Here is a 543,718-nt window from a genome sequence, read left to right on the forward strand (position 1 = left end):
GAAAAGCTGTCAAAAGAAAGCACACAGACTGAATTGCAATACTGGATTAAAAAACAACACAGTGTTCACAAGACCAGGAATGGCAATTCTCCAAGCTGGAGGTGACCCTGCCTTCAGTACAACATATCTCATACTCTCTTTGGGAAGGAAACCATCACACCGATGGATGTGCACCATGCTATCATTAGAAAGCAGGGGAGGGAACCTCACTGCCCCTGGGATGAGGAGAAGGACATATTCAGTGCCAGAAAGGACGTGGTGAAAAGCACCATTAATACTATTATTGAAAGGACTTCTACCACCATGGACTACAAACCTGAGCCATCCAAACTGAGCCTGGTACATTCTTCACCTTTTTTACCTATCCTTTTCCCCTAGCATTCCTTGAATTAACTGAGGACATGGTCAAACTTTCTGAAGTCACTAGGCTAAGGCTGCAGCCACAATGGGAAGAGCAGGGAATGCATCTGCTGATCAGACAGATCAGACAGGTCACTGCACTTGCCTTGTAAGAGTGGGTATTGCATGGGAAAAAGGATGACAGACAGAAAAGTAGATGTGGGAGGTCTGATGATACAAACCTGGTACAACCAGCACAAGGGTGTATAAATAATACATGACAATCAGCGAGACTTTAGAGTCTGACAGTAAAAAAAATAAATCATAATTGTTATTAATAATCGAGGCCCTTCTCAAAGTGCCCTGGAGCACTATGTGGAATACTTCCTCAAGGACTGTGGCAAAGTGTGGCAGTGATCCTGTCCTGCACACCTAAGGCAGCGGCTAGCCAGTAATCTGCAAGAGACCAGCGTTGGCGCCGGGGTTATCAAATCAAGTCCCAGAGATAAGGTGGCTGACTGGCCCTGCAGTAACTGCTGAGAGGCTGCCTCTTGCTGCAGTGTGTTTGCGTTTCTGCCTCATGCTTCTTCCCTTCACCTGGAGCTGCCTCAGCATGCTGGGATGGCTGAAGGGTGGCAGGTGGGATGTGGTGCCGGCAAGGTACCAGGGAGCATCAGCTTTGCCGCCGAGTATCAAGGCAATCAGTTCACTGTACAGCATGGGTGGCCCAAGGGGCTGCTTTGGCAGCTCCTCAGACTGACAGACATGGGGCAACAAGCAGGAGGGAGCTGAGATTGACCTAACAGGGCAGTGTGGACATAACCACAGGTCTCCCACAGCTGTGTCTCTTTGCTCCGCTCAGTACAGGAAGAGACCCCAACCCTTCATTTGCTCAGTTGGTCTCCCCACTCAGCCAAGTTCTCTAAATACACTTATTCCATAACAGTCACTGGGGTACTGCAGCAGGAAAGGCACAGTACAGCACAGCCTGTCACAGCTAGTAGGAAATATGTTACACCAGATAAGTTCTGAAGTCCAGACACTGTTGAAATCTGCAGGGTAAATTTATATTCCACCCATTTCTCTTTCCCCAATTTTCCCATTTTACAGTATATTTTAAAGTACATTCGTTCAAAACATAGACAGTTTTTTTTTCTTCACTGCAAAGGGCCGTTGTTATTTCAATAATCAGTTTTTCCCCACGTGCCCTAACACCCTCTCACAGCACTGTCATTATCACAACTGTAGCAGCACCTCAGAACCTATGTACAGGCAATGTATACTAACTGATTTAATGGTCTTAACTACCAAGACTGCAAAGGTTTCCCCACCCACCCACCCTTTTTCTACTGTTTGCTCCATTTGCTGTCCAAATGTCAGTGTTCATTGTCTGCAAAATGACTGTTGAACCAATGATTATGGTGTGGCGTATTTCCTTTGAGTGACAGTGCCTGCACAATGACTTTTCTCCAATACACCCAGCAGTCAGCATTAAGTATTCTTGGCATGTAGCCTGAATAACAACACACGCTGTCAGCTGGAGACCTGCCAGCATTGGAAAGTCCCTTAGTTCCAGGAGCTAAGATTAATTGCCAGCTATTCTTAACATTTTCTCACCACTCCACCCAGTTTCTTGGGTCTTCCCACCCACTACAATCCTACAAGTGCCTTTGTGGAGTTTCATAAAACTTCCTGAGACAGTTTCGGATGAGTGGAGAGCACTTAAACTCCCCCATGAATTGACTGACTTCACATGCCAACAGTGCTTTCCTTGACTGTTACAGATGGGGGTTTAACCAGGTACAGTTCTGCCTCTATTACCAATTAAGACTCCACCTGGATAAGTTTGTCTCTGAGGCAGGGGGTGGAGAATACAAGATTTAAAAAAATAGGCAGCAGAAAGCACTCCTGTAATCTATCTAGCCCCCTCTTTTAAACCAGGGTACGAAGGCAAATCCTGTGAGATGGTGAACATCACCAACTTTCATGAAGTACAGATGAGATGAGGGCAGTTATACCAAATGCTACAGGCTATGGACATCTCACTAACAAGCCCAAGTTTATACTTCTGGTGGAAAAGCACAGAAGGAATAATAACATCACCTACTTCTTAGCATGGATCAGCCTTTTCCTCATGCAGTATTGCTCTCCGAACAAGAAAGAGGTTTCACAATTGTGAACCACAATCCCCTTTTCACCAAGGACTCTAACTATGATGAGAAACAGGGGGGGAAAGACACACAAGAAACAAGAAAGTCTCTCTTCTGGCATTTCCAGCTCAAAGAAAAGCAGGAGGTATGAAAAATCTTCACATACTTTTCACTTTGGCTTTCCACCCACAGTGGTTAGGATCAGCTTTGAAGAACCACCAGAGTTTTTGATCAAAGTTTTATGGATAAGACAGCTTGGCCCATTAATGTAGAATGACTTTTTTTTTTTTTTTTTTTAAATGAAAGGTGTGGGTTTTCCTTAAACAGATGCCTGTGAAGGCATCTAACTCCTCAAGGCTTGAGCATCCTGGTTTAACCAGTTTTAGGCAGTGCATCAGTTCTGTGATAGAGTTTACTAAGAAAAGAGCAGTTCATTTACTCTTTCTCTAGCAAGTTTTTCTCCAGTGTTTCCTAGCTCACTTGCTATTATATTTAGGACTGATCTGAGTCAGGAACTTTGACAGAAGCTTTATATTAGTCACCAAAAAAGACTGTTATGTTGCCCATTTCTATTTTAGACCTTTGGCTCCAACCCCAGACTTTCAGCTCTTACAGTGAGCAATGCCAGACTTTTGTTTTTGTATTAGGCACCTATAGAAAAATAAAACAAAACAAAAAGCTAAGAAGTACTTGCAAAACATTTCAAGTAGCTGCCCATGCAAAACATATTCTGGTTGTATCATTTCAACTGCAAGATTACAATACTTATAACTGCATCTGTATCTTTACAAGCTGAGCAGCTATATCTGAAAAAAAACCTCTCAAAATCAAACAAGCAACAAGCTAACCTCCAGACAACTTTCCAGTACAGTTTCCATAATAGCTCATGTGCGCAAGCAGATGCAGATCTTTATTGTTCAATTATCTGATTAAAATACAATGCTTTTCAAAAATGATTGCTCACAGGTAAAGAGACAGCCACTTAGGCTCTCATTCAGTCTTGGTTTATATTAAGTGGTGTTTTCAGTACACTGTCAAAAGTACCAGATCTACTTTAATCCTCTAACACTTTAAGCTAATGGATTATTAATCATACTTATCTAAAAGGAGTTTCACTCACAAGGTATTATTTCAACATAAATATCGAAGTAACTACGTGTTAATTAACATACTTTTTGAGATTCAGTTATTAAGGTTGAGCTAAGGAAGCAAATGAGTTCTTCTGATCTTCATAAACATGATGGAAAACTAGTAATAGAAAAAATAATTTACAAAACAGCAAGGACTTGGAAAGCTATAAGGCTGAATTACAGTAGAAAAAAAAATAAAAATATAAAAAAAATAAAAGCCAACAGTGTAAAATCTGGAAACAAACCACCTCAAGTATTTGTGAACTGATGAAGAAATTTTGGTACCAGAGTGATTCAAACTGCTGGAAACATTTTGGAAGTGGGACACATTTTTTGCAGCAACCTGATCAAAATGCTGTTGTATTACCAGGAATGAAAACTAACATTTTGTGGAGAGCAGTCCCTTTAGTTACATGATGGTCAGTATGATGTGTGTTTCTGATATTTTGGAAGTGTCACCTTTGCTCACTGCAGCAATTTCAATTGCTAGAGGCCTATTCTCGCTTCTCTGATACCCACTTTAAGATTTCAAGGAAGAAGCAGCGCTTTTTCCAATCACAGGCACCCTCTGATAGAGGTTAAAAACAGGACACAGGAAGGTTCTCACACACCCCATCCCTATCCTCATATACACACTCCACCAGTATCCAGTAACACATACCATGCACTTAAATGGGCACTTTGCCCTTCCATAAGGCCCAAATTCCCTCATTGTTGCTGGCAGAAAGAGGAACCAGGCTCAGCAGCTCACCTGGAAGGGCAGTAGATACAGGTGCTGACTCACAGGCTGCTTGCAAGCAGTGCTCTGAGGGGCAGAGGGTATATCAAGGATCACCCCAATGTACCTGCACACTACTGACACTGCAGCACTGTGCTTGCAGGATCTCCACAGCTCTCTGTTATCCTGCCAACTGATGGAAGATCATCCAAAGCTATTAAAAATGGAAAAGAACACCTAAAGCTTCTCCCAAATATATTTCCATATCCATATAAGCAGTCAATTGTTAAATGTAACATTTTTAAACTAAGCCAATTAGTATATCAACACTTCTGTCTTCTACAGTAGCATTTGTCTGGGGGACCTCTCTCTCTGGGGAAGAGCAAGCAGATTTGAGAGAGCGGACTAGTTCTCTGTGATCCTTGAGGAACATCCTTCCAATTCTGGATATTCTGTCATTCTAAGAAAACTTCACCATGGACCTCATGGCAGTTCACCCTAGAGGCATGGCTATTTACATGGTATTGATGCATTTCAGTTTAGTCTTTGAAAAATAAAATGATGTGCTCTCTTTTTTAAAATTTTCAGTTTAGTGGCCATTACTGTCCATTTAATAATAACATCACATATGTTTTCAGATCCACAAAGTAAATAAATAATGTCATTTGATACACATAACACTAACTTCCCTTGAAATAACGTTATTAGTGTAGCAAGACTTCTGTTCAAGAAAGTTGATGACCTCTTCTGCAGTGGAAGATGGATACAATCTTCATGGAATCATAGAATGTCTCAGGTTGGAAGGGACCTTAAAGATCGTCTAACTCCAACCCCCCCTGCCATGGGCAGGGATGCCACCCACTATATCAGGTTGGACAAGAACCAAAAGTTGTTCGGCCTGGCCTTGAACACCTCCAGGGATGGGACATTCACAGCTTCCCTGGGCAACCTGTTACAGTGCCTCACCACCCTCTTAATGTCTAATCTAAATCTATCCTTTTTTAGTTTAAGTCCATTCCCCTTGTCCTATCATTATCTACATGAGTAAAGAGTCCCTCACCATCCCTTGTATAGGACCCCTTTAAATATTGAAAGGCTGCACTGAGGTGTCCCTGGAGCCTTCTCTTCTCCAGGCTGAACAACCGCAGCTCTCTCAGCCTTTCTTCACAGGAGAGGTGCTCCAGCCCTCTGATCATCTTTGTAGCACTCCTCTGGACTTGTTCTAACACATCCACATCTTTCTTGTGCTGGGGGCCCCAGACCTGGATGTAGCACTCCAGGTGAGGCCTCCCAAGAGCAGAGCAGAGGGGGACAATCACCTCCCTTGGCCTGCTGGCCACCCCTCTGTTGATGCAGCCCAGTATGCAGTTGGCCTTCTGGGCTGCAAGTGCGCACTGCTGGCTCATGTCAAGCTTCTCATCCACCAGAACCCCCAAATCTCTCTCCACAGGGCTGCTCTCAATCAATTCTCCCAGTCTGTGCTCATGTCTGGGATTGCCCCAACCCAGGTGCAGCACCTTGCAGTTGAGCTGGCTGAACCTCATGCAGTTCACATGGGCCCAGTTCTCCAGCCTGTCCAGGTTCCTTTGAATGGCATCTCTTGCTTCTTTGGTATCAAGTGCACCACTAAGCTTGATGTCATCTGCAAACTCAATACCATTTTCTATGTCATTGTTGAAGATATTTAAAAGCACCAGTCCCAAGACAGACCCCTGAGGGACAGCGCTCATCACCCACCTCCACCTGGACATAGAACCACTTGACCACTACTCTCAGGCTGCAGCCATCAAGCCAATCCCTTATCCACCAGATGGCCCACCCTTCAAATCCATGTATTTCCAATTTAGAGATTAGAATGTTGAGTGAGACCATGTCAAAAGCCTTACAGAAGTCCAAGTAGATGACATCAGTCAGTCTTCCCATGTTGACTGATACAGTCACTCTTCACACATCATAGAAGATGATGTTCTTCCTTACAGAAGGATACAAACCTAAAGAAACTCATTACCGCCCCCAAAACAAACAAACAACAACAACAAAAAATACACAAAGTATGTCAAAGAAAAGGACAGAAGATTTTTGTTCATATTAAATCAAAAATAAGACATTACAATTACTAGCAAGGTCACCTTCTCCCTGCTCAAGTCCTCTGTCACTAATACAATGTGAAAAGAAAGTGTAAGACCTTAGAGTCATTTATCCTCTGGCTCTGTTTTTCACTAATTAATTAAATGAGTGAAAAACAGAAGTTCAGGACCCACAGATCAGCATCAACACAACGTATTTCGTAACTGTACTGTGAGGACAATTCTAAAAGCCAGTTGCAGCATACTTATTAAAGAGGCCTTCTGATGTAGCCCCTTATAGCAAAAACCTGCTGGATGCCCAGATTACTCAGTTACACCTCATTAAATTATATCAGTTGTTTATTTCCAGCATATTCTCCATGTAGCCCAATGCCTTTCTAACCAAAGCTGCTGGAAACCTGTTTAATTGCTCAATTGTTTTTTTTAAACATCTTAGGCAATGGGTGGAATACTGTAATTTGTTAGCAAAGGCAGAGAGGATATATTAAAAAAGAATAAGGGGGAAAAAAAATAACAGAAAAACACAAATCAGAAAATCAATGCTGTTGCATTAAGGTTTTTACTAGTTTCCTTTCAGCTATATTTTCTTTCATGTTCTTGACCAAAGAGCTCTTTGGTAAGGAAATGTTCATAAGTTGCTTCCTGAACAAGTCTCCTCAATTACTTTGCTGCCTCTGCAATACAAACACTTGCAGAATTCTTTCTGAGGGCAGCAGCAGCATTAGTGGAGCAACAGGGGTGGTCTTGTTACTTTAAACCTCTTTGAAAATTCACAGCCTGCAATCATCTCTCATGCCAGTGTCCACTCTGGCTTGGAGGCAAAGAAAAAACAACTTTGGAGAGGCCTATTAAATAAACTCTGCTTTCACAACAGTAAAATCCCTAATAGTTTTGATTCACTGAAGCAGTGTTCCCAAACAACTCCCTTTGTTTTCAATCACTTTTATAATAGTCTGCAACTAATAAGCCAGACCAGAATACCTGTCTGTGTGCACACATATAAATTACCTTCACAGACTGAACTTTTTTAGGGCTTCTTGTCAGGATGGAGTCATTTTTTATTTTTGTTTCTAGAAAATCTATTAACTCCAAAAACAGATTTGAAGCTATTTGCTCCTACACTTTTAACAGCTCTCTTTTGTTAGCACTTCCATATTACTTTAAAGACGTACATCACTTAATGAAAAATAGAGACAATAAGTGCATTGTAGTGTTGTTGCTGCAGATCCATTATCAACTCTTTCCCTATTTATTCCAGTTGAAAGGGGGAAAATAATTTCCAGTTCTTCCTCACCGGAAAATCCAAAGATATCTTTCATAAGTTTAGGAAGCTTAGGGCCAAAAGCAAAATGATTTAAAATGGATAGGCACTGAACACAATGCGTTCCATTCAGCTCCTGTTCTTATGCTTACCTATCTCCAGCTGAAACATTAAACACTTAACCCACAAGACGCAAAGGGATTTTGAAGCCTCCCTCTTCAGGGATGGAAATAATTATCTCCCAAGCTGTAGGTTCCAAGGGCTTAGAAGAGGTACTGTATAAAGAACTAATTACATTAGAAATGGCACGAGAGCATGGTGTCCTGAAAAGGTGAACTTGTGGGCAGTAATGCATTGCTAGGAAAGAACATACACTGCTTGTGTAAAAATAAGGGAGATCACTGAAAACTGACAGATTTGTGTTCTCAGCCCTCAAAACCACTAGTTTCAGAAACACACTTGCTGTATACATAAAAGGAAAAATGCTGGTATGAGAAAGCCTAATTTTATGGGGTCAGGTAATCCTCAAGGAATATATAGGAAACCCAGGGAGACAGCCCTCCCCAAAGCAGCTGGGCGACAGGGAATCTAGAAAGCCTTGCTGGTTTACATCTCTCTCTTCTGAATTTCTCTTTCCCACTCTCCAGTGTCATACTTTGTAGATTAGTGCTCATGAGACATTCAGAGTACTGAATACATTGGGAATACATTGTTAATAATTTAAAAAGTACTTTTTAAATGAGGGAAAAACAAAACAAAACAAAACAAAACAACAACACTGAAGGCACAGACTTTCAATGGAATGCTTTTTACACCGTCTTTCAACATCAGATAGTATTCAGCAGAATTTCAATGTAAAAAAAAAAAAAACAAACAAAAAAACAAAAAAACGCAACAGCTGCATCTATGCATGCATGTAATGTATACACTTCACTATAACACCTATGTAATGAAGTCAGAAGTGAATAAATTTAATTCTCTTTCACAAAATGGGACAGATCCTTTGTTGTGACAGCATGGGATCATTTCCACAGGCTTCAGTATCAATTCTTTCTTTGTCACCTTCTTTGGATTTGCTGCTTTTGTTAAGCTTGACAGACAGGGGGAAAGAAGCTTCCACTTCTCTCATCAGCACAATTAATCACCATGCTGCTTAAGTCAATGAAAACTAACTAAAACTGGGTCAGGAACTTTTGGCCATAAACTCACTAAAGTTCAGTCAGCTATCCTTAGTAAATATCTAATAGCAGGAAGTAGGGGAGGAAATGGAAATTGAAAAGTGACTTGAGATTCCTGATATCCTGGACATCCATGATAAATTACAGAACTTCATTGTGTAAACGACTTTCCATAGAAAGTGCTCCAACATTTGTATATACCTAGATGCTTAGCTCTAAGCCACATCAAAAATCACAGCATTTAAGTAGAAAGCAACGTCAGAATGTGCTTCAAAACTTAAAGGGAAAAAACACAGGAGATGGCTACACAGGTATGTAGCTAACTATGTGTTCAAGTGATATTTGTGTAAGTCTTCTAGTTAAAAATTAAGACAGAATAGGAGAAAGAGCATGTTTGTACTGGAGACTGAAGCATTTCTAGTATAAATCTGCATGGAGCTAGAGGTTAGAAGAAGAGAAATGTCAGCATCAATAAGTTTACTTTCCAGTTAGGTGAAGTCCCAAAGTCAAATTTAACTGGAAGTCAATAGATTTCACTGCTACCAAAACAGTACGGGCCACAGCAGTTGTGTAAAATCACACACTGGGCATACAACTGTAACAGATGCAAATAGCAATTTGCTATCAGCTGGAGAGTAGCCATGACTTACAGCAAAAAACATGCAAAATAATTTTATCTTCAAGGTTTCACAGAACGGCATAGAGTAGCAGGAAAAGCAACTAACAAGAAAAAGGGAGCTAAAGTTAGTCAGTCTTGTATATCCTTTTGCATCGTAGTTCCATTTTTTTCCTCTTCACCAAAGCTTTGCTACAGATTGAACAGGAACAACTCTGTTGAAATAAATGGTGCTCATCACAATAACTTGATTTATCCTCTGTACTGTACCAAAAAAAGCTCACCATCTGAAGAGTAACTGGTGTCTGTCATTCGTCTGTACACACCTGCTTTCTGGCCAATTTACAGTGAATGACATTTATAGTGTTATTTACCTCACTATCAAAACAGACTTCCAGAATCTCAAGGGTCATCAAAAGTTTGCAGGAAGTGAGTAAGTAAAATTGTTTGACTGAACCAGATTGCCAGCTCTCCACCCAGTCAAGGTCAAACAGCTGTGGGGTTGTGTGTGGTGTGGTGGTTGTGTCTTCTTTTCATCTGCACTTTGGTGAAAACGTTTTGCATTTTTTCTTTGCTGGGGGGAAAGGGGAAAAGAAAAAGTATTTTGTCCCTATTACCTCACATGAAGTCGGAAAAAAAACGAGTAAATACAAGTATGTCCAAGAGATGGGTGCAAGATCCTGGACATGAATGTAACAAGCTTTTGACAAGGTACCGCTAATAGTTCGTGATGACATAAAATTGTACGTCCAACCTTTTAGCTGAAACAAAAGGCGAAGGAATCTTTAGGGCAGTGCAACCACTGATTCATCTGAAAATGAGAAGTACTGATTATTATCCTAGCCTAGGGGAAAAACTGCTTGTTTTTGTCACAGTAAATCTTGAACGCTTTTCATGAAAGTTTCTTTCCTTAATGAAGTATTTCTTCCTAAAAAAAAAAAAAAAACAGGACAGCATATTAATACAGCACTTCAGATTATAGCACTTTAGATATCCTTAAAGTCAGGTTTAATTGGAGCAATTCCCTCTAGTGAATCAAAAGATGACATTCGTCTCCACTGTCTGGTTGGAATGCAAAACTGAAAGCAGGGCTGAAATGTCAAGGTAAAATAATGCTAATAATTATTCTGAATGCTACATTCCCCTTGACCTTGGAATTTAAGAGGCTGAGATGAAGGCCTTTTGTCAAAAGTCAGGAAGTCACCTGGAGACTTCATTGACATTTATGATTAATACAATCTGGCAGCATTAGAGCAGGAGATACAGAATATGCTATTATTTTCTGGCATGAGGGTAATTTCATCTTATATTGTTGTGGGATCTACAGAGAGTACAGAACAACACACCACCTGTAATATTACTGCTAATGTTCTTAGGTATGAACATGAACAAGCTTAAAGTGACAACCACAATCTCAATAAAATAAATTTCATATTACTGCCATTAAAGAGAAGCAAACCTTCTGCATTTCATGTAAGTAATGATTTCTCGTAAGACACAAAACGCAGGGCACAACGAATCCCACAATCCAATTGCTTCACTGTTATGTCTTGTCATCACAGCAGATTTTCCACTTCATTTGCAACTTAACACTAGAATGATAAGCCTGTGGGGTGAAGATTTTATGTATCAGTGTCCTGAAGCAACTCTCACAGCCTTTATTTGCACCTCACACATAACACAAGATGCCTCCCCCACTGATGGCAAGCACAAGGCAGGGAAAACACTTATAGTCCTTTATGGTCAGTGTCAGAGGAGACTCAGTACACACAACTCCCATAAAAAACACTGGAAGGAGACAGCTCTCCTTTGCACTCCTCCTTCAATTGGATCATACTCCAGGCAAATCAAATGCTGCAATTGTCAACAAAAGGAAGAATGAATGCAAATATTTGTTAATATCTTTGCTGCCACTTACAGAGTTAACCTTGGCCACATTCCTAAGATTCAGAAAAGTAACTTATTGACACCTCATTGAATTTACAGGCTTGAAAAATTTTTAAATCTCTCAGAAATTTGGCCGTTTAAATTTCATATACACAGGTACATTTAAAGACAGAAACACATTGAAGATGCTGGCCAAAAAAAAGGTTCTCAAAAGAATATACCCTAAAAATGACATGCAGCAATTAAAGCATGACTCATTCTCTGTCCTGATTCAATGCTGGGCCTTATCTGTTTGAACTAGAAATAAAATAGTGGACGAAAAGAAATGTAACATGGGTATTTAGAGTAAAGACGCAATTTTCTTAATTTAGTTTGGTACTAAAGTAATTAGAAGAAATGAAGACGCTTCACTTTGAGGCCTGTCTACTGGACATGTATAAACCAACACATTTTATCTAGCTACGTTCTTAGCTGGAGTCCATGCAAATCTTATACAGGTATTTTCATAATGAACTCCTACTGCTCATAGCGCCCATTATAGTGCCCACTAATAAATGGCAGAATTTTTAAAGATGGTCCAGTTAATGATTGCAGTCCCTAGATGGATTGTTTATAGGCTTTAGCTTATTAAATGCTCTGTGTAAGTATCCTAAGCCACATCTGAAATATCCCATTAATAATTTTTATTAAATTAAGCCTGGAATTATTCCAAAATATTGAAGACTTTTCCATCCAATGTATTCTCTGTGTTAGTCATACGTATGAACTTTCACTAAATGCATTTCTCTCTCAAAAATTAATATTAAACTTGTGGATTTTCTGTTAAATACAAGTAAGTTGAGACCACAGAAATGTAACTGTGTTTTAATTGGTGAAAACTGAATTCATATTTTGACTTATGAATTCCATAAATCCTATATAGGCATTCCAAAAAGAATAGTAATACATTGCCTAAATAAAACAGGCCAAATTTTTTAAAATGGGGGAAAATATACAGAGCGCTACATGACTGTTTGGTTTGAATGTTCAGTTACTGTTACACATACGCACATGAAGTGGCTATCTACATATGTTAATACAGCAGCAGACATGAGAAACAGCCATCTGTATATTCTATATTCTAATTACATAAGTAAATGTAGTAATTGCCCATTTATTTTCCAGGAATATTTGCATAGTTTTTCACATTCTTTTCTAAATAAATTCAGCACATCACTGGATGAGCTTTTTCATATACACAGGCCAGGGTTTATATTTTTAACATTTGCATTGAAATACCAATGCTATCAGGTTTTCTCCAGTGGAGAACTGGGCTCTCTTCTCCAGCCATGGAGCCTCTCATAAATTAGGTGAAAGCTGTAGCACTACAATGTACTCACCTTTCCAGCAATGGCAGCCTGAGGGTTTGGAGTACAGAAGAGGGCAACTGCACCTTCACACTTCGTTCTCCACTAAACCGAGCAAGATCACAGGAAGATGAAAGGATGAGATTAACTGGAGCCCAGAATGTGCTGCAAAAGTCATTAAGCATAGAAAGCTGGCTGGCAAAACACAGGAACTTCTGAGAGAAATGGTCCACCTGGCCCAGTCTGTTGGACATGAAAGAATCCTGCAAGCTGCTGCCAGACTGTTTTCTAACCTTTCCCAGCTGGAAAATTGCCAAAGTAAGGCTTTACAAGAGATTGCTCTGCCCACAAGAGACCATTGACTAAAGGCACAGACCTGGACATTTTTCCCTGTGACAATTACTGCATTCAAGCAGTAGCAGCAGCCAGGACCATGACTGAGAAGGGGACATCAATCTCTTCTCCAGCCGGGTAGCATTTTGAACACACTTGTTTGCTGTGAGCAGCCAGCATACCATAGCTTGGAAACACTTAAGTTTCAACCTAAGACTACAAGGCAGATATTTGACTCAATAACTGGTGTACTAATTCAGTTGTTGCCCAGACCAGAACTGCTCTCAGCAGCTGAGCAGGAAGCTGGCTAAGGAAGCACAGGCTTAGTGACAAGTGCTTAGCCAGGGCTCCCAAGCCTGCTTTCCTCAGTTACTGCCAGAAGCAGTTCCTAACAATCCCCATGATTTCCAATTCAAATGTTTTGAAACATTCACACATGGGCATCTAACATTTAGATAGTTGTAATACATAGAATCACAGAATATCCTGAGCTGGAAGGGACCCACAAGGATCCTTGAATCTGACTCTTGGTTCCACACAGGACCACACAAAAATCAGGCCATATGTCGGAGAGCATTGTTCAAGCACTTGTTGAAGTCCGGAAGGCTCAATGCTGTCATCACTACCTTGGAGAGCCTGTCCCAGTGCCCGACCACCTCTGGGTGCAGAACCTTTCCCTAACCCCCAGCCTGACCCTCCCCTGTCCCAGCTCCATGCCATCCCCTCGGGTCCTGTCGCTGTCCCCAGAGAGCAGAGCTCAGTGCCTGCCCCTCCGCTCCCCTCCCCTCGTGAGGGAGCTGCAGGCCGCCATGAGGCCTCCCCTCAGCCTGCTCTGCTCTGGGCTGAGCAAACCCAGGGACCTCGGCCTGTCCTCATATATCTTGCCCTCTTGACTCTCCACCATCTTTATATCACCAATTTTACCACTGAAGGTGTCGTTTAGATTTTTTTTTTTTTTTAATTTATTCAACTTACTGAGTTTCCAAATACCACCAGGGCCATGCTGCTGTAAGAAACTAATATGCTTGTTTCTTAGAGGATAAAAACACCTCATACCCTCAGTAAAAGAACACTAAGCAAATTAATGAGGCACTTCGGTAGAGAAGCTGAAATTTTCTGCTCACAATCCTGAGATAGATACAGGAAATTTCTATGGCCAGTAACACAGCCTTTGGGACCTACAGTCAACCATGTGCAAACATGATACACCAGTCTGAAGATTAGTTAGGAGACACTAGTGTTGAAAAGTGCCTGCAGCTAGTCAACCACATTTTGCCTCAACATTTCTGGATAAAACAGAAAATAGCATTTATAAACACACATTTTTGTGTGTGTTTATACATACACAAAAAGGCAGGATTGTGGAAACAGGACTTTATATAGTGCAACCAGTCCTGGAACATGTAGACAAGTAAAAAATAAAATAAAAATAATTTAATAAAAAATAGGAAGGAAGGAAGGAAGGAAGGAAGGAAGGAAGGAAGGAAGGAAGGAAGGAAGGAAGGAAGGAAGGAAGGAAGGAAGGAAGGAAGGAAGGAAGGAAGGAAGGAAGGAAGGAAGGAAAAAGCCAACAAATGTATTAAAGTCTGAAGAACTATAGGCTGGGTCTTCTGAAAGATGTTACATGTTTCTACGAGTTCCCTAAACCATATCTAACCTTGAGGCAAAAACCTGGAACCATTAAAAATATACAAAAATGAAAACAATGCCTGGAGGGCTTCCCAAACACCCGTGCCCTCTGTAGTGTCCTCATTGCATCTTCTCAACTGACAAAACCTGAATCTTCACCAGTTCTCCTGGGAACTTCCAAGTTCTTCTCTGCTTAGGCTCTGGCATGGGTTACAGTGTCCTAGATGTCAACAAGGTTTGCCCATATACATCTGACAGGGTTAGGTACTTTTGCTTCTTCCCTCTATTCTTCTAACAAAGAGGGAATACCACAGTATTCAGACAGGTAGTCTGAATTGTAGCAAGGGGAAACTTCAAGGAAGAGGGGTTTTAGAACTATAGTGGTCTCTATATACAACTCTCCTACCTATTCCCTATGAAATGAGTTTAGAAGGCCAAAGATCCTCAGACTTTTCAGTAAGGTTTCTCCATGAGGAAATAGCTTCTTAGCAACTCCTTTGCCCTGACCTAATAGATGTTTTAAATTCTTTATAGTCCTTCTGCTTTCCAGTAAAAACAAAACAAGCTGTTTAACTTCATTGCAGCCTGACAGTTAATAGCTCCTGCATTGTCTCTTAATCACACTGAAAGGTCTGTTGAAGGATGTATCATTGTTTAACTTCCTGCTAGCTTTTTTCTTACACAGCCTTCCATTAAACTAAATTAACAGTATTCATATTGGAACCATAATTTACAACTTTTTAAAGAGACATGACACAAATCTTTAAAATCATAAGGGGACCACAAAGAAAGTGAATGAAAGAAGGGTTATCCTAAATCTTTCAAATAAAGGACTAGGAGACTGTCAATGGAACAGGCAGATGCGAATTTCAAAGAAAATAAAAAGGAGGTGCTTCTTCATATAGTTTGCTGAGAAGGTTGCTGCCCCTTCCTAGCTGCAGAATGTTAAAATTTACCTGCCTCAGAAAAACAAAACCAGGAGAATTCACAGGGAAAAAAAAAATATATATATATATAAATAAATAAAAATCCACATCCATCCCCCACTCCTCATATCATGCTATACTAACATCATTACTGGTGTAAGATATGAATGAGTGGAAGAAATATGTGCCGTCATGTTGAAGAGTATAAATCTATCTATTTATCTAGATAATTCCTTTCTTGACTGGCTAAATTTATTTCTGTCCCAACTACTATTTTGCTTCTTTATTTCTCCTTTGCTCTATGACATGCCAGCACACTTTCCAATTCCTCCAGAATCTCTCAATTCTTTAAAACACAACTTTTCTATAGTTACTTCAATCTTGCCACCCCTTCAGGTTAAAATATTAATACATTTGGCCTTTTGACATCCCCATGTGATTTGTGTTGTATCAATCCAGATTTATAAGTTTTCATTAGAGAAAAATAAGTGCCTTATTCAAAGGCACATTACATTCTGTGATATTTGCAGAGAAAACAAAAAGCAGGCCCCAAACATCTTGTCCTATGCTCCATCTATATTGCTGCATCTTTCAAACTGGAAACTAGAAAAATCTTTTTGTTGCTTTCAATCTGAAGGCAGTTTCCCTCATCCCTCTTCCTTTCTGAATGATGGTAAATCCAGCAATTCTAGTCCCCTGAATAAAGTGAAGAGGCATTTGCTCAACTAGCACATCACATCCTTTTTGGAAAAAGAATTAAGACCCGCTATAACTGGGAATAACTGCTTAGTGAAATATTATACGTATTCTAACACTGTGGGTCAAAGCAATAAAATCCGGAAACTCTTTCATTCAGATACTCACAAACACTCCTGTATTCTAGTTTGTCTGCTACACACCAATCATGATGTGAGCCACAGTTAACTGTCCCTGTGTCCTCCAGCCACTGCAACCCACCTTTTGGAAATTATATTATTTATCTCCATGGCCCAGTGAAATTTATGATGCAAAAAATGTTCCAATAATATTAGTTCACCTTTTTTGTTCCAGACAGTACAAGACACCAACCAGGTTTGCCAATAAAACATCATCTTGACAGTCCCTTTTTCAGATTCTTCACTACCAGACTAAGGTGGAACTATCTGCAAATGGTGGTTACCTTTAGATAAATCCTGCTAGGTACTAGCTATCTCCAGTCACTGTGCCATTTTAATTAAATGAGTAAAGACAAACATCCCATTTGAAAGAAAACTAATAACTTTTGAGAAATAGGGAAGGGCTTGATGAGATGATACCATATTATAAAGCTTTTGTTGTGGGCAAACAGAATCCTATAGTTCAAAGTAATTATCTCATCAAGTTCCACCTCATTAGTATTGAAACGAGACATCATAATGAACAGTGGACTAATAATTCATCAATGAGGATTTGGTTTTAGTCCAGCTTTCTACATTTTCTGTAATATATTTGCTGGTTTCAGCTCATCACCCCCAACTTCACTGGACAAGATGACACACCTCTTCATTCTCTATTCATCAAAAGCCGATGGGTGAATTAGTAAATTAGATTAAATTTCCTTTCCCAGTGCCAGAGGGGCACTGGGAAATTTGCATGAACTCCCTTCCCAGGACACGGCGCGTGGAGAAAAGGGAGAAGCAGGAATTGTCAGAGCAAGTTCAGTTTTGCCCCCTGGACCTTCTGCATTTTTGTGGAGGAGTGCAGAATGTATCAACACACCCTCTCTTCCACTCCAAAAAGATAGCACTATGATGATAAGTGGGAGATCACTTCACAAATTAAAGTTGGCTACAAAATATTTTGGGACTATCTGTAGTGAGACAACCCTCTTGTAGATGGAAAATGGCATAGTAGAGACTACAGAGTCCACTGGTCATGCTATTACTCAGGCAGAAGATTAAACTTTAATACTTTCCTTTCCTTTCTATCCTTCCCACTGTGATCCCTGCCCCCCACCCAGCCTGCCCTCTAGATATTAGATAACCCAAACAAGAAAGAGAAGAACCTTTTTGACAGTAATGCTGAAATCCTTCTGTTTTGTAATGCATTCAAATGGGAATCAGACCAACTGGATCCTGACCTATTTATCAGACTGAACCTCCTGCTGGGAAGTATCAATAAAAAGGCCCACTGGGAAGTAATTTAGACTGGTCCTGGTTATTAAGGGAATTGTGATGTTGAGGATAGTTATCTTAAGGAAAAAAGAAAAAAAAAAAGAAAGAAAAAAAAAACAAAATAAAACAAACAAAAAACACAAGAAAACATTTTGATATAGTCTTATTTCTTGAATATTTATCTATCCAAGGTATGATAAATTTTTACTGCAGTTTTCCTTTAAAACAAGCTGGCAGGTCAACTTCCAGTGGCAAGAAATAAGCCTGCTTCATTAATCTAACCAGAACACTTAACAGACCGCTTAACAGAAGTTGTTTCTCTGAGGTGGCCAAGGGTCTTCACTGGCAATATACACACAGTGGTTGAAAGTCTGTACAGAACCCTATCATGTTTCCCAGATTTCCTAGAGCAAAGCAACTGCAGACTTTTTGGCTTTTATTATTATTATTGTTGTTGTTATTATTATTATTATTAACAACAATAACAACAAAACTCAGGAAAGGTAAAGTAAAGTAATCTCAGTGGAGCTTTCACTAAGAACTTTTCAAAGCAAAACATTTTCAAACCTCACAGCTTCAATCCAGCACAGATGCAATGTGTGGCAAATTAGGCAGCCCCACACTTGCTCCTTAGCATGCATGTTTCTACCCAGCCTTTTCCCACAGTAGGCAAAGTAAGGAAGTTTTCAACCTCCCTGCAAAATGCTGGGTGTTTGGCTTGTTTCTGCCTTTTTAAAATGAGCCCTGACTGAGAAGTCTCTGTCCTACATTACATTTTTGGCAATTTCTTCAGGGTGAGGCACGTTGTTTCTCTCTGCAGGCCTCTAATCCCTCCCTACACTGACTTAATATGAAGTAAAAACACTTTACCAGAGAAGCCCATGGTATGAAGGTCATGTTACCTTCTGCCATCCTTTCCATCTCCCAATTTTTCCTACGAGTCTATATATCCTTTTAAATCTTAGGTCATCTTTATGGTGGTGCCAGCTATTATTACAAATGCAAACTATTTTAAATGTGTCTGCACACACACCTATATACTTATATATATGCATATTCTCAAAACAAAACAAATTAAAATTACAGTCTCTTCACTGCAACAGATTGAACACACTCAGGGAGATGAACACATTATGGGATCAAAAGATAAAGAACAACAACAACAACAAAAGAATAAACTTATTTTCACTTTGAAATCCAGTCCAGTGGGCAGGAATCATTGAGTTAAATTCTCTGCTCTGTGTTACATAGAAGGTCAAACTACATGGTTCCTCTTGGCCTTAAATGCCTATGAAAAAATATGCCACAACTCCCTTTGCAGTGGAAAGTAGGACATTTGCTTTACCCCTCATGTTGAGAACCTGCTCATGAAATCTGCCAGAGCAATAGATATTTTTATTAGTAATTTCAGATTAAAAATATTAAGCACAGCAGGCAAGAAATTCACAGAATCATTCAATGTTGTTCTTAAAGCCTGTATCTATGATTTCATCATTGCTGCTAAAGCTGGTGCTGTTTCCATGGCATTCCTGATGAACCAGTGACCCAGCTTCTAAACAATTTATTTATTTTTATTAATATATTGTTAATTTACACGTTTTTCACCCATTTATGCTAACTAGAGTTCATTTAGAAGAAGGATCTTTCAGTTTATTAGCTGAGAGCACTAAGCATGCTTCAGGCTTGAAAGCATGAAGTCAGTTTATACAACACAGGTAACCTATACCTTTTAACTTCTCTTAGGACAGATATGTCTCAAGTGTCTTACGTGCCTGCAAAACAGACTTCGCTGAAAATGTCTCAATAACATCTAGAAATATTTATTTTACCTTACAGTTTATTTTTTTTTAAGGTTGTGTTCACAGGGCTGTGGGATCTAGAACATGTAAGATTTTGATAGAAAGTCCAAATCGTGTGTATTTTCTTCCCACAGGGCTCTGATGGTTTGTGATTTGTGAATGTTTCTTGATTTTCAGTGATCTTAAATACACATTACATAAAGATTTATCAGCATTTTATCCAAGATTCATAATTTTGCACCTAATTTTAAACATCCTCCTCCTCTGTGCTCTGCCCCAGAGGCATGAGCTTACCACATAAAGGTAGAACTAGTCAAATAGACAGAGAAAATACCACAAGACCATACATAAACCACAAATATAAAAGCTTTTTTGCTTGGGAGAGGGGATAGAAGGGGAAGTGATAAGACCTGAACAGGGAGCAATATTTATTTTAAAATATTTTTTTGCTTTTCCTTTGGATTTTCTGAAGTGGGAAACAATATCCAAAGCAGGTGGGCATGGGCTGTGTTATTAGAGCAACATGATTTAAATACTATCACTCTTTTAAGTAATATGCTCCAGTACAGAGTAATGGAAGACATTCTGGTAGTATATCATCATCCTGAAAGAGATGCTGTATCATATTTTTGCCTGGATCTTGGGAGGTGACATATGAGTGGCTATTATATTCACTCTCCGGTCAAAATAGTTGCAGGGAGGGGATACATTGCTTTGAGCATCTAGTAATAACACTTTGCATAAGCTTTACTTCATGGTTATATATACTGTCCACTCACTGTTTTTTTGCAAGATAAAGCTGATGACCAGGGGAAATCCTTATATCATTTACAGTTCATCTAAAAGTATTGCCAGCTCCTGGGATTCAAATATCATGAGTCAGCCTCTCCAAAATCATAAGATTTTATTAAATGTAAAAGGTAATTACATTTGTTGTTGTTGCTGTTAATTCAATTTAAAAGGAAGGAAAGAACTCTTATGTAGACATTTAGGTAGAGCTTCCAAGTATTTATTGGCAACCACAAGGCAATCTGCTTCATGATAATGCAAGCTAAGATCCTCATACATTTAGGTGATAGGTAGTGTGACTGTGAAAATAGACTGAAGTCACACAAGCTTGCAAGAAAATATGATGCAGTCACAGATGTGAATAGCCACACTACTCAGCTCCTCTAACACCCTTTGTTGAGCAAGGAATTAAGACTTGATCTTTTATTACCCGGGCGAGGAGAACCCGCAGACTTACCCCACATGATGTGGCACTTCCGTGCTCCTACAAATACCCCAGTGAAGAGATTCAAGCAAATGCAGAAGCCACTGATCTGCTGTTCAAAAAGCTCATTCACCATTCAAAACTAATTTTTGTAATCACTTCTGGGAACTAGGAAGAAAAACAAACCCACAACCCATCAGAACTGCAATGGCAATGCCAGCCCACACTTCTCCAATCACCATGAAACAGTAACTTTTTATTGAGCAAAATGAGTTCAACTGCAAATGTAGATAGACTTGCAGCTGATGGGACCACCTCAAAACTGCTTATTCGGAATGCCAGAGCAGCCTTCACATATGTGAAGTGCAGCACAGGGAGAATCTCTTTAAGCTTTTATTTTGCTTTTTGTTTTCAGAAATACTTACTGCATTTTCTAAAGAGCCCTTCCTTGCTGAAATACTTCTGGATTTTTCTACTACTATTCATTTTAAATGGGTTTCAATATTTGATAAGACAGGTTAGAAAGAAAAACTAACTCCTAATAGATTGGAGCAATTACAGACTACAGGTTGGGATTGATTGATTGATTTTTGTAGGTTACTTTAACTGTGAGCCTGACTGATTTAGAGGTCAGCAAACAGCCTGTTCTCAGGTTGATGGTGCTTTTTATTTTATATTAGAAAATCTCACAGTGCAGGTGGAATTTCTCCCTTCATGGAATTGTTCTACAGCATACCAACAGTACCTGGTTATTTGTGCAGAATTTGAGAATATCTGGCAAATACCATGCCTGCAAGAAGGACCTACTTGCTAGCAGTCCTGGGCATGAGGAGGCAGGGTGTGCAAATTCATTTTGAAGAGTTAATTGGATTCTAATAACTTCAGTTTTTTTATTTCTCTCTGATTTATTAGCTAAGGAAGTAGTGGAGGAAGTAAGGCTACTCTTTTTTTCCTCAGCTAATGGAAGGGTTTGGATAACACCATGCTGGGATTTGGAGGAACAACTTATCATCTATTCTGTTCTCTTGGGAACAGAACTGCAACACAGAGTCACTCTTCTTAAAAGATGAAGTCATTCCTTTTGGATGACAGAAACAAAGAGAATCTCTGGAGGATCAAATCTGCTTTAACCGTCTACTGTATGTGGACTTCTCCTAGGGAAACATGAGCAAGGCTTCAGCCATAACCACTTCTTCAGTGACCTACCACTGAAGTAAATAGGTGAAAAAAGTACTTTGTAGGAAACCACAGCATCATGAGCAGAAGGCCTCTATTTCACTATGGAGCTGAGTGAAATAAAGAGATGCTGATCAGAAAGTCTATTATAGTGTGGGGAAGTCATTATCATAATCCTATTCATTGTTTTAGTGACAACAGTGTAAGAATTATTATAAAAAAATGAAAGTAAATCTTAAAGGAAAAAAAAAAAAAGCAGATTTTTTTTTAACCATTATTTTCAGAAATATGGTTTACAGTATTGAACCACAAACCACTGTTTCAGGCCAGCTAAGGGACTGGAGGGATGGATGGGGAAAGCAGGAAATACTTAGCCCATTTTCACAGTCGGAGAAAGCCTCAGCTTTCACTAAAAAGAAAAGAAACATACATCAAACAAACTGCCAGAAATGAGGAGAAAGAATTTGGAAGATTAAATCTCATATACTCCACACCAAAATAATAGGAAATCAAAAGGAAAAATGTTTATTTTTGATGTTATTTTCTTGCGATTAGATTAAGAAAGATACTATGATATCCAACAAATTTTTAGGGGTGGAGTTGGGGAATAGCTTAGAGCATTGGCTGCAATGTTGATCAAAAAATAAAGAGAAAAGAACAAAAGCAATGTTTTCATAAAACATCAAGTTGTGTTTCCCACATATTTAAGACTGCATCTATTTTGTAGGTCAAAATGACCATTTGGTCCTTACACTAGCCGAATCCCTGATCTGTAAAGCACAAAGGAGACCTTGGTGAGGGCACCTTCTGGCACCTATCTGAACAACATCCAAAAGCCTCCACTGCCGAATCCTCATGTCCTCAACGTGGTGGTGCCCAGCATCTCTCACAGTGCCAGGGACAGGCTCTGTGGTCATATGAGCTCTATGGCATATGAGCTCTTACATATGAGTCCATGAAGTGTTCCTGTTAGACACTAGTGTTTAATGTCCTTCTACTTGTTGCTTTGATTTGACCCTGCTTTCAGAGTGTTAATGAAGGGCTTTTGCTTTAGAAAGCCTATTTTTTTTGCCAAGCCTGCTTCTGTCCCCTTCCCCCCTTTTTTTGATATTTATAACCGCAACACTCATTTACAGTTGCATAAGTGTAAAGCAGGGTGTCTTTCTGGATTTTCACACATCTGCCCACATAAAATTACCACATTAGTAATTACCTAATTGTCTAAGTCAAACTGTAGTGAACAGAGATTGCTTTTGCAATCCTGTTACTTCAGAATGCCTTAAGACAGTATAAAAGTATGAGTACCAGTAAAACGTGTTTTCCAGAAAAAAGAAACAGTTTTCCTTGCATATTCGTTGCAAGAGCTGTATCTCCTCCTCTGTTTAGTGAAACTTAATACAGGGTAAACATTTTTTGTCACAGTTCTAACTTAAATTGAAATATTGCACAGCTCTCACTTTGAGAAAAAAATAATTTTGTCAGGTTAAAGAAAAAAAAAAAAGTTTATCTGTTCTCTTTCTCAGAGGCTCTTTAGGATACTAAGAAGCCTAACCTTTTACTATCACATTTCTGCCCAGAATGACTGCAGAGGATATACAAGCTCTGATTTTAAACTTGTTTACACATATTTCACAGAGAAGAAATGAAGGAGACAGAAGTAAAAAAAAATGATTTTCCATGGTCACAAAAGCTGGTCCTAGAAGCACAGCTGGGTGTCAGATCAGGACCTCTTGGCAGCCAGCCACAAAAGATGTGCAACAGAGAAAAAGCATTTCCTGTAAGGAAGCATTTGATTTTCAAAGTTGCGTGAAATGTTCACAAGAAAACCATGTAAATGCATGCTGGACTTGGAGGGGAAGAGAGGTGGTGTTCATTAGAAACTGGAAACCCTCATGTTTCACCAAAAGATTTGCTCGTCACAAGCATTGCCAGCTAGCCTGAGGTGATTTTTATGTTTTGTATCAAAACTAAGTGAAAATTAAGTCTCTAGCAGTTTCAATGTAAATGTGCTTTGAAGTTCATTTCAATGTGACACCAGTCAAGCTCCATGGATTATGAAGGATTTTAGTTCACACAGAAAGAAGGCAGTATTTTCCTGAATCTCTGCAAACAGGCTAGCGTGTACAGTGGTGCTGTGGATGCTCACTCCTGCTGCCAGCATGCGTGAAAGCTGCAGACATTCCCCTCCTTTCCCAGCCCACAAGCTGTTTGCCATCACCCCATTGCCAGGATTTGCTGCCCCAAAGGCAACCCACAGGGTGCAGAGCCCTCTGCTCTGTATCAATGCAAACCCTGCACAGACATTTTATGCTGCTTTACAGAGATTTGCAAGACGGTCCTTCGAATTACAAAAAACATCTAAAAATGGAACAAATGTTCAGTGGAAACCAGCACTGTGCATTATTGGAGGTGGAAAACAATGCTTTTACACTGCAGCGGTCGTGACAGGTAAGAAGACAGGCGAAGACAAGCCTTAAAGTAAAAAAAAAAAAAAAAAAAAAAAAAAAAGTAGCTTAAATTTCTGGAGAAAGGCAATGGCAAAGCAGAAAGAACAGGAGACATGGTTTAACTTAAGCATCTAGAAAGTTGGAAAGTCATTGTTGCAGGAACACTGGGGGTGGACGGGGTACATCTGTCAGATTTATGAGAGGATGGGTACAGTGATGGAGCCGTAACATAACAACAGCTGAAAGAACAACAGTAAAGCTGTAGTTGTCTGGGGGGAGAGAAAAGGATGTATTCTATAGATGGTCTGCAGAATGAATGTATGAGTCTGGGTTATAAATGGAAAGGGATGTCAAATGGAGACTAAAAGGAAAAGAGAATTCAGATTCACATCTTTCCTAATGATGAATGTGCATGGTACTCTTCACGAAAGAGTTGTAATGTGTTTTGGTAGTGAAGGGGTTGGTGTTGCTGGCCACTGGAATACAGAAGAGCTAGTGCCAAAGGAGCACTGGCTTTCGTGCGCTTGAGGATAAAACTGTCCTCTGAAATGGGACTAGCAAAACAGATTAAATGAAAAAAGATGTACTGAACTTTGTCTAGAATGAGAACAGAGAGGAGGAAGTCCATGTGGAAACTGCAAGAGACATATTCAATCAGTTTATATATGAATTTAAAACTAAAATGTAAGTGGAGAGAAAGGAAACTGGATAATAGCTTGGATACACAAATTTATTCAGAAATGTTTATTTTTAAAGGGTGAGAGACTTCTATTTTTTCTTGTGACTAGACAGAACTAAATGAAAGTGAGTGCTAAGAAGGATAAAAGCAGCAAATACGGTGAAATACAAGAATAGAGACACAGTGACACATGGAGGGGCCATGAAGGAAAGCAGGTCAATAACCTTGCTATGGACAGTATGAGCTGTGGAGGAGAGCTGTGGAAGAAAAGCAAACAGAGGGAGGAAGACAGCTCCACATCTGCTCACATCCCTTCATTAGAAATTTGCATAATCACATGCAAAAAAAAAAAAAAAAAAAAAAAAAAGAGCTGGCCAAGCCGGAAAGGGTCTGAAAGACTGTCAATGGTGATGCAAAAGTTTTGTTTGTATAATGCAATTGCAGTCCTACACATGTAGAGCACTCCTAATGTAAGATTACCTTAAGTTCTCTGTTTAAGGCTATCATGCCAATATTAAGCCAAGTTCTGGTGTTTTCTGGTTTAAGAAACAGGGCTTCTAGCAATTTCTCCTCCTCTGCTCCAAAGCTCCTCACCCTATGCTTATTTCAGTGTGATCCCAGCTAGAGAAAACATAAGGGAAAAAAAACAACAACTTCAGTGATTAAATAGCTTGGATGCAAAATAAAGAGGCGGCACAATATTTTACTTACCTTGTGGTTCAAAACAACAACAACAAAAAGAACAGGAGAAGGAAAGATTGAAAATGTAAAGTTTTTACCTCTTAAAAGTGTTCTCCCTCAATTAACCTGAATCCACACTAATCCTGGACAGAGTACAGGAATAGCTGACTTATCTGCACCTTGGCTCATGTTTCTTCAGCAGCCAGGGCCCCATTCCCCCAAGTTCTCCTGGTGCCTCCTCCAGCATCATGGCACCAGATGACACCTGGTTATGATCAAACTGCAACTTCTGCCATGAGGTTGAGGAACGGAGAGCCAAAGGCATCATGCTTATGTAGGACAAGAGATCTTTCTTTTGATTGCCTTGTATTTTTGCTGGGGTGTGAAACAGAAATCTGCCCATGCCTGTTCTGCTTCCTGCTGTCAGGAGGCTGCTCAATAATTTGGTTCTCTTTCTCTTAAGGAAGCTCTGCTGGCCTGCTGCTTGCTCCAGCCAGTTACCGCTGCTCAGCAATGAAGTCCGAAGTGCCACAGACTTCCAGGGGCCCCTTGGCACTGGCTCTTTTGTGTTCCAGTGGCCAGCAGCAGCTCCTTAACTCTTCAGCAGCCAACACTCATTACCATTTTTCTGTAATTAAACAGTGCTGCTTGTTCTCCTCATTAGATTATCACAGCAAACTGATGGTTATTTGAAGGAACTGCCACGATAGGAGACAAAACACTGGCAACAGATAAAACAAAAGGATGCACACAAAGCTCTTTAATTAAACTCCATGAAGGGATATGAATTCTAGCAGAGATTTTAGTTACCCTGCTGAGTCTCTGTCTGATTAGCTACAATGCATCTGCTAGCTTTCCTAGTATCCATCTGTACCGCTAAAGAGAAATTTATTCTGGCTACACAAGATGACCTCAAAGATGTCAGTTATGGATAGCATAATAGTTTATGTATGTTGACAAAGTGCTTCAGAGCTCTTCTTGCTGTGCTGACATGAGGAACCATCCTTTTCACATATAACAATGTGCTTACCATGCACACATATATGTATGTACACACACACACAGTAATGAGGAGTTAACATGAAAGCCAAAAAGTGGTTGGAAATTTGTGAGGGAAAATTCTTTCTCTAAGTTTATAAAAAGCCTTATCACCACAATTATTTATTCTTTTGGTATTCGTTGTCTGTTCTGCCCAGCCTCCCTTCCCTTCAGCATCCAGGTGCAGGAGTTAAAGTGAAGGCTAACGGATGGGACAAAAAAAAAAAAAAAAAAGTCATGGGGTATACACTGTAAGGTATATCCATCTTAAGTCAGGCTGTTACTTTGAAGTTTGATTAGTCTTTTTCTTTAATGAGAAAAGAGAAAGAGAATAAGACACAAAATCAGATCTGTCATGTAGCATTTTCAAGAGGCACTGACACAAAACCCTTTGGGGCTTTCCATTCAGGTCACAAGGGATCTGGTTAAAATCGTATCAGTCCTTAATCCACAGGTAATTGACAGCACAGCTCTCAATGACTCAGTGTGCCACAGTGCAGCAGTGCTTATTACTATTGGAGGCCTTTAATCAGTATAGTTTTAGTCACATGCACCCTGTTGGATCTACACAGCCTATTGGGACAATACAAAATTTACATGTTTGTCATAATTAATTACTTGCTGACATATTGAAAGCTGTTACCATCGAGTGTCCAATTCTGAGGAATGTATTTGATGGAATGAGGCCAGACTATATGATGTACACATACAGCCTCAAAACACTCATGAGAAACAGTTGCCTCTGCTAAATGCTCTGCAGTGCTTTCCTCATCCCTCACAGAGTCCTGAAAATGTCCCAAGTTCTGCCTAATTTATACAACCCAATCCTCAGGGTCCTCCTTGGTTGCCAATGTCCTACTGTGAAGGCTCCATTAAAACTTTTATTTATTTGTCCACAGAGGCCACTGAAGAATGTCACAAGGTATTTCCTTTTCCAAAGTAGATTTTGCTAAGCATGAATAAGGCCCTAACATTATTCTGGGTAAGTGTGTGCTCTCATATTTTGCCAGACTATTGGCAGTCTGCAGGGAGTAAGTATTCCAGGGCCTAATCCCTGACCACCATACTGGCAAGTAACTACAGTTTTGTTAAACTCATGGCTTGGCAGTATGTTACATTCATGCTTTGTAATATCAGGTGCAAATGAACATGAAGTTCAAAACACTGTGGAAAAAATAGCATACTGATTTTCCCCGTATATATCTCAGCCTCTGCTATCCCACTGAGCAAACTGAGCAAGCAGGCCAGATTTAAAAATAAATAAATAAAACAATTAAATTGTAACTAAAAATGGAGAATTCCAGCACAGTGCTGGCAGTATGATTTCTTTTTAACATTAAACAGTCATTTTACTAGTAACTCAGACAACAGTCCAACTAGAAAAACTCTCTTCAGCTTGGTCATCCCCAAGGATATCTGTCCTGAACTGTGTACAAAACAAAGCAAAACAAAACAAAGAACAACAACAAAACCAAACAGCTGAACAAGAGATTCTGACCAATAAAAACTACCACAAGTCCAGACCAATATTTTCCCCTTATGAAAATACAACTGAACAGGATCTTCATTTTTTAATAATCACATGCAATTCTTATTACAAAACTAAAGTTGTTTTTGTAGTTGACTCAGTCTGGGTAGAAAATGCAGTCCTCAGCTGTAAACCTGGAAATGCTCTGGCAACTCAAAAACTGGCAATTCAGTTTGGGTGTTCTACATAGCCTGCAACTCTACCTCATCCCCAAATGCCTGAAGTGCATTCAAAGTATTTTAATGGCAGGTTTTTAAACCTTATCTCCCTTGCAGTTTCTGCCTCCAGTTTCTCATCCTCTAAATTGCTCAATTATTGCACCTGCTGTCTTATTTGGTATAAGAGTTCAGTGTTTGAAGGAGAGACTTAGGCACAAACACTGTAAATACCTAGCAGCCAGTTGGATGACTGGCTACTTGCTGAAATGTGCTACTGTGCAGCATCTCATCTGTTGACAGGGATCAGCATAGCACACTGAGAAATTCTATGCAGGCAAGCTGAAGTTTCTGCTGTTGATAGCTAATTCTTTTAATCTCAGAATGTTATAAGCTAAGTGGTACTTCTCCAGGTCACAGCGACCTTCTCTTCGGTATGAACTATGAGCATAATTTTCTCACATCAGGCAGTTTGAGGAAAATGAATCTGCCTCTTTATCTGTTTTCAGTGTTCTACAACCATCACATAGAAATAAGCCACTAAATGTACATATCCCACAAACATGCTTGTAAACTGGAACAGCTGAAGCACTTGATAAAAGCATCTGATGACTTATGCATAAGTAATGTAAGTAACACACTTTCCATTATAAGCTTTAAAATCGAGCCATATGGCTGAAACAGATAATGGTGTAGACGACGTATAGAACCAGGTCAGACTGGTGGCCCAGGCCTTCCTCTCAGACAAATCTCTTAGTGCTGCTGAGTTTTATGAAATCCTGTGAGCTGTGAAGGACATGAATTGTCCCTGGGACCTGAGATTCTGTGGGATGCTGTGAACAAGCTAAATACATTAGATTTTGCAAACTCTGAAAAGTGGCATTGCAGTGTATTAGCCCAAGAGGATTTTCCAGGAGGAGGTTTGAGTGTTGCAGTGCAATAGGGTCAGAAGAAAGGGTTGACCCCGTTGTCCTGTTACATTACATATCTTTGCAAGAAGGCAAAATCAGTTCTGAAATTATATGATATGGTTAGTTTCTTCCAGTTAAAGCACTTCAGGTCTGAGTACTTTAGCTAGGTGAAAGACTGTCTGAAAAAGCACTTTTGGGAGGCTTGTTCAGTAAAGTGTTTTTCCATGTCTTTCTGAAGAAGAGTTCCTAGTATTTCTCAAAAGTTGGCATGGAAGTCCCCAGGTACATTGATACATTCAGTATGTACAGCTACAAGAGCTATGGAAGGTTTTTGCTATAGAAATTTGAGTACCTGAGGCAACAATGGCTCTCTAGTTTGGAAACTAAGCAGACACTTTTGTCTGTGTTTACTCCTAAGGGAAAGTAATGTGACCATCGTAAGCCTGGGAGTTACATCAATTTTAAAAGATATTGCTTTGAATTAACAGAAAACTAAGTAGGAAAATTCTTCCTTCTGGAAATCCAGTTCTCAACTGCTTATTTATGTGTTGATATTCATTCTTTCCAAGTAAACAAGGCAATAAGCTCTTCTTATGAGCCAAGTGAATCAACATTAGTGGAATGAAAATCATTTTCTTACATAATTGTTTTTCCCCTACCTCCAAGCCCTTATAACAGGCCAAAAAAAAAACACCTTCGAAAAATAAATAAGTAAATAAATAAATAAATAAATAATGGGCTGCAGTGACCTTATGTATTAAAACATCAGGATTGTTTAAATAATGGGAGAGAACAATTTCTTCTTAAAAATAAATAAATAAATAAATAAAATATGGTTGTGTATGTCTTAGAAATAATCCTTTATTGCATTGTATACAAGCAAAGAAAAAATATGAAAGCATGCTCTGATTGTATGGTGGGCAAAATAAATATGAAATCAGTAGATGTATCAAAAATACATATTTATAAATAATTAACATTTCCAAAAAATTGCCAATGCATGTTGTCCTGGTTCTGCCTCAGCACTACATGACAGCAGTCAATGTAGAATCCCTTGTGTCAAATACATCCAACTTCAGAATAAGAGGGAAGTAGGCCCTTAAGTCACTTTGCTACATCAGAATTAAATAAGTCCACTCTACCTTGCCTTCAGGAGAGTCTCATTCCTACACTGACCTCCAGCAGCAACTGCTGTCTATAGAATCTCACGTTAAATGCAGACATTGACAATTTACAAAAACTTATCCAACTGTATTTTAAGTAGATGCCAAGCAACTGACACAATGAAGTCAGTAAGCGGTTTTTCATTGTCTGCAATGTAAAAGTCAATAATGGCCCTAGGTATTTGTAAAGTGCCGATCATTGTGGACACGGATGAAGGGGGACCTCACACTGTACAAGATGCAGGAAAATAAAAGAGAGGTCCTCCTCCTTCTAAGGTGCATGAAACAGTCCTTCCGAAACTTTATGAGATTAAATGGTTTCTTAAGATGCCAAATGTTTATCACATTTCTGCTCCAATTCCACAACAGCTAACTATGAAGGATACAACACAGTGGAAGCTGTGTGCGTAATTCAAGAGCAGCACAAGGCTCTTTATTTTCTATGTGTGGTCAGAACAGCAGGCAGTGGTATAACATATATCAGGAAGAGTTTTTCTTTTTCTTTGTTTTATTAGGAATATGACTAATTTGGGATTTTGCCAGAAATCCACAGTCACTGATCCTCTATGAAGAACAGTTTGAATCTAATGCATTAACAATGCCAGTGACAGTCAAAGCAAAGATCACAAGCTCACTGGCCCTGTTGTGCTTATATCTGAGGCAACTCTTGTTTTTAAAAGGGAAATAAAAATCCCCACCTTTATAGCACTGAGAATTAAAGATTTATACGCCACTCCACAGGCTACGTTCAGCCCCATGTTAGGCCCAAACCCTCTCAGACTCCTGAAGAGCTGTGAAGTCTGCTGTGAAGCCTCCATGGCCCAGCTTCACAGGGTCCCACCCAGCCTCACTTGCAAGGCACGTGCGTGGTGGCAGGCATGGGTACACAACCACGTTTCTGTACAATTTGCTGAAGTAAATGATAGAAGGACTATGGCAGCATTAGGCTTTTAGGCCGGCCATGGGGGGAAAAATGATACCTTGTCTGGCATGCAGCCTACTGGTAGAAAGTGAACTCCTTGACATATTTTCAACTAGCAGAGTGAGTAAGTTTACACAAGCTCAGTGCTTTGTGTTTCTACTGCACCACCAAAACATGGCCAGAGAGTAGACAAATCTTATCTACTGACTCCTTATCTTCAAAATCTTCTACATGTATTTGATCCAAGATCTTTAAGCACCTACCTCACCGCGTGCAACCCTGGCCTCCCAGGACGGGTGGTATTTACACACCACAGAAACAATGGGGCCATTTGTCTTTCAAGCAGGCCCGGGCACAGGGCAGATGGCACTCTTGCTCACTGGCTCCAGTGGTGGCATGTATTTCAAGATGACAGGCTTTTAGAGTCTTAGAACAAGATACAGGATCACTTCTCTAACCTCATTTTCCTTTCCCTAAACTCATGCAAGCCTTCTCAAGCCATTGACTACAGAATGAAAAGGAGAAAGACAAAAATATACCAGAACACACACACAGGCATTGTATATACTCACGCAGACAAACTCTTAAATAATTGCAAGATAATCCATGGGAAAGACTTACAAAAATGTGGAATTAGAAAGAGCAAGATGCCCAGAATGCTTCATCAAGAGCACTTATGATAAGCTTATTTTTTTTTCAGGTCTTTCACAATTTAGATATATAGTCACTTGCTTTCTACATACTCTGGGAACAGTGAACAGAAGGCCAAGCTAAGGCCATTTCTATTCTCACACATTTCCATTAGCTCTCACTAAATGTCATTGTTTTCCTAAATTGCTCCCAGAAACCTAATTTGCATTTAATATCAATCCAGCACAAGTACAGTGTTTCTTCCTTTATACTAATTGCTTTTTTAAAGATGTTTTCATCAAATGCGTGATAGAAACTTTTGGAATGTACCCCTTGAAATGTCCTGCTGAGTTTTTGCTAACATTTGGTAACAAATCTCACGAGAGCCTTTAATGGAAGTTAACATTTTTTGCATGTGTCATCCTGCAAGTCTTCAAAGCAGAAGTTTATAACAAAGTCTTACTGTGACTTTAAAGCTCCAAGTCCTTTTCTAGATATCTGCTTTATGTTTGCTGACATTGCTGAGTACCCAGAATTTGGCTGGCTCTGACCAGATCTAAGCACAAAGGCAAACTGAAATGACGCAGAACTTACTTTTTCCTCCTTTGTACTTCCTTAACAAATAGAAATTTAGCAGCATGTGCATAAGGAAAGTAATGAACAAAAGAAAAGAATCCCCAAAACCACAACCAACCAGAACCACCCACTCACATGCCAGTTGTTTTCTAAAGTGATTTCTACAGCTAACAGAAGAGACAGATTGGGAGTCCTGAAACATGAAGTCTGTTCTACCCACATAAACAACACTTCCTGGGAGGCAGGAGCACATTGTGCTTCAAGCCTGTTTCTGGAAAATAAATAAATAAATAAGCAAACAAATAAATAAATGAAGGAAAAAGTCTTATTCTGTATGTACCCCTAGAGATCAAACAGCAGTTTCTAGCCTAGGAGAGAGGACAGAGTGACAGTAACTTTACATGGCCCTTTATTATACACCCTGATCCCAAGCTGATCAGAGCAGATCATTGAAGCACTGTGAAACCCAATAATTCAGCAATATGTTGCCTGCACTGTGGGCTCTGAGCTTAGCCCTGCAGTTCCTGAGCATACCTTATCTCTGAAGTTGTGTCGAGGTCTCTGAACAACTTTAAGGCTCTACCCTGGAGTGCTTGCACAACATTACCCTGTTTCCAGTCACATATTTATGTGGCCACAGCATGCTACTGCAACTCTGTAATTGAAGTCAAGTGGTAGAGCAAGGACCTTTCCAAAGTCATACCAGCAAGAGGCAGTTCAGCTTTAAGCCTCATGCAATCTTAGTCTTTGGCCCCAAATGTGGTTCTCCTGCAGCTCAAGCCAACATAAATCAGCCCTTTCTTTGCAACAGCACATACGCAACAGCACAGCAAGCCAGTTTGGCAACCTGAACCAGCTCAAAATGAATCCCATCAAAGAACTGTTCCTCTCAGATGAGCTACCTGAACTTCTCTCCAGGCAGTGGCCCAGCATTACATTGCTGGTGCAAGCAAGAGCTGTAGATAAAAGGAGGCAGGACAGAAAGGCAGCAGCCTCAGCTTAAAGCAGTTTGATTCTGGTTTCTGGCAAATTAGCTTCAGCCTATAGAAACTATTGTGACTGAAAACTTGTTTTCCTAAGAGGACTAGATGAGCTGCAGCTATTGTATTTTGAAATGAAAATGTCTAGTCTGCCAAGAACTGGGGGGAAAAATAAGAATTAAAAATAATAAAATAATAAAAAAAAAGTGAGCAAAAGGCTAATTGGCATCTTTATACATATAGCTCTTACTTTAAGATCATACTGCATGATAGGATGAGGTTGCTTATTTAAAACTTAACTTTTCCTCAGGTGTTTGTCTTATTTAAAGCTTACCCCATATTGACAACTACCAGATAAGGAAAGAACCACCTATAACATTAACTTTTCGATAAGGACAGAACTTTTGCTTTACAACTAACTCTGAAATGCCTAAGAAAAGAGGAGAAAAGTTTTATGCTCATCTGTTGCCATCACACCAGCTTGCTTTTACTGCCTGAAATTTGAATAGCATGTCTAGATAACTGAACTCTGACAATTAGAAAATCAATTTAGTTAGTACGCTGTCATTTTTCTTTTTCTTTAAGCAAGGAGACCTTGTCAATTCTACCTGTCAATTGAGTTTGGACCAGATTGCTGAACATATCAAGGAAACAAAGTAAAATATGTTCCCTCTGTGGATATTTTCTCCCAAAGGAGCAGACTTTCATCTCCTCCTTTCCTTGCTCACAAGCACACCATGCAGGACCACAGTGCAAGCCTGTCCACAGGACCAGACTTTACTACTTTACTTTACCAGACTTTTACCAGACTTTACTACTACTTTACTACTGAGACTATTCCAGGGCTTTTGCTCAAGATACTGCTGTGAATGGGAATCACTAGAATTGCAGTTTTATGGATTTCCTGGCAGATAAGATAGTATTTATGAGTATCCTCAGCTTTTTCCTACATTTGTACCAATATGAAGTATAACTGGCAGTTACCCAATTTCATTATTCTTAGTTAGATGAGTCAATAAGTGTGGAAAAAGGAATGAAATGGGCAGCTACTCAACACACACACACAAAAAAACACATATTCAGAGGCCAAGAAAGTATTCATATGCTGATGACTCAATTTTTATAGCGGTGCATGCAACAAGAACAGGAAATATACTATTGAACCCTCTTATGACAACAACGTTGATGTGGAAGGGTAAAATACTGTTTTCACTGCTGCAACTTATAAAGCTGTAACTTTAGTCCTGGATTTCTGCAGAATACAATCATAAGAGGTTCCAAACTTATTAAAGCATACAAGGAGCATGCAGGGCTTCTGTAGGATACAGAATAAGTAAATGTCTTTCAAAGACTGTGTTAAGAAATGTACCTGACAGAAGGCTGACATTGGAAACTCTGTTGCCCTTTGACATACTATGCATCTAAGTTTCATTCACCTCTACAGTGGTGGACTGCTCCTAGAGAGGGCAAGATAGGAGCTCCTCCATCCTCCTATAATGGCATAAAAACTTAAGTTTGATAGTGATTTTAATTCTCATTTTAAACCTGATAATCCAAATGCACATTTTTGTTGTTGTTGTTGGAATACAGCTGATAGCTGTCCTAAAATAAACTTTCTGAACTCAAAAATACAATTCATTACATCCTTTCATGAATATTTGCACAAGATACCCACTTCTTTACAAAGATCAGGAACTTCCTCTTACCTGCTGCTTGATGCTTGTCTTCTTGCATAGCAGAAGTTCCATGGAGGAGGCTCCTTGATGGGAGAGCAATGTATAATTCGATTGTCCCACAATGGCAATTGATTCTGGTTTTACCCACAGAAGCATGCTGTGGCTAGGCTATGTGAAATTATTTATGTCTGATTTTAACACACTGCAATAAATCAGTAGAAACTGAAAATTTAGCAGTGAATTTAGATTATTTCCACAATTTTCCATATGCAATCCTGGTAAATCTGTAGATAGAGACAGTAAATACTGCAATTTGACTGCCAGTTATGCTTCATTTTCTTGTAGGATGACACTTAGCAGTGGTCCACTAAATACTTCTGGTTTAGGTTCAAATCAATATAACAATGAATCCCTTCTGCCTACAAGTAAGGTATCAGTTGATTCAGGATCACAGGGCATGCAAGAAAACAGACACAAGCTTGATCGTAAAAACAAAAGCATAAGTGAATGATTTAGTTCAGTACTATTTCAGAATCAGTTAAAGTTGAAAGGTTGTGGGAATGCAAACATATGCTTAGAGGGAAAAAAAGCAACAACAAATGAACCCAGACAAGGAGGTGTCTCTTTTTAGAGCTGGATGGGGAGGAGATAGGGAAGTACAGGAGGCTCAAATGTGTACCAAGTAATTTATTTCTCACAGAGCCAAAGCTGCTAACTGTTGTTAGGCTCTGTTTCATCCTTCTGCATCATTCAGACCGCCCTTTCTGCTTACTAGACAATCCAAGTAAGACAGAAGCAAACTAAGGCTGCTGCAGCATAACCAAGCTCTTATCTGCCTTTTTATTTCCTTAATACTACTGTAATACTTGGAGATTAAGATGTCCTTTGAGTGGGAACATCCTTCTCTATGTTATTGATTATCTGTGTGGTTGATTCAGTAACTTGCTCACTTGTTTCATTCTGCTGTTTCCTACTTAAACTCTGCAGACCATGTCACACATAGCCCTCTATAATCTCTTGTATAGAGATCTTGTAGTTAATAATTATTAGATGTTGGCTTTTATGGCTTGTAAAACCACTAGTGGATATAAAATTTAATACATTCAATGGGCATCAATGATGTATTTTATCTCTTGCTTTGAATTACTAAATTTCTGGAGTTTGCTGTATTAAAAATAACATCGCACAAGAGAAGAGGCCTTTTAATTCTGCTTATTAGCAAATGGGAGTTTCTAACATTGCCCAAAGGCTACAGCAACCCAGCACTGCACAGCTAAAGGAGAGACACTGCAGCACAATAACTTCCAAGCACTGAGCAAATCCGCTCTACAGGAGAAGTAGCATTTTTGTTTTCAGGGAAGCAGACAGTACTTAGACTAGTACTTTCTTTCTGAAGATGCATCTTCTTCCATAAAACAAAATGAGGTGCTGGTAGCTTGGGTGAAGCAGATTCTGCTGGAAAAAAAGATAAGAGAGAATGCAAGCTCACAGGGAAGGAATGGAATGGAGGTACTCAAAGAAGAAACAAATCGTCTAAGCTTGCGTCATTAAAAAGTATGTATTATTTACCGAATGCCATTGGATTGAGGAAGTTTCTTTGCAGGTCACAGTTTACTCATTTTCCCTAACCTGGAATAAGAAATGCTATAAGATTAGCAGATGTTTGACAAAACAGGGCAATATGTGGCAACCAGTCAAAGTACCCTCCTCCGCAAAATTGTGCACACCTGATCACTCCTAGAGTCCAGACAAAGTGGACTGCTTTTCTCCAGCTGTGATACTGGTGTGAAGTAGCTAGTGTAGTGAAATGAACTGCTCTAACGCACCACAGTAACCCCAGGAGTTACGAGCAGTTGGGAAGGGTGTCTGTGCAGCAAAGCATTCCAAGCACCATAAAACAGCTTTCCCCTTTACAGTATACTGTAATGAGATCTTAACTGTGCAAAGTTAAATTTCCCATGATGTCAGGATTTCATCACATTAATTTCTTTCAGACCCCCAACTCACACAATGTGCCAAACAATTATGGTCCCTTTTGTTGTGTGTTTTATCGTCCCCAAGCTTCTCCTGTAATCTGTAACCCATTGCCAACTAACCATTTGTACACTCGTCCCCACAAACACCACCCAGGAAGGGAGTAGACACAGCATTTTATGCTCAGTTGAGCACAACTAGCCTGTTCTCACACTCAACAACAGATGGGACATTTAAAGCACACAAGTTGTAGGCATCAGTCTGAATCACACCCTGGTCACCAGCATGGAATTTCATTCCATTACCTACAACCAGCATTCAGCAAACCATCCAAAGCAGATTGTACTCCATAAAATGTCACATTAACACTGCTTTTCAAGAACGCTATCTGTTATCATTACTAAATAGTTCACACACACACAAAAAAAAAAAAAAGTTTGCCAAGAAGATGCTAAAATATTAGCCTTTCTCAATTTGTGGGAACTAATTCACATTCCCCGCCTCTCCCTGCTCAGTGAAATAAATGCTAAATCACAACCAACAGAAAGCAGATTTTTCCTCTTGATCTGGTTAGGTCTTGCCAGAGGAATCTTCATCTCAGAACCTTGGAATGGAGAGTAAGTATTCAGAAAACAGAAGAAAAGGGTGCAAAGAAGAGCACTAGCATGACTGTATGCAATATTTAGTTCCATTCTGTACTGCTAATGCATTTCTTTGGTGATGCTACTACTAAATAGTACCCTCTTGATCTTAAACATAGCACGTCCAGAGCCTTTTTTTTTTTTTTTTAATATTTAATTTTGCCCCTCCCCCCCCCATCTTCCTTGCCCTCTTCTCTCCTTTCCTATTCAATGTTAGCTCTTTGCACACAGGGGGATTCTGATACCCTTAATTAGCATTTTAATAATGAAGACTGCATGAAAAAGTTCATCTGCAAATACAAGATGAAGCCATATAAAGAGGTGCATGATGCTGCACTGGCTCCTTGTTTTGGGGGACTGCATGAACCTGCACATCTCTGTCTACATTACTGTTGTACTTCATTCTGCCCTCAATCATGTATTTTAGTCACTCTGGATTTTTCTAGTGTTACATATAAAATGCAGTTTACTCTGAGGTAATGCAAGAGAGATCAACTAATCATTACAGGTACAGAAAAAGAAGGATGCACAAGACAGATGCTACGATCTGTTTTAGGTGATGATGTAGCTCCCACACTGTTACACAAGAATACCTCATGCTCTTTGATCATCACAACACCTCCACCACTGGAACACGTATCCTCATCTTCCTATTTCTTACCTAAATTTCCTAACAGGACCACATGGAAAGTTAAGCACATTATCTAAATGTTCTTTTAGCATCTGACATTGATAAAGGAAATTTGAATGAGCAGAGTGTTTAAGGGAGCGGAGAGAAGTCTGTGCACAGATGGTGAAAAGACCTACAAGAGGGTGTGGAACAGAGGAACAAAGAGATCTGAGGATCTTTTCTGCCATCAGCTTGATTAGCTTTTTGACTGGAGCACAGGCACTTTCATGACTTTTCAAACACCCGACTTGTCACAACACAGCACAATGAAACAGACCTACAACATAAATGATCCAAACCCAAAACAGCTTCCTAAGTGGGAGTTAACAGACAGTATACCAGCAGGTGCAGGGACATGATTATTTGTTATGACTTTTTTTTTCTGGTACTATTCTTCTTTAAATAGGACTATTCATAATTCTTCTCCTTCCAATAGCTATTGAAGCATCTTTATTTATTTTAAACAAACAAACAAAAAGATTCACTTTAATATTAAGTATAAGCCTGCATGAATGAAATATGCAACCAAAAGACATTTAATGATACTTGCACAAATGCTTTCAAGCAATTATTTTAACATTAATTATCTAGTTATTATCTAGTGGATGAACCCTGCCTCTGAACAAGTCAAATGGTGTTTTGCAGCCAGTCCTCAACTCTGTGGGCTGTCTCCTGGTTCAAACCTGCTTTGCAGCTTTCACACTAATATTTTTCATTTGCACCCTAGCTTTACAAAGGCTTTACAGCTTCCCATTTTTTCCCCTCCGTTTTTGATTTCTAAATGCTCTTTGTTTCTATCTATACAATAAAACAAAGTACATTCAAAATAAAACGTGGGATATAAGTAATATGTGAAAATAAAACTCAGAAATGTTGCAAGCCATTTTTCCAGCAAAAGTACTGCATGTTCAAGAATATATAAATACAGAATTTAATAAACCTCACACAGACAGGCACACGCCTATTTGCTCCTTCAGATTTTCAGAGCTCTTCTTTTATATTTGTCTTAGTCCCTGAAGTTACTTGCATCTTGCAGTTAAAGAAGATAGACTTGTTATTAACACACAAATGTTCATAGACATAACATCTTTACAGATATCCTCTGTGAGCAGATCAAGCCACTCTCCATATGTATCTAAACGTAGAGGAAGGCTGGAGTTTTTGAGTTGTCAGATCTGTGCCTGGGTATGAGGGGCTCTATTTTCACTCTTTGAGCAGCAAGAGATTAGCAGCTTGAAATCACTTTGACAGTTTCAGTTACTCTCTTGCATACCGCAGGGAGTTTTAATTCCAACCTGTGAAATTGTAATTGCTTCTCAAGAAGAGCGGACGGATTCTGGGTAATGGCCGCAGCCAAGCTCCATGTCAGAGTTGCCAGTTGCTGCCACCTCAAATATTACTTGCTGTTATTCAAAAATCATTCCAGCTTTCCATATGGGAAGTTGAACTGGGGAGCGAAACTAAATTAACAGAAGCTGTCAGATGTTCAGAGATGTGCAGGCAGTGATGTGACAGGGGTGGATGAACTCTCCTCAAAAGGTACCTTCTCCTTCCTCTTTCTTGCTTTATAGAACAAGCTTTATGTAAAACACATTTTATTTCACGCTCCTGTACTAAGCAAGTATACTATTAACTGAAAACTACAATGCAAAGTTTAAATGACAAATCTTAATGCACTTAATGTTTTTGCTAAAGATGTCTTTGCTGTCCAAGTCTTGTGGTTTGCAAGAGTCCTCACTGAAAACAGCCAAAGGGAACTCAGTGCTATGAGACAGAAAGAGAAATAATAGTCGAGGCTTCCTTAGTACCAAAAGGAAATCTACTCTGCTAAAAAACAGAACAAATGGCAACAAAAAAGGGCGTTGAATGTAGATTGCTTATTAGCCAGACACTCTCTCTAGTGACAAATATGTTTACGTATGTGGTAGAGCAAGATCAATTGACTGTTGAGAAAACTCTCCTGCAATATAGTCACTAATTTGGAGTGTAGTAGATTTCTCACCCACCCTTATGGCTTGTAAGGAGAGAATACAGGGTAGAAGTAGGGCTCAAACATAACACTGATGTAAAAATTAAAAATGCCACCTGGCATGGCACTTAGAAGCATTCAGGGAGCCAAATGGGAGCAAAAATCATAGATCAAATGGGTCCAGGTCAACATGTTCCATAAAGGAGATACAGCCACTTTGTTTTACACTCCCTAAGGTTTCCCGGTGGGCTTCAATGGTAACTTCAACCACAGCACAGTTTGGGTTTTGCCTGAAGGTTCAGATGAGCTGTCTGATCAGAACCAACTTGTTCAGCTCAGTGGCTTTGAACATTTCAGGTGTAAACATATACAAAGAAATGAAAAACACTCTACTGCTCTACAATACAAAGTGTCAACAAGCCCTCTCAAAATTAAAAGGAAGGTAATAAAACACTTGATAAACAGTACTTCCTACTTATCAGAGGAAAGCTCAGTTTAAAAATATATTGCATCTGTGGACAATGTCATTTACAGACAAAGTCTTCTTCACCCTCTCCTATTCATTGCATTGTTTCTAAGAAAATACACCAGTTCCATTAAAGCCAGTTACACACAGAATCTAAATCACAAGCTTTGTAAATCTCTGTAACAGCTGATGCAATGAATCTGTAATTGCTACAATTAGATAAGCTAGAGTGGCTGACAGCAAGAGTGCTAGAGGCATAGCACATATCTGCATACTTTATTCCCATCAAATGCAAAAAATTGGCTCAGTTATAATGATTTTGTCAACTCATTATTTTCCTGAGAATCTTGTGATACATGGCACTTTCCTGCAAATTTCAGCACCTGGAGTCAAGTGTTTTTTTTTAATAGAATTTCAGATTTGTTAAAAATGTAAATTATTGATCGTTACATATTCCTGGTTGTAGAGAAAAATCTGGAGAGACAGAAGCAAAACAAGAGCACAGTTTTTGTTATTGCTGTTGTTTGCTTTTTCTTAAATCTCAAAATTTTTGAGTTTTGGCTCATGACCTTCAGTGGTTGCAATAAGAAATATAATATTCAAGTCAATGCACACCTAATTTCCTGAAGATGATCTTATTTGTTGATATAATTTACAGACTGTACCGGGAGCATCATGGTGGAACTTCTTGATTAATTTGCCTGTAACTGTGATAAATCCTCAACGTAAAAAGTACAAAGCATTCTTCCTAGCGGATTATTCATCTGCACTGTAGAGCCATGTTTGGAGCCCAGCTCAGTCTGTGCTGGATACTACATAAACATACTAAAAAAAGACAGCTCCTGTTTTTTAGGATTTAAAACAGACTTCGCAAGTGGAAGTCTGGAGGAAGATCCACAAAGGTGACAAGACAAGAACAAATAAATGATGACATGTATTAATGTCACTAATTAGAAACTTGGAGTGTGCAAAGTGTAGCCTCCCCACCATCAGAGCTGTATTGTCTTACAGTATGATCCAATATACAGCTAATATGAGATTCACATTTGGTGAATCTGAGCATTATACTAAGTCTATGGAGACTGTATTAAATCCATCCTTTAGAACTCTACTGCTAGAATCCCATCTTCCCATTCAATAATAAAAATAACTTTAAAACTATTTGTATGTAAAAAAATAATTCTTGTTGTATTAACAAAGCTTAGTAACTCACTCTGAAGTTGACAGAGGTAAGACGGCAGGCCAAAAATTCTTTCAGACATGACAGCAAAATCAATAGCAACAAATGACAAACTTTAATGGCCCAGCAGTGTTTGATTCTAATGTAAAAAGGCACACATCAAACCATCACACTGCATTAAGCAAAATCTTTAAGAAAGTTATAAACGTTCTACCCATAAAAGATTACCAACAATACTCAATGAAAAGATTTCTTATAAGCTTCAGGAGTTTCCTGTATAAAATTTTACCTGCCAGAGCAGTAATAAACCTGCCAGAGCAGTAATAAATAGAGTAAGCAATGCAAACATTGCATTGTTTTAGAAAAAATAGAAGAGGAGGAAAGATGCAACAAACTGTTCTGCCACACCAAGTTCTCAAACTTTGGCAGGTACATCTCCGTAGAGCTTATTAGTATTCTCTCCTATGAATAACAGGAAAGGCATGAGTCCAAATAGCATGAGTACAAATTATTGCCCAATTTATATCTTTTTTTTTTTTTTTTTTTTTTTTTTAAGAGAGAGACATGTGTTGGTAAAAAGTGTTTCTTTTGAAGATTTTAAACAGCAATTTTATGTTTTCCTAAAAGCCTCATTCAGTTCACAGTTCTGTTTTCATCCCTCCATAGTAAAGCATGACAAGAACTGCCAGTAAAGCCAGGCTGACAGACAGTATCTTCAGTCCACTTCCTTCTTGTTGCCATGGGAGCTGCAAAGGCATCCAGGGGCTGAAGGACGTTTTCACTGGGATCTCAGCAGAAGGATGTCCTTTCCAGTTTGTGCCATTCCGTGGTGCGTGCCTGAACTCCTGTGAAGAAATGCATGTATTAAGATGAAACCGTGCTACGTATTTCTGATTGTATATGTCAAATACAGATAAAATCTCCCCTTTGCATTGAGGTTCAAAATGCCATCCCCTTTCAAGGCAAACAATTCAACTTGCACTGCATGAGCATTAGGTCGTCTGTTTTTATACAGAATTCTTACCAATGCCATACAAAGTCAATCTTTCTAACAAAATTAACTGCCAAATCAATGAAGCCATTACCAACAGAAACAAATCTCCAGTACTCAATGTCATCAAAGAGAGCTGTTCAAGGATTATTTTTTGTTTGTTTTGCTGCTAACTCACTACTCTCCCACGTTTGGTCTCTTCAAAAGAAATTTCTAACTAGTGATAAAGGGGACCACAACACAACAATCCTTTGCACAGCAGGGCTCTTCAGAAGTCAATCATCATCTCCTGGTGTGCCAGCTCAGTGGTGCTTGAAAATCCTCCCACAGGGCTTTTCCTTTCCCCTGACCCTCACGAGGCAGCTGTGCTAAAACACTCACCTTCTCATTCAGCGTATTGCATCCGAGTTCCCTGCTGTGCCTGCCATTACCATTCTCAACCTGACTGCAAGTACTTAGATCCTCCAGAATGTGAGGACTTTTAACTGCAGCACAAGTTAGAGCCACTATTTCAGTTTAAAATCCAAGTGGAAAGAATAAACTCTTCTCTCTTGCAACCTTGTTCAGTTCAGCACACTAGCCACGTAGATACTCAAAAATGAAAGCGTTTCTTAAAAATGTAATCTGATGACATTTGCAAGAAGCGTATGTAGAAAAGAAAGTAAAAGGTGTAATTAAAGAAAGGTGGGATGATCTTGCAACATTTCGTTCTTCCTCCCTCTATTTCAATAATCTCATAGGAATTCAACTGAACTCAGCCTGCTTTTTAATTGGCTTGATTTTTTTCCAGGTACAAAAGGATTTTGATGAATCCATTTATTTTTCCTTCATATTTGGTAGAAAATAAGCAAGGCACCCAAAAAGTACCTATCTGGATAATGTTGTATTTCCAAGCAGCTGAAAAAGAGTCACATGAAAGCCCAGACCAGATGCTTGACTCCCTTTTTGACTGAACATATTTCTGGACAAACTCGAAGAAATATCAAAGCTCCAAGACATATGCCTGCCCATGGAAGTGGGAGAGCAGAATTCAAACTGTATGCAACTGTGTCCCATTCTCCATTTCAGGAATTATTATAGTAATTGTAGAAAAATACTAATGATTACTATTGGTTAGGTAAGCAAGCATCAAAGGGGCAAGTGACAGGCTGATGTAAGTGCTGTTCTAACATCTGAGGTACTTCTGGTTTAGGTCACAACTCATACAGGTGGAAGGTTCCTGAATAGATGACCTATAGAAGGAGTGTGGCTTCTTGTATGTACTGCACCCAGAAGATTATCAAATATGACGAAGAATGGCTTAGCAATTACATACTCAAATTCCCTCAGGACCCACAGATGCATTTCACCAGGTCCCATGGACTTGTTCACCTTCGGGTTCCTCAGATGGTCTTGAACCTGATCTTCTCCTACAGTGGGTGGTTCTTCATTCTCCCAGTCCCTGCCTTCTGGGGCTTGAGTCAATTTGGCTAATTACAGCCAGACTCCAAACTCCTGATTGAATATTTCTAAACAGTTTGATAATCAGTAATGTCTTGAACATTTATTTGTACAAAACTAGATACTGTCTGCCACAAAACAGATAAAATCACCAGTATCTCGATACTCTGTAACTTCCTCCTCCATGCTCCTCTTCATGCTCAGCCTGATTTCCTGCATACCCATCTCTGTAAGACCAGGGATAGGCAGGAGAACATCCCAAACACAAGCTACAACTTGTAACAAGTTTTGAAAGACTTGACTTTTCCTCTTATATTTATTTGTTTTACCAACAGTTAAAAATATTTGTGTTTCATGTATATGTTCATGTGCTTATGCAGTATTGATTGCATGGGCACTTCATTTTTGTTTTGCAGTTTTTCTGATTTCCAATGTAAAACCAAATAGTTTCATCTTGTTAGAATTATTTTGATGAGGAATAGCTTACACTGCTCTTGTTTTCTGTTATATTGCTCTTATAAACCTCTATCGCATTAGGCAATGTACATATATTACACAGTACTGCATTGTGCTACTAGGACAGAATGATGAAAGAGATTTTAGCAAGGTTTACGAAGTTCCTGTGGTGGTGAACCCCACTATCCTCACTGCCCATTGTCCCCAGTGCTACTTCATGAGAGTAACGCAGTGTATAAAGTTGTGAGCACTGTTTTCTTCCTTACTTTACCATATTTGTTGTAAATTGGATGATCATACTGGCACACTAAACCTATATCTTTTTTAAAAAAGTTTTCTTTCTGTATACGAGAGTGTCTCTAACAGTATTTTACCTATATTGAAACTTAACTGGGCAGGAGGTACGGTTCTCACAGTTTTACTATGCCTTTGTTTTCCTTCCTTCTACCTTGCATTTTGAACTCTGATGCATTTATTTCTACTGGCAGTCACATTTTCTAAAATGTTTGCACAAAATTCTTGGATTTGCACAGTGTCTCGGATCCTGTAAGAGACTGTCACACAGTTTAAACCAGAAGTTTTTATTTCAATAGATGCATATTACGGTTTTTACATGAAATGTTACTCCTATTACATTGCTAACCTGAATTCTTTACTAATTCTATAATGGATTAAGATATTTTACATGGACAAAAATATCGCAGTTTGCAAACTGAAGTGACCCTTTTCTTTAAGATGTACTTCACAGTTTATCACTTAAAACACTACTGCATTTCTATTTGATATTGTGCATCTCATCAGACGATCCTATCAAAAATGTTTGTGGTTTTTTTTTTCAGTGGAAGTAACAAATATTTTTATCTAATCCTTATGTCCCAAGAACTAATTTCTAGTTTGCCCCAATACTCTGTCTTGCAAAACTGAAAATACCACTCCCTTTCTTGAAAATTTCTGTCATCATCATCGCAGAAGATGCGCTGTGAAAAGGTTACATCTGGTTCCCTATAGCTGAAAGGCTCCTTTAGAAAATGTCAGTCTTTTGTCCACCCTGCAATTTGTACAACAGCTTTTAAAACCATGATAATCTCTCAGAGACGCCTGCAGGTAGATGCCTTTTCCCAAGAGTCTGTTCTGCAGCTCTGTATGACACAGCACAGAACTCTCAATGGGAAGAAAAAGAGCTGGGCTAAACTGAACTGAGAGTGCAATTCTTGTACTCTCTCAAGCCTGAGCGAAGGGCTGGAGTGGCCCTTACAGACTGCAGTCTGCAAAACACTGAACTGCCTGTCTAGACTATAATCTGTTCTTACTAGCATACAACTATCACATTACCAGGTATGCTAGTGGAAAACACTGCATATACATTTTTGTTTGGGCAAAAAGCCCTTTTGTAGGCTCCATTTGAGGAAGTGGTTTTCAGGTAAAGCATACAGTACATGCTGTAGTATATGTTGCATGCATAGAAAAGGAAGTGAGAGTATGGTGTTATGTAAACCAAAACTAAAACCCTGTATTCTAGGATAGACGAGACAAATTACAGTAGCTTCTCTGGACTGTTATATCACCTTCAGTGTTTGCAGTACTGAAGTACTATATTCTGAGATTGTCCCATAATTGTTTTTTTTTTTTTTTTTTCGCTAAAACTCTCCATCTACTGTGCCTTGAAGAATTACTCAAGACACCTGCAGAACATCTTTCATAAAACCAACTTCATGAGAGCTCTGTTACGCATCACTGATGTAAAAAAGCTTGGGTGGAGGCACAGATCTCATTTGTTGAACTGGCAGTTACTCTGGTTCACTCCCTCTGTGCTCTGACTTTATCAAAGCATTAATTCTGTAAGGCCCTTATTTGTATCTCTAGGTGAAATGTTTGTATTTGCTTTTCAAAGACTCCTCAAGGTATTTCTGCATTATTCTGAACTGATAATGCTGCTAATATTTATCACACAGAATCAGTAGTAAGAGCAACAATTTCTTTACCTGAGCTCACAAACACTTCTGTAGCTGCAAGACTTGGGAAGATTAGCATAATGATTCAGTGCAGTGGAATTTAGAACTAAATCCAAAGACTCTTTTTTATCTGAAAAATACTTGGAGAAAATATTAAAGAAGCTTCCAGAAATATTTATTCATACTAATTTAATCCTTGCTCAGCCATAAACTCTTGGGTAGACTTGTTCTTAATAAATAACACTTCTATCACTAGAAAGGACCACAATGAAGGAGAAGGTACTCTAAGATTTAAACCTCCATACTGTTAATCAAAATGGGGGGAAGAGAAGTAATTATCAAACTGAAATGCAAAGATGACACTTTGAGCTAAGCATCTTGTATTTTCATGGAGGGAGCCTTTAATCTTGTTTTGGCAGCCACTAAGTAAACACAAGACTTTGCTAATAAAGTATAATATAAATTATTAAACCATGTAGTGCATGATCAAATGCATTTCAGATTATTTTTTGAATAATTCTGCCTTGACGACTGCCAGGAGTTATATATTTTGTGTAGTCTTGCACAGACCCATTGATTGGTGTCTTTCTGAAGCTCCAGTCCCAGACTTAAACTGCTATGCTTGAAAGAAATATATAATCACGTCAAAACCTAAGATTTGGCATCTGTCGATCACAGCCTAGCTTTTTGTAGGATCTCACTTTATGTTAGTCAACAAAGACATGATAGCAACTCTTTAGCTCTGAGCTGTTTTAATAGATTCAAAATATTTCTTACATGCAAATTTGTTTTATGGCTCAGGGGCACTGTTAGAGCTTGAAGTGTTAGCTAACTGCTGTGAAAAACTACTTGACTAAGCATATCTCAAGATAAATTAGACTTCTGAATCTTTTAGCCCAACCAAATACATCTTACACACTTATACCACTGGGTTTAAAAACATGGACTTTTATATAATCATGCATAACAAGTGTGTGCGACAAATTAGAAGAAAACATGTTAAAATATGCATTACATATCCTACTGTGCCAGTTGAAACTCTGGGCTATTACACTTTGGAGGCATTTTTCAGATTTAAAAAACAAACAGATACTGCAGGTCACACAGATTACACACTGGAAAAATATGTAAGTTGAATTTTATTGAATAGGTCCGGAAGACATGGTTAGTTCTGTAGGTATTAAGAGAGTTCCTTTGATTTATTACTTACTAAATTCTAGAAGCCTCTTTCTGCAACTGTGGAGCATTGATCTCAAAGCAGAAAATAAATGGCAGACAGCATATTTTTTTTCTAATGGAATTACATGATAATTCTCATAAGAAACATCCCTGCCACCATGTATCCCAATAAATGCACAGCACTATGTTGTTAGAGAAAATGCCATCTACAAGCACGCTTGCATCTGATGTTATCATCTGATATAACAATCCTAGGAGCTCACTGATTCCAAAATACACGTGGAATTTACATGTTAATTTTAAGAAATAGGAAACCTTGACAAAATAATTAAAGAAACCAGTCACTTTTGCAAATGTAACTTCATATTGTTTCTTATTTTTGTGTGCATATATATGTGTGTGAGTGCAAACATGGCAAATGATCATGTGCTTTAATATATTATGGAGAGAATAGAACTGAACTAAAGGATAAATACAGATTTAATATTAATTTCTCAGTAAATATTTGGGGTTTTAGTGATAATTAGGATTCTTCATCTGATATCCCCAAATCATTATCTCTGAAGTTATAGCAGGATAATAAATTGATCACAGCATTAAATAGCTGTCACTAGTCACTAAAACTGTTTTACAGTCTGTCATAGGATGCTAGAATAATTCTGACTGCATCTAGTCCATCTTCCTGCTCAAAGAAGGGTCAGGTATGGCCCAGTCAGCTCAGGGCTTTAACCAGTTGGGCCTTGAAAACCTTCAAGGACAGAGACTAAATTACATCTCTGGGCTGTTGTTTTTCCCATGAAGACAGTCTAGCAGTTGAACATTTCTCCTTATATCCAGTCTGAACCTCTTATTTCATCTTATGCCCGTCACCACTGTGAAGCATGTGTTTCTGTCCTCTCAGTAATCTTCCCATAGGCACTGGGAGACTTCTGCCAAGTTCTCCTGAAGACACCCCTTCTCCAGTCTTGAACAAGTCTTGTCCATCAGCCTCTCCTCACAAGCCAAGCACTCCAGCCCCTGACCATCCTGACAACCTCACACTGAACTCATTTCAGTTATCAATCCAATATTTACATCAAGATGGCCCTATCGAATCAGGTCAACAAAACTCCTTAGCAGCTGAACCATGGTCAAATACAAGCTTAAAATACCTGCCTGGACGCGTTCCTGTGTGACCTGATCTAGGTATTCCTGCTCCAGCAGGGGGATTGGACTAGATGATATTCCAAGGTCCCTTCCAACCCCTAACATTCTGTCATTCTGTGTAATACATTTAATAATGGGAGGATATGCAGAGACTGACTTGAAGCTCATCTTCGTTACATCTGACAGTTTGTTCCAGGTTTGTCATTCCCTACGGTGATCAACTTTAACTATGGCCCTTCCCTGGCCTGCATAGCAAGTCAGCAAAATCTTGTTTCTTACCCAGTAATACTTCCATGATCTGTCTGGCTCCTTTGGTCAGCACAGTAGAAATACCTTTCCCATTTCTCAACTTGATCAACACTACTATCTCCTATCTGCCCTGTCTTCTTTCTACTTCTCCCCACTTCCCTCCTGCATCATCTGACCATATAGGCCCTCCTAATAAAAATAAATAAATAAATAAACAGAAACGTCAATAGGAATAGAAATTTGGAATGATATCCTGTATAATGATTTTCCGTCCATGTCACACAGACACACCTCTAGAACATCCTCCTCCTACATTAACAATTAATTCAAACTTTAACATTCCCACATTCCCATTTAAGAGTCTAATAGAAATCAACTCTTCCTCTATAAGTTACTGCACTTGAACTCACCATTACTGTAAGGCTGCGCTGGTACTTTCCCTTGGCAGACATCTCTTTGCTCTCTTCTGTGTTCTTACCTAAGGGTAAGGTTCTGAGGTTCTTACCCTTAGAATCACAGAATCATAAAATATCCTGAGTGGGAAGGGACCCACAAGGATCACTGAGTCCAACTCCTATTTCTTTTTCATCAACAGTCTTTAAGGATTAGTAGTCCCTCAATGAACCCTCAAAACTCAAAATGTAGTTAAAAGCTAGAGAGAAGGCTATGTAGCTGGGGTTTATTAAATGATTTTCTTTGTGATATACACTTTGAGGAAGAAGGAAACAACTAAAAAGATCAACTAACAAAAGAAACAAAAAGAGTAATAACAAACAACTAAAGAGAGACAAGCCAAAAACACCTCCAAAACATTTAAAACATAATCTTGTGCTGCTTTGCATTATACTCACTTGTTTTAGATTGTTTCTTTATAGGTATCTATAAATCCTTCCAGCCAGGAGTTGACTCTTTTTTACATATTAATATTTTGTGCTACTATTAAACTTAGTGACACAGTATCCTCCTGCTATACAAAACATGCATTTTCAAAATAACCTGTCATTCACAATCAGAAGCAACATTTTGAAGAATAGTCAGTGTGACGTCTGGATTCTGAGCTTTTTTCTTAACAAGGTGTGTGGGGTGTCAATCACTACACCAAGGACCTCACATCACAGGAAAAAAGTGACATGCAAGCTGGCATTCCAGTTAGGATTTGCAACCACAAGAGAACTGAGGGAGCTTCTAAGTGGAAGACTTTTGTGATTCAAAAATCACAGTCATCTAAGTAATGAAATGAAGAATGAATCTAGGAGCACAATGTGGACAAATTCAGGAAGGGGATCTGTCACTATTTATTTCCCTGTGCATAGCACAGTTTTATAAAGGAGATGGCAGGTGCTTGCTCTGGGCACTTATCTGGTAATTAGTTGGCTAACAGACAAATCTGCTTTCTAGAGATCACCAGCAAAGGATTCGTGGCTTTGAAAATACATTACAGTGAATTACAGAATATACATTTACTTGTAATAACAGTGGATACCATTTTTCCAAAGTCAGTTAGCATACCATGGCCTGTCTTAGTGCATGCTGTTCTTTAAAGGATCATACAGATATAAATATACATATATTTTAATATTTTAAGGTTATGTCTACAATGCAACAATTTTGTTGGTATATTTTGTTTGATGACAATAGAATGACAACAAATTAGCAGTATGTGAATGTTATATATAGATTCCACTACAAATTAGATTATTAAATGAAGTATGATATACTTCTTATAGCATAAGCCTTTAGAGACCATCACCTTTTTGCTTTCCTTTTAAGCCTTGAAATAGCAATGACAATTATATGGAGATCATCAATAGCTACAGGCAAAGAAACAAAAGGTTTCCATCAGAAAGAATATCCTAGTAAAATGAAGAGCTGGATCTGAAAATATATATTAATGCCACAACAACCAATATAGCTGAATGATACTCACATATCAGCAGTGAAATGAGTAATACTGCTTTTACTTGGAAGTGAACTCTATGATCATATATTAAAACACCAATTTTAAGAGGAATTCTATACTCCTAAATAGTAGAAAGCGTAAAATACTCAAAGTCATTCTAACCATTGTTATTTGCAAAAAGCACTGTGATAAATATTCAAGAAATATCTCAAGGGACATGCTCTCAAAATCAGGAAGAGTTTACAAAAGATCTTTCATATGGCACAGAGTAGAATAAAATGATATATGTACATGTTCTTGACTAAAGCCTTCCTCTTAATCCTGGAGTATGTCAGAATCCTGAATTTATGGTGTTTTTACCTATTTCTGTAGAACCGAGTATTACAAACAGAGCATTCCAAGGAGGCTTCTACATTGTATTAAAAGACAATCCTTCTTACACATCCCTTCTTACACTCCAGCCTCATGGATAATAAACATGGTAGGAGATGAGCAATAATAATATTTAGGAATTATATTAGTTTTCAGAGTTTCAAATTCTATACCAGGATGTAGCTGTGGGTTCTATTTGCCTCCCTCATTTTACAGGTAGAGAAACAAAGATTAAAACGTGTCTAGAGCTGTAACTGAAGTCAGCTATATGGGTCTCTACAACTCCTGTCTTAGATTCCAGCTGTCAACAGAAGCCAGCGTAGCCTCTAAATCCTTTTATCTCTGTGAAGCCTAAGATTTAAATCCATTTTCTTATGTGCCCTAATATTTAGTCTCCTGACAAATTTTCCTGCATTAATTTTCATGGACTTTTCCACCCAGTATTAAATACTTCCAGTTGCTGAGACTGTAGATGTACAGCAAGCACAGCTGGAATCAGTCCTCTGTGAAAAGGAGCATTTCATGCAAGTCTGACATCTAACAGCTAATAAAGCATGACCGATCCTGACCAACTTTGTGGGTTCAGTGGCAATACAAAGGTTTGCTTTTCATATTGTCATGGCCTCTTTCCTTTAAATATCCTTAGTTGTGTTAGGAGGTCTCCCACAGTGCCAGTTAGCATACTTCTGAGCACCTGAGGGAGCGTCTTGAAATCTGAGTCTCCTTTTTTAATTTCCCACTCAGCCAAATTCAGCTGCAGTTAATGGAGGACTCTCTCATGGAAACATCAAACACTGGTTACTGTGATTAGGCAAACCTAACTGCTCTAACACAGTCTCTGTATCCCAAGTCTCTGCAAATGATTCATCAGCCATTCTCCACAATGAAGATTACATGAGAAAAAACTTTCTTGGCTTGCTGTGTATTTTATGCTAGATAATCATGATAGCACCTTGGCGCTCTGTCTAAGACATCAAAGAACAGTAAGTATCCAGTCTACAGGCCGTAACGAATATCTACCCTCAGGAGAGCATTTCTATCTTTCAGAGGGTGGTCTGACTAGACGACCAACTTTTCTATCTGTAAAGGATTGAAGAGCATAAGCATGAACTTGCACCTTATCATGCTTAAATACCAACAATTTGTACCTCAGCTGAGAGCCTCCAGTGAATCGATGGGACCTCAATCTTCTTCTACACGGGTTTTGCACAGTGTGCTCTATCAGTTTTTACCTTATAACTCCTAGAGGTAGGTAATGAGGAGAAAAATCAGTTCCCCTGGATTTAACTATGAGGAAATAAGCAATAATTTCATTTTTTTTCCTCAAGACTTAATACTTTGGAGTTAATTTCTCTTAAATGCTGAAGAGTCATTGCTGCAATATGCTTGAACACATGCTACAAAATGTTTAATAATTTGTAAATATCTGGTTCCAAGCACTTTAAACTGACTCCCATTGCATTTCTTCACTATACTGACCTTTTAGTGGACACTGTGAACATCTTTCTCTGCCTCATCTCCATGTGTGAAACGGGAAGATTAAAGCTGCATTTCAGAAGGATAATGTAAATGCAAGCTTAATATTGTTTCTGAAGTACTCAAAAGTAATGGGAGTCATAGGAAAGGTTAGAAAGAAATTAGTAACTCCCTTGAGAGTGAGATTTGAACTGTACATAGTAAATAACAGTACTATTTCACAATGGACAATGAAGAGGAAAAAATATCCAACAATTGCTTATTAAATGAATAGTCTCAGCTCTATGTAAAGAAAGAAACGAATCTCTGTGTGTAAAAATAGCGCATAAACACATTATTAGAGGCTGAAACATAATATGGTTGGCATCTACATGGAAAAGAAGAACTGAAATGCTAGAATTTCCTTACTTCAGAGTACTTCACTTTACACTCCAAATAATTTGTGCACATACGTACATGAGAAATGTCATTCTTAATTTCTTCTTGTTATCACATATCATAGGTCTTCAGTGTCCTTTCTCTATACCTAAAAGGATACTGGTCTGTAGAACACAACACATGATATTTCAGTACCGTTTACTTTTCCCTTTTGGTGTTTAGTTGTTGGTTTGGTCTCTAGGTGAATGTAAGCAGTAACTGGAATCGACTCCCAAGGAAGCCAACTTAGTTAGTTGTATACTATTAACTTTTGATCCTACTCACCCATTTCATCAATGGAAGAGTAATCCATTAAGTTTCATAAATGTCAAAGGCTCATAGAAGAAAGAGATCTAAATCAGTGCTCCCATTGAGGAAAAGGTCAAAGCATACTCTCAACAATCTGTGTTTTTTGCTGTCATCCTCCTGACCGGTTTGCACTCTATCTCTAAATCACCTACGTTAATTACACAAACCAGCTATAATACATTTTAATCCACAGATCGGTCAGAGAAGATAGGAAGGATGCAAAGAGGAAGCTGCGGTTTTTGTTGCAGAAACATGGAAAGAACCATAGGACTCAAACCATGGGAAACCAGGCTTCATTTCAACTACTCAGTTGTTCATTCTCTAGCTCTGTGAACTCAGCTTTCTTGCACAAAGACTGTCTTTGCGTCATAGCGCTTCAAAGCTAAATGCAAGACCAGATGAAAACTGGATAAAAAATAAATACGAGAGGGAGGGAGGGAGGGAGGGAGGTAGGGAGGGAGGGAGGGAGGGGAGGAAGTAGTACCGCTTAACACAAGGAGCAGTGTTTTGACAAACTAGTTTGTTCATAAATATCAACAGTTTGCACTTCACATTTCCCCTCAGCTTTCCACAGCTGAAGGATCTATCTGACTAGATACTACCATTATACAGAAATGTATGATAGGAGAATGATTTTACATAAGAAATTGTTGCAAATGTATTTCTTCTACTTTTGAGATTTGGCATGTTAGGCCTAAATTAAAATGGCCACGAGCTTCTATCAAACACGGTATCAATAGTTGCAGGCCATTTCCTTATAAATGAGGAAAAGATAAGGTTCTTATGACAGATTGATAGGATTTATAAGTGAGTGAAATTCCTTTCAAAAATTTTCTCCTGCTTCTCTGAAACCTGTATAATCTTTCCTAAAGCTAGACAATAGTAAGATGCACACTGCTTTCACAGAAATAAATGAAGAAAATCTAGGATGAACACAAATAGAAGATGACCTGAAAATGGCAAATAAATACAAGATGCCTACAGAGGTGGTAATCACAAGCCCACAGAACGGTAAGTATAGGACTTAATTTAGTTTTTAACAAACTGACGGATTTGAATTTTAAAATGCTTTATGTCTCTCTCCATACTAAAGCTTAACAGCACTAGAACAGGATTTTTATGGTACAAGATACTCTCACACGCATATATCTATAATTCATTCCTTTCCAGCTATTAAGGGCTACACATCTGGCTTTTCCCTCTGGTCCTGTGGCAGAATCTGATTATGCTGCAGAATGTTAAGCACTCCTCACTGAAAAAAACTAATGAACTAATGTTTCTTTGAACAGAAATACTTGTTGAATAGTTCAAAGAGGAATAGAATTTCTGTCATTCTAAGCAGTATTTCCATTACTTTAATAACTCCAAGTCAGAAATATTTTTTTTTGTATGATAATTATGCTATCTGCAGTTATCAGAGATTTTGTATGTGGGAATTGCAAAATAGTTTCCATACGGATATGAGAAAGCATAGACAGATGGACTAAAATGACTTACAATCATATATGAACTCATGTCAAAACAAGGATAAGATTTAAAAGAAAAAAAAAAGAAAAAAAAAAAGCCTCTAATCCTCATAAGAAGACCCCTTCTTGAGGACCAGAAATCCATCTGGTCAGTATTATGCATAGGTACTTCTCAGTTATTTGATTATGATTTCTTTTGACAAAAGGAAGTGATGAAATGTACTGCCTACACACCTTTGTTCCATCAAAAGTGTCTTCACAAAAATTTTCAAGCAACCCCAATTCAAAATGGAGCACTTGTTCAAGTTCTTCCTGAGCATACATACATACGTATATACATATATGTATATATATATAAAGAAGAACCTATCAAGTTAAAAGCTATAGAATTTAGTTATTTTTTATATATAGTATCATTGCAAGGAACACAAGGCTACACTGAATCTAAAGAATAAGAATATTAATTTTCATAGGGCCTTTTCCTTTTTATTTTGCCTTTAAGATCCGGATATCCAGACAGTCATGTTTCATTTCTTTCACTATTTATCAAACCCATATTCATCTCATTTTGTAATACAGAGTAGTCAATCCTTTTTGATAGGCCATGGATCTACTTATGAGCCTTACACTGCTATGCCTTGCCAATTACAAAACCTGGCATAAATTCATCATGTGATTAATAGCTACTAGTTCTTCTTCTCCACACATTACATATGCTCCAACATGTATGACTCTGTCCTGGTGTCCACTGGAAAAGAGGGTGTATGTTGTACCAGGCTGGAGGCTGGCCATTTCTGCACTAGAATAGTGACACGCACCTGTAGAGATGGCTTTTTTACAGGCCAAGTCCCACAGAACAGTTTTCTACTGGTAATGCCAGGTAAAAAAGGCAAAATAAAAAGTGTTATACAGAAGAAGTTGACAGCACAATAACATCAGCATTCATTATGTGACTTGGTGACTTATGCTGAGCTGGAAGATGGAAACTATTTTCTTACAGAATGATGAGTTATGTAGGTCAAATATGGTCTGCCTTCAGGCCCTTAATTATTTGTGATTATCATCACCCAGAACAACTACAAATGTGAATTTATTTTTAAGAAATATTTATCACTGAAATCTTCTCAACTTTATGTTTTTTATTTTACAAACAGCCCTTCTCTCCAACAAACTACTTAAGAAAAATATGTAATATTTCTTGCTCACATTGATCGCTTAGACAGACAAATATTTCAACTTTGTTTTTGACTTTACACAAATATATCTTAATAAAACTGATTTCATGACAGTGTTTGTGACTTCAACAATTAAAAGGTGAAGCACCACTGAGTCCATACATCTCCCTAACCATAATTCCAAAGTCTCAGTTTTTGATAGTACCTGGGATGAAAGAAGTATGTTCTAGTTTTTCAAAGATCATAATTTTATTATTGCTCCAATCCTGGGTTGTCAACCTGACTCAGGTAAACGAAATGAATGCAAATACTCTGAAATTTTAATATGCTGTGGACTTAACTTTCAAACACATAAAAACTGTGATTGAAGCTCTCTGACTCTTTCGGAACCTCAAAATATGGAGTGTTTCTGATGCATACCCGCAAAACTGCTTAGAGCAAACTTCCAGTGAAAACATACAATAACTAATGAACAAGCTTGGGAGTCCATTTTAACGTAAAAGAAAGGCATAACACCTAAATGGCCATGCAAGCAGATGGAGCGCTAATTTTACTTCAGTGGGAATATTTATGAGATTTGGGTTACATACACAAGCCATCACACCACCACCACCACCTCTTATACTCTACCGAGTTTTCAGTTCAAGCTTCTGCCCTCCCTAAGTTGGATTAGAAAATTATATCAAACCTCTTTGTACTTTCTGGATTTTAACTAATATAAATTACTCTGCCTGGCATCGGAGTAAGTCAGTAAAAAAAAAAAAAAAATCTTTCTACAACTTTAATCAGAGTTCTAACATCTGAGATAATAAATTAGAGGTACTGGGGAATCCTTCAAGACATTTAAATACACAATAGGAAGCAGAGGATGGTTATCAAGATCAGTGTACTACACAATAACCACAAGTAAAGCTGTTCTCTCTAATAGGTGCTTAAATAATTAGTTACTTTTCTAAATGTTTCTTTTACTTAATGATCTTCACTGAAATCCACAGGAGCAGCTTGCTTTGGAACTTACTACGACTAAGAACTGAACCTGGAATTAAATAAATTTAAGTGTCAGGTCTCATGAAAACCTTCAATGTAATAGGCAAGGAGCCAAATTTCTTAGAGGTAGAACACAAACTTTTAAAGCAATTATCCCTCTTGTAGTTTGGGAGGACTCCTTTAAAAAAAAAAATAAAAAATCTTAGGCTGACAGAGAGATTGTGGGAGGGCAAGGGTTTATTTCTGTTGTTGTTTGGTCCAGTAAATTTGCAACAACATGCTTTATTGTATAATGGCATGATTAAGTCATTGATCTCATTACATGACAAAGAATCTAGAATGAATGTTAAACTTGATATGGAATACAGCACGAATAAACACAAAGTTATTGGATGGTACCTCTGAAGAAGATCTGGCTTAGTAAATTTGCTTACATACAACTGTTGGCTGTCTTTAAAGATGCAGTCAGTGATTGTAGTATATACATCTGAGTCACATTAAATTATAAGATGCTAGCATAATTAGGACCATATTCTTGATAGACTAAATTTAAAACTCTGGAACTTCACATCTATGCCACTAAAGTATGGCATTTTGATGACCTGACATTTTAAGATAATGTTTTCTCCAGCATACTGACCAAATAAAATCTCATCCTTACTACTCAACTGTAATTTAATCTCAATTAAAGATGTAGGCACCGTAATTTACCTTTGATTTTTTATACGCAGATACTCCAATACACAAAGTATCAAGGATTAATGCATTAAAATGTTTATAAAATTTAATAAAATACTGATAAAAACTTAAAAATATATATTTGTCCTATTGAAAAGGCTTTCTTACCTTTTTATTTATCTTCTACTTACCTTTGACACCACCAAAAAATCTCTTAGTGTTTCTGGGAACAATACTCAAAACACAAACATAAATCAGTATACCCAAGTACTATCAAAGTTTGAGCAGGAATCTATGATTATGAATGGATGGAAGTATTCTATTATAACTTAAAATATTGCTGGATCAGATCAACACTACTTTAAAAGATTTGTCAGAGTAAAAAAGTTATTTGAATAACACATTCATATGTATCTTGATAAATGCTCATTATCATTAAAAAAGTCAACAAGAGCAGAAGGGGTGATTTCTAAAGGCTAAAATACCAGTCATCTACCGAGAATGTAATAAAACTTTTTGAAGGTGTAATAATATTAAAGAACAGAGAACACCCTAATTTCCTTTTAACATGCTTTGCTGATTTCTTTGAAATTAGATACACTTTTTCAACATTTTGAAGTTAAAAACAAGCTTAATCTCATGACAGTAATTTTCCAAACAATCTCAAAGTTAATGTTCCCTTTCACTCCAATGATTTTGGCAACCAATATGTTTCTAATATGCAGAAGTTCAACATTTCAGTACCATGCATGAGTAAAATCAAATCTACTGATCTTTCATTTGGTATTGGGGAAAGCTATATAATGCTTCTAAACCTCTATTTCCTCTCAAGGGCTCCCTGTGCTTTTTTCATGCTGTCCTACTTTTTCATGGTGTATTCTTGTAGAAAGACTGTGAAGATTACAGCACTGATAGATAAGAAAGGTAGGAAATTCATCCATCTCATAGTTCCTATTCATAGGTCAACAGAGAAGTAATAAGAATAAAAGGGAAGACTAAAGAATACAAGAAAAATAACAGCATGCACACAGGCTGAATATCATTCATTTACCTTTGTCTACGCTGGCATTAAATTCCACTGCAGAGGAATTATAGTCAAACCTATAATAACTTTTGTTGGCCCAACCAGTTGGAATTAGATGACCTCCACAGCAATAGACAAATTAAGAAAAGTTTTGTTGCTTCCCCCTCCGTCCTCTCCCCGAAAACAATTAACACTTAGAGAATTTATGAACTGGTATATTAAGTAATAAAGCATTAGTAAAAACAAATAGCTTTTGATTCTTTCCAAAGAGTCTGTTGGTTAAAACTCAAGTTGAAATGAAAAATAGTTTCTAAAAAGAACTCCTTTCTAAAGGAGGAGTGTCAAGTAGTTAAAATTACCATGGCTACACATTTCCAATTTGTCTCTAAGTCAAAGGAGTGCAGAACCCATTCTCCCATCTTACAGTGCAGCAGGAGGTCAAGTACTAGAAATAATACACAAAATGACACAACTATTTTAGCACTTGATGGTTCTACTTCTAGAAGCAGGAAAGCCAGAACATTTCTTTTTAATCTTCTCTCATTCTCCAGAAAATGACTTGTAGTTGAATCATCCCAGTCATTACTATTTCCATTTATTGCATGCACTGCAGATAATGAACATAATTATGTAATTTAAAGTGATTAGACAGTGACATTCAGCCAACTGTCCGTTGAGGAAATGGAAAGTAAATAAAGTTCTTATCTTTTCACCTGAAAAGGTCTTGAGAGAGCATTTGTTTGAAAAAGAGCTATGCAAAATGTGTTGTTTCAGCTGAGCTTTGATCACTGTAGTTGAAATTTGGCCCTGCCAACGAGATGGGCAGAAAGAAAACATGCCCATTAAATTAAACACTTCAGGATAAAACTACCTGGTGAAAGAGTCTTATGCTGGCTCTTGGTTTGCTTTCTTTAATCATCTGAAAGTGTTTTAACCCTCTATGCAGCACAGGGAAGTATTCGGGATCAATGAGTTGTCTTCAATTCCACTTGCTATTCATCATATAAATGCTGGCTAAATTAAAATATTCATAGAATTACAGAAAATAAGGCTGGAAACAAACTTAAGAGGTCACCTAGCCTATACCCATGACTGAAGACAGGTGACCTGTATCTCTAATGTTTCTCAGATATTTGTGAAACATATTCTTAAAGAATAGCATTGAAAAAAAAATCCCCAACCCAGTATGGGCAATTCAATCTAGCACTTATCTAAACTCAGGAAGAGAAATCTGTTCCGATCGTAAGAAAGATTCTATTCTGAATTTACGAGTATAGGCTCAGAAATGTTGGGCCTTGAATTACAAGAAAAAATTCAAATCAACTCAAATCCCCAAATGAATGAACCCAATGTGGAATACCGATAATATGTAAATCACAAAAATCAGCATGTAAGGAATGGAATACTAGAATTTTTTCCCAGAAAAATAAGACTTTTGAATCTTCTTTCCAAAACCATCCATAAATGTCTTTGAGCTCCACTCTTAGAAAGGAAATTTCTCTTTTCTTACCCTAACTTTATAGCGACACTAACTTTTTAGTGACCTCAGTGAAATAACTGAATAAAACATGAGAAAAAGAGAGAAATTAAGAAGGATTTAACATCTTATATGACTTTTGTTTACAACCAGAAGGAAGCAAGAGTAACACCTAAAACTGATTAATATATATAAAAGCACTAACCAGTTGATTGCGTTTTGTTTACAGTTGTTTTAAGAAAGTGTGAGATAACAAAAGGTATGTTCCTTCTGACTATGAGATAAAAAAAGGCACCTGAGATAACAAAAGGTATGTTCCTACAACCCATAATCCAAGAGCATAAAACATTGCTTTCTTGAAATGCAGAACTACCTGAGAACCATTTCACACGAAATTCTGTTTCATCTTTGTCAGTATACTTATGTTAAATAGAAAATTCCCCATATATTTCTCAAACTGATCCTTCTTGTACTTGATGATGTAAAAGCTTTGCAAAGTAGCTTTTTAACAGAGCTAAAATGTGTATTCTATTTTACTTTTTCTTATTTGGAAATTCTGACCTTTCATTAGCATTTCACATACTTTCTCTAATTTATTTCTGGAATTCTATGACAGATCCTTCTCTTTGCACCTGCATGACATTTTTTCATCCAAAATTTGCTTTTTCATTTACTTTTTTTCCTAAATCACTAATCTCTAGTCCCTGTGCAGGATCCAAGTCTTCATCCACTTTGAAACTCCAATGTATATAAAAACTGTGCTTAATAATTACTGCACTTTTACGTACATCTTCCACACTTCTTTCCAAGTCCTATAAGGAAGTGTCCAATATTGAGATCTCAATTCTGCCATGATTTCATTCATTTGGGTTCCAGAAGAAGATACATACTTCTTCCTTCTCCATTTTATTTTGCTTGCAAGTGAAGCACCCTTTCTTCATAAGATCAGAGAGCTTCCTTTAAGCTATGCTTTGTTGATTCTTCTTTGTGGCAGCTTATACAGAAATGTTTGATATATGTATCTTTCTTGTTTCATAACATCAAAAAAAAAAAGTTGGATAGCATTTAGAAGTCATCTTTTGCTAATATAACTAGAATATACTTGTGGCTACGAGTCTGGGAACATACAGATTCTTCAGTATCATCCAGAAGTACAATGCTAACTCCTGCAAAAAAAATATGAAGGGAGGACATAGAGAAAAAGAAAAAGCAAACTGATCAAACAACTGCTTGCTACCTGTAAATCAGTGGCTTATTCCTCATTTCCTCTGAAGTTCCCAAAGACTTGAATAACCGTTAGCCTAACTGTGGATATTACTATGGCCTGGAGAGCCACAGAGATGTGGACCAACATCCCAGAATCACAAAAGAAGACAAATGGGGACTGCCAGAAAGATTTGTTTACATGGGAAATGTTAGACATGGAGCGTGTTATCATATAAAACAATTGAAAACAGATAATTGAGAGAAAGATGTGCCTATATTTGTTTCACAAGAAACTCAGTCACAGATGCATTACAGAAACCGAAATTACAAACATAAAATAAGCATGACTATATAATTAAACACCTAGTTAAAATATATTTTTTTCCTTAATTTTCCATCTGATTAAAATTTCCCACCTAAGGCTTCCAGACTTACAGGACCTTGATTTTAGCAATACATTACAATTCTGGTAGACAGACAGAGTTTTATTTTTATCCTTTAGTCCTTTGGTCTCTTCTTTATGTATCTCTCATTTTGCAATATTTTTTTCCTTCAGTCACACAACAAAAGTAAACAACTAAAATTATTTCTGGAGTACAGAAGCATAAAATACTCAATTTCAGTTCCTAACAACAAATTAGAATTCTTGCAGATTCTTACTTTCTTCAAATGATTAGATTTGGGTAAACATTTGTCTGTAAGCAGGATATACTTATGTATTTTATTTTGTCCTACTGTGAAACTACAGAGATCCCTTAAGACATCCAAACAAAATTAATAAAAATAAACATATAAAAATGTCATTTTAAAGTTAAATGCCATTTAGACCATTGACACGTACTGCTGACATTTTCTAAAATATTTACTTACCAGTGATAATGAACTCAGTACTCTGTACATTCCAAACCCATCTCCAAAACCTCAAAGACTGTATTAACAGAGCAGTTAAGGACATAGCAGACTTTACTGGAGCTCTAAATGGTGAGATACATCATTAAAGCTTTGTCAGCTCCTAGCCTACCTTAATAAAAGGTTATCACATCTGCAGCATTTATCTTTTTCTTTTCCTGAGAAACTTAGTAGAAATAATAATTGATCAATTTGAAATCCTTATTACTTATTACTATAATTATTTACTGTTACTTATAATTACAAGTAGTAACTCATGACATGCATTGTCTGAACAATCTTTTTGATGTCTCCTGTCAATACTCAGTCTTATATCTCACATAGATTCACCTTATCTTACATTACGTATCTTGCATTAGATTAATCAGAACCAAATTCAAAAGTGCCTTCTCTATGTCCTCATATTTTGATTAATTTCATCTTTCACTATATAACCGCTAAACATTGTTTTACTCCTGAATTGGCAGCTGCACATTTTAAACCTAAAGAAATCTATAGTAGATTTAAATTTCAGTGTTAACTGAAATTCCTAAATGTCTTTGCCCCCCTCAAATAACCCTCCTGTAAAACTGTGCAACTTAGAGACGTGATTCACTTCTGAGCAACTTGTATCAAAAATTCATGTTGAAGTAAAAAATTAATCCTGGTAAACAGATGTGCATTTTAATATATAATATGTCCACTACAATCAGTAAGTCTAATCATTTCGACAGATTTTTAACCTGATCCACTACTTTCAACATTCCCCCACCCTTCCTGTCCCAAATTCTGCCACAAAGCCTAATGCCAAGACCTTATTCTAAGCCATCTACTTACACTTTTTTTCTCAGAGAATACTTTTTTTCTCAACTGCTAAGAAATTTACATCATTAATAAATATACAGCAATGGATGTACGTATTAGGTGTGTTTTTCATATATTGAAAAAACTATGATAAAAATATATGCTAGAAATAGTCTGGAAATAATTTTATCAGCATTTGCCTGCTTCTGATTTGGCACAGATATACAATGTGTGAATGTTTTATAGAGACTTTAAACAGTTCAGTGTGTGACATTCTCCATTCCCTCTTTTTCAATCAAATCTGTTGATTCCTTTTGGTGTCCTAGTTATTATACCTCTTTGGACCAATATGTTACCACAATCATGCAGTCAAAAGGTGAAAAAAAGAAAAAAAAAAAAAAAAAAGGACAAAAAACCAAACACACACAAAACAAGCAAACAAACAACAATAGCAAACACACAAAAGCTACAATTGTCTCTTCAGACTCATGCTGTGCTTTAAGTGCTTACTTCAAACTAACCAGAAAAAAATACTGAGGGAAATGTAGCAGGTCAGAAAGAGACCACATAACTACAGAAAGTCAGATAAGCTCTGATCCTTTATAAGTATTCCTCATCACAGCATTTATATAATTTTTTTTTTCCTGCTAAAGATGGTTTTGCAGCTTGTTTTGACATCTACACATCATGGAACTTTCAATTTTTCTAACTAAATTTTTAGTCATCTGATTAGTTTCCTTAAAAGTTGTACAGTTTTGAAAGCTTTCCCTCTTTCAGTGAACATTTCCCATTAGACAGTAGTATTGCTGTGATGTATTTTGAAACACCTTTCATTGTGTCCTATGCAAGCTAATGAAAATACTGATAACAATAGCAAGTGATGCCTAAAATACACTACAAACGCAGCATCTTTTGAGCTGCTGCAGACTGTCTACATCCATGCTAGAGCCCTGACTCAGCACTGACCCTCTTTTGCATAATACTTACAGAATCACAGAATCACAGAATTTCTAGGTTGGAAGAGACCTCAAGATCATCGAGTCCAACCTCTGACCTAACACTAACAGTCCCCACTAAACCATATCCCTAAGCTCTACGTCTAAACGTCTTTTGAAGACTTCCAGGGATGGTGACTCCACCACTTCCCTGGGCAGCCTGTTCCAATGCCTCACAACCCTTTCAGTGAAGAAGTTCTTCCTAAGATCCAACCTAAAACTCCCCTGGCGCAACTTGAGCCCATTCCCCCTCGTCCTGTCACCAGGCACGTGGGAGAACAGGCCAACCCCCACCTCGCTACAGCCTCCCTTGAGGTACCTATAGAGAGCGATAAGGTCTCCCCTGAGCCTCCTCTTCTCCAGGCTGAACAAGCCCAGCTCCCTCAGCCGCTCCTTGTAGGACTTGTTCTCCAGGCCCCTCACATGACATGCTGAACTGTTAGCTGTGCACTACAGCCCCAGTAATTTCATGGTCATTAGGAAAGAGTGCTAAGTGCTTTGCTGAATGGGAATGGACTGAAGCAGATAGATGTTTTAGTGCAATACAGCCCATGTTCACATTATTTTGCTTTAGATTACCTTGATCCACATTTAAATTCACATGCCTCTCTATATTAGCTGTCATCATGGACCAGCAAACATAAAGTAGATGAGAGGAAGTTGTATCGCTACTAGGGTGAGACCAGACGTCCACTTTAAACTTCCTAGGGACTTCACATAGCATGCCAGCTACAGGATGCTGGTTGGTGCTTAAAGAGCTTCTGCGCAGAGGGACAGCCATGCTGAGTGATAGAAACGTGCCTGGTCTCAAGAACCATGTGGCAGCTGGCTACCCATTCTTTCAATCCCCTAAATAAAAAGCAGGCCCTAATTCTTCCTCATTTGTGTGTAAAGTGAGAACTGTAAAGCCAGAAGAAGAAAGTGAAAGGGCCACATTTTCTTTCTTTCTTTCTTTCTTTCTTTTTTTTTTTTTAATTTAATGTAACTCTTACTTGTCTCTGCCATATACTTTGATAACTTGACTGAACAGAAAAGTTATCCAAGGTTTTAGTTCTGCATGCTGCCCCTTTGCAAACTTGTTGGAAAGCCTTGGCATCTTACTGAAGATCCCGGACCTTTGGCTACTTTTCATGGAGTATCTGAATACAGGAATTCCAAGTTGTCTTCTTCTTTCCCCAATCTGCCATGTGTGCACATAACAAGGCATATAGTGTCAGATGACATATGTTGCCCTGTTATCATTACATTAAATGGAGTCACCCACCACGGCTGGGACATGAGACTTCCTCACAAGCACTTTACGTTAAAATTAGATTTCTCAAGCACATCTAAGAAGGAAATTTGCTGTACCCTTTCACTTGGGCATTCCAAGGACTTGTTCATGTCTACTCAAAGGACAAGAGCACATGTGTACCTCTCAAATGCATCTCTATGATTTCTTATGGAAATTATCAGTCCCCTTGACTTTAATCATTTTGTTTCTCATTCTTAACATAAAATTTCAGTCAACATTCTGCTTGCTTACTCCCATGCCAATATCTTCTGGCAGCATGTGCTCAGTTTAACGACAGGCTTGGTTCTGTTCCATTGGATTATTTTAAAAAATGTCCTGATGAAAAAAGCAGCTGTGTTTAAATAGCTATGACGTCCAATCAGACAATTTAAGGGTTTTGGCTGTTTTTTCCTCTTACAACCCCTTATCAGGCAAATATACACATACACATGGACAGTATTCAAAGGGAAGTTAGCAATGCGTTGGTGCTTAAAGTTCATGATCTGCCAAACACATTACTGTACGTGCATTATTGTTGCTTTATATTTCCAGCCAGCCTTATTCAAGGTACCAAATAGTTCAACTTAACACTAGTCACATAAGATATGCATTGATTATTTCTTTTAAATATGACCACTTAGAACTTTTACAAAGACATGTATATATAATAGTACTTGTCAACAATTTACTGTAAAAGCAGCCAGGTGGCTGATAAACTGCCAGCTATCTTTCTTCCATGTGCTAAATTATTGCTACATATTTTTGGAGATCCTAACAACAGTGCTGGAGAAAGGACATCAAATGATGCTTAGAAATGTGATACACATTTTCATTTCACACTCCATCAGGTTTTACAACTTGAGCTCCGTGAAATGTATGAGAATACTTGGCTAACAGCCACCTCTACTGAGGTGTAAAATAAGGATCAGATATCTTTTAAAAAGAGTTTCATTTTCTTTACATGACTAGATCAAATGTTGACCTTTTTCCAAAATATACTGTAAATATTCAGTACCTATCAAAGAATTTTGAATCTCTGGACACAGGTTTGAACTATTTTAACAGACACGTAATCGATACAAATTTTTTAGAAACAGCTTTGTAACAGAAAACAAACAGATTCATCCTTCCACTAAACTAGAACTGAAACACATTGAATTATATAATCACTGGTGTTAAATCTTTTCCATTCTAATAGTTCTTTCTCATCTTGCACCATGGAACAAGAAACAAGCATATTATTGCCTTTACAGTCAGCAAAGTAAAGCTACGGGCATCAGCAAAAGCATCTTTTAAATTCAGATTTCAATCTGTCAGAAAAGATTAAAGCTTCATACATACATAAAAGGGGAACTATAAAACGATAACAGATACATAGCCTGAAATCATTATGCTTGAACAGCTGCTGTTTTACCAGTGTAGTAAAGCAGAAAATGCCTTTTACTCACCTCTGTTAAGCCAGAAACTTCTCCTTTTGCTAATGGTCTTGTGATGGATGCAGTATAAACTCTGGCATCTGACACTGGTTGCCCCTTCATAAAATGTTTCCCAGCTTCATAAATATTCACTTCTACCATCTTACCCATTAACACAGGATCCTTTGGCACGAGAACCTTTCAAATAAAGATAAAGATATAGTCACTAAATATCATAAAGGACATCAGTGTCTCCAGCTTCCACTCAGAAAATAGATATTTTGGTAGGTATCTCTATCTGGCCTTCTTCAAGAGCTTTGCAGTGTTACCTCAGATTTTTTCAACTCCAATTTGCTTTTGTTGTTTTTGTTTGATTAATAAGAAAGCTGAGCCTGACTCACAACATTTGAACCCAGACCCACATTGTTTCCAAGAGCACTTGTACTACAGAACTCTAGTAGACTGCTATAAAGGCTTTTATTTTTTCTTTTACTACCCCACAGTATTTTTTTTTGTTTTGTTTTGTTTTAATTTTCCAGTCTGTAAGTGCCTCAGGACAGAAATTATGCCCTTGCTTCTATTTGCTCAAGTCCTTGTTTTGATTGTGCATGTCCTTTGCAGCTGAGATGCATGACTGGCAATGAATGTCTCTAAAAATGGAAGGGTATGTTTGTTGTATCAGCAACAAATGCCACTCTACCCTGAATTTGCACAACCATGGTATCAGACAGTCCCATGAGAACTTCACAAAAAAGACACCACATAACAGATTTTCATTGGTCACACATGCTATAAATGAAAGAGCCCCACGTACAGAAGCAATATTCCTTGCTGGAAGAACAAATCACATAAAAAGAGTCTAAAAATAGAGAAGCAGTCGAAAAGGAAAAGTGGTGTTCCCCATTTAAACATCAATAAAAGATTGAATTACAGACTTACTTAATCACATTTATTTAAAGCTCATCTACAAACAAATCTACAAGCTTTTCAGAGGTAATAAGCACACACATATTCCTTGATTTTTGTAGATCAAAATTGAAAATGAATCAGCATAGCCTGATTTTAAAGGACACGGAGAGAAAAACTGTGCCAACCACATTTGGAGAGCAGTTTGTTGCCAAACAGTGCCTCTCCAGTTTCAGCTATCGCAAGCACTAGTTGTCCTGCTCAGAGGAAATCACTACCAGTAATTCCCCTTATTCCCCAAAGACTCAAGGTGTTCATGACTTCTGGAGTTTCCAGATTCTATTAATTCTGCTGAAATTCCAAAGCACCTTCGAAGAAAAGCAGACAGCTTTGCCTTTCAGAGATGAGAAAGCTGGGGCTAACTAGACAACAGTGGCAAACATTAAGCCAGGATCCTAGTGCTGAGACAGTATTAAAACACAACTAGACCACAGTTCTTCCAATACATATATTTTTGGGGGCAAAGCAAAACTAGGTAAATAAGTATCCCTGAGTCTGGAACCTCTGTAGATTTTGGTATTCCCATACAGGAAACAGCAAAAACTAAACATATATCCTCAGGGACAGATGTGGATAAGTGACTAGTACTTCAGAAAAAGAATGACTTAAATGAAAATATCTGGGAGGTATTGTAAACAACCAAGAAGTCAGGCTTACATTCATATAAAAAAAAAAAAAATCTAAGAGACAAAGTTATACTAACAGAAACTGTCATCTTGACTGCTGTTTTGGCAAAGTATCTTTTGGTCAGTTTAGACTACTCTGTTTAATTAACTAATTTAAACTATGTCATCAAAGCTATGGACAAAGCTACCAGGAGGTCTGTTAGTGTACCTCCATAAATGTGGCTTTAACAGCAAACTCTTTTAATACAGACAAGCTTAGTGAAGAGATGATAATAATGTGTTTAATAACTATTTGAATTATCAGAACATTATACCACAACCACACACTTCAGCTTCCAAACGCGATATTGTACCCCAGGGGTCAGTGTTGAGGCCCATCCTCTTTAATATCTTTACTGATGACTTGGATGAGGGAATTGAGCGTGCCCTCGGTACGTTTGCACAAAACACCAAGCTGGGGGTGAAATGTCAATGTTCTTTAGAAAGGCCCTGCAGAGGGATCTGGACAGGATGGGTCGATGGGTAGAGGCCAATGGGATGAGGTTCAACATGGCTAAGTGCCAGGTCCTGCACTTTGACCAAAATAACCCAACAGGCTTAGGGAAGAGTGGCTGGAAAGCTGTGCAGAGGAAAAGCATTTGGGGGTGTTGGTTGATGCTTGCTTGAACATGAGCTGGCAGTGTGTCCAGGTGGCCAAGAAGGCCAACAGCATCCTGGCTTGTATCAAGAATAGTGTAGCCAGCAGGACCAGGGAGGTGATCGTCACCATGTATTCTGCTCTTGTGAGGCCACACCTTGACTACTGTGTTCAGTTTTGGGCCCCTCACTGCAAGAAGGACGTCGAGGCCCTGGGGCACATCCAGAGAAGGGCTACGCAGCTGGTGAAGGGCCTGGAACACAAGTCCCGTGGGGAGCTGCTGAGGGAACTAGGGTTGTTTAGTCTGGGGAAGAGGAGGCCCAGGGGAGACCTTAGTGCTCTCTGCAACTACCTGAAAGGAAGGTGTGGGGAGCTGGGGGTCGGCCTCTTCTTGCAGATTAGTAGCGACAGGACTAGAGCGAACGGCCTCAAGTTGTACCATGGGAGGGTTAGTTTGGAAATTAGGAGAAACTCCTTCTCAGAAAGAGTGGTTAGGCATTGGAACGCATTGCTCAGGTGGAGTCACCATCCCTGGGGGTGTTCAAGGAAAGACTGGAGCTGGTGCTTAGGGTCATGGTTTAGTGGGTGATAGTGGTGGTAGGGGAACGGTTGGACCAGATGACCTTGAAGGCCTCTTCCAACCTTAATAAATCTATAATTCTATGATAATGTGATATTTCATGACTCAAGAGTGGCTGGTTTCATATCTACTGTCACTCAGTTTACTACTATTAGAGTCAGCCACTAGCACCAAGTCTTGTGCTTACCTTGGTGAACAACACTGTATTGCCCTTGTCAAATATATAAGATTTTAGGGAAAAGATACACAAATAAATAATGGAAAGTATTTTTGTTCATAATCAAATATACAATTACTAAGCATGGTATTATTTGTATTTACTTTATTCTTTACTAGTCCCAGTCAGGATCTGTATTAGGTACGGGCTGTACAAACACACCATAAAACATCAACAATTTTTCACATACTACTTTCCCTTTAATTAAAGGAATTTCCATGAAACAAACATTAAATTCTGAAAAGCCCCAAGCATTATTTTCAATCTATCTGTATAGAACCATGTTCCTCAAATCTGACTGATAAGGTATAAAAGTGAGGAACAGTGGTGTACAAGACTTAGATAGAAGTTAGAGGTACAAGAACAAGAAAAGAAAAATAATTTCAAAAGCTGTAATAGTATTTAACACTAACCAAAACCAAACAAATAAATGTTCTAATGTAATATGGAACCAGAACAAAGCACTAGTGCTGACTACATAACCAGAAACATCATTGATAGCCTCTCCAGACAGGACAACTGAATAACTAAAAGTGGCAAAAACAAACTCAGTGCAAGAAAATCAAGAAGAAGCCAACTGTAAAAACAGAATGAAATACAGATGATTCAGAAAAGCCAATTTTACTGTTTTTCATCTGCTTTTGAGTAAAAATAATAAATTTGTGAAACAGATACCATACTTCCTTCCTAACTCATAAAGATTGTGTTTCTGTGTGGAAAGAATTCATTTACAGAAAGTACATAGAAGAAAATAAAACATATCAGGCTGAAGTGTTAAATTAAACATGAGTTTCTCATCTTTCCTATTGTTTGAATTTTTTTTAAATTGCATTGTATGAAAGAATTTTCTGAAAGATGTATGAAAATTGTAAAGATTAAACTATTGAGAAAACAATGCTTCTGAGACTCAAATTAAAATTACTGTAATAATTAACAGCTTCTTCAACCATTTAGATAATATTCTTTGGATATACAGCATATATCCTCCTCATACTGTATAGTAAAAGACTTACTGTGCATGCTAACATAATTTCAAGTAAATTGTATTTAGAACACACAAAGAAACAAAATATCTCATAAACATGTCTTGATGGTCACACCTTTCTTGGAAACGGTTTATTTCTTTACTTTTTTTTTTTTTTCCCACTGTGTTGTGCTGTGTTGCTGAGATTATCAGAAAGCAAAGATACCACAAAGAGATGTTATTTTGTTTATTTTTGTTTATTTACCTGTTCATAGAATGGATTGTGAGCAACATAGTAATTGGAATCAAAGGATTCTTCTGTTACCAGAACCCTCTGCCTCTCACCAACCTGGAAAATAAAAGACAAAAGTGATGACTCAGAAAACAAAAACAGTGAATTGCATTCAGAAGAGAGCTTTAACCATAAACAAACACACTTAGCAGAAATAATCAAATTATCTCAGGAAATTTTGTGTCAGCAAGAAACCATGGCAGAGAAAGCCCTTGCTCAAACTATCCACAGGGGTAAAGGTCACAACTGAGAGCTAAAACTGCAGTACTGTAATGGTTTGACATGAATATCCAGTTCATAAATGTAAATTTATTTTTACATGTTAACACAATAACAAATCAAAATGTCAGATCTGCACAGGGTCCAATCACTGCATCATCCAACTAATGAGAAAACTCCCCCTCAGAATAAAATTCTGCTATCAACCACAAAAAGTTAACACCCCCTAGCTCCCCAACAACATTACGGCAAATAAAACATTTAGAAGGATCTGAGAGAAACAGGGAACTGTAACACTTAGCTTGATGTTATCTAGAAGCTTAGCAAAGCTATTTGCTATTTTTAAAGAAGCCACTCTTGTTATTTACAGTGATTGAGCATCTCTCCAGCCCTTCTTGGTAATGTCACTATGCTATACTCAAGACATCACATTGTAGACAACACTGCATGTTACAAAGACTCAATGAAGAAAAAAGTTCTTAACTACTCACAGAGTAATATTAAAGGCAAAATAATCTCTGGGCCGAAAAGTACAGTATTTCAATTACATGTCCAGCATCCAAATACATTAGCACAGTTTAAAGAAAGCACCAATTCAATTTCACAATTAGTTAAATGGAAGACCACATGACAAGTCAGGTGTACTTAGTTGCCACCTAAGTATTAATCAAAATCTGGCCTTGCCCAAACTTCAAAATCATTCGCACAACTCCTTTTGATTTTGTCCATTATTAAGTTACATAATGTTGTTTGTATCTAAATTTCTGCAAACCCTGGAGGGACATCCAGCTCACATTGTTATTCTGAGCCGATCTCTAGTTTTCTTTATCTAAATATACCCTGGATTCTTTCCAACCTACTTGAAAAATGTATTCTACAAATTACAACTGTCTAGCAAGCTAAATTTACTTACTGCTTTTACTACTGTTGCTATCTCGAGAACCAAAAATGATTTCACATTTGACTCCAAACTTTTTACTCCAATCTGTGAGCAAAGCCACATTCAAAATTTTTACAACTTTCTCTAATGACTAATCATGGAAAAAAGAACAGGTGAAAACAAGAACAACAAGGACACATATGCATTGCAGTGTATATAGTATTTATACTATACATAGTCCAGGTTCCACATTAGCCAAGAAGGACATTATGCTCCCTCTTCCCTATGCAGGTACCTGGGATATTCCCAAGACAAACCCCGGAAAGCAGAGGAGACAGCACCCAGGTCACCTCCCAGATGTAAATTGCTGGGACCACAAGTGTGGGGTACACAGAAAAAGGGGAACAAGTCCCAAGTTACAGACCCAGCATAAAAATCCTAATAGTAGAAAAAATGCATATTTCTGAATACTTTAAAAAGTTGTTTAAGAGTTGTTTATAGCACGCTTAAAATTTCTATCTACATTCCTCTGAGAAGTCTGTAGTTACAAGTAACAACAGATACCACTTATTCAAATTTTAGTAACCTAAATCATCTGTAACCATTTACCATTCCCCTGAACACTAAGGTATTCTTTTCTTCCAAGAAAGCAGTTATTTAATTCAAATCCTCAAAGGAGTTTTTCAAATACTTGTCAAGAAGGTGCTGGAGATAACCACGTCAGTAAGATTACATTTTCCCTGAATGGAGAGGTTTTGTTGTTTCTATGGTATTTCAGACCATAGCCTTCAAAATCACAATGCAGTATGGTGGTGCAGAACTACAGCAGGATGTTATGCAATGTTATGAAAAAGAGGAGGAGGAAACGTTAGATAAGTGATACTGACCCTTGAGGAAATATGTTACCACTGGAAAACACCAAAACCAATCAAGTAGTCATGTCCTTGCGTTGCATTTATTATTTACCGGTATCATAACTTAACAAAACCAGCTCAAAGCAATACTGGGTCTGTAACTCATTTCACAATTGTCTTGTGGTTCCCTGGCTTTCTCTGGACATAATGTTCTGCCTTTATTGTCCCTATGAATCCTGCCTGTGAGGTACTCTAAGCTACATGTGTTATCTTTATACTCTCAGATGACAGTGTCAAGTACAGTATTTAAAATAAATAAATAAATAAAATCAAAGGGAAGAAGAAAAGAACACCTGTGTTTGATCATTTGCTATAGGCAGTGATTTCTTCAAAGACACATTGCCAGTTTTTCTTTGCTTCCATGAGCAAATGGAGCACAGGTCCCTGTGTCTCAGCAGGCTAAACAGAGAACGTCTGTGCTCAGAATTTCTTGGGAATGGGAAGAAAACAGGAAGACTGAATTCATCACATAGCATCAAAATTGTGGCACTAAAATTGAGTACAAGAGGTGCAGAGGAGCAGAACAGCCTACACCAAATTATAGTATATACACTCATACATATAGTCACACCTACAAGACAAAGAGGCTGTATTGTGAGGAGTACAAGGCAAACCCAATATTGTTCACTTTCTCATGTTACTGGAATTGTAGCTCTGGCCAAGGCTGATCTCAGAAAGAAAGACAATATTCAGATATTTGTGCAGACTCTCTTGCCATAACAATAGAAAAGTACAATTTTATTTAATGAGTTAGGCTATTGGGTATTTATGATCTACAACACTAATTGGCTACACACTCTGTAAGACAGAAAATGACTATCTCTCCTGCATCCAAATATAATTAAGAAAGAAATATAAGTAGGCAGGATGCAGCTTTGGTATTGAAATTTGTTCAAGAAGTGAAATATATGTCATCATTTCTGCAATTATTCCCCTGGGATCTCTAAATGCTTAAGTTTCACCTCTCTCAGAAAGAATTTACATATGCAGAAACCAGACATGATATCTAATAACAGTCGTAATTATAATAACCTTTGATGATTTTTTTCAGGCATGTACCAGCAAAAGTAGTTCAGTATCTTATTTTTATTCCTATTCTTTCATCTGCTTCCACAGGTATGCATGAGTTCCAGCTCTCAGGGATCTACAATTCTGACAAAGCATTTGCAACAGAGTGAAGTTATCACTGGCATCTCAGTCGGGAAAGATTCCTACAGAACTGGGATTTTTTTTTCTTTGTGGAGGATAGCATGAAAAAAATAATGAGTGTCAGCAAAAAACTTACCTGGCAGTTTCCCCCATCCCAACACAAACTGGTCATATTGTTTACACAAGGTAAATTTGTTTTCACTGAAAACAACACAGTGAGCATTACTAATCCTATCACTTCCTACACTGCAACAGCTGCCAGGTAGTTTGCAAATCTTGTAATTAGTAACAAAATCATTTATGAACTTAACTTTTGTTTTTATTTATCCTACAGGAAATTCTGACATGATAATTCTGTAACTCAGTTTTTCTTTACTGAATATCATAAAAAGCAACTTTTTCCAGCTGGCTGATTTTCTAAAGTGAATGAATGCTAAGAAATGTCAAGCATCTTTCTCAGCTGCAGTCAAATTGGATTTGTTTTTCAGCTCCCCCTTTCCTCCTCCACCTTTTTTTAAAAAAAACAAAACAAAACTGACTCAATCACATAAAACCCAAGACTAATTTCTAAATTCTGCAGCAGTACAGGTGCAAAAGACTGGCACTGTTTACATGGTTTGATAGAATCCTGCTAAGCAATGTCAACAATAGCCTACTGTAATTATACTCAGATAATGTATATTCCTGATTTTTTTTTAGTTAATGAAAATTGTAACTGTTCCAGCTGTAGTCATTATTTATCACAGCCAGAGCATGTTCTTTCTCACTGTTTACTTATTCTTTTCTTTGAATTTTGCTGATTATGTTTTTAAAAGTTTCTATTCAGCTAAAATAAACAATAAAAAAAATTAATAACCACTGTGTTTTTATACTTCTCCCATAGAAGAAGGCATACAGTGTACACAGCCAACTCCATTGATTTAGAGGGCAGCCAAAAGTCTTCTTTCAGGTTGAGCTCAATTCATGGAGGAATCGATGAGCATCTTTCCATTAATGTTGACTGAGGCTGGCTTGGATTCTGACCCCAAACATTATGGAGTATACAAGGCTTGGAAGCCACACAAAAAGCTGCTTTCCTTTATTTATTATAGGCAATAAAGAACTCACAGTGTCACAATTTCTGTGTATGTTTCAGCAGATTATTCTGAGGTACAGAGTATTTCTCATAAACATGCATATTTTAGCCTTTACTATGTATAAGGAAGTTTAAACACAAGTAATTTAGAAAGCATTAATTCTACAGAAATTAGTACACCTTTATCCTGATTTTTTCATTTGTAATTATTTAACATAAATGTAATTAATTATGCAGATGATGTGTCCTTCCCTACAAAACTGAAGAAGAATTGAGAATTGTTGGACCTACTTTTTATGAATCACATCAATCCTTTTGTAATTAGAGACCAAATTTCTCTAACATCATAATTAATAAGCATCCTATAAGCCCTCTATTTACATGTCCTAGGTGTTTTCTCCTTCTGACAGAGAAGCCTGGGTGTGTCACAACCTCCCTGTAAAAATTCAAGGTTTGTGAAAGCTTAAGACGTGGCCTTTTTTTGATGACGCCAAAACACGTTAATTACCTTCTCTTTCCAAGCTCCCTTTGTGTTTTTTTTTTCTTTTTTTTTTTCCTTCTGATATTAAAAACTGTTCCTCCTACTTTTAGGGTGTATAACATTAATATTTAGAGTCCTGTATCTTTTATATCATATAGGCCTCAATCAGATTAATATTTATAATGTGTCTGACCCACTTCATGCCTGTGGAAAGCAAACAGAGAACCTGAGAACCTGATCAGTGCAGGGTAAGTGGCAGAACTCATCGCGCAGACTTCTGATATTGCTGCTTCAACTCCCAAACCAAGACAAAGCTGCCTCAGTGCTACAGTGCCATTAGTTAGCTAAAAGACAGTGGAAGATACTGGTCTCACCACCAATATCAGATTGTTTTGTGTTTATGTCCAGCAGGGCTAAATTTTACCATTTCACACTTGCTACGAGTCAGTGGTTTTCCCTTACTTACATTGCTCAGTTTTTTTGCAGCCTTGGAAACAGCCCTGCACAGTCTTCATTGCAAGCAGGAGTACTTAGCTCTTACTGGAGAACTCCAGAAACCCAAGCAAAAAGCAGCCAACATTTATCAAGGTGTCTCATTTCACTGTCAGCCGACACAGCTGTCCTCGTCAAACCACCATTAGTAAAATGCCCACCTTTAAACAAAGCTGAAGGAATTTTATTTTGAAAAGATTACATAAAACATATGATTTACTAAAAAAAGTCTTTTATTTATTTTTTTTTTAAATGCGCATGCTTCAGATGTGTGCATCATTCAAAAATTCAGAATGGACACAACAGATGTCCACAGGACAAATTCTCTCGATGATTTTCCAGGCTTGTTTGAGGCTGTGCAAGCAGCAAGGATGGACTAGGTGTGTTTAAGACAGTAAGCTCTAATAGTACACAACCGGTGTAACAAAAAAGTCCTTCAGCATCAGGCAACACAGCTCATTAAAACCAACTGAACACCTCTTCTTCAGTCCCCTTATGAATCTGTTGGCACAGCTACAGGGGAGGGAAAAGGTAGGGGGGAAAGCAGGCAAGGGATAGAAGAAGTAGACTGCTTCTGCTTTCTTGGCCCACTGCTCATGCTTCAGGGTAAATAGCTCCTTTCTATTACTGTGCACCTGCATCTGACTGCTTCATTTTAATTTGTTCTCCTGCTGTGAAAATGTAGCTTCTTCCAGCACACACAAGCTATGCCATGCAGCCCAGATGAAAATTATATTCAGAGATGTGAGCAGTGACCTAAAAATGACAACTGGTCCTCAAAATATGATTCCTTTTAAATTCTGTAAGTTTGCATTTTGCTTGTTGCTTCTTCTCCTCTTGTCTAGGTAAGTGGTAATAAAAGTAGCATGTTGACAACTCTGTCATATTACCTTTCTGAATTTTATTAACCATGTGCAATATTATAAGAGGAAAATAAGTTCTCTGAAATGGAAGATATATATTGCCTCTGAAAAGCAGTTCCTCTCATTTGCATCTTTGTTGTAAATCGGTACTTAAGTAGTGAAAGCCCATGATGAGGTTGTAGAACTGGGATTTATTCTGGATCTGGCACAGCACTGCTAAGGGACTCTGGCTGTTACTCAAACTCTATTTCCACATGTGCAAAATGTAATTCTAATAGTTGCACAACTCACAGAGTAGTGACCATAAAACTGTGGAAGTTGCTATAGCAATAAAAAATACTATATGCAGAACTGGTATTTGGAACTGTCAAGCTGGATGAGCACTCAGGCAATGGCCTTAATGTAGTACTGGCAAAAGCCTCTTCCCCCTTTTTTTCATGTGATCGAACAAATCCCATAAAACCATGCAAATACCTATAGAAAAAGTCTAAATGAAACATACAGGTCAAAATAGGAGCAAAAGTAAATAAAATGTTTGAGTTTTTCCTTAAATACCCATAATAATTCACAAACAAAACAAAGAAACTAAACAAGCAGTCTGCCCTTAAGGAAACTTGACATTTAAAACATAAGTACAGGAAATTATTATTGCTGATCTTTTAGAAAGCATGATGGAGTTTAAAGGAACATTTGAAAATATTTGCTACTTCCAGTCAGTTTGCCAATCACATGCATTCTGGTGGCATGATGTAAACAAATTCTTGGGCTTAATTTGTTTTTTGTCTGTTTGTTTGTTTTAAATAAGCTAAGCCTGTGACTAAATGAGGGTATTAAGCTTAAAAATGATGTGGTCTTTTTTTTTTTTTTTTTTTTTAAGTAAATGCTACCCTTTTCAATTTCTGTGAAATTATTTAAAATTACTTAAGATTGGCTGCTGTTGCTGGAAGCAGTTCCTTAAGATACACTGCATATTTCAAAGTGATTTAAGCACAGTATTAAGTGGCAGTTGCTAAGGCAACACTATGCAATTCCTGTTTCAGCGATCTCTTTTAACAGCTGCATAATCCCAGACAAGTATCAGCTATATGAGAATTTACAATCGATCTTGTTAAATACCCTATCAAATAACTTCTCCAGAAATTACTTCAGCAAGTCGCAATACAAATCTGTTTTCTCAGACAGAAGTCTTGTCTACACTCCGTAACGAAAAGTGCTCACCAGTGGCTCTTTCAGAATGGTGCTGATACAGCACAGACCAACATAATGCTGTTTTCAGCACAGATTCAGCATCGCCAGCCACTGGAAAGAATTGCCAGTAATAATAAAAGGTCTTAACATAGGTCTAACTTCAGTAAATCACAGGCAGAACTGCATGTTTCTTCATAGGCAGGAGAAAGCAGGAAAATGTTGGGAGTAGGTGAAAATACTGGCTACAAGAAAACAGAGGTCAAAGTGAAGATAGCATTGATTTACATCAACTGTCAGTACTGCCTTTGCTGACACAATACCAGAATCCCCATGGAAGGGTGGATGCTCTAAGAAGAAGTCATCTTTACCCTGATATTTTAGAATTACAGAACCTCAAAACATTGCTCAGAAAAGTTGGGCTTCTCTCCAAAATATCAGTATAATTTTTCTGCTCATCCCACAGCTGAAGCCAATATTCCCTCTTCATCTCATCTAAGAACAAAGGAAGAGCAGATGGGATAAAACATGAGAAAATAAAGGTCCAAAATGACCCCATACACAAAAAAAAAACATCCAAAACCACATGTTGCCCAAAATCCACTATAAACTGTACCAACACTTGTAACAACACAGAAAACATGTAACATAGCACTGATGGACAGTAATTAGGTAACTTAGAATACAACGTGGTCGCACTACCTGAAAAAGTTAATAATAATAATAATAAAGGTAAATATGTATCAGTTATCTTTTCAAAATAATAAGAAAACTTCTTTTCCACACACGACTCACGGTTTACTAACACTGAACGTCGTCAGAAGCTGGTAATGTTAATGAGGACAGGATAATGATATTATTATTATTTTTTTTAATTCTGAAGGCAGTTAACAGATGATCAAAAATTGAATACTTAAAGGTTTTTCTTCAATCTAAGGCAAGGTAAGACCCTAGAACTGCTGACATTTCTAGATGCATAGTGGTGAATGACAAACGGCATCAGGAGTTTATAAAAGGACCAAAGTGAATGATTCATTAAAGACTATGTAGTATGACTTCATGAAGTTCCGAATTTAATAGTCACTACTTTTAAACTGATTGTAATGCATTTTAGTATTTTTAAACAGTATGCCAATGACTTCCATATAAAATAGGTAATGCGGAGAAGAAACACTTTAATAACATACTAAATAATTATGACCAATTTTTTATTATCCATTAAAGGAAATTAATTAATATCAGTTCAAGAAAATCATACCTACGTATATCAGTATCAAGAAAATCATATCAGTTCAAAAAAATCACTTCTTTTCTAGGAGGAAAAAAAGTAACTAAGTTTTTCTAACATCTTTAGACTTTGTTCAACTCTCAAGGATATACATATAGTTATCTAAAATTTCAGTTATATCTTTTTGCCTCAGCACACTACCTTTTGCAACTTTAAAAAAAAAGAAAAATCAGGAATGTTCGTGACACCAGAAACAAGTCAAATTCAAGACCTCCCTACTTCATAAATAACCTCTTCAACAACTATTTGACTACATGCAATTTTTTCCTCTATAATTAAAGTGTCCTTAGTTTGCACAGACTTAAAAATTACAAGATACTTGGGGTTTATATAACCTTTCAAACTAGAGAAGCAATATCCTATGTTGTAGTCTGAACTTCAACACGACCAAAAGTGAAACAAGCTGCACATTTTTAACTGCAAGTGCAATTTATTATTGAGATGATCACCAAGAAACATGCTGTAATCTATATCTAGGCATTAAAAACTCATTATAAATCTTACTGAAAAAAATGGTTTAAAAAAAGTTTAGATGGATGTCAATATTTTGGCTGTGGTTCTACTACTATTCACGTCACCAGTCAGACATTCTCGCCTTGCAGGTTTCCAGTTCCAAACTAAGCATATTGGTTACACTACCAAGAAAACCAATACAATGGTTTGGACACATACAGCAGACACCACATTAGATAAACAGACCTGCAACTTCTTATGCACAAAGTCTTTACTAACAGAGAAATAACTGAAAAAAATGAGTCCTCAGCAAGTTTGTGACAGGTAGATTTTTTTTAGCCCTCTGTGTGGGTATGATAAGAGGAACCAAGAGATATTAGATTTAAGTGTTTTCAGCGTACGTGAAAATAGTACAGAGGGAGTTTTTCACATTGCTCAGCAGTGCTGAATAGTCAAGTAAGAAGTGTTTTTTGCCTGTCTTTGAGGTCTTTTCCCACCTTCCTCAAAGAGGTTGCTAACTGTGATTGGGCCTCAAGAATAAAAAGTTTTCTTATGTCTCTGTGACAAAAGCACACACATATAAATATAATGTGCCATATAAACACAATTCTCCAAAGGAAAAAAAAAATATTTCAAGTATTTCAAATTTCTACATATGGTCATTCACTTTTGTAAGTAATCTCCAAATAATCAGAGTTAAAGTGCAATATAAAATCAGAGGCATTGGATGTCTCTGACAAACAAATCCATTAAAAGAAATTTATTAATGGCTGGGGCATGCTAAGCAGAAATCACTTTTGTATTTCCATAACTGCTGTCATTGTTGTATTCTGATGTTCTCAAAGCTAGATGCACATATGTACCACAATTATGTGGAAATACACACATACATGTATTTCTGCTGTTCATTCTTGGATCATATCAGAAGGCCAGCAGTATGCACAAAATAGTTTTCCTATTCTTCCCCTTTTTTCTCTTCTGCATTTCTTCCTTTCAGAGTAATATTTTCCCCATAACTGACTGGAATAAAAAAATGAGCAATACTAAACAAGACTCCCATTCCTCACTTCAGAGAAAAAGCTCTTTAGCAAGTTTAGACTAAAAGCTCAAGAGGTGAACTTTTCTCCTCCTTTCTTTTCTCCTGCCTACATCTTAATGAATTGCCCAACTCCTAATCTCACTCTTCTACCGCACCTGGCTTGAGACTTTTGTTCTCTTTATTTTCCCTGAACACTGCTCCTGAAGGGTCTCTGTGAATATGCCTCATATGTGCAAGAAGCAAACCACTGCTTTAGTTTCATTCACGTTCAGGTTCTCCAAGAATGGGGGAAAAAAAAAGTGGTGTTCTCATGAAAAGCATACAGCTTACCATTCATTTTCCACGCTAACTTTCAAAACATCTATGCCCCTTTCCCTTATGGCACCTCTCTACTGTATGCCAGTTAAGGTGGCAAAACAATAAGCATCCTGTTTTCAAAGGCGAATGTTAGTAATTAACTCTGTATTGCCTTCTTGAAAAGTAGAGATTGGGCACAGAATGAGTCACTCCTAGGTCTTCTTAGTAACCTGTTAGCAACCAACACTGAATTCTCCAAAGAGAGTTCTGGATCGGATACAGATTCTCATTTGCATTTCATCCCTTGCTGTGACAAGCATCAAAAAGTACACAAACTAATTTCTGTACGGTGATCATGCAAAACTGAAGAAAAGCACGATGCTTTGATTTTACACCGTTTCACGTAATTATAAAGACAAAGCTGCTTGGTGTAATAGCTATAGCTGGTTTCATCAGCGGTACTGATAAACAGGTTGGGTTCATGTATTGGTTCATATAGCATAATCAAAAAAGATTGCCAAGGAATCCAGCACAGGGTCTAGAGATATATTAGAGGTCACTAAAAAAGAAATAGGAATGTAGCCTACTGTCAGAAAATAAGAAGTCTCCTGGTTTAACAATTTCAGAACTGTTTCTTTCTCCTAAACAATTTGGTAGATATGGTACCACAGTTTACCATGTTAAAAGATGCTGTATCTTCATATAACCTAATTATTTGTGTCAGTTTTAGCTAATTTAGCTGCATCTAAAAGACTCTCCATGTATTAGTACTGTATTCCTTTTGTCCTTCCTAGCTATCATGGTAAAAATGATACAAACACCTTTGGGCACTCAAGCTTCTCAAGCTCTAGCAACATGACAGGGATTAAAGAAAGGCATCAGCAATGGAAAACTGCACAGAATTCACATCAAGAATTACTGGGAACCCTGCTTAAATATTCATAGCTGAAGAAGTTTGAAACAAAAAGCAACAGGCCAATGTAATTGCTTCTTACTACTTTTTTATTTTAAAGAGACTCAATTTCTATTAAAACTTAGAAAAACTTGACATACATAATTTCTTATTCATGCTAGGGCACAGTTGATACTGTCAGAGTTGAATTTCAAGATTTCAGGACGTGGCTCAATTATAACCATCATACACTAGGGACTTGATTAGTAGCTGGAACCAGAAAATTACAGTAAAAGGATTCAGCTGTACAAAGGCTCCGCATCAGCTTCATGGATTGAAAGGGCAAACGTCACCACCCTCATCAATTGGTTCAACTGCTTCTAGATCACCAAATCATGTAACACTCCCAACTTCCACGTTGCTAGGCTTATGGCTTCAGATATCAAAGATCAGTTCTTAAATTTCAGTATCCAAAGCAGTGCAGTCGACCTCAGTGACATCTCCCATCAGATGGGAGGGGAAAGGGGACACTGCTGATTCCAGCTTGTTTTCAGTGAGCCAGGCTGGGATCTGTCATAGCAGGGGAAAGGTTTTCTGAGGAAAGGTAGTGTGAAGAAAGCAACCATGCCACGGCTTCAGAAACCATTGTAATAACCCATTGGCCATTTGTAATAACCCATTGTAATTTACAATGGGTTATTTGTAATAACCCATTGTAATAACCCATTGGCCATTTGCCGAGGCGATCGGCTCCGGGGCAGACGCGTTCTGCAGCGGAGCGGGGGATCGGGCCAGGCAGGGCTAATTTTTTCCGGCATCGAGCCTACTGGAGGGAGCCGCCAGGACCCGGCAGCCCTCGTGAGGGAGGCTGACGAGGCGAAGGCGGAGCCAGCAGCGCCCCCTCCCCAGCCGTTCAAAAGCTGCCCCTAGGGAGCGCGAGCGACCAGGAGCGCGGCGAACAGGACGGGCAAACAGGGCGTGGCGCGTCAGAAGGGAGTGGCGCGGCAGTTCGCGCAGGCAGGGCGAGCAGGAAGGGCAGAGCGCTCCCCCTACACACAAACAACACCTCGTTAACAACAGCCGTAGCTAGGTGATAATGGTCGCCACCAGGCACGGCGCGCTCTCCAAGAAGTCGGTACACACGCAGACCGACTACCCGTTAAAAAATGCCGCAGTTCAGGTCACCGGATGCAAGGAGTGTCTGAGCCTGTTGCTGCCATCGGCGGGAGGCAGAGAAACTGCGTGCGTGAGGTGCGAGCAGGTGGATGATCTGGTCCGCATGGTGGCGGAGCTCAAGGAGGAGGTGGAGAGGTTGAGGGCCATCAGGGAGTGTGAGCGGGAGATAGACTTCTGGAGTAACTCCCTGCAGGGCCTCAAGGGGAGGTGCCGAGGTGAGACTTCTCAAATGGGGGCGGACCCCCTGCCCTGTCCCCGTCGGGCAGAGGGAGGGGATCTGGGAGCTGAGGAGGAATGGAAACAAGTCCCTGCTCGACATCGCAGGCGATCCCCTCCCCTTCCGGCCCCACCCTCCCAGGTGCCCTTACACAACAGGTTTGAGGCCCTAGAGGTTGAGAGGCCGGTGTGTGAGGAAGAGGTAGCAAATGTTCCCAGGAGGATGCCTGGGGCGAGGAGGTCGACTCCGCGCCTCAGGACTGCCTCCACCAAGAAAGACAGGAGGGTTATTGTTGTTGGCGACTCGACTCTTAGGGGAACAGAGGGCCCTATTTGTCGGCCTGACCCTACCCGTAGGGAAGTCTGCTGTCTCCCTGGGGCCAGGGTCAGGGATGTTGCCAGGAAGCTTCCTAACCTGGTACGCCCCTCTGACTATTACCCCCTTTTGATAGTCCAGGCGGGCAGTGATAACATCGAAGAGAGAAGCCTCAAGGCTATCAAAAGGGACTTTAGGGGACTGGGTCGGTTAGTGGATGGAGCGGGAGTGCAGGTGGTGTTTTCATCCATCCCTATGGTGGCAGGGAGGGGTTCAGAGAGGACACGGAAAGCTCACCTGTTAAACACGTGGCTCCGGGACTGGTGCCAACGCAGAAATCTTGGGTTTTTTGATCATGGGGCACTTTACTCAGCACCTGGCCTGATGGCCGCAGACGGGTCCCTATCTTTTAGGGGAAAAAGGATCCTGGGCCAGGAACTGGCAGGGCTCATCGAGAGGGCTTTAAACTAGGTAGGAAGGGGGATGGGGCTGAGGCTAGGATTGTTGGGGCTGTGCCAGGGGGAACAATGGCAAGGCTGGAGGATAAGGCTATGGCCCAGCTGAAGTGCATCTACACCAATGCACGCAGCATGGGTAACAAACAGGAGGAGCTGGAAGCCATCGTGCGGCAGGCAGGCTACGACTTGGTTGCCATCACGGAGACGTGGTGGGACCAGTCTCATGACTGGAGTGCTGCAATGCCTGGCTATAAGCTCTATAGAAGGGACAGGCAGCATAGAAGGGGTGGTGGTGTGGCTCTCTATATTAGAGAGTCTTTCGAGGTTGTAGAACTCGAGGTTGGGAATGACAAGGTCGAGTCCCTTTGGGTTAGGATCGGCAGGGACAACAAGGCTAGTGTCCTGGTCGGGGTCTGCTATAGACCGCCGAACCAGGATGAGGAGACGGATGAGGAATTCTACAGGCAGCTGACAGAGGTTGCTAAATCATCAGCTCTTGTACTCGTGGGGGACTTCAACTTCCCTGACATATCCTGGAAGCACAACACAGCCCTGAGAAAGCAGTCTAGGAGGTTTCTGGAGAGCGTGGAAGATAGCTTCCTGACGCAGCTGGTTAGTGAACCTACCAGGGGTGGTGCCCCGCTAGACCTTCTCTTCACAAACAGAGAAGGACTGGTGGAGGACGTGATCGTCGGGAGCTGTCTTGGGCAGAGTGACCATGCAATGGTGGAGTTCACTATTCTTGGCGAGGCCAGGAAGGGGACCAGTAAAACCGCTGTATTGGACTTTCGAAGGGCTGACTTTGAGCTGCTCAGGACACTGGTTGGTGGAGTCCCTTGGGAGGTGGTTCTGAAGGGCAGAGGGGTCCAGGAAGGCTGGGCGCTCTTCAAGAGGGAAGTCTTAATGGCGCAGGAACGGTCTGTCCCCACGTGCCCAAAGACGAGCTGGCGGGGAAGAAGACCGGCCTGGCTCAACAGAGAATTGTGGCTTGATCTTAGGAGGAAAAAGAGGGTTTATAAGCTTTGGAAAAGTGGGCAGGCCACTAAGGAGGACTTTAAAGAAGTAGCGAGGCTGTGCAGGGACAAAATTAGGAAGGCCAAAGCTCATCTGGAGCTCAATCTGGCTACTGCCGTTAAAGATAACAAAAAACGTTTCTATAAATACATCAACACAAAAAGGAGGACTAAGGAGAATCTCCATCCTTTACTGGATGCGGGGGGAAACTTAGTTACAAGAGATGAGGAAAAGGCTGAGGTGCTCAATGCCTTCTTTGCCTCAGTCTTTAGCGGCAATACCGGATGTTCTCTGGATACTCAGTACCCTGAGCTGGTGGAAGGCGATGGGGAGCAGGATGTGGCCCTCATTATCCATGAAGAACTGGTTGGTGACCTGCTACGGCACTTAGATGTGCACAAGTCGATGGGGCCGGATGGGATCCACCCAAGGGTACTGAGGGAACTGGCAGAGGAGCTGGCCAAGCCACTTTCCATCATTTATCAACAGTCCTGGCTATCAGGGGAGGTTCCAATCGACTGGCGGCTAGCAAACGTGACGCCCATCTACAAGAAGGGCCGGAGGGCAGACCCGGGAAACTACAGGCCTGTCAGTTTGACCTCAGTGCCAGGAAAGCTCATGGAGCAGATCCTCCTGAGAGTCATCATGCAGCACTTGCAGGGGAAGCAGGCGATCAGGCCCAGTCAGCATGGCTTTATGAAAGGCAGGTCATGCCTGACGAACCTGATCTCCTTCTATGACAGAGTGACGCGCTGGGTGGATGAGGGAAAGGCTGTGGATGTGGTCTACCTTGACTTCAGCAAGGCTTTTGACACCGTCTCCCACAGCATTCTCCTCAAGAAACTGGCTGCTCTTGGCTTGGACTGGCGCACGCTTCGCTGGGTTAGAAACTGGCTGGATAGCCGGGCCCAAAGAGTCGTGGTGAATGGAGCCAAGTCCAGTTGGAGGCCAGTCACTAGTGGCGTCCCCCAGGGCTCGGTGCTGGGGCCGGTCCTCTTTAATATCTTCATCGATGATCTGGACGAGGGCATTGAGTGCACCCTCAGTAAGTTCGCAGATGACACCAAGTTAGGTGCGTGTGTCGATCTGCTCGAGGGTAGGAAAGCTCTGCAGGAGGATCTGGATAGGCTGCACCGATGGGCTGAGGTCAACTGCATGAAGTTCAACAAAGCCAAGTGCCGGGTCCTGCACCTGGGGCGCAATAACCCCAAGCAGAGCTACAGACTGGGAGAGGAATGGTTGGAGAGCTGCCAGGCAGAGAAGGACCTGGGAGTGATGGTGGATAGTCAGCTGAATATGAGCCAGCAGTGTGCTCAGGTGGCCAAGAAGGCCAACGGCATCCTGGCTTGTATCAGGAACAGCGTGACCAGCAGGGCGAGGGAGGTGATCGTCCCCCTGTACTCAGCTCTGGTGAGGCCGCACCTCGAGTACTGTGTTCAGTTTTGGGCCCCTCGCTACAAGAAGGACATCGAGGTGCTTGAGCGGGTGCAGAGAAGGGCGACGAAGCTGGTGAGGGGCCTGGAGAACAAGTCCTACGAGGAGCGGCTGAGGGAGCTGGGCTTGTTCAGCCTGGAGAAGAGGAGGCTCAGGGGTGACCTTATCGCTCTTTTTAGGTACCTCAAGGGAGGCTGTAGCGAGGTGGGGGTTGGCCTGTTCTCCCACGTGCCTGGTGACAGGACGAGGGGGAATGGGCTTAAGTTGAGCCAGGGGAGTTTTAGGTTAGATGTTAGGAAGAATTTCTTCACTGAAAGGGTTGTTAGACATTGGAACAGGCTGCCCAGGGAAGTGGTGGAGTCACCATCCCTGGAAGTCTTCAAAAGACGTTTAGATGTAGAGCTTAGGGATATGGTTTAGTGGAGGGCTGTTAGCGTTAGGTTGGAGGTTGGACTCGATGACCTTGAGGTCTCTTCCAACCTAGAAATTCTGTGAACCCCTTGAACTCAGCAGATGTTGGTTACTACCACAAGCTACAGGATAAGCTTTTGCAACTTGGATCCATTTTATGCAATTAGGACAGAGTTACCTTTCTCCCTAAATCTCCTGTTTGTTGCACTGTTATTTAAATTACATAGGCACATTACACAAATATTTACTACTCACGTATTTTATCATCAATATGTGTACCTACCACAAGCGTTAGAGGCAGTATCTATATGAAAATAGATGATAGCTTGGAAAGCCTAGGCACAGCTATAGAATTCTAGCTGAGTATAAATAACATAACAGATACCAACAGATACCTTACAACTCGTAATATTCTTGGCTGATATCCTATTACTAAATTAAGTTTGTCCAAACAAACAGAAACTCCACACAACCTTCAAACCAATAATTTAACTGTGACTATTAGCAGCTTCACCATTAATTCAACATGAAGTAATGCATATCCTTATAGTCTTTTTTTTTTTCTTTAAGGTCATGGATTAAAACCGATTACAGACAAGTTTGCCAAAAACCCCTGTTAGCATTTCAGTGGCTTTTGCTATATTCCATTATGATTGAATGTCAGCAGAGGAAGAACATTTAGCTTTTGCCATATTTTTTCAATCAATGTTGTTAAACATAATCTCTGAAAAATGCTTCCAATAAAGGAACTATCTGCCCTTTCACTTTTTATATAAAATCAAGGGCAGAATTTCTTTAGGTATTATGAGATACCTGGTGCATGAAAATAGGACAGATTTGTATTTGAAGCACTTCAAAAATATATTTTTAAACTCTTCTCAAAAAATCCGACCATTTCATAAATTTGTCAAACATTTTTCAAAATTTCTTTAAGCTACAATGCAGTGAAGTAAGCCAGGGTATAAGGTCACAGGTGACATGAAGCTCCTTCTAAAGGCAGAGAAATTGCTCCCCAACAAAGAACTCAATCTAGGTTTGTCCAAGGACTGTTTGCTTTTATAAAGTGCAGATGGCATGGCAAGAGATACAAAAGGTCATGACTGCTAGTACATGGCAATGGTCACAAAACAGCAGCATGTCACTGGTTGGTGAAGTCCAGCATTTGAAAATGGCACTAACAATGGGACTGATTAAAAGAAAGTAAGGACTTAGTACAAAGGCAAGGAAGGTGAGGGTACTGCTAAGTCATGTACCAATTTTTCTGTCATATAAAAAGAAGCAGAAGCTGCATGGCCCATTGTTAAGAAGGGGCCTTTATGTCTTACAGGTTTACCTTTTTGGATGGTTAGTAGTGGTAATAACTGCTCACAGATGATAATCCCTCTGCTGTAGGGCTGAAGAAGAGGTAATACCTCCACTTCTAGGACATGATTCATGACCCAGCTTAATTGAAGAAGAGGTTAGCCTCACAGAGAGGTTGAGATGAGTTATGTGATCCAAACTTGAGAGAGCATGAAATAAATGCAGAACATGGGTGAGAGAGCGTGCCATTTAATTTACACCAGGAGAAACAAGGAGAAACAAGATTGAACAAGGAAAGAAGGTGACAACACAAAATCTGTTTATAAAAGAAGTGGATCGAGTAGAATAGAGTATCTGGAAGGGTTTTTTTTTGCGAAATACAGATCAAATAGCATTATCTACTCATACTTCAGACTTCTCACTGCATCAACTATAAATTATTGCACGGGAAAGAACACGCTTTCAGAATCTGTTTATTGAAGAGACTCAGGCAAACAGTTAGCTGCACAGCTCTCAGAGAGAATCAGCTCTAGGCCTTGTCACATCAATGATTTATACAGTGGCACTAGGGAAATCAATTAAGTTCTCCACGCGCCCCAGTTTTCCCATCTGTAAAATAGGGGCAATCTGTTATTCAAGCAGAGTGCTTTTCCATTTTACAACCTTTCTCGTGTTTAGGTGTTTATTATTTTCCAGTGTCTACACTAGCAAAACTAATGTACTCTTATAGGGATATATTTTTTGCTTTAGCATTAGAATACATCTTTTCTTGACTCATTTTAATTCTTTTGCTTTTACCTCACTCTATTTTTAGCAGACAATATCAAAAATATAATGTACAATGTTAAGGGAACATATATTTTTCCTAAAACACAGATCCTTGAAAAAGCTATAAAGGAAATTTCATGGTAGGTAACGACAGAAAATCCAAAGATGATGAAGTTAGGAAACCATGGAAAACTGCTATTTATTTTCAGTTTAAATTGTTTAACAGTTTCACTGTATTCTAGCACTTCAACATCTAATGACACTTTGAAAAAATTGCATAGAAAAAAAAAGCCAGAATACAGTCTAACCCTTCAAGGCTTCAGAGAAAAAACACACAGTTGTCCATGGACTACTTGTTTCATGGATTTTCTTTATTTTCTGGTGTCCACTGAGTAAGAAAGCTATGTGTCAACAGGAACATGTAAATTAACACCTTAATTAAGTTGTGGCATGGAAAAGGAGAATCATTCTGGGGCAGTGGTACTCTTCCTCTTAATACAGACAGGCTTAAAATGCACAGCCCATTTGGAAATATACACCCCGTAGTTGCCATTGCCTTCCTCTTTATATTATAACATACTGCTTCAAATAGTGTAGAAAATGAAAATCTGTGAAGTAGTTTGAAAGCAAAAAGATCTAATAGCTTAGGAGTGTCTGTCAGGAGGGCTTATATTCATACAATGCCTGTAAGTACAAAATTTATCCTTTGCCTGTAGAGGTAATCATACATTCAACTTGTGAAGTGGGAAGAAAACAACTAAAGTAATGCTTTAAAATACAGTTTCTGTTTCTGTATCAAATGCTGTACTGTCTTAAGAAAAAGCCAGTAAGAATGAGCCTGGCAGATACAGTAATAAGGATTTTTTCTGTTCCTGCCACCTGAGCCCTGTCTTACGCTAGTGTGAAGGACAATGATATAACTGCTAGGCCATCTAAAGCCTAACTCCTGTTCTTCCATGTTTTTGAAATTCCCTAGCAGGCAGCAAAATTTCAACAAACAACCAGATTCTTCAGTTATGGGAGGACTGGGAGATTAATTTAATGTGTTTAGATACTTTTCTTGCGATTGCAAGTGTAATCTTCTTACTCAAGACACATCAGCTGCCTTGGGCATTAGAAAGAAAATGATTATTGTGCTATGCATGGAATGGTGCACAGGATATTGGCTGAAAATAAAGAGAAATGATGGTAAGGCAAACATCAGCTTCTGGTTGTGTTGACTCCTCAGCAAATGGCAGATGACTCTGAAGTGGCAAATCCTTTTATCATTGTGGTTTTTACGATAATCTCAAATCTCTCCTTTATCTGCTTGTTTTTGGCTTGTTTAACACAGAGACTGATGATCAGTGAAGCAAAAGATTTAGTTTGAATGTGTCAGCTAATATCTACAACAGAGCTGCCATTGCTCTTCAAACTGGCTTTACAGATAAGAGTTGGCTGCTCACCAGGTGGCCACAACAATATTATTTGGGTAAATATCTTTAAGTGTTCATAATGACAATTTGGCTAAAATACACCATACACGTGTCCAGAAATGTTATCTAAAGTCACTGAGAGGTTAACAGTAAATATGCACATTCTGTATACAAGATATAATTGCACAAGGACACTGCAGTTGGGTGGTCTGATTTAAGAAAACCAAATCCAGTCATGTATCATGAACCCTTCTTTCTTTTTTGTCCTTACACAAATAATCCTTTTAGCTTTGTTGAATATAAGGCACTTTCTGTTTTTAATCCCATAGCATGATATTTTACAAGAGAAGTAGAGGTTTCTGATCTCTGCAGACTTCAATTTAGTTGATTTAGTCCCCTAGACTTTAGCCCTTCTTCCCTGAGTTCTCTTTTCATGAACTGCTGTCTCTCCACCTTGGGCAAAGGGCTCTGAAATGTTGCTGCAGCTCATCTCTCCAGGGCAGTTTTATATATAGAAGCAGCAGTGTAAGTTACAGACAAACAAAGCCAGACTCGAGTGCAATCTGGAGGCTGCAGGAATGTAGCTGGCCAGGTGACGCTAAGCGGCCCTCAACAGCTCCTGGTTCCAGTGAGAGCATTTCGCATTTCTGGCTGCTCCATCTGAGCACTCTCTGCTCTATGGCCCACACTAGAAGTCACTAATTATCTATGAGTTTACTGCTAAGTGAACTCCTTAAGGTACTGTGGTATTGTTCACGTGTGTATTAATAAAATAACAGAAGAGTAAAACTGAGTTCACATCAGCCATTTAAGATTCAATAACATTTTTGTCTTTTAGGATACGATGGGAGAAGGTATCTCAAGTAACAACAGCCGATGTTTTCACAAAAGCAGCCTGAATCAAGATCAAAGCAGCACCTACTTGTTTTCACTTCACTCACTGAAACTGATTTCAATTTCTCATGCATTTGCTTGAGGCACTTAAAAATAAATGATCAGTTTAAATAAACAGTTTGAAAAGAAGAATAGATAGAAAGATGGACTCCTTATTCAGAATTTTTATATATAAGAAATTTTTAGTATATAGAGATTAAAAAATAACTTTTTTAATTTTAAGAAAAAAATCACCAATCTTCTTCAGAATTATTTTCATATTTGTTGCTACGAAGTTATAGGATACACAAGGGAAAGTGGATAGCATGTATATATTTCTCACTAGGAAATACTGATCACAGAGTACAAAGACTGTTGTGTCTTTCAATATTTTACATTGCAACACCCGCCACTCCAATTTTATGACAAATATTCATGATCTACATTCTGCTTTTATGAATTTACTCAAATGGAACCTATTTAAAGGCAGAATGACATTCTAGACAATTACTTGATTTTAGGAATGTAGGGTTTCTCCATACAAGTGTCCCAAAATTACACGTAAGCTGTACATATGGATGCAGTGGCAATAAATCAGACCAAAAAAAATGTGACACACTGAAGCAGACAGATTGCTTTTTTACAAAATGTAATGCCACATATTTCCCTGCTTTCCTAGAATTCCACTGACAACTTAGAGCTTTTAAAATAATGGGTTTCACACCTTGAACACATGCCACAGAAGGCTGAGGAAGGCACTGCATACAATTTATTATATAGACTGGAAACCTAAACATTTGGTTGCATCATATGAAATAAACACATGTTCAGCAGATCCATCTGACATTTTCACACATATTTCAAAAGATCTCTTCAACTTGCTCATGATTTCAGTCTATATCTAGTTCATTACTAAGTCCTGCAATTGCAGAACAAAAATTAATCAGAATCCCATTTACTTTCTGAAGAGCACTCAAAAGTCTAGGATTTTAAATTAATTTATGCAAAGAGAAAAGCTCTTGCCTTTGTCAGTATAATTCCAAGCCATATAAACCAAAAGTAAAGCTTTAAACCCGTAATGACCCCCCTTTCCCATCCAGTCTTAAATGGAATAATTAAGCAATAACTTCCATTCCATCTAAGTACATGCAGCAGTGATGGGTGTCTGCTTGCTGACTAAACCTTGAAGCATTTAATTGACCTGTGGGAGCTGATTATTGCAAGTACAGTCATATGGCATAGAAGCTATCTGTATTTTGTTAGAAGAAATCTTCCAAAGTAATTAATAACTTTGGTAATTGAAAAAGATTATGCATAACTATTCACAATGAAGAGACTTAAGCTGTAGTCAGCAAGCCTGTTACAGATTTTTAAAGATTATAAAATCTGTATGTGTACTCATTTGGGATGTAAATTTGACTCTTCATAGTAATAGAACAAAAATAAGTCAATGGCCAAGGGCTCGGTTTAGAACTCCTGAATTATGCCTGGATTTTCTTGGAGAGAGCAGGCATCCCTGGAGAGTAAGGCATCTCTTACTGACTTTGCTATAATCCAGTATTTGCTATTTATATCCAAGTAGTAGTGTTAAGACACTTACCAAGTAAATTTGGTATGCAAACAGATACATGCTGTTTTCTTCATAACTGCATACAATTAACATTACTTTACCTGATACATCACTGGGGGTTAAAAATGCACTGGGATACTACAAAAAGCAGTCTTTTTGAAGCACATGCATGCAAGTAATGAGACAGCTGAAGCTACAGAGAGATTACGCTCTCTATAGATAATGTAATATAAACATAATTGCCTTGACCAATGTCTGCTTCAAATTCTATGTGAAATTGCTGGAAAAACAAAAACAAAACAAAACAAAAAACACTGAAGAAACCTTTTCCACTAAGGAGGCATGGCATGTGACAAGAATGGATTTAGGAGACAATTGCTTGGAAGTTCTCTTCCAAGAACAGCAAAGTAAATTCATCAGTACTGTATCCATCATTCCTTGTGACTAGATACTGCCCGTGGAGTACAGGGATCAGAGGCAGCCAAAGATTTTGTTAGCATCTCAGTGCTCAGGCAATACAAAAATTCTCCTCAGTTAGACACTTAGAATTAACTATGAAAAATATAAAAACGTTTGGTCTGCTAGAAATAACAGGTACTTTATATTGATAATTGTCCTGCAAGAAGTACTTGAAAAATTGCAACATGTAAAAAAATCCACAATTAAATATCCACTCATAACCAGAGAGTGCTTAGCATATTAGAAAATGAATTCAATTTGGTTTTCTACCAAACAATCCCCTTATAAAAATACTAGATCCTAAAACATCTTGGAAGAGAGGAGAAAACTTGGTAGTTGTTTTCAAAAGAAAAGAAAGCTTCTTCTTCCAACCATCTTCCTCTAAACCAAACTCTTATCTTAAAACAGCTGAAAAAAAAAATCCAGAAGTCATTGAAACCTCATTTTAAATGTCCTCAAGGGATTATCTACCCTTTGTCATTAATGCAGACCTTCAGATGGAAGTAGGTCATCACACTTGGCTACTTAAGAGTTAACACTAACCATATGGACCTGGTGGAATTTAAGATTATCAGAATGCATGCCTAACAATAATTAGCACGTTCAATTAGAAAACGAAAGCTTATCAGCCATTTTTTTTTCTTTTGACTAGGGAGAGGGATGTGGGAGGGGAGGGTGTGATGTCTTCTTGTATTTTTTTTAATGAATATCAAAAATTAGGAGGTAAGAGAAATATCATGAAGACAATAAATATACAATATTGCATGAGTTATTCTTGAATAAGATTTCGTACGTGTCTTTTTGAGAATAGAATATTGGCATGTCCTGATAATGGAAGGAGAATTGTTTATATGAGACAAGCTGCAGTATCTCAGGTTTGTTGGAAGTGTCAGATGGAAAACTTCAGCTATCAGTTACTAGTCCATCTTTATTTAATATATTCATACATGATCTGGAAAAGGGAATGATATAGTATTGAAATTCATGGAGGGAAATTAAAATGGGAGGACATGCAAACACTGGTAAAAGAAAACAAATTGAACTATGTGCAGAAAATAATAAAAACAAGAACACCATTCTGAAAACTTCAACTAATCTATTTGGAGAAATGTAATCTGAAACACAGATGCTCTCTGGGAAACTTGGAAAGCAACAATGCTGAAAAAGATTGTTGGGAGAACAGAATACTGGACATGAATTTGTAACATGATACAGTAGTGGAAAAAAACAACACAGGCCTACATTCTGAAATGAATAAATATGCATAGCATTTATATCACGAGTATGGCATTGAGCCCTTGAGCCTAAACATTCCTTCTGGGCCATGGAAAAAATAGTTGTAGTTTCTTACTCTCAAAACCAAAATTACTGACACTATCTCAGCCTCCCTTTTGAGAGTTTTATTAAATTGGGCCTACACTGGACTTGAGAGGTCTGAAATTTTCAAAGGTTAATTTTGCCTGTATGGAAAAAAACAAAATGCACATAAAAGTGAAAAATCAGTTGTGTGCAATGTTCTATTTTATTGTCTCTATGCTTTCCCTTCTAGACGGAAAATTAAAGAACAATTTTGGAATTCTGAGAAGAACAATTAACAGTGGAAACCTGGAGATGACATCTGAAGAGCAAAGACCACAATGCTGGCAAAGATGAGGAGGGAAAAAGCATAACAAGAAGTAATTAGGCTGCATGGTATCTTAGAGAGATATAGTAGGGTGAAACTACCTGTCAAGGAATCTCAGTATATGGGGTCAGTTAAAAACATAACAATCAAAGTATTAGAAGAAAAATCTGTGCCGTGTGAGCTTTCATTATTGCAAGATGCACCACATAAAAAAATAAAAATAAAAATCCATCTGCAGCTTCATTTTAGGATTTTTTAGTTTAAATTAGATGTTGCTCAGTATCTGAAGCCTGCCTACCATTCTTTCCACTTGTATTAGTGCTTTGCTTGTCTCATTTTTTTTTTTTTTTAAATCAAAGTAACTTTTCTTTCTTGTACTTAAAAATGCTAGATTCAATAGGTTTCATCCACATCTGAGTTTGTGTAACAACAAACTGAATTTTGCAGAAAGTGATCAGTACATTATCTAATCTGTATGGTGTCTGACACTCCTGGAATACCAGTGATCATTTGGAATTCTATTCAAAAGAAAATTGGCCAAAACCCACATTACATAGCACTTATTTTTATTAGGCTGACTTTGACTTCAAGAGTCTATGTTAAAAAAAGAATAAAATGCACTTAGCACTCTTCTTAAAAGTTCTTGTAGTTGAGAAAACACCCCCAGCACAGTTTGATAGATATTGCTTAGCTTCACAATTTGTGTGGAGTAGAAAATAGAAAAAAATATGTAAATATGTATTACGTAAAAATAATAAGCAATCTTTTCCAGCTCAAATACATGAGGAAGTTCTGCAAACATAAAATATTAGTGAGACAGAAAGTCAAAGTGGCATGCACTTTTCTTTAATGACTGATCCTTTCATATCAGCACTTTTATGCAGATCTTTCAAAGACACAATCATAAACGAGGCTTGTTCTGAGTCTGCATTACACCCAGAGTTTTTCCAGCAGTACTGGTTCATATTCTCTGATGTTCTATGAATATACTGTTGGATGATTGGAGCTTTTTAAGATGTCAATCAGTCAAACTGTTCCAACTTTTAGATCATATATTCATTCAGCTGCTTAGATTATACTAAGAGAATAAAAGCTTAGTACTGGAATACATATTCAGGCATTTCTAATTGTAACTTGCTCATTTGCAGCTGCAAAAGTCTACTTTATGAATTTTTGAGGTAAAGGAAAGATCCAGCCTAATATTTTCCTCTCTGACATTAGCCAGCACTCAGACAACCAAATACTCAAGTTCTCTAGCAGCTAGAATTGCAATTTGAATCCACTAAAATTGTTGGAAAAATTTGCAAGAGTCACCTTTAGCACAAAGTATTCTGTCCCAGTTGACAGCCTTGCTATATCCCCAATCCCAATACTCGTACACTTCAGGGAGAAAGTAATGGTAATCGTTAGCTGGCAAAAGACTGCAGTCACGCTTGAAAAGATATTTAAGACACAACTGTCTGCATCTACTCGTGCCAACTCTACATTCACAAATTGTCCACCAGTCCAGATCACAAATAAACAAATTCGTATTTTGGAACTTCTATCTGCTTGCAATTCAAATATCTAAACCCAGGTGTTAGCACTATCAAACACCAATACTATGTTGCCATTTTTCTTGTTTTACAGATGGAAAACCTGAGTTAGAAAGGTTTTAGACAGGTTAGACAACAAATCTCTAAAATTTGAGAAAGAGAGCCCAGATACAGACTCTCAAGTTTGTGGCTCCATGGATGTTAAAAGCACAGGCAATTTTTGCATCCAAGCACATTTACTCTGTGGCAAATATACCTATAACAGAATCATATAGTTGTTTGCCACCCTGAAATACTGAACTGTTTCTGAGCCTACCTACGTAAAACCTGTGTCTCAACAAACATTTTAAACAAGGATGTCATTTACAATCTTTTTATGTTGATCATTTTAACCTATTTAATCTCAAACTACAAAAAAAAAAAAAAAAAAAAAAAAAGTTATGAAGAACGTATCTCCTCTAAAGGAAACAAAAAAACAGAATTTGTTAATTAGAAAACCAGGACAACCATATTCAAAATGCTAGAGAAGGTACTTTTAATTAAAACAAAGATAGTTCCAGCAAAGACACACAGTTATCCTTACAACAATTTAACTGGTCAGGATCTGCAAGGATTCTAGGTTTTTCACACAATATTGACAGAAACTGCTTATTACGAATAGTTTACATACATAGCATCTGGCTTTGCTGAGTAACTTGATATTCTGGATTAGATTCAGATTGTATGTATATATGTGAATTATTCTTTCCCTTTTTAAATTATCACTCAGTGTGTGGAAAACTGACATACTGGCATAAACCACATACAATAATTTGAGGTTTCTCTTGTCAGCCAGATGCTATTTATCATGCTACCTTTCAGCAGTGCTCAATATACCACACGGTTTTCTTAATAATCACCAGGTTGCCCTTCATCATTCAATACAAAAGACCTACCACCTATTTTGACTGTAACAAAACTAGCCAAAAGGAATGACTGCTGGGACCTGAAACACTGTTAAAATAGAGTGAAACAACCCCCCAGCAAGAGTACTTCAAGAAGAAAAAAAAAAAAAAAAAAAAAAAAGCAAACCAACACTCCATAAATTACTCTGTGCAAACAATGCCTGTCTCACTTATTGGAAGCTTTGTGGGCAGGATGGACATTTGTGTGTTCAACCAACCAAAAAGTGGTTTCACAACTGCTTTTGTTTTTAAATGAAAATATTCTTTCTTTTAACCCTAAAATAGGTATTTTTGTCCCTCTGAATGCACCTTTTGCAAAATGATGACAGTGAAGGCAATCCTCTGAGCTTTATTAAAGCCCAATACATTTTTCTAGGTGATATATTACACGATCTAATTGAGAAACATAAAAGATAATTTCAGATTTTTTTTTATGCTAGATTTATACATCAGTGTTTTTACTTATGTAAAATCTTTTTGTCTTCTGTTACATTTTTCTCTGAATTAAAACACATGTATGTGTGTGCATAACCAATCAGTCATAATTTGAATTTGCTCTGCCTTGTATATAGGAAGAAACATGCCGCCCCCCACGTGCACTCTAAATCCCACCCTGATAATTCTTTGTCTCTGCTTCTTTACGGTAAGTCCTGGATGACCAATCTCTCTTTCATATGATCCACGCACCATATGCAATCTCTAGTAAGCAGCAAAGAACTTCACAAAAGGAAAAAAAAAAAAAAAAGCCACAAAAAAACACATTATCCTTTAAGGATCACCTTGTAGTAGAAAACTGCAAAACAGGAAAACAGGTGCATTAGGCTTTTGTTTGCTGGAAATTACCCAGGGACCTGCACCCTCTCCTGCACCCTGTAATGATTCTGTCGTCACCATTACACAAGGCTGGAGCTGATTCATCAAGACTGAACTGGTTATGCAAAAACATCAGTTCCCTCTTCCAACAGAGTGAATTTCTACAAAAGACACCTGTGACACTAACATAGGTTAGTGGACTTCTCTAAATATTTCTCCTCTATGCAACAATTCTAAGAGAACTAACGAGTTAGACATAGCAAATTGAGCATTTACAAGAACGTGAGTCATTCATAAACACAGCACACGATGTGTTGGCTGCACTTTATACACATCAGGCAACGATCACTGACGGCGTCAATTTTAGGTGGAATTTTTACTCTTTGTATAAATTTCTTCAGTCCAAGGAGGAGAGTACATGCTATGGGACACCTAAACTCCCCGTGTACTTTGCACGATATGTAACCAATCTCATTGTTTATTCTTACTTGCTTATATGCTTGGATGTGATTTTCTGGCCTCCTTACTAAGGATGCTTAGTAGATAAAAAGCAGCAAGAGCAAATCGTAACATATAAACCTTGGCAAGAAATAATTTATATCTCAGCATTCTCTACTCAAAGAGATGCAAATGGTGCAATCTTTCTCAAAATATCAAATATTTCAAAATATCAAAAGTGAACATGCTAATCAGTTACACTTTTTTTTGCCTGGTGTTAGTTGATACACACACAAAATTCATGTTATAGGAAGATAAAAGTTTAATTTTGATGAATGCAGAAATAAAAAGGAATTACTATTATATGACAAATTTACTTTGCTACTTTTTAGAGTGTCAAATCATATTTAACTGTGAAATTTAATCTTCCCCTGTGTTTTCACACCCAGTTATTTAATTTTATGGAGCTCCATAATTAAAAAACAAAACATTGTGTTTGTTGAATTATTTTCTATAATGCATTTCCCATACTGATGATGTCTAAGAAGTTGTACAAACTAAAAATACAGAAAGAAAGGTATCTGTCATCTCTGTAGCTACTACACTAACAGAATAAATTCTCACAATTTCCTAAGAAAGCCTCTACTCTCAAATTCTGAGCTTGGATCTCCAAAACAACACGAAGTTATGCAGCAAATCGAGACCCATAATGAAACAGGAACTTTATTTTTAAGTGCTGAGCACATAAAAGCTCAGTATCTTTACAAATCAGGCCCTGCATTCATATTGTATACTGTCAAAGCAATTTTAAGGTAATCCTTTAGATTCATTTCCATATATAATTTTACTTTACTATCCTGAATAGATAACTACAGTACTGTACGGTGTCTTTAGATTTTTAGAAAGATTCCTTTTAACAATATTAACAAGAACTACATGACACTTTTCTAAGTCAAAGCTGAAGAATAAGCTAGTATTATTATCCTTTTTTTTTTTCTGCAAAGGAATTTTCTGGAATACTTGCTAACAAGCACAGCATCCATTCCAATTATTTTTGTACTTATCTGCATACAATGTGGTCCATATTAGTCTGAGTAGTATACAGAAACTTTAAATTCAGCCATGCTGTCCCTTTGGACAGGGATGTAAAGCAGTTTACCACTTAATGTGGGTGCAAGCTAAGAGCACTGCTTTGGAGTGCCAATATTCAGGATGTAAGCTCCCTTTATGGCCAGTGGAGGGAGGCTGAGTCAGGGGATCCAAGCTGACTATCTAAAGTAGATGATTTAGTGACAAATCCATGATTTTAGAAAATGTTCGAAGGCATTTGTGTGTTTATATTTCAGAACATTTTTATAACAGAAGAGCTATACACAGAAAGGGATGTATTGGTAAAACTGGACAAGTGCTTTTATATAAATACTGCACATATGTAAACTAAAGCATTTTTTTAAAAATACATACACCCATAATACTTTCCCATTAGGTGAAAAGCTACAACAATAGAGCAGCACTGTGGATTCCCACAGCTGAGTCTCAGCTTGAAGTAGAAGATTGGATACACATTACAATTAATGTCACTGAAAAAACATGAAAAAAAGCAGAACAGGGCAACAGAGCAGAAGTAACTAAACACTTCAGAACTGTGGCAGGGTTTTTTCCCCTTTGTACCCAGAACTTCAATACAGCTTTGTTAACACCTGCAAAAAAAAGTTAATGTTACCTGGGTGAAACCACTTACTTTCAAGTAAACTGTAAGTAGAGAGAGGAAGTAATAGCAAATCCTAGCAAAACCAGAAAAGTTTCATGCCATCACATTTTGGAACATTTTAGTAAAAGAGAAAAGAAGGGCAAAAAGAGTCCATCACGTGGCAAGTCAGAAGGTTTAGGAAACCCACCAAAATGTCTGAGAAGGGTGAAATCTGATCTTTCACAGGAGGCAAGACTGCAGTGCAGCACCAGAAGTTACCAATGCCTGCAGTCGGCTGGCCTGCTGCCTTAATCATGACCGTTTGACGGTTTTCCCCTGTGTAAGGCAGAGGTAGCATATCAGATCCCTGCAGATGCTGGAAGCTGAAGGCAACAGAAAGAACAGCTTTGACATTCTGTCACGGAGATGACAGGACAAAATGGCCTGCAATAAACAACAGTTTGAGCAGGATAATTTGATGCATTGCGTTCTTAAGCTTCTCCAGATGCTGAACTCAGCTTGGGATGTGAGATAAGGGGATGGCAATTACTTCATGGAATAGAGTCTGGTTCTGTGAAACCAGGAAAAAGGAACCTCTCTGTGAATGCAGAAGAAATAATCCACCTGCTCTTTTTTTTTCTTTTTTTTCCTTAAACCTTTTCCCAGTCGTCAGCTTTTAAGGTGATTCATGTGCAGGTCATATACCCTGCAGACTGAAAAAAAATCAATGTTTCTAATCAATTTTTAATCATTTTGTGTTACATTGTTGCAGTGACAATGCAAAACAAAACAAAAACTTCAAAACAAATCAAAACCAACAAACTTACATGAAAACATATCTTCTTCTTTTACTGTCTACCAGTAATCAGATTTACAAAAGTAGCTTCTTAGCTGCTGTGTGCATGTTTAAATCTGTGTAAAGCTCCATCTGCATACGTCATTGTGGCTGTTTAGCATCTATGCACTCACAAATACATGAGCAGAGTTAGGTTGGTCTGAAAATTGGCCTCTTTTATTGGCACGCTGGCAGATTCACTGTGCTGCTGAATTACTTTCCATAAATAACGACTTGCTAACCAACGCCTATTGGGTCCAGTCCATCCTTTCTAAGTAGTTAGTTAATGATATTCCACATGCAGGGAAGCTGACCCTTTGTGATCCCAATGACAGAAAAACTGCGAGCCCTAGGTTTCACAGCACGCATAAAAATAATGAGCATCATGGTAAATTTTAGAAGAGAAAAAGCTATTTTTGTACATTTACAAGGATTGTCTATGTTCCTGCAAATAAATACCCAAATGGCAAGGGCTGTCTTACTGAATACCTGGAGTATGTTTTTAGTATACAGCAAAAGGTAGCTAAAATGTTTGCTGATCTTAGTTTGAATTTTCTCTTGTGATACATAATTTTTAAAGTGGCTTCCTTCTGGTGTAACATGCTCATTTTAATAACAATACTTATTTCATGTTGTGTTTCATCTCAAATACTCTTCAAATATTTTAAGAGAAAATGAAAAACATGCACTGCAAAACAGCTATGCCCCTCCCTAAAAATACAGCTATCATTTTAAGATGAATATCAAACATTTAACCCTATATTGTCATACTGCATAAGAATTTTAGAACAAGAAGCAAACCAGACCACATTCACTTTAATGAATTCAAAGAAATACAAATGATGTCAAATTGTTGCCTAAATGGCAAAACCTGGAACACATCAAATCCTTGTAGAAAATACCAGAGGGCTAGGTAAATATATTGACTAAAATTTCTCTTCCACATTACAAACACCTAGCAGCACAACAACAAGAAACAGCTCTGCCTGTAGAACATCATCATTAATTTGTTGGCTTCCATTAGAGATCATACCAGATAAATACCCGACTACTTCTAGAGAGTTAGAAATCAGTAAAATCAAAACACAAGATTTCCATCTTGAATCGTGTCAGAAGGGGCAGACTGCTGTTTTTCTGACTGAGAAGTATGTTGGCAATAAACATTAAACTACTTAACTGGCACTAGCACAATATTATAAATTAACAAAATGATTGCCAAAATTTATTAATGACTTTCTCCACAACTGCTAGTCCCAGTTCTCCCCCAAAAACCTTGTTATCCACACTAGGCTGAAGAAGCTTGCCAGATTTTTCAAATTTCAGCACTCGATTTAAGGTCAAAGCCAATAACACCAGGGAGATAAAATATTTCAGAGCATTCTGTGCTCTGTAGAATAGTATTTGAATATAATTTTTACACTTGAGTTGTCAGGAAAATCTTGAGGTTTTGTCAACACAAGAGGAGTAATTTTCTAGAGGTCTTATTTCATCACCTCAGTTCATATTTTCCATGGATGAAGAAATTACTCATAAAATTAATATTCTAGCTAAGGCTATCTATCTCCTTGTATACAAATTACTGAAGAAGAGGAACAGGGTCTCCTTTCTATATGAGACATACACATTCCCACATCTCCCTCCCAGTAAGTGATCTCCCTCTCATTACTGATAGCAAATGCAAAGTTGTAGTGTTCTTTTGCAGAATGGTCAACCATTTTTAATGTTTCTCTTGTACATTTTTAAATAGCAAAACAACACAAACAAGCAAAGTAGAATCTTAAAAAACACTTCAGGCAGTATAAATATACTGTATCATGATAAAAGCAGAATGGCTACATTAATCCCTCAGAGATCTATGGTACAATGCCAACCTGCAAGATTTATATAGCGTATTCAAACTTAAGATGTAAGAAGCATTTTAGAGATTTCTTGAGTTGCAAAGATTCTTAATAAATGCCTAAAGTTTCTTTGATTTTTTTTTTTTTTTTTTTTTTTTTTTTTTTAATACAAAGAGTGGCTGGATATAAACAAGCTCAAGGAAATGACTCATAAGGCTCCGTCCCACCCCCACCCCCCCAAAAAAAAAAAAATATATATATATATAAAAGATTGAAAGAGACTACTTAGTTACCTAACATCTTTTAATTGCACTAGGGAGACAAAATCAAATATTCAGAAGTTACCTAGTCCACACCATGAACAATATTTTGGGATTATATCAAAATGACAGGGTGATTTGGGATTTTCTGCTGAACTTTCTCTTCCATAGGTAAGGACAGTATTGAAAGAATGAAAGTAAGCAGCAGGGGGAAATGATGCTGAATGCTATTCTCAGCACAAGTTCTCAGGCTACCATGAACTTGGTCTTGCTGATTCAGGGAATCAGATTTTGTACAACATCTAGAATCCAACAGAAGAGATGATCTTGCAGCATCACTGAACACCTGAGTCAGGCACATGCCTTCAGGACTGTTTTAGAGATCTCACATAACACGGAGACTCAATAAACCCTCAAGGCTACCATTCAAGTGGAAGCTTGGTGAAATGGTGGGAAGTTGGAAAAGTTAACCAGCTAAGCTTGCCTGAAGAGGAGGAAGTCTGGGGTATTGGACTACACTTAAAAACAGAAAAAGCCTACGTGCTACAGCTGGATCATATACCTCAAGGGGCCCAAGAGACTAAGAGAAAATGCATGAGAACTAAAAAAAAAAAGAAATGAAGCTTATGCAAGGCAGAAGAAGAAAGGGTCATGCTTTCTTGGCAAAGGTGTTTAATCTACCTGCAAGATCAAATAAAGAAGAAAGCAACTGGCTAAAATTGGGAGAGATAATGATATACCTCATGAGAGGAAGAAAAATGAATATACAGGAGAAGAAACACTGAGTTCAATAATGATTTACCACCTTAGTGTGATGAAGGAAAAGAAGCTGTGAAATGCATGCAGCCATACATTACTTTGTCTAGGCTTGCATCCTGCTTACACAAAGTGCTTGGCATTTGGAACCTTGGTAATGTCCATGTGCTTGCTAGATTCAAATGTTGTTCAGCCCCGAAGAAATAAATTTAAATAAAAAGCAGGCACAGAGTTGTGCAACCTGAGAATTTCTGAGCAATTAATTTATGGCATGACAAAAGATTGCTGACATATTTTTAGTAACACATGCATGTTTGTATTTATATATCATGTTTATATAGATGTATTAAGGGACAGGAAGAGAAAAGGCATGTTTCTCTTGGCCAAATTCACTGTGAATATGAGAAGATCCTTTTATTTGGTATTTTTCCTACAAGCTCTCTTGGTACCATTCCCAGGACTTCATGTTAGGAGCTTATTTCTATTACTCCCATTTACCAGACACCACATGTAATATGCTTGTACAGATTGTCTCTTTTCTGTAATGTACCTGATTGTACACGCTGATCTCTTTTCTGCCAAAAACTCTGTCACTCTAGGAGCTTTTTGTACACTCCTATCCACATTGCTTTGTATTCTTCTTCCTCTCAAAGTCAGTCCCTGCTTCTTCTATTCCAGGTAACCAACATTACAAAAACCTTGAAATAAGAACAGAACTGAGCTGTGGGAGTTACTCTACTAGAAGATGTAAACAAGGCATAGTCTGGGTGAAAGCAGACCAAATGACACATTGGGAAAAAGACAAGCTTTCTAAGCACACATCTTCAAGTCATGAAGGTGTTAATAGCTGCTATCAATCAGGTTTTTCCTCTGTAGACAACTACAGAGGTGCGATGTTTATCTGCTAATTAGGTATCGGCACTTCAATATGTTCTACCTTTTCCCTTCCAATTGTAATTGAAATAAAAAGGTTCTGTCTTCCAAAGCATAAGAAATACCTTTAAATCTAGGACACGATCAGATATCTTATTCAAATTAGTTTGTTATATCCACGGGTCTGAACAGAGAAATGTCATCACATTACACGCACAGGATATGAATGCTTGGCCAGTTATGACCTCTATCAAATACCACGTTCATGCTGGCATGACCTTTACTTCAGCCATTTCTCTTCCACAAGATTTCTAACTACTACTACTGTAATTACTTGTTGCTCTCCTTTGATTATCCTGCCAGCTTCACATAAACCGTTTTTCCTGGGATCATGATGCATTTTTTTTTCACATCCAGTGAGACATTAGCTATGCTGGCACCTAAAGTGTCCTGCAATAGCCTTAGATGGGAATGGAAGATATATCTTGCTAAGAGGTTTACGCTGCTCTTTGATCACTCTGAATAAATCTAGAATGTCCGTAATTTCATGATAAATACAGTTTCTGAGCAATTAAGATTTCACTTTAATTAATTTCATTTCACCTAATTTTGTATTATAAGCACCTGGTACAGCTGCATGATAAGAAGGAAGAGCTAACAATAGCAAAGCAAACAAAAATACCCTCCCACAGTTACCTGCTAGATCTAACATTAGCCACTGTAACAGAAATAACTTTTGTCTGCTTATCCTGCTTGATGCTTCTGGTATCTTTTGCTGGAATACTGTGTTCAGGAATGCTATCAAGAGAAGCGCACAAATCTGCTAGGGACTAAATAAGCTTTGAGGAGACTGGGTGATATATTAGCTGGTGAATAGACAGAAGTGATTATACTGTGAGCTATCTAAGAGTTATACACAGAGAATGACTTCTCATGGGATTTTCACATTATCTGCTCTCTTTATTGCTAGCAAGCTTCTGCAGAACTGCAACTGCCAAGAGAAGCTTTAGCTGCCTTTGTCTCACCAACTCATACACTTTTTAGAAAGGGAACAGGTTTACCCATGAGCCTGCCCACAACAGTTTTTGGGATCTCCTTAATACTACTGTAAAATTTGGAGGAAGAAAGTACTACCCAATTACTTCAATATTTGCACTGGATCATGGAGAATGAAATAAAAAGTCTTCACAAGAAGTCTTTCTCCGTTTGTTACAAACAGTTAAGGTTAAATTCCACCACATTTAAATTGATTATTTGTTATCAGATTTCTGCTTCAAATCTTTATTTGGTTAATATAAACTTGTAAGTACAGCACACTGTATTCTTTTGTTACGTTGTCATGTAGAAAACTGTACTTTCTATTTATTTTATTTTTTTAAGTATACTCTATTGTGTTCTGTTAGAACATCTGCTTATGCTTCCTTTCCCCAAAAATATCATCAGTTTTGAAAGCACCAGGAGATATTTTTTTTTACTATCTCTGTTAGCATGGACGTTGCATCCAGCCTGCTTAAGTCACTGATTACTGTTGTTGCAATTGATATATCATTGTTGCAAATGATACTATTTATTGTAATTTTAGTTCTTGTTAGTCAAAAAATATTTGCCACGGAAAAAGCATTGCAATTTGTACCAATTTTACAATTTCAAATTTAACAAATAAAAAACCACCAACAACAAAACCCAACACAAATTGTCTCTTGAGCACGGTATTTCTTTAAAAGGATAGCTTTTCTTGCCCAGACTCTTTAATGTTATCTGAATGCAGTTGCACATTTTTCCCCACTTACTGTAAGGTGATTCACCAGGAACTGCTTATTATGATTTAATTGCTTATGTAGGTCTTAAATTTAAATTATCACCATTTACTTCCTTGCTGAAAGCATGAAAGTCTTTCAAAGCTGTAGCCACCTAATGACAATCTCATTTCTGCCTTGCTGTCAGAAAACTCTAAAACCTAGAGTGCTCCAGAGGTGCAATTTTATAGCATCTACAGGAAAAACCTGGCATACACCTCTGAACTGAGGCCTTTGGCTGGCATAACCAAAGTGCCAAGGCCTGCTCCTATCTGCTCTTACTCAACAGAAACAAGGGAGTTTTACCATCTGCAGCAATGCCAGGCCTTCATACACAGCTTCCTTTCCACACTGAGAGGAAATCTACTTATCAGGTCATAATGCATTTACAGTAAGAAGTCATGAATTTTATGATCATTCCTAGTTTAATTTAACAGGTTCTCAAAAACGTTCAATGAGTGAGTGGCACACGACAGCCAAGTTGTCGGTTCGCCAGAGGAACCAACATTGCAAACTTCTGGCAGCTGGGCCTTTGAACTTTTCACACAAAGAGTTCCTTACAGAAGTAGGGAAGTGAATCAGAGTCAGGAATGACTGAAAGGCACATGAGTGCTTTGGTTCTTCGGTCCAAGAACAAGGACTACTGCATGGCCACGGCAAAGCTTTTACGAGTGAAGCAACAGAGTATTCAAGCCTACATGTGAAAAAAAAAACAAAACAACACAGTTCATAATCAGAAGCACAACGGACTGCCTCCAATTTACATTAAAACCTTGATATTCCATTAAATTGCTGCCAAGATTAAAAGACAAAAAAAAAAAAAAAAAAAAAAAAAGAGAAAAAAAAAAGAGAACTCCTATCTCCTATTGTCATTGTTAATAAGATAGCTCTAGTTATGAAATAACAGCAATGGCCAGAATGGGAAATTTGGTAACAAGATTCTTAAAATTTTGCTTCAGGTCTTCCTGAGTATTTCAGATGAATGTATTACAAGCCCTACACAATCACTTTGCTTGAAACAATGATCCAAGCTGCTCTATCAGATTTTGTATTTAAAGAGTTTAAAGATAACAGCCATAATGTCTTAATAGATACAATAGCATAATTTCAAGGCTGTCCTATCAACTTCATCCTGACAGCTTTTCTATTTCCCACAGCTGCCTTGCTCACTTATTCTTCAGCACAGAGAAATAAAAGTATAAATCCAAGTAATGAAAACAGTCAGGCTGCTCATAAAATGTCATATTAGTCTGAGACTGCACATCAGTCTCCAAATAGTATCCTGTCACTCACATGCTTATTCTTTAAGTGACAGAAGCACTGGCCTGAAACATGATTGGAAAAAAAAAAATCCACTCCAAAACAAACAAACAAACAGCCATCAGCAGTAAAATTTGTGATTTTCCCCTTAATCCTGTACCACTCAAGACATTAAATACTGCATAAAAATTACTTTTAAAACGTGTGCAAAATGGAAGGGAGAAAAGGTGAGAAGACATCACTGTGCTTACTGTGTCACTGACAAATTAGTAACTGAGACATGAGGATATGGAGATGCAGCATTTTTATAGGACTATGGAGGATGGGGAACAGGGGAACATGACACCTCTAACAAATGTAACTGCATTCCTTAAATACACATTTTTGATGTCAACTGCAGAGTTTTAAAGGTTTTTTTTTTTTTTTTTTTTTTTTTTAATCTTCAAGAAAGCAGAGTTAACACGTATGGAACTGCTGTGACTGATTGGTAAGCTTGTGATTAACATCCCAATTTAGTATCTATGGAATTCCTGAAAAGACACCTTCCTTGTACATATTCAAAACCTGCAACTTGACTTCGAAATTTGGCCTGTAAAAACATATTTGAAAAGATTAACCTATATTTCTCAAAATGACATAAATCTGGTGGCACAGAAATGTACTTTGAAATCTTTAAAGATTTATAAACTGCCTATACTACCTGGCCAGGATAACCCACGTCATTTTTTTCATTACAAAAGCACACTTTTAAGTAGGTTTGCCTTGCTGGTTTACTTTATGAGTTAAACGTATTAATAAAAGTAAATGCACCTCAAAATGAGGGCTAGTTTTCAAGCCAACTTCACACAAATGAAATTCAGTTTTGCAATTCGCACAACATCTGAAAGGAAAATAAATAAATGAATAAATTGAAAGACTAAAGAGAATCTAAACCATTACCTGAGAACACTGGGGAAGCTTCAGAGAAAGCTGAAAGATAGGCCCTTATTTTGTCCAGCTTGTAAATCTGCAACTATATTCCTTTGGTCACTGTTCTCCCTGACATTCTGATGCTCATAGGGTACATACACAGATTTATCACAGGAAAAATTACTATTTTCCTTCTTAACATCAAATATTTCTTATTGTGATTTATTTAACACGTACCAGAAGATACACAATATAGTCTCAATATGACAACAAAATAAATACTTCTAGAATTTCTTCTTTTGCAGAGTTGATTTCTCACCATTAACACTGCATTAATTAATGTATTTTATATTTATTAAACGCAAATGAATGCTGTTGAGTCACCAGACTCTTGCAATGCAATAGCCATGCTGGCCATTCTGAAAATTCATCAACAAATACTCTAGAGTCCACCTCAGAGCTCTGACATTACACCATTTCACTACAGGACAGTAAGAAATGGTTCATAAAAGCATGCTTATAAGCAGAAGAAATGAAGCATGTAATTGCTATTATAGAGTTAATAATAAATAAATAAATAAATAAATAAAGCAAAAAACACTTTATGGAAACATATTAATTGCGATTTTAATAGAAACAAGAAAATCAAGGCAGAGATGCTGCACTCTTGGAACCAACTGTTTTTTCAGACAGAGCTTGGGTGCTCAACTACTGAGTTGAGAAAAATATCGAGCTGAAAAAAGCATCTATACAATTGCTTAGAACCTTAAAAAAAAAAAAAAACCTTATCAGTTCTGCTCCAAATAATAGTGCAGTTTGTCTTCAAAGCAAGAGTAAAACATATAAAAACACATATCATGAGTGTAATAGGTACCTCTGATAATGATAAAAATTATATGTATTTTAAGATAATTACTGTTAAAGAGTCCTTTGACCAGCAATGTTAAAACAAACAAACAAAACAATTAAAATTCACTGTAACACACAACTTCTTGGGATTTTTGTTTTCTCTCTTATCTTTTTTAAGGTCTACAGACCTTATCATTCACTATAAATTCCACTGGGAGATGCTGCAAAATTATTTTTACTTTTGTTTCATTCTCATTTGCTATTTTAATGTCACTAGATTCACTACATCCTCAGATGTCAGTAAAGGTCCAGCAAGGTATCAGGGTAATTGCTGGTATTCCCTAGCTAACCTGCTTGTATGCTGTGAACATGCTAATAAGTTGGACAGGACTAAAAGAAAAAAAGAAAAAAAGTCTCATGGAAGTGTGAACCTCTAACTAAACAAAGAAACCCTACTGTCTCCACTGCAAGATATTTCAGACATCACAGGAAAAATCTCAGTTCTTCATAAAAACAGTAAGACTCCATTGAAGCACAATACTTCACACTAAATTGTGGAGAAAATAGAAATGTTAAATTCATATAAGCAAATAAAATGAGATGTATAAGCATAAAATAGTGACTATATAATGAAAACTGAAGTTTATTAACAACATGCTATGAATGAGTAAATTAGGGTAGCAAAATATTAATATACTTAAATGATCTTTAATACTACCTATCTGTTGGGAATCCATATTCCCCATTTCTGATGCAGAAACTAAATAAAACTCCCCTGAAGAACTCTTGGCCACTTAATGCACATGATACTTACAGTACTGGTTATACATATGCATATAACATTTAAACACTGTACATACTTGGCACAGACTGTACTTGTGGTTTTGCTATAGCCCATTCATTTGTACAGGAAAAGAATTTCCTCACTGAAAGCGGTATCTGAATAGTGGGTTTTGCAGTTACCAGTTAGCTGTAACACAGTCTACTGTATTTTTTTCAGTCCTCACTCCAGTGATGTAGAAACTACGGACAGTAGTCAACACTAACCTCTTAGCACATCAGTGCATAATGTGGCTGCGCAATGGCTTTGATCCCTCTTGAATCTAAGCTCTACTAGATGGTACAAATTGCTAAATATCTTGTAAATAGAGTGACAGAGCAAGAATGCACTGCCAGTGCTTTCAGTGTTGAAAGAAAAGAAGATAGCGATAGAAGCGAGCCATTCCCACTGCACTCTCCCTCAAACTACTGTAAATTAACCCAATTAGTTTAAGAATATTTTCCCTCTCAATTCATACACCTCCCTAGATCAAAACAGACAACATTTATTAACTGATGCTTCCAACAGTGACAGAAATTACAGTCATTTTTGTAGTGCAGATGGTGTAAAAATGCAATCTAAAAATATGATTAAGAGCTCAAAAGCTGAGTAACCCAAGTTCATCTTAGAAATGGCTGTTTGGATGCTGCTAAAGAAAATTATTTGGAGCTAATTAGCTTGCTTTTTATCTGTTCCTCAATTAAGAACTTCTTACTCTCCCTTAATCATGAAACAGCCATTAAATTCAACAGACCTGTCTGGATGACCTTATATATGAACAATAAATTAGCTGAACATTTTTTCTTAGAAGTTTGAGAATGGTTTTAATGAAGATAATAGTACTAGTAAAGTCCTGGTCTGTGTAGACTTTGGATCATAGCAAACCTATTCCATATACGACATTTTCAAATTCTTTATAAAAAATGATTTTACTCTCAGAAAATGGGTGTTTTGGAAGATAATGTTCATTCCCACACCTCTGGAGAGTACATTAATTCTTTTCACCCTTTATAAAAATTTAAAAACAGGTTTCAATTCCTAAGTGAGAGAGCACATGGGGGTTAAAATAAATAAATAAATAGCATCTCAGTTATTAATATCAAATCACAAATACTTATTATAACAGGAAAAAATGTGGAAGATGCAGTTAGAACATATTCCCATATACAAAATTAGGGCTCATCCTATCAGTGGGATTCTTTGAATCCTGCTGTGTTGGAATGTCAGCTGTCAATTAGTGACATCTACTTTAATTAGCATTTTAAGATTTGCTCACAATAAAGTTCTGTCTGTCACACAGCAGTAGTAAGGCTAGGTAACTAGCCTTTCAGCAACAAAATTAACCTTCATGCACACAGCTTAATAAAGCAATACTTAGCACTGAAAAGAAATAGCTCTCTTAGGAGCATTTGCCTTTGCACTGATCCTGATCATAAAACCAAATTGATTGTGTTGTACGGTAAGATTATTTTTACATTCTCCCCAAAAGAAATAAGGTATACTTCTAAATACAGATGACAAATGAACTGCCCTTTTATGACACGGGTGAAATGAAAAAGGAATGTGTCAAGAGAAGGTTGGACTAGATGATCTTAGAGGTCTTTTCCAACCTAAATGATTCTATTATTCTGTGAAGATTTTCACTTTGTATACTCAGCCTCAAGGCTGATTTAGAGTACCTTCCTCCTATATTGTCAGCCTCAAATTAACAATGAAAAGACAACAACCAAAAGGCACGTTATGCAAATTTACGAACTTTATATATTAAACAAACATCCCTGCTGATGTTGCAAGTGAAAAAAATAGCATTAATCCCAGAAAAAAAAAATAATGTAGCTGTAAATGCAACTGTGCTAGGCACTATAGCATTACCGCATCTGAAAGAAGGTTAACAGTTTCAACATTTCTTTGACTTAATTTACAGCAGTCCAGCAATACTGACTATTAAAATAATTCCTGAAAGTAAATGATAAAAATGAAGTGAAGTCAGGGTTGGAAGCCTGACTGGAAGCTCTCTCTCTTTTTATTTAGAAAAAAAATTGATTGTTCCAGTCTCTTGCATTTGACATGTCTAACCAGGATAATGTTCTGCACGTTGACATGCATTCACAAAGAACATGGCTGAACTGAGTTAGATCCTTAGGATGATAACTTCCTGTAGTCGGGGCAAGATCTTGGGATATAAAATGCGGAAATCTGACTCAGCTCTGACAGTTCACATTATCTTGGGTTACCATTGGTTACCGTAATGGATAACCAATGGTAATCTGTGCTATAAATCAATATGCGTAATTTCTAAGAAACGTGATTTGAAGGAGGATAATAATCTTCTATGTCATCCCACCACTACACCATTAATGCCCACTTTTGTTCAAAGTTGAACTATTAGGGGTGTTACAGATGTTATTTTAAACAAATAAAAAACACCCATAAACATTGGAATACCTGGTACTTGTAAATCCCATCATTTCAGTGGAATTTACTTCATTTTTACGGTTAGTAGAAATAACCGACCAAGTTAATAGTGATGAGTGGCTGAGGTCACATTTGCTTCCCTCTTGTGCACTGCAAGAACCGTCTGGATAGAAAGTAAAGCCTCCTTTTTAGACAGAGAGAAAAAAAGATAGACTATTAATATGGGAAGTTACAGAGCAACAATGCCAAAAAATTCACTCAGGTCCCTCAAGAGGCAGTGCTGGGGATACAAGTATTGATTGCCGTCTCCTGAGTTTCAGTCCAGAGAGGATTTGCTAACTTGAAGCTCTGAAGTTTTATATTTGAAGTTGAATACCGAAAATAAAGTATTCTAAGCAAACTTCTGATGAGGCTTTTGCTTAGGATTCTGACTTTTTCTTTCCACTTCCCAAATGTGTCCATCCCACTTCTTTTTTCCTCCTCTTCACTCTAAGAGGATAAGAAGTTTTCGAGGAGAAATAGATGAAAGAGATGGGAATCTTAAGGGAAGGATCTCAGTCTCCAGCAGACAGAATCATGGGACTCTCATTCACATTGCTCTCCTGACAGGAGTGCAGGACACATAAAAGTGATCTACATTAGTAGGATGCACAGGAGAAATGAGATAATTTGTGGAAACAAGGAGGAAAGGAGTATATATCTATTTATTACACATATTCAAGGAAAAGTCCCTCCTCCACCCCTTTTTAACATTTTTAATCTGTTCTGCTTAAAAGACTTTTTTGAATACAAACTCAAATGATGAGTGTTCTACATATTCAACCTATATGTTCACCTTCACAGCTTCAGAAGTTGGCAAGTATGAGAATACACTGAAGATAAAATATATGGTTTCTACTCCAAGAAAAAGAAAAGGTAAATCAAGCCAAGTCTTTTCCATATTTTTTAATATGATTTAAATAACAGTCCTATTTTCTAGCTCTGGACATATCCTCAAACTTACATGGCAGTAGCATTTCCAAACTATGAGGGGGGAGAAGAGTGTTTAAAAACTGCATTCCCTACCACCCATCCCCCTTTTCAGAGTTTCTATCTTCTTTGACCTAAAGCCAACATGATAATTTCACATAAAATAGGAGTGTAGGAGGGTATTACTGGCACTAAAGCATGGGAATAACCTGGGGGAGGAAAAGCATTTTTCTTATTCCTTCCTTATGTGCAACTTCTGAAAATAAATTAGGGAGCTCTGGACAGAAGATATGTCCTTTTTTTTTTAACAAAAAGGGCAGAAGATAGAGGTCAGATGAGAAATAATAAAGTATAGAAGGAGTAAGAAGTTTACAAATGAACACTTTGAAAGTGAATTAAAAGTGGGAATTTTATGCTAACTTTAAATAAATGAGACTAATTTTTTCATTTCCTACCTGTAACACATGAATTACATGGCCTGTAGAGATTTACAAAACGTGTGCTTTATACGCACGGTGAAGGGGAGAAAGGTGGGTGGCTGTAGTAACCCTATGGGTGTCAGAAAAACAAAGCATGAAGAGAAGTGACTAGAGCAAAGACCAGCCCTGCAGGTTGCTGACTCTGCCTGGAAAATACATGTGTCTTTCCAGACCCTCCGGTAACCAACATGTGAGCCTGATGACAAGAGCTCAGTGAGAAGGCAATTCTCCAGCTTCCATTGGCTGATAAAAGATGGTGAGATACAAGAAGTTTTAATTTTGCTTCCTTGCTCTTACATACTTCCTTCCAATAATGCCCCCAAATGAAACAAGCAGGACAAGATATAGTGATAAAAAAGAACAAGGAAGCAAAGAAGCAGACTGCTGACTTGGTCCCCATGTAGCCCTCTCTGAGTCCTGTGCTTCATGACCTGTGTATCTCCTATCACCTCACATTCTGGCTACCTGCACATTATTTCTTCAACAGACACTAACGAGAGGCCACTGCCAGCACAGCAGTCAGGATTTTTCCTTGGCACAATAAAACCCCTCTCCACAGGGGAAGCAGACATTTTTACAGAAGTCTGGAAGGAGGTTGCTAAAGCCAAAGCAAGCTTTTTTAGGTACCTGTTAGCTTTTAGAATACCACCTGTGTACTTATATCGACCCCTTTCATTTCATGTATTTTCCTGGGAGGAAAATTCCCTACACAGAAACATGGGGAGGCTTCCTTGCCCATATCATGAGTTTTTCCATGTAAAGGAGCATCTGGCCTAATGTGTGGGTTTTAATTAAATGTAATCATTTGTAGTTCTGAAAAACATATACAAAAGGCCATACTGAATCAACATAACTGCAAGTCAGTGACATCTATATTCCACAATAAAACAGTAAATATTCCACAATAGTGTAGTTCTAAGATTAAAAAGAGAAGTCATTTCAATGAGTTATGATCTGTGGTTCCTGCTGCTATTTAAAATAAAATAAAATATATATCCTTTGATCTTTGCTATGAAGAACAAACAATACTTGTGCTGCAGTGCAAAGAAAGCCTGGATTTCTACTGAGTTAAGGCTGTAATCATTTATTAAAGAAGGAAAAGGTGACTGCACGGAAACCAGTGCCATGAATCATTCCAATAATTTAGAACTATGCCACCCAGCTGCACATATCTCTTAGAACCATATGCAAAACATTAATGTACTCACAGAGGCATATTAGCTGAAATAACACTCTAGTCTAGCAAGAGAGACCTCTTGTTGGCTTGAATAAGCTAACACAACTTCATCATATGCAAATCTGAGGCCAGTTTAATTGTACTTGATTGTAGGAGATGCTATGTATGATGGGACTGAAGGCTGCCTCTATTCAGGAAAAAACAATTACATCTATACACATAATACTAATCGAATAAACCAAATCCAAATATTAATCTGAAAAAATACCAAATCAACACCTTTCATTTTGTTAGTGTCTGTTTTCCTGTGATTGTCACCTTTTTCTGAACTATCTGACCCTCTGTCTTACCTCAGCCCTCCACAGATCATGCACTACTCTCTTCCTCCTCCTCTGCCACAAATGCAGCAGTTTACCCTTTTGCTGTTGAAAGAAAAAGAAAGAGAGAAAGACAGAAACAGAGAAAGAGAGAAAAAGAGAGAGAGAAAGAAAAAGAGAGAACGAGAAAGAAAGAGAGAGAAACAGAAAGAGAGAAAGAAAGAGAAAAAACTACAACATCATTCTGAAGTTGACTGTGTAAGCAGTACTTTCATACTTCATATGAAAAAAGTGAGGTACAAATCCAAAAATTCTCCTCTTTGTTCCTCTACAATTCAGTTTTGCCTTCTTCAGATATAGCATAGCTCAGGAAATCCAAGAGGGTTTAGAAAACTAAAGCAAATGAAGAGACTAGTAATATCCTATCCTTCTGTTGGTTTCAATATAGTGGCAGTGGTGTAGTGGTATAGCTACAGAAGTCTACGGAAGTAAGAAAAGCAAAATGAGTAGGGTAAACATATTTTGTTGGTTTTTTTTGTAAGATTAGACGGAATATTTTGAAAAAACAGACAAGAGTTCAACAGCCTCAGTTTGGCTGCTTCTCCTAAGAGTAGCAATTTCTCTAATAAACGATGCAACCTCTGCATACAGACAGACTCTGTGGACATGTCTATGTCCAGAACAGTACAAAGCACGTGGTCTGACCAGAATGGGGCTAATTTAACACCAGTTCTACAAGTATGGACTTCACTGGCTTTGATGGACTTTCACACATTCTTGCAACGGGTTTAAAAGACAAGGTTTTGGTTGCAGGGGAGCTGCAGGGTTGGCCTTTGTGAGCAGAGCCCAGAAGCTGCCCCTTGTCAGAGAAGAGCCAGCTCCAGACAGCTCCAAAGGGACCCACCACTGGCCAGAGCTGAGCCAGGGAGCAACACTGGCTGGTCCTCTGGGAGAACAGGTTGAAGAAAGGGAAAGAACAACAGCTGGGAGAGTGAGGAGTGAGCACCAGCCCTGCAGCCCCCCAGGTCAGTGCACTAGGAGGTGCTCCAGGCAGGCAGCAGCAGTTCCCCTGCAGCCTGTGGAGCAGGCTGTCCCCCTGCAGCCCATGGGTCCCACATGGAGCAGATCTCCACGCTGCAGCTCCCCCATGGGTGGAGGAGCCCCCGGTGGAGCAGGTGGATGTGGCCTGGAGGAGGCTGCGGCCCATGGAGAGCCCCTGCAGGAGCAGGCCCCGGGCCGGAGCTGCAGCCCGTGGAGAGGAGCCCACGCAGGAGCAGGGGTCTGGGGGGAGCTGCCACCCACCCGTGGGGGACCTGTGCTGGAGCAGTTTGCTCCTGGGGGATGGATGGACCCCGTGGTAAGGAGCCCTGTGGGAGCAGTGCTTGAAGAGCTGCTGCCTGTGGGCAGCCCCTGTAGGATCAGTTCAGGAAGGACGGCATCCCGTGGGAGGGACCCCATGTGGAGCAGGGGCAGAGAGCGACTGTGAGGGAGCAGCAGATGACAAAGCCTCAGGGACTGACCGCTGCCCCTTTTCCTTTGTGCCACTCAGGGGAGAGGACATAGAATAGGGTGGCTGGGGGGGGAGGTGGTTTTAGTTGTCTTTAATTTCTTACTATTCTAGTCTGCTAGTGATAGGCAATAAATTACATCAATCTCCCTACACTGAGTCAATTTTGCCCATGACGATAATCGGCAGATGATCTCCCTGTCTTCATCTCAACCCTTGAGCCCTTTCCATCGTTATCTTCTCCCTCTTTTCCTTTGAGGAAGAGGAGAGAGAGCGGTTGTAGTGGTGTTCAGCTGTGTAGCAGGGTAAAACCACCACAACTCTCCATCTAAAATTTTCTTCCTACAATGTGTGCCTCAAGCCTACTGTGCCCAGGAAATTTTGCGACTACTGCATGTGCCCTTTACAGTAATCTGCAACTCAACAGGGACTTCAGCTGAGGTTTTCAGGCAACTGAGACATAACTCAGAAGGATTGCTTTGACCCACATATTTGACATTTGATACATGGCTTCAGCAAACCTACTCTTCCATGACAGTGCATTTGTGAAAACAATCACAATCATACTGTGTTGTGTTCATATGTTCCTGCGTGAGCTTCATGGAAGGCCAGTGAACTACGCTGGCCATTTCTGATGCTTTAGAGGTCTGACTACTCATTCAAATAGGGAACAGTTAAAGTGGGACAAGATAATGCAGATGAGGTGAAATTTTCATATGGAAGACAAAAAATATCAAGTAATGTCTTTAAAGATTTTCTCATTGAAGAGTTTTTTAGTTTTAATAAGGTTTAATTCTAATGCAATATTTCTCTCCCTGACACACCAAAATAAAATCAATAATTTACTGTGGAGCCTCAAAAAAAGTTCACCTTGCAAACATAAAAATAAAATAAATTTACCTTGTGCACTGGAGTTAGCTGGGAGTGAATTTTACTTCAGAAGATTAAATACACTCACAGAAAGAAGTTCCCTAAAACTACGTAAAAGTAGCATGCCAGCCAGTGTTAACTGCTTTAGATTCTTTTGCAGAAGTTTGGTGCATATCGATATGGGAGGATATAATTTGGATGAACTGGAATATGTTTGTGTGAGTATGTGAACTGAAAAAGAGGTAGAGAGGCAACAAATTAAATTGGTGGTATGCAATCTTTTTTTTTTTTTTTGATTTAGGGTCACGCAGAAGCAGCCAACAAATTACACATTCTGTGTTTACTTCAGATGAAGTAACAACGAAGGCTTTACAGTTGCTACTTTCTTCACAAATTTTTGAGTGTTATGTGGCAAACAATATTTATGTCTTTCCTCCAAATGAAGCAGACATTGCGTCTGGTAGGACTGCTTTGTCTTTAAGCATTTTTTTCTTTACTTTTTGGTTTTCTCATATAAATAAGTTTCTTGAGCTGTCTCTGAAGGCACATTCACCTCAGTATTCATAAAGAATGTTTACGTAAGTCACATCACTTACTTATGAGGGCATTAAACCTCCTATCTTTCCTCATTCACACTTTTTGAGGAGAGGGGCCAGATATCAAAAATAATAATGGAGCTGTAGAAACACTTATTAAAATCACAACTTTTGTCCGTTCATTTTTGTCTGATTGGTTGTTTAAAACTGACTGCATTTGCAACACTCCCTCTTTCATCACTAGCACTTTTTCTGTCTGGAAAATGTCACAGAGTAGAGACAGCATTTAACATATATATGCACAAGCTGTGCTCTACTTTGCAGAATGCTTAATCAGGCCTTTTTATTCAGATCAAGAAAGAACCCTGCGCCATCTCTCCCTCTCCATCACCCCCATGCCTGCTCTGCAGGAAAACCCATCTCTTGCTCTGCACTGAGTGCAAACCACAATTGAGGATGTACTTTCTGTCCTCTGAAAGCCTGCTTCCCCAGCAATACCTCTATGAAATTCTTAAAAAAAAAAAAATTCAAAATTTTCGGAAATAATAAAGGTCTTGTTCCACTTAAGAAAAATACTTAATGGTAGTAAACAGACACTTTCAAGGTGAAAATATATATGCACAAAATTTTCAGCAACAATTCTAAGCAACTACAAAAGGTAACGAAGATAACAATCTTGTATAAATGCTGTGAATCATGTAAATCTTCTATATTTAGGCATTAAAAAGCTTTCTTTACTTACTGTAAAGGGTACCTAATCTAATGCTTGTGTTCACAATTCTTAGTTACAGCTTGCTGTCAATTTGGTATATAAAACCAAGCACCACATAATTGGGATTCACGGCTTCACACACTGTACTTTCATTATGCATGCCCACTGCAAACAGTTTCAGTGTGGATATCACTTTCTTAAAATAAAGTGTTTAAAAAATAAAGAAGACTTTCATGTGAGGTCACCTTCTCTCAAGATACAATGTGATCTTTAATTAATGTAGGAGATCCTGCAGCTCTGACACAAAGACTATGAATGCATAGATTTTATAAAACTGCTAAAATTAAAAATGAAGCAGGTGCTTCAAGATTCTGCAGAGACACGTGCTTTTGGGTTACATCTTTTAAGTGCCTATTTATTAGGCTCTTCATAAGACAAAACACTGAACAGAGCCAGCTGGCTTTCAGGTACTTCTGCTGCTGTCCAATGTATTAAAATGTGAAAGTGGTGCATAATAATTCAGGGGTTGAGATCACGAGTACAGCTGAACAGTAACAAAACTGAAGATGAGGAGAATGTTTGAAAATGAAAAAAGGAGCGCTAAGAAAGCCGGAAAAGAAGTACTTCAGTGTGCACTCTGGAGAGAAGAAATCTACCCAAATGAATTTTGTTTACATGGAAGAGAACAGGAAGGCTGCATTTGAAAAAAATAGCTAGTAATTTTGAATCTGGTCATACTGAAATTAAAACAAAACAAATGTCGTGGTTTAACCCAGCCGGCAGCTAAACACCACGCAGCCGTTCGCTCCCCCTCCCCCTCCCTCTCTGGGACGGGGGAGAGAAATGGAAAGTGAAGCCCGTGAGTTGAGATAAAGACAGTTTAATAAGACAGGAAAATAGTAATAACAAAAGTAATAATAACAATAATAATAATAATAATAATAATAATAATAATAATAATAATAATAATAATAATAATAATACAATAGTGATAATAGGAAAATAATAATAATAATATGTACAAACAAGTGATGCACAATGCAATTGCTCACCACCCGCTGACCGATGCCCAGCCTAACCGAGCAGTCCGGCCCCCTCCCCCTGGCTAGCCACCCCTATATATTGTTTAGCATGACGTCAGATGGTATGGAATACCCCTTTGGCTAGTTTGGGTCACCTGTCCTGGGTCTGTCCCCTCCCAGCTCTTACTGCACCCCCAGCCTGCCTGTTGGCAGGACAGAGCAAAAGGCTGAGATGTCCTTGGCTTGGTATAAGCACTGCTCTGCAACAATTAAAACATCGGGGTGTTATCAGCACTCTTCTCATCCTAAGCCAAAACACAGCATTCCACCAGCTACTAGGAAGAAAATTAATTCTGTTCTAACTAAAACCAGGACATCTATCCACCCCTTATTCCATACCATTTATGTCATGCTCAGGTTACACTCTTTTCCATACATTCTAATTAGTCACCTACAGTAGTCATAGTAGTGATAACATACAGTATTATATAGTAATTAACATGGTACAATTCAGTTCATGGGCTATTCTCACCCAGTATTAAATCTCCTTGAGGTACACACCGGACCTCTCCGTTCTTTTGCATCACCCACCAAGTGTATCCAGGTCCCTGAGCGAAAACAATTCCACGAATAGGTTTGCCTTTTCCTGAGGCAGGAGTAGCCCAGACTGTTTTACCCAGCATATTTCTTACATGCACTACAGGAACTTTATCCCCATCTACAGTACGTAACAGGTTTGATTGGGCAGGTCCAGCTCGGTTGGCAGATCCCCTAGTATTGACTAACCAGGTGGCCTTTGCCAAATGCGTATCCCAATTTTTGAATGTCCCAGCGCCCATTGCTTTCAATGTAGTCTTTAACAGTCCATTGTATCGTTCAACTTTCCCGGAGGCTGGTGCATGATAGGGGATGTGATACACCCACTCAATACCATGTTCTTTGGCCCAAGTGTCTATAAGGTTGTTTCGGAAATGAGTTCCATTGTCTGACTCTATTCTTTCTGGGGTACCATGTCGCCATAGGACTTGCTTTTCAAGGCCCAGGATAGTGTTCCGGGCGGTGGCATGAGGCACAGGATATGTTTCCAGTCATCCGGTGGTTGCTTCCACCATTGTAAGTACGTGGCGCTTGCCATTGCGAGTTTGAGGGAGTGTGATGTAATCAATCTGCCAGGCCTCTCCATATTTATATTTCAGCCATCATCCTCCATACCAAAGAGGCTTTGACCGTTTGGCTTGCTTGATTGCAGCACATGTTTCACAGTCATGAATAACCTGTGCTATAGCGTCCATGGTCAGGTCCACCCCTCGATCACGAGCCCATCTGTATGTTGCATCTCTACCTTGATGGCCTGAGGTGTCATGGGCCCATCGGGCTATAAATAATTCACCTTTATGCTGCCAATCCAGGTCCACCTGAGCTACTTCAATCTTAGCAGCCTGATCCACCTGCTGGTTGTTTTGATGTTCTTCAGTAGCCCGATTCTTGGGCACATGAGCATCTACGTGGCGTACTTTCACAGCCAGGTTCTCTACCCGAGCAGCAATATCTTGCCACAATGCAGCAGCCCAGATGGGTTTGCCCCTACGCTGCCAGTTGTTTTGCTTCCATTGCTGTAACCATCCCCACAGGGCATTTGCTACCATCCATGAATCGGTGTAGAGATAGAGAACTGGCCATTTTTCTCGTTCAGCAATGTCTAAAGCCAGCTGAATGGCTTTCACTTCTGCAAACTGACTCGATTCACCTTCTCCCTCAGCAGCTTCTGCAACTCGTCGTGTAGGACTCCATACAGCAGCCTTCCATCTCCGATGCTTCCCCACAATACGACAGGACCCATCAGTGAACAGGGCATATTTCTTTTCATTCTCTGGTAACTGGTTGTACAGTGGGGCTTCTTCAGCACGACCCACCTCCTCCTCTGATGATATCCCAAAGTATTTGCCTTCTGGCCAGTCCATAATCACTTCCAATATTCCTGGGCGACTGGGGTTTCCTATTCGAGTCCACTGAGTAATCAGTGCAACCCACTTGCTCCATGTAGCATCAGTTGCATGATGCGTAGAAGAGACCCTTCCCTTGAACATCCAGCCTAGTACCGGCAATCGGGGTGCTAGGAGGAGCTGCGCTTCAGTACCGACCACCTCTGAAGCAGATCGAACTCCTTCATATGCTGCCAGTATCTCCTTTTCAGTTGGAGTATAGCGGGCCTCAGACCCTCTGTATCCCCGGCTCCAAAACCCCAGGGGTCGACCTCGAGTTTCCCCAGGTTCTTTCTGCCAGAGGCTCCAGGTGGGGCCGTTCTCCCCGGCTGCAGTGTAGAGCACATTCTTTACATCTGGTCCTGTTCGAACTGGCCCAAGGGCTACTGCATGGACTATTTCCTGCTTAATTTGTTCAAAGGCTTGTCGTTGTTCAGGGCCCCATTCACACTCATTCTTCTTACAGGTTACTTGGTAGAGCGGGTTTACAATCAGACTGTAATTTGGGATGTGCATTCTCCAAAACCCCACAACACCTAGGAAAGTCTGTGTTTCTTTTTTGTTAGTTGGTGGAGACATAGCTGTTATTTTGTTGATCACATCCATTGGGATTTGACGACGTCCATCTTGCCATTTTATTCCTAAAAACTGGATCTCTCGTGCAGGTCCTTTGACTTTATTTTGTTTTATGACAAAACCGGCTTTCAGAAGGATTTGGACTATTTTCTTCCCTTTCTCGAAAACTTCCTCTGCTGTATCACCCCACACAATAATGTCATCGATGTACTGCAGGTGTTCAGGAGCTTCCCCCTGCTCTAGCGCAGACTGGATCAGCCCATGGCAAATGGTAGGGCTGTGTTTCCACCCCTGGGGCAGCCGATTCCAAGTATATTGGACTCCCCTCCAAGTGAAGGCAAATTGTGGCCTGCACTCTGCTGCTAGAGGGATGGAGAAAAATGCATTAGCGATATCAATTGTGGCGTACCACTTGGCTGCCTTCGATTCAAGTTCGTACTGAAGTTCCAGCATGTCCGGCACTGCAGCACTCAGTGGTGGCGTCACTTTGTTCAGGCCACGATAGTCCACTGTTAGTCTCCACTCGCCATTAGACTTTCGCACTGGCCATATGGGACTATTGAAAGGTGAATGAGTCTTGCTGATCACTCCTTGGCTCTCCAATTGACGAATTAGCTTATGGATGGGAATCAGGGAGTCCCGGTTAGTGCGATATTGCCGCCGGTGCACAGTTGTGGTAGCGATTGGCACTCGCTGTTCTTCGACCCTCAGCAACCCCACAACAGAGGGGTCCTCTGAGAGACCAGGCAAGGTAGATAATTGTTTAATGCCTTCTGTCTCTAAGGCAGATATACCAAAAGCCCACCGGAACCCTTTTGGGTCCTTGCAATATCCTCTTCTAAGATAGTCTATGCCAAGGATACACGGAGCATCCGGGCCAGACACAATGCGGTGCTTTTCCCACTCATTCCCAGTCAGACTCACTTCAGCCTCCAATACAGTCAACTGCTGAGATCCCCCTGTCACTTCACAAATATAGATGGGCTCTGGTCCTTTATATCTCGATGGCATTATAGTACATTGTGCACCGGTTTCTACTAAAGCCTTATACTTCTGTGCGTCTGACGTGCCAGGCCATCGAATCCACACAGTCCAATAAACTCGATTATCCCTTTCCTCCCCCTGGCTGGAGGCAGGGCCTCCCTAATCCTGGTCGGAATCTTCTTCATTTCTGTGTTTGAAGGACTGTCTGCTGGAAGCTGGAGCAGCAAACTTTTCAGAGAATCCCTTTTTCTTGATTGTTTTGTTTTGCAACTCACGTACCCGTGCCTCTAGGGTCGCAGTAGATTTTCCATCCCATTTTCTCATGTCCTCTCCATGGTCTCATAAGTAAAACCACAGGGTGGCACGGGGTGAGTACCCACCATATCGTCTTCCTTGTGTGGATAAACGCGTACCCCTGATAGCTGAGACACTGCTTTGTATAGGTGCGGAGGAGAATAATCTCTCTTCAAGTTGGTGTAACTTTTCAGAAAGTTTCTCCCAAGTGTTCTCTTTCGGTCGTTGGACACTGGTTGGTTCAGGTGGGGAGGAAGATAGATTCTCTTTAAGTTGGTGGAACTCTTCAGAAAGTTTCTCCACAGCTGAGACACAGGCCTGTAAGGAAGAGGAGAGACTTTCTTCGTATTGCCGGAGTTGTTTAGCCACTTCATCCACTGTGGGTTCCTCATCCTCTTTCCAGGCCATTATTGCCAATGAGCTGGCATATGATGATGGTGCACTCCGTACAAACTTCCGCCACATGGGTCGTGTACACCTGACTTCATCTGGATCTTTGGATGTTTGTCTGAGGTCTGGATCCTCATAAATCACTTCCCGTACGGCTAATTCTCTCAGGTACTGGATTCCCTTCTCCATAGTGGTCCACTTGCCTGGTAGACATAAAAGTTCTTCCTTGAAGGGATACCTTTCCCTCACAGCTGAGAGGAGACGCCTCCAGAGGCTGTGAGATTGTGCTCCATCTGCAATTGCTTTGTCAATGCCTGCGTCTCTAGCAAGGGATCCCAGTCGCTTGGCTTCCCTGCCGTCTAATTCCACACAATTGGCTCCAGAGTCCCAGCACCGGAGCAGCCAGGTGACAAGCTGCTCACCTATACAGCGACCAAAATCTTTTCGCACATCTCGTAACTCACGCTCGTTTAGGCTTCGGGTAGTTACTGTTGATTTTTCGGCATCCTCATCTTCCTCCTCCTGAACCCTTGATGGCCCAGCGTCGTCATCGTCTCCATACCTAGATTTGGCAGAAGACTCTCTGCGTTCTAAACGACCTGAATCTCTATACCATTTTTTCACCTTCTCTACAGGGGCAGCTTGCACTGCTACTGCTCGTTTCTCTGACCTTGTTACCGGGTCTGCCACAGAGGTTGGAATACCCTCTGCAGGGTCAACTTGCACTGCTACAGCTGAGAGGAGAGTAGGAAGGGAGGGGAAAAGGGCGGCCCCGAGCCGTAGTCGGCAGACAAACAAACAAACAAAAAAATGACACTGAAATCCACAATATACCACCATCTAAGAGGAGTTCAAATGCTTAAGTAAATAAAGTACACATTCATCCCCCCTCAGCCCCAAGCATTAAAATACCTTTAAGTCTTCAACTGAAAGATATATAAGATAAAAATAATTACTTTATTTTGGATACAAATTACTGCAACTGTTAAGAAGATTTGTTATGTAGTACATTTGTATACAGACTTGTATTTGTGGCATAGCACAACATACATAGAAATAGATCTGTAATATTTATATACACGTGCTTAGGTGTAAGCCCAAATTTACGCCCCCGGAGACAAGGGATATCGCTACCAACAGAGCCTCACTTGGAATGTATCCAGTTTTTGGACTGTAGATTAAATACTATTTTTATTTTCTTAGAGAAATAAGGTAAAATTTATCATATTCAGGGTAGAACAGAATGGCAGGGTTCACAAGACAGATGGTGCCTGAATACCACAGTAGTTGTCACTTTGTTGTTCACTGCTGAGAAAATACGGCAAAACAATGACTTCTGACTGGTACTTGACTTGCACAGAAACATGCATCAGCCAAATCTTACCCATACATTCATACATATCCACATGCCTGATACGCTTCCTATGCTGTGCAAAATTCATTTTTTCCCCATAAATAAGCTGCCAGTGATTTTCCTTTCTGGATTATTTGGAGACTTTGGCTTAGAAGTCAAAAGCTATCCTACGTTCAAGAGAAAAAAAAAAAAAAAAAAAAAAAGGGTGATTCTTATTTGAAATATTTCAGAGGAACTGGGATTTAGACAAGACTCTGAAAGGAGACACTGCTCCTCAAGAAACACCAACACACACACACAGAGACGTAATTAACTATCTCTTCTCATTGGCTCTAGGCTTTTCTTCCAGTGGAAGCATGTTCTCAGAACTACAATAAGCTGTAGTGAAAGAAAATCTATGCCAAAGCAGAGCAAATCTCTTTCTAAAGATAATGTTGAGAGTATTGTCATGAGAAATGACATATAAATATGTGCTACTAGGAGGAAAACTAACTCTGTCCTAACTGAAACCAGGACATACAACAGCATATTATCTGCCTTTATAGAGAACATAGTTTTCTTGGCAATACCATTATTCTATTTCAAATTTGAATAATTTTATTGTTTTAATTTAGATATGAAGAATACAAAGGTTTCACAGTAAGGACTTTCTCTACTTCCACAAAACATTTTGATATACAGGCCTAATTTCTCACCAGTCCTGCAGATCTTGCATGTGTACAAATTTGCCAACCAGTAAGAGAAATGTTACATATCCACACAATGATAAAAGTTCCACATACAAATAAATCATGGCATTGTTTTAGTGCTCCTCCTTCTACCCATTAAACTACACCCATTGCAAGACAAGAAATGACTAAAAGACAGTATTTATAATGGAATTTAAAAGCACCAAAACCTTGTATATACTCTCACTGAAGTAAAAATTCTTCTGAAGATTTTTTTATACATAGCTTCGCATGCATGCATACTTTTCTAGATTATTGGGCATATCAAATTCTGTGTATTTTAAAATACAAATGAGTGGAGTTTTTGAAAATAACTACCAATAGTATCTGTTTTCAAGACCCCCAAATCTTGCAAGAAATCAACATTAACCTTTGACACAATGTTACTAATAATCAGCATAAGAACACATACCAGTATGTTAAGTTGCACTGGAAAGCAGTCTATTAAAAGTTTTATTCAGCCCATTAGAAGGTTTTTGCTTTGTTATTGGCAAGCTTTATAAAGAGTGGAATACACATATAGGAACAGGAAAACTGTAACAAATTTAAAAGTATTTACTCCCTATGTTTATTTCAACATAAAGAGTGAGAGTAAGATCGACAAAAGAAAGTAACAAAAATACAACCCCAAATTCAACACCCTTTCTTCTCCATATCAAGTCTGTATCACGAAATGGTGGTGATAAGACACCGTGCAGCATCACTACCATACGGCAAGGTGTATTTCTACAGAAATAATTGATTGACATTGATTTCAAGAAGCTAAGTCATTAAACCTGCATGGACTAAGGTAAGATTGACTGGAGTCCTTCACTTGAAAAGCATAGGCAGGCCTTGCATTTCAGAAAATACAGTAGTAAGAAGTTTTTTCATATGGAATCACTTATTGAAAGTCATCAGATGAAAACACCAACAGTCAGTATCTATGGATGACAAGGTGGTGGTGGTAATTTTTCTAAGCTGACAGATATAACTTTGGAAAGGTATGAAAGGAAATCCAGGGTATAAATGCTCTCCGCCTTTGGGGATTTCTGTTATCCATCCAGCAGGCCCTGAACTCACCATTTGATACTATGTACCAGCGTTTAGTTCACAATATCGAAGATTTTTTTCAGTTATCAGGAAGATGCTTACAAATATATTTTACCTTTTGCTCCATGTTTTTAAGTATAACACAGAAGTGAATATGTCCTGAACACATCTTACAAAGTTCAGATTCAACTTTCATTTTCACTGCAGAGCTCTACTAACAAGATATTGTAGAAGCTGGAGCAGTCCAAGTCTGTATGGTAATGCTGATACTCAAAGTTGGAAGCTTGCTAATGAGAACAACAGGGAGCAGTATGCTTACTGATGGCTTCTTCCAAGCTTGATGAACCAGGCTTTTAAGAAGAGCCAACAGGGAGCTTAGTGGATGCTACTGATATGCCTGTTGACAAGAGTTTAACTTTTAAACTTCCCTAACATCTCTGAGGTAAAATGTTATTACAATGATCCAGACACAACAGAGTGGGAGTTCTGTATCTGGAAGGTGCAAAGCATAATTACTCAAGATCAATTGTTAATTTTTCAGAGAAATGACTTCAACACTGAGGATGGACTGATCAGTAGTGTGGCTATAACAATTTTCTTTTAAAACCTCCATGGCACACAAATTAAGAAGGTAATAACGTAATAATGATTAAGCAGGTTTTGTTTACCCTAATTGTTAGCATATAAACTAAATTTAATACAAATTATTGGTGAATTGTGATTCTCTCAACCACAGATGTCTATTTAGAAAGCTGTGAAATTGTAAACAAACAAACAAGCCTTCTCTTTAAAATGTGCCTACAAGAAAACGTGAATGTGGCAACAGGAAAACAATAGAAAAAGGACAGTTTTGCAGAAGAAAACGTGGAAACAAATGCGAGATAGAGAAAGGCACTTGAAGCGCCAGCACAGTGCTAGACCTTAAGGAGCTTTAGATCTTTGTTACAAATAGTGATTGAATTTTCTAAATTCTTCCTCCAAAATTGTTTCTGTAGTATGTCAAACAACCTTCTAACATGCCATTAGTTTTTAACCATGAATATACTTTTAACTTTTAAAGAACTCAAGCTAGATGTCTCAAAATAAACTTCACCTACCCTAAAATGACACCATCAAGCTTGTCAGAAATCAGTACAGGAAGTTTTGTTTTAGTCAGTGGGGTTATAGGTAAATATTGCTCATCCTTCTGCCCATCTTCCTGCTAAGTCTCTTCTGCACTTCAATCTTCAGGTCTTTGCACAGGCAAAGCAGAGGGAATATTCACACTTAAAAAAAACACATTTGAAAATAACTGCAAGCTCTACTAACGAGAGCACTAAGGAAAAGTGTGAGAAATAGGGCAAAAATGTAAAAACAAAACAAAACAAAACACAAACAAACAAACAAACAAAAAAGAAACAGCAAGAAAACCTCACCAATAGCCATTTCTAGGTGTCAATGAAAAATTGGTGGCTGTGATGCTTTTACACCATTTGATTGGTGAGGAACTCCTAAAAAATATGGACCCATTGTGACCAGTAATTGTGGAACTTGGGGACATAGAAAATGAGCTTACTGGATTTTTCGTTAAGAGTATAAAGCATCATTGTCCACACAGCATTTCATGGAGCACTATGTCCATAGCAGGTAAGGGGAAGGGAATCCAGGGCACCATTGTAATTTCTAACAGAAAAGATTCCCTTGGTCTTTGAAAATCCAGAAGGTGAAGATTAAATAGTTTCTTAAACCTAACATGTAACATATGGTTTTCATGTGTCAGGGTATCCTACAGAACAAGTTTTCCCTTCAAGTCATATTGTAAAGGACCACAGAAAGAAAGCAACCTAATATGGAGGCGTACAGGATAGCTGCTTACCTGTAAATCGGAAATCCAAATAAAAATTTGAACACTTAACAACTGCATGTAGGCTGATTGTTTCATATGGGAGACTATATTGTATTAATATTGCTAGTCCAACAAGTATAATACCTTGAGTACATTATTGTCAGATTCAGTCAGAAGTCTTCCATATAGCAGATCATTGACTTTTGTATATTGTACGTAAAATTAAGATTCTTTTGTTTTCCTAAGACGTGAATTTAAATACAACAATTTAAAAAATGTTCTACACCTACAAAACTTTGAATCTGATGACATTCTGTTTCAGAAACTATTACGCCAAGCTATGTTTACACAAGAAGCGAGGAACTATAGTTTAGCACCAAAGCAGTGGAAAGAGAAATTTTAAAATTTATTTAAAAAAGCTGAGATGCAAGCATACTTCAGCCAAGTCCATTGTTCCTAACAGAAAGCAATGTCAATATAAAGAAGCAATTATAATCAGCCGCTAGAAAGCAAAATAGTTAAAAGTGTAGGAGTAAAACTGAAATATGTGTATTCAAAATAGAGATCAAATTATCTCAGCACAAACTGTATGGCAGCACTGTTGCTCCTGTCTGTATGACTGGAACCTATAGGAATTAAATACATAAATACACACTTTTCCATGTACATGTACTTACTAAAGAAATCCTGTCTAAATTTTCTTAGCTCAGGATATGATTAATGCAGCCTATCAGAAGCCAGATGGTGCAAAACCAGAAGCATCAATCAAAATGAAAAGACCACTGAGTGCTATCCACAACGATGTGCTCGCAAATGGAATTTCTGGTTACAGACCCTAACACACAGCGTGCAGAGGAAGCCATAAACATGGTGGCACTGCCCCCGAGGAATGGACAGACACAGATCAGGCTTTGTTAGGCAGAAAACTGGAGAAGTAGTACTCACTGCTGTAGGCTCTGAAACAGACTCTGCAAAGTAAATGCATGCACTTTAAATAAAAAAAAATAAAAGCAAGCTCTTTAATGAGTTTAATAATGTTTGCACTGATGACAGTATCTGTCAAACTGTCCACTTGCCATTTGATTTAATATGGGATTGTGCCATACATTAACAAAGCAGCTGCCACCGTCTGTCTGACACGTGAATTGGTATTTAATGGCTGTACCAGCACAGGGCTTATAAATGGTTCATATGTTTAGCTTTATACTAGACATTTTCTGCAAATGTTCTATGGAAAACAAGGTTTACGCTGCAATGTAAAACAGTGATGGCTTATGTCTTGTAAGGTTTTGTAGCAAGCAGTTCTTTTATATAAAAAAAATAAGCTTGTAAAAATAAAAGGCATGAAAGAGCATAATTTGCCATGCACATGCCTCATAAATGATTATTAAAGAAGATATGAAAACGAACAGCAGTAAGAACACGTATTTTTTTCTGGGAAAAAGCATGACAATATGAAATAAAGACTTAAAGAATTTGTCAGCATGACTGCTTGTATTTGTAACCTATGGTGTTTTATCACAACAACTTTATGTGTGCTACATGTACTAAATTTCAGAGAAACACATTTTACAAAAAAAAAAAAAAAAAGTCTTTTTTAAAGACCCTTGTTTATATATATATATTTTTAATAAAGCCAGATGACATGGTATGACTATCATGATTGCATGAAGAAATGGTGAAAGAAAAATCAAGCCTAATACATTTAAACACTTCAAAGCCAAACTAAAGCAGCATTTGCATGAATTGAAACACCATCTTTAAAAATCAACATTTAATTTCTTTAATTGATATTAGCAAATGCCACATTTAATATGACGAAACTGTAAAAGTCCTGTTCCTTTAAGGAGATAAAATGTCCCTGTTTTTATCCTGATATATCATGAGATACCAAACCTTAAATTTGCCATTGGCTCCACATCTTTTAGGCATCAGACACCTTAGAGGCATTGTCTCCAGAATTACAGGAAGAAGCTATAACTTCTTGGAAAGATAATTTTTGAAGTTGGAACCTCTCCAAAATTAGAAATAAATTACGAACATGGTGGCCATACCCACCTCTCAAACTGGAACTCTTCTTTCAAAAAATGAATGGAAAATTGAATAGTTTATTTTATCCATCTTTGGACGGATACAATTTGTGGATGAAAAGTATCTTACATTCATAAAATAACAAAATACAGAGGAAAAATAATATGAAGAGCATGTTATATTTAAGAAACAATATATGTTGTTGATTTGCGTTTATGGTAAAATACAGGTTTGTACCTCTCTTCCTTACTTAACACCTAAATATTAATTATTAATACTAAATACTTATTCAGTACTTTACAAGAAAAGTTAACAGAATACATGTATGTTCACTCCATGTAAGAAAGTCCAATTATTATCCCAAATCTTCTGGTAATAAAAGCATTGATGCCAACCTGGGTAACATTTAGAACTTTATGTAACATGTCAAGTACTCAGAAAGTTTACAATAATTTTAAGAACAAAGCCAAATTTTGCCCTCCAGTAAGAAGACGATGTGCAGAAGCTAGTTGTATCCATTAGTGAAGCTCCCCAAACATGCGTCTTTGGACATGCAATTAATTAAAAACAAAGAAGCTCAGATGAATTTGGTCATAAGAACATTTAAGTCAACAGCAAAGTTTAAATTCTTGAATAGTGAAGGCCACTACTACCAACGTTTAGTTTCATGTCCCCGTGGGTTGGTTCTCACCACACCTGCAGCACTTTCCCTCCAAAGAGTGGCATTGATTCCCCTGACTACTTCAGTGTCATCAACAAGTACATCTGTGGACATAGGGGGCTCCAAAACGTATTTAGGAAAAGAAAACAAACAACAGAAGGGCAGGTGAAATAAAGTAAATGGAGAGAGAATAAAACATTAAAATATCAAGAAGATAATAAAAGAAAATAGGTAGGAAAAGACAGAATAACGAATGTAGACAACATGGAGGAAAAATAGCGAGTGGAGAAGTGTCAATAGAATAAAGATAGAAGGAGGGGGAAAAGTGTGAACAGTGTCATGGTTTTGGCTAGGATTGAGTTAATTTTCTTCACAGAGGCTTGCACAATGCTGTGTTTTGGATTTTTGATGAAAATAGTGGTGATAACACATTGGGGCTTTTAGTTGTAGAGCAGTGTTTACATAGAGCCAAGGACTTTTTCTTTTTTTTTCTTTTTTTTTTTTTTTTTTTTTTTTCCTTCTTATAGGCTGCCCTGCCAGCAAGAAGGCTGGGGGCACACAAGAAGCAGCCAGGACAGCTGACCCAGACTGGCCAAGGAGATATTCCACGCTACCTGGCATCATGCTCAGCAATAAGAGCTGGGGTGAAGGAGGAGGAAGGGGGGGGACGTTCAGAGTGATGGCGTTTGCCTTCCAAAGGAACCATCACATGTTATGAGTCCTGCTTTCCTGGAAGTGGCTGAGCACCTGCCTGCCGATGGGAAGCAGTGAATGAATTCCTTGGTTTGCTTTGCTCACACGTGTGGCTTTTGCTTTACTCAGTAAATTCTCCTTGTCTCAACCCATGAGTTCTCGCACTTTTACCTTTCTGGTTCTCTCCCCCATCCCACCTGAGGAGAGTGAGCGAGTGGCTGTGTGGTGCTGCCTGCTGGGCTAAACCACTCCAAATAGTAAAATATAATTGGGAAATATAATCTGCTACACACTGTGCAGCCATCAAGAAATACATCAAATAAGATATTAGGAAACAGGGGACAGAAAGACACATGAACTTGATCTAAACTTGAACTGGCCATAGACCATTAGTTATATACTCCATTATGCTGCCAAAGGAAGATTAAAGGGAGCTTAAACAAAGTTTTAAGATGGTCAACGTTTTCTTCTTATGATGTCAAGGTTTTCCAGCAACTAATTTTAGAAAATCTGAAATACCTTTCTTTGTCATACTTCTGTGCATCACAGTTGTGATGGACAAGGAACAGAGGTGAAAAAAGACATGCAGAGAAAGGTAATGCCTTTCTTTGCAAAGCAACAATAGGATTAATGTCATTTGTTTTGTCTGAGTTGATATGACAGATATTTACTGTCCCTATAAATCTTCTCTCGTTTTATATTTCAGTATTTTTAGAGGAAGAAAATGCTTATTTGAGGCAATCTGCTATACCAGCGTTTGCATGTTTTACCACAAAGAAAATTTGTGAAGTAAATTACCAATGTTTTCATGATTACTGAATTGAAAAAATGTATAGGTGTTGTGTATCTCATGCAACTGTCACAGATGAAAGCTGTATTTTTTTTCCTCGCAGGGTAACAAACTGCCATAATTACTTCAACTTCTATTCACACTCTCTCATACTTGTCAATGTCGTTTTGATCCAGCCAATTGTCCAAAAAGACTGTATTTTGGAAGCAACCACAGCCATATGGAGAAAAACTGTTATTTCTATGCTGTGCAAAGTGATGTGTGCAGAACTTGTTTTCACCTATTTAGCTGCCCTAATCAAACTGCAGCTCACATCTAATAATCAGCTTTTCATTGTCATCGCAGAAACTTCTGAAACATTATTTTACTTTTGCCACATTTTTCATCACTTTTTTTTTTTTTTCTTTCTGTGATCATTTTTACCTTTATATTTTTCTCATTTCCTAATTTTCCAGAACAGTTGTACATTGGGGGTATATGGGAGAGTATGTGTGGATTTTATCAGTGTATTTCTTAAACCTTTCTCACGGTCACTAATGAAGACATTTCAGTAACACCTGAAACCTTGTTAAACATCTAAGTCTATGCTTCATCATAAAGCATTATCTTTGTTTACAGATGAAAATGTGCTTTTACAGGCTACTGTAAACCTAAAAAAAAAAAAAAAAAGGTAAAAGCTTCCCTTCTGAGTGATAACTCAAACCCAAACAATTCAGTTTGCATCAGATAGGTTTGATGCTTTAAACACTGAATTACAGCAAAAGTTACTGACACTGAATACAGTTTTAACCATAGCATTAAGCATACACTACCTGATTTTTTTATATATTTTAGTTTTTGTTCAAAACAAAAGCAAAATTCAAAACAAAAACAAACAAGCCACCACTGATTTTACAGCACTGTTTTTGTTTGTTTGTTTTTGCATATAAATACACTTCAAATGAGATTGCAAGTCTTTTGTCTCAATGTTTCTGCTACAGGACTAAGACAGAGCAGATACGTCTTTTTCTATTCAGCCTATTCAACGGAGAAGTAAGCCCTTTCATTGCACTACCTTCCTATTTCTTTTCCCCAAACCCTAAAACAATTCCTGGTATTTGAACAGCTATTTCTAAGCTGTCTATATATTAGTTTCCTTTGTGTTACAGATGGCATAAACTTCAATGCAGCTAAGAGTTAAGTCAAGAAAAAGCAGCAGCTTTTCAGGCCATTAGATTTTCTTCACTGTCATCAAGTAATGTTCAAGTATGCCATTAGCACAAGGCCACTGCACTGCTTTTCCAAATAGAAATTGCTTTTCTCTTTCAGTAGTTTTCTTTGAAGCCTTACATCATATCAAGAGCACAAAACAGCTTTATGCAACCTCCTCCAAAAAGCAGTTCTGAGCACAAGGGAAAGGAAGAGAGAAGAATGGATGTAGGTTACAATAAGAATATTTCCATAAAACGTGGTCGTATCTGACATCTGAGCTATTAAATTAAACCTGAAATCTATCTTGAAGCAGGAGATAGCAAAAGGCTCACTCTCTTTTTAGCAATAACCTAGAAATCTTTTTCATCTTACAGAAGAACAATTCAAAGCACCTGCTTTAGGAAATTCAGACTATGGCTTATGTCACAGACATTGCAACCTCACAGTTGCCTTATGATTTAGTACAAAGCAGTTCCTTGAATAAATGGAAAGTGGGTTAAAAGGATTTTTGTTGTTTTTCAGAATCATATGCCCAAGTCATTACCTGAAAAAGCTCACAATGACTTTCTTTTTTTCTTGCTCAAAGGTAAAACCTACACGTTTGTGGTACTTGCACCGCTCCTCCTCCCCCATCTTTCAAAACACCCAGTTGGTATCTGAGAAACATCACAGTCTTTATGAAAAATCACAAAAAATTCTTGTGTTTTCTAGCAGTTCTGAAATAGCTTATCCCCAGACTCAGAAAAACACCCCAACATGGTTTCCTTAATTATGCTAGCCTGTATGCCTGATATGTGAAAAAACCCGTTCTAATACCCATGGCTTTGGAATATCATCTATGGCCAGCAACAAAGAAAGAAACAGAATACAGCAAAATTTGGGAAATTAAGAACTACTAAAGAGATACGAGCAAAGATTACTGAAAGATGTAAGTCTCATCTGCCAGATACATTTAATACTGCAACCGTGTTTTAATCTTTTGCTAGCTTCTTTCAAGAAACCATTCTCATAGCAACACTTCCAACTCTATAAGCTGTCCAACATTTCAATTTACATGTTCTCTCATGTAATCAAGTCATACCACAGTGCAGACATCTTCAGTTTTCAGGATCTAGTTAACAAAGCAGCTTGAGCAGACTGTGATGCCTGCCATTAGAAAGTTAGCCAACAATCAGGAATTTTAGATTTGTTTATTTCACTAGACATCAGAAATTCTTTTGTTCAATTTTGATTCTTTGTGAAGAATGCACATGGGGTCCAGCTTCCCCGAACACAGGAGAAAAACAAAAGGAACCAATTCATTGGTAGGGAAACTGGTCCCAGCTGAAGCTCTTAACTTCCCACCTCCCTCTGTTCCTGCACCCCATGGTGCAGCCAGTTTCACTTGTTCCCACTGCCATCACCACATCACCCTGCCACAACTCACTGTCCCCAGAGGCCACCAGCCATGGCACAGTGGCCAGAAGGAGGGAATAACCTCACAGGTTTTGCTACCTGAAGCCAATTGCCTTAATTTCCTCACCCTCTGTCTTGGACTTTCCTCTTCCTTTTGCACATTTCACATGGGTGCCTATAATGATTTCTAGACAATACCACAGCTTTGGACATGGTATCATTAATGTGTTATGTTACTGTTAATGAATACCACAAAGACCATACTAGCCTTCATAGGCAGCGCCAAATGAGATCCTGGCTGTTTGGTACTGGCTTCTGTTTCATTATGAAAATATAGTTTCATCCCCACATTTCCTTACATACACTTGCATCATTTTTGAATTTTTCTGACTTCCAAACGCCTCAAGCTCTTCAGAGGAGTCACAGAATCTAGCAGAAGAATGACCTGAAACCACAGATTTAGGGCTGCTGACATTAGATTACTTATTTTCTGTTAGAAACTGGAGCTAGAGTCTGTGCAGTATTGAAACAATTGGTTGAAAACAATTCTTATGGTAATTCTGTAAGCAACAGCAGACATTAGCACCTTAACTCTAAGGATAGCCATGCATAATCTTGCTATTACTTTTCCTTGAGCCAGTTACATACATATCTACTTTTTTCAAAGACAAAGGAATACAGGATTCAACTTTTTGTCCACCCCAAATGACTTACTAGGCTAAGAGAGAGAAAAAGAAAAAAAAAAAAAAAGCAAGAAAAAAAAAAAAAAAAGCTTTGCTCCAATTAATTGTGTGCCACAATACAGTAAGTCCTTATAACTTGCCAATCACACAGGTATTGTCTGTGAATTTTTAGCTGAAGTTTTTTAACATTTCTATAACGCATTAATATGGAACACTTTACACCATGAGGCTTAAAGCTTTTACAATTATTTGATTAGTATTGCACCAATTAGAGCACATTTACTGATTTTTTATTTTTTTTTAAATCCTGAGCGATTTCAGCTATGAAAAAATCTCTCAAAAAGCTCTTTTCGAACACCATGAACATTGCCTATTTCTTGGATACAGCATATGCTAAAATAAACCACTGAAAGGACATATAATATGTGACCTTATTTTTTTCATAGCTCATGCCCTATTTTTGAGCAATAGATTCAGGTTGCAAAAGGAAGAATCAAATCCAGAGCTGAGTTTTTAGCACAGGGGATTTCTCTCTGTTACAGCACAACTCAATGTACGGACGTGCCCAAAGTCTCTCTTCCTGGCTATCCTCTGAAGAGGCAGAACACCAAAATAAATAGCACTTCTGCTATATTCTCTTCTATAAGTAAAAACAGGTTTTTGCACTGCAGAAATAAAGATTATCGTTCTAAACAATTGCTCCAGGGATAGACAGAATCCTTGCTTGTCCAACAGATAGGAAAAAAAAAAAAAAAAAAGAACTAGGCCTCTGTGCTGGTGGATCTGAATGTTTTCCACGTATGGGATCCTGAAGCTCCCCAAATCCATTGTTTTTGACCAAGAAACCTGCTATTACAACTGGTCAAGTTTTAAAGGGCAAACACCATCTGAGAGAAAGACACTACGGAAATTAAACATCCATTGCAGACAGAATAAAATTCTTGAGTTGTGCAGCTTGAAAGCTCTCAGTATACATACAAAAAAGGTTCAGCAGAAATGGCTTGTGTGCAAGCAAGTTTTCATTGAATGAGCTATTAGAAAATTGGTCAGATAATAGCTAAAGGTAAACAGCAACAACAATAATTTATGCAGCCAGATGGTAAACTACATATATTTCGGTAATAAATAACACAGGAGCATAACTACTCTTCGTCTGCTATTAGCAGAGGCAGATTTTCTCCCTCTTTTGCATACCTCTGTCATGGAAGAACTTAAAGGCTATCTCCCCTCTGCTGCTCAATTAAGGCCTCAACTACATACAGAACTCCACACCTGGAAGTGGAAGGAAAAGGAAATCTTGCTTTTCCTCTCAGTAAAAGACCTGGCTTTTCACTTGGGAATGCACAACCACAGACATTTAAAATGTCTTTCATGATGTACTAATTTGCACCAGATAGGCAATAAACTGCGGGAGAACTTCAAGGAACAGCTATCTATCAGTCTCCTGACTGAGCACAGACTGCAATAAGGTTAGTAACGTTAGTGTAGACACTCCCTCAAAACATCATTTTCTATTTTAGTAATGAAGCACAAATCTGGAAGAATGAACCTTTTCCGATCAGTTTTTCTCTTTTCTATGTGGTACTCCATCACAAAAAGGTGAAACGCTATCAATGCTAGGTGGACAGTCCTGTTCCAGCCACTGTAGTTTATCTGTTTTAACTACTACTGAGCTCCAACTTATCCTTTATATTTATGTCTTCTCCACTTCTGAAAGGTTCTCAGAGAAAAACCTTTTAACTGACCAAGAATCCTGGAAGCTAGTAATTTAAGTTATTCACACTATTATCCTGTATCACCAGCACTTGAACAAAGCATAAAATCTTTTTTTATACTTACTGAAAATAATCTACAAATCACAGAATCACAGAATTTTCTAGGTTGGAAGAGACCTCAAGATCATCGAGTCCAACCTCTGACCTAACGCTAACAGTCCCCACTAAACCATTTCCCTAAGCTCTACATCTAAACGTCTTTTAGAGACTTCCAGGGATGGTGACTCCACCACTTCCCTGGGCAGCCTGTTCCAATGCCTTACAACCCTTTCAGAGAAGAAGTTCTTCCTAACATCTAACCTAAAACTCCCCTGGCTCAACTTAAGCCCATTCCCCCTCGTCCTGTCACCAGGCACGTGGGAGAACAGACCAACCCCCACCTCGCTACAGCCTCCCTTGAGGTACCTATAGAGAGCGATAAGGTCGCCCCTGAGCCTCCTCTTCTCCAGGCTGAACAAGCCCAGCTCCCTCAGCCGCTCCTCGTAGGACTTGTTCTCCAGGCCCCTCACCAGCTTCGTCGCCCTTCTCTGCACCCGCTCAAGCACCTCCATGTCCTTCTTGTAGCGAGAGGCCCAAAACTGAACACAGTACTCGAGGTGAGGCCTCACCAGAGCTGAGTACAGGGGGACGATCACCTCCCTAGCCCTGCTGGTCACACTGTTCCTGATACAAGCCAGGATGCTGTTGGCCTTCTTGGCCACCTGAGCACACTGCTGGCTCATATTCAGCCGACTATCCACCATCACTCCCAGGTCCTTCTCTGCCTGGCAGCTCTCCAACCATTCCTCTCCCAGCCTGTAGCTCTGCTTGGGGTTATTGCGCCCCAGGTGCAGGACCCGGCACTTGGCCTTGTTGAACTTCATGCAGTTGACCTCAGCCCATCGGTGCAGCCTATCCAGATCCTCCTGCAGAGCTTTCCTACCCTCAAGCAGATCGACACACGCACCTAACTTGGTGTCATCAATCCTCCCAAACCAGAACCTGACATTTAATCAGACAAAACAGAACTACAGTACAACTAGCATAGACCTCCACTTGAAATAATTGTATTTTCAATTAATGTTGATCACTGTTAGATTTAATATAAAAATTAAAAGCCCTTTCCTGGACTGTAACAATTGTGGAATTGGGAGCTAAGATAGAAATAAACAGCATAAAGCAAGAAGCCTGCAATGATTCATTCTGACCACCACAGATAGGAAGTAGCTAGCAGAAATAAAACCTTCACAGTCAAATGGAAAATTAGGAAAGATCATCCTTTTTTTTTTTTTGCATACTTTCATTTGCTCTTTTTTTCCTTTTGCTTTCCGATAGATACGTGGAATCTGCTTGGAAACAGCAGAACAGCAAAGCATCAAAAACCACTCATCAAACAATTGTGCTACTTTTAATATCTTATTATAGGTCCTAAAACAAAGATCAAAAGGGAGTATATCTAAGCATTTATATTCAATTTCACATCACCTGGTGACTAATTTGTAAAGAGTGCACAAGTCTTCACAACTGAAGCCAAAATCAATTGAGGATACTTTGATATAATGCCACAAAGGATATGAGCAGGAAGGCAGCAGGAGTTACAAATGGCCAAGGTCTGCTAAAAGTGCTAATAAAAGAATAATGGAATTTCCTTGTACTATGAATAAAAAGTATTTGACACAGGAGAATTTAGACACTGAGAAGAATATCAAAGCTTCTGGTTCATCACTTACTTCTCCGTATTAGAAATTAATTAACTTACTGTTACATTTAACTTAAAAAGCTTCAACTCAGAAGAACAATGATCTAATTCAAAATCTTTTTACACTGATTTCCTTTATTCTTCATGTTTGTCAGTTTTCACAGGCCCTTAACATCTGCTTTACCAGGTCTTGCAGACAATGAAAGCCTATCTATAAAAAAATAGTTTGATGGATTTAACTTGAAATGACATATAATTATTAAAATTATAGAAAACCTACTGTTTGACTTTTTTTTTTTTAATGTAAATATAGGTGGTAACTATAAAACTCTCACAGAAACAACTTGCCTGATGTATTTAATCCATTAATATTTACAGAATGTATTTCTTTCTCACAAATGTACCTGTAGTTACACAGACACGCACACTTTTCCTGTGTTTATACATATAGATAGGTGCACATACATACATACTTCTGCTACCTTCTTTCCCCAATTATAAAACTCATCTCTTTTTACAAATGTGTATCTATGTATGTAAACTTGCAAAATCACATGCATTTTGCAAAACAGAAAGAGTGATCTCACACTGCTTATAAATTGTTGAAGGATCTAATATACTTGCTTAAAAAAAAACAAAAAAAACAAAACAAAAAAACAAGCCCACAGATTGATCCAAGATTGGGGAAACTCCCTCAAAGTATTTACAAGCTTTCTTAACTCTCTCTTCAAAATCTGCTTAATGCATTCTTTTGCATAACGTCTACAAAACAAAAAAACCAAAACAAAACAAACAAACAAACAAACAAACAAAAAACCATGACAAATAGTTATAGCACAGAATGCTGTAATCACTGCCTTTTGACCCAATTTTATCGTCTCTGTCTCCTGGTACTCCAAAATCTTCTTGTAATTGCTTTAGCTCTTTATTTTATAATTGCAAGGTTCTTTGGGAATTGATCTTGTCTTCCTTCCCCTATGGCATGGGGTATAGTTATGTTTCCCAGATTTTACAAATCAGGATCAAGTAATAATGAAGAAAATATAATGAAGAGGAAAATACTTTTTCCTCTTCCCCAAAACAACCAACAGGCTGTTAGTAAAGCAGCACCTTCCAATGAGGGTTTCGGAATCAATAGATAATTCATTAGTATCATGTATCTCAGGGCCTAATTGACACAACAGGCTAACCATACGCAAGGGTAACACAGTTTCTGAACAGAGAGAAAAAAGAGGGGAATCAGATACCACATAACATCACTTTACACGATTTAGTGGTAATCTATAAATTATACTTCTAGGAGGTTAATGCAAGTCATTGACTTAAAAAACAAAAACAAACAAAATGCAACTTTCCAAGCTTGGCATCAAGAAACATAGAGAAATGTATATGATAGAAGAATTTAAATAACATGAATGCCTTAATGCTTTCAATTTTATAATTTCCTCTACCTTTTGAATAAAAATAACAAAATGTAGTTATCATGAATGTTTGGAATTATTCTTAACAAGAAATGTAAGTACCATATTTTTTCTTACCTTATGATCATATGGATTGTATGAATGAAACAGCTGAGACAGATCCTTTGTTCTTTGTTTTTTCTGAAAAGTAATATTAATAAACTGTATCAGAAAAGTTAAAGGAAAAAGAAAGAGACTAGAGATTTAAAAAGCTGTGTGCAGGTACAAACACATTCTATCCCCACTTTGTTAATGGAACTGAAGAGCAGTGTATGCAGATTAAGTATATTAAATATCACAGGAAATAATTAACATATATATTAACAATGCTAAGAACATATCCTTCATAAAAAAATAAATACTAATCTATGGAACATCAGTGGAATGTGTAAACAATTCAGATTTGTTTTAATTTCTGAACAATAAATCATAAATAATGTTTTAGAATATAGATAACAAAGCTTGAAGATTAGGCTCGAATCATGCAAAGACTTGTCAGCTATTCTAGTGTTTACTTGCAGTCTTGCTTTATAGCAGATTAGGTTTAAAAGGAAGGCGGTTTAAAGAAGAAGCATATATTATTTTTCTATTTCTTTTGATGCTAATACTCTCTTTGCCTTGATTGTGGAAAATTAATAGGTGGTATGCCATTTAATGCCAAGGCAAAGGGAAAGAAGCTCTTTCTCTTAGGAACAAAGTTCAAAAACAAACCCTGTTTAATCCAGCTTCTACTGAAATCAATGAAAGACCTTTCAGTGATTTCAGCAGATGTTACATAGAACTCTCTCAGCTGCATCCTATGGAAGGGGGGCAGAGGAAAAAACATTCATCATCTTTAATACAGGGATGAGTCACAAATAAGTTCAGAGTTTTCTTATGTCAAAAACTATGTTGACTTTATTCATAGCTCAGGAAGGCAGAGCACTCTACGTCGGAAACCATAAAGAGGAGACAACGACAAGAATTCCTTGCTTGCAGTCTGTACTGTTGTCTTGCTCTAGCCATCACTCCCACAAAAGCAGTTTTCCAACTGGTAGGATCTAGTCATGTCTCTAGCATTCCGTGAACTAAACATACAGCTGCACGACTGCACTTCTGAAAACTGTAGGACAATTTAGTAATTTTTCATTATGTATTTCCTTTCCTTACGCTGTCTTTACTTTCAGTGAAATGTTCAGACTCATACACTTAGTCACAGAAGGAATAACTTTAGTTACTTGTACAAATTTATGACAGCTGGATATTTCTGAGTCATTAAAGGCATCAGATTAGTGACCTACTTTTGTGAGGTCACTAACTCAGTTGTGGCCATTAAATAGTCAGACAATCTCTTGCCCCTGTTCAAAGAATGGTGAATTTTCTTTTCAGCATGAGAGGGTTATTTCTCTTATAGACAATTCTATTAAATTACAGTAAGTAATACCTAACAGGCCCTGTTTATGTGAGTTTACTAAGCAACAAAACTTTAAAACCAACAAAACTGATACTAATAAAGATGTTTTTGTTAGTATAGAATTTCTCAGCAATCCAACATGCCTTTGCCAAAGAAAAGATCTCCCTTAGTAGAGGAATCTTGGCTATCTAGCCCCCATTAATACCTGTTTTATTTCCAAAGGGGTGGGAACAAAACACCAAAACATTCAAGTGAAAGCTTCATGTAGCACAACCCAAACTCCATCTCCACCCTAAGACTTCATTCCTTGTACGGTTATGAAAAGCAAAAATGCTTAAAATCATATAAAAGGGATTTGGAGAGGTGCCATAGTAAGTTGAATAGAGATATCAAAATGATTATATTAAAGTTTCTTAAAATTAATTTAATGTATAATCATGCAAAAAGTAGACAAAAGCATTTTAGTTTGGAATCTAGAGACCTCCACTAAACTTTCTAGGAGAAACGAACAAAATCAAGCAAAAAAAGTAAATTCTTTTTTTCTTCTTTTTTTACTAAAGACTATTTCCCTCATTTTGAGTGCAAACAAAGTGATTTTGAGTATTTTTATTGAAATAGCTTCAGTAAAAATCAGTGAAATTTTATGGCCCCATCCTTCACCTTCACACTATGTCCAAACTGCCAGTCACACACTTGGTTAGACAAGACAAAGAATGAAGGTGCCACCCCTTATACATCTTCCACTTTTTTATTACAGGAAATCACAGTTTCTTTCCTCACTCACAAAAGGTAGAAGTTTTGCTCTGTTTTGTTTGCTTGTTTACAAAAGGAAAATGCTCCTGACTGAGGAAATGCTGGAAATTCATGAAACAGAGGAATGTGGAATGGACATCCAGAGACACACATGAATAAATGCTCCCAGAAAACTCCCAGGATGTCCTACCTGCTTAGTTAATCTAAATCTAAACAGTATTTGACTGTTTTTTTGGAACTTTGAATACGATGAGACAAAAATGTTTTAGCATTGTAGCTAAATGTAGCTCGAGCCCTATGTTACTGTCTAGTTAAGTGCATCTCCCCAAGACTTCTTTCCCTGACGCAGCTTGACTCTTACACATCCTTCCCTTGGCCAATATCAAAATGTTCTTCTTCCCTCTGTCTTCCTGCTCTTTCCCTTTGTGTTCTGATTGCCCATTCCTTTGTTCTGTACCAGTACTGCTGTCAAATCTTCTGGTTAAAAAACCAACCAACCAACCAAACAAACAAAAACTACAAACCAACAACACGCCAAAATACCTTCAGAATTTAGGCAAATGTACTTTCCCATCATTATGCTCCATGTACAGCAGCACTACTGTTTTCAAACACTCTCTTGGAACTGCACAAGGTATTTCTAAATTTATTATATTTCTGATTTTTATTTTTATTTTTAATTCAACATACATCTCAGCATGTGGTATTTCCAAAAATGAAAAGAGCAGAGACTGATAGCAGGGCCTGTGATACAGGGGTAGGAGTTTTGATGGGCTGCAAAATTCTGATGATTCAATCCTGTGCTGACTTAAATTTTAAACCTACAGAGATACAGACGGGCGTTCAGATACTATGTTAATATGGGTCACTTAGGAAAAAAAAATTGCATGTGAGCATGCAAACAATTTTTCACTTTTCTGTTTCAATACATTTTTAAAATGTTATATTATACAGGAGATACAACAGAAATACTTTTTATTGCTGCATTTAACTCCAAGAAGTATGGAAAAGCTTGATGATGATGATTTTTTTTTTTCTTGTAAGCATACAAGCATATAACACATTTTAATCTAAATATTTTCTTTCTTTGACCGATTTTCTGGGCCTGAGATTTTCTGAGATCTTACTCATAACTTTTGAGATTTTAAAGGGGCATTGGCCGTCTGAGATGCATATTATATACTTAAAATATAGCATCAGTAAAGCTTCCCTTTAGTCCCATTCAGAATTATATACCAATAAAAGCCAAGAATGATGAGATTCTTGTGGTTTTACTTTTTTCCCTGTGCACTGATTTATGGTAATAATGAAATATTTTCTAATGCTGGAAGACTACAATGTAGATCGTATCACTTAAAGAACAAACAGAATACAATACATAAATAAATAAAATGTAGGTTTAGTCTGTAAAACCACAAAACATTTTCTACACAATAGCTAACCAGCATGGAATTTTGTATTGTCTATTTTAGAAAAATAAAGCTAAACTTAATTTTTTTTTTCTATATAATGGTGTGAAAATAGGGTAAAGGTAGGGGTAACCTAACTACACCTTTTTTTGTGAAGAGAAAATACTTCATAAAAATAAGCTTAGAAATGAAATAACTATACTGAATACTAAACACCATGGACTCACACAGGTATATTACGCTTTTCTGGTAATCCTCTTTGCTTGCACAGATGATAACTACGTGTCTTTCTGATGATATTATTGTAGCCTGTAACTTGTTTGCTTTCCTGTAAGCATGGTCTATCATGTTCAGTGTGAATGAGAATTCCAATATTGCTGAGATATTTTTATTATAGATTACTTAGAAGCAGCTAACTTATATGGAATATTCTCAGTTTTTCACCTAGTAATAAAGGATTTTGAGATTACTCCCTGATATGAAACCAGTGATGTACTGTTTTCCTTTAAATTCAATGTTCTGTTTTAATATGTCTGTTTTCACCTTCAAGGTCCTTAATAATTCCAGTCAAATACCACTGCAGATCTGCAGATTCTACCAATTTCTTTGAAGGTGGCAGCCTTATAACATCAGCAAAATTCTCCCTTTTTTTTTCCTGCTTCCAACCCTTACAGTTCCTCCAGTATGTGGGGCCTTACTCAGAAGCAGGGCCTTGTACCTTGTTCCATTCAAACATCCTTCGTTTCCCTAATGGTGACAGTGAATAGCAATGTGTCAAGGCAACCAGATAAATATTTCAGATCATCTTTCACCTATCTTCTCCCCTATTTCTCTCCTTTGCATCCTACTGGATTAGAAATAAAACAAAATTTAGTTTTGCCTCAGGAATCTTATTTGATTTAGAGCTTATGAAGCATCTCATGCACTCGATCACGCTAACAAGTAATAGTAACATTTCTTTCAAACAAGTCTGGGAAACCACACTGCTTGCTTGTGTAGTAGGCATGTATATATAGTAGGTGTATATTTAGTTATATAATGCTAATTTAGAGAATGCTCCCCCTGTACTCGGCTCTGGTGAGGCCGCACCTCGAGTACTGTGTTCAGTTTTGGGCCCCTCGCTACAAGAAGGACATCGAGGTGCTTGAGCGGGTGCAGAGAAGGGCGACGAAGCTGGTGAGGGGCCTGGAGAACAAGTCCTACGAGGAGTGGCTGAGGGAGCTGGGCTTGTTCAGCCTGGAGAAGAGGAGGCTCAGGGGCGACCTTATCGCTCTCTATAGGTACCTCAAGGGAGGCTGTAGCGAGGTGGGGGTTGGTTTGTTCTCCCACGTGCCTGGTGACAGGACGAGGGGGAATGGGCTTAAGTTGAGCCAGGGGAGTTTTAGGTTAGATGTTAGGAAGAACTTCTTTACCGAAAGGGTTGTTAGACATTGGAACAGGCTGCCCAGGGAAGTGGTGGAGTCACCATCCCTGGAGGTCTTCAAAAGACGTTTAGATGTAGAGCTTAGGGATATGGTTTAGTGGGGACTGTTAGTGTTAGGTCAGAGGTTGGACTCGATGATCTTGAGGTCTCTTCCAACCTAGAAATTCTGTGATTCTGTAATTTCAGTAACATGCTTTTTAGAGCAGTAGAAAAGCTGTATATCCATGCCCACCCCCTAGTAATTCAGTGATCTCAAAATAACAAAGGCCTTGGGCAGCTCCAAACCCCAAAACTTTTATAAGAGAATGGAGTTCAGAAGCACCCTACCAAAATACACGGACTGGCCTAATTTATATCTCCAAAGAATCACAGAATCAAAGAGTTAACTGACAAAATAACATAGGAACGTGTAGCATCTACTGTAACCAAGGAACATTTCTTTGTTCCTTGCTTGGGAGATTCAGTCCATACACCTTGCTGGGGAGATTCAGTCCATACACCTTGCTTGGAGATTCAGTCCATAAAGTCTTAAATTTCTATACATGTAATCACAACACAGATATAAGTCAAGTCACCAAAACTGCCAAGTTATCAAAGGTTACAGATTACCTTTTGTTCTGCAAAACAATTTCTAAGAGGAGATCAGAAAGCAATGATGAACTCTTTGACCTTGAGTTATTCAGTGCATCACCTTCAGGTAAACTTGAAAAAAATGTTGCACCCCAGCCAGATTTCATGATAAAGCTGGTGTTCATTATGGTCTTGTGTCTGTGCCCTATAAGGTCTGACCAGACAGAAGTGACAACACAGACTTGACAAGTTTCCTGCTTCTTATTGCTAATTTACTTCCACTGATATCAGTCCTGTCCTTCTGATCACATCTAAAATGAAGCAGACAAAAACAAAACAAAACAAAACAAAACAACAACAAAAAAACAGTTTGGGATTAGCTAGTCCTGACCTAACCTATCTACATTACCATTTCAAAATTGACACGCTGCACTGCTCTGCTTTAACTATTGATACACATGTATTTCATTATTTAGCTTGGCCTAAGAAATTACTTCAATAATTTCTGGTGTATCCAAGCAAAAGGTCACTTAGCACACGGTATGTCATATTCAGCAGTTTATCTTAATGTCCCAGTATGGTAGACATATTTTCCAGATACTATTAACAACAGAATTACACATCGATATTTTAGATTTTGTATATTCTTTAGTCTTTGTGTACTTTACATAGTCAGTGAATCTTTATTAAAATAAATTTAAAACAAAGTTTTATATGAGCCCATGCAATGTGGCTTTTTTCCCCCAAAGAGGGAAATATACAAAACTTTGCACATCTTTTCAAAAAAATATTAATCTTAAAAATGATCAGAAACATTAAAGTGTATTCAGGATTATGACAACACAAATAATCATGGTTTAGTCTGGTTCATATTTTAAGCAGAGATTCTTATTTATGAAAAATACAAATGTCTTCAGAAAACAGCATAGAATCGTCACAAAAGTATCTGTCAACATGTTTGAAACAATTTTTTTGAAGAATATTGCTTCAGTTAAACGCTGGGCATTGCAATTTTCTCTTTTTTTTTGCCTCTAATAATTTCAGCTATGTAATACAAACTCTGTGAACTTGCATACTTTACAAATCTTAATGAATTCATATTGCTTCTGGTACATTTGAGTTCTTTAATTTAATTTGGGATTAACACTTCCTATACCTTCTTCATAGCAAATTCTCCCCCTAACCAGAGCATTAACTACATAAAAATTACTATGAAGACTTTCACAAAGAAATGTTTTATTTAGAAAAGGGCCTTCAATGCTTGTTCTTCCTGAGGGACCTTACATTTTAGTTGTCTTCATTAGATATGATTTCTAAACGCCCTTTTTCATATATGGCAGATTTTTATGCCTGGAATTCATACCCAAATTTTGATAATCTACCTTTATCTACATGAAGTGGATGTGTTCTAAGGATGCCACTGTAACTGATTTAGGAATTCTTCTTAGCCCAAAAAGATATCATAGAACAAAGGTGTCTGACAGAAACTTGGCTTGATGTATCAGACAGATTTTGAATTAGATTGACACTGAATCAGAAATAAAGGGATTGGTCACAAGGAATGGGCTGATTTGGAATTACACCCACTTCTGCAATAAAATAAAACAAAGAATTGCAAGATATTTTTTAGTAATAAAACACGTAAGTCCAGGACAGAGCTGTTTACAGTGCATTATTTTCCTTTTTATAATGTGGTAAGAAATCCATGTCCTCTATTGCACAACAGCTGCCTCAAAAGCATCTAGCTTTCCAGCATCCCAGAAACAACAAAAAGAGCAGAAAGGAAGTGCTCCAGAAGGTATGGTGTGGTATGAAAGAGCAATATGCAGTGCTCAAATGCGTGCTGTGTGGGAGAGACCACTTGTGTACCCACGAAGACACAAATTCATCAGACACGCAAGAATTGCCCTGTATCTGCTCTGTTTCATCTCAGTTTATAATGAAGTCCTCCAATCTACTTCCACTTGTTCAGCAGTTGCAAATTCCACGCAGATTTTCAGCACAGTGACCAGGGTGGAGGCACAGCAACCACAGCAGCAGAAGATACAGGTTCCAAAGCACACCGTGACCTGATCGACTGTGATGGTTTTGAAGGAATGTGCTTGGATTATTAAAGACAGATGGAGTTCAGGAAAGGGTCAACGAGGACCCACCTCAGGATATTTCAGTGTCCTCAAAAGCAGAATTTATGGAACATCATAAAGGTCATGTGATTTGCAAATGATGGACAAGCTTAGCCAACTCCATGATATAAAAAAAAATATCAGATTTATATTGAAAAACAGTAAAGGGAAACTGCAGGTTTAAAAAATTAGAATTATATTTGTCTGCAACATTTAATATATATATATATATTTTTAAACTGGGTTTATGGCACTGGCAAATTCTGTTCCTGGAGTCCTAAAATAACAGCTACAGGTAGACACAAAACTAGTACACTAGTACACTCAACCAGAACCCATTTATGCTAGACAACAAAGGTAATAAAGTAGTAAAGCTAAGACCATTTAAGTGACATAATTAATACCAGATCTGCATAGATTATTCATTTGCTATTCATGTTAAGTACCAAACTATTAAATCTAAATTATGCTTTCATTTGAGGAAGTCCAGAACTGCCTAAGCCAAGAGCTTTTTTTAATTATTATTACTATTATTTTATTTTGGATATATATTGATGTTCTGAAGCATACATCCAATTTTATGGATTAAGTTATGAGCAGTCCTCTTTTGTGTCTACAGCCACTTGCACTGTTTCCAGCTCTGGGAAGTCTGGTTCCTAAAGCGTACTAAAATTCTGGATTAAAAAAAGATTTCTGATATCTAACTATAATTCACGTACAAGTGATAGAAAGACAGAGTTAAAACTTCCATGTTTTTTCCACTTAATTAGGAGCCATTGGAGAGGAAAGGATACAGAATACACAAACACAACATCCACTTGCCATAAAGGCCCCCTTGCGTGCATGAGTTCTGCAAGGTACCTACGGGTATGTATGGAGATGTAACGAAAACAGCAGGCCAAAGACAGGAATATTACATGCTGAAAGGATAGTATATGGAAGTTTTCTGAGGACTGATTATCTCTGGAGCCTAGTAGTATTTCAGATTCATGCTGAATCTGAAATAGATAAACTCAGGACACTGAGAGACTGCTCAGTCTGCCCAAGGCCATTAAGATAAACAGCAGATTAAGAGACATCCAAGAAGGTAGAAGAATGATATACACTTCTCTCTTTTTTATAAGCAAATGCTATAGGTGCTAAACCATAAAAACCAACAAGGAAAAAAACCTTCACAACACTGCAAAACTTATTTCACTGAATTACATTCCTATTTTTGACTTTTGAACTCTTGTGAGAAAAAGTTTGTACCGAAATAAGAAATTTCCCTGCAATGCTAATCATATATATATTTGTATTGGAGGTAAAAAATGTTCTCTTGCAACATCAAATACTATTTAACATAGCCTGTGTAGAGTACCTTCTCTCCTTCTACTCAGTGCAGAAATATGTGGTATACAAAACTTCTGATACTATTTCAGCTTCTTTACAACTAAAATCATAGAATCTGTCAGGGTTTCGGGATGGACTCAAAGAGGAAGGAGGATGGTAAATCAAATGTCTATGTGCACTGAAAACCATACAGGACTACAACTTCATAAAAGTAGTTCTTTATACTGGACATTCACAACATGTGAACTGTACATGACTTCAATATGTTCTATACTATGTTAGCAGTGCTTTCAGCCTCTTTACAGAATCTGTTTCTACTTCTGTCTTGAAAGCAAAGTTTAGAAAGAACTCTGTACTCTCCTCCCTGTATATATCCTTTTCATTTTATTTTCCAGCCTCTTTTAATTCTTTTTCTTAACAACATGGCCTAGTTTGAACCTATAGCTGTACATTTACTTTGAAATGCTCAAATTTTCAAACTACATTAGTAAACAGCTTATAAGGAAGCTGTTGGTAATTTTTGTTCCCATCACTTCTGCTGCAAAAAACAGCATAATTTAAAAAAAAAAAACAAAAAACAAAAAACAAAACAAAAAAAAAAAACCACAACTGGGATTCCCAAGTGTATTTCCAGACTAGCTGTGGATTTTGACTTGCTTTTTCAAGCAACACAGTTGTGCTCCTTGAAGGCGTACGACATTCTACCAGGTGTCTGAACACCAGTGCAAGACTTAAGAGACATGGCTCAAGGCTAGAGTCAAAATGTTCTTGTCCTTTCCCAGAGGCCTGACTCTGCAAAGTCCAGCTGTGACTGTGGAATTTCACTCATTCGCCAGATTCAGTTATGAACTGATTTTTCAGCAGCTCCAGAGGCAGATCGCTTACAGCTTCACTAAAGGGTACAACCTGTTTTAAAACATACCAGCTCAACTGTTTTACACAACAACAACAGACTTTCGTTTCAGCACCTGGTCAAATAAATTAAAGTGGTTTGAACTTAAGCTGAATCTAGCTTGGGAAAAAAATAATTGTCTATAATTTCTGTAAAATTCTATTTAGCAGCATTTTCAAGCACAAAAGATATTTACAGGTAATTACCTTCCTTTGACTTCATTACACAAACCTGCAGTTCTGGCTGCATAGTGAATTGCGAGCACTGTGGTAGATTTGAAGATACAGCATTCTTAAAGAAGCCAGATTCTTCATCCACGTTTAAATCAGGGAAAAAGGAAAAACCAGGCTCTCATAGATCAGTTAGCTTGTATAACTCTCGGAAAAACATAGAGAAAAGTGTGCAAAACTATCTCTAAGCATCCAGAAAGGAATACAAAGAGCAAACACTGATTTGCCCCCAGTAACCAGCAGCTATATCAATTAAAACAAGTTGTGCAAGGCACAACTGCCTTTGCATGTATGAGAAAGCATAGCTATCTTGATGAGTAAGGCTTTCCGCAGTACTCACATCAATCTTATAAAAAGTATAAGGAAACATGGTGTAAATAAAACTACTAGAGGAAGTGCAAAACTTGCAGGAAAACGTTAACTTGTGATACTTCAATAGTTCACTGACAAATATGAAGGATTATATATTGATTTTTCCTTCATGGTCTGCTTTCCCCTCCAGCCTCCGCATTTTTAACTCTGTTGCCGAACTTGCTGTAAAAGTCCTTGCTCAGGCAAAGTAGCAAGCAATAAATAAAACCGTACTGCCGAGGAAACAAAGCGTAGTACAGAGGTTCAGCAGTCAAGCACAGATGTTGATCAGTGTTGATTTCTCCTACACAAAGTACATTCTGCAGGCTACATCATGCATTACTGCATGTGTTGGAAAGGGGTGTCAGGGGCCAAGCATCTTTGATACTCCAGAAGCAATTATCACAGCTGCATACAGCTCCTGGGGCACATGATGCCATTTAGCTACGGAACTTACTGAGGGAGCTCAAAGGAACAAAAAGAGTCCCTTGCACAAGCAATGCTATTCCAGTTGGTGTCCAGCTGCTTAGACTAAAAAGGTACTGAGGGAGAGGACAACTGATAGCGCCTGAATGAGGGATGTGGTTGTTTCCTAATCAGACAGGGGCAGTGTGAGGATACATGGGCAATCCTTTATTCTGAATAGATAATGAGCACAAGAGCTGTCACAGGAGATCTAGCTGTTTGTCCATGGATATTCAGAACTACAAAACCTACATCTATCCAGCAAAGGACAAGTTAAACATCATGCCATACCTGCTGGTACTCAAGAATGCCTATTTCCAATGTCTTGCACTATAGGGAATCTGTGGCCATTCAGTCACAAAGGGGTGCTAGGAAATGTACTGGAGAACCCTTAAAAGGAAGCAAGAGCAAGGCAGTCTTAGAGGAAAAAAAAAAAAAAAAAAAGGCTATCATAGATGTAAGGGATAAATTACCAGCTTGTTGGTTTGCTTACACAGAAATGAATGAATGGTTTGGGTTGGAAGGGTCCTAGAAAAATCATTTAATCCAACCCCAAAGGGCCAAACACAACTTGTCTGGAATGCAACATGGAGAGGGTGCACGTGGCATTATACTATCCAGATAGAAAATAATGGCTCAGTGCTTCTAGAACTGGTAAAAAAAAAGTGGTGACAGAACTAAGAGGAGGAGTGATTACATGGAGGAAGATGTAATATCTGATCATAGATTTATCCTAGTAACAATGGAACAGCGGGCATATTTAACAGAAAAAAAAATGCCCAGTATCTAGACAGATGAGGATTTAGATTCAGGAGGCATTTTTCCTGGACACAGCATTTGCAGGTGGATGGACATCAGGGGGCAAACCACCTACAGCATGGATGGATGAACACAGGAATATCCTGTACCTACCTCTCTTTCTGAAGTAAATGATTCTTGAGATCATATGGCAGTTCAGGTACGAATTTTATAACTTAATTATTCCTCACAATATAGTAAGCAGCATGCTTAACATAACTAAATACAGAGATAAAAGTCAAGTAGACACTCTTCAGACAAATTAAAGGAAAGGTCCAGCAGTTGACTGACATTAAATTTTCTGGCTGGGAACGAGGTAATTATTTTATGATATATACATATATAAATATATATATATATATATATATATATATATAAAAAGAGAGAGAGAGTGATTGTGAGAGAAATTGAATACAGTCTTTTATCTAGATCTCACAAAGCTTTTTTGAAAAAAAAAAAAATCTAATATTTACACTAATTAACTCAAAGGTTTAGCACATTGCAAATACATATAGAAAGGTTGGAATCCAGCCACGCTGCAGCTGAGGGCAGTGTAATCATGAAGCTACAGTCACACTACTGCTCTCAAAACAGCTGCCATCTCCAGTTCTCAATAGGGACGAACCTAGCTGTACCTTACGACGACACTTATTTGCAAAATGGCTCTCTCTTCACTTTGTTTCCACGTGACAGAAACCAAGGTGAATGAAAGACAACAACATTCCCTAATGCTTTCATAAATTGTGACAGACCATATCTCAAGGACAGAGATAACTCTTCCCTCGCCAAATCTCCAGACAATTAACAGTTCCTTGAAAAATAAAGTACAGTGAATTTAAAAGTATCAAGAGCATAAAAAGTTACAGATGCTTGATTTTACAAACAGAAATTTTTACATTTAGAACTAACATAGTTGGATCCTTTGCAATGCAGCTAAATAAAAAAACACCCTGCCATACACCACTAAATCTTGTTCTATTACATTGCTCACTAAAATATATACCTGACTAGAACCTGCATTTTGAAATATGCAACTATCAGCAATATCACTTTTATGATTAAATGCAATAGGGAAATGAAGAAATCCAGATCCAAAATAATAATAATTACAACCTATAAAATAGCACTTTATAGTTAACACATTTCAGAATAAGAATTTTGTACAGAGATCCCGCTGGAGATTATGAGCATCCAAACTCATACCTGAGATAATGTACTCAGCAGTAAATGTATGAGATGGGGGTAAAAGCCAGAAAAACAAATGAACAAACAGAATTTTGGGGTATCATAACATTTCAAACAACATCTTGACTCATTTTTTAAATACATCACTCAGCAAATCACTGCAATTGCTTACAAATAGAAAATTATGCTTAGCTTTGCTTAATTATGCTCTAACTTTTCTCTACACTGGAGACAGAATTTATAGTAAGCATAACCTAATTGATTGTTATGAAATGATGAGACCATTTAGACAGATGTCTGATTCTCCATGGACATTTTTTCTCCAGGAGAAACAAGACAGGCCTGCAGCCTTAACTGTCTTTTCTGAATTTATGGTGGCAGATCTGTCCATCTGGATTAGTGTCATCTGCCCTTTTCGGAAAAGATCGGTGCCTGTAAGGCTTTCAACGATAAATCATCTATGCAAAGGAAAGATTCCATGTGGACCTACTGATTATTTTTTTTCTCCCTATTATGGTAAGCTCAAATGAGATTTTTCTCCAGAAAAGCAATTGTATTTAAGACTTTTATAAAAACTATCCACTAAAAATTTAAAAGCACTAAATTATTCTATGCTTAGTACTCCACCAACTATCCCTAAAAGTCATAGGGTCTTCCTAGAAAGAGCAAACTTAAAAGGAACTGACAAGGCAAATATATTATTATTACAGCTGTGATACTTCAGCAGGATCACTGAAGCCATCTTGAATTAGAGCTGGAGAACTGGAACACACTAAAGTGAAGCATTTTGCAAAGAGCAGTAGATCTCCCCACTGCCTAAATATTGCAAAACTGAAATAACAGCAGATACAGCCAGCATTCAGGAAAAAATACAGAAATAACAAAATAATTTTTTCACTGGTTCAACATCGGTAATTATTAAATAATACCAGCAAAATCGTTTTCATAGAAACAGATCCTACCAGCCAATTCACTATGGAGAATATTGTTAAGAACTTCCTGTGGTACAGTCTACCCACATGTACACCCAGACACTCATGCATAACATTTTGATGTCGCTTTATGTGCTATTCCTTTCCCTATGCAAATACAATAAATTAATCCACAGTAAGATGACATGAATAATATTTTGTTAAAGGATAAAGTGTGCATAGCATGCATAGTAACTTCCTTATCCTAGCAGAGAAAGGTAGATGGTAAATTAGTCTAGATGAAGAATGATGAATGACATCTCAGTATGTTCTTGGTAATGCAGGAGAGACCATTAGCTTCTATCTGAAGGTAATGTGAATACAAAGTAAAACATTAGCACAGTCTCTTCCTGCTTTGTTTGACTGGTTACCTTCCATTTCTAGAAGATGAAGAACAAAGGGTCTCACAGGATTTTTTTTTTTTTAAAGGACTACCAAAAAAAAAAAAAAAAAAGAATAAAAGGAGAAACAAACAAAAAATCTATTAATTATAGATTTCTATCAACCCTGGATTAGGGGCTGCATCTTCTTTGAAAGTTCTTCAATTCTAACCCTAAACGGTAAGTGCTAGTGCTAGAAATAAGAAGAAAGAACGTAAAATTGTGTTAAAATGACATTACCATTTTCCAAGTAACCACCCCAACCACAGAACAGCTAAAGTTCTTTAAATAATTCAGCTCTTCACATAACGTCTCCCCATGGCACACAGTTAAACAGAAGACAAATCAACCTAAGATCTTTGCAGCTCCTTTGAAAATAGTGTGCTTACAAAATAGTGGATAGAAAAAATGCAAAACAAACATAAATCAATGTTTTGAATTTTAAGCTTCCCAACTTCCAAAAAGTACATATCTGCATATTTTTCATTTCAAATGTTTGTAAAAAACATTCTAAATTAATAAAAATAATTCAGTATTGTCAGTTGGTTACACTAAGTATACTATTTCAACAGCAGCTATTTATATTTGAAAACTCCATTTTTTCTATAATGAGATGGCCTATAATAAATGAGCAATCATTACTCAAGATGTAATTCTCTGAACAATAAACCGAAGAAGCCAAATATAGTTTCATTTTATGTTTTCTTCAGTTGATACATCCTACAGAGCTCACGGTATATACCATGAGCAGTAAGCAGGAACTCCTTACTTAGCTTCCAGACATACAAGAGAAGGGATACAAGTACAGAATGTAGTTTTGACATTGTATTAGTGTACCACAATATGCAAATTGAAAGTCTTTTATTCTAACTGACTTATATTGCTGGCCAACTTTCATTCTTACACCATTAGGAAATACAAATGTTATTTATTCCCATAACAATGGGATAATAGTGAATTAAATTATTGTGCTGGCAGCCTTGTATACTTTTTGTTTTGAGATTCAGATTAGAAAAACTTGTGCAGTCACAAATGCAACTTAAAAATAAAATAAAATCAAACCATACTTTCATAAGTGATTGCTAATAGTTCTACTTACAAAAACATATATGTTTATATCAATGAAATAGCCACCTGCTTTCTATATTAAAACTTTTTTTTCCCCTCATGTGAATCTGAGATGAGACTGTTGTTAATCAGATACAGTTATGCTTCACAGCCAAAAACACAAATAAGGAAAACACCTAAAAACTGAAAGATTAAATGCAAATTTCATCAATGGCCTTTAATACGAAGGCTGAAGAAAGACCAGCAAAATTGCTTTCATAGAAGAAGGGTGTTTTCTTTATAAGAAGGGTGTAAGGAGGTCTTTGTGGAAGTATGTGCAAATTTGATATTTAACAAGTAAATCAAAGATTACCATTTCTCTATTATTAATACTTTGCACAATTGTTCGCAACAGGTTTAAGATTGCTAGATCCACAGAAGTCTTAAAACAGGGGAAAAAAAAAAGTGTAATCAATCAGCTACCGTTCTTGGTTCTCATTCAGCCAAAAATTGATAGAAAGGATATGACTTCGGTATAACCATTATTTTACCCTTCCTAGCAATCTAAATGATAATTAATATATGGCAAGGCATCTAGTGATCTAGCAAACCTCTAAAGGCAGTTCAAGAGGAGTTACATAAAACTTTAATTGAATTGTAGTATAGTTCTGCAGAAAATCTACTTTTTCATGCACGTTTTATATATTTAAAAACATCTCAGTACACTGTGTATGGTGGCAGACGAAAATGCATCTTACCACTGCAGCTGGAACTTGATGCATTTTTGCAGCAGGGGTTCCTGGGCGGGGGTAAAATTGATTAATAAATAAGCTCGGAAACCTGTACTGTTCCACAAGTTTCATTGTTTCTTGAAAATCTTCATCTGTCTCTCCTGGAAAACCACAGATGATGTCTGTAGCAATCGTTATTCCAGGCACTCTGTAAAAAAAAAAGTATAAAGAAACATCGAGCTTAGGACAAGTAAGTGTTATTCCATTAAATACTAGTTTATGTAGACTTGTAACTCTTCAACTTTATCTACAGAAATTGAGACCTAAAATTATCTTTGGAAAAAAAAAAAAAAAAGAGAGAGAGAGATTTTAATATTATTGCTTGGTAATGAAAAATGCATTTGGTACTCAGCCGAGAGCACAAGCAATAGAAGAAAGACATTGCACCAAATAGTGGATCAGTATTATGACACATGAGTGAAAACATCTGGACTACCTCCTCCTTCATCAAAAATTATAGGTGATCAGCAGAGCTTGCAATTTTCTTGAATTCTGATTACATAATGCACAACATTTATAACTTCTCAGACTTAGCCATTAGAACTTAAAACACTGATCTCAAAGGAGAAGAGTCCCCCCCTAAAGAAGGGATTGGCATCTCCAATCATGGAGCCTAGCAATTTTGAACAAAAATGGCTTCGGAACCAATAAGGCAACTTTTAGTCATGATTTAATTTTTAACTCAGTACTCCATAGAAGCAGACGATTCCTTACTTTAAAAGGAAAACAAAATACTGAAGTTTACAAATGCACAGGCACTGAACTGTCCCTATTTAGCAAGGTCAACATTTTCTAACTGTTCCCCTTGGACTGAATATACAGAACCCTTAAGCACATGGCCCAGAAAAATGAGTCCTTCAACCAAGAGATTACTGCATGGTATTTACAGAGCACTGTATGGGACCCAGGAGATATCAACTCAGTTTTCCAAGTCTGAGACTAGCCAGCTGGATGACCACTGCCTTATGAGAATCTGGGAAACCACAGCATCACTCTGTATCTCAGCCTGCTTGTTTGCAAAGTGGGAATAAGGACTAACCTTGTCTGCTGAGAGGCAGAAATGTATAATGCTTGGAAGTGCTCACAGTGCTCCCTGCTGACATAGACATGGCCTTGTCTACAACAGAGATGATCTCTGGACACTAACAATGATAAACTGGAGAAAATATGATTTATTAGGAAAGGCAAGAATCCTATAAAGATACTGGTGGTTATCTGACTTAAAGTTGGTCCTGTTTCAAGTGGGAGGAATAGATGAGATGACTTCTAGAGGTCCCTTTAAATGTGAATAGCTCTATAGTTTTAAGTAGGCTAAAGCAAGAGAACATCTGAGATTAATTTTCTTAGGGGTGAAGGGCATAAAGACTGCTGCCACAGGAAGCAAAGCTCATGCCTGAGCTTAAAAAGGGGTTTCAAAGCCTTTTTCCAACTTAAAGAAAGGGACAGAAGGCTTCTCTTTCCATCATCAGGGCAAGTGACAGCAGAATTGTAAATACAAAAGTATCTAGTTTAAATGACATTTATAAAGCACCTAAATGGCCAAAGAGAACTATTTTTTTCTTATTAGACAGTACATCACCATAGAAAAAAAATCATAGGAAACTAAGAAGCTTGCATTGGCATAGCCAAAAGAAAACCTTCCAACAATGAGGTCTACTGGAACAGGAGAATCTGTTGACAAAAGACAAAAGAAAGGGGAAGAGGAGAATATTTGTCTTAGTAATTTGATTATGTGAAATCTCAGAGCGTGCACAGCCAAGATTCACTACAGTGGCCTTAATACAAACAGTGTATGGGGGTTAATATATTTTGAGAATACTTTTTAACATAAATGAACACAGTTTTTTTTATGTAAGTACTGGCAATAAGCTTACATTGAAACAAAAGTCTCTTTTTAATGTGTCTGTATATATAGTTAGCCACACAGGCATTTATTAGGCACTGTATTGTTAAAATCTTCTTTTACATTTTCCTAATGAAAAATCCTCACAAAATAAACAAACCAAATTCTTTCGATTCCTTTTTCAAGTTCATAAATTCAGGCTTAAGCATTTGAGATTTAAGTTGAAATATACAATTGGAATGCCAAATCAAAAATGTATAATACTGGACATTTTCAAGGAGTAAGTCCAATAATTGCAAGTGGGAAATAGATAAGTATTATGCAGAGCAGCAAAAATCCCCAAACTGTTGGTTAAACCACCTCAGTTGCCATTGAATTTTTAAGACTGAAACACTGCAAGATACAAGGTTCTGCTTGGTATCAAGTGACAACAGAATTCATTGGATTTATGGACTGAATGAACAGAGGTTGCATTCTGTAACATGATTTTCTTCCCATCACGAATGTTTTGTGCAGTAATGGTAAGCTTGTGGAAGAAAAAATACATTACTTCATAAATCAGTATCATGTAACATCAGCTGCCATTTCTCAGAGTATGAACAGAACATGCATTACATTTGACAAAACCATTATAATGAAGTTATTTTAACCATTTTAATGACACTATCGGCAACAGTCAAAGCATTTATTACCAATGGTAGTAGTAATACCATCCTTTATAAAGGTTTGGTTGTTTCTATAGCAACATGAATTATAAGGTCCAATCAAGCTAGATACAATAAAATATGTTCTTTTTCTCCATAACACCAGTTGTCACTCAGTTAAAAGGAAATTACATATTTTAAAAATTCATAAACTGTACAAATGTCTGAACTCCATTTGGTGATAAGGTGTTAATTATCTTAGTAATTAGATTTCTCTCTGGATGGAATTATTACACACAAAGAAAAGCTAGGGTATGAAAAGAGAGTAAGGACCATGGTGTATTCAGCAACAGCAATTAATTACAGTTCAATCCTGTATGCCTGCCCAAAATATGACATTGCATTGTACATTTTAATACCACTGTTGATTATACCATTGAAAAAGTTTTCAAAAGGGGAAAAAAAGCATATGAGATTTCACTCAGAATAAAAAACAGTTACTGACAAAAATCAAGCTCTTACCCATTCTGTAAGCATTCATGAACAAAAAATAAGTGGAATTAGTTCCACACACACAAAGCATCATTCCTTAATGAAAGGAATGATTAAGACAGACAGACATAATTCTGGAAAAATATAAAACATATTCATTTGAAAATTAAGGTTACCTTTGCTCTGACAGTCTGAAACAAAGCAGAACTAAGTTCTTTACTGAGTAGACTCAGATGATCTTCAAAGAATTGTCCCAGCTATGAACTATGATACAAAATTACACAAGAACCAATCTGTTGTGCAACAGTCAATATTAAACTGTGTGTGTTGCTTCTTTTTTTTTTTCAAATTATATGCAGTTTGTCTATTCCGAAGTAAACAAAGAAAACATTGCTGAACACCCCCTGTAAGCATTTTGTAACATTTACTACATAAACGTATTTAGAGTAAGTCTCAAAAAATTCACTTGCAGCAAATTTTTTCTAGGGTCAGTAAAGAACCATACCACATTGTTTAGTGAATCAAGAATACAGTGATCCTTATAAAACATAAACTGTTTTTTTTTTTTAAAAAAAGCAGAAAGTTGCTTCAAGCATACAGAAGGCTGGATGCTCCTTACAGCCTAGCTAATGGAGTTGGTCAGTCTGTTTTAATACTTCTGAGCATAGAACAACTTAAACTTTGCCCTCATAATCCTGACAAATGCCTAGAAAGATTACATGAAATCATTTCATCTGGCAATCACAAGTCTTGCAAGATTTTTTTTTTCTCTGAAGACATACTGTCTGCATTCACTCTACTCAGGAAAATAAGAAAAAAAAGTGTCCAAAGTTGACTCTCAATTGGAACATTTTAGAATAAAATTGTGGAATTTCAGAAAAATGTGAATTTGAGGAATAATCAATGCCACCTATAAGAAAACACAGTCCTAATAGTCAGGGTTCTTCATCATGTTCTATTCTTTCTGTCCCTCCACATAGATAAGTCCCTTCTATCTACTCAAGCAAATTTATGATCTACCATCCTGAACCAGACCAGCCATACAATCACCGTCATTTTGGGCAGCTCTTGCTATCCAAAAGGGAGCAAGTATTTCATCTCACCGCAGAGTCCATTTTAGTGTGGTGTTGTAAAGGGTCACCAGAATGATCTGTCTGAAACAGAAGTGATCATAAACAAGTGCTGAGATGTCACATACCCAAAACCGCACAGAAAGGAGGAGCAAACGTGTCAGAAAGGACAAAGAAATACAACATCTTAACCTCTACTTGAAGTCAAACCCTCATGGGTCAGAAAAAAACACCCGTTCTACCTCCCAGGGGAGTGGCTAATGCCTGGGAATAAAGTCTACGAACATGATAGAGGTTGTTGCTGCCATGAGAATTGCCTCTTCACAGCTCACAGGTATCTCTGTTAGCTCCAACCAACTCCAGAAGCATAAATGAGGCTCAGACAAGCTGTGTGCTACTACAGCTACTCAGTTCCTGAAGCTCTGCTATCTCAGGCACCTCTCTCTGTTGCATATTGCTAACAAGCAGGCAGCATAGACAAACCCTCAGAGTGACAAGTTTCCTGCCCTTTTCTGCCTGGGGGACTTGGTTGCTGATGTTATAGAAAACAGAAACCAGACTAGCAGTAACAGAAAAGTAGAGCAGCTGTAACAGTGACAGTTACCACAAAGCAGTTCACCAACAGAGGAAAGTTAGAGAATTCTTGATGGAATTTAAGTTGGGAATAAAATGCAAAATAAAATCCCTGACGGATTGATTTAGGAAAGAGAAAAGTGTCAAGCTGACAAAAATCAAACAGTAAAAAGAACTACACTATTTTCACAGAGCAAGATGTCTAAGAAAGCAAGCAGCAGAAGTGTGAAACTTGCTTGACTCAGGTATTACATGAATCATTTTATGTGATGTTAACTACAGAAAACGTTTCCTTTAGTAAAAACCATCGCAGACCAAATGCATGCTCAGGTAAGAAATTATGTAAAGAAAAAGGAGCTAAAATGCAATTCATCACCTTCACCTTCTCAAGTGACCACCTGAAATTCTTTTGCGTGATTACAGTTTCTTCTTACTTCCCTTTCAGCAACTAACACTGAAATCCAGCAATGACCTAAAGGCACCAACTGGTTCTTAACCAAGATCCCTCACTCCAGTATAACAAAACACTGGATTAGAATAAATAGCTATATGAATTAATTTAAAACACTGTACGTTCTTAGAGAAAGATAAAGAACTATCTAGGAAATCTAGAGTAACTAATGTCCAAAAAAAAAAAAAAAAAAAAAAAAAGTTATGGCCTAGCAACTTCTCAATTCATAAATTAGAAATTCGAACGGAAAAAAATGAATCCTTTTGACATCAGCCCAGTCTTCTCTGAAGAAGAACCTTTATGCAACATGTGCCCCTTTAGGGAACCTGCAAATGAAATTCAGGTAATGTTTCAAAGTTGACTGAGAGTTAAGTCTTTGAAACATATTTTCAGAATTCGACAGACATCTAAATGTGCCATTTCGTGTTGGAGCTGAAGGAGATGGTTGTACCTTCCCCATGACCTCACAGTCCTCTGGAAGCACTTTTCTTCCTTGCTTTTTTTCTCTAAAGGACTAGTCTTGCAGGATTTCTGACAAACTTGTACTGCTCACTAAGTAGCCCTACAAGCTGGAACTAGCAGAAGGAAAACAGACTGTTCAGCTGGAACTACTGCCTCTTTCAAATGCTCGTAATAACAAGACACCTCACCCTGTATCACTCTTGACTCTACGGAGATTAACCTGTGAATTAAGCCATAAAAAGCTCCCTACACCTTCAGAAAGGGATTCAGCTTGATCTGAAACCCTCCTGCACCCCTCTCTCTCTCTCCAGGGACTATGAGTTCTGCACAGAACAGTGTACTCCTAATTTAAGCATCTGGAGCTCACAGAGTAAACCTGAACACAATTTCTGATGGAGGGGGATTTCCATCTTTTTATGATTTACCCCAAATTATGCAGTGGATATACAGACTTCTAATGGATATCCAACAGCAATGTTTTCCTTAGTAATCTTTTCCATGTGCTTTTCAAACTAGTCCAGGATGTACAAGTCCAAAACCTTCATGGGAGGAAAAAAAGAGGCCTTTAAAATCCTTGCATCAGTTGCTCAACTGATTACACGTGCAATGAAACTGGAAAGTCCCTCAGTTCAATGGCAATAGACATTTCATTAACATTTCTGTATGAAGCCTTTTAAATGATAAGAGACTGAGCCTTATGGCTAGATACAAACTATCTTGAGGTCTCTTCCAACCTAGAAAATTCTGTGATTCTGTGATTTGGTACAGCTAATTATCCAAATTCAGCTAGTGCAAGAAAAAATTACTAATTTATTTAATAAACTAGCATGCTTAAACTTCATATTTTTAAAACTCTGTTGCTTATTTGTTATTCAGACTTTCTACTTTGGTTACTTTTAGCAAATTTGGACCTGTTTATGGTGTGCATATTTCTATTGAATACAGGAGCATGAGATTCCACCCAGGTAGGACACCTGCTAGCGTCTTTCATTCATGTGAGTGTTCCTACTGCAAAGCAATTATTGTAATTCAAATAGTTTAAAATGTCTGTTACAGCCTAACACAACTCCAGGTTGCCTCACAAAACAGTTTTCCTTCACCTCACAGTTTGCCTGCACTGAAGTGAAGATATCTTCCTGTTACTGTTTGTAACAGTCTATAGTGGGTTACTTTACAAGTAGACTCACTAATTTACTTTCACTCAACTATTAAAATGCTGAATATTAGCCAACATTTCAGTAAGTTATATTTTGTATATTTGTGTAAAATGCATAATCTTGACTTTTTTTTTTTTATTAAATTGTTTTATTGTTTTCACAGCTTGGATCCTATCTCTATGCAACTGATGCCTCAGATACAACAAATCAGACAAAGAAATTGTAATGCCATATTGTGTTTATGTTGTTATTTTTTTTTCTATTAAAACAAACAAAAAAAAGAAAAACAAACAACAACAACAAAACAAACAAACAAACAAACAAAAAACAAAAACAAAAACAAAAACAGACAAAACCCAGTCATGACCACAGAGCAATGCATTTCTTAGGAGCGTGCTTGCAGGTTTCCCTGAAGAAGGGTATATGTACATATACACACATGGGAGAACAATTGGCAGGACTGTAAATACTACCACTTAATTCAGAGGTGATTCATAGTGAACACTTCAGATTTCAAGGGTAGCAGACACTGCATGTTAAGGCCAGCCTTACAGCCAGAGAATCACTGTGTACATTCCAGTTTTTGCATTCTCCGTTTCACAGAGCGCTGAAGGCAGCTCTCAGTGGCAATTCCCCCAGGGAGCACATTGCACCTGAGCTTTATGATCTGCAGCAACTCCAAACTGATTTGCAAATGCAGCTCAAGGGGTTGTTCTTAAACTTCGGAGTCATTAACAGTTTTGACGCAAGTCACACTGGAAAGGCTGCAGAACAGGACATGTGATCAAGACATACCGAGAGCGAGAATATCTATTTTCTATGACCATTCACCAAGCCCACCTCCTGCCCCCAGAAGAGCTCGTTCAGAACCTGGACTGGGGGACACCGTGAGACCAGAACTGAACCCGAGAAGGTACAGGCAGGGAGGACCCATGCAAGCAGGGCCTTGGTTTCTCCTTGTTGCTGGGGAATAGTGACCTAGATAAAAAGTGCATTTCATAACTAACAAGGTTCACTGCCTGAGAACGAAAGAGTACACAATTTTACTCTCTTTAAACGATTATTGTGAGCATTGCTAGAATTCCTATCAGATGCAGTCAAAATGTTTCATAAGAAACTTCCCATTATCAATTTAATACAAAACCAAACCAAACCAAACCCTCCAAATTAAGGCTTGGACTAACTTTATTCAGCTATAAGGTGTTCTACTCTTCCCATACAAATGAAACATTTTACAGAACTTCATTACAGATTTATAACTTCAGATCATTATTGTTTTATGATTAAAAAAGGAGTGACTTAAGACAAAAAGCTCAACATCCTTAAACTTCATTTCCATTCAATCTCTAATAAATACCATCTGCTGTGTACTTTAGGGATATAATACCCGTCAAAAACTCAGCCGTATTATGAGAACCGGCACCAAGTTGATCTGAAATGCATATTTGAACAGATGTGTTTAAATTACATCTCTCCGTCTATCCACATGCATAAATTCAGAATAAGCATGTGTTGATTTAAAATGCATAAAAAAGGGATTTGGGGATGCATCAAAAGTGAACAGCATCTCAATGGATCAAGGCTCACATTACTAAAGGTCATTACTAAAAATAAAGTTTGAATTTATTAAGGGTTGCACCAGGGAACTGTTCTTGGGAACTGACTTAATGTTTTCTGCACTAAAGCAGCCATTGAAATTACACTAATTTTCTATGACCCTTCACTGTTTAACATTAGAGCTGTCAGGCACGGTCAGAAATAATAGGATCTCGGTCACGAGTAGCTGAGAACATTATATAGTTTTTCTGAGCCTGACACAACGCTTATCACCAACACCAAATGTCTTGGGCTGTGAGGACCATCCATGTCTGCTTCAGTGACAGACATTCAGCTTTTCACTCTGACACAGAAATCAGGCATACAAAACAAAATGATTAACATGCCTTTTTGGCATGATGAAATCAAATGAAAAAAACTGCAAGCTGTGCTCCATTAACAAATGCTAATAAAAGAAGAAGAATCTTTCTGAACTTTTTCCCCCTCCTTCTATCCTATAAATGGTTCAGGGACTTTGAAGATAAGCCAGATCAGATCAAAGGTCCATCTAAGCCCAATACTCTGCTACTAGCAATGGCCAGCAGCAGAAGCCTGGGGAAGCGTGCAGGATGTGTGGATCCCCAGAATCCCTTCCTCCTCCCAACAACTGCATTTTGTCAACGAGGTGGTTTTATAACCCGTAGCCTGTGATGGACTTTTTTTCTTGTGCAGCCTGTCCTTGAATCCCAAACCTTCCATACCGTAAACGCTTGCTGCAAGAAAAAACAACTGTTCTGCACCTGCCACTTGCTAAATCTACTTGATGCCCCTTAATTCTTACACTGGAAGAAACAAGTAACAACTCTGTTCACTTTCTCAGCACTTATTCACAATTTTATTGACCTCTGTTCTAGTCCCTCTCAGTTACTGCTTTCCCATACTGAAGAGTCCTTAATTTCCTTTGTGTGACAGACCTTACACCTCTGATAATCTCCATTAGTTTTCTCAGTAACATTTCCCATTGTAACGTAACCTTTTTTGAGATGGGTGTCGACAACATTCAACAATACAGGAACAAAAAGAAAATCTGAAAGTATTTCTAGAATTAAGATAAATGATCTACTTTTTTCATTTTTTTTCTTCAGGTTTTTCATTCAGGTGTTTCATTTGTTTTCTAGTAAGCAGGTGGCAAAAGGTAAAAACCTTAACACAAGGCAAGGGATAAGAGAGAAAGGCCAACGAGAGTGGTTTATTTGCAAGTAAAATGCAAGTATGGAATTGATAAACATTCCATATCTAGAGAAAAATTACACCTCAAACTTCATTGAAATACACCACCTTTAAGAGAGACATGTTCCAAAACATGCTTTGAGAGCAGAGTCTACAACACAGAGAGGACACTAAAAATTCCTTGCCAGTATGATCCGTGTTAAAATTCAGGAAAAGAGGACTCACTCTACAGATAGGTACCACGGAAAAACTGACAAAAAGAATATGAAGAAAATAAATTACTTCTTCCACTGTGATACAAACACCATGCTGAGTCCCATTCTGGTTGCTTCATGGGAGAAGCCCAGGATTACCAGCCTCTCTAAATCTTCTTCAAATCAATATCAGCCTTTGCCTCTTTCTGTGCTATTATTGAAGAGAAATTCAAAAACCCATAACTGTCATTAAAAGAGACTGACTGATGAACATACCACAAAAATAAAGCTGAGCACAGTCTCTGAAAAAGGACTGTGCAGCTGACTTCAGCTGGATATTAAACAGCTGGGGAGCAACAGCCCTCTCCTTAATTAAATTACTTCCCCCTAAGGCATGAATCCAATGGAAGTTAGTAGCTTTTTGCAGAAGTGCATTGGCTGGATATAGTTTTACAAAATAATTAACTGAGAACTGGCAACAAAAAGGTCAAGCAGGTTTCAAAGACAGGCCAAAGTCAGCAACATGGGGTAGGGAGAACAGAATTCACCAATGGAGTAGTAGTGTAACAAGTTGGAAGACTTTAACAGGGAATTTAAGATCTTCATTTGAATCAGAATCACCAGTGGACAAAGAAAGAAAATTAAGAATTAACATTGACATCGAGCCAGATGTTTTATTCCAAGATTTTGGTTCAAGATCTTTTATATTAAGAACTACTGCAGCACAGGGAAAGACAGAAGAATGGCTCCTGGCAAGACAAACACTAAAGCAAAGCAGATTTTGAGGAAAACATACTCAGCTCAAAAGAGTTACCCAAAAGAGCTGACAGATTTAGTGAGACAATTCTCTCACATCACAAGCTATAAAAACAATTTGGCTGTATATTTTCCCCTATTACTTTGTGAGAAATCATCACATGAAATGTTTTCCACTTGCAAACATCTACATGGGAAGGAGCAAGGTTGTGAAGGGAAGAGCAGTTAACAACACACACAAAGTATTTGCTAAATCTAATACAATCTTCACTCGATTTTTAAAGTATCCAATGAATACAACTTATACCACACCAGTCAATCACCGAAAACACAGCTGCTTACATGCTACATACTTAGCAAGAGAGTACTTAAAAAATGTGTTGTTAAAATTAAGTATCAGAACCACAGATTTAAGAGAGAGAGACAGACCGGACGGCTGGCCTGGGCAAGGTTTTAACAGCTGTTAGCAGTTTTCCTGAATGCTAGCCAGAGAAATTTAAAACACAATTTATGCACTCTTATTGTAACTAAAACACAGAGCAGTTTTACGCCAGGCACTTGCTGCTGTGCATTGTTATCTATTAAATTTTTAGAGTCAGCATCACAGAATCATAGAATGGCCTGGGTTGTAAAAGGACCTTAAAGATCATCTAGTTTCAACCCCTCTGCTCTAGGTAGGGTTGCCAACCACTAGAGCAGGCTGCCCAGAGCCACATCCAGTTTGGCCTTGAATGCCCCCAGGGATGGGGCATCCATAAATGCTAGTGGTCTGATTTTCAGAGCTGCTATCATCCACTTACAAAAGGACATTACTACCTCTGAAGACAACAGGCTTCAACTGTCTAAATGTGGGAACAAACACTAGTGGTGTGTAAAGTTTATTTGATATTTGAGAGGAAGGCTTTTGAAATTAAGGAGAGAATAGAGAAGTATCAAAATGGAACTTTGGATAAACTAATTTGGATAGCAATGTTCATAGCTGCAAACTTAATACCTGTGCCCAGTTAGCTTTCAGGACTAAATCTACATAGAGAATGTAGAGGGGATTTGTTTCTGGATAGACTTGAGATTTAAGGCCATATAAAAATGAAGATCTGGTAAATTGACTTTTTTTTTTTTTTTTTTTCTTTTTTACCATCACTTCTGTTACACTTCTTATTACTTAAAAAGCAGCATTTGCATATGACCATATGGAAAAAGGTTGTATAGGGAATTACCGCTTCTGTGAGCAGCATAAGAACTAATTTGAATAATAAAAAATACATTTCTCAGTACTATGCGTCAGTGCAGTGTTTGGTTCAAAATCCGACATATATACCCTCTCCACCCTTCTTCTGTAATGTAACCTCAACATTTTCCAGTTTTTCTCCATGCTACTTTGGCAAAGGCAACACTTTGGTCTTAAAATTTCAGAACCAAGTGTGATATGAGCATCACGATGTGCTCAAAACACAACTGCACATAGCTTTGGAATTACATTTTCTGAGATAACATTTCAGAGTCAGATACAATGCTATTTCCTAATTAAGTCAAAACCCATGAGCTTAACTTCAAAGAAATCCAGTGCTTTACTAATGAAAGTGTGATAAGTTAATGTAAATTATGTTTCCAATCAACACAATACAACTTGAATCACAGAAAATTTACCTTGTAACAAGTAGCTTAAAGAAGCTATGAAGCAAATTGTCCAAAGTAAGCCTGTGCAAAGAATTATTCATTCATGCAAAAAATAATTGGAATGATATACTGGAAGAACTAAGTTAATGGGTATCACTGGAGTGATAGTACACAATAAACACTGTCCACAGACCACTGTCTTATCTTATTCATGGTATGCTCTGATAGCATGCTGTGATTTTTTTTGAAATTCGATAATATCATACTTTATTAGCAAGCACAGTTCAATGAACCAGTCGGAAGAATAAGAAAAGAACATGTAAAAAATAAAAAGAATTTTCACTAACATAAGATACAGTGGAAATTTTTTAAAATTTTCAGTTATGGCCGTTAAGAGGCAGAAAGGTAAAACTGTAGCAATTTCTTAAAATTGCACTTAAGGTGGATAAACATAACAGCAATTAAGTAAAAATATTTTCTTTTTGTTAGAGCTCGTTTGCTGGGTCACACTCTAAATAAGCAAGACAATCAAAGATAATAACAAAAATGTTTTTATATGCAACTTCTAGAGAGTTCAACACGTTGATATACCTTAGAATTAGATTTTTTTTTTTTTTTCAAAAAAATTATTTTACAATAGAAGTAGAAATAAAAAATTTCCTCAAAACAGTTGTTGTAATTTAGCTGTAAAAGATCAAAACAGATCTTGAAGCTAGGTGATATTACAGTTTTCCTTATGCACATGCATGCTTGAAACAAGGCCAGCTGATCAGTTTCAGAAACACTGGTGCAGTATCTGCAGGAAATAGCAAAACACTTCTCCAAGACAGCGGGGAGGCATGAGAGGGAGCAGTAAAGTAATCCTTCCCTTCCTGAGAACTGTCTTCCACAATGTAGATGACAGACCTTTGTTTTCATGCTATGTATGCTATGGTGGCTACAATGAAGAAAGACAGCGTGTCCTACATCAAGACTGGCTAATGCAAATGAACTTGGATTTTACCTCAGACTAGCAGCTTGAGTTTCAAGCTTCTGAGTAGCCTAAAGGGTTAGACTAGCTGCTAGACAAAGAACAAAAAACCTCCTCTTCACCATTCTTCAAGGCAGTTGACTAACCTGGGTTTGCCAAATGCATGAATAAGATCATTAGTCTTGATCAATATGTCATTAAGCTCAGAAAACCTTTGTTTAATTCTTTCCTAAGAAGAAAATTAAAACATTCAAACTAAAGGTGCTTTCATCTTCTGAAAGGTCTCCTGCTACTTGTTCCTGCTTTTGTTGCTGGCATACAGCATCAATCAACGGCATATAACATATCTTGATGTCAGCTGTCTTCAAACACAAGTGAGCTGAATAGTTTGGCATCACCACATCTTCTTCAATCTCCAAAACAGGAATACAAAATGTTATTAAACTTCACAAATTGTGCAAATGTCACCAAAGGTTGTTCCTCACTTACACAGTTTAACAGAAACCAGGGCATTCTATTTGTTGACACCTTGAGTGAAAATGAGAATTAAAGATATCAAGATGAAACTAGTGTTAAACGAGTTTTATTCTTTTAAGCGGTTTCTAAATAACATTTGTTTCAACACAAGAACAGATTAGGTTTACAAGCATTTGAGATCCATTTACTTTATATTTTTGTGCAGTATTTAGGAATCCTGCAAACAGAATATTTAGGTAAGACGATGTTGCTAGTCATCCAAAGTAGCTCTTCATTTGAACAAAAGAGAAAACGGAGAAAGAGACACAAAGAAAGGTGCGAAGAAATGGAAAAGAATAACGGAGATAAACTATCAAAGTGGCAGTCAGAATTCTAAGTCCAGACCAGAGACAATGATATTTTTGGTATTGCTTTATGTATCTGTTCACAATAAAATACCATGAAATCACATTAATGGTTATAAATTAATGAATTTTTGAAAGCAGCAAGTACAAAGATAAGTATAGGAAATGAAGCATGCATAATTGAAGACTCCAATTAAGTTTTTTCAAACGTAAAAAAAAAAAAAAGAAGTAAAAATTAATTAATTAATTAAAAAATAGATACCACAGCACGTGGTATTTTCCAGTGTTTGCTGTTGAAGCTAGAGTATATACCTTCAAACCAAATAAAAGAGGAAGTTCTTACACTTGATGGCTCTCAACAGGTCTGCAGTAAAATGGGTCAACTGGATGGCTGAACACTCATCCAAATTCTTTTGAAATGGATGGAGTCTTCTTTTGTGTGAACAGAACATGGAAAACACACTTGAGAAACTGAAAAATAGGCTACCGGGATCTAGGAAATAAAGTCTACTGAGACTAGAAGAGGTATCAGAATTATTATGAGAAGTATCTTTTTTTGTTCTCTGGTACACTCAAACAGCAGGGAAGTTCAGACTCTAAAAGACTTCCTTAATTACATCTGGATGGCACATGTCAATAAATTATTAATTTACTTATCAGTTAATAAAACATAATTTTGAGCAAAATATTGTGGCTTCATTGTCCAAATGGTGTGATGGGCTTAATATGCTAGGAAGTTGAGGACGCTCAGGTAGGAAATGCAAAATCACCAGGAAAACAGATTCAAAATATCCTGGTCTGCATTTTAGATAAATGGCCTCAGATAACAAAGTTCTCAACCACTTTTTCTTCTTAATGCTTTCCAAACAATTTCTTTGTCTAGAATTGTAAGTTGTCAGTGTAAGTTATTGATACATTCATTCCCTGAATGGTTTTGAAGAACACTTTTAAGTAAACACTCAAAAATGCACATACAGGACATCATAAGGAGTGATTACTAAAGACTTCTTAGCAAATTCAGGAAGAGAAAAAGATGGCACTGGAAAAGTAGATGGTTAATTTGTCAATGGTATGTACTAAATTAATTAAAGTTAAAACAATACAAATTTAATAGACACTGTTGCCGCAGGGATGCTTTGACCAATTTCTCTCTGTTCAGTTGAGTGAACTACCTCACTTTCAATATTTCAGTGAGCTGAAGATGCCGTAGAATTAAAGATAACATGGTTTACATTGTAGTTACCAGGACAACAATATATTTTGTTATGTTTAAATCTTTAAATAAAATAAATGAATTGTAACTTTTTTATAGGTTCAGGGGGTCTTCTTTTGAGAGACTCTTACTTGGATAGGTTGTTCATAGCCAAACTCTCAAAGTTATTTAAGCACTACTCTCGCTCCCTAAAAGCAGGCTCAGATATTGGACAACCCAAAACATTTCAGACAATCTTAAGAGGAATGATGCATGTCAACATCAGGACAGATAAGAGTATACTAGCTTTTGTCCCACAAAAAGCAAAGCTATTCATAAGCTCAAATAAATAAATCAGAAGCATGGAAAAGACAAACCAAGCCATCTCAGCTATTCAAACAGAAGATTGGAAGGTGAGCAAGTGAAATATTTTGGGCGTATGTGTGCTAGATGTCTACTATTCTGCAGAGAAACAGACATAATTCAAACACATTACCACATTTTAAAGAAATAGGATAGCTGGAAAATAAATCGTTTAAAGTTAGCAAACTTACACTGTGGAGAAATGTTTATTACAGAAATCTGATGTTAGCAGTTACCTGCTTCAACCTACCAGAGGACAAATCTGCAATGAAACGTAAAACGAATTGCTACAGAATCAACAATATATTGTTAACACTGAAGAAAAATCAAAGACAAAAATACAATTTGTAAAGTATTCAAAAATATGACAACACTCCAGTTATGACACTAAAACTCTTTAGTATGACTAAAACATTAAAATTAGAAGAAATGATGTGTGGAAATTGTATTTAGAGAATAAGTTTCAAGATAAATCTAATAGCAGTAGAAGGAGATGAATTTTATCACGTCTAAGGACATATGTACTTTCTGATATATATGTTGCAATTTGTTAAGAGAGAGGGTAACTATCTGTGGGGTATACCACCTTGATTCAAAGATATCTGAAGATTAAGAGAAAGAGATTTTCTTGTGTCTTGAAAAGTGATAGCAAGAAAGGAAGTCCTGACACATGAAATCATAAAACCTAAACAGAGGTTAAAACTCCCACAGTTAGAACATCAGGCAGGATGAATACTGTAGAAAAGCAAACGAGAATCATCATGGAGCAAAGCATTTGCTCAAGAATTGGCGTCACTCTTATACTGAGGAAAATAATATAATAAATATAATAAAAATAATACTAGGAAATCCCCAAAGAGTTGATAAGAGAAAGAAAAGAAAATTTTACACAATAGATAGAACAGAATAGAAACCCTTAAGAAACAATTACAAGAGAATATAAGTGATGTCCTCGGACAAGAATATAAAATCTAATAGATCCGATAAAGAAAAAAATAGGAAATTTCTATTACTAAAAAGATAATGATACACACAGGGAGAAAATGAGTGATTAGTGAGACTGATAGAGATGAAGCAAATCCCATTTTTGAGGTTCCCAACATTTTAATCTGAGAATCATATTTGGAGTGACCAAACCCTCCCCAGAAGAGGTGCCAACAACACTTTCACTTACTTGTTACTTTTGGAGCAGGCTTAAACTGCAGAATTAAGCTAAACCAATACCGAAGGGAAAAAAAATAAAAAAAAAAACAAAAAAATAGAATGAGGTTGTTACATAGACTTAATTTTATGAGCCAAATACCAGTTGGAATGTAATTGGTACTATGATGTCTCCTCATTACAGTCTGCTAAAATGTAATGATTTTATAAAATATACATACTATGATGAAAAGAGCTCAGAACACAAACATGGAATTGAACCAATTCAGTGGAAACAGGAGTGCATGCATTCAGATCACATCACTGAAATCTTTTTTATCAAATCACGCAAATAAGATGGCCTTTGGGAATCAGTTAAAGAACCTGTAAAGTCTGTTGTGTGCCTGTCAAGCACAACTGCATCTTTCTGGCTATGCATGAGACTTGAAGAATCCCCAGGCAGAAAGATGGACTACTCACAACATTGGCAAAAACAGTAAATTTTCTAGCTGAAATCAAGTGCCTGAATTTAACCTGGCAGGGATAGCATGGACACGGCCTTCCTACTTTAAGAAAAACAGAAATTATGGTGTAAAAGGGGACCTAAGGGAAGCAGAAAATTAGGATCACTGAGGAGGAAGTAAGCTGCATCTTAGAGAAATTTCATCTCACCATATAATCATAGACATCAGTCCCTGGGCAGTGATCAGAAAAAAATAACTACTGATTAAAATCTGGCAAAAGAGAAAATTAAGGATTAAGCGAAAAGCAGAAATGAGCATTCCTTTGTTATACAGAGAATATCCATCAACTAATGTAAAGCTACAACTATGTAACAGCATTATAAGAACAGATTTTATGTGGGTGAGAGGTACAGACACTTTTTAAGTAGAAAAAAAAACAACCTGAATATCTTCAGAAATTATTTACTGATGTAACTGGAATTGCAGAACAAACTTCCTTAGGTGAAAGACTCACTTTTGCATTACCTATGGCAGCCTGTAGCATCTAATAACGGGATCTCAGTATCATCATGGTCCATGAGTATCTATCAAACTTGCAAAGATACCATTTCCCATAGATAAAACAGTTTTTTGTTATTTGGGCCTTTTTCAAGTCTCAGAAACTTGGTAGAGACTGCATAAGGGGAAGAGAAACTCCTACAACTGGGGGTTGCTCCTTACCAAAGACCTCAAATTTGGCTTTCCGCAGAGGTAATGTCATTGGAGTACTTGAGAGCTTGGACTGTAAGTGATTTCTTTGACAAAAACCACCATCACCACCAAAAAAAAAAACAATACACTGAATTCAGGATGTAAATACTCCTGAAGATGTTATTGTAAGTTTCTGACCTAGGGTTCAATCATCAGGAAGATACGATACTTTTATACAATGTGTTTTTCTCTCAGAAAATACAGGCGGTTTCTTTAGTTATAAAGGAATGTCCACCAGAAAATGGAAAAACAACAACAACAGCAACAAAAAAAACACTTTGAATCAAATAGATAACATCAAATCTATGCTGTTCAGAAATGACATTCTTGTTTAGAAGAAAAAAACTCCACCATGTTAGAGGACAAACCTCACGCTAGATCCTGAAAAAATAAAGAATTAGTCAATGTATTAGAAGAGGATTTGAAGTGAAACAAGCTTTTGTGAGAGAGTTAACAGGCCGGATGCTCTACCTTGACTACAAGTCAAGAGGAATGGACAGAACATTTAATTTCTGTACAAACTTTATGCAAAAGATGGGAGGTTTGCAGCAGCCCCTACAGATGCCACAATAAAAAACAGTAACAAAAAATCTCCAGCCAGTATTGTTGCATAAACATAGTCTGAGCTTGAATGTACATTTAGTTAAATCAATGAACCAATGTTTTGTTCTACAGAATTAACTGAACATTTTCCAGGGGAAAAAAAATATGTTTATTTGCATTATTAATGAAAACATGAAAAGATTATCTCACTTAATGTGATAATTACTGTACTTCACTTTAATACTGTCAAGTAAAAGCTGTATTTTGTGAAAATGTGTTAAAAGGCAGGCTTCAGCTTCTGCTATTCTCAAAATGATGAAAGGCTTCAAAAAAAAAATAATCAATCTTACATTCTGTAAAAACCTATGACTAAGTAATCTTAGCAAGCCAATAGGACAAAATCATTTTAAGATTCATTACACCATGTAAATCCATTGAATATTTGAGACATAAACCAGTCAGGAATGCAAGTCTTAACACAACCATCAGCCCAACCTTATATCAGATTTGATGACATAAAAACCAGACACTCATACATTCTCTTTGTACAGCACTCTGAAATACTCTGGCAAGTCACTAGCTGTTCTGTCCACCAAAGTGCAAAGCAGGTTGTGATAAATGGTAATAAGGACTTTTTTTTTCCCCCTGCATAAAGGACATGCTATGTCTTAAATCTATAGTAATCTGGACAGACAAATGCATGAAAATTCAGTTATAATAAAACTACATGATCAGTGAAAGCTTCTGTTTACTGTGTCCACTGGATTTTGAATTAAGCCAGGTGTAAAGTTCTCTCAACATTTTTCATACATCTGTATTTCTTATTTTTATTATGAACATGTAGTATTGGAACTGCTTCAACTTTTATGAATTGTTTTTATGCCCATAACCCCATTTTTTCTGTCATTATTGATACACAGTTACCCTGCAGAAAGTTACAAACTAAATCTAATGTACAGAAATTTGTTAGAATACTAATTAGCTGGTAAGTACAACCTCTTCCCATTTTTAGAGCAGATTCGGATAGATAATGAATGGAACAACAATTTTGTTTCTAAATCTTCTTGTATTCAGATTTAGGACCGTCCTGCTCATTAGGACAGAGAAAACATATGGGAAATTAAACAGTAAAGTTTAATCTATATTCTGTTTCAATAGTGTCTACTGAGAGTGGCTAATATAATAATCTATATAAGATTCAAAACCAGTTAAGTTGCACAAAATGCTTGAAAGTTAACATTCCAAAAATGCCAACAAATCTCATACTAGTTTCATTCAGGAGTTTAACAAGGATTTGTTGATCATTTACTATCATAAGAAGATAAAAGACATAATCCAAACAAGTGGCAGTAACATAGCTTCTCATTTGCTTTCATCTTTTGTGCTAAAAACGATTCTCCAGGGGGAGCACAATTGCTACCTCTTAATTACTAAATTAATGTTAACTGTCCAGAGGTCATAGGCATACACCTGTGCCATACAAGGTTAACATTATCTTCTGCAGCATAGAGACAAAAACCTTGGCTCTCGACACTCTCCCAGGTAAATGCACATACTTGTGTAGGCCCTCACATAAAAGCTAAAGGAAAATGGTATCACAGCATACATGGGGGCACTTTAAAAATGTATAAAGAAAACAAACAAATAAAATTATAATAAAATAAAGTAATTAAATTAAAATATAAAATTTTAAGCTTTATTTCCCTGATCCATGGCATGCGTGACCAATACTGATTAGGAAAGGCAATTACTCACAGACACTTGCCTTTGCTTACACTAGATGTATACTGAAATAGTTTCCTGCTCTATGAAACACTGCTCTGCAAATTAGGGCTAGAAAATGATTGAAAAATATAGGTAATAGCTAAAAAAGACACACACAACAAAACAAAACAAAACAACTGCGTTTTCCACTTTGATATGGCGTATTTAAATTCCAATTTTCCTTCAGATTTTAATGCTAATTATCACATACACACATAATAATAAACTGTTGTGAAACTAAGCCTCAAACTCAAATTCACATGCAGAATCCAGTAGCTAATACTGTGTTACTAACACAGTAGTGATGCCAAACCATCATTCTTAGCTGACTGTAAAATACAACACACTGCAGTGGGTACAGCCTAGTAATGCAAGAAACGTTTAAATGAAGATATCAAACAGGTAAGGAAACAGCAAGGAAGCAAAGATTAAAAGGATATTTAACAGAAACCTATCTGCTTGCTCTGGTTTTGAAGCAACAAATATTTTAAAGTATCATAACATTAAAAAAGAAGAATCTCCACTGCTATGCTTTCTTCAGCTGTTAAAATGTTATAATCAATGCCAACATTCACTCAAATACTAACCTAAGCAACGTAAATATTTTATTTCTCTTGGAAGTTTTATACATTCCCTCCACCCAAAAATATGTGGGTACCTAGTAAGTGACAGGCACAAGTGAAACGAAGCAGAAGCCTGGTTCTGTAAGCACTCCATGTCATAACCCAGTGTTTCCAGGTACATGGTATAACGGAGGCGGGGGAGGTCCAAAAGGATATGCTACATGGAAAAACAGTTTGCTGGCCACAATTCAGAGTTCAGCTGGCTGCCTTAGTAACTCTCAGGATTGCGTATGTGAGTTAAATGCTCCCAAAAACTTAAGTCGTCAGTGTGGGAGCAGCCATCCCAGCCCCGCAGGGAAACCCTGCCAGTCCGTTGTTCAAACCTGAGCCGACGGGATCGCTTGCCCTCTGCAGACTCTCAGAAACCAGCAGTCACCAAGACATGGTCATTCTCTGCCTTCTCACCGAGCAGTAGGGCTAAAGACCAACAGTGACTGGCTGCTGTGGGACACACATGTGTACGCAGTCAGCTGTAGAGCTATAAATGACCACACAATCAGCCTCTCAGATGTGGTGTTTCCCTTTTCCTTCTGTAAAGGAGTTGAAGGTTGTCAAATGCTTTTGCTGAAATTTTACTCAGCGAAACTCCTGCGATGGACATTAAATAGTTCAGAGAAATCAGTATTTTCTGTTGCACTAAGCTTTTCACAGGACACTGATTCATATCTGCTGGGATTAGTAATGTCCAACAGTTCTCACCCCAGAGCTGGCAGCAAGTCTGAACGGACGGGCTGTCTCACCTCAGGAGCAGTCTTCCTGCTAAGCCTCATGGCTCTTTTGAAGGCCAAGCAGCGAGGTATCTGGCACAGCAAGCCAGAAGACAATTAATTTCTATGACCCCTGGGTTTTGCCAATAAATATATTCTCCAGATTTACGAAGAAATGTAGATGCTCTGGTTTCGTATTCTCTTATGCATAAAGTATTTGGAAACAAAAACCTATTTTCCAGCTTAAACTTGCATCTGAATCACTATTTTCTAGTAAGAGGATTAAGATGAACTTACACTGTTCCTTGTACATTTACATACTGCCACATTTGCAGCATTGTCTTCCTGCTGCATAGTCATTTAATAGCTGTATTATAGCTATCTCTCCTACTAAAAAAAATGAGAGCTCTACATTACATTGAAAAGTAAAATATAGGGATGAAAAAAAATTGAAGTGCAAGAGATAAGCAATTCAGTTGTGGAGAATAAATCTTCATCTGCTCCAGCCACTACTCTAATGCACCAACCTCTTAAAATGTAGGGTTTGTGATTATTTTGCCATGCAATAAGAAGTTTATAACTACAAATTTATCATCTTTATAAAGAGGTGAATCATAAACTCATGAATGGTAGATACAATTTATAGACCAATAAGACACATGTGAATACAAAATTGAGCTTCCCCTAGGTAGTCTGTACCACAGTCCACAGTCTCCATAAAGAGAATTTCCCTGTAGTAGAACTGCGTCTCTTGCACGCAACGTTTCAGTCATTGAACTATACTTCTAAAGAGGTTTAATGGCTTTTACATGTTTACACTTAATAATTTTCTTCATTTAAGCATTTTAGAGGTAAAGAAAATAACCATTAAAGGTACTGACCAGATACAGAAGTATTGTATTCTTTATTTCTTCCATCATTCTTTCAAATGCTGAAAGAAACTCGCAATGTGCAACTTCAGTCAGTATTTACCAGCTTGCCAACTATCACCTTCATCAAAAATCCTTTTGTGTGATATTGCTCTATATGATCAAAATAACATGGCTTACAAAATTCATTTATTACTTAGTACTATGTGAAAATCAAAAAGGTACACATGGAAATTAATGAACACATATTTTTAATGTATCAAATATATTTTATATCATCATCAGAATTAGCACATCTGAACAGTCCAAGATGTAAACATGATGCATCCTGGACTTGTATATGTACGAATATGGTAACAAAATAAACACTAAAGTATCTTAACATACATTTAGATATGCTTAAAAACTCAAGAGCAAATTAAAACTAAGAATTTCATGTTAAATTAATCTGTTATTAAACAAACATGAATTAAAATTATTGTTTTAAAAACCAAGTAGACCACCCCAATTCCATTCTAACTTCTGACCCTGAGGTTGAAACATAATGACAATATTTATAAAGAAAAAACAATAAATGCTTTCTGTTTGTTTTTTGTGTTTTTTTTTACCTTCAATACTAGAGTAATACAGTATCACCATTAAAAACAAACAAACAAACAAAAAAACCACACAAATATTAAAGAGATATTTTAAGAATACTCATTTCTAATATTGAGTGATGATTGCAATTCTTTCCTTTTAACCTTGCTACTGATGTTATAACATTGCTTTCAAAAACCCGCACTCATGTGCCCTCAAGGGAAGGAACAAAAAGAAAAGATACCATCTTGCTACACTTAAGAAACTGGGAATTTGATGCATATTACTTATTCCTACTGCATCATCTAAGAAGATACCCACTAGGGTTTTGCAGAAGAAAACTGCAGATAAGAAGATCAGAAAAAGGAAAGCTTAGCCATTAGAACATAAAGAAAGTAGCATTCCCAACAACTGTGTTGATTATGCTTAGTAAAAATGTAAGCCAGCTTCTATGGCAAGTATTATAATAGTAAGACTAAATATTTTTTTTGCATTTAAAAAGAGGGCATATCTTCTCTCTTCATAAACCATTCCAAAAACTATTCTCCCAAACTTCAGCCAAAGCAGAACATTATAGTATCATGACATAAAAGCATGAGGAGTGTACATGTAAATGCACTGTGTGTCCATTATGCCTGCACTTTTATTTCCCAGGCTTCACACCACAGTTTTGGTGTGTGTGTATCAGAGCAGAACGTTAACAGGAGAGACAGAAAAAAACACTCATTGTGTTTCCCTACCTCCAGAAAAATAAATAAATAAATAAATAAATAAATAAATAAATAAGTGCATTAGTAATAAGAAAATTCTGTAAAACACAAGCACTATGCACATTCTGCTTAAATAGGAGAGCATGAAGAACTGAATTGCTACAGATGCTGAATAGACTTCGTATCAAAAATGATGAAGCATATAGAAATTTTGAAATTATACCAGAATTTTCTAGACTACACCCTTTGAAAAAATAAATAGGTTCAAGTTATGTTTACTGCCATCCAATCATCAAAGTAGTCTGTAACTTTAGAATTATTTTGTGTTAACTTCACATTGCATGACTCAATTCGGACTTCAGTATTTGTGTGCGGATGTCAGCAGGCTAAGCACAATCAGGACACAAGCAACAGTCTGGCAGATATAACAGCAACAAAGCAAGACACAGGAAAATGGGGACTGCAGCCAACACTCTCACTGTGAATTTGGGTACCATACTGTAGCTGTAGCATATGTGTACACAGAAAACAAATAATGTTTTATTACAAAGAGGACAGTTATCGTGACATGCATAAGAACTCCAAGTCTCCATCTCAAAAAAAAGCTATATAATCCGCTTTAAGAAAGACAGCTTCTGAAAAATGAGCACTGCAAACTGCCAAAGAGATACCCCTAGAGGTTTTTATCATTATTTTACCATACATCTCAAAGAGATTTTTTAAGCCCAGTTCGGTATTTTTCACTTTTGTACTACCCCTAGTTAGTTACGCCCATACTACAGTATAGCCTAAACTCCTCCATGTTGACTGTTAATCCGATTCTTTATAGAACAGCCCTAGACAAATTATTTACAATCTTAAAATTTTACAAATTATTTACAATCTCACAATCCTACAATCTTATTTAAAACAGAATTAATTTAGTTCTAAGAAACAATTGGAAGGAAGAAATAAGTGCAAAGATGAGAATAACAGTGTAACATCAAGTATTTATGATAAAAAGAATAATTTATGGCAACGAAAAACTTATCTTTTACATTAATTAAAATCCAGTGTAAAAATACTAAACAGACTTTTCTCCCAATTACTTTTCTTGTGGGTACATAACTAAGAAAAAGTAAGTAAGAGTTTTATGAGAACACCCATTAAACTTTAGAGAAACATTACACCGTTATTTCTATATTCTTTAGAGAATTATTTCTATACTCTTTAGAGTAAATCTTGTGTAATAAGACAGAAAATAGTGCCTGCAGAAGGGAGTCACTTTATAGTCACACTATTTCAAGGTAAATAGCTTTTGTTACTGTTCATGATTCTCAGTAAAGAAAAACTTAATTTCTAGTGATCACTGTCATAAAAACTTTTGCTATGCCTTGTATGTTTTCAGGGCTTCTTTCAAGCTAGAATTAATGTAGATGAGGCTATATTTTTTTCCAGTCATACAGCCAGGGAATTTAATAATTTTCTTATTTATACACCCATATAAGAAAGTGAAGGCTGTAAAGTGAATTCAACATACATTTGTGTTGTTCAATAAAGATGAGCTACAACTAACTTGTTTTCAGCATTTTTTTCTGATGTGCCTATAATAAAGTTCTACACATAATAAACAGAGTAAGTCTAAAGCAATTTCCACTTTACCACAGCTTCAGTGGGAACTTCTAGCAAACTATGCTTTCCCTCAGTAGTATTACAGAAAGGGTTCAATAGTCACAAGTTACACCAAAGTTACACCGTAAGAACACCAAAAGTAGAACAAAACCCATGCACTTCTGGCCATTGCCATCCTGACATACAGACAGCAGAATAATTAAAAGCCTACAGCCCAAACTCCAATATCCTCCAATATCCAATATTTGGCATGAAAGATGATGCTATATAATGGGAACTAGCAATTTCTAGAGAGGCAACAGATCTAATTGCTGTGGCAGCAAGAACTCTTGCTTACCTATTTTCATTCTCTCTCTATGAGCTAGCTGAAATCTGATTAAACAATCTGAAGTAGTGAAGATAAGAGATTCAGAAGATACTGATATCTGTAGGCAACCTTTCTTTCCTCCTTCCATTCCCCCTTCAGAAAACATCCTCAGTATATTTCCTTGCTAGAAAGTAAAGATGCAGTAGCATTAGATAAGAAAAAAGCAAAGAAGTGCTGTACAAGCCCAGATTAAAAGACTGCCCTCCTGAAATGACATTCAGTTTAACTGCAGTAATGTTATAATACAAGAATATCTTAGAGTGCCTTATGTTTGTCTCTCCCCTAGTCACTATTTTCAGCCTAGGCAGTTAAGCACTAAATATTCAAAATATCTTCATGAAATTATGCAGGTGTTCATCTTTGAAATCTTTCATCAACTTGTATCTCTTTATGTGACCTTTGGAATCAAATGCAAGGAAAGAAGACTTACAAATTTAGCAACTTGCTTTGTAGAAGCACAAACTTAACTATTAAGAGACCTAAAGATTCTGTGGTGAAAGGAACTTGTAGTCCCTCAAACTTGTAGTCCCTTAAACTTGTAGTCCCTTGTAGACCCACTGATCACTAGGTTCCAGTCTAGACACAAAGATAAATCTACTTTTGTGTGCATCTGGTGGGGGAAAAAAAAAAAGTTTCTACTTTTTAGTGCTAATTTAATACTTTTATAAACACAATTCATTTGAAATACGAAGAGAAACATTGGATGAAGTGATTAGTTCAGACTTCAACTGTAGACAAAAGAAAGTGAAGAGTCTAGAAAATGAGGTGTAAATATACAGATAAGTACAAAATACTTTCAGCATTTTCTGAGCAGAAAATGTTATAAGGATTTTAAACAGATGACATCTGCATTTGCGGTAGTTAGACTGACAGAACAAATGTACTAAAACTCATTAAAAAAGCCTACATCTGAAAGACTTCTCATGGTTTGTTAGGTCCACAATTAGCACATCTGCAAAAGGAGCTCTACGAAGTCTCTCTCTGAGAATCAAGAGTTAATTTTCAAGAAGAAAACAAAACACATTCGTGATGCTGAAGTAAGGGATGTTGTAGTATGCTTCATAATTGTCCACATTTTTAAGTGAGTGGAAAAATGTACCTAAGAATGGTATATAGTTATTTACATATTTTTAAATGACCCTGGTGGTCGTTTTCAAATTCCAGTTTCAATAACTGTCAGGATAATGTGCTAAAGACACTACAACCACTGCCACAAGGCCTGGGATAGCTTCTAAGCAGCAGGATGTCTGGAACAGTTGCAAATTTGATGACAGCTCATTTAGCTGTTTATCTTTCAACATGGACTTAATAATATTTAGGAGCTTACTGTAAGGCCATCTTTCAGAAGAAAATTATGTACAGTTACAAATTATTCACAGTGTTCAGAATTTTCTTGATCATCCAAGTAATAGTATTTAGAAACAAGCTTTTGGGAAGATTTTTCTGCCTCTATTGTTGTATCAGTCAAAAATGAGCTATTAGAAAATATAAAAGTTTTCATGTAGAAGACTTCCAAACAGTAAGATACACAATTGCATAAGAAATACATAAATAAAATACACAGTTACATAAGAAATACAAAAAGAGACCATGATAAATGTCCAGATTGTCCACATAAGCTTTTCTGGCATGTGTCACTATGACCGGAATGAGAACAAGGTCACAACAGAAGACTAGAACATTGGAAACAAATTATTGCATTTGAAATTGCTTGGGGAAAAAAAAAAAAAAAAAAGTCATACTGAAACATACTGGATTAAAATTATATTAAAGAAAATTATATTAGAAAGTTTATTATATTAGTCGAGAAAGCAGACTATGAAAAGTTTGATGCAGACATACAGATGGTGCTGGAAAACCTACAAGTAGCAGACATCCAGCATGACTGGGAAGAGACAGTAGCCCTTGAGCAGACTGTCGTGTCTGTGCAAAAGGAGGTGCCACCTCACCTGGCTGCCACTGTAACAAAACAGACGAAGCTCAGGGCAGATCAAGAGAGACATGAGACAGACACTGCTGAATCACTTAAAATCCGTAAAAATAAAAGGACGAAGAGGTGGCCTAGAAAGCTGCTGAAGCTACCTGGTTTTGGCTTAACTCCTTGTAAAGAAATAGGGAAGAAGATAGCATCCCTGAAGCCGGTTGTCTCAAAGGACTATGTAACATCTTCTCTCATTTTGGATATTAAGTTTCTTCGGACACCTGCAGCAATAATCCATTATTTGCCAGGCAACTAAGGTTCTAGTTTACATTGAAGTGATTAATCACCTTCCAAAATTTCAATTTATTTTCCACTGCACTCATTTACTATTGGTCCTTTACTTTCTTTCTCCAACTGCATGTAATTGTGAGCCTGCATATGCTGAAAAAATCAATTCTTCATTACCACTGAAAGTTACTGAGGCTAGAACAGGCTTGCTAGTAGTCCTCTGATTTTAATGGAGTAGAAGGTGCAAAAAAGAAGAGAACTTTCAGCCTGACAAGGCCTTGACTCTCGCTTCTGGCAGCCCATGTTTGCTGATCGTATTGGAAAGCACACATATTTCCAGCATGAATTATGAGACAATCCCGAGTGAACAGCAGCAGCCACCCACAATTAACGTTATGCTTCCATTTCACAACACACGCACAGAAACACACACAAAAATTTGGAGGCAAAAAGCTTTTCCTCAGCTTCATGCTACTTCCAAAAATACAGACAGAGCATTTCAGCCTGCCTCTAAACTTCCCTATCTCCTTCTCCACTCTCCCCCTCTCATTTGTCTGGGTGTTGGGTTACTCTCCTATTGCCTTACGAAGGGACCGTAATAGGGAAAGATTAATAAAGGCTTTGATCAACATCACAATTGCTTTACAAACCAGAGAAGTAAGATAATGCAATACTGCAATTGGTCAACTGCAAACAAAAATCCGAAAACACATTACCAGTGTAAGGATTTTTAATGGGTATATATTCACATTGTCCCTGAATATTTGAGTAATTACAGAATATGACATTCAGGTTCTATAACTGAAATATACTCCAATTGTTTGCCTTTATGAGCAAAAGTAAATTTCAGTGGATTAAGTTTCAAAATTTTGAGATAATTAAATCAGTCTTGCTCTTTTTGTAACTAAAACCACCATCTTTCTGAAATATAATTTATGCAGAATCTCGAAAGTTCAGACTACTTGAAAAAGAAAACAACTCACATTTCGAAAAAATGAACCTGCAATTAAAAGAATTTCTGATATAAGACTATAAATTTATTTAGAAGCTGCTGCTTATGTTCCTTTTTATGCAAACATATTGAAATTAATACCTCATCCAAATGAATATCTCCTCCTCTGTATCAGTCAGTTTTGGGAGTAGTCCCTCCACATCCACAGGTAGTGACCAAAAAATATAAAAGAATAACTGCAAGAACCCTCATCGAAGCACAAGTTGTACAGGACTACCTTCTAAATTTATCTGCAAATCCTCATTTCTTTTAAATTTCTTCTCCAGAACAGTTTACAAATGACTCTTTCACTAATAAAATATATATATCAATATTAAATCTTTAGGTCAGCTACCGGCCTATCAACAACATTTTCCTGAATGTTAAAATTTAAAGAAAATTAAGTGCAAAAAGGACAGCAAAATTTAAAGAATGCATTTCTGAGTACAAAACAAGGCTTCTCTAGTACAGCTTTTCAGTCTGATGGGTTTGAATTTCAAACTACAATTTGTTATCCATCTGGATACTAAACCAAAAATGTTGTCACCTGGCTGGACAGAGGGTCTCTAAATACAAAGTACTGCATATCAAATAACTGCAATGGAATATCAGTCTTTGTTTTTAAAGTACACTTCTAGGGTTTCTGCCTGAGGAAAGAGTCCTCAAAGGTAGGAAAAAAAAAAAAGTGTTGCATAGTATCACAATTTCAGAGGGTCTAGAATGTTCCATTCTTTTAAAAAGTGAGTTTTAATAAAAAAAAAAAAAAAAGTTTTTGAGAATTCTAGCTTCTCTATAAAACATTCTGCACACAGTGGGATATGAACAAATCCCCATCTTCAGAAGGAGATACCTCTGCAATCAATTCTTGGCTCTCCAGAGGAAGGAAAACATTTTACTATTTTTCTGGGTGAAAAAAAACTCCCAGAGTATTTCATTGGTCTGATGGGGAAAAGAAAGATTCAGGAGTCCCTAGTATCTTTGGTATTCAAAAACCAAAGAGATCACGTGGTTCATTTTTTTTTCTTTCTTCCCTTCATTTTTACTTCCTGTATTTCATGCTTATTTGCTCAGACGTCTGAAATCAAGTTATTAAGCACTTAACTGATAACCGTATTATATTTTGGTGTGCAACTTTACTTCTTCAGCGGGTCAGCCTATGGAATTACTGGTTTAATAGAATTTTAAGTGAAGATACTATCACAGTAGATGTCACATTTTAGAGATGAAGGTGCCATTTGGAATATACTGATAAGGCCCTGTACATTTCCTGTAGGAAATTTCTAAGATGACTTTATGACCCTAGGAATATGAAAAGGAGATATAGGGTGTTCTACTTTTGTTTTATTTTTCCTATTTGATAAATGGAAGATGGAAATAATCCCTTTTGGCTATTAAAGTAGTTCAAACACTTATTTAATTTTAGCTATTTTGGCTGTAGGCTCTGGAGTTGTCTGCAGCAATGTTAAGTCCTGGCAATCTTTGCTTTCAGACCTTTATGGGAATATCTATATGGAATGCAATAGCTGGCTGCTGCCGTAGGAGGAGAGACTACAAATGAAGACGCTAGGCTCTTAAGTGCAAAAGAAAAAAAATTAGTTTTACAGATGTGCACATGTCCAAATATCCAAAACGTTTTCTCTGTCCTGCATAGCTTCCTTATTCTGCTGCCATATGGTATAAGGAATTTTCCATTTTAGCATTCAGAGACTGTTTCCTAACAGGAACTACTAGATAGTTTGGTAGTTTCTTAGTAAGCAGGATAAATAAAGTTTATTATTATTCAAAAACAAGACATCAAGACAATTATCTTTTCCTTGTAAAATTTACTACAAAAAGCCTGTGGAAGAAGATGTATGTCGTAGATTACTTTATATTCAATGACCAGCTGTTTTAAATTTGGATATTAACTAATTCACGCTTTTCTCTGTGCAAGAGCTGAATGATATAATAAATTTCCATATGCCCCAACACGTGCCAGCTATAATAGGTTATCGAAAATCCAGCTGCTGTTATGATAATAGCTGCCAACGTTAGAACTACTGAAGAGAACAATGAATCAGCTTCAAGTCAACCAAGACATAAACTGACTGAGTTCTAAGATACGTGAGAATACAATATAGCTGTTCATTTAAAAGTAAAGTTGACTCAAAGCCACACGAAAATATCAAGAATCCACGTGCATTGTTTAGGGTGGAAAATTAATTCCAGATCAACATATAATGGCAACAAAGATAATAAATAGTGAACCTGTATTTTTATAATCAGCTCCATTTCAAGCAATTGCTGTAAATGTACAGGAACACACTATAAACAACAAAAAAAAATGCAAACAGACTCTATTCTGTTGTAGTTTGCTTTTCTTTCTTATATTTCACAATTCCCATGCAATTCTTGCATGACATTTTACATGCCTAGACTGCTGGATTTTTGAATAATCATGAAAAATCAACTATAAAAATGATTATGAGAAACTGTTTGCTTTTGTTTTAATATCCAATATTTTAACGTAATTTTAGAGTCAAAGGTATCCCTTTGAATTAAATCCCCCCTCTTAAATCATTAAAAGAAACATATAAAAAAATATTAGATTGAGCAAAAGTAGCCAAACAAGATAACTGAATTAATTCTCCAGACAGATATTTTTTATGACAATTGGCACAGTAATACACACAGAAATATGTCAATATTTAATTTTAAAAGCTAAGAAGACTTCATTGGATATTACATTAGTACTTGTGGTTACACCTTTGCATGTAAATGGAACTATTGTGTTCGGGTCAGCATAAGTACAACATTATGATATATACTTTTACTTCTTACAATTAAGGAAATTTTCTTAAGGAAAATAATTTTAAAATTATACTATAAATCACCCATTCCATAAGCAGGATGATAGTATTGCTTTATCAGTGTAAACGTACACCAGCCAAAGGACATAAAATACTGTTTGCTCAAAAAAAAAAATACCCATTTACATTACCTGGAGCTGGCTCATCTCCATAACACAAAGCACACAATGTTCAAAAGCCACATTAAAGAAGACTTCAACAATTTTAACTTCAAGCAGTCTACATATAGTGTTTAAGTATAAAAAATAATCTAAGAATGTATTATTTGAAAAAGATTAGGAATATATCGACAAATTAAAAGCATGTCATGCAGAGATTTAAGATGCTTATAAAATCTCAAGCAAAGGGTCAAACCACATCAAGGATCATACAAAAAAAGTCAGACTTTGAAAGCTCAAAGAAGTTCATTCTTTTTTAATACCTTAATGAAGAAGTTGCAAGTTATTGTGTTTTCAGCCACATGTTCTTGACATTAAAAAAACAACCATAAACAAACAAACAAAAAAAAACAACAGCCAACAAACCCCAAACCACTATTATTTTCCTCAAATATTAATAGACTTACTTTTCTTTAAGGAAATCCACTACTCGTTTGAAGTCTGCCACGCAGTATTCTCTTTTCATGTCCATGAGCACACTGTCAGAGGCTGACTGGACTGGTATGTGCAGAAAAGCATACACTCTTGGATGATTGAGAATCTTCGCCATTTCCTATGAGTTATTCAAAAAGGAAAAAAAAAAAAATAATAATTATGAAACCAATACACAAATCTCCGTTAAATTCATATGTGGTACATATCATTTGTAACACTTCTAAAACCCAAATAACACTGAGTTACAGTAGCCCAGTTGAGAGAGTAGTGACATATGAAAATATATGGAAACAATTTTGTTTTTAAAGAAAGAAGAAAGCTATGGGATTTCATTTCCTTTGAGATAGGCCTGACATTCCCTAAGTAGTACTAGTTATCCATTTAGAAGAAAACTTCAGAAGAAAATTATTGTGAAAATCAGTGCTTTCAGATGGTGGCTGTTTTCAATTTCATTAGATGGCAAGGGTTAGCTGCTTTCCTGTCAGAGTCAAAAGAGTTCTCAGATGCCAATATATGAATGTCTCTAATTGGAATATCCTTAGAGTCGGCAATTTGCTAATTAAAGTATATCTGATCATTTGCAAGACTGCTCCAATACTAGTCTGAAATCTCTTAACTGTGTTATTACAGACTCCAGGGATTAAACGCGTTTGGTTATAAAATGGATAGAACTAAGCAGTGGACTGCTAAAAGCACAGTAATGGCTTGAAAAGAGGCAGGGGATGTTATGCATTATGTACAGGTACAAAAGGACAGTAAGAAAACAAGGTATAGGTAACAGAGAGTGCCAAAAAAAAAAAATCAAAATCAAAGCCAGACCAAACCCCAGACTGCCTTTTCCCTTTGGTTAAATTATCCTTATCTCGACCCATGAAACTTTTTTTTTTTTCTTTCCATCTTATTTTCTTCTCCCTCTGTTCTTCTGGGTAGGGGAAGTGAGAGAGCAGTTTTGCTGGTGTTCAGTTGCCCAGCAGGGTAAAAACACCACACAAGGACAACAAGAAGGGCTTCTTCAAGTTTATCAATAGCTAAAAAGATGACTAGGGAAAACAGGAGCCCGCTGCTGAATGTGGTAGATGTCTTCAAAACAAAGGATATGGAGAAGGCAGTGATTCTGAATGCCTTCTTTGCCTCAGTCTTCACTGCTAAGACAAGATGTCAGAAATCTTGAACCCTAGAGACAAGAGAGGAAGTCTGGAGAAAAGATGACTTTCCCTTGGTAAAGGAGTATCAAGTTAGAGATCATTTAGGCAAACTTCACACCCACAAGTCCCTGGCCCCCAGTGGAATGCACCCACAGGTGCTGAAGGAGTTGGTCAATGTTATTGCTAGGCCACTCTCCATCATCTTTGAAAGGTCATGGAGAACAAGGGAGGTGCCTGAGGACTGGAAGAAAAGGAAACTGCAGGCCAGTCAGCCTCACCCGCCATCCCCAGACATAGAGCTACTGGAGCAAGTCCAGAGAAGGGCTACGAAGATGATTAGGGCACTGAAGCGTCTCTCTTATGAGGAGAAGGTGAGGCCTGTTTAGCTTGGAGAAGAGAAGACTGAGAGGAGGGGATCTTACAAATGTATGTAAATACGTGGAAGGAGGGTGTAAAGAGGATGGAGCCAGACTCTTTTCAGTTGTGCCCAGCACACGGGGCCATGGGCACAAACTGAAATGCAGAAAGTTCCAGCTGAATATTAGAAAACACTTCTTTACTGTGAGGGTGACAGAGCACTGGAACAGGTTGCCCAGAGAAGCTGTGGAGTCTCCTTCTCTGGAGATATTCAAATTCTGCCTGGATGTGATCCTGTGCAACGATCTAGGTGATCCTGCTTGGCAGGGGGTTTGGACAAGATTTGATCTGCAGAGGTCCCTTCTAACCCCAACCGTTCTGTGACTGTGTGATTTTAGAACAACTACTCGTGTATACTCTTGTGCATACCTTTCATCCAACAAGTATGTATATACAAAACCTGAAAACTCTCAAATCACTTTAGAAAGCAGCTTTGAAGGTTTCTGTCTAAAGTTCTATTATGTGTTTATGATAAGCAATTACATTACTCAGTGGAATACCTACCCTATCCCAGATATGTAAACTAAATAATACAGTAATAATTATATTGATAATGGAGGGTGTAGAATTTGATGCACAGCAAAGGTGTGTGCAGCTGGCTCTCAGTGGAAGCCAGGGGTAATTAGCTTTGAGACTGAAAGAGTAAAGAACATGCCACCAAACATCCATAAAAAGCCCTTTTAAATGGAACTACTTGCCTATGTCCTTAATTTTAGACATTCAGCTAGAATACATTGTTCAAACGAAACAGAACATAACAAGTTCTGTAAAATAATGTCACAAAATGGGGAAAACTTTAATTTTTCCTCATTTAAGCTTTAGAAAATACTATAAATTAAGTTTATAGAAAGCATTCTGGTAGTCATGCAATTTTTATTTTTACTTTTTTTTGCATCAGTAGCATGTCTAAAATATCACAAATGGCAGAAGGGCTGGAACCAAGCTGTATACCACAACCCTACCGCTTAACTCTTAGTTCAAAATACTTCACTCAACCTTCAAAAACAGACTTATAATACAAGAAACCAAGGAAAGCCAAGTTTCATAATATGCTTCTGAATCTGCCAAGTTCATAAAAATAACTCTACAACATAGAAAGAATTAATTCTCTCTCACTCCTCTCAAAGTTGGCAACTTCTGAAAAACAGACTCTTCACTAAGTGATCACTTTGTGAATTCTTTTTGAAGGTAATCAACTACTACTTAGAATTTCTAGCTATAAAAGCATATTTTTAGCCCAGCTTTTGCAAGGCTAATGACCATTTGATAGAAATCCATAGATTTCTATCGCAACCAAGATCTTGAAATATTATGTTTTAAAAATTATGATTTTGTTCCTTTCCCTCTGCATTCATACTAAACAACACTTGTATTTTTAAGTTTTTTCTTTTTTAACCTTAAAACACAGATTGATTCTTTCCATTATAGTAGCAGCTTTTGAATTTTGTACAAAACTAGCCACATATTGCTGGACAGCAGGAAATAAAAGCATAAATAACTTGTATTTACCTGTGCTAAAGACACCATATATAGTAAAGAATGAGAAACTACTTTGTCTTACCACAGTTTCATATTGTTTTTTAAAGTCACAACTGAGGAACTTCTCTAAGCATTTTTTAAAAATTTGTTTTCATTTTTCTTCCTCTTTGCTGAAAGAAAATTAACACGGTGCTGCAAAATATTAAACGTAGAAAACAAATGCTAAAAACTAAGATGTGCTCTCCTATCCAGAAAATACCTGGGTTAAAAAAAAACACCTCCCAGACCTAGTAGTTTTTTTAATCTTACAATAACTTGCACAAACCTGATGGTCTCACATTTGATCTGCTTCAGGGGCACGTGTCAAAAGGGAACTTTCAACAACACTTCCTGTAAGAACTAAACTGATACGTATTCAGTGGTCATACAAATAAGACTCTAGTCAAAACTGCTTCTTCCAGCTATCTCCCACTAAAAAATAATCATGACTTCTGCAAGTCTTGCAGTTACTATTGTGGATATCTTGCAGGATTAAGAATACAACTGTTTTCATTTAAAGTCATTTCACTTGGTCCTGTACTAAATGAGCACAAAATTTCCATTAACTAATTGAATTTTTCAACTGTCACTACAAGTCTCTGTATGGATCAAAAATGTAAAAATCCTAAATGGAATAAATCCAGAATGTTCAGTTATGCACTAAGTACTATTACTGACAATTCCACTGCATTGCTTTGTTTTAGAAAGATGCACATCAGTCTCTCAGAATCAAAGAAAGTGAATTCTTCAAAAAGTGAATTGTTTGTCTTATGTATCAGAAATGCATGCACAATACACATTACATACCCAGGAACCCTCATACAGTCTAGTTATTGAGGTCACAGGCTTCAAGCATGCTCTAGACCCTCAAAGCTCCTACAGAATAGAATATTGCAAATGAATTTCTACTGTGAAGTTCTTTCTTCATGTACTTTCTATATCTAAAGCTACACAAAAGATGGTATAAGTACTTCAAGCACTGAATTTCTATTGAGTATATTCCCATGTTTTCAGGCATAAATCTGAATCAAATGCAGCATGGATAATCTGTTTGTTTTTTTTTTTTTTTTTTTTTTTCCCACCAATTATTTCAGGACCATAACAATTAACTTTAACAGAACAGAAATTATTAACACCAACTAATCAGACACAAAACAGAAATGAGAAGGCACTGTGTCCTTGTCATTTGTTCTCTAAGTACCACTAGTGCTTTTTTTTTTTTTTTTTTTTTTTTAAACTTACTTGTCACAACGAGAAACTCAGAATGAACAGCTTAAAAGGAAGGAGAATACTGAATTAAAAGAAAATTTTCAGATATCTGCATAAACCAATCTTCCAAACTTTCTAAGTGCTCAATTATAAATACAACATTCTACCCCAAACCCATAATGTAAGATCATTCCAGTCTTACTGTTTACCCTTCCTACACCTAACGCTACACTCAACTACTTCACCGTATAGGTGTGATTAAATACAGCCATGTGCTGGATTGTCATACTTAGTTAATCCTGACAGATTTTCCCACACCACAGACTGCACACAGAATACTAGTTTTTATCACTTAATAAAACTATTAGTTAATATCCCAGAGAGAGCTTGAAGGACATCAGAGGCTCATGTATAATTGCATTTTAAAGCATCTCAACATTCTAAGGTTAACATCTGTTTCCTGTTGTTATATATATGTATCTTTCCAACAAAGTGTTTTGCATTAGTAGATATAATTGCATATTTCAGCTAGTGGGAAAAAATGCAATATACATTTTATGTATTTTTTTCCATCTGGAAATAATAAAGGAACAACTTTTTGAAATCTTAAGATGGCGAAAGAAAACTTCTGTCTTTAATCATGACTGAAACAGCTGATTGCCTTTTCCCCCTGTCCTGTGGAATCTACTAATACCTACACGAATCAGGAGAAGCACTACATGAAAAGGACATTTTATGTAGGAACAAAAAGTCGAAGAGTAGCACAATTTGTTTCAAGCTGACTTCACAAAAAGCAAAAGTCATGTAGTGTCAGAATCTAACAATGCATGTGAGAGACCCTTTAGGAAAATGATCGCATAGGAACTATTTTTTTCCAGTTCTTAGCAGCTGGAGTACATCAGAACACAAGGCACATTGCCTAGTCAGTATATTTTATCCCAACAATTACAATATACAAATTTAACCACCTAACCAGAAAATCAATCCTTCTGTTTGTCATGACACAATGCACAACCATGGAGAATCACAAAGACAATAAACCTCAATATCCACACATCTCTCTGTCAGTATCAGCAAGCTTTTCAGACAGTGATTCTTTCTCCTAAAGTAGGCAGAGGTCCAGTATTTGAATTCTCCCTCATGTTTGAGTCACAGTGATCTGAATAACTTGTTTCCTAGCGAAAGAATTTTGTCCTCTGCCAAAAGCGAAGCCCAAATACATGCTCATCCATATGGAAACATGACAAAATGGCACTCCCTCAAAACTTTTTTCCCTTGTGGCAGATGTTAGTTTGAGATACGTAACGAGGAGTCTCCGCTGATAGTTGCCATCTAGAAGCCCAGTGGTGCCACCACCAGCACAGCCTGGATAAAAATCAAGTGGCTATGGTCCATTTTTAAATTCCTCTGCTACAGTGAAATTCAAAAACAGATGAGGTCTAGTGATGGATGCATGGCAATGATGACAGCGTGACTGTGGCTGGAAAGCCCGTAACAGTTTTGTTAAAATTCGAACAGGGAACCCCTCATGCCTCCCCTGAGTAATAGGGTTGTAAAACCCAAGAACGTGTAGGATACATAATCACAAAGCTCCCTAAGCATACTGCTTGGAAGGCAATGCCTCTCCCTCATCTGGACAAGAATTACGGGAGCTGTAATAAAGCCACACGTTGGACAAGGTGAGTGGCAACCCCTGTCCCAGGTAACGATACAACATGCACACACAGGACTAAGCAGCTCATTAGGACAGAGAATTCACTTGGGAGCAGCTAGATGCACACACAACTCCAATCAATGTAACTTGAACCTTAAGATCAAATCTTTGGGTTGCCAGATGGAGAGCAATAGTTTGTTTTGCCACATAGGAAAAATGCCTCCTACATTATCAAACAAAGAATTGGTATTAGCCCAGGCAATTCTTTGCCCCCCCATGATTACGGATTAAGCTGAATCTCTGAAAAAAACACAAACCAAGCCAAACCAAAAACAGCTATATGCCTTCAAAAATTTCTCATAACTTCTTCTATTAAAAATGAGGACAGGCTAAGAGGAGTTCTTGTTAAAAAAAAAAAAAAAAAAAAAAAAAAAGTGACAGATAATATTCATAATATTCCAGATAATACTGCAACACAACACTTTCATAGCCCAGCTGGGGTTTGTTCCATCTCTTACCATGAATCAGTATACAAAGAAACACAGAGCACCAAATACTAGCCATCTAATTTTTTTAAAGAAACTTTTAAACACAGAATTATCAAGAACTTTCCGACTAAATTAAAAGTATGCTTCTCTCCAAGACATTACTCTTAAGCTGGATATAACTGGTACACCTAAAAAGAGAAAGAACCTCTTTGCAGAGTACCATTTTTGCATTTATCTGATGAAAACGGTAATTCTTAGTACAGCTATCTGAACCTGGGTTCCTGAAATATTTCATGATAAGAAAATTGGAATACCTATACCACCATGCCTACCAGCAGGCCTGACTTTACATTGCATAAAATGTGAAGTATTTTTTTGCTTTCCACAAGGCTACTTATTATTCACCTTGTTTGGAACTGTGAACGCAAGTAAGACAGTGGAGTCTCCACAAGTGTGTTACCAAAATTTAGCCAATTCAGTGAGACATTTGTCAATAATAGTATAACATTGATTTCCAGAAGGCATTGAGGACCTTCAGTTCCCATGTGAACCTATGCAGGTTGTATCATTGGAAACATGCAGTAAATAAATGGCTCAGTCCTTCAAAAAATGACAGCTGTTAATGTTGCTATTGCAGCCATCACTGCAATCATAAAGAGACTCTGCGCAGTTGACTTGTCCAGTTTCAATAAATGGATTCACTTTAAGGGGAAATGTACATTTAATTAACTGCTGGAGTGATGGCTTAATGACTTATAGCCAGCCAACCAAACAGTTAATGTTAATTCCTTGTGAAATGATTAATTCTGATCAGCAAGAAAACACACACCTTTTTCATTTTCTCCAAGGTGCTCTCTAATTTTTCATCATTAAGCACTAGTCTAATGAAATATTTTCTTCCAGAAGTAAATTGATACTCCTCTTTGCAATACGCATTAGAAACACACAGAGAAGTCCACTAAAAAAAAAGTGATTTATTTCAACAGCACAGAGCTGTTTTAAATAATTTGCTGTCTCAATTATATGTTATGCTATCCAATAAACCCGAAAAACAGGTAAAATGTAAGTGAGGCAGACATTTACAATAGGCAAATACAACTGTTGCACTAATTTTTTTGTCTTCAGAAACCTGGATTGGTGACCTGGAGCACTAGTTTTATCCACATCATGCATAAACTTATGCCAAAGCCTAATGAAGCAAGCAGTTTTACTGAAGATTATGCAGATGATGCTGCAAAGCACAGTGAATGTGACAGTTCATCTCTCAAAGAAAACAAAGGGTTTTATGCATCTAAACTAAACAGAAAATTTGGAACAGCACAGAAAGTAGTTGGTAGAACCTGGCTATAACCTAGTTATATATAACTAGGAAAGAGAGGTCTTATTTGGTTTTCAACGTAAGCAAAAACATTAAAAGAAGATGGTAAAATTTGCTCCTAAAGCTGTATTTTTGACATTAACTTCCAGCCCAATGCCCTGAAGTCCATGGTAACAGCTAAGATTCTCATTTTACCCAGCAAAAATGCAATTTTCCATACAGGTAATACCTGGTCTTTGAATAAACAGCTCCATTAATGGTGATTTTTATTTTCTGCTAGCAATCCATCTGAAATAAAATTCAGCTCCACAGGTCTGCTGTGAAGTGACATTACATGTAACTGACAGACAACCTGACATTCAAAATAAAACCTAGTGGATTTATCTGCATTTCAACACTCTTCGTCCTTATGATATCTATCAAGCAAGAGAAACATTCATATGAGCAAATCACAATTAAGGTACGGGTAACATCAACAGCTTTAACCGGTCAAGCAAAGTGCTACTTAATGTTAACCCCTTTCTCCCACATGAATTTTTATGCACAGATTATTAAATCCAGCAGAGCACTAGGAGCATGCATAAAATATCCTGTTCTGATGGAGAAATCAATCTTGCATAAATAAAGCAGTTCTTTCTCTGCTGTGTTTCTCTAAGCATTTTTTCTAGTAGAGTTGTGAAGAAGAACAAGAGCCTCATTCCCACCACCACAAATACTCCTTTTTCCATTATCTGGAAGCAAACCATTACTGTTTATCAAAGTTCCCAATACAACATTTCATGAGGGTTTTTTTAAAAATATTCAAGATTTACAAATACAACATTAAAACTTCATTAGGACTAAAATGGGTTCTTATTTTACATTTAATAAGTCAAATCATTCCACCAGATTACAGAAAACATGTCACCAGTCATTTATGGACATTAAGACCTGTGAGTCTGAGATCTTAAAACTTCAATTAGACAAAACAGTGTGACCTCTCTCTACGTACAGCAGAAATTTATTCATCCCTTTTCTAATCACATAACATCGAAATATACATTTATTCAGTGTGAATTCACCACTGAAAAAGTTCTGCTACACTGTGTTTTAAGAAGTAATTTCAAGGACATTATACTTGGAAACCCCACAGATAAAGAATGCTTTAAGATGAAGGGCATGAGAAACGAAGTATTTTGGTATCAAAGACAAAATGAACAAAAAAAGATGGAATACACCAACTAAACAAAGATGTACGCATGGCCTCCATAGGACAAACGAGCATTTAACAACACAGCAAAGGAAACTGTGATCAAGCTTTTTTCCATCTCCTTTTCTACAAGCCCAGATGCAACCACTCGGCTCCCCCTCAATAGCTGACATTTCTTTCAATTTTACTGAGAGCAAGACAAACACAGTTTGCATATAGACAACTATGTAATTGCAGCAAGGGACAGTTGCATGGTTCGCAAACTATAAATCACTACAAAACTCATGGCAGTAAGAGGTCATAGACTTAACTATTCATTTATTTAAATATATACCACAGTTTTCATTTCTTCTGGTCAAATCAATATATTTTAATTGCTGCTTTCAAATGCAGTGGTCTATGAAAATGACAAAAATAATACTAGAAACAAAGCAAATACATGCCCTAGAGGCCTTTTAATTCCTGAAATCATGCTGCCCTTTTACTTGCTGTTGAAGAATGTTTGTATATTGTTTCCTTTCAAAATGCATTTCAAATCAACTTACACTCCAGTTTATTGAAAACTTCAGTTTACGCACAAAACTCAGAAGTGTTTAGTGCATTCTTGGAGGAAAAAAGCACAATACAGGAAAAAGAAAAGGGAATAGTAATTTTAGTGTAATACATATCTATGTGCTGTGTCAGGGCATATTTGAGGAAGCCATCTGTATGGCATTAGCTTCAATGAGGTTAAGGAACATAAACACTGAGCTGACATGAAAAATCAAAGCAAAAGAGCAAAGTAATACTGTTGCAACTCATGGCACACTTGGCATTCCTTACACGTTTGAAGACGCTGCCACCATACAGATTCCATCTCAATGGTTGGTGTATCACTAAAATGTCGTGAATTAATAACCGAGATATAGCCCACAGATGGCATATGATATGGTTTGAGATAGACTCATTTTGACAGGTGACAAAGACAACTACTCATCTCGTTATGTGAAATTAAGCACTTACGGGAATGGCAGGTGCGAACTGCCTCCTTTATACAGATTTGGAAGCATCCCATCACTCACAGAAAGTGCTGTACTAAAATCCTAGACAAATCTGGAAGCAGAGCTAGTGTTAAATCTGGAAGGGAAGTAAGCGAAGGCTGAGATGCAAGCACAGTCCTCTCACAGTCTGGATGATCCACATTCCCTCCTGATTTGGCCAGAACGCCAGACACTGAATCAGAAAATGGAGTTAAAAAATAAAGAAAAATGGAAGTATATTCAAGACAAAAATCAGTCTCTAACACTGCTCCACTAACATTAATTAATTTCAGCCAGCTATATAGATGGACCTATTTTTGACTTTTTGGACTAACTCCCATTTACTACTACTGCTTCCATGGATTTTTTTCCAATCTTCTTTGCCCATCGGTCACTTTAAGTGGGCATAAAACTGTCGCTAGAGCATTAGCCAGTAACCCCATAATACAATTGCGGAATAGGTGCCTGGAGGTTACTTTTAAAGCAGGATGTACAACTTATCCACAGTTTTGTTGCACACATTGATGGTACTAGAGGACGATGACATTATTCTATCTAGCAGTGTGTGTACTTTTAACAGTAGCTCCGTGCAAATATGTGTGGTTAACAGCATACAAGGTGCATACTGGCTGCAGCTGGGGGAGGACGGATGGATGGGAAGTGGCTGCGGGTGGTGTGCACCTGTGGGAGACTTGAGGATGGGTAACTAAAATCACTTTGGAGGAAATCAGAGAAGTGCAATGAACGTGTCCCACACCCTTATTAGGAGCAGAGGGACTCAGACAAATGACACTTCCTTTAAGGATATCTGTCCCATGTGTAGTGGGAAAGTTTAGTTGAGGGGATTAGATTTTGAAGTACAAATTTCAAAATGCATATAATGTAGATATAACAGATTCTCTACCAAATTCTTCAATTTCCTGTGTTGTTCCTATTGCCCCATATGAATTCTTTATGTAAACCCATACATCACCTGCAGCTGAACAAAACAGCAGAGAAAAAAGTTAGTGTAATTTAAAGGCTCTTCTCCTAATGACTTAGTGCAGGATGCAGTCTGTCAAATAGTTTGGAACATTTTAAAACATTGCAAGGTTCTCAATAATCATTTCTTTACAAACAAATTCCAAGTGAATACAGAATTTATCATTTGGAAACACATGGTTATTTCTCATCCCCAAACAGTTCATGCTACATACATGCCTAAATACACATGGCACTGTTACAACCATACTTACTGAATCAAAATCTCGAAGTGCTAAGTTACATCGGAACATACCGTACAAGTATATTAATGATCTTCATGGGATAACAGCATCTCTTGAAACAACTAACCTCTTTAAAGACAGATGTGTATTTACTTGACAGCAGTATCTGAAGCCACTGGGTATACTCAGTATTTTAGGTCACGTATAAACTGAAACTGACTCCCTATCTTTAACAAACCTGAGTTTGAATGGCCACAGGCTCAGGCCCCCAGAGCTACCAAGCCTTGCAGCATAAAAGCCTGAAGGCCAGTTACAAATACACACCGATTTCCTTTGTCCCTCCTCTGCTCCAGTCCCTCCACTCGTGGCCCAGGAGAAGCTGTCTTCCTTTTTTTCCTCCTCCTCAGCCTCTCACACTGGCCTCCAGCATCAGCAGAGCTGTTGGCTGGCAGTTCTTGGCAGATACTAAGAGACTGTCCCCCAGATTCAGAGGCAGATGAAACACTCCCAGGATGAGTGGCATTGCTGCTCCTCTGGTTTTATTTCCAGGAAACCCTTGGGTGAGCGTGGGCAATATGCTAACAAGTCAAAAGACTCACAGGGCCAAAGTCTAGCTGCAAACCTGGGCTTACAGTAGAGCAGAAATATTGCTCAGCTTACAAAGATCCCTGAACACAGCCCCATCAACCATACAGTTTCAAAGCAGACAGGATCTCAGAGCATATTTATGAAATAACTTTCTTTTCTTTTAATGCAGTAGTGGGAAATGAAGAACCTGTACGCACTTTTTGGAACCTACAAAAAAAAAAAAATCTATCTATAAGGAGCTTAATAACCAGCTTATCAAAAAGTGGGCTAAATATCTTTCAGTGAAGGAATTTGCTATTCCAACGATCCATATTAATGGAATGAAAAAGTTATATTATAAAAGTTATATTATTTTAGACAGAGGATATAATCTATTTTCCTGATAACCATCAAGATGTTCCTTAGTGTGTAGCTGAAGTCCCCCATGCCTCACTTCACAACACAAAGAATGTAAGCTAGGCATTTTTCAAAGGAACAAAGTGTGTGGCAAGGGCAGCAAAAAAACTCCTCATATCTCCCCACCCCTCTATTTTTAAGGTGCTAGAACAGTATGAGCAACTTACACTTCAATTGTGTATGATGTGATGCATCTTTAATTTTTAGTTTTTTACTCAGTCATTAGTCTTTTTCTTCACAGGCACAACTTCATGCTCATTCACTGAAGAGATTACCATTGTCATTGTGGCCTAAGGAATTCTTTGCTTCTAATGCAGCTGCACCATCTACAACTCATGGTATTAATCTACACCTCCCTGTTCTTTTTATTTCCCATCTCCTCCCATCCAGACTAGTGACAGGCACAGAAACTCCAGTAAAAAGGAGAAGAAACATAAAGTCCAAGCATACAATTAAGCCAGTGAAACGGAGATTGAAATCCATAGTTTTTTGAAGGAAAATAGATATTCGTGAAATGTTTTTTTTGATACTAATGGATTTCAAGCAATACTACAAATCATTATTTAAAAAACGTACATAAAGTCTTTGGAAACTGGTAGTTTTAGAATGCTTAAAACTCAGTGCGTTATTGGACAAAACAAATGTATTCATACAAACCTTGTTATTAGTTTTGGAGTTATAAGGGTAATACAGTCATAAAGCTAGCAAAACATTTTATCTGCAGGTAAACTCAAATAAATTTGGCAAAAACTGCAAACAAAGCAAAATTGTTGCTGTTAGGATATGTCACTAGGGAAGAAAGTCCAGTTCCTAAAATCAATTTATGCTTTTAATGACTGCTGCTGCTTTATGCCATTTATGCCAGTAAAAGGATTTAAACCCTTGACCAGCAGTTGCATACATACAGTTGCGTGTAATTGCTACAAAGTTCTGATTTCTCAAGAAGATACGTAAGACTGGAACAACTTTTTCCTCCTCACTGGATACCAAAAAAATGACACAGAGCGCGTACATTTTTCCCACTTTTTTTTTTTCTTTCTCATTAAGCCAAAAACATTGTTCCAGTTAGCAACATGCCATCTAACAAAATAAATTAATCAAATGCAGCTCACTTTTATATCCATTATTGAAAGATGTTTACAACCCATAAAATAGTTTCATAGCTTTCTTAGGAGATAACAGAACTACGTCTGGATTTTATCCTAATCAACTGACATGAAGGTTAATCAACTTCTCATTTAATTTTTATTTTTTTAAACAAATTGCAGTTTTACCTTTTCTTCAACTGAAAAGTTAAAAGCACATTCCCCATAAAAAAAAAGTTTATTTTGTCTGGTAAAAATGAATACAGGAGATTGCCAATGTTCCCTAGTGATCTTTCATAGATACAAACTTGGAAGAGGGGTGTAGACAGAAAAGCAGAAGGTAAAAAAAGCTTTACAAGTTTAGTTTGACAGATGATCAGAATTATTTCACCAAATTACAAGGCTCAAGAATTCTCGGACATACATGAGATATATAAATGTGATTAAATCATCCTTCAAACTGTATGAAACCAAAAAGGTCAAGCAACAGCAGATGTTGCTATTGTACAAAAAAAGCTGATGTACACATAACGCATGTTTTGCATGGCAATATTCAAGATGTACATTTTCAATAGGCCTTCATGAATTCCTTATGCTCTGCCATCACACTTGAAGATTCATTTTTAAAGAAATTAGAGTCCTTTTCATAACACGAGTCAGGTCAGGGAGAGTTCTACCTACAGCACTTTTTAGAAAAGTGAGAAAGAGGAAGATTAGAGATCACAAACCAAATAGTTCACGGTTTGTGACATCCTCAGTCTAAGATTACAACTGATTGAAGGAATACAACATACCTTTTGTCTTGCTCAAATTATATCAAATTAAAACAACTACAGTACTCCTTAGCTGGGCAGGGCATTTTTTTTTTTTAAGCAGCTGCTGGAAATAAGAAAATCACTCTGAGACTACTCACAAGGTGAGCAGCAGTGACAAAAGACGCTGTCTATACCAAAACACTTTTTATACTAGGTGTTAAAATGAAAGCAAAGACAATGACAGTGAAAACTGCTAGAAGCCTTACTTGCATTTGCATAAGATGCTGAAAATGTTAAAATTAAAAAAAAAGAGGAAAAGCTTATAATGGATATGAGTGCACAAGACAGAATGCAACCGTCTAAGACATGCAACCAATCCACTTCCTAAAGACTTCTACTCAGTGTGTTTTTAAGGTTCTGTCTTAGTGAAGTGTATGACAAAGCAAAGAATAAAAGAAGAGTGTGGGAAGTTTCTTGGGACTTTTCTCCAGCTTGCATTTTTTAGCTGGTGAAGTGAAAAACTGCTTATTCCTATCAAGATAAAATTCCTTGTTTCAACAGGGAAAGGTGCAGCATCATTATCATAGTGGAGGAGGAAGTAGTGGTAGTGTTCTGGTGAAAAAATACTGTCCTTTGCATCTTAAGAAAATCTAAGTGCAACTTTTAATTCTATAATATCTTAGGGAAAGCAGCATGGAACCAACTATTTATTGGGATATTGCTGAAAAACATGGCTACAAATCTTACCTTGTTCTATAACCTTCCCTGATTTCTCCCTGTCTTCAAAGTTAGATTCTATCTATGAATATTTCTTATGAATTTCAATAAATTTATTTGGTGACAGAATCCAACAAGGCCAACCCACGTTTGGGACAAAGCTTTTGTTTCATGCTTCATATTTATGCAATATTCTTTCAAAGTCACATTGTTGTGCATGTTGTTGTTTATAATCTCACTGAACTACTTCATTACAAGTTTTTCTTATGCAGGTATACATTTAAGTTTTCCATGTCTTCTTATGGACACTCTGCACACACAGAATAGCGTTTGACATAGGATTACGAGTATGTTTTTGAGCAAGGCCAACATATGGTGTTTCTGGAAGCGTTCATTTGAGAACTAGCAGGAAAACAACTTTAATCCCATATTCCATTGCCTCTTAATGACATTTCTTTTAGTTCTTGGAAATCCTAAACAGGTACACAAGCCCAACATCACTATAATGAAGGTCCACAGGTCAGAGACCTCAGTAATAGTATCATTCCAAAAAGATTTGAATATCTTATTATCTGGATAACTTGCTGCGTCAGGCAAATGGCTTAATACTATTAGTGTAATTCTATAAATTTACCTGCAGGAATTTTTTAAGCTACCACTTAAAATGAAAATGTACTATGTGTAGGGTTCCACACTGACTTGATCAATGAATGTCTAATGTATAAATAATTTTCTGTTCTTTCTTACCTCCAGATGCTCTAAAATATAGGGAGGATTTGTCATGCCAAGCCTCAGCATAGCTCCCTCAGGAATAGCTTCAACCAGCTTCCACAGAAGCGTAGGGAGGTCTGTGCCAATGTCTCTGCCATAAGCCCCTGTGTCTTCACTGGTCAGCCATATCTCGCAAACACCCTCTGTGAATAAAAGAAAGAGATAATTAACAAATCTGTTTTAGAGCTGTTTATTTTATCATACAGCTGCTCACTCTGTTTAATGCAGTATTTCACAAGGCTATTATGCAGCCAGACTGGGTATTCAATTGTGAGGGGGAGGGAAGGAGGAGGAAGGCTTATCCCATGGGTAGCAGTGGGTTATTAAGTTCATTTTATGAGCACAAGAGTGCTACAACAATGCTGTAAATTATCATTGCTGTGGAGTGATTAACATTCACAGCCAATGACTAATTCTGTGCTGCTTCTACAGCAAGTCAGTCAAGTCTAGTACTCTGCTCTATTTTTTGAGCCTAATTCATTCAACACCGCAAGCGACTTTACCCAGGCAAAGAGTCTGCATTAATGGTTGTTACTAGCAGTCAACTGATTAACTAGTAAACTTCCAATAAGCAAAAATAGCTCTAAAGCACAGTAACTAACAGTACACTCCTGGCATAACTACTAAAACCTTGCATTCTTTAAATAATACAATTACCAATATAATATTAAGGTTGTATTAAAAAAGGCTAGTCACCACTACATGACTAAGTGATCGTGTTGGAAAAGTGTTAACAGACAGGAAATAGGTTTATTTTCCATCAGTCAGGGCCTTAGGAAGCAGTATATTTGATTTGTATTGTAAAGAGTATTGACCTTGAACATTGAAATTTGGTAATATCCTCTTGCTCAAAGAGGGGAAAGATTACACCACCCTTTAATAATAGCTGAAAGCAACAAGGTTTCATGCAGCCACTTCTATCAGTCTGCCCAGCTTTCATCCTTTTTGTAATGCAATCCATCTCCACCCCTTCGCTACCCCAAAGCAAAAAATAAGCAAATTAAAATAGGGTGGCTGAGAGGAAGACTCCTGTGATCCCCAGTCAGATAAGATACCATTAACTTGATGAAGAGCTAGATTTCTAATACAGATGAGCACTCTCTGGACTAGTAGAGAACATATCACTAAATATGAATGTTTATATTATAAAATATATATTTCAGGTGAGGAAAATGCAAACAACTATGTGGAATTAAATTATTTAAGTGATAAAACCAGAAAAACAAATTTTACAAAAACGTAAACTCAAGACTGCCATTCAAACTCACCCTACAACAATGAAGGTGGACAGAAGGCTATGTTGAGCAAAGACAATTCTGTTTGTTTCAAAAGGTTTTCAAGGTCATTTATTTAGAACAACAAAAAATAAAAAATAAAGGTAAACCAAGAAACTCATCACTTAAGATTTGCTTTAACAATAATTTAGTGAGACAGATGTGCAGCTCTGTTGTTTTAAGAGGCCTAGAGGAACGTACTCTTGAAGCAGTGCTCTTGGTTATCCAACTTCCCAACGCAACCTTGCAGTCACATTCAGGCAGAGCTCCCCGGTGCCCCATCAGCTAAGCAGAACTTGCCAGCGTATGCAATCACACCTTGGATTCCACCGCTGTTGCTGATGTTTTCAGAACTGCCTTTCACAACAGCCAGTGCTATGCTATGAAATGTATTCTGAGGTTTGCCACCTGGTCTACGTTTTCCCGAGTTACGGAAAAAGCCAATGAATTATGCATCGGCTACATTTTAAGAACAAGAGAAACGTAAATGATATAAATGATGGCTAATGTCCTGCTGTGCTTTTTATATCAGTTTCCAACAGCCATCATAACACTGAAAAACAATAATTCAGTTGCTGTTTTTCTACTGTAACAGAGTAATTCTCATTTTTAAACTTTCAATCTAAATGGTTGCATGGGGCATTTTTTGCACGAGCATGGCTGATGGAATACTGCCTCTCGGTCACCAGCTGAACGTTGAGGAAAAAGAATAAATCACTGGCTAGGAATGGAAATAACATTCACAGGGAAAACAACAGCAAGCTTTTAAAGCTGCATAGGTGGGGACCATTAGCCCCCCGGTGGGCTGAAACTTCAAATTAAATCACATGAAGAGGAAGCAGCTGTAAGAGTAAATCAGCAACAACAGGAATAACTGTCTCATCTGCTCTCCGATCAGGGTGTTGAACAACAAGCAATGGGAATAATTCATGCTGAGAGAGCCAAGGATGCAGTCTTACTATGTGGAGAAGGGGGGAGAAAACCTGTATTTTAGAAGAACATTTGCTTCCCAATTTCAGGCTGACAAAATGGACCTTCACATCCTGAAAGCTGCTATTGGTGCTAAGTATTCACAAACGGGAAATGAACTTAGTGCATAACTGTGGTGATACAGGCTCCACGTCAGCTGTTGGTAGGCTGGTTATTCAAGCCCTTTGCAACCTGAGTTTTAGGAGACTCTACTTAAACTGAGCAAGAAAAGAAAACAGCAGATCTCCCAAACACTCTTCTTAGTGAACCAACGCTTATTTTTTTCACTCAACCTTTGCCCCTCTGCACTCCAGACCTATGTAGGAAGCTATTACAAATCCACTGTCTAACCATGTGTTTTTTGTTGTTGTTGCTGTTTTTTCCTTTCTTTTGCATTGAACCTCATGAGCTCATTCACTATTCTGTTATTTGATAATTTTGGTGCTAATAAAAGCAAGCTGATTTTGTAAACAAGAAAATTGATGCAAACTACAGAGTTGAGATGTGCAAATTTAGAGCATTTGCGACAGCATTAAGGTCAATTATCATTATATCCAAGTAGTTACAAGTCTGTCTTTGGTCGCAGAGCACTGCTTATTCCTCACTCTGCCATCACCACCCAGCACAAGAGTAGCTTCAACAGCTGGATTCCAATCTGTGCTCTCTTGTAATTGGAGATGACTGAGAATGAAAAATGTTGGAAAACAAAAAGTTTCCAAGTAAATGAAGGAGATTCTGAGACTATTCCTTCTCCAACATCTCATAAAGAATACTCATTCCTGATTATCCAAAATACATTCTAACTTTTTTTCCCCCCCCCCCCCCCTCCTGGGGGTAGTCTAAACAATTCTTGTCAGAAAGAGAAGGAGAAATCCTGAAATTGTCACTTTTACAAGATATGTACATTTCTGTTTTAAAGACCACTTGATATGATTCATTTCTTTAGTAATAATGAAAAAAATCTAGAGTTTTATTTTCATGCCACTGTAGTAAACACTTTTCAGCAGTAGCACATAGCTTTCAAATTGAAGCAAAATCTACTCCATCTGAAAAATAAATTTACTGCAATCTACAAAACCATCTGAAGTTGTTAAAATATCAGATACTAATCCTGCTGAAATTATATTTGTTAGCCTGCTGTACTTATGTACAAATGAAAATTGCAAAAAAAAAATTATTTTTTCTTCTCCTTCCCTTCTTCTCATTCTTCTCTGACAGATTTTGTAATGTGAAAAGGAGTGCCTTCTCCAGCAGCACAATTCTCTGCAGGCTGCCACGGCGGGAGACCCCCAGCTCTGACCTCCTCGCTATCCCACATATGTTTATCAATAACTGCCTGACCTCCTTGCTATTCCTTCTCCAACAGTGAATTCTTATGGCAGCCTGCAGTGCTGTACAGACCACAGAAATACCTCTCCCACTGTACCACAGAAATCTGTAAGACCATCTGCCAAGGGGAGGTCTGACTTAAATGTTTGTCAGAAACTGCCTGCAGACTTGAGGACAATCCATCTAAAGCTGCCATTCCTGATCACACCCTTAGAATTAAAAAAAAAAAAAAAAAAAAAAAAAACAAAAAAAAACATAGCCAAAGAAAGAAAGGCTTGGAAAAATCAAATTCATTTTACATGTGCTTGTTTTTCAGAATGAGCTTACCCTACATAAATTAATTTTCTCTTCCGTTATTTGAATTTCCCCTCAGTTACTTCTCTCCATATTTTATTATTTTTTAATTTACCTTTTCTTCAGCATGGGTTTTACAAGGGCTATTTACATACTTGACACCAGGGCACGTGCCCAACTACTTTGCTGAATCAGTGCCCTAACTGAACAACTCTGAAGACATTTCTGTACATAACATATAACTGTATCAGCCTGAATATAATGCAAGTTTAAACAGAAACTGAGCTCTGTAGGAATCAAATTCCTTCTATACTTCTGAAGTACTCTGCAAGCATTGATGCAGCTTCAAGAGTTCAAGTCCTCTTAGCCAGCCAGCCCAACCCCATGGATCACACCCCTGAAAGATCCCACAGCAGAGAGCTTCGGGAAGATTAGGTCAATCTCAGAGTAATTCACTGGTACTAACAGGCATTTGGAAGGGCTACTAACTTACATTTCCCCAAGAAAGTGATATTTGACCTGTATATGAAGAAATCCTATAGCAGAGAGAATGCAGTTCCACACAAAAATCCTGTACAAACATACCCTATCCCAGACCCAAAAAGCTCTTTGTAGCTAATTGCTGCAATTAGAAATTGCAGGATATCTGCCATCAGATGATGAAAAAAGTAGACTGATAAAAAAAATACAGGTGTAGGTACAGAGCTGGTGAAAGAAGCAAGATGTCAGGCTACGACATAAAGGAGTGATATTTTTTTCTATCCTTTGGAAAATGTAGGCCAGCATTGCAGCTCTGCTCCCGACACACACACACGTCCCATCGCAGTCTCACTTTCACCTGGAGGGACAAAGTTCTAGATAGGTGTAATGCAGCCTAGCTTTCTAAGGGACCTTTATGAGGCCCAAGCATATTTCCTCTTTTCAAAGATCTGTTCTTTACACCCTTCTGGACAGTACTAAAGGAGTGAAAGATGATTGTCCACTCTTGTTTTCTTAATGCTGGCCATGTTCACTGGGGAACACCATTACTGACTGCCAGCTACACCTTGTACCATGGCTCACCACCCTGTGAGCCTAGCAGTCCAGCCAATTCTTTCAGCCACTTTATCATCGCCTTATCCAGGCCATATCTCAGCCATAGGTAAGAATATAGTACAGGAAACTATGCCAAAGTCTTCGCTAAATTTACAGTAAAACAACAAAACAAAACAAAGACCTCCACAGCTTTCCCCTCCTCCGCGCAGCCAGACATCTTATCAGAGAAGGCAGTCATGCATCGTTAAATCATCTGGTAAATCTATGTGAGGTGATCCCAGTCACCTCCTTGTCCTTCACGTGCCTAGAGGTGGCTTCCAGAAGGGTTTGCCCTATGTGCTTCCCAGAGACCGAGGTTCAGCTGCCCCGTAGTTCTCTACGTTCTCCTTCCTGCCCTTCTTGAAGGGCAGCGTGACATTTCCTTTTTTCCAGTCATCAGGAATCTCCCCTGATTGTCGTGACCTTTGGATGATGAGGGAGAACAGCCTCGTAATGACACCAACCAGCACTCTCAGCACACTCGGAGGCCTCTCATTGCAGGGTTATTTCTATTACTTCTGGATGTCAGCCTGCACTTCCAGAAACTGCAGCTATGTTTCACAAGTGCTTAGTTCTGTACGAGCCTTAAAGCGGTTGCGGTTTCTGCTGCCCACAGGATGATATATATATTAGAAATGAAAACACTAACTTGTACGGCCTACATATTTTTGAGAACAAATGTGTTGGAGAACTAAGATGAAGTGAAACTCGCTAAAATACTACAAAAGGAAATACAGAAGGAAGGGTATCATTCATTCTACTACATCTAGACTAAGTGACACTGACTCAGATTATTCCACCTATGCAGGATAACACATTATTTTAAAAGTACAACATTCAACAACATCACTTAAGAAGATTCTGTTTGGCAGTGTTGTATCCTGGAAGAATGCGGTCTACTACATTTAGTACAAAATTCAAGATGATTTTTTTTTCCTCCTTTTCACAATGCTTACTTTAAGTAACAGTTTGGACACACATACGATTTAGGATGTTATGAATTTATGGCTATGCATTAGTATATATATATGGCATGAAATTGTTGAACTATATAAACATGAACTTGATTCTAAAGTTTGTCTACCATAGACTTGACTTCAGTAATTAGAACAAATTCCTGATGCTACAAATTTCTGCAATGAAGATCGGGCTACATTTGCAAATTCCAAAGCAGATGAATTAGTCACACCTTGGACCTACTTAACTCTTCTGGCAACTATTTTTTCAAAAGTATGAAATGTGTCTTGACTTTCAGTTACATTTTATTTTTACAAAAAGTAAAATGCACTATCTCGTTTACTTATGTAGTAAATTGAAATTGGAGCTTAAATGCAGTTCAGTGCAAAGCAGTTCAAGATACAACACAAAGCTATTTCAATGAAAATGTGTTAATCTTTTTTAAAAACTACAACTCATATATTTTTCTGCCTCAAAGTGCACTTAGATTTGTTGCGTGATTTTATGCAACATATGAAGTCTAGTCAGGGCTAGACCAAAGTAAAAACAAAAACAAAAACAAAAACCACAACCAAACAAAAAAGCAAACAAATGACAAAAACAAACAAACAAAACAAAACAACAACAACAAAAAACACCACCAAGAATTAGGACCGCAAAACATTTTAGCTTTGTACACAATTAAAACAAAACAAAAAAAACAAACAAAAAAACAACTACCCCCCTGACCTCACCCAAAACAAACATATGCATAAGCATATGTTTGTTTAATACCACCTTTTGCATTAATTTTTAGGATTACTTTGGGGATTTTAGTGAAACAACCACACACTGAACGGAAGAGTCCTGGCCCAGCTACCTATTTATTCTTTAACATTCAGCAGTCTAACTTTAAAGTAAGGACACTCTGCCATCCACTTTATATTTAAATAGATGTGAAACGTAGTAGAAGAATCTAATGACCATTTGCTTAATGATGGCTTTCTATTTTATCTTGTGTGGTTACGGAAGTGGAAGCTACAGAGATCTATTTAAAGATTTCCTTTTCAAAAGCCATGCATCTGAAAGATGAAACTGTTTAGAACATTAATTCACTGAATTTGCCTATTTATCTAAAATCATTAAATGAAAGTTTCATTTGCAACAGCTACAATTTTCTTTTCAAACAAGTGTTAGAGCTGGGAGAGGGTAGCAAGAATTTGAGGACTAATATCAAAACCACAACCATTCCTTTTGCTAACGTTTCGCCATCAAGGCATTTACAATAGAAGTTTACTACCTGTGATTGTTGTAGGGTTTAGCAGTTTGACAATTTATATCAAATACTGTTTGTTTTGCTCATCTCTTTAGTAATGAGCATAAAGTATTTTGATAAAACAAGCCTAGTATCTGAAATTGTTACCCTTTAATAAAACAATAATTCAAGTTCAACTGAACAAGAAATAAGAATGCCTCTGAAAGTAACAAAGCACAGTTAAAATTATTTCTTCTTCTTACGCTATTAATAGCAAAAAAATATTTAGTAAAAGAGTGTTCCCAATCAAAAGCATGCAGCAGATAGGGCCAACTGATCATTAAATACCAAAGAAAGCATAATAGGTTTCTCTGTTCCACAAAGCAAACCCTTGTCCTTGCTTATAAAAGAGGTCATTCAACCCCTATAGGGCCCTCTGTTCCTAATAGCCTAATGCTTGAGCATAAACCAGCAGCCCTGTCTTGCCCGGTTTGGAACTATAATGCTTTTAGCAAAAGGGAGAGGAAGGCGGGGAGGAAAGGAAACAGTATAATAGGTCGCTTGGTGCTGCAAACAGCATGATAGCTAAATTATGAGTCCAGTTTCATTCTGCTAGAACAAGAGAGACTCCAAAGGGCATCAAGACAGACAGTCCGCAGAAGTTAGCTCAGCGCCAGCACTGCAGCATTATGCATCTTGCTTTCAAGGAGGATTAATGATACCATACATCATGATGATAAATTGGGTTTTGTAGTCAATTTGAAGAGAAAAGGGAGGAAAGCATTTCAAGAAAATTGGAGGGAAAAAAATGAAGTTGAATTTCATGAGTTGCTCCTAGTTCTCAGGCTGAGGGAAGAGGAAGCTATTCTTTAAGAGAAGTGTGCACTGCTTCTGTGGGACACCTGCTTATGATCTTCCAAATTCCAGGCATGTTGGTTACACACACAGTGGCTTTTGTAAGTTAACTCTTGCACATGTGAAAAAAAAGTAAAAATCCATTCTATCTTTAAATTTGCCAGTTAAAAAAAAGCTCAAACTTGCAAATTCATATATAGACATCCTACAACAACTTGGTTTTTGGAGGCAGAAGACATCTACTGTCTAAGTCAACAGAATGAAAGTCTTGTGTGTATTAATGACAAGAGAGAGAATTATCTGACAGTAATTAGTTCTTCACTGAATCAAGAACATTATACAAGAAGTAAATTCAATGATACACAATGGTACACACATTAAGAAAATAAAAGCATAAAGGGATCTGGGGATGCTGGCTGATCAAGCTCAACATGAGCCAGCAGTGTGCCCTGGCAGCTGAGACAGCAAACTACATTTTGGGGTGCATTAAACAGCACAGCCAGCCAGCCAAAAGAGGTGATTCTCCCTCTGTATTTAGCATTGGTGAGACCTCACCCTGAATATTGTGTGCAGTTATGGGCTCCACAATATAAAAAGGGTGTTAAAGTCCTTGAAAACCATTCAGAAGAAGGCAACAAAGCTGGTAAAATGGCTGGAAGGCACGTCCTATGAGGAGAGGCTGAGGACACTTGGGTTGTCTGGTCCGGAGAAATGGAGGCTGAGAGGTGACCTCATTGCTCTCTACTCCTTCCTGAGGAGGAGAAGTAGAGAGGGAGGTGCTGGACTCTTCTCAGTAGTAACTGATGACAGGACATATGGGACCAGCAGAAAGCTGCACCAGGGGAGGTTCAGACTGGACTTTGGGAAAACCACAGGGGAGTCAAACATTGGAACAGGCTTCCAAGAGAGGTGGTTGGTGTCCCATGCCAGTCAGTGTTCATGAGACATTTTGACAATGCCCTTGTGAGTATGTTTTAAGTTTTGGTTAGCCCTGAAGTAAGTGGTCAGGCAGTTGGCATAGGCGATCTTTGAAGGTCCCGTCCAACAAAACTGTTCTATGCTTTTGACTGGGTGACCACAGATAATGAATTTTGCAAAAAGGGACTTCAACACAACAGAAAGCTATTTCAGAAAACACAGACAGACACCAGTTTAGAGCTGTTGTTCTGTAGTTTTGTATATAGCATACAAATATACAGGTCCTTGAAGCATGAAATTACTGTTCTCAGCTCTATGCTTCACATAAACACTTTGTAAACTATTGATATGCTCATGTTGGTCTTGTACTATAAGCAGAGAGAGAAGGGCCAGTCTTGCACCCTGCAGAAATACTCCCCAGCTCTTGAAAAGAGAAAAATCAATATTTCTTCAAACCTAAAAACTAAAGAACTAAAAGGTATAATTTCTATGCCTAGTTTCAAAACTCAGATGAGAAATCTGCTTCAAAGTCTGTATTGAAAATGACAGATATGAGAAATCTTGTTTATGACTTAGAAATTCACTGGGAAAAAAAGGGTAAGGTGTCACTCATTATAACATACGCTCTCCGTTTTAAAACCAAAACATGGGCTATCGGTCTGTTGTAGATGAAGAATTAGATGCAAAGGGTCACACGCTGCACAAATTCAAGGAAATGGTCATGAGCTGTAGGCATATTCTGTGATATTACAGGATGCAGTGCTAATTAATGGAGGCTTTTACTGAATATCCATTGCTGTACTGCTAATGAGTCTGGATTAATTTAAACAATGTTTTTATGGAAACTGATTAATTCTTTGGAAGTAACATCGCACAGTTTAAATCATTTAAAGCATTTTTAGCCAAGCTAAATAACAACTGGAATGAGTTTAGAAAGAAAATAGCTTACATAATCTAAAATAGTGGCTTGCAAACAAGCTACCAGGGCGTGGTAGAGATATCAGACATAGAAACTCATACTCCAGAAAGCATTCTCCAGCTCAAATTCTTTGTATTTTTGAGAGCTGGAGCCTATACTACTATTTCATTCAAAGTTTCTGATGTTTTTCTTTAAATAGATGAATAGCAACAGTAAATAGAAACTGCACGTTGGACATTTACATATGACATATTTAAAATCACCTGAAAATAAGTTTGAAATAATCTGCATTAACATAAAATGCTGAAATTTGAAAATATGATCAAAGAAAGAAGATAGCTTACGTCTAACTTTGACTGAAAAGATAACAAGAATGAATAATCTCGGACCCATTACATATCCCAGGATTAGGGCAGAAAATCTCTTATGCATTTTAATCACACAAAAACGTAATTAAGAAGAAAGTACTATCATAAGCGACTAATATAAGTGCCAAATGCTGGTTATCACACTGAATTATGATAAAAGATATAATAATGTAAACCTCACGGAATAATACAGAATACAGAAATACTTTGATAAAGAGGGAGTTGTATGTTTTAAGCAATCCTTCTATATATCAGTCTTCTTATTTTACCTTAAAGTACTGAATTCCATGGACAACACAGTGTAATTTTTAATTCGGATTATTTTTGTATCAAGTGAGAGAAGAGTTCAAAAATATGGCAAACTGCTATATAATAGAATAAAAGCAAGAAAACAGTCAGCATGTGCAAGGCAGTTGGCTAGACACAGAATGCACTTAGAGGACGACAATTCCATGAGCCAACAATACAGAGGGGCAACGTGTAAGTAGTTTCTGATGATGATAATCCTTATCTAAATTTACCTCCTCACAGTACAGTAGATAACACCATTAACTCATTAAGAATAACCTGGCTTGTATCTGCAAGTATGCCAACTTGATGCTGCATTTGATGATAAGCTGAAATGGCTTAGTAGCAAGACAGTAAGGAAAATATTCATTAGACAGTCTACAGACAGAAATCACACCATAATAATTACCTTGATTTCTGCCAGAAGTCTCCTCTAAAATTTAGTATTACTTAAAATATTTTCTAAAATGGCTGATAGAACCTTGGAAACTGTAAGTGGGCCAGCTTGATGAAAAAGGAAAACAGCTGCATAGCATCAGTAATGGAGTTTCCCTAATTCTAAATGATGAAATTGTTTAAGTATATCTACTGATTTCTCACTGAGTACACAGTGGGTCTTTGCTGTGTATCCACCATCCAGCTTAAGCTAAATTTATATAGTATCCTGTGATACACCACCAAAATACATCATAATCAAAAGACAATTAAAATCTGTTGGAGATATCCACAGGGAGGTCAAAGTGAAATCATTTAAGGGTTTTGAAGGGTATTAATGTTTCTTTTTTTCTCATACAGATTAATGCCCATTAGGGTCTCATTCTAAATAGTAATTTACCTTTTGATGAACTGATTATATGTCAATACAGGACCATGAATTAAATCAACACTAAGAGAGATGAGCTTCTGTTCAGGATTCTTTATGAAAAAAAATATATCCAAAGAGCAATTACTTGATTCTTTCAAGACTAGAAGCCAAATAACAGTCCAGTTGTTCAGAAAAAGGGTCATCTATAAAGAATCATGCAGAAGATGACACATGGAAAATAATAATAAAAAACACTTTTAAACATTTGTTAAAGTAGTCTAATTATATCCCTGTTTTTTTTAAACACTCAGCAAAAGTCTGCAAGCATTACACAAGCTTGCCTGCCTCCATATACAAAAAAAATAAACCTGTAACGTGTTCCTTATACTCATACCAATAGCTTTACATGCTGTATTTAGCTCTGTAAAATACAACTCAGCAATGTAATTTGAGGAAAAAAATTACAAAGGTATTGAATTGTAAAAATCTTGTAACAGCTGCTCATTTGCATTAACTGCTAGAAAGCCATCATTAGGGAAGACATTATAAAAAACACAATAGACTTGTACTAAAGACTTCTTTAACGAGTTATCCTTAACTCTGAGAGATCACAATTCCCTTCAAAACAGGTAACTGTGTTCTCAAACACTAATTCTCTGCACAGCAGTTTAAACGTTTGAAGAACAGTGTTGTTATTGCTTGCTCTTTTGTTTCCTGAGATGGCTTTCCAATTAGGTGTACCTTTCATCATTTCACAAAATGTTCAGTTTTAGGACACTCATCCAAACCGCCATGGGCATGTCTAAGTACTGGTTTAAAGGTGCTGAAGGAGAGAAAGTTTATTTCATTTCAGAAAGCAGAGGAACACAGAGGGAAGGCTGGGTTCCAGACTCTGACAGTGGTGTACACATGTGCTACAGGAACACCGAACTGAGATAGGAACACACAAAATACCACAGCCGTAAGGGTGAATGATGCAATTTGTCTGGTACGGTGCTCTTGCCAAATGACTGTTGTTTACCAGATGTTTCAAGGGTCACAGGCAAATCAGCTTGGGGAAAGATCCTTCCAGGCAGCAGCAGTTCAGTCAGTCTTACGGAAAGTCCTCACAAGTTAAGAGTAAAAAGAAAAGTTCTTTGGACAACACACCAACCAGGTATGTCTGCTCTGAATGAGCACAAAAATCTCGTGAATTCTCTTCCTGGTAATTGTTACTCATATTAATTGATTTTTATTCAATATGACTATAGAAGCTGCAACCATAGGTGGTACTAGAAAAACAGTTAGTTGTAAATAAAATTCAGGGTGAAGAGTCAGAAGTAGTGGGTGGGGGAGGGAGGAGGTTCTTTTGTTGTCACTAGTATGCCTAAGAAGCTGTATTAAAATTTAAAATGTTCAGTTTTTCAAAACTTACAAAAACACTAGCACAGCATTTCAACAACTAATCCACCCAATAGCAGCAATACAATTAAGTTATAAAACTCTACAACTGCTACGTGGCTTCAGAATTGCACACATAAATTACCTTCAGAGGAACTTAAACAATTATTTTCTTTCAGGACACTATGAACTCTGAAAATAAATTATAACCTAAACTTTATAGAGCAATCACAAATCAAATACAAATGCCATTCAAGAATGTTCCTCATTTTTCTGAGGGAAACATGATCCAATAGTAAAGGAGTATTATTTTGCATATGTTTACATTTTCTGATAATGATAGATGGGAAATTTTGTAGAACGGTTTTAATAAAAATGCCAAAAGTGGTTCACTAATTTGGATGAAGAAAGCAAATGCATACAATGCACTGCAAAGTCAGTAAATATGCACTCCAAAGCACAACTAACAACAACAACAACAAAAATTATGCTATCACATACTCTGAACTGTTGCAGAGGAAATATGCTCTGTATACACATGCCACTTTTAACTAGATATGAAAACAAGCTTCAACAATGGTAGAAACAGTAAGAAATCTAATGGAAGGTCTGTTCTTCCCTTATTTTAGAGGTAGAAGAAGCGTCATTTCTTACACAGCATGTTTTGACTGACAATGTGAACTTTAGACCAGGGGCATGTGTTTGAATTTCCAAATAATTTAATAAAGATTTGCAGTGAAAGTCATAGTGTAACACATCTCTTTGTCTCTACGCGACAAGTTCATAGAGATGGGAATAAAGTGGCTTTAGGTTACTGTATTTTCAGGAAGCTCCTATCTCTGCTCTCTAGTAAAATGCAAAAAACAATGACCTATTTTAGCGTTTTGCCTCAAAGCAATATTAAAAGCATGTAGTATATTCTAAATAAAGATCACAGCACTGAAAAATGTAAGCACAAAAACAAAAACAACAGAGGTTGAGAACAGTTCCCTGAAACCTGCAGTGAACCTCTAGCCTTACTTGCAACATCTCAGTTTATATACTGGATGATTGAAGCCCAGCCATGGGAAAGAAGCATTTTAAGAAAGAACTTGAACGCGTGAATACAAATAAAAATCATAAAAATGAGCAGAACTGACTGAATTAAGTAACACCACACAGTATTAACTATGGATTGGCATAGAAAAATAAACTGAAACCTCTTAGAAGAAATCTTTCAAGAGAAACTCCTTTCTTCCTGCTGAACAAAATATCAGAAGTTATCTTGGGATTACAATAACATTTCCCCTCATTTATTTAGATTCAGAGGTATTACTCCAATAAGGGTTTTGATGCCACTATTACTTACAAGGCATTAGTTTCAATCATTGTTTTGTAGGCATATAGAAGAACAGACAAACTGTGACTGGTATTTTTAAAACAAGTTTTGCTTTGCATTTAGTAAGAATCGAGTTACCAGATCCCAATACAGTAACTGAATCCTCCTATTCAAACCTCCAACGTGGACTCAGATCCCTTAAGCTTGTATTTATTTAAGAAATAAATCTTTAATCAGGATACCTAAGAAAATAAGCCTTGCATGATCATGCTGTGCACGTATCCTTCTATCCCATCAACTTTTAAACTTGTTGGCCATTTTCAGTCCAATCTGAGAGAAAACTAATATCTCAAGAGCAGTAAGTTCCCACACTTTTCATGCATACGAATTGGAGAAGCGTGGCCCAAGTGGTGACCCTCTTCAGGCCCCAAGAGCAAGGAAACGGGGGGCCATTTGGATGGAGAAGAGTATCAGCCTCACTGGGTACCGAGCATTAAGAAAGCAGGCTTCTATCATATCATGGAAGAGCAGCTCTTAAAATAAGTATCGCAAACCCTGCCAAGGCAAAAGGACAGACTGACAAGGAGTTGCAATTTGTAATTACAGTTGCTTGCCCAACTATTTTAGTCTACTTCTTCTAATACTTAAAGAATAGTATGTGACAGTAATCGATACTACGGGGCAGTTAAGTAATTCTCTTTCTTCGGTTTGTTAATATGCCTTATCACTAGGCTTCCAAGCAATTCATCACACCACATGCTTGAACGCATGCCACTGTAGCAATGGTTTTTCTGCATATTCTCTCTATGTACGTTACTATGCATGAGAGAACAAATATTGAGACGATCTGACAGTCTCCATTTTATTTTGCAGGTCGGCTCCAACACATTTAACCACAATGCATATCTCCTCTCTTTCCTCCCCTTCAACCTGCCCTGTCAATGACCTTAAACCCAATTTAAATGAACCACCCTCTGCTAGTAATGAGAAGTAATTCAGCCTCACTGATGGTTTGTTAAAGCCTCTCTTATAAAAGAAATCACACACAACTTTTCAATCATCTTGAATCATATGAGGGCTTTTGGGCTTCAAAAATCATTCACTAGCGATGTTAGGGAGGCTGGACGTAAGTCAAAGTTCAAAGCAAAATCATTTATTTGCCCCAGCCCTTAATTATAAAGTTAACATAAGGGATCCATAGCCTGAGCAATTTCTGTGCAGCAGTCTGAGAATGACTGAATTCTGTGGCTTTGCCAGATTGAGAGGAAGGATTTAATAATTCTCCTCACTGCATATTAATGCCTTTTTTCCTCTCATGCTCTATAAGAAAGCATGCCAAACATATGAAATCAACAGCACAAATTCCACAAAAGAAAGATTTAAATTCACCTGTAAATAACTCCAATAAGGATATTTAGGATCAAGCTTTTCTCAAGTACTCTGAAATGATTAGGGTTGGATCTCCAGATGGATCCAGGCTCCCAGCTCCCATTGATTTCCTACAGCACTAATCCTCACAAAGGTATTCAAACACCTCATAGCTTATTTTCAGGATGTATGAGAACAGGGAACCTGGTTAGTACATTTTGCATGGACTCTGTAATTCTTCTTCAACTTCGCATGAGAGTTGCTGGCACCTTTTGTGTTTATTCTAATCACTGAAACAGAATGATACTATAGACTGAAATTCTGGATGAGAGGCAAAACCATGCAAAAATGGACTCCACTTCAGCCTGCATAAACAATTTAACATGTAGCTATCACAATGTAAAAGTGTTATCAATTTAGATGAGAACTCATATGAAATAGTCTGCCTCATTAAAAACAGGATCATAAAACAAAAAGCTCTGTGCTGCTAGACACAAACTGTATTGTGTCTTGCAGGAGTGTCAAGTCTTGGCAATCATCCAGTTGCTGAATCATTGCCAGGCACATCAGATATATATTAATGCAGGATAATCTGTAAGAAAAGCATTCTTTCATAAACATTTTTTTCTTTGTAAAACCATCAATCAACTTCTTAGCTGAGCACCATGTGGCTCAGCTTAAGGGATCCTCAGAAATGCTTCAGTGTCTATAAACCACTGACTTATTCCAAAGTCTTGGTGCCTTTCAGTGTCCATTGTCCTAAGTATTTGCTGAAGTTATTTGGCTGGCTGTCAGCAGCTAATTCTGATTTGTAACTTGGGAAACCACCAGTGGGAGGTTGCTCAGACCTAACTACTGCCATCCTCAGCGCCAATTAGCCAAGGTGCACTCTGCCAGGATAGGATTTTTTGCACTTCAAATTATTTTACAGGAACAATGGGAACATATAGGACCACCTAAACATCTGCCAGAAAAAGACCTAATTGCAAGCATTTTGTTATTTAACCCATATTAAGCTGCGTAGAAAAGCAAAACGATACATGTTTTGTTTGAAAGTTTGATTTCCTCATCCAGGTAAATTTCTAACAAATACAAGTTGATTAGCATTACAAAGGATGGGAATTTCAGAAATAAAAAGAATTACAAAGTTTCTGGAAGAAACTTACTACAAAACGGTCACTTTACATGAGTTATAAGGACTAGACTCTCTAGTAAAAAAAACACATTTAAAGAATGTGTAAAACTATTTCTGTACATAAAAGAAGCTCTACTGATGTTCTGGGGTGTTTAAGGAGTCCACCTTAAAGTGTGAATCCACCAGGGATTCCTTTGTATGCAACAGGAAAATGGTGTTTTACTTGAGCATCTGATCTTCTGATATGCAAAGGCTACTGGTTTCTAATCCAAAGCATTTCAATGTCATTAATTAAACTACATGTTATAATTTTATAACACGTATTAAAGCACTGTTACTTCTACATAATGTCACAAGAGTCAGGATGAAGAAATTAGTGTAAGGTCAATGTAAGTCAATATAAACAGTTTCACTACAGTCTAACTACTGGATGAATTTCTTGCATTCAAATTTATAAAGGATAAGAGATTGGATGACTCCATGTGATGGCAATAACACATTTCATTTCAGGCACAATAATCTGAATTCAATCCAATTTAGAGGTGACTAAAAACCTGAAAGATTTTTGATGGCTTACATTTCATTAGTTTGCTGTCTTTATCAAGTTCTTTAAGTGCTCCATTAAAGAAACAATACAAACTCACTGCACATGTAATGCATTACCACTTTAGCTGGGACACATTCACGTAAGCTGGCTTGAAGCAGGTATCCCAGGCATTTATTGGAGGATAATATTAACAGCACAGAGCTCAGCAGAAGCCTGGTTAGAGAACTTCGACAAATATTTTGTTGACCTGAAATTACAGCATTACTAATAAAAAAAAAAAAAGTGGCTTATTTCAAGCCACATTTAGTGTGTAATGCCATGAGCCACAAACACAGCTGTGACCGTTGTGTGGTCATACATTAAAAATGCTTCTTAAAGAATTGCATCACACTGTGTAAGATTAACATTATTAGTTGATGCCTGAATGATCTCAGTAAATAAATAACATTAATCTCTCCTACCAAGAGATCTTAATTAACTCTCTTCTAAATTGCAAACACTCCATGACGATGCCATCCATTGGAGATACACCTTTTATTTAATATAACGAATACATTTTAGAAACAAGAAAAAGTGTTTTTTGAAAGAACGCACTTCACCTTGTTTCTGTCTCTACAACTAAACAGTCAGGAGATAGGTTTTCTTCTCACCAATGAGATAAATCAATATGGGCCCACACAGTGCCAGGTACCGTATAAACATCCATCTCATTTCTAAAACTCTCACTCTTAAGTCAACATTTTGGCTATTGAAAATGAAAAACTTATATATGATAGTTGTCAATGGACATACTCATCATGAGACATTTCTCCCCTTCTCCCTCCCTTTCCCTCTAAGCCATCTTTATAGATCGAGACCTTGAAACACAGCTCGCAGTGCTGCTTCACCCTAAAGGCAGGACTCAGCAGACACCTCTTTGTCAACCAACACTCCTTCACGCTCAAAGCCTGAAAACTGAGCCTACGTTCATTGCCAGGTCTGTTCTGCGTTTTCCAAACCTTTGTTTTTTTGCTCTAAAGGGGCCTGCCTCACAGCAGCTTAAGAGGGCATCGTTCAGATCTGCATGGTCCTCCTCTCCCATGCACTGCACGGTTCTGCTCCCTGTCTCCATTTGCGCAGCAATCCAAGGCAATCGAGCAGCGCTTGGAGGTGGCCGTCAGAGGTGCCTTCTGGCTGGCTGCTCAATGAGCACGTCATTGGGATGGCAGCTGGAAGGAAGGGCGCTTGGTGGTGGGCAGCCCTGAAACACTGATCTAACCTGGAGGGCTGTAGATATGCACCTGTAGAAAGAACTAACAGGAGTATTCAGGGGAAAAAATACACGGCAAAAACAAAACAAACAACAAGTTTTGTATCTTAACCAGTCATCAGGTTTCTCCAGCCAACTATTTCCCTTCCACACCGCACTGAAGAGGATAAAGAAATTCAGTGATTATCCCCAACTAAGTCTAACCTCTCCCCAACCTCCTAACAAAGGCTGTTCTTACCCTGTGCTGGCTCCCCAGACGCTCAGCACAGCCACGCAGAGCGCTGTCCCAGGGGAGAGGACAGTAGAGGAGCCAGCGCGGCCAGCCAGGGGTGGGAGGAGATGGAAGACACCTCTTGGAGCATGCTGCTTGTTTCTGTCGGCTTTGAAAGTAAAGCTTAACATTTTGCCTGTTCATTTTATGGTTTCTTTTCTCTGTAACCTCAATTGTCCTAGACCAGGTCAGTAGCTGTTCCACAACGAAGCAGCTGCAGCGTCCCATTTACAGCCTCAAACATTTCAGCTGTCATGCCTTCAAAGTGTTTTTTTTCGTTATACGTACGAAGTTGAAAAAGATGATTTGATCTGGAAAAAGTTCTGTAATAGCTACAGTTCCAAGTTCAAACCTAGGATGGTGCAAATCAAATCAAATCTGTGCTCTATATGAGGATGTGAGTGATACTTAACTTACCCATTTCTGATGTAAGAGCACAAGACCTGCCAAGTTTCAGTAGGGTTTAGTAATTGATGTGCTGCAAAAACATTCTGTATAAAGAATGTGTCTATTAATTTTAAATTCTTAGGGTAAGCACTTATGTATTAAAAATACTCTGAAGAACTTTAAACATAAGAGATTAAATACCTTTGAGCCTAAACTGCGTGCAATATGTGGGTGAGTCTTAGATCTTATTCTGGAACCATAATATCTACATTCTTAATGAAACTCCTTTGCACATTTAGGGGAACTTGTATTTATGCCAATGTTAATTACATCTCCGTATGTCTGTGTGAATTCACACATTAGTTACACTTTTTGAAAAAACTCAGTCAGCATACTGATAATGGCAATTTAGGAAAAAAAAAAAAAAAAAAAAAAGCACACATGGATTTCCAAGCAGTTTTCAAATGTCCATCACCAATAACATTTACAGAAAGTAATATCTCATAGAATAGGTGGACTGACACCTGTTGTGAAGTGTCTTGCTACAGATAGAAGGCAAACGTTAGGAATAATTTGTCAGTGAAAAACAGTATAGAGAAATTACCAGGTTTATATATACTAAGACTGGTGCATTCAACAGACAAATGATCCAAAAAATTAAAGCATGGAATAGGAGTACAATGAAATTTTTTGATGATACAGAATTATCCACAGTAAGTCAAAGCTAAATTCACTGTAAAAACTTGTAGAAACTATACTGAACTGAGAGGTGATAACACAGCCAATGAAATGCTATGCAAATAAACCCAAAATAAAACACCAAGAATAGCCCTGAAAAGGATGGGCTCCAAACGATGTACTACAGCTTGGTTTAGGGAGATACATTTTTCTCTAGATATGTTTGTTCCCAAAGCACCTAGTGCTGGCCATCACAGAAGAAAGGTACAAGAGGTTTGTTGTAGTTTTTGGCAGTTGTCTGACACGACAGAGCTATACTTGTGTTACCCAATTCAGTCGTTTGTCAAGATGTAAACAAGGCAGGAGAAATGCCAAGCTAAGTGATGTCAGACCAATCCATGATCTTGTAATAAAAGACAGTGTACTGAATAGCATTTCCAAACACAGCTACAATATTCATCTCCTAATTCTTCCATGCTTTTGTCTTGATTCAAGAAATTCTGGGCCTAGATTAAGATGTGCCAGGGAATCCTGTATTCTAATGTAAACTCAAGTATAGGTATGGAGTTAGATTTATTTCAAACACCTTGCCACGCTGAAAACAGAAACCAACTTAAAGTCAAATTGAAGAGTCACATTAGGAAAAAAACTAAGTTGAGCAGATGAACTTTATCCAAGCACATATTAACTAAACCTTATTTAAACTATACCACTTTTCCTTAAATAAATACATTTCTTTTTCAGGTATTAAAATATTTGCACTTGAAAAGCTGAGGCATACAGTGGCATGCAATTAGGATGCTCAGATGTAGGTGTTTGATTCAGTCTAGCAACACGTATCAGAATGCAGCTTGGCATTTAAGTGGAGTACAAACATGCAGGACCACTGAGGATAACATGCCACGGAGCACGACGCGAGGAAAGCTTTTAAGAGCATCAACAATAAGCGCAGACAGCTGTGCCACCTGCATTCATACAACAGGATGACCACTGCTTGCTTTATTTTTATTTTAAGGAAAAAGAATTGCCAAAAACTAAGAAAAAAATACTCATCCAACTGGGATGATTTTAGATGAAAGAAAATAGGAACTGTGTAATTATATACATTTACCTTGACAAATAGAAAGCAATCTGTGATTAGAACATAGTAATTAGTTACAAAATGCTTCCCATGGATTTAATTACCCATCAGTCTACACGTTTCTTAATTACTTTTATCTCATTGCATCAGTAAAAATTTCTGCCTGAGGCAACTGCCACTCACTTATTTACACAGCTTCTAGTTTTTACAGTGAATATATTATAGCCACATGGCCAAACAATTGTAGAATACAGTTGAAATTTCATGTATAAGGAACACCTCTCAATTTTCTATGGAAATTATTTTCTTAGGTTTGAACTCGGCCTTAACTTTATCATCTGTGTGTTCAGGGAGTTTCAAAACACCCAATATGTCATTTTAAAGAAATTCAAAGCAAAACCACAAGTTTTTAAGTAATAAAATAAAAAATAAAGTAAAATGAAATAAATCTATATTCAGATAACTGAATAACGTTTGACAGGCAATATTGTAAATCTAATGCATACATAACTTCTTCAGAGAAATGCATGAGATTTCTAAATCTGAATCAGATCTTATGAAATAACCTCTGAGTAGAACAGACTCCAAAACACATATCTTCAGCATTTACATACAAACCAAGCTGCAAGCCATCTTCCTATTATAAATAAATAAATAAATAAATAAAGCTGAGTAAATGGAATTAGGGTGACTAAGTTATCGGTAATAATTTTCTGCCCCTGTTACCAATAACATCCTCCATCATAAGCATGTCATTTTTGGCACCACCATTAGTTGAGGTCAAAAGATATGATTAAACCACCCAACCAGCACAGCTCTTAGGACAATTCACACAGAGAATGACAGAATAACTTCTAAAAAAAAAAAAAAATTAAACAAAATATATTGTTGCAGAAGTAGTAAGTATATTTCATTTGTTTATCTGAAGTCTAGGAGGGTTGATTCGCTTGCATTCGTTTTGAGGGTTTTTTCGGGAGTACAGATACTTTTGCTGAGGTTGCATGCTTTGTGCTTTGACAACAGACTGTGCAAAAAGAAATTTATCTTTTTATCTACATGAAATGGTGGGTACAATACTCCCAACAGATAATAAATAACTATTACACAGTGCATAAATTTTAAAAAGAAATGCTTAGGGACAAAACTCAATTTTTCAGACTTGAACTTTTCAGAATTTATGAACAGCAAAAGCATAAATATGGTTTAAGTGGAAAATGTCAAGAAGTCCAAATGACAAAAATAAATTTACTTTGCTATGGGAAAACACTAGGGTTATTCTAGCACAGAAAAGCAAAACATAGGTTCCTCTAGATGGTAACACATTAGTTGCCATATTTCTCCCAAAGAAACTTTCCTAAATGGCATGCCACAGTCATGAAAACCAACTAAAACAACGTCTTCTCTAATGAAATTTTGGTGTGCACAACGATTACCATACTCAAGTGGATTTTATCTGTCCCTCAGTGTATCAGTACGTCTGTTATTTCTCTTCTACCTTACTATTTCAGGTACTAAAAATTTCATATTATCTTTGGATATGTTTATGAATAAATGAACAGAACAGAAATATTAAATATTAGTCTACAGATACTATCTTACTGTATAATTTCCTACACGTTTCTTTACCATTTTAACGGTTCAAGTGTTTTCGAAAATACTGAAATTTGTTGTCAAAAAAGGAGAATGCCAAATATGCCTTTAGTCATATGAATTCAAGTTTGTGTAAAAGACTACCTTTTCATTCCTAAACAAACAGATCAGCTTAGATTCAATTTCTTGTGAATAGAGGTAATGAAAATGTTTCCATGAAAGCAGCAGAAAAGGAGTTATGGTTAGTAAGAAAAAAAAGTAGGTTCTGGCAGCTCATGATCAAAGACAACACAAAACAAGGAAAAAAAGTATATGAATTTTATTTTGATACTGAGTCATATGAATTAAAATCACAAGCTACTGTAGAGAAATTTGTGACAAGTATTAAAAATAAAAAGTGTTTGCTGATCAGCCTTGGCACATTGGCAGAGATGCTCATGACATGTCTTGACAAAGCAGCATTGGGAAGCACAAAGGTCAGGTAGCAGAGGCAAGGCTGTAGCCATCATCTGCCCTCTCCTTTGAGGACCCTTTCCCTGCCTGACATAACAATGTCCTTCTGCCTGGCTCTTTTTACACCTCACTATCAAAAATTTCAGGTTACTGATGCGAGTCTGAACGTACGCATCTCAACTGGACTGTCACCAAAAGCCAGATTTTCCACTTAGTGTTAGTAGTTAAAAATCAATCAGTAAAGTAATCGTAATGCGCAAAAGTTGCAGGTCTGCTGAATTATTAATAAGCAATACAACTGTAAATGTTTTTGTTCACCATTCTTCAGTGCACTTGCAAATGATTTCAAAATGAAAGGTGCTGAAGCATGAAGATTGCAGGCAGCCATTGCTTTTTGAAATCACAGTGCAGGGAATTGGTGGAATTCTTGCCTGCCTGGGTTATAATCAGACATTGTGAACTTTCCTTGAAAGCAGACTTCAAATTCACAGGGGTCCCCAGCCTTCAATCACGAAAATGCTTGAAACGACCTCCATCTGCCATTTTAATGTATTCTTCCCAAAGACTTCCATAAATATTTAATATAAGAAACGCACTGTTTAAACACAATGAATGGCTTGTGAAATTAAAGTTGGCTGACGGATTACACAATATAATACACAGTACACAATGGTAGAGAAACCATAGGCAGAGCCACACACTTTTCTTCTGCTCTTCAGATAAACGAATCAGAAAGGAATGTGAAGGCAAATTTCATGATCCTCTTATTAAAGATAGAGCAAGCTTGTAAGACAACCTTAATACAGAGCATGTTCCTAATCCTCTATGTGCATGGACACACAACAAATGCTGGTCTGTTAGTAGTGGAGAGGACATACACAGAATTTTTTAATTTTTTTTATTTTTTTTACTTAATTGCTTTCTTACAAGACAGTATTGCCTTCCTCCCACATTTTTCAGAGCTACTATGAGAAAGCTGAGAAGACAAAGCTCTGTCCAAGATTTTAAGTTGCGGCTTAAAGGATACGTGATTAAATGTCAATTCTGAAAAACACTAGACCATCATATAACAATACAGACACAGCAAATGCTTTGTAGGCTGCCCAACATACAACCTGAACCAATACATACCGACACAACGGTATTAACAAATCTGTCAATGTAGCACATCCTAGAGTTGTTTTTTTCCACACTATATACAGCTATGTCTTTCCATAAAAGCAGTTGGATGTATCATAGGAAATTCCAAAATTTCAACGCTCACAATGAAGTTAGTAATATATTCCACCTGCTCTGTGCCCCTGTGTTCGATACTAACACACAGGTACATATATACATACACAGACAAGTACGTATGTTTATATTTACACTACCACATTTACTATTTTAATCACTCAAATATCTAAAACACCTACATATAAAAACACAAATATTACAAGTACTCTATTTTTTTTCCCAAAATCACACCTTGAATTCTTTTGAAATACATCTGTGGGACATAATATCATAACGTACTTTCCCACTTCAATATAAAATAGTGTTAGTTTATCAGTACAAAGCAAGTGAATATTCACTTCCATAAAAAATGGTCCTTTTGCAGAAAACACTCATGCCCTTTCTAGAATACAAAAAAGGGCCCACAAAATCTAAGAAAATAATTCTTAATCCTAAATGGAAATTTAAAGCAGATAAGGCATAACTACAATGATAACTACGAATACTGGAATCCACAGAAGAAAACAACACTAACATTACTTTTATGCATCTTCAATTGTCACTTATCTACATAAAACGTTTTGAATTGCTCAAATTCAGCACCTCAGCACCTAAAAACATATATACAGTAGCAAAACAGTTTCAAATTGCAGTTCGAATGCTTACAGCAGCCATATATACTTGTTTTTGAAATGGTCCAAAAATGAATTTTAAAGCACCTTGAATTTAGGATAACATTTTTTTCAGATGCCATATCGTTCTTATTACTATTTTAATTCCTGCTTGACTACAATATGCTATATAAATAAGTAAACAAATGTTATAACAAAGTTACAGATCAAAGCTGATACCTAAGGACTGATAAAGTGGTATTTCAAACCCAGATGTCAAAATCTAAAACCTTTAAATTATGATTCATCATGAAATTTTGATATATTTCTAAATCGCAGTATATTTCATTTTCTCAAAAATTAACATTTACTTCACTCTTCTCCAGTCTTCATCTGGACACATTATGCACAGCTGTTTCTAAACAAGATCAGTTACTGATATTATTACTCCCAATTTCTGTACAGTATGCAAAATCAGTCTTGGAAACTAGGTGGACCTTCTACACAAGGTTTATAATCCCTCTTGGTTCAAAAACGAAAGAACAATGAAAAATCCTAATAATCAGACTTTGAATATGATTCCCGGTTGTCTTAATGCATACGTCTGTATACACAACATGTGTATACATACACAGATGTATGACAACACGTATCTCCAATAGGTGGGCCAGAGATTAATGTGTTATGGGGCCCAAAGTGGTAACCAAGATGGCACTTCAGATACTCTTCCAGACTGCAGTCCAACCAGAAGCAGCAGTAGCTTCTAACACAATACAGAGCAATATGGAATAATTGGAGAAGCCTGTTCTTCACAGTTTTAACCACAAGAACATATTGACAGTTATTGTTAAAAAAAAAAAAAAAGAAAAGAGTGGGGAGCAGTGGAGGAAGTCATATTCATCTTTGGAAGAAGGAGAATGATAAAGAACAGGCAACAAATCTGAGAGGAGACTGAGCAGCAGGAATGCAAAAGTCACAGAATAGCAAGGGTTATGATTTTGGTGTTTCACAGTGACTCAGAGCACTAAATCTGAATTTAGCGTTGACCCTGGAGAGTAAAAAGGTTTTCCAGTTGTTCAGACCCATCAAGCAGATCATAAAAATAAAGATCTATAGAGATGCTCCTACTTATAGGGGGCAACTGCTCTTTATCATCTTTCACTGCAATTAATTCAAAATATTTAAAGAAGTCCATGACCTAGGAAATTACTGCTTTCAAGAACAGATTACAATATTAGATAGCAGTGGCTTAATTTGCATGGCTGACAAGAAAATCCAGAAAACTCATTAATTTTACAACAGATACAACTCCTTATTTCATTACCTTGTTAACATTTTTTCTGCTTAATGTCTTCTTTTTGGAAAAAGAGCCTTGCTTTTCTTTTATCTAAACCAAATGATCTGGTCCTACAAAACTATCTAGCTACTTTCATTTGGCATGAGTTTCTCACAAGCTGACAATAAGTGAGTATCAAGCTACAATTGCTGATATAATGGTACTCAGAAAAGTTTTTACTTTTTATTAAAAACATAAGTTTTTAGTATCAAAGAGTATCGCTTTTATGTTATTTCCTTTTCAAGATATTTGTAAAACAGCTAATAGTTAAGTGCCAGAAAGATCAAATTATGTTTTTCAAAAGAAGTTACACTGCCTAAATATTTATTTTTCCTTCCTTGCAAGTGACATATTTAAACATCATCTTGGAGAATTAAGCAATTTAATTATTTGCAAAAATTAACAGACAACCCAAACAAAGCTCCCATATGACTGACTTGTTTTAAGCTGGAAAATAAATTTGTTCTCTTGCTGGTAGAAATCTTCCACTTTGAAAGAAGTTAAGATTGACAGCGTAAGCACAAAGTTTAGCATCCTCACAGCTGACAGCATAGGCCCAATAAAGAAGTGGTGCTCAATAATTACTACTTTAAGAAATTGATGCTTGTAGACAACGACTTACAGAACAAAAGTAATGCTTTAAACCCTAAGCCACAGCTTTTTGTTTTTCCTGAATTATAGGAAAATAACTGGACACTATAGGACATAGCCATCATAACTGAGTCATATCATGACTGCACACTCACACAGACTGGCCAGTCCAGACAAAATACAAAGACTGTGTTCTAGATCAGAAAATGTGAATTCTCTCTTTTACCACAAGTTGGAAAAAAACAGATTCGGTAGTGAATCTGGGGACAGAAAGCATCCAAATATTTTGTGCTATGTTGAAGATTTTGGAAGACTGACTTCCAAAAAGTCAAAAAAAAAAAACACGTTAACAAATATCAAATAAATGCTAATTTATGAAAATCATTAATATTGGTAAAATTAAAAATAGTACTGAAGACCAAAACAATCACACTTGACAAATATCATTCCTAAAGACATCTGCTGGTATCCTCAATATTCTAAACTCATTATATGCACCTCAGAAAAACTGGCATAACACATATATTCTGAAACAATTTCTGGCCTGAATAATATAAGATGTCTATTAATTTTTACTGACTTATGAATCAAAGTCTATCCTTTCCCCTTAGAGCAATATCCAGTATAGAAATCTTTTATCTGATTTGTTGGAGTAGTGGAGCTCCTCAGCAGACCTATAAATTCACAGTACTTAGTAGTATAAAATGATATATTCTGTACATGAAAGGGATGCTAATAAAATAAATTTCCCAAGACACTTTGGAATAATCATCAATAAATGCAACTGAAACACACTAACTTCAGAAAAATAAGAAAATACTTTATTAATAAAGTTGCCACTGAATAACTTGTTGGCTTCTCCCTGGTAAATTTTAAACTAGTCTGAGCAAAGAATCTCCCCCTCCCCTTTCCTTTTTAATTAATGTTTTCAATTCATCACCCCTGGAAAAGTGACCCTACTTTTACCCTGCATCTCCCTCTGGTGGCTTCCTTTTCTGTTTATTCAGAAGCAATTCTGGTAAGCAAATTCTTCTTCTGTTGTTTTAAAGCAAAACAGTCTCAAGTTTCAACTATTTTTATCTCCTCCTCCTCTCACTCAGCTTCTCATAACTAAAGCTGCCTACAAACTCCCCCCACCTCCCCAACCCACCTTTGTTGTTTCTGTGCCTCTTTTGTCTGGACATCTCACCCCATATCCATCAAAATCCTTTAGCTTAAGGGGACAGGGAATTAGCAGAACTGAACCACAGAAACCTTCTTCACGTTTATATATTGCAAGCATTATCACTCTCACACACTGTAGGTTAAATATCGATGTTACCATAGTTGCCTTCTGAGGAATCACAGAATCATCAAACCATTTAGGTTGGCAAAGACCTCCAAGATCATCAAGTCCAACCGTTAACCTAGCACTGCCAACTCTACCACTAATCTATGTCCCTAAGCACCACATCTACATGTCTTTTGAATATCTTCAGGGATGGTGAGTCACCACTTCCCTGGGCAGCTTGTTCCAATGCTTCACAACCCTTTCAGTGAATAAATTTCTCCTAATATCCGTCCTAAACCTCCCCTGGTGCAACTTGAGGCAATTCCCTCCTGTCCTATTGCTTGCTGCTTGGGAGAAGAGACCAGCCCCCAGCTCGCTACAACCTCCTTTGAGGCAGTTGTAGCAAGCAATAAGGTCTCCCCTGAGCTTCCTTTCTCTGTGCTAAACAACCCCAGCTCCATCAGCCTCTCCTCATAAGACTTGTTCTCTCGACCCTTCACCAGCTTTACTGCCCTTCTTTGGGCACACTCCAGCACCTGGATGTCCTTCTTTGTAGTGAGGGGCCCAAAACTGAGCACAGTACGTGCACAGAATGTGCATCAATGGGAACTGAAGCCTGATCTGCTGGTCCTCCCATAGCTGGGGAATATGGGCACTTAACATAAGAGAGAAAAACACAAAGATCTACAACAAAACACAAAGTTTTTCCCACTGATGATAGTAAGGAAAGATGTAGGAAGAAACAGCTCACAGAAGACTGATGAGCCAGTATTAACTCCCATTTCCAAAAGATGTCAACAAGCTTGCTGAACTAACATACTTGCTACACATTCCTGTAACACTGAAGCCTAAACTACTAGTGACAGCCTGTTCCTACAAAAAATAAAACCTCTGAATCATGCATATGACTATCACATTTACCATGTTACATTGTCTATCCTAACTGTTTATATGTTTTGCCCTTCAGGTGATCATTTTTCTGACACTGTTTTTAATGCATAATACATAGAGAGTTCCAACAACTTCTAATGCTTTTTGCACTTTAGAGGAATAATGTCAAAGTTTCAAAGGACACAGGACCACGTTTTGAGAGTCCCTCTATTACTTATGTACTTCTTAACAATTAATAGTGTAAGTTAATAAGCCATATGAGATGCTTCGGAAAAATTTAGCCTGCAATTCACTTCCCTTAACTTTATTACAGTAAAATTATTTGCTTTTCTTGACACACACAAATAGCTTCTAGCACTGAAGATTCACTTTATGTATGTGGAATGATCCCACAAGAGACAGTAGGGAGCAGAAACTGCTGCTGCAGCAAATAAAATAAAAATTTAGAACAATAGATAAGGAACTAACTAGACAAGTTATTTGAACTCAACCAGAAACACACAGGGAAAATAAAACTTACTGAAATGACTACACAGTGTCCTTTCAAATGATACGTAATACAGGAACCATCCTCCCCTCACTTTTTTGCTCCCGAGACACATGCCTGTGTGCCAGAGAAGCATCAATCATCAAGTAGCAGAAAAACATACAACCTATCAAACTGTAGGGTGGTCTTTTCTCAGGAAAAATGTCAGGGCATTTTACTTTGATCTTTTTTTGCTGTTGTTGTTTTCTCAGAAATTATCCAGGAACACTTCTCCACCCTATAAAAATAATAAAGCACAAAGCCATACAACTTTCCAGTTCAATAAATAATCTCTAGTGAAAAATGTTCCTTTCCAGTGGCATTGAGTGACAAATTAACATGAAAAATGCTGGATCACAAACGTTACAATCATAATTACACTTGAAAGCAGAAATTTCTGCATTTAGCATTGATCAGTAAGGAAAAGGAAATATTCTTTTAATAATGACACTAACAGCATAATTATTTGCCTCATTTTCAGTGTCTAAAAAACCTACAGACTTCATTTTGTCATGTCCAGAAGCCTGTAAATTGAATTTAGCCAACACTATAATTAAGATTTCAAAATAGCTTCTATTGTAATAGATTGTCTTTGGTAATTAATTAGTTTCCAGGCAATAATCATCATCTGGGACTCAGATTCATTTCACTCCACAAAGGACATATATATGTATACATATATGTGTGTATGTATGTGCGTGTATACAAAATCACTCATATGTTCTACAGAGAAAACAGGTTTCTCCTCGAAGTTATTTTGCTAAGCTGAAAAGCAGAAGATGGCCTAGTAGTTTCTTAAGAGCATGTGGATACAAGTGTTGGTTTTTGATAAGACACTGGTTGCAGTTTTCTAAAAAGACAATACACTGAGCAGAAACATGGCTTTTTTTCAGTCATTCCAGAAAGCACGACTAGAAGTAAAATATAAATGATCAGAAATACACATCAGAATGCACCATATTTTTGTATTCAACAAAGTGTATAGGCTTGGCTGTGATGTGTAGAGTTTTAATCTTTTAACAAAAGTTAAGAGCTTCCCTGAAAGATTTTACTCAAATTTGGTGATCACCTTAAAACAAAGGTCCTGAATCCTTACAATGCCTCCAGTGACAAGAGAGTAAAGCTCAGATTGTAAAAGTCTATGTAACACCTGCATCCTAAGAAATAACTAGAAATACAGTTACTGTTTCTATATTTTATTTTGATGAAGGTATCGAAGTAAATGAGGAATAGATTAGGAGAATAAAAATGACAGAAGCCCTTCTCAAAAATTTGTATGTTAGCTCTACTGTTGAATGTCAAGTATTTCAGCACCTCACAAAATGCCTTTCCCTCCAGAAATAAATAAATAAATAATAGAGAAATTAAAACGTAAGTTTACAAAAATTTGTTTTCCTAACACTAAAATTCAGCTAGAAATGCAAAGGTACAAACTTCATGTTATAAAGAAAGGCAAATGAAAATTATCACAACTTTTTCCCTGTTCTAAGCTTACGCAAGTAAACCTGGGCACCATTAATCACTTGATATCGAAGGAAATTCCACTATTTGAAAGATACAGTCAATAGAAGTCCCAATGCTATCCTAGCATTAAATATATTTGGAAACTGTATTTTAACAATAATTAATCTTACAATTATATTTTTCTTCTACATGGTGAAGATTTTGATTGTGTCAATCGTGCAGAACAACTGACCTATGAAGGTATTTGATCACCTGATCCACAGTGAAAATAAAAAAAAAAATTTGCACATAAGCAGCCTTAGGACATACGCTCATGTTCAGCAGGGAGATGGGAATCCCCTATATAACCAATATGTTGGCCTCCTCAGCATTTCTTACACTATCCTTTGAAACTACTGAACTAATGTGGTAAGAGCAGAACAGGTTTAATAACTAAACTTTGACTCCAGGAATTCTTACATTCCTGTACAACAGAAGCAATAGAAACAATATGAAAAGCTGTGTGTCAACATCCACAGTCCTCTTACTGAGTGAAATTGAATTATGACATACTGTATGTAGGAAAAACTTCCAGAATTAAGGAAATACTTACTTCAGAAAATCTAACAGCTCAGAATATCTGTTGTGGTTTTTTCTCATTCCTCAAACATTTTTAGTTATAGCAAGGTGAATAAGTATCAGTTAAATTCCTAAGAAGGTTCAGATAAGACATTTTAAATCAGTGTAAACAGACAAATCAAGAAAAGGCATGACCTCACAGGAAGGCCTTTACATTTGAAGGAAAAGCCCACACAAGTGCTCAGAGAGCTGCACAGCTGACAGAGCATTCATGAGAGCTCTTGATGCTTCTCTTGAAACTATTAAAAAAATCTAGAATTGAGAAGGGGCAGAAGATACGCTTCTAAGCCTGGAAATTCTCTGCAGACTCACAGTGTTCCGGTAGAAACTCTCCTTCTGCTACTCAGAGAACAAAATTTGCCTGAAAAGGGAAATCTATAGTGGAAAATGACAATTCTCCCTTGAAGTGCAAAAACAGTGAACTGGAGAGCAGTACAACTACCACACCTTGTGCACGGCTGCAGAAAGTCTTGGAAGACTACGCATAAAGGAGGAAACAAAGAGGTGGGCTTCTGAAATTACTGCCTACCAAGCAGAATCTGGGACACATGGAAATAAAGACTCCTGCAAAAAGCAGGCACAGACCCCTGTTCGAGCAGTTTTTGCCATAAAAGATATAATGCTTCAAGTCACCAGTTTTGTATATTCTCATCATAACTGTAGTTAATTCCATAGATCAAGATTTAACTTCTTTGAACCAGTAGGGAAAGCTATACCATATAATTTTTTGGGGGAAAATTCTTACTGTTAATTAGAAGAAATACTAAATATCACCAATACTGGTACCTGAGACTTTAAGACCTTACAGGTTATCAATACGTGTTTTCTACAGAAATGACACTAATAGAAATGCACAAGGAGCAAAACAAGCAAAGATACTCATATATTCATGCAGTTTGTATGTAAATGCAATTGAAAGTATATATGCTCTGTCAGGACATCTGACAAACATCAGAGTTACCACATCAGCTGTAATTTTCATTAGTGAGAAGTCATTCTGAGGTAAATGCAAGATAATTCAATTTAGCTTCATCTGCAACAGGACAGTCTGAATCCTGTATCTGCCTATGCCCCAGTGAAGTTTTCATCTATTCACCGATATAAAGTTAAAATACTTATGAAGAACCATCAAGAAAACTGCTACATTTATATGTATACATACGTGTATACACATGTAACAGCTTGGTTTTACCTGTAAAAAAAATTGTCCTTATGGAAACAGAAATGTTAAACCAATATATTTAATATTAAGCCTAACACATGAATTAGAGCAAGTTTTTAATGTGGGAAAATGGAAAGAGCTACATATTAAATACACTGTGCTTTTCTTATGCTTATTACATTAACTGCAGTTAAACATTTGAAGGTCACAATCAAATTATGATTTACTAATAACTACAGTGGTGTCAGAAATACACCTAAGAAGGTCATCCAGCACCAAGTTCTTCAACAATAATTAGTGGTTTATACTGAAATTTCTTACTGCTATCTACCAAAATTAGATTTGTATGTTTTACAACTAATGTTTAATAATTAAACACCAAAACCATCGGAATTTAATAAGTCCATTAACTTCTCCTAAAATAGTAAATGTCTGTCTATAAACAAACCATTTTTCTTTTACATTTGGTGCAGCCAAAGATGTGGGGTAACTTTTTAAAATTTTATTTTAAAACAGGATAATCATGGGACTTACAAGAACTATATCATCAATCCAAAGGACACACACAATGGACCTTTAAAAAGGCAGTAAAGAAATACCATCTCTGGAGATTCAAAATAGTACACTGAAAAACTATTAGCCGTTACAAGGTCTACTCTGTGATGGAAAACAGATGATGAACGCAAGCCCTATACATTATTTTCTCCTACAGTTTCTAGATTCTCTTGTCCAAAAGCATCAGATGCAAGTAAACAGTTTTAATAACTACCTTCTAATATGAAAACTGGGGAAAAGTAGTAGTTGGATAGCAATTATTTTAGACCTAAATGCTTCCAAAACTTCTAAGATGAAGCTCACTATATAAGATACAAATACCTTAATTTAGTTGCTAAAATTTTTAAGCAAGGTAGGCAGTGTCATCTTTTGGTAAAGAAGTGCTAACAAAAATGTTTCTACAAATTACAACTGCTTTCACTACATTCATCAGTCTCTATGAAATAATACAGCAAAGAAGCTTCCCATTGGGATATATACGTCACTAAAATAAAAAGGTCTTTATTGTACTTTCTGCAATGATAGCAAGTAATATATAGCCAAAGAGAGCCCACCAACACTTGGTAAAAAACAAACAACAACAACAACAACAAAAAAACACCCACAGAGTTTGAACAAAAACATTCTTAAACCCAACATTCAAGTAGAACAAAAGAAAACGGTGACTGGATAAAAAAAATAAATAAACCAGCCAAATAACTGGTTAGTAACTTTGCAGCCCCCTGAACCACAGCAATTTAACTATTGTCACAGTAGAAACCAAGCTAGTACATACACCTGACCTACACCAATACTTTATTCACAACTTACCTATGAGCCCTGAAACCTATTTACATGGCTGCTAAGATGAAAAGGAAAAGAGTTCGCTTCCCATACATTTTTCAGTAGTTGCAGAATTCAACTATAGATAATTTCACTTTCTTCCTGCTGGGGGCTTGCTTATTTCTTCAGTTTTAGGACATATCTGCTCTTCAATACAATGGCAAATTCAACAGTCCCCTGTGTTCCATGGTAGTGTGCATGATCCTTGGGTAGCTCAGTACATTTCAAAGTTTGGATAAAATAATTTGCACCTACAAATGGATTGTTTTAGATGCTAAGCCCTGCAGCTACCCCCAACAAACACCTCACAATGAGTTTTAGCATTTGCACAGGCAGATTATCGCAGTATGCTCCTTGACACAGAAGAGCTCACAGCGATAAAAAAACAAAACGTGCCTTCCCCTTCTCCCTAGGGGTGTGCTGGATCCTGAAACATTAGCAAATACAACTCCATTATACGGGAAGGAAGTGGGAAATGGTTGTGCTCTGCAGGTGTTCAAAAATACATTTTCAGTAAGGGAGCAGATGCTTGAAAAGAAACAATTCAAGTAAGCACATGGCACCATAATCAGTCTTACTACTGTATTTGAAAGACACTGTCTTCCTCTCAAATATACAAGTTACTTGGTTTTGGCATCACATGTATTTATTGCACCTGCAAGTGCTTGAATATATTACATTTTCACAGCATTTCAATGCACTGTTTTTTAAAGCAACAGGACACAACAGATCACAAACAATGGTGAACAAATTACTCTCCTGCTCGGAATAAACCTCGACTCTTCACTTGGCACAGGGAGGTGCCTAAAATACAATAGCCTGAAGGATTAAAATAAATATGTAAAATGCAATAAAACGTGATTAGCTTCATTTTAGATGATTATAGACCTTATATGGGCAATATAGACCTTATATTGCCAAACAATGGTTTCTTGTGAACATAGTCTGAGTATGTGAAAGGTCCAGCATTACAGAACATGTTTCATCTTGAGAAAGCAACGAACACAGACAGAGCCAAAGTGTACTCCTTCATAAACAACTCAGAGGAAAATGAGGTCTTTCTCTGAAACTGGAAACTCAGCAAAAACAGTATTATTAAAAAGGTGCTCAATAAAAAATATCCATCTCGAGTAGAGAACCTGAAACAAAATTGTAGATAAAGTGGCTTAATTTTCTCACCAGCTTAACATATCACTGTGTTTTTCTTTTACACATATGCAGGATTGAAGGTTTTACAAGAGAGCACTATGCATGACCACTACCTTTAATAGAGTTTTATCTTCTTCTGAGTACTAGAATTCAAGGACTTCTCAGTAAAGCACTATCTGCAAAGCTATGACCAGGCATGTAAGGCATATAAAATCTGTTAATTAATGAAGACTAGGAACTAATACTGAGTCAGCGGTTCCAGCAGGCGCATCAAGAACAAGGTGGCCTTTGCAGGACAGGAAAGAACCAGACCAAGTCTGCCCCTTGTCACAGCATCTGAATCCATGCTGAAGGAGAGATTACAGTCTCCAACTGATGATACCTCTCATGAATATTGGATCTTTTTGTTTGTTTGTTTGTTTGTTTCTGTTATTGTGTGGTTTTTTGTTTGTTTTTATCTGCTTAATGACTTGCATAAGAAGCAATTATTAAAATCTGCTTAATATTTTACTCTTTGTACAAACAAAACATTTTGTGTGCCTGCATATACAGCTTCTTTACATGAAAAAAAAAAAAAAAAGGAAAAAAGGCATTTTTTCTTCCCTCAGACAATACATACTATCTGGGCATGTACTATACACACTTGCCTTTGCACTCATAAAAATAAATTTCAACCTTAATCAGTTCTTCCCTCCTTTTTTACTTGGACTAAGCAACCCCAAATGGAAAAATGGAAAGTTCAACTTCCTTATCCTTCCCTTTTTCTTTTCTTCTTTTAAGAATCCTCTGGGGACTCTGACACTCTCTCCATCATGGCTGTTTCCTAGAGTAAAAATCAATTGAAGAGCAGCTGTTTCTTTCATTTATTTGAATCTCTCAAACATCCTAAACCATTTTTACTATACACTGATTGTTCAGCTCTATTTCCAATAGGCTTACAGACAAGACTATTAACTTTGAGAGCAACTACTGCACTCTTTTCCAATGTGTTAGGCTATTAAAGGGATGTTGTGAGACCTAATCCAATTTTCAGCAAGTTCCAACCACACTTCAGCAATGGCAACATTTTGCTAGATCCATGCTCCATTTCAAGAACTTCTGTTTCAAAAGTCGGGACAGCAGTTTGATTTTCCAGCTGACTGTTCTGATCTGTCTAGGTTCTCACTTGCATCTGCCACTAGCACTTACTCTACCCAGGCTCGCAACCTCCCTCAGATTTTATTTGCATCCTGAGGAAGATCCTAACAAAGACACTATGCAGGTTTAATAATCCAAGCTGCTCGCTGCTGGATGCTTTAAAATTATCTGTTTACAGTGCTCACAGAAGTTCAAGGAATCTCAAGAAAGTTTATTTTCACTTTCATTTATTCTTGCTAATTACAGTTATAGCTTTTTTACCACATTAATTATGTGCAAAAAATACCGAGTCACAACAATAATGAAGATTAGAAGGCTGAAGCATAACAAGTTCTCCTGTGGTTTATCTGCTCCCTTCTCTTGACTCTTCCCTAAACAGTACCATTTATATATAAACACTTTGTACACAACTATGCCTTCAAAAAAAAAGTTGTAGAAGGAGGGTGCCCTTTAAAAGTAAACATTTACTATGCCATGGTACTGACCCACAGTGGTATTTCCTATGCTTAGTACACATACTGCAGCGATATATTTGTATCTTAAATTTTCCACTGTAAATGTTTATCATTAATGTACTTCTGTTTCATAAAGGGAGGTAACAGCAAGGAAGTCTCTTTCCATAATCCAGTATCGATAACACGGCGATCCCAGTCCTTTATTAAAACAATAAAGCACCATTACTTTTTATTCTATTCTCTTTACCCTTCAACTTATTGCTACACTGCCGCACGCTACACAAAGAAGTTAATGTTTTCTAAGTTAAACAACGGGCTGTCTGCTTATCTCAAAACTTAAATGTGGTGCAACTTCCAGCTACCTTAGAGCAGGCACAGTGCCTAGCAACCCTTCGAAATGCGAGGGCTCCGGGTCCAAGTCGTGCTGCATGCATTAGCGTGAGCGTTTCCAGTCTGAGTCGGCGCCGCCAGCACCCTTCCCCCTGCTGCCTGCTCACGCTGCAAACTGTGGCTCAAAACAGCGATTAGAGCCAAGCTGCAGAAGGAGAAGGGGGAAAAAAAAGAAAACAGAAAAAAAAAAAAAAGCACATATTTGGGCCCAGTCCAGGAGGCCCACCTACCGGATAATCCCAGTTTACGTCCGACAGCTGTTTATACTTACCTGAGGTGCAGCAGGTGCAGGACAAAAGGCTCGCGCAGCCCCGCACCTGCCGCCTCCACCCCTGCCCGGGCAGCACCCGGCTCGGCGGCAGATGCTCGGCAGCAGATGCTCGGCGGCAGGCCCCAGGGAGCAGAGGGGCCGCGCGGGGAGCACCCACTGCCCTGGGCTCCTCCGGGATGGCTGAGGAAGCAGCTGGTGCTCGGCAGGCTTTGCTGGCTCCTGCTGCTGCGTTTGGGATGGGGCATGAGTCGCCTGCACCTGCGGCTTCTGCCCCCGTCCCTCATAGGCACAGGTCACGCTGCCGGCCCTGCTGCCCCTGACACGCGCTCACCTTTGCTCCCTTCGGAACACCGGTTGGTGTTCATGCACCTCCTTTGTCTCTATTTTAAAAGGCTCATGAGGCTTTGGGCCTTACTGTGCCCAAGGAGCACAACTATGTGAACAAGTCCTCTAGGAAAAAAACACTGTGACACTCAGAGGCCTGGAGATCCTGGAGATCCTGCCGTTCCTCATTCCGAGCCAGCCATTTCATCATCGCCATCGCGATGGCATTCTGCTTGCTTTGGTAGCCTCTTACTGCACCGTCTGCCCAAACATTTATTTTTACATCAAGTATTACTGGTAGTACTACTTTAGAGCCAATAATGCTTTCAAACATTTTCTGGAGAGCCATGACAGAGCCCTTGATGCACACAGCTCTCAGTCTTTGTCCTTTTACAAGGAAAAACAAGCGGACAGAAGGAAGGAGCTAGGAGGAAGAAAACAGAGAAGTGAATGACCAGGCCTAAACACGACATGGTACAGAACTGTCTAAGGCAATTACACAGGTGTAGGAAGCAAAAAAATTAAAAAATGATAGTGACAATATGGGCCACAACTGCTACTTCTCTGTAGCTCCATTGGATGATGTTTTCATCTACATTATTTAATGAACTAAATTGACTTCACACATGGATATAAATGCTGGTTAGGCTTTCTTTTTTACTTTTTTTCCTGAAAGTACATGCGCTTATTTCTTGTGCAGGTCACCGAACAAAGACACACAACCAGTAAAAAATGAAGCTCATAAAAATCCCTTCCACCCTCTGAACCATGTATAAGTTTTACGATGGGGCACAGTAATTGTTTACATCCGCAGTTCATGCAGTACAGCAGTACATGTCTGAAAGGCAGTCAGGCAAAGTGGTAAAGGCAGAGACCCTTAACCCTAGCCCAGCCTGAAGTGCATTTGGTCAACTTGGAAGGTATGTTACTTATAAACTGTTATAAATCATCTTGGTTAGTCCCCTGACCCAAAATACACAAGAGTATCATTACATAATTGATACACTGGGGGAAAAAATAAACCTACAAAAAGAAAGAAGACAAAAGAATATGAAAGAACAAGATCACTGTGGAAAAATGAAAAAGAAAAGCCTCTCAAAAGCACCCAGAAAGGCTTCTGCTGTTACAAGAATCCTATTAATCAAACCATATATAAACACACTGAACACAAGGGGAGAGAGCTTTTATAATGTGGTGTTAGAAATATGACAACTACCTAGTTCAAGAAGACACCTTAGTCCAAAACTGGCTAATCAGTAATAATGCAAAATTAGCAATCCAACTATTTTAATATTGCATATAAGACTCAGTTTTCATGCAATATATTAGATGCATGCATAGCAATAACAATTACATTAACCATTGTTAACCAAAATCAGCTGATGGGACGCATTCTAATCAAACTAAAACCAAATTACATTTGACACAGAGCACTTTAAATAATAAACCAAAATTTATCCATGACTGCAGTGAGAAAAGGAAAAGATAGTAAAAATGTCCAGCAATATTTGATACAGAAACTATAAAATGCCAAAGAGCACAATACATAATATTTGAAAAGAAATCCAGAAGTCATCTTCCGATTAAACCTGAATATTACATTCAGTAATTCATCACATTTGGTTTACATTTATGCATTTCACATATTAGTAACGTATACTGTTTGCTTAACACTATCATAATGCAATACAGAGAAACATAATTCCTCCTCCCTCTTAATAATATTAAATTAACTGTAATTTATACACTTATAGCAATAAATTGGTCAGGGTTAGGTGGCTGTATCCTACCAGGTGCCTCTTAACAACTGAAAAATTTGGCATGCTCTGCTGTCTGAACTGAAGGTAAAAAAAAAAAAAAAAAAAAAAAAAACACCTGTTAGATTAGACCAACAAACAATAAAAAAATCCCTCCACAGAAAGACCTTCACAAATCTTGCCCTGCTTGAGCAGCAGGATTGGACAAGGTGACCTCCAGAGGTTCCCTTCCAACTTCACCCAGTCTGTGAAATAAAATTCTTCCAGTTTCCAGATAAGAAAACATCAGCTCGAGTGTTAGTTGCAATTTGGCAGGATGCTACAAAGGGAGCATTATATACTTTAATCTATAAACTATGCTAGAGAATTTTCCGACTACTTTGGGGAAAACAGATGTATTGATTTTAGGTATCTCATTTAGGTATCTAAACAAGGAGATTAAATTCCTGTATAGTCAACAGAGACCAGACTTTTAACTCTTAATTCCTGTACATCTTGGGTAGGTGACCCAAGTGCATAGCATGCAAAGTGAAGGTAGGAAGTAATTCTCTCCTTTCTCGGAACAAACTGTCTCTTAAAGAAAATTAAAACTATAAAAAAATAAAGAAACAACTTCCAGCGTGTTTGAACTCTTGTTTTCATGTGCCATTTTGTGTCAGTTTGCCTAAAAGCTTAAAAAAATCTGCAAGATACAGACATGTCAATCAAGACAAAGTTGCTGACTTATACATAAATCTATCTTTAAAACAGAAGTCCACAGAATTACATGCAGCCTACTTATATTATCTTGCATTCCCAGATTCATTTAATGGCAAGAATTCTATCTTACACCTTTACATTCAGAATAAAGAAAAATGCTGCTTTCAGTGGAGAAGTAAGATTCAGGAAATAGAAGAAACATTTATTCAAGTCTTGCTGGGATTTAATTAAAGGCTGTAAGATACTTATGGATATGTCTTTTTAAAAGAATTCATGCCTTTAGCATGTAGTAGTAAATGAGATTTCAGCCACTCAATTCCTTGTATTAGTGCCCAGTTTGTCTTACTGTGCATACATTATGGTTAATATTAAATGATTTCATCTTTAATATTGGGTTGGGCCGGAGGCGGCAGGAGGCTTGCCCACTGGAAGGAGCTTTTGTGCCATCCTAGTGTACATTTCTGCCTTGTTCACACTGGAAATTCAGAATGAGAAATTCCCTTTAGGTTACCACAAGAATGGCTGTAATGTAAGTACCACAGCTCATGCACTCTTAAACCATGTCGTCATCTTGATATCTTCAAAGATTTCTAAACTTCCCCTTAGTCACGTCTTAGTCAAGGTTGACACATGGCTTTAGGACACATCTAACCAGGAACAACCACTGATATTTATACATACCCAGACAATAGCTGGCTGAGTTTTCACTCGTTTCTAGTGGGCATACCCAACAGCAATCTGGATGTATGGTGATACTTAACAATGACATGTTAATAGGCATTGTGCACCACAATCAGGAAACTATCAAGCATACTAATCAGTACACAGACTAGTTTAAAATTAACATCTTAGGAGAAGCCCTCCAGTGTGTTCAGACAGTGAGTCAGCTTCCAAAACCAGAACAGAAGCAGCTAATACAAATGAAATGCTAATTCTTTCCCAGATGGTGAAGCAACACCCTCTGTGTATTCCAGTTCTTTTGTAGCATGTGAACATTTGGATTTATTCTCTCAGACTACTGACCAGTGAGGACCCTTGAACAGTTTTTGGCTATTTCTCTCCTGTGTAAATCAGCACTGTGAAAAAAGAAGGTTCAAACCTTACATTTCCACAGGATGTAATGGTACGCAAGATGTACGTTTCCACAACTCTTATTATGCACACATTGCCAATGCCATAAAAATAGCTCCAGTTATTCTTCAGATATTGTCTCAGTACCAAAATAAGCAATGCAGACTTGTTTGTCTATCTCCTCTTCCCCCTCACTTACAGAATATATCAGCACTTTTGAGTGCCAAGGAGTAGCTCTGTTCTATAATAAGAATATGTGGGACATCACCTTCCTTAGCAGACCTACTTTCCTATACTTATGGAGAATACAAGAGAAACCTTTCTCCTCTTGTGCTGCCTGCTAGAACGCACACCAAAGAGAAGACATCACTTGCTTCCTACAACTGATGTGTCCTAAAGAAACAACTAAATGCTAGTCCTTCCTATTTAGGGACTAAATATGGTCCCCGCTACAGTTTACTTGCAAATATTTAATACTGCATTTAATATGCTCTGGTGTATTTGTGCAATGTGCTAGTGATTCTGAAGTCACATCCCAATTACAGTACAATTGTTAAAATACAACACAATATACTGTGCCAGTACAATTGACTGCTTACAACATGCAAATCAAGAAGTACCCAGCTTGATATTCAATCCCCTAAAATAAATATGATAGTGACAGCCAGGAAACGAGAGACTTTCTCAAGAATTGTACATGGACAGACACAATAAAAACTGAAATCACCATAACATCATAAAATTTTCATACTGGAAATATACCAATAATAATAACAATAATAATAATAAATCTGCAGACACACTATATGTGATGTTTCAGGTTAATACCTTTTGGCAGGAAGAAGCCATTCAAAGAAATACTACTGAAATAATAATTAGTGCAATGGACAGAGTGAGTCTGTAACAGACTTCTTTTTATGCTACTTATCTTAAAGTCTGTCCAAGAAATTAGCAGAGCACACACATGTGACTTACTGGCAAAACAAAAAAAAAAATAAAGGAAGATAATAAAGCCAAAACTATTTTTCATAGCATTGCTGCCCTCTTCTGGTTTAAAGTTTCTCATCCTCCATACTTCATATATTAACTCTTTCATCTCAACTAACTGTATTACATTACATTCACATAGAACACGCTCAGAATTAATAAATTTAGTCTAATCCACATGCAATTCTTGTATGCTGAAACTCTAATATATAATTAAGCGTTTTAATTTGAGAACTGTGGATTAAAATATATTATTGAAATTGATTGCTAGTAACATTTAAAAAAACAACTGATGATCTAAAGTATAGGAGGCAGCTTTAATGTCATAACAATTGTCAAGTTAAGGATACTAAGAAAACAGAAGAAGAACAGAAAACTTGGAAGTGATTATTTAAAAAAGGTATGAGGAGAAGATGGAACCACATCCTGTAACTATCCTGGCATATGGTTTTCACTTCTGTTTCAAAAACATATTCAACAAAAGCAGTCAACATACACACTGTAATCCACAATTAAAAGACCACTCTTTTATTGTGACCTAAGCACTTCTCATATTGCCAAGATCCAGGCAGACATAAATAAGATCTATCCTTTTTTCCCTGCCAAAATACCAAACATCTCAATACAAAATTCCAAAATAAAATCAGTGAGTAGAAGTTCATGTACCATTCAAGGGCTCAAGCAATTCAGCATGTCTTCTCTTCATGATGCACTTAGTATCGACCATTCCTTCCCCTGCTCGCACATCCATCTTGCCTCCCCCTAACTTGGAAAACACTCTGCAGGCTCTCAGCCTGCAATGATGAAGACTATGCTCCAACAGCCGGTTTCAAGACAGTCATATCACAACAGTTCATCTTAATTTCATGTCTCGGTCCAAACTCAAGAGATCCTTACATGCCATCTTTCTAAGTACTTCTTCTCTTCTAAAATGGATAACAAAGGTTTTGCTTGGTATTGTCAGATCATTTCACGGCCTTTGTCTGTACTGTTCATGTAACTGAAGACCACAAAATGTAAATATATTATCAGACCACTGTAAATCGTAACTTTTGTTGCTGACACCACCAAGTATTTGTAGCAATAAAGCTAAGGCTCACACAGGGAAATTGCACAGTAATGTCTGTTTCACCTGCGATGACCTACAGGTTTGAGGCAAAAATAAATCTCCTTTCCATTGCTGTATGCAAGTTAAATTTCTCATGTTGAAAGCTTTCAACTTAACAGCTGTTTTTTTGCTAAGAATAAAAAATGATACAAGTGGAAGTCACTACAGTTTAAACTAGAAGTTTGCCTATGATCGACTGACTGTCTTTTGAAGCTATGCTATTGTTTGTTTGTTTTTGTTGGCTCTTTTATCAACTGTTGTAGAATTAAAGGATTCCTCTTGATCCTGGAGAATGTAGTGTGAATATTTTGGAGGATGGAGAAGGGGAAGACAGTTCCCTGGAGTTTGAGAGCTGCTGCTTGTGTTTAACTTGGAAACACCACTGCTACTGACAGTTGCCACCTCGTATCACAAGCAAAGAAAAGGCCAACAGAAACAGTACCAAAGGCTTATGCCTGCAAGGACAAAACAAGCTCTTTTTGCAAGAGTGAGACACATCTATCTAGGCAAGTATGTCAGAGAGACTTAGAAGCATAAACTATGTTTAACAGATAAACAAAACAAATACCAAGATCTTGCAAACTTTTTGCCTAAGATGAATTGATGTGCTTTTATTTGTTTTTCCTGTCCAATCAAAATTGATTGAATAAAACTAAATTCCCCATGATTTGGGTCAGAAACACTTAGGATATTTCCTGCCTACTTACAAGTGCTTCATTAGTAAAGCTTTCTAAAAAAAAGTGAAACATTTTACATTTTAATTTCTGGTTAAAACTATGCCAAGCATACTAACACCCTTCCTCAGTCTAACTCTCAAATTATACTTGATGGACAGGTTAGGCCTCCATCATAGGAACGTGGGCAGGAGGACCACAGAAGGCTCTCAGAAATGCAAACTGCACATATGACAACTTCATTTTAGCTACAGGATTTGGGTTATTTGTTAACAGGATTGACCTAGATGATGTAGCATACTTACATCAGATCAGGGCGAGCACAGAGATGTTGGTATGTGCTCTGTAAATGTCATACTATGGAATAATTTTGGAACATATGTGGTCAGAGGAGTGTCTAGCAGAAGGTACATGACCTCTGTAAGTGTTAGCATCTGCCATGTTTCAGTCTTTCCTGATAACAAAATATATCAAAAGCAATAAATACAAAGGAGGAAGACCTTTTTATTGTGTTCAGCAACACACAAGAAGAGAACAAGACCTACTGCTCCCGGGTGCATTCCTAAACACAATGTACTTGGCCTTTCTCAATGTGTATAAAAACAGAAAAGAGGAGGAAGAGCTGACTGAACACTAAGTCCACACTGGGCATTAAAATTTATTACTTCAGGGGTAGCTTATGGGAACAGCTAAAACGTCACCATCGTTCTAAGTCAATGAAGTCATGACCATCAAAACTGTAACAATGTAGGTAAGCTAAGTTGGTAAATGGAATCCAGTTTTCCTACAACCATGGGGTACACACTTGTATATTAAGTAACATCAGCTCTAGTGCCTCTGTAAAAGATAAATTCATAGAAGTGGGGTATCCATCTTTCAGTTGCTGTCTGAGAAAGAAACATGAACATGAGAATCATCTTGGACCCCACACTGAGAGAAGGGAGTACATATTAGAAAGACAAAACAACACTGAAAGTTCAACGCTTTCCTTGAGTGTTAATAAATGTTCCACCTTAGTAAGATCAAGGGGATAATCACCATACACCAGTATTCAAATCAGAAGAACTATTTCAAGCATATCAAGAGCAGTATGTTCAAGAGCTGTACAGCTTCCCAGGCCACAGGCTGCCGAGTTAATTTATCCACCAGGCCAGGAGGTGTTGATGCATTCCTCTGATAAAAGACTGTCACCAATTTCATTCTGAAAAATGGATCATTCATGCTTTCATTCTGCAGGGGTTCCCAGAAGTGACATAAAGGTCTTAATAATGTTCCGAATTGACTGTCTTTTGTCAAGCTGACAAAATTGAATGGCTCTGCCATCCATAAATAATTTTTTCATTCAAAGTTTACAGTGATTAGACTTTAATGCTCTCAGTACATGCAGCACAGGTTATCATCCCAGTTGCGTGCACATCCTTTTTAAAGTTTCCATTATTTCTCTTACTAAAATAATCCTTTTAAAATTAAATGGTTTTGTTTGTTTGTTTACCTCTGTAAATCAGTATTAATTTACAAAATCTGAGTTTCTGTGGTAACCGATGCTAAATATCTAACAGGATCCACAGACATATATAATTGTTTTTATACCACTACTGATCTCACTTTTTTTTTTCTCTTTTTTTTTTTTTTTTTTTTTTAAATTCTGTAGCATGACAGGTTTCAGACAAAATTTGGCTGCCTTAATAAACCTTGGGTGAAATTTATCCCACATATTATTTCACTGACTTCCCTGCAGTTACATGAAGTATGAGCCTGACCCTGACACACGCTATAAAAAAAAAAAAAAAAAAAAAAAAAAAAAGGAAAAAAGTCAGTTTCAGCAATGTTCTTTTTTTATTAGGGAACAAACAGTGCAAGTTATGTAATGAATTACATTCAGTGGGGAAAAGCTGAGGTTAATAAAAATGTCAAAGATAAACAAAAGACGTACCATAACAACAACAACAAAAAAGAAATATATAAATTACAAAGTATTTCACAGTAATATAATCTGTGGCTATTGTTCTTGAAACTGCTTTGAAAAGACTGGTTTTTGTAGCAAATTCCCAGACAAGTAAACACACATGCACAGATTAGCTATCACCAAGTGTAGATGAATATAAGACATCAGAGATGCATTGAGCCTACTCTACATGAGATGTGCGACCAAACTGCACGTGTACAGTATCTACCACATTTGGGGCATTTAGTGTGCCTGGAGGCACCATGTTCCTTTTCCTTTTTTTAAAACTGAAAATATACGCTCTGATTTCCCATAGTAATTACCACAAATTAAAACAAAACTGCATGTTGAGTCATCGTTTTTATTGGTTGGTTGGTTTTGGTTTTTGTTTTTGTTTTTTGATTTAACTTGCAATGGGTATCTGTAGTGTTTTCAACTACCAAGCATTTATTCCTACTACTTACGTAGAATAAATGCAAGATTTACAGATTTCCACTAAAATAAACAGGAGATGCAGATGCTCCAGTTTGGGCCTGTCTGGAGGGACTACTTATTATTTTTCATTACACACTTAAGACATATACATATAAGTACACACAACCAATACATGCAGAAAACTTTAAAATACTGGTTCATGCCTTATGGTATCACAGGAGCAGGTTTTACCGCAAACCACTTTGAGAGAAGATTAAACAGGAGAAATGCGCAACGTGTCCCTGAGTGCTCTAAAAGAAGGGGGTACTGATACATTTAACTTCCAAGAGTTGCTGTACTGCATCACATCCCCTCCACTGTTTGGGGCTGTACCCAACGGGAAGGAGAGGAGGTCCCGAACAGACAAAGTGCTGTTCAAAACCAGTGCAGTCCAGGCTCGGGGCACAGAAGAATTAATGAGAAAATGAGAAAGTAGCAGATGGTGCTGCAGTGCTTCTTCCTGCATTATCCGCCACCTCAAGCGGTTTCTATACATGCAAAGCCCCAGGGCCCCACCTGGTAGCAATATAATTACCCTAAATGCGCACTTATGTTTCATTACACCTTAACCATTACTATGCGCGCTGATTACAAGTATCAATCCCTTTCATTTTCATACACCTCCGCAGTCGTACAGCATTCAGCTGTGAAAATTCAGCACTCTCGTCACTTCTAAAACAAGGCCCATGCTGATAAACAGCAGTGGGCAAATTATTTGTCACCCTGCAGGGTGCCAGGAGGGTTTGATAAGGATGACATCACTCCCATTTTACCAATAACAATGCCACTAACAAGAACATGTAATCAGCAAGCCTCAGTGCTTGGTCTAGCTGTGGCAGGTGCAACTCTTTTTATGCTAGAAGTAAGCCAGCATTAGCTTCCAGCACAAGTACAAAACTATTTCTTTTATCACACTGTTAAGCAGAAGTTGGCTTCCATAAGGCACTGCAGCTGCTGTTGCTACTTCTACAGATGCTTTCATTAATTTTATCAAGGACATACTGAAGTAAGTGCTTGATCAGCACAATGGCTATTTAGGAACAGCTGGAGAAATGAAACAATTAACTGAAGAAGACTATACAAACCCAACATGCAAATTAAAATAATTTAAAAAAAAGATTAAAATACATTTAATAATTGAGAAAAAAATCCTTATAAAGCAAGAGTTACTGTTCTCTTTAAGGGTAAGGGAGGGGTGAGAAATAAAATTAGAGCTATGAAGCTATCATTTCTTATATGTCTAATTAATACTTGTAACCTGTAAAATTACCTATGTCACAGATATTTTAACACTAAAATACATATTCTATGCTCAGATACTTTCAAAATCAAGTTACAATGAAGGACATAGCCATTTGTAATAAATGAGCATGAAAGAGACTTTAAAAACCCATAGAACTTCCGTTTTATTATTTGTTGTGGAGATGTTTTTTGCCACAGAATGCCAGAAACGTAAAAACATTTTCTTACATGACAGCATTACTGCTTAGAATATTTAAAGGATCGAGCACAGTACTTTATATAGGTAAGATACAAATTTCATCCATCCTCAAAGAAGAGCTTAGTATTGTGCTCTAACAAAGCATTAAAAAAATCCATTTCCTTGCTTCTCCTTATTCAAAATCTCATGGATAAGCAAACACTGGTACCTGGTTGACTAAACCTCAAAGGAAATTTTTATCCCCACGTTTGCAAAGAACTTTCCACCTAACTGGAAGCTGAGTAGCTGAGGAAGATTCATTTCCCTCTGTCTTTGGGTTCATCCACATACCTTTCCTCACAGAGTTTTGAAAGAGTGGATAAATTAATGCTAGTTTTATTAGTCTTCTGCTTCTTTTCAGAATCCTAAGGGTTTTCTTCAACATTATTCACACTCATTGCTGCAGCCTGGGAGAAATATGAGCAGATGCAGGTACTAGCGTATGTACAGAGGAGGAAAAAGAAACAGCCTTGGGGAGCAGCAAAATAACGGAGGGTATCTGTCCCCTCTTCACAGTTACTAGAAGATCTGTGGCAGAACAGCGTGATTGCCTTACAGAAATGCACTGGGTAATTTTACAGAGGCAAGTTAGAAGGAGATGCAGCCTGCCCACTACAGACATGGTAGAGTAGCCTATATGCTGTGTGCTGCCTTCAGTCTGGGGTACATGGTGGGATGCTGCAGTAGATACGTTGAAAGAAATCACTCCTGTAATGTTTTGAGTAATTTTTTTTCTAGATATACCATCTGAATCTGTCTCCTTACTACACCAAAGAATGGTAAAATGTTTTTCCTAGTACAAAAGGCAGAAAAATCTATTCTACTTGCAGAAAATAGAAAGCAGTGAAGGAAGAATGAAAGATAAGCTTGTTATATCTTTCTGGTAGTTGAGTGCCCTTGACATTTACAGAGTTTAGCAGAAAATGTATTTCTTTCCAGTAATTAACTAAAGAAGTCCAGAAGTGCACGTGTTTCCTTCATAGCTTAACCAGAAGCATTACTGAACACCCAGAGGTTCTGAGCAAATTTTTGTCTTTCCAGGTACAATGAGAGCCTAAACTGCTCTGCTGATACTGCACAGCAAACTTTCCTGAACTCTCCACTAGCCCTTTCTTTCTCTTTCACATCCTGCAGCCAGAAGCTCTATTTATTAAGGTTGGCGATAATCAAATGTGTTATATACAGAATTCCCTCCCTGCCACCAGTGTTTAAATAGTGTTGCTCAGAACAGCTAACAAAAAAAATCGCACCATTATATAACATTAACTTGTATGAATAATCCCTCCCACACAAATTTTGGTCTGAATACATGCAGAAAGGCGTTATTTATAGGAAGCACTGTTTGAAGAGTATTACATTATACTTGCACTATATAGATCCCTGATAAATAAATGCCACAAGTATCATATTTCTTCCAGGGAGACTCTGCAGGCTAAAAACCACAGTTTTACCTAAGTGCTATTGCTAATTTCAGTTCTTGGTTGGAAAGTATGTCAGCTTATTGCTCACCCCCCTCCCCCCAAATGAAAAGGCCTGTACTGCAACAAGTAGGATTCCTACTGTGCAACCAAAAAGGGTTTTGAAAAAAACGAAGGCTGGAAAAACTGGATTTTCCTGATCTGCAGAGATTAAAAATCATGTATGCTTTGCCCACATGCAGGAAATTTTATTTTGAAGCTACTGAGCTAACTGAAATTTAAGCCCTCAAAAAAGACCACTACCTTTGAATGTACAAATCAAACTCCATATAAGCCTGTAAAATAACTGAAAGAAAACAAACACCACCACCCCCAATGTAAAAATAATAAAAAAAAAAAATAATAGTAACAGCAGTAGTATTAGTGTCAATCTACCTATCCTCTTCTCCCCATGGAAAAACAAAAAACATTCAGAAAGCTTGAGTGCTGGAACTCCAAGATACTCCTGTCTTGATACAAGAACCATGCATGGCTATGTGATTTGAGAAACTTGCTTTCTACCCATAGCTGCTGATGAATCTCTTTGACTGATAGTTACCCATAAAAACACAAATGCGGGCACACACTCAGAGAAGTGACGCCATAGGAAAAGATGACTTTGTGGTGCAATACAAAACCTGCAGGGCTTAGCGCAGCCTCGCTCAGCTGCTTTCCACATTAGCCCCAAATTGGACATAGACATCATCTTGTCACTGTGCAGAAAAGTTAAAGCCAAATAAAATGGCTTACACCAACAAGACTTCAGACAACCTGATACTTTGGTGTTCTGAGTGATTCGCTAAGGCTTACTGAAACAGCTGAAGAAGCACCAAGAAACGTGTTAAACTTCATGATGCTAACATGAGTCAACTGAACTAATCTGACCCATCTATAACTCTACAAATATACATGAATTAAAATATATAAGTTGTAACATCAAGTCCTACTGACAGTGTAGTTTTACCAAAAAAATCCAGTAAGCACATAAAGAAAACAATGTAGTTGGATTTTGAAAAAGTTTTTGACAAGATTCCATACAAAAGATCACTAAACAAACTAATCTGTCACAGTGTTGGAAGAAAGGGTTGAAAGCTACCTAAAGGACAGGAGACTTCATGATTGCTTTCAAAGATAACATCAGGCACCAGTGTTAGAGCCAGTTTTATTCACTATTTTCATCAGTGATATAGCAGTGGGAGCGTGCACTGCAATCACCAAGTTTGGTGATGATACCAGTTTCTCTTCAATAGCCACCAAATGCCACACTGACAAGAAAAATCTCCCCAAACTTCATGAATGTGGAAAAAAAAAAAACACACAAGATTATGTAGATAAACGTAAAATACTGTACTTAGTCATGCCAACATGATGCTCAGTTACAAAAAGACCTCAAACACTTGTCACCGACAATTCTCTGAATTCCCAGATAATAGATAATATGGCACAGCAAGCAAAAAAAGCCAACAAAATGGTGGGCATCATCAGGAAGGCCACCAAGAACATGACAGAAGCTATCATTTTGCCACCACAAAGTTGAACTCGCATCTTGACTCCTGTGTGTATTTATGAAATTATGTCTGAAGAAGAACATTCAATTTAAGAACGTGCAGAGAAGGATAACTAAAATGATCAAAGGGATGGTTGTGGTGGTTTTACCGTGCTGGGCAGCTAAACCCCACAACCGCTCTCTCACTCCCCCTCCTTTAGATGAGGAGGGGGAGAAGTAAAGCAAAGAACAACTCACGGGTTGAGATAAGGATAATTTAATTAAAGGGAAATAATTATAATAATTAAATAAAGACTACTATGAACTAAACAATTTAACTAAGGGGAAATAAAAGGGAAAGGGGAAAAAAAGGAGGAAAACAAACAAACAAAATAAATGAAAGCTATATGGAAGTGCAGAGGAAAGAAATTACTCTCTACTTCCCACAAATGAGCGATGATTGACCACGTCCTTGAAGCAAGGCCTCAACGCACGCAGCCGGTGTTCGAGAGGAGGACCGACGTCTTCTCAACGAGAGCCCACCCCTCCCCTCTTCTTCCTGTTTCCACCTTTTATTGCTGAGTGTGACACCACATGGTATGGAATATCCCTTTGGTTGGTTTAGGTCAGCTGCCCTAGTGATGTTTCTCTCCTCACTTTTTTGCCCACCCCCTAGGAGGGTTAGAGAAAGGCCCAATGCTGTGCCACTGCTGCTCAGCAGTAGACACAACACTGGTGTGATAACACTGCTGTTCCAGCTACAAGTACAGAGTACGGCACTGAATGGGCTGCTGCCGGGAAAGTTAACATTCCAGCCAGACCCAGTACAATGGTGCAGCTACCCTACAAGAGGAACTGAAAAAAGCCATGGCTATTTAGTTTGGAAAGGTGAAGTCCAAGGGGAAAGTGCACCTGAGGTTTATAAACTCGAGCTGTTAGTTAAGCTGAATGTGAAACAATTGCACATCACATCCGACAACAAAGAATCAAAGGCACCAGGTGCAGCTGGCAGAACAGTTTTTGAAAATGATGAAAAAAAATAACACAGTTTGTATGGAGGTAATTAACTGCTTGAACTTACTGTTGGAGAAGTCACAGAAACAGCAGGTTCAAAAGGCCTTAGACAAATTTGCAGGCAACTGGTCTATAAAAGGATACTAAAATCATCTGGCAGGGATGTAGTCTCCTGCTTTTCTACCTAGTACAATGGGTTTCAGGTTGCAGAAAGAAAAAAGAGGTAAATAATCACTGAAATAAGCCAAGACTGTGTGCCCTCCATGTGAAGTGTCCATCCTTTACTGCAGTCAAGAGACAGTACCACTAGCTACACTGGTCAGACTCAGCAGAGAATTTTATATTTTCTTAAATGAATTTTATACAGATATACTTATCAAGCTTTCCAAATAGCTTATTTTCCTTCTTCATTACTTATTCCTTTCCTTAAGTAATTCAGCAAATAGTCACGTCTGTTTTGTTTTGTTGTTGTTTGTTTGATTGATTACCACATAAGTTAAGCAGTCTGGATTCTGGTAAGCTAAGTGCAGACGAAGCCTTCAAAAAATTCTAGTTAAGAAGAACATCTTGTTCGGCCACTGGATGTAGGAAAATCCTGACAAATTAGCTCCTAGCTAAGCAGTATTACATTGGTGGAGAAGAAAAACTAAAGAAAGGCTGAGTGAGCTGGGGATGTTCAGCCTGGAGAAGAGAAGTCTCCAGGGTGACCTCATTGCAGCTTCTCAGTACTTAAAGAGGGGTTTATAAAAAAGATGGAGAGCAACTTTTTGCTCAGTTAGGATAAAGACAGGACAAGGGGGATTGGTTTTAAAACAAAAGAGGGGAGATTTAGATTAGAGGCTAGGAGGAAATTCTTCACTCAGAGGATGGTGAGGCTCTGTCACAGGCTGCCCAGAGAAGCTGTAGATGCCCCATCCCTGGAGGTGCTCAAGGCCAGGCTGGATGAGGCTTTGGGCAACCTGGTCTGGTGGAAGGTGTCCCTGCCCATGGCAGCGGGGTTGGAACTGAATGATTTTCAAGGTCCCTTCCAACCTGAGCCATTCAATAAGTGCTTACTCCAAAGTCTAGGTCTCCAATCACACAGACCTTTTTCAAAGGTGACACAGACACCACAGACTTGACCTTCAAAATTTACAAATATGCCCTGCAGATCTCTGAGGTCTGGTTTACATAACACAACTATAAAACTCCATTTAGAAGAGATACAAAAGTGCACACTAATTTCCTAAAGTAACTCAAGTGGTACCTTATGCAGCACGGTGCATAAGCCAAACTTTCAGGCTCGGACTGTCTTTTGGCCGGAGGAGGTTCCATCTTTTCTTTTTTTTTTCCCACCACCTTACTTCACCACAACTCGACAGGAAGCAGACCTGGCAGATTTCACTAAAACTTACTTTCTGAGGAAACCACTAAACCATTTCCTTAAAATATGTGTACAGGTTAAACAAAGACATGCTTTCAAATTTCTTCTTCTTCACTGCAACATCAGAATATACTTCATTTAAGAATTGCTTCAAAGGCTCAAGACAACAGATATAAAGCTGACATATTATTTAGGCTGTTCTTCAAGACAGATTCAGACAGATGAGCTAATACCCATTTCACAGTGAATTCCATTGCTAAAGCACATGAGTTTCTGCACAAGCAAGACAGTAACCCGTATAATTTTAACACATTGGATTCCTGGGGTGTTTCAGTGAAAATGTGCTTGTTACTCATATTATACATTTCCTTACCCCTTGAACACAAGGATTGAATTGATTTTTAAGCCTAGCTGGATTAGTACTTTTAGCATAATTCTTCCTAATTATGTTTTGAAAGAGAAAAGCAATATTGGAAGACAAAAGAACACCATGTTCATGCACCAAAACATGATTTCAGCTATAACATCCTAGAATTAAGGGCATTTTCCCTGTCCTTTGCACTTGTGTACACCTCATTTTTAAAGCATCAATTTTTTATTTTTATTTTTTATGAGACTCACCAGCATGACAACTTCAGAGAAACCAGACTCACAGTGAAGTACAAAAATAACATCTCTGCCAAGAAGTCTGCAGTCAAGTGACATACAATGAACTCAGAACTGAAAGTGAATATGAAAAATACTTCCCAGACAATACAAAAAATCTATGTGTACAGAAGCACAGGAGGTTGATAGCTTACTATGCTGTACACAATTTTTCAAAATTCCTTTCAAAATCAAAGGAACAATCCACCTACACCTTCATCACCATCATACATCAATACAGAAGACTGAAAGAGCCATAACAAAATCCATTACTTATTTTTATTAACATAAAGTGCCACGTAGTTTTAATAAGAGTCAAGACTTAACAAACAAACAAACAAACAAACAAACAAACAAAAAAAAACAGTTCAGCGTGGAAATTGAATGAAATGAGTTTCAACTACAAGAGGTTTTGTTGTTGTTGTTTTGTTTTTTTTAATGCTACATAAAGTCCAAAAAGTTCAAGGTTCTTGAATGTCCTACATTCATTAGATTCTCTCTCCCCTTTTGATCTGCCAAATCTTAGGTTTCTGAAAACAAACAAACAAACAAAAAAAAAAAAACAGAAAAAAATATTCCTATCCAGAATGCCTAGCTGCATGGCCATAGAGTGTAAACACTTTCCACTTTTGAGTACCTCTGATATTTGACAGTTATACGAGCACTTGAACATCATTTATCATGTTTATTTTTAATAGCTCTCCCTGGGCACAGCTGCCTTGGATGCCAATCTTTTCTTTTGCCTCCTGTAAATATTTGAAATAGCTATTCATTAACAGTTGCACATTTATTCAGCACTGTTATACTGCTTGTGAACTGGAAATAGCTTTTATTTTTCTCTCCATATCTCTTGGCTGATCTGAAAAAAAAAACAACAACCTACAGCTTAGGTTCAGTCTGTCAAGATTTAAATTATGCTCCAGCTGAGACCTAATCAAGGGTATCTGACCTGGTTTACAAATAAGCTAGGTACATGAGTGTTAACTTGTTAACTACTCTCCCCCCTCCCCATTTTTTTCTTCCTTGGGGCACTGGGCCCACAAATGAAAGCAAACCATGAACGGGATCTAGGGCAACATGCTCAAGGTGTCCCTCCCTGAGCAATGGGGTTGGACCACAGGACCTCCAGTGGTCCCTTCCAACCTCAACCCTTCTGAAATTTGGTGAACTGCTCACAAATACAATTACCCTAACTTAAAGCAGACACAACTGGTCTTCACAGGTAAACCAAGCATCTTTCCTAAGGATTTGGATCCCTCACTGACACCTCTTACACCTACCTTAGATGCAATGTTTCAATTTCAAATTGCAGTACCTTTAACACAATGTACATGACATTAAAAAGACATAAATGTAATAAGCTATCAAGACACCCTGATGTGTACATCATGAGTCCCATGTATCTGTGCAGGTCATAGATCTTATTTTCATGAGCCATTAAAGCAGACCAAATTTATCTGTGAGATTTGACGTGATTACTACTAATCTGTTTCCAGACACAACCAAGCTTAGTATAAAAAACATCTCTATTTAAAGTCAGAACTAAGCAAGTTGTACAAAACACTTAGAACATTTGTTTTAAAGACTATTTATTTGGGATTTAGAACAAAGAGGCCACAGAGCTCTGTAATGTGCACGTGCAAATTATGCCTACATTAGCACTTCTCTAACACTCATAACAAGATGAAATTTATGAATATCAGACACATGAGAGTGGGTTCCAAGACAAGAAAAAATGCAGCCATTCCTTGTCCAGTGTAAAGAGCCAGTAATGGTTTCATACAATATTACTAGTTTCCCTCAGAAGACTGCTAAAAAGCTACCTAGTACCTTTTTTTTCCTCTTAAAAAACATGCTGACTGACCAGTTGGCTTTGCATTAAATGCTATCAGTAATGCCAGAGCAGCATGAAAGCAATGTTTTCTTCTACCCAGCCTCAAACTGTTATTTCATGAGCAATTGCTACCACTATAGCATTATGTCTAACTTGTGTTGACTTCTGTTTTACCACAGCAGCAAATACCTGAGCAAAGGTAAAATAAGAAGGGACAACAGCTAAGCTTGAAAGGGATCAGGTCTGTGGGACCATGCATGCAGACTTATTTTTTCCTAAAATACATTCAGTATTCTTTCAGCATTTTCTCACTGTCACAACTGGGCTTGTCACCACACAGAGTTTAGCTCTCACTATGACTTCAGTGAAGATGGCATGAAAGATTAGACAATTTCTTTTTATAACTTACAGATTGTTTACACTTGACATTTGCTGTGAGTTGTTTGATGTTGAAGTGCCTGCTTCTGTAAATTACAGCTTTTTCACTTAATCACCTAGCACTTTAAAGCACTTTGGGAGAAAGTTAACTCAGACCTGATCAGATGAGCTCTTAGTTTCCTATTAAAAGAACTTTAAAAATTTCCATTTTATGGTAGCATTAGATATGGAGATGGCATGTACTTGACTCACAAGGATACTGCAAAACGTAACAGGAGTACCCACACTGCAAAAAACAAAAAAACAAAACAAAACAAAAAAACAATCTATGCACAGCATGTAAGCCTTCATTACAAAAACTGTCAGAAAACAACATTAGATAAATTGTGCATTAGCTTTTTAAACTGAAACAGGGGAAAATCAGATATTTGCTGAAATACAACTTCAGAATAATCATTATGACAAAGACCGCAAGTTATTTCAGCCCACTGTCCTCTCTCCAAAGCCTGTCTACAGTGGATGCTTAAAGAAGTGTAAATTAATGCTTCATGAATGATTAATGAAGTATAAACATAGGCACCATAAAGTATTTGCTGAGTATTCAGCAAATTCCAACACTCTTCAAGGAGTCTTGATCGTATTTAAAGAAAATGGATTCTTTTTCCATGTATCTGTCCTATCTCTTCCAAATGTGTAAACTTTCACCATGTCCCATGCTGGGGAGTTTCTCAGGTTTAACCATATTATAAGATTAAGTTTTATTTTCTTCTGAACATCATATTTATTTATAGAAATTATTTATATCATATTTATTTAAAGAAATAAAACTCTTCCACATTTAATGCTTTGAATCTCTGTATGGGATAAGGTATCTAACATCACTCTTCATTTTAAGAAGTAAAAGTCACCATGCAATGGAAGGGGTAGTGAGATATGAGTAATTTTGTCCACAACGAGAAATGCAAGTAATGTACAAACTTGATGATGAGAGATTCTAGTTCTGCTAAAACTCATTCTCCAATAAATTAGTGATCTCCTTCACATTTCTGCAGCAAAGAAAGGAAAGTTAGCAGAAAGTTACCATCAAGAGTCGTCTTTTGAACAGAATGTTTCACTGGCATAGAATGACTGATATCTAAGGCTAAACTAACTATCCAAGAAAAGACTACTTAGCAGTAGATAAAAAATAAACCATTATTGTATTCTGATAAATTACCTTTGGACATAATAATGATGACCTATACTGTGCTTGGTATGTGACTGGTGCAACACAGTGTGTCTCATTTGTTAACAATATGGATTCTGGTCACCATATCTGTTTTATGGAAGTAATTGCTTGTCTCATTTTCACAGGAGCAATGGAAAGTGCTAAGTAGTTGCATGCTGCCTAATAGGCAAGGTTGGATGTGATAATAGCATTATAAAGTTTCGAAAGTATTTATGGCCAAGGTTTTACAAAATCAGCAGTAAATACAGGAGAAAAACAAAAAAAGAAAAAAAAAAAAAAAACAAAACAAAACAAGAATTGCCAACAAATTGTCAACAAATAAGTACAAGTTTCAATACCTGAACAAATATTTACAAGTAGCTAGTGGAAAAACTCCAATACCCCTATGGCTAAGAAACAACATAAAATCAAACAGTAATTTTCACACAAAATTAAAGATACTTTTTTTTTTTTTCCTGAAAGCGAGATTAATTAGAAGGTACACTGTACCTTAATTTGAATTGTTTTTAAATTCAACACTAAATACACACAAGGCCAGTTTAATCTGTCCCATAAAGACTTCAACTACTGGCTGTGGCATTACTAAATCTCATGTTTTACAGTCCATTTCAAATAATGCAAACTCAGCAAAAAGATATTTATAAATAAAATTAACAAAAAAGGAATGTTATCCAGCTTTCCTCTCCTACTGTTCCACTGAATAAGTATAGAAAAATATAACATACACTACTTTGGTATAAAATAAACAACAACAAAAAAAATTAAAGCAAACATCAGATGGGATAGCTTTTACTGAGGAAGCTCTAAGCCAGCCAAGCATTCTACTAAAAAGCATGAAGAATCTTCATCTGCTTCACTGCCAAATTTACATAGCATCAAGCTTTTTCTTCCTTTTCTCAGCAGGTCTACTGATCAGCGAGTATTTTCAAGGCATTGCAATTCATAGCAAAAGTCAAAGTGACACAAAACTGGCTGCCAACACTTTAAAGAAATAAAACTCTTCCATGTATAAGCTAAGTGCAAGCTCAAAGTGAAAAACTTCAAGAGAAATACTCACATTGACAATAGGGAGAGTTCAAATAAAACCATGGTACCTACCTACCAATTTGCCTTTATGCGATTTCTAACAACACCAACCTTGGTGGGTGCTGTTTGTTCTAAAAAGACATGGCTATTGATAGTAGCATATACCTTTAAGAATTTACATTCAAAAAAACAATATTTATTGACATGATGCCTTTGTCTTTCCATTTTTTTTCAGAAAGACACAAGTAAACTTGCATTTGAACTTCAATTTTGTTTCCAGTATTCTGCTACCACAGCTTCTCATAAGAAGCGTGGCCAGCAGGGCAAAGGGTCTGATTCTCCTCTTCCTCTGCTCTTGTGAGACCCCAGGACCTTCAGCTCTGGGGCCCCCAGCACAAGAAGGACATGGACCGATGAAAGCAAGTCCAGAGAGCAAACCCAGAAAGCAGTGAGAGCAAACCCAGTTGGGGTTGTTCAGCCTGGAGAAGAGAAGGCTCTGGGAAGATCTTATAGCAGCCTTCCAGTGCCTAAGGGGGCCTACAGGAAAGCTGAGGAGGGACTTGGACTCCTTGTCCCTGTGATAGGGGTAGGGTGATAGGACAAGGAGTAATGGTTTTAAACTAAAAAAAGGGAGATTTAGTTTAGGTATCCCAGCACTCCATCTTTAGCAGGTATTTCAAGATTGCAGTAAGAATCACGTCGATTTTCAACAGAGCCACACACCCAGCAGTTAGCAATAATGAATTGCTATCGTGGTATCACTAACTCTAATATTTGCAATATCAAAAAAACACCCCAATTATTAAATCAGAGGTGAGCTCTGTTTCCCTCTCCTTGGTGAGCATCCCTTCTTTTGCTCAAGTGCCAGAGGACACTAACATTGCAGTGCACATGGGCTCCCTGAAATCGGTGGATTCTCAAGGTGTGTTGTGCTGGGACAGGTATCTGATGCCTTTGGAAAATAAGAGAAGGAAGCCCAGCTAGTCCAACATTAGGGGAAGCCTTGTAGAGACAGTTCACCTAAACTAGGTAAGTCTGCATAGAAAACAGCAGCTCAGCGATGGGAGAGGAGTTTGGGCAAACCGCCATATATCTAGGTTTCCTGACATCCCTCCAAATCCCTTTGATTTACTAGCATTGGGACATTGCAGAATTGTGGTATTTCTGTAATTTCAGTATCTTAAAAGCTTCAAATTGTATCATTTATTGCTGTCACACTTTGAAATTTCTGAATATATATGACTAAAAAAAAGCTTAAGTCTCCTTCCAGCTTTCTGTTCTCTTACAATATAACAAAACTACATTCTGAAAAACTGAATTTTCACTGAAACTAGAATGACAGATGCTGCCATCTCTAATGACAAAGGTATATGCAAGATTATAAAAATTTCAAGAGAATACATAGACAAATCTGTACCCCATTCCAGAATGCAAGATCTGATCACTCTTATCCAGTTTCACTTACACTTTTCAAGCAGCATAAACCAGCTCTGCCGAGCTGGTCTTCCTGTCTCCTCAGTTGCTTATAGTAGCTTATTTCCTACCTTAAATATACACTAGTCTGTTTATTTTTTCCATTGGGATAATCCAAGTGTTTACATGGTCCCTAAGTAAGCCAGACTGGAGAGCTAAGCCAAGTTAAAATGGAGGCATGGACTGGTTTGTTATTGGTTTGTTTAAATTACAGCTGAAACTATAGTGTAAGGATAAAAATGAGGCAGTATTTTTAATTGTATATATCTCTGCTTTGGCTCTTTTATACTAAACCTTTATTAAAAAAAAAAAAAAGCATCTTTTTCCACAAAAAAAAATATAAATCTGAAATGATTTCTTGTCATTATAAGAGTTAAGCAGCATAAATGCAAACATTTGCATAAGGTTAAAAAAAATAAAAATGAGAAGTCTGAGTTATAGAGCAAATGTGACCACTTAAAAAAATAAATAAAGAAATACAACCTTTGCTAAACAGCCTTCTCTGGTTCTTTAAACTGCCAAAGCTAAGAGATTAGAGGAGTTCTCTTGTCTCTATGAGTCTTAGTCGAGCATGCAAAATAAGCATTCGCATACATTTTATATTTTTCTTCCCAACACTGTAGGCTACCACAGCCCGTGCACACTTAGAGAGACTATTGAAAAAGCAGCATTTCTAGGCAGGTTCAACAGAGACAAAAAAGGTAATCTGGTCATGCTACAAGAAATGCTGGCAACAGTGTCAATACATCTGGCAAGCTCTCCTCTGAACAATGCCTTTGACAACAATTTACAGATAAGAGAGCACCCTAAACTAACAAACAGTCTGGATTTTCAGAAAATATGCATTTTATTCCATATCACAGTATTAATGGGATTTATATTTTGGAACAGACAACCATGAAATGAACAACATTTCAGGGCAGCTAAGGAATCCATTTAAAGCCATTCAGACTTCTATAATAATCCCCATAGAGAAGAAATTGCTACTTTAAGAAACACAGCCTAGCACACACAGACTGACTCCTGATGAAAAATCTTTAAGGGAACATGAATTTTGTGACTTTTAAGGGCATAGCTCCTCCCAGAATGAACAACCACTCCTTGTACTACATTATCTTTCCTAATCTTTCCTAAACAACAACCTTTCCTCTATCACCCCACACAAGACCTTAGTCTCAGCAGTAAATACTGTGAACAACTGATTATTATCTTGAATGTGATTACATTATATTATTCTACTGTATTTCTCCTCTGTTGTTTATATTATAACATTATAAGCTCTTTGGGGCCACCTCCAGCTTTTTTTAATTATTATTATTTTTTTCTTTTAAAGGTACACAGCACTTAGGCATTTTAATTATGCAAACAGTAAACAGTGCCTAAGTGTTTTTCCTTGCAAGGGAAGGGCCTCTAGTTAGAGTTTTGCACGTTACACTGCATACTTGAAAAATCTATTCTGATTCATGTTCTAAATGTGGTATGGATAAGATTTTTTGGCAAATTAACTAACTGTTACAGCACATTTGTTATATGAGGCTGCTACATGGATGATTAAACAGATTGTCTGGACTAAAACCTTTATCAAGGCCAGAGGAAGACATTAACACATGGAGCAAAAGTGAAAAGAGGTTCCCCTTCCTCATTTCTGATGCCTGGTATCACAGCAGACCTGGCAATAAGGAGAAAAAAAAAAAAAAAAAAAAAAAAAGTATGAAATCAGCCTAAAGTGTGGAACACGCCTACAAAATCTAACAGCCAAAATCTCTTGAATCTCTATTTAAAAAAAAAAAAAAAAATCTGAACTAAGTGCTATATAGCATATTTTATATATATATATAGCATATTTTACAGCATATTTTATGTAGTATAGTGTATAGAGTATACATACACACTACACAAAATAATATATTTTTTATATTTATTTAAAAGTGACCCAGAAGCAAAAGAATGATCATACTAGTCCTCCTGAACTTGTCAATAAAAGTTTTCTCATTTCTAAAAACTTGTATAAAATAACATCTACGTAATTCTTCCAAATAGTTAAATGATTATAAACAGGAGTATCAATTAAAGTTTGACGTAGTTATAAGCAAATGGAAGCAATATTGTATTAGTGAAAGTTCTTGGTAACTATAAATTTAGAAGATGATATCATCTCCACAATTTATATCCATAATGAAGTATTAACATTTTTAACAAACTAAATTTGAGTCTTGTGCCGATTCTTGGCATGCCTCAAAAACAGTGGTATGTTGTGAATCCCAGAGAAGTCCTTGTTGGCTACAGAGCACACAATCAGCACGTTTGTGATGGCAGCATCAGACATACCACAAGTGCACTGCAGAGTCATCAGTCTTTGGAAAGCATCAAATATATTCTGCATGAGTCGATCACCTACACAGCATGTGCAACGTGTTTGAGGCTTTCTAAAAGCAGTGGACTGACTACATACATATTACACTACAAATGCATGAGACCTGGGACACCATGGACAGAAACATTATAGTACTATTGAGCAGACCTGCAATATAGTCTGAAAGACATTAATTGTAGAGGTACTTATTTTCTTCCTGGAAGTGATTCATAAACAGTTTTGTAAAAACATGACAAACAAAAAGCAGTATGAGTGTATCCCAAGATAATTATCAGCTTGAACAGCAGAAAGTGAAGAACCAGTGAAGAGCTACAAAAGTGTATTCTACAAAGTGATAAAAAAAAAATAGAAAATGAAAAAAGAAAACATGAATTAATTTTACATACAATTCAAAATCAGCAAGAGTGAATAAAAATAGAACAAAGCTAATATGTAGTTCGGGTTTTTCCAGATTTAAATCCATATAATTTCAAGTCTTCCACTGAAGCATTAAAAGTAAGTACCATAACTCTAATTTAAATAAAGGTCACATTATCTCCAAAGTACCGAGAATAATTTCAAAGAGAATGTTTTTATGTTAGCACCGTTGCCATTAATTTCAGATCATCTTCCCCCAGGAAAAATAAAACTGCAGTTCAGCCGGCAGCTAAATAAATGTTCAGTGCTTTCAGTGCATTTCTCCTTGCATGGTATTTGCCTGTTAAGCAGAACATGCACCGTTACATCAATGCCTGGACATCTGAAGGGCAACATGGAATGTATGAAGTAACTGGAAGCTTCTCCTGACAGCTCAGCCAGCGGACTGCAGGTCCATCTTGGGCAGTAAAGTTCATAATGGACTGATCTGGGAAATTTCCATAATGGGTGTGAACTTCTGTGTCTCAGCTCTGCTGATGCAAACATTTGCTTGGTTGCACCATAAAGCATATCACTAAACTGATCTGTGCAACACTGAAAGACATTCTGTTGTCAAAAATCAAAAAGCATAAAATCTTAGGGATGAAGAGGGCTGGAGTCATTTCATGAGAGCTCCTAGCACACTACTGAAGATTTGTTTCTAAAAATCTTTACCTGTAATTCCCTATATAAATAACATCAAAAAAGGGTTTGACTTGTGAGAATGACAAACTAATAAATTTATTTTTCTTTAGTTTAATATTCCATTCTTGCTGGTGTGCTGTTACGTACCAAAGAGCATACTGCTTTCATTCCAATCTAATCTTCATCTTTAGGGCATGATCATCTTTACCTACACCTCAATACAGTGGCAGTTCTCTTCACCCAGAACTTAGTTGCCAAACATAACCCCATTCTAAAGCCACATTAAATGATGTTTGATAGCATTGTGCATGAGCTGATATGATAGTCTGAAGGAAAGCTGAATTCAGTCAAAGAACAGCAGTACAGTGGAATGGCTACATGGCTTTTAGATTAAAGTCACCTCACATCTGGGCATCTCAGAGCGAGACTTCAACTCTAACTGCAAAATACCAACCAAAAACATGCAGAATAGTAATATTTTCTTATATGCAATTATTTTTAATAAAATAGATATGTTATATACACTATTATATAGATTATTATATACAATGACATATTATTATATATGTCAAACATATTTAAACAATAATCAAATGGCATTAGTGAAATTAATGGAGGAAATCACCCCTTGACTAAAGCTAGGTGCTCCTGCATATATCTCAATGGAAACTCAGTCCTTGTATAGCAAACACAAATGTAAATAGCGTCATCTTTCAGGACTAATGAGCAAATACAAAAGAAAGACTTTAAGATGTATAAATGAAAAATGTTACTGTTAAAATAATGTCTTAAACTGGGATAAGCTCACTGCTGTTTTTGAGCATTTTTTTGTGCTCAAAACACACAAAATTTTGTGCATTTTTGAGGAGGGGACAGGAGGAGAAAGACCTTCAGTCAGACCAGAAGAAACCATTCAGCTCAATTATCCAATACAACAGATATGAGTTTGTGTCTTGAATCAGTTGCCTAAGATTCCTATAAATAGGCAGCAAGATGATTGTTTTCCCACATGTAAAATGAATTGCCTCATGTATTCCAATGCATAATTTCAGAATGCAGCAAATTAAACAACCTAGAAACCAATAATCTAATGTAACAGACACTGCACTTATTGAATACGATTGAAAATAACCCAAAGGAACCTTTTCACACAGAATCACAGAATTTCTAGGTTGGAAGAGACCTCAAGATCATCGAGTCCAACCTCTGACCTAACGCTAACAGTCCCCACTAAACCATATCCCTAAGCTCTACATCTAAACGTCTTTTGAAGACTTCCAGGGATGGTGACTCCACCACTTCCCCGGGCAGCCTGTTCCATTGCCTAACAACCCTGCAGACACAGTGAAGATGACAGAAACAACCGTAGCATTTCAGCAAAGATGACCATATAAAAGAAACACACACAAAAACATAATTGGGAATTTCTTTTTGAGTCAAGAGGAAAGCTCGCTAACCTTGTAATTTTGTTTCTCAAATGAAGCTTGAAAATAATTGCAGTATTTTAATATGCTACTGAAAAGACATCTTTTTATTCTCTTAAAAATCTGTATATTACAGGATGTTGCCAATGTGTGTTTAAATTTCTGTAACACAGCAGTTTGTACTTACCTAAAGTCAGTGCTTCTAATCATTACTGATGGAATGCCTATTTCTTTCAGCATCATTAGAAAAGATTACACGCAGCCATGAAAAACTAATTCATTATGTTATCCCATGCAACTCTAAGAAGTGACACACTGGTACCAAAATATTTACCTTGGCCTACGTATTCTGTGCATTAGCAAAGTCAGCAGGCAGAACTTAAACATTCATAAAACACAAACGACAATACAGAAAGAATTTTAATAAACTTAACAACAACAACAAAAAAAAACTAGCTCTTTGGCCAAAGCCAAAAAGCACAGAAGAACAAAGAAAAGCTGTTTATCAAAGTGTCTCGAATACAGCAACCCAAGATCCCTGGAATGCAACTTCAAATTAGACTTCAGGAACAATATTAGAAGGCCTTCTCTGCCCAGAAGTCAGTAAAAAGGCTGACAGAAGAGGTTTATCTTAGAAAAACACTGCAACCATCTTCATCCCCCATCCCCTAACACCCCCTACAACCTCTCTCCCCCACCCCCAAAAAAAAATTAAAAAAAATGAAACCAACCAACAAGCAAACAAAACACGACACTATGCCTAGCAAAGCTGTGTATATACCAGATTTTTGAGAGGAGAGTTTTCCCATCAAATAAACACGATTGGAAAGGAAATGAGAAATTAGATAGGGTTGGGGTTTGTTCATATGTTTTTACGTGGAAAGAGCATTATTAAGAAAAGATTTTCATATGTAATTTTGCTTTCTTATACATCTTATATTCTACGTATCAGAACATTCCAATTCATTAAATTGGAAAGCACAGAGGCAAAACAAAATCATTTTGAAAAAGACGATTCACGCATTTCATTATACAATGCTACATAGAACTTATTCAGCTCCTTCTACAGTACAAAATTGAATTGTAGAATTCAATATATTCCATTCAGAAATTCAGCATTTTGAGAATGTCTACTCTGATAGAAAAGTATTCCATAAGACAGTTAACAACCAATTACAATGGATGCAGACTTCATACTCTCATAACATCACTCTTGCTGATAAAAGAGAGCAAGTAGAAGCCAATATACGCTATGCCTTCAACATATTATTTTGCATCAACCAACACTGTTGGTTGGTTGTGTTTTTCTTTTTCCCTGCTGAAGTTTTTATGAGGGTAAATGCATAACGTGACTTAAGTATGGGAGAACTGCAGAAACAGCCAACCAGCAATGAATTTTCATGTTTCCTCCTTAGAGTTACCTTACAAGAAAACATTGTTTGGCTTTTGTAGCCCCTTTTGGAGGTGTTTAAAGGGTACTAATGTTTGCTTTTTCACTCTAATGCTTCCTTCAGCGTGGATAAAGAAGCAAAGGAGGAATAAAATATGGTCTGCATGTACAGGTGAAGCCTGCCTTTAGCTTTGCTTCCTTTTTGCTATAAAGGACACAGCATGAAAAAAATGCTCTGAGCTTAACTTCCTTAATTTTATATGCAGCTTTTTGCTATGCTACCCTAGGCAATTACTGGTAAACAGTACTAAAAAAATTTCCTTTTCTAATGCTGTTTTTGCTAAACAGAAACAGACACTTCCCAAAGCACAGCTTATAGCTTTTGGGGAATAAGTGTAATTTCCGTATTGAAATCAGCAAGCTTCCATCAGGAAAGGAAATTTAAAATCTAATGAAATTTCAAAATGGTGAATTATTTTACGTGAGGGAAACTGTAATGTTTTAGTGTAAACACCTTCCATGGTAAACCATTCTCATTTTTCACAGTATATAAATAAAAACAAACCCTACTCACAAATGCTGTTTTGTTTCTGAGTTGACCTGTATTTTTAAAGTCTGTGGGTATTCATAGAACCAAACTAAACATTAATTTCTAGTTGATCTAAACACCTAATCCAATCCAAAATTAAACAAAGCTCTAAACATAATTAATTTCTGTACAAAGTATATTTCCCAATCTTTCCAAATGACAACCGAATTTTAAAAAATTCCCCAAACCACGTCCATCTAACTCAACCGATAGATTAGCTATATGTCATTAACATGATATTGTTTAGTTATTCTGGGTATATAACAATCACAGAATCATTAAGGTTGGAAAAGTCCTGCAAGATCATCTGGTCCAACCATCACCCTACCACCACTATCGCCTACTAAACCATGTCCCTAAGCACCATGTCCAACCTTTCCTTGAACACCCCCAGAGACAGTGACTCCACCACCTGCCTGGGAAACCCATTCCAATGCCTGACTTCTCTTTCTGAGAAGAAATTTCTGATTTCTAACCTGAACTTCCCCTGGTAGAACTTGATGCCATTCCCTCTTGTTCTATCACTACCTATCTGCTGGAAGAGGCTTTAAGTATCATTGTATGCTTCATTAATATTTGAGTTTCTATGAACAATGGAATATATCAGTTTTTGGGTATAGATGGATAACACTCAGTGCCTTTTTTCATATTCAACTTGATATTAGACATATTCTCAGCCAAGTTTCTTCATCACATGGTTAACATGGAGCAAGAGTTCTTTCTTTTGGGAGTGTCGCAGAAATGGTTGAAAAAAAATTAGTACAAAGAAGTGCAAGAAAATGCTTGACTTCAGCTAATCCTGTTAAGCCACAGAAGACAAGCACCAGTGTGAGTACCTATATCACCTATTTGGCGGAACATTGACACTAGAAGGGCAAAAATATTAGTGAGCAAGGAATTCAGACTAGCTCCTCAAGAAAGTTTTGTTGGGGCATGTTTAGAATAAATAGCAAAGGACATGTTTAAACTGCTAAGACCATTTCCTCATTCATGGGTTTGTGTCCAGCCTCTGAAAAAGCCTTCATCGCACATCAAGGTGAGACCTCAATACACAACACCTACCCTCTCTACAGCGTTGGTTTATTCCCCCATCCCAAAGAAACTAGAGTCTGCAGCCAGGTCTCCATCTGGGTGACCAAGCACCCAGTCCTTCAAAGCACATTCAAAGACCATATCCACCACTCAGAAAGCACAGCCTAAAACATCAAAACTTGGTACCACTTTGACTAATTAACAAGCAACTAAAACCACTGTCAATATTAAATATTTCTCCGTTCAAGAATGGCAGCTGCTCTGAAAACACACACATAGAGAGCTCGGTGGTAGTGCTGCAGAAAGAAAACCAGTTACCGATTAAGAAAGCAGAATGTCCTGACAGCACCTCATCAGAAGTACTAAAACCAGAGATCCTTAGCTAGACTTACATTGATCTGAAAAGCTTTGGAAACTAGTCACGTTATATAAAAAGAAACCTTATCGCTATGTGCAAACATCTGTTTATACTTGTAGAGAGAGAAATATTTAGCATTAACCTCCTTCAAACTCTCAACACTTTAAAACCTACAAGATAAGGGATAATTGTGAAAGACTACTCATGAAAGAAAGTTGAGGCTCAGCATCATCCTCTAGGTAGCTCCTTTGCTTTGCAATACTACATTTTGTCCAAATTTTCCTGAGCAGAAGTATTATTCAGAATTCAACACCATGCATGCCAGACAACCATCATGTAAATAATGAAATAAAAATAAATTATATTTTGCCACTGCAATTATTCATCCAGAAGCTATTGTTCCACGTAGCTTGAGGATATGAGCATGCTGTTTCCCAACATAACTTGACTTTCCTTTGAGCTTACTGGTTGCTACCATAAAATAAGTTAGTATTGTAGTAATTATACAGTGTATATTTTAATAGCAGCATATTCCCTGTCATTTTTGACAGACATGCAATGCTAAAGAAAAATAATTTCCTACTGGTACATGCAGGAGATTTTCATTGAATGAAGTAACTTCATAGAATGAAGTAACACCTAATTCATAAAACTATTTATATTTTTAAGTCAGTTTGCTGAGCCAGCTAAAATTGTTGGCAATATAAAGTGCTATCTCTGCCCAGAAATTCTCTCTTATAACTGGTTGCATTTACAAACCATCAGGTAGCAATATCAGTTAAGCATTTTTTATGGTCACTAAAATCCATAAAAGAAAATTCTGAAATCAATTACAAGTCTTGCAATTTAGCCAAAGTTATCCCAGGACATCATTCCACACAACACTGTTTTAACTTTTGTGTCTCCTTGAGGCACTGTTCACCAATGGCAGCAACTCCTGTCTTCCACTTAATGAACTAAGCAAAAACACATTGTCATACATAGAGTCGTTTTTGGAAGGAAAGAAAGAGCTCTCTCATAACTGCAAATACAATCTCCAGCAAAATACAGCATTGAACATGATATAGTAAATTTTGAAAAAACATACCACTGAACTGATGACACAAAGAAAGTGCTGTACTATCAGCTGTTGAAAAGCTCTTTGCATAAACAACCTTACAGAACACATTTGTTCGCAACGTAAAGGCCACTTTACTACATTTAGCAATATTTTTCTTTTACTAACTGCCCTATAGAAATCTGTTATATAATGTGATTTGACAAGGCTGTCCATGTTAAAAATAAAAAAAACCCTGCCTATTGAAAGTTGAAATTGAGAGACAAAACAGTCAAGGTAGAACAGCTAAAACCTCAATAGTCTACTTTTAGCTTCAGATGGATCAATTCATTAAAAAAGAATTTTTGTAATTATCAAGCCGATGTCAATCATAACTTCTAAAGCACTATGGAGGTCAGACAGAAGGTGTAAATCCATACACAGTACGCAAAAAAACTCAGCCTCAGGATACCTCTTATAAAAAAAGTGTCAGAAATTTAGTTCAGTGCATTATGAAACTAACAAGAACTTGCAACACACTGGGTTTTTGACTTTACTGAATTTAAAATATATAAAAGCCTGAGAAAATTAAAATAAAAAATCTTTGGAAGTCACGCTGGAGACAAGCATCAAAAATAATTACCACCGTAAGGTACCTTGCATCTGCTGTCACACAGATACGTGATTGGTAACAGTACGCTGACAAAGTATTATTAGTAGTCCCAGACTAGATCACTGACTACTTGAAATGACTGGCAGACAAGTAGAGCTGCATATGCTATGGCTCAGAAACACTTCCTACATAGAGATATCCAACCCAGAGGCTGCAGCATGGAAATGGCTGGAGAAAAATTGGGAGCATCTGATCACAACACTAAAGCTCCATTTGCAACTGCTGTTAGAAATAGTGACAAGATGGCAATTGGGATCTAGAAACAAAGAATGATTACCTGAGAAAAACATTTTAGAGAGCTGTTTTAGTTCTGAGACTTAAGGACCTGTATCAAAATATCCTTAAATACAGTTCTAAGCATTTTGGGTATTAACCATAACTTCCCACCTTCGGGCCTTATCAAGTTGCATACTGTAAGACTACATATCTACAAAGCACTGCAGATAACATTATTCTCCCTTTTCTTACATGACTTGATCATGTAGTTGTACAAAATCATCAGATACTGTTTTTTGCTGCTGTTCTTCCAAGACACGTCAATTCTCCCATGAATAATTACAAAGTGGAAAAACTTTTCATCACATAGCTGTACCTCTCCATATTTTTCACTAGAGCTTCACCAGTGCATCTTCTGAGAAAACAGAAAATTGTTGAAGAGAGTGCAGTTCAATAACTCAGCAATGACTTCAATGAATTTGAATTGTTCAAGTTTTCGCTGGATTGATGAAGAGTTTCTGCAGCCCAGCTGCAGCAAGCTGGCAGCAATAAATTACTACAAAAAATACACTGCAAACTAAGTATCTAACTATTTCTTGGATTTTTATAAACACGTGGAAGCTAGAGGTAAAGCCTCTCATTTTACAACTCGGTACTTGCTTCTTTTCTTATTTCCTCTAACAAAGGTACTAGTGTAAGGCCAAATAAGAATAGAACTCCCTGGAGATGCCTGCTGTGAGAAGTGTCATAGCATTTCTCCATGACATTTCAAAACAACAGTTTAAGGGCAACTTTTTCCATTAGAAATCAAGTTATTTGAGGGAGTCAGTAGTTATAATAAGGGCCGCAGTACAACAGATACATTGAATTACTTAATTTTCAATCTGAACGTACAGTCCTCAAAGTTCAAAATACTTTCCAAAATTTCACATTTATTGTCTGCAAAGACAAACTCACATGGACTTTAGCGCATGTAAATACAACTATAACAAGACAGACAAGTCTGAAGTTTTTTTTTTTCTTTCCACACAATAATTCTGAATGAAATTAAATGCTAGCCTATATAAGGCCATAATCCTGACTATATTGCCCATATTTTCTCTTTGCTTTCTTTGGCATATTTCCTCGCTGAAATGTTCAGTTTCTTTAGAACATTTAAATGGGTATTTAGTGCTAACAAAATAATACTATTCTTACACTACTACTACTAATAAAAATGTACTGCAGAGATATACCTGGATGAAAGAAAAAGAATGTAGTGTTCCTTTTCTACCTACATATCATGATATTACCAGGAACGATTACTGCTCAATAACCATAACCATCAAATGGCGGCTTTTAACCTGCACAGTGACTACTTAACAATTTAAAAATCACCTGTCTTGTACTACTGAAAACTTTTAACCTTCTGAAATGGATTGCCTGAACTGTTTCTCCACCAAAGTAGGAAATGCATTTATACATCTTGTATTTCAATTACTGAAGATATCATCAAATTGATACGGGTTTAAGAAACTTCTTTTAAAACAAGAATTCTGACACATGGCAGGATTCCTGTCTATCATAACAGACAATCTAATTCATAGCAACAACTGCATTAATCATACAAACCTAAGCAGTAGGAGAAAATGTATGGCAATTATAGATAAGCTTCATGACAGAAAAAGAGTAGTTTGGCTTGTGGAACGGCAAGATTTTAAGAAAAGCAAAAGATATTTACATTGCTAAGTGGGTAATGTAGAACTCAGAATTTGTAAACATGGACTTTGATTAGGAAAAGGACTTCTCTTTTACATACTGCTGATAGGAATAGCCAGAAGTCCATCACAAACTTGAATAAAGTTAATTGTGGGTCCCTAAATAAGGACAGATTTTTGATTGTGCTGAAGCGTTGCAGACCAACTTTTTATTAGAACAGTTGTAACAGCTGTAAGTGAAACCCAATGATTGCAACATTTGCACGTGCCACGAAGTGTGACATCACATACTGTATTTGTTGTTATAATTTTGATTCAAAAGAATTTGATTCAAAGAAGAAAGGAGAAGCTGTACATGAATTACCTCAGTGTTTTTTTAGTAAGTGTATAAAGTATTTTTTTAGTAGGCGCATAAACTTTCAACATGGCACACAAACACAGGAAACAATACCTATGCCTTCACAGAGATTGCATCAGAAATGAACAGAAAATATTTGAAAATGTTCATTTTTGCAAGAAAGGCAAAATTCAGATACAAATAACAAATATCAGTTCAGTAAAACTAACATAACTATGAAACACAAGAGTTTTAGGCAAATATTATCAGAGTCCTGTGCTGCATGAAAAACTGATGTTTGGTTGAATCCATGTAAGATCAGTACAAATACTCTATTGAAGTTGAAAGTAGAAGTCCATCAGTACCTGTTTTATTGGAAGCTGGTAATCTTATCTGTTTCAAATTAATCCTCAAAACTTTGTATTGCTCACAGAAACATCCTAGACCTCCTCAAGGAAACCCATTATGGGAAAAAACAATATATCTTAAAAGTGTTTTCAGAATCCTATGAAAGTTTATGAAATTTACTGTTATTGCTGAGCGAAAAACATTACTGCCTTCCCTTGTAAGAAAATAGCAACAAAGCAAAATGCATAAATCTTACAGAAATTATCTTCATCATGACAAAATGTTTGCGTGGAACTTTATCTGTGCAAGCCTAAATTTAAAATGAAATAATCCTTCTGGTAGGACTACCTTTTGTAAACAATGGCACCCCAACATAATGACAGCATGGCTTCCTACCACAAATACACCACTAGACACAGCCACAACATACTAATAACACCAATACTGTAACAGAGCCATATTGTATCACAATCATTACATGTGAAAATAAGATCTGGTACAATTCAAAGGATGACTTTTATTGTAGGAATAAAGCCCCTTACCTTGAAAAGACTGTTTGGCTCTGTCCACTAGTTCTTCAATGGGATAGCTTGCTAGGTCTCCTCTGGCATGCTTAGTTTTGCAGTAAGTACATGCATTGAGGCACCTGTTTAGGAGATGAAAATATTCAGTTTCTTCCCAAGAATGCCTTTATGTGCACAACTATCTTAAGAACACCTGAAAGAAAGAGCTTTTATATGTACAACCAAAAAATAATAGTATTCTGTTTTAAAAACAACAAACTAAACTGATTTGAAGAGAGTTTTGATCTCATACTTCCTTAAAATACCTTTCACATTTACAAAGAGGATGAGAAAAATGATCGGTAGAAAACATGTATTCCAGTTCAAAGAGTGGGAATTCACATCTTTTTAGAAAGCTATAATGGGATTAACAGTTGTTCACTACTAAATCATTACTAAAGACAAATATCCAAACTTTCAGTCCCACTATTACACAAAAATTCTTAGCTGAACAAGGAGGGGAAAATAAAAATTAATAAATCATGAAAACTATGCATATATTTTAACTAGTCTGTATCCTTGAAAACACATTTGAGTTGGATTTTCCTTAATACATTTAGCTTTTATAAGCAAAATAAATAATGTAATAAAGACCAAATCATCAACAGGGACAACAGGTTGGTACAAAAGATCTCGGAGCTTATACAAGTCTCCCATAAGAACCTAGAGGAACAAAGTAAATGCTTTTAATTTACTTGATATGGTAGTAAAGGCAGATTCATTCAAAGGAAGAGCAGGGAAGGATAAAACAAACAAACAAACAAAAACCATATCACTCACTGCAGGTTTTTCTTGGCTTAGCCTTTGGATCCTGGTCATACCATGAATATAATAAACTTGTTAAGATGAGTTCATTGTACTTCTTTTTCCCCCTTCTCCCTCTTTACAGCTGACCTGGGCTTACATTTTTAATAGGTTAAATTGTTTCAAACTTTAAAAAAAAAACAAAAAAAAAAAGCAAACAACAACAACAAAAACTCTTGTTCATGGCTATTGGATCTTAAATTCTTACAGCTTCAACATAGTAAAGGATTTGGGTGCTGAAAAAAACTAATGCTGGAACTACAGGAGTATTATTATATAACTTTCAAAAGAGTAATGAAGAAGCTTATATAGAACCAGGTAGTTTCTTAAGGATAAGGCACCAGCTACAAGGCTGTTTACCACTTTGATATACTAACTTGTCTTCTATTAGTGTCTAATAATTCCATGAGTAGGTAATACTGCTTTGCAAACTGTAAAGGTTTTCCTTCCCAAAGATTCCTCTCACACAGTGGTTGTACCTTAAAAAAGAATTCTAAATCTGAACCTTTACAACCTGCTCATTCCCATCCAAAGACAATTTTTACCTGTCAGATCATTTTTTGTTTCTTGCTTTTCTTTTGCAAATCAAGAACCTTTTACTGTGCAGGATTTAAAGCTTGTTTAATAGAGTAGCATTTGAAATCAAGAGTATGAGCAGATAATTATTTTATGCTTGATCTGCGTCCCCTATTTAGGGAACAAAAACATCTTCTACTATGTGCTAAAAGAGGGGAGATTTAGATTAGAGGCTAGGAGGAAATTCTTCACTCAGAGGGTGGTGAGGCCCTGGCACAGGCTGCCCAGAGAAGCTGTGGATGCCCCATCCCTGGAGGTGTTCAAGGCCAGGTTGGATGGGGTTTTGGGCAACCTGGTCTGGTGGGAGGTGTCCCTGTCCATGGCAGGGGGTTGGAACTGAATGATCTTCAAGGTCCCTTCCAACCTGAACCACTCTATGATTCTATTCTATGTCACTGGCCATCTGCAATATGTCACAGAGGGCTTTCTTTCCCTTATAGCCCCAGAGGGCACTCATTTCTCCATTTCCCATCCATGATTCTTTCAAACACCTTCAAATTCTTCCAGGCTTGCAAAGACCATCTCCCTGTTCTCCCTCCCCTTCTCTTTTTTTGATGACAACTCTCCATATAACCCAACACTTAATTTCTAAGACGGCTGCCCTCCAGTCATCCCACTGCCACACTCCTTCCTCTCCACATCATCACATCATTCACTTTCTTTCTAAGCCAGCTTTCTTCCCCAAAGCTTTCTTAGCCAGCTTTCTTCCCCAAAAGAAGCATTATGGATTGGTGACGCTGGTGGCCACATCCTCACCATACTGCTACCCTTGCCATCAGCAGCCTGGTGCAGTGATTGGCACTGGCTAACAGCCAGCTTCCACCCGACACTTGCTCACTCCTCCCCTCAGGGGCAGAAAACAAGGAAGAATGGCAACCAGAAAGCTTGTGGGTCGAGAAAAAGGGGAGAAGATCACTCACTAATTGCTGTCATGGGAAAACCATGGGGAAAATTAATTTATTGCCAGGTAAATAAAAACTTAATCCCAAACCTTTCCTCTCTCTTTCCCAAGCTTCAATTCACTCCTTCACTCCAGTCCTCAAGACACATCCTGCCCTGAGCAGCCAGGACTAGCACAGGGCAGCCCTGCTAGCACCCGGCCACCCAAACACAGTATGCAGGGCTCCAAAGCGCTGAAAGAAAGTGCTGGCATGGGAGAATGCTGCAGGCAAAGCACTATCTATATCTTTACAAGGACACCTTATAAGCAGTCCCATCAAACGCCGTGTTGATCAGTGTTAGCCCACTGATGGAAGATGGGAAGATGTTTGTTACTGCATCCTTACAGCTCAGGCACGCAGCAGGAGCTTGAAAGCCTGTATTCATTACAGCTCCAGCAGGGTAGGCAGAAATCCTCTGCCACTTAAAGAAAAATAATACTGAGTGAATAAAAAAATAAATAGAAACATTTACCTGTTACATATATGCTGACCTACAGGTGTTTTGTTTGTTTGCTTTGGTATTGATTGTTTTTTTCTTTTTTTTTCTTCTTTTGGTTTTCAGTTTAATGTTTTCAGTTCTACTTTCATTTCAAGGAAATTAAAAATCTGTTTCATAGAGTGGAAGCGTCTGCTCTTTTGCAACAATACATAATGGTTTGGCTTACACCGGTGATATATGCACTAATCTTTGTTGATTTTTTTTTCCAAAGCAAGTAAAATTGCTGGTTATTTTGACAATTTTCTCAGGTCATTAAGAGCAGACTTAATCTGAAACAATCCTGCCCCATGACCCCAGCCATGCTATCCACTTTAGATTTCTGATCAGTGTCCTAGGAATGTCTGAAAAATCCTAGGTCAGACATCACAACATGCATACGTACACTAACCAGACTTTCCTTCACCTTTCTCTAGTGTCTAGAAGAAATTTTATATTCCCCAAAGCTCACCATTTCCCCCACTGGTACCATAAAATACAAGATTACTTAAACACTGTCCCTTCTATCCAAAAAGGAGAATTTTTTCAGCCATCACTAAAGGGATGTACGAAGGCTTTATTTCTTGGGATGAAGTGAATTTTTAAACTCAAATTTAATTTTACATTTTTCTTCCTTAAACTAGGATTCGGGAAGAAAAAAAAAGAAAAGATACCAATAACTTTTACTATTTACTTCAATTTACAAACTCTAAATACAGATTTATTAGAAAAGTTTGTGTTTCAATTGAAAAATTACTACCAATTCTTTGCCACCTTTAACTGTAACTGCGTGAAAAGGAAACTTTTATGGACCTTCTTCAAGATGGGTTACTTCATCATAAGCTTGATAACAATCTATAATTTCCGCAGCACTGACATTTAAAATAAACTTCTAACTTTATTCCTTGGTGATAGATATAAATAGCACAGAAAGTGAAATCCTAATATTCCAAAATGTTCCCAAGTCTTTGTAAAAGTATCTGGTTCACAGCCTGATTTCAGAAAGGACAAATCAAGTACTGGACAAATGGAATTCAAGTTGGTAAGTCACGCCATCACAAATCACACTGCAACATAATGATATACTTTTAAAACCTATCACTAAATTAAGTGCAAGAAGACTCCATGAGTATTATTTTTAAGTGATAAAATTACAATTTTGTTATTCATTATATTCATTATTAGGTTCCCCTACTTAATAGCATTTTGTGTCTTTTGTTTTTTAAACTTCTTTACAAATTGTGTTCATGTATATATACACTTTTTTTTTCCTTTAAATAAAATATTAAGGATATGATCACCTTTATCATGAAAGAAGATACGAGCAAGGCAGAAGACACAGAAAAGAAACAATTCATCAAGGTTATTTAGTTTGAATGCAAAGGGCAGAATATGAATAGCATTATCTACTAATCTAATATGAATGGATGAGCCAAAGTCTAAACTAGCATCAGCATACAGTAAAAAGGATTGTTTACGCTATTTACATAGATTTTGTTTCATTGCCATATCGTTCCATTTAGATCATAAAGAAAATAGTATATTACCTCTTGCTCTTTTGCTTATAATTTACACATAAATCATAAATGTATTAGTCACTGTATGTATTTTGCTCTGCATTTGGATAATAGTATTTATTATACAGCAATAGTACTATAGTACCAAGAGAACTAAGTACTACTAAGCACTAAATAGTGAAGTTATAAATCTCTGAACCTTGCGAATAAGTTTCATATCTTCAATGTTCTTTTTCTAAAAAACTTAACAGTTTTTGACTCATCTCTTACTGCCTCTTCTCTTTACAACTTGGTATCTAGAAATGTATGAAAAAACACACCTAGCATCCAACCATATTTATAGGAAAGAACAAATACTAGTTTCTCATGCATCCTTAGAGTTGCTTTATAGGAAAATAATTTTTAATGTAAGTCCTGGGCTTGGTTACAGAGAGAGAATGGAAAAGTGCAGCAATAAGTGGGGAAAAAGAAAGGGAAGTTATTCTCCAAATGTTTATGATTGTTTCTAAAAGCTTTATTATTATGCTCTTTGAGTATACTTCAGGGGGTCGCTGATTTAATTTTGGGTAGGAGCTGAAAGTTGGGATTTGGAAGCAGACTTTCTACCAAGTCTACACCAATTAATTAAATCCTATTATAAAAATATTGTCTAATGTGTAACTAATTTGGTCCATCTTTTTTTGATAATCAAAGAGGATAATGAAAACAAAATGAAATAATGAAAACAAAATGAAAGACTTTGATGTAATATAGAAGAGGATGGATTTTAGAAAACAAACAAAAAAAGAATACTTCTAAATCCTATTTGTATTATACTTGTTAATTCCAATTTCGTAAATAATTAATCTGTTGGACTGCAGCTGACCAAAAATGCAGAGTTTAAACATTTTTTGTAGGAATGCTGAACTAACCACTTTTCATAGGTCTTAGAATTATCTTCTCCCGAAAGTATAAATGTATAACCCAACCACAAGTATGTGTAGGGTGTTTGTATTTTTCTCCCAATAAACCAACCTCTATTCCAAGTTTCTAGCGTAACAAATTATTCATAAATCCATGCTCCCACATCTTCAGACCACAGTCTATCAGTTGGAAAAGGGTTTTGGGGAACTCTGGACAACCTCACTGCCCTCTAAGATTTTCTTCCTTAATCTGAGTGTTGCGTCTCAGTAAGTGTCAGCAAGTGGATCTTATAAAACCAGCCCAGTAGGTAAAATTTCCTTAAAAATCAGACTTTATCACAGCTGAAAATCAAATATACGGGACTCAAAAGCCAGCAGGCTAGTAGTTGCAAATAAATATTTGTGTGTGTCTTAAAATGGAAACCTTCTTCAAACAGTTATAGTTGGTTTATAAATATTGCCTTCCATTAATACAGGTCAAAACTTATTGCATAGAGATACCATAGACATTCATGGAAAAAAAATCATTAATGGTCATCAAGTTTGCAATCACCAACTTGTTTTGAATAAAGTTTTTTTAGGGTTTTGTTTTCTGGAATCACTAAATCCTGTTTTTCCAACATCTTAAATTTAATAAAGTAGTTTGAATTATTAACCTTTTGCTTTGAATTATTAACATTTATCCAGCCATGTGCCCAATACACAGAAATATTTCACAACAACATAAATATTATCCACAGACAGATTAATACCATGGGATCGTTAAAAACTTTTTGCACGTTACCAAACTGAACATCATTGACATTTTGGTCAAGTGCCTGAAATTTTGTTGTAGAGACAGGAAACAGTGGTCTTCACATTGTTCATTTAGTACGTGCTCAAGCAGTGCATTAGATTAAGCAGGCTCTTCATTTTCAAAACAGTAATATTCCTTATAAAGCACACATTTCACATTAAAGGCTAGCCCTTACAGATGGAACTAATTAGAAGTAAGAATACTCATGACATGGCAGACAAATAAGGACTTCCCTTCAGTGGGACTAATCAGTGGATTTCAACAGCAGATGAGAACGAGAGCATAGACAAGGAGCAAAATCTTGGTTCCTCTTAAATTACTAAGAGCTGTGCCACTATGTTTAGTGAAGACAGGATCCCACCCTCAGATACTGGAAGTATAAAACATCTTTCATTGAAGGATGAGAAAACAGCTCAATTACAGACAGTGGTGTGCAATTAGTGTGCTATTCACTCACATTTAATGTGATTGACCAAGACCAAACATCTGCGAGCAAGATGGGAGAGCTGCAGAGCCGAGACAGTGTCATATGACAGAAGATCCCTGCTGCTCTGCGGGTGGTTAATTTGGGGCAAGGAGGGCAGTACAGCACTCTTCATTTCCTGAATAATCCAGTAAATTCTTGCTTGGTATCAACCTAATGAGCTTGTTAAAAAAAGAAAAAAGAAAAAAAAAACAAAAAACAAAAAACAAAAAAACACCAGCAGTCCTAAGCTGATGATCTCCCAAATTAGAAATTCAAGGAAGTAAAATATCATTAGCCACAACTGACTCAAAACATTTACTAATATCTGCTTTTATTATATCTGACTAGTTGTATAAATCCAGGGTTTTATGAAGCTTGCTCTAAAAATAAATCAATCTGCCAGTAGTACAGCACCCCTAACAGTATGCTGGAATATCACATCAGTACAAATACTGAAAGATTGCTCATAACAGTCACCCTCACCAGCTCTCTGTACCTACCACCAGACTTCCTCAGGAAGCCTCAATAATTCTAGCACAAGAGTATTTTGCAGTAACATATAGCAGCTGTCCTGAAAGGGAAGCATGACTTGCTTGTTTCAAAGTATAACTCACAGAAAAGGTTTAGGCTTTTGTAAAATACTTTTAGTTTGTATTAAATGTAGTTTTGATAAAAATGCTCTGTAATGTGAGCAAAGGGAAAACTCCCTTTGCAAGCTTGATTGAGCCAAAGAAATAATGGAATGTATACTCTCAAGAGATGAAAGGGAGATAGAAACTACCCAAAACTTACTTAACAAGAGCTCTATTACTTAACTCTATTTATAGAGTTAAATATTATGAATATTTGTTATTATTTTATCTCCATAAATGCTACTTTTAAATCTTATCGAGCCTCACTGCAATTGATCAGGACCAAAAAGAAAAAAAAGAAAACAAAACAGTTTATCAAAGAAAATATGCCTACTATGCCTACTACACCTAATTTGTTTTTAGGAAACTGTTATTGCACTTGAAGTTCAGACATTTTACAATAAAGCTTTTCAATCCACTATGGCATGGAAGATATTTGCTGTTAAAAACCTGAGGATTGGGAAGTTGTTTTCACTTTAAAAAAGATTTGGGATTTAAAGTATTTAGAAACAGTGGCAAGCTATTTCTCATCAAGGCTAATCCGTCAAAGCAGCAAACCACATTATTACAGAAATACTGTTTCCACTGTCCTGGTTTGTTCAAAGTGAGCTTGCACATGAGCCATAACAGCTACACCACATAGATACACTCAACATTACAACAAAAGTTCTGTGCTAAAAACAGGACTTCTCTGAAACTATGTTTGTAGCCAACTATTTTAGAAACTGCAAGGTCTACTTAAAAGAAAATGCATCTCAACAAAACTTTAGCAGAAAATAGGATGGCCCTTCAAGACACTGTGCAGTATATGGGACTGTACATTATTTTCTCAAGGTGTAATGAAACTATCAGATGTTATTCTTTTAAATTCTGCAATCTATTCCAAGCACAGCAAGATCCTAAGAAGAAAACACTTCTGGAATTCTACTAGCTCTTGTTTACTAAGTTTTGAGTAGTTGGATCAAGGTGCATTACAATTTAGTTCTTCCAAAGACTTCCAAAGCCAGTGTTTTATTTCGTAACGTCTCACCAGTTCCTAATCAAAAGGAATTTGGAGACAAGGCAGCCCAGTTAGTTTGATAAGCTATAATATGATTTAATTCTGTACTTTAAATATTTGCATTTTGTGAAACTGAATTCCAGCAGTCAAGTGCAGGTAATTCAAAGGGCACAGCTATGTAGTTATACCATCACACATTGAATTTGTTCACTTTTAAGGCCAACGATTTAACGAGCAAAATCGAGTGCATCAATGTCACAGTGTTTATCTAAAGAACTGTTTGATCAATTATTCTGCCTCCAAAGTTCTGCAATTATTTGAATTAATTCAGCATTCTAGATTGACATTAAAGGGTAAAGCAATCTACCACAAAGCTGCATACACTGGTGTTCCCTTCCCTGATCTACAATTGTGCATTGCTAGGTGTTTACTGGAAACTGCAATGACTTTCTCTGCAGTTCAAACTACAGCTCTGTGATTCACAGAGTCATAAGTTATTTTAGAAGCATTTCCAAATAGCTGCTGGGCTACACAGACCACAACTTTGAGGGCAGATCATGACAGTCACTAATGTAAGAAAGCAACTCAGCTGAAATATCACAGGTAGATAAATGAGGTTCTGTGATTGCACAGAGCAGAATGTGCCACACAACTCCAACTGCCGGTAATTGATTCTTTCAACACTTCATACAGAGCAACAACTTTTGGAGGTCCATGACTCCTGGTCTCAGTCAAATAGAAGTAATTAAGGCAGTAGAAATAAAGAGTTAGGACAGAAACACCCTAGACAAAAAAGATCGTTTCTTAGAAATCTGCTCACAGCTAATCCTCAAGATGCAGTGGCAGAATACCCCAACATTTCAGCATGCATAAGCAACTGCTATTCTCAGCTCCCTCCTAATAAACAGCAGTAATTGGAAAATGACCTCTGAGGAAAGGATTTTTGGAAGCTTGCTTTAATTTATAAAGTTTGAGAGCTGTGAATTCACAGTTGCCTCAGTATTTAAAGCATCAAACAGTATAATTTCATTAAAGAAAAACTCTACTGGGGACAGATAACTCAGCGTAACACATATGGAATGTGCTGAAAAACCTAATTGGCTTAGTAATGAACAATTTCATAAGCTTTCAAAAATTCAGCTTTCAAAGTTTTCTAGCAGAATAGCAACTATGAAAAGCACAACTAGGACCAAGTAGCAGGGGGAGATGATAAGCACATTTAGAGTTCTGTTTCAGGAATAAAGCATCTCAGCTGATCTCCACAAGGGGAAGGAGAAAAACGAGAAGGGGGGATTAGGGTCAAGTGTCTTTTCTACAAGCAATCCACTTTATTTACCATGCATCTTCACAATGTTAGCAGCTCCTGAATCACCCTTGCAGAAAGCAAGGTTGAAAAGTAGACCACTGCCTGTGATAAGAGCTATTGTTTTTACTTCCTGAATGGCTTTTGGGACAGACCCTTTTAGAGTGGTGAAATCCCAGAGGAAACATTAGGCTGCAGTTCATTCTGTAGCATGCAGCAGGTATCACACGGATTCTTGGGGAAAAAAAGGTATTGTTTTCATACTGGTCAAAACATCCTGGAGGGAAAAATTTGTATTTCAACAGCGCTGAGACTACCAGGCTTAATTTAGAAATTATCTGAGATTGCCATCAGACCATTTTCCAAAAAAGTACTTGTACAATGTCTGTGGGAAAGTGGATCTGAATTGTCTGCGTAAAATAATGTCAGAAATAAGAACTTAATAAAAACAAACTCACCATTTATAACCTAGAAAGAATTGCTCCCAATGACTGCGTCTACACAAACCTTTCTGCCCCCAAATGGCCTACCAGTTGTAGCAGTAGAAATGCTAAAAACTCTGACGTGCACAAGAATCTAAGTATTATCTACAATTAATACTATGCTGCTGCTCTTAAATGACATCTCTGTGCCCTGTGATAAACCAGTTAGTCCTAGTGGAAAAAAAAAAAAAAAAGGTATGTGCAGCAGTCAAAAGAGATACATGTTTCAAGTATATAGTCTTTGCTATGTATCACTTTGTCTACTTAAAATGAGAGAAGACCACACATATCAACGTAATTGCCCAATCTGAAATCTGTTTGAGATTTTCTAAGCAGTTTAATGGACTGATTTACACAGTTATATAAATCCAATGACTGATTTATTTTAAAACTAGAAATTTAAACCAGGATCTTGTATCTGCATTTAAGAGTCTCCAGGGAGATTTTCAAAAGCAAATGAATCCCTGATACAGAGTCACACAGCTAAGACAGTCTGATTATCTTCATGGACGTATCTTCCCTACTGCCCCAGCACCTTTTAAGGATCTCAAAGAAAATACTGGTTAAGGTACCAGCTATTGAAAAATTAGACAGTCTCACTTAAATATTAGGTTGCCTAATAATTCAAGTGATTTTCTCATTATTTTATAGTTTGAAGCATATTAAAATGTATTTTACTGTAAAAATACAAGTAAAAGCATACTGACAGTGCAGAAGAACAGGAAGCAGTAACCTTTAGTTACCAAATAACTAATCATCCTCAACTGCTCCATCTGCTTTAACTTCTCTAAATTTCTTCCCTTCCAAGGATTCCTCAGTTTTTGTTTGTTTGTTTTTAACTTTTCTTCTTCCATTTTCTTCCTAACTTTTTCCTGTTGTCTTGTGTTCAGTGACCATGGTGCCGGCAACTCTCCTGTGGTGTCCTCATGTCCCAGTGACTGGAACAGTCTGACTTTCTTCCAAACTGGTTGGCTGGTGTTTGTGTGCTTTGATTTCCTCTTTAACCACTCAAGTCTGTGGTGAGTCTGAAACTTTTCCAGTTCAACTGCTGCCAGCTTTGACAGAAACCATAACTTGCAAGCCTGCTTTTATTTTTTATGTTTTTATAAGCACAAAGACATCTAGTTTTTATCTGTTTAGACTTAACTTGAAGAAAATTCTCTTGATTTTTTTTTTCTTTTCCTTTTTGTAACCTCCATTGCAACTCAGATAGTTACGGTCAGTCATTTAAAAGAAAATCAGAAGTGTCATGAATTAAGCCCCTAATGCATAAATCAGAGCATTCAAAAAAGGCCACAGAGCCCCTTAGGGAGTCAGGATCTAAACAGCCTCCAGACATCACAGGCTGAAAAATACACAAGAGACAGCCCTAGCCATCAAAAGCAAAACTAAAAAAAAAAAAAAAAAAAAAGAGTGGACAGACAAAACACAAATTAGCTAAGCAATTCAGTTGTTTACAGACCCTAGTCAACACTTAAATAAATGGAAGTTTCTTCATATACCCACAGAAGCATTTGGCTACAAGAACATTATCCTTGCAATGGCTGACTTGAAACGATTTTGCAATCTTAACAGCGCTCTTAAAAAAGACCCAGTCTTTAGGATGACAGGAGTTTTGCACTGGCTGCCTTTGAAACTGCATTTCACAGGCTGTTTAACAGACCCTATAAGCCAACACCACTACAAACAGTACTGTTTTGTTCAGTGAGCACTGCAGACCTACTTCCCAGAGCTGCAGCCATCCTTTCACAAATAAATAGGGTCGATGATGTCATACTGTAAGACATTTGTTTGCCTGTATTAGCCTGGGTCAAAATGACATTTTCCTTGTGAGGCAGAATGGGCTGAAGCAGAAGAGGTGACGTGACCTTGCCTCGTACAAGGTGACTGAGCCTAGCGGAGGGCAGGAGACGTCACGTACCTTGATTTCAAGCAGGCATCCACCACAGGCCACCCATAGAGCCCTTAAAACCTAATTTATTTCATAGGAACTGAAGAAGTAGGCAACAAAGCGGATGAAAAACTGGCCACGCTGCTGGGCTCAAATGGTTGTGGTCAGCAGTACAAAGTCTAACCGGTGGCTGGTTAGGATCGGTGCTCCTCAGGGACTGATGCTGAGGCCAGTGTTATTTCACATCTCACTAACAAGGTGGCTGAAAGGATAACATGCATCCACAGCAAACTGCAAGCTGGAGGTGAGGGAAACAGTTCATGTGGTGGAGGCCAAGCCTGCTCTTCTGAGGGATCACAGCACCCCGCAGAGATGTGCCAACAGGAACTTCATAAAGTTCAACAACTGAAGAGGAAAAAGCCCTATGTCTAGGACCGAATAATCCCATGCAGATGTGCAGGAGAGGAAGGAGGCTGACTGTCTAGAAAGCACCTTTGCGGATAAGGACTTAGGCAAAGGATTCAGGCAGACAATAAACTGAACGTGAGTCAGCAGCATGCCCTTACAGTGAAGAAGGTCATTGCTCTGTGCAACTGAGACTACACACACAAGAGTGAAACAGGCTGAAATGATTAGGGCTTGGAGACTGCATCCAGCTCCAATCTCCCTGGACCAAAACAGACAGATACAAGAGCAAACAAGTAGATAGGAGGGCCACCAGGATGATTTGGAGAATTCTCGTGCATGACACATGAGGAGAAGCTGAGAAAACTGCATTTGTTCAGTGTTAAGAAGATGAGATCTTACTGCAGCCTATGAAGAGCTAATGGGAGGGTGCAAAAAGATAGAGCCTGGCTGGTTTTGAAGTTCAAGGTCTGAAGATGAAAAGCAAGGGACAGAAGTTGTACAGAGTGAATGAACTGCAATCAGAAGAAGCACTTTACTATGACAGTGTCCATGTACTGGTACAGGCTGTGTCACAGCTGATCTCACCTCTTTGAGAGACTGGGACCCAACACCAGCACTATCCTTTTTTAGAGCCCAAAGACTTGCTCTGCTCCAGCACCAAGTCTGCATGGACAGGTGAGTGTCCACATATGTGTGTGTGAGGCAAACATCTATAAGAAGCACACACTTCAAACACCGCCTGAAGCATTCCTTCAGATAGTGGGGTAAGAGAAGCTAGAAGACGAGAAACCCATGCAGAGAAGGGCCAAGTCTGGCATACACAAGGAGAAACAAAGAAGAGCATTAAATGAAAGGTACTATGAATGGTAACAACAACCAATAACTTTGGTTCCATTTGTTATCACGCTCTTTTAGAATGTGAGATTAACACGATACTCACAAGATACTCGTGATACTTACTTCAAGTATGCTATAGCACTTTCAGATCTAACATTAATAAAGAAACAGGAATGGTCTCCATCTGACAGGTCTGTTGGAGCAAATAGCCAATAGCCACTCATGAACTAAATATTCCCAAGCATGCTATTGAAGCTATGGTCAGCCAAGAGTCCACAGAAAAAAATACAAGAACTCACTGAATGAAGAGATGACAACGAAGATACCAATTCTGCACAAGTTAGTTTTCAGCTTTCATCCAAAGTTTCATGTACTTTATCCATATACTGAACATTAAGAAAGTGCATGTGTGGGCATTTCTTAATGTCTATTCAGTTATGGACTGCCATATAAATCACTTTTTTGTTGGTGGTTGTTGGTGTGTTGTTTTTTTTTTTTGCCTATCCATCACCTTTGAGCAACATTAATCAGTTTGCCTCTAAATTTAATATGGAGTCATACAGAGAGTAACTGTGCAAAGCCTATAACTTATTGTCCTAAGGGAACTGTATCTGTACTTATCCATATTCCTCTGAAGTGCTCTAATCCAACCAAATTGTAAACATCTTACCAAAAAAGAAAGAAAAAAAAAAAGCAAAATCTGTCAGTTTTGTTATATCTGGCCACATTTAAACATATGATTTCACTTAACTGTAATTCACTTAAGAATCCTAACCTCTCTTCCGCTAACATACCTGCACCACTAGTGTAAAAGAAATTGATGTGTGGGGGGGAGGAAAACCTGAATGTACCATATAAACAGCAACACACACAACAGCATATTGAGCAACTGTTCATGTCTAAGACAGCTTATACAAAGTACAGATTCTGAGTTTCTTGTCTCAGTAGACTTAATAGAGATCGGTCTCTTTCTTTATACTTTGGTTTTCAGAAGAGCATTATTCCTTTTCGAAAACAAAGCCATTTCAGCTGATCTAGACTAACACAAAAAAGCCGCTGTTTCTACCAAGTACTTATGGTATTACTTTCACAACTACATTTCAAATGGGGCTATTACTTTTATGCACACATTAATTGTATAAGAATAAAATTCAACATATAATACTAAACAATATTCATAAAATATTCAACCTATAACTAAGATAAAGCCTAGATACTCCTAAAGAAAGTATGGGTGACAGCAGACACCAGAGTTCTAACAGGAGATAGGTATAGAAATGCTGCTTTCATAAGGCATCAATTAACTGTAAGTGCTACCTAAAAGAATATACATAAATCAGGTACCCATCGCTTTACCAAAAGCATTTTCCCAATTTCTTATACCTTTATGTATTGAAATCACATTATTAAAACTATAAAAGAATACCATGTGTTTTTTTCTGCTTTTGCAGAAAGAATCATAAACTAGACCAACACATGAAGCTGAACAGCCTACAAGGAAAATAGCATTGTAACACCAATGCCAGGAAGTCTCAAGTACAGCTAAAGAAACACAATCAATTCACACTGAAAATCTCCTTCACAGTATTTTAACAGTTGTCAGACAGAGCAAGTCTTATTCTTTCAAAATGATTTCTCCCCACACACACAAGAATAGGGCAAACATGCAGATCTACTTTGGTTGTTGTGTTTCAGCACTGTTTTCATACAATGTACCAGAGAGCTGCAGCCTACACACCATTTCTCAGCAAGAATATCCTTATTTTCATACAATCTGAAAGTCACTTGGCAGATTGAGGGCATTTTTCCAACCACAAACATTTTTGGAACATTTTTTTTGAACAATGTATGTTCAAACAAATGTTTGCAGCTACAGATCCTAAAAAAAACCCCTAGTTAGAATGTCCTTATTTTAACCTGCATTAATTGTATACTCACGTGCTCATCTCATCCAGCCATCCTGCCGCCCTCCCCTCCACCCTCAAATAGATGGCATTTTTGATATTAAAGACAGTTTAGATACAAAAAATTGAGGTTAAACTGTATTTAGAGAGCAAGGGAAAAGAAGATGAAATCTAATACACAGCTGTCATGTTCAAAAGAGGTGATATTGTGAAAGAAGAATGGGGAAGCTATAATAAAACAATCCCTCAGACTGCTCCCATTGCCATTAAAGAAATATGGCATCTAAAAAACATACAGCGAGTACCATCACTTCACACCTACATCTCTTTTTAAAGATCATTTGACAGTATATCACAAGTTTTCTGTTATTTTACTTTAGCTAACTGCTACCATTTTATTGAAAGGTATGGCTTCGCTCCCATATTTGACTACAAACTGCACTTTCTCATTGTATCTCTCCTCAGAGAAACAACAATTGTTAAGTACATAGAGTGGAATGAATCCGTAATCTAGATGGAGGGCCTAGTTTAAGTTTAGTGATCAAAATTCCCATTACAGTCCCTGAGATAAGTTCTGCAGCTGTCCGACTTGCAAAAGAATGGTAGATGAATAGAATATTCATCTAGAACATAAGATGTTAGCTGGTTATAAAGCGTCTGGAGAATGCAATTTGCACGAGCTTGGCTTTCAGTATGGAAGCAAGGGATGTATGATTAGCACATGAGGGGCTAAAACATCTTTAGGAAAAGGGAACCTCTAGAAACAAAAAGAACAAAACAGCACTGCAGTAAATGGTACATGTTCTTCATTGCTTTGGTTCTTTTACATACAGATATTTCTAACTGACTTGGAGTATCTGGCCTGTTTTCACAAAAAAAAAAAAAAAAAAAAAAAAAAAAGATTTTAACATGTCCAAGAAACACTTCTGAAGATCAGCTACAGTTACAGGAAGATTTCCTTGTAAATCTAGCGTTTCCCAACAAATTGCAGATACAAACCACTAAGTGAAACCTAAAATGGCTAAGCCTAGAGGAGACATTAACTATTGACCCTTTAGTCTGAATTCAAACATTATTAAACTGTTTGCAGCATGCATGGTGAATAGATGTCACTATATTACCTTGAATTATAGAACCATAAGTTAATTCATTAAAAAGTGCTGAACTATATAGCTGAACTTTCCTAAAGATGCTGATACTTACATAGTTTAAGCTGTAATAGTGTTTTCCCTCTATTACTTAAAACTTTCTTCCTCATTTAAGTGGTAAAATTAAAAACAAAAGTTAGTGCATTTTACTTTACTAAAGAATTATTCCTAAAGCAAAAAAAAAAAAAAAAAAAAGTTCTAGCATGTGTGAGTACACACAATTCTATTAAAGCACTATACTATTCTACTTTTTTAAGTAGGAGGTATGGGTGCATGATCTGTACTTTTGGAAAGGCAAAGCTTTTCAAGAAAACATAATTTGCAGAAAAAAAAAGAAAAAAAAAAAAAGAAAAACTCTACACCAATAGTAAAGGGAGTTCTTTAAACTCTTTAGCAAATGATGTAAAACAAACTGATGGAACCCAGGAATGTGGATGACTAAAGAAACCCTTCAGTAAACATTCCTCGAGCTGTAGTATGCAGTGTAATACCAGCTTAAACTGTGGAGACTCAATCTACTACCTTCTGCAATTTTGAATTAAACTTCAGAAGCTAAGCAACAACGTACAATATACATGACTAACAGCACACTCACTAAAAACAAAAACCACTAGACATTTATCTCTTAAAAACAGAAAAGATACCAAGTCTGGCACCAGTCTGCGATGCAAGAAAGACCATGTGATACTTAGACACTTGTGTATTAGTTTAAAAATAAGTTAGATAAGCATGTGATGAGTGACAATTTTGTACTTGACCTTTGCTTAAATAGCTGCTTTTCATGAAGTCCACACAAATATCAACAAAGTTCCTCTTAAAAAAAAAAAAAAAGCTAAAAATTCTACTTCTCATCTACTGTCTTGAAAATCAACTCTGAAAACAAAATTCTGCATGATGACTAGGAAAAATAGAAAACATATGTTTTGCAGAAGGAATTCAGAAAAAAAAAAAAAAGAAAAGAAAAAAAAAGCAGTGAAGTCTTCTTGTAAATCAGACTGATGAAATTCAACATCTTAAGCTACAGAGACAGAAGCTTGGGTGGATATTTCCAGTGGGAATATTTCACTCTGCCTAGCAGGCAAGGAATTTGGAAATAGAGTTCCTCTTTCCGGAGACTGAACGGGCATACAGGATTGCACAGGAAATGCTTTTAAGTCAGGAAATGGGGATGCATTCTGCATGGAATGAGGAACCCAAAGTTAAAAAGAAATACCCTAAACTATAAGTGCCAAATCACAACAACTACCTCTGAGTGGAGGTCTCTACTGGTATTAAACAACTGTATTAACATACACCATGTTTGTCTTTGAATCCTTCTGGGCTTTTCCATTACTATGGGCTTTTATTTACATATCACAGAATGGCTGAAGTGGGAAGGGACCTCTGGAGCTCATCTGGTCCAGCTGAGGATGCACAAAAATACACATGCACAAAATATACACACGTGAATTCCAGTGTGCCAGTATCTCTTGCACTGGGGAGCCCAGAACTGGACCCAGCACTCCAGGTGTGCACCACCAGGGCTGAGCAGATGGGAAGGACTGCCTCCATGACCTGCTGGAGCTGCTCTGCCTAACACAGCCCTGGAGGCTATTGGCGTTCGTCACAAGAGCATGGTGCTGGCTTATGTTTACAATGTATGCTTATTTGTGAAAACAAGCCTAAAAAATGTGTTTTGCACACTTTAAACAGAAGGTAATGGGATTTATATAATAGCTTCATATTTTCAGGCTAATCCCACAGTAATTTTTGTGATTTACCAAAACAAGTATTATCATGTAAGTATGTGGGCGATATTATTTGGCTTCAGAGGCGTAATAGTAACATGTTAATGATATTTCTTGTAGCACAAAGCATTCATTTAGGCATCTTCCTCCATTCAGTGTACTCAAGATACAGAGTGAAGATCTAAATCTGCCAACATTTTACCAGGAATTAAAAGTTCGACTTAAAGTCCCCAATCACTCCTAAAAAAGATAAGTAAATAAAACTATAAAAGGAAACAAAAAAAAATAGCAATAATTCTGAAAACAACAACCATAAGTACTTGAACAATGTAGGTAGTCATGAATAAAAAAGGTTAAAATGAAAAATTAAATTGTCACTTCTTAACAACGCCTCTCCCCTCATGAGAAACCGTTCTTTTTCCTAAAATCAAAGCCAAATATAGCTATAGCAGAAAAGTTTACCTAAAAAAATCAGACAAGTAGATTTCATTTATAAGAATAAATCCTGTTTTAAGCAATACTGCCACAATCCCACCAACAGGATAACCTGATTTCTAGACTCCCTGGCAATGATATGCAATGCACACAGGGAAGCTTTTGGCCATGCAGTAGTGTCTGCAAGAAAGGAAATTAACAGGAATCATCCCCCCTCCACACAAAGTGAGTTCCAATTTTCATAAAAGAAGCACATGCTTCTGGGGGCATTTCATGTGGATTCATGTTCTTGCTAAGCAGTGCAACAGGAGTCCCCGAAGAAGGAAATAAAAGGAAACGCATTCAACAGAGGTCTAAGGACCTCTCTCTTTGGCATGATGTTATACAGTAGCTAATACTACCCTGACAACTATAACTGCCATATAGGCTACATACATAAAGGCCTTTCATGTTTGTAAGGATGTTTTGTGTAACAATGAGTCAGAAGCCCTTTATCAGACTTATGAAAAAAGTTTCAGGGACTGTACTTGAGATACTGACATAGGCAGCTCTTACTTTCACAAATTTTACAGACTATAGTCAAACTACATAGGCATACCTAGAAATACTTAATTTTCTAGACCCAGTAGTCAGTGCATTTGATTGAAGCCTTCTGTACATCTTACACTCTTACCGTGTAAGATGTAACTCTTCCTTAGCAGAGGAGAATACAGAATATTTGTACAAGCCTCACTCTTCAAAGGAACATAACAGGTCCTAGCACTCTGAAGAAACTTTTTTTTTTTTTGTTATAGTCTATATATGGATATGCGGTCTTGTTTTACCATTATTTCCTCTCTATTGAGAGTAGACTTAAGAAAAACAGTAATAACAATTTGAATAATAGAATTAGCAAGTAATCCCTGCAAAGAGAGTGGAAATTCATTAAAGATTTTTACTGGGTGCAGTGCATTAATTTGGTTCACTTAGGGATCCTAAATACAACTATGAATCAGTCACAGGGGAACCGTCTCCAGACACTTCTCAAATATTCACTTTTTGGAAAATAAATCATCCTCTAGATAAAACCCTACAAATAGGCATGGCTCTCCATGTCATTCCACAATTGGTATACAGTTGTGGAAGGAAGGAATTACCTTTTCTTTCAGCCTGTCCAGACCTTTTTTTCCCCCATCCATTCAGTGAAGAACTACTGCAAGGTGCTCTACAGTATAAGTGTGTAGGCACACCTCAGCATTTTGGGGGGATCTTCTGAGTATCCTCATGTCCTAAAGCAGCAACTTTCAGGCAAATATATTAACCCTGAAGGGACTAGTAACTCATTTGTGATAGCAGATAATTTAGTAAAGCATATATTTAGTTTATTGAATAAGACCAGTCTTGGTGCAAGAGAAAAAAAAAAAAAAGTTAAAGCAGCTAGTCAAGTTAAAGCAAGTATTTCAACAGCTTTTTATTAAGCCCCCCTGCTGGAGAAAAAGTTATGTTCCCACAAAAATTTAAAATTTTATTGCCTAAATTCCACAACTGGAGGCAGGGAGCCCTTAAAGTGCCTCTTTCAATCTTACTTATTCTTGGTTTAAATACTATCTCTTCTCAAATGCAACTTGGAATAAAAGCATAAAGAGCACAAAATCAGCTCTGTTTTACATTTTATTAAACTATATGAAGCACAAATTCAGTACAACCTGTTTTTACAATTAGGAATCTGTTTTTTTTTTTTTTTTTTAAATATATTGCATTTCAAGAGTGACAGTCAAGAATAATAATGCAGCAAATATGCAAATCATGAGACCTCATTAACACTAGCAGTAAGAATTTTCAGAATTAATACAGAGTAGTTTTACATTTCTTGTTTTGAGTCGTGTCTATCCCCCCACCATCCATGCGTGTACTCACCCCCCCCACACACACACAATTAAGAAACCATATGAAAATGATACAAAACACTTGAAATAACATTAGGACTAATAATCAACATGTTACATTGGATTCTGTGCAACCTATTTTACCAGCCAATCACATTTTTAATATTCAGTGTTTCCTTTTTTGTTGTTGTTGTTTGTCTGTTCTGTTTAAAAATCCATTTAATTCCCATTAATTTTTCATTTTTATCACATAATGATGTTTACAGATAAATCACCTTTTTCCTGCCTGTTTTTCAAATCTTAGGAATTCAGACAACTCCATGAGATTACCACAAAAAATTGCCTTTCATGTACTTTGGCATTTAGCAAATAATGCAACATCTCTTTTGGAGCCCACCTGCCAAAATTCAGGGAAAACTTTTCCAGTAAAAATTATCTCTAACTCAAGCCTAAGAACAAATCTAAGCACAAGGTTTTTCCACTACCAGATCACCCAGTTCTGATTCCTCTTTTTAGATATTCCTTGAGGCATTTCCCTGTCAGGTCTCAAAAAAAAAAAAAAAAAAAAAAAAAAAAAAAAAAATATCCACCTTGACCTATAAGGACACACGAGATACTTCAAACATACTCCAGTCAGTCAGACCCTTTGACACGTTTTCATTTTTGTTCACATTTAAGAGTCATACCAACAGAAGCAAAAGAGCTTATTAATATTAGGCAACTCAAAGTTATCCAATTCCGCTGTTGAGCGGTAAAGACACAGACACTTAAGTTTAAACACTTAAGTTGTGTAACACTTTAAAAACAGGCCATTAAAAACCCAGAATTATGAGTATGTAAAAGCATAGGCATTTCTTAAACTAACATTCTGAAAGATGGTATTTTTTCAGAACAATTTCTTCTCTTGTGCTTGCCTTGTTTTTCTAGTTTTGATTTTTCTATGTGAAAAGCTGGGACTAAAGGCAACACAATATCAATTATCAGTATGACACATGAGGTTATTTTTCAATATTTAATGTAATCTGAGAAACGAATAAAATGTTTCTCAGGATTCTGGCCAGATTTCCCCTTGGAAATACATGTGGGTGTTAAGAGAAGGGATGCAAATGGATGTCTTTCTCAACAAGGAGAAATTTATTTCCAACCTCAGAAAGAATACTGATATCAGAAATAAGGCTGTATGAAATTGCATGCAGCTTCAAAACCATTTTTTCTCACCCAAGCAGACTAGGACATGTAGCTCACTGTGTTATCCAAAAATACTTCTGTGTTTCTGTTTGTATGCACCCACCAAAAAGGCAGGCAGGAAGCCCCCTTACAACATCCTGTGCTAACTTGTTATCAAACTCCTGTATATTAAAGCTGTCTCATTTTCTGGGTCATTGTTTAAGATAATCAAGAAGGTAGTATTGAAAAGAATCATCTGAAACTGCAGGAAACTATACATCATGTCTACACAAAAGGAGATCAAGCTCGTTTCCCTGCACACATCTTTTCCCCTCGCAGTTTTACTCAAAATGTAGGGATTGAGTTAAATTCTGGTGACCTTCCTTTTGGGTTAAGAGAAATACAACTGCGCAGTGTGGGAAGCCACCTAGTGACGAAGGAGCACAAATATGCCTGAAGCTGCCCAGAACTTTAATAAGATGACGCAGTTGTAGCATGTGATTACTGCTGTTTTTCTCACTGACTTGCAAGTTGTGTGGTGTACTGTAGTTCAGAGAATTCCTTAGCAATTTCTGGCAACTTTTATGAGTCTTCCTGAATCTTCTAAATGAACTGTGAAATAGCATACTTACTGAAGATGAGATGCACAAGAGCAAAAGGAAATCTACCAAAATATGTAAGGAGAAGGTTTGATGACAATTTTAAACTCATTATGGTACTACATGCAGAAAAAGTTAAGATTTGTGAGGCTGAAAGGAAATAACATAAGGGAGGTGAATTTGCAAAAATGGAAACAATCAAAACTATTTTCTTCTAACCCAATTCAGAAAACACTCAGTAGACTCAGAAGAGGAAGTTTTCATGAAGCAGAAAAATTAGTTTTAGAACTCAAGCAATCTTGTTCACACGCACACATTTCTCAAAAACTGAGCGCTGAAAAAGTAGTACGAGCACAAAACATTGCGCAGCAAGAAATCAAGGCCAGAAATTCTTGCTGCGTATGAACAGTGTGTCATAATGGTTTTTGCCTACGGCAAAGAACTTCACTTTACCAACACGTACGTCTTGCCTTCACTGAAAAACCTCACTGCATGAGAACAGCATATGACTGGACTACGTGAGAAGCCAAACAGATAATGCAGAGTAGAGGCCAGTGTACTTTGACATATCATCAAATTGCACCATTGAAGAAACAGGAATAAAATTAGTCATCATCAAAACAGGGAAATAGCAGTATTAGCAAATAGGATGAAATTGCTAGTACATATCATCTTGAGTACTAAAATAATGCCAAACAAACAACAATTTCTTGGAATAAGTCTTAGGTGTCACATGTCAATAGACTTAATGAAGGATTGGCTGAATGAGTGAACATTTCTTAGAACAGGAAACAACGTATGCTGTTCATTAAAATTAAAATAATTAAAAAAACAAACAAACAAAAAAAAACAATCAGAGAAAGGACTACTAGTCTTAAAGTGCTATACCATGAATGATGGCACAGCTCCAGGTATTTGATGTGCTGGCAAAAAAATAATAAAATCTTTTAAGACCTTTGAATTATTAAAAAACAAAACAAAGTAAACAACAACAAAAGAAACAATCTCAAAATGGCTCCTGGCAGGGATCATGCTCTAGCCCTAAACGGAAAGTAAAGAAATCCAATTCAGGATTACTTTGCCACTGAATTAAGACAGCATGTGATCAAACTTAGGTGATGTAGCTAAAGAGTTTCACAAGTCCTTTACTTAAAACCCTATGGACAGAACTGAAGTTCAAAAAATTGTTTTCATACAGTGAAGACACTAAAAATTAGAATGAAGAGGTGTACAAAGCAGACAGATAAATCATAAACCACATGATAAAAAAAATGTTAATTCAGTCAAATAGTAAAAAGTATATACCCTTATTACGTACTGAACACAGCTATATAATAAACTTATTGTGTATAAACATTTTTCTTTCATTTGCAAAACATCTACATTGTATTCACAGTTCAAAGCAGTCTTGTATAATGCAGACCAGTACAAATGGCAAAAGTACCACATAACAACTGTAAGAGAAATTGAAGGCATCATTCCCAGCAGCAGAAGGGGAGTTGGCATACTAACCCCAGGTAGTCCAACAAAGTTGACCAGGACTGATACTAAAGACAAACACAGAGGACTGCAGCTGCCTCCACCAATACAACCAAAGGGGCAACTCCTCAGCTGTTGATTTCGACATATGAGCAATACCCCTAAACAAACACTAGAGACTGGTTTTGTTGTTTGTTTGTTTGTTTTAATTTATACTAAAAGAGGTACAAGCCTACCCTTCAGAACCCAGCTGTGAATGCCTTCAATGTCTGGGGCAATACAGAAGTCAAGCTACGAGCCAGGACAGAGGGAACAATATTTCCTGGCCCCAGTCCGATTGATTTCATTACTATTTTATTAAATTGCTCTTTTACAAAATCAGCTCAAGGGAATTAATGAGAAAAACGGTATTTTTCACTTATTCTGAATCAGAAAGCACAGGTGAGCGGGCGTATCCTCAGCAATGGGAATTCAGAAAAACAGACACGCAGGGAACTGAAAGTTAACCTGGTCTGAGATACTGAAATGACTACAAGCACGACAGTTGGTAAGATGAGAATGCAATCCACACCAATCATCTTCCTGATAAACAATACAGTTTTTCCATGCTCTCGGTGAAGTTGTTACCACATAGTATCTACAGAGGCTGTAGCAGACTTGTATTTTATATTCCATTCTTTAAACACGAAATATTGTAATTACAAAATATTAGCAATAATTTAAAAAGTACAATCTTTTAAAGACTGTAATCAATACTCTATTTAAATACCTAATTAGGAAATAATAAGCTTGGATGCAAGTTACAGTAAGTTACAGTGGAAAGAGACCTTAGGCAATAAAGTGGACTGTTAAAGTTTTCTGTTGTAAACAACTCTTTTTCCTTTTCTCTCTGTTACAGCAGTGTGGTTTCTGCAAGGTTTGAAATACTTGCTTTTTCAGATGTTATGACTAAAATTAAAATGCCTTCCCATATAGATACACACAATTGTGCCACCTATCATTCTCATTATGAAAGTTATTTTGTGAATTGTTCCAGAGTAAAACAGATTGATGCATCATACATGCACAGTTGAAATACATGGTTAGTGTATAGTACATCTGGTATCTAAATATACGTACATGCAAATATCAATTAAAATAAACCAAAAAAGCTCTAGGGGAGAGGTTTCCTTTCAAAAGTGTATACACCATCTTTTCAAGATTTCTACTTCCTATGTTTTCTGAGGGTAATTGACGTGATAGACTCTGTCATGTCACTGATGGTAAGCTAAACAGTTATGAAAAGTGTCCATTTATATATTCTAGAGTAAGATGGGGCCAAAGTAATCATATCACTATGTTCTCTTGGGAGTTTGCTCCAAGCATTTATCTTGAAGTAAATATGATAGGTGGTATTATATGACACATAAGTATCTTGAAGGGTTAAACATTAAAATACATAAAATCTATATGTTACTCATGAACAAACTAAATCAATTAAACTGAAGACATGGAATTCATCCTGTAAATAAGTATTCAGTCAATGATTTTACACAAAATGTGGTTCAGGCTCTCTATTCATTCAAGATGGATGCAGCAGCATTTCAGGAGAATATGGAAATGTTGAAAACATTGTGGGGCTCTTGAATAGACAAAAGAAAAAACAAGTATCAGTGTCAAATATTAGTTAATTCAAATTTTAACATGCCAGGAAGATGTCTGTTTTCCATGTCTCTTTGTATTTTTATCTAGGGAAAATATTGTGCTGAGGAAAAGTTGGAGTTCACATCAGTAAACACAGAAAGCCAAATAAATAGTGGTAGTTCTGAATTTCAGATTATTACTCAAATATCCCACTAACTTCAGCACAAGAGGGCAAAGGTTTCTCAAGCTCTAAGACTTAAGCAACAATATCCTTGCCTGAGCAATCGAAGATATTTTGGTATGGCTTCCAGATAGTGCCTTTAGGAAACTCATTCCAACTATAGAGAAGCCAAAATGCTTTGTGAATTCACATCACATCTAAGAGGTGGACCCACGGACGCCAATAATGTTTGCTGAGTGCCATAAAAAGATAAAAATCTTGCTCCACTGTTCAATTAGCCAAAAATCTGGACACGCAGAACAGGCAACTGCAAGAAGTCAGGAATCTAACAGTCACAACTAGGGCCCCTCTTTAAGGCCGTTACCAAATAGTAATTTGTGACCCTAATCAGAGAAATTCTTCTGTATACTATTTGATCTGTAAACTACTTTGTCAAATAGTCTTTTTAAATAAGAGATGATTGGTCTTCAGCCAGGCTGGACCATGGCAAATTAATCAACAGTAGTTAATCAACACAGAGTGACTTTTTTCTTTTTTTAATAACTCACTCCCACCTGGTTTATGACCACATTCCATTTCTTACAGGGGGCTGCACAGTGCCAAATGACTGTGTAGATCTGCAGTCACTGTGATCATAGAATCATCAAGTACAACCACCCCGCTACCACCAATATCATCCACTAAAGCATGTACCTGGGTAAGACTGGTCTCATATAAAAGTAGTGTTGTAACAGGAGGGGAAGAGCACATGACTTCTGGAGAAGAGCGAAACTCTTGAGCAGAAGAGCAAGATATTGTGGGATCATTACTCTAAGCCCAAGACACTGTAAGGCAGCTGCTCAGCATCCCAGTCATACAACTGGACAAGAACAACGCGTATAGAACAACCATGAAGGAAAAAAAAATCTCAACAAAGCCAGTCACTTACTCTAGCTGACAAAAAATGAAAGAGACAAAAAATGAAAGAGACAATCTAAACTTTGAAGAAAGGTAGGTTCATCAGAGCAGTCTCCCAACTCTGTGTTCGCTACAGTTCAATCCTGTGTCGTTGTCCCTGAGGCTCTGATCCTGCATCTGAGCCTGGTTAACACTTATTTCAGCACTCTCAGATTAATAACTAGATGAATCTTTCACTGATGAATTTCTTTTTCATGCCTAAGAACCTCAATTTCTGTCACTGGGGAACCTTGGGCTTGCAAAGGAATAAATACTGTTCTAACTGGGATCTACACATCTGCCACTGTACTGACATCAAATGACTCCAAAGCAGTAATTATTCCTCCATCAGAGGAGGCAAACAGAGACACATAATTCATTCCCAATCTTTTTGTTTGTAAGCCCCTTATTTCTGAGATGATGCCACTGCCTCTCTGCCTACTGCCTTATGTGGAAAGCTGCTGATATTTCTTGTCCATGAGATATCAACCATCAACAGTAATTAAAGAAAAGGAATCTGATCCACTTTTAATAATGAAAACAGTCTGAAATGTGCTGATTCAACGACGACCTACAGCAAAATCAATCTACACATACCACCAAAGACTTTCATCTCTTATCAGATTTTTATTTTATATATATATTTTAACATTTTTTGTTATCTAATGGCATCACAGATACCCAGATAATAACCATCAATAACAAGGAGAAAAACATGCAGCACTATGAATGTCTAGAATGTGGGAAAAGTTAACTAAATCAAATATATTTCTTTCAGATATCTACATTAAAAATATAGAGCTGAAAGTATTTCACTTTAAGTTTGTTGTTTCGGGGCAGAATTAAAAAAAAAAAAAAAGCAGGATTACTTGATCCTAAACAAATGCTGAAATGCAATATTATAGGGAGAATATTATGTGACCTCATACAAAATTAAAATGCAACTCTTGAAGTAAATTCAATCCTCATATTCCCTAACTCATCATAAAACTGAAAAACTGCTTATGACAGAAAATGATGAAAGCACAAAATTTTAACCTTTCATAATTCATAACCAGTGAAATATTCTTGCCTGTGAATGTCAGGATTGATGACAGTAACTCTACAGCTTATCTGTTTAATGATGAATTTTAGATCACCTGATTCACAAAAGAAACTGTGCTGTAAGCAGAACTGCATATAGATACATACATAAATTCTTTTGCTACATTGCGATCCATTATCAGCTTAGAAGCATTTTGAATGACCACCAACACAGAACTTCAAAGCACAGCACAGAAAAATACTACAAAACAAGAAGCATCAAGGACTTCTAAAGAAGCTTCTAAGAACATTACTACATATGTTCACTCTCATGTTTGCAAGAAAGGACAGTCTTTAAAAGAAAGTCTGCATTTCTTTAACATTCAGAGTATCCACTGAATAACACAGTACTGTTGGCATCAATGTAGATCTTCTCCTTTTGAGTTATATCAGCCCAGCAATCTGCATTTGTAATGATAAACAGTTCCCTGCCCTATGAGTAGCTTAATAATTCAGCCAAAAAAAGTGACAAGACCATGAGACTGCAAGGGATTCACAAAGTGCTTTCAGGTGATTGAGAACAATAGGAAATTTGGACAGAGACCTGACTCTTTGGGTATGTCCACAGTGCAACTTATCATGGACTGTAACAGTTCTTAGCTCTCGAGTTAACTAAAACACACACACACTTTGCTATACTCTTTTTGTTTCTGAACATCCTGTAGATGTGCTCAAATTTCTTTTCTAGGCAGCTGTATCAGCAGCACAGTAACTTACCTGCTCTAGAAGAAAAAAGAAAAAAAAAAAAAAAGACAGAAGCTTGAGAGTACAGAAAGCACTTCAGTGGATGCATGTGCAACCTACCCAACTGTAGCTTCTAGTGTGGGCTCATGTCCAGCTCACAGAACTCATACTGTACTCCCTTCATGCTTCCTAAGGCATAGGATTATAGAACCACAGAATGATTTGGGTCAGAAAAGGACCTTAAAGACCACCCAGTTCCATTCTCCACCCAGCCTGTATTTGTGCTTATGATTGCCCAGGCACAGGCACAGGACCTTGAACTTGGCCTTCTTGAATTTCATGAGATTCACATAGGCCCACCTCTCAAGCCTGTCTGGGTCCCTCTGGATGGCATCCCTTCCCTTCAGCATGTTGACCATACCACACAGCTTGCTGTCATCAGCAAACTTGATGAGGGTGCCCTTAATCCCGCTGTCCATGTCACCAACAAAGTTGTTAAACAGGAAAAGGACAAATAAAATCATACTTGAAGTGTACATGGGCAGCAGCAGCAGGATAAAGGGGAGCTAAAGCCATGGTATATCAACACAGGTACATCAATAACTAACAGTCCAAGTTATGAAATAGAGAATACAGAACTACAGGATACAGAACTACTCAAATAAAAGGTTGAAGACCAAGTTTTCATTCCACTAAAGAGAGTTGTCTGAGTGGGTAGATAGATTATGAGACTGGCACTAATTAAGATTAGATCATGAAGAGAAAGTAAGATTTTTCTATAGACCAAAATGAACCTGTAAAGCAAAATGGATTTCAGAACCTTTCTATTTCTTACTTCAAAAACTGGCAGAGGGAATTAGTAAACTGGCACATTAGGAAATTAGTAAACATCTTTATGCCTTCTCTCTAAAGAGTATTTAACATGCTATTCTACCATTACCTTGCTTGTTTCAGCAATGTGACCTGCAAAATACATGCTTAGGACATAAACAAAAAAGTGAAGGAGATGCAGCTACATATACTTAATTCAAAGCAGAAAATGATTTTGGGGGATGGGCACAAATCACTGTTTCTAGGCTCCAATCTATTAATATCATTGTAGAACTCACTAGATATCAAAACAACTATCCAAGCTCTGCTAGAATTGTGGATTTTCATTAACTGGCTTTTACATAGAAAAAAAAAAAGAAAAGAATGATTGGTATGGAAAATATTGAGGCAATTTTTGTAAGCGATAATGGGTAAAAGCAAATAATACAGGAAGAAATGGACACTTTTCATTAGGGAAAGATTATGGAGGTCAACCTAAAGTATATATGGGATACTGGGATAGTAAAGCTTCCTTATGGTATTAGACACATGGAAAAATTAAGATTCACTAATGTGTATTAGTGTTTCAGAGACGCCTGTTAAGTCCTTTGTGCCCCTATTGTGGTACTCACCACAGAGTCTTTGGAAATGCACTCAAGAACTCTGAAACATTGCTCCTGGGATGCAAGGTTTTCTCTAGAGTCACAGTTTATTGACAGAATCACAAACTGCCATGGTAAATTAAACAGATGAAGATAGCTTGGATTTCTAAATGAGATAACAGAAAACCTCAGAGCAACCATAATTAAAAGATAAAATTAATTAAAAAAGTTTAAAAGGACCTGGCCCAACATTTAAGATGCAGCAACATCATTTTAAGGATAAGTGTGTTACTGTGTGAGAACCCTGAGCTGGCTCACACTGGGTGGCACAGCACTTACCTCCACAGATATCCCATATCTAATTTGTGTGTGTTTTGTGTGTCTTTTCTTTGTTTTGTTTTATTATTATTATTACTGACTGCATATTCTAGAGGAGACAATGTCCTTGTCCCTTGGCAGGACAGATGATTCATTAGACAGAACAATTGAGCAGGCTCATATACAGCAGCAGTCCAGGGAAAATTAACATTGAAAGGGATGTATGGGCAAGAAAAATGTTTATGGTTATACAAGGACAGAATCTTTTGGGACAGGATTTTTTTTCTCATGCATGCTTGAGGGAAGAAACAATCAGTAAGTAGAAGCCCCAAGTCAGAATTACTGGGGAGAATTTGACACCATCTTGAGTTAAGAATCAAGTCTTATTTGATGGCTTTTCTTTTTTTTTTTTTTTTTTGGTTGTTGTTTTTGTTTTGTTTTTTTCTCATTTCAACTGTGCCCATGTTCTCAGACACAGTTTTATTATGATCTCTCTGAGTCTTGTAGCCAGCAAGCTTACAGACTCCCAGAAATAAACTGGCCCTCGTGCACTCTCAGAACAGTTCCAGCTGGCAGGTGTCCACATACATAAAGTTATTTGTATTACTGAAGAGGGAAAGGGGTTAGCATGAGGCATCAATGACTCCAGTGTTTTGGGGCTGAAGGATACACACGTCCCAACAAGCCTCTCAGAAAAGGCTGAGAGCCCGTTAAGACCCAGACTAAATGGTAACAGACTGCCACCTGTCACAGCCCTGAGGGCACCAACAGGCCTTAACTGCCCCAACCAGCCCCAGCTGCCATCTCCACCAGACCCCTCGGGGCGAGGAGCCCCAGTTAAGCTCAGGCCTGTGTCCCCAGCCCTTCCCTGGATTTAGTGTACCTGCTTCTAGCCCCGTGCCTGTTTCTGGTTAATTGTTTGCCATGTCAGGGACTGTAAATGGCTCCTGCCACCAGTGCGAGCACGGCCCGCAGGGCTGAGGTCACCTGGCACAGTGTCCTGGTGGTGAGGGCACTGTGGGCTGGTGGCACCCTCCAGCCCCTTCTCATCCTCCTTCACCAAGCAGCCCTGCTCATGTTGACCCCAGACTCTTATCAATCAATGACACCAGACAAACGTATTTCCCAAATGGAAATCACCATTTTTAACTAGGTATTTCTTATTATTTTAAGGCCTTCCGGTCTGATCCAAGTTCATTTCTCAGTAAAGAGCACTGTACTAAAAATCATCAAAAGTAGATTACTAAGGCAAAGCTGACAGAATGAACAGAGTCAGATCACAATAAATAACACATACTATGCTTTGTTCTTCACTGGTTATATTTTTCCAATTTGAGAAAAGCGAATGCTGCTGCCTTTGTACAACTACAGTTTAATTTTCAAACCCCATGCTAGCAAGAAAGTCACCTGTAATACACAGGAGGAGAGAGTGGGGAGGGGGAAGAAAGGAAGAGAAGGAAATAAGAAAGTAATAACCTGCATTTCAACAGAGAAAGGATTCCCTGTGCACACTTTGTAATAAAGAATAAGATGCAAGGTAATTCAGGTGCCTTACGCAACTGACCTGTGTGTTCACCGTTTTCAAAACTCTGGTCCACATTTGACTTCATTCTCCATGAAATAAATCTATTTTGTGGCTTCTACTATTTTTTAGGTTATTCTACAGTACAAAATAGATATCATATTGACCTAATAACAACAATAACAGCAGTAATTAGAGTAATAAGGGTTTGTAAACTGTCATGTCCTAAATAAGAGGTCTTCCCAAGTTAACATCTTTGTGAGATGTTAATGGCCTACAGTTGGAACATTTTTAGAATACTTTGTTTGTTTGTCTTAACCAATATGAAAACACGTTTGAGATAAAAACAAATCAAAAAATCTGTAAAAAAAATAATAGTAATAAAGGTTGGTATTCATCAGCTGCATAGTATATACATCCTACAGTAGCCTGTTTCTATTAACTTCTATAATTAGGCTAGCAATAACCTAGTAAAACCTATTATTTCCAGTACCATCTTCAATATACTATTAGAAATCAAGACATGTAAGCAAGACCATGGATAAATTAGTTTACAACCTTGACATTTACAACTAGAAATGTATTGTTAAATTATATTGTTATAAGTATCGATGGAAAAGAAAAGCAGGTATCATCTGAAACTTAGACATAACCAAATATAAAAGAATACTTTGCTTATTTTTAATCAAGAAAAGGATTTTGATCACACAGGCACAGAAAAGTCATCTACAGGAACGACAACAGGGAAAGAAAACTTTAGAACGCTTCAAATAACCGTACCAGAAGAGCTCATATGTAGACTTCAAAAGCAATCAATGCATGAGTCTGCAGTTTAAAAAAGTATTACAATATAAAAATATGAAAAAGTCACCCATACATTTATGGTCAGAGGGAGAAAAATAACCACATTAAGTCTTGAACTGATATTCTGTTCTAAACAGAACACTAGCTTTTACATCAAATTATGAAGTAAAGATTATGTAAAGAAAATAAAGAGAAAGGGGATAGTAGCTAAACTGGTTTATGAGACAGTTATGAAACTGTTAGACTAAATTTAAAACGAGGTAAGGTCTACCACTGTTTTTTTGTTTGTTTTTTGTCCTCTAGGCAGTAAGTTCTCACCTACCTGGGATGTCTAGAGTAGCACATTTTATATTCGCCAGCTAGGAAATTACCAAGTAAATTGAAAAAGATGGGAAAAATGGGAAGAGGTGTGTTTTGGTCTGTTTTTAGAGAACTGACCAAATGGTAGATAAGTGGAGAAAAGGAAATGGTAGATAAGTGGAGAAAAGGAAAGCATTAAGGGAAAGGAGATTACAGATGGAATTCCTAAAAGCAGAAATACAGAGCAGAAAAATTCTCATAATCTTATAGAGAAATAGGCATCTACAGTTGCTCGATAGGCAAAGACTAGTTTATTCAAACAGAGCAAAGGCTTAAAGATGAGCATGAAAACCCTTAGAAACATTTTAGAGGGGCAAGAAACAAATACATCTAATTTAGCCATTTACACATTTGGGTTGACAAACAGGTGTTTACAGATCTTAGTAAATTACAAATGATATTTCAGAAGAATAAGACAAAAGAGATAAGGGAAAAGAGAAAAAAACCTATAAAAGCTTTTTGGATTTTTTCTTTTGAGAAACAGTTAGATGAACAATCAGGACTGCGTGACTGAATGCAGCCCTGAACAGCAGAAGTCTTGCACCTAAATAAGCAGAGATTTATTTTCCAGAAAGAATGCCACTTGAAATCATTTACTATTTACAAGTGGTCATCCTTCCTCTTCCTGTGTAACTTATAAGTTATGCACCAGATCTACAGAAAGAGATAAACAGAATTCCTCAGCAGTCCTGAATATTTTATAAGTTCAGAAGATTCTTACCCTGTATTGATGGAAATGATTTCTATCAGTGGATTCTTTCTGATCTTTGGCAAATCCAGTCGTGCTCCACCCAAACGTTTTCCATTATCCTTTTTCTGACCCAGCAGTCTTACAGAATGGCCTTCAAATGAAGCACAAAAATGCAGTCAGTACAAAGTACAATATTTGTTTTGATTTGCTCTTCTTCACAAGCAATGTTTATACTTCAAAAGTTGAAAATGAGAATAAGATATAATATTTTATTTCCACCAGCTGGAGCATTCAAGAAGAGTTAATGACAGGTAAAATAAATCATGTTAAAATGAACAAATTATTTCATCCAATTATCTTTTCACACTTGCATTTTCTTGTTTATTCCATTAAAATGATCTAAGCAGTTTTGTTTTAAGATTCTCAAACAAATACCAACAGATTAATATTTAAATAAGTAGTATGTCGGGATTAAAATAATTTTTCCACAAATTTAAAGCAAAAACTAAATTAGTAAGAAACAAATGACTCCTAAATGTTTTTAAAGCTTAATATATGAAGAACCTACACATTTGAGTCTAAGTTGCCTGACTATACAAGTTTGTCAGGATGTACTCTGAAGTATATCCTGATAAAGTGTTCATGGCTAAACTGGCAAGCAAGATTTACAGTCAGCATTGGCTTCCCCAGTTAAATTCTAGCAAGTCAGATGGGCTAGAATGAAAAAGGTTTTTTCAGCAGTAGAGAGCTTTGGGAGGGGGTACTTACTGTTTATTTTACCTCTATTCTATAATTATCCAGGATTTTAATTTGCAAATTCTTTGCTATCCAGAGAGAACTTTCCCGTTAACCTCTGTTCTCTTCCTGTGGCATATTACCCTGACAGCCTTGCTCTTTCCCTACAAATCTTGTTTCCTGTAGGACATTGAGAGAGCTCTGCTGCCAGCTGAGTACGCAGACACATGCAGAGCAGCTGTGCTAAGACCCTGCTAAATAACAAATCTACTACATTAGTGACCCTAAGTGAAAGAGGCTAAAACCAAAAAACTGAAATGGGGGAAAGAGATCATCCCACTCTTACTGCCCTAGACTTACACAGGTGGTCAGACAGAGGTGATATGCACAGCCCCAGAGCACATTACTCCCACACCAAGGAGACTGCAGTTTGGAAAACCACCCTGCAACTCCTCTCCTGAAAACAGCAATATCCAGAGAGCAAAGTACAGTTACTATCACCAACTGCCTGCAACAGTACCACTTACTTTAAGATACATTTTAAGAGCACAAATGACAGTCTTCACTTTAAAAATAAATAAATAAATAAAAGAAGCAAAATCTAACAGTGAAGAAGAAAAGTAATTGAGTGTATATTATTGCAAGACTTAGGGCAAAATATCCCCAATTGAAAAAAACAGAAAGCTTGCATCAGTTACTTCAAAAAGCCCAAACAGAATAGACCATACCAGACAGCAAGGGAAATCAATGCTAGATAACTAACAAGATGTGGAAAGTGACCACTACTTGGAGTGAAGGAAAGGGAAAAGCATATATCCATTGAAGCTGAAAAACTCTTTAATAATACATGTACCTACAGTTAGAATACGGGATATTCCTTACGTAGAATTTAAGAAAAAAACTATCTTAAAAAGGTCAGGTGGGGAAGATGGATAGAGCAGAAAGCATGTATGAAGTACGAGGTGAACTACATTTAGCACTGCAATCTAGATATCAAACTCAGACCAACTGGGAACCATATCACAGAATCACAGAATTTCTAGGTTGGAAGAGACCTCAAGATCATCGAGTCCAACCTCTGACCTAACACTAACAGTCCCCACTAAACCATATCCCTAAGCTCTACATCTAAACGCCTTTTAAAGACTTCCAGGGATGGTGACTCCACCACTTCCCTGGGCAGCCCATTCCAATACCTAACAACCTTTTCAGTAAAGAAGTTCTTCCTAACATCCAACCTAAAACTCCCCTGGCGCAACTTAAGCCCATTCCCCCTCGTCCAGCTTTCCAACCACTCATCTCCCAGCCTGTAGCTCTGCTTGAGGTTATTGTGCCCCAGGTGCAGGACCCGGCACTTGGCTTTGTTGAACTTCATGCAGTTGACCTCAGCCCATCGGTGCAGCCTATCCAGATCCTCCTGCAGAGCCTTCCTACCCTCAAGCAGATCGACACATGCACCTAACTTGGTGTCATCTGCAAACTTACTGAGGGTGCACTCAGTGCCCTCGTCCAGATCATCGATGAAGATATTAAAGAGGACCGGTCCCAGCACCGAGCCCTGGGGAACACCACTAGTGACTGGCCTCCAACTGGACTTGACTCCATTCACCACGACTCTTTGGGCCCGGCTATCCAGCCAGTTTCTAATCCAACAAAGCGTGCACCAGTCCAAGCCAAGAGCAGCCAGTTTCTTGAGGAGAATGCTGTGGGAGACGGTGTCAAAAGCCTTGCTGAAGTCAAGGTAGACCACATCCACAGCCTTTCCCTCATCCACCCAGCGCGTCACTTTGTCATAGAAGGAGATCAGGTTCGTCAAGCAGGACCTGCCTTTCATAAACCCATGCTGACTGAGCCTGATTGCCTGCTTGCCCTGCAAGTGCTGCGTGATGACTCTCAAGAGGATCTGCTCCATGAGCTTCCCTGGCACTGAGGTCAAACTGACAGGCCTGTAGTTTCCTGGGTCAGTCCTCTGGCCCTTCTTGTAGATGGGCGTCACGTTTGCTAGCCGCCAGTCAACTGGAACCTCCCCTGATAGCCAGGACTGCTGATAAATGATGGTAAGCGGCTTGGCCAGTTCCTCTGCCAGTTCTCTCAGTAGCCTCGGGTGGATCCCATCTGGCCCCATTGACTTGTGCACATCCAAGTGCTGTACCAGGTCACCAACCATTTCTTCATGGACAGTGAGGGCCACATCCTGCTCCCCATCCCCTTCCACCAGCTCAGGGTACTGGGTATCCAGAGAACAACCGGTATTGCTGCTAAAGACTGAGGCAAAGAAGGCATTAAGCACCTCCGCCTTATCCTCATCTTTTGTAACAAGGTTTCCCCCTGCATCCGGTAAAGGATGGAGATTCTCCTTAGTCCTCCTTTTTGTGTTGATGTATTTATGGAAATGTTTTTTGTTATCTTTAACGGCAGTAGCCAGATTGAGCTCCAGAAGAGCTTTGGCCTTTCTAATTTTGTCCCTGCACAGCCTCGTAACATCCTTACAGTCCTCCTCAGTGGCCCGCCCTTTTTTCCAAAGATTATAAACCCTCTTTTTTCTCCTAAGCTTAAGCTGCAACTCTCTGTTGAGCCAGGCTGGTCTTCTTCCCCACCGGCTCGTCTTTGGGCATGTGGGGACAGACCGCTCCTGCGCCATTAAGACTTCCCTCTTGAAGAGCGCCCAGCCTTCCTGGACTCCTCTGCCCTTCAGAACCGCCTCCCAAGGTGGTTCCGCCACCAACCAGTGTCCTGAGCAGCACAAAGTCAGCCCTCCGGAAGTCCAATATAGCAGTCTTACTGGTCCCCTTCCTGGCCTCGCCAAGAATAGAGAACTCCACCATTTTGTGGTCACTCTGCCCAAGACAAGCTCCTGACAACCACATCCTCCTCCCTGTTTGTGAAGAGAAGGTCTAGTGGGGCACCTCCCCTGGTAGGCTCACTAACCAGCTGCGTCAGGAAGCTATCTTCCACGCTCTCCAGAAACCTCCTAGACTGCTTTCTTTGTGCTTCCAGGATATGTCAGGGAAGTTGAAGTCCCCCACGAGAACAAGCGCCATGCTCAGCCAAATCTGCTAGCTGGCACTACCAACAGCTATTTACAAAACTAACTTATCCATCAGTTACAGTCTTTCTACATTACCTATTTTGGAGAGATTTTAGTTATTTTTAGTTAATTTATTAATAATACAGCATTCATACTCTGAATTTATTTCTGTGCTATCTCAACAACAGCAACAACAGATAAGCAACTGCTTTTGGTATCCTGTCTTTCTCAGACTTTTTAAGATGCATACAAAATTCTCGATCAGAAGTTTGACCTAATGAAGAAGCAAGCAGAACTGGCTTGCGATCATAATGGTTAATACTTGTACTGGGTCTGGCTGGAATGTTAACTTTCCCGGCAGCAGCCCATACAGTGCCGTACTCTGTACTTGTAGCTGGAACAGCAGTGTTATCACACCAGTGTTGTGTCTACTGCTGAGCAGCAGTGGCACAGCATTGGGCCTTTCTCTAACCCTCCTAGGGGGTGGGCAAAAAGTGAGGAGAGAAACATCACTAGGGCAGCTGACCTAAACCAATCAAAGGGATATTCCATACCATGTGGTGTCACACTCAGCAATAAAAGGTGGAAACAGGAAGAAGAGGGGGGGGGTGGGCTCTCGTTGAGAAGACGTCGGTCCTCCTCTCGAACACCGGCTGCGTGCGTTGAGGCCTTGCTTCAAGGACGTGGTCAATCATCGCTCATTTGTGGGAAGTAGAGAGTAATTTCTTTCCTCTGCACTTCCATATAGCTTTCATTTATTTTGTTTGTTTGTTTTCCTCCCTTTTTCCCCTTTTCCCTTTTACTTCCCCTTAGTTAAATTGTTTAGTTCATGGTAGTCTTTATTTAATGATTATAATTATTTCCCTTTAATTAAATTATCCTTATCTCAACCCGTGAGTTGTTCTTTGCTTTACTTCTCCCCCTCCTCATCTAAAGGAGGGGGAGTGAGAGAGCGGTTGTGGGGTTTAGCTGCCCAGCACGGTAAAACCACCATAATACTAAAAGGAGATGTCAGTAACAGTAAATGAAAGTTGTTTTTTTTTTTGCAGATGCATTTGGGAAAAATTTCATTACATCCTGATGTGAACTTAGAAATACACTACTTGTGCTATTAACATTTGCTAAATTATGCATTCCTCTCTTTTCATGACAATACCAGCAATATCATTGTCTCACAATACAATCATTTTCAAATCTAATGCTTCATTAAGGAGTCACAAGCATGACACCATTTTATTTACTTGTATAACAAAAAGAGATTGCATTATCATAGGCATACAAATTGAACTAGAAGCAGAGAACATTCCTTTTTGTATTTCTTAACAGTACAGTTTATTTGGAATAAGGCAGTTTATCCAGTTTTTAAATATTCAATTGTCTTACCATACTAAACAATTGTAGTTGTTGTCTTACCATACTAAAAATGTATTTAGACTTATGGTTGAAAATATTGTTGAACAATTTACACTATTCTTAAATAATCAGGCTTAAAAATAACAACCACACAAAATTCAAAATTCTTACATTTAGAAGTGTGGTCAGACCACCATGCTGAAGTTGAAAAATAAAATAAAAAATAATACAAAAATAATAATTAAAAAAAAAAAACTGCCCTCCCCAACAATTAATATCTCAGCAGAATCAGTGGAGCTTGATCTCCTCTGAATTTGTTCCCTCACAAAGCCCAGTGAATTATTGTTGTCTAGTTAGAATTTAGCTCATGCTCTGCCTTTCCCATGCTGGGAACATTAAACAAGGAAACTTTTTCACAGAACGTCTGGAAAAAGAATATCCTTTAGGCTATGCAACTTGTCTCAAAACTGTTTGAAAATGTATTAAAGGACTAAGAACTGGCAAGGAGAAAGGGAAATGGATATAATGACAAACCTGTTTGGGAAACACAACTTTATAATCCCCATTTCTTTAGGAAAACAGGCCAAATAAAAACAAACACTAAAGTGGTCTAGAAAATCTTGTTAAATCTTTCTTTTAGATGTTCAGTAGGTTACCAGAAATGTTAGAAAAAAAATCCTCTGACATTTTCAAGTAAAATGTAACACACTAGGATCTGTGAGACTCAGACTCTCTTTCCTTCAGAGGCTTTCTTAATCGATGAAAGAAACTACACCTCAGCTACCACCTCCCATCCAATGCACTCAATGGTTCACAGCTCCGGACTGCTCGATGCACTCAGGGACTTGGCTTGGTGATGGGACTCAGCAGGTCAGGCGGATGGTTGGACTTAATGACCTTGAAGGTCTTTTCCAACCTAGATTACTCTGTGCTTCTACAAACATCACTTGATGCCCCCTCGCTGGATTAAAACTGGCAAAATCCCATCCCAGCCCAGTGCACCAGCTCAGGGTGTCTACAGCCTGGGAACAAAACACAGCAGCTTATTTTCATGGCATGCATGGCTACAGTTTTTCTCATATCCCTTCTGAATGGCACTACATTTCAAGTTAATATGAGGCTGCAAAACTTGTGTGTCATTCAAGTATGGTAGCATCCCCATACTTTTCACTCCGGACACCACAGGATTGAAAACAAAACAAAACAAAACAAAAAACAAAAATAACAGCAGTACTAGGAGATGAGCTTTAGCAGAAAGTTCAGTGCTTCCAGAAAGCAAACAGCACATCCATAACCAACTACAGTAATTTGTATTGCAGACACGCTTAATAATAATAATTAAAAAAAAAAAAAAAAGAAATCCTGGTACAGTGTGTGACCTTAAATCCTTTCTCTTTATTCCATACAAGGACTATTTTGTTTCATCCTAAGTAATCACTAAAGCATCTGTTTACAGCATTGTTGCTATTAATAAAACATAATTTGATAAACATTGAATCATACTTTTTCACATGCTGTAAATCTTTTTTTCCTCCACACTTATTTCAATAAAACTTAAAAATAATATTTTGTCATCTTCAATATGGGAAAGGATAAACAACAACTTTTTTTTTTTAATTGCCTGACCAGCCTAAATATCACATCAACATCAAGCATCACAGTAAGAGCAGTATCAAATCTCATTTAGGCTCTCTTTTCAAAACTAAGAATGGGGCACAACACTGCAATCAAGGTTTCCTTCTAAAGCACTGTATCTGATTAAGCTTCCTCCTCTTTGACCTAACAGGTTGGATAACAACAAAGCAGGTGTCCCAAACCTAAGACTAATCTCTTCTTTTTTTTTTTTTTTCTTTTTCCTTTTTAATGTTTGGTAGAAAACCATTTCTGATTAATCATAGTTCAACTCCAATAACAATGAGTGCTCTATCTCAGATATCAAACAAGCCATTTTTTGATGTCTCCCTGAAAGCTTTGAAATACAGCTTAATGACAAACAGTTCTCGTCAGGTCATCCAGTCTGCATCTGTTTATAGACCAGAATCTAAACATTTGAGTACCATAAACCTCTTCTGACATAAAGATAACTTCTCTATTTCCACGTAGTGTACCAGCAAATAAATTTATATTAAAAATGGTTAAAGGTTAATTAAAGGTTTAGGTCATGCTCGAGAGCAGGTATTCACTAACTAATAGATAATTAATGCAGGTTACAATTTGAGAATAGTGCTAACTATGCCCAGTGAAGAAGCTTATAGAGCAAAATTACTCACAGGCAGTGTAAATGAAATCAAGCTAGAAAAAAATTTAAATGAATCAGAGCTCTCTAATTTTCAGAGCTCACTTAAAAATGAAATATCTTTACATACAAACCAGTGGACACAATTCACGTTACTTGGCAATGCCACAGGAGACAAGGTTGGAATGAATTAAATCAGGATATTAAATCCTATTGTTAGACTAAATAAAGGCTTTTGAATGTGTCAGATTGATAAACCACTATGCAGAATGCAAGTATTTTCAAGGCATTCATTTTCACTTGTTAAAAAGGATACAAAGAAAGTACCATGATATTAATGTCGTGTACATATACCTTCCTTTGTGGGTGGCGTGTGCTTCAGGAGCACGATAAGAGAATGCCTGAACTTGAAATACGAGCATGTGAAGGGAACTGGTAATGAAATTTCTTTGCCTTAAGACTGTAACATTAAATGTGCTCTGAACCTTAGGCTACTGTCAGACCCCAACGACCTAGACCTGCAGAAGCTAGTGTGATTCCAGCAGACGGATTCAAACTGAACTGGTATTTTGCCAGCTTTGCCAGTCAGTCTGGCTCAGTCTTGGCCTGGCTCAGTCACCTTTAGTTAATTTTAAGAACTGTCTATCAGTGCTGCAAGTATCTGTCAGATATTAATAGACCGACTGTATTTCAAAAATAGCCAGCACCATTCAATGCACAGGCTGGCCCCCCTCAGTAGCTGCTGAGAAATATTTGCCTGAAAGATGGAACAGGGCAGCCAGCGACAGTCCCTCCTCCTTCCCTGCTCACCCCGCTGGAAATACAGTGTGCCACTCACACAGCTCCCGGCCCGATGCAGAGCACTATTTCTTAGCTGTTACCTTCAAAGTTCAGTGCAGATATCTGAGGGAGTTCAAAAACATAAGTTTAAAGAAAATCCTCAAAGATGCAGGAAACCCCAGCCTTGGCAGCAACAATTTCTATTGTTTTCAGCTTCTTCTGTTACTCGTTCTTTCCCTTTCCCAGTTACATCATTATATTTAGAGGTTGTTCACCATTTCCTGAAAGACGCTTTTTTTCCTCACAACAAGGCTGCCAATGTACAATTCTATACCTCCCAGCTGTCTCTCCCCTGTCTGTTTGATCTTCTCCAGCATCTTGAGGGAAAAGGAATAAGTACTATATCATGTACTCTTGCACACATTTCCTTCCACCTTTATTCACTTCTTGATGAATAAAGAGCTTCCTTTCCTTAATGCTAACCTTGGAAAAATGGCACACAGGAGCAGTGTAGCTAAGGAAGGCAAAGCAATTTGAAGGGAAAACAAAGGTGTAAATTTGCCCAAAGAAAAACTAAAGGAAGAAGTATAAGGAAGAACCAAAAGCGGTGATAAAAACTGGAAGATCAGTAAATATAAGAGTTAAACAGAAAATTTTAGTGAAAGTCACAGAAACATGCAAAAGTATGTCAAAGAGAAGGGAGCCTAAGAAAATCAAATACAAAAATAAAGGAAGAAGAGGCAAATCAGGAACTGTTACAAAACTTTTAATACCATATTAAATTAAGTTTTTATTTAGATTGACATTGGTCTAACCCTGCTGCTACTGGATAGAAACAACCTTCTATATTTTGGATCTCTGGGAAGGACTAACAAAAACAGCACCTGAGATGCAAGGATGCACCACAAATTGCCTAACACACTGCACAGCTAGCTTAGACCCCAAGCCCTGGTTTACCTTTGTGGAATCAGCCCCCTTGTGCCCATCTTTTCTGCCTGCCCTGGCACACAAATAAGCTGTCCCACAACAGACATGACTGACTGCAAAGGAATCCTCGAGCTCCCCAGAACAATCACATGCTGCCAGACAAGTGCAGAAACAACGACCACGCTAACCCACTTCAGGGCTTTGCTGTGTGAATGCTCCCATCAAGCATCCAAGCTAGCCAACAGCACATCAGCTACGTAGTGGTGACACTTCTGAGCGTCATTCGCGGGATTTCCTGCCTCTTGTAAACGCAGGGAACAGACTCAAAGGAAAAACAAACCCAACTGGAAGACATATGCTCTGCTCCTGGCCACCAATTAACATCTTTTCATCCCCTAGATCAGCAGAAGTGGGAACGTTGTGCAAGTCAAACTCCTCCTTCAACTGGTGTAGGCAGGAACTGAGTAGCTTTACAAGTCAGAGAATTATTCAGACTAATGATGTCAGGATTGCTGATATTTTCCCCAACTGCATGTCCCAGCACCACAGGAAAAAGAATGCTCTTAGGCAAAATGACTGGTCCCATCAGGTTGCTGATAGCAGGTGGTCTGTTTGGCCCTGTCTCCACAATGCAGAGCTCTTTCATAAAAGGATTACCTTCCACACTATATGGACTTGAAAAGGCTTCAGAGAAAGCTGTAGATATTATTAAGCATGTGGCACACATAATATTAGGCTGAAATATGTGTATTTACTAAGCATTGCACTTGAAATTAGCATCCAAGAACAATTCTGTTTCAGAAAACTCCAGGATACAAGTGCCACGCAGACGAAGATGGGCTTTTTAAAACACATTTAACTTCAAAAACAAGGTATTAAATAGAGTAAGACAGTTCACAAACTTCTGAAAGAGCTGTGCAGGTAGCCCACATTGATGGAATCCATAGATCATTTTCTCTCCATGAAATATAAAAGAACTCTTCTTTCCTGGTATTTCAACAATGTATCATTCAATCAGAAATATTTGTAAGCACTAAAACAGTAGAGTGCAACAAGTGAAACTGCAAAGGAGGTCACTATTAACAAGGAACTAATGCTTGTCTAAAACTTTCACAGAATTAAATTACGAAGATATAATCTTTTATGTATAATTATTCAAGAAAACAATTTTCATCATATCCACAGTACTTTCCGCTCTCACAGCAAAAGAGCTTGAAATACATGTACACTATTAAGGCACTATATTTTTCAGGATTCAATAGCTCCACTCTATTCTGACATCATGTGATATTTTTGTCTTTCTAAAAAAGTGGCTAAATGTTAAATCTGCTATAAACTCAAAACACTGGCTCCAGGCTTCAATAGCTCAGAGAGACAATGCCAAGAACCAACTGTAGGAAGAGTTCCCCTGACCTTCTGTCCTCACCCCTCTGAAGAAATGCATTTGGTTAGGATCAAGGATGCTGTTCAAAACCTCAGGAGATTGTGGACAGAAGCTCGCAAAGGAAAAAAAAAAGAATCAGATGAAACAGGCTGTGTGCTAAGGAAAGACAGTACTGAAGGGCAGATTGTCAGAGACACTTGCAGCAGTACAATAAACTTACCTAATGTTTTTGGGGTGTGCAGGTTGAACAGAACAAAATAAATAAGCCTTAGAATGAAACGCTGAGATGAACCTATCACTGTATGCAGGAGCAAGCTTTTAGTTTGCTCTCTACTCTTCTGCTATCTATTTATATCCTTCTTATGGTTAATTAAATTGCACTGTTTTGAACATGCTCTGCCTTACATTTACCAGCCAAAGGATTCTCTAATGGAGCTATACAGAGCTAACCACAAGCTGAGCTGAGTCAGCTAACAGAGCTGAACCTATCCAATGTAAATAGCATAGAAAAATTGGGATGTTGTAAGAAGATCATTCATTACAAGTGCAGAAAAGAGCACATATGGGTCTGGAAGAAAAGGTATCTTTTCCATGCACATCACAGACTCATTTAACAACAAACAATCAAAATTTTGCTATTAGGGTTTTCAGTTTGTTCCCTGCCATTGCTTGTTTTCCTGCCCCACTATTTGTCTCTCATTCAGCTTCTGTGAAGAATTCACAAAACAATGTCATTTTCGTAACACGGATAGTCAGTTGCTCTAGTTTTCTATACCAAGTAATTGAAAATTATTACAAAATCCACCTAAAATTCTGGATCATCTCACATAGCTAATAGTCACTGTATGCCCAAAAGCATTTGAGCAGGCACAGCAAAAAGGGCAATAAACTTTAGTTTAAGAACAATAAACAATTGCTGGGAATGGAAAATTCTTGTCCCTGCAAATAAAATTTTATGTTGGGCTCCACAATCATTGATCTTTTACAAAACCAATTGAAGTGTGTCTTTGCAGAAACTTCTCCACAATTTCTGCACATTCCACATTGTGCTCTACTGTTTCTTTAAATTATGCTCTGCAAAACTAAACTCTCTAAACTGATACTGGTGCAAATAATCATATTATTCCAAACTCACCTCCTGAAAGGTAGAAGTTCTCATCATTCAATATGCCAGACTTCTCCTAAGCTATCAGAAACATGAAATCAAAATTCAACACTGTTGAAGTGTTCAGGTGAATGAAAAGACCTTCATTTAAAAATTGTACAGCAAGATACATTTGAGTCAGGTTCTTCCTAAGTCAATGCTCATTGTCAAAGTAGTTCTCAAATTAACAGAAGACAAAAATGCTACTGCTTTAGGTAATGACATTCTTCCCACACATAAAGCTGATTTCCTAGATAACAACAATATAAATCTCTAATTATTGTGGTGTTTTTTTTACAGGATAAGCCCCAAAATTACTAATCCATGGACAACAAGAAGGGGGGGATGACATTTACCTTATTATGCTGTTAACCTCTGCTATTAATACCTACAAATTGGCGATTCTGAATCTTTTAACCACTGTCTTTCCAACAATGTATCTTAAAGCTATGATGATTCCGTGTATTGCCTACTGAAAACCTGATTTAAATCCCCACCCACCTTTTTTTTTTTTTTAGTCTGTCAAACATAGATAACCCCATGCAAAATTTCTGCAGCTAGTACCATGACTTTTCAATAATCTCAGTTCAAAAGGCAATTCTACTGCCTAGAGATAAGTGTTAGAGACATAACAGCGTGTACTGGGTGCAGATGCCCGCACATTGGCAGTGGGGGCATCATCTCTGTGAGAAGAGACCACAGGGTGACCCTGCTTGGCCACATGCAGCTCCTCTCAGCCCCAGCAGACCCACACCTCAAGGCACTGCTGAGCCTGGCTGCTGAGCCTGATGCACCTGTGGGAAAGCATTTGCCCAGAATGGGCAAAAGCCACCGCCTAGCAGTTGAGACAGAGGGATGAGGAAAAAAGTGAGAGAAACAGGCCTGTAGACACCGTGGTTGGTGAGGAAGGAGGTGCTCCAGGCAGCCTGTGGTGAGGACCACAGTGAAGCGGCCTGTGGAGGACATTGGGTCCCTGAGGAAAGCTGCAGCCCATGGAGCCAAACCCATGCAGGAGCAGGTCTGCTGGCGAGAGCTTTTGGTCCACAGGGGACCCATGCACAGAGTGCAGTTGATCCTGGTTGGGTTCTGGCAGCCTGCCAAGGTCAGGCCACCACAAAGTGAAATAAATAAAACAACCCCTCCAAAACCACCCCCCTCCCTTTCTATGTCCTTTCAAAGGATACAGAACCAGACACTGGGGCTCGGTGAGGCCGCTACCCTCCCTCTGACCCCTCTCAAGCTGCAACTAGGCACAAACAGCCAGTTTCCTGACTGGGAGCCAAATTACACTTTTCCTCAGAAAGGAACTCCTAATGCCTACAGTTTTTATTCCTCTTTTGGCTCATCACCAGCTTCTTAAGTCAAGGCCACCCTTCCTACCATCACTGAAATTCAATAGACAGTATTTTATCTACTGTTACTTTATCTATTATCAGCAGATTATAAGAGAAACAAACAGCACATACAAATACTATTTAATATGCTGGCATTCGTATACGTACCTGCATACATGTACCGAAACATACATTTACATACAATCTCTCTAAATTATGCAATCTGGTATAAATTCTGTACTCTATATAAATGCAAACAGGTACTATTCACCTGCTCATTTTCATAGACTGACACAACTATCAGCAATCCATAATTAACAATTCAACGGTTAGTAAATGCTGGTTAATGTTTAAGCTGGGAATGGATGGGCAACTTCACCAGACAGGTCAACGTGACTGAAATCAAGAAAGGTTATGTGAAGTATAAAAGGCTCAACCCTGAAGTAATTTCCTTTGGCTGTTTTTAACAATCAAGTCTAATGACCCATTGTAAAACTATGTTTTGTGAAAACGTTTGACAGACACAATACAGACTAAACTCAATTCAACCTGTGCCCCTCATCTCCCTAAGGCCTAAGCTAAAAGCAAATTGTATACAAATGCTCCACTTCCATGTTCCCCACCCCCAAAAAGCTTCAACATGAGACAGCTAGCGTGTCTAGAAGGGGAGGTGGAAAAAGCCCCAAATCCACATAGACCTGAATTAAAAACCAAGGGGAATTTCCACATTAAGCCATTAAAATCTGTCCTTTAAATTACCGACTAAATATATTTTCTTGACCATTTTTACATAAACCATTTCTATCTCAGTTTGTACATACACACACACTGAGTTATTTTTAAAAACAGCTTTCAGAATGGCTCAAAAATGCTGACTTGAGTAATCACCAGTGACATCCTGTGGTTCCCATCAGGAAAAAAAAAAAAAAAGCTTCATCTTAGTAGAACAGGCTAAAGAGACTGATTAACCTAAACAGCTTTGAAATTTTGTACAGAAATCTTACTTAGTGAAAGAGCATATGTCAAGTATCACCAAGTTTTCTCCTAGTTCAAATAATTCAATTGCTACCTTACTATGTCATTACCAGGAACCTAGGCACATAAGTGGAAATAGGGTGCCCCAATGATGTAAAAATATCTGTGAATTCAGTTTTAAGATTTGGGTAATGTGCAGAAGAAGAAAGTTTTGCTAAACTGTTCAATCAGAGACTTGCATGATGAAACTGTTCTATAAGTCTGTAAGACTGAAACACTCCAGCTACATTTTTGTGGCTGTCACTTTAAGAAACCTAATTCTAAGACTGAGATCAAATCTATTTGTCCAGCTCCTTGAAATCCATGATTATCTTAGATGGAAGTATAGAGGTTTCAAATTTTAGCAATATAAGCTATAGAAAGAGTACTTGAAGATGCCTCTAGTTAAAATACATCTTGGGACACAGTTTAAACCAGACATGACCTGCATACAAACATTGCACACTTTTAAAGATCCCTTTTGGAAATTGCAGTTTCAGAATATACCTGACAATCATGGGGAACCTGAAAGTTGACTTGTGATAAAGCTCAGGGTGATCTCAAAATGAGTCATCATGGGGTCTCTTAAAAATTATGCCCCTTACCACACTAGCAACCAAAAGAAACATGAGCATCCTTCTTTTCCATTTTCCGATGAAGAAGGATAAAAAGGTAAAGGCACATAAAAAGTGTTTATGAGTAAGCACAGAGTTGGGAACTACAATTATGCTGTTTTCAGAAAGGTGAAGTAAAGACCACCATAAACATTTACTTCTTCAAACCATCAATTGAATCAGTACAATGACACTGCTCTGAATAGGGTATTCTAAACTTGACTACAAGACTGAGAAATAAAACTAGAAAAAACACAGTCATATTTCGTAGAAAGAGTTTTGAATAACTCCAAAAAAGTAGTTTTTGAGGAGGATACAGTAAGGAAAACAGTAAGTTTTCAAAAAAAAAAAAAACAAAAAACAGGGTAGACATTTTCTTGGTAAATGAGAGAGAAAAACATTAGGGGGAAAAAAACAAACAAACAAACAGGGGAGGTTTATCTTAGTTAGTTTATTTATTTATTTTAAACAACGTTTCTGTTGTGGTAAATTGTGTACAGCAAAATTCAAGTATTCACCAAAAAATATTTGGTAGCCCTCAAGAAATGGGAACCTAAGGAAAACCAGTCTCTAAACTTAAAACTGGCAACTATGATAATAACTGTGTAATCTGGACAGAAAACCCTGACAACTCAGGCAGACTGATCTACAAAGACAGCTGCCCTGCAGGGTACAGATGCTATGCAGTTTAAACTTAGTTTAAATATTTAGTCAGAACATTTTTTTGAACTTTCAGTATAGACATAGCCGCACTACAAGAGTAAAGCACCCATATAATCTATTGATTTTCTTTTAAAAAGACAGGTGAAGGACATTGCATTGTATAACAACGACAAAAATCCAACCAAAAAAAAAAAAAAAAGAATGTAAACTGGCTCTCAATTCAAAATCTGTGTTTAATCCCCTGTCCCATACCATCTCTGCCTCCTCAAGATATTTGGGGCTTCAGAAATTGTAACTAATGTCACAGACTTAAGAAGACAATGCAAACACATTTCATTTGGTTTTAAATACAAGAATTTAAGCTTCTACCACGGATGTGTCTTACAGCATAAAGCATTCTTAACCAACAGTCCTGTTACCTAAAGTATTTTTTCTTTAGTTAGTTAATGAAAGTTCACAGTTAGAATCATTTATAAAACACAGGAACAAAGAGTTTCACATTATTCTCTATTTGTGGAAGGTGATTACCAAATCCATAAATCAATGCATTATTTTTAAACAAATTTAAATGGAAAAACAAATTATAAGTAAAATCTCCTAATTTTAATGGTTGGCCTTTGTAAAAGCAAGACTTCATCACACCTTATGACCCCTGTCAATTTGCCAATTGTCTTCCAAAGAGAAATTCTGGTTCTGTTCATTTTTTCCCATAGAACTTATGAAATACTGTGTTCCATTACTTTCTGAGAAATCCCTGAAGGAATTGTCACCATGTATAGATTTCAACAGACCACTTATTTCTTTTTATTCAGATCACTTATCGTAAGCTAGAAAGGAAGCTAATTTTTTCCCCAAATTGATGCTTTTTAAAGCATAAGTGTACATTAAATTTTATATTACATTTTTCCAGAATTACATCCATACGCAAAATGCAATCTTATAATCAGTTCAATAAAAAACATAATTTTAACAATTGCTTCTGGAATGTTTGCCTTCTTTCTAATCACATAATATTCAGTCACAATAACCTGAGTAACTATGTTATCAAAAAAGCAGTAATGTTCTGAGTCAGTATAAATATTACAAAGCACAATTTTGTAAAGGGAGGGCATGCTGACCCAGGTTATCATCTTACTCCGTTAAGAATAAATACACTTCAGGAAAATTAGATAGGGATCTGAAATACTGTGCTGTTGTGAAAATCATGAAGTATCCCCATCTTCAACATGTTGTGATAAACACCATGATGTTTCTGGGAAAATAGTTGTGCACATTCAGTAACAAATATGAATACACTGAATATTTCTTCTCTGTTTGCGTAGTACAATAGGTTGTACCAAAAGTGTAGGAACCACAAAATAAGGACAAACTGCAAAAAGTTTGGGTTAGGAGTACATAAGAGTACAGGTTTCATCTCTGAAAATATTCAAAGCAATACACACCTTAAGGCCTTCAAACTGCAAACCCTAAAAGCCTTACAATACTACATGGTTTCTTAACATAAACATTTTTCCCCTCTTCTTTTAAGCTTTATTGCACCATTTCTATATTTTCATGTTGTACTTCGAAACCATCAAACTCCAGCATTAAAAGTAAAGGCAACATCTTGTGTACCAGACACTTGTTTATATTGAAAGTACAGCCAATTGAGCTAAAGCTTGTAATTTAAAGCTTCATGGAACAGTAATTTTTATGGCCTGATAAGTAATGGAGACAAACTTAGGTAACCCAGAAGGATCCAGACAAATATATTTATTTAATAGCAAATGTTTACTAGTGAGACTGGAGAAACAATACTGTCTTTGCCCCCCTTCACTGCAAAGTACTGCGTGTACACACACATGAACGCAGCCAGAGAGAACAAGGAACACAATTACAAAAGAACATTAAAGCAGCAGATAATTTATCTGTCCTGCTGAGAAAAGCTCAGGGAAACGAGCCAAAATAGCTGAAAAGAAGAAAACATGAGAGTACTAAACGTAAGAAGGTGGAGATAGAGCAATGAAGTAAGATAGAGCAGAAACTTTAAAAAGCACTCTACATCTACCTACATTGATGCAACTTAAATGGGTTCTTGAAGTCTCCTCAAGATCGTTTACCTATGAATCCAACAGGCCATGGAGCTCCTGCCAGAAAAGATCTCTGAAATTACTCCTTACGCTAAACACACATGGCAAAGTATAGCACTGCCCAAACATTTAGCTAGAGGGGAAAGCAAGAATTAGGTTGGTAAAGAACATGACAGCATTTCTGCTAGCTAATGCTTCTTACATCTCAGAAACCAGCTACATAACCGTGTAATTTCAAGTGTATTGCTTACCTTTAATAGTTTCCTCTACAACTTCTACTACACGATCTATCTGCTGAACCTTAAAAAAAGAAGTCAGAAGGTCAGTATTTAAGCAGTAAACACCTGGATATACTTTATATAACTCTTCCTTCAAAAGTGTGTTCTTCTGGATTAAGGGGAAGCAAACAGCTTGGAGGTACATTTTTATAACCATTTTTTTTCTGTGCGTCTTCATTCTTCCATCATAGTCCCAAAAGTAACTCTAAAAATCATCACTTAATTTAAAACAATTTTTGTCCTCAAAAATAGCAGGTTCCTTAAGTTCAGGAAAAGTCACCAAAGAGATAGGAGAGAGGGATCCTATGGGCTCTTGGTGACAGAAGGACTGTCAGACTTCAGGCCTTAATTGCTGTTTGTGGTCCATTTGGTCACTGAAAGGCAGTGGTCACCCAGGCAGTCAACACCTGGGGAGCTCTACCAGCCCCTGGGGTGCTCGCCTCTTCCCAGCCTCAAGATGAAAATAGCAGATGAGGGAGAACATAACAAGAAGCTGAAGATACTGTGAGGAAGACTATAAGAGAGAAAAATGATGAAAAGTAAGGAGAAAGACACTGGAGCATGGGAAGAAACTAAAATATTGTGGTCAAGGTTAAGAGAACAAGACATTGTTCTAGACTTACTGCAGGGAGTGTTTGGAAATGGAAGGAAAAGCCCTAATATTTAATGGTCATGACATAGCACCTCTAGCAAAGATGACAAATTTATGGTCTGGTGTTACACTTGCCTAAATTCACATAATGTTATAAATAGTTCAGACATTTCTTTAAATATTCTTTATATAAAGTTAATGAGAAATAATATACCAAAGGGTGTATAGTGTAAGGAGAAAGAATCGGCATTAACACTGCAAAATTAAACACTCAAATTCTGAAAGTTAACATTCTTCCTAAAACTTTCATGCAAAGTGCATATTGCGTGTAATGGTTAGTAGGTATGCACATATAAATTTACATAAAATGCAGAAAACCAACATTCGGAAAGCCCTTCTGTGTACATTTAAATTAGTTCAGAATCTTTTCCACCATACTGATTTTTAAACACTGCTTTGGTCAGAGGTACATTATAGGCACCTGATTTAGTATGATTTTTACATTCATTTGTTTGGAGGTGTTGTTTTTTTTTGTTTGTTTGTTGTTTTGTTTCAGAAATGAGCACAAAAACACAAGATGCACAGGCATAAAGAGCTGAACCTGGTCTGCAACAAAGGAGCTTGGAACTTGGATCACTTGCATCAAAGCTACTGAATCTATGTGCCCTTAAACCACTGGGTTTGTCATTTCCTGTAAACAAATGTCTGCACAATCATCTCTATTTCATTTTCCAATTGGTCTAATAACAGCTAAAAAAAAAGATCATCTGTAGTTTGGTGTCTGATCTAGAGTTCCCTACTGAAGTCAGTGGGAATCTGTTCTTTTCCTGGCTTGGATTTTGGATCAAGTCCATGTTAAACTTTAAAAAGACAAAAAAAACAACTTTTGAAATAGAGTCTTTTCCAAACACAAATCTCTGCCACTTCTGATTTCTTAATAAAGCATATTAATTACGAACTCTAGAAATTCAGTTATTCAAAGTATCACTAATATTGACATTTTACTAATCTTATAAAAGATATATATTTAAGTCCTTTTCTGGATTCCAAGCATCCATATTATGGACATACTCCTATATTTATAGCAATCTACTCATAAATAAAGCACACGCAAGAACTTATGTGGAATACATGCATATTTACATGCTTGTAAACATATCCATTTCATATAGAGATAAGTTTAAAAAAATATGACCTAAGACACTTACACATGGATTTTCTATTTAGATTTTTAAAAAGCAACTTCGTATGTGTATGAATTTAAAATTATAAGCACAGACACAGAACAGTCTCTGCCAAATACATTGCACAAAATATTATTGCTACATATCTCAATATTAAACTGTTTACGTTCACAATAATTTTAAAACAAACAAACAAACAAAAAAACCTCAGTGGTTCACAACCTGAACCACTTCTATAATTACTTTCTGTATATCTGGGGAATTTTTGCATAGCCCTGAACCCCCTGTTAAATAAAAACAGGGGAGAAAAAAAAAGTGTATTTTCATTTTATCGGATAAATTAAAACATTCTGAATGTGTCTGTCAAGAAGAAGGTTCATGAAAGTAATTAAAATTATTTGTCTTGGAGATAACGAGAACTGCAACCAGAAATGGATGTGTACTCGCCTTTATATGTTAGTTCCTACACTAAGCATTTTTCATTTGCAATTATTGTAAATTGTTTGGCTAAAGCCCTAAGCCCTGAAAAGGAAAATACTGAATGTTTCCAATCTTCATTTCAAATATCTCAGTAAAACTGAGCTGAATCTGGTGTAAGAGAAAATAAGTGTTTTGGGGATTTGTATTTGAAAAAAAAAAAAAAAAGGAAAAATAAGAAAAAGAAAAAAAAAATCACAAACTCAGGGCAATGAAGTTGCCTTGGCTGTATGGACGCCTGCAGGATTCCTTTCAGCATATCTCACTGACCTTTTGGACAATTCTGTTCAAGAGTGGTATCAAGAGCATCTGTAAACCTTCTTGACCCAATAATGTCTCCAAGAGGCATTGAGAAGCCCCTAAAGCAAGAAGACTTAAAGTTCCTACTGGTACATGAAGGGCAAAGACACCACTCCTCAATATTTCTTTGCAGTGAGCATGAAAAATCAGAACCTTCAGGACTGACAACAGGTACATAGCTGCTGGATATAGCGCTATACTTAACTCCACAGATTGTGTGATCTTGTTTCTAGTGTGAGCATCCACGCAGTGGACATTTTATCCATTATAGACGGTTCTCCATTAGGATTTGGGTGGAGCAAAAACTAAGGGCAGACTGGAGCAGACAGCTGAGCAGGAATACAAGGGAACAAAGGAAGGCTGATGTACAAATCTGGGCTGAGATGGATATACAACAGGAGCAGACACAGGGCCCAAGGGATGAGGGGTAGCTAAAGCAGAAAACCAGCTGGAGAAAAAGCAAAGAAAAAGGCAGTTACATCGAAGCATGAAGCCCAAATTGAAACAAAAACCAGGAAAAATCTTTGACTTTCCTGGTGTGATCAGAGCTAGGCATTTAGTACAGCTCAGAAATGACATGCATCCAGCACTTAGATGAGGAAGACATCAGATATCCATGCTGGGGCTGAAACTGTGCTAGAGATCACACCTGAACACACAAGTACAAGTCAGGCACTTTTCAAATCACTCCCTCCCAGGATAGCCTGGGACTCCCTGGGAGACAAGCCCTGAGCGCTCTCACCGAGCCCTAGTAATTAGCTAGAAGACTATACAAATGCACACATGGTCCATTTGTCATCAGAGAAAGTCCCTCAGTTCCCTTTGTACTGTCATTATCACATTCAACAGATGACTGCTGGATGTAAACAGCCCAAAGACATGCTTGCAATGTGCTATGTCTGCAATCTTGCACTAGGTGATTTGTGACTACAGACAGACATGCATGTTTGAGGATGGTCACGCAAATGCTTCCAAGTGCTCAGCCATGATCTGAGTTGTCTCAGAAGCAGTATTAACATCCTGAAATTGTTTTGCAAGGCAAAGTGGAAAAAATACAACCTCTAAGAGTGCCCCGATAACCTCTGAGTACACTGAAGGGGTAGTTAAAAGTGAGAGGTTGCACATTTACCTGGAAATTTTCTACCAGGCAGAACTCAGTAATCTCAGAACAGAGAACACCACCTAGAAAAGTGCACCCATAAATCTCAGAACAAATAATGCTATCTAGATAAGCGCACCCATGTACCTCACATGCAAGTAAGAGAAACTCTTTCCAGCTGTCTCTTCAGGCCAAGTCCAAGGAAAGTGCCAAGACCTTGCAAAGACCCTGCACTGTGTCTGCACTGCAATGTGTGAAGATGAAATGGTAGGATGACATCCAAAATTCAGCGAAATAAAGACTTTTTTTTTTTCAGTTTAATGTGCCCATTGAATTAAGGATGGACGTATTTTGTGGGTCGAGAGATTTGAACCAAACTCTCTTTGAAGTGATAGGACCAGCACAAAACAGGAGAGATAGTCTTCAGATGTCCCTTATCAAGCAAAGCTAGATAATAAGGGCTAAACTTCAGAAACGCAAAGATAGCCAACACATTAAGGATCTTTCCTGAGTGCCTCAGGGTGCTTTCTCAGTGGCTGCAGCTACAGTATGAAAACAAGAGGCTGGTTGTGAAAACCAGCAATTCACAAATGTCGAGTATTTTCTGAAGGACTGTCTTTTAATGGAGTCTGTGACAAGGGCATCCAAGGCACCACAGAAACACTGTTTGGTTCAAGCTGCAGCGCCAAAGAAGCTGAGGAACGATCTGGCCAAACGATGTATTGCAAAAGAGGTGGGAATGCTTAAGGCATCCCTGGCAGGCTACGTAACGAAAGAAAAGGTATTCATTTTCTCTCCTCTTAATACAGCCCAGAGATAATTTTAGATGGAGTCAGCTACCGGAGGCATGTTTACACCAGAGGCACATTGCCCCTTGCCAACTGTTGCAGTGCTCATGATTTCTGGAGTTATGCCACTGCCTGTTACATGGTGACTGTTCTGGTCCCATTTGAAGAGGATTAAATCCTACAAAATGAGCATTTAAACTCCTTCAGAAAGCATCAATGAGCCAGAGACAAAGCGTGAGACCTCTGACACTTTTGGCTGAGAAGCTGGTGGTTTCCCCCTCAGATGAGTCCCAGCTCTCAGTGACTGACAAAGTTACACCACTGAAAAATGGTGGCGAGGCTCCCTTTAAAAACAACCTTCTCAAGGAGCTTCCTCTGAAGTAAATGTGGGTTCTCCCCACAGCCTGCTTCCTTTCAGGCCAATTTTCCTTCAGCCACAGAGGGTCTGAAGGCAGAACTCTGGCATCGACAGGGCAGTGACAACCCCCTTGAGAAAATGCTCCTGGAGTTTCTCCTGACTGTCCTTCCTCTGCCACAGTTGGTGTTTCCCAGAGAAAGAAATTTATCTGAGGTAACAAGCAATGAGAAAGTACGTCAAATATCAGAAAGAGACTATAAAAAAACAAACAAACAAAAAAAAAAAAAACACAACAAGTTCTTCAAGCCAGTAAAGGAGGGACAAAAGACAAGAAATGCTGTAGATTAAAATTTTTTGTTGAATGAAAAAAAGGAAAGCCATCTCAGCAAACCAAAAAAATAAACCCCAAAATGGTTAAAGCTGAGGACAGGGCACGAGGGACATGTGGAGGAGGCAGTACCTTGCCTGCACAGCATGAGGCTACTGCTGATGCAGCCACCATCTGGACTCAACTGCTTGTGCACACAAGAGACAGAACATACACAGCACAATTGCCTGAAGTAAAACTAGCTTTCTTCTTCAGCTAAGAAAAACCCTACTCATCTTTGATTTTCACTCCCGTATATAAGAAACAAATCAGTTACTAAATAGATAAAATAATCTTAGGTTAATATAGGTTGGTCTTCATTTAAAATAATCTTACAACCCACTCTTCATATTCCTTAAGATTTCTACTCCAGTTCACCAGCTCTGTTTCGCCTCACCTTCTTTAGGCAGCTCAGTCAGATGTTGCAGGCTAAAAGCCTGCTCAGCCTATGCCCTCTCTAAAGCCAGTAAAAGGGAAATACCCAGCTTCAAAAGTAACTTCAGATCTTCTAAAATCTAAATTATCTCAGAGATAATTATCTTCACTGACCATAAAGGCAGCCGAGCAAAACAGACTCTCAAATTACAGGACCTCAGTTAGGCAGCATAAATCTTAAGCCTTAATACGTAACTTCAAAAGGCATGTGACTAGACACTTTGACTTCAGAGGGATAACATCTGTGTTTAAAATCTGTGTTTAAAACCTTTGCTGAATCAGAAAAACACTGGCCACACTCATGGGCAAAATTCTGATTTAAGAAGGTATCTTGAGAACAGACTCTACACCGACTTTAAAGGGAAGCAGACTACCTCGGAAAAGCATGTCAACAACTGATGATCGTGGCTAAGCCCTGAGAGAGCTTAAGTGTTATTTTCATCTAAACTAATTCTTATGCCTTTTAATTCATAGAGCAGTATGTAACTGCTGTGGAAAGGAACAGTACCTATTTCTACGTCGATTTTCAGTTTAAAATGGTGAGCTTCAATGCAATTCCTTCCTGACTCTCCAGGCTCATACCTGAATACCAGCACGGTGAGCCAAAGCCAGCCAGCTGAGTGCTTCTGACTGAGCTTGAAGTTTTGGCCATGAGCTAGAGCAGAACAGTGCGCACCTGTTCCTTGGGCTTGCAGCACACTTTCCAAGAAGTTCTCCTAATGCAAATCACTCAAAATAAAGTTCCATCTAATTTGCCTTTCATGAAGTACACACTGGATCTTTGAATTTATACAGATTTACATATTTATAATAGGCCTGCAGCTAAAGGGCAGCAAACAGAGAGGCTTGCAATCTTTAATGCGGTCAGGTCTTACAAACTCTGCAAGGTATGGAGGTATCATTGTGGCTGCTTGGCAGATATCACAGACTGAACTGTACATCAAAAATACAGTACAGTTATATATATGGTCCTCATTTAGGACACCAAAGCAGTAGTGATACACAGACATTTGGCATCTTAGTAAGATGATGCGGATCTTCTTTCTCAATGGCACTTAAAACTGCTCACTGAAGGTTTTTGGTTTGGTTTGATTTCGGTTTTTACAGAGAAGTAAGGGACATTAAATTTAAGCGTATACCAATTATAGATGCACAGCTTAAGATGTCAAGTGACTTTTTAAAAAATGTATTTTTAATTTTTTGCACCAAACTATTTCATAATAGTGCCACTGCTGTATGTGCTGCTATTAGAATTGCTCAGCATTTGAGTTTTAAACGCTAGTTTTAAAATTAACTAAAGCTTGTCTTACCGAGTACAACCACAGACAAGGGTAATTAGGAGGCCACGGGAATGAAGAGAATCCCTACACAGAGATTTGATGGCTTCTGTGCTTCAGGATCAAATCTGACCTAAAAGCCTGTAGTAAATCTACTGTGCACAGGACCTGCACATTCTGCCTGAAAAGTGTAGCAGCAGAGATGGGATTACCATGTTGGTGACATTGATTTTATCTTGCAGAGATAAGAGAACAGGCTGAAGTTCTTCTTCCCCTGGAAAATGGGTATACAGCAGCAGAAGAAATACAGTTTGTCTGTGATGCTAGGTCTTACACTGGGAAAGATAGGGAAGGAAGCAGAATTTGGAATTTGACATTCTTATTCAGCAATCAAGGAGATTGATGCATCTGCAGGGCTATGGTGTGCCTTTAATGGGATACATTTGTGCATTAGGCTCCACGCATGCTGATACAGTACACTCATATCCAGTGGGTCTGGCGACCTCAAAGTACAGGTGGCACAGTGATTTTAAAGCATCTCAGATATGCGGTGGGCCCCTAGCAAACTGGTCAGAGCTCCAGCATGATAGCATTATTTCAACATCAAACACCTTACCTCTAGAAAACTGTCGAAGAAACAAAACATCTCATTCCATTCCAGTAGTTCAAATTATCAATGGAAACAAGGATTTTTTGCATGCCCTCTGCATTCAACTCAGGAAATCAGGAAACACTAGTGCTACTTACATCCATCCATAAATACCAGAACATAACCTACCTGCTAAACCTTTCCTTCTCCTTTGTCCCTCCCTTTCCTTCCTCTATAATCCCCACAAAATAGTCAGCCTAGACAAAGTCATATCCTTTTTTCAGGAGCTTACAATGAAAAGTGAGGGACAACTCTATCTATGAAAGGTACTGTTTCTCTGCAATACTACATGTGCACTTGAGTTTGAAGTGGGTACAGTACTCAAAACATAAAGGAGTAGTTTCTGGAAACCACTGGGGTGTAAATGCTTGTGAACCTATTATGTATTTTGTCTACACGGCACATTTGGTGTGTTAATTACTACCTAGAGCTTCCTCCTTCCTGAAAACAGCTCCTTTATCTTAGTCACATTGTGTTATGGCTTACCTTATATACAGTCTATGACAATGCCACAACCCACATTATTTTTAAAAAGTGATAATGGTTTTAAAGAAACACAAAAGGACAGGAACATCAGAAATTATAACACAGATATGAAGTTGCCCTTCCTTCCCTTCTGTCCAAATTGAACAATAAATAAAAAATAGTAGAAGTTGAGTACTGTATTTCTAAGGCACAGCTCTAAACAAGCCTTCAGTTACTAGAATTTCACTGGTAATTACATCACAACTCCTTCATCATACCAAGATGAGCAAAAAAGACCTTTGACACATATTGCCTTTAAAAGCCTCCCCAAAGGAGTTATAATTGCCAGTAAATAACCACTTCCTCAGACAACACACACAAAAAATAAAATAAAAATAAAACAAAATAGCAGAGCTTACATAAGCAACAATTAATCAACTGTATCTCTCAGCCAAGATGAAGATGAGACCAACCTGGTGGCAAAGATTGCCATAACTACGCTCATAAGCTTACAGTTTTAAACTCAGACAATGTGTCCAGCTGCCAACAGAACATTGTCTATTTTTCAATTCTGCCAAAACTGCCTTTCAAGAAATATTTTGCAGTAGTAACATAATTCTTATCCTTTAGATATGGCCATCCCACACACCCTTTGTAAAATGAGAAGAAAGCCTTAAATACACAAACTGAAAACACAGACAACATCTGTTATTGGCTCTGCTTCTATTAATAGTTATGCCTAAATTTTAAGACCTTTGAGCTTAAGCATCTAAGTAAATTTTATCACATCAATGACAGTTAGAAGACAGCGTCCTTGTTGCATAGATCACATTTCAGTATTTTCAGGTCTAACTCAGTATTTTGGAAAGCTGCAGTTAACAGCCTAATACAACTCCTAACAGAAGTCTGTCTGAAATAAATACTAAATTGCAAATACTTTCATTAACCACTGGCTCTAGGCATCAAGATTAAAATGAAGAGGCTAATTTTCAGAAATCACATACTGCTTCAAAAGGAAAGTGAAAAAATAAAGGAAAAATTATAAAATAAAATCAAACTTTGGGTCCCTCAAACTTCCCAACTCATCAGAACTGAAATATCAGATAACAGCTTTGGCCAAAGGATTGTGACACATTCACTTTATAGCCATGTAATACACTTTTTATCTCTGTCTTCATACATGTAGATATCTTCATATTCATTATACGAACAATCACAGGTCATACAAATCCATGAAATCCATTCACCTTTTTATCCCTACCCTGCTGCACAGAGTAATTTGCACTTAATTAGTTGGAGTCTTAGAGATGACAGAGCACCACAGTTCCCTTGCATGTAATTTTGTAAAGTAAGACTGCACAGTGCAATGGAAAATTTGTTTATTCATTTGAACTGTAACTATCAGTGCATTGTCATCTATACAGATAAGCGTGGTGTTTTACAGCCCCTGAGTATCATTTCTGAGCAATGAGTTAATTTATAGGCATTAGCATGTCACTGAGAATGCATCTGGTAAAAAAAAAAAAAAAAAAAAAAAAAGGAAGATAAAACATTTTGAATGACAGTAGTAATTAAAAAAGTCAATCAAACAGCACAAAGTCTATCTTTACAAAGAATTCCAATAAATCATTTAATGAATTCATCTTCTTCCTAATCGCAAACTACGATTTTACTTCTAAATTACTTTGAACAATTGCATCTGATACGCTCTTCTCCTAATGAAAGTGAAGTCTTTGGAATATTTTGTTGTTCTTCCTTTATCTTAGTATCAATCTGAATTCATCAAACTGAAGTGGAAACACATTGACCTCTCTACATTTGTAATGTAGGAAAAAGATGCTGTGCAGTCATCTGCTCTGACTTAACATAATAAAGGAAAACTTCACTCTGTAATTCACACATTGAATCCAATGACAGTGTTTCAATTCATACAGGCCATTTCATCCAGTTTTAATCTAAAGCCTTAAACAATGACAAATCTTTTCTAGCTCGTGCTTTGACTCCCAGATTTTCAGGAGGATTTTACAAAGGTGAATCAATTCGACAGTATTGCTTCATCTCAAAGGATACTGAAAGCACTTCACTAGCTGAATTATGCCAAAAGCTCTCAGGTAAAGCTTTTCAAGGTAAAGCTTGGTAACTGTTTAACTCAGTCACTGGTGGATTTAACTCTTCAGACTGCCTCAGGTTTAATCAAAATGATTGTTGCCTTTTGTCTTAATAGTACAGGGGGGAAAAAACAATACCTAACATCAAACCCTCAGCTGTGTCTGTGTAACATTTTTGTTCTAGTTTTCTATACATCTTTCACTGATTTTAATAAAGGGTGTATTTGTTCATCTTAATGCAGATAAACTGTCATATTTTAAACAATATGGCAATCTTCAACCCTTTAAGGCTATAAATGGCACTTAAAATCATTTCTGCCAACAGTATCCATTTCCTTGTCCCCTCATCCCACAACAAAGGAAATCACTGTGGATGCAAGAAAGCTTAAGTACTGTATAATGCAAGCAGAGTAACATAAGTACCAAGTTTCTCCACTGCTTTTTCCAGGAGGAAGTCAATTGTGCATATATAATGACACTGGCCTATTGAAAACATTCATAAAAAAACAGGTTTCTAATTGATAAAGATACATACCCCTATAATACTTAAGCCTTTCAGGTAGTCCTGACGAGGTTGGGCTTGAGGAACACAGCCTGCTAAAACCACTTTCTTGTTCCCTTCTTGGGCTTTCCTAAAGAAGACAGACAGACAGTGTTAGTATTTTCTAAATCGATCGTTTTCAATTTCAAAGTAGCCATACTATGCATGCAACAAGAGAGCAACCACAATGAAAACATTCCCAAGTCAGAATCAACTTGTACATGTATGAACCTCAGAAACAAAAGAGTTCAGGCTACATGTGCACATGTGGCTCAGTTTGTGAAGTATCTACAGAGAGCATTACCATTGTACATCTTGGATGTAAATACAACTTTGAAAGCCCTAATCAAATGCAGTTAATCTTTATTGTCCACAATGACAGCAATTCACAAAGAATCTCATCAAGAAAGATGGGACAGACAAATTGTGAGTCAAGAAAGGCTATACAGAATGCGGGGGACATCCTATGCAGATAGGACCCACTAGTTCAGAATGTAAGCAGCTATTTAATACAACTTAGAAATGACCAATTGCATCATTTTTCTAAATTTTTATTGAAAAAAAAAAAAAATCAGACTGAGCATTTTTAAGCTTTAATTGCTTGTCTTTGGCAGATAAATTTTTGTGTGAATATTGACTTAAAGAGTTCCTCAGCTTTGGTACTACCTTAGCACCAAGTGGGAAACTAAAACATTAAGTTCAAATGGATAACACCGTTAATTTCTTTAGTAATATTTTGACTCAGTTTAAATTCAATACTGTGTATTAAGCCATCACTGAATCTTGGAACTATAGGAAGCCCTGAACACAAAACAGTGGGATATAAAACCTTCGTATGTTCATTAAACTTTGAAAATCATTCATTAACGTATCAACCCTTTTAACAATTACTGCATCTTTGCCAACAACCTGGCGAGAATTATATGGAGGGTTTTAATTTAGGTTCAATGTGAGTAGGGGATGGAGATCTGAGCAGCAGCATGACCCAGGCATTGTTGGTGCATGAGAAACCAGAGAAACACCTGAGAAACACCACATAGAAATTAGGGCTTCTTCCCTCAAAAGGGTGACAGGATTAACAGTCTGGCTGAAACATTTCTATACCAATGCACATAGCATGGGCAACAAACAGTGGGAGCTGGAAGCCACAATGTAGCTAGAAAACTCTAATATAACTGCTATCCTGGAAATGTGGTGGGATGACTTACACAACTGGAGTGCTGTGATGGATGGCTAAAAGCGACTGGCTATTATGGCTATATGTGTATGGCTACATATATATATATATGGACGTATATGGCTATAATGACTGGTGAGGGACTCTGTCAGGGAGTGCAGTGATAGGACAAGGGAATATGGGTTTAAATTAAAAGAGTTCAAATTTAGATTGGATATTAGGAAGAAATTATTTCCTCAGAGGGTGGTGAGGCACTGTTGCCCAGAGCAGCTGTGGATGCCCCATCCCTGGAGGTGCTCAAGGCCAGGCTGGATGGGGCTTTGGGCAACCTGATCTAGTGAGAGGTGTCCCTGCCCATGGCAGGGGGTTGGAACTGGGTGGTCTTTAAGGTCTATGGTTCTATGATAATCTGCAAAACAGTAGAGGAGGGAAGCACTGAACAATTTTAGCAGACTTGCTAGGTCTGATATACAAGTTGCTCTAAGAATGCAATATAACATGCATTCACAGTTGCATGTTATATTGCAACCTCATGCCAGACTTCTGTCACACTGGAACCTTCTATGCACTTTTTTTTTTTCTCCCAGCAATATATAAGTTAATGAAGTGTTTACTGTTATGTTGAAATAGACTAAGTCATATCATAACATTTTTCATAAAAATTCTATTTTTTTAAAAAATACTCAGTTGTTTATATGACTTTACACTCTTTGGCTTGCTTGAGCTACCTCCCAAACTGAATGAACTAGAGAAAGTAATGTTTGATGAGCACAACAAGGTTGCTAAACTACCTGGAAATCTAGATGCAAAACTCCAGATACAAATTTAATGAAAAAAAACTTACAAAACCAGACTGATACTACAACCAGTTCTGCTACTAAGTCATAATATTCACTTTGTAATTATAGTGTGGACAAATGTATTTGCAAATTATACCTCAAATGAAAATATAATCTCATAAGAACACAGGTATTGTTAAATTACAGAACACAGCCCATCTTGCCAAATAACTTGTGTAGGCAGCAGCATTAGAAATGAGGTATTTTGAAGGAACAAATTAAATATCCTATATACAGACAAGTGTGAATTAACATAAAAATGTATTACACCTATTATCTCATGTCTAATACAAATGCAGTAAATATATCTATAAAGTTTTCCATTTTCTTTTAGTGGAAATTTCAGGAAATCTTCAGATATTCATCACACAGAGTCTCATTGGTCCTCTACTGGCATGCTACAATATTCAATATAAATGTAAATCCTTTCATCTATCCACAAAAATTTTATCAAGGAAGAAAGAACTATGATGAAATGCTAATTTAGTACATTTCTTAGGCTGGGAACCTAGCAACTTGTCTCTAAAATTGGCAATCCGTTTCTTTCAGTGGTAAATATTTAAGGTTTCTGCAAAACTTCTATAGAGGTCACCTACTTCTACTTATCCAAGTCTAAAAGAAGGAAAAAAAAAAAAAAAAGAAAAAGAAAAAGAAATATATATCTACTTCATGCATTACCTAAAAATGTCACATACCACCATGTGACACTCCACTAGCTCAAAGGATAAAAATCACTACTTACATGGTCTAACAGACTCAACCTAACGCCTCAAGGCAAGACAATAAGACCTGTCTCCAGCAAACAAAGCACCCATCCCTAGGCAACTGTGCATCTGGTATAATCTGCTGCTAGCAACAGCCTTCTCCATCTACTTGAAAACCTGCAAGCACTACAGAGGAAAAAGCTTTTATTCAAGTCTTTTTATCTGAAGAGAAAAATAAACAAAGTTTCCCTTGACACATTAAATGGCATTTTAATGTTATTTCATAGCTTTAACATTTTGCCATATCTTCTGGGACTATAACTGGAGCTAGGGGGAAGAAAGTTAAACTGAATGTTCCTCCTAATAAGCACTGCCTTCATTTAAATGTTTTTTAAAGTTGTGCAGGTCTCTACAGAATAAAGAATTTTGTACAATGAAATTTTTTGCTTTAAAATGCAATTAAACAGAAATGTTGGAACTAAATTTTCAATCATAGTTGATATTCATTGCATCCATGTTACACTGTACAGTCCATGAAATCCAGCATAAAGGAAAAACTGTAGTAAGGAAATTATGAAAATTTTTGCCTCATTTATCAAGAAAGCACTTCTGAAAATATGCACTCCAGCACTATATTGTTACCTCCTTTTAATATTGTTTAATGAGCCCTGCTCATACTAACAAAAGCCTACAAAAATTATTCTTTAGAAGTCTAGTTAGCACGGCAACTATATTAGAAAAGCCTTTATCCTTCAGAAAACATGAATAGTAATGAGAATAATACTTTATGGAATCTAGTAGTAGCATGAATAAATACATCTTCCCTTTCAGACATCTTTTGTATTTTTCAATTACATGATCCTTACCTTGAACTTTCAATTTATTTGTATCAGGACACATTTTCTAGAAATGCACTCTTTTCTAAAAATTGAAAGATATATAATCTGAAGAGAAATTTAATTACAGCAATTCGGTTTCAAATAAAAGAATTATTCTAGCTACTTTCTAAGTAATGGGTGTGGAATGAGAACAAGTGAGTAAAAACAGGGGTACAGAAAAGATCACTATGCAGCAGAGGACTTTTAAAAGATTAGTAGTGAGTTTGCAGATTATCCTCTGTATCCTCTGCAGATATAGCCGTTGCAACTGTACTTCTGCTATCACATTTAATGAAATGTCTTCAATGTTTTCTGCCTTTTTTGTTTGTTTGTTTGTTTTTGTAATCTAAGATGTAACTAGGATGCGAAGAAATTTCTTCCCTGTCTATGTGGATATCAATTTGCATTGTCAGGAACCTGCAAAACTGGAATATTCTGCTCACAGTTTTACACAACTGAAGAAACAAGGGTTCCTTTCCCATCACTTTTTTTTTTTTGAGCTCCAAGAAAGACATGACATGGATAAAGAAATGACTCCCACCCTTCAAAAAGGGTTACGTCACCAATAACAGCTTGCTTCATCAGCACTGTGTATAGCAACACTGCTGGATACCGTAGTAGCTGCTGCTGTTAAGTTGTATGGTTTTTTCTTAGCTTATACAGCTATTCAGGTAGAAGCACCACAGGAAAAACAGTTATGGCCCTTTCCTCAATGTTCAAATTTAGGGAAAGCAATTTAAGAAAATAAAAACAGACAAAAAGAAAAAAAAAAAGAAAAAAAAAAGAAAAAAAAAGAAAAAAAAAAGATGACAAAGTTCAAAGAAAAACAAATCTGTGACATCAGAAGTAATTGCTACCTTGCTTTTTGTGAGACAAGAGAAGCCAAATCATTACAGCCTACCTGATCTTTCCCTTCCATAAGCAGAATTGTCCACAGGACTTCACAGACTCCGTGAATTCACCACAGAATGACGCTTAGCTTTCAGGGAGCCACTTACCAAAATACCACAGCTGCACCCTAAAGCATGTCACTTATCTGAAATTTAAAGCAGTATGTTCTGCAGGATGCAAAGGTGGCCAGCTACAGACTGTTCAGCATGAAACATGCTATCTCTAAACTGCTGCTCTGATACCAGATGTCAAAACAAGGATTATGCTTTCTTAATGTGTTTCTGCAGCACTGAAGTAACAGGACTTACCAAAAATTATAGTTCATCACAGCATCATTCAGGTTGGAAAAGACCTCTCAGATCAAGTCCAGCCATCACCTAGCAGTACAATTCCACTGCTAAACCGTGTCCCAGAGCTTCACACCCACATGGCTCTTAAACACTTCCAGGGGCAGTGAGTCCATCACTTTCCTGGGCAGCCTGTTCCAATGCCCGAGCATTCTTTCTATGAAGAAATTCTTCCCAATATCCAACGTAAACGCCCCTGCACAACTTGAGGCCATTCCCTGTAGTTCTATCACTAGTTACCTGTGAGAAGAGGCCGACCACCAGCTCCCTACAGCTTCCTTTCAGGTAATTGTAGAGAGCAATGAGGTCTCCCCTGAGCCTCCTCTTCTCCAGACTAAACAGCCCCAGTTCCCTCAGACGTTCCTCGTAAGTCTTGTTTTCTAGTCCCTTCATCAGCTCTTCTCTGAATGCATTCTAGCATTTCGATGTCCTTCTTGTAGTGAGGGGCCCAAAGCTGAACACAGTACTCAAGGTATGGTCTTATCAGAGCCAAGTACAGGGGGACAATCGCCTCCCTCACCCTGCTGGCCACACAAGCCAGGTTGCAATTGGCCTTCTTGGCCACCTGAGCACATTGTTGGCTGTTGACACCCGAAGGTCTTTTTCTGCCAGGCTACTTTCCAGCCACTCTTCCCCAAGCCTGTGTCGCTGCATGGGGTAGCTCTGACCCCAGCACACCACCTGGCAGTTAGCCTTGTTGAATGCCATACAGCCGGACACAGCCCATTGATCCAGCCTATTCAGCTCCCTCTGCAGGGCCTTCCTACCCTCAGGCAGATGGACAGTCCCACCCAACTTGGTGTCATCTGCACACTTACTGAGGGTGCACTCACTCCCCTTAACAATATCACCAACAATACCACAAACTACATGCATACAAAAATCAAATAAATACTAACAAACTCCAGTTCTTCTCCACCAAAATCCATTGTTGGTGACACTAAATAACGAAGAACTGTTTTAACAATGAATACAAGGCTGCTTGCAGCCTTACTTGTACTAAGTAACACCCAAATGAATACAAGTCGAAAAAGAAGAAAGCAATTTTTCAGCAAAAGCAATACATTAGGGGAAAAACATGCTTTACAGTGAGCCTATTAAGCTTTGCGCTTCATGAACAACTAGTTCATAAAAAAAAATTACTAGAAACTATTTCTATGATAAAATACAATGGGAAGTATCATTGTTCTCTGAAACAAAATTGGAAAGGAAGTAGTTCAAACTGAATCCTACTAGGCAGATTACAACTGTACCATCAAGTAAGTTTTTATGTCAATGAGTTGTTTCTACCAAACAAAGTAAACCCCCTTCCCCCCCAAGACCCCACCCCAGTCATTGTACCAACACAAAACTTGTGACTTTCCATTTAGGATGTGTATAGATATATCAAATTGTGCAGCACACTTACATAGTCTGCTCATGTCATTCTCATGACTTTCTGCTACACAAAATCCACAGCACCTCTTATCAGGTATTTCAGAAAGGTGTGAGACTGCAAATCAACAGGTTTGTGTCTACAAAACTTCAAAGAAGCGCATGAAATAAATATATGAGAAGTTTTGCTAACACAGCTCTGTCTGTCTACAGTACGAACAGGGTATATTGTGAGATAAATCTGCCAAAGGTTATAGAAAGTAAAACTGGGCAATACTACTTCCCAGACTGTAGAAATGATGATGTAGGTCTATGGGGAAAGAGAAATGCTATTTTGCTAAAGATTCATATATGTGAAAGATATTCCAACTGTCTCATCTGCTTAATTAATCAGTAGGAAGCCATATGTTTTAAAAAGAGTGCAACATCACTGGAATGAGAATATGGTGCCTATTTAGTATCTGGGATACATTCCTGAAAATCCGTAAAATCACACTGCTGTTCTCAGTTTGAAAAATTACATACGGTATCTGTGATGCTACAGGCTTTGAACCAATCTAATGTCTCTTACTAAAGGCTTGATTCCTATCCTTCCTGTCTGCTACCTTTCTCCAGCTCCAGTGCCTCCTCTCTCTCATTTCTGGCCATTTGGTATCACTCCCTTCCTTTGCTCCAAGTTCTGCAGTTCACTGGATTCTTCCATGGACCCATTTAACTCACTAATATGGGAGAAAGTTATAGGACTGTTGTGTTGTTGTTATTTTATTCACTTACATCAGCTCACACAAGAGGGGCAGCATTAGAGCTAAAACTATCATGAAGTGAAAGCTGTTCAAAAGGAAGCAGAAAGAGAAGGACGTAGGAACTCCTCATTTCATCTACAGCGAGCTTAATGTGTTTTATGAAATGTTCAAGTTGGGTTGCAATATCCTGAGTGGCATAGGTGAATAAAAAACAAGAAAGATGTAATAAACTCTCATACACGTGGTTCTTTCTACATTAAGGGCAACCCCATAATGAAAGACACTTGGAAAATATGATGAAAACTCATCAACATTATGAATTAGGCATTAGAATTATCTTCTCAGAACTGCTCAAGTCTACTTGGCTCTGTCAGCTTCCTTGTACACCTCCACAGCCCCAAAGGAATTACCATGCTTTGTGAAGCATGTGAAGATGTTAAGTTCACTTGAGCTCATTGATGCTAATTACTGAAGTTTCCTAAATTGGTTTTGAGGACCCATCTCTAGCAAAGCAACCCCCTAATTACTGTGCTGCATCCCCTGAACCTGTCTCCTTTGGCAAAAACCATCAGGTAACATATAAATACTCCAGAGGAAAGGTAAGTTGCATGTTATCCTCCTGAGAAATGGGAGCATGTCTTTTCTCAAAATATTTCAAAGACAAATGTTTGCTCCATCAGACTCAAAACCGAGGTTCTTTAAAATATCCATCTACAATGGACGTGAAATATCAGCTCTGAGAAGAATGCCAAGTATGACTCGCATGCTACATACTGCATTATTCCCTAAGTTTCTGAGAGGACACACTTGGGGAAGAAAAAGTGTATTCTATCTACATTTGGATAATCACCATACCTGCATGAATAGGCTTTACATTTCTCACATCTTTCCCATTCTCAGGAAAAATAAAAAAATAAAAAACTGTCTGAACATACCACTCAGACTACTTCTTTTCACAAGAACAACCAATTCATCCAGCCTTTTATGGCAGACACTTGCTTCCACCACACTCCAAAATCATGGGCTAGCAGCTGCTTCCAACCTACAGCGCGTTTTCTCAGCACAGCTTATTGTATTAGCTCTAATACCTTGGTTTGAATAGAAACTTGTTTTCATCCATCTACTTAGCATTCAGGGGAAGTAACTGCAGGTTTGTCTGCAGAAGGCTGGGAAGCAATCTCATTTTAAACTCCAGACCAAGTCAGATCCATGCCTGAGTTTTACTCAAATTTTCTATAAATGTAACTTTATGGGCAGCAATCAAAGGTGCAACAATTACTCTTGTGCAAGCCTTATTCATGCAAATACTGCATTTTAGTGGCAATAATGGCCTTTTCAGCATGTTTTCTTCTTGCATGGGCTTAAAAGGTAACAGTATGCAAATTTTATCAAATTGAAAAGTCAGACCACAATGTATACAGGAGCACAGTGAGATCAAGGAATAAATCCTACATTCCATCTTGCCCCTGTTGGTAGTTTTTGTAGCCCCACACAAGACTGAAATAACCAAAATCACAGTCTATTTTTTGGGGGAAGTCTATTCCCCCAAAACTGAGAGCTATCAGGCTGGCTTTTTGACAGTCAAGAACAGGTACAGGCCAACTGCAGCCTCTCCACGTGATTGACTAAGAAAAGCAATTTAACATTATGACTTTAAAGCAACTTTGCAAAACCACAACTGAATTTTTTTTATGCTTACTATAAAGCATATTACTTTTTTTCATTATTGCTAAGTAGTCAAGAATTTTTCCATATTTGAGAGATTTACAGACCCTTCCATACAACACAAAATACTAAAAAATACTAAAAAAGCTAAAAAAAATCAAACCAGGAGTATGCTTTGCTCCATACGTTGTGTTCTTAACCAGAACTTAAAATCCTGATCAGATGTCGCAGACTTTGGGCTACCATTATTTAAATTAAAACCCTTCTATCCAAATTATAAGCACTCTTCATCAAGCTTTTCTCACAGCTCAGTCCTAAACCTGTTTGCTGACCTGTAGAAAAGTAGCATTTAATTTTTTAAGCAAGAATGGGTTGGAGGGTTTGGGCTTTGTATTTTGACCATAATCTCACTTGAATCAAACTTTCTTATTTTGTTTGGTGCAGGCAGGCCAGTGCTTTAAGACAACACCAAGTTTAGGAAATTTCATCTGGAAAGCTCTGTGTTTTAGGCTCCAAAACTTAGCTGGCTCCAAAACTTGTCCCTTCAAATGTCACTGCTAACTGCAATTTTTCCAGGATATCTCGATCAATGCACGTAGACAACTATTAAAAGTTAATATCCTCCATTCTTCAAATAAAGTACTCATAACTCTTTAGATCCCTTCCTACTCAATGAAGTAAAATTATTTAAGACCATAATTAGACATTTGCCTAGTTATTAGTTGCCAAGTTGTTAGGCAAATGCCTAATTATGGTCTCAAGTTTGTCTTCCTGTAGCAGGCCCTTCTTTACTGATTCTCCATTCAAAATTCATGTATTTCAGTAAAATCTGAAAAACAACAGCAACAAAAATAAGCAGGTATAATTGAGTTTAGCACATTGTCTGGTCTTCTGGTAATACCTGTAAATTTAAATGTGTCACAGAAATAGTATCTGGGAAGGTAATGCTTTCCATAATTAATATTTGATCTATTTGGGGATTGGAGAAGGAGAAAGTATTAACTATGCTTCTATTATTATTACCTTAAAGTACAGAGATCAGGCTCTAAAAATCTGTAACAACAAATCTTGCAAATTCTCCAACATCCTCAGCACTGCATGCCTTTTCTTCCTCCCTAACTGGTTATTAGTTCTCTGCTAACAGCACAATAAATTAACTTTGAATTTCTTGCTTTGAATTTCTAGGCACAGAGTACTAGATATATTGATGTTCTGCTGATTCAGCCTGACCAAAGGAGAGGCTATTGGTAATCACACCACCACGGAAGTGCTGCAGGCAGCAAAAGCTGGAAATATCTTAAAAGGAAAATTGCCTGTTTCTCTATAGCCTTGAAGCTTTATGTCCTTCTGTGCATCTATGACAGGCATTAAGATGTTTCACCATCTCTCTACATCTCCAGTTTCATTTTATCCTTTCTTTAGCAAGGATCTATGGAAATCAGTATTGAGATTGTTTTCAAAAGCAGCAGAAATATTTCCAAACCTACAGCAAGGAGTTTTTCATTTCTTTCTAGTACTACTCTCCTCCTTTGAGTATAATATTATTTCTACTACTTTGAAATAGCAAGATTTCATTCTCCCCTTCAAACTTGAGAACTTAATCTACTACATTGAATTTATTTGTGCATATACAGATTGTAGATTGTCTGTTTAATCAGATATACTTGTCTCAAAACTGGTGAAAGAAAGTCTCCTGTAAAATTGCTTGTAAAAGGGACATTAAAACTTCTGACTCACAGATTAAAGAAGTGGAAATCAACATCATTACAGTGTAGTCTTATATAACCCATTTAAATCTTGCTCAACTTCTCTGTTCTTTCTACAGATATTCCTGTAATACCTATAACACTCTATTTTGGTCTTTGTGTTGTATCTCCTCTTTATGTTTTGTTAAGTGTCTGTTTATTATGCTTTATCTTCCAAACCTCCTACTCTTAGTTTTATTCATCTCTTTCAACATAAGAGAAATGCATTTTAGGGCCTATCATTATTTTAGCCAATGTAGTTATGAAACACGACATTGCCTGTCAGGTTCAAAGTCTATGCAGGCTTCAAGTTACGTGCATGCATGCCCAAGGGTTGTAATATAAAACCTCGCTGATGTAATGGCTAAAAAATGAAATTAGTGATAAATGAAAATTAAATAATCTGTGTCTTTTTTTCCCCTCAGAGGTACAATATGCTTCTCAGAAACAGACTAGCCATGAAATAAATAAAAGAAAGATTAAAGAGAGAAGTTTGAGTATGTTTACTTTAGTTGCAACTAAACAATTTACTGTTCAATAACATGAGCAATTTTATTCCCCCCTCCTCCCTAAGTAGAACACAGCAAGGATTTTTTTTCCCATCAGGTACGAAAGGTGAAGATCCAAAACAATAAAATATAATAAAATAATAAAATAACACTGAAGGTTTCTATGCTGTCTGACATTGGATGTTCTGACATCAGAAATGCTGGAGATAACAGGTGATCTTAAGATTCATCTCCGTCTCTCCTGAATACTGCCTTGGTTTTAGCTGCAACAGAATTAATTTTCTTTCTAGTAGCTACTATGATGCTGTGGTTTGGATTTAGGATGAGAATAATGCTGATGACACACTGATGTTGTTGCAGGGCAGTGCTTACACACAGCGAAGGACTTTTCTGCTTCTCATGCTGCCCAGCCAGCGAGGAGGCTGGGGGTGCACAAGAAGCTGGGAGGGGACACAGCCTGGACAGCTGACCCAGACTGACCAAAGGGATATTCCATAATACCTGATGTCATGAAGAGCAATAAAACAGGGGGAGTTGGCTGGGGCAAGGTGCCGCTGCCTGGGGACTGACTGGGCATCATTCATCGGGTGGTGAGCAAGTGCGCTGTGCATCATTTGTTTTGTATACATATTATTATTATTATTATTATCCCTTTCTTTTTTGTTTAAACTGTCTTTATATCAACTCATAGTTCTACTTTTTTGTTGTTTTGTTTTGTTTTTTTCATGATTTTTTCCCCCCAATCCAGTGCAGGGAGAGGGGAGAGTTAGCAAAGGCTGTGTGGTGCTCAACTGCCTGCCAGGCTAAACCACACCAGACACCTTCAGGGCAGATGAGGAAGGAAATCAACAGACCCGAAAGGTAGCCAAAATTCCAGCCATCAAGGCTTTCTGTACTCAACAGCTGGTAACTATGACCACTAAACAGAAGAAAAAATAAAAAAAAGAAGAAAAAAAAACACATTCTTGAGACCAACTAAAGGCAGTTTTCATAATATGCGCATAGAACTGTCAGAAGCGATCCATAAAATAAAAAAGGAACCTTCACTCAATCTCATAACAATGCAATACAGTACAATTTAGACTTTTTTTTTATTATAATTCATTAAACTATTTCTAGTAAAGCCAGTAAAGTCTAATAAGCTCCTTCTAATCTCAAGAGATGAGTACTGTTGTATTAATTCCTATTCATGATCATAGTATCTGAACAGCAATAGAAGTGACAAACTGAGTATACCATCTCTTACCATCTGTGTTAAATCTTGTTTTTATAGAATCAGAGAGATGTAGTTTGGAATGAACTTCTTGAGGTCATCTGGAACCTCCACTCAAAAATGTTGACTACTGACAACATCAGGTGATACCAGCCATGCCTTTACCCTGACAAAGCTAGAAAACTTGCTGTCTTTTGTTATGTTTTCTGGTCCCATGGGGGAAAGTTTGGTTTCATATTCTCTGCAGTTGCCTTTCAAGTACTAACAGACTATAATTACATTATCCACTAACCTCCTATTTGCCAGACTGATGCCAGACTGACCATCTTAGTTGCCCTCTCATGGACCTGTTTCAGTCTCCTTGTATTTCTTTCATCTTCAGCCAAACCACAGTAACCCAGGTGAAGAGGAATAAATGCCTTCCTTCAATCTCCTGGTCACATTCCTCCCACTACACAGCTGAATAGATGGTTTGCCTTACACACAGAGAATGACTCATGAGAGTTGGCTTATATTTCATGGTCCCCCCCATATGTCTCATGTTCTTTGCAACAGGAACCCGCTTTGTGAACAGGCTTGTTTGCAGGAGATTATGAAGCACAGCTCTTCATTCATAGTTTTACTTTCTATTTTTTTTTGTGTATTTTTTTGTAACCACACACAAAGTAATGGCAAAGATCCTAACAATTATTCACAGGCTACGTTTTGAAATATACATATGTGGGATAGAAAATGTAGGTGTTCTACCAATACAGAAACTAAGGGCTTCTAAACTCCCACAGACTCATCATATTTCCTGAAAGTAACATATTTCTACATGGCCTTATCTTCCTACTTTAGTAAGGCTTTGCATCATCACATCAATATGCACAAATACAAACTGAAGAGATGTTACCATATGTCTTCTCTAGGAGACTGAAGCTTTGAGTCTATGGTTAAATGTACAGATTTTAAAGTGGATGATGGTATCTTCTAAAGTAAAGCAATATAGTTTGTCTTTTTCTACTCAAGCATTTTTAATTGTATTAGAAAGGAGGGGAGAGGGGGAGAATTCTCACATGAGTTGCATGAAGACTGCACTTTGCCTCTGCCTGTACACTGCTTGACAAATTCTCAACCCAGTCGCTGTCATTGATGCTTAAGCATGGAATGGGAGAAAATGCCATTAGAAAGCAGGATGCTCAAAAGTGCATAAAGCAGTGCAAGATGGCTTTAGTGCACTCCCACTGTGAAATGGGACTGATCAGACCAGCTACATCTCCTAAAGTCACTAAAGATTTATGCAGCGCTCTTACAACCAGTCTATTTTAGGCTTTTTGATGTATATGATTGGGGAAAACACTGGGAGGAGTGAGGAGGTGGGGAGAGGGGGGAGGGAGAGAAGCCCTCACTGTTCTGAGAAATTAATAGCAGTTTAGTCATTTAAATTTTGTTCAAAATGTACTATTTAAAGAACTAAAAATTGTAACTTTTAGTAAAGCTGAAGGAGTCATTTCTCTGAACGTATTAGATTTCCCAAGAATATCTCCTATATTAACCAAGATATCATTTTAGTGGTTTTGGCAACAGATAATGTTGTACGAGTTTAATGCATTCCCGGGCATTTCGTAGAGATGATAATAAATTCATAGGCTCATGAAAGTTTTAGGTCATGTGCGCGTCTGAAAGGACAGAACAATTTAAAGGACTCCTACTATAAACAGTTGCTCCTATGTGTTGACTCTAAATATTCTTAATAAACAGCAATCCAATGAGGCTTTAATATAAATAAATGAATATGGCAATTTCCTGTTTAATCCAAATGTGTTTGTTTTCTTTCCAATTTCCCATAAACTTTAATTCTCACAGAATAATACCAACATCTTTCTAGAACCTCTTTACCTGTACACATAAAGATGTGACCTAAGGAACATTCTGTTTTTGAAGAATAAAGCACTAAACAGTACTAAATACAAAGTTTGCAGCACATTTAGCATCAGTAACTATTTGAGCACAGAAAACCACACAAGACTCCATCAGGATTTCACAACTGCATGTCCCATCCCATCATGAGGAAGGCCAGGAGAAAGGCCTCATTGCTGAGGGTCATTGAGCAGCGGCTTGTTTAATAATATAGCATAACATGAGAGTAATGAATATTTTGTAAAGTGCAAAATCAGCTAGCTGCTTTACAGATAAAGTTTCTGTGACAAATAATCTCTAATCTTAAGGAAGAAAAAAAAAATGATTTTCTGCAGTTCTGCTTCTGCCTTCATTTCTAAAAGCTCACAGGTAAATGTCAACCTTTCCAGACAAGCCTTGCACCAGAAATCCTCTACATTTTAGGACTGATTTCTCAAATGGTCCCTAAACTACCATCAGTCCAGCAGTAGTGTGTGCTTACTCTACACTCATTCCATTGGGATCAAAAGAAGACATCCAGAGAACAGAGGTGCTATTGCTCCAAATTTGACTTCCCTAAAGATCCTGAAAGTCATTTCTGTCTGTAGCCAGTCCTTGGTTACATGTATAATGCACATTCAGTCTCAGTCCAGTTTCTGATGAGTGATCACATACAGGTCTGCGTAGGAAATGGAGACAGACTCTGGCTGTGAATTCCAAGAGATCCCAAATATTCCTTGTAAGACAGATTGGTGCACTTATTCATTCTCTACTGAAAAAGGTTTTCAGCATTGAAGCTCCCTCTCTGAACTTCTGACACATTAAATTTATGCAAAAGGTACAACATTCAAGTTTCTCTGTGACACAGAGAGTCCAAATAATAATGGAAATAGTAATAATGATAAATATTAAGTAAATATCAACCTTTAAATACACCTAAGCAATATTAATTGCTGAAGCAACGTTTCCTATGCAACTACTTGGTGTTTTTAACTATTTTCTGGTTTTAATACAACACACATCTCTGCAGACACCTTAAGAGCAGTACATTAAATAATACAATACTCTCTACTAAGTCCACTTAGTGCACCTCAGAATTCTACTGAATATCAGTGTGAATTATCATCCTATTTTGAAACTTCAGAAGAGAAATCCATTTGCTCCTATCATGGTTTTCAAAGAAACTATGTTTTACAATTCATACCTTATGGCCCTGAAATTTGCTTTAAAATATTCTGTTTCATATTTTCAAAATACACTGCAGAAGTACCGAAGTAGAACTTTGAGAAGTTCTGCATTTTTACTACAAGACCCTCAATCCAAGGTGGCTTAGATTTAACAGTATAAAACACTTTAATGTTATAAAACACTTTGGAGAAACTTCAGTTTGCTTATCTGGTGTTAATAATCCATTTCCATAGCACTGTTTATAGGCCTTTCATTTTCATTTTTTTTCAATAAATTAAAGTGCTTACCCCATTCTGTGCCCTGATCATGGGTCAACTGAAGGCCAGTTGTACTCTGATGATCTTCGGAATACTCAAGAGCCTTCACTCCCGATGCACTCACTTTAACATGCTGTTAGAGCTATATTCTTCCTTCCTGCCCCCATGATTGTACCAAAAATTACTTTCCACCTCTCTTCACACTATGTATCAATTTACTGAATACTAACTTACAGTACAATTCCTGCCATTATTTACCACTTTCTGAAAAAAACTATCAGATGCTGTATGTAAGTGTCTTTCCTCTGACAGGCATTAGGCAGGCTCAGACAAGATCTTGCGTGTAAAGCAATGTTAGCTTAAAGAGATTTTGTACCACTATACTTATTTTCTAAATGATTTCCCTCTCTATGAAAATAGTTGCATCTAAAATAACACCAAGACAGATAAATTGTGTTTCCACCCTGCCTGAAATGTCTTCGGAATCAGAAAATTACCATGTCATTAATACAGATACCAAATTAGGAAACGCAAAAGTAAAATAGAACTGTCTTACTTACTATAGCAAACTTATCTCGAACTTTGCCTCAAATAACTTTTCCTTTAAAAAGTAACTCAGGAAAAAGTAGGAAGATGCATTTTTACTAGTCATATATTAGCTTTATGAGTTTTAAAGTACAAAAACAGAGCAGGTGGTGCATGTGTGGTATTCTCCATGAATTATAATATTCAATAAGACTACTCAGCTTAATAAAAGTGTATTGCCCAGAGAGGTTGTGGATGCCCCATCCCTGGAGGTGCCCAAGGCCAGATTGGACGAGGCCCTGGGCAACCTGATTGAGCAGGTGGCATCCCTGCCCGTGGCAGGAGGGTTGAATCTAGATGATCTTTAAGGTCCCTTCCAACCCAAGCCATTCTATGATTTGATCATATTAATAATTTCAGAGTTTGCAGGTAACTCAGAAGTTATAGATTTAAAAAAGTCAACTCCTTCAATTTCATTTTCTGCAATCTAGACAGCGTGAACTTGATTCACAATGCTTTCAACTTAAAAAAATATTACCGTAATATACAATTCTAATTAATCATAGAATCGTAGAATATCCCGAGTTGGAAGGGACCCATAAGGATCATAAAGTCCAACTCCTGGCACTGCACAGGTCTGCCCAAAAGTTTAGACCATGTGACTATGTGCACAGTCCCACCACTTCTTAAATTCAGACAGGCTCGGTGCAGTGACTGCGTCCCTGGGGAGCCTGTTCCAGTGGGCAACCACCCTCTCGGTGAAGAACCTCTTCCTGATGTCCAGCCTAAACTTCTCCTGCCTCAGCTTAACACCATTCCTGCGGGTCCTATCACTGGTGTTTACAGAGAATAGGTCACCTGCCTCTCCACACACCCTCACGAGGACGTTGTAGACCATGATGAGGTCTCACGGTCTACAGCCTCAGCCTCCTCTTCTCCAGGCTGAACAGGCCCAGTGACCTCAGCCGCTCCTCATACGTCTTCCCCTCTAGGCCCTTCAGCAGTAGCCCCCCTCTGGACACTCTCCAACAGTTTAATGTCCTTCTTGTACTGTGGTGCCCAGAACTGCACACAGCACTCGAGGTGAGGCCACACCAGCGCAGAGTAGAGCAGGACAATCTCTTCCCTCGACCAACTAGCAATGCTGTGCTTGAGGCACCCCAGAATATGGTTGACCTTCCTGGCTGCCAGAGCGCACTGCTGGCTCATGTTCAGCTTGCTGTCAACCACAACCCCCAGATCCCTCTGTGGGGCTGCTCTCCAGCGCCTCGTCACCCAGACTCTACATGTAGCCATGGTTGCCCCATCCCAGGTGCAGGACCCAGCACTTTTCATTGCAATCCATTGCAAACTCTATTCACATTCTTTTTTGTACTCCACATACAGTCCCTGTATTAGAGAGTTTGTAACTCATTAATTACATTTAGTATTGGACAATACAACCCAAAACATCATAATTTTATTATGAATTTTCCTTTTGCAAAGCTGGACAAATACAAAGAATGCATAACATGGGAAGAAAAGTGTACAAAATGCCAACAAGTTTTCCAGACCAGTATTTGCAATATGTTACTACAACAAAAAGTCAGATCATGGTAATTTAGAGAAACCTAACACTAAGGGTTTGAACTACAGCCAATATCTAACCAGCCACCATCTTCCAGAATGTATCCAATCCATACAACACACTTCAATTTCCTAATCATACCACAGGATGTGTTTTGGAGTTGTCTGAATGTATATATGCTCTTTCACTCTACTTTCAGACTCCACAGCTATACATAAACTTCTTGTATAAATGCAGAACTTCATCTGCCACATGAACACTGACCAAAAATTCAGAAAGTGCCTAAATACTGGACTGGTAATTATACATAAGGCCAAGCAACACTGGATGCTTTAGCCACGACTGTCAACAACTTTTCTCTGTAGACCATAAATCATGATCTCATATCTCTCGTCTTGCATAAGTTCCCTCTAGGACAAAGAAAGCCTCTTGTTAAATCAACAGAGTGAAACAACAACTCGATATCAGCATTCTCCTAATCTGAAGGAATTTTCTCAGTATTTCAAAATTTGTCAAATTTAACATCAGTCATCACAAACTATGCAGCTTTAAAAGGGCAGCACATTTATATACTATCTTCTGTACAACTGAAAAATTTGTAGAATCTACCTGTTTAATTCTAATTTTCATAATCTTCCCTTCATTCTTAGAGCTGCACACCACAGATATGCCCTTAGGAACATTAGTTTCTCTTTGCCAAATACTTGAATTATATAATACTTATTTTGCATACTTTTTTGTTTGTTTTTGTTTTTAACTTCTTCCCTCCATTTGTCACACAGATCTAACAAAAACCTGCCTTAACATCACCTGATTAGACCTTTTTTCATATATTTCCCACCCTTCCCAATTGCAGAATTGCAGACTAACCAAAGAAGTTCTCACGCAAGTCCCAACCCCACGTCTAAATTTTTCTTCCCAGATAATTAACTTTTTCTTTAGTTCTTTTGAAATGTTAAACACATTACTCGCTGAGATAATCCACACTGCAGAAGATCAGCTTCATGTAGTCACTAATCCTTATCAAATGATCAGTCTGAAATCCATTTATGAATTACCCAACACAGTCAGTTCAAAAATAAGTATCTCATTTTGGGTGGAACATTTGTGGTAGAAGTATAGAGGCGTTTAAATGTGATGTTTAAAGTTTTCTGAAAGTGCTGTTCAGTTAGGAAACCAGCCAACAAGTCCAAGTGGGTCGCAGGGACACCTAGCTGTGTAGGAAGGCACCTCGTTACACTGCACTTCAATTTGTCAAGCAAAACTCCCTACAGCAGAAGTCGCCCATCTGTTGCGTATAAAAATAGCAAAACCAGTTTGTTTGCATTCCCAGTAAAAGCTAATCAGTCTGGGGGGGCGATGGGACGCGACAATAGATCTCTGTTTCCAAGCAGATTTCCTTGACGAGAGAAGGAGAAGTTAGCATCAACAAGGACTCCTCACCACGGAGGGTGGGAGCAAAGCAGGAATGAGAGTTTCCCAACTTTACTGACAATCACCAGTTTGTTACAAGAGCAGCAGGAAAATACAGGGTCTTTCAAAATTCAGTGAAAATTTTCAATATGAAAACAAGATCACACAGTCATATGGTACAAATGTAACAAATTCTCATAAAATCATCAGAGATCATGGTTTCACTTGAAGGCAGAAGAAAACTTCTCTTTCCCAGACGTATCATTAGCACAGAGCAATTTAGCTAAAATCTAAGCTAAGCTAAAGGAAACTACTGTTTGTCCACAGGGGAGAAAAAGTATTCTTGCTAAACAAAACTAATGGAATTACAGACTGATAGTTCGGTTACTGCTTTCCAGCTATGTACCAACAGTTTTGCTTTGCAGAAAAATAATAAAAAAAATAATAATAATAAAAAAGAAGTTTTAACTTACAAATTATATATCTGAAGCTAAATATTCCCAGCTACTGCACGTCTGACAACCAGCATCACTGTTTAGAAAGTATTGCAAATACACTACACCATTTTATCAGAAATGCCAACACCACTTTATGGTAACACGGATTCCTACGCACCATCTGAAGCAACTAACAAAAACAAAGCAAAGTTGCTGATTATATAATTACAAAAATAATAATTAAAAACCAAAGCCAAGCAAAAAATCCTACAGAACTTCACATGGTCACTGGTAGAAAGCCTCAACTGAAGAAGTTCATCTTTGTCACTTCTGTTATCCCAAAGCACAGCATAGATCAATCATCTGACATAACTCAAATAGCCGACAAAACAGTTTTTACTCAGTATCCCAAAGAATCAACAACCTCTTCAGGATGAGGGCAGTTACAATCCAGAACCTATCCAGCTAAACGTTATTAGTTTCCTCTGCTCCTGATTATACCTGCAGGATTTTGGACATCATTACTTCCACAAAAAGTTCTATTAGAAGGAACTCATCTCAAGTCTGACTAATAAAAAAGCCTGACAGCCATTCCACATAACACACAGAACTGTGGCTCTGTACATACGAGCCTCTGGAAACTTCGGGCTCATTTCTGCTAAAGCAGTATTTACCACAAATTGAATATGCTGAATTGGCTGGGGACTAATGACAGACGTAAGATGATTTTGAACTGTTTATAAAATATAAACTCTGCTATTAGAAGACATCCCTATCAAAACAAAAGCTCTTAAGTACCAAAACAGAGATTCACTGATGGCTATTGCTCGCTAAGTAAGAACTCACTCTTAGGAATCTGGGGTGCTGTGATTAACTGCCAGGTTAAACACCGATTCATAGCATATGTCAAGTTCCTTTTGCAGTATCTGATATGTGCACAGGTATGTTTGCTAGCGTAAACAGTGAAAATGTGAGGGGAAATAAAGTAACTCTTTTATACAAAGACATGATCTAGTTTTGAAAAAAACAAAGTATGCTGTGTACCTGGTTAATACTGCAGGAAGTGCAGCAGAAACTGAAATAGTGACTTCTGGTTTGCCAGAAAAATATCTTAGACAGCCAATCAGTTATCCTGTTATGCAGATTTTCAGCATTTGCATTCCTTTTCCCCCAGACTTACGATACATGAGCACTGCGCTGCTGTAGAAGCTACCAGACATCAATTTGCTTGAGAATCAAGGCCTCAAAGATGAAATTTTCTGTGGGGTCTGGCTGATGGGGTCTCAGCTGAATAATTCACATACACCAGTTCAGAAATCCTTACTTCATAGCAAGAAACATCTGTGTTAAGCAGTTTTCCAGTTTACAGTATTAATGTAGGGATGGGACACAACAGTGTACCTTAGCCACAGGGTGGGCAGCTGAGGAAAGCTGCTCACGAGCTCAGTCCTGGAAGTGCTCACATGAAATATACATTGTGAACTGGGAATCCTTTTACCAGACTGCAGATAAACCAAGAATAAACTTACTACTTGGAGTAGAAGAGTACTTTGTAAAATATCACATGAAAACAGAACTAACAGCGTAACATTCGTTAGCCTCAGGAAAAAATTCTGTGATCAGCCTCAACTGGTAAAATCGAAGTAGGAGGACATGGCAGCATACATTTGTGCCTTCAGCATGATATGTTGAACACACCATAATCTGATCTATTACCTTAAATTCATTAGACAAATTAAAGAGACCTTGAACACTTCTTGTACTAAATGGTCAGGCAGTTGGACTTGAACTTTGCAGGTTCCTTCCAGCTGAACTACTCTATTTTTTTATTTTTTTTTTTCGAATTAAGGGCATCTACCTTAATAGAGTTGTGTTTCTTCTCACGTATTCTCCTTCCCCTTAGAGAGGGGTCTTAATTACTCAGCTACAGCTTCAGAAAGGACAGACAAATCACAAACTGGTACTCTGTTAATGAAATGTATCTATAGGAATATAGCTAGTGTACCTACTAAATCCCTTGTGTAACAGTGTATTCGTTTATTTGTACCATCAACATCCTAAAACTGGGAGGTGGAGAAAAACTATGCAAAGACCATTAAAATACTCCTTTTCCAGCAGCAATGGGGTATGTTTAAGTAATATAAAACATCTTTCACTTACACTTTCAAGTACTATTTTCATGTAAAATCTGTTCATACATCTGGTTAGTTATTATCCACACTTTACAATGGCATATATCTAGACAGAGACTGAAGTGAAAGTACAGTAATATATATATATAGATACATATATATATACACCATTGAATTCTATAATATGGATCTTTTTATCATTATCATCATAGAATGGTTTGGGTTGGAAGGGACCATAAGGATCATCCAGTTCCAACCCTCCCCCACCATGGGCAGGGACACCTCCCACCAGCCCAGGTTGCCCAAAGCCCCATCCAGCCTGGCCTTGAGCACCTCCAGGGATGGGGCACCCACAGCTTCTCTGGGCAGCCTGTGACAGGGCCTCACCACCCTCTGAGTGGAGAATTTCTTCCTTATAGATAATCTAAATCTACCCTTTTTTAGTTTAAAACTGTTTTTCCCTGTCCCATCACTATTTGTCCATGTAAAAAGTCACTCTCCATCTCTTTTTTACACACCGTGAAGTATTGAAAGGCTGCAGTGAGGTCTCCCTCACTGACAGCTAGATGAAAGATCATTTCAAGCACATCTCATTCATATCAATAAAAATATTTGTTACACTGAATTCAATAAAGATAATGCATCTATTAAGCAAAAACTAGAAGTCTGTTTAATTTATTAAACAAAAGCTTAAACTCAGAGGGCAGCTCTCACTCAACCATTCTTCATGAAATACCCATTTTTTAAAAGACTTCAGCACTTCAAGTCACTCATTCTACATTGTCTTTCTTCTTTGTTCCCCATTTCCAGAGGCAGAAATTGTAAGAACATTTCCCAACAACACTAAAGAATAGTTTATTCACTTGTACTTTTGCTGCAAGTTGAGCATTCGAATGTTTTACTTCTGACAGTTCAGTAGGCTAGCCAAACCTCACCTAGCTGTTAGCACACCCGGCACGAACAGGAAGATGCTTAGCAAGGAAATCTCCAGTAGGGTATGTTAAAACTGCTGCCCACTTAGTCCAAGCTTGTTGTGCACTATAATTTCCTGAGTGGATTTTTTTTTTTTTTTTTTTGAGGAAGACGAGAGCAGGGAGGAGGGGAACATCATAAAAAATATAAAGAACAAAGAATATGTAAGGCAGGAGTTTGGTCTGCCAGCCACTACCAGCACTGAGGTCTACCAGGCCAAGAAAGGGGAAACAGAGGGTGCTAGGTTGAACCCACATATGATGGAAACAATGGGTGATTTGGGAACAAGTAGAGCATAAAGGATGCATGGAAGGATAGGCAAGGCAAGGGATGGTGAGTTAAATGGATTACAGGAAGTGTTTAGTGATTTGTCAGCGCATATGAGGTCTGTCGTCCTGCCCTGAAGTTTCACAACTGCTCCTGGAACCCATTCTCCCCTGGTTGACAAATCAGAGCTGACTCAAGATGAACGTGAATTACTACGCTGTATACGCAAACTGCCTAAATGTCTTCCCAAAAGAACCTGGGGCTGTTTTTCCCCCTTACATATTACCACAAGCTTTCAGCTTGGTGCCAAAAGGCAGGAGACCAAGCAGTTGCTATCCTGTTTTAAAAATACACAGGCAGAAAGATCACAAGCCTCTTCTACCTGAAGTAAAATATTTGATGAAACAACATATTTCAATAGGTTGTACATAAAATTATCTACAGGCATATATTAAAAACACTACAGAAGTCAGCAAAGGTATGTGTTGCATTACTATTGATTATCACTGTGGCATTTAGTAATGTAAAATAAGTTTAAAATAAAAGTAGTTCTTCACACTATTTCCTGAACAGCTGTGGGGTCATCCTCAGTACAAAGCAACAATATCAGGCAGCATCACATACATCCATTTCGACTGCTGTCTGATTGATAATTGTATGTAAATAAGCCCCCAAACTTGACAGTTCTCAGAACACACAGGTGCAACTCATAGAATAACAAGTGCTCCACATTTCACAGTTGAAGAGCTATAAAGAACCTGACCTTTATTAAGATTACAGTATTCAGAACTATAATCACCCAAAAATTTTAAGACCACAAAAATAGTAATTCAGAATTGTATGTAATATTTTCTCAGCTTAATTTAAAACATTTTCATTTAGGATGTTTGAGCTGTGACTAAGTGATTATCTGGTCTGGATCTGTCTGCTATAACTTATCACTGTTTTAATACTGCAATTAACTTCAATCACTAGACAGCATTCTTCCAAGTTACATATCAAATTAAGAAAAAGAATGAAACAAACCAAACCTCAAGAATTAAGTTAAAAAAGAAGACTTCTCCTCCTGTATGCATTAAGGCACTGATACTTCATAGAAACTGTTTACTACATAATAGTACTGTTAGACAATGAACATTGAGCTCTAAGAATTACAAAAATGTCTTAAAAGGATATTAAATTACTATACATAGATTTATCTCTAAGTATAAGGATGCTGTGCAAGTCATCCATTTCTCAAAATGCATTTTTCCTGTAACTGTTAAATAAAGGGACTGCCCAATGGCATTTCTATTCCAATGTTGGACATAGAGCAAGACAACCAAAAGCAGTGCATGCTTCATTCCTGTAATTCGTTACTGTTTCCCGGGGAACACATTGCCTAAATGTGCAGTTGTCTCTGCCTTATTATTTCATTTCCTTCGCTCCAGCTTTTTGACTTTCCCTACCTGTGCTTTATTTTGCCAACTAGAAGAACAGTGCAGTCTAAGTGCTTTCTGCTGTTGAACAGAAACATATTTACTCCTTTGATCACTGATAGACAAAATCTGTGAATGCATTTTGTGCTGGAGGTTGCCTTTCTGTACAGGAGCCTGCTCAACCCAGCCCCGGAGCTATAGCTGTCGTCGCACTCCACTCCATCAAGAAAATGATGCAGCTCAGAGCAAAACACAAACAAGTAGAGACTGCGAACAGATGCCTAATGAGGAATTCTACTGAAGGGGGAACAGTGAGCTGTTAAAACTCACAGAAAAAGCAACCAGAGTCATTTCCTTCCAATCCAATGGGCAGACAGATATTTTGTTTGATTTTAACATACTTACAGAGAATACACGCACATAATCTTGACGCAAAAATCACTTAGTCTTGCCTTTCTCTATCCAGTTTGACAGGTCAGCATTAGAGAATGAAAGCATGCTAGTGGAAGTTACAGACTTATTTTGGAGGAGTTAAATTCAAATTAAAATGGCCCGTCAGACAGGCAAACTGCTATGCTAACAAAAAATTGCATTGTTCAAAGGTTGGTTTCTGGCATGATAATAAAAAGACAAATCTGCTGGAAACCATGCCAGAGGCAAGTGGAAATATAATCAAGTCAGTGCCTAAAAAGCCCACCTTATGAAGGCTGTTTTCTCTGTCCCCAAACAGACTATAATTATCTCAACTACCTACAGCATGCGGTTACATTTTATGAATTTCAATGCTTGTAAGAGTTAACTGTTATACAATAAGTAAAAGTTAATATGCTCCTTGTTAAAAATAAAATACAGACAAACCAAGCGTCTTGAAACATCCCTTGATAAGTCACAATATCTGAGAATAACCCAACACCCTTCTGGCTCATTAGGACCCCTACTGGAAGGCTGTACTGCAGCATCAATGTGCATACATGGAGCTTAGTTTTGTAAGCATGCACAACAGACATCTGTCTGTTGTTTTAGCATGTCATGATATGCTACAGATGACTATCCCACTGTCTACTAGAATAATCTCGTTATTAAAAAAAAAACAAAGCCTCAGAATAAGGCTGCTTTGCATTTTACGTATCACCTTTCATCCACAATTTTTTTCATTCACAGTTTTGTTTCTATTGTCCAAGGAAATTTTTTCTAACCTCACAGCCACAAGGTGCATAGCCCTCCCTATCTCAATTTCACAAGCCAAAAAGTGAAGATTGACTTGTTTGAAGTTACTCATGTGGAAAACCAAAACCATGTTCCAAAATCCAGACCATCATCCTGTTGTCAAAATTCAGCCAGCCTTGCATGGTGGGAGACAAGAGACAGACTGGCTGCAGCTTTTTTCCAGTTCAGTGGATAAAGCTTTCCCTTTAAGTATGTTACAACACTGAAGCCATTGGAGCCAAATGACTGCCTAACATAAAATGAACCACATCCAGACTTTCACTGTTTGAGTGTTGCACAAACCCTCAATCTCAGAAAGATTGGCAAACATTCAAAGTGATGAGTAAACCAAGCAGCCTTAATGTGTAGTTTCTGATACAGTGTGAAGAGCAAACGAAACTCCCCATGTTTCAGGGGGGAGGGTATCGGTTTTCAGTTTACCTGCCTGACGTGACTGATCTAACTTTACAAGGCCAAATCAAAGAGATCTTTTAGGAAATAACAGCATAAGAGACATTTTCTTTTCCAGAGAAAATACCAGAAATCCACACAGTTTCAAAGTTCAAAGGAGGGGTTGCTAACTGTTTGGGCCCAGTCAGACGGCCGACCCCTGTGCCTGAGGCCAGGCCTCAGCATAAATACTCCTGAAAGGTGCTGAGCGTGTATCATATATGCTGTCTTCATATATATACTGCTCCTATGGAAGTGTGGAATTAAGTACAGTGTAGATTTAGGATGAATTGTAGAATCACAGAATGGTTTGGGTTGGAAGGGACCTTCAAGACCACCTAATTCCGATCCCCCTGCCATGGGCAGGGACACCTCCCACTGCACCCAAAAGCCCGAATGTTTGACTGACATTTACAAGGTGACACTATTCAAAAGTAAGAATTTTCACGATTAATTCTTCTTCCTCAAAATAATCAGGTAGACTTTTTTAACTACAGCCACAGCTTTTCATTAGAGAACAGATGCATCTCCGGCCTGTCACCACATTTTTTAAGAATTTGTGTTATCACCTATTTCTAGTGAAAGCAAAGTACATTTGTCTGTCACTACCTCAGAACACTTCAAATGCTTTTGATAGATTTCTCTAACTTATATAACCCTCAGCATACAACTAATTTAAGAAAATTATCAAATTTTCTAACAGAAGTGTTAGCTGCCTCGATCTTAAAATTTCATTAGTTTTTCCATACTGCACCTAACTAAACCTGTGGTGTAGGAAACAAAACAACTAGCACTTTTTTTTTTTTTCTTGCTTGAACATATTCTCAGTTTTCATTTTAAGGAAAACTGATGAGTTCAAGCTGTGAGAAACAGAGTCCAGTTAGGATTTATTTTCACCACAACATTTAGCTGCTTTTAGTACACTCGAGTTCCTAGCATGAAATTCATTGCTCTTCAAAACACTGGAGCTGCAGAGGCCATGCTCTCATGACAGTTATAAAAAGAGAAGCAAGCTAGCTTTAAGGAAGCTACAGCAGGCACTAGAAGCAGTCCAGCCATACCATCAATAAGCTCCACATATGCTAAATTATCTTGAGAAGCAGCGCAGACTTTTCTTACAGCGGAGTGCTTCTAGATCATCAGTCAACTTCTGAAACAAGCCAAGGTGGTACTTTTGCTGCCTTGTCTAACACAAGACAGCCCAATGAAGTTATTTAGTTAGTAGCTGATGAGATGCTATAATTCAAGGTATAGCATTTCTACTGCAAAAACAGCTGTAACACCACGAGCACTGATATGTTAAAAGCTTAGTTTCACAGGCACTTATTTTACCCACTGCTTTCACAAAAACATTAGGCTGGTTTCCCCCAGGAAAACAGGCAAGGGACAAAATCTGATCTGTAATTTCAACAAACTTAGTACTTCCGAACTTTTAATTGTCAGTTTATAAAATGCCTTGATATCATATGCAAATCTAAAACATTTTCTGTTTCTAGAATCCCTATCCACACCAGAGCTGAAAGCTACTGAAATGTCTACCAGCCCAGTGCAGACAGAAACAACTCAAATTAAGCAGATTGCAGTATGTGTCAAATAACATTGGAAACAAGAACACAACAGGCCAGCATTTGTCATTTAACAAGCTGACACAGGAATGCGTTTTTGATAGTTGCTCAACACATGATTTTTCTTAAGTATCTAATTTTGGTCCCTGTAAGCAACAACTCCTACAAAAAAGTAACACTAGTTTTGCTGCTGATTTTAAAATTAGAGGAGTCAGTCAACAGCATGCATTTTAAAGTCACAAGGAACAAGTGCAAATAAATTTCCAAATTGCAATAGAAGTTGCAATTATATTCTCTTTCTCATTGATTCTGACTGCAATTCCTAAGAAAAGAACATTAGCCTCTATAGTCAAAAATCATTTTGTTTTCATATCCTAAAAGATGTCTAAATGAAGTAGACGCATTTCAAATTATCACGATCTGAATACAGGCTACAAAATACAGCTAGCATATTTAAAAACTAAAAAGATGGCTCAAAATCAGTTGTTGTTTATTGAAATTGAATGATTTCAGGTGTGTATACTTTTCCTTCAGTGCTTATTTTGCAATAAATATTTTCCATACATAAATTGAAACAAAACACACTACAACAGACTATTCTACACCTAGCGGTTCATGATAAGGTTTGCAAGAAATCACACGATCAATTTCTTCTTCCCATCCATCCTTTGGCTTTCTAACAAGTCCTCATCCCAAAACATCCCAGACTAATTAGTTTAAAAAAAAAAAAGAAAAAAGAAAAAAAGAAAGAAACAACAACAACAAAAACAGAATGTAATGGTAAGTGAAATACAAGCCTATAGACTGAAATAATCACCACATTTATTTCCCACATTCCTGGGGGCACCAAAACTGTGAAATAACAAAGTGAGAGGAACCTGAGGGATACACCAGCAGAGTGCAGCTGCTGTCTGACAGAACACAAAAACCAGATCTAGGCAGATTTTTCTAGTACACATTTTGCAAGAAAGAAAAGGAAAAAGAAAAAGAAGAGAAAAAAAAAAATACACTTCATGGAGAACACAGCACTACTTGCTTTCTCTGAAGGGTGTATCATGAGTACTCTGAGAAAAAGAACAGAAACCAAACCCTTGTGTCAAGGAGCCATGTCTTGTCCTCAGCTCAGCCCACTCCTAACATGCAGCAACAGAAGCCAACTGCTTCTATACCTCCCTGTGACCCAGACAACTCAGTTAGAGACGGACTGGGAGGCAGGTGCTGGCACAACATTAGGAATTACATTACCTAAGAGTAGTGTAGCTCTTTTTATTTTAAAGCTTGGCAAAAGGAAATAAGTTAGTGATGAAGCTGTAATTTAGCTGTATGTGGTGGCAGCACAGTTAAGCACATTGTGATTTAAATAAAAATCCAAACACCTCCAACTTTAAGTAGTTTGGGGTTTTTGCATTCAAGCAGCTAGCAGCCAAGCACTCCACCAGCCTGTGCTAGATGAGACAGTCTGCAGCTTTCTCCAACTGCTCCAAATAGAGCAGACAAACACAGGCTCCAGAACAGCACAGCCACTTGCCAGATTGCCACAAGAACAAGAGTACAGCAGGTGGCCATCCACAGCTCCAAATTAAAGCATACACTGCTCCGAACTTTATACCAATCCCTGTATAATGGCGTATTTGTTTAATGTTACTCTTCATTTTCAATTTTCGAAATGAAAAGAAAATTGTTTTTAATGACACACAGACCACAGAAAGTGACAATGATCCAAATGGTGTTATTCAGCACTGAATAAAACTGAGGAAAACCCTTGCTTCTCCCCTCCCCACCTTCTTCTTTTCAATATTTATTAAGTAAACCAGTGCTTATCTGGAATAAATCCCTAGGCTCAATGAAACACCAGGTGGTAGACTGGGGCAGCTCTCAAGCAGCAGATGGCCCAGCCATTTTATGACTAAGAGCCACAGGACTGCAGCTAGCACCACCACCATCCCCTTGCTTCTCTACACAAGGCCACCAAGCTGCTCCCAAGGCCCCGAGGCCCTGACACAGCTGCCAGGAGGTGAGTGGCCGCAGGAGGCCAGGCCAGGCCAGGCCAGCCTCATGGCCCCTTCTCCTGCAGGCTTCACAGCGGAGCCGATAACAGGGCCTGGGAGAAAATCCAGTGCCTGCTGTCTCGGGCAGGCTTCAGCAACCAGCAAGTTTCTTGGGTTCATGCTTAAGCTCCGAAGGGCATCCCTATGCCTCATATGCTAAAATGTGTTTTTTCTTTTTTAACTCCTTTTACCCGCAGATTGCCTTATTTGTCTGAATTCAAAGCTACTGTGATCAGCTACTTTTAATGTTAAACAGGAAAACAGTTTTTTTGGCTTACACATTTTGCTATGAACCACAGAGGAAGATTATTTGGTTTACCAAAGATTATATGGTTTACCTCAAGTGATGAAAAAAACACTCTGTTGTTACAATTCTGCTAGTCTTAACAAAAGGTAAGAGGGAACTAAATAAAGAAAAAAAAAGCCTTAATACACCATTATTTTAATGCATTTCTCATTGGTAAACTATTTCCAACAGCCTTGCACCAAAAATGCGTGCAGTAATACTCACACCTGCCTGTTATAGGAGATAGCAGCAGCACTGAACTAACACCAGCTCACGCTTCCACACACCCCACTGCTCCTGGGGTTCTCAAACAGTGACTCAGGAAAAAGTCTCATCCTGATATCATTATTTTCATATCTGAAAAAGCATTTTGAATCTTCTTTGCAAAGGTTAATGCTACATTTGTAATATTTTTAGGGATATCACATTGCTGAACTGATGTGACAAAAATCAGATACACAAACACTAATGTCTAAAATAATCTTAATCCATAGTTAAAAGGTACTGTCTGGTCTGTGGTTTTGTTTTCTTGGTGGGCTTTTTTGTTTCTGTTTTTTCCTTTGTTTCTTAAATAAAAGGCAGCACCACCTACAGAAGCAAAAAGGCCATGAACTAAAAAGCTTACTACCTAGTAGAAAGTGCTAAAGGATGGAAAAAGCAACCTGATATTTGATTTTTTTTACATGCTTAAAAAGACTTTTAAAAGAAACTTTAGTAATCTGAGAGCAGAGAAGACCGGCTTCACATGCAGTGATGCTAACAGTATATAAAATTTCATGGTATCAGAAAAATCATTGTTACCATTATTTTGTGTTGGTTTTGATGTCTTCAATCCATTTCTTTATTGTTGCAATACTTTTAATTTCCATACCACGTACTGTAGTAGCTACTTATCTCACTAGAAGAGGCCTCAGCTCAGAAAGATAATTAAAAACAGTTACATAATCTACTTTATATTTACTAAATAGAAATGCATAATACATGAGTGCTATTGAAATAACGAATCACTGTGCTGTGCCAGATTATATTCTTCAATTCTTCACCTGCTCGAGATAAAATATTTATATGCATTTCCACTGTTATTTTACTCAGTAAGAAATGTGCATCCCAGCTTTGGTATCCACACAACAGCACTTTTAGCAGTGCAGTGTAATAAAAGTCAACTTTATAAGTGTTTGTCACATTAAGACACTACCATGATCCTCTGATTGGATACACACGTCAAGTCCAAATGAAATCATACTTATTTCAACTCAAATCACACTTGAGAAGAAAAAAAAAAACAGAAACCTACTGGGTGTCCATCTGTTTTTTCTCATCAAGAAATTAAGTATTAATACCTCCATATCACACAGTGCATCTGTGATTGTTACTTATGCAATAGCTTCTGGCAGTTGGCAGAAATTGTATAGGAGTTTATAAAACAAGGACTGCACATGGGAGAAAAAAGGCTGTGTTTCTGCAGCCCTAGCTAGCGTTTCCTCCACACCATTTGGGCTGGCAGTCAGATGAGGAGGACCTATGATGTAGGAAAGGAAGAACCTTTGAAGGCCAACATTGTGAACTTTGTGAAGAATTTGTGAATATTGTGAAGAGGGCTCGCACTTGTAATACTGGGGAAGAAGTAGGAGAGGACAGCCTCACGCCTTCCTGCAGGAACTAGCATTTGTGTGCCCAAGGTGTTCTATGCTCATCCCAGTTTCACTGTTTTAACAATGGAAAAGTGAATGATTCAACCTCTGTGAAGCTGACAGGAACAGTTAACAGCAACGCACTTACACATCGAGCATGACCAGCCGTAGCAGTTAACAAGCATTAGCTGCAGGGATGAACGACATAGTTTTTGTTTTTCTTAACCAACTGCAAGGTTACCCTTATTTTTTCTCCAAGACCACTAACCGACATTACAGTTGCAAGACAAAATTCCTGGCAGGATGACATGTAAAAGTGCTTATTCAATGCCGGTTTTGTCAATGTTTGTACGGAGGGGAGAGTGGTCTTGCAGGCTGGTTAGCTACAATTAGGTCTTCCTACCAAAAGGAAACAAAAAAATCATTCCCCTTTTTCTCACAGTGATCAAACAGCCTACCGGCTACATAATATTTAATATGGTGTTACACATGCTACACTGAAATGCAGTTTTCCAATGAAAAGGAATACCTCAGGGAGTGAAGGATTCAGATTGCAGCAAACAGAGTAAGCAAACATTGTGTTTGCACACCTGGGCAGATGCAGCCAACTGGTACCTTTTATCATTTGCAGCTGTAAGGACAGACATACACTAGTTTCACAAAAGCAGGGGGACTCTTGCTTGCAAGATAGAGGGTTTTAAACTGCTTGCCTGAACCGTGGCTTGAGATACATCCAAATATCATCTTTATTTGATTCTGAAGGAGTGCGTTTTTTTTTAACTGTATTTGATATGCTGTAAGAAGTTGTACAAATGCCCAGAAATATAGCAAGGCATATCCATGCACAAAAGACACAGGTGTGAAATTTGATGGTATCTTTAACAATATTTAGCCCAGACATTAGAAAAGCAAGGGTCTGGATAGCGAGTTGTCTGCCCTTGTCACCCCTTCCCCTGACTCACTGACTCGTATGGCTGCTTCTCTTTGAGGGGAGCATGCACAGCTAATTCCATACGTGCTCACTGCAGTATGGGGCACAGCTGCAGGCTGGCGGTGTTTACAAGGAAGCTGAGGTAGGAGGCCAGCTTTCATTTCTCAGCCTTAGGTCAAGCTTGTCAGTCACTCAGCACATTTAAATCATTAAGTGCATGCCAGATCAGATCAGCCACCTGTCCTTGAGGGCTGAACATACAAACACACACCAATGTTTTTCCTTTTAAGCCTTATTATTAATACCAAAAATTGAGGATGAACAGACATGAAAATCTAAATTATTCTCAGGTAATCCCTTCTTTAACATCAGTCTATAGCAGTGCATTCAATACCAGTAGTTGATTTTATTCCAGACCCCTGGGAGCTTAATTTGAGACAACATTGAAATACAAAACGTCACAAACCTTGACTCAGAAAAGAGAAGGGAAAGGGTATCAGAAAACCCACTGACTTCATGGACTAAGGGCTTTCTTAGCTGCTACGATTTCAGGAAACAAACTTGCTGCATTATAGAGGGAAACAAGTTTTTAAAAAAGGTTAGATATGTTGAGTACCTTATCTAGTCATTGTCCCCTGATCCCCCCTTACAGCTTGTACTGCCTCTTCATGAAACTGGGATGGAAGGCACATAAACATTCGAGATACAAAAATCTCAAAGCAGTAAATTGAAAAGCTAATGCTTTAAAGATTAATTCCATAAATTAATGATCAAGTAATGCTATTTTAGAAATTGTACTTTATGAAGAAAGTGTCTGCAAACAGTTAATAATTACCCTGTTTACTTATCTTGCTCTTGGTTTTGCTTAACTTTTTTCAGCTTTACTATACTGCCTCCTGGCCAGTGCTATAAACACTAGCCTTACTCTACAATTACAGCATTTGGAATTGTATATACTTCTATCCTACTGCCCTCTCTTCCTAAAAGAGGAAGGAATGATTACAACTATCTGGACTTTTGAACAAAAATAAACAAGAGAACAGCAGTATTTTAGACTAGATTTGTGAGCAAACAACCAGTTTGCCATTGAGAGCATTTCTATTTGTAAATGCATTGTTTTCCAAACCAGTTCTTGTTGGCTCAGCTCTTTGACATCAGAAAAGCCAAAAGAAAACAAAAAATGTTCTCCTATTCAGGCAATTATGCTCTCCCAAAAACTAGCTTGAAATGACATACACAATACTCCACAGCTACGTGGGCACAATCTCTCCTGGCCTCAGAAAACAAGTTTTCCTTTTATGTTCCTTGGCATAAGACAGGTTAATATAGTCATATACAAAGATGTCTTCAAAAATCCTTTATTCACAAGTAAATTCTACATAACCACAAAACTCCAGTTGGAAGGCACCTCTAGGATCCCATCTAGCTCAAATACCTGCGTAAAGCTGTGCTAACTTCCAAGGTCAATAATCAAACCTGAAATTGCCCAGTTAAGTTTTGTTCAGTCATGAACAAAAGGATTGAGACCCTCCACAGCTGGACACCAGCACCTCTGGGCTGGTCTCTGTTTCTGATACTTTTCTACTCTCACCATGAACATTTTTTCTTTATAACCAGCTAGAATTTCCCTCACTGCAATGAAATCATTGTTCCCATTCCTGCAACAAGATCTTTCTGTGAGATTACTGTCTCCTTTCCTACCACTGGACTCCTCTGAGAAAATGTGGGTTCCGTTTTCTCTGTAGCTCCTCAGTAGACAGTTGCAGACAGCAAGATTATCTCCTCTTAATTAAGGAGAAATCAAACAGAACAGAACAAAACAAGCATTCTCCTTCTCTCCCTGTGTATCACCATCTCCAGCCTTCCTGCCACATTGGTGGCTCTTTGATAGGCACCCTCCAGCTCACTGATCATCCATTTTGTCTTCAGGAATCCAAAACTGCATAGGGTTTCCCAGCACCTTCCAAATGGTAATAAGTAAATGGTAATAATGGTAATTCCCAATGGGAATAAATGAATGCCTCCATCAGTTTGCTGGCTACACTTTGCTCACACACCCTAGCATGCCAGTGGCCTTTCTTGACTTTTTTTTTTTTTTTGTCTTGTTGCTGTTGTGTTGCTGTTGTTTAAACCAAAACTGCTGCCTAGACAATCAGTTCCCAGCCCACTCTGTTACCTGGGGCTGTTCCGCCCCAGGTCCTTGCTAAATCTTGATGCACTGCACTGCTGCCTTGTTTAGTACAAGCAATCTCGTACAGATTAGTTTAGCACATTATTTATTATTTTTATTATTTATTATATATTATTATTTATTATGTTTAGTACAGAACTAATCAGATAAGTTGGCTTTTATTTTTCCTTTTGTTTAAATAATAAATACTATAAACATCCTAAAATTGCTTGTATTTATCAAGGAAATACAAAACGAGATACACAAGAGCTTAATACTAAAATGAATTATCAGAATAAAGCTCAAGCTGCTGCAACCACATGCCTTAAACTCAGCTTTCAGCCCCACCACACAAATTGCTATCAGTCCTATCATTTTAAGCTTCAGAGTTTCCTTCAGTACTGACATGTTACTACAATTTTTGGTTCTCCAACCGAGGCAGAAACTTCCGGAAATCATTAAAAATTTCTATCTTTAAAATATGCATTAATTAGGACTGAATTAAATTATGAGAAGCATCCAAAATCCAGTGCCCACAATTTTCTGCCTCATTTTAAACTGCTCAACAACAGATTTGTTATATGTAGTAATACGATGTGCCCACACGGCTAATTAATTTCAGCAAAAACAAGGGTGCCAATTGAAGTCTACGAAAATGTTAGCAAGTCGTTCGCTCAATCCTGTTAAATGAGAGTCTAGAAAACATGTATGATCTTCATAACTCGGCTCATGCCTTTGTCCAGAGGCTACACCTTTGACCTGAAGACATAAGCAAGGGAGGGGTATGTGAGGAGTTGAGTGCCTTTTATACCACCAGCTGAGACTGCTGGAAAACCGCTTAAAGCGATATTCAACTCAAATTACGGGTGAGGGCTGAATCTCTTTCACTGCCTCACATTGGAGTGCAAATCCCTGGCGTAACTTGTTTGGCTGTTCCCCAGAGGAGTGCAAACAACACGCCTGTAGCCCATGGTTTCCCTACTGCAGGAGGAATCTAAACTTTGCATACAAAAAGCTCCGTGCACTTCAAACTGCTTGGCCCAGGTTCCTCTATAGTACACCCAACGCACCAAGGTGGGCAGCTGCTGTACAGCTCAGGGCTTGGTAGTTGGGGTGGGGTTTTTTGTTTTGCTTTGGTCTTTAGAAAAGCAACGATTTGCAGCTTTGACAGGTGCAAAGCTATGAAAATCCCCTTTGCTTCTCCCGGTCTGTAAATAGTTAACCCTCCCTGTTTAAACTTTAACTTCTGAAAGATGAGATAGGTTTTCTTTCATTGTTCAGGCTCGGTGAGCCTTCTACACGGACAGGCGAATGAAGTAGAAAAAGACCAAAAACACATAAAGTGTTGTACTTAGCAGTAAGGAGGTAAGTGTATAAAGTAGCAGATAATTTTTCTGATTGAAACTGAGCTGTAAGTGGAACAATTACAAAGTGGCAGAAACGTTAATTTGGAGTATTTTGCAATTTCATTCTTAAAACAATCATAGAAACATAAAACTGTTTTGGTTGGAATGGACCTTAAAGATCACCTGCTTCCAACCCCCCTGCCATGATGTGATGATAGGATGGTTTAAAAAGTTCAGGGTAAAACCTGAAATTCATCAAGGTTTCTTGACCCATTTCATAAACCACAAGGACCACAACAATTTGCTTTGCATGCCTACTTCAAGCTATAGTTTCTCCTGAGCACTGTGAATTAGCTAGTTGCTCATAACCAAGACTTCAAAAACGCAATCTGTTGAACTTTACCTATTCCACAGAATTATGAAACTCCATTCCAAAAGGCACAGGACTATTTCTTTAGGAAACCATTAACATTCAGTAAATAAAGTGTATCTGGTAACCGTATCTCCATCTGCAGGAAAACATATAACCCTGATTATCTTCCTGCACCACCTGTCAAGTGGTTTGGTTCAAAATTCACTTGGGGTGGAGTTAGGAGGCAAGAAAGGAGGCTGGAGGGAAAGCTTTACGTCTCTGCACCGCTCGGTGTTACAGCTGCTGAGCACAGGTACCCTCCTCAGATCCGGCCGCTTCTCACTCGCGGGCACGCCTTCTGCAATTTGCCTGAACACACTTGGAGCTCGCGACATTAGATAAGCGTAAGCCAACCGTTAGCAGACGGGTCACAAAATTTATTCATTTCTGTAATTCACCCTTTGGATCATTTTACTGAGCCCGAATCATTTAAGAGCAGTTTTGTTCTGTTTTCCTTTGTCAAAATCACTGAACATGCAGTACTACATACCCCAGCATTTTCCTTGTAGGAATATACTTGTTTCATTAGTTGTCACTTTAAAATAACGTTAGGATTGCCAAACTAAAGTCAGGTACTATTCAACAGCTGAATTTCTTAGACTGCTTGCAAAAAGTTTATTCTAACATTTGGCTAGTACCTTATTTTTCTGCCCCCACCATGGGCCGAAGTTTCCAAGTGACTAATTTAATCTGAAAATTTCAACCTGAAATAACAGCTCCCTAGAAACCATAACTCTCCTCCAAGAGTTAGAATGAAGACCTAGTACAATGATATACAGTGTTTTGCCAAAGATTTTTTAAAAGTCATTAAGACCTCATTTCAGTAGCCAAATTTCAAGACCAGCCACAGAATAGATTTCCATGAGAGAAATGCATTCTTGCCAATGCAGTGAAAAAAGGCTCAAGTTCAGCCAGTGTACAAATGGTTTCTTAAAAACTGCAGGTGCTTTAGCTCAGCAGAAGGCACTGACTTTAATTATTTTCTTCAGGCATCCTGACTGCTCTGGGCACATCTAGAAAGGAGAGGTTTTGTCACAAACACAACTTGGGATGTGCAACAGGCTGCACCCAAGGTACCCAGAGAGCCTCTGCCTCTTCTGCGTTCAGTGAATCAGGACCATTTGAGCAATAGATTTCAAGAAGTAGATGAATTTGGACATGCAGGATGAATGCAGCACAGAGGTGAACCAGAAAAGAGCAGTGAAGTAACAGCTGGCTTCAGAGCCCGGAAAAGGGTTCCAGGGATGCACAGCACTGCTAGGACAGCATCACGTAACAAATTGCTGTTGGCTAATTTTCTAACCTAGAAAATGATGCACACAAAACTGTGGTCAAAACATTACACAGGCTGCGAAGTCAAACACTTAAAATGCAAAAATGCCAAAGGTGACATTAGTACTTTCTCCTTAAAGTCTACTCACAATGCATTTCTAACACAACTATATAGGGTCACACATTTTCCCTAGGACTCCAGTCTCACCCAGGGCTCGGGATGGACTTCTCATGTTTTTAAAATAAAATATAAAAACCACTGAAACCCACAACTCACTCTGAAGGATGTTTTTATTCCGGAATGCATTTATACATCTAAAATTTCTTACTTTGGCAAAACTCTACCCTCATGGTGTCTGATTTGCAGAAGTAGTTGTCACCAAAAAGCACTGGATATGGAAGCTCACAGCTACAGCTGAATGTTCAGACACATCAAACCTTTGACAATTGCCAGTATGGGATATGTAAATTCACTCTCCGAGTCTTAAGCACACTAAGAAAAAAAGGAATATCATGAAGCCCTGACCACAAAGAAAACTGTGAAAATAAATTAATCCCTTTGTGTGAAGCAGTTCTGTATTACAGTGACAGGAAGCACAGAAATGCCATAAAGTAATTAAAAATCCAATGCTGAGAGAAGTGCATGCACATGCATGCAACGCTTGCATGTTTTTAAAGCTATCAATTAGAAGTAAAGAGCACCTTAAAGCATTCATTGAAAATTGCATCACAGCACTGAATATGGCAGTAACCTTCTTTGAAAAACAGCAAGTAACCATTTAATAAGAACTGTCCTAAGGTTAAATATATATATATATATATATATATATAATGCATTCTTCATTTTGATATTTCATTTTGGAGTACTTGATTTTCCAAATTCAGTAATGCGCTTCATAGTTATACACACATAAGGGAAAGTAATTGTTTCTGATTCTAAGCCAAGGCTGTGCAGAGATGGTTGCTGACCAGAGCTTTAGGTTTGAAATTTTAAGACAAGAAGAACTTGAGATACAAAACCTAGCAAATGAACCTAGTCCTTACCTCCTCAAACATAAATTCCCCTTAATTTATTTTGCTGTTTTGTATGGGAGACTAAATAACTAATCGAAATAGAAGAAAACTAAGAAACTTTAATATGGACCTCGGTTCTACAATTTCTGCTGTAGGTGCAATGACATCCAGTACAGAAGCAGTGACTTCTTAAACCAGAGATGTTTTTGACATCCTAGGAGCTAACATAATTCCACTGAAGCCATTAGATTAACAGACTCCAGGCCAAAATGGCTGTTACAACAGCACACTTAAAGAATTAACAAAATCACTTTGGTTTGTTTTTTCTCTCCCCTCAGTTATCCTGTATGTAACAAAGCAGACATTATCACGCCTAGTTCAAATTCACTATCCCATTTTTACATAATGTTTTTAAATGCTGGCTTTCATATTGCTTAAGTAACTCTCCTATGACATAATAGTAGGCATGGAATACAAGTACAAAGAAACATTCTTATTAAAATGTTTGTCCACTTTTTTTTTTTTTTTTAATAAATCTGTTAAATATTTAGCTAGGAATCATTTACTGGTAAAACTTGCCTCTGAACACATTTTATGGGAACAGTTACAAGAAAAATCACCTGCTTCTAATTAGAAGCATTTTTGATCCTCAGCACACTTAAATAATATGTTTTATCAACACACCAAGGATCAGAATGGGTTCTCATTCTAATATCCAACATCTGTTTAAATAAAGAAACTGATCCTCAAAGAATGGTATAGAAGTTTACTAATTTACTTTATTTTATATGCAGCAGAAGCCTGTCTTTCTTTAAGACTGCCACATATGAAAAAAATATTAGAAATTGCACCTTTTTTTTTTGGGGGGGGGGGGGAGGGGGGAGGGAGCAAAAAGTAACAGTATGGGCTTTGAAATACAATTTGATACTTTCCAAAATAAATAGTGCCACAGAAGATGCTATCAGAAGTTGCTTAGTATTTATTTTAGAATACCTAGCAATATAAAAATAAAAAGCTTTGCTAGCAATACAGATCTGACATTTTCCACATAGAAAAAACACAGACTTGTTCCCTGTGATCACCTGACATTAACAGGTTGGCACAAGCTAAACACTGATAAACCAGGATGCTTATGTTAACTTCTGCAAACCAGAAATAATTTCTGCATCTAATCTGATGAAATGGTTTAGACTATTTTGCCAATGTTTCTGAATTAGTAACAGTCACAGGAACTTAAGAACTAAGGAACAGACAGTTTGCTATGTTTGCTACGTTGTGGAAATTCTACCTTCAGATCAGAGTTAGGTTCAAAACTCTGGAGATAAGGTAGTTGAACACTTCAGAGTTTTATGCCTTGAAATCACATTACTTCAGCAAGTAAGCTTATATCAGACTTAACAGACCTCTTTATAAACAATTGGATCAAAATTTTGAATATATTTCTTCATGACCTTTTATGAAAAATCTGTAGATTATTTGGGAATTCCTTCTCATAAGTAAGCAAACAGGATGGAGGCAGTTAAATGCTAAAAAATGTCATTAGTGGTTTTCAAACATTAATAATATCAAAGATTAGATCAACACACAGTAACAACTTTGATTTAACAGTAGGACACAGTTGCAGTACTTTCCAGCAGATTTAATGTACACCTTATCAGTATTCCCTCCTCTTTCAATTTTGAACATACTTTCAATTTTGAGAGCCAAGCCAGGATATAAATTTTACAATCTCTCCCAGTGTGGTAACTCCTAACATGAGAAATTGTGCATGTGTTTCTGGGAAAATATTTTGAGAATTAAACTAACCTGTAATTTATGACTTATGCATGACTTCCCCTGGAAATTGCCATAACAAAATGATAATCATAACCACTGACACAGCTGCCTATGCTTTTTAGTGCAGCGATTCCTATCACCCTAATATACGGCTTTGTACAGAAGTTGGCTACGTCCAGGAGGTACAATGGGAAGTTACTTTAATTCTCTATCCTCAGTGATTTGCTACTGAAGACCACATTCAAGATAACATGTGACATTTCATACTGGCTACAGCCAGAGTTACATGGTATAACTCCCACTGAATAAAGTATGTGGAATAAAGCAGGGCGGTGGACACGGGATACAACAGCTTTGTGTAGAAATTCCTTAATTCTTGACAATTATAACACTTTCGATAGTCACATTTTGTTCTCAAAGAGACACCTTAAAACATTCTCTGGTCTCATAAAGCCAGAATGTGTACATACTGAGGTTCGTAACATATATATTGATATATCTGTGTATGTATATATCCATGGATGTATATGTATATACAGATATGTACATATCTATGTTCTCTAAAACAAAAAGGGTTGTTATAACACACAAAGCTGCAGCATCTGACCTACCGGTAGTTGTTTTGATTGCCATATAACAGGTCCAGAAGAAGGGTTATATTTTTTCCCAACTGCCATAAATATCACACATCTCTGTCGAGAACTACTGACATCTCAAATGCACAGATCACCAAGACCAATCTGTGTACATGCAAAGTAAAGCAATGAATAAACAAGGCTACTCAGCCGTCTTCATGGAGAATTAGTACATTTTGCACATACAAACTGTTGATTCTTACTGCATATAGACACAGGCAGTGTGGACTACCCAGAACTGGGATAATAGTCAAGTCTCCCTGATATCCAAGTATTTATCTTATAAAACATTGGGAATGCTAGGAAACAATATATTAAAAATTATGTTACAATATTCAACAATGTGTATCACCTATACATGGTTGTCTTTGAAATTCATATCTTCTCAGCTCTCCTTTGAACCTTTGAACCTTAAGCACAGGTTATATCAGGCTGAAAGAGAGCATGTCCTTGAAAAATATCTCAGGAACAGGTCCAGAAGCAGAAGTGGAACTGTTCATCTGCTGACACAGAGAGATGTTTTAAATGAAAATAGCTGCTTAATTTCAAAAGCTGTACCCTACAATGCTTGAATGGTTATTGCGATGTAGGCACACAAACATGCTGTTCTTCACTGACACTGTACTCATGTCCAACAACCCCAATTAATACCTTTTCTTCCCCACCTGCAGAGACATCCTGGAAAATAGCCACACTGATGTTGATTTGAACAAGAGCCGAGGAAAACAAATACAAGCTTAGAAGCATGCCTAAGCAGGAGAGGAGGTGGCACCTAGTGACCCCAGATCAGCATGGTGTATCATGAAAATCCCAGAAGATCCATAGGTACGCCTTTAATGTTGAAACTATGACAGTCTTCAGCAGACGCAATATTTCAAGTAAAAACGGGAACCCAAACTCCATAATTGTGACAAAAAGTACAGCTAAAATTTACTTTTCTTTGCTTTTTTAATTGTTAAAAGGAGAAAATGGAAAGTGAAGTTTAATAACACATGCCTCAGAGGCAAACCCGATGGGATTTGATTGAAGGCATTACTCATTATTCCAAAACAAAAATAACAAGTTTTGCTTGTTGACATTTTTGAAAAGAATGAAAAAATACCAGACTGTTATTCTGAAATTCATCTCATGGCAGCAGCAGCAGTCTGTCATTAAAGACAAGCAGGATGACAGGGAAGACAGAATGTAAGCTTCCACCAACTTACTGATGCTTCAGAAGTTACAAGGGATGTACAGAGCTTTGATGTGAAGTCTGACTTGCAAGATATATGCCTTCAGTCAGTACTAACTCAGCTGAAAGAATATACATTATAGTGGAAGTCCACTACAAACCACCTGACCAGGATGACCTAGCAGATGAGGCCCTCTATGTACAGATAGAAGCAGCCTCATATTCGCAAGCCCTGGTTCTCACGGGGAACTTCAACCACACTGGTATCTGTTGGAGGGACAGCACAGCAGGGCATAGGCAATCCAGGAGGTTCCTGTAATGCGTGGATGACAAATTCCTTCTCCAAGTGACAGGGGAGCCAATGAGGAGAGGTGCTATACTGGACCTCATTCTCACCAACAATTCTCAGGGGTCAGTACTGGGATAGGCACTATTTAACATCTTTGTCAATGACAAAGAATCAACATGGGATGAAGTGCACCCTCAGCAAGTTTGCTGATGACACCAAGCTGTGTGGTGCACCCCTTCACTGGAAGGAAGGGATGCCATCCAGAGGGACCTTGAGAGGTGGACCCACATGAACCTCATGAAGCTCAACAAAGCCAAGTGCAAGGTCCCTACATCTGGGCAAGGGCAATCCCAAGCACAAATACAGGCTGGGAGGAGAATGGATTGAGAGTAGGCCCAAGGAGAAGGACCTGGGGGTGTTGGTCGATGACTCAACACAAGCCAGTAATGTGGTGCTTGCAGCCCAGAAAGCCAACCCCATCCTGGGCTGCATCAAAAGAAGCATGGCCAACAGGGTAAGGGAGGTGATTCTCCCCCTCTACTCTGCTCCTTTAAGAACCCACCCAGAACCCTGAGTTCAGCTCTGGAGACCCCAGGACATGCACACAGAACGATTAGAACAAGTCCAGAGGAGGGCCATGAGGATAATCAGAAGGCTGGAGCACCTCTCCTGTGAAGACAGGCTGAGGTTGTTCAGCCTGGAGAAGAGAAGGCTCCGGTGAGACTTTATAGCGGCCTGCCAGTACCTAAAGGGGGCCTACAGGAAAGCTGGGGACAGACTCTTTGTCGGGGGTGCAGTGATAGGACAAGGGAAAATGGCTTTAAACTAAAAGAGGGTAGATTTAGATTATGTATAAGGAAGAAATTCTCTACTCAGAGGGTGGTGAGGCCCTGGCACTGGTTGCCCAGAGCAGCTGTGGATGCCCCATCCCTGGAGGTGCTCAAGGCCAGGCTGGATGGGGCTTTGGGCAACCTGGGCTGGTGGGAGGCGTCCCTGCCCATGGCAGGGGGTTGAAACTAAATCATGCTTAAGGGTCCTTCCAACTCAAACCATTCTATAATTTTTTGAAAGCTTTCTCATTTCACCTCAATTCTAGGAGCCTGGTGTGTCCATCAAAGTAAATTTCAAAATAAATAAATAAATGAAAGGTTATACTGAACAAATAACAAGGTTTCTGACTAGATAACTGCAGTGAAATTGATTTCCATGCAGCGACTTCTTTTTTTTCTACTTCAGAAGTAGTTCTATATTACAGGAAATGTCTGTTTTATTACACAAGATGGATTTAGAATAATTAAAACCATGGGTTTCCAATGTGATAATGTAAAACTCAAAGTATTATTAAAAATACAGCAATTCTTAGCCAAATACCTTTTTATTGTGGTCTATTGTTGAAATTTGTAATAAAAGTGTTAAGACAGTATGTTTGCTGAATAAATTGGGTTGTACAGGTGTGGAACCTTCAGACAGGACAGTAGAAGGGCCATGGAAGGCATGTGTTGACAGCACACAACTCAGCAGATGATCCTGATCACAACACACCTATATCTCAGGACACCATGGCAGAAAAACAAGTGGCAGCCTAGAATAAGGTGCAGTTTATATCCACACTCAAAACAAAAACTCTAACACTAACAGGTGAGAGCAGGAAGACAGAATCACTGCAGCTTTAAGACACCCCAGGAAAACAAACAAAAGTAGCTCGAGTAAACCCTAAATCATGGTCCAGGAAAGAAAATACAAAAGATCCTGATCTGTGAGGTACTCTATGAAACACAACAAAACAAAACAAAACAAAAAAAAACACAGGGACAACAAAAGCCAACCTAGGAATGAAGGAGATGTTCATCATCTCATAAATACTTCCACTGTGAAACATACACTGTTGTACCTGAATGCTGGACACAACACTTGGATGCATCTTATTGCATGAGAGTATATAGGTATGGGGCTTTGAGTGAGGTTTTTGGTGTTTTTTGTTTTGTTTTGTTTTCCCAAATATAATCACTTTTCCCATAAGGTCTTTCATTAATTTTTGCTGCACATTTACTGCAGTACTGCACCATTCATACTGAAGAGTGTTCAGTGTATTACTGAAAGATAAAGCAGAGACGCTTACCTAATGAGACGTTCTGCAAATATCTTCAACTTCAATCTCAGGTTCATTCAGTTCAGAAACAAGCCCTCCTATCTCTTCAAAGCAAGCACTGAGAAAAATGTACTATGAATGTAAATGGTCAGCTTGTAATATTGACTTGTTGTGCCTCTATTCCACAGGTACTCCTGTATCAATATACATTTCTCCTTCTATAAATATACATCTCATGCTTACAGATCAACAGTGATTTGATCGGTTGTGATCAACTGATCAAATCACAAGCCTTATGCTTGCAGGCTCTAGTACAGATAAATTAAGAGTTTCAAGATCTAAAGACACTAGACTTGTTCCAAGCTCTGCAGTTTCAAGCACATGAGATGAGTTACAGAAGAAACATACAAATCTACTGCAAACCCATTTGCCTATTCATTGGTATTAAACAGGGTGAGCAGAGTACTGAACATTTTAATTTCAAAGGAGTTTCCAAAACCAGTCAAAGGCAGTACTAATCACAAAACTATTATTTCTTTGTGTCTGATACTGTACCTTCCAGCTCTTACTTGTTTATACCTGGATGTGCTCACTGAGAGGAGTATTGAAATTTCAGTATTAGATTAAGGGAACAGGATACAAGTTCAGCTTTCAGATACACTTATCACTAATACACCTAATTCCTTTCACCTTTCAGGTTCCCCACTCCCGGCCTCATGGCTATTATTAAAAAAAAATAACAATAAAAAGAAGAAAAAAAGAGGAGCTATACTAGTAAAATAAGCCTGGCCTGTCCAAAGTAGGATACCACAGGACAGTGGCCTAAGGAAAAATGAAGCTACTTGTCTACATAGCACCTCAGGTTTTGGGAAATATATTGTTCATACACAGATTGTCTTGTACATGTAGGCAAAGAGTCAGCACAGTTGAAGTGGAGAACTTGGATATCTCCTGGCAAGAAGAGGTTCAATGCTCACAGGCATGAAACAAAGAGGCATGCAACTGCTCTTCACTCCCCTTCACATCTTTCCTCCTTGTGTAGAAATAAGAATGACTTCCAAATGCTGGAAACAGTAAGAAAGCTCAGCATAATTATACCACATTAAGTACACTACTGTCACTGAAAATGGAAAATGAAAAATGTAAACATTCTGGTAACAATATGGTAAGCATGATGACACAGAACAAATTGCCTGTCCTAAAAGGAGTACTCTTAAAAGCCCTCAATGTCAGGGCAGGCAGCATATAATACTACTTGAGTCAATGTCTCCATGTGTCCACACGATTGCAAGAGGTAAGATTCCTTACAAACAACAAAAGCAACCAACACCACCATCAGACTTACTTGGGGTCAGTAAGAGGGGATCCTATTGTGCAACTTCAATCCTCAATACTGAGAAAAAAGGTAACCTTACTAAAGCATACTACGAAACAAATTGTCATATTGAGAAGGTTTTGTCTCTCCCTGTTGTAAACATATCAAAATTAGAAAACAAGGCAAAATAGAGAGAAAAGCATTTCAAATCAGTGCTGAAGAAGTAAACAAAAGCCACACACACTGCCATCATGATTTCCTCATTCTCTTTCAAACATCTGGCCCAGATACCCCAAATCCTCATGACAGTCAGCAAAGGTTAACAAAAGAGCACAAATGCTGTGTTACTTCAACAGCTTGTCCCTACTGGGGAGGATAAGGGCAGGAAAGGAGTATGTTACATCACACACAACTACAGCTACTCGAAACATATTTTGAGAAGATAAAATAAAGCTGCACTCTATCCTGCCACCTGCCATTTGCTCCCCAAGTCACAAAGCAGTGCAGTATCTTTGGCAGATGGTGAAGCTGGTAACAGCTGCACTATCAGGACATTTCCAGTAGAGCTGGGGAAAGAGAAGAGAAATGGGGCAACTTGATCTGTTTTCCTCTCCTCACATGGAAATATTGCACCAAGCAATGGACTCCAGCTGGAAACCTCATTATGTAAGCAACACAAGTCAGGATATTAGAGGAAGTTGGTTACAGACCATCTACTCAATAAAAACTTATTTTAAGAAAATTGTCAGTGAATATTGACCATGTCATCTTAGCACGTGGTTTCTTAGCAATAGTCACAAGAAATTCAGTCAATGCACACTGCATCATAACCACAGCATCAATAAAGGATGGACAAGAGCAGAGTGTGCAATACCTGTCTTATTCTAATTAAATGTTCTTCCTCCAATAATTGTAAAATATTGAGTAACATTTCACAACAGCCTAACTTAAAAATTTTGCAACAAACATACTTAACTGGCATCTTCTGTGAAACAGAAATGGAAACCACAAGCTGAAGAACATGCACTGATTGCTGTAAAACTATAAACTGTTGACTTAAAAAACATGTTGCTCAAGAGGTATTTTAACACAGTATTTAATTTGTATTATGCCATAAACACTAAAAACCAATATATTTCAAGTATGAAGCAAATAATTCCCTTCCTCATGAGTACATCAGTTAATGGAGCAAAGAAATATAACCAATAAGAATTCAGCTGCTATTTCAATTCCTACATTATAAAGAAAATGAGATTTTAACAACGTTAGATGAAACTGACAAATTGTTGGTTTTCTTTCTTAAATGTCTAACAAAGCCCAGCGCCAGCATCATCTCCTCGTCCCCTGGATCCTTGCAGATCAGTATCTATGTTACATCACTGAGCTGCTATCTTTATGACTCCACAGCATTCCCATAGCAAATGCTAGGAATCTTTTCCCATTCCCACAGCAATAACATTCCATAGATGTTGTTTTTCCCCTCAGTCCCTCATCCAGGCTCTGATGCAAGCAATTGATGTTTGTGAATTATCAGAACACGACAAAAAGACCAAACACTTCACACAGCCACCTGCAAGGGGAATCGGGCTTTTCCCGAGCAGATGAATGTATTTGTGCATGAACAACAAGCACCCCAGTCCCATACTGCCCAAACTGAGACTGTTTTTATCCATATTTAAAACCACCAATTTCAGCATGTCAGTAAATGTAACAAAGTTACAGCATTCTTAAGCTCCAGGTTTGCCGTATATTGGATTTAGAACTAAATCTGAAACAGTTCTCCTGAAACATAGAAGGAAGGTCAAAATACTGTCCATGGAAAAGTACATATTTAACTTACTTTCTACAATGTTTCAGTACAGGTATATTAGATTCGTGCACACTTATGTAGTCAAATTCACAGGCCACAAAAGCAATTCCATGCAAGCAGCCATATGACCATCACTTGTAAGGAAATAAAATATCCATAGCTTCTATTTCCCAGGCAGCAATTATTATTTGCATTTCACTAATCCTTACATGTTATGATCTTTGTCTTGAAAGAGCTTCCTGGTTAGGTCAAACAGTTCATGCAAACGTGTCCAATAGCAGCTATACAAGAGACCTTACACTAATAGCAAGAAATGAAATACAAAAAAGGGAAATCTCAGTAAGAATAATTTAAAGCTCAGATATTACAGTTCAGAGTGGCAGCATCTGAAATGAATGACAACAGAAAGTAGAGAATTCAATTTTCTGCTTCCTTCCTTGTATAAAAAAGTTACACATAGAAATATGGATTCAGGTTTCGAGGTAAACATAGTGTTTGTATTCTGAGATGACCTAAAAGAAAAGTATTAATTGTAGTTAGGATATAAACACGGCTGCATCTTTTCTAACTTTGAATAACATTTCTGACTCTCAGCCTTTTTGAGTTGCTTTTTCTTTGTTAGTTTGAGCTACAGGTATATAGCTCAAACAAACTAGTCAATAGCTCCACAGACATATTTCTCATTTGAGGCCTGGTAAATGCATATGAACTAGAATTCTATTACAGAAAGGGGCTATTTTAATGCTATTGTTTTCATGTAAAAGATATAAGAAAAAAAAATGGACTGGAGATCCATTCAGTTTTTATGAGAAAAGCCATGCCACCCATTATGAGAAGATGTATTCACAAATTACTTCTACAATTAATTTTGCTATATTTTAGACTATTTAATTGAGCACTGATATTTAAAAAAAATAATTAAAAAAGAGCCTCTGCATCTTCACTACTAGATTTCCCTTGACATCACACTAATAAACTACAACACACCCAAGAAAAACAATATGATTTTCTATATTGAGCAAATGTTTGTTTAGTATTTGTAGCTCGTGGCACTAAAAAGGGTCAGTTTCCACTGTTCTTGAGCTGTAAAAATAATATATTAAAAAAGTTTATTATTCATCCTGATGAAAGTACTTATCAGACATTATCTCTTAAGAAAGTTTCAAATTCAAACATATACGATACATACTTTGGGTGAAACAGTTCCACGGTCAATTATTTCTTACTGCCGGACTGTGCTTATTTTGTTTCTTTAGGAAAGTTAATGAAACTCTACAAGTGAAATGCTGGATGAGAAGTTAAATCTGAAAGAAATACCTGACCATGAGAACCCCTACTGCCATTAGAGGATGTTCATGTACCTTACACATGGGTGTGCATCAAGGGTCAAAGTAGCAACTGAGGTACTCAGTGACAAACATGAACTTATGCATTTCATTTGCAATAAACTTGCTCTTCTAAAATGCAAGAGTTTTGTTGAACAAAGACAAAAAGAAACCCAACATTATTTCTGCCCTTCTTAAGTTAGCTTCTACCATAACCATGTGACACACTTCAGAAGTATGAGAAAGAATGCTTTTTCCACTTAAGCACACCCAGACAAGCAAGCATTTTCTGTTTTAGGACAAACACTCAGTCGGTACAAGTAGATGGTCTTCTGAACCAAAAACAAACAAAAAAACACACTTGTCAGTGAGGACAAGTTCAGATCATGTTGACTTTTGCATTAATCCTGCTACAGCAAGTTTCTGCATGCTTTCCTGTGTTCCCTCCCTAATAAAAGTCAGGCCTGCTAGGCCAACAGCCAACATGCATTTAATTAGATAAATATTCAAAGCTATCAACCACCTGTTTCCAGCACTCCAGACATTAACCTTTTCTGCTTAGTGCATCTGGCTTGAAATGATAAAAACAAAACACCTATTAACATAGTGTCATATAATATGTAAAACACTGATTTTTGTGAAGTTTATGTAACCCATCTTGAAACTAGCTAGCAAAAGCTTTATTTTATTGGGCTATGTCCTCTTAATACTCTAATATTCATCATGTATATATCATATATATAAATATATAGATGCATGCAAAAGATGTTTGTGGGTTTGTGGTCTTTTCTGGTTGCTTGCTTGCTTTTTTGATCCAATTCTGAATGATGCTCTCAACTGTGTATTCTCTCTTCTTACTTTGATAATGGAGTGTTTAAAACAGCAATGGCCACTTGATGTAGAAAGTTTTATTTCAAACTTAGCACAGAACCTGTCCCAAGGGAAAGTAAAACATCAGCCTTGCTGGAATGCAAAATCCATTTTAAAAGGGAAACAATGAACTTGCTCTTCTTCAGCAGCATGTTGAAAACATCCTATCTGCTAGAAACACATACAAAAAAGCAAGAAAGAAAACAATGCCAAAGGCTTTTTAACCTCTCATAACTGTATTTCTGTATGCAAGCAAACTAAACCAATGCAAGCTCTATCCTGATTCTGTCCCACATCACTTCCATGGACCTCAGCTAATATCATGTCCCTGTCCAGGGATGATTTTATATTTAGCACAACTCTGTCTCTTACCTAGTTTTTAGTGATGGAGCAATTGATTTGGTAAGCCCTCATGAGAAAGAAAACAGAAATCCCATAACAGAACAGGGAGACGTGTCCAGCAGAAGAGGCTGTAAGAATCCCAACTGCACATCCCCAAATGAATTTCAGTTTAAAACATTCAGGTGAAGTAGCATATTAGTAGCCATAGTCCGTTTTGATAAATCACAAATATTTCTCAGAAGAAACGAAATTACATCTAGCCTACTATTTGAAGCAATATGAAACAAGCTGAAATGTCTCACACTGCTTTAGTTTTTCATAGCCCTCCATTACCTCCCCACTACAAAAACCACAAACTATTAAAGAATTGTCAACAGCTCTATGCAGCTACACTGAGTTACAAATTGTTAATATTCTAATTCTATTCCACCACTTACTTTCCTCACATTCATACATGCAGAGGTGAATTTTACTAATTTCCACTCCATAACCCAAATAAGTTTGTTAAAGCTCCTATTCAGTAGCCTATTTTCTGAACCACAAACAGAATGCATTTTGATCAGTAAAGACAAACTAGAGGTCGAGTTGCTAATCTAAAGCATGAGTTTAACTGAGAGAGGAACTTTAATGTATTACAAACCTAGCATCAGTGTATTTAGAATAAGGCCATCATTAGTAAAGAGAAATCATTGGTTTCACCCTACTAAAACAGCAAAATATTTTCAAAAACATTTTAATATGTTTTGTGTAAATGCCAGTTTTGTCAGGATAGGCACAGCTTTGCCCAAACTCCCCCTGTCCCTCAAAAAGCCACTTCTTGGAAGCCTTTGATGCCGTAGCAAAGCATAAACCTGAATTTTCTAGCCCCAAATGGTATCTCTATCTTCTTGATTATTGAAATTATACACCTGGTCTATGAAAACAGGCAGCAGCTAGCACTACAAGATCAACAGGGACCTTCGTGTCCCAGAAGCAAGCGCATGGCAGAACAACAAGAAACACGGAGAATACCCGGTACCTACTTCAGCTATTTATTTTTTCTTAAATCATTTTGATTGGAATGGATTCTTGAAATTACGCAATTCTATCAACTTTGAGAAGAAAGGAGAGGAAAAAATGTTTTGTCTTCAAACTCAAGATAACAGCAGTTCAGTCTAAAGAGAATTTGATCCCTTTTACAGTGTTGCTCATTTTCCTAAAACAGCTTTCAGATAGTTACACGCGCATGCAAGTTCTTGTTCTGAAATACTGAAAAAAACAGTACAGCTGTGTCCCCGTTTTGCCTGAGGAGGAGAAAGCTGCAAGTGTTACTCCATAAACTACCCAGAGACCTGTACTTTCCAAATCAGAAGGCTGCCATGTTTACCCATATCACTGAAATTTAATAGCTTTGCATCTGTTTTCAAATAAAAGTGTATATCTGATGCATAACAAATTTAACTGATATTCAAGTTCTTTAAGCAGTGCTTGTAACACACTAGTGCTCCAGGACTGCATAGCTAAGAACCTGTAACTACAGCTCACTCCGAAAGTTCAAGTACAGATATACAAAGTCACGTAACAGGGCTGTATTCTCTTGTCCTGGTAATATTTTCTTCTTTAAAACAGCCATCAAATATACATCAATCCCTCTAAGCCTCAAGGCTTAAAGAATATTAAAAGCTAATTAATTTCCTAAAGCATCCAATGCTTAGCATGTAATGTCAAACTGAGGCCACAGCACTACATAAACTCGCAAAGCTCTTTATCTCATCAATAACATGGAGTAATTACAATAGCCCCAAATGCGTTCACGTTAAAGTCAAAGAGATTTTCAAAAGAGTGTTTTGTTTTGTTTTGGTTTTTTTACCTTGATAAACATTAAACAGAAGTGCACACAAGTTTATAACCCAGGTTTTTGCAAAGTTCCTCTGCAAAATGCTGTCATGTAACATTCAATCAGCCTAAGACAATAAAAGCATGAATGACAATATTCCATGTGCTTGGGGAAAATAAAATGTAAAAAAAAAAGAAAGTTCATGCACAAGTAGCTTTCCGAATACATTGTAACGTATGGCTTCAGCCTCCTGTTGGTGCTGGTCATTTCTCATTTACTTGTTAACACCATTCCCAGCGTTATTCCCAGCACTGTGAGGGGGCTTCATTTTAAATCAGTTAGCATTTGAATGATGACAACCCATTTGGAAAACCTTAAATATACAGTAGTTGCTCCGATCGTAACTATACACACTTCATAGAATTTATCCCCTGCCAAGAAACACCCTGCTTTGCCCATACAGTTGTAGCTTCTTCTCATCTTTCACATACAAACTCCAAGTACATTTTCCTTACATTTTAAAGATTCCAGATCATGATGTTTTAAATGAAAACTTCCAGTTCAACAAAAGGTTTGCTCTAAGCATGTAAAACCCTCTGCTACTAAGCAGGTGACCTTTTTATAGAAGGACATCAAATTATTAAGACACAACTTTTGTTTAATGAGCCCATGTTGACTACACCTGATGATAGCTTTGTTCTTTAGGCACTTTCAACAGCATCCAGGATAATCTCCACAGAGCAGCATTCCTAACTACAGTTCTTACAGCCATCCTGTTAACTCGAGACAAACACTCACAGTCACGGCAACACACTATTTCTAAAAAATGTAATAAACAACAAGGCAGTGGAAGTGAACATCTTACGTTAAAAGGTCCTATAAAATAACTAGCACTGAAATACTTGTGTTCCCTCTTCCAGAGGTACTTCACAGCTTAATTTTTACTGTATAAACAGTAATAACAAGTATAAATCACAGTCTACCTTTATGCTGGAAATTTATTAGTAGGCTTAAAGCTTTTTTAAAGAAAGTGGTAATGCTATTTTAATTCGGTGAGGAATTCTACAGGTTTTTGGGTTTCTTCTGCTCACAGAAGCAATAGTTTGATTTGCAGAAATGCATCATATAAACTACATACTCAAATGTTAACTAAAGGACAAAAAGCCTTCCTCCAGGGTTATTTTCACCTGCAAAGATGACAAGAAGCAGAAGATTCTTCTTCTATCTAAGGACCCTCCAAGCCCAGTCACTACCCACTTTTCTACTTTTTGAACATCTATCTGCCAGACCATTATGTCCCAACTTGGACACAAGAGTATTGCAGGGGGTGGTGTTAATATCCTTCCTATAATTCAAATAATGACATCCACTGCTCTCCACTCATTCACAGATCTAGTCATTTTATCATACAAGGCAACCACATTGGTCAGGCATGATTTACCCTGGGTTGATCCGTTCTGGCTGTTACTGACAACCTTATCCTCCATGTGACAGAAGAAAATGTTTCTGGAGGATTTGCTCCACGATTTCTGTCCACAAACAAAGGAAGACTGACTGTCCTATACTTCCCTAGATTGTCCTTTTGGCTTTTCCTGAAGATGAGCAACATTTGCTTTCCTCTGTCTGAGGTCTACCTCGATCTCCATGACCATGACTGACAGGCGTCTAGCAAGAACATCAACCACTCATCTCAAAACCCTCAGCTGCAACCACCCCTGTCCAAGTTAGGAGAACAGTAAATTGCATTCATGTAGAGAAATGGAAAAGCTGTTAAAATCTCTTTTGTGTGATACATATCTTATAAGACAAACAACATGCAGTCTGTTTATTACCAAGCTTGTTTTCACTTCAAAATTCCTTGGTTGTAAATTGGTCCCTGTTCAATTGCAAGGTACTGCTGTTTCGGGAAGAAAGAAAACTGCAGGTGTTCATTGAAACCTGCTGAAGTAATCGTAGCTGGCAATGACACCACAGCCCAGAAGATGAAGAAAGACCACTTAAAAAAGAAATAGCCCCTCCCCCAAAACAAAATACACTGTATCTGAGAAAGGCACATCTGTTAAAACACGATGGTAAACAGGTGTCTATCAATTTGAACTTCAGCTGTACTTGAACTGTTTTGAACTGTTTCTTCTCCTACAAAGTAATCAACTACTTTAAAATGCAAACAAAATCAAAAAGAAAATATGTATATGATCTGAAACTTGCGATAACCCAAGAACTTCTCTCCAGTCCTGTTTTTCTGTGAAAAACTGAAATACGTAAAAACTAACCAGAATCACTTCCCTAATCTTTTAACCCTGCTTTCCCCAAGTACAGTTAAGAATACTTAAATGGCTTAAGAACACATAAGCCATTAGTGAAAATCTATGTTCCTAAATTAAAATGTGTATTAAGCAATAGCTATGAAAAAGACAATCTACAGATAACTGCACATTTAAGGTCAAAGGCCTGTTAAATGAGCATTTTGGGCAGTTCTGAAGTACATAATGCTCCGTAGAGCAGAAAAATGAATTCCTACACAGTGTTTATTCATAAATTTGAGAAAAGTAAAGCAAGGACAGAAGTGGAAGCAACACAATGCTACTTCAGTGCTAACAATCCTTACATTTCTGTCACAACTCAGAATAGGCTTGAATACACACTGTAGCGTGCCTTAAAGTGACTGCAGTAACATTTACATATAACATTCTCTAGTGCATATTTATTAATCAGATTTATTATATATGGTAACGAAGAAGGTTACAGTGGCCAAGCCTACTGCCATAACATGAGACAAGCCATGAACACCTCAACTGCATAACCAGAACGTAATTCTCAAGTGGTGTGATTTCAGCTCTTTCATTTAGACATGCCTCACATTCCTGCCCACGATGGATCAGTATGAAAACTCTGTATGAAGAGTCCCTGAATGCATGGGAACTTATAACAGTATTCAGAAAAGGATCCAACAAGGTGGAAGATGGCTAGTCAGAAACATACAATGGTTTCTCCAAATTTTCCGAGGCCATTAGGAGAGGTCATTTTGCACAGCAGTTGTGCTCTGGAAGGACGCCCCTTCAAGAGAGGGCCATGCCACTGGCCAAGGGGGAGGCTCCAAGTACATTTTAACCCAGCAACCGGGCACCATTCCACAACCATCTGCACAGCTCAAGGGCACTCATCCTACCTGACCCTCAAGGCACTTGTCTGAGAGCAAACACTGCAGCTCTGCCTGTGAGGCCTGCACCGCCTGCCCCAGCAGCAGCTGATGCCTCCACCCAGATGGATCTGCTCAAGGTCAAGGCTGCAGCACAGACCTCAGGCTTCAGAAAGTGCCCAGACCCTCCTCCCGGGGTCCAGACCTGCCTGCAAAAGGTGTGCCCAGCTGGAGGACCTCCTGCACCAGGTGACCGACCTGCAGTATTCTCTACAAGGCAGGCTATGCTGTGAAAGCCCAAGGTTAGATACCTAAGGTGTAGGTATTCACTTTAAAAATAACTCAATGCAAAAATGCAATCTCTAATTGCCAGGCACTACATATCAAATTGGTTCACATGTATCACTAAATTCAGGGGGGAAAAATGTGCATGGCTATTATTCAAAATAGCATTTACCCAAAGCTGATACGTAAACCACCAGACATTTGTTATGCTTGGGATTTCCAGAAAATCTAATTTCTGCCTTAACTTGTTGAACGGAGGCCAGCTGAAAAACACAAGACCAGACACCAATAATCAAACATCCTATCTGGGATTGCAGCCATTCACAGATACTTAAGATTGCAACAAAGGACAAGGGTAGAGAGGTATTTTTTTTGTGGAAATGAAACAATTTAGCGAGAGTTTAATAGCACTAGAAAAAAAGCTGATCAGAGGGATTCAACTCACCATGATCTTTCCAAAAGCTGCTAATATCCAGCAGACATTTTGCTAGGGCACAATAGGTATATCCATCACCAACAAAACAGAAGCCCTTGACACAACAAGAGCTTCTTTTTATTTCAGAACAGAAAGGTATTTCTAAAACCCTACACAACATATCCAAGAATAGTTACATCTTTACAAGGACAAGTAGAACACACGTATAGTAAACGTGTCTTTATAGAGTTTATTTTAATATCAATTTTAATGAAAATAAGATTTTCTTAAACTATTTTAACGTGTACGCCTCACGAAGCTCAACAAATGGAACTACAAAGTCCTGGCCCCAGGGAGGAACAATGCCATGCACCACAACTGGTGGGTGCAACATGCTGGAAAGAGCTTTGCTGAAATGGACCTGGGGCTCCTGGTAAACACCAAGGTGGCCGTGGCCAGCCATGTGTCCTTGCAGCTAATTAGGCCAACAACCTCCTGTGCTGCATCAGGCAGAGCACCTCCAGCAGGCTGAGGAAGAGGGAGGTGACCCTTGCCCTCTGCTCTGTGAGACACAGCTGGAGCGCAGGGTCCAGTTCTGGGCTGAGTCCAGGTGAGACAAGGACACACTGCAGTGGGTACAGCGAAGGGCCACTAAGGTGATCAAAGCTTTGCAGCATGTGACATGTGAGGAGAGGCAGAGAGAGCGGGGACTGTTCAGCCTGGGTATGAGAAGGCTTAGGAGTATCTTATCAGGGTGTATAGATACCTGATGAGGAGGGGAAGAGAGAGGAGAGTGAAGACAACTGAGCCTGGCACGTCACAGTGGTGCCCAGTGACAGGACAAGAAGCAACAAACAAATTAAAAACCAAGATATTATGTTTAAACCTTGCTTGACTGCTGAAGTCTGTCAAAGACAGGAAAGGTCAGGAGTTTAGCAGCGAAGAAGACTTCTGGCCTTCATCAAAAGACCACCAGAGTACACCAGATGACCACCCAAGGACTCCACTACACATGCGAATAGGGGCAGGAACCTACATTAATGATTCTTCAGAGACCTGATGAATATGCAAGAGCCTTATGGGAAATGAAATTAATATGTACATATCCCACTAAAATAATCACACTGCCAGTAACCCTTGGTGTGTATGTGTGTTAGGCGGAGTGATGCCCCCCACACCCAGCACCCTAATAAAGAACACCTGTTTCATAACTTTGGTTATTGAGTTTTCACTGCCTCAACACTATGTATACTACCCTGTTACACTACAGGCATATACTAAGGAACATAATTTTATTTTTATGTATACCACATGATAAGTAATTGCTTAAAAAACACACAGGTAACATCATATATCCGTACTATCTCACCTGCCCTCCCATCACTCTGCTCTGTGCTGCCAAGAAGCTTAGGTTCATAACTACAAACAGGAGTCATCTAAACAATGGATGAACTCCTTCTATCAAGGTAAAATCCTGCCTAAAATAGTTACTAGCAAGCTTTCCATCACAGGTGCCTTCATCATGAGTGACAAGGTCGTATACATTTGTAGGTTCACTGAAGATGGGGATGGGAATAAGGGACATTCAGTGATACAACAGGGTTCCTACAACAGAACTGAGAGCCACCACACTGAATGTGGACTGTTTCCCTGGGGTGGTCCTCGCCTCGCCTCCCCCTTTCACTGATGGTAGTTTCTTCCTCTAGTCTTGCTTCTTTTTACTTATTCCAGAGATTCTTTTTCTTTGCCTAGCTATTTGCTTTACTCAGTCATCTTAGTCTTCATAAATTGTGTGATAGAAATTACTTGCTTTAGGCTCCTTGGGCTGTAAGGCATCCTTTGATATGCAGTATTAGTGAGGGATCATGATCAGAGATGGTGTGAGCACGCTATCACTTGCTTGAATTTGTAGGTTTTAAGGTTATATATGCAAGGAAAATTACGTAGGAAAAACAGGGACAGAGAATAAACCAAACTGGAATATTTCTCTCGCATATTACAATGACATTCATAATGCTATGCCACACTTTCAGGCTGAAAACTTTTTTTCATTTGAAAGAAAAATCTTATTGTGCTGAGTACTGATTTTTCTAATAAAAAAAAAGATCTCCATAGCTACAAACACATACTATGATAGGACACAATGTCAATTAGCTTTGTATCATCCAAACTTCATACATTCAGTTTGCTGCCATTACAAATTAAGATGTATTTGAGAAACATCATATTGGTTAGAGATATAAGGTTTCCTCATGTCATTGTAAAACCCAAATATAGCAAAAGTTGTCATGTTCTGAGATGGAACAGAAAAATTAAACATTGTCCAAACATGAAAGAACACCCACATGTGATTCTTATACCTGCATTTAATGAGAATTGTGAAGAATGGCTTGAAACAAAAGAACAAAGTTGTCCTTCTCCACCATTAGGAAATGCTAGGATCTGAGAGGAGAAAATAAACAATGCATGCTACAGGAAAGGAATGAGTCTCAGCAAAGAGAAGAAATGAAGAATGACCACAGTATCAGTGTGTCAGAAAATAAAAGGAGTATATGGAGAGAAGCAAGGTAAAAGAGGAATAAACCCAGGCTACAAATTGTATCACAAGCATTAATAGAGTGACAACAGAAACATGAAGTTCAAAAAAATATTTTTGGTCATTTGCTTTTAGTTATTTGCCTCTTTCTTAACCAACTCTATTCTGCTGGTTAAAGGACACACACCATACCACATCAATTCAGTTCTGGCGTATGATTAGTAAAATAGAAAGATGGCCACAAGAAAAGAAAATATCTTGTCATCAGTTCTGTTGGCCAACACACTAACTGGAAGTGTTCTGGGAAGAGGGTTTTTGGTTGTTTTTTTCTTTTTTGCAACAGATTGGAAAAAAAATGCTAGTCTTACAGTGTGCAATACTAGCAGTCAGGCAAAGAAGCCCCCTGAAGGGTGGAGGAAACTTTAAGTGTGCCACCTACTGTGGGCACACTGTTCCAGGTTACAGCCCTAGGATGCTGTTAGTTATGTTAGCGCTGCAAGCAGCTTCTCTTTCCTCTCTAACCTCCCGAGCATGCCGACTGCTGAGCAAGAACTATGTTCTTCTAACCAAAATGGATTTCAAGAAACAGTATATCGCAGTAAGCAAATGACTGCATAAATATCCACACTTGCTTACTAAAGGTAAAAATTTACAAGTAACATACCATGACATTTATTTATACTGGACAAGCACAGCTGTAAGGTTGTCCAGTTACTTCCACCACAACTACACTAATGCAGGGGTCAGAGGCAGAAAGCACAGCCATGTCATATTTTTCAACATCACTGAAATGCTAGGGAGAAATAAAACACATCCGTCAGAAGACAACTGTTAATTATAAGCAACTCAGTTCACCTTTTAAGAAAACGTATAATAAAACAGACTTAAGTATGTACCAGATAGCCTTTTAGTTAGAAGAGCCTGATTATGTAAAATTAGAGGAGGAAGAAACCATAGTAATTCGCTTTAAAAAAAAAAAAAAACTCTTCAAAAAAATATAATAATGCTACCTTGAAAATTAATACAGAAGCCTTTAATAGATCAGCAGTTCTAAATAAGTGTGTTGATAATCATTTACAAGTTATCAAAGCTAATAAAAATTACACTGCACCTTACAAATCCATTCTAGAGAATTCACTAATTTAACATTCAAATTCATCACACTTTTCTTTGCTCTAAAACAGAGAATTACATCTCTATCAGAAACAGGAAGCCTTTAAAATTAAAATATACTATGATTTCTTTATATTTTAGCAAACATGTTTCAACTTACTTGATTGAGTTTCTGAAATGGTCTTCAGCTGGATTTTTTACTGTACAACTGTTCAGCAACCATAGATCTGCTTCAGCAGAGTTATCTAGAAAAAAGGATAGAAATCTGTATCAAACTGTCAACTCCTACTTTAAAGCATATAAAAAAAGATCAAACTTAGCACTTATCAATAAATTGACTATTCATAAAATGACTCTAACAATTACGTTCTTAGAAAGGCTTTTTGCTTTGTTGGTTTTGCTTGTTTCTTTTTGTTCATTTGTTTTTAAACCAGAGCACTTCCATTAGCACTTATTTTTTTGCAAAGAATGAACAGTTATCCCATTTATCAGCTGAGATGTCAGTAGGCTGCACATCATGGCAAACAAACTAAGGAAAAGGGGTTGCTGCCAAAAAATGAATAATCCCTGGCCTATAAAAAGGCAGAAAGATTACAAAACTGCAAAGGTGCTTTCTGAAAATCAAGTAAGTGGTTAACAAAAGCAGTAATAAAACAGAGTAACTGCTTCCATTTATTGTGAATTATTAACAAATACAAGAGAGACAAACCAGAATAAAGCATGAGTCTCTACTAAAGAGAGAAGCCAAAGCAGTTATTCTGGAAAGAAATATGCCTTTTTCTAGTTTAGATTATATCTTAATTATGGTATAATTACAGTTCAGCTATTTCCAGATAGAAGATACTCATGCATTGAACATCTGCCTCCACTCAGATAAGCATATAAACTCCTTCCAAAAGCAAACCTTTCTGTATGTTCACACCTCACTGATATCTGAATACATTCACACAACTGAATCCCACTATTACCTGCAGAAGCACATACACGTACATGAACTGTAATCCTGTAAAAATATCCCTATCATACAGATTTACTAACATAGCTGTCTTTCTTGTAAAGTCAGAATTTCTCCAAGAAAGGAACGAAGATAATTCATCTCAAAGACTCGAGTGCTCTAGCATTGATCAGAACAGTTTACATCAGTGTGGATAGGAAAACTTGTGCCACTCTTGCTACTGTTCAGCACATCCTGAGTATTGAAGTATTTTCAAATAACATAAGCCAATGAATAAAGACATCATCACTTTTAGGTTGGTGTACTTGAACTGACATCCTGCTAAAGCAGAAGAAAGCCTATAATGATTTAAGCATGTTTACATGTGCCCTTGTCTCAGACATATCGACATAAACATGAATATCCTTTCCCCCCCCAACCACATATACTTATCATTCTAAACAATAAAAGAGAAAAACCTCTTTTATTAAACCTTCTGTCTCCACCAGCATCGTCTCCAAAGAAACTACGCTTTTCAATTAACTATCAGTCACTTAACCTAGGAAGCAGTAAAATGAAATTAACCCATAAAATAGCAACTGAAAGGAACTCTTATGCTAGATGACAGAAACCATTAACTTGCATCAAACACTGGTCTCTGCTTAGACAGGCAAAGGCTACAAAGGAGTCAAATATAACATTCAGACCTCCAGCTATTTTAAGTGCAAAGCCAACATACCAGTATCTGACCCTATCTTTTGACAGGATGGCAAAGAACAAGTTCCATTTCAGTGTATACCAAGTCAAAATTAAAAAAAAATCTCTCCCCCAACTCAGACAGGATGAAAACAACTCAATGTTTCTAGACTTATGAACTTACCATCACTGTTAGAAAGATAAATATCAGTTTAAAAAATTTGATTAGAAGTGATGTACAAAAAGCAAGGAAAAGTACAGTTTCAAAATCAGAAAGAGGGTGAACTGTTGACCAACTCAGTTTCACCAAGTATGAAAACAAGCACTTTTAACACAAGGTTTTCTAGTAACACTGTCAAACCTTTGTACTTCTTACTATTTCCAGCATGAAATATTTATAAATTCAACTGCACATCCATGATGCGCCTACCTGAGAATCACAGGTGGTACCATAGACCCAAAGGCCATGGATACCTTTAGCAGGCTACAGAACAGTTCCAGCATTGTACAACCATACTATTTCAAGCTACAGAGCTGCCATTATTCAGATGAGAGATGGTGTAATGCATGGAACACCAGTTCTGGACTTGCTTTCAGTTCCTCCTATATAATGGTCTTCATGTGTGGAGCCTATGTGGAATAGGAGGTGACAGCCTCACTACCACAACACCTTTACCCTAAAGTGAGAATAAACAACCTTTCTTTGAAATGGTATTGGAAGAATACATTAAAGTTTAGGAAGACTTAACACACTAACCCAATAGGAACCATTTCACATGATGCTTTGCACTCCAGGCCGCTAATATATTAACTGCTGGGTCAGGATTCTAAGGGACAGCAACAGCATCACCTGCACACATTTTACACTAGGTCTCCCAAATTCATTCCAACTCGTTCCTTCATGGGTTTTACCCTCTGCAGAATAGAGGGTGTAGAATGAAGTCTTCTGCAGAAAGGAATCTTCTGACCAGTTTAGGTAAAATGAGGTCTCAAAAATCTACATACCTAAAAATCATTTAAGAGAACAGAGATGTAGCAGAGGCTTGCCCTCTCCTTAAACTAGTATTATTTAATCGCATCTGGCTGTTCTGTTCCTGTCTTTATTTTTTAATCTTATTAATTCATTCTATTATACTGTTTTGTTTGTTTTGATTTATATACACACACGTGTACAATATTAAGTTACAAGATCTATCTACTAATCAAAGTTTGTATCAGTCCTTTAAAATGATAGCTAAATTTTCTTAAATCCTGCTGCACTGTTTGTGCACAAAAGAATTACATGCATTAGCGTAGATTTAACAGAACCTTTTGTATTTTCTCAAATTTCTATTTCAGCATTTTATTTACAAACAGTATTTTTGCATCAGGTCATAGGAAAATATGCTAGTTTACATTGCAGGAGCAACTTGTCAGTGTTCACCTCTGCCTTTCAGAGGATTTGATGCGCTTACACTAAATGTAAGCAAGACTGATGGATATTCTGAACAAACAGAGCAAAACACCAGATCAGACGTAGATGTATAAGCAAGACATCCTGAAGCTTCATAAGCACTAAACATTAAACAACAGTGGGGTGAAGGGTCTTTAGGAGCAGTGTTCTGATGTGACTCACCACTAAGGTTCAGGTGATCATGACAAATAGCTCAGGCCTCTTAACAACATACACAGGCAGGATCAGAAAGACCTGAGGTTTCCCTGTACACTCCGAGACAAATTATGTGAACTGTTTTAGGTCTGGATGGTAAACACTGCATGAATGTAGTGCTGCGCCTGCTAAAGCAGCCCGTGCAACATTCCTCGGAGGGCCTCCACCTGCCAACCTTTCCAACTCTGCCACCCACCTCGTCATATCACAGTGGAGCTGGGACTGATTCCCTTGGCATCCTCCACCAGACAAACTGCAGCGTAGGAGAGGTTTGTGTTTGGGAACACTCATAGCTCTTACTGAGGAGGACAACCTCACATTTTCAGGTTTCACTAGCAAGCCATACATACTGTGACAGAAAAAAAACACTGAAGTAAGGACCACAAGGGGCACAGTGACCATTGGCTGTGGTAATGAATATGTGATACAGGTGCACTTCTCTACACTCTGCAACAAACTTCTTTTCACTGACAGGATTTTCTTTCTTCACCTTGTTTTTTCTATATATTCAGTCTAATAATCCTGTTTAAATGACCGTATTTTGCAGCTCACCATTTTTTGATGAACTACCAAAACAGAATTTCTTGTATGTTAAGACACCTAAAATCAAGTTACACCACAAATCAGCATTATCTTAAATGCTCAGAAACACGACTCAAAACCATGGCCTTTTTACTCTGTGACATCTTTTCCGTGAAAGAAAAGCTACACTGGAAATAAGCCACAGAGTCTATCATACTCTCTGCAAAACAACATAGAGTACAAAGAAACCTAAAGGTCATGGAAACTTTTGAACACTCAGCTTAATTGGGAAGCTCTGGAAAACATGAATTGACTGGATTATGCAATACCAAGAGGGCAAGAGTCTGAAACATCATTATACCTACAGAGGAAAACAGTATTTACAATTCTTTTTTAAATAGCACTTTGGGGTTTGTTATCATTGTAGAAATTGTAAATCAGCAGAATTTAAGGCAACAGTAGTAATACTATCAGTTAAAAGTAATTTGGCTTGGTTTTGCCTTGATGTTCTAACTTCTTCAGTTTTGTTTTTGTTTTGTTTTCCAAAACTTTGTTTCCTTCCCATCCACCCACCCCCTCCCACCCCAAACCACATCTATTTAAAAATCAAAACACACACAGAATGCTGAAGTAGAAGGAACATGGGCAGAGAAGCCCTAAAAGAACAGCCTTTCCTTACTTTCTTTCTTCAGCACATCACTCCTTTCTACATTGAAACCACTACTGAATTTGCTCAGTACTGCTTGCTCAAAAAATGTGACTCAAAGTTTGCATGATGTCCTTTTAAAACCTGTATATCAATCTGTGTAACCTCAATCTGAAAAAAAGGTATTTCTCTATAATCACAGAAAATTCTCCTGTGGCATTTTCTTCCACCTCTCCTTATCCTGTTCTTAATAAGTTCTTTGCAAGTCTTCCTCCTCACCTTCTTGAATTTTCCCTTATTTCCAGCTCTCTTGCACAACATACCCCAAGCTTCTCTGTATTCATAGCTATATTCTAGCCTCTGTTCCCATCCCTGAACCTGCCCACTAATGCTGTGTCCTGTGTGTTCTCAATTCCCAAACAGCTTTGCCCCCTTCCTTTGATCTCCTGCTGGGAATTTTACATCCTGGAGCAAGACCTAGTAATGCCCAAGTTTTATATTTGGAGCATGTACTCACAGTTGGACTCCATGTCAATCATCCCCCACCCAGATTAGGCATTGGTTAATTAATCATCTCTTGGGTCACCGGGCGTCAGGGGACCTCAGCAAGTATTGGGAAAGAAGCTTTCTCATAAATATTAGCTCAGAATTGCTGTGAGTCATCAGAAGGTACATCTTCCTCTAGGGACATGAAGTTGGGTTATTTGTTTCTAGACAATAGGCTTTGTTTGACACTGGAAAAACAGACAAGGTTGAGAAGAACAAAAGAAAATATTTTTTCTTTCCAGACCTTTCCTAAGCACACAAAATATTTAGTTACCATGTTAGCTTTTAATATTTCTTAGCATTTATATAATCAACTATCAAGTTTTATGTGTCCTACAGAAAAGGTTTTAAACTGGCCTCTTCCCTTTGTCTGCTCCCTCAATAGCAAGTAAAAAAAAATAAATTAAAAAAAAATAAAACTGAAAGCCAAAGTTACCATGAACTTCCAGGTGGTATGTTTGAAATTTCAGTAACATCACCAGTTCCTACCTGTGAAGGAACATTTACCTACATTTACCAATCCTACATAATACTCCATAATACTCAGGCAAACACATGCTTTATTTAGAGCTCCACATAAAAAGACTTGCTGCTTATCAAAGAAGATAATACTGACACATGTCTATTAAAAAATAATTCTGCCATCAAGCCTTAATTTAATTTAATATGAAAATAGGCAAAGTTGCTATTTTTATTCTCCACTAACATTTTGATTACTGAACAAATTGTGCAAGTAATCTTCTCTGTTTTCTTTCAGCTAGAACTTAAAAAATACACTAGCTGAACATCTGAACTAACGTTTTCATGTACATTAACAGCACAGACAATCTGTATTTCAGGATGTGCAAGCCAGCAGAACCCTTCAGGTCTGGCAGGTGTATTGAACCCAGGACACAGCACAAAAGAAAATGCAGGTGAAAGAACAAATTTTTACTCCAAACATCAACTAAAATAAACCTGACAGTCCTGTGGCTATCAGCAGATCATCCTCTTTACACGAGCATTTTAAAGAGAATAGTTCATTCTCAAAACACCTTTCTTTCCTGTTCTAGGCACGGCGTAGGCTACAGCCTGGATCCTAGATGTCCTTTAGAGTAAACTACCTTTTTCTCCCACTTTACTACTCACTCACACCAAACTTCCAGGCTAACCCAGCTACACTCCTGCTTGGAGCAAGGCAGGGTCTGCACTGCCCCACCTGACTCAGAGGGGCTTCAGCCCCTCCGTCCTTAGTGACACTTGAGCTGCACAAAGACACACTTGCCAATGAAGTCATGAATGGAAGAATTAAGCTTACTTTAAAGATTTACCCTGTAGCTGGACTCTGAGCATTGTTATATTAAACTTCCATTTCAAGTCCTCCTCCAATTTGCAGCTGATTTTTCTGTCCATTTACCCATCATCAACAATGGGATTTGACACATCCTTTGCTTTTTTATCTTCTCCCATGTATTAAATTCTCTATGCATTTTTCCACATTCTAGAACTAAGCTTTTTCCAACATGATATGAGCTTCAGGTCACCTTCTTCTCATGGCCCTTCAGTGAAAATCAAAAAGTCAAAGGTGTCTCTACAAATAGTGTTTTATGCCAAATGCAAAAGAGAATGCCTGAATTTTAGCTAAATCCGTCAAAACAAAGGCTTCACTACTTTTTTCTAGATGGATCACCCACTCCTTGAATAAATCAAGAAGGGAGAAATCCCACAGCTAGATAAGAGGTGAGTTGGCAGAAAGTCTAAACGTAACCAGAGTCTGTTCAGCAGAGTACAACACAACACAACATGAAGGCCCCCAAATCACCCTGGGCAGCAGCAGGCACAGGTGCCGCAGCAGCACAGCAGTGGTCCTGGCACTTGGTGGGCACTTGGTCCTGCTTTTGAGCATCCGTGTAATCACCATGCAATGCAAGAGCCAACTGCTACTTTCATTTCACTGCAGACTCATGATCAGTGTTAATATTTTAAAGGTGGAAAGGACTAATGAGTGATATATCAATCTCTCAGGGAAAGCCCCACTACGTGAGAACAAGTTCAAGTAGCCCGCTTTAGCCAGGCTATGTTACAGTGACATACAAATAACTCCAGCAACTCATTCTGATGATTAACAAGGGCAGAATTTGTTTTGTTGACAGAATTTGGAAAAATCCCAGCAACTCCTACTCCTCTAACTCTTAAGCCTACTTGATCTTCCAAAAATAGTACATGGAGTGTGCCCCTTTTTTTTTTTTTTTTGGTCTTTGTACTCCCTACATACAGCTTCATAAGTAAAACAAAGTTATTCAAATCAGCAAATACAGACTGATTGCTTCTATCTTAGTCACTAACAGCCTAGCCATCAACAACAACAAAAAAGGCAAATCTTGCACAATACTGTGCAACTGAAGTTTCAAAACACACTGCAAACATTACCTGATTTACCTCCAACACCCGTATAGTTAACCTGCACCCACCTCTACACCAGTTGCTCTTTATCTTATAAATGCAAAAAAGATGTCTAAGAGTTTCAGTAATTTCATCAAGCCTCACAGGATGTCTAGGCAATCAAGCCAAGATTTCAGCCTGATTGCCCCTCATGTCAGGCCTGCTCCTTAAACACAAAGCACATATGCGCAACCTAGCTCAGTCTGTGTCATTTACAAGATCAGTGATATCCCATAGCTTTTTGATAAGCCTTAAAGTATCCACGAAAACCAGCCCTTCAGAAATTTGGGTGGCATAATAAATCAAAAGCAAACACTGAACAGCAGATTAAATTTCTGTGTGTCAAGGAAGGCTTAAAAAAAGCCACAATAGTTCTACTAACTCCCTGTGAGTGTTCAGACACAGCTCTTGCAGGTATGTTTCCAACCATCTCAGGGTATATTAAAGCCCAAATGTGTTAAACACTTGTCTTCCTTAGCTGAAGGATGGGTGATGCATGATCTCCAGGAGAATCTCTAATGTTTTCTTATTGTCAGTGCAGTATTTCAGAATAATGCTTTAGAGTTCTCTACTTGCTCATCTATTCTCAGAAGAAAGCTTGCTTAGTAAAAGCAGTTAAGACGATTTTACTGTATTTTACAGACCAGACTTTCTAAACAACTGGTAAAATGTAAGCAATCTGCAAGACAAAGTGTAAATCGGGAATGTTCTCTAAAATATTTACTTGGAGATATCACATACTTTGATGTATTTTAATGTACAAAAAACCGCTACAGTCAAGCATAAGCTGCTAATTTTGTATTCTGACAGTAAAGCCACTAGTGAACAAAAAATGAAAATTTTATGTTTTTTTTTGTATATGCCGTATTATCCCATATGCATTTGCTGCAAACACTAATAAATATTTCAGAATCGAGGAAGATTGACTGGAATCTGCTCCAGGAAGATCATTTTAACCTCCCTTGGGTGTAACACATTGAGAAGCCTCACTTAAACAAATGCTTCTATCTGCAGACTTAATGAAATGTTAACTGCTCTCCCCCATTATTTCTGTTCTGCCCAGAAGAAAACGTAAATTAAGGATCGCCTCAGTCTTATCATGTACCCAGGTGTACCCCAAACTGCTAACCTAGGTGTGGCAGAGAGAAACCAAAGGCCTTTATGAAAAGCAGCGGCATCACTTGGGAACCACAGAACAGTTTGGGTTGGAAGGGACCGTAAAGACCAGCTAACTCCCCTGACATGGGCAGGGACACCTCCCACCACACCAGGTTGCCCAAAGCCCCATCCAGCCTGGCCTTGAACACCTCCAGGGATGGGGCATCCACAGCTTCTCTGGGCAACCAGTGCCAGTGCCTCACCACCCTCTGAGTAAATAACTTCTTCCTTATAGCTAATTCCATGTCCTTCTTTAATTATGGGACTGTTCAGCCTAAAGAAGAGGAAACTCAGGGGATCCCAGTGTGTATAAGTATCTGAGGGAAGGTTTTCAGCAATGCCTAGTGCCAGGACAAGAGGCAATGGGCACAAACTGGAACACGGGAGGATCTGTCTAACCATCAAGACTTCACTGCGAGGGTGATGAAGCACTGGCACAGAGAGGCTGTGGAGCATGCTTCCTTGGGGATCTTCAAAAGCCGACGGACATGGGCCTGGGCAACCTGCTTTAGGCCCAACCAAATGAGCTGCACAGGTCCCTGCCAACCTCAACCATCCTGTGAGTCTGTGTGCATGCACTTGGTGAAGCCTTACTTCCAGTCCACACAAGCAATAAACATTTCCAAGGAAGCCCAAGGCATTGAAGCAGTAGATTCTCAAGTGCAGCAAAATTCCCGAATTAGAATCTTTTCTCTCCAGATAAATTGGATGGCAAATGCATCATTTTAAAGACATTTAATTAGCTAAGATTTAGGTTATATTATACTTGAAATGATGCAGCTCCGCTCCAAAGACTTAATGCTTTTTCAGTACAACTCTTTCATACAAATGGGCCCATGGCACTTAACTTCCTCATCTCCCTAACTTCCTAATCTCCATTCATCTCCATGAATGTATATTCATTTTCACAACCATCAGGATTAGAGTTTTGCTGTAGCCTGAAAATTAAAGCTACATTTTACTCCTGTATCTTTTTCACAATCTTTTTTCTCTAAATTCTGTCTGCATTAAGTTGTACCTAGAAGCAATTTATTGATTTCAAATGCCTTACTTCCACTTATTTCTCCTGATACCTAATACCACAGGGAATATGGATTTAAATTCCATCTATCACTTTTAAGAGAGTTAAAATATATAAGGTATTTGAGCCAGATATGTCCAAACACTTATTAAATTGTAGCTTCCAGCTATTTATTGACTTTCTCAGAACTACCTTCACACCTCATCTATTTGTTACTTTATCAGTTTTCTGAAAAGCTGGAGATATGGGCTTAAGGTACCATACCCAGAAGCCAGATAAGCTTTTGCTCTGGTTAATTCCCACCCATCATCCCCAGTCCAGATTATCAACAGAATTTAGTGCTTGTGAAGGCTCCAGACTGAGCACACCGGAAATTAAAGTTTACTGTTTACACACAACAGAGCAGGAACCAGCAATGCAATCCCACAAGCAGGCTTTGATTATGTTTTTGCCTACAAACCTCTAGGACAAAATAACAGTTCTGTGTCTCTGCCCATTTGTCCAGGACAGGAAGGAAGCCTACTTACAGGACAAGAGCAAAGATGCACTGGGAAGGAAAAACAAAGACCAGCAGGCAGATGTGGAAACCTGCATTGCAGCCCCATGTGCCCCTCCTGCCCTTTATGCATTATTCATCCTGAACAGACACACCAACCTCTGCAGCTGCTGCAGTGCTTAGAAGTCCATCTGTAGTCTCTCTACCCATTTACTCCATTTCTCCATCATTGTAGTTGCCTATGCAGCTGAAGAGTCTAACTAAACAAATATGCATGGACAGAAGAAAAACAAGGCACATGTCACTCAAAGCAGTCCCTGAGAGGTTCAGCATTTCTAAACTAACACAGACATATCCAGTACAGCCTCACACTCGTGATTTATCTGTCTTGTCTCTTCCCGATTTTGATTGCGAGTTTAATTAATGCTCTTGTGAGAGAACCAGTTTTGTTAGGTTCTTCCATCACTTGTACAAACAAAAAAACAGAAGATAGTCCTCCGGTACTAGTAAGGCTGCATCCAACATGACAAGCCTATTTTGAAACTTTCAGCAGCATTTGCAGTTGCCAAATGTTTGAGCATGCCAGTTCTGCACAGAGAATTGTGGCTTTATGGCCCCAGAGTGGTCCAATTTCATCAAGCACAAACCAGTCGAATACTAGTTCGAGGCACCATGCACGGATTATTTGATGGAACAGCAGCTCCCAAAAATAAAAAGGAGGTCATCCGACAAACAACAGACCATGTGTGTGAGGATCCACTTTCATCTTATCTGGGAGCAACAACTCACAATTTCAGGCACTGTCACTACGTGGAAGCGATGTCCACACATTATGGCAGAGTGAGCAGCACCTTCAGGCCGCTTAGCGCTGTGGGGCTTTTCTTCATGTCCTTAAACAAAAAGGCAGGAGATCCCATGGACCTGTCACATAGCCCAGTGACCTAAGTCTAAATTTTTAGGTTGTCTTCTTCCCTTGCCAGGCTCCACATGGGGAGTGTCTTTCTTTTGGCAGGGTTTACCTCTGTCTTTTTTTACTCTTAAATGTGGGCTGAGGAATAGCAACAGAAAAGCTTCATTTTAAGAACACAGCTCAAATTTATTTGGTTGATCTATTGTTCTCTACTGTATGTTACAACTGCAACCACATTAGTACTGCATTTTCTGAGTAGCCAGAAGCTGTTTTCACCTTTCCACTCCCAATAGCTTGAAGATACTTCACTTTCTTACTTTTAACACTTCAGAAGGCCTGTAGTAATCCAAAATTTCCTATTGAGATTCCTCTTTTCCATGTTGATAGTTGAAGTTTAATCCAGTACCTCCCATGATCACTATCACAGTTTGTATATTTTTAACTTACGACTTCACTGCCCTTACAGATGAATTCACTGAGCACACATTCCACCATTTACCTTTTCTTTTGCTTTCAAACACGACTTTTAAAAACAGAGTATCAAGTCCCTGCAAGTTGCACACCCACCCCAGCAGCTCTGACACATTATCCACTCAATTGCTCAGTAGTGACATTATTTGTTTGAAAGCTTTTGGTGAACCCTAGTGGTAAACCTTAAATAATAGTAATATTAATAAGCCAACATAATTTTATAATTCTAATATACAACAATAAAAAATATTTTGGTCATCTACCGGCCTTTGGTAAAGGGTAGTGATTGCTTCCAGAGAAGGTATAAGCTGTTTCTGTTACCATACCTTTGGTCTTTTCAACAGTTCAGAAGCAAAAGGTTTAGTGAATGAATACAACACTTAGGTATAAAAGTTAAGTGGCACAGTAACAACAGAGGACACCAGAAGGTCCATAACTACCTGGAAAGCATAGACTACCTACCTTCAATTCATAAATTTACATAGTGTTGGGTTTGTAAATAGCTATTTATTCTTTTGACTGGCCTTAAAACAACCCAAAGAAAGCTATTCAACCTAGAAGTGCATTAACAGATCTCTGCAGGTCAGGAGAAGGATGCCTGGAAGAGACACCTTGTCAGGATACCTCCAACAGGATTCAGAAACACAGGTATCAACACAATTTTAGGGTCATCATCCAAGCTAAGCAATCAGGATGTTTCTAAATTCAAATACAGCTCATAATTCAGCCTACAACATGAAAACACAGATCATGCATCATGCACAGGTCTCCTAAACACACAAAAAAAGGAGCCACCTGGTTCTTCTGCAAGCGTAGACAGAGCAGACAGCTTCCTGTCTTTAAAAGCACCTCATCTGCCATTTTAGGTTCATCCACAAATTTAGCCTCTGTAAAGCACAAAAGCTAACTTCAAACACAGCAAAGTGTTTACCCCCTTGATTTTAACTGAAGATCCTGCTCTAAGCTCTTCCAACTAAAGTTAAACTCAAATGAAAGTATTTAATGCTGTTCTACAGATAAACACAGGAAAGCAAAGGCACTATTAGGCTGTAATGCCAACTTCACATTTTCAGCTTGCCATCCTCCTCGTTCAAACCAGCCTTCCACTAGCATCCCTGTAAAGCTCTGTCAACTCAGATACCTAGTCAACAAGGATGCAATTTGAAGTTAAGCTCTGCATATGTAAGCTCTATACAACTAAGATCCTTTTTAATGTTTAGTATGCATGGCGATATAATCGTACTGAATTAGCTAATCTGCTTTTCCCTCCAGTAGCAAAGCAGTGGAGCCTGTTTTTAGTGTAAGCATTCCGCAGAAGGCACCCTGCTTACTGCTCCAATGGTCCTTCTCTTACAGAAAATAAGTGATTACTATAAAATCACAAACACGTCAAAAGTCTAGCAACTCCTATAACTGTAAAAAAAATATGACTGTGGCATTACTTTCTTTTAAAGGTAAGTGCACAGAATAAAAAAGTAAATATTTGATGTAAACAGAATTTAAAATTAAATTTCTTCAAAATGCCAAACATGAAAAACCTCAACACATTTTGTTTTAACTTAGATTCTTAAAAATACTGTAATGTGAAAACTCTAAAGAGTATCACGGCATTTCATTTGACAGCAAGCAACCTGGGAAGCATTGTAATACTTTGAGATAGATACAGCTCAGATAATTCTCCCCCTCTCCTGGCTGAGGAATCTCAGAGGTGTACGGACAATTCACTCGTACCAACACAGAAAGAAGTGATGGATGGTACTTTAAACACAGTGAAGAGTCTTTCACTGATAAATATTTCAAGTCACTTTTGATAATGTATTTCACAAAGCAAATAAACAGTACAAGCACTGAACTCCACAGTTAAAACTCGTATCACAAGGGAGAGAAAGTGCTTATGTATGGTTGTAGGGAAGAGACAGCTGTGATGAAGAGGGGAAAAAAAGCAATATGCCAGTGGACAGACTCAGAATAAAATTCAGAAAATAAAAATCACTAAAAAAGTCCTAGCACCCCAGGCCAATTTCCAACAGTACTGTGGTTTTTAAACAGGAAAAAGTACTTGTTACATCCTGGATATAATCTGTCAGCATTTACTGTTAGAGTCAAGAGACCTTTCATCACACACAAAAGAATTCAGTTGGTTTGAAATTCCTTGGTTTGCATCAAGCACGGATTTATAAAAAATGGGATCTGTATTCCAACTTACATTAACAGTATATTCAAAAAAATACACACCATGGTATTTCATTTGTGCAGGCTTTTAGTAGCTATTAATCATCACTGAGCCTTGCAAACACATGCAAAGTATTTTCTGTTAATCATCTGGCACTTAACTCTGATTGTTGGAAGTGGCTTTAAACAGATATATTTTGTCAAAACTATTATTAGCTGTAAATTGGAGAGGCATTTATTCCTCTGCAGAGGTTCCTATAATTAGCACATCTAAAGCTACTTTACCAGGTGGCACCACCTGGAATCCAGGAGCTTCGGGGTCCACCACCCTACACCAACTCAACCGTGCCAGAGCTCCCAGACACAAAAACCCACTTCCAGCCCTGAAAGTGTGCACAGACTCAGATCTCAGGAGCCCTACCATCAGCCCCTCACAGTCTGCAGCTCTCAACTGCCCCGGACATGGCAGGTTCGGGTCTTCCAGATGCTGCAGCCCCTGGCCCCCTGCCCCGCCTGTATCCCCAGCAGCAGGTGAGAGCACCAGCTGGCCTCAAACCCAGAAGCCCCGCACAGCCTGGCACTGTCCATGCAGCCAGAGGGAGTCTTGGGAGCTCTGTCCAAAGAAAGCAACTCCTGATGCAAGTCCCAACACAAGCCTCTATTTCAGATTTACCCCATAGTGCTGTTATCTAAGACAGCACTATTGTTTAAACCTCTGCTTTTACTTCCAGGGGAGAAAAAAAAAACAAAAAAAAAAAAAATCTGCAGATTTTGTCCCCATTTGATTCAAACCAAGTAGATCTTTTCCTTTTACCTTTCTCACAAGCAAGAAATAATCTACATCAAGCTCATTTTCAAGTTAGCACAGTACTACAAATGTTCATTGCAGTGAACTGCTACATTTTTAATTAAAATGAATGGAATTTGATTTTCATTCCTCATGCTGACCAGCAGATCTTTGTCACCTTCTGTATCAACCTGAGATTCTGAACAGGTACAGCATCAATAAAGTAATTACCAGAGCTGCTGTATTTGATTTTAAACTGCACACACAGTCCAAACTCCCCAACAAATGTTATTACTTACACACATCAAATACAATTAAAGATTTGGACCAAAGCTAACACTCAAGATGATAGGCATCATTCTCTGAAAAATGTCCTGCCTGAAAGCACATAAATTATTCACAGGTTTATCCCATGTTTTGGAGTAGAAACAAGATCATTCTACAGCAGATAGACATAAGAAAACTGTGTTGTTTTTTTTTCCAACACTGCCAAAAAATCAACTTAAAATGAAATGTTTGCAGTTCCTAACAGTCAAGATTCTCATGTCTGGATGGAATATGCTGTTGCATCTCAATTTCTGCTGAGCAATTTGAGATTGGGATTTACACTTTCTTTCAAAAGAACTATTCATTACTTCAGGTTATGCACAATGTTTAATAATTTACTTGTTGCAACTTCCTCTCTTTCTGTTCCCCACTCTCTTTTTAATGTGTATTTTACTTCCATTTTAAAAAGAATATTAAGGGTAGAGCTTTACTAATCGTATCATTAAATAAAGGGTTAGTTCATTTTTCCCTCATTTTGTGATGTACAGCATTTCTTGCAGTCCTATACAATAACTATTACAGATCTGCCTCTTCTGAATTTTTAAACATTATTTCTAGATGCTTAATGGCTAACTAAAAGATGTAGCTGTTTTTATGACATTTATTGAAAGCTTCTTGGAACCAATTCTGTTTAATATATTTATCAATGACATAGACAGTGGGATCGAGTAGGAAAACTTTATTATACCTCTTTCAAGCAGCTGTACATTTAACAATGCCTTTGAAAAAAATATGTGTATTGTTCCTTTAAAAAAAGTCTCTATCCTTGAATTTTACTGTTTCATTCTAATGATAGTACTGCAAATAATTATCCTAGCATATTCTTCCAGTTGCTCGTTTCCCTGTTTATTTGGTAATTACATGTCCAATGTCATTTTGCTATGCATGAAAATATTAAAGGCAATTTTATTAGCAGAAGGAATCCTGATCAGCAATTATTTGATATTTGTTGCTCAGATACTGAATAAATGAAATGATTTGAATACAAATAATTAACACGTGTCAGTCTGGAGCTGAACTCCAATATGAGCTGTAAGACTTTTTTTTTCTTAATCACCTCAAAGAAACTGACACTCTGACACTGCATTTAAAGAAAAATTCTAGAAGTTCTTTAATCCTCCATTATTTTTATGCATGTATTGCCTCAAAAGAAAGGGTCATTAGCCAGAGTTTTGTCTTCAGTTTGTTTTATATTCTTTCCTGATGCATTAAATATTCCTGTACAAAAAAAAAAAAAAAAAAAAAAAAAAGAAAGAAAAAAAAAAAAAGGAAAAGAAAATTCTTCCATCTTACATTTTATGGTACACTGTTTTTTCTCAAAGTGTATCCAAATATGCAATGTTAGCTTTACTGTTCCCAGCCTTAGAACAGAAAGCACTAGCATAAATACTTACATAAATCTATAAAAAGCTACATGACAAATATACAGGCAACTTGGGTCTTCCTGGAGAAATGCATTCCCTCTGTGGTTAAGAACTATAGATGCAAAACTGAAAGTGATAGTGTTTAAACTACAGAAGACCAGCAGTAAATCTGACTTCAGGAATAATGTGTATTTGCAAAAGTGGTACTGCTGTTGAGGACATGTGCAGTAGAGCATGAATAACAGAATCACAGAATATCCTGAACTGCCAGGGAACCACAAGGATCATCAAGTCCAACTCCTGGGTCCCCAAAAGACCACCCAAAAATCAAACCATGTGTCTGAGAGTGTTGTCTAAATGCTTTTTGAACTCCAGAAGGCTCGGAGCTGTGACCACTGCCCTGGGGAGCCTGCTCCAGTGCCCGACCACCCTCTGGATGCAAAACCTTTCCTAACCCCCAGCCTGACCCTCCCCTGTCCAAGCTCCATGCCGTTCCCTCGGGTCCTGTCACTGTCCCCAGAGAGCAGAGCTGGGTGCCTGCCCTCGTGAGGGAGCTGCAGGCCGCCATGAGGCCTTCCCTCAGCCTGCTCTGCTCTGGGCTGAGCAAACCAAGGGACCTCAGCTGCTCCTCATACGTCTTACTCTCTAGACCCTTCACCATCTTTGTAGCCCGCCTTTGGAGACCCTCTGATAGTTTTGTCCTTATACTGTGGCACCCAAAACTGCACACAGTGCTCAAGGTGGAGCTGCACCAGTGCAGAGCAGGGCAGGACAATCCCTTCCCTTGACTACCTAGCCATGCCGTGCTTGATGCACCCAGGATATGGTTGAGCATTTTGTCTGCCAGGGCACGCTACAGGCACACATTCAACATGCTATTAACCAGAACCCCCGGATCCCTTTCTGCGGGGCTGCTCTCCAGCCTCTCATCCCCCAGTCTGTACGTATAGTCAGGACTGCCCTGTCCCTGGTGCAGAATCCATCCCTTGTTCTTGCTGAACTTCATGCGGTTGGCTATTGCTCAGCCCTCTAATTTGTCAAGACATCTCTGCAAAGGTCTCCCTACTCTCAAGGGAGTCAACAGCTTCTCCCAGTTTCGTGTCATCTGCAAATAATCTGTAAGTAAATGGTAAACTTAACAATGCTTTGCCCAAGTATATGAAGTACTTTATTAGGGGGAATATTACATGGAGGAGTGACAAAATATAATAGATTACTAAAAAAATACCCTGCAGAATTTGCAAGAATTCCCTTAGGAAACAAGCATATTTCCAACATACCTTTAAGAAAGAAAGCAGCTCTACAGACTAGAAGACTCTTCCAAAAGCCCTGGAACTTTGTCAGCACATCAAGCTTCTTAGTGCCCATCAATTTTTCCAGATATTTAAAAACAATGACCAGCAATGCCTACCTAACAATGTATCCTTGCACACATAAGAAAAGTCAAACCAGTCACCCCACTAAACCTCATAATTTCCTATGTGAGACACCTCATCAGCTTTAGAAGCCAGACCAGACACCATGTCACACCACAAAGAAATGAGCCACCATGCCACCACAGCTTTTACTCCATAATTCAAACCATCATCTAGGAGGAAACAGCTACAGTTTCTCTCTGTCCCCCAAAGACAAACATTTTATCATCCTTATCACCATCCCACTATGAGTACCAGCTCCCCCTCAGAGGCAGCTGATGGATACGTACCTATTAAAACTGAGCAGCAGTTCTCAACTTGTATTTACCTTTGAAGTCAGCTGTTTCTACTTTAGGGCTTAAGTCCGTGCATCCATCTACTTCAATTACACTTGATGATCTAATAAAACAGTATTAGACCTACCTATAAATGTTGTGCAGATTATAAATACTGTTATGGGCTGTATTTTCCAAATCCATTCTTAGCACTTCAAAGGTGACTAACCAGCTTGGAGCCAAAATAAAAATAGGAACAGCCACCAAGACTCCTCAGAGAAGAAGCAGTTTAATCTGGTGTGGCTGAACACATAAATGAGTTCATTCTCTAAGACAACAAGCATCCAAAAAAGATGGAACAACATTTGGATATGTACAAAACATGATTAGATTAAAACAAGTGTTTAGTTACTGTTACTTGAAAACTGTGCATTGTCCTAACAGACATGATGTTTAAACCTTACTCCTGCTCTTACTGATATTTTGTCATTTGAAATAACTATTTAAGATGATTCTGTCCCTGCCCCCCCAAATATCTGACATTACATCACGTTATAATACATACTATAATATGTGACAGAGTCAAGAACCTACAAGCTGCCTGACACTTCACTATTCAACTGAATATTGCTTCTGAAAACATAACTAGGTTCTTGAATCTTAAAACAAATGTTTGTCTTTCACCCACAACAAATAGGAGAGGTGATGGGCATGAAGCAAGAAACATATCCATGGGTTTAAATAAAAGGATTTCTAAATCTCATATACTGAGCTTGTGTCACATAAATGCATAACAACTCTAAAGTAAGCTGCAAAATGGTAAACTCTTAGATTCAGAGCAAAATGACACTGAATACTAAAATTCAAGTTGTGTTTTGCTAGGTAAAGATTCTTCATCGGTCTTGTTTCTTTATTTCCCATAGCAATCATATACTACTACTGTATTCCTGTTTTATAGGATTATCAAAGATCCCAGGATAGACCTACCACACTAACAATGAAGGGGAAAAAAAAAACAAAAAAAAACACTGGTAGTTAGTTAAAAGCCTCCCTACTGATAAAGATATTTGTGGGAAAAGATGAAAATGTTTCCATGTGCATCCCATTAGAAACATTGCCATTTTACTCAGCATTCCATAACAGTGGATACATCTAAGTCATTAAAGAAAAAAACAACTGTATGTCAGAGAAAACTGATTAACATAGGAAATGAAGATTGTCACTGTCTGGTAAGTGCTGCTCTGGCATAAACTACTCCAAAGTAGCACAGAGACTGCAAAATACATGCTTCAATTGAGTTTGATGCAAACAAGTAGGTGTTTAAGACATATTTAAAACATCACTACAGAACAGAATCAAAAATGCAAAAGTCTGCAGTACTGTCAGAACCTAATAAAAATTACTGATTAGTGCTAAGACTTGAAAGGAAATGGCAAATTGTGAAATTTTGCTGAAGTAAATATTTACTTTTCACTGTAGAATATAACTGCTGTAGGATTTTTTTTTGATGCTTTGCAGAACTATTTTCCACTTTACTATAAACATAGCTAAAAGAGTCACATAATTTTTTTCATGATAAGCATGACCAAGGTCATCATGAACCTGACCAGATCCCACATTCTTCTAGGTAAGATTGTATACACAAGATGGTACAGACCTCTAAACTAGCAGTAAACCAACCACCACAGAACTCAATTGGAGCTCATTTACCACATTGTACGTGGACTAGTTTAAGACTGTTACTTTGACACAGCCTAAACATATCCTCTAATTTTAATTGTACGTTATGAAGCAATACAAAACTACAAAGCAATACGAAGCAGTGAAAGAACTTCCCACACAGCCAACCTCATGACAAAAATCACCACGGGTTTGAGGTTGGAAGGGACCTCTGGAGGTTATCTATTCCAACCTCCTCACTCATGGTTTCCAGGATTAGCTGCTCCATAACCTTCCCACGGATCAAGTTGAGGCTGATCAGAAGCATGTAGTTCCCTGGAGCCACCTTCTTGTCCCTTCCTCCTTCTTGCCCTTCTGAAAATAAGAGTGACACTTCCCTTCCTCCAGTCCTCAGGTTCCTCTCCCAGTCACTATGATCGTTCAAAGGTGGTTGAGAATGACCTTGCAATGTCATCTGGAAGCTCCCTCAGCATTTGCAGGTGTATCCTATCAGGGCACATAGACTTACATACGTCCAGTCTGTACTCCCTAACCCAATCCTCTTCCATCAAAGTTAAGTCTTCCTTCCCATCAACAAAAGGCATTCCTGCTGCAGGTGATCATAGCCTTGCCAGAAGACACCATGCCACAGATCCAAGTTAGAAAGCAACTGCAGAAAGAGATGAGGTGGCCCAACCAAGGAGACAATAAACCCCTCAGCAAAAACGGATGGAGAGGCACAAGTCCATAAGCCTGCCACCATCAGAACATCAATGTGTAGCTACAGCATTTGCAAACCATAAAACTCTGAAGTTGCAGAATCTTATTTGATCATAGATGAAATTGTTCTAACTTAAGCCATAAGTTAAAATCCAAGTAAGAAGCTATTTTCAAATGAAGATCACTACCGATAAATTAGAGGGTTATAAGAGTGACTGGTTAAAACAATATTTAAATAACGCTTTCATTTCATCTCCATAATGAAAAACAAGCCTTAAAACCTGTAGCACTGATTAAAAGATAGTTGCAATCCTATACCTATAATAGAAAAAAAAAAAATGGAACAGATACAGAGTCTCAGGGAACAGATGCTAAACACCACAGAAAAACGTAATCTCAGTCACAGGACTCTGACTCATACAGATAACTTATACTGAGACAGCTTCAAGGGTACTGTTACCCTGTTCCCACAGTCTGAACATCCAAGTTGTTTGTAAAACGGATCCCAGTTAGCTCAATATTTTACATCAAAAACTAACTACAAGTGCAACTTAAGTTGTCCTTGCTCTTGCACCAGAGCTGTCGGCAAAAAAACAGACGCTATTAAGTAGACTGTACGTAACGCTCCCAAAGTTGTTTTGCAGCCATAACAAGAAACAGAAGATTCACTCTGCAGGAGAAATGAGCTGGAACACTGAAATACGCAATAGATGTTTGGTCTAGGCAGTGAAGATGAAGTCACCTACATGATTAACTTAAAATCCCTGCTCAGCTTCTCTTCCAGCAGATTTAAAATTTTACACAGTGAAAGATGATAAAAGCCTTCCACATTTGCTAAAAGGTCAGAAAAATTTTAATTCCTAGGACAGTAATATTTCAGGTAAGTATATGGGGAAGATTGGAACAGGGTCCTTCTCCATCTTCTGTGGATACTTTGTGCCACCGTAGAATGAGTTTAAAATTCGTGCCGGCATATGCAGGGAAGCATTGAACCACCTCCCCAAAGACCACTTAATTCCAGATGTTGTATCCTAAGACTTTAAAAACAGAAGACGTACAGGCATCTGAGGAGCAGAAATTTAAAGAAAGGGCGATCTGAAAGCACACCCTCACTGCAACTGACAGAAAGGTTTATGTTTATAATAATCCTACTGCTCTCCAATATTGCCTTCAGTGACATCATTCAAACTGCCTCTACTTAAAGGTATTGTGCAAACGTAACTATCCCAAACTAAGCAAATAAATCTATGAAATGCACTTAATCCAACTCTTTGGGGTATGATGGCTCTCTCATGCTAACAGAATGGAAAGCAAAGCAGCTTAGCAAATAAAAACACAAAAGTAGCTGATCTTTCCTTGGTCTTCCTTCCCGTTCTTCTCTCCCCTCCAAACACAACAGAAAGGTGATGTAATATGCTTGTCTCACAGTTCACCCTCTCACTGGAGAGAAAAAAAAATCTGCTGTGCTCAGAAAATAGAAATGTTTGTTTGTTTTTTATCTAAATGTTCCTAACAGGAATCAGTTTAGAAAAACAGAAGAAAGAACACAAAAGTTTGGATGATTTTTAGTCAGCTTTCTCATTCCCTGTTGCAATTACTTTTAGTAAAATCAAGACAATCAAAAGATTTTTAAACACCTTCCTCAAGCAATGTCTCTTATAAACACAAGTGACCAGAAATGCTGCTACCCAAACACTAAAACTAGTTCGTAATCAGTACAAACATACATCCTCAATCTCAGTAGTTACATTTCAGACTTATTCTCAAGACATTTTATTACATATATAAAATCTAATTTTGGCATCATTAACACATTAAATTTGTGTCTAGAAGTATTTATTGGAGAAAATGCATATTTATCTGTTTTGTAATAAGTTTCAAAACACCTCTTCCCTCCAAGGTACACCAAAAGACTACCTAATACACTTCCTTGTTCTACCTGCCTAATCAGATCAACTTCTACCTGCCCGATCAGATCAATTTTGCATTTCTGACATTCATACAACGTTGACATCAATGAATGTGATGAAAAGGTCACTATTCTTGTCTGTTAATCACCAAAAAAGTAATAGAAATACAGAATATTTAAAGATTAATCTGTGCAAAAACAATTTCTTTTCCTTTCTCTGAACTCAAGTGTTATGAACTACAGGTATGCTTTTAAAGCCAAAATGTGCAAGCCATAGGCAGAACTCAGGCTTACAAACACTGCTTGTTGTTCCACCTAGTGCAGCCTGTTAAGTTAAAGAAGTATTAAGCCACCACCAACAGCAGTAAAAATAAAATAAAATAAAATAAAATAAAATAAAATAAAATAAAATAAAATAAAATAAAATAAAATAAAATAAAATAAAATAAAATAAAATAAAATAAAATAAAATACAGCAATTTTATTAATTACAAAAGTTCTTCAGTCCCATTCTCGTGGCACTGTGGAAGGCCACTGGTGGCAAATAAGTCACAGACAATTACCACGGGTAGCTGCTCTATGCCGCAGCCTTACAAAACGCCCCTTTTGTAGCAGCCCAAGCTTCGGCAGCTTTCCTCTCTTGCATGATGCTCTCATTGAAATGATATAACTGGTTGTGCTTGCACAATCAGTCAGAGAAGGAAACTGGCCTGGGATTAAAAAGAAATCTAGCAGACAGTTTCAGTGCTGAACTGATCTGCAGCAGTAAAAGAAAAGCAACACATCTGCACCAGGAGCTGAGGCATGCTGGTGGAGCACAACAAGCTGCGCACACTGGTGCTGTGGCCTATGCTGTGCAGTGACTCAAGTGTAACATCAACAAGCCATACAGCTTGAGTTGTCTTGAAACTTCCAGCACAAAGGAGGAAGACCTGCAGAGCTGGCTTTGTTTTGTTTTGTGTTGTTTTTTCCCTTGGTCTGCTTCTATTGATACTCAAACATCTCCAGATGAAGAAAGCTATCAGGCAGGGTTGAAGAGTGGCACAAAGCTAGCTAATTTTATTTCATTAATAATCAACAGGGGGAGGTATTGTAATGCCTAGTACCAGAAACTGCAAGGAATTTTATCTTTGCACGGCACCCTTGGGCTCCGATCATGGTAAAAAAGAAGCAGCCAAAATTGTAGAAATCCCTTTCCACTTCCCGAAGACCTCAACGTGCAGGTAAAGGGCATTAGGACTTTTGAGAATGTTTTAAAAAAAATCAACTGTAAGATATGAATATGCTAATATGTAAATGAGCTAATGTTTAGCAAATGTACTTGGAATTACCAGAGTAATAAAAAGCTACCACAGCTTACAATTTACTGAAAGCACTTCCAATTTAAAAACATAACCAGTCATCCACATGCTCCCACTACTTTTACACGTAGACTTGAGGTCTTTCCATGCATCCTGTGGAACTACAGAGCACCTCGCAGTAAATTTTCTTAGTGGCTACTGACAGTCAGGCGTAGAGCACAATTATTCTCCTCTAGTTGTTGAAAAAGTCTAGGACTTGATTAACTTTTCAAGGATTTGAGCAATCTCAATTCAAGCCTGTATATCTGAAAGAACAATGAATATTGATTATGCTTTAGAAGGAAAGCAGATGTAATATACTAGGAGATACACTGAACACAAATGGCAATTTTCTGTCAGTAACACAGCAAATTGACAGCTCATGCTATCAGTCATGAAAGCTGCAACAAATCAGAGCACCAAAAATATGCAGAAGAAGCTGCTGCAACAGACGAGTAAAAGAACTAAGGCAGAAAAAACAATTTATCTGCTATACCTCCTTTTCTGCATCTGCTATGAAGAATAAGCTTCAAATAAGTCTTTTTTAAGGAATAGATGTCATGTAACATTTGAAAACATGCCACCAGCACATACACGTGTCACTGCAAGGTCCGATGGACAGAAACACTCGGTATTCCCCTCCTAAATTTTGTATTTGTTACAAGATACTGAGTAATAGATTTATTTTTTTTCCATGTGCCTTCCAGCCAGTAATAGGTCATGCATAAAAGGAGTTAACACACCGAACTCTGTGTAAAGCTTATTTCACTGAACAGAAAGCAAACCGCATGCAAATTTCTTAACTGCAAGTGTGGTGTGGGGCTAATAAGCGCATGAACGCTCCATTATGCAAAATCCATGCAAATACCTATGAAAGACTAACCGGGGAACATTCAGTATGCAAAATGCATGCAAATATCTGTGAAAGATTTTAACCTGGGCACATTGCCTGTCACACCACCCTTCTGTTTTGTGTACATTGTAATACTTTTCATATCCATAACATCTGCACTCCTGACAATACAAAATACTACGTGACTCAAGCGATTAGGCAAATTACAAAAAAAATATTTTGAAAAAAATGAAACAACAATAAGAGGTCACATTTGTATAATACACTGACTGTTTGCAGATAAATCTAAGTTTGCATGGGCTGGGTCAAATGGAAACAATCAAAAAAGACGGTTACCTCATGAAAATGCACTAATACTGAAAACTGAGATAGGTTTGTTAGACTTTTTAATGAACACATCTTTTTTCCTAAAATGAAGCACATGTAATATCACCTCCTGCTGACCTTATAAATAATGCAACTTGAGTACATAGTGCAATGAGAAGCAACAGTGTAGGAAAAATACATATATTCCTAACATTCTGCCAGCCTCAAATTAGGAGGCTTACTGTGGCACCAGATTGCATACCAGCGTTACCAAAATATCAGAGCACTTATTCCATTCTTCAGTTTTGATAGCCAACAGGTCCAAGGATCAATATCCTACTGACTTTCACACCATTCACATAAAAACTGTTTGTGCCTCAATAATGAAGTCTCAATAGTGCTATCAAAGAAAATTTTCAATATACCTGTAGAGCCACTTACACTCCACCTCTATCTAATACTTTTCTGATCTGAGAAAAGGCATGAAATGTATAAAGAAAGACATTCCTGTAGAGCAGCTACGTCTCTGCCTGCCAGTCACATCATCGGAAGCATCTTCATCATCATTGGAAGTCATCTACATCTCTACCAGCCACTGCTACATCACCTACTAAGGCAACAATACTCTCACAAAAGTCCTGGTGTGCTAAGTGAGCCTAGTTTAGCCCTCGGAGGGCTTTCTGATGACAAACAAAAAGAGAGGTACAGAATTAAAAACAAATGTTGTCAATAAAGTTGACGTGCTGCTCTTCATATTCTGGGCAATCTGGACTCAGTGCACAAACTGAGCTGCCTAGAAGTCCTAAAACACTCCCAAGAACTGCCATCCTGTAGCTGTCCTTGTTAGCCAAGTGCAGCAGGTGATGCTCCAAGATCAGGTTTATATTCCTGCTTAAAGGACAAATGACTCACCAAGTCCACTAACAGATTTCTGTTCACTTCAGCTTCTTCCACTTCACAAGAAGGTATCATTCAAGCCTCAAAGGAGGCTTTATCACTATTGTATAAATCTGCCTATACTTCCTAAGACCTCTGAAACTGCAACAAATCAGTCCAGCTATGCATAACCAGGAGACTGAAATCTGTGAATACGAGAAGATATTTTTATCCTCTAAATGAGGTACATTTGTGGAAGACTAAGGTAAGAGAATAGTTTCCATTACAGCAGCATGAATAGAAGCCTTTCTCTTTAGGCTGGTAACCTGCCAAGTGGAAACTACAACCCCCTATCTCTTAATAAGGAATTGGAGTAAATCCAATGTCTGTTGTAACTCAACCCTGCACTTTTAAACTTTTCCAACTGACTGTGCCCCTCTCTCATAATTACTGATTTACTGAAGGTGCCACCTCACCTTCAGCGCCACCTACAACGAGTAACTGGTGTACAGAACTAGATAATTGGCAATAAAGCCACATGTCAACAGTCAGGAGGGACACGTTGGCTAGCTGGTGCACCATTACAGTTCAAGGCATTGTTTTAAAGTTATTTGCTGCAGGCTAACGTGCAGGCACATTACTGCAGCTCAGCTTGCGATGGTAAGCCATTAAACCGCAGCGATTCCAGCAGACCTCTGAGTACAAGAACCACCTAGTCAAGCCGATGGCAGGATAAGCAACCCAAATTCATTTTTACCAAGCTTGCAACACTGCTGTTTACCTCATGCGCTGTTAGTTTAATTCCTCTTCACTTCAAATACACACACAGACATGCTTAATTTTCCAATTGTTTCATTAACTAACTCAGTGCTAAGATATTTCAAGCATGTCAATCAAACCAAAGCTCAACAGAAAAGCTACCTTCCATTTGAAAAAAAAATACAGCTACTGAAAACACTTAAAATTTTACTTCGCAAAAAGTGAAAAAGATCTGTACAGCATTAGAAACAATACTTTTGTACTAGTTTCTACAAGGAACTTTTTTCCTTTCTATCATACAGTCAATATAAAGTGTTTTAAAAAATCCTCTAAATGTCAGTGGAAATGTTTCTACTTACTATTGGATTTTGAAAATAAGTTTGGTTTTTTTTTTTGTTTGTTTTACATCATTCCCAACTGGAACTATGAATGTGGCTATCTCCCATTCCAATCTTAATGTTATATTAATTTGGCACTAGATGCTTGATGAAGCTGAAAAATGGCCCGAAACACATTAAAAACCTAAACCAACACTTCTTTGAAGACGACGGGATATTTTCCATCTTTGATCAAAGCCTTCATTTTTCCACCATCTAAGTTGTAACACTTGATGAAGGCTGTAGTCAGAAGAAAAAAATGCTAAAAATGAAATCAATTTTCCTTTAAACAATTTTAATTGTGAACAGTTGCTTCTGTCAAAATAGAATAATGCAACATGCTGAATTTCATGCCACCATGGAAATAGTAGCAAAATCTTAATTAACCATTACTGTCTTTCAACAGCACTAGCCGCAAAATGTTACCCCTTCAACACTTGCAAACATTTAATGCTATCTTTAGGATGACTCTGATGGTTTGAAACAGCTTGGAACATCATCTTGATTTAAAATGTAAGACAACAAGGATTCAAGGTTAAGCAGTTATGTAAAGCTACTGGCTTTCTTTTTACTGTAGTGGAGAAGCACAGCTTCACAAAGCTTTTAACTCATGAAATAGCAGGCTGCTTTAAAACTTAAGTATCAAAATAAGTTAGTACCTCTATATCAAAATCCTTCTTTTTTAACCATAAAATATACTTTTTTATGTTTAAATAACTGTGCAATTTTTAAACAGACTTCCCCCAATTTTTGATTTTCACATTTTCATACATTAAAACCATTGCTAACCATTCTTATCTACCAAGCAATTAATCATTAACTTTTCACTTGTCATTTAAGTAAATCTGTATTTTGGACAAAAAACAAAAATGTCACTGAGAAGCAAGCATGAAAATGCCACTACCACCTCCTCCTTTCACCTGGGCAGTTCTAGAAACAGGAGCTACCAGTGTACTGTTGGCATCTTTCACTCCTTCAGCTGGCCCACTTTCTCCAAAAAGTATCAACAGATGCTTGTTTGGCATTAACAACTTATTTTAAGGCAGTTTAGAAACTATACATACCATTATTGTTTTTGTGCTAGTTTGCATAGTCCAATTTTCTACGTTAGACTATGCATCAGTTTGAAATAACATCTATACCAAAGAAAAATACACACTCAGAAAATTTGCTACCTTGAATTTTCCTTAATAGCATTTTAATTCAAACAGGTATAGCTACTGGTACAAATAACACAATGAAAAAAAAAAAGTACTGTGTATCTCTTTCTCATGTGTGCTTTGGGATCAGGCCAGCATCAATATAAGTCTACAGTATTCCATACACAGTTCTATGTTGTAGGAATACAAAAGCCAAAATAGGGTTTCTTTCTAGTCCAACAGTGAACAAAGCATGAAAAAAAAAACAAAAACAGTATGGCACAGAACAGAGATTTGTATACGCCTTTTAACCTTTAGACATTATGAAGAGCTTTAACTTCTTACTAGCCATGCAGCCATGTGTTGCATCTAAGGAAGTTACAGAAATTACTCTGAAACTGTCCAACAAGGACTTAATTCTCCGTGAAGAAAATACTGTAATTTTCTTTGGAATTTTCACACAGGAAACTGTGATATTTTGTTATCTAATATTATTTCTGCTTATTAAAACCCAGTGATTCTATGATTTTATGGTACAGCAGACATTTCTTTGCTCTCCAACAAAACTACAAAAATTACAAGAATATTATCTTGTGCCCACAACTTCCACATTCTGCTTGGACACTCGGCTGAATCAAAACTGGTAGTAGTAGGCTAAGCTCTTTTGCTCAGTAATTTCTGTATCACTGACATGCTGGTCACAGTTAGCCTTTTTTATCTAGTGCTATGGCAGAGTGGCACCTAGGCTTTTTTGGAAAAGGTACCAGAAATATAATAGCAAGAGAGTTACAAACCAAGCTGCTTCCAGAGCCACAGGTAGTGCCTCATCTAATTTATTTGGTAGGAAAACAATCTCTCTACAGAGCATTTTAGTGCCTAACACGCCACATGTTTTTGTTATTTACAAACACAGAATTTATTCCTGAATCTTTTGTCTCCAAGATACTTGCAGCAATGAATTTCATAAGCTAAGCTTACGCAGCATACAAAAGCAGCGCATATTACGTGCTAGTTTTTTTGTCTTAGTTACATGCCACAGCACTAAGAATAAGCAATGGCATCAAATTCATATTTCTTCCAATGCTTCTGCTGTAGTATGAGAAGAAAGCTCACTTTTGAGCATTTTCTACAACCACTTCATTTTCACACTCCCCTAATTAACTGTATCTGTCCAATAAATCTGAAAACCCCTGCTCATACCAGCACTTTAATAATAGGGACCGCTAAATTAAAAAGGAGAGCGTTCGTAGGAACGCAAAAGCACCACAAAAGACATCATCATCTCTAGGAGTGAAGCACATGCACTAAACTGAAACAGAAAATAACAAGCTGCAATCAAATTGGAAATGATGACTAGATGAATCACCATACCGATAATACTGATAATTTTCATTATTATTATTTTACAGGTAAGGAAAAATTAGTATTTTAGCTTTCGTAATCCTGTCCCTTGTGATACTATAAGGCAAACAAAAAAAAAAAAAAAAAAAAAGTAACTTCCAAGCAGCTTTGCTCTTTTTCTTTCACCTTCTTTCAAACAAAAACATGGATTTCACAGGAAAAAAAAAAAAAGCTTTTTCAAAACTCTTGATCAGTGCAAAGTGAACTCTGCTTTTTAGCATGCTCCTCCTGTCTCTCTCTGCTCCCTCCACACCCCCTCCAAACAACCACGTAACCTTCTTTGAAACGAGCCCTGACATGTTGCCTACGGAGCTGCTGTCTGCACATCCTATCCATCCGTCAGCAATAGCATTTGTTTAGAAAAACAAAACACACACCCGAGCTTCACTCTCTTGAGAATTTAGCTAGAGCAAACTGAGGTGTTACTGCCTCCAGCTATTCATTACTGCACCTCAGCTGGAGGCTCCTGTACTCACAGAAAGCCACTGAGTGGCCCATGGGGACTTTTTGTCCCCCTGTTGACTCCTCACCAGCGGGAGGTGAGACCATGACACCTAAGCCACCCTCGCCAATGACCACTCCGGTGCTCTTACCCCCGGTCACACGCAGACACAGCAGAAAGAGCTGGCGCAGGAGCAGAGCATCCTTGGAGAAGCAAAGGGCCAGATCAGGCAAACGGTCCCAAAGGCCACCCGTTGGACCGATTTGCCCAAAGATGCAAGAGCTCAGGCCTCGGTCTCAGCACGACACCCAGACGCACCTGGAGAAGCCTTTACACGTGCACAAGTGCAGCCATTTACTTCTGATCGCTAGAACTAAGTGGATGTAGATGAAAAGTGTTATTTCCTTACAGTGTCCCTCCCCAGGGCAGTCTACCCCCTCTCTGAAGGTCAATGTAAACACCACGTATTTAAATTCTTCACATTCTGTATGTTAAACCAGCAGGCACCTGCCCCAGAGAGAGACGCTGGAGCACGCTGTGTGTTTCTGGAGATCGGGGTTCCAAATGCCAGCTTTTCATATCAAAACAAATCAGAGGCATGTCTTTCCTACAACACAAAGCAATGCAATCAAGCAGCTGGCTATCACAGATGGCAAGCAGGGGGGCCAAGAACTCTCTCCTGTTATTACTACTTTGTGTTTGGATGCCTTAACTATGAAGAGAAGACATTTTACCCTGTTACCTCAGGGCTCATTAATCCCAAAGAAAATAAATCAAGTAATACTCCTTCGTGCTTAGGATACCTTGCAGGAGAAATCCTACAGATAGATGGCAGAATTTGGAGAAAAACAGCAAACAAACATCACCCACTTATGATAAACAGCGGCAAATTCTTTTTAAGGTACAAGAAATGAATTATTTTAAGATTCAAGTGCTTTAATATAGCAGTAAAACTTTTGTGCCAACTCTTGTCAGACAGCATCTCAGAGTAAAATTTGTAACATAAACAGTAAATGCTCAAAATTAGAGAGGAGATTCGCTATCTAACAATGAAACCCTTTGTCCGCTTATCTGACATAAACAGAGGAAAGACATCTAGCCACGAAAAAAACATGTATCTCCAAAAGTGCATCTCCAAAAAACACTGTATGCGTTCTTCAAAAATTCATAGGATAGGCAGAATTGCATCAGGCACAAATGACTTTGGTAGTTTAACACAACTGAAAACTAGAAATATTCTTTTAATTGTTAGTACATTGGCAAACCAGCTTTTCAATAGTCTATTAAGCTTTATTTGACTAATCCTCAGAAACTGTGTTCAAAATTCACACAAGTCAAATAGCAAATGCTTTCAGAACTGTACACTACAAGACTGAATTTTTCATAAATACAATTGTCATCTGATTTTAGAAGCATTCATTATTTAATTATTCAAAAACAAAAGTTCAGACATCACGCACTAAAAATGAACTCTCCAAAACAACTAAGTTTCCCCCAAGCTGCTTTTTTATTTAAGTGTGGTATTTTTCAAATAAGGAAGTTAATTTATTATACATTTATAAAAAACACATTTAATCCTTTGCATTGCATTGCTAAAAAGACTCCCCACTAAGCTGCCTAAGGCATTAACTGGAAAGAAGCAAATCCTATGGCATAATCTAAGGTTTGGTGCATAATTGATAAAATAAAAAAAGTGCAATTTCAAAAGACACTTGTCATATATTATGCATAAAGACACAAGTACAAGCTCCAGATCTGGAATCTTAAATAACAGGGCTCAGCTCCTAAAAAAACTGCCCATCTCAGGAAGATCTCAGATTCCAACCACATGTACCAGTGAAGAGGGAAGTAATGGTAGGTTTGGGTAGGTCTTCTGCTTGGTTGGGTGGTGGGGTTTGGTTTGGTTTTGTTGTTGTTTTCTGTAGATGTTGTTTCTTCTGTGGTTTTAGTTGGTTTTTGTTTTGGTTTTGTGTTTTTTGGTTTTGTTTTTGTTTTTTTTTGGGGGGGTAGTTTTTTTTTATCTTTTTAAATCCAAGCTAATGCTATGTAAGAGAAAACCATGAGGCACATGTCTCCAAGAGTTAGAAACAGAAGGATGCAAGATGTTGGTATACCCTATCTCTAGAAATAATAATAATAGTAATAATAATAATAATAAAGCTTAAATAGGTCTCTGCAAGCTTACTTCTATCCAAAAAATAGCTTTATGATTAAAGTCTCACTATTACATCACCAAAAGTTCTTTTTCCCCTGTCTTTTAGTTCACATTCTGGAAGACAAAGCAAGGAAGACTGCACTGAACGACAGTTGTCACAACTTTTGCCCTCCTAAACATGACCAGTAGGCTTAAAAGTGTCTAAGTCAGTGTCCAAAAAATACAGTCGTCTTTTTGTGCCCTGGCCTTAGGAGCTCAGATGAGGCTATGGGGGTTATACTTTGTAAGACTGTTTGATGAATATTAAACATGGAATTGTGCCATTGTGAAGGCCCTGTGGCAAGGTAAGCTGGAGGTGCAAGTTTTTTTTTCACGTGGTGTTGTGCATGACAGCATTCAGTCTGGCACTATTGTTAATACCTGGGTACTACTTCCTAATTGCAAGTCATAAAGTTGAATTTCAGAAGACTGTCATGTCATCTGTCTTTAAAACAAGGTGCTGAATAATCTAGTCAAAAGAGCTAGATGATGGGGAGTAAAACACTTAAAGCACTTTTAAATCATTATGCAAGCACTTTTCAGAATTAAATTACAAGTGTGACATATGGCATGAAATGAAGGATCTAGACCACAATGCTGTCAGTACTGTTAAAACCCTGTATCATTCAAAATGTGAACAAATAAGTTATGCTGCACTTTAAAGAGTGGTACGTTCTGAAATAACAGTACACAAAGCTATGGCTTTGGCATCACGGAGCTCACAGTTGAAGCGAGGTGCTTGCACACTAGCAGAACTGTGCTGGTGAGGCTGGCAACATCAGGTTACCTTTCTCCCCTCCAGGAACCTCTGCCCCATGAAAACAGCCTGTACTAATCCCCTTGCAGAAAAAGCTCTTCCATTCCCTATTCACAGCCACCTTCTTCCCCCTGCTTCTCTCTGTTCTCCAGTTCAGATATACGCTGCTACCCGTGCATAGGGTCTGCCCCCATTTCCTCCACATGGTGGTAGCTGTCACCCCCCCATGGTCCCCACAAACAGCCAGTATAGGGCCACTCTCTGGTTTTGACTGCAAACAGCATTTTTTAAAATAAACTTTCTTCCTTTTTACTTTTTTTTCTTAAATTCGTGTGTGTGTGTGGTGGTGGTTTGTTTCACAGGTATGAAATTTCCAGTCAAGCATCACTAAATTTTGTTTTAGGGAACTGGTTACTGTGGTAGACGGTGAATAAAGGATTGATCACGCCCATTATACTGCTGTTTTCCAGCAAGGTGTTCAGAAGCTCTTCCGTATTTTGTAAGTTAAAGACAAGTGCATGGGAAAAAAGCTGCTCTGAACCTTAAAATGGCAAAGCGGCTTCCATGTGTGTTAATCAAGGTGATGGGACCTCATTTGCCCTGTTGATCTTTCCACCTCAGAAAACACAGGAGACACACACCTATATTCTAGAATATGACGCCAAGCTATTTTCTTTGTATTCTACGAAAGCTGAAGATAGAGGCTCAGCGTTTAAAACTGTGTACCACTTCATAGCTTTCTGGAAAGGCTGGGGAGATGTGAAGCACAGCAGCAGCTAACAGCAAAGCAGCCTCCCCATACGTGGCTGCTGCACAGCCCCAGCACTGACCAGAACTCAGCGATGGCTGTGAGCCAGCCTGCCCCCGCCTACACTACCAATTCCTACATTCTCACTCCCACAGTCCACAAAATTGTGAGATTAATAATAAAAAAACTGAATTGGGGGCCATTACGTGGAACCTCAGTGAAGGAAAGACTGTGACTGTGCATTTTCACTACTTGATAATTTTGTTCCTCTGTTGTCAAAGCTCTCAATATGCTACTTACGTCAGGATACCGTAACCAAGTAACCTAAAATAATTTGGAACTGACTGAAATTCAGTTTGAAATGACTTTTCAGATTGGTAATCATTACTACTATAAAAGTGTTCTACCTGTAAAAGTTTACTCATGCTATATTATTAAAAAAGTACAAATACCATGTTGTGCTAGCTTTCAGACAACAGTTTTGACAGTCAGCACAAATAAAAGATGACTTACAAGGGGAAAGAATATTAAAAAAGGAGCAGTCCTGACAATTATTTCCCCATTGGTCCACATTCCTATTTCCTTCTACACCTCTGCACTGGTCGTCAGGTAAGAATATGGTCTCCCCACCCACATACCCTTTTCTCTTTAAGACAACCTATCCCATCAGAACATTGCAGGTAAACAGCAGATGACAGGCACCATTTATTCAGAACTTACTTTCAATGGAAACTACATTAATCAGATGTAAAAACAACAAAAACATTCTTCAGATTTTAATTAGCTTTATTAGTTGGAGCAGCAAATCTCTGAACTGAAACATTTTCTGTACTATGGAAAAGAGCAAAGGGAAAGCTGAACTAAATGCTGAGACTATTTAAAGGTCTCCAACACATTAAATAATGCCTGGAAAGGTTAACTTTATTGCGTCAAGAGAGAAAAGGACAGAAGCTTGAATGCAGGTTTTGGCTAATACATTAACTTCCAGTATTTTGTTCTAAAACATTAGAAGAATACAAAAATCAGGACAGATGTGTTTAGGAAGACACAGGCATCTAGCAGACACTATTGTAGGTAAACAGACTTTTAAGCTCACTATGAAAGCTTAAGAGACCACAGCAGATCAGGTAAAAAAAAAAAAAAAAAAAAAGAAAAAAAGAAAAAAAGACCATTACATCTGACCCACAATATTTTCCTCTGTCACGGAATGCTTTAATACAGCAGGCCAGGGTGAAGGACAGCTTTGAAATATTTTTTCCTGATATTCACATAAAACAGAATCCATTCTTTCATAATGTATGGAATTTCAAGCAAATACAGAAATCTTAAGTGAAAATGAAGTTGTAGAAAAAGTTTTACGGAATACATAGTAGATGAAACAGGCACAGTTTGTAAAATAACTCCATAGTTAATTCAGCTTGCAAATACTTTACATCATTCAACCTCACAGTATCACAATAATTAAAACATCATCATTAAATCAATAAAATAAAATAAAACCAATTTATTCATACATATTTACACAAAGTTCGACAGAATCTCAAGAATTTTCAACAATCTCAATAATTAAAAAAAAAAATTAATATTCTAAGGGGGTGTGAAGGAGTAGTACCATATCACATCTTTGCTGACAATAAAAAAAAATATACTAAATCAGTATTTTAAGCAAAATGTAGCAATACATCCACATAATTCACCTTGTTTTTATCACAATCACAGAATGGCTGAGGTTGGAAAGAACTTCTGAAGATCATCTATCTAGTCCAACCCCCCTGCCAAGCAGGATCACCTAGAGCACACTGCACAGGATGGCATCCTGGTGCAGGACCCCGCACTTGTCCTTGTTGAACTTCATGAGGTTCCTCTTGGTCCTACCCTCCAGCCAGCCGAGGTCCCTCTGAATGGCAGCACAGCCCTCTGGGGCATCAGCCACTCCTCCGAGATTTGTGTCATCAGCAGACTTGCTGAGGGTGCACTCGGTTCCATCATCCAGAGGAGTCAGTTGAACAAGACTGGACCCAGGGGGACTGTCCCCTAGGGGACACTGCTAGCTGCAGGTCTAAGAATGTCTCAGGTTGGAAGGGATCTTAAAGATAGTGAAGAATTTCCTCCTCATTCTTAGTCTATCCTCTTTTAGTTTAAGACCATTCCCCCTTGCCCTATGCCTTTTTACGTGTAAGAGGTATAACTGATATAAATGGTATAAAACGGGACTGATTTTTACCCAAAATTGAGCTCCTTTCATCTGAGAAGCTTCCTGTGCTGCTCTGTGGAGAGCAGCCCATGCTGGAGCAGCCTGTTCCTGAAGGACTGCACCCTGTGGTATGACTCCCAGGCTGGCAGTTCTCAGCCTGGCAGGCATTTCCTTGTGCCCCAGGTTCTTCTGCCCCAGGTTCAGGAGACTTTTTCTGTCAGCCTTTTTCCCGCTAGGGCATGGTCACCTGTATGGCTGCTCCCATCACCCACACTTTCCCATTCTCATGATGATTTCCCATCCCCCAAATGATTTCCAACTGGGTTGCTTTTTAGGATTTATTTTTTTTTCTTTAAATGTGGGGCCCAAACTGGCAGCCAACATGGTCGCCAGCCCCCAGCTCCTCCTGCTGGGCCCTGCGCAGCCACGACGTGTCCCCAGAGTTGGTGTTCAGTGGGGACCGGGACCGTCTGCACCCGTCCTGCTCCCACTGCCAGGAGAAGCTGCGGACGAGCTGTCGTGGCGTGGAGGGGCTGCAGTCCCTGTGCCTGGGCGAGACGCTGCAGGACCGGTAGCTGGAGGGGCTCCGCCACCGCTGTTGCTGCCACCACCCTGGCCCTGCATTGTGCTGGGCCCTTCCCTGGCACCAGCGGGCTGAGGCGTTGTGTCGGGTGGGCAGCACCAGCCTCACGATGGCAACGAGGGGCCAGTGGCAGAGCGGGCAGGTGGCTCTGTGGAGGGCCCAGGGCTGGATGCACTCCCTGCAGAAGGAGTGCCCGCAGGGGTCCAGCTGAGCTGCGTCAGGCAGAGGGCCCAGGCAGATGGTGCAGGTCTCTTGTCTGGGGGCCTCTGCTGGCTGCTCCTGGCATGGCTGGCTCACGGTGCCCACCTCTGTCCTGGTGTGGAGATGCTTGTCTTCTGTGGGGCACTGCTCTGATGACAAGCGGGTATTAAGTGCCTCCGGTCCTCAGCAGGTTGCCAAAAAATCTCAAAGACTCGCAGCCCACCAGCAGCACCTTGACACCTTGTGCTCGACCTGGAAGACTTTGATGACTTGCCTGCAACCAGAAGGATCTCAACATCTCACGTGCCACCAGAAGGACATTGACGTCTTGCATTCCACCAGAAGGACCTTGACATCTCAAGTTCCACCAGAAGGACCTCGCATCACTCATGCCACAGGAAGGACCGTGACATCTCGCGTGCCACTGGAATGACCTTGATGTCGCGCCTTCCACAAGTAACACATCCAACTCTTCCACTCCAGCAGTAGGTTCTCGACCTCTCAAGTGCCACCGGCTGGACTCAGCACAGGTTGGACGCTCAGGGAACTTATGGCCAGCTGCCTTTTGCAAGGCCGTAGGGTGACAGTGACTCTGGGGCGGCATCACAAGGCACTTGGGGTGCTCCTGATAGCAGCACTTAGGGAATTAACAGGACTGTTGTGAGAAGATGCTGACGTGACATGGCTGCTCCACAATAACAGAAACAATGTCTACCAGGCTGGGGTCGAGGCTGGGAGCTCAGCCTTTGGCCTGGGAACTGCACCTGGGAGCCAGGGACTTGCAGCTGAACACCTGAGCACTGGAGACACCCTGAAGAGACCATCGAGGAGGACACAACAAGAAGCTGAGGAACAACTTATCACCTGGGAAGGTAAAAAAGAGCCTGGGCATGAGAAAGTTGGCCCAAGAAACTGGGAACATGCATAAGAAATCAAGAGTTGTTTAAAGAATATCAGAACATTGTCAGCTATTGGCTGTCCACGGAGGATGGTAAAAATGAACAGCATCTGCTGTTATCTGAAGTGCTGGTGTCATCATAGAATCATCACAGAACCACAAAATCACAGAATGGGCAGGATTGGAATGGACCTCTGAAGTCCATCTAGCCCAATGCTCCTGTCAAGCAGGATCAACTAGAGCACACTGTGCAGGATGGCATCCAGGCAGGTTTTGAATATCTCCAGAGAAGGAGACTCCACAACTTCTCTGGGCAACCTGTTCCAGTGCCCTGTCACCCTCACAGATAAAGAAGTGCCCTCTCATATTCAGCAGGAACCTCCTGTGCTTCAGTTTGTGCCTGTTGCCTGTCATCCCGTCACTGGGCACAACTGAAAAGAGACTGGCTCCATCCTCCTGACACCTGCTCCTCAGATACTTGTACACATTGATGAGGTCTCCCCTCAGTCTTCTCTTTTCCAGGCTAAACAGGCCCAGTTCTCTCAGCCTGTCCTCATACAACAGGTGCTCTGGCCCTCTCATCATCTTCACAGCCCACCTCTGGGCTCGCTCCAGTAGCTCCATGTCCCTCTTGTACCGAGGAGCCCAAATGATAAACAAGATTTAATTTTAGTCACGTTTTCTGCACCCGATCTAATCTTCCTCTTTTTATAGGGATAAGACCAGCAGTGACCTATTTCCTACACCCCCCCTACAACAAAGACGTGCTGTTTATATCTACTGCTTGCAACATCCAAGAAAAGATAGCAAGTTCTACCACCTAGCAAGTATCTCATTAATTTTAGTCAAAGTCCTGTGTGGAGAACCTTACATACAAAACTCTTTCTGCAAAGGATAATATTTCACCAAGCTGAGAATCAATAAAGGTATAACTAAGTTCTGACAATAATAAATGAAGGTTCCTATACCATGAAGGAAAAAAGGCTTTCAGGAAGAAAGGAAAATTGTCACAGAACAATATAAAAGAAACATCAATTGGTTTCATAAAGAGAATGTGTTGCATTCAGAGTCTTGGAAGTTTATTTTTAAGGAGTACTTTATGATCACTTTGAGTTCTTTTCTTGTCCCTCAATAGTATTTTACACATGATCAATATCTGAGCATGAATCAAAAGAGTGAAAAAATTGATGCAACTCTTCCAACCAGTATCTAATTTTTAAGTTTTGATCACAGTTTCCATTATAGGAAATATTAACAGAATTACATTTCACCTTACTATTACTGCAACTTTATCACCCTTTTTTTTTTTTAAACTGTTTGAGATGGTAGCACTAAATAAAGAATTAATCTCCATAAGAACTACCTAAAAAGGAATTAGAAAATACGTTTCCTTGGACAGAAGAAAGCAATATTACATTCTCTTCTGTATTTCCCACCCCCAGACAAAAAAATTCTTCTCCACCCTCTACAACATGTGAAGATAACTTCTCATACCCTAGTAACTTAACTGCAGATCTACAGACAGAAAAACAAGATGCAGAAACATCAATGAATACTTTGACAAGAAGCTAACCAGAAGAAAAACTCAGCAGACCATCCTCCTTTTTCTAAGTATGACCTCTGAAGCTTAGAGTGTTGTGTAAAATCACTTCCATTGACTCAAAGAATGGCTGAGGCAGGAAGGGACCTCTGTAGATCGCCTGGTCCAAACCCTTGCTCAAAGCAGGGCAACTTAAGCAACGTGTTCAGGGCTGTGTCCAGTCTGGTTTTGAGTATCTCCAGGGATGGAGACTCTACAGCCTCTCTGAACATCTTGTTTTAATGCTTGATCATCCTTCTAATTAAGTTTTTCTTCTGTTTAAATGTAATTTATTGTATTTCCATTCATGCATTTTGCCTCTTGGCCTGCCACTGGACACCACTGAGAAGAGCTGCTCATAAATCTTACCATACACTGACAATATTTACTGGCATGTGCAACAGGAACATCAGTCAAGCCAAGAACAGGAAGGTCTGTTAGCATTCATAACAGAAAGCTGCACATGTATTTTAAACAGCATTATTTTAGATTTGTGGCCAAAGTTCGGAGAATTTATATATATACTGATAGTGGGTTGTTAATAACCTATATAAGTATTCACATCTTACACAGTCACCAGAAAGCAAACTGTCATATAGGTAGGTCAGCCACACTCAGACTTTTTTCTGGATTTGACATTTCCCTTCTTTTCCACAATGCTTTGACAACCCCTGCCTCCACTTTTTCTTCCCACATACAGAACTCCATCTTCCAGTCTGCTCCAAACTTCAGCACTTCAGGCTTCAGACTCCAAACCTCCTCATCAAGGGTACAGTTCATCACAACTGTTCCTCCCAAAAGGAGCAAATACCACGTACCTTTTGGCCAGCATCCACTCAGGCTAACTCTCCCCAAATGTAGTGTATCATATTCCAGAAGTTAGCAAGGAGAAGGTATTGGCACCTCTTCAGTTTCCTCACATCATCGCTGACTGAAAGAAACCATTACCTTCTCTCTATTGCTACTAGAGGGGATAGTTCCTGTGATGGAAAGGGAGTTGCTCATGGGAGAGCAGCAGGAGACTTAGATGCAATTTTCGGGCAGCTTGTCACACCCTTTCTCACTCAGAACATTATTCTAGGCACTATCTTCCCAAAGAGCCCCTAACAGTTGTTATAGATGGCTCCAGGAATCACAACAGGAACCAAAAAAAAAAAATCCAAGGTGTACATTGATTTCCCGCAAACCACTACCAAGGTAGCCAGAAAGTGACCAGTGAAAATTTCTATTTCTTTGTAAATGCAAACCTCCTCCCCATTTTCCAGTACCTCAGTCACCACAAAACCAGATACATCAGTGACCACGATACAGTAATCTCAGCCGGAAATGGCTACTCAGAGGGGCTGTAGCAGCAGATGTCTGTCTCAGTCCAAAGAGATCTAGGGGCAGTTCATACATGTTGTAACATACTGCACAATAGCAATACCGCAGTTAGACCAGCAGCCAAAGAGACTCCTGCACCCCACAGTGCTGCAATTTACAGCCCATGTGTGACTACCCTAAGATGCTCAAGTATCGCCCTTCCTACCTGAGGCAATCTGTTCCTACGGCACATTTTTCCAAAGGTCCAAGACATGTCCAATTAAGATCTGCTACAGACACCTGTGGTCAGGTGAATAGCCAAAAACTGTATCAGTTTTTGTTCATATGGGCCCATTTATTCTAGCAATAACTACCTGTTTTCTCCCTCAAAACAAAAACATATAATACCTACACCACTTATTCTTAAAGTCTTCGTCTATCTTTGTTGATTAACCACTTATTAAAACAGCTAGTGAATGTTTCTACAACATGAAAAAAGCATCAGTATTTTATAAATCCTTTGCAACTCATGCATATCTTCTGTTTGTACGAGTTCCAACAAATCAGAAGAAAGCTATGGAAGTCAGTCCAACAGCAGACTCAGACTAATAAACTACATCTGGAGTTTCAGATTAAATACATTACTCCTTTGCCTGACAGACTTTTACTCTAAGTCCCCTGACTTTCCAGGGCTGTTATCAGCCCAAATCCAAGTTGTGCATATGGCCCTCTCCGAACGGGGCCTGCCTTTTTTTGTGGTACCTCTGTTTACACAGCTTATCCCTTATCTCACTGACAACACTGGGAACTACAGCAGATGGTCCCCTCAGACACAACTCTAACAGGTTTTCTCCACTCCCCTCATTCTTTTTTTGTGTGTGTGTGTGCAAACAACTGATAATGAAGGTTGCTGCAATGATTTACTGATATCCAAAGTTTAAAATTGACAAAATGCAAACTGTTTTTGTCCCCCTCTCATCTCCTACTGTGAACTGCTTAACCTTTTAACTACTAAGCAACATAAACAAAGAGCATTAATAATAACTTTACAGCAAACCATACAGACTGGTGGAGTTGCTTTCAAATACAAGCAGTATTGGTTAATTTAAAGATCATTATTACCTTTAAAAGTTCTACCTATTACAGCAACCAGCCTACTACTACTGAAGAAGAAAATATAAGGCAGTCTTCCCTTACTACTAAAAATACACCACAACTGGTTTGGGAAATGCCTTTAAATTACATTTAAAACCACTTCCAACAGTTGAGTGAAAACAGATTCTTAAACAGAATTCAGAATAAAGATTGGACCTTTCACATGTAAAAATAAATTTACACTGGCTTTCATCTAACAACCCAGAGCAACATGAAGTTTGGTGACATGAAAATCAAAATGATGCCAATATTATTATTCAAAATACAAAACAATGTTTAAATCTACGTTCTGGATATATTCTGTTCATTAAGCAGGCTCTGTAGTTCTGAAAATCATGCATTTGCAAACCACTATACCAAAATACTGCAAAAAAAACCTAGAGGTTGGCAAAAGCATCTCAACTAAACATCTATGAAGAAGCATCTGCAAGTAGACAGTAATGAACCAGACAGACCCAGAGGGCTTTCTTAAATGTAGGTCATGCCTGTCAGACCATAGCAATAGACACACTAACATTTGCTGAAAAGAACCTTGAGATATTACTGCACACACCAATTTACTCTGTACGCAGACAACAAAAATTACGTATTTGCGATGATCGTTATCTGATGCTCAGAAGGGACAACAAAGAAAAGCTGCAGAAAAATAGCTATACTGAACTTAAGAATAAGTCATAGCATGTTACATGAGATGAGAAAGTTAAAAACTTGAATATTATTATTTCAGAAACCTGCAGAGTTCTCTTTCCTTGATTTGCATTTTCAGTCTGTAATTTTATTTTTTTTTATTAGAACAAAAATCCTAAAGAAAAATATTGCATAATAACTGAAGGCTTGGATACAGATAGGCAGAACAACATTAGATAGCATAATGGAAACACTCATACCAGTAGCCAAATCCCTGGTTGTTGTTTTTTGTTTTGTTTTACTTGCACAAGTAACATCACAAAAATGACAGAATTTAACAAAAACTCCTAGCAACCAGAAGGGTCAGCAGATAAGAAGTGCAGCTGGCTTTTCACCCAAACACCTTTAAACTATGTATTTAAAAAAATAAGTATTTCAAAAAATGAAAAGGACATTAGTCAAAAAATCTTTGGCTCTGTTATCACACATATGCATCTCCTGCTGTAAAATCCTACTGGAGCCAAAGCAGTATTTCTTTCTTTCTAGAGGTTGGTAAGACAAGAGAAAACAAGAAATTAGAAACCTCTTTTTGCCCCACAGAGTGTTTAAAACTAGACTGCCAGTCAACACAACATGACAAAAGTGCTTTAAGATTCTCCATGGCTGAATCTTTCTGGAATGAAGGTATCAGGTGAACCCACAAACACTATAAATAGGATGTAATATAAGACTAGGAGAGATCACTTAATAATAAGCCTCCGTATTTAAGATATTCTACTATTAGGCAGTAAAACTCTAATTCAAGCTAGAAAGTTACTTAATGGAAAATTATTAATAAAGTATGAGAACTCTCTTTGCCCATTCTCTATTTAGCTAGCAGTCATCAATTACTAGTGCAGCAGCAGCAAAAAGATTCTTCATTGGTCCACAGCAAAATTCCCCACTCGAAGCTCAGTTATTGCAGACTGTCAGCGTTCACATTCCTTTCTGTGATTTCTTTCTAAGATGACACTGAAAAAACAGTAGTAGGATAAGATGACATCTCTTTCAGACTCAAATACAAACCACACAGCAGATACAGTTACACCAACAGAAACTTTTATATTCATTTATAATTCTACAGAAACTTCCCCCCCCCCCTCAAAATTATGTTCTGGATAAGTCTCAGATTTAAAAACTGTGCACTCACCTGAACTACTTAAGAACTGAACACAGTTCTACAGCTAACAGCTTTGAGCCTAGGTTCATTTTGGTTTCAACACAAGAAATAAGATAAATAGCGCATCATTAGACTTTTCAGTCTTATAATCAGTAAATGCATGGTAGAGGTTTTGATAGGATCCCACACAATGTCTCTAAACCGGAGAGACATGGATTGGATGGATGACTATTATGGATAAGGAATTGGCTGGATGGACGCATCCAGAGAGCTGTGATCGACAGTTCAATGTCCAGGTGGAGACCAGTGACAAGTGGTATCCCTAAGGGTCCATTACTGGGACCAGTACTATTTAGTATCACAGACAGTGGGACTGAGTGTGCCTTCTGCAAGTCTGCTGGTGCAGCAAAGGGATGCCCTGTGGTGGGACCCTGACAGGCTTGAGAGGTGGGCCTACACAGCCCTTGTTGAACTTCATGAGGTTAGGTGAGAGGTCCCAGGCCTGGATCAGCGCAGTCCCAAACATCATTACAGAGTGAGTGAGGAACATATTGAGATCAGCCCTGCAGAGAAGGACTTTGGGTGGATATGGGTGGATGAAAAGTTCAACATGAACTGGCAGTGTGTACTTGCAGCCCAGAAAGCCAACTGTATCCTGGGTGGCATCAAAAGAAGCTTGACCAGTAGGTTGAGGGAGGCGATTCTCCTCCTCTGCTCCACCCTCATGAGACCCCCACCTGTAGTGCTGCATTCAGCTCTGAGGCTCCCAGGACACGGACATGCAAGGGTGGGTCCACAGGAGTGCCACGCAGATGCTCAGAGGGCTTGAACACCTCTCTTATGAGGACAGGCTGAGGAAGTTCATAGAATCAAAGAATGATTTGGGTTGGAAGGGACCTTAAAGACCACCCAGTTCCAACCCCCCTGCCATGAACTGGGACACCTCCCACCAGACCAGGTTGCCCAAGGCCCCATCCAGCCTGGCCTTGAGCACCTCCAGGGATCGGGCATCCACAGCTGCTCTGGGCAACCTGTGCCAGTGCCTCACCACCCTCTGATAAAAAAATATCTCTAAATATCTAATCTAAACTAAATATACCCTTTTCTCACTTAAAACCAGTCCCCCTTGTCCTATCACTCTACTCCATGACAAAGAGTCCCTCCCCAGCTTTCCTGTAGGCCCCCTTTAGGTACTGGAAGGCCGCTATAAGGTCTCCCCAGAGCCTTCTCTTCTCCAGGCTGAACAACTCCAACTCCCTCAGCCCATCTTCCTAGGAGAGGTGCTCCAGCCCTCGATCATCCTCATGGCCCTCCTCTGGACTCACTGTAATGAGTACATGTCCTTCTTATGGTGGGGGCCCCAGAGCTGAACACAGCACTCCAGGTGGGGTCTCACGAGAGCAGGGTAGTGGGGGAGAATCACCTCCCTTCACCTGCTGGCCACACTTCTTTTGATGCAGCCCAGGACAGGGTTGGCTTTCCGGGCTGCAAGCACACATTGCCAGCTCAGGTTGAGCTTCTCATTCACCACCACCTTGAGGTCCTTCTCCTCAGGGCTCCTCTCAATCCACTCTCCACCCGGCCTGTATTTGTGCTTGGGATTGCCCTCACCCAGATGCAGGAGTTGGGGTTGCTTAGCCTGGAGAACAGAAGGCTCCAGGGAGACTTTATAGCAGCCTTCAGCTAACTGCCTTCCACTAAAGGATGCCTACAGGGAAGATGGGAAGAGACTCTTAACCAGTGCATATAGTGACAGGACAAGAAGTAATGGTTTAAAACTAAAAAAGGGGAGATTTAGATCAGATATTAGGAAGATATTCTTTACTCAAAAAGTGGTGAGTCACTGGAACAGGTTGTCCAGATAACTTCTGTTTTCCCCCTCCCTGGAGGTGCTCAAGGCCAGGCTGGATGGGGCTTTGGGCAACCTGGTCTGGTGGGAGGTGTCCCAGTCTACAGCAGCAGGTTGTAACTAGATGATCTTTAAGGTTGCCTCTAGCCCAAACCATTCCACGATTCTATAAAGCATCAGGGTTATTTATTATTTTTTTAACAAATAAAGTAACAGGGAATATTTTCTGTTATGTTATTGCAAAAAGTAGTTGACACAGCAGTAGATCAAAAAATTATCACTTAGCTTTCTTGACTATTATTATTACTGAATATACATTTATAAACCTCAGTATTACTGAATTTTAGAGTTATTTGTCCTAAGCAGCACTCCAATTCTTGAACTTCACTTCTCACAACTTACATCACACTTTTTTCAAATTTGTAGTCAATATTTACTAAGCTAAAGCCCAGCAATAACTAGAGGTTTTTCTATGTAAAAAATGCTGCAGTTAAAAAAAAAAAACATGTACTTGTTACTAAGCAATGTTCAGAAGTAGCTCTCTGTAACGCTGCACAACACATCCAGCCTATTTACCAGCCTCACTCCTAGCACCTCATTCCTGCCGCTGAGTGAGATCACGTTACAGAAAGCAGGCTGGCTGTGCACAGAAAATTCAGCTTCATGGCAACTGAAGCAAAAGCAACTGAACACAGAAATGCTCGATTCGAATATCCTAAACAACAGGAAATAACACCTGAGTTTATAGAATCATAGAATATCCTCAGTTTGTAGGGAATCACAATGATCGAGCCCAACTCCTGGCTCCACACAGAACCCCCCCAAAAATCAAACCCTATGCCTGAGAGCATTGTCCAAATACATTTGGACTAGCAGGCTTGGTGCCATGACCACTGCCCTGAGAAGCCTGATCCAGTGCCCAGCCAACTTCTCAGTACCTTTTCTTAACAACCAGCCCAATCAGCTCCCCTGTCACAGATCCATGCCGTTCCCTCAGGTCTTGTTATTCCATGTGGCACTGTACCATTATACTTCCTTTTAACCAAACCGGCTCAGATACTTAAGACATAGGTTTGTCTACTGCAAAGCTGAAAACGTATCTGAATATTGGATTTGCATTTTTCTCCTAACTTAAACTCCTATCACCAACTTCTATTTTAAATCAATGTTTACTGTTAAGAAATAACCATTGCAAAACAGCAAGAAAATCTAAATATAATGGTCATTAACATGTTGCATTGATTTTTTTATTTATTTATTGTAAGACTGCACACTTATCTTTGCCTATTCACATACAGCACTAAAACATCCTTCTGTTAACAAGTCTCCTAAAATACAGGAACATCATTAAGAATATTTGAGACTCATCATATCGTGGAAAAAATAATAGAAACATTCTTTTCACACAACAAAAAAATAGTGAATTGTATTGTATTAAAGTCAGCAATAAACAGAGTACCTGATTATCAAACGTGTTCAGAACTCCCTAGCATAGCATCACACAGCACAAGATCAGTGTCACCCTACTGTTTCTTGCATTTTTTGCTTTGTTTTAAAGAAAAGGAAACTACACAGTTTATAGATATTATTACAGAAAGGGACTGAATCTGCCTCTTTCCAGACAAAGACGGTATTTCAAAGAGCAGCTGGCAAAATAAGTAGTTACCACCTATCATCAGAAGCATGGACAGCTTTCCAGCAACGAAGTTTAGAGGAAATGTCAAAGAACAGCGTACCTGCTTATCTGTTTTAATGGTGATCTATAGATACAAAGATAAAATTATCATGAGGCATGTCAGAAAGGCAAAGATAGCAATTACACCTGCTACAACAAAACTGAAACAAGGACCATTTTATCAACCAATTCATGGTTAGCTAAGTACTAGTACTAGTTAGCTAGGAGAAGCAATGACATCAAAACTAAATCCTGAGTCCTCCCAAATACAATCTCAACTAACAAAAAATATAAAATTCAAGCGCATCTGAACTTAAAAAAATTTAAAGCTCATCTGAAGTTAAAATTACATCACTAGTCCCACTGTGTGACTTTCTGTTGTAACTTATTAACGCATTTCACATGCTTACCTATACACACAAAAAGCCTTCAGAACTCTTATGCTGACCAAACCTTCAAAGGATTTATGCACTTTGCAGAGATAAGGTTAAAAAAAAATGAAAGAGGTTTTATTGCATTAAGAACTCTGGTGGAAGGAAAGAAAGTGTTCATACCAATGACTGCACCTGTCTCTTGGGTGTCCGAGTTAGAAGCAAAACTCCCTGTATAATCAAAGCAAAAAAAGAGCCAACACTACTGAAAATCCTTACCTCCAGGGGGTGCTTCAGGAAAGTATCATTTCATTTAGCTAATTCAACTTAACTTAGGAACATAAACTATATGGTGAAAACAGTTTCTAAATATCTATTTTGACAGCCAAGTTCAGCATTCCTTCAGCAGACTTTTGCTTACCTTTCTGAAGTGGCAGCTAAAATGTATGTTTAAGTATGGAAAGTGCAATTTTAACAGGTTTTTTACTTGCCAAAGAAGTCTCTTCATTGTTTATTCTGGAATGTCACTTTAAGGACAATATTTTCAAACTGTAGCTATGAAAACATTTGTGAAACAATGCTAGAGAAAGTGATGCCAAAAATCATTAGACTTTGTAGAGGTTACAAAGTTGCATTTTAATATATAGAAATAAATATAATTAGTTCTATTTAAAAACAGATCTGAAATCTACCTCAGTCATCAGGCTTCAAATCTTTCCTTTTAGGAATCAGCTTATTGAGAACATGGCTTGCAACATCGATGGCATGTGTTTTAAATCCTGAAGCTTCTCTACAGTAACTGGATACAACTTGGTATCAAATGCCACACAATTTGTTTCCTAAGTCACATATTCAATGTTTGCAAGACATTAACTAGCTCCATACTTTCTCAATTTAGATCCTGGTATCTGAAGTTGGTGGTAACAGGAATGGAATTGCTTTTATAAAAAAAGTTAGGCTATGTTAATGAAAAGAAAAATCAGCTATAAAGGTTAAAACAGTCTTATGGGGGCAACCTGCTGATTAGCAGGTACTCCTCAGCATCTTGGATCTCACAAAAACAACAAACCCAACTGTAGTTTACGTAAACTGAGTTGAATGTTTTTGTTTGTTTAAACTGAAGGTTAGAAAAATGTTTCCAGCTTATATTAATTGTCCTACTCTGAGTGTCCATTAACAAGAAACAGCAGACCTTTAAGTTACACTTTCTTGAATCACATTTTAAATACCGTTATCTATTTAAGAAGTCCTACTGGTTATTCTACTGATGGAATAAGAGCCAATAAATCACTTCCTTTAAAAAATTCTTTTCAATATCAAACCATTCTCTTGCAGAACCAAATTAATGCAGACACAGGAAAAAAATCTTAACTTGAACCAAGTATATGTTACTAAATTACTCTAGAAGCTACCTTACTGCTTCAAACCAAAGGCCATGAAAATCTGCAAAATAAGAAGAAAAGCTACATTAAACTAATTCTTCCACGTTTTAAACTTAAGCATAGTTACTTCAGAGTCATTATACACATTCAGGGATCAGCAGCTACAGTTATTTACACTGCAGTTATGTATTTTTTTTCCTAAACTGAGTAAACTTCACCTATAAAGACAAAGCTTAGCTTCTCCACTGTTCAGACTCCAGAAATCTTGCTTTTGCTATCTAGATTCATGCAATTATTTCAGCTGACTGAAATTTCAGTGTCTTGAAAATTATATATGGCTATAAACCATTTTCTGTTTTCTACTGGTGTACAATCTTTCTAAGAACAGTTCTTCAATGTAAATGAGGTTTCCCCAAAAAAATGAGTGGAAAATGTTTAATAAAGTTCTGCAGCTACAAGAAGGAAAAATAACTGCCCAGTATTTCTTCAGAATCCTCCTACAAGAGCCCCCGTGCCAATATCAGCTCACAGGTTTTGTTTTTTTTTTTTTTTGAAAATAATCAAGGGGTACTCCGGATGTCTTACTTTGCTCTTTATTGTGTGCTAGGTAGCACACCTGGAACTCTAGGTACAAATCTGTCAAGTCATTTCAATCAGTGCCAGGAAGGTGAGTCCAATTAAAGACACTGTGTGTATACAATGCAAATAATCACTGGCACACTAGTACAGGTGTGAACAAAGACAGTAACAAGCAAGATATAAGGAAGTAAATGAGGAACATGCTGTAATTAAATAAATTCAGATAATCATTACAGTAACAGAAAACTACAGCATTTGGCAACTGCATATATCCCCCCTCTTCCCAAAAGGGAGTAAAATACACTTAATAATGAAAAAAAAAAAAAAAAAGTCATACATGCACACAGAAACCATGCAGCCGGTAACATGAATGCCAATTTTGCACTGCACAGACCCTATGGAGTTTTGTTTTGTTTTTAACGATATGTAGCACAAGCTGTAGCTGAGGCAACCTTTTTTCTCTGGGTGGAAGAACTTACATCTCTAAGAGATGCAAGGTTCCCCTATGCACGTACCTGAGAACCATGAAAATCTGCCTTGCCAACATTTCTAAAATGTTTGACTACAGTAAGTGAAACGGACTGCTTAGTATACCGTACTTCCAGCACAGTAAAACCTCTTGCTAACACTGATCATTATGAGAAAAACTTACACCCTTCTGATTGGACACAGCAAACCCTGACTGCATCACATTGCAAGCGCCTTATTACCACACCCGTAAGCTTTATTTGGGTATGATCTTTTTCATGAATGAAATTACTGTGCTTACAGTAACATGGCAAACACTCAAGTCAAAAATCTAATTTTACTCAAAGAAGTTACAACAATTTTAAGCTTTTCTAGCTAAAAATTTGAAAATCAAGTGTTCAAGTAACTAGGAAAACACTCAAATGACACTCAAACAGAAATCATATAGGTCAATCCAATCTTAAAAGATATTTATACTAATGACTAGCTCATTTCCTTTATGACCATATTTGAACTGACAATGGATCTAATTTTTTCCAAATAATCTGCTAGGATATTTACACAAGCCTAATGTATGCAGTACTTCTGCATTCACAATTGTGTGGGAAACTCAGGAAAAATTCATTTCACTTGCTAGGGCTGCCTGAACTTTTGAATCCTCTCAAACAACGTAAAATAAGTTCCCAAGCCAAGAGATCATTTGTAGTGGGATCAATTAAGTGACTAAATTGAAAATAGAATTCAATAAAATGCCATTTTTAACCTAAACGTTAGACAGTTCTCAAAAATAGGTTCCAGCAATAGTTTTGGTGAAATCACAGTTACACAGTGCCATCTAGCAATGACTAACAGGACTGCAGTTACTAGGAGACTAAGTTGGGTACTGAGTTTGTAAAGCCCTTACTCATTTAAGCACATTCAAAGAAATAAGAAATCAGTAAAATAAGCCATATAATTGCTGCAAGTGAGCCTAAAGCTAAATCTTTATAGACCAAATCGACACCAGCTGCTACAGCTCTCGACCCAGTGGCCTAAATTCTGGTCTCACAAAAGAGAGGGAGAAGGTGTTAAAAATTTCTTTCTAAATAGGTTACTACCTCCGCCAAAAAGCTTCTTCAAATGTTCTGGAGAAGGGCTTTTTTTTTTTTTTTTTTTTTTTAAAGTCAACCTTATTATTATGGAGCCTTGTAGAGCTTTTACATCAAGTCTGATACCAAAATTAAATTTTGATCTAATATTTCTCTTTTCTGTTCATTACATTTAGGCACCTAAGATTTGTTTCTCTGCTTATCATAACTCTTAGCATTGTTGAAATTTGTGAAGCTACACACACCAATAAACCCAAGTTTCCTAGCATACTGATGAAGAAAGAGCCCAAAGGACTGGTACCAAGATGGAGTCCTTACCAGTTCTAGTTACACAAAATACCTAGAGAAATCAATCACTGCACAAAATGCTAAAATAAAAAGTATTCCAAGCCTAAAGCTCTAGTTTCACAAGCGCATACTTCAAATATTTCCACTCAGCATAAGCAAGCCCTAGTGCTAAAAAGAAAGATGAGCCATCTCTTGCCCACTTGAGACCTATGTTCATGCTCTCCTCTCTTCCTTTCTCAGTGCCTTAGTGCATATTTGGAAGTATTGATACAGATTTGAACTTCTTCCCAGCAAATCAAATCAAGGAACGAATCTGGCTTTAGACTAAAACAGACAAAAAAATAAAATAAAATAAATGGTGCCAACAGACTATTTGTGAAATGATAGCAGAGAAAAAATAAAGGCAAACAATAGAACTGTGATGACAATCTTTTGCTTACCAATTTAGAGGTTATATTCTTTAATAAAAATTACAAACAGCACTGTCCCTACATGAGCTATGAAATCAAACCTTTACTAAGCCTTTGAAGCTCTATACATTATTAACATTCAGTTCAGATACATTAAACAAAAAAAAAAAAAAAAGGAAAAAAGCAAGATATTTGTTCAGAATAGTACATAAGCTAGCAAAAAGACTTCGATTTTTCCATCTTGAGCACTTCTTTCCCCTAAATCATCTCCTGAAAACTTGGGGGGTTGGTTTTTTGTTTGTTTTGGTTTTGTTTTAACAGAAGCATGCCTCAGTATTTCCCATTTGACTTTAGAAATGTCAATTATGAAAGTTATTCTCTATTAGACTTTGATCTAGATTTCAGCTGCCCTGGGACCTAAATTTGAGGGTTTCATAAACCATATTTTGAGTAAGGCATCAAAAATCCACCCACTACCCATTTAGCAGAATTGCACACACTAGATGAACAGACTAATGCGCTTGAAGATTAATGTAAATCAACTGGAGAATGTCCAGATGAGAGCAACAAAAAGGGTCAGAGATCTAGCAAACGTGACCTATGAGAGAGGCTTTTAGGAATTAGGTCTACTTAGCCTAGGCACAAGAAGCCTACAGGGAGAAGTGAAAACCGCGTTCAAGTATTTGAAAGGTTGCTATGCAGAAGAAAAGAATCAGATGTTCTCTATACCCTCTGAAGAAAAGCCATGGGCTTGAACTCTGCTAAAAGATTAAGGTTACACATTCAGAAAACACTTTTCAGCCAGAAAGGTAGTTAATCATCCAAAGTAAGTTATAGATTTCCTATTATTGGAGGTTTTTGACAACCTGCTACAAACAAATGTCAAGTCAACAGCCCTACCCTTGGAAAGAAAAGCTTAGCCACGCAGGTGCCTTTTGGCCTGTGACCTGTGAAAGACTGCAGAAGTCCAAGAGGAGCCTCTGCCAGTCAGGAACGCAAGCTTCCAACCTACTCCCTACAGGTGGCCAGGGAAACCATTACTCAAAATTCCTCTCCCAAACCTCCTCTGCATCGGTTTTCACCCCCGAAATAAACTCCACTTCCTGCACCTGCTGTCTCGACTGTCTGCCTGCCGATGAGCAACATCAAGCTGCGATACTTCCACCCGATGAGAATTTCTCCCCAGCTCACTGCACAGCCCAAATGAAGCTTACAGTCACCTCTGTTTAAAAGTATTTTTGCCTCGATATAGTAAGGAACTGCCACCACCACCAAACAGCTACAGCTCGAAGTGAACTGCAGCCACCTACAGAAAAGACCGCTCTGTCTGCATTTGAGAAGTCAGGGATAGAACCAAAGACCATGTGGAAAACACATTGGTTTTCCAAGAAGCCGGTTTTTGGCAAGAATACATAAATGTCTCAGCAAAAATGGTTTGTGGAGAAACTCCCCCTTCCTCCCAAATATATATATTTTTAAAATGTTTTATCAACATTTTTCTCCTTTAATGAAAAATTCTACTACGGTTTTTCATATTCTACTTGTTACAAAGAGTATTTGGATTACTTGGACATATTCATCAAAGTGACTGTCTTAGACAAATTTCCTCATTTTCTATTTTCTGGTTAGTAGACTTGTAAAGCACAGTCAGCTGATGTTCTCCTTTCATCACTACAAGTTATAAGACTTAAACTTCTAGTTAAGTAAACAGTGGATGCTCAAATTTGCCCCCACCTGATGGTCTGAATCTTTACATTCTCAAAGGCAGATTAACATTTACCAATGGTAAGTGATTTTTTCTGAAGTGTGATAATGGCAAACAGAAAAATGCCAACCCATAAACAAGCAACAGAATTTCAAAAAGTCAACTATCACTTGGGGAATCAATTACAAACAAGCACACTTTTACCCTTAAAGTCTGGCCAACAAAAGCTGAGGGTCCAAGATGCCTAATAAAATCAGCAGCCAAGTGATCTGTCTTCTATTAAATCGCATGCCAAAAAACTCACTTCTCTATACACCAGTGTCTTGTACCAATCAACAGCAATTCAATTTTGGCACGATTAACTCAAAGCCTATTTATAGCCATCCAAGACAAAGTTTCTGCTTAGTTTCTTTCTGTAAGCAAATTCCAAAGCCAGGGATTTGACACACAAGACAAATGCTAATGTCTTCTGCTCAGATGAAGCCCATTTCTCAGCTCCAACACTCAAAGTGTTAATTCCAACTGGTAGCACATAAATGCTTACAAGATTCACACATATGCATTTCTGCAGACACATCATATTACAGCTAAGCATGGCTATTCTAAAGACCGTACCAGAGAAACCAGCCTAGAGCCCACGTGGAGCTTTAGGTGTCTGGTCACAACATCTATCCCACTGTCCTCAAAATGCTTGAAATGAGCACCAAAAAATCACAGAAGCTGGACAGGATGAGAAGGAAATTTCCTAAGAACTGCAGATGTTTGTTATGACACTACTAATATTCTAAAACACAGCTTTATGATGCAATGTGAAAGGATGCAGAGATGCTCATTACTCCTCTTAGGGTGAAAAGTATCTGATACCTGGAGTGTTCCAGCTAACACCTAATTACTGAGTTTCTGCAGAAGATTAAGAGCCTACGTATACCTTGTTTCATTTCAAAATAAGCTTGTGAGAAATGCCACAGGGAAGAAGAGAAGGACTGAAGATGCAATGGTTATTCTGTATCTTCCACAAGGAGGATACAAATAGCACAAGAATCTGCTCCAGCTTCACACCAGACCATTGTGGCACAATGTAATTCCACTGACACAGATCACCCTCCCTGCAAACCTGGGCACTTTCCAGTACACATCTGGAAAAGCTCCCAACTTGTGAAAGCAAGAGGTTGCTGTTGGCCAGCTTGGTATTCTCTACTATTTTAAACATAATTCATGATAGGAGATTATATATATATATATAAAAAAAAAAAAACAGTGGGGAAAAAAAGAAAATCTATATAATCATAGATTATATATACATATATATAGATTATATATATATATATTATATATATAGATTATATATATACATATATATAGATTATATATATATAGATTATATATATACACATATACATAGATTATATATACATATAGAAAATCTATACAATTCAGAAATTCCTGAATTTCACCCATGGCAAATAAAATATATTTGCACTTACCTCAACTGAATTATAACAAAACTCACAAGCTAAGTATTTAGCTAGGCCTCAGATACTTTTGACTTAAGATGTTAATTCACAACAAGCAGCACTCTCATTTAAAATAAATAAATAAACAAACAGAGGACAGCACTGCACTAATGACAATAGTTACCATCTACCTCAAATGCTATTGTTAATAAGCTGTAACATATTTCCTAATCTCCAACCTGAATACCATCTGCTTTTGCCCTGTTAGCTAAACTCATGGTTTTACTTAAGCTGTAGTTGTACATTTCAACAGATAGCATTTGTTTAGCAGTCCCTACTGTTTTCAATGTCTTATTGTGATGCTCTAAGACAGATGACATAATATTATTAAAATAAAACAAAAGTTAAAATCATCCCTTAATGAAAATAATTAGAGGATTAGGTTGATCATTATAAGCAAAATCTTTAATTAATGTTTCAAATAGGGGCCTTTATATAAATTAAACCAATCTCCCTATATCAAACAAAGCAGAAAGGAGCTTCCAAATGAAAGAGTTCCTCAAAAAGGTGGATTTCACCATTATGATACTTCACAAATCTCAAACCCATAACATAGACACCTTGGAAAGGGAACTGAGACCAAGTCTAAGCCTAACTTAAACTAACAAGCAGTAACTCTCAGATAAACTAGAGGTACAAAAACTAGACAGACCTTCCTAACGTTCAATAGTGAAGTTACCACAGAAAGGTCAGAATATTGATAGCAAACAAGTCAGAGCAGGTTTAACTAAATGCACAAAACTGCACTTTAAATTTGAATAATCCAATATCCTTAGTTTAAATCAGTAATACAGATCAACAGTAATTAAAAGGCTAACAGTCCAACTTAACTCATAAAAAACATCAAGTGATACCAAGATACAGAAATTATGAGCAGTGCCCCAGCTCTGTACTATTTATCCAATGCTGCCACCTCTTGGCTCCTAGTGATATAGCACCAAGCCATATCTCAAAAGGTTTAGAGCTTTGTATTTGGATATACACAAATACCAAACTTGCAGTTTGTAAACTACATCGTGCATTATGATATCCTAATTATTGTTGGCTACTGTACAACAGTAAAGCATTTAGATAAAAATTATATGCCTGAACTTCATAGAACCATAGAATGGCTTGGGTTGGAAGGGGCCATAAAGATCTCCCAGTTCCAACCCCCCTGCCATGGGGCAGGGATGCCACCCGCTAGACCAGGTTGCCCAAGGCCCCATGCAGCCTGGCCTTGAGCCCCTCCAGGGATGGGGCATCCACAGCTTCTCTGGGCAGCTTGTGCCAGTGCCTCACCACCTCTGAGGAAATAATTTCCACCTAAAATCTAATTTAAATCTTCCCTCTTTTAGTTTAAAACCATTCCCCCTTGTCCTGTCATTATCTGATTGAGCAAAGAGTCGCTCTCCATCTTTTTTTAAAAGTCTCCTTCAAGCACTGAAAGGCCGCAGTGAGGTCACCCTGGAGTCCTCTCTTCTGCAGGCTGAACAGCCCCAGCTCTCTCAGCCTTTCTTCACAGGAGAGGTGCTCCAGCCCTCTGAGCATCTTCATGGCCCTCCTCTGGCCCTGCTCTAACAGCCCCACATCCTTCTTGTGCTGGGGGCCCCAAACCTGGACGCAGCACTCCAGATGGGGCTTCACGAGGACAGAGCAGAGGGGCACAACCACCTCCCTCCCCTGCTGGCCAATTTAGCAAGAATGCTTCATCCACTGACTCCCCTTGATCAGGCGGCCTGTAGTAAACCCCAACCACAAGCTGTCTTTTATGGGCGTGGTCTTGAATTCTCACCCACAAGCTCTCAACCTGTCCATGGCTATTTCTCAGAGGCACCTCTTCACAGCCAAATCCTTCCATAACATGGAGGGCAACACACCCTCCCTTTCTTCCCTTTCCATCTCTTCTGAAGCATTTGTAGCCCTCTATTCCAGTGTTCCAGTTATCTGATCTATTCCACCACATTTCCGTGATAGCAATCAGGTCATATTTGTTGAATTGTGTTTCCAACTCCTGCTTGTTTCCCATGCTGTGTGCATTGGTGCAGAGGCACTTCAGCCGGGCAATCAGTCATAGCACATTTCCAGAAGCCTTCCTGATTGCACTGGGACAGTTCACAAGTACCTCCCTATTGTTATTTTGAGTGATAGTGTTTTCAGGTATGCTTTCTTCACTTGGAGCTGCAGCTTATGCCAATTGGACCTGTGGAGACATGCTGTATCACAGAAAAATGTATACACGAATAGCACAGATGAACTAAGACAGCAGCAGATACAGCCCAAGGATGGGACTTAGAGAAGAGGAAACATCTATACACAGTTTTACTTGTTTCCTTGGTCACTGGACTCGTTTGGTACACCTGGGAACTTTAGAAACACCCATCCAGGCTTACACAAATGTTACCCTACTTTGCAATGAACAGCCAATAGGGAAATACAAGGCTCCATTAGACAGAAAAAAAAAAATAAAGAGAAAGAAGGACTTTATTTGCTCCTATCAGTGACGGGGAAAAAAAAAAACGCAATTCATATCTCAAATCTGTTTAGACAGTTTTCACTTGTCTCCAGCCCGTCTTGCAACCCACAGTCTCCATCAGTTTTGGGCTCCTCACTACAAGAAGGGTATTGACTTGCCCAAGCATGTTCAGAGAAGAGCACTGAAGTTGGTGAAGGGGCTAGAAGACAAGATTATTGAGGAGAGGCTGAGGGAACTGGAGCTGTTTAGTCTGGAGAAGAGGAGGCTGAGGGGAGACCTCATTCTCTATCACTGCCTGAAAGGAGGTTTCAGCAAGGAGCATGTTGGTCACCTTTCTCAGGTTACAAGCAATAGGATGTGAGGAAACAGTCTCAGGTTGCGCCGGGGGTGGAGGGTTAGATTGCACATTCACAGAAAGGGTGGTCAACACTGGAATGGGCTGCCCAGGGACGCGGTGCAGTCCCCGTCCCCAGTGGAACTGAAGAGGAATGTGGACGTGGCACTAAGGGGCATACGTAGTTTGGTGATGGCAGTCAGTAGGTCAGGCTGATGTTTGGACTCGGTGATGTTGAAGGTCTTTATCAACCTAAGTGATTCTACGAGCACAGGGCAGTCTGGTCTGTTAATACACCCTCAGGACTGACAGAAAGAACAATATAGGTTAATGTTCTGTACTTGGAGATACAGCACAGTTCAAAATCAGTTCAGCTACATTTCAAATTTTGATCAGCAACAAGCCAGAAATCAACTCACTAGGCTTACCTTGCCTTCATAGAGAAACAAAAAAACAACAGCAACTCACACATGCACAGATGGTAGTACTGCAATTGTCAGGAAAGCATTCCCAAAACATGTTAAAGCCACCTTAACACAGAAGTTGTACAGCAATGACTGACCATAGCAAATTTATAGAACTTTGCCCTAAGCAGTTTCTCAAAAATAATGAGCTCACAGCTAAGCTTCATCTTTCCTAGCAAAGGGAACAGTAGCCAAATTATATAGTAAGAACCTACAATAAGAAGTAGCCCTCTACTATTCACAAGTCACCTAGAATAACAAATCTTTTACAGGTGCTCCTAAAAATGCTATGATTAAAATATGATCTTGTTCATACCTCTGAGAGCACACTGTCAAAAATCTCTCCAATTTATTAAAAAAATACGGTCTGCTCTCCTGCTAGCTTTTGTAAGTCTTCTATAAATAACTACTCATAGCACAAAGAACTGTGAGACATTTGAAACCAACATCTGAGTAGAATGCTCTACAAAGGTCTACATCATTTACATGACTACATTGAACTCACTTCATCACTGCTATTTGTGCTTCAGTTACAGATTCCAACTGCTACAGGGACATATCTCAGCAAAGAGGATGCAAATTACCAGAAGTTCCAATTTACCTTCCATGGTTCAATCCTTTTTAAACTTGGTCTTCTGTACTACAAGAAGCACTGCCAGAACTAAACCCTATTGCACAACCACAACAGCGTGCAGCCAATTTCTTTGCCATTTGAATTAACCCTAAACATGTGTGCATGCTTAAATTTACCTACATAAGTTCTATACAAGTGTTACTGAACACACTGTACACACAGGATTTATTTAGGCCTGCTGGCAACTTTCAGTTGCTAGCACTGTGAAAGAAAATTGAGACAGAATGTAAAAACAGGTGAATCATTTCAGTTTTAAGTGGGATAAGGAGAACAGCACACAGTTGTCAGATCAAGTGATATAGGAAGTCATAATGGCAGTGGTACATGAAGCCATTACAAGGCTGAATGTTCCCCTTGAATAGGGGAACATTTCCCAGTTTGAGAATCAGAGGAGACGTATCCTGTAACAGAAACGACAGCCTCAAAGCTAGATACCCAACGTAACAGAAACTTGCCTAATGGGAATAAGGAGTTGATACTGAGGAAGCTGAGGTAGGAAAAACTCACCACAAAGAGGTCATACATATTGCATTTTGCTACAAGTCAGAAGTGATCGCTAACAGAACTCAGGCCACACACATGCTAAGCAATTTTACTGAGAGCACAGGACCTGAATACACAGCTGCCAAAACCACAATTAGAGATTAGTTTACAGAGTCTTGGGGAACACAGACTGCTGCAGATAAGAATGACTGAACGATGTTGTATTAACTCTGTACTGCAAGAAAGCAATCCAGCAACTCCAGACCCATTATCCCACTCATTGCTTCGTAGGGCACTTTCTACTGCACCAGAAAATACCTGTTTTCTTCCCAAGAAAATCTTGGGTATCTAAATTCTTGTAGTCCTATCTGTTCCAGCCCATGACTGTCACCTTTTATTTTTGTCTGTTTCATTTCATCTTTCCTCATCCTCTTAACCATCTCAGCACAAAAGTTTTACATTTTATCACAACTCTATCAACTATTTCAACAGCACTGAAAAATTGACTGAACAAAACAAAAAGATACAACCAAAACTCAAGTGTTCACAGGCTACCTGCGCATGACAGAGAAGGGTTTTCAAGCCCAAGACCCACAACCCAAAGCAAGCTTGTGACCATCACCAGCTTAGACCTTCTGAAAGCAAGAGAACATACTGCCAGAATCACAGGGGTAGGAAGGGACCTTAGAGATGACCCAGTTCCAACCCCCCTGCCATGGACAGCGACACCTCCCAGCAGGCCAGGATGCTCAAAGCCCCATCCAGCCTGGCCTTGAGCACCTTCAGGGATGGGGCATCCACAGCTTCTCTGGGCAGCCTGTACCACTGCCATACCACCCTCTTAGTAAAGAATTTCTTCCAAATATCTAATCTAAATTAATTATTTTCTAACTTAGAACAATTTCTCTTTGTCCTATCACTCCACCCCCTGACAAAGAGTCCTTCTCCAGCTTCCTGTAGATACTGGAAGGCCGCTATAAGGTCTCCCCAGAGCCTTCTCTTCTCCAGGCTGAACAACCCCGACTCCCTCAGCCTGTCTTTCTAGGAGAGGTGCTCCAGCCCTCTGACCATCCTCAGGGCCCCCCTCTGGACTTGTTCTAATATGTCCATGTACTTCTTGTGCTGGGGACCCCAGGGATAAACGCAGCATTCTAGATGGGATCTCGCAAGAGCAGAGTAGAGAGGAGGATCACCTCCCCCAACCTGCTGGCCACACTCCTCTGTTGATGCAGGATACGGTTGGCTTTCTGGCTGCAAGTGCACACTGCTATCTCATGTTGAGCTTCTCATCCACCACCACCCTGAGGTCCTTCTCCTCATGGCTGCCCTCAATTCATCCTCCTCGCAGGCTGTACTTGTGCTTGGCATTGCCCCAGCCCAGGTCCAGGACCTTGGCATTGCTGAACTTCATGAGGTTCGCATGGGCCCATCTCTCAAGGTCCCTCTGGCTGGCATCCCTTCCCTCCAGCATGTCGATCGCACCACACAGCTTGGTGTCATCAGCAAACTTGCTAAGGATGCTCTCAATCTCACTGTCCGTGTTACCTCACTTCAACAACAGGTACCAAAGCAACTGTACTGCCTCTTTCAGTATCACCAACCAAAAGCTTTTACTTCCATATTATATCAGTCAGTTTGAATCTGAAAAAGAAACAGGTTACATGGGTAGTTAAGCAGGTGTATAAGGTTACCAAGTAATGCAAAAACCAAGCAGGATTTGTGAGCATGCAAATATATGGGTAGAATTCTTCGGCATGGGTATAGAACAACACAGGATTTATACCTCGGCTCACTTTTCCACATTGCTCAGCTGCTTCTGAGAATGACAGTTTAATAAATGCAGTGTTGTCTGAGAAAACTGAAATGCCTGTCATCTCCAGAAAGGTAGTTTGGGTTATTTTGTGTATTCCCTCCACCCATGCAGAAAAGGTTGCAAAGAGTCTTTTTTTTTTCCCTGAATTGGCACTACAATCACAACTACTTGAGAAGTACAAATCTAGAAGCAAAGACTGCACTTGAATTCTATGGTTAATAAAGCTACAGACCGAGCACTTACTGAGCAGCTAATAAGGATTTGTCTCCTAGCTTCTAAAACAAAGTATCTCATAACAAGGATGGCTCATACCACACCAAATCTACCCAGTAATTGCTGTAGTTTGTTTTACATAACACTTGTGAAGGAACAGAGAAGTGTTAATAACAGGGTAGAGAGAGAAAAATGGAAAGACCAACTGCTGACTCTGAGCAACTGAAATCATATACCAGAAGCCAGTAAAAATCTTAGTCAAAATACTTCAATCACCCCGTGGGCCACAGAGAGCTTATTTTAAGTTAACAAATGTAAAGAATACAGTAAGCTATTCAAGAGGAGATTATATATCTACTGTATACCTATGAAATAAATCAAAATCTAAAATGATTAAAATGTGCAATAGGGAAGTACTTTTAAAACGACACTTAAAAATACAACAAGGCATCAAGTTATGAACTGTACTTCATGAATTGAGAGTCAATACCTGAACAGTTGTAGTCATTTTCTTTATTTTCCACTTGGATGAATAAAATGGATGTTGCAGCATACTCTGCTGTGTCTGTATGTGGATGACCAAAGTCCAAGAAAGTCTGGTTTATGCAACACAATTCATACAAGCAATGCCTCAGTGCCCAGTTCTGAAACAGCATCCTTCCATCCAACAAACTCACAAATTGTTCAAGATAACAAAAAGGATACCTTAAAGACTAGTCTGAAATTGCACAAATAAAGCTGAGAGTCTGTAATAGCCTAGTTCCTATGTGCTAAACGAAATCCAACCCCACTGAATTAGCAACAAAACTCCACCTGCTTTTTGTTTCTGAAATCCCACCCTACAGGATGGAAAAAGAGTTCTATGCTAGCATCGATTTCTAAAAAGCGATGTAGTGTGGATAACCAGTTACTGGTTCAGTTTTGCTGAATGTTTATTAACAACACTTTTTGCTTCCTCTTCACAAGAGAAGTTACTGCACATTCTTCTGGTATGTGTAATGCATTCTTAATTTCTCCCTCCATCTCTCCCCAGCATGTTTTACAATGACCGAGAAGGGAATGCTTTGGACCCACACTGCCTTGAACCAGAAGCAATTATCGCAAAGTAACAAGCATGCCTAACTGCTTGATCCATCAAAATGCATACAAGAATGTCAGGCTAAAAACCATCCATCCCACAAAGAGAGAAACCTACAGATGCCAACTAAATGCTAATACAACCTTCTGCTTCAGAAATCAACCGCTTCCATGTCTGAATACATATGCTCAGCAGCAGTCTTCAGAGAGAAAGTACTGCTGCGTGGCACACATACCACTGAATTCCCTTCCCTAACAATCATCAGGCTCCAAGTAAGGGAGAGCTCCCACCTCACCCTGATCCCCTTTCCCACAATAGGCATTACTTGTCTGTACCATGGATTTCTTCCTTCAGGGACTACCTCAAAGGGAGCACTAGTAGGTACACAGGCATATCTAAACTATACTGTGAGTCATGCTGCCAAGAAACCAAAACCAGTTTTAGAACCAGTAAAGCCACCACAGGCTATAATATTTCCAGAACAGAACACGAGCAAATACCATGGCACAGCCCTTCGCCAACACCAGCTGGTCCTCACACTTCTTTTTGCTCAGACCAACACAAAGGAGCTTTGTGTTCTCACAAGATGGTATGCAAGATTTGTTCAGAACACTGCCCACCTTCACACTGTAAAAACAGACAAAAAATAGGTTCAGCTCTTCTTCTGGCTTCCCTTTGCTTTTTGCAAAGCTAATGCAGTTCCTAGTTTTCCATCAGTGCTGCTGTTACTGCAATGCCTATACACTGCCGACTCACACCACTCTCTCCCCCAAACAGAGGTTGTCTCTGCTGCACACAAAGATTGCAAATTGCAATCCAAATTGCAGCACAGCCCTCAGTTTTCACCCTTGCATGTAGCCACTACCAAAAGCAATGAGTGCTTGCACAAACAAGAACATTTTCAAAGCAGATGGAAGACAAGAAAAAAGACTCTGGCATCTCCTGAACAGAGTTTAAATCAGGAACAGGGTAAAATCCACACAATAAATAGGGATGAGGAATAGTATTGGAAGATTTTCACAAGTCAAAAATTTACTTCTAAAATTAGAAGACATTATTAAATCAATGCTCAGTGTTGACTAAGTCAACTTCTAAAGCAAACAGCATTGTTATAACTTCTAGTTAGTAACAGAAGTCTGTCTGATGTTCCTTTTCTTCCTCCTAATACTATATAATTGCAAGAATGAAAGAAGACACCAGAGACAGTGCTTGACCATTTCCCTTTCCTTACAAAGAAACAAGAACTGCAAGTAAAGATCACATTTTATTTTCTAGAACCAGAACGTTATTCCAGTATCTCTTCAACTCCTGAAGTGTTGACTCAAAAGCTCAGGAACATACATGCAAGAAACAGGCTAATGAAGACACTTTTTATTCACAGTCATAAAATGTTTTGGGTTAGAAGGGGCCTTAAAGATCATCTTATGCCTTCTCCATATCCTAGTACACAACTAGGACCTTCTATTAGACATCACTGAAGAAATCCAAGGCTGAAGAAATCCAATTCCTCCAAGTGTGTGTCTTCATACACTGTGTGCTCCAGCTCCCTCAACATCTTGGCGGCCCTTCACTGGATGCACAACACTGTCCTGGGCAGCCCAAACAGGGCCCACTCTGGAGTACTGCACACAGCTCTCCAATGCTGTCTCAAGCACCAAACAGAGCTGAACAGTAACTTTTCTGGACCTGATGGCTACACTCTTGCTAACAGGTCAGGACATAGTTCTTTTTTGCTGCAAGGGCACACTGATGACATGTTCAGCTTCTTGTCTACCTCAATGCCAAACTCTTCCTCTACAAAGCTGCTTTCCAGACACTCTGCCCATCCCACCCTTACCACCAGCTAGTTACTCCAACCTGAGGATTTTGTATTTGCCTTTGCTCAATCTCATGTGGCTTCTCTTAGCCCTTTCCTCCAATCTATCAAGGTCCATCTGAATAGCAGCACGAGCTTCTAGCGTCTCAACCACTTCCTCCAGTTTGACAGTCTGTGAGCTTGCTGAAGGTACACTGCATCCTGTCTTCCATGCCCATTTAAGACATCAAATCAGATCAGTCCTGACATGAAACGCTGAGACATGATCTGCAACCCAAGCAGTAGTAGAGGAAACCCCTTCATACGCACTTGTTGCCAAAAGCATCACTACATTGGGCAGAAAAGCAGGTGCCCTCTTCACCACCTCATTCTCACATACAGCTACTCGCAATACTTGCACTTGGTTCCAGCTTCATTAACATTCTATGAAAGAGAACATTCAACAGATATAGTTGTAAAAATTTACTTTCACCAGAATTTGTAACCAATATTTTCATTCTATTGAACAAAATTGCAATTTTCAGAGCTCCTTAAATATACGTTTAAAAAGAAGTTACCTAATTTTAGTAAAGAATCACACTGAGTAATTTTTGCCTACCACTTCAGCCGGACTTTTTAAACATATTTATGCACACATACAAACTATATTAAGATGTTCAATAACAATCAGAAACTAGTAGTCAATCTCATATGCAATTAACAAAATTACCAAAGGTATTTCTGACCCAGCTACTGCAGTTGCTATTAAATTTTTAGTTCTCAATTTCAGATTCCAAATGTAAAGTTATTTCTATTTCAAAGTTATAAATGCTTCCTTTTTTATAAAGAAAAAGAATATTTATTTTTTTTAACAAAGTCTCTTCCTTCACTTTTCCTATGTTGTTTCCAATAAAATTCCAAGAGCACAAGACAGCTCGCCAAATATTAAAAAGCCTACGAAAACAGAAGTAGTTTCTGGAGCACTATGCGTTAGAAAAAAATAAGGTAAAGAGAAGCTAAGATTAAGCAAGTCACAAGTTCAAGCTGATACCTCATTTGTAGTCTACAAAAATAGCTGCCACAAATAAGGATTTCTGGACCAGCACTCCACTTGTCTGTGAGAAGAGCATACCTACTTCAGAGCTGAACTGCTAATTAAAGAATCGCATTGTTTCCCTAAAATAGTTCACCATTTGAATAATTCAGGTTCCAGTTTCTACTTAGACACATACAGAAAGATCAACCACAAAAAAGAAAGATGTAACTGTTCAAGGATGCCATGAGTTGATCAGGAGAAGAAACAGGCATTTTGTGAAATCAGAAATAAAACAGTCCTGGCAAAATGTCAGGAAAGAAAACCTTGCAGGCTTTCAGCAAAAGCAGGCACCAAGTTTAAATGCAAGACAGACCAAAAAAAACGTGAATTAATAAAATTTACATTTATATTTCAATTTTAACTAGTTATAAGCTATACAAAGGTACTCAGGTAATAATTCGCCATTAAAACATGACAGTCTGTTTTCAGCTTCACACAGCTTTTCATTTGATACTTTTTGCATTAAGGAGATGAAACATGGCCAGTGAACCACAAGTTCGGTTGTTTTTTTTGTTTTGCTTTGTTTTTCAGTTTTAGGTTGGCATGAAAATGCTTCCTCTTGTCTCATTTCAAGATATTCAAAGGAAGAGGAGAAATAACTCAACAGCTCTTCCAACTCAACACGATCCAATCCTGTAACATTCCACCTCCATTATACTGACTGTCCGTACAGAAACAAGGATCATTCACACAGAATGGTTCAACCCTGCTCCAGCAGCAAACACATATAATGCTAAATATCTAAACACATTTGACAGCAGCTTGACACTTCCCAAATTCACCCACAAATCCTGAATTATGCAACTTTTCTGATATTCTTACCTGTAATTTTGTATCCATATGCGGCTAGCTGTCCAGCCATATATTCACCATCTGAATTATTGTGAGAACATCCCCATGTACGGATCCAGATTTTCTGAACACCAGGAATAATGCTGTCAAGTAGAAATGAATCAAAAAGGCAACTTAAGAGAAACAAGCTTCCCCTTTAAGCCCACTGAACAGACTCAGTTGTAATTCCCCAAAAACACAGTAAGCAACATCAGCTCCAGAACAGCTGCACAAGGACATCATGATCATGCAACTTTCACATAGTGGAGTATCATGTCTGGCTGGGATGCAGTTAGCTTTCTTCATGGCCACCGACATGGTGCTGCGCTTTGGACTGGCAACTAGAACAGTGTTGATAAAATACCCATGTTTTAGCTACTGCTGAGCAGTGCTTGCACAAAGTCAAAGCCTTCTTTCTCTCTTTCACACTGCATATTCCCCTGCAAGCACGCTGGGGTTATTCCACACCATGTGACATCACGATCAGCAATAAAAACTGGGAATTTATCTTTCCAAAATAGCCCCTGTTCTGAGACTGGCTGGGCAGTGGTCTGCTGCAGGAGGTGGTGATTCCACACCTTTCCTTCAATTATTAAGCTAGCTTCATCTCAAGCCACAAGTTTGCTAGCTTTTGCTCTTCTAATTCTCTCCCACAGCCTGCTGGGGAAGGATGAAGAAGCATCTGGGTGGGTATTTACTTGTGGGGCAGGACCAACTCACAAGAGTACCAGATAACAATTTCAGTGCTTCCTTACATTTGAGCTTGAATAAACAGTAAATCTCAGAACTGGCACAAAGCTCTTTTTAAGCAAGACAAGCATTTTTTCTCAACATATGTAAGTTTTGAATGCCATATTGTTTTGATACCATCCTTTCCACAATTCCCACCTCCACTATCTTCCCAGAGAAACACCTACACTTCTAAAGGGAAAATTGACTTAAAAGTCTATCTTGGGACAGGCATTTTTTAAGCGGAAAGTTGAAACCAGAAAAGTAAAGACATTTGAAGAAAACAGACACACAAAATTATCTAACAATCTTAAAACAGTGGTGGAATTTCTAGACACATTAGAGTTATATCCTTGCCCGTCTCACTGAAAAGTGAAAGAGTGAAAGCTCTTTAATAATTTATGGCTGTCTTCTTCAGAACAGAAAAAAACACAGGTTAGGACTCCTTAAGCCAGCTCTAGAGCCATTCCAAGCACCAGTTCTTGATGCCAATTCAATGACCACAGTAATTTTGATTTGTTTTGGGGTTTTGATTTATTTTTTTTATTTTTAAGAGAGTAACATGCAGAAAAGGTTTTCTTGTGCTGTGACAGTTTGCGTGACAGGTTGCCTTTGTTACCTTCATTTGCATTTTACAATTTCCACAATGGATCAGATAAAGAAAGATAAAAAGATAAAACATGATTTGCAACTGGGATTTGAACATCTCACTGTTTTAAAGGTAGGTCTTCCTATATAAGTGAGTTCTGAAGCAGGCTCCTTCACTGCATGTCCTGTGTAAGTTTTTGACTATTCTGGATAACACTTTTACCCAACACAAATAAGAATCATGGGAAATTTCACACACAGAGCACAGGGTTAGATTGTCTGCAACTAACACAGGTTTCACAAAGCAGACTGTAACCCCATATTACATAATTACAAACAGGAATTCCATATTCTACAAAAAACATCTAAAAGGCAGAAGGACAGAAAAAGCATTCAAAGATTTATATGGTTTTGTTTTGTTGTTGCTGTTTTGGTTTTTGTTTTAATTTAACACAGACCCACTATTAGTATGCCCTTCTCCCCTTGAAAAAAATGACAAATTCAAGGATTACAAATGCATCAGCTGTAAAGAACATCTCTCAGCAATGGCCAATACGTTTGGGTACACCTCCATTGCAGTTAGTAGCTAGTAAACTTAATCTCGTTCTGACCTATTAAGCATCAGTTTCTCATCATCCTCACAGTTTTGTTTATATTTCCTATTCCAGATGTCAAAAGATTACTCCGGGACTGCATTCTGAAGAGCTCAGCTTCTACTGAAGTAATTAAAAAGAAGCAATTTTTCAGAAATGCTTAAGCAACAGGAACTATTTTTCTACCCCAATTACTTCAGTAATCAATATCTCAATCATAAATGATCTCTACAAAGAGTTGTATAGGAGAAACTTGCTTAGGGGATTATTATTCATTATCATTATATCTTATAAACACTATTCATTTTTACACCGTATTCAGATTTTATATTATGAGATAATGGGAACTCCCACCTTATTTTTAGAATCTGACAGTGCACATGAGATATGAAGAACGAAGAAACAAAGGGTTTTCCCTGTTTCCCCAGGAAGAATTTACCTGTCACTTGGGGGATCATCATCTGTCTGAGTATTTTGCTGTGAGCTGCGTTTTCGCACTTTTGGAAAAACATTCTTTCTTACAAACTGCCGATCATGGGGCTTCGGATCTTGTGCTGACACAATATCTTCAATGTCTTCAAGCACTGAATCACAGGCAGCAGGCATCTTTGAGAAACATTAGAGAAGAATGGTATTAGCAAGCACCTGAGTACAACGTCAGGTTCTAACGAAAAGTCAGATATACATGCACGTGCAATATAGCATACATGAAGGACCTTTGACACACAATTATCCCAAAATATTTCCTGATACTGTCTTCTCCTGAGATCCTTCTGACAGGCAGGGAGAGGAAGACACAGAAGATACAGGGTTTTTGTTTGTTGAATAACCTGTACCTTACCTTCTATTTCAAAAACCCTGCAGCTCCTTTGGCATCACTTATCCAAGACGCAAGTGCTCTTAATCATGTCAGGCATCATAATGAAATAATGAGTTCACGTTATGTGATAGGTATACTTCTGCTCATATAACATGAGAAGAATTGTGGAGACAGCATTCAAATGCCTGCATAGGAGCCTGTTGTGGACCTTTCATGTGTGTGCTGAAAATAGGTGCACAGTAGTTCAACTTGTCTTCATAGTCCATTAGAATACAAAACAACTGAAACATTCCTAGAATTCCTGACCCCCCAGGCTTTTCATCTGAATTCATTCATTCAGCACGACAGCAAAATCAAAACTCCTGTCCTCAAGTGCAAGATATTAAACAAGCATACCCAGCTAATATAAAATATTATGATCTGACTAGTAAAATTTTAGTGATCTTTTAGCACATTGAGTTCTATTTTCCATAAGAAAGTAAATACTTTTGAACTTTTGCATGCTTCTCATCAGTAAAGGCGTTATGTATGCACACATATCTAAATATGTATATATACGTATCTCCTAGTAAATCTCAAGATCCAGATCAGAAAAAGGTAATTGGCTAAAGTAGCCTACAAAAAAAAAGTTACTGCCTTAGTTACATACCTCACTTAATCCTTAACCAGAATTAACTCTCATTTACCACTACAAACCTGACTTGGCATGTGTCTCAAAAAAAAAGACACTTCACAAAGTTCACAGAAAAAAATGCAACACTGCCCTAACAGAAAGTGAAGAATGAAACAAAAAAGGCTTTAATTTCTGTAAAACACATTTGGGGATCATAAAATTCAGGCTACTGGTCTACAATATTCTTTTAGATTTTTCTTCTGAATGTAAGAAGTAAAATGCCTGTACATTTTCCCATTATGAGCGTTTTTGTCAGCCTTGCAAAATATATTTCTAAGGAAAACTTCACGCAACTTGAACCATTACATTTCTGTGCAACTTTAGCAGGAGCATAATGACATCACGGAGAAGATAAACCTGAAATTGAGACATCTAATTATTCAGCATTCTTCTAGAAGAAAAATGCCAGGATCTTTAAAAAAGAAATGTAAAGAATAAAAAAGCTGTGAGAAGTCTTGCAATAAAGACTCTCGGAATAAGCACCTACTCTAAAAGTTTATTAGAATTCCCACTCAGAAGCACTGTAACTGTGCAGACATTTACTGGCTTAATATTACTGAGTCAGCATTACCATTAAGCTACAGACATCTAGCTCAATAAACGAGTTACTGTTTTGGTCTACATAGACTTTCCACAACAGCAGTTTAAACAACAAAAACTAATGGAGGTAGAGCGAATAATGCAGAAGCTTCAGTTTACATAAAACCTAAATCCAGAGACGAACTGGCTTCCAAATTTAGTCCTCTGTCTTCTCATCTAGGTGCATGCTGACTACAACTCTGAGCAAACACTTAATGATGGTAACATTTATTTCTAAAGAATGGTATTTTTAAAACAAGAAAGCTGAAGTTTTCTGCTTCAATGTCAAATATTAAATTGAACACAAATAGGATTTGACCTTACTAGAGGTCATATCGCTACCTTGTCCTGCAAAGCATGCAAGTATAGGGAAAATGAGATTTTATCCACCAAGCTAAACTTTAATCCTTTAAATTGCTATACAGAAATACAGACACCAGATAAAGATGTCAGTTAAACGCTTTTTAGATGATCTTACAGGAACTGAGAATGGGATTGCAGGTAGATTTTTGGTTTCTCAGAAAGTAACAGGACTAGAAAGAACCACTCCTACGCCTTCACTACCAATCTGTTCTGGTGCAAACAAGTGAGGGTAGATTTTCAGTTACCAGCAGGGCTTTATATGGAAATGCAAACACCAAAACACAAAATGAGGCAAGTTTATACAGTACATAACAAACAACATGGCTTAACTGTTCAGGTGCTGGCTCATCCCAAATTCCCCTTTGTGTGCCTACGCCTGCTCTAGCTCACGAAGCTCCACATCGCTCACACTGCAGAATAAAAAAAAGGCAACATCCCCTACGCTGCTTTATACTGCTAACAGAACATAGGAATATGTAATATGCAATAGTAATCAACACAGGAAAGGAAAAAAAAAGCATTTTGGTTTGATTTTGGTTTGGGCCCCCCAGTCTCTTCTCAAAACATTTCTGATACAACGGAACAGCTTACAAAACAAATAAGCTTAGTTTATTTCCACGGCCCACAAAAGAAAGAACACAGACAACTAAATTCATACCTTTTTAAGCACGACTGAAATCCCTTTGGACAATAAACCTGGAGGGAAAAAAAAAAAAAAAAAAAAAAGATACAGCATGAACTACCAGAACTATCAGACAGAAAACCACGAGTGGAAGTTACCGCCCATTAAGTACTCATCCTGCCATTGCAGAAATCTGTTTTCTACTTTGACATGCTTAAAGCCTCCAGAGGATAAGATGGGGGTACACCTGCTGACTGGCTGACAAGCTGCAACAGTTGCCAAATTTCCCCCCTTCTTCCCCCAGACTGTAATCTTCTTGTCCTTGTTTTATAGAATCATATTTTTGTGAGAGTCTGATGTATCCTTTCAGACTTCTCCTCCTCCAGATTTTTTAAATCTTCAAACAGGAGTTTAAAATTTGGATCGTAAGAAGGGAAAGAGACAGACTGACAAGAACACACTTTCATAAACTTAATTTCCTTCAAGAGTTTGTTTAATAACAGTAAAATTTAGCTAAAGGCATTCACAACTTTTTATTATTATGGAATTTCGGAGGGCAGACTTTGAATCGTTCAGGACACTGGTAGAAAGGGTCCCCTGGGAGTCCGTCCTCAAGGGCAGAGGGGTCCAGGAAAGCTGGACATTCTGCAAGTAAGGAGTCTTCAAGGTGCAGGAGCAGGCTGCTCCCATGTGCCCTAAGTTGAGCCAACGAGGAAGAAGACTGGCATGGCTGAACAGGGAACTTTTGTTGTGTATTTGGGAGAAAAAGAGAGTTTATGTCCTACGAGAGAAGGGACAGGCAGCTCGGGGAAGAGTACAAGGAAGTTGCCAGCATATACAGAGAAAAAATCAGAAAGGCTAAAGCCCACCACAAGCTCAACCTGGCCGCTATGGTCAAGGATAACAAAAAATGTTTTTATAAATATATTAATGGCAAGAGGAGACCCAAGAAGAATCTCCATTCTTTACTGGACACAGAGGGAAACGTGACTACTGAAGATAAGGAAAAGGCTGAGGTTCTTAATGCCTTCTTTACATCTGTCTTTAGTCCAATTATCCTTGGGGTACTCAGCCACTTGACCTGGAAGTCTGGGACGGGGAGCAGAAGAACGCCCAGACAGTTCAGATGCAAACAGTTAAGAGACCTGCTGCTCCACCTGGGCTGTCACAAGTCCATGGGGTGAGATGGAATCCCCCCAAGGGTGCTAAGGGAGCTGGTGGATGTGATTGCTGGGCCACTTTCCATCATCTACCAGCAGTCATGGTCATGGTCATCCAGAGAGATGCCAGATGACCGGAGACTTGCTAACGTGACACTCATCTATAAGAAGGGTGGTAAGGAGGACCTGGGGAACTTCAGGCCTGTCAGCCTGAGCTTGGTGCTAGGAAAGGTGATGGAACAGGTCATCTTGTGGGCAATCGTGGGCCCAGAGAGTGGTGACGAACGGAGTAAAATCCAGCTGGTGACCGGTCACCAGTGGTGCTCCCCAGGGGTCGGTGCTGGGGCCCATCCTCTTTAACACCTTTACTGATGATTTGGATGAGGGAACTGAGTGCACCCTCAGTTGTCTGCAGTGGACACCAAGCTGGGGGGGAAGTGCCGATGTGCAGGAGGGTAGGGAGGCCCTGCAGAGGGACCTGGGCAGGATGGGTGGATGGGCAGAGGCCAAGGGGATGAGGCTCAACACGGCCAAGCGCCGGGTCCTGCAGCGTGGCCACAACGCGGAGTGAAGGACCCGGGGGTGCTGCCTGACGGGGGCCCGAACCGAGCCAGCAGCGTGCCAGGCGGCCAAGGAGGCCAGCGGCACCCCAGCCTGCCAGCAGCCCCGCCGACCTCCCCCTCCCCGTGGGGCTCCCGGCGCTAACGGCCACCAACGGCCGCTAACGGCCGCCAACCGCCCGCGCGCGCCGCTCACCTCAGCCGGGCTCCGCCATCACGGCCCGGCCGCCCCGCCCACACCGCCCGCCGCCGCGCGCGGGTGGGAGGGGCCACGACGGCGGCCGGCGGAGGGCAAAAGAGTGCGGCGGGGCGCGGCCGCCCTGAGGGCGCTGGGGTTCTATCACCTTGCAAAGCCTAACGCTGTTAGGGCTTGTGTTTGGTGTCCACTGTACACCCAAACCCAACGATATTTGGTCTTTTCCTTTTAAATCAGTTCAGACGACGTTGGTTAACACACTTAACTCTGGATGTCCGAGGTTCCTGGCGCTGTTTTTCCCCAGTCTAGCCCTAGGAGCAACCTTCCCCATCCGTATTTTGGAATATGCACATCAGCGTGCGTCCACACGTACCACTACATGTGGGACTCCGAGCAGACAGATTAAGTTTGAGATCAAGTTTCCTTGCAGACCAAAGCATTACAATGCCATTTTTCTGTTTTTAATGCGCACAGTTAGCCTAAAAAGTTCCTTTCTATGGCACCTTTATTTTTTGTGGGGTTCTCCCCTGTGTCCTGCTTTGGATTATAAAACCCGCCATCCTTGTAATCATCTTTCACATGTTAAGCTGTTCTCTTTACAAGCCCATCGAACCATTATTTCACTGCAGATAGCAGCTTGTAGGCCCCCTCAGCTGGAGGGGAAGGGAATGAAAGCCCCAAGTGTATTCCGTAATAGGCCCATTGGTCTGCTAGTAGATAAAATTTGGCAACTTCTTGCTATGAATATCACTTCCCCTCCTCCTCCTCCTCCTTTTTCTTAAAAATGGTGCTTATTTTATGTCACTCTTATCTGGCAACATTCACAGGCAAGCAAACAATAAAAACAACAACAAAAAAGATAATAACAACAAAGTAATGGGAGACATTTGAAAAGGAAAACTGGGACAGAAAGAAAGAAGCACTTAACTGGAATCAATCTTTACTACCAAATCATTCTAGGCAGGACTAAAGCACTCTTAATATCACCTGTCCTTATGATAAAGTCATGGTTACAGTTTAACATACACTTGCCTTCATGATTGATCTTTGTTTAAACACGCATGTACTTTGCAGATACTCTCTGTGAGACACCGTGATGTCTAACTCATCATTTCTGCAGCATTTTTAGCCCAGAAGATAATTATCTTAAAATCAGTAGATGTGTTAATCTATTTTAGACATCCTCCTTCACAGTACGGTGTAAGTAGTCCTTGGTATGTCAGTATGTAGCAATATATGTATTACCAATCTTTGTATTTTAACTGCTTTCCTAGTGGGTTAGGGATTCTCTTCCCTTTCCAGTTTCCTGTGTTTATTTTTTTAATTTTTTTTTTATAGTTATTTCATTTGCAGTCCTTGAATTAAACTTTTCTATTCTGGGATCACTGCCCTACCCCACAGTTATCTTGACTAGCCAAGTGTTAGCCCTGTGGTTAAACAAAACTGGGCAGACATCAGCGCTGTTTTGTGGTCGACGAAAAGAGCAGAGCATAGATAGCCTGAGACACCTATCCAAAATCTCCAGATGGCCAAGATTCACAGGACGGTATTTATTAAGGGGAGGCAGGGAGCTCCCAGAGCAGCTCCCGAGAAGGAATAACAGCAACTCTCTGCGAGCCCCATACCTAGTGACAGAAATAGGCCATGCTGATCAGTTTCAGCATGATGCAGCAGAGCCCTTACTTTGTCCCACTGCCAAGAATTCGTAATATCAAGCAGCCCTTGTGCCAGCACAGTCCTATTCAGTCCTAGGATGTAGCCACAACATGGAAGGAACCCTATAAGTGCTTTTGAAGCTCGCAAGTCTCAATTGCTTTTGTAGCATATTCATAAAAAGCAATCAAGCTGCATAGAGGCTGCTGGTAGTGCCCCAGCAGGTGGCAAGGGAAGCAGATGACTGTGGTTAGAAAGCTTAGCTATAGCCACCTGGGAAAGTTGCTTTTTAAGAGACAGCAGCTGGAAGCCCCAGCAATGACCTTGAGAATACTGGCAATATAGTTTCAGTCCCCGAGTTCCCCAAAAAGAGCTTTAGGAGATGTCTTTCCCAGACGGCCTGCGTAGCTCACTCCCTGCTCCCCAGGGGTGATGGACTCAGACTCCAGCCTCAGCCTTACCATCTAAAGTCATTCTGGGTTTTGCAGAAATAGGCACACATTTTGGAAATACAAAAACTACTAGGAAAATGAAATACAAAACTCAGGTTTAGCTCAGGGTTGGAAGAAGATACACCCTTAGATGTTCTACAGTACTTCAACTAATGGCCTTATGGAAGGGAAGCAGCCAGGGAAGTGAGGGCCCAAAGCTTTTTGATAACCTTTTTCTCTGATCACTATGATTCAGTGCTGGGTGGGGGAGTAAGCAAGAAAGCATGCAGGAATGAAATGGTGACCTCCCCAGGAATAAACTCCTCTATGTGAAGGAATGTATAGCTGCCCTTCAGTCAGTCCAGTTCTGACAGATTTCTCAGAATCCTTTTTCCATCTGCTGGCAGCTAAGAAACGCAGCAGATGTAGGCCACAACAGTGCCTACCTGAAACTAATATTTGTATGCTGAGTAATGTTGAAGCACACTGTGCTAGCTCAGAGGAGCAGAAGGGAGTATTTTGACTGTTTACCTGCAGCTCAACACATCTTAAACTATGTAGAAAGCAGAAGCAAGAAGAAAGAGAAAAGAAAAACAGCAATCAGAAGCTAGGGGCAAATTAAAAAGTGCTTATGGCAGCTATAGATCAGAGAAACAGAATGGGTCAGGGAGCTATGACAGGAAGGACAAAAAGAAGACATTTGTTGTCATCACTGCTATAAACAGCTCAGAGAAAGCAGTCCTCTGGCCCTCTTATTGTTTATTGGGAATACAGAATAACTGAGCATCTTCTCTGTAGTCTTCCCTTCAGTATTGCTATGTGCAGAGTACAGACAAGGGTATAAAGAGGTGAAATGGTTGCTTTCTCCTTGCGTGCAGGAAAGATGAAAAAACACACTTGACTTGCTCAGAAGTATAACACTTAATCAAGGAAACCATGTTACTGTGATTTTTATGATCCTGATACTTTTTTTTTTTTTCCCTCTCAGAATTTATTGGCCATGCATCACCAAGACCAGAAAGACGGAACAAGTAAATGTGCATCTGGTGCGGTACTATTGGAGATGACTCACTAATAAGCAGAACTCTTTTGTTAAAGCTACTAGTAAGCAACACTTCTGGACAACTATCTGGAGGAAAGCTAACATCCTCAACAATTTCTGTCATATTACTTAGTTTAGAAAAATTAAGTCTCTATGAAATTTCCAAGAATAAACCTATACTACCTACCTCAATTTCTGGATCTCCTACTCTTTTTTACACATGTCCTATTTTGTTCTTGTTTCAGTCTGGCTTAAAAACCACAGAACTCATTGTTAGCATGGTTTAAAAAAAAAAAAAAAAAAGGATTTGAAACATAGCTGGTGTCAAATGTGTGAGCAGCACAAATAATGAAAACACGAACAACTAGATTTCAAGAAAAAGTATGATAGGCACCAAAAGTAGGAATAATTTTTAAAAGTAGTATACAATTCTAAACTCTTTAAAAAATCCTTTTTATTGATTCATTACCATACAAAATTTATTCAAATTACATCCATTTGAAGTGGTAAGATCACAGCTAGAGAACAGGTCATCCTTTAATAAATCTATTTACAAAACTCACCATAAAAGCTTTTTTTGTTCTTTTTTTTTTTTTTTTTTTTTTTACAGTATGTTACAGTTTTTTTAAACTAGCATACAATGCAAAGCTAAATTAGATTAGTATTTTGCCCACACACATTGGGACAAGTGTTTAATTTGTACAAAAAAAAAAAAAAAAAAAGATGGTCTGCATTAGTCTTCATTTTCTTTTCCCCCTCAAAAGTGCCCCTTTGTCTCACAAATCTTCATGCTCACACAACTTTTACTTTCCTCTTCCACAAGACGAAAACTTTAAATACTACAATTTTATTTACAGATCCACATCTAAAAAAACTCTTAAAAAATTACAAACCAGCTAGAAAATATTCTGGCAGTGTTTACAAATTAATTCTATTATACAAAACTGCTAGATAACTAAAGTGTGAGTTGAAACATATATCAACTTAAATACAACTGCTGAATGATCTATGCACACATTTGTACATATAAACACACACTTAACACTGTTTAACAGTTCTTTATGTGTTGCCCTTTATACATTTGTTATATTCCAAAACTCACACAGTCATACAGTTTTCTTATTAGTACTGTGACTTCTTGCCTTTTCATGTGTGAGCTTTCATAGCAGCAACTCAAATGGTACCAGAAAACCTGCATACATAATATTCTACTACAGTACAAATAGTACTAATTTTCTGAATATGTCAGATAAGCACAACGGTAATGCAAACAAAAAGGATTATATGGGCATCATCTAATCAACATTACATTAATTTAGCCCAGAACATGGCAACATATTTTACACTCAAAAAAAAAAATTATTTAAGACTTCTTAGAATTCCTCTCACTTTCAAAAAAATAAATATTGGTATTATACTATACTACCAAAGATCTTCAAAAAATAAATGCAATTCAGTTGATGTGGTACTTACAGTTATGTACTTTGGAAAAAAAAAATTAGTTCCATTTTGCTGGCGAAGAGAATTATAAAAAGCTGTAAGCAGAGGAAGCTAACCCACTGAGATAAATATGATATATTGAACAAACAAAGCTTGGCATAAGTGTTTTCCATAGAGGGAAAAACCCACAGTGCATCTCTAGTAGGCACTTAACACAAAGCCCCACTTAGTACCACAAAAATTTATGTACCAGTTCTAATGCACACTGGGGGCAGTAAAATTGAACTGTGCATCTTCATTCTAGTTTAAAAAAAACAACCAACAAAAACTACTTCCACACACACACACAAGCATTTTAAAAATCTGTGATTACTATGAGAAGTGGCAGAACTTTATACTTTTCAATATTTGCAATATACACTACATTTACAGTGTATTTTTTATTAAAAGCTTTTAAGGACATAAGTATTTGACCTCATAATGAGACATATACACTGCTCAAAATGAGCATTATGACAGCAATTTAAACATTCCCACAAGTAGCTGAAGAATCCCATTTCACACTTTTGCATTACTTCATATTTATGTTTACTGCAGCTACAATCCATGTTGTGATGCTCAAAAGACATGCATTCTCTGCAGAAGGCACGACCTGAAATACTATTATAAAATTGTTATTTATGACTAAGCCAGTTCATTGAGCCCTTCTCCATAAGCCCACTTGTCATGGGAAGCAGAGACTGGGGGAGTGTGAAAACAAAAACATTTACAGTCACCTGCTTGCCCTCGCTGACTCACAAGGCGCTGGAGCTTAGGGTCAAGAAGAAGACCTTGTAAAAGCCTTCAGTTGTTGTTTGTAGTATTTTAGGGAATATTAAATTAAAATATCAGAAGTGTTCAAGAGCCTAGTTTCTGTAATAATGCTATTTTATGGTAAGTTGGGGACAACTCTGAATGATGGCATGTATTTTGATTCCATTAAAAACATGATTTAGACACAGGCATCTTTTAAGAGAATCAGCTGTATATAAATTCATCCACCAATGAAGGAAGCTTCTCTAAATCATAAGCATCAAAGAGATCACTGATGCCTTCTTCATCCCCAAGGCTCAGCAAATAATCTTCCTGAAGCAGAGGAGGCAGCAGATTCACAAATGGTCCTTCAAAGTTTGAGGGAATTTGGTCCTCAGTCTGCTGTAGAAGGTTGGCTGGAGAAGCCAGCGGAGAGATTGTTGCCATATTTACTGAGCAGTCACCTTGTCCTGAGTTAGCAGAAGCCACTTCTGTAAGAGAAGGGAGAAGGGGTGTGGGGGGAAAATGATACATTTAATCCTATTAGAACTAATAGACATGAATGACACAAAGTCTAAAGGGCCTTTCATAAAGCATCATTTAAACAAAAAAAATGCCCTTTGGTTCAGATCATTTGTAGCCTGTTTTTATGTGTTACAAAGGTCTTCTCAAAAAATACTCACGGTGCTATCACCACTGACTTCTCTAGTAAAAATATTAGTTTACAAGATCTAAACAACTACTGAATAAAATGAAGCTAGAGATGACATTTTTTTCAGTGGAATTCATACACCTGAAGTACTTCAAAGTACAAACTTTCTAAGCAGCAGATGATATCAGTGACACTGTGCAGCCGTATATACCAATACACCAGGATTTCTGCCTGGTGCTGAGACAAATCTTTGCTGCTACTGTCCTATTTGAAAATGTAGCAGGAACAAGATTGTTTTTCTTCAATACTGCATAAACTTCAGTTACAGATGAGACTTATTTTAAATACCTGATGCAGAGGAAAACATTCGTTCCCCTAGTATGCACTGGAAAGACAAAGTGGAAAATGTCTACCCTACCTTTTCACTTCTTAGATAAATAAAGCCAAAAAATAAGAGCCAGATATCTAAAGTTCAATATGAAATCTTGTACAAAAGTGCAGAGGAAGGCTTTTAGTATTAGAAATAAATCATTTTACCTTTGGAAATGGTTTTTGAGATATTTCCGTTGTGGTCCTGACTATAGGTTTTCATTGGACTGAGAGCATCATTTTCCTCTGGGCACAGATAAACTTCAATAGGTCCTTGAGTACTAGATAAATGTATCAATGCACTCTGCTAACAAAACAAATGCCAGTAAGGTGTTATAGTAATGAACTTGACAGAACTGACAATTCACATTAAGTTCTTAATGGTGTGTGAATGTTTAAACATTTTTTTACTGACCAAAAAAATGTGAAACTCCCCATACATCTTCTGAGGATGACTTGGCTAATGTATCTTGTAAACTGGAAGAGAACGTAAAAGCTTTTCCTCCTGTTTTCAGCCCACAAATCTCAGAAACCCACCATTTTATGTATTTCCTCACAACCAGAGAGAGGTAAAGGATTGAACTCCTGACATTTTCTAACAATCGTAAGAACCTGGAGCATTCTGATGGAACAGAACAATGGTATCCAAGACTCTGGTTTTACTGTTATTCATAACAATAATATCAGATGTACTTGTGTATATTTGCCAGAATCTCCCCACTCCCCAAAAAAACTTTCAGCTCTGATTCAGATTGAATTCAAAGTGCTCTAAGTTCACCTGTTTATCAGGGAAGTTCTTCCAAATAACAACAGCAACAAAAAGCTGTTTTCATCAGCAAAGCTTATTTTATAAATAAGCTTGAGGTCCTTCTGCCCTCTCAAGGAAGTAACTCTAATTTGAAAAGTATTCCTGAATACCAGGAACTTTCAATCCATTTCAGAAAGTCAAGTTTTCTTAGTTTTCACGCCGATGCAATAAAATGAGATGGCATACTACAGACAGATAAAAAAAAATTCTGAAGTTGTTCATAGTGTTAAGAGGGAAAATCATAAATGGTTCTGGTTAAATATAAACCTACTACAGCTGTATTATATTAATAGAGTTAAAAAAGCATGAATACAGACATTATATACCTCTTGGCAGACTTCTTCCAAACACCTATCATTGTGCCCTTTCACAAAAAGTTCCTCACATTATTTGTGCTTTGGCAGTTAGACAGCATTGCAGACAGCATTTACAGATACAGAGAACAAAAGAACAGGAGTACCCCAGGACACAGAAAATAGCAAGGAGTACTTAGAGCAATGCTATAGGTAATTAGAAAAAAGAAGATGGGGAGAGCAGGAGTTGGAGACAGTACCGAAATATAATTGCAAATGAGAGAAAGAAATAAGACTTCTTACAGCCTGAAGCCGAAAAATCAAATGAGTGAGTTGGGTATATAGGATAAGGGAGGTCTAGGCACTAGTTTTGATGATGACATGCATCTCTCTCTCTCTACCTGTCTGATTTCACTGAATTAAAAATCAAAAAGTGTAATGCCTAGGGGAAAGAATCATGGAAGAAAGCAATGATAATGGTGTGTGTGTATGCGCATCCGTGTATATATATATATATATATATATATATATATACACACACACACATGTATGTGTGTGTATATATATATATATATATATATATATATACACACACACATGTATGTGTGTGTATATATATATATATATATATATATATATATATATATATATGAATACAGATAAAAAAAAAAATCCTTCCTAAGTGCAGCAAAATGATTTTTTCTTCCAAAACCTACACCTAGGATCAAAGTTGGGGGGGGGGGGGGGGGGGAGGAGGGAAAGCATGAAAACCATAATGGTCCTATGCAAGTGAAGAATCTTGGTAAGAGAAGTCATAGAGCGTGAATATCTGCAGCCTCTGACTGCAGGTAGTTCTGGGCTCAGGAGAACCAGCTAGACATTAAAGACAAAAGAATAAGGTAGAGGCATGAACACAGCATGGAGGATTTTGAGTTTTAGCTTTATCTCTGATTGCACTTTGAGTGAAAAAATAAGGTACACTAAATGCCTCTCTAAAGCTCTGTCTCATGCAAAGCATTTACATTTGTCCAGCATACTTGGGTCTCCATTTTAACCAGGAATTGTAAAACAGCACACTTTTGCCATCAAGGGCTAAAATTCTAGGCGCAGATGAACCATACAGTTCATAAACTAGGAGAGAAATTATATAAAACTACTCCCTGAGGCAATATTCAAAAAAGAATCACCTGAAGCATTTTCTCCATAATTGTAAAATCAGGTAAAGGAAGTGAAAAGCGACTAATTTACCCTAGCCACCTACCTGAAATAAGGAAAAGAAACCAAATGAGGACAAAGGAAGTAGAGCCAGATATCTCACAGACAAAACCGGCAGTGAGAGACTGTGGCTTGAGCAACAAGGGGCAACAGAAGAAGGACAAAGATGCACCCAGGCAGCTTCAGAAACAGAAGGGATTGTAATAAAGAAGAAAAAGAAAACCCCATCCCTACACATTTCACAATAGCGAACAAAAAGTGTGCTAGCAGAATGTAGGAAGTTTAATGCAGATGTGTTAAAATCAGTTTCAATGAAGCAGAGATGATGACAGAAGGAAGGTTTAGAACAGATTCTAGGAGAAAAATAAGTTTCTACAATAATTTTAAGACTTCAAAAAGAGAATTCTACATAAAAACATGTCACTTGTAATTAGGATATCAGTAATATGAGTCATCCAGATGTTTAAGCCTTTGAGTTATCCATGAACTTTTTGACCAAAACTACATAAAGCTAGAAAAATAAGAGCTGAATCTCTTAAGAGAAAGATTTTAGAGGCTTATGAATAGGGAATTTTCAGCTGTCAAGGAAAAGCTCTTTTTTTAATATAAAGCGTAAGAAGAGAGAATAATCTGTAAATAGCATAGATTACCCTGGAATTGAGAGAAAAGGAACAAATAACGATTGCCTTATGTAAAATGATTTTTTAAGATTCTCCTTCATTTTAAAAAAATAAATATCCATCTAAAGCTTTTAAGACAGATGAATGTGGTACTGTGTGCTAATATAACCCAGCTTGGACATCAGTTTCCACAGTAAAACTCACAGCACGCTTGCTCCATGTATAGAAAAATGATAACCTGGCAGGATAAGTCAGGTTCTCCTTACCTCCACTGGGTCAGGCACTTCAAGTCTTGTTTCTGGAGGAGCTTTCACAACTATAACAGTTTGGTCTTTAAGGCCACTAATTTTTCGAATATCTTGGTATGTTACGTAAGCTAATGTAATCACTGTTAAGGAATTTTCCATCCCAGGTTACAATATATTTAGACCACTAGAAAAGGCAAAATTCTGCAAATTATTTTTCCACTTTCTCACAGCTACATTACTCCTAGCCCAAAGTTTCCTATTCTCTACACTGGCTGCAATTGTAATCAAAGTAAGAACTCCCCTTTGATCCAACAGCTGGACCCACTACTGAGAGACAAAAGGAGTTGTCTGTTCTGAGTGCTACCTCTTTTCCTTCACACATGTACATGTAAAGCTCAACAATCAGCAATTACTCACAGACTGCATGAAGAAAAATTTTTACATGCAAATGAACTGGAAATCACAGAAAAGTATAAAGGAATTTACAGATGCATGTTATAGATGCACATGTACAATATATTTTTGAAGTCATCAATAAAATGAAAATATCAATTTTCACTTGATGGTTTTTGGGTTTGTGTTTTTTTTCTCCTTAAGTAAACATTTATCTAGGTAGCCCAACTATTTTAAAGAACTGTTTAAACAGCTACTTTAAACAACTTCACAGTGTAGAAAGTCGATTTCGAGTTCTGCATAAGCATGCAATGGACATGAATGTTTGGCTGTTCAGCATGGACTTGCTCAATGCAGTGCGAGTGTTTTGGTGGGTTACTGCACAATGGTGCCTCAGTTACTGACCTGTGTGACTGAGTGCTTGGAACAGCAAACAGCCAGCATCATATGCAAGCGCTTCCAGCTCTTTATTTTTGTCATCTGTGAGTTATCTAAGATGTTTACCCTGTAGAAACAGGATCTCATTTATCGTTACACTTTCTGGGGCATAAATGTGGAAGATTTTGTTGAACGTGTACTGTTACTGCGCAGCACAACCTGCCCAAGCTCAAAAACCAATACATCTCACATCTAACTTGGATCAAATGCAAAGTGTCAGGTCAGGAGGCAAAATGGCAGGTCAGCTTTCATGCAAATGGCTTTTACCATGACTTATACCACTCCTTTGGGAAGGTACAGCAAGGTTTGCAAATCCAAAATACAAATTAGAGCAAGTGTGTGATGTGATATGAACAAAGGAAAGGATTCCATGTTTTTCAAATAAAACAACCTTCGATGCCATATCCAAAAGCTCCCCAAAATAATGTTGGTGACATACCAAAACATTTAAGGTTGCAATCAGTTATTTTTTGACTGTTTTTAAAAAGAGACTAGAAAGTATATGGGCTGGGCAGTGTTTAGATCCCACATAATCATGAGGAAAAAGAAAAACCTTCAAAAGCAGAAATTTTGCCTTCAGAGATTAAACAAAGGAAGAGGCTTCTCAGCTCCTCGAGCATTCAGTGAGCCATCCTATGTGAGTCTTCAGTGAGATAAGATAAAGACAGTGCTGGGATGTGATCAGATTCATCCCCAGGTTGAACACTTCAGCTTTACTTCCTCAATAATCTCTAGTATTATCCGTAAACTTGGAGTCACAAAAGGATTTTGGGACTAAACTCTCCTATGTCTGATAGCACGAGGCCAACAGCTCTACACGTGCCTGACCATGCAGCATACAGCTAACGGTGATTCCTCCTCACCCATCCCCTAGGGAGCCAGCTACCACAGGGCAGAGATCTCTACCACACCAATAGGTGGTAATACAAATAGGGAATCATAATACTCAGCTTTGTCTCCCTTAAACCTCTTCACGGACCAAACTCTTACTTGAGGACAGTGCTACCCTTACTCTCTGCACCACTCAGCGATCTCGCGTTCAGATGCATTTTGAGATGTAAGCAGTCAGAAGACAGTATTTGCATTACTCACATTACTTTTTACTGACACTCCCATAGTTATTTGCTATCCTTCAAAACAGAGTATAAGTTTATTAGATGTCAATTAAGAACTACTGACCATGTAAAGTAATAAAAGTTTTCACATCAGTATTTAATAAAATGCTCTCCTCTGTTGCTAACAGGTGGGAAACCTACTGAAAATGAGAACTAGTTAATTATGAGAGGTTTTAGCAGCCAAAATACCAAAAGTCACACAAACTTTATGTGATCGAGCATTGCTATTACATTAGTTTAGTCTAAAATAGACTTTTTGAGGAGCTCATAAAACTATTTAAATATTTTTCTATATTTTATTATAGATTCTCTAACCAAAGAAATTTGAAAATTTGTTGCAAGCTTCAAACTAAACTGACTCCCAACTTTATTTTCCTCTCTGTGTCTGTAATTTATGTACAAAGTTTAATATAAAAAAAAAGTATTGCATAATGAGTACACACACATACTCCTGTTATCTCACAAAGTCTTTGTCTCCATGCCTTCTGCACATACAAAATGGGGTTTGCTATAGGCTCAAAACAGTCTAAATAGCACAGGGCTTTGGATGTCATTAATCAGCTAAATTCTTGGTTCTACTCTTATGTGAACATTGTTGTTATGGGCTACTTCATCTACCACTTTTTTATTTTTTGTGCATTCCAGGTGCAAGTGGTTTAGGTAACTTTCAGATAAAAATACATCAAAACCAGTTAGTGAATCTCTGGAAGTGTCTGATGCTGCATATCACATTCCTTGGAAGAATTTTCCTGGTATTACAGGAACAGCAAGGAGACTGACCATCTCTGAGGTTTTGGCAAAAAGGATATCTCTGATTCTCTGAGTCCTCTGTTAGCAGCTTGAGGTCCAGGGTGCAGCTTTGGATTAGCTCATCCAGTTTCTTCTCTTCCTGAGTCAGTTCAGTCACCTCCTTTGTGAGGCCTTGACGCTGTGCCATCATGCCACCATCCTCTGACAGACTGCAGCCCCTACAAACCCAAAGAACAAAGACACCTTTTGAACATTTGTAAAGCTGGACACCACGCTAGAGGAAAGCAAAAAGGCAGGGTTTTACACTGCACATCAATTTCTTAGGCCTTTCCTCCTAAACCTGCCCATGGTGTGTCAACATGAACAACACATTCCAGAAAAAAAAAAAAAAAAAAAACATTTTATCATGACAACACATTTCAAGATAGAAAAGTAGAATATTACTAAGCATTTTCAAAATCTTGCGTCTAACTCCCCTCTACTTTAACTACACCCTGAAAAAGACTGAGGAAGACAGTAGGCAAAGATGCGCACACAAAAACTTCTTCCACCTGCAGAAACAAATTAGTTAATCCAGTAATCAGACAAAACGTGGGATTAATTTCCTTGAGAAACACTATTTATACACTGAAAATAAGTCCTAATTAACTGAAAAAGAAAGCTTTGTCCTGATAGAAGGCACTTTGGACAATTGCTTGCAGCAAAACGTTAGAAGGGAAAGTGGGAGAAGAATAATATTGCTACCCTGTAAGAGAGTGAAACCAGCCAGGAGGAATGGAAAAGGATAATGAATACTCACATCCACTGAATGTTGTTTTTGGATTTTTTCTTAATGAGATGGATGCCTTCCAGTACATTGGTGATATCGTAAATCCTCCTTTTTTGCACCTTGAGGACCTCTGCCGCTCTGTTCAAATCTAGGACCCCATCAGGAGATTGGCTCAGCAACTGAATGAACTTCTTTGTAAGAAGTCCAAGTGATGTATCATACCGAGTCTTTTCTGAAGGAGATTTTGGAGCTTGGAGAGAGAAGAAGAAAAAAAAAAAAGACAAATCAATTTTCTCAGTGGTTCCAAAGGTAGTATCCAGAAATGAAAGGATGCATATTACAGACATTTCTTTCATATTAACTAAAGAAATCTCTCAAACTTCTGCACTGACACAACTTACCACTGGGTATTTATTTGTATTTCAAGATGTACTTTTCCAAAAATCACAGGTACATGAGCAAATACGTGTATTTTTTTAAATGCAAATATTTCCATTAGTCTGACGGTTACATATAGCAATATTCTACTTTGGCTTTCACTATGTGAATTCTTAATAGTATTTTTAGTATCTATTTATCCTGGCAGCAATACCAAAAATCCCCCTATGACTCTCCTTCATCCAGCTGATAGCCAGCTTTCATCAGGGTTTGATTTTCCCCTCTTGTAAGATAAGTGTTTCACATGCAATTGAGCAGGACTTAGGTGTACTTCAGTGGGTGAACAAAATGACAGATTCTGTCAGTGCCAGACTCCACGATTTACAAAATGCTCAAGTGAATTAGATGAGATTGACATGAGATGCAATTTATAATCATAATTTCTCCATAAGCAAACATGCTTAAACAGGGCAAGAGCATCCATTTCTTTTAAATGAGAAGTCAGCAAACGGCTTCAATCTTATAATTCGCTGCTTTCACACACAAGTGTAGCATCAATATGTTTAATAGATGAGTTTTTAAGAGTTTAAATATATGGATCAGAATAATTTCTAATTCTGAACGTTCAAGGCCTTTGTGTCAAGGGAAATAAGCCAGACATTATTAGAAGCCTGCTGGGTTAAAAGTTTCCCTGTGGTATGATCATCACTGTTAGCAAAACCTTTATTGTACTTCTCAAACCTTTCACTTGCTTTAGATTAAGTGAAATACTGCACAGGATGGGTCTTAGGCTGATCTGGTGGTCATTTTCATATTTTCAAGATTCAGGTCTCACACTTAATTGAGAAAGTCAGTCTAAACTGAAATCCCACCTGAAAGTAAAATTTTAGACTGCCGCGAAATATTTTTAAGAATATGATGGCTTTTCAGTGAAAACCAATTCATTGCCTGCTTGCAAAGAAAGCCACCTGTACCGCGTTCTTTGGGAGATTCAAGGCTTGTTTGTACTGGGAAATGGAGGAAGTCATCTCAGTTAAGTGGCATTGTGCATTTAGAGCACAGTGTGGGTTTTGTTGTTGTTGGTTTTGGTTGGTTGGTTTCTAAATTTGGGGGTTAGGGAAAAATAAGAGGATCAGCATAAGAATGGCAAGAGGCTACTTGACCCCCCACCTCAAATGGCATGTGTTCCTGCTCATGCAGCAACAAAGTCCTCTACACAGCCTTATCAACACTGCAGCAGTATCCTGTGATCTGAATGGTATATTGAGCTTCTGTGAGAATGCACTTCAATTTAAAACAGACACTAAACAGTGGCAGCAATAATCTAGCTGTATTGCAGGGAGAGAAGACAGATCAGAGGCCACAGACAGCACTGAACATTTAACATTGCTGAAGCACAACTACCGTTCTTTGCAAATCCCTGCCTGGGGAAATGAGCCCTGCCAATCACCTGCCATAACTTTAGTCATTGAAGAAGTGACTTCCCTGATTAGCCTTGCCTCATAACTGATTTGATCCCATCATAATACTCTGATTCTTCAGCATCTACCTCTCCTAAGAGTACCCAGCTAGATGCCCTTGGCTGAAGATGGTTCCTGGACCAAAGAAGCTGCAGGCTGCACAGCCTGCAGCAGGACAGATCCAGCAGCCAGGAGCCTCTGCAGCCTCTCAGCAGCTCTCCACCGACCACGCAGCATGTTGCCTGGCTGCGTGCTTGAGTTTGCTGCACGTGCATCCAGGTGAGGACAGCAACACGCACTCTCTTTTACCTGGGTGATGCAGCACCTTGTACTGGTTTGCTTTGATCTCAAGCTAGTAAAATTGAAAACCCTGTGCCATATAGCGTATTACAAATTCCCTTACTTTTTGGACTATCTGGACTTCTTGTTGCCGCTCTTCCTTTCCCCTTTGGAGTCTTTAGTCCTTCAGCAAGGTACTGGTGGCCACTTTCTCCTAGCTCCAGCCTTCGTTTTGCCTGTTAAAGAAACAAGAAGTGTTAAGCAGTGTATTTCACATTATCTAACAGCATACTGGGGCAACGGGAAAGGCAGAGAGCAGTGACCTTTTCAGAGCAAGGCACTATTTCCACACAGGTTCTTAACTCTCATTCATCATGAGGGAATCTGACTATTTACTGTAATCCTAAAATGGATTCATTTCACTAAACATTTCACTGACAAAGGCTAGACTGACAGATTTGTTCGGAAAATTCAGCAGATTTTTAGATTTTAAAAGCTACGTAACAGTCCAGTGCAGACTTTCTTAAATACATATGAAACATTTCTACCTTCACGAGTTGAGAATGTTTCAGTAAGAAAACCAAAGACAATCTCTCAAGCACGTGTATACATATATATATATATATATATATATATATATACACACACAGAGAGCTACACTTCTACTGAAGTATTAGTAGTATTGCAAGCTAAGTTCTTTCTCCATTTGAAAGGATGGCTTTGAGTGGACCGGTTCCAGTAAGTCCCAACATTATCAATCTTCCATCTATTAAATTCTACACATATCAAGAGCAGCATTGGACAACTGTTCTCTGCATGTCAGCAATTTTTGGCTTTGTTGAAAGCCCAACTGCTACATTTATTTCACATTAACTCACAGGTTTGCATTAAAGCTACCTACAGAAAAGCCAGGTGGAGCATGAGCAGTATCAGAAAGATGATGCCTGAAGATCAGCTGAATGTTCCATACAGCTCAAAGGCAAGCTGTACACGACACTTTGAATTAAACAACAACAAAAGAAGAAACTACTGAACTATGTAACACACAAACTGCAATGAAAACTACTACCAATATGAATTCTGTTCCTAGACAGAAATCCAATCTGCTATCTTTGGAAACAATTCAGTATTCTGCCATATGCCTCAAGTTACTGAAATTTAATCTGCGGATGTTTGTTATCCTAACAATAGAAAGAACATTACCTGGGAAGATAGAGAAGAAAAGAAGAAAAAGAAGTTCTATGTCAAACAAAATTTAAACAAATAACTGTTTCTAAAGAATGCTGTTTATCCAATTAGGTTGAATAATTCAGAGTATTTTATTTGCTTGCTCTTTAGACTTGTTGCAGAGTTGCATCATATTCCTCAGTGAAACAAAAATAATACATTTTGTTATGGATTTGTAGCCAGCTATTTCTGTACTGGACAGTTAGTTTCCGCATTTTCCTTTGGATCTGTGACCTACAGAAGGCTCTAAATACTTTACATGCATTTGGTTTCGGATAGCTGGCATCTTTTTGCTGGACTCCATTTGCAAACCTCAAACTTATTAAAAGGCGAGTTAAAGCAGATGAAGCTCTTATAAACCCACAGGATAACAGCATGTGCAGGGCGCTCAAGCCACTCTTCTCTGTTTTGTGCAAAAGGGTGAGGGACCAAATCATCAATGACAGGGCTAAACTGAGCTACCTGCATCCTTCCAGCCAGCACAGGCACCATGCTCCTGCCCTCAGGTGGCCCATCAGCGGCCAGCTTCTAAAGGCATGAAACAGCTCTGTTTGTCTCCGTAAGACATCAGCTCTGTAATCCAAGGACACAGATTTTAAAAAGGTCAATTGCCGACAAATGCATCCAGCTAATATGTTAGATGATGTAATTGGATTAAATTAAGATTACAGCTATTCCACAGGGAAAAATACTTTTCACACTTTAAAAAAAAAAAAAAAAAAAAAGTGTTTATCCAGTCTGAGAACTCAGAGAAAAGGAAGGAGGGGTGAAAATGGAACAATTCAGGGCGTGGGAATACCAGGCCAAAGGGATACAATTAAAGATAAAAGAGAATCTCAAAACCAGGTGTGAGAAGGAGGGGAAATGCTAAAGACTAAAAATTCAGAGATTTGTAGCAACTCTATCCATCAGAATTAAAACTCAGGTTTGGACTACACATCAAAACTTTCTGTCTGAACTTGTTTTGCAACACATTAGCAGTATTTTGCCCCTGCTTTTGTGGTTAAGCACAACTTTCTTCTGTGAACTTCAAATAATCAGGTTTAGCAGTCAGAGAACATAAACAGCATCCTTTGGGCTTGTGCTGCCGTGCACAACCGTCTGTGTATGTTTGGGGGTGTTGCAAACAACATGATCCTGATGGTCTCACTATAGAGAGAGATACAGAGCAAAACATTGTAGAAGAATTTAAAATAGCATAGTGAAGTTACCAAGAAGCAATTTTAGGAAACATTTTGGAATGTTTAATTTCTGGCCAGATGTTGCACGTCACTCAGCAAGTACTTTCTTCCCCTTCCTGTTTTACAAACTTCATAATTGATAAGATCCAGGACTGAAATGGTACAGTCTCTTGCTTTCTTTTTCCCCAACTTACAGACCAAAGATTTTCTAGTGCCTTTTTGTTGCCCTAGAGTTTCTGAGTGACTCGCATTTTTTCCCTCCCATCTCAAAAATTATCCATAGCGCTTTCTGATACCAGATTTCCCCCCTGAGAAATCTCAAGATCTACGTTCAGCAAGCAGAAGAATCAATAACCCTGCTAAAAATCTCAATTAGCATAACTTATTTCTCCTAGAGCACTATACTCATTATTTGCATTATTTGCACAAATTTGCATTATTTGTATTCATTTGTGCTGCTTGATCAATTGTAGCACGCAAAATCTTCTGATGCAGTATGTGGGACCTGATCAGAAGTACCAAGCCAAGCAACACCAGCACAAAGCATCGCAATGAGAGAGAAAGATAGGAAGCACAGGCACCAAGAACTTTCCAGTGACAGAAAACTTGAATGCAATAAATGGAAGTCAGATTACTCAGGAGGACTGTAAAAGGATCATAAAGTACAGAGGGCAATGAGCCAGGTAAAGCCAGAAATTGAAACATCCAGCAAGAGACGTGAAAGTACAAGAAAGCATGCTATTCCTCTGAACAAAACACCTACCTAACCCCTTGGTAGGGATACAGAAAGTTTCCATCAACTGTTTTCACGCCATTTCTTCTTCCAGTACTACAAGCAACTGCTGCTATGGATACAACTATGGATCCACTGCTCAGTGGAGACTGCTAGAAACAGGTGGCACCTCAAGTCTACCTGTTATGCTCTTTGAGCTTCAGTCCTTAAAAGAAACAATCAAACCAAACCAGGTAACTACCACAATTAACCTCTGAGACAAAATTGCAAGGTCTTCAAAGAACACTTGTCCTTATAAGAAAATAGAAGCTTACTCAGATAAGTTGAGCATTTTCAAGTAGGCAGTCCCTGATACAATTCACTTCACAATACTGAGACAGTCTGAGAGATTAACTTGTAGGAAAAGGCTGGAGGCAGGTATGCTTACAAAAGACCAGAAACAGTGTAATTTATCGTAAATTGAAAAAAAGGGGTGGAGAAAAGGTGCAATCAGGTGCAATCCATACCCCATCCCCTTCATGGGCCACTCTGACTCAGAGCCAGCTGGCTGTAAGGGGCCACTGCCTGCAGACCACCTCTTCGTCTGTGCCCTCCCTCCATCCCTGCAGACTCCTGGTGCCATCAGCGCCCGACTGCAGGGCACTCCTCAGCCTCCACGGGGAGCTGGCTCAAGGGGTCACAACCAGCAGAACAGTAACGCTCCTCCAAAATGCAGCAAAGAGTTTTCGCTTGGCCCTGGTAGGTGACTTGGTGCAGGGCTGAGTGGGAGCAACGGGCACCTCTTGTCCCTCTTGGCATTTCAGTGGCTTCACTTTCATGTCACACAGCAGTCTCCTTCAGTTCTTGGGGAAAGAAACTGGCACCAATTTTAAGAAGTCGGAGTGCTGGTTACCTTGTAAGAGCAGAAGAGAGAGCAAAGTGCTAAGCATTAGGGAACAGCCAGCATGGGGTTTTGTGAAGACAGCAGAGGAGGAAGTGCAGTGCTGGGTAACAGCTAGCATTGGCTTTTGGAGGCTGAGCTGTGTGAAACCAAAGCCTCATTTTCTTAGAGAGGGTTTGTGGGGAGAAGCAGTAAAATGTCATCTTATTCTTTCCAGTGATAACACCATGAGGCGTAACTTTGCCAAACTATGCAAGTTGAATTTTTTCCTGCTAGATGTCTCCCTCAGCTTTATTACTGGACACCAAAGAGTTGCACAGTCTACAGGAGACAGACCTAAGGAAAATTACATCACTTGCATTACCCTCTGGAAACCCTTTGTCTGAAATATTCCTACACCCATTATGCTTTTGAGCAGGTGCATGACATTTCACAGAAGGATGATCTCAGTCAGACGTATGGCTTTCTATTCCCTGAAAATCCCAAATTTACAAACGCTTGGAAAAGTGCAGTCAGTACCCTTTCAAAATAAACATGAATGGTCCAATTTCATTTCAGACTATGAGTGCCACAGCTCTTGGTCCTGACCAGGACATCTCCCAGGAGGTCCCATCCAAGGCAGGATGTATCTAATTCCCCTTCTTTAATATATCCTAGCAGGCCATCAGGATATATTAAGGAAGCAGCAGTCTCATTTCATTACAAAAGGACAAAAGTTGAACCCAGAATAAGAGGAAAATTAAACTGGGACAAAGTCTGCTGAGATGGGGGCAGAAGATAAAATAACTTACTCCAAGAAACCAGGATTAGGAGCTGCAAAGCAATGCCAGTTTGGGGTTGTCTGGGTAGGGTAAAGAGGAAGATTAGGAATGACCAAGCATGGCGAGGAGTAAGCTGCGTGCACTAAGCGATTGCTGCTGGTGAGCTTGGAAGCAAGTCAGAGAAATGTGTCTGAGTGCTCAGCTGGGTCTCTGCTGGTGTCTCAGAGCGAGGACTACATCGAGCAGGTTAAGTTAGGGCAGACGACTAAGCCTCGTGTCATTTCTAGGAGATATTACAATTGCTAAGGGCAGATAAAATGGCAGCTGTTCTGGATGTTACCACAATGCTGATATTAGCGGGGAGGGGATCCAAGCCTATCCAGAGAGCACAGATAAATTTTGGCTGCAGTGAGAAAGCCTAAACACAGCCACTTTAACAATCCTCATGCACTTTCCATAGGCATTCTTTCACAATTTCAGAATTAAGCAATCACTTAAAACACATTTTAAAAGCAGAGGTTCTGAGGCATGAATTTGAGAAAGTTGTTCCAGAGGTTAGGAGCTACAAAGAAGAAAGCAAGCATCTTACTTGAGAGGGTAAATTAAGCAGGAGCTTGAAGAGGAAGGAATATAAGAGAAGAATCAGAGAAAAAAGACACCTCAGGGTAAACGCACAGAAATATTCATAAGCTAAGAAAATTTGTCTTCCACTGAATGAAGAGATGCAGAGTGTGCTTTTTGAACATGTTCAAATTAACCTACTGTGGTATGCAGAGAGCCCTGAGTGCCTGCCAGAGGCCGTACCAAGCTAAGGGCATAGCAAACAGTATGCTTTAATACCAGGAGAGACCAAAAAATGAGAAAAGGGGCAAAAAGGAAAGCAGAAGAGCTCTCAGCAGGAAAGTGGCTGAGCTCTGCAGAGCAGCTCACAAGTGAGGTCAGCAAAAAGATGCAAGAGGACTATCAGAGTGCTGCCTTCAGGCTCCTAGTGACAACTCCTTGGTTTGGACCTATTTTTGTTGAGCAACAATCAGCTAAGTTTGCAATCCAAGCCCCTGGAAGGGAGAGGGATTTCAGTTATCCATGAAGAAATATTTACCCCAAAGGTCTACACAGTTACCATTAATTTGTACCATGCTACCCTTAGTTTCCAGAGCAAATTCTGACAGTGTAAAACCATAAAAGGGCATTTAAGAAAAGAACTGGGAAGAAAAAGGAATAGATTGGAATTAAACTAACTGAATGTAAAAAAAAAAAATCACAAACAAAAAAACCCACAACCCTTAAATTATGCTCTTAAAAAGGAGATTCTGAAAGTCCTTTCAAATCCCTCCCAAAATATTCCTTCTCTGTCAAAAGTATGCATTCCCATACTACCCTACACAGAAGAGCAAGAACAAGAACGGCACTTTAATGAAAATATAACCTCAAAATTACATTTCATACATTGCCCATTCACTGGGCTGAGGTAAAAGCATATAGAAAGATACATAAAAATAGTGCCTTTAAAATCGAATACATTATAAAACCAACGTAAGGAAGAACAGTAGTTTGCAATATTGCTACTTATTTATCTGTATTACTAGTTGAGTGACAAGCAGCTGGTATTTAAAGTAACATTAAAAAAAAACATCTTAAATCAAGTGAATGTGGTTTTAAAAATTGCCCTAATAAATCTATTCTAACACAAAAGCCTCAGATTTTCTTATTGGAAAATAGCAACTGGAATAAAAAAGAAAAGGATCCCTTCCACAACTCCAATTTTTGTTTCCTAAACTATCAGCCTATTGGGTATCACGTTTTATAGTTTTGACTGAGATAAATACTAAGGGGACTTTCTTCTAATATTCATCTACATTAAAAACCAAAACAAAAGAAATGACTGTGAAGCTGAATAAATGTTTGCTTTTAATATAGATAAGCACTAGGAGAAAGTCTCCTATGTATGTCTTAATTAGGTTTACAATTCAGTAAGAGGCACCTCACATAATTATCAAACTACATTCATCTGCAGTCCATACTCACTATGCATTTGACCCTGAGAGCTGAAGGCTGATAGTGTTACACACTGGTGAAGCTTCTTCCAAAGGCCTTAATAAGCCATCCTACTTCCATCGATTTTCAATTTTCGTGATTCCCAGAGAAGTATCAGGGGTATCAAGGAAGCCACGAACTGTAAGCACTTAAACACCAAACCATAAGACTTATATTTAGCTCAAAAAATTCAAATGTGGGTGGCTAAGTTTCAGCTGCAGATCCTTGTTTGAAAGTAGGATACAAGCCAGGAGAACCTAGCAATGGCTTTCAGTTCTCAGGTTGAATTATGCAGAGGTTGCTGCCAGAGAAAAAGTATGCAAGTATCATGACTGCCTCCCAGTTATTACTGCAGAACATCATACAATGCCATTTTAACACCCACTGAAATGAATACATTAGCTCTCAGATATGCTCAGCAGTTGCAGCGCAGACAGCTCATGCCTGCAGTAGCTGCAGCGTGCAGTAACACCCTGCACCTCGTCCTGATGTGGTAGCTCACGCTGCTCACCTCTTGGTCTTGTCTGAACTGAAGAACATTTTCAACCACTTGTAAATGAAACAAAATGACTTTAACCAAACCAAAAAAGTAGTGAAACATAGCAATGAAAAGTAGCATTCTTCCCCTAGACCTACAGCTGGTCATTTTTCCTGAAGGAGGATTATAATCTCGGGGCACTACTGAGCTTTGATTCTCACTTTGATGCCTTGTAGGCAGCTGACCTACCATAAGGTCAAGGTATCTTGCATTCACCACTGTTAATAAAACTAAGTTAAGTGAACAACCCATCTGAAGTTGTTAATTTTCTGCTTACTCATCAGTCTTTAGTGCCACAGGATCAGCCTATGCAGTGTCAGGCTTGCGCTCAGTATATTAGCCACTGCTAAAATGTTCATCACCTTCCCCCACAGTGGTGCAGCACTTTGTATCTTCTTTGCACGAAATTGGGAAGGACAATACAGTGATTAAGCAAGAAATAAACCAAAGCGTAACCCATGTTTCATGCCTCAGACCAACAGAATTACACCTATGCTGCATAGGAAATGAATCATCTGAAATCTTTCTATTGCAATTTTTTTCCGCCAAATATGAAACAATTACTTGTGACTGGAAGCAATGGCTTTGCACTGCGCTGAGCTTGAAGACTTCAGTTACAAACTCATGTTGAAATGAGAAAAGTTATTTTCAGGAAACTGCACCCAGTTTTCATCTCAACTGCTTAACTGCCCAAGGTTAGGAGCTCACAAGTCTCTGAGTAATCCTGAAAATGGCCCGATGTGAAAGCTACTCCTTCATCCCAACAGCTGCTAGAGACCCAGCTGCACTTGCTTGGTTGATGTGGAAGCCCTAGAGACAAAACTTCCAGAAAATGTACTGATGGACAGCCATGACTTATATGCAGACACAAAACAGACCGACCAGGGTCTTGTGGGGGAATCCTGACTGTAGGCTTTGGGGTGGGTGGGTGCAGCCGGACACCCACCACTGCTCCCATGGCTAGGCCGTGGTGGCAAGGCCGGTCCTTGGCCTCCAGCAAGCTTTAACGTCAACACAGCCCTACAAACTGGTGTCAAAGCTGCCAGCCGCTTGTGGGTCTTTGTTCCTAGAAACACACCTTCAGCAAGATTGCTGCCTTCAGGCCTCAACCTGGCCCTACAAACTGGTGTCAAAGCTGCTGGCCGCTTGTGGGCCCTGTTCCCAGAAACACACCTTCAGCAAGGCTGCTGCCTTCCAGACCAGAGCTGAGGGGTTTTCAGTTGCAGATCATGTCAGTAATTTCTCACCACAGACATCCTTTGAAGAAAAACAAGTCTGTCATAAAACAGGCCTGCCACTAAACTTTAAAACTGACAGCAAGCAGGTGGGGGGGCCGGACATGACTGACGACAGAGCAGCAGCAAGAGAGCCGGAGCAATTTCTTTTGATTACGTATCTGTGCAACAATTACACTGACATACTCTTATGGTTTCCACATTAGCCAGCAAGATAAAAGTAAACCAAGTAAGAAATTGTTAGTTCAGATTCACACAGTGTGTGGATGTGGCACCAGCTCTACAGCCGTCTGAAGAGCTGCTTGCAGTATTTCAGCCCATTACTTTGAACTTTGACTGGTGAGACCAGAACTGAAGTGGAACAAGGGAAATACATCTTCAGTATCACTCTAAAGCTGGCCCAGAGAAAAATAATTGTGAAGCAATCGGCATTAAAATATACTCTGCAGAGATTGTGATATCTTTTGTATTTAAGGTCATTTAAAAGTATTTTTTCTCTGTTAAAAGTCATTAACTTCAAAGTGAGACTGTGATTGGATTAGTTCCATCAAGTGGCTTCCACCCTACTTGCAGAAATTAGCACAGCTACTTCGAAAAGAAAACTTTTCAAACACTATCAGTTGTCTAATCAAATTGTCTCCTGAACAAACAAGCCCTGGGAGTGGTTAGAAAGGACATTAAGAGTTAGATAATAAGGTAGGATGAACTTCCTTGGAGGAAATTCCAGGAAATGCTATAAAGTATCAGGTATATAAGTAAAAACTAATGTAGTGCTGAAATACTGGGAGTATATGTTAACATAGTGATCAGGAGAAGACTTAGCCTTTAGTTACAGAACACTGATGTAGAATACAGTCATAAAAGTCTCTAGGATGACAGATTTAATGAGATTTAACACTTACAAAGTGAAGATGCTCACTACACTCCACAGGAAAGAGGAAGGAGCATTCCCCTAGCCACAGCAGTGCTAACTCTGTGTAGATGCACTGTAATGATGCAAGATTGGGCTTGCATCACAAAGTTTGCTTGCAAAATTGCCAGCCTAAGCCACAGCATCTCAAGCTTTGTTTTCCTTGGATACAAGATGCATAAAGGAAAGGATTGTGTCTGTGGAATTGTACCAATGAAGTTTTTGGAGTGCAAGTTTCCTTGCCCACACAGGTCTGCAACTCGAGAGTTCCCCACCCCAACACCCCAAACCTGCCTGCACTCCATACCAAACACGCTGAGCTCCAAAGGACAGCACTGCTTTACCTACTGACACGTGACTCACAGGGACCCAACTAATTTTGTCATTCATTTCTGAAAGAACACCCGATGGGAGCCATATGCAAATGCTTCAGAAACTATAGCAGAAACCTGCAAACTAGAAGGCAGTAAGTTTTAAATACTCGGATGCATATCAAGTTCAGTATTGGGAATTTATGTCCCCAAAGGAGAAACCTTTCTAAAAAAAAAATATATATATATATATTTTTTAAATCGACACCAACTCACAAACCTTGACTCCATATTTTTAACTCTCTGTCTCAGGAATGACAGGTCTTACATTTAACTACTTGTTCAGTTAATATAATTAGTTATGTGAGGTCAGATCTAAAGCAGTAAAATCTTTTATTTTGAAGTACTTCCTTAACCTAGTTCTATACAAGTGTAAAAACATACAGCTGGATTTCTCAAAAGTAATAAATGTACTTTGAAACAATTTAGGGTGATAAAGGTATTACATAGATTCCAAAGGACATTGGGAAAGTTGACAGAACTTTCAGGATACAACCTGACCTAGATGAGATGCAATTATTTGCACTGTATAGTCAGACGTTGAGAAGTGACAGAGTCCTAAGCATGGACTGTAATACAGGATAGTTGTGCAAATTATGTAAACTGTGGGGGTATTTTTTCAGCTCACTTCAAGTCCCAACATTGTCCTAACAAACAGTGAGAAGTTATATTTGCATCTACAAGTAACTATAATGCAGAGTTTGCATGGAGAGATTGATAAGCCGTTCTCAAAGTTTTTATTAGGTACAGTTTTGAAAATGAAGTGACTAGTATCACATCAAAACAAAAAACAACATTAAGTAACCTTGAAGAAGTTAACACAATAAGCTCCTCCACATACCAAACATCAGAGTAACAAAAATAAATAACAAGTGCCATGCAACACAGTTTACATATCCAAAAAGAAACTATGCCTAGAAGCAATCACAAAGAAGGGCCCAAATCGGCAGAAGGTCACAGAAATGGTCAGTAGCATACAAAGAGAAAAGGTAAGAATCACAGACAGCAGAACCTGGAGACTCCAGTTGTGGTTGACATCTTAGATCAGGAGCAAATAATGCCATCAGAAGATTTCTTCACAGTACATTTCTTTGCCTACACACTTAATTGATTTCCACACAGCCTGGGTGGCTAAACTCTAAGAACTGATGATCTTCCCCAACACCATGTCCAAGCAGACAGCTGTTCTATATATCCTTATTACACTAGCCAGTTTGGCAGTAGACAGCTTACATGCCACAAAGATAGCAGAATTCTTCATGTTTTAAATTCTGTGTAATGTCACAAAGAACAGCTAATCCACATCCTACCTCAGCAGTATTTTATACCTATCAGCCACAGCAAGGAACAGAACAACTTAAGAGTGCTGGCAAAATGAAGATAAATTATGTGGTTCAAATGATAAGATTTACTTATTCCCAGTGACAGAGACAGAGAGAGAAAAAAAAAAGACAAACAACAGTTCATGAGAAAAGAGAACAAGTGTTGGTTGGTAGACTAAGCAATTTTCACATCTTTTCTCACATCTGGACAAATTCTCTCATGCCATGGACAGGGCAATCTAAAAAGCTGATGTGATAGCCTAATTTATAAGATGACATTCAAAGCAGATGTGCTAACACAGGGAATAAATTTATTGTGGGAAAGAAGTGAACATTGCTGTTCTTTTGCATATTATGAAGTGTATTTCATAAAATAACTCCCTTTTGGTTCTGGTGAAGGAGAATATATCAGGTCGTAGAGTTGAGTCAAGCAAGGACATATAAAAAATTGAACCAGTCATGATCATTCCACTCCATTTTGTCTTCTTTGCTGTGTATTTCCTAAGGTAAACACCTTGAGATGACTTCTCCAGAAAAAAAAAATTACTCCCTTTAAGTCTGAACTTAAAAAAAAAAAAAAAAAAAAGGCATTTTATCTCTTACACAGCTTTTGATCAAATAAAATAATCTGACTTTCTAACACGACTTCCTACGTACCACAGACCACTAGATTTCCCCTAGTTGCTATGCAGTTAGTAACATTAAACTACCTTCTAACCAAGGACAGGAAGAGATTACCAGGCAATGTCAGAATTTGTGCTAGGAGAAAGCTAAACGAACAAGCACCTGTCAGGAAGGACCATGCACACAGTTGCTCTCACCGAAGAGTGGATAGATGCACTTGCTGACCTCAAGTCTATTTAATATGAAATTATAGAGTGTAACTCTTAGCAAGACATTCATTCTGTCACAGCTTGACAGTTTCAACTCATGATTATTTTCCCCTCATTTAAAAAAAGTTCAATTTCCACTTCAGTTTTGTACTGTTTCAGTTTCCAGCAGTAAGTTCTCGATGTGCTCAAATTCAATAATTCTTTTTAAAAAAAAAAAAAAAACTTTTTACACTAGAGCCATCTGACAGAAGAGCTGAGGCAGGAAGGGACCTGTGGAGTCCACCTAGTTTACCTCCACTGCTCAAAGCCGGGGCAGCTACAGCAGGTTGCTCTGGGCTGTGCCCAGTTGGGTTTTGAGTATCTCCAAGGATGGAGATGAACAGTCCCAGCTCTCCTCGTGTGTCAGATGCTTCAGAGCCCTAATCACTTTTGTAGTCCTTCGTTGGACTCACCCCAGTGTGTCCACGTCTCTCCTGTACTGGTAAGTCCAGAACTGGACCCAGCACACCAGGTGTGTCTCACCAGGGCTGTGCAGAAGGGAAGGAACTTCTCCCTCACTAGCGATACAACACCTAGTTCAGCCTGGGAGGCTGTTGGTTTTCTTTGTTGTGAGGGCTCATCTCTGGCTCTTGGTGAACCTGGTATCCACCAAGACCCTCAGGGCTTTTTCTGCAAAGCTTTTTTTCAGCAGCTCCTGGTAGATGGGGTTATTCCTCCCCAGGGACTGGACTTTGTACATCCCTTCGCTGAACTTCTCAGGTTCCTGTCAGCCCCTTTCTCGGCCTGTCAAGGTCCTTCTGAAAAGCAGCACAATCATCACCTGTATCAACCACTCCTCACAATTCCATATCCTGTGTATCAGTCAAGTTATCACTTAATATTTAATAAGCAAAGTACTGCTCAAGTTGCACAGTAAAGCATTTCTTTCAGAACTCAAATAATTTTTGCTGCACTATTTAATATTTAACATCATCTTCTATTTTCAACATTTTCCTTTAAGAACAGTAGCACTGAATTGTGTATGTTATTCTAGTACCAGCTCCACCGTTCGCAGAGGCAAAAACACCCCTTTTTATGTGCCTTTTCTTGCGCATCCCAGGATGCAAGCCTCAGAGCCACCATCCCTCAGCACTGCACTGGAAGCTTGTGCAGTTGCTTGTCAACTCCTGACTCCTCAGAAGTGCTGCTTTCCAGGATACAGGCCCTCTTTCATAAAGCATAGCTTGCATTCCCTGTTCTCTGGCATACAACTTTGCCTTTGGCTGTACTAAAGACACAGTGTGTTTGAATGAGCCTACAGAGCAAGTTGTAAGAGTCCCATTATCATTTACTATTCTACAAGTAATTACTATCAGTAACAGTTTTTTGTTTACTTTTGGGACAAAGATGAAAGCCTACCACAGCATTGAGATTAGTGCGAATACTCACTGGAATCAACCAAAAGGACCCTTTTCCTCCTCCGATGTGTAGCCATTTTTTAAGCCAATGCCATACTGGCAGTGTTATATTTTTTTAAACCAAAATGATTCATAAAAATCAAACATCCTTCTTATCAATCTCATTTAAATGTCAGATATCTATGTCTTCATTATCTTTCAACTTTCAGTTGGTGATGAAGAATATTAGGAAAATAAGAAGGGTGAGCTGGAAAGAACTGGCTGTTGAGAATTTCTGGTAAACATTTTAAGAAACAGAACAAGCACTTTTTGCAGTTCTGTGTACAGAAGAACTCCAGTCTTCTAATTGCATGCTACTTAAACCCTACAGAAAGGCTTAATTCAAGACTGTTGGGTATCCCCAGGTTTTAGGGATGCCAGAACAAATCTGAAAGAGCAGAACACGAGCAGAGAGGTGAAAGAGACAACGCTTAGGAAAAAAGCAGAAACTCAGGTATCTATTCATAAGCTTTAGTTTCTATTCATTGCAGCCTAAAGTTCAGAGAAAGCCCATTTGGCTTCTTGCACTGCTGCCTTCATCTTCTTTCCCTTCCTACTACCTGCTTTGCTGTATAACCATGCAGTTATTAGAACCATCCATAGGCAATGGACAGCTAAATGGGATTTTCCAGAAGCCTGCAGAAGTCTTCCAGTGGAATCTAGCACATAAATATCACCTATTAAAGACTGCACTAAAATTCCTTTCTTTAAATAGATTTCCTTCTTCAAAATTATCTGTTCAATTCAGGCTTGTAGGTTGTTCCACAAATGTACCTTAATGTATTCAGAAGATAAATGACCACATGATTTAATTGTGCCTTCTTCACAGGAGGAAAAAAAAAAAAAAAAAAAAAAAAAGAACTTTTTTTCTTATGATCAGTACACCTTGATCCTTTTCATTTTCAAATGCAGTTTCATTTATGAGTCATCATTCCCTTCTCACACATACACTTTTCAGTCTCTCTTCTTTATTTCATCTTTCTCCTCTTGTTTTAGTAAAAGCTGTAGGTAGGACAAACTAAAATAGCAAGTTTCACAACTGGACATGAGACATCCTTAAATTTAGATCAAATGAGCCCTCCCAAAGTATACAGGCTCTTTCCAACCAGACAGATTTATAAAAGTTCCATATAATTATAGAAAGGAATAGGATCAAAAATAGACTGTATATGATAGCTTTTCTCAACAGTATGTGGAGAGGGAGATGGACAGCCTTATTCTCTTAGCAGCAGGAAGAGGGGGTAAGACAACTCTGGACAGCCATTGGGAGACCCCATAGGCTTCTGCAGGCTTCCTAGGTTATTAAAAAGCCTGGAGTTTGGTAGATTCTCAAAACAAACAAGCAAACAAACACACCTCATTTCCAACACTAATTATTATCCCAAACATAATTCCAAACGATATCAAACTATAAAACTAAGATTACTCGAGAAAACTTGACATTTCGCTACCTGGGGTTTCAAATTCCTATTTAAGGTTAAAGAAAAGAACTTTCAAGACAGTCTTGGCAGAATCCTGCCTTGCCAGCCATCAGTCTGTCGGAGAAGCATAAAACAATAACAGAAAAAAAAAAAAAAAGAAAAAAAAAACACTACCGTCTTGCCCTGACATCCATAACTTCTACCCGTTCAACGAGTGCCTGTTGACAATAGCAGTAAGAGTCTTCTTACTCATGACTTCCCTCCTACACTTCGCACTGGCAAGCCCTCACATTCTCTGTGCTCACTTGGAACAAGTTCTGCAGCACAGCCCCATGCTTTCCACAGCAAACTGGAAATTTTGTGTCCACTTGAGGTAAATATATTTTATTGAATTGAATATAAAAAGTAAATATGGCAGAGTTACAGTGTTCCTTGTGTAAAAAAAAAAAACGAATTCCAAAATAAATAAAATGTGAAAGCTATGTAGCAATCTTACTATCCCGCAAATGTTTAAATACACAATGGCGCTAAAGAAAGTACCGGGAGAAAGATGGAAATTTTGGCAGCTGCTCTGGAGAGAGCTGAGGCTCTTGGCTGTGGGCAATGTGCAGAAGGATTCTGAGATAAACATATCTGAATTTTTTTGCTGAGGTAATCAATAACAAAATAGTTTGAAGTTAGGCTACAGATTAAAGGGATAACTCCTATTGTGCAGCCCTATTGTTTCCGGCTGTCTTTAGAGTTGGTTAGTTTGTTAACTCCACGCTAGTTGACTTTGAACCACTAGTTGTAAGTTGATTTCCTTACAACCACAAAGATACATCTCCTTTTACTGCTAAGCTGAAGGTGAAATTCTGCAGCGCATGTTGGTTATAAGAGCTGAACTCTGCAGTGGCTTGCAATAAACCAGGTCATGGGTGCAGACCGGCTCCATCTCTCCACTTGAGGGAAGAGGAGGGACTTTGCCATGAGGGCAGCCACAAAACTCAACCTTTCTTGACAAACTTTCCATATGACTGGCATTTGTTACAACTAATCTGACCAGAAGCTCTTGGAGCCTTCCCACGTTTACAATCCATGCGAGATAAGCCCCTCAGCTGCAGCTGGGGCTATGGGCAGTAAAAACCATCCTAATTGATATCTCCACAGATTCTGTAACCTCCCATGCAAGACCACAATGCCTTTTCTTTCCTCTGTTAAAAATCAGTCACTTAAAGCCCTGCTTGGGGAGACTGTACCTGTCAAGGCAGCACAGCCAGTCCTTCATCAGAAGGTACTTCCTGAGAGCAATGATGCCAGAAAAGGTCTCCAGTATTATAAGCTCACCCTACGTACATAACTTCTAGGCACTAGTTACATTTATATCTTCACCTATTTCAATGCCAGCCATCAGACTGTAATTAAATTAAATGTAGCCTGGGAGCCTCAGTCAAGGACTGGAAGCCGAGCGTACAAGACGCAGCACGAACACACGGCTAAGGAAACAGATTCTCATTTTAAGCAGCTACTGGTTTCCTCTGTGAATCGAGAAGATTGTGAGCAACGTTTTCTCCGTGTGCTCACAAGCTCCTAACCTGCTCCCAAACCTGTAAAAGCTGAAAAGTGGAGATGGGGAATGTGTGTGAGACAGCTTCAGTCCTTGGGCATTGCTGGCAAGGCACCGACAGCTGCACGTGCCCTTACTGCTTAGGTTCCTGAGCACAAATAATTTTGTGCCTATTTTTTTGGAGAATCATCTGTTGGATTGTCATTACACACAACTCCACATGCTTCTAGGAGGTGCTAGGGTCACACATGAGGCAGAGCTCTTGGTCTGCTGCAGCCAGTGAGGCATGGCACATGGCACCACGGGAGCACTGAGCTCAGACACGTCCCAGCACTCGCAACTGAGGGTGCAGCTGGGCACCAGCTCCCCAGCCAGCCCACCTGGGGAGCTCGGTGGGCTGAAAACCAAGGGCTCATCCTGGGTTAGCTTTCAGCTGGAGCAGGTCCCTCATCTGGCAGGGAGGTGGTGGGAACCCCCCAGCAGAGAGGGAGGGCAGGATGACCCCTTTGGTGACGGCTGTGTGCTTTACCTTATGGTGTGAAACTGCGTCCCTGGATTATCTCTTCATAAAATCACAGAATCATTAAGGTTGGAAGAGGCCTTCAAGTCCATCTGGTCCAACCACCGCCCTACTACCAATGTCACCCACTAAACCATGCCCCTATGCACTACATCCAAACTTTCCTTGAACACCCCCAGGGACGGTGACTCCACAACTTCCCTGGGCAACCCGTTGCAATGCCTGACTGCTCTTTCTGAGAAGAAATGTCTCCTCATTTCCAACCTGAACCTCCCCTGGCACAACCTGAGGCCATTCTCTCTAGTCCTATCACTAGTTACCTGTGAGAAGAGGCCGACCCCCAGCTCCCCACACCTTCTTTTCAGGTAGTTGTAGACAGCAATGAGGTCTCCGCTGAGCATCCTCTTCTCCAGACTAAACACCCCCAGCTCCCTCAGCCACTCCTCACAGGACTTGTGCTCCAGGCCCTTCACCAGCTTTGCAGCCCTTCTCGGGAAATGCTCCAGGGCCTCGATGTCCTTCTTGTAGTGAGGGGCCCAAAAGTGAAGACAGTACTTGAGGTGCGGCCTCACCAGAGCAGAGTACAGGGGAACGATCACCTCCCTGGTCCTGCTGGCTACACTATTCCTGATCCAAGCCAGGATGCCGTTGGCCTTCTCAGCCGCCTGGCACACGGCCAGATCATGTTTAGGTGAGCATTGATTAGCACTCCCAAATCCAGGAAACCCTTTCCATCACGGACGGGCTCCCAGTGGCACTGGTCCCATTCTCATTTCATCTTTCCCTTCTTACCCCAGCAAGCAATTACACTTACCCGGACTATGAGAGGATTATATTTCACTTCTTAGAACATGGAGATAGGAAGCAGAAGGATATTTTAGTTTCCAAGACAAACGGCCATGTCCCTGCTGCTGAACTGAATGGAACTAATATGTTGGTCTGGGGTGAGATGGTGAGGAACAACGTGAAGACCTTTGACACCCACCCACGTACTGCAGATCCCTGTCCCGACTGGGTGACTTTGTGTCTCAGTCCCAGCATGAAACTAGATCACCAGAAGGATCTCAATATGGTAATTAATGCTTGCCTGTATGTTATTTTGTTCAGTAACACTGAATAGTTTACCAAGCAGCACAAGTGTTTAATCATATCGCCCAACTATTGAATTTAGTATGCTGAAAACAAGGCTTGCTATTTCTACACTACTTTCAAAGTGTAACAACGAAGAAATGGGAAACATTTGTCAATAATATTACTCTGTTCTCATAGACAGAGTTTCATCTGTCAAATATACTACAGAAAACAAGGAGAATAAGGCTAATCAAACGCTACCACCTTTCTTCCTCTCTCTTATTGCCTCTCCTAAGATTGACCACATTTGTGGTTAAATGCAGGGAGTCGAACTTCCTATAAGCAGTGTCGTTAAGGTTCCAGATTTCCACTGTGGTTCAGCCATATCACAGCTCTGGAAATGCATACTGGTTCACGTTCAAACCGCCACGTTAGGTCTTAAAGGTTAAAAAAAAAAAAAAAAAAGAAAGAAAAAGAAAAAGAGAAAAAAAGGATTCCACACTGAAACTGCGAAAGGTTCTTACCAGGACAACCTTGCTGACATAACTGCCTAAAGGAAAAGGATCTTAATATTAAGCTTTAAAATGTATAAATATAGATCTACTTATTGAGATATATGCATCTCAATATATATATTGATATATAATTATACAAACACACCCACATATATATAATCAATAAATCAATAAATATCTGTATCTATGTATCAATCACTTTGTTGAAATTGCTAGTCTGAATGAAAATGCTTAGTGAAAAGACTGACATGAATTCATCCTGCCAGGGGAGCTACAAACAGCTAACTGAACAGAAGAAGCAATACTAGCACCTCAGGATCCCCAGCAGGGACTAGAAGGACTCCAATTTGTCCCCTCAGAGGCTCTCAGCAAGTGAGTCTTGAGAAGATGCAAACTCCACAAACTCCAAGCATCTGCATGATATGCAGGTCCCTCTGGAGAAGAGAAGCACCTAAGTTTATCTTTGTCAATGGATCTGCTCATTACAAAATGGACGTTGAAGCATGCTGCTGTTGGGCCATTTTTCTGAAGAGAAAAAAATCAGATCAGGATACCACAACCACGTGATGGTAGTCAACGTAGATCTAAGAAATTCAGTTTCAACTCTGCCTCTGACAGCAAGAGCAAACTAAGTGGAGGCTGAAGTTTCTCCACTCTATGCACAAGAAGAAGGAAGTGACTACTCATGGCCCTGATTGATATTACTATCAAAAAGAATCCAGTCATGCATGGTGTGCACATGCATGAACAGAGAGACCTAGTGACACCTGCACAAAGATGTCCCCCAAAAAAAGTGCTGCTGCGTGAGTCCTGACCTGCACTACTCCTTCAGCTCAGGCTAATACATTGACTAAGTTACACTCCACTTTTTTTTACTCAGAGAAGAGCAGACCATGGAGCTTCACTTTTCATTCATTCACTCTTAATTCCAGATTCTAACTCAGAAGAATATTGCATTTGTTCTGTGCTGGGGCTCATGCCCTGCAAGCCCATGCAACCATGGAAGGCACTCAAACGTAAGACATAAAGACAGAAAACAGCATCTCCGACATTCAGGGAGAGGTGAAATACTTGCAGGTGTTTAGTGCTACTTTGCAGGGAAAAAAAAAAAAAAAAGATACATTTGCATACTATTTTTGCATCATTCAACGAGTTTGGGGCTGAATCTGGACAATGTATCTCACAGGAGCTCTTCAAGAGGAAAACAAGCCTCCCAGATGCTGGCATTCAGGTTGTGCCTGATCTTCTAAGCATGCCACAATTGCAAGACACAAGTGGGAAAGCCTGGGATACACTGGTGGGCAAGAACATTCGTTTGGATCTTTATGTCAAAATTCCTGTGGTATTGTACTTTTATGAGAAGTTCAAGAAGTTTGAAGCAATTCAAGATCCGTTCACGTCTACCATTTCAACAAGGCACCACTATTGAACAGTTCAATAACCAAGCTCAACTATCTGATATTTTTAGCTAGATATACTATAACATCTCACAGATGCCTGGAGTTTTCTCCCTGCAAGGTCTGAAGGAGATTCCTTCCTTCTCAACTACCAGTTCAGCAGAATTTGGGGGCTGCTTTTCACATGCTCAGTCAACCGAACTCTTCAAATGGCTGGGAAAGCCACATTTCTCCACTTCAAATGAAGTGTTATCAACAGATATAATGCTTGCCTGGTACAATTGGTGCTGCTTCCCCCCCAGAAGAATTAGGAACATGTGTTCAAAATGTCACTGAGGCCATCAAAAGAGCTAAAGGGTAGTCAAGAAAACAAAAACTGGACAAATCTGAAAGGGGGGGGGGAGGCTGAAATTTTAATCCCTTCTTACTATACACTGAATGATTCAGTAATTCCCAATTCACTTTGAGGCAAAAATACCTGATTTGGGCCTTAAAGAAAGAGTGTGTCTTAGTCTCTGCATTGCAGATGAGAACAATCACATTTTGCTTGCTCTGACTTATTGCTAAATTGATTATTCTCCAGGACTGGGAAAGAGGGGGAAAGGAAGGAGATGGTAATTGTCCCTATAAAATTCTTTAAGAAGATGAAAGAATTGAATGCATCTTACTTTTCCTAGCAACCCTCTTTCCTAATTCAGAAGCAAGTAAATCACACTCAGGATAGTATCCTGAACATATGGCTTTCTCTGAATAAGGGGAATTTGCCTGCCTACAAGCTTGCTTTTCTTTTCTTCTCTCTCTCTCTCTTTTTTAAATATGTCAGTCTCTGGAATCCCTATTCACACATTCCCCTTCACAGCACAGTGGGTTTCTGCCTAGGAAAAAAAAACAAACTTTATAAATATTAACATTTCTGTCTACAGAAAGCTGTACCTGAGCTTAACATCTAGACAACTGCATGCAACCTGTTCACTACTGTTGCATTTACTTCCCACATACTCAGCTAAAGCATGATGTAACTAAGATAATAAAAGGTAAGGACTTCAGTGCCCCAAGGCATGCGACAACATGAAAAGCTTCCTTTAGAGAACAGATCTCAAGCAGACAATATTGGAGGTCTCCAAATGATCTTGCACCTTTCTTTACCATATTTCCTGCACACACCTCTGAAGCACATGGCTCCAAGAGTGGCAACTTACGGAACATGTTTTTACTTCTTCTTTTCCTTCTCCATGCACAAGACAACTTATTTTGCATGGTCTGTGTTTTGAATGCTCCCCTCATCGTAATGTAAAGCAGCAAAAAGGGAGGACCATTGGAGGGACAGTACTAACCCCTTGATCTGAAAGATGCTTCCTACAGAGGTCTTGCAGGCTCATGGTTGCAAAATGGTGGTTGTGAGGGCCCTGAGAAGGGGTAAGATACCTGCTGAAGCTTCTCACCCTCTTGTCTGCAATCTCAGAGGGAACTGGTTGCAAAGTGCAGAAGATGACCGCAGAGAAAGCTGCCAACAGGAATAAAAGGACAGTGAGGATGCCAAAATGCAATGGTCTGCTTTTTTTTTTTTAATTAACAAATAAAAAGACAAGCAAGAAAAATGTGACTAGAAACTGAAATCAGAAATGAAATTGAAACAATTTTATACAAAGCATGAACCAAAGTCATACCAAAACCCACCTGATTTTTTTCTATGAACATCATTCGCAATTCCCCATGTTCATTTATGTCATCTTCGTGGTGTCAGTTTTCAAGAGAACAATTCTCAGCTCAGCACGACAGAACAGTGATACTGACGGGCATGTAGAACATTAGCATGTTATAAATAAACTGCTAATTTGAGGTGGGAAAAATCATCTAGGCGGCTCTTATGATTAAGAACCAGAGGAAGAAAAAGAGCAACTTGCTTATGCTTCCAGGACACTGCTTTTTACAAAATGAACTTTTTCTAACCCTCAATTCCTATGAAAAAAAAAAAAAAATGAATCCTAGCACCACTGAAACACCCACTGGTTAGACAAAGCAGCCAGTGAAAATGCTATTATAATTTTAAAGCCCTCCCTGCCCTTGCCTTGAGTAGCAAGCTGTCTTTTCTACTGTTTCAAGAGGTTTGTTCTTAAAAAGAGTACTACAGAGTTGTGAAGTTTCAGCTTCCTCTCATCTGACTTGCAGTTTTACATGACTCGTAAGAGACGTTTTTAGGCTATAGATACTGCGTATCCGAGAAGAGAACAATGTGCAGAACTATTATACAGCAATTTGTGTCTGGGTTACTTGCAGCTGTTTGATAAAAGCCTTACTATGAAAAGCAAAACTTTATTCTGCTGAACTGACACCCAGGATTATTTGTGTTTCTGATAGGCCTGATCGCCACCCTCCTTCTGTCCTGAGCTAGGATCCCTTCCCACCCTTCCCCAGTGTGCAATTGCAGATAACACCCTGCTGCTGCGTGGCTGCCATCGCTGGTATTATTTCTGTATCACTTGGGCATTGTCGCTCTTTAGCAGAATGCCACTTACTAAGCAATATTATAAAAATGCCTGCGAATATCTATGTTCCCCATAAGTGAGGATAATGGCCTCATTGCAAAAGTCTCGATAAAAGCGGCATGTTCCAGCAAGACAGCTTTCAGATATCGCTAAACAAAAGCCTACTGTGAGAGCCGTAACCAACATCAATTCCCACTATGTGAAGACATTAGACAAAGTGTGAACTAGCTTACTGTATGGGGACAAAAAACTGACTGTCAATGTGTGGGACCAACACTGCCTAAAACACTACATTGGCAAGTCAAAATACAACCAGCATATATGCATGGTAATTGTCATTTAATTCCAGAGTTAGCAGTAGAACAAAACAAGTACCGAAGGCAATATTAGGTTACTAGCATCACTCAAGACATTATAATTCCGTATCTTTCCATTTCTAGTGTCTTTGATTAGGAAAAATGACTTTAAAACCAGCAGACATTAAAAGAAACACAATATAAATCCCAGGTTCCATCACAGAAATAGAGAGCACAGCAAAAGCTTAAGACCTGCTCCCAAAAATATGTATTTTCCACTGTAGAGTAGACAACCTCATACATGGGAACCACCATTCCACATAAGGCACAAGACAAGACCCTTTCTGCCTGGGCATCATTTTACATTTTTACGTATTTATCTATTTACACTGTGGTAGCACCCAAAAAGACAAAAGCCTCCAGTCAAAATAAGCATACTATACCAATAGAAATGCCAGGCCAAGAGGTTACTTCTTAACTTCCAGACCTGAAATTTCCCTGATTATATACCTTAAATGAATGTCCAGGAAGGAGGGACATAGGCAAGCCTACTTGCCAGTTTCACATGAAAGGCAAATTTGAAAGCTTTAAAATTTGTAGAGAGCAGTACAGTTGCTCTACGGAGAAGTATTTCACGAAAAAGTTACATCTGCACTTTAAGATGTGTAAAAATCACAAAATCCTTCAGCATAGATTCAGTGATTTGCAGAAAAAAAAGGTGATATCCATTACTTAACTCCAATTTTAGTTTAGATTTTGTAACTAACTGTTAGAACTAAAATTAAGAAAGTCACATTAAGAAAGAACTAATAGAGTACATCGATGAGACTGACACGTTATGTAAGAATTCAACTCTTGCACTGCATGGTGACAGCCACCATTGAGTCCTAAACCAGAGACTTTTAATGTCACCTTAATTAACAAGGAAGGAAGTTTGCCAATGAGTTTACTTCCACCCCTTTCCTAGCAGCAAGTTATGCAATATGCAAGAACCTTTGAACCAACAGCTCTACAACAACACCCCCCGCCCCAAAAACCACACACATACCCATCCCAGCACCCCACTCCAAAAAATTAATGACATTGCAAAGAGGACAAAATCTTTCAAGGAGTTCATTGATGAAAATTACTTCTAGAATCTTTACTTATATTAACCACCACACATACAGCTTTGGAGTAGAAATGTTGAAGCTGAAGCAGCCAAGGCTAAGCAGAAACCTCTCGTTATCTAGTTTCTCTATACAATTTATTTTCACTGAAAATAGTTGTTTAGGTATTTTCTGTGGGTTTTCACGGACCTTTCCAAAATAATTAGTGGCTTGCAATCTATACATAACCTGACTATAAAATCCCATTTTAAAGTTATAAATGTGAAAGCGAAAATAATAGCAACCTCTGCTGTTAATTAGCAGCTTGTTCATACACAGAGATACCAAGGATATACTATATACTGCAGTAATGTAACTGAATGTCACAGGAAACACCCAATATTTTCCTAAAAATCAGGTCCTAGACCTTTGAAGTGGGGCACCTGAAAATGCATTCTTAGCTAGTGGATACTTCTGAGCTTAGATGCAGACATATACAAGTTGAACAAAATATTGAAAGCAGATGCAAGTGGTCAAATTAAGTCTCCTACCTAAAAAAGCGAAGAAACAGGGTTTTATTTCTGAAGGTAGGTTACTGACATTCTCATGGAAAAAAACAAAAGCCACAATTACCAACCTAGCTCAGCACAGTAGAAAAAAATACCCGTCTGATTATAAAAAGGCGATCTTCATTGCTGCAGATTTCTTTCCCAGTTTGGTTCAAGCAAAAGACCTTCAGCACACAAGGTTGAAAGACACAGGACACACGTGCAGTGGTGACAGCCACTGCTTTAGTAGACACACTACAACAGGTCACATCAAAAACTGTTCACGCTCATAAGTAGGATAGAAGACACAAAACACATTCTATTTAACCTTAATCGAGTTCTGTTTGTAAACAATTACCAACACAATTGACATGTATTTATAACTGTACAAAAGAAAGGCTAAAATGCCTGAAGTAGTATGCTCCTACCAGATAGCAGAGGCCATTTTTAGTACATGCTTTATCAACGTCTAGTCAAACTCTTGTCTTCTCTCTTTATGGGACTTGCAAACGGAAATATTTCCCACAGTTCACGATGAACCCAAAAGGCATTAAGAACTCCATGCATGCCATGAGATCCAGCAAATAATAGCAGCATCCAAGTAGAAAGCATAGTACTTCAGAAGACATCCATGCCAGGTATAGCACTTCCAAGTGTGGTTTTGGACCAGCTTACTTGAGGGAAACAGAAGTGAAATAGTTCCCTTTTAAAGATGTGATAAATTGGGCAACTTTGCCAAGTCTGCCTTCAAACAGAAGACAGAACTGAAATTAAAACCAAGTCCAAATACTTCATCAGTAGCACCTCGTGCACTGGGACAGCCCAGTCCTAGAAGCACAGGCAGTCTCCCCCCTATCACACACCACTGCCCCCAACAAATGAAGGGGGGTTTCTTCTCCCCAAGGGAGCAAACAGTTCTGCTCTTGAAAAATAATGCAGGAAGTGAATAACTCTGCCAGCCAAAACAAAGCCTGAAGTCAAACTTAGTCATTTGTAAGTATGATAGTTGCCACCACATATACATGCTCAGCGCTGCCAGCTGTAAATGAGATTATTTGCAGAGACTGTAAAAACCCAAAGATTTAGTTACGCTAACAAGAGCTTTCCATTTTTTTGAAACCTCACTCTGGGCAGGGCTGGGCCTAAGTTACCACCAACACCACAAGAAGCCTATCTGACCTAAAGTCATGGTCTATGATCCATCCTTAGAGGGCATCTTCCCCAAAACCCCTGGTGGAGCCCATACAGAATTAAAGCCCAAGCCACCCTACCACCCCTCCATGCTGGCACCAAGATGGATGGGCAGAAGGAAGCCGGCACTGCTCCTTCTCTTCAGGGCTACCTGGCTGTTTGTGACAGTAAATTAAGATCATCCACAGAGGCCACTACGTTAACTTATTACTCAGTTTGTCCTGTCCTGCCAGCATCCAGACTAGCAGATGATGGCCATTTCTACGTAGTAACTGAAGACTCCTTTACATGGGCAAACCAACCAGCACAGCAAAACAACCCTGCCACCAGATTTCCAGCAATCAGCCCAACACACTTTTTCAGAAGTGAAATATGAAGGTTTGAAAGGTGTTGTATTTGAAGTCTACTGCTACCAGAAGAACCTCACATCTTCATTTCTTACCCCATTTCTCTCTTTGTGCTCTGGACAGGAGGGAAGGGTCAAATTCCACCCCACCCCCCCGGCCTATTGAGAACACAAATCTGGGGCTACAAAGAGGAAAGGTGCTACTTCATTTTCCTTTCTCCAACCTTTCTAATGAGCCAGTTACCATAGTCATCAGGCCCAGCGAGGCCCCTCTGCTCCACACCTCACCTTCCTCCCCTAGGGAGAGGTTAAGGCCTTGTGAGACAACCTGACTCTGAAAGGGTCTCTAGCTCCTGCTAGGCCTGCAAGTCACTCTGTCATGTCTTAAAAACTTCTTTCAAAGCCACCAATCCACAAAAACATTACAAGTAGAAACCTGTAATTAATGGACACGTTTGTTTTCACAGCCATGTGATTCTTTTATAAACGCACACCTCTATTTTAGTACGTATGGCTTTCGCTTCAGGAGAGATTAAACAGTCTAGAACTCTTCAGCTTGGCGAAGGTGACTGTGGACAGAAAACAGTGCTTTATCATAAGCTGCGTAGAGAAATACACACAGGGAAATCATTTTCCCCTACCACAACATCTAGGATCATCCATTAAAGCTATAGGCAGCAAGTTCAAAATGAAAAAATGTCCAAAGCAATGAAAATTATTTCTTTTCCATATAAGACAACTGAATCATGTAACTTGTTGCTACATAAGGCTAGAACCAATGAGTATAAAACCCACTGTAACCTCTGACTAAGAAGACACTCTATAGAAGAAAGCAGAAGGGCTGTTCAGCGCATTCACGTGCTCTTGTCTTAAAGATTTGCCACTGTTGTAGTCAGAGAAGTAGTAGGAGAACCTCTGGTCTTGCAAAATGCGGCAATTCCTAAGTTTAAGGATTTTTTTTTTAAATGCTAACATACAAACAAGCACGCTGTAAAAATTAACAGAGCAGCACCAAAGTACCTGGGATAAAATGAAGGAAAAGAAAATGCCTTTAATTGCTCAATCAGTGGGCCCTAATGTGACCCATATCCAGTCTTTGGCAAACTGACTGGTGGCACAAGGAAGAGATCCTTTGAACAGGAAAGACCAATTCCTGAAAAGTGATGTCCAGTGAGCAGATTTAACACCCTAACACTACTGAAAGAAAAAGCTCTCATCTCCTTCCCTCATATCATTTGTCCCATCTCGGGTCACGTATTCCCAGTACGTACCTCATGCCAGAACTAAAGCTCATCAGACGCAGCTACTTAACCATGTTAAAGCAGGAGACCACCAACCCACAGGCACATCAAGATGCTCCCCAAGTGCAGAGGGGAGGGCAAAAGTACTGGCTGGCCAGGGGAAGGACAAGGATAGGCTACAGTGGTGATGGGAGAAGCGAGACTATTTTTCCAGCAACAGTAAGGCCTTTTGAGTGGCTCAGCTGCTCATGGAAACCTGCCAGAAGTTCTTATCATTGCAAGGAAATAAACCTGCTGTACTTCAGCAGTTCTGGTGCAGACAGAGCCACACCAACATAGCCGGACTCTGCATGAGGAGAGCACATCCACCACCAGCAAGCACAAGCTACAAGCTATTCCTGTGCAGATTTATTTGGGTGCCTGCTTTCCGCTAGGTACTCGTTGCACAGTTGGGGCAATCAGGATTTGAGCTCTCTTTGAGCTCTCCTCACACGTTTGTACCAAAGGACCATGTGGTACCTCCTTGGGCTCAGAAGCTCTCTGTCCCTGGAGAAGATGCGTTTAAACCAGACAGTCCCATACATTTTATTCCAAAACCAAAGGCCTCAGGCTCATGCTAGCATTCATTAACAGAAACTAACAGGCAAAGAAATATGAAAATTGGTCTGAATTTGAAAATACCCATGGCTTCTTCACAGACAAAGCTTTTTATTCCCACAAACTAAAAATAAGCTACTAATTATTTAACTGCCCGCTTCCTTTATGCCACTTCCAGGTTTTTCTCCCATACCTTAAGTCGCTGTTCAGTATTTATGTCCTATTTAGCCTGCTCCTATACCCAACATCTAGATTATGTATTACCCCCTTGTTCTCCTATTCCAGCTGTGACTTGCTGAGAAGGAGGCAGGAAGAGGTGCTTTCTAAACCACCAGAAAAGGAGAGAGGTGCTAAGTATTCAGTTTGGAAATGTAAATCCTCCCGCCCCCTTCTGAAGTATGCCGAACCAGCCTCTCCAGAGCTCATGTCATCTAAAGGCCACAGGAGTTCTCTAAAGATATTCTTGTTAAGAGGATTTAGCCCCTTTTAAAAAGGACTTAACATGTGGGTGGTGTCTCCATTTAAGCATTTTCTCATGGCTAAGAAAATGGCCCTCTTCTTAAAGGCTTATCTTTATAACCCAAAGACAGTAAGAAATTCTCCACTATTTGAATTAGAAACATTTTGAGCAGCTTTCACTTAGAGTAGCTCCATTTTTAAATACCGTGATTTGCAAATGGTAGTGACTTTCTCATACAAAGCGGGAAGCCAACAGCAGCCTGAATGTTGCGGGCCACCTCGCCAAACAATAATTTCTCCTACGTAGGCCTCGCTTTCATGATTTGATTGACAAATCCAATCATGAGCTGAGTTGATTGACAAATTTGCTGCCATCAAAGTGGCGTGGTGTCAGCTCCCCTGCTTCCTTTCCTTCCACCCTGTGCCCTCTTCCCAGCCATCTCCTTCCCGTGACGGTCCCTGGCACTTACCAGACCATCCATTAGCTGGTTCAACCTGCTTGCCCAGCAGAAAACTTTTATTTACGTATTTTGGTTGGGGTTAGCTTTTCTACCAGGCTGGCAAGTTGAACTGCCCCAGGAAGGTGGAGGAGCCCTGGGGCTGGCAGAAGGGAAGCAGCATCAGCTCCTGGCAGGGAAGGGAGCAGGACCCGTGCCCCTAACTGCAGCACTGACCTGTCACTTGGGCTCACCTGGTCTCCACAGGCAGGGACTCAGACTTGCCCCAGGACCTTAGGAGCATGAGCTGATGCTTACTTTGCAAGGGTTAGTTTGTCATCACTGCTGGTGAAGCTGTGGCAGCAGCTCAGTCCTGCCAAGTAACAATTTCCATTAACTCCGCAGGAATCGTGAAAAAGTCTCTCATGTCAAAGGGCCGGGCAGCCCAGGCTCGCTGGGGTGCAGAAGCCTGGTTAATGACACTCTGCCAGGAGCCGCCACGACAGGCAGCAACACACGCAGCCAGGAGCAGGTTTGGGACAGTATCGAGATGCCTGCTTGGGAGACGGAGGAGTGTGTTGAGTTTTCACCTCTCCTGGGCTGAAGACGCCTGCTGTTATGGGCTAGGCTACCTTTCCAGGCTTTTCCAGCACGGTTACACTTACACAAGCGTAGATAAAGTAACTAACATATTCCCAGTGGGGAAGCAGCTTACTTTGGCAAAATAAACTTTCTTTTGCTGGTATAAATGGCTCCCTGAGCAGCCTAAACTACATACTGCCATACTAACTCTTTTCCACTTATACCATAGTTTATATTTGGAAGCGATGGGTGGGTTGCCAGTGTAGCTACATCTGCAAAGACAGAGTATTTTCATAACCCTAACCAGCGCAGGTGTGCTGGCCAAATTTCTGACTTACCCTCTCAGTCTTTTGCATAACAGGGCCGTAATTTCAGCTGGGGGTCTCCGTGTACTATTTGTAACTCAACTAATCAAGCGCTAAATTTATATTGATGCTGCTTGCCAGGGCTCGCTGCCTCAATTACCCAGCAGTTTCTCACTCCTCTCACCAGTCTTTGCTATCAGTTTCTCAAATCGGATCAGCTAGGAACTACCAGGAAAATACCCTCGCCTCCCGGTCCCAGACAATCTTTCGCAAGATTTGGTGAAAAATGGATGGGAGTCAGAGAAGTGCTAAATGGCTGCGTCGTCGTCCTGCCAAGACGACGAAAGCGCTTTGGCCATTCCTTGCAGAGCAGCCAGAAGAGGCAGAGCACTGGGATGCTTCAGCCTTGCCTCCTGACAGGCAGGTGTGCGGCAAACCAGCGCGGTTCCAAGAGGGGCACTGACGTGAGCACGGCTGTCAGGGCGGGGAGGGATGCACAGCCTGCTTCCTGGCGTGTGCTAGGGATTGCTTTATCGCCCTGGGAGGGTGCCAGCCCCACACTAAGGATGCCGCCAGCCAGACCAGTCTCTTCCTCCCCCATCCCACATCTCCCCCCTGAGTAAACACGGGGTCTGAGGATATGCAGCACAGACTGCCAGGGACTTCTGGCAGGCAGAGCTTGAAATCACCTTCTTGTGTCCAAACCTTTAAGCGGGGCAGAAACCTTCCTAGGTTTCACGGCAGGGAGTTCTTTCCATTAAAGAGGTGAATGCTATAACACAAAATAATAATAATGATAATAATTAATAATACACTACGCTTGTGCTTACGGTCTTGTAGCACCCACTGAGGAGAAATGTCAGAAGTCCCCTCCAACACCAACACCCCCCCGACGACGCAGAAAAGCCTGTCCAATCGCTCCCCCCCAGAATCACCCCGTTACATGCGCTCCTCTTCGTACCGGCTTAACGCCACCTTCTAGGAATCAAGCTGTTGCACAGGACGGACAAATATTTACAGAGCAGCCTGAACCGGCCCGTTTGACACCACGCACCCTCCCGACACACCGAGCAGCGGGACACCGATCGCCCTGCCCAGCCTAGACCCTTCATCCTCGCCCCGGCTGCGACTTGTCAACCACCCCCAAACTCCCCTCCCGACCTCGGCAGCCAACACCTGCAAAAAGCCTCGGCGAGAAGAGCCTCGTGGCATCCCCGTGGGCTGCGGGACGAGCGAGCCGCGCCGGCTCCGAGCTCCCCAAGGGGGTTTTGGGGACCGCTGGCACCGGCTGCGGTGCGCACCGGGACCCCCCTCGGGGGCCGGGCGGTGGGGGGGAGCCAACAGGTGAGCGCCCCGCGCCGCCTCCGCCAGGGAAAACGCCTCGGCCCGGCCCTAGCGGGCACCAGCCCGCATGGCAGCCCTCCGGCCGAGCCCGCCGGGACCCCCGGGCCGGGCAGCCCCCTCCCCGGGGCCGGGCAGGTGAGCCGGGATCCGAGGCACGGACCCCGCTGTGACAGCCCGGCGAGTGGGGGGGGAAATGGGGGTAAATGGGGGGCCGGGGGGGCGCACGGGGGGGGCAGGGGGTTCACCGTGGGGGGGTCGGGGAGCACCGTGGGGAGGGGACGGGAGGCACCCGCCGGGGGGATTTGGGGTGCCCCCGGTCCTGGCCGCCCCCTCCTCCCCCCCCGTAACTTGGCGGAGCCCACGAGGGCCAGGCGCGCCCCCGAAAAGGGCGAGGACAAAGGAAGCCCCCGAGCGGGGGGCAGCGGGCACCGGGGGCTGGGGGAGGGGGGGGGGGACCCGGGGAAAAAAGAGGGGTGGGGGGCGGTGGCGGCACCGGGCTGGGGGGGGGGGGGCGCCGCGGGGGGGGCTGCGGGGGTCGCCGCCGCCCCGCGAGGCACTGACCTGCTGCAGGGGCATTTCCGAGGGCGGCGGCGGCGGCGGGCGGCGGCGGGCCGGGGGCGGCCGGGGCCGGGGCCGGGGCTCGGGCTGTCCCAGGCCGGCGGCAGGAGGAGGAAGCGGCGTCCCCCTCCCCCCGCTCGGCTCGGCTCGGCTCGGCTCGGCCCCCCCCGCCCGCCCGGCTCCCAGTCACAGCCGCGGCCTCGGCGCACGTGTGCGAGACGTCACCGGCGGCTCCGGGGGCGAAGCGGAGACACCGGCGGGGCACGGCGCGGCCCGGCCCCCCCCGGGCCCCCCGCCCGCCGCCCCCCGGCCCGGCCCCGGCGGGGGAAAGGGGGGCTCCGGCCCCGGGCAGCGGGGTCCCCCCCGCCGCCGGCTGCTCGCTCGCTGCGCCCGGGGCTGCGGGACGTGGCTTGGAGGGGGTGGGGGGGGGGACACGGTTCTTTTCTTTTCTCTTTTTTTTTTTTCTTTTCTTTTTTTTTTTTTTTTTGCAATAAGACCCGGCGGCCCGGGCCGGAGCGGGGTGGGGGGGGGGGTAGGAAGGAGCCAGGAAAGTTTATTGCAACAAAGCGCCGTCTCCGCCTTTCCTGCCCCCCGCCCCGGGCCCGGACGGCGGCGGGGAGAGCCGTGGGCAGGAAGAGGGCCTGCCTGGCGCCGATCCCCACCGTCCCCTTCACCCTCCCGCGGGGCCGGGGGAAAATTACCGGGGGGCGGCCTCCGCCTCCGCCGAGAGCGGGCTGCAGCAGCGCCGTCCTGCCGGCGGGTCCGTGGGGGGTGCAGTACAGCGAGCTGCCAGCGGGCTGGCCCCCATCCGCCGCCGGGGCAAAGGCACCGGGAGCCTGGGCAGCGACGGCGGCGGAGGAGGAGGAGGAGGAGACAACACAGGGCGCCCCCGCCGCCGCGCCGGTGCTGCGGATCTGGATGAAGGTGCCGGCGGCAAAGCGGGCTGGGAAGCCGGCGGGGGCCACTCTGCAGTCCGAGGGCGGTGCGGGCGGCTGCGCTGCCGGGGCCGGCGGCTGGAGTCCCCTTCTCATCCTTCCCTCCGGCTCTGTCCCCGCAGCCGCGTCGCCTCCTCCCCCCGTCCCTCCCCCCCCGGCCTTCCCGGCCGCTTTCCTCCTCGATGCCGGGGCCCCGCGCAAAATACTGGGGGGCGCGGGTGCCGGGGGGGCCCCGGCTGCAGGATGCGGGGCGCCGGGGGGGGACGGAGGCGGCGGGGCGGGCAGATGCGGCGGATGGAGCGGGGCCGCTCCCGCTGTGTGGGGCCGGCTGGAAAATGGCTCCAGGAAGCGGCGGCTGCTGACAATGAATGAAGGGAAGGGAGACGGGTTACGCGCCAAGGGCCTCCCGCGAAACTCGGATTTCCCGCCCTCTTTTCAAACCAAATTTGCATAGCCCCGCCCCCGGGGCGCGCCCCGCCCGCTCCGCCGCCCCATTGGCCGCCGCCGCCGCCCCCGCCGGCCAACCGGCCGCCGCCGCCACGCCCCGCCCGCTCCCCACTGGCCCGGCCGCCGCCGCGATTTGCATGCGGCCCGCGGATTGGCCGCGGGGGCGAGGCTGGGGATTCCCCCTCGGACGGGCCGGGATCCCGGTTCGCCGCCCGCCTGACACTGACAGCTGCGGCGGCGCCCGCCGCAACGTGCCCGGGGGGCGGGGCCACACAAAGCCACGCCTCCTCCCCCTCCGCGCCACGCCCCCCGGCGCGCCACGCCGGGTTTGGCGCGCCCGCGCCGGACCCGGTCTCGATCCAGATCCCGATCCCGATCCCGATCCCGGTGCTGGGTTCCCAGGCGCTGCCCCTGCACCGTGGTCCCGGGCGTGTTTGTGGTCAGAGGGGGGGGTGCTGCTGCGTGTGGCGCGGGAGAGGCCCTGCTGGTGCTCCTGCACGCTGCTGCTGGCGCTGCACGTGGGGGAAGGCGCAGGCTGGAGAGAATCCGGAGGGAACGAGGAGGAGCGGAACGCGGTCCGAAAAAACGTGCGCTGCCTCAAGGGTTGGTTATCCGAGGGTTGTTTATCCGAGGGTTGGTTATCCAAGGGATACTGGAGGTTTTCAAACAGATGCGGCAGGTTTCTTTTAGGGATAATGCAGCCTTGGTCTGTTCACTCAGGACCTTCCCAAGTCTTCATACGGGCCTTTCAGCGCAGGCAGGAGCAGGGCTTGGCTGAAACGTGTCACGTTATTCTGCTGTAGCACTGCTTAAAATTTTAGGTAAATCTGGGATCTATTGTGGATCACTCTAGGTGCCAGCCAGCAATGCCTAGCTTTGTGCCATAGCAGCACCTTGCTGGCTGGGGAACGCGCATCCCTGAGCCTCAGCAGGAGGGGAGAGCGGCACCAATCTCTCCGTGCTGCAGAGTTTTTCCATTCCAGTCATGTTGCTCCATTTTCTCACCTTCATTCATCAACTCCAGAACCATTAGACCCAAACCTATGAAAAAAGAAAAGTCCTTTGGAGCAGCAAGACAAAGCAGAAAAATGTTGCTTCCTTCGTATTCTCTCCACACTGATGTACACTGCCTCCTGGAAAACAGGATTACTTCTCACCCTGGGCATTTTACATCTGTAATCCCTTTCACAGTCTTGTTTTCCTTACCGCAGGAGGCACAGGCTCCAACCACAAACCCATCTTCATTCTTCCTCTGGGTTGTCTTTTATTGTCTTCCTCTGTGGTGCTCTCTTACACCTTCAGGTAACCATCCGTCCTGTGGCAGAGTCCTGTGCCAGGACTGGCTGCCTTTTTGCAGGAGTTTACAGGGGCACATCCACGGGCCGAAGCAGGGCAGATGCAGAGGAGTGAGAGCAGCGGGTGAGTGGGGATGGAAAAGTCCAGCTATAGAGAAACGTGAATGCATTCAGGCAGTAAGCTTGCTTAAGAGTTAAAAATAAAGCTGTTTTCCTTTGTTGTTGTTGTTTTGTTTTGTTTTATTTCCCCATGTGTGGAAATGGTAACACTGCATAACTTCTGCATATCGTAGAGGAAAGGGAATGGCAATAATAGGAAAGGCTATTAACCATGGTCAGCAATTAAAAGAGTAATGGGGACAATTCAGGAAAAAGATGGAAAAAGACATCTAGGAAACAATGTGGATAGAGACAACAGTCAGAGAGAGGGATGGATAGGGAGAGAGAAGGAGGGAGGGATGGAGGAAGAGAAAGAAAGGGAGGAAGGGAGGGAGGAAGGAAGGAGGAAAGGAGAGAAAGAGGGAAAAAGTGGAGGGAGGAAGGGGAGAAAAAAGGAAATAACCAAGGATCCTGCAAGATGATGAGAAGAAATATGGGCTGTGCCATTACATGATAATGAAAGAAAAGTGGTAAGGAAGAAAGTAACAGGGCACAAACATAACAAAGTGACAACAGCAAAAGAGAGAGTCCTTGAAACGGACTTTTAAAGAGAAAGAACAGAGAAAGACTGATGTATAAAAATAGCCACGTAGACATAGTAGGAGTAGCTAGAACCCCTGAAACAGAAGCTAAACATAGTTAAACAGGGGGACAAAAAGAGGCAGTGAATAGACTGAGGCAGAGCACAGTTCAGAATTCAGTGTCATGTATCAGGTCTGCCATTATCAAAGTTTCTCGTAGCTTATTACTCTGTAAGCTGAGAGGCTGAAATAAAAGTAAAGCTAAACTATTAACAGTTAAATCCCATGTTGTTTCTTTGAATGCTCTTTTTCAGTTGAAACTGTGAAGGACAAGGGTCTGGCTTAGTGCATAAGAACGGTTAAAGGCTTTCAAGAATGAAGCAAAGCCCTGCTATATTCAGAAGGACAGATTAGGACACTTTAACTGATCTGCAATAAACCCAGGAACATTTAATCTATTTTTACATAAGAAAAATAATAGGAAATAAATCCTCACCCCAGCAGGGGAAGAAACTCTGCTAGGTAGCAAGGCTGTGTAGCCAGACTTAAGAGTCTCATCCCAGAAATATGCACCCACAAATGGGGTGTTCAGGGGATGGGGCCTGTAAGATGTGAAAGGGGAGGTAGTTTGTTCCTGTCTTTTAGAGAATTAGAGTTGTGCTGAGACTGTGCTGGGGCTGGTGGAGAAACTTGAAGAAAAACACGGGGTTCATCTGAAAAGTAACTTTGCTCTCAGTGAACTGACTTGTGCAGAAAACACTCCAGGAGAAGAGGTGCATTTTTGTTTCCTTTTTAAAACAGAATCCTGTAGCAAATATTTCATTTTGCAGTGGGACCTATTAAATATATAATTTGCCTACTAATGGACAGAACCTAAAGGAAGGGGAAGGTAGGACAAACATAATAAGTGTAGAGAGATCTACATCAAGCAAGCTACTTGTAGGTCCACAAACCTGTGTTGGTCTATAAAAAATAGATTGTTCTCTCCTGGGATGTTATCATCCAGGTACATAGTGCAGAGAAAATACCCTGCAGACCTCAAGGGATTAGGAAATACTATAACTGAGACTGATGTGCAGCTGTGATTTATCTTTCCTTGTGAGTATTAACTGTAATCCCATCTTTACCTCTATGATGCTATGCAATTTTCCCTACACAGTGGGATTTGGGTAAAAGGCTCTATTTGTCCTAAAATGGATGGACCTGTGTAATGAAAATTGCTTCCTTTGGGATTCTGACCGTTGTTACGGGTAGTGAAAGCAACAGCAGAGATTAAAATTTGCCTCAATGTTAAAATGTTTAGAAGCTGCCCTTGAGACCTGGATTCTCATGTGACCTCCCATGAAGAAGATTGTGCACAACGTAGAAATGAAGACTGAAATAAAAAGTTCTGATTAAAAAACTGTCTTTAATAAAAGTTTGTATAATAAAAAGCAAATAAATGTATAGTCCTGCATATGGAAGAATTATGAAGACACAAAATATTGAACAGCTACTTACTGAGACCTTCCCATCCTACAAATCAAACGGAGTATTGTGTAGCAGCAATGCATATTGTGTAGCAATAACATACATTCAAGTGGCAGAGCTGAGATTGTAGAAAACAAACAAGCCAACAAAAAGTCATGCCATTTCTTAAACTTTGGAGGTCAGCATCACAGCCAGGCAAGGAAGAGTTGAAAAAGGAGGGAAGGGATTATGTGCTCAGGATCACATGTCTGGAACACAGGTTGCATGACAGCAAGTGGACATCCAGAGGGAGTGTAAGAGTGGTAGGATATGTGGTTCCTTCTATCGCTGAAAGTGTGACATCCCATCATCCAGGTTATTAATAAAATTATTAAACATTGTGGGCCCCAGTATTGACCCCTACCAGTCACCACTATAGGTTGACCTCCAGCTGGACGTTGTGCTGTTGATGACAAACTTCTGGGCCTCACAGTTCAGCCAGTTCTCAGTCCACCTCACCGTCCACTTACATTGCCCATACTTTATCCATTTTTCTATGAGGATGCTATGGAGCCTTACTGAAGTCAAAATAAGCAACATTCACTGTTCTCCCCTCATTCACTGAACCAGTGATCTCCCTGTAGAAGGCTACCGGTTTGGTCAAGCATGACTCCCTCTTCATAAATCCATGCTGACTACACCCAATTACCTTTCTGTCCTCTGTATGTCTGGAAATGGTCTCCCGGATAATTTGATCCATTAATTTCTTGGGCATTAGGATGAAGCTGACAGGTCTACAATTTCCTGATCATTCTTGAAGACAGTATTGACATTTCTTTTCTTCCAGTTGTGAGGAACCTTTCCCAGTCACCATGACCTTTCACAGATTATAAAGAGTGTCCTCACAGTGATTTTGGCCAGCTCCCTCACCATTCATGGGTGCATACTGTCAGGTTTCATGAACTTGTGTATATCCAGTTTGATATGAGTTTGGCTGAGGCAAGGAAGGTAGTCTTCCTCAGCCTCTACCATGTCCTTTGTCACCAAATCACTTGCCCCAGCCAGCAGTGGGCCCACATTTCACCTCATCTTCCTTTTGCTGCTGATGTACCTAAGGAAGCTCTTCTTGTTGCCCTTTACATCTCCCCAAAGAGAGAAACAAACTAAACAAAAAATAAACTGACTTTCTTATTCTGTAGTTTCTACTAGGAATTTGATCTAAGAATTTAGGAGTGGAATGGCTCCTATGAGAAGCATGTGATCTAGTTTCTGGATGTATTTACTTAATGGTTTCTGGAAACATTTACAGGACCATCGTCCCTTATTTTTTGAAAGGCATTGACTTTGAAATGTCACTTTGATGTAAAAAAAATATATATATAAGTATAGGTGCAGCCTTTTTTACCAGTGAGCCATCCCTCCCGTTTCAATGGTTTCAAGAAAAGCAGCAGAAAGCCTTACTGGAGAGGGGGTGTATTGTAAATCTATATCATTTAAAGATTACTTATTCCAGAGGTGAGAGAAGTATAGTTCTATGTGTAGAAGTGAATAGCAGGGGAAAATTGTCAGAGCTCCCTTTGGTGGTATCTTCTCAGTAAAAATGATTTTCTGGTTCATGAGAGTTTATTTTTTAGGATTAATGATTATTATTTTTTTAAACTGTTGGCAGGTTCATCAGAGGCTGCTGATAATAGTCTTCTTCAATAAGAATCTCAGTTCTTTGCATGTAGTCATGCATTTATGTTAAAAAAAACTATTCTCTCTCTATATATAAACTTGTGAATGCCTTCCATTTCTACACTTCATCACCTAGATCCAGTGGTAAAAATAGAATTTTTATTTGCAGCACAAAATTTAAGAAAATACAATTAAAATAATGCACACATTATAGATTCTCGATGTCAGCACATTTCTGCATTATGGAGAATTTTAGTGAGGAACATTGACTCTTGAGTATCTGTTTGAAGAGATGGAGGGGAGCTATGCCCCTATCATGGAAAGACAGAAACATATGCTTGACTTTTCATGCCGGCAAGTTATCACAAGGTGACTTTATGCGTCTGGGTACTGCAGGATTAGTCTTCTTGCTGGACTGTTCATCTTTCTGTTGCAACTTTCTGCTCTTTTTTTTTAATGGGATTAGAGCAAATGTTGCAGTTCTCAGTCATCGAGAATATGACTCAGTACAAGGGGTTTCACTAGGAGGGAGAACAGACATGGGGTCCGCTCCTCTGTGGGGGGTTCCAAGCCTTTTGGTCAATTCAAGTTATTTATGGACTTTCTAGGTGGAAGGCAGTTCCAGTTCTAGTGACACTGGCGCTAGTGAATGAGAATGGACAGAAAACCCCTGAGAGCACTACACGATGCTTGGCAGTCCCAGCAAGCAGGTCGTGCATAGAGTAGCCATTGCCTGTTCCTACGGGCAGAGTTAGCTTACAAAGTATTTCCCTACTCTATCTTAGCCACCTGATCCTTTGTTTTTTCACCTTGAAACACCCAGGCACAAATCCTTCTAAACTTCTGCAGATGCCTGAACTTCCCCTGAGAAAGTGTCGCATTCTCATGCAAAAAAGCAAAAGAAAAGGGTTTTTCAACTGCCTTACACTCTAGTGCTTAAAGCATGCAGCTGGCATGAGCTATGCAGATTAACGCCACTTTACTGCTTTACACCACTTTACTGCTTTATACATAACAAAAATGTGCATATGCATCCCCCAGAAGACCCTCATGGGGCATTCTGGTAGGAATCCGTGTCAATTCCATCTTTGTGAGTTTTCTGCATTTTCTTCACTGGAGTGAGGGCTGGAATCCAGGTCTTTTAATCAGATTGATAACTTGAAATCACTTGCTGAGGAGCCACTGTCATGGTGGTTTGGTGGGCTGTGGAACAGCTCTGTCTGAGAGCACCCACAGTCTGGGCACTCTCCTAGCGCAGAGACATCTGTTTGGGACAAAGCATCCAGAAGACAAAATCGAACCCAGTTCTCCATTAGCCTCACAAGTGTTCTTGCTGTTGTGGGCAAACGGAGAGAAAACTCCAACTTATTTGTGAGTAATTTGCTGTGAAGATCCAGGTGAAGACGCTACCTCTGTCCTCACCATCCCTCGCTGACAAGCTCCTCACTCATTTTTGCCTTTTTGCAGGAGGATAGACAGAGGCAGTTCTTAATCCTGTGTGCTTGTTTCTCTCCATGCATTGGGCAGGAAGAGCTTGGGTGTTCAGTTCAGATCTGCAGATATCTGTAAGCAGCACAGGAACAGCTCCTAAGGGTGCAGTTACTTTGCAGGAGCCTGGGCTGGTGATGAAGTTATGCAGGTGGCAGAAAGTGAGGAGGAGAATCAATGGCTGAGTGGCTGGCAGAACTCTTTCCTTCTTTGGGACAGAGCCTACAAGACACGCACCACAGTGCTGATCTTATGTCCCCTCTGCGAATCCATTTTGAAATTACCTCATATTACAAGAGACAGGGGCAGGACTCTCTCTTCTGTAACTCAAAGATTTTCATCTCCATGTAGACAAGGTCTCCTTTATCCTTCTTTAACTAGTGGGCTTGTTGTAGAAAAGTTATACTAGTGGAATTTCTTAATTCAATCCAGGTTTGTTATGTTTCTTTTCTACATTCATCCAGATCAGATAAACCTCATGCTGTATTTACTTTTTTGAATGCTTGCCTAAAGAGTCTATGCACTGAGGCTGTTTCTCATAATGTGCTGACTTTTGGAACTGGCTCTTTATTTACAGGCTTTGGCAAAATGGTTAGATTTATTATTAATTAACCAGAAAACCAACAGCCCTTTGTTTTAGAAAGGTACAGAGTTGCACAAAGGAATACTGTGTTACTGAAATTACAAATTTCCTTCTGATTTTTTTTAGTAATTCCTATTATCTGTGGTTTGATAGTATAGCCATTACCATTTTTGGAGGGATAAATTATTTTCTTCCTTCTCTTTTACTTCTGAACCTCCCTAGCATTTCATGAACCCTCATTGTCTCAAGTTTTTTTTTTGTAAGGATTGTTGAGACAATAGTTAAAACATTGAGTGCCTTGTGAAGAGGCATTCCTTTATTGTGCTTTTTTTTTTAAAAAAAATAATTAAATAAATCCAAGTTTGCAAACTTTCACTTCCCAGCATGTAAATGTAGCATCAATTATAATTTTTCTTTACTTTGAGTTGTTTCCTGGCAGAAGTATGGTCTTACTTTTCCAATACCTAGCAGCTTGTCCAAAATGTCATACTTCATCATCACAGGAGTGTTACTGTGAGACACGAATTTTGGAGGCATCAAAAATATGTAAATCAAATAATACTCTCAGATAATGCTTGAATGTTATTTCCACATAGAAAGGCTTCAGAACCCCATTATTTTTAGACTGTAGTGGAAATGAGGTTAGCAAAATCCCGTGGTTTCCACACTGGGTCAGAACTATCCCTGTGGGACTATCTTCTACCTACCCTGTTGGAAGTGGGGTGTTAATGGAGCATGATGCTAATGAAGACATTTAGGGAATTCCTTTTTTTCTGACTTCCAGCTTTCTGTTTTGTCCAGAGCTGTTCAAATTAGGCACCTCCTGGAGTCACACAACCATGGGGTACAGGAAGAGCGATCCAAAATCATCCATAGCTGATTCAGTCATAAGCATTGACCCAAAGAGCCTCTGCCCTCAGGCTGTAGCTGCCAGCTGACAAGTTGACAACTTGGGCAGAAGCTGTCACTGCCACCAGAAGCAGCAGACCTGTTTTTCACTTATCGTTTGTTCCTGTCCCTGTGCTACCCCTCCCTTAGCCGGTGGCTGGGGAACTGATCTGAGTTAAAGCCAACTACTGTTTGGGCTGGGTTAGTCCTAACTTGTACCACTTTCCTGTTGTTGTACCTGTTTTGCAGCAGGGCCACATATTTTTTTTTGGTGCCGATACAAGGAAGGGGGCAGCATGGAGAGAGGGATGGTCAGGTAGGTGCTTAGAAAAAAGGAACTGAGACACCACCAGCTCAAAGCATCCATGAAATTCCAGCCTTTGTCTTGGCTGTGTCTTGGAGAAGTGCACTTAATGCTGTCGCTTGAATTTTTGGTATGCTTTACCATGCTTTGACTGTTTCTTATTCATGTCAGCATGATAACACACTGCTTCCCCCTCCTCTGGGCTTTTCTTAGCACTCCTGCTTTCCAAGCTGTTATCCTAGGAGCATGGAGCTCATTGAAGACGTGGCTGTGTCAGCTACCTACAACACAGGCAGGACAGTGGAGTCTGGTGGCCAAAGAGAAAATTGCATCCACCATGATCACCCCTTCCACCGGTGGGATTTTCAGCAAGCAGCTTTGGCCTTATAGCTTCTGTTCCACGGGTACAACAGCCCCATACAGGCTTCCTTGTGGCTGGAGCCCAGAGGGACATAATGCTTAGCACTGCAAGCTCCGGATAGCAGTCCCTGTATTGTATTGACTCTGGAAATGTTTTTAACAGTATCAATGTTTTCTCTTGTTGCTGTGGCTCCGGGCTGTGCTTGGTTTGTTGGGGTGCAGATGCAGAGCCAAGTTTCCTCAGATGTAGAGCTAAGGGTTGGTATGAGTAAGGTAAAGGTTGGGAAACTGGGAAAGTGCCAGTTGTCCACTCTCCAGGACCCCTCTGTACAAAATGCATGCAGAGGTGATACCATCTGTCCCCCAAATTAGCGGAAGAACCATCTGCAGATGCAGCTGGAGCAGACAGCTACAGGAACAGCTGCTGATCAGTCTCTTGATCTCAGTTTTAATGTACACCAAGGTCCCTTTTGTCTGCTTTTCTTATTATTTACTTAGGTTGGCCTTTCTCAGAACCTCCTCCCACCAAACCATGACATTTCCTGCAATGACTTCATAGCACCTGATTTTGCTTTGGTATCACCAGTCTTTGTCTCTTTAAAGTAAAAAGCATTCTCTTTGCAACTCCATGGGCATCACCACAAAGATAGGGATTGCAAACACTAGAATAGTTGGTTGGTGAGGTTGTGAGAGGTGGTGGTGAGATGGGAGGGACTCTGAGTAATATTACAAAGGTGAGCAAATCTTTCTCCCTTCTTCTGGAGAACTTCCATATGCAAAAGCTGAGATGCCATGGTATGGCTGTCAAAGTTTTAGAACATGATCAAGTTTGTGAAAGGGATAGGTGCAAAATAAGACACTCATGTAAATTGATCTGTACTTCTATTAGAGAATAGCGTCTGTTGTGATGCAATCCTTGCCTGAAAGGAAAATCTCTTGTCAAGTTTTCTGGTCCTGCTCTGTCCCCAGGCTTGGACACAATCCATGCGTAAAGATTTTAGGATTTGGTTCTCAATATCATCAGTCTGGTTAGGCAACCTTTACAAAAACAGAGATTCAAGCCCATGAAAATCCTCAGTAGCTAAATATCGACATTTAGAAACTAATGAGAGTAGCTGCTGCAAGAAGCATATACTTTCAAAGTGTAACATTATTTATCAAAATTAACAGAACAGAAAATCTCCACTAATACTAGCTTTTTAAAAATTTTATTTTGTGTAAAATATCTGTCTTACAATCAGAACAAAGATAATTCATATTTCAGATTTGAATTCTAAACATAGCAGACTATAAAATAGAGTTTTGTACCCTGTTTTCCATAAACAATTTAGCATTTCAATTTCAGAAAATGTATGATGCAAGTAGGGTTAGCTGTGCGGGGGTACAAATGAGTTCTTGTTTTAGTCCTCAATTCATTTTTAAGTGTGACTCATCTGGGAAGATCTTGTCATTCTGGGAAAAAGACAGCAATAAATCAGTTGGGAAACAGCAGATTTCTTCAGATCTAACATGTATATGAATTTGCAGTAAGCCATTTCTAAGCTTGTGAGACACTGGTAACTTTAGGACCATGGAAACTTTGGAGACTGTTGTACTGAGATTAGGGAGGTGTTCATGAACTAGTCAACTACTTCATCAGTGTTGTATCAAATGTTATGTCTCTCTGCATTCCAGGAAAGATTGTGGGTAAGTATTCAATCTCTCAGAAACACAAGAAATCTCATATTTTGAGCTAAAGGACACCAAAGACCATAGGATAGTTGCGTACTTCTGACTTACCCAGTGGAGCAGCACTATTGACATACAGACAAGGTCCAAGGAGAGGTATAAAATGAGCTGCCTGATGATTCCTTTCTAGATCTAAGAGAGGCAAGAAGCCTCTGAAAGGGTGTCATGCTGCAGAACAAAGAGCCAAACATTGTGTGCATGTACTTGGCACGCGCACATGTTGCTGATGGAAGATACTGGAGTTAACTTAGCAGAGAGCTATAGAAGCAGAAAAAAGTTGGCTGCCAAGACCTCCGGTGGGTATACAGGTCAGGGTCCCACTTGAAGCAGAATTATTGCTTGACTAGATCACAGCAGATGTGACTTTGAGATGGAAGCATCATGATAGACAGCATGAACAATCTTCTGATTATAAGCTCAGTGATAACAAAATATAGATATTTTTTTCCCAGATGCAATGGTCATAACCTTATACATACACTTCAGTTCACTGTCACGTCTCTTTCAAGTCACAAAAGCATTAGTCACCTACCAGAACAACTGTGCAAAACAACAACAAGCAAATGAAAAGATACATATCCATTTCTTCTCAGCTGTGTCTTAGAAACCCTCTACATCCACTGTCATTGTTATGTATTAAAGCACGTATTGCCACTGAAAAAATGCTTACAAATGGAATAACTAAGCGCAGTCAAGCTTTTTGAATAGCTAGCTTTCCTTGCTGTTGCCTACTTATGCTGTTTGTATTTTAGGTTTTAAAAAAATTGTTTGTGCTAGCACAAGTACAAGGTCAGTGAGTAATTCAGTGAGTACTGATTTCACAGGAATGCTAGCAGAATATGTTGATGCTGAGCAATATAGCTTGCTACAACCTACCAGCAAAATCTCAAGTAAGGTTATCTGTCCAGAGATTTATGTGTTACAGAGAAAGTAACAGTATCTAGGAACACTTCTGCACACCTTCACCATTCTCTCTAAAGGTTTCTGGGCATGGTTCAGGAATCATTCTGGGTGCAGGCCCCTTCCTGGTAAAGCATCTGAATCATAACCACTGTTTTGCAGGATATTATGGACTCCTAATTTCACTGACATGTCCACCCAATGGCTTGTGCTTTAACAGAATGCAAAACTGCAGTTCCTGGAAAGGAATTTAAAATTGATTTTAAAATCAAAAGAGATGGAACATTCCCCATACAGGAGAGGGGTGGAAGGTGAGGAGGTGCGAAGGGGGGAGTTGGGATTGAATTTATTTATCTGGAAGGGAACCATTTGAGTTTACTGCTTTGGAGTACATGGCTGCAAGTTCCAGTCACTGATTTTTTATTTATTTCTTTATTTATTTATTCCTGCTAGTCCATGGTGATTCAGTTCTTTCTGCTTCACAAAATACTTATACACTGTAATCAAGCTTAGTTTTTATAACATTGTATTTTCCAGTTCTCTGTTCATAAGGCATAATAATGCTGTTCTTTTCTGCATCAACACCCATTTTCAACATCCTTTTAAATAAGGATAGCTTAATGCAGTTATGTGGACTTCTGTTGTAGTCTTAGTTCTCAGTTCCCTCCCTCTTACCTTTTTTCTCTGCACTAATTTCCAGCTCATACCAAGTCTCAGCATCACACTTGAAAACTTTGTTCACCTTTGTGCAGCCTACAGTCTAGTCTCTCATGTTGTAGGCAGAGCCTGTGTTTCTTGTTTCAGTACTATGTTTTGCTATTGTTTGTTTGAAAAGGTCCAGGTCACCCCAGAATGACTAAGATCACTCTGTACAAGTGCCCTGTCCTTGCAAGTAATTCTAGTCACGCAAATCTGTGCTGTCCACACACATTACAAGAAGTGACTTCTTATTTACAAACTTGTAATAATTCTACTATCTTCATTTAATAATAACCCAAAATATAATAATTTCAGAATGTCAAACTAACAAAGGTCTGCATAAATATCTTTCTTTTTGTAAATAGCAAAACAATGACCTTAATTTCCTAACATTTTTGTATGTTTTAATCTTTTTTTTTTTTTTTTAATTCTATATTGTATTGCTATCCCTTTATTATTTTTTCCATTTTTTTAACTTTTTTTTTTTTTTTTTCTCTCCAAGTACTCTCCATTTTGTAGTTAATATAGCATTCTTTTTCTTAAATATATACATGTATTCTCCAGCATATAATTACAGAGCTGCTATGGATCAGACACTTAATGGTGACATTCAGGCTTCAGTATCTTATTCTTTAGGGCAGGTTTCTTTGAGTTTGGAGGGTTTCCCAAGATCAAAAAAGCCTTAATAAGGGAATATCCTGAGCCAGTTCACTATAAACTACAAAGGGGCAATGTCAAGATGGAGCTATCTGGCAGTGAAAACAGCACTTGAAAATGCAGATAGTATTATGCAGAAGCTTTGCCTAGTCAATTCTGTATTTTCAGCAAAGTCTTCCATGAAATATCCATCTAATTCTAAAAACAATTTATGAGAGAGAAATAGAACAGTTTAACCTAAGTAGCAGTATATATATATAAATACATACTGTATATATATATGAGTAGCAGAATATGATGACTAGTTTGGAGTAAAGCAGAAGTAAAACTTTTGTCCTCATCTGTTCTATTAAACACACATCAGAGCCCTTCCTGAAGCTCAAGGATCTCGTGTTTCCATAGGCCAAAGGCATGTACATAGTTTATACAGTCAACATAAACAATCAGTGCAGCTTTTAAAAAAACAGCTAATCCATTTCTATTTGTTAGTAGCCCATCTGGTCAATCATTTGCTTCTCAGGAAGTCTGCTAACCATCTGGAAGTTTCTACTCTTGTGACCATGTATAACATACAACATTCACTTACAACAATTTAAAATTTACTTTCCTCTTTACACTCTAGCTGTTAAATGGATCTTGAAATATTTGCTTGGAGCAACAAGCATTTCCAAGTACGTAGTTTCCTGCTTTTCCCATTTACAGTCTTGAATTCAGACACGAATTTCAAGCACTGAAAGGTTTCCAGCTTTATTTTTCGGCAGAAATATTTCCATTCTCCCCCCTTTATCACATTAGAAGAAACAGAGGACAAAAGCAGTCAACTGAATTCTTGATATTTTGAGATGAAGCAGTGTGGGGAGAATAACCATCTTTTTTAGATCTAACCAAATAGAGAAAGTTAAAATTGGGATTCCTGATTTTGACTCATTCTTTCCTGTATGTCTCCACGTTTCTGGAAAGCATTTTTTTGCTGCAGTGTTGAATGGAGTGGGCTCTGAAAAGAAACAGCGTACTCAAGGTAGGTGAAGCAGTTTTGAAATGAAAGTAGCATGGGCACATGTTGCACTGTTTCCAAGAAGAAACCGTCAGTTAACAATTCTCATTGTTTTAGACTATCTGTCTCCTTTGTTACAGAATTTCACACTGTGTAAAAAAATAAGTCAAACACAATCTTTAACTATAGTCACACACTTCATCATTTATGGATTTTCACTTCTTGTTTTCTTTCCATTGTGTCTTTTGGAAATATAAAGGTTATCTCTGCATTTTGCGCTCTTCACCGTACACGAAAATGGATATTATATCTGCAGGGATCTTAATACAACTAATGTGGACTTTGGAAAATAATTTTTAATTTCAAGATTCAAGCACGTGTGAGGAACCAAAGCAACAGTTTGAGCAAGGAGTCAGCTCATAATCTACCTGCACACCCAACATGAGCTGAATTGAGCAAACTAGAATAGGCATTGCAGCATTAGGTCGTGCTTTACCATCCCGTACAGCACAGGATAGTTTTAGTGTTCCAAAAGCCTGATGTAAAACCCTGGGATGCTGTTACCAACCCGCCCTTCCACTCCCATGCCCAGAAATACCTTGCAGTAGGAAAAATCACTGTGCAGAGCCATGGCTTGCCATTGTGGAAAGGACAAAAAGCCTTGCTCTTCTTTACCTCTCTCACTGTTAAATCTACAGTGTAGGGACATGTGGAAACTATTGGCAAATCCAATAGAAAGGGGAAATATGGACTATTGAGCAGGGATACCCAGAGTAACAAAGTTTCAGCAATATTAATTCTGCATGGCACACTATTGTGTTCTCTGCACATCACAGGAGTCAGAGTGCTTTGTGGGGACAGCCAGGCAATGACAGCACAGCCACTGAATAAGCTCCTCTGCGGTGGCTGAGGGAAGGGCTTTGCCTGCAAACAAGGGGATTTGGGACTGGATTACGGAGTATTGCTCTTTTTCAGATACTATCCCACTGCCTTTTCATTTTTCTGGTCCCATATATGCCTCCCATAGTGGCTGTCAGCAAAGAGCCAGAGCAGCAATGCATAAGATGTATCTGCAATGTAACTAGATAAGATAAACTCAGATGAAATGAGGTTCCTTTAAGTCTTTCTTACAGGGAGAACTCAGGCAAGCTGCAGACTGCAATGGGAACTCCAGGAGTTCAATAACTACGTAATGGTGATCACTAGTATTGCCAACCTTGGCTATGCATGGTTTGAAAAAGGAGATTTTTTCATTAAGTGTACAGGATGCTGTCACTATGACAGATCTGTATCATATTCTGTCAGGTAGAATGCAATTTGTCAGTTCCTGTGTAGCAAATTATGATATCTGTTTAAAACCATATTTGCAAGCAGTCAGCTGGCAAATGCATTGCACACTCGCCCATCTGCCACCGCAGTAATTGGGTCATCCACAGGAGAAGCTGGTTTGCCCCTGCAGTGACCTTATATGAAGAAACCCTATATCTGGCCAGGGATTTTAACAGTAGTATAGAGGAAAGGAAACTTTTCTATGGAACCAACTGGAACTGACAGACTCCCGTTACCCATGTTTTCAACTCAGACTTTGGAGCAGGTCTAATTGTACCTCAGAAATGATGGTGAAAGAGAACAAGGAGAGATGTTCTGAAAGTTGTCATTACAATAAGGACTGCAGTCTGTCTAAAGAGATGATTGCCAGGACTAGCCGTCTTCCTGTATAGCTCAGAAGAACACCAGCTTTAGCACCATTCTGTTAAAACCAGTTACTGTTCACGTGAAAAATGGTAATGGTAAGGCAATGCATTTTAATTTCTTAGGGTGGCAGCTTTAACCTGGAGCTTCCTTTCTAAGAAGAATTAACAATAGAGTTGAATTCTGACTTCAAGATAATCAGGTTTTTCATTACAAAATTACAAAGGTGTCACTCCTGTTCTTCCTGTTTATGACAGAAGATTCAGGCTTTCTTGTAAACTAAGTATTCATGCTCTGTTCTTTGTCTCTCAGGGCAATTATCCATTAGGATAACTTTTCTAGGAGTAGAACTTCATAGAGTCATAGAATCATAGAATGGTTTGGGTTGGAAGGGACCTGAAAGATCATCTATCTCCAACTGTTCCACCCCTCCCTCCAGCCCCCCTGCCATGGGCAGGGACACCTTCCACTGCACCAGGTTGCCCAAAGCCTCATCCAGCCTGGCCTTGAACACCTCCAGGGATGGGGCATCCACACCTGCTCTGGGCAACCTGTTCCCACTGGAAACTTTCTTAAAGTTAGGCTCTAGTCTGAACAACAAATAAGTATTACAAAAACCTGATGTTACCTCATCAGAGTGAACATTATTTTTTAACTCTTTTACCCCTGAAACTTTTTCCTCTTCTGAGATGTTACTGTGTGTACAGAATAAGTTTCTGAGATGTTGATGATGTCTTGGCCATCAAAATCAGGTGGATTTTGTGGTGAAACTCAACAGCTTCTCATTGACATAGAGAAATGGTTAATATGTAAAACATGCTAAGAAACTAAACAATGCTTCCCCTCAAATGTAAGAGAACCACCTTATAGCTTAGCTGGAGATTGAGCACTAAAAATTCATGCATATTCTCTGAATGAAGTCCAAAACAGATAGAGTAGAAAGTTAAAGTAGGGAGAAAAAAATAAAGTTGAATACTTCTAAAATAATACTTCATACATTGTACTATCCCACTAGTTCAGACTTAGTGACCACCATGGCTGTTTCTGGCCTCGCAGCCAGTGAATCTCCAGTGCCAGCAATGCGTGAGCAGAATTTTCAGATACATCAGCCATTTCCATCACTTCCTCTTTCACACCAGACTTTCACATTCCCTAGGGTATTTAACAGTCATCACTTGAACAAGACAACAGTTGCCAAAACTCGCTATACTTTTGACTTAGTCTAGAAGACTGCATCACTGCTGATTGTCCATTTCTCAGATATGTCTATGAAATATGCAGTGAACAACATTCAGCAAAGACAAGCTCATCACGTTTCTGCCAGCTTGGGCAAAGGGAAAGGTCCTTTGTTGCCAAAGGTGAGGGAGCTGACTTTCGAAAGAGCAGCTAAGTGGTAGGATTGAGGCAGACAGAGTAATATTCAAACATCTTTTCAATATGTGGCTTATCTATATAGCATCAAGGCAATCAGTGCAAACAATCTTTGTGTACTCTTCTGTCACATTGTCCTGATTGCACTAGGAAACCTGGTTTTGTAGGCATCCACCCCTGACTTAGCCTTATGGGAAGGAAATACATGCTGTATACTATGAGATTGGTTTAGTTGGACTACTGATAAAACTAAATATATGGATGTTCACATTTATAGTAGGGCAGACTTTTATTTTTTTCCCTTCTGCATTGTTAATAAACCTGGAATTTGCTTAGGTACAGCCACTTATTACTATAGGCATGGTATTCTCCCTAAGCAGCTGCTTAAGAAGGCTGCTCAACTTCATCTAAATTGTTTTCCTGAACCAAAGATCCTTTTTCCTACAGAAGTGACCTCATGTTTAGGGGACAGCCAAAAGGTGTGCCAACATCCACGGTAAGTCTATCAGATGCATGTTGATGCATGTGATTGACAGTAGACTTTGAAGTCGAAGGTCTCAGTTTTTCTTTCTTGTAGTATTCACAAAGTTTCTTTGATGATACTGGCTTGAGGCAGCGACGCGAATTGATCCACGCAGGAGGGTTGGTTAAGTGGCTCCTGTTAAAACAAACATCATCAATGTTTTACAGATCAGCCAGCAGGGGTCCTGCCTTTGCCAATGATGAAAATACACTTAAAGGTCTCTCTGTTAATTGGGTCGTGTTCTTTCTGGTGGACCTTTTTGGGCATTGAATTCATTCCTTTCCCACATGCATATAAACATTACAGTCATAATAATACTCACAGCAGTCAAACATTTATTATCGTTATTATCATTGGGCCTACCGCCTTGATTCATGGAGGAAGACCCTGTTTTGCTGGATGTTACACAAGCAAAGAATAATGCAGGCATCCTTGTCTGAAAGGGCTAATGATCTAAGTAGGAGGCAGAATTCAAAGCTGGATACAGACCAGCTGGCATAAGAGGCCAAGGAAACAATAAGAGAGCACTAATCAGTGAAAATGCTGTGATCCCAGCGTAACAACTCTGTTGACAAGCTTCCAGTAGAAAAGCTTATTTCCCCCCCTTGAAACAATAAGAAAAAATAAGTTTTAAGAACTAATTAAAAAGAAGATAGTATATTAATCTTGAATGCTTATTAGGGTCAACTCCTCATTATAAAAGGGCAAGTTCAGAAGAAACCCCAGGAGTGCTTGTTTGAAAATCTAATATAAGAGCCAATGCTTATCTTAGGATAGATGTACAGACAATGCAGAACCTAGAAAAAGAATGAAACAAGACAGAGCAAAAGAAAATACACAAAAATGGGAATGAAGTTCAAAGTGGTGAGTGCAGGAAATACTTGTCGTGGGAGCATTCTGATCAGAAAAAGGTAAATTTACCAAAGCTACAGAAAAAAAAATGTTTCAGTAATCAAAGTGGGATAATGAGAGCATGTATAAGATTTTATTTGAGCGTGTGTTCATTTAGACCGCTACAGGTATTCACTCAAATAGAATAATGAGGAACCAATTTCCAACAGAAAAAGGCAATTTCTATCAGACTAGAAAATCTTTACAATCCAGAAATTCTTGTAGTTCCATAATTAATATATTGCTCAACTTAAATAACACTCATCAGCTTCAAATCATACTTATATTTTTTTATTTTCCCCCTTTGCACATTATTTGAAAAGGTCATGACTGTCCACAACTAGAACAGCAATACAAACAATTACAGCTCTTTAACAGTGTACTGTAGAACAAAGGCTTCAGTTAACACTGGTGTTGCTAGCTCTCTAATTCAGGCAATACATGTTGTGGAGCAGTCATTTTAGCTAACAGTGTTATTTGATAGCATTACTGGGCATAAAAAATGTTGTAGATTTTGGCTCTCTAAATCCACACACCAGTACTAAATGTTTTCTTCAATGTTATTTAATCTTTTCCATAAGATTTGTAACTATAAGTGAAAGGGCTTGATTGCTTATAGAAGTTTAAGTTCTCTTTAAATGAAATTATAGAGTAATGCCTACAGATTTAAAAACACCAGAATAACTTTCTGCTAACAGTGAGTCCTGACTGGTTTCAACATCTTTTTTTTTTTTTTTTCTTTCCTTTTTTTTTTTTTTTCCCCCCACTTATTAGTTCTGGTGCAGAAAAGACCCATGTAAAACAATATTAAAAACAAAAACAAGCAGATATTGATTGACACTGTAAATTGCCTAACTCTTATGGGAAGACTATTAGCAATTCTCTCTCTCTCTTTTTTTATTTTTTTCCTAAATAAAAATAGTATAAGGAATTGGAACTATTTCTCTCTCTAACTTTTTGGCAAAGCTAAAATAATTTTTCTACTTGTTGTACAGTTTCCCCTCTAGATGGTAGAAGAGAACAAACTCTGTTACTTCTGCTGTGAAGACTGAGATGATTACTAGAGAAAAACAATGTTATCTGTGAAAGTACAAGGCAAAAAAGCTGAAAAGTCAGGCTATATTAAATTAACTTTGTGTTCTGTTTTAATTTGATATGGGTAAAAAGAGTTCTGCTGGATGTGCTGATGGTTGCTTATAAATTTACAGTTGGAATTGTGAAGGACTGCTAATATGAAAAACTTTCATGCACTAAGATTTGCCTTTGTGTGTGTGTATGGAAGTACTTTCTTAAGAATACTACCATATGATTTTTAGGAGAAAAATATTTTTTTAAAGAAAACATTATTTCAGTATCTCTAGACATCATCTGTTTTCTTTATAAAATTATTCTCTTGATTTCCCTAAATGTATTTGAACAGAAATCAGCATTTTTCCAATAGTTATTGCCTGGAACCTGAAGTATTTCCATGAACTCTTGCCTTTTTCATATTAGTCATAAGTAATTCTTACTTAACTTTTTCAGCTTCTTATTCTGCAAATCACAAAATGTCCTTCCAGGTTTTTAGTTTCAAGCTGTATTACAAATAGACTCTGTTACATCTCAAATTGCTCCTGAATAAACTGTAGTAGAGTTCACAAATAATGTGATATAAACAAATAGAAACCACCTCCTTTTAAAGTAACTAGTAAACTGAAAAAAAGAATCCTTCTAGATTTATGTCTGCTTGCCTTGTGACCACTGGCTGTATTAAAGGTCAAGGGATCCCTTTCAGCAGCAGGAAAAGAAATGAGCCTGCAAAATTATCTCAAGTGTAGACACAGAGAGCCTCATGTTGGTAGAGACAGCCACAAATTATTAAGTAAGTGTAAACCTCCGTTCATTGTTTTCTTTAATTTTGTATCAGTAGATCCTGATTCCAATTCACCATTATCTGAAAATAATAAAAATAATCATTCTACCATCTCTGAAGGAGGATAAATGCACAGATAACATTCTCTTTTAGTAATGCTGAAAGCCATCAGTGCTATGAGTTCACGGCCACATGCATGTATTGATGTTACCAAGAAAAACAAACAATCCCTTCCTCTCTCAGGTGCTCAGCTTTGTTTCATGCAGCATCGCTTATCATCCAGACCTGTGGTTCATCCATGGCCCCTATGCTGGAGATTCTGACTTGTCAAAAGGAATCAGGATTTGAAAACAAAACAATTTCCTTTTGTACTGATGCAAAAGGATCACAGGAGTAATTTCTGGATGAGTTTCACTTCCAGAAGATACCTTATGAGTACTTTTACATTACAATTTCCTTAACCGTGGAATAAAACCCTTGGTTTCTCCCCACCACCACACACTTCCAAATTTGTCCATATTCTCCCAACTTACTGTTTGCAAGGCTAAAGTTTAAAACAGCTGTGAGAAGATAGAAGGGATTTTTAGTGGCGGACTAACATTTCTATTGATGAGGTTGTTCTAGGTATCTCACAGTGTCACTACTCCGTGCTTGCCTGCTATGCTGGCAACCTTCATCCTGCCTTCCCTGTTAAATGGCTGTTCTTGCAACTTCTCTACATTCTCCAGCGAACTGTCTTTTCCTGTTGAGGCATAAAAGAAAATCTTCCACTGAAAGGTCAAATTCACCGTATCAGTCAGGCAGGGTCAGAGAATTACAGAGCGGCACTCCTCACTCCCCCGTGCAAACTGTAGAACAAAAGACAAAATGAGTAGGCACCCAGGTAAATATGATGTAATGGGGGAAATACAACCACTGTAAAGAAGTTACACTTCACAAACCTGTTAGTGTTCTCTGAAGAATATGTGTCTAAAGGTGATCCTGTCAGGAAAGTATATTTCCATTTCCAGAGCTTTGGGGTAAGGTTTTTCACCAACAACAATTAAATAATTCGAGAATAGTAGGAACTATCCCTTCATGGATTTCCAGCTGCTTGAAAGGTAATAAACACAGGGTGAGAAATTAAATATCGAGTTGGGAATTAATACAAAGGGATCTATCCTGTTGAACACATTAAAAAGGTTTTGGAAAAGGAGATGAGATGACAGACTTAGAAAGGATATGAAATAATTCAGGATAATCAAAGCTTGATTATAGAGTTGTAACAGATTTTACAATATTGTGTTGCAGGGCAATTTAAGGATTGTTAAAATTTAATATTGATAAATCTAAACAGGAAAAAAACAACTCGATTATACATATGCATGTTGGTTTTTAAACTACCTTTGAGAAAACAGACTTTGAAGTCATTGGGGATGATGTTGGGAATTCTTGGTGAAGGAATATAGAACAAAATATTGCTACTACGTACATCTATAGTCTCTTAATTTCAAAAATAGATGCAGAAAAGCTTGGAAAGGAAGAACAAAGAGATCAGTAAGGTCCATATAATGAGAGATTAAATAGACAACTAGGAAACATAAAGATATGAATAGCACAGGAGAGGTGATTAAGCAGTGATTATTCACTTCTCACAGCACAAGGACAACACAGCACCCAATGAAATTACAAGGCAGCTGCTTTAAAACAAACACAAGGAAGTACTTTTTCATACAGCACATAATTAAATAGCAGAATTCACAGGATACTGTGGAGGCCACAAATATGACTAAATTCAAAAGACATGAGGCATGTAACATAGGCCCACCAGCGGCTATTAAACATCATATGCCAGATGAAATTTCCATCTCAGGCATCTGATGGCTAGGAGCTGGGAGAGTACAATGTGAGAGGATTGCTCTGTGCTTGGCATGTTTCTTGGATGCCTTGTCCAAGCACCCACAGTTGTTCCTGTCAGTGACAAGAGACCTAACCAACCTTCTGGGCTGACCGGTCACAGCTATTCCACATCTGGTGGTCCTGCCAGCAGAGAGGGGGTGACAGACAGCGACACACAATTCCCACATGCAAATAGGTTTATAACGAATATATGGCAGTGGTGCAAAGATACTTCAGCTGGATCCATTCAAGCTTCTTTGGGTGTAGGAGAGCTTTCTAGTCTAAGCACAGTGTATCATAAACATGTCTTTGCTGAGACAGGAGCGTGCTCTCTCTTGGACTTTGCCAGAACTGCCACCTCTCTAATTCTGGTGCTTTCACTTCTGGCTTTCTCTACCTATCCGTTTCTCCTTCCAGCTGCTTCTGTCTCTGTTCCACACCCCATGAGGTGGCTGAGTACTGCCCGTGAGAGGCAGGCACACACTCCTCAGTTCCTGCACTTGGAGTCCTGTAGCGTCCTGCTCTGCTCCTTCAGGGGCAGGCAGACAGGGAGCCTGCTCACACAGAGGAATTGATGAAGAATGTTTATGGCCTTCAGAGAAGCTATACACTGAGCTCCCAGTTATCCATATACATGATGTGTGTATTTTTCCCCAGGACTCCCTCGGCTGGTCACTGCTGAATAGTCTCACAAGGCCAGAGAAAGGCACTTCCTTGCTCCCAGGACAACTACCATACCTAAACTTGAAGTCATTGCCCCAGAGTAGTGTGTGTAATAAATCACTTGTATTCTGTTCCCAAAATCAGGTTAACGATTTTAGCCGAAGTTCAACAAGCAATCCCTTTGTGGCAGACATGGCCCACGGAAAGTTCCATCCAGACATTTTCAGGCTGGGAAATTTTACACTGGAAAGAGGGACTTCTACTGGAAAATGTTAGGCAGCCTTACACATGGCTACCCAGTCCTTCCAAATGGCTCTCTTGTCCTGCTTTGAGCATATGTGTGCAGGCATGTGTGTATGTATGTATGTATGTATTAAGCAACAGGGAATGTCACTGCTGTAAAACTTCTCTACAGAATAGTTTTTGCCTGGATTTTCCAGCCCAGCACTCACTTGCACAGTATAAGCAGGGCACTTTCAGTAGGGCTTGTTTGGACAATAACTTGGAGAAAACGATGGCCTCTGAAAGAGCCTGGTGCTGAGCCTGCAGAGGACTCTTGGGACACTTCAGGCCCTAAACACGTCAGCAGCACAGCTGAACAGCAAGCTTTGCAGCGCTGCCCAACTTCTCCCTGCGACACAATACTGCA

General features: G+C 38.5%; 2 protein-coding genes across 2 annotated transcripts; both read right to left on the reverse strand.

Moving 5' to 3' along the window:
• Positions 1–39,024: 39,024 nt before the first annotated feature.
• CDKAL1 (CDKAL1 threonylcarbamoyladenosine tRNA methylthiotransferase) lies at positions 39,025–472,617 on the reverse strand. Its single transcript, XM_084282033.1, has 16 exons — positions 472,562–472,617; positions 470,682–470,719; positions 468,028–468,194; positions 465,670–465,782; positions 400,327–400,411; positions 340,762–340,858; positions 330,101–330,149; positions 312,599–312,719; positions 279,580–279,683; positions 206,872–207,038; positions 191,394–191,539; positions 159,249–159,429; positions 143,247–143,309; positions 71,737–71,820; positions 67,515–67,679; positions 39,025–43,051 (listed from the first exon to the last, which is right to left on the reverse strand). The coding sequence occupies exons 3-16, from the start codon at positions 468,192–468,194 to the stop codon at positions 42,845–42,847; spliced, it is 1,749 nt and encodes a 582-aa protein (XP_084138159.1). The 5' UTR covers positions 470,682–470,719; positions 472,562–472,617; the 3' UTR covers positions 39,025–42,844.
• A 3,598-nt stretch (positions 472,618–476,215) lies between these two features.
• E2F3 (E2F transcription factor 3) lies at positions 476,216–519,236 on the reverse strand. The gene is made up of 7 exons (XM_084283259.1): positions 519,119–519,236; positions 487,831–487,942; positions 485,620–485,839; positions 484,887–485,038; positions 482,143–482,264; positions 479,109–479,244; positions 476,216–478,410 (listed from the first exon to the last, which is right to left on the reverse strand). The coding sequence occupies exons 1-7, from the start codon at positions 519,131–519,133 to the stop codon at positions 478,145–478,147; spliced, it is 1,023 nt and encodes a 340-aa protein (XP_084139385.1). The 5' UTR covers positions 519,134–519,236; the 3' UTR covers positions 476,216–478,144.
• Between the last annotated feature and the right edge of the window lie 24,482 nt (positions 519,237–543,718).

The sequence above is a fragment of the Netta rufina genome (genome assembly GCF_964035555.1).
Source record: "Netta rufina genome assembly, chromosome: 2".
Classification (NCBI taxonomy): domain Eukaryota; kingdom Metazoa; phylum Chordata; class Aves; order Anseriformes; family Anatidae; genus Netta; species Netta rufina.

What these genes read in the sequence shown, in the direction of transcription:
- CDKAL1 (XM_084282033.1), bottom strand. Translation starts at nt 468,194, where the DNA reads ATGCCTGCTGCCTGTGATTCAGTGCTTGAAGACATTGAAGATATTGTG. An exon ending in TGTAGAGGAAACTATTAAAG is followed by an intron (nt 312,720 to 330,100) that starts GTAAGCAATACA and finishes CTTCATTTGAAG; the next exon opens with GCCATTCTGTAAGACTGCTG. An exon ending in ACAATCCATATGATCATAAG is followed by an intron (nt 71,821 to 143,246) that starts GTAAGAAAAAAT and finishes TTTATTTTCCAG; the next exon opens with GTTGGTGAGAGGCAGAGGGT.
- E2F3 (XM_084283259.1), bottom strand. An exon ending in AAGTCCAGATAGTCCAAAAA is followed by an intron (nt 485,840 to 487,830) that starts GTAAGGGAATTT and finishes TCTCTCTCCAAG; the next exon opens with CTCCAAAATCTCCTTCAGAA. An exon ending in GCTAACAGAGGACTCAGAGA is followed by an intron (nt 482,265 to 484,886) that starts ATCAGAGATATC and finishes ATTCCTTAACAG; the next exon opens with TGATTACATTAGCTTACGTA.